We start from the raw sequence: 497,293 nt of genomic DNA, 5'->3' as shown, positions 1-497,293 counted from the left end.
GAGGGGCCGCGGCGCCCGCACCCAGCGCTGCCTTTCCCCCCGTTAGCGCAGGGCCGGTAGAGCCTCACCAAACCGCAGCCCAGATAAGAGCACAATCGGAACCTGTTCTGCTCCAGCCGGCTGTGGGGCTGGGCGGCGGGCCCGGGGGCGGGGGGGGGGGGGGGGGGCGCAGCAGCGGGGCGCTATCAGCAGCCCTGCCCACCCCTGCCCCAGGAGCCCCTTTGAAATTTACCCACCTTATCGGCGGGCTCCCCCAGGGCCGCCCGCACTGCCTTTGTGCCCAGCTGCGGAGGGTGCCTCTGAGGTGCCTCCCCCTGGCCCGGCCTCTGCCCCAGACCCCGTGCGGGGGGCCGGCAGGAAGGAGGACCTGGCCGTGGGAGTGCACAGGGCCACCTGCAGGGTGGGCGCCACCCCCCGCCCCCGCCACACACCCCTGCACCAAGCCCGCAGGACTCAGCACCCTCACCTCTGTCTCCAGACCTCTCAGCCAGCGCCTCCTACTCGGTGCCGGGGGAGCACGGCCCCCACCTACCCCCCAACCCATGCCTGCCCCCCCCAGGCACGCCCTCAGCACATGTTTATTGAGCAGTTACTAGGGCCAGGCCCTGCACAGACCAATCTCATTCCTATGGAGCTGTCGTTCGCGGGCTGGGAGAGAGGAGAAACACACACAAATAAGTAGGACGTGGAGTGTGTCAGAGGTGACAAGTGCCGCTACGGGGCATAAAGAAAGCAGAAACAAAAAAAAAAAGAAGAAGAAAGCAGAAACACGGAAGTGCTGGGCACGATTGGTGTGTGCATGAGGGGGTGATGCTTGAATCAAGATCCGAAGGATCCTTCCTTGCTCCCCATCAATGCAGTTGTTAGAACCACAGACACAGGGCAGCCCGGGTGGCTCAGCGGTTAGCGCCGCCTTCAGCCCAGGGCCTGATCCTGGAGACCTGGATCGAGTCCCACGTCGGGCTCCCTGCATGGAGCCTGCTTCTTCCTCTGCCTCTCATAAATAAAATCTTAAAAAAAAAGAACCACAGCCACAGAAGGGCAGCACCAGGAGGGCAGAGATCAACTGGTCCTACAGACTCCTTTATTTACTGAGGCTTAGAGAGGGCAGTGAGGGGCCCAAGGTCACACAGCACAACAGCAGCAGAGCCCAACAGGCTTAGAGCCCAGTGAGGACACTTCCCGCCCTTCCAGGCATCCCTTGCCTGGGCCACCAGCAGGCCCTGGGCAGGATGCTGTGGCCATTGCCGGGCACCTCGGGGGAGCGGGCTAAGCCTGGGCCGGCAGATGCTCAGGGCCATATGACACTGCCTTTTGCAGCCCGGGGCCTGCAGGGTCTTCTTGGAGGATGAGTGTCATGCCCCGGGCCCAGTGTCGCAGTCCTCCCGCCCAGTGTCGCGGTCCTCCCGCTCCCTCACCGCCCCCATGTAGTCCCCGTCTTCGCTGGACGTTGGAGTGCACCAGCTGCCCGACCTCAAGGCGTGCTCTTCTAGAAGCTGCCTTCTCCGGGGCGGGTCCAGCGCAGCCTCCCACTTTCTCTGTGGGCAGGTAGCACGTGGGCCGGGGGGGCCGGGTGGGCAGACTTGTGCCGGTCGGGCTCTGTGGGGACAGGTGACCAGATGGAAGCTGAAGGTGGCTCGAGCTGCCCGGCTGCTGGGCAGGCCATCTCCTTGGGGCCCGGCTTGTGGGCATCAGAGGCCCTCAGGCCACCGTTCCCATGGGACTGAAGAACCCGAGGCGGTTGGGAAAGAGTCTGGAGACCGAGTTCAAATTCCAGCTCTGCTGCACTCTCGTTACATGACCTTATTGGGCAAATCAGGCAAATCGCTTCCCCTCTCAGCCTGTTTCTCTCAGTAAGAGGGGAAAAAGGCCTCCTTCTTCAGAGCGATGTCATGAGGAGCAAATGAGGAGAGAGGAAGTGGGAGTGCCTGGCATGCAGGTGGGCCTGTCCACAGCGGGCTCTCTTCCCTGTGGCCCTCCACTAGACAATGGCCAGAGTTTAGGGAGCACTCGCATGTGCCAAGCACTTCAGCGGCTTCTTTTTTAGGACTCACATTAATCGGATTTACGGTAAATCTGGGTTTATGACACACACTCACCATGCATGCGTGGCCCTCCTTTAATTTTTAATAATATAATGAACATGGTGAACCCACTGCCAACCCAGGGTCAATGTTATTACCAGCAGTGATACATGTATTAACTTACTTATTTCTCACATCAGTCCAATAGTTTATCTCTGAAGTCTCCCCCATTTTACAGGTGAGGAAACCAAGGCACGATTGAGGGTTTAGGGCACCTGCCCCACTGGGCAATGCTGGAGATGCACTGGGTGCTTTCTTCCAGTTGACTTCCATTCTGGGCCCCAGGAAGACGGAGCTCTGGACAATGATGCCATCACACAACCCCCACCCTGGCCCTGCCAGGTTGGGTAGCTCTCCTGAGGGGATTATAGCCACTGGCAGCTCCCTTTCCATGCGGGCCCCATCTTTCACCTGGGGGAGCTGTGAGGAGCAGCCTGCCTGGTCTGGGGGCTCCCTGCGTCCCGGGGCCTCCCCAGGCCAACTCTTGGCCCCTCAGGGGTTCCCCCCCCAGCCCAGCTCAATGACACAAGAGCTTCGTGCTCCTAACAACCCTCTGATGCTCTTTCTTGGTGGTAGCCCAAAAAGAAAGAAAGAAATGAAATGAATGAATGAATGAGGATGCTAGAAGACGGAGAATGATATTAAAAAGAAAAATGGAGGAGGGAGAGATGGGAAGTGGGCAAGGTGGGACTCAGCATTGAAAGCTGCCCCTCTGCTACCGCCTCACCCCTCCGGTGGTGGATGGGACCTTTACATCCTACTGTCTGGGCCCTGACCCTGAGACCCTGCTCCCTCCTCTTTGGGGACTTCCCAGATGCCAGGACAGCCACAGAGTTCCCCAGAACCTCTTTTTTTATTTTTTAAAAGATTTTATTTATTTATTCATGAGAGACACACACACACATAGAGAGAGAGAGAGAGAGAGAGAGGCAGAGACACAGGCAGAGGGAGAAGCAGGCTCCATGCAGGGAGCCCGATGCGGGACTTGATCCCAGGACCCTGGGATCATGCCCTGGGCTGAAGGCAGACGCTCAACCACTGAGCCACCCAGGAATCCCTCCCATAATGTCTTAAAATGAATAGAGCTAAAGCCACTCCAGGGGCCTGGGGTGAGGGCGGGGCACCCCTGCTGGGCAGGAGCACCATCAGCCGGGAAGTGCCAGGTGCTTGGCCTGCTGCTGGGAACAGCCAGCCCCCCACATGGGCTTGGGGAGGGCTTGGCAGAGTCAGGGGTAGGCTGAGATTGAAAATTCTGGGGCCCGAATCTTTTCAGCAGTATTTAGATGCAACATGGGGTGCAGGAGCTTTCTTCCTCACACATGTGGGTCTTGACCTACATGGGGAACTGGTCACTCTTGAGAGTGTGCTGAAAGCTATAGATTCCTCACCTCTGAACACACACAGACACACACAAGCACACCAATTCCAGGGGCTCCCAGAGCCTCTGAAACCCCTCCATGAACCCCAGAATAAGAGTCTCTGTCCTGGATGGAGGGTAAATGCTACCAGAACTGCCTGATCCACCTCACAGCAAAACATCTGGCATATAGTAAGTCCTTGCTATGTGTTTATTCCCCCAAATCAAAGGACATCAGCTTATCAGATGAAGGAAAGGGGAGCCATGGGAACTCATACTGGATCCGAGTCAGAGTCGGGGAAGGGAAAGGAAGTGGGGGGCAGGGGAGGCTGTTCCTCCATTGCTTACTATCCTCCCATGGCTCCCCATGGCCCTCAGAGAAAGCGGAGCCCTGCTGGCTCTGCCCCGTTGCCTGTCTTGCTCCTGCTTGCAACCGCACGTGCAGATTCAGCTCTAGGAGCTGCCGGCAGCTCTCCTTAAACACTTGCTTCTTCCAGCGTTGACTGAGCATCTGTTGTGTGCCACACTGTTCTAGATCCTGGGGCCGCCGCAGGGAGTGAAACAGGCCTTGCCCTTGCGGGGCTGATGGGGCTGATGGGGCTGATGATGGCTCTCTCTTCCTGGCTTGCTACGGGCACTCGTCCTTTGTGTTCAGAATCCCTGTGCATCATCTCTCCCCTGAGAAGCATTCCCCGATCCTGCCTTTCGCAGGACCCTGAGATGACAGCACACGTCCCACCATACCAATTGTCCTTCTTCTGGTCTGTCTCCTGCCCTGAGCAAGGAGTACATGGAGAGAGGGCTTTGTCTTATTTGCCCAGCACATAGCTGTGCATGGAATAAAAGGATGGATGGATGGATGGATGGATGGATGGATGGATGGATGGTTGGATGGATGGATGGATGGATGGATGGATGGATGGATGGATGGAATTTGTTGGGGATGGGGCTATCAACCAGGAAGTGGGATGGGAACAGGGGCTGAGCTGAGGTAGGTCTGGGAATGTCCCTGGGTTGGACAGAGGGTGTGGGGAAGGTGCAGGGCTGGGTTCCCTTCTCTTGGTTCCCATGTGAGACCTAATTGCCCCGACAACAATGGCCATAGGCGTGTGGGAAGGAAGGTCAGGGAAGGGGTGACAGAGAACAGGATTTGTTTCCTCATCTGGGGTTTCCAGCCACTCTACCCCACCTGGCACTCCAGTCAGAGGCACCCTTCCCCTGAAGTGACTTAAGCCCTGCCGAGCAGGGAAGACTGGAGGCAGGGTGGGCAGTACAAGACACCACCATCCCCCCACCCCATGTGGGGCCTCTGGGGGTTAGGGATAGTGAGCTCTTACCTCCCTGGGTTGTGACCTCTGTGTCACCAGTGCCAGGAGGGGCTGAGACATTGTCTGCCCCACACTCAGAACTCAAGACAGCCTCACAGAGAATACGGGGGCTGCCTGGGGTGGCATAGTGGGCCAGGGCTTGACTCAGGGCCCCTGCTGTCTTCATTCTCAGCCAAGGTCTACCCAAGCTCTGCCAAACCATGGAGGGGTTTCTTTGAGAATCACCCCTTCCTAGTGGAAGGGCAAGCTGCCTTCTGAGGGTCCCTACCCAGTTGGAGAAGAGCAGAGGCGAGGCCTATCCCTGGGACACCAGTGGGGAGCAGAAACAGGGTTGAGGGTTGGGGGGAAGGGGTAGATCTCTCTCCTTCCCACCATTCCAACACTGTGACTGCCTCCCCTACTTCCTTCCCCGCTAGGGCCGCCCTCCTTTGGCTGCCATCTGGAGGATAAGAAAGGAGAGAGGGAGAGAGAACAGCGGCTGGGGAGGGGTGCTGTTCTTAGGTGTGCAAGGACCATAAAATTCCCATTTTATGGGTGTTGTGTGAGTGCAGATGCTTCTGCTCCACGCAACTATGGATCTCAGAGCTGAAGGAGCTTCTGGCTAAACTAGTCTAATGATTCGTTTTACAGGGATTTGGCAAAGGCCCAGAGTGGAAAAATAGTCCCTGAAGGTCACACAGCACCAACTGCTCAGTTTCTGGACTGTTTGCTCTGGTACCAGGCATTCTCCCCTGTGCTTTACCCGTATTAACTCCTGAATCCTTTCAGTAACCTTAGGAGGGGGGTGCACTATTATAATCCCCATTTTACAGATGGAGAAACTGAGATACAAAGAGGTCAAGATGGTGGCCTGGAGTCAACAGGTTGAATAGCAGTGCTGACCTTTGAGCCGAGGCCGCCTGTCTCAGCGCCTCAGGCAGACTCCCAAGGAGTCTCAGTCAGGGGGCCTGGGTGGCTTAGTCAGTTGAGCATCTGCCTTTGGCTCAGGTCATGATCCCGGGTCCTGAGATCGAGCCCCACATCTGGCTCCCTGCTCAGCAGGGAGTCTGCTTCCCCCTCTGCCTCTAGCTCTACCCCCTGCTCATGCTCACCCTCTCTCTCAAATAAATAAATAAAACTTAAAAAAAAGGGGGGAATCTCGGTCTGTCCTTGGTTCTCCCTGCTGTGTGACTTCAATTCAGTTTTTTATGGTCTCTGTGCATTTATTCTAATAAATATATTAATCACATTACTATGCGTTTATTGGACGCTTTCTGTGATCTGCGAATAAACGCCCTCTCTACATAACGTCCTTCCCCTTCGCACAATCCCGTGGGTAGGTAGCATGACCTCCGTTTGCAGGCGAGGAGACCAAGGCCCAGAGAAGTTAATTGATTGAAAAAAGATAATAAAAGAAAAAAGAAAAAAAGAAAAGCAAAGCAGTTAATTGACTTGCCAGTTCACACGGCCGACTGTACTGGGTCGTGAGTCGTCCTAGGAAGTCGTTCTGTCCAGCCCCTCCCTCCGCCTTTGGAGGCCTCCTGCCATGCGTGCCCTTCGCTGGCCCCAGCCGCCTGCGCCCTCCCGCCCCACTGATGACCCTTGCCCTCTCCTGCCACCCGACGCCACTCCTGCGTCATGTCAGGGAAGCCAGCATCCCGCGCCCAGTCTGGGACGTGGTTGGCAGCGGCTGCAGGAAGCGGCCTCCGGGCATCTCAGGTGTCGCCCCACCGGCCTCGCTCCCTCCCTCCTCGGCCTCCTGGGCCTCCCCTCGGGGCGCCCAGGGCGCTTGGCAAGGCCCCCAGGGCAGAAGGGGGGTCCGCGGGGCTGCGGGGCTCAGGGCAGGGGCGCAGCGGCCAGGCCCGGAGGGGGCAGCTGGGATGCAGCCGGCGGGGAGGGAACACACATGCTGAGCAAACCACAACCCCGGGCGGTGCTGTGCTCGGTGCTTCTCACTTGGGAGGCAGGGAGCGAGTCATGGGGGAGTGGCCTCCCCTCCCCGGGTGTCAGGACGACTGTGGGTGGAGGTGAGGAGGGGCCTGGCTCCTCAGATCCAGCGGAGGAGAGCCCGTAGTGCGTGCTGTGAGAGGGGCCTGGGCCCTGCTGGGCCCTCACAACCCTGTGGGGGTCCTCTGGGTCCTCTTCTGATTCCCATTTCGGAGATAAACCAGCTGAGGGGGCAGAGGGAAGGCAGCCCGCCTGTGGCTGAGCCAAAGCAGAGCTGATTGGAAGGGGGCTGGCCAGGGTGACTGGGAAGTCGGGGGTGGGGGTGGGGGGTAGCACCAAAGCAGGGGGGCCGGGAGCCAAGGGAGCTCAAGACCTAGCTCTGCCTTGGACTTGCTGTGCAACCTCCACACGTTCCTTTCTCTCTCGGGGCTTCAGCCCGGTCTTCTGAAAGCCAAGCGGCTGGATTAGACCGTCTGGCTCTCCCAGTACCTGCCCACCAGCCCTGTGGTTGTGGGGAGGGACTCCCAATCTTCCCCTCACTGGATTTATTCTCCATCGCCATCCCCGACACTGCCACTCTGGTCAGGTAGACCCTTTACGTATGTCGTTTCATTTCATCCCCCCACACCCTTGAGAGGACCCTTTCATTTCCAGTTTAGGGCTGAAGAAACTGACACCCAGAGAAGGGAAGTGGGCAGAAGGAGGAGCCTGACCTCCATGCCTCTGCCTCTCCACCTGGGTTAGGTGGTCACCCAGCCCCGTGGAGACCAGGACCACCTCCAGCCCAACAGACCCAAGGGCGGCCAGTTTCAGGATGGGGTGCCTCTCACTCCTCCTGGGGCTGCTCAGGCCTCAGCAGGGATGGGGCACGGGGGTGCTGGCAGCCCATCCACACGCAAGGGCTGGCTGTATGCATTGTGGTAACAGTTGCTCTTTCTCTGCGCTGCTCCGTCTGGGAGCTTCCCTGCGTGCCCTCTGGGAAGAAGCCCCATTCTCACTAAGTGGACAAAATACCAACAAGACCGTGCACAGACCCTCAAAATTCTCAACACTTTATATATTTTAACTGTTGAAGTCGCACATCAAGCCTAGGAGGCGGGCACTATCACCAAACCTGTTCTACAAATGAGGAAACTGAGGCAGAGGACAGGTTACATGACCTCCCAGGGAGCGCAGCTGGCACGCACAGAATGAGGATTTAAACCCTGGCAGCTTGGCTCCAGAACCACCATGCTCTACCCCCCCCCCCCCCCGATGTGCACAGGAAACAAAGGAAAACAATTGTGGACAGGCAATCTGTAATTACCAATTTACCTGTACGGGACAGACTCTCCCTGCCCGAGAGAAGGGAGTGGGGAGCAGATCAAAGTTTCCCAGAAGAAAGCCTGAGTCCTGGTGACCGGGGAATGGGAAGGGGTGGGTCAGGGTCGAGGCCTGGGTCTTCTGGTGACGGGGTTTGACCCTGGGTCTCTGTCCCCTAGGCACCAGGCCCTCTTCTTCCAGCCCCCGCCTGGCCCCACGCCCACCCTGACACTCCCATTGCACAGAGGGCAAAACCAAGATTCACCGAGGGTGGAGGGTGAGTTCCTGGGGGCCCAGGAGGAGGGGCTGAGGGTCCTGAGCCCCAGCTCCCCAGGCTTCTCCCGGCCCACCTGGGGAAGGATCCTCTCCTCCCCTTCCCTTCTCCCTGCGCCGCCAAGGTAGGTGGGCGCTGGGCTGGTGGGAGGCCAGCGTCTTTCAGCCTTCACAGCCCCCCAAGGAAGGGGGCCATTTCACAGAGGGACACACTTAGAGCTCTCTGAGTTTCAGTCTTGCCCACGGTCACACCAGCTGATTGGAAGTGGGTCAGTCTGCCTCTCTCGAGAGTGGGGAGGAAGGGTGGAAAACAGAGAGGAGAAGAGAGGGTGTCCTGGGCCCGGCTCTCACAGCTTGCCCCAGCTTCTGTCTCCCTGGCTGGCTTCCCTCCTCCCCCCCAGGAAGGACAGACCTTAGCCTCAGCCCCCAGGCAAGAGTGAGGCATGGTGGGAGGGCGGGAGGGGATTGTCCTGATGAGGGTTCCAGTGGGGTGTGGCCTCCTGGGAGGGGCCGGGGAGGGACTGTTTGTTCCCGGGTGGCCCAGGCTTGAGGATGGCTTTATGGTGCCATCTGGAAGATGTGGCATGGGTGGGCCTAGCTGGCACGGGGCCAGGGCAAGGAAGGGGGCACAGGGGCAGAGTGGGGACTGCCCCCGGCTGTTGCCTGGTCCCAAGAGGAGGGTGGAGGCCCCTGGTGAGCATGAGCTCAGCGGAGTCGGACGAAGATTCTGTGAAGTGGGAACTAGTCCCAGTTCATGAGTGGGGACACTGAGGCCAGCAGATCCGTGAACTGCCCAAGGCCACACCTGGCCGGGTATGAATGACATTGGAGCCCATGTGCTGCCCGCACACCTGGCTCTCGGCACTGCCACACAGGCACTGGGCGCCAGAGGCAAGCCTGGAACCAGAGGACCTGGCCCAGACACTCTGAAACCTGGGGCACGGGTCTCTACCTCCACAGGGCTCAGTTTCCCGTGCTGTACAACGGGGTAACACGCCTTCTGGGTTGATCAGTGGGAGAAGCTGAGATAGTATCTGCGAACACTGCCGGAAGCGTAAAAGGAAAGTGGTCCCAGGGATGGATGTGGGTGTGCTTTTTTATCGTGGGGCTGTATAGGGGGTGTATCGTGGGGGTGTATAGTGAGCAGTGCTCACTGCTGCCGCAGGTATCCGAGACCTTGACTGCAGGATCCGGTTCTGCCCCTGTTACTTCCCTCTGGGGGAGTCTGAGCATGTGTACTCCTGTCTCTGAGCCTCGGAGTTCTTCTGTGTCAGGTGGCAGCGGGCGGGGGGTGGGGTGGGGGGCAGACAACACGCTCTACAGAGGGCCCAAGGGAAGCTCCAGGAAGCCCCTGTATGAGAAAATGCATCACATGCACACATAGGGTGTAATTACTGAATAACAGTGGGGACCCAGTAAGCAGTATCAGTCCTTAGCTCCTCAGTGAGGGGTTTCTTCAGTCTTCCTAAGGGTCTCAGCGACATCACAGTGAGACACAAGGTCTCCTGCAGCAGGACTTGCAGAAAGAGACAATTTGGGGCACCAGCTCATTTTTACGCCTCTCCTAGTGCCCTGACACAGCTTTCTCCGTGGAGAAGTGTGCTTTGGGCTTAGGGGCTCTGCCCTTGGTGGTGAAAGTTACTGCTCTTATATGGCTAGTTTGAGGGTAGGGCTGGCTCCCTTCCAAGCCCAGTGAGAGGCCAGGAGGGTCTGCCTGGGGATGTGGGGATCTGAGGGGAGGGAGGCCCCGTCTCTGTTGTCAGGTGTCCACTGTACAACCACACACACGGGACCCAACCCACTAGAGGGGACCACTCAGGGGCCCCACCCAGACAAGTCTTGGACCTCCAGCATGTGCTAGGTGTCTACACCAGCAGCTCCTCTGCACAGCCTCAGGATTGCTGTAGGGCCTCCTGCCCACACCCCGCTGTGATTCTTTCTGTCCCTTCTCCAGGCTAGGGCCAGCCTCTGGGCTGAGGGTCCTAGCACCTGCCACCTGCCTTGGGCCTTTCCATCCGGAGCTGTGTTCTATCACCTGCCCCTCAAGGGTCTACAGCCTTTGGATTCTGGGCCACCTTCCTGGGGGCTGCCCACATTTATTCACACACACTTAATGTCAGCCATGTGCCTGCTGCTTCTTTTTTTTTTTTTTTTAATTTTTATTTAATTTTTATTTATTTATGATAGTCACAGAGAGAGAGAGAGAGAGAGGCAGAGACACAGGCAGAGGGAGAAGCAGGCTCCATGCCCCGGGAGCCCGACGTGGGATTCGATCCCGGGTCTCCAGGATCGCGCCCTGAGCCAAAGGCAGGCGCCAAACCGCTGCGCCACCCAGGGATCCCTGCCTGCTGCTTCTTGATCATCTGGTTCATCACTATCTACCGCCTTTCCCTGGTTTATCTTCTTGGTACTTAGAGGAGCCTGAAAAGACCTTCTTTAGGTTTTGGTCTGTGTCCCCCTCAGATCTGTGTCCCCCTCAGAATGTCAGCTCAGGGCAGCCTGGGTGGCTCAGCAGTTTAGCACCTGCCTTCAGCCCAGGGCATGGTCCTGGAGACCCAGGATCGAGTCCCATGTTGGGCTCCCTGCATGGAGCTGCTTCTCCTTCTGCCTGTGTCTCTCTACCTTTCTCTCTCTCTCATAAAAAAAAAAAAAAATAAATAAATAAATAAATAAATAAATAAATAAAAATTTTTTTAAAAAACCACACAAAACAGAATGTCAGCTCCTAGAGGCAGGGACTGGACCTACCTTGTCCACTGCTGTCTCTGGTTCTGGTCCCTGCTATGCAAGCGAATGGGGAGGCCCTGCGCTTCTCTGCTGATGGACATCGTAGGCTGGTGCTCCTTGTTCTTATAAGTAACTCCATCCTCCCTCCCCTTTTACTCAAGCAACCCTGGGGGATTTCTGTTACTGGCAACCCTAATGGGTTCAGAAAATGTGCTGTAGGCTCCTTATCCGAGAATAGAAGGGTGGGGGGGAACACCTGGCTTTATTAAGGCACAGAAATGGAAGAGTGCAGGGCATACATAGGGAAGACAGTGCTAGTTGTCTCCCTAATATCCACTCTCTTTTCTTACTAATGGAATCCTAATTTTCCTGGATAGAATATTACCAGCATTCCTTGCAGACAGAAGGAATAGTTTACCAAGTTCTGGCTAATGGGATATACATGAAGTTGTTAGGCAGGGATGCCAGGATGGTTCCTTAGAAAGGGGACTTGGTCTTTCCTCCTTTCTGCCTGGAACTAGGATGTGTTGGCTGGAGCTGTGGTGGCTACATTGTGATCATGAAGAGGCCTTGAAGATGGAAGCCAGCCCTGTAATTGCCTTTGGACTTTACATTTAATGAGAGAAAATAAATCCCTATCTTGTTGAAGCCACTGTCCCTCAGGACTATGTTACTTGCAGCAGAATGCAATTCCTAAATCATTTAAGAAGGTCTATCAATATCTCCTTCTTTGCTATCTCCTTTGTCTAGGTGGTCTTGGGTACCATTTCCCTTAAGGAGGCCTTTGAGAAGCAAAGGGGATGAAGGGAGGGGGAACAGGGCCTAGATGTGGAGCCAATCCTGGGAGGAGATGGGGGTGGACAGGAGATAGGTCCTCTGGAGATGAGCCATGCCTGGGAGTGTCCAGGGAGGCTGGAGTCTGAAGGGACCCTAAACTCAGTTCTCATCCACTGTTCCTCTCAACAATAAATTTGCAGAGATGACATCCAAGTCACATACAAATCTCCAGTACCGGGGCACCTGGGTGGCTCAGTGATTGAGCATCTGCCTTTGGCTCAAGCCGTGATCCCGGGGATCCTGGGATTGAGTCCTGCATTGGGCTCCCCACAGGGAGCCTGCTTCTCCCTCTGCCTGTGTCTCTGCCTCTCTCTCTGTGTCTCTCATGAATAAATAAATAAAATCTTTAAAAAAAAAAGCAAACAAAAAACTCCAATACCACCACCTCATTCTTCCAAATGCACAGAGCCAATATTTGAAAGTGCTCTAATAGCCAGGAACTACGCCAGGCTCTCTTTTATGGCAGCCCTGCCCACTGCATTTTAGAAGGGTCAGGGCCAGGGACTGAGGCTGTGGCCAGCCCGGGGAGTGAGAGCAGCCAGGCCAGAGGCCGTGAGCAGACCTGGGCGTGAGCACAGATGCTATTCTTCTGGCTGGGCCAGGCCCTTGAGGACAGAGTGCTCAGGTGGACACTGCAGCACATTAGCTCCCATCATGTGGGTGAAGAGACGGCCCAGAGAGGGGGGCTGGTTCCAGCAGTCACACAGCCCCAAAGGCGGGACCAGGTGAAATGCCAGAGTCTACCTTTCACAGAATCCACCCCGGCCTCTAAAATACAACAGGTATCTCTGTCATTTTCCCTTTTAAGGCTGTTCTCCCTTTCTGGAATGCTCTTTTCCCAGACATCACAATGATCACTCCCTCGGCTGCTTCACCTCTTTCTTCAAACATCATCACTTTCTCAGTGGGGACCTCCCATTCAGAGTCGCGCTTCACCTTCCCTTCACTATCCCCTTCTGAGTCTCCATGTCCCTCCTCTTCATCCCATATACTATATATTTCACGTTTCTCAGCCCCACGATTTTAGTCTGTCTCACTGCTGCCTCCTCAGCATGGAAGACGGGGCTGGGCCCAAGGTAGGGAAGTGCCCAATACTTATTTATTAACAGGGTGAATAAAAGAAGAAACATCAAGCTTCACCAGTAGTGCTTCCACAGATGGAGGGCACGATGAAGATGCTTGAACGGCCTCTACCTGTGCAGAAGTGACCTCCAATGCGTCCTCTGCCCCCACGGACACCACAAGCCCCAGGGCAGGAGCTGCAGCCCCTGGGAGCACAGCCCAGCCCAGCACAGCACACAGCTCGCCCAGTCTTTGTGAGCCAAGAAGCACCCTTTCAAGGGCCGATTGAAAACAAAGCTTAAATTGTCTCTGCTGCTTTCCTCATGGAAAAAACAAAATAGGCCCTTCCACCCCTTTTGTGACCACAGCCCTCTCTGCATGTGAGAGTGTGCACGTGTGCGTTGCGGGGTATTTAGGCAACGTGGTAGTCTGGGGTCGAACAGCTGCCAGCCTGGCCATTTCTCAGCGTGGGACTCCGTTTCCCCACCGCTTAAATGGGAATAATAGCGGTGCTTACCCTATCAGAGTAGTAGGGTTTCTTGTGCAGGCTGTTGATTGGGAGGGTGCACCGGACGTGCTCTGGACCTTGGCCTGCGTGATGGTGACGCAGGGCGTTGATAGGAACGAGTTCATCAAGCTGCACCTGTATGCTTTGTGTTCTTTATGTATGTAAGATATACGACAGTAACAGAATAGCAGTGAGGCTGAGCAGAGCAACTTCAAATACGCCTGAACGATAGCAAAAACTAGTAAAAAAAAAAACCAACTATGAAGTACGGACATGTGCAGGTGGGCATGCGGTGGTGTGAGCTTGCATGCCCCAAGGGGTGGTAACGGGTGGGCACCTGTGTCAGTATGTGCCTGCACGTGTGTGGTGTGCATGTGTTCCTGCGTGAGCGGAGCCAGCGGTGCACAGGTACGCTGGATCACACGCTTGTGAATGTGCTTGTGCACACTCAGGTGTTAGAGGCTCTGTTCCTTGGACTCCAAACACTGAGCCTGTGGGACTGGGATGCAGTGGTGCTCTTCACACCAGGTAAGGCGGAGGCTGGCTGGCACAGGGCCTATTCCCCCATACCCACCCCATGCAGGGGGTGGCAGGCAACTGAAGGCCTGGCCAAGGGCTCCCGGCCACCCTTCCCTTCCCATAGCTGTAACTTCTCAAAGATGCAAATTCCTCTTCACTCCATGCAAAAGAGTCCTGAGAGCCAAGGCTGCCTCCCCTCAGGCCCAACCACTGCCACTATGATTGGACCCCACCGGATGCCTGGCTGCCCAGCTTGAGGATCCGAGCCAGCTGGAGTCGGTTCCTGTTTCCCAGTCACCGATTCTTTCTCTCCCCTGGGGGACCTTGGCTGTCTCTGCTGGCTCAGGTGTCCTGGAGAGAGCCTGGGCTGGGAGTGGCCATGCTGGCTGTGGGACTCTGGGGAAGGCCAGTGCCCTCTCTGACTGGGCTCTACCCCTCTTCCTGGTCTCATGATTGGGATGCTCTGGAATGGTCACTGTCCCCAACCCAAGGCTGCTGGGGAGAGGCCTGGCTGTCCCAGACTCTCCTGCACTGTGTATTCACTGTGGGACCCACTCACAGGACTTGGCCTATCCAGTGGCCCACTGGTGCTCACTTTTCCTGTCTCCTAGGTCCTGTCTCCCCACAGGGACATGTGTCTTCATCAACCCTGGGTGACACACAATGGGGGGTTGCTGGGAAGGGAGCAATAGATACACAGACTGCCCTTCTGACCTGGCTTGGTAACAACTGCCCCCAATCCAAGCCTTCACCCCCATGGCTTCTGGATAAAGCATGCTCAACTATCAGGAAGCCAGGTTGTGTGGGAGGAAAGGGGTCAGAGCCAGAGATGGTCAGAGATTTCTGCACTCTCTGACACCAGCAAATCCCACGAGGATGGGGTGCAAACACCATTGCAGTGCCCACCTGTGGCCTGGCCTCCATCCCTGGCCCTGGTATTGATATGGGCCCTTGAGGGCACCTGGAAGCAAACGTGTCAGCCCCACTGCTCCACCCTCGGAAGTGGTAAACCACAGTGGCCAAACCAGTTCTCAGGCATAAGTTTCAAGCTGTCATTCTCAACCTCAGGCACACCTGTGATACCCTCTCCCTCTAGGAGCCCTACCATCGTCTGGGGTCTGAGCTGGGCTGGGCTGGGCAGTGTCCACCTCCAGAAACCAGGCCAGTCACAAGGCTGCCTCTCCTACACACTTATTTTTTTCTCCACTCAACAAAGGTGTGTTGGGAGCCTACTGCCTGCAACTGTGGACAGAGCCTCTTAGAATTAGGATCTCCTAGACTCCTTTCCAGAATGATCCTTTCCTGCAACCCAGCCCCTACCCCAGACCAAGAAACGGCCACAAGGATTTGCTTGAAATAAGAGCTGTGGTGCAGGGAGACTCCCGCTCAGGTTGTGGATTTTCTAGACTCTGTCTGCCAAATGCCCAGCGTCCCAGTCCCCTCTCCTCAGGAGCCTGGACCTCCCACCTCTGACGGGTCACAAAAATATAACAACAGCTTCATGGGACACTTACCATGTGCCAGGTATATGGTGCTGGCTAAACTTCTGTGATGGGTTTCAATTCTCATGACACCTCTGGAGCTGTCCTCATTACAGACCGAGACAGTGAGGCTGTCAGAGCATACCCTGACCGGGCCCACCATGGAAGAGCAGCAGAGCCTCAATCCAAGACTCAAGCTCACCTACCTGCAATGGAGAGCAGGGGCCACATGCCCTGGAGCAGTGCGGATCTGGGAAACATACTTTCAGGGGAGCCAGCCTAGGGCAGCATGACATCCCTCTGGACAAGGCCTGGGCCACAGGGCGCCCTCTGCTGGCCTTGGGCCCAACCCCGCACCAGCTCCAAGGTGGCTCCACTCCCAGGCCCCAAGGATACGGATCCTGTTCCCTACACGCCCCCCTAGAGGGCCTTCCTCGTGGTTCAGCTGCAATCCCTCCCTGGCACTTGCTGTCGCACTGCCCTCCACACTGCACTGCCTTCCAACCGTCTGGGGGGCCTCGGCTGCTCAGAAGCCCAAGTAGTGATAGCCCAGCCTTTCAGGGATCTTGGGGGTCCCAGCTGCTGACCTGGCCTGGGGTCCCCCACTCAGACATAGCCCCCATCTTCTCCACACTTCCCTGTCCCACAGCCTGGCAGGAGGAACTCCTAGAACTTGACTCCGGGCCCTGGACTCTCCTTGGGAGGAGGGGACCACGGGAATGAAGTTACAACCCACTGGGGCCCTTGCATCACCTGGCTCCTGGGTGAGGCCACCCCGGCCTGGACAGCCTGCAGCCGCACATGCCTCTACCCGCATCTGCAGGAACGATGAGCACAGAGAGCTGGACAGAAGGGACCGTTGAGACGGGACAAGTCAACTGCAGACTCGGAGCTCTGGGTCAAGGAGGATCATCACAAGGGAGTGGGGGCAACGAGCTGGCTTGGAGGGGGTGTGCGGACAGATGAGGTCAGAGCTGGGGGCACTCCTGTGATGGACATCTCTAGTCCTGCAGCTCGACTCCTGCCTCGTCTCCGACCCCCCCGTCTCCCTAGCACGTGGCAGACCTGCGTCTCCACCTGGCTGCTCCGCGCATCCTACAGATGCCAACGGGCACAGGTGTGCACCTGCCTCAGAGCCGACCTGCGAGCTGCTCCTCAGGCAGTCCTCTGTCTCGGGGAGCAGCGATGCCCCCATCTGGCACACCATCCCTCTCCCAGCACTCGGCATCCTATCCGAGGCACAGACTCTCGGCTCTGCTTCCCAAGTGTTCTGAGAACCTAACCACTTCTCACCATCCCACTGACAGCACCCGGTCAACACTGGGGCCCCTCGCTTCTGCCCTTGTCTACACCTACAGTGTAGTCTCTTTTAGAGGATGTGCTCACCACCCTCCGTCTCCTCCAGTGAAAGCCAAAGCCATGTCAGTCACCTCAAAGCCCCACCTGACTTCACACCCCTCACTTTTCTGACCTCATTTTGAAAGTTTCTATTGATTTGAGAGAAGAGGTGGTAGTGGAGGGCTCATGACCCTGAGATCATGACCTGGGCCAAAACCAAGAGTCACTTAACCAACTGTACCGCCCAGGCGCCCCTTACCTCATTTTCTTTTCTTTTCTTTTTTTTTTTTTTAAGATTTTATTTATTCATGAGAGACAGAGAGAGAGAGAGGCAGAGACACAGGCAGAGGGAGAAGCAGGCTCCACGCAGGGAGCCCGATGCAGGATTCGATCCCAGGATTCCAGGATCATGCCCTGGGCCGAAAGCAACTGCTGAGCCACCCAGGTGCCTTCATTTCTTACTACTCTTATTGCTCAGTCTGCAACTACCATGTTCCCACCTCAGGGCCCTTGCATTTGCTGTTCTCTCTGCCTGGAACCTTCTTCCTCCACATATCCACAAGATGCTCTTCATGCATCTTCTTAGCGAAGGCCTCTCTGGCCTTCTCTAGCAGTCCTTTCTCCCACACCAGCACTCCCTGTCCTTTGCTTTCTCTCTCCCCATAGCACCCGTCACCTCTTGACATACCGCATCTGTGTTTCTTGTCTGTTAACCCTGGCTGGAGTGTTGGCTCTATGAGACTAGGGACTTTCGTCTCTTTTGGCCACTGCCCTATCTCTAGCACCTAGACTAGTGCATTGCATATAAGCAATGCTCAGTAAGAGTGAATACATGAAGTGCACAGGGGTGAGGGCAGCAGAGCTCTCCCAAGCAGTGACTGGGAAGGCCATCCTTCTTCCTCTCCTCAAGATACAAACGGGGCCACAGGAAGGAACTCACAGAGGCGCTGATCTCCTGTCAGGGGCTCAGCATACTACCCTCTCCCCAACCTTCCCACAGACGGCTTCATCCACTCCCTTCCCAATCCTCCATCCTCAAGTTGGGCTGAAGTGCCACTTCCTCCCAGGCACCCCTGGACTAAGTGGGGGTACATGCTTTGTGGTGCCTGCACTTCTGTTTCGTGAGTGGTGACACTTAGGAGTTTCTTGTTCACAAAATGAGCACCAGACTGGCCTGCCTTGCACTGTCTCACGCTTGTGAGGATTCAATGAATTCATGTAAATAGTTTTAATAGGAGTTGGTCAACAGCAGTCAGCCAATATAGCCACATTTACAGTGGACACTCTGACATTTGCTGTTTGTGACAAAGGCAATACACTAGAAGGAACGTGTAAGCCAGAAGTCACAGCCTTGGATAATCCCTGGGAAATGCTGGGGAACCATGGCCCACATTTTGAGTATCACTGTTCTAGATTCTGAGTATTACTGTTCAACTCCCCCAAATTCTAGTGGGTCTGGCCACCACAGCCCTGGCTAGCTCTGGCTCGATCTCACAGCTTGCAGCAGGTGGGGGGCTTGCGATCCCTTCACGCCATTCTCTACTGTCCCCATGCAAACTCCAGTCCCCAGAGGGAGCAGTGTCTGCTCACCTGGGAGCTTGTTAGATATGTAGAATCTTGCCTGCTTCCCCAATATTTGCTAAATCAGAAGTTGCATTTAATACATTCAACTTGTGAAGCACTGCCCTAGATTACAGCATCTCAAAGGGCTAAGAAGGATATTAAGCACCTCACCCCCACCCCCCAGAGCTCCATCTAAGTCCTGGCTTTTAAACATGGCCATGGACGTTTTACAAAAGAGAAGGCATCTGCGATCCATCAGTCATGTTAACCTGTCAGAATCCATTCTCTGGACACCCTGACCCCCAAACTCGAACACACTCTCAGGCTCAAAGCAGCCTTGCCTGCTTGCTACTCCACTCCCATGAGTGCCCAGGGCGCCTTGCTCTCTTGGCCGCCACACAGGGCTGGACACCAGTTGGCGTCTGGGAAAGCAGCCGAGTCACAGCAAGCAGGTGAGGGAGGGGCCTTCTGGAGAACAGGGTGGGAGGCACCCAGGTTCAACCTGAGCTAGGGCAGGGAAGTGGCCTGAGGACCTGTTTGCTCTGCAGGAGGGCCGGGCCCGGACCACTGCAACGGCCTCCCCAGCACCTCCGCCCCCACCCCAGGCAAGAGCCCCCTCCCTGTCACCCAGCCCCCGTGGGAATAGCTTGAGCCAGGAGCCGCCATCAAAGCTGCTCCCCTCTCCCAGGGCCTGGTCACTTCTTGACAGGTTACAGCCCCAAAGACAAACAGATTCCGCCAAGCAAATAGGTGTCCAGTGGTAGGGGTGTCGAGTAGGGCCTGGGAGTGGGTCTGCGCTGCCAGATACCCAGGTTCAGGGTGGGGGCCCTCCCCTGAAGAGAACAAACAGCCTGGGGCGCCTGGAAGGAAGCAGGACGCTGGTGTGCTGTCACGCACCACGTGGGGGCGGGGCTGAGGGCACCCACCACTGGGGTCTCTGGGCCAGGCGCCCACACCTTGAGGCTCTGGTATCAGGCTAAGTAGAGACACTCCTCGAGTCCTGTATTTAGGCCCTTGGAGCAGAGGCCAGTTCTGTTGTGGCACCCCCATTTCTCTCATGAATCTAGGGCCACCCGTTCCTTCACTGAGCTGTCTACAGGGAAATGGCCTCACCATCATTTAGGACACACAGCTTTGCCAGCCAAGGGTGAGGGCCAATTTGAGGATCTGCAATTAAGTGAAATTAATGCCAGAATCTGGGAGACAAGGCCATGGGTCTGAGCCTGTACGATTCAAGCAACCCCCCCTCTGATCTCATCTCTTCACCACAGGGGTGATTGTGACTAAGGACAAACTTGAGTTCTGAGCTCTTAAAAGTGCTACCGACATGAAGAGATGGATCCAGTGAATCCACCATTTGCCATCATGCCAGTTAAGTCGTCAAATAGCTTTACATGCTATCTGACGACAAGGTAACCATAGGCCTGTATTAAAAAAAAAAAAAAAAAAAAAAAAAAAAAAAACCATAGGCCTGTATCACTTTTAAGTACTGGGGGAAGATTCCAAGCTTGTTTGCCAATTGCCTAGAACATGGTCCCTACCTGACTCTCAGATTGCCAGGCCAGTCCACAAAAACTTATCTAATTCATTATATGCCAGAAGCAGTGCCTAGACCACCAAAAAACTATAACCCAACCACCATGGGAACCACCTTAAGAGAAGATGCATTCCCTCTTCTATCTAAATCTAGGATGCCAGGGGCCCAGCTAGGACTGAGGACGACTCCTCAACTAAGCCTTGTCTTTTTTCCCCGTAGGGAAGATGCCCGTGATGCTCTGCATTTCCCTGTGCTATTCCTACACCTGTGCTATGTACCCAACACACAGTAAATGCCCAAACAATGTCTGCTGGCAGATCAACACTAACTTGGCTGGTGCTTATGTGCTGGGGATAGCAAGATGCTCAATAGATGCACAGTACTCTGTGGACCTAAAGGCCGTTGGAAAGAGCTTCCTCACCATTTTGGTCACTGAAGCTAGGAAGGCAGTAGATCTAATTATAACCCCAGGGCTAATCAGTTTTCCCATTTGCAAAAAGAAGACCCAGGGACTAAAAAGCACATATCACAGAGTCACTGTGGGGGTGAGCAGTACATGGCAAGTAGCAGTTGACAGCACGATAAAAATAACACACATGAAAACAGGATTTTGTGTGTGTGTGTGTTAATTTAATCATACAAATATTCATTTATACAGTAAGGAAAAACCTCCCCATCTTCAGCTCCTCCCAGGCACCAAGAGGCCCCACCACAAACACCCACCCAGCCTGCTTGCTACACACCACTGTCCAGGTTGGACGGGCAGCCACTGCTGCTCCAGCACTCAACCAAGGAAATGAAGGAAAGGCAAGGCAGGGTGGGGTGGGGAATCAGCTTGCACTTCTGAGCCCTGGCAACCCCACCGTCCTCTCCTGCTGGGGCTCCAGCTGAATTTGGGGATCCCATCTTGGCCATCCTCAAGCCACACAAGCTGTCTTGGTGAGGTTCTATGATGAGCTTAAGGTTACAGCCAATCCTTACTGGGGGAGAGAAGGCTGTTTCTTGTAGAAAAATACCCCAAATTCAACTGTCCCCATGGCAAAAAGAAAAAAAAAGGCATGCACGCGTACACACATCCACACACACCTCACTCCATGCACACAATAGGTTCTTCCCAGGCCTGAGTCTCTCTGCCTCCCTCGCTGGGCTCAGGCCCCTAAGGATGCTGCTGTCTGCCTCCTCTCACGGGTGCCAGACACTGGTGGTCCTGCCTAGAGGCAGCCTGACTTTTGGGGAAGAGTCCAAGAGGAGCAGAGCACACTGGGGCTGAGAGAGTCACTTCTATCACCACACTAGGCAGGGGAGGAGAAGGGGCTCCAGGCACTGCTCAGAACTCAGACTAGTGAGAGGGGACTGAATGGTCCTGGGGCAGCCATGGAATCCCTTACTCCTATCGCATGGCTTATGCTTGCTCTGGCCCTCTGCAAGGAGCTCACCTCTCCAAGGATGTGTACAGAAATGGTTTGCTCTTGGGAGGGGAGTCAACGTGCTTGGGACAGTCACCTTGCCTCCAAGCAAGAGGAGGAGTGGGATGCCTCTGGCAGGGTCAGACTCACTAATGGTGACCTACTAAAGCCCCAGCTGAATCAAGCCAGACAGCCTCTCCTGGGAAGTGGGGAAGGGACACCTGGTGTGGGGCTGATGAGGAAGCTAAGAAACCAGGTGATGTAAAGCCTCCCATGATCCTGCCAGCAGTAGCTGGAGACGTGCTGTCTTGAGGGCCATCAAACCAGGAGAATGGCTGGGGTGTCTGTGGGCTCCAGGGTGGCAGTGTCCCAGGAGGTTGGCACCAACAGTAGTGGCAATCTGGGCCTCAGAGGGCCCTCAGACAAAAAGCCATGGTGAGCCCCTGGCTTGGGCCGGTGATGGCCTGGGCACCCAGAGGGACTTCCCTCTGCTCAGGAGCGGGGCACTTGTGTGCACTGGAAGCGGCTGCTTGGGGTGAGCCGTAGTCTCACCCCAGACCCAGCTGCACTGCTCTCCTTGGCAGGCTGGCCCCACCTTCCCCCAGCACTTTTCCACTGGACCAAAGCTTATCCTTTTATTTTCTGGGAGGTGGGGAGGTAAAGGGGGAACTTCATACAAGCTTTTCTCCCACAGTCAAGCTTTAAAAAACAACAGTCTCAGAAGAGGATGAGGAGGAACAAACAACACACATTTTTGGAACTCAGACACTCAAGAGACAGACAGGCAGGCAGACCCTCACCCACACCCAGGCTATATGACCCCTTGCAGCCGCTCATCACCCGGTCTCTCTGCTTGTCTCTCACCCCTGGGGTGGATGGAGGTGTGAGAACAGGCAGGTGACCCTGCAACCGCACCCTAGATCCACATCCCCGACTATCAAACCAACCAAGACTCAAGGGAAGGAGGGGGTGAGAAAAAAAGAGAAGAGGGACTTTGCATATTCTTGTATCTTTGGCAGACAGCTGTTCTAGCCTGGTTCGAGCATCCCATGGAGAGGTCCACATCTCAATCTGCTTGGGATCCACAGGATGCCAGTGGGGCCACATGCCCAAGTGGGCAGCCAGCCGATCATCTTCTGCTCTGGCTGGGCTGCCCCTCGCCCACCACCTCCCAAGAGCCAAGCATTCTGCTGAGGGTGGGGGTGCTCTCATTTCATCAAAGTGTGGTCTCCCAAATCACATAGTCAGTAACTGTGGCCCTTCCCCATGGTCAATTCCCCATCTGGGGCTGTAACTTCATATGTTAACAGCTCAGCCTCCACTAACAGGCTGTGAAAATAGCACAAAAGACAATGGGAGGGAAACAAGGGAAGGGAGTTTGTTAACAACAGAGAAGCCTGGACACCTTTCCACCTGCCTGCCGCATGTTTGCTGGTGAGCTGCACCAACACTCGTGTGTGTGTGTGTGTGTATGTGGCACACACACACACAGAGGCACTGTTTCCAGCGCGAACGGGGAGCCACTGTGTATGAAGAATCCAAAAGAGCAGTAAGCGTGATGGCATTTCTCTCTGCCAAGAGAAACATGGAAAAAAGCAATCTGAATTGTTGTGTGTGCAGAAGGACACCTCTCGGCCTCAGAAACTTCCATGTTGCCCAAGATCTGTCTTCAAGACTTCCTCTGCTGGCCACACAGGGAAGTTTGGTCTTCAGAGAGGTTCTGATGGTAACAAGCCACAGGGTTGATGAATACAAATGTCAAAGGTGTAAATCAACAGAAGATTAAGCAGAAAAGAAGAGGAAAAGGGTGATAACTCATTGGCTGATGCCATTAAAAACAAATGGGGTCAGAGACTGCTGGAGTCAGGTGGCACAGGAGATGTCCACCTGTAGCACAGACCCACAGAGTCCCCAAACATGCCACACCAGCTTGTAACCTGAATCGCTTCCAGAGCAAGCAGCTATTCTAGAAAGGGTATATTATCCCTTACCTTAAAAAAAAAAAAGAAAAAAAGAAAAAAAGAGTGGGGAAAGAGGGAAAAAAATTAACGTGTGCTCAAAACTACAACCTGTTTGTAGGCAAAGTAATTTTTGTTTAAAAAGATGGCTTTTTTTCCCCCATTTGAAACTTTGTTTTCCTTCCCAAGTGACCTAATGACTTGTTAGACTGATGCCTAATAAACAAAACCCAAGGCGGCTGCATGGGTTTCTTCTTAGTAGCCTCAACACCATTCCTGCGATTCAGCATTCACACATGCATACTGAGTTTACTCAAAACTAGTCTGTTTTGCTTCTTCCTCTTCTTCCAGGATTGGGGGAGAGGGGGGTCAGAGCCAGGGGTCCATGCGGTATGGTCTGCAATCCAGAGGAACCCCCTGCCCTCCCCCCCACCCCAAAGTCAGGCCTTCTGTCTTTTGTTAATTTTTCTTCTTGCCGGTGTCCGTTTAAGACTGGCCGAAGGGGTAAGGCCCGTGGAGCCCCTGGAAGAGAGTGAACATAGTCAGTGATGATAAACAAAGCAGGTACAACTTGACAATTAAACCAAGTTAAAGAATCTATGGTCCCCAGTGAGCCAGAAGGAAGCCCCAAGGCATAGACAAAGCCTGAGGGTTGTCCTTGCTACCCAAAACCTCAAGGGGCCACATATCAGCATTTCTGCCCTTAAGTGTTCCCACTCCATCACACCAACCAAAGAGATGGGAGGCAGTGGGGGCAGTCCTCATCTTTCAACTGCTACATCAATCAGTGTCAACTTTCCTCCATCCAGGTCACAAAGCCTTCCTTTCTGCTGGACAACAACGTCTCAACCTTTCTGCTAAAGATCCCAGTGCACCATTTTCTGCACCTTAACCTTCTGGCTAATGCCCCTTATACCAACAACAGCACTGCAGCAGAAATGGCAACTGTCTAAGCACGTAGATAACAGGCATGGTACTAGCAGCTTTGCACACATTGTCTTTAAACCTTACCTGAAAGCCAGGTGAGTATTACGACGCTCATTTAACTCGGGCCCATCTGACTGCAGAGAGTAAAAGACCTGCTCCAAGTCACATGGGTAGAATAAGGCAGAGCCAAGGTTTAAAACTAAGTCTGATTTTTGCTCTCCCACACTGCCTCTCCCTTGCCACGTGATAATAAGGTTTATTCTCTATTCCCAAAGTTATTTTCAGTACTGTTTGGGTGGAAAAAGCTTCATAGTCTCACTTTTCCCTTATATTCAGAATGAGACACCAAGATGTGCCGACACCAAAAAGCAGCGGCATGAACTTGCTGGAGGATGCCCTGTGACTCCCTCCACCTTCCCACCCTCCTCCTGGAGTGCGTTCTTTGGAAAGAGTTGGTCAATGCCAAGACCTAGGAGGGCAAAAGCTAACTGGTGACCAGCCTCCCTAGGGTCCTACACCCTAAAGTGGCCTATGGGCAGCTGGACCCTTGGACCAAATGGACCAAAGGGGTACAAAGAGCAGATGCCTCAACCATAACTGTGACAAATGACTGGAGAGTGTTGATGCTTGACAACTAGGTTAAGAATCCTGAAACTAGGCACAACCGAGAGTGAGAAGGCACAAGAATGACTGACATGAAATTTCCTATTAGCTTGATGGGATATGGGCAGTCAGAATTTGATTGTCTTAAAAAAAAAATGACACAGAGGCACCAGGGTGACTCAGTGGTTGAGCATCTGCCTTTGGCTCAGGTCATGATCTCTTGGGGTCCTGGGATCAAGTTCTGCACTGGGCTCCCCACAGGGAGCCTGCTTCTCCCTCTGTCTGTGTCTCTGCCTCTCTCTGTGTCTCTCATGAATAAATAAAATCTTTTAAAAAATAAAAATAAATTAAAAAAATTAAAATATGACACATTTCTTTGAGGAGGGAAAACAGTGTCTGCTTGCTGGGTTGGCAGTGATTAGAATCCTTTTCGGTATAACTTTGTCCTGTTTGCTTCCATCTCCCCAGCATCTAGCATGATGCCTGGCCCAAGAGGTACCCAATAAACATTTGTTGAATTAATAACTAAAAGAGGACAGGTATTTCCCAGACTACTATCTGGAGTGTCAGACACCTCTGAGTTGAAGGAATATTGGCCATTCCAAATCCAAGTTTTAAAATAGCTGCTTAGGCCTGGCGACACAAGTGCCTGGGGGTCATACCATCTATCTGGTCACAGTCTCCTAGGTCCCAAGAGAGGCAGGGCTCTCTGAAGGTAGTTAGCCTGGAGATGCAAGACCCTCCCTGTTTCCACTGCTGTGGGATGTAGGCCGCTCAGAACTGGGAGGAGGGGATCTGGGTTCTACTCCCAGTTTTGCACCAGCTCACAAAGTGACCATAAGGTCCTTTCCCCTCAGAGGGTCTCGGGTTCCTCTCTGAATCTTTCCAGGATTTCAAGCTCTAGGAGTATTGACTCAATATACTGCCTGGCTCAAGAGACTGAAAAATAGGACTCTAAGAAAGGATGCCCTTTGGTCATGTTTAGGCCAGAGGTCAAAGATGACAAGAATAGGGAACATGAGATTAAAGTTTCTATAGTGTTTTCAGTGGAAGGCACTGAAACTGCTTTCGCTTTTTTCCCCTCCCCTACATAATGCCTCAAAAGACCGGGAGTATGTCTCTAGCTGCTTGGTGGTTATCACTGAACAAAAAATCCTGACCAGGTGAATTTGGAGGATGGGCAGGCCTTCATGGATTGAGCATCAACTACACACGAGATGCTGCTGGGGCACTTTAACATATTCTCTGTAATTCTTGCAAAGATTCACTGAGACAAACCAAGATCTCCAAACTCAGAGAGGTGACCAACTTCAAGGGCACATAACTGGTAAGAGCAGTGGTGTTTAAAATGGCCACATGTTTGCCAGTCCCCAAGTGAACTACATTCCAGCAGATAGGCTAAGGCTGTAACCATCTCAGCTACCATGGTACAACCTGATTAACAAGGGTGGGCTGGGGAGCCAAAGGGCTCTCAGACTCCATTCTGTAGGGCCTGGTTGGAGGTCACACACACCATTAGTAGAAAGTATAGAAAGCTTACAACAAGGTGTCCTCAGTACTTCCCAGTATTTGTTCATCTGGAATAACCCAAGGAAAGCAGTAACAGCCTTGATTCCTACAAGAGTTAGAACCAATACAATGCTTAAAGGTCTCTGTGCAGGAAAAAATGCACAGACAAAAGAAAAACCGAAAGACACCAAAAGACAAACAGCATTTGCTTTCTATGAAATATTTTCCCCTAAATTTAACTGTCTTCCAGACCAAACCTCCACACACTTCAACATGGGCCTTAATATCCAACCAATAGCCGTGTGACTTGCCTGGAATGCTTGGAGAAGGGAATTCGTGACCTTGCTAAGGAGCTGTTGCACATTCCCATTTCACAGATAAATAGAATGGGTCCTGGGCAACCGGCAGAGGGAGGAACAAAAGCACGATGAGCATTTTCAGACTTCCACTTTTGACTGCCTTGGCCCTTGGACATTCAGTGTGGTATATAACTAGCTTAGATTATGGATTTGTTGGCCTTTAGCTTGGTGGCTGAAGTTCTGTGTCTTTTGGGGAAAAAAAATGCTACCTAATCCCTTTTTACCCAGAGAATGGCATATTGGAAGTTGTTGATGTTTTATTGGTGCAGAAAGGTGGCTTGAAGAACAAACTCTAGTCCCACCCACCCTACCCTTCAAATTAACTACCATCACTTCCAGGAAGGGAGAGGGAACCAATTCTATTTCAAAACCACTTTATCATCTAGACTCCCCACACGCAGGATTATAGGTGTCATAGATGGATCACAGAACACAGGCAATGCATTACTAGTGGTGGAGGAAAAGCCTGGCAGAGATTCCAAGAACAGCTTGTTCAGGGCATCCAATGGCAGGAGGCCAAGCAGGAGGCTACGCAGGAAGTGCCTTTCCTAGCAGTGGGATGGAGGTATATTTGAAACAGGAGGCCCATCCACATTTCAGGTTCCACTGGAGTTCCAAGGCCCAGTGTAACAGGTTTTAGTGGCTCATGTCTCCAACCCCAGCCTAAAAGCAGGGTTTGGCAATAGAGATAACGTTCATTCTCTTCTGGGCCTAGCAACTCTTCAACCTCCATCCAGAGGAACAAGAAACTGGCTTCAACTGACACCTCTCCTAAAACAGCTGTGACTCTACTAATAAGAAAAACAGGGACAGAGGCATCAGGTGGTAGTTAGTACAGAGCCCTGAATTAAACCAACTCAAGTGAAAATTGTGGCCATCAGCATGATTGCAAAGCTCAGGAGTCTGGTGCAGAAGGCTGCCCTTCTCTCTCTGAGGAATCACTCCTCATCACACAGAGACCAACCACAAGGCTGGATTTATCCATGCTAAGAGAGGGTATGAATAATCAAACCCTGAAAAGAAGTCCTGTATCTGACTCCAAGTCTAAAGGCCAGTTCCCCAGGGCCTATTTGAGTTGCACAGTTTTCAAGGCTTTCAAAGGCTACATCTGTTAAGGGGACAGGAAAGTTTTCCTGGCAAAGGAGAGACAGCCTTTAGGTCCACAGGGACTGAGGTGTTGCCTGTGTGCTTCAGCCTTCCCTAAGCCCTTCACTGCACAGCTGCAGTAGCTATGAGCCCTGGGACCTAAATTCTACTTGGCTCCAGGGCAGGCAAGCTCTCTTAAAGCACAGAAGCTCCATACCCACCAGCTAAGACAGAGGTGCCTCTCTGTTCCTTGGTGTCTGGGAAAAAGACCTCGGCCTCAGGCCAGCTGAATCATCACAGTAGTTGGACCAGGTCCTGAACTGAACTTCCATGATGGAAAAACTACTGAGAGCCATAACTTAGCTAAAATTCTAAAATATTTTTAAATATTTTTAGAAGACAACATTTATGGACAAAACATAACTCAGTCCCATTTACCACAATCTCCTAAAAAAGACAATTTAAGATCCAGTACTTGTGATCTGTTCTCAAACAAACCTAAAAATAATCTGTGATTTTTCACAATAGTTTATAGTTGCCCCCTGTGGACTAGCAGAGTCACTCTCAGCCAGTGATCTGGTTATCACTAATCTTATGTGAGTGTGGACCTGCAAAAGTTCTAAAATACAGAGAAATCAAAGTAACTTTTTGAAGAGTACTAAAAATTGTCACTCAGAGAAAACATTAACTCTATGTTAAGGTACTAAAAAGACAGGACACGAGTTCTGTTTCAGCTGGACTATTTTTAAAAAGTTTCCTCATCAATTTTCAACAGTAGGAAGTATGGGGCTATGAGGAGAGTAAGTTGCCCTTGAAGAGGGTGGAACCTGCTTCTGCCAATTCTTTATGCCTTGCATACAGTTAAGTCTCAAATAGCAGCAACACAAATGAGTGAATGACGGTGAACTACTCTGCACTGATGAGCCATTTGGTTTTTAACATTCCAGGGAGAAAAAAAGGAGGCTGAAAAACCTACTGAAACAAAGGTATGTCTTACAAGGGTTTTTTGGGGTACACCTTTTCTATTTGGAAGTTAGTTGTGTAGATAAAGCACCACAACATGGACACTTTCACATACCTGTCTTTATTTTGCTTTTATTTGTGATTTAAATAAATAAAAAGGTTCACACACATTAACAAAAAGGAGCGTATGCTGCAGGGCTGTGAAATAACATGCTCTCCCGGTGTATACTGATGGCAGCATCAGATAACATCGGGAGAGCCCTCCTCCGCCTTACTGCCTGAGCCAGTCCTGGTCAGCGCTGCTTCTGCCTAGTGCTCCTTTTGTATCACTAACTACACTGAATGCAAACACAGAAGAATACAAGATTTAGTACTAAGTTCTGTCCTGATCCTGTACTGCAAACATGGTGTGGTGGGGCCCTGCTCACAAGGCTGGCTTGACTGACCACGCCCTGATCAAACCTGTTCTTCTCTTATTAATTAGAAATAAAGTCTCTATTGGAATAATGGGCAGAGTAATGAGGACTCTCTCAAGAAAATTCAAACCAGGATCCTTCCCTCAATGGCGGCTGACTGCTCCAGGAGGTTTCCTACTGGAAGAGCAGGGCCACGTGAGCAGGAGAGGTACTTCTGTAGATGCTTCCACACTGGTGTTCAAGCCACTTTCATGTGACAGTCCTCAAAATTTCAAAGATATATTTGATGCACTGGCTGAGGATGAGTATGAGAACCAGCCAAAGGAAAGAAAATAAACCTATTTTTATGCATGAGGGCTGATCATGGGGCAGGCTCAGTTCACAGCCTTCTGCTTGTGCCAAAGCTGCTCAAAGCTTGACTTAGTCGAAGTGTGATGATTTTTTTTTTAAAGCCCTGCAAAACCAATTTTTTTTTAAATTTTTTTTTATTTATTTATGATAGTCACAGAGAGAGAGAGAGAGGCAGAGACACAGGCAGAGGGAGAAGCAGGCTCCATGCACCGGGAGCCTGACGTGGGACTCGATCCCGGGTCTCCAGGATCGGGCCCTGGGCCAAAGGCAGGCGCTAAGCCGCTGCGCCACCCAGGGATCCCCAAAACCAATTTTTTATACTTATCTCTGTAACAGTTTTTCTGTTGCTCTTAACTAACTTCTACAATCCTGCTGGGGACCTGGTCATCTATCCATCCATTCTCCCTCTACCCATCCATCCAACCCTTCATCATGCAACTCTTTTTTTAAAAAAATATTTTATTATTCATTCATGAGAGACACACAGATACAGAGACATAGAGGGAGAAGCAGGCTTCCTGCGAGAGCCTGATATGGGACTTGATCCCAGGATCCCAGAATTAGGACCTGAGCCAAAGGCAGGGGTTCAACCACTGAGCCAGCCACCCAGGTGCCCCTCATCATGCAACTCTTATTCTTCCTCTCTTCATCATCCCTCTTCCCATCCTCCCTCCAGTCTTCCTCCTATCTATCTAGAGCTCCCTATGGCCAAAGGCAACTCTCAGAGCATTCACCTACCCTACTGTGTGGCAACTCAAGAAAATCACCATAAAGAATAAAACTCAAACAAGATTGTGAATTAAACATATAATTTATAGTTCTAAAACAAGGAGATGAAGAACACTGGCTGGGTTTGACTTTCCCTTTCAGTAAAGACTTCAGAAAAAGTTATTTACAATTTGGCATTCTAGCTGCCAAATCCCATGTAACAGCAGGTGTGTTAGAATCCAGTTGGGGGGCTAGCACACAGAGCTTTCTCATGGTCACCTCCTAGGGCGGAGGAACTTCCTAAACAGGAAGAAAGAACTGACAGGAGTCTCACTGGGGAGGGCATCCAAAGGGAGAGAAGCTTACTCAAGTTCCTAGCCCTCTCACCATTGGTGCTGGCTGCACTGCGGGGATTCTGCTGTAGCACTGGGGGAGGCGGCTGGTCCCATTTCCTCTTAGAATTTCCTTCCAAATTTCTGTAACCTTCTGTCAACTATACCCTTCCTTACAGGCTACTGCAGTCTCCCACCTCTTTTACAATTAATTCACAGAATCACTTGCCACCCTCCAATGTCTGGCTAACTGAGGTAGGAAAACAAATGGTCTCTCCTTGGTCTCATTCAGCCATACTTGCTGTCATCTTGCCATGATCCTGCTCAAGAGTGTTGCTGTTACTCTGCTTCTTTCCACATTAAACATTGGCTCTCCTTTGCTTGGCTTTCAAAGGTCTTCCTTCAAAATTCGCCCCACCCTCTTTAAGCACACCGTACTCTGCAGCAGGCTGGCCGGTGTCCCGTGAACACACACCACCTGTGGATGCCTCTGGGCCTTCCTACGTGTGATTCCTCTTCCTCCAATTCAGTTTGAACCTAACAAGTACCAAGGTACCAGTGCCTTCTCCGTCCTCAAAATTCATATGAACACTTACTTAAAAGTCAAGTGGAACTCAATATACTCCTTTACTAGCTGTTATTCTTTCCCATGAGCTAGTCACATGTATGTAATCAGACAGTAAATACTTTGAAGATAAGGATTAGCATGGGTTGAGCACTCATTTATGAACTAAATAGTATCAAAGCTATCTCTCTGTATAAAGCAGTTTTAATTGGTCTTTGGGCAATGAAATCACAGCAAAAAGTTCAAGATTCTCAGGCCTTGCAAGTGGATGTGTCCAAAGCTTTGGAAAAAACCTCCCTTGCAGCTGAACTCTAAGGAAGCCCCCATTTCCCCTGAAGTCCAACAGCTCCCAGCTTCTAACCTTGAATTCCCCACCTGTCCTGCTAGAACACAGTTACAGCAGACTTAGCTGAGAACACACCAGGGGGAAATTTCTCACACTTCTGAATTTCGCTTATCTGTTTGAACCTGTGATTTCACTAGTCCTACACTTTGAGAACTTCCATCAGAAATTAAAATGCTAAATTCAGAACATAGGAAAGAAAAAGCACCCTCATAACCAAAATAAAATATTCTGGCAATCCTGGGAACACTGGCTGCATTTTAGCTACAAGACTGCCCAGCATCAAACCAGTTTAAAACAATGCTCAGAGCCCCAAAGCAAATAAAATGGAGCTGAACAACTTTGAAGCTCTTGAGGGACAAAGGGGAGAGTTCCTGGAGATACTTTTTATTTTCAGTCAGACAGTAACGTTACAAACAACAAAAGACATTTTCTAAGGCTCATAGTGTTTGCTTAATTTATTTTTAAAATGCACACATGACCCATGCCAATGCAAACACCAGCAAGGCTGGGAGGACTTTCCTGGCTCCTCTGGGTTTTCAAAAGAGAGTCATGGTAATATCATTAAACCAGAGTTTCCTGACAATTCCCTTCTGGTACAGAATGTACTAATTGGGCAATGAACAGGACAGGTTCCTCAGTTTTGCACTGCTTCCTCCCTGGTCATAAATTCTTTTGGAGCTCCAAAAGATGAACGGGAAAGTCCCTACGACCTGACAGTAAGTGTAGACTACTTTCAGTGAACAACCAATGGTCGTTGCTTCTGCCAGCAAACCTCATCATAGTGTGGTCTAGAAGAACACTAGACTCAAACTGGGTTCCTGGGTTCCAGCCCATGCCCCACCCCTAATCTGCTATGTGAGGGTGAACAAGTCACTTACAACTTCCCTATTTTGTCAAATGAAGGGTGTAACTACAGAAGTCATGAGACTGTTACAAATTGAGAATAAGTACAGTAAATGTGCTTTGAATAACATGAAGTAGTTTGTTTAAATGTTAGACAGTATTAAGCCCAGTCCGGTCTTTGGACCTCTTCTCTACCTGTACCAATGATTCACAAGTAGGGAGATTTTGTCATCTTCCTGCCCAAGGGACAGTTGACAATGTTTGGAGATATTTTTGGTTGTTACACTTGGGGTTGGGAAGGTACTACTGCCATGTACTGGGACTGGGTAAAGGCCAGGAATGCTGCTAAATATCTTACAATGCATTTAGACACCCCCTCCTACTCCCCACCTCAAGACAGATCTGGCCTAAAATGTCAATAGTCTTAGTACTTCAGCTGAGAAATCCTGCTCTACACTCATCACTTAGTGGACTGCAGCCAGTCTTATAGCATTACATATAATCCGTATGTCACAATTCTCAGATTTGTATCTCCACCCAGACCTTTCTCCTAAACTTTAAATGCAACCTGGATATACAACAGCCCACTTGACATCTCCATTTGGATATTTAAAGAAATCTCCAGTGTGCCTCAAATGGACCTCCTGACTTCTCCCCATTTCTACCATAGTCTTTTCCCTTTCCATTGATGGCAATTCCATCCTTTTAGTTGCTTAGACCAAAAACCTTGGTGTCATCTTTACTCCACTGTCTTTTACAACCCCCTTCCAAAGGCAAGGGGTTTATTTATCACCCCTCTGCTCAAAACCCTTTAATGGTTTCCTCTGCTCCTAAGAGAGAAAGCCCAAAGCTTTGGAAGGGCCCACAAAGCCCCCCCACGATCTAGTTTCCATCCTCTGACTTCATATTTCTCTACTCTCCTTCACCTCCACTCTGTTCCTTAAACAAACCAGGTAAACTTCAACCTCAGGGTGTGTACTGGCTATCCCTTTGCCTAAAATATGCTTTCTCTAGATAGCTTTTACAGAAATAAAATCTGACTTTAAAGGGAATAAGCATGTTCAAAAAGAGATTTTAAATTCATTCCAGAAAAGTAAAACTTCAGAGACTATATCTTTAGGCCATAATAGAGGAATACAGACAGGTTTTGTGGCTTCAAGACGGTACAGATGTTGCCGTCACAAGAGTGATTTAATGGAAATTTCAATGTCAGCAAAGATCTAAACCCAAGTAACTATGGAGGGTCTAGGGAATCTTTTTCTTTGGGAGGCTAGAGAGAAAAACTGGTTTCTACAGTTTCCATAAGAGCTTGTGAGGGGAGAGGGTTTAGTAGTAGAGAAGTCACATAATATTTAGTTAATAACTGGCTTGATCCTCATTTGAAATGTAGCACTATAGTATAGAAAGCATTCTCTCCTAACCCACAGCTGTTAGCTAAACTGGTAAGAATATGTACTTGAACACTATTTATGATTTATGAATGCAGTACACTGTTAAGAAAGCAGGCTCAAGAGTCAAAGACAATTGCTTTTGTTCAGATCCTAGTTTTACCATTTCCTAGCTGCATGACCTTGAGCAAATCATGGAACCTGTGTACTTCAAGTCTCTGCAACTGCAAAGGAGGGAAGAGAGCAATCCCTGAACCATGGTACTGTTGTGTGCACTAAATGAAGTAATGCATATCAAACATTGAGCCTGCTGCCTCTGAGGAGCAAATGCTGGGGGTGGGGAGGAAGGGAGGCGACCAGTGTTTTTGTAATAAACTTTGTAGAACTACTTGGCTCTTTAAACTATATACATTGATAATTTTAACAAAAATTAAATTTAAAAAGTTCTCGGCACAGTGCCTGGACATAGTAAGTGCTCAATAAATGGTAGTTTTATAGCTCTAATTACGGCATTCTGATTGGCCTCTACCTGAGTGTCCTGTGCTTTTGCTACCTGTCCCCTGCCAAAAGAAAACAAAAACTGGATAAAATATCAAGTGACTCAAGTTTTCCTTCTAGTTTCTCTCTGAATCATCTCTAAACCTTTCACAAAAGGGTAGGCATCTGAGAGCGAAAACTCAAGTCCCATGGCAGTGGGAAGGTCACACTGCCCTCTACTCCCTCACAAAACCAATTATCCCAGCTATAGACACCAACCACCTGCCTTCTGGTCAAATTCAGGGCCCTCTGCTCTGGGCAAATGTTGAACCCAATTCCATTATGTCACCCCAAACTCACCCCCTATTATTATGTTAAACTGGCTACTTCAAAATAGATAAGAAGATCCATCACTCTTATATCCTCAGGCCCACATAGCAAAAGATTTGCCTTTTCCAAACCTCCCCAGGCAACCTCTACTAAGATTTCTAAACTCTCACCTAAATGGAGGGAAAATAACTCCTCTATGCCTTAGTCAACATAGATTGTAGCAGATCTAGAGGGAGCTGACTTCCGATGTAATAAAAGCAGACTGACTCCTGCTCTATCTCCAGAGCCAAAACATACTAAAGGTTGGCTGTCAGAGAGAGATAGGAAGAGAAGCAGGTGGGAATGTGGGCAGGCAGGGCAGATGGCGCTCGGCAGTGGCTGACACTGGAGGAGCACGATGAACCTCCCCACAAAGATAATAACAAGTTTCTCCTTCTGAACCAGCACTTGGCGGAAGTAATAACAGTGGCTCAGACTGTAATCCAGTTTAAAGGAGGAGTATATGACATATACCAGCTCCAAACATTTTTTAAAGTAAGAACAAATACAAAATAAGAGCCATAGGCCAAGTAACAAAATAAATGAATCTGGGATTCTTTTCAGCTCCCTCAGTGTAAATTATTACTTTTTTAAGAGAAAGGAAGTGAAGCATTTGGCCTTCCTTAAGAACAGCCCCTTGGTTTTTGACAGCCACACGCCTATTACCATCTGTCCTGCATCAGACTGTTTGGCGTGCTTTTCCTCTGTAAGAAAGCCTTCTTAGAAAACATTTAGATATTAAAAAAATTACTGGCAAATAAGGGGGAAAAGCCATCTAATTTTAACAGGACTTTTCTCCTTCCACACCTCTATAAAAAAATTTTTTTTAAAACTATTCTCACACTGTCCAAACAGAAGCTATCCTGGCCTCCAGAGATGAGTCAGAGAGCTAGAATGCATGGCAACACTAGCCTTGAGTCAACAGAGTAAGCACCTATCCTACTGTGACTGTTTGTCCTCAGAGGCTCTTGAGCTAATCACATAAAAAGGGTTCACTATAACAGCACCTAACCTTCATCAATACTTGATCTGACTGTTCACATGGGACAGGTCAGCCACAATTGAGCAATGAGACCAGCTAATTTCTAACAAAAAGCAGGGAGTCAGATTTATGAATAATTTGGAGGAGGTCAGCATATACTTACTTTTCTGACTCTCTTTGACAGCTCTCACACAGGGAGGGGCCAGGCCTTCTGAGTTGTGGGATGGAACTAGAGCTGGCATTCTCACCCAGAGCTTCCCCCCAGACATGGAGCACTGAGTCCAGAGAGCTTATGATTATTCAAGTACAGCTGGGGAAGGGCTCCTGGGGTGTCCAGTTCCTGGCACTGCCATATGTGTCATTATGATGACATACCTATGCAGCCCTCCTAGAGCAGATGCATGAAGCAATCTTTTCATTTCATCCTACCAACCTCACCAAGTTAAACTGTAACTATGGAGGCAGTAGGAAACCGTATCTATTATAGTTGTGGTCATGGGCTTCCAAGAGCATCATGTTCTTTCCCAGCCTTAATGGGAGGCAGGGAATTTCTTTAGAGTAAGTCAAATCTACTGTTTACTCTGATCCCTGACATGGGGGCATCAGGTACTCCTCCTCCCTATCCAATAAAGGTGGCACCTGGGGTGAACTGCAAACACACAACCCAAGTCTAAAGCCCAGAGGTTCCCTTCATTCTTTCCACTCATTTAATAAACAAAAGGGTGCTAATCATTATAAACACCACAAAGGTTTTGCACCCTAAGTTCTTATTTTTATTAACCAGGAAAACTACTTTAAAGACAAACAAGGGAACTCTTCAAAAAGAAGATGCCACAAGCAATTTTCAGTTTACATTAGAGCCACTGATCTTATTTCAACTCTGCTTTTTTTCACTCTTTGATGATACCGATCATCAACTCAGTAAATGCTTTAACCAAATACAGCCTCCAGCCCAACAGGAGGATCTAGGGAGAGCCCAGGTTTACCTACTAATACTACATTTTAATAATGTGGCACCTTGGATTGGAATTCCAACTCTGCCTCTCAATAGCTATGTAATATTGAGCAAGTTACTGAGTCCCTTGGAGCTTTGTTTTCTTGTCCAAAAAATGAGATCAAACATGTAAAGTACGTGGCAACACACTTGCCATATAGGAATAGTTAGAACATAACTTTGGTATACCCAATCTCATCACTGTGTCAAGCATACTCTCGAGCTGACTCAAGCATGCCTGCCTTCAAAAATAAATAAATCTGGAGGTGCCATGTTAGTATACATTATGTATATTATAATGTATAGTATACATTAACTCAGTTAAGTGTCTGCCTTCACCTTCGGCTTGGGTCATAATCCCAGGGTCCTGGGATAGCGCCTGCATCAGGCTCCCTGCTCAGCAGGGAGTCTGCTTCTCCCTCCCCCTCTGCCTGCAGCTCCCCCCTGCTTGTGCTCTGTGTCAAACAAACAAATAAAGATAAATCTGTATTCTCAAGCCAAACACAAATGTTTAGCATTATGAATAAGCTCTGCTTTAAGATATCCATTTAAGTACAGTCTCAATTCTTTTCAAAGCCATTTATGACTATTTCATCCACTGCTCCTCAAAGAAAAGCACCGCAACCTGAACCCATCTCTGTCACCCACATCTCCTGAGAACATGTCTCTTACTCATTCTGCCCTCAGCACTTAAAGTGTTCTCCACTGTCCTTCCTCTTTCCAAATCTATCCTTTGAAAAGACCAACTCAATCTCTTCTTCCTCTCTGCCCTAAATTTAATCCACAGCCATACACACAAACTGCACATTTTGACTGTTTTTGTCTCTCCATACTTAACTAAATTGTTTCCTAATTGCTGTATGCATATTTCATCTCCCCTACTGCACTGTATGCTGCTAGTTGATAGGGGTAAGTTCTTTTATTCTTCAAGTCTCCATCTGAACAATGTACACTGATCTAAAATGTGCACAGATGTGTTAATAAATACTTAGTGATGTCTGTCTATACCCTATCCTGTTCTCTTACTGCCTTAAGAGGTGGAGCTGACTCAACTTTAACCAGAAATCCTTTCAGAGCAATTGCTAGATGCACACATAAATGCATTCTGAATAAGATTCTCCTTAAATTAAGAAACAAGAAGGGTGCCTGAGTGGTGCAGTCAGTTAAGTGACTGACTTTTGATTTCAGCTCAGGTCATGATCTCAGGGTCATGAGACTGAGCCCTACACTGGCTCCCTGCTCAGTGAGAACGGAGGTCTGCTTCTCTCCTTCCTCCTCTCCTCTGCCCTTCCCTTAACCTTAAAAATCAATCAATCAACCAATCAATCAATCAATCTTTAAGGAAGGAAGGAAAAAAAGAGAGAAAGAAACAAGGAGGCTCCAGTTTTTCTTTGGGACCTAAGTGCCACATTCTCAATGCATTATAGCCAATAGTCTTCTTGAATATCATCTCCAATGAGAACCTTTTCACTGTGGTTCTTGCAAATATTACTTCTAAATGATCCTACAGAGTTCATGGAAAAAAAAAAAAAAAGGCAACATACCATGAATTCATCAACCTCATCAACCTCAAGAAATCTCAATAGTCTCTACCCTCACCATAGCCTAGTCCTTCAAAGAAAAAAAAAAAAGACAACATGGTAGGACCTCAACTAAGGCTGGTAGGTAATCCACTCTGACCCCTTGCCAATCCCACCCTAGCTCCCACCCCCTAGGTCTGGGCAATCACCACAGAATTGGCGAAAAGGCATCAGTCCCTAAAGGAGTGGCAAACAACTAACAGTTTCACAACTTAGGACGATGAATGCAGTGCTGTGGCCAAGAACAGCCGCCTCCTTAAACCACAGGAACTACTGATCCAAGTAATTCACAGTTGGGAGAGGGGCTTCTATTATACAAAGCACCAAAGCAACTCGTTTTGCCTCCTCTGACTCTCATCTTCCCATTGAATTCAACTGCAAATTCCAATTCTAACAGGACATGCTTACCCTAGGGCTTGACTCACTTAACTACCTGGAATGGTTATACTCTGGAGGGTTAAATTTAAGGAGGAAAATCTGAAGAAATAGGAGCTTAGAGGAAAAAACCTTTTATTATAGTGTTACAATATGAAGTCTTAACTCAAATACAGGCATTTTACTGTCTTGCCAATTGACTTCTCTTATATCCTGTGCAACTAACATGACTCCACAGAATCCTTTATGACAACCATTCAAACAACAAAAAAAATTAATCCTCTGTTACACCACTACTGAATGAAGTCTCTCTTACTAACTAGAATGTGTGGAGAAATAGGATTCACATCACCAGGTTTCTTTTCTTAATTTGCCTCTTGATCTGAACCATATATAAAGCATTAGTCAGAAAAATACCATTCTTACAACAGACAATTTGTCCTCAAATAAACATCAATTTTATTTTTCAAAATTTGAGGGTAAATCCCAACATGATGCAAGGGCAGACTTAACAGTTATATGATTGTATAGGGTGGGGTGCTGGGCCTAATACATAGCATTGTTAACCAGAGAAGAATGAAAAGGAATGCTCACAGGCCCGTACCATATGAAACATCTGTAACTGTGAGCGCTCAGCATCAAGACTTTACTCAACCAACCAAAACCAACAACCAAGAACCATCATCACCTTAGCAGAGGGTAGAAGACACTGTTTAATCAGCTAGCAAGGAGAAGCAGATCAATAAATCAAACACAGAGAAGAGTGTCTCAGAACTATCAAAATATTTAAATTCATGGTGAACTCAACAATTCTCTCACTTACTGTCCCACACATAAAAAGTCAAAATATCACTTGGGCCACTCTGGGGCCGTAATAGACTGAAAATACATCAACAAGAAGACATGCAAATAAGGTAAATAAAGCGAAAGCCCAACAACAATATTTAGGATATATAATTGAGTTTGTCTTTGTTCCTTGGAAAAATGAAAGCCCCACCCAAAGCCAAAGTAAAAACATAAACAAAAACAACAAAGCAGGAAGAGATTCCAAAGGCATGTGGTCTAGGTTTAGTATACATTTACACTGGAAGGACAGTTGGTGATATTTTGACTTTATTTTTTTAAATGCTAAATGTAAAAAACTTTGTTCTTTCAACACCCAAACCAGAGCAGAGAGACAGTAGTAAATTATAAATGTGGATAAAGTAATCCACAGGACATGAAGATGGGGGAGGGGGAGGGGAGAAGGGGTAGGTTTTTGTATTGTTGCTGTTGGCAGGAGAGCTAAGCAGTCTTAAAGAACATTCTAGGCTTCTAGGTTTGCCATGAAAGGGTATCACAAATCCCAAGGCCCACCACCTACCCCTTCTCCTCTTCTCCGAGGGCACCTACCTTACTGTAAGTCACTACTGATAAGTTGTTTGCGTGACTGCTGGGGGACAGATTTACAGAGTTCTGTGAGAGTCTATTCTCATCTTGCTCGGTTTGGTCAGGAGCAGGAGCCCATGTGTTTTTGCTGATCGAGTCGAACCCGGAACCCCCAGGGTCTTTTAAGTTGTTTTCATCTGATTGTCGGTTCTTTTGGGGAGAGGCAAACGGGTTGAAGTTTCCTTCTACCTTGCGATGTGGCTGTGTGTTGAACTCCGTTTCAAAAGATGACAGCTGCTGCGTTACTCCTAAAAGTCCACCCACCTCCACACTGAGAATCACCCAGATGACATCTGAAACAAAAGGGCAATTCATGTCAGTGACAGGCATTCCTTCAAGACCCAAAGCAGCCACCACCATTACTCCAAAATGCCTCTCAAAGCCACCCAAATCTTAGGAAGGAATGTCCTTTAAAAGCTGGCTGACAAAGTAGTCCAGTACATTTGCACTGCATGCATTTCTACATTTTTGATAATATCACATTCAAACTCCAGTACACATTCAGTATAGGTCTATGGTAAGACCTGTGAAAGTATCTGTTAAAAGGTTACCAGTTGATCCTGATGCACAGCCATATTTGGAAATCACTGTTCCAGAGAACAATGATCTATAGATAGAAACCTAAAAACTATTTTCCCAGAATTATAAGCTCGTGGTTTTGCTTTGGTTTGAATGTATGTAACTAGAAAACTCAGGGCAGAGGTGCCTAAGTGGCTCAGTCAGTTAAGTGTCTGCCTTCCACTTCATCCTGGGGTCCAGGGATTGGGCTCTGTGTTGAGCTCCCTGCTCAGCGAGGCGTCTGCTTCTCCTTCTCCCTCTCCCCTTCTCCCCCACCCTGTGCTCTCTCTCTCTCTCTCACTCTGTCTCACTCTCTCTCCCTTGAATAAATTCATTTTAAAACAATCTTAAAAAAAAAATAGAAAACTCGGGGCAGGCATAATTCTTGAGCCAAAAAATGCTTATAATTACTAAAATTGCAACTTATCAACTACCTCCTCTCTACTTCTTTGAGCAATTTAGAATGACAACATACTGTCCAAATAGGACAACGGAGAGTAAAGAGGGGAGCTAGTAATAATGACCACCAGGACACACATGTAAACCAGCATTAACCATGAGTATATTAAGACAAATATCACTTGGGGTGTTTTCTTTTTCTAATGATCTATGTGATCAAAAGATACCAAAAATTCAGTATGCCCAGACTTTCTAAAATAATCCAATTTAACACCAACTTTGCCTTTGTCATATAGAAGCCTTACCATCTACATTGAAACCATAAGGATGTGTCTTAAAAAGAGGACCTTTGGTCGTAATTCAGTTATTTTTCTCAACTGCCAAAGCAAAGGGTTCAAATAGAAGAGTAAAGAGTTCCCTTTGATGTTCTGCACCTCAATTCAGAGAACAGTGACATCAACTTTCCTGCTAGGAAGGCCTTTAAAAAGCAAGCTACAGAAAGGTCAAGAAGCTTTTAAGTATGAATCCAGCTGAAGCAAATGTGAAAAGTTATCCAAAGCTCCTGAATAACTGCTAAATGGTTGATACAAAAAGGCTAATAAATTCCATTAGTTACTCACACAGAAATTCAGATAATATTAAGAATAGGGAACCCCCCGCCCTACCAATACTAAAAGGAATAGTGAAAGAAACTGGGGAAAACACTCTTGGGCTGTGCTTAATCTCAATTTTCAATCTGGGTTCTGTGTCTGATGAAGGCCATAAATACCCCATTTGCATTAGGTGGTTTGGGAGCTTCATTAAACAGCTAGGAGCCAGAACCCAGCTAGGAGCCAGAACTGTAGTAAGCAGAGATGCAGTGACATCTGCTGTTGACTTCTGGAATTAGCACCTCTGCAGCCACTAGCTGCACTAGCAGGACTCCTAGGAATGGGAATCCATTCCAGACACAATTTTTCATTAAAGCAAATGTGAATCCTCATGTAAACTTGTGCCAGAAAAGTTCAATCTGTTGATTAACACAGGATATGCAGCATGCCACTTCATTTGGAAATATGGGATGGTGCTAGGTCAGAGGACTTTGATTCAGAGCTCTTAAGTCAATCTCATAAACCAACATGACGTAGGCCTTAAAGAACAATTCAGTGGCAGGCAGCTAAGGAAGATTCATTCCATGCTTTCCTAGCCTATCTTTCTAACCAAAGCCAACATTTTTTCACTTTATTTTTTGTTTTTCTCAAACAGATATGCCCTATCTTACAGTACATTAATTCGTACTACTTCTCTTTCACCCATCTATTTTCCAAAGTTCTTTTAAGCACATGATATGTTTCACATACTCAGTTACAGGTCATACACTTCCTTCATTTTGCTCAGGAAACTAAATGCTTACAAGCAGAGAAAAGATAGTCTTCTGAAGACTATTATCAGTATATAAGACTAATGACATCTTCTCCCCTGGCTTTAAGAACTAAAACTTCTTTCGTGTAACTCATTGGGCCATATCATACGTAAGCCACTGCACTCTCTTTACTGTGGCTATTCTTCCATACTGTTCACAGATTTTACATTGTAGCTATAAAGAGAGGGTCATTTAAGAAACCACTGATTTATAAACATCCAACAATGAACACTCCAGCTCTGATCCTCCCAAGTTATTATTACCATGATGGGTCATTATGAACAGCAAAGTACACCTTCTACATGGTATAATCTAAGCCATCTAAATAAGCACTACTAGCCCGCATGTTTCTTTTTTTTTTTTTAAGATTTATTTATTTATTTATTCATGATAGAGAGAGAGAGAGAGAGAATGAGAGAGAGAGAGAGAGGCCCACACAGGAGGAGGGAGAAGCAGGCTCCATGCCAGGAGCCCGACGCGGGACTCGATCCTGGGACTCCAGGATCACGCCCTGGGCCAAAGGCAGGCGCTAAACTGCTGAGCCACCCAGGGATCCCCAGCTCTCATGTTTCAAAATGTGTTCGTCCCATGCAGAATGTGCGAGAATGAGCGTGTGTTAAACAAAGAGAAAAAAGTGATCAAAATGGACCAAATAAGCTTGTTTCAGAGAGGCTGACCACCAATTCTTGCCAGAATGCCTTACTTACTGAGGTAAGAACTGCCAGCCATGTATTTTACTACTTGTGATGGAAGGAATCGTAGGGGTCATCAAATGAAAGGCTACACCTTCTAGATACAGGATTCGAGGTCTGGAGACAGAAATGATGGACCCGATATCAGTCTTCAAGTTAAACGCCAACTTGTACTGATGACTAAGAACACTCAACTCTCAGAATAGCTTTTCCAACTCATACTTATTTCTCCTCAACAGGAACTTGGGAATCCAAGAACTCAGGGAACTACAGCTATATTAAGTCAGTCCCATTTCCCAGGCTATAATATCTTTACCAACAAACATATATGATTTTTGGTACCAATAACAAGAATGAGCCAACAGGATGTCCTAGAAAAGTAGCCAATAAAGTAGAATCAAGTGCCAAGCCTATACTTTATGGGTTAGTAAAGCCAATGGAGAAACTGATTTTAGAATGTCTTGCCTTAAGGTGTTTTACAAAAAGAATCTGAGCCAGGACTTTGGAGATAAATGGTACTATAAATAGTTTCATTCAGCTTGTCCCTTTTACATATAAAACCTTTAATAAGTATATAACTTTAATAATAAGTATAAACTTCCTTTTGTAGAAATGTATGATCAATTACTAAAGAGAGTACACAAACTTTGTACTTTTTTTTTTTTTTTTGTAATTTTTATTTATTTATGATAGTCACAGAGAGAGAGAGAGAGAGAGGCAGAGACATAGGCAGAGGGAGAAGCAGGCTCCATGCACCGGGAGCCCGACGTGGGATTCGATCCCGGGTCTCCAGGATCACGCCCTGGGCCAAAGGCAGGCGCTAAACCGCTGCGCCACCCAGGGATCCCTGTACTTCTTTAGTTTAGATTTATTAGAAATGCAGAGCAAAAGGAAAGTATTTTGGGGTGCCTGAATGGCTCAGTCAGTTGGGCATCCAAATCTTGATCTCAGCTTAGGTCCTGAACTCAGAGTTATGAGTTCAAGCCCCATGTTTAGGAAAAAAAAAAAAAAGAGGAAAATACTTTACTTGAAGCCCAACTCCATAATCTTAAGGAACCATACTGATGTACAAAGACATCTCAGATTATGGTAGGAATGTTAGAAACATTGCATACGTCTAAAGGCTGGCATCACAGATCAAATCACGTGATAATAAAAAAATCAGTACAATATTCGAACTGGTAAGTTTGTTCCTTGTAGGGTTATGGGTTATAATACATGCATAGCATGGGTACATGTTAACTGGAGTTGAATAAGTAAATGAATTGTGAAATGTGGGAGAGCAAGGTTTCTCATTGTTGAAGAAGGATATTACAGATGATCAAGAAAGGAACATTCTAAAATGAACTCTGTGGTACCGGATTAAAGTCAGAGACAGAAGTATAAACTCATGTTTATCTTAATATATATACAGATGAGGAAACACAGAAACAAGGATAGATATGTCTGTTTACAGAGGTTAGGATGTATACACACATGACCTAGCTCTGTCTGCTGAGAAGGCCTAGAAGTATTAACAGCCCAGTAGTACTGAACATATCCAGTGCCCAGTGGTTTCTGAATAGCATTCGCTAATAGAAAAAGAGAAATGGCTGATTCTGGGCTAAGACATGGAAAATATAAGATGAGCCTGGAATATCTTTGTAATATCAGAAACTAAGAAAGTGTTCAAAAAAACAAAGGATAGAAGTATGTCACAGCGATACAGGTGCAACCTGAAAGAGCTCCTTCTGGCCAAAGCTGGAACAATTTAGGCAATAAAATAACATAGTACTGGATTATAACTCAAAATATAAAATAGATATTAGATACACATGAGTCCATAGTGATACAAATAAATGACTTAATGGGTAAGTAGAGATAAATTTCTTTACATAAGAACTCCAAATAATATATGTGGTTACTTCCCCTTCTACAAGATGGAGTTTAATTCTATATATCCCCCAATCCATATTGAATGTGGGACAGACTTAGTGATTTGCTTCCAAGGAACAGAACAGGGAGAAAGACGCCTGGTGGTTCAGCGGTTGAGCGTCTGCCTTGGGCTCCCTTCAAGATTGAGTCCCGCATCGGGCTCCTTTCAAGGAGCCTGCTTTTCCCTCTGCCTATGTCTCTGCCTCTCTCTCTGTGTCTCTCATGAATAAATATTAAAAAAAAAAAAAAGAATAGGGAAAGAGAAAAACAGTAACTTTACATTGGAGAAACTGGCAACAAACAATTTAATCAAGTGACCCATGTTAATATCACCAGTGATGTTATGTATATATCAGGTGCCCCCTGGTAAGGTACTTCATCTCTGTAGTATTCCCCAAATCTATAACATTAGTCTAAATAAATTTAAGATTTAAGAAAACATCAGAGAAGCTCAAATTGGGGTATGTTATGAAGGATACCTGCCATTATTCCTCCAAACAGTCATGGGTCATGAAAACAGAAAAGACTCTGAGAAACTGTCACAGGTCAAGAGACTAAAGCCAAGATAACTACATGTCATGTGGTGCCATAGACCAGATGCTGGGAACAGAAAGTCATGAATGGAACGATGAAATAAAATCTAAAGAAAGATAAAATCTAAAGAAAGTCTATGCTCACTTCAGCAATACATCCATGAAAACTAGAATGTTATAGACATTAGCATGGCCCCTGCACAAGGATGATATGCAAATTCATGAAGCGGTCCATATTTTTTAAAAAATCTAAATAAAGTCTGGAGTTCAGTTAATAGTAACTCAACATGTGCCACAGTGTTGAGGTCTTCATTCTAACAAGTTGTCCATTCAAACTAGACACAGGAGTTCACTCCTATATGCAGTGTGATGGCTCTTTTCTTCCTGGGCTACCCTATTTCAGTACAGCAGTAAGGGCCAGTCAACAGTCTTCAAACAGATGTAACAGCAACAGCTATACAAATGAGCCATCACCTTGATGTGCATGTTGGGCTGAAGCTGCCCAATGACTTCCAGAGCATGCCTCTGGCATGCACAAAATACAAAACAAAATACAAATGCAAGTCACTTGAAGAAAGCAATAATGTGCCATATCAGTATGCTCCACTTGGGTCTAAGCTTCCCCAAGGGACAAGGCTAGGGGACTTGAGAAAGCACAACTTTTACAAATTCAGTTTACGAAGACACCTCAAAATGGTTCAAACTGTGCCTCGGACTGAAATCTGATGGGCTTCTGATCCCCAGAGCAAATGCCCTGGGCGTGTCCCAGGGAGCAATGAGACCAGAGGGCCCCAACACCAGGAGACACATCCTGGCTTCTGTCAGCATGCACATGGAAGACTACGATGGAGGTCACACCTAGGTTTGGGAGTGCTAGATTCAAATCCTTCCTAAAGCTCCACCCATCTTCCAAGCATGACAGAAACTCACATTTGCCCTGAGGATTAAGAAACAACTTGGAAAAAAAAAAAAAAAGAAACAACTTGGATCCAGACAGGTGCACAGGCTCCAGTCAACTGCTCAGCTAAAGGCTGTAGGCTCACATTTCATCTCCCACAGGAAGGCTGGATATGTACTGCCTAGTCTGAGCACTGCTAGTCTATGCCTGAAACATTCCCAGACAGTAAGTAGTGCAAAGGACAGCATTATGAGCAAGTCTCAACATATTTGTGTCTGTCTCTTGGAACTACTAAGGCGGCAGTGTTTGTGTACCACTGGGAAAAGAAGGTACTTCCAATTGTCAGCACTAATCTAACTAGTCTCAACTTCCAGTCTACATTTCCACACTATTTATTCAACACAGAGCTCCCATGACAATGGCCAGGCACTTAGACACTCACTATATCTATCAACACACCACCTACCTACCTTGGCATTGAAGGGAGAAGAGGGTAGAACTGGGCTCCATCCAGTTCATGAGGTGCTCCGAATGACACCTGAAGGACTGCCTCTGCTCAAACTCTGTTCCCTACCGACCCTTACTCCCCACCTCATCTTAACACAAATGCATTAAAACCTTGTTCCTGGATTTCAGGATTATTCTCAGGAATTTCCAATTAAAATGCAAATGCCCCTCAAAGGAATATAGTAAGCTACCTTAAACTCATTATCAAATCAACCACTAGGCCCAAGTTCACATAGGGGAAAAGAAAAAGGCCTAAGAGCAATGAAAGCCTGGATGAGACGAGACAGTGATGGGTCCCTGGGGCCCCTAATAGGGATAGAGGTCCACAAAGAAAAGTTGAAATGGCAACAACAAAGTAACTATTCCTACTTCACAATTTTCCTAAATCATGCCCTATTTAAAAATTATGAGCTTCTACCTTGATTTGGGGATAGGATGGGGGACTACAGTGATCATTTAACCATTTAATTACTGGCTTCAGTTTTAGGAAACAAGAATTTCAACCTCTCAAATCTAGGAAATCAGTGCCATAGAAGTTAAAGAGTCAAAACATATCTGAGATCAAAGATGAAAATCAGGGTGCCTGGGTGCCTTAGTTGGTTGAGCATCTGCCTTTGGCTCAGGTCGTGATCCTGGAGTCTTGGGATAGAGGACTGCGTGGGGCATCCTGCTCAGCCAGAGAGCCTGCTTCTCCCTCTCCCTCTGCCCCTCCCCTTGCTCGTGCTCTCACTCTCATTTACTCTCTTAAATAAAACCTTTAAAAAATATTTTTTAAAAAGATGAAAATAAGCTCAGAATGAAAAAGAAAAAAACAACCTTATTAACTGGGCTGGAAGGACAGACACTTATTTACAAAGGCAGGTGCAAAGTTAAGAGAAAACATGATTTCTCCCAAGATCATGTAGCTGCTATAAAATGCTCTAACAACCCTCGGATTGACTACTGCTTTCTTACCAACGATACCCCCAGACTCATTTTGTTGTAGCATCAATTACTGAGGATTGTTGATTGTTAAAATGCCCCTGCCTCAAGATAGCACCCAAACCTTAATTAATCCTCCCTTCTAATCCTGCCTCAGAAATAGCAACCAATCCAAAATTGATCCCCACTTTCCGTTGAGCCCTCTCAGAATCCTTCAGCAGGAACCCAAACTGTATGAAGACTGCTTCCCTTCTCCCTCTCGTTGTGTGGCATTCCACAATTCCCCCTAGAAAGCCTGCCCTCACCGAATTACATTAATAAATTCTGGTTGTATCAGGCTAGGGGCTTGTTTCAGGTGACCTTTGAAACCTTCTGGCTTTCTCTTTCCCCTCCCAGCTTCAACTTCTAGATGCAGACTCCATCCCTTCCTACATCCCTTCTCTTACAGACTGCCCTCTCATGAAGTGGGCCAGGTTGGCCCAGCCATCAGCTGATACCACAGGAAAGAGGAATGCATTCATTCAATGATAAGAGGGTCAGAGAAAAGAGAGAAGGAACAGCCTCAAGAGTAAAGAAAACCCAGGAGTATATGGTGTTCTAGAAGCCTAGTCACAAGCGTTTCATCAATTGGGTCCAGTGCAGCTAATAATCCAAGTAAGGCTGAGAAGTGAGAACAAAGCATTGGAGGTAGCATTATGTAAGTCCACTGGTACTGAAAAGAGCAGTTTCAGTGGAGTGGTGGGGGCAGAAGCCTGATGGAAAGAATTCAGGAGTACAGAAATCAAGAGGTGGGGATAGTCATTACTGACACAAAATATTCCAAGGAGTTTTGCTATGAAGGAGAGCAGCAAAATGGGAGAGAAGCTGGAGGAAATAACAGCATTATATGATATGTAACAGCAAGAAATTTTTAGAAACTTGAATGTCCATCAGTAGTGACCGGCTGGAAAAATGATGACACATCGACCTGAGAGGGGACACTCCACAGCCATAAAAAGTAATGAAGATTTCTAGAGTGGGGCACCTGGGTGGTTCAGTTAAGTGTCTGTCTTTGGCTCAGGTCATGATCTGAAGGTCCTGGGATGAACCCCACATCAGGCCCCCTGCTCAGTGGGGAGCCTGCTTCTTTCTCCCTCTCTCTCTGCTACTCCCTTGCTTGTGCTTTCTGTCAAATAAATAATTAAATTTTTAAAAAAGGTTTCTAGGGAATCCCTGGGTGGCTCAGCGGTTTGGCGCCTGCCTTTGGCCCAGAGCGTGATCCTGGGGTCCCGGGATCAAGTCCCACGTCGGGCTCTCTGCATGGAGCCTGCTTCTCTCTCTGTGTCTCTCATGAATAAATAAATAAAATATTTAAAATAAATAAATAAATAATAAAAAAATAAAAAAGGTTTCTAGAGCGATCTCTAGAATATATTATTAAGTGGGGAGAAAAAGATGCAGATCAGTATCTATCGTTATGGGACTTTTGTGTAAGCATAGGGTCAGACTTACATATATTGGCTAGCATTTGAAAGACAAAGCAAAACAACAGTGTACAGATAAACCATAAATGAATAAATAAAAATGGGTATCTCGTTGAAGGAGGCAGTAATGGGAGACTCTTCTAATTATATCATTAGTAAATTGTGACTTAAGATTAGTAGAAATGCCCTAGATACTGAAAAAACAAACAACAAACAACAAAAAGAAAACAGAAAAAAAAAAAAAAAGAAAACAGAAACAAAAAAACCTAGGTCAAAAGGAGATGGAATAAGCACTGGAGATAAATTTTGCAGGATGGTGATTGGCATAGGATAGGAGCACAATAAACAGCCAATTATTTACACAACACTACTTGCATTAAAAAACAAACAAAAAAATGTTTATTTTGTTGCCCTGTTGGAAGTCAGTCAATGTTAAGAGTAACTATAGCTGAAGGATTGTAACAATGACAGTTAACGAAAAGCAGAAAAGACCTTATTTAAGCAAGTTAACATTTAATGCCGTAATTTAAAAATCAAATACTTTGGTAAGATTGGGCATTATCTTGTCAGTGAACACCTCCTGTGGTATGGAAGACAACACAACAAAACAGTAAACAGTTTTCAATTGATAATGTAACTTTATAAGCAGTCTGCTCTGCAGACCACCTATATCAAGACCATGTGGGGGGCAGCCCTGGTGGCTCAGCGGTTTAGCGCCGCCTTCAGTCCAGGGTCTGATCCGGGAGACCCGGGATCAAGTCCCACGTGGGGCTCCCTGTATGGAGCTTGCATCTCCCTCTGCCTGTGTCTCTGCCTCTCTCTGTCTCTCTCTCTCTCTCATGAATAAATAAATAAAATCTTAAAAAAAAAAAAAAGACCATGTGGTTTGTATGTGAAAAATACAGATTCCTGGGTCCCTAACTACAATGAACTAAAATGGGTTTCATATATGAAATCTAAGTGTTTATGATATCTCTAAGAAGGGTATATAACCCTTTAACTTTTAATCCTCACATATTAGTTTCACTGAAAGCAATCAGAGCACCAACTCCTTCCTCTAAAAACTGGCAATTAAAGGTAAAGAATTTAACCTAGCCTTATTATAAAAACATGAATTTCAAGTTGTCATTGTTGATGAAAAAAAATTTACTTTTTTTAAATTTTATTTATTCATTCATGAGAGACACACAGAGAGACATAGGCAGAGGGAGAAGCAGGCTCCCTGTAGGGAGCCTGATGCCGAAATCAATCCCAGGATCTCGGGATCGTGACCCAAGCCAAAGGCAGATGTTCAACCACTGAGTCAACCCAGGTGCCCCAGAAAATTTTTCTTTTTATCCCAGAACTACTCCAGCTAATGTATGAGGAAGACATAATCACATTGTGACCCCTGATGAAATGATTCAGGCAGTAATTATCAATGAATGAAAACCATTAGGGAAAAGGTTGGTTGACAGGGAGGACCTCTGCAACTGAAGGATCAGGCTATCACTACCTAAAACCTTTGATTACTTTTAGCATCACTCAAACCCTAACAATTTTCAATAGCCAAAACAATTTGAAAAAGAAGGAAGTTGGAAGTCTCACATTTCCTGATTTCAAAACTTATTATAGCACTACAGTAATCAAAACAGTGTGGTATTGTTAAAAAGATGGACAGACCAATAGAAGAGAAGAGAGAGTTCAGAAGCAAACCCTCACATATATGGTCAAATGGTTACTGACAAAACTAGAAAGGCCATTCAAAGGGGAAAGGACAGCCTTTTCAACAAGTGGTGCTGGGAAAACTGAACATCATATGCAAAAGAATAAAGTTGGACCCTTACTTCACACCATATACAAAAATTGACTCAAAATTGATCAAAGACCTAAACATCACAGCCTAAACTATAAAACTCTTAGAAGAAAACACTGAGATGAAGCTTCATGACACTAGACTTGGAAATCATTTCTTGGACATGACCAAAAAAAAAAAAACACAGGCAACCAAAGAAAAAATAAATTGGACTACATCAAAATTAAAACTTTTGTGCATCAAAGGACACAACAGTGAAAAGGCAACCCGCAGAATAAAGAAAGTATATGCAAACTGTATATCTCATAAGGAGTTAATACTCAGAATATATAAAGAACTCCTACTTAAAAAACAAACAAACAAACAAACAAACAAACAAAACCAAAGCCTGGGGTGCCTGGGTGGCTCAGTCAGTTAAGTATCTATCTGCCTCTGGGTCGAGTCATGATCCTAGGGTCCTGGGATGGAGCCTGACATCAGACTCCCTACTCAATAGTGAGTCTGTTTCTCCCTCTCCCTCTATTCCTCTACCCACTTGTGCTCACTTGCTCTCTCTCAAATAAATAAAATCTTTAAAAAATGAAAAATGTGATTAAAAAATGGCTTGAATTGACAAGCTGAATGACCAACAAGCACATGAAAAGATGCTCAACATCACCAACCATTAGGGAAATGCAAATCAAAACTGTAAGATACCACCTTACTACCCATTAGGACGGCTACTATCAAAAAAACAGAAAATAACAAGTGTTGGCAGGGAGGGGAGAAATGGGAATTCTTGTGCACTGTTGATGGGAGAGTAAAATGGTACAGCCACTATGGAAAACAGTATGGCGGTTCCTCAAAAAATTAAAAATACAACTGTCACATGGTCTAGCAATTCCACTTCTAGATGGATACCCAAGAGAACTAAAAGTAGGCTCTCAAAGAAATATTTCTATACCCTTGTTCATAGCAGCATCATTCATAGTACTAAAAGGCAGAAGCAATCCAAGTATCCATTGATGTATGAATGCATTCTAAAAGTGCAGTATAGGCAGCCCGGGTGGCTCAGGGGTTTAGGGCTGCCTTCAGTCCAGGGTGTGATCCTGGAGACCTGGGATCGAGTCCTGCATCAGGCTCTCTGCAAGGAGCCTGCTTCTCCCTCTGCCTGTGTCTCTGCCTCTCTCTCTCTCTCTCTCTGTCTCTCATGAATAAATAAAATCTTTAAAAATAAATAAATAAAATAAAAGTGTTGTATATACATATAATTGAATATTATTCAGCCTTAAAAAAGAAGGAAATTCTGATCCATGCTACAATTTGGATGAACCTTCAGGACATTATGCTAAGTGAAATAAGGCAGTCACCAAAAGACAAATCCTATAATACTGTATGAAACCACTTATATGAGGTACCTAGAGGCGTCAAATTTATACCGACAGAAAGTAGGATGGTGATGTCAAGGGCTGGAGAGAGAGAGAGAAATGAGAAGTTATTATTTCATGGGTACAGAGTTTCAGTTTCACAAGATAAAAATACTAGAAGTGGATAGTGATGATGGTTGAATAACAACGTGAAAGCACTTAATGCCACTGAATCATATACTTATAAATGGTTAAGATGATAAATTTTGTTATGTGTATTTCACCACAATTAAAACATACAAAAAATACCCTGAAGCCCAGTAACTTTAAGTTAGTCCTCCAAGGGGCACCTGGGTGCATGGCTCAGTTGGAGAGCCTGCTTCTACCTCTGCACCTCCCCCTGCTTGTTCTTTCTCTATCTTTATCTCTCTCTCTCTCAAATAAATAAAATCTTTTAAAAACCCCCAAAACTTTAGTTCTTCAAGGCCAAATCAGTAATACATTATGTGGCAGAATGAAAAACAAAAACAGAAGTCAGCTATTTTTAATCCTAATCTAGTGCTTATCTATAATACCATGTAGCACTCCCATCCCTGGTCAGTTTTGAATGTTCCACCAATCAGGAAAGAGATAACAGTTAACACAGACAACTATTCCTGGCAAAAAAAAGATGGAAATATTAACATTCTCATTATTTAAACTTCTATAGCCTACAAATAAAGCATAATCTGAGTGGGTAACAGCACAACTGCAGGAAATTAAGATAGATTACAAGTACACTGAAGCAACTTAAAATACTAATTTGAGTACAATTAAGTTTAAGAATAATGCAGGGAATCAAAACTACAGCTACAGCACATTAAGAGCCAAACTTATGCAAGTGGCATAAAAATACAGATTAAACGGACATTTTAACAATCATTTTGGCAGTTATGTTGAAAAGCACTTAAACATAATGCTGGATAAAAAGGACTTAATATTTAAATATTATCCATTTTATATGCAAATAGGTAGAAAGATAGCTGGTGTTTTTTTTTTGTTTTGTTTTTTGTTTTTTGTTTTTTTTGTTTTTTAAATGATAGTCACACAGAGAGAGAGAGGCAGAGACACAGGCAGAGGGAGAAGCAGGCTCCACGCACCGGGAGCCTGACGTGGGACTCGTCTCCAGGATCGCGCCCCGGGCCAAAGGCAGGCGCTAAACCGCTGCGCCACCCAGGGATCCCCAGTGTTCTTTTTCTTTCACTACTACTGCTGAATTTCTCAACCAGTTTGACTAGCACACACTTGGAACTTCTTGCTATCTGTAGTATTTTCATCAAAGGACAATTTAAAATAGAATATTTAAGCAGAAATACTTCCAACTAAGTATTTAGTTCATCAGAAAGTCAAATTTATTTTTTTAATTTATTTAATTAATTTACTTATTTTTATGATAGTCACAGAGAGAGAGAGAGAGGCAGAGACACAGGCAGAGGGAGAAGCAGGCTCCACGCAACGGGAGCCTGACGTGGGACTCGATCCCGGGTCTCCAAGATCGCACCCTGGGCCAAAGGCAGGCGCCAAACCGTTGCGCCACCCAGGGATCCCCAGAAAGTCAAATTTAAACCACTGATTTACCTAATTCAAACTTAAATATACATATATTTTTAAAAAGGCCATTCCTCTTTGTACACATGCTTCTAAGATGAAGTTTAATTTAGGACTATGATACCTTTCTATAGAGTTACTATGTATGTTCTGAATACTTAAAGGCATAACAAGACATAGGCCCCATTTGTCTTTTTTAGAAATTCAAATCTTGTATCTTTGACATAATTATGGACAAAAAGTAATAAACAGCATTACAGATGACAATTAGTTATTCCTGGTGAAAGCTTTTCTGTCCTAGAGATCTGGTAACACACTACATTAACTCTGTTCTCCCTTCCCCCTCCTCCTAAAAGAGGACAGGCTTTGTTTCTGGCTTCAGAGAAACTGCTGCCAGTCAACATCACCATCCAAGCAGGACCAACGCAAGAACTAGCAAAACAAAACCCCTTCCTCCTCAATGTTCTCTCCAGAATTACATTACAGACCTCACATTCACTGACAAGTCAGAGTCAAAGACAGTGACAAAGCAGAACTTCCTAAATGTTTCTTCATTCTCCTCCTCACATTTTTACTTTCTCCTTCATTTCTTTGGTCTGGCATATCTTGCACAAGCACCCTGTCCTCTTTCATTTCCTATTGCAGCCTCCTAATAGGCCAAATTATTTTCCTGGCTCAAATCTGGGCACAGACCTTTGGAGAAATGAATAAGTACTCATTCCTAAGCTGAAGAAGGTCTAGCAAAATCCACACATGTGGGATCTTAGGGTTCACTTATGACCATCTGGACTTGTCAATCCTCTAAAAGAAAGTCAATCTCACTACTCACACACATTTGAGGTGTACAGCATATACAGACGCCTCTCCTAGGTCCCTTAGTCTGGGCCATGATAGCTGCTACTCATCTCTCTTCCAGATGACTGATGGTGTAAATATTCCTCAGAGTACTATCACCTCCAATCCATTTTCCATTCTTTCCCACACAAAATTCTCACTCATGTCAAACTGCACAAGTCACACTTAACCAGAGTTTATGCTTACTTATTGCAGTCTGAAAATGTGGTGCCTTGTCCCTGTCACCAATCTGAATCCATTTAGTTCAAATACCACATATTAGGGCAAGCCTTTCTAGACCATTTGATCTAGAAAGTTTTTTTCTAATATTTATTATTGAAGAGAAGTATTTTTAATAGACTTTATTTTTCAAGATTTTATTTTTAGAACAGTTTTTAGGTTCACAGCAACACCGAGAAGATGCATATATCCTCTCTACCTCCATCTATGTACAACCTCCTCCACTATCAACATCCCTCACCAAGGGAATATTTGTTATAATCAATGAACCTACACAGGCACATCATTATGTTCCAAGTCCATACTTCATATTAGAGGTTACTCTTGGTGTTGTACATTCTGTGGGTTTTGATAAATGCATAATGATGTGCATCCACCACTATGGTATCATACAGAATAATCTTACTGCCCTAAAAATCCTCTGCACTCTGCCTATTCATCCCTCCCTCCCCTGGCCTTCACTGATCTTTTTACTGTCTCCAGTTTTGCCTTTTCCAGAATGTCATATAGGAATCATACAGGATGTAGCCTTTTCAAATAGGCTTCTTTCACTTAAGAGATATATGCATTAGGGGGATTCCTGGGTGGCTCAGTGGTTTAGCGCCTGGCTTCGGCCTAGGGCATGACCCTGGAGTCCCCGGATCGAATCCCACATCGGGCTCCCTGCATGGAGCCTGCTTCTCCCTCTGCCTGTGTCTCTGCCTCTCTGTGTGTCTCTCATGAATAAATAAATAAAAATCTTTAAAAAAAAAAGATACGCATTAAAAATTTCTCCATGCTTTTTCATGGAATAAGTGCTCATTTCTTTTTAGTGCTAGAAGTATTCCATTGTCTGGATGTACCAGTTTATTTACCCATTTACCTATTGATAACATCTTGGTTGCGTTCAATTTTTTGCAATTATGAATAAAACAGTTATAAACACAGCAAGAGTATTTGTTTTATAAGAAACTTTCAAACAGTCTTCCAAAGTGACTAACTATACCATCTTGCACTCACGTTCACAGTAAATGACAGTTCCTGTGGCTCCACATTCTCACCAGCACTTGGTGGTGTCAATGTTCTGGATTTGGTGCATTTAATAGGTAAAGAGTAACTATCATGTTTTAATTTAATTGGCAATTCTCCAATGATGTGATAATGACAACTTTTCAAATGCTTATTTGCTATCTATATATCTTCTCTGGTGCAATGTCTTTTTTACATTTAGATTTATGATCCATTTTGAGTTCATTTTTGCCAAGGATATATAAGATCTGTGTCTAGATTCATTCTTTTTTTTTTTTTTTTTTTTTTTTATGATAGTCACAGAGAGAGAGAGAGGGGGGCAGAGACACAGGCAGAGGGAGAAGCAGGCTCCATGCACTGGGAGCCCGTTGTGGGATTCGATCCCAGGTCTCCAGGATCGCACCCTGGGCCAAAGGCAGGCACCAAACCGCTGCGCCACCCAGGGATCCCTAGATTCACTTCTTTGCATGTAGATATCTAGTTGATTCAGCACCATTTGTTGAAAAGACTATCTTTTCTCCATTGTCTTTGCTTTTAAAGATTTATTTATTTGACAGAGAAAGAGAGAGCAAGCATGCACAAGCAGGGGGAATGGCAGGCAGAGGGAGAAGCAGGCCCCCCATGGAGTAGGGAGCCTGATGCAGGGCTCAATCCCAGGACCACGGGATCATGACCTGAGTTGAAAGCAGACACTTAACTGACTGAGCTGCCCAGGCGCCCCTGTCTTTGCTTCTTTATGAAAGATCAGCTGACTGTATCTGTATCCATTTCTGGACCTTCTATTCTGTTGTTCTATCAAACTATTAGTTTATTCTTTCACCAATACCACGTGGTCTTGATTACTGTAGCTTTATATAATAAGTCTTGAAGTCAGGGAGTATCATTTCTTCACCTTTGTCTTTCTCTAATATGAGTTGGCTACTCTGGGTAGCATCTTCACAAAAAATTTAGAATCAATCAGTTGATATCGACACAAAAACCTGCCGTAATTCTGACTGGGAATGTGTTGAATCTATTGATCAAGATGGGAAGAAATAACATCTTGACAACACTGTCTTCCTACCTGTGAACATGGAAAACCTTTCCTCTTACTTAATTCTTTGATTTCTTTCATCAGAGTTGTATTGTTTTCCCTCATATAAATCTTGTTCATATTGTGACAGATTTATACTTTGGTATTTCATTTTGGAGGGATGCTAACATAATTTCAAATTCAAGTTGTTCATTGCTAGTGTTACAGGAAAGTGATTGACTTTTACATATTAACTTTGTATAATTGCTTATTAGTTCCAGGAGTTTTAGTCATTTTTTAAATTATCTATATAGATAGTCATCTGCAAAAAAGTGCAGTTTTAGCTCTTCTTTCCCAATCTATATACCTTATTTCCTTTATTTGTGTTATCACATTAGCTAGAACTTCCACTATGATGCTGAAAAGCAGTGGTCTTTTCCTTGCCTTATTTCTGATCTTAGAGGGAAAGTTTCTAATTTCTCACCATTATTTTTTTTTAAGATTTATTTATTCATGAGAGAGAGAGAGAGAGAGGCAGAGACACAGGCAGAGGGAGAAGCAGGCTCCATGCAGGAAGCCCGACGTGGGACTCGATCCCAGGTCCCCAGGATCAGGCCCTGGGCTGAAGGCGGCGCTAAACCGCTGAGTTACCCGGGCTGCCCAAGGATAAATTTCTTTAAAAGATAAAAGCCTATTCATATTTTCTACTTCTTCCTGTGTAAGCTTTGGCAGATTACATCTTTCAAAGAACTGGTCCATTACATCTAGGCACAGAGTTGCTCATAATATGCCTTTATTATCCTTTTAATGTTCACAGGTTCTGTAGTAATGTCCCTTCTTTCATTTCTTATTTTAGTAATTTGTGTCTTGTCTTAGCCTATCTAGAGGCTTACTGATTTATTTATTTTTTTATTTATTTATGATAGTCACACGGGGGGGGGGGGGGCAGAGACACAGGCAGAGGGAGAAGCAGGCTCCATGCACTGGGAGCCCGACGTGGGATTCGATCCCGGGTCTCCAGGATTACGCCCTGGGCCAAAGGCAGGCGCCAAACCGCTGCACCACCCAGGGATCCCAAGGCTTACTGATTTAAATGATCTTTTCAAAGAACCAGTTTCTGGTTTTGCTGATTTTCTCTATTGACTTTCTATTTGTAATTTCATTGATTCTTGATCTAATTTTTATTATTTTTCTTCTGTGTACTTTGGATTTAACTTGCTCTTCTTTTTCTAGTTTCTTAAGATAAAAGCTTTTAAGATTATAGATTTTAGGCCTTTTTTCACATTAAGCTGAATATTCTTCTGCCTTGGGTATTCAACACAAATGTTCAACACCTTTCTGATTTTAGGACCTAGAATCTCCGACTTCACCATTAAGATCCCACGAGAACTCCAAAAACAAAACAAAACAAAACAAAACAAAACAAAACAAAACAAAAAACAGATCCCTGGGATATCTGAGATGACAGAAGCCTTAAGGAATCTTTATTAAGTAGTTAATACAAAACAAGTTAACAGCTGAGGAGTGACTACTGTACTACAGGTTTCACAATATAGTCAGGTCTTTTAATAATAATAACAAAATGCTAAAATAATAACAGCATCTAACAATTAATGCTTATCATGCCAGATGCTGGTTTATAAACTTTGACATGCATTAACTCTCTAATTCCCTCAAAATCCTATGAAGTAGGTACTGTTTTCCTTATTTTATAGATTAAAAAAATCTGTCACTAAGAGATAAAATAATTTCCTACCAGTCATATTCCTAATTACTATTAACCAGAAGTCAAAACCAGATGGTATGATTTCAGAGCCCACACTACGACTCTATTGCCCTATATGTTACTAATACAAAATTTATGAATTTAACTATAAGTAAGCCAAAAAAGTTATGTTTTACTCATTCTTAGCAAGCAGCCCAGATTCTATTATTCAGATGGCTGTCTAATACATCTATTATTTTATCATTATTTATACACTTTGCCCCACCTCAGCAAAAAGAATTAGCAACCCACAGAGACAGAAGGCACATTAGTTGTTGCCAGAGGCTATGACAATAGGGAGTGATTGTTTAATGGGCATGGGGTTTCCTTTTGGTGTAATAAGAATGTGTGGGAGCTAAATAGATGACAATTGTACAATATTGCAAATGTACTAAATGCCACAGAGTTGTACATTTTAACATTTTACCACTATATATATATATATATATATTTATTATTATTTATTTATTTAAATGGGACATCTTTTTTTCTTTTTTCTTTTCTTTTCTTTTTTTTTTTTTAAAGATTTATTCATGAGATACACAGAGAGAGGCAGAAACAGAAGCAGAGGGAGAAGCTGGCTCAATGCAGGGAGGCCGTATACAGGACTCGAACCCTGGGACTGCGGGATCACGCCCTGAGCCGAAGGCAGACGCTCAACCGCTAAGTTACCCAGGCATCCCTTACCACAATTTTTTAAAAGAAGAATTATCTAGGGCAGGCTGGGTGGCTCAACTGGTTAAGTGTCGAACTCTGCACCGGGCATGGAGTCTGCTTAGGATTCTCTCTCCCACTGCCCTTCCCTGACCCTGTCTCTCTCTTTCCCTCTTGAAAGCAAGCAAGCAAGCAACCAAGAAGGAAATAAGAGAAAAGAAAAGAATTATCTACAATATTTTGATTAATAATAATCCAATGGAATGATATTCAACTCCTAAAAATTGTGTTTTTGAAGAGTATTTAACAAGGGGAAAGATCCTAAAATATTAGTGAGTAGGGAAAAAAGTAGGTTACACAACTGTGTAGCATAACATCAAATTTGAAAAATAAATTTTTATTTTTATTTATTTATTTTTTTGAAAAATAAATTTTTTTTTTTACCCCCACCCTGAAAAATAAATTTTTAAAAAAATATTTGGACACATACATTAACAGTGTTTATATCCATATAGAAGAGTAAATATTTTGTTTTCTTCTTTATATTTTTTGTATATTCTAAGTTCTATATTTCTTTTATTATCAGAAAAAATACACTTATAAAAGAATTTAATTGCAAATACCTAATAAGTTTAGTGATATAACAGACTTAAAAGTCCCTCAAATAAGAGAACACAAAACATATAAAATGATTGAAATAAATTCAAATATATCAATAAACATTAAATGTGAGTAATCTAAATATACCAATTAGAAGACAGAGATGATCAGACTGGGTGAAAAGTTAGTCTAACTATATGCTGTCTCCAAGAAACTCCAAATATATAGACACAGGTAGGTTGAAAGTAAAAGGCTGGAAAAGGATATATCACGTAAACACTAATCAAAGAAAGCTAGAATGGCTCTATTAATATCAAAGTAGACTTCAGAGTGAAGAAAATTATCAGGGAAAAGGGGGACATTACGCAAAAATAAATGGGTCATTCACCTAGAAGACATAATTTTAAATGTGTATGCACCTAACAACTGACCTTCAAAATAAATGGACCAAACACTGACAGAACTGAAAGAAGAAATACGCAAATCCAAAGCTGTAGGTAGAGACTTCAACACTTCATTTTCAATAATAGATAGAACTATTAGACTAAAACAAGCAAATGATAAAGACACAGAGAAATTGAAAAACCAATACCAACCAACTGGATCTAACTGACAGTTATACAACACTCCACTCAAGATACCAGAACACTCTTTTGAAGTATGCATAAAATATTCACGAACAAACCCCCCCCCCAAAAAAAAATATTCACAAACAAGACAGACAATATCTTCTGGGACAAAAACATCTTAACAAATTCAAAGAACCAAAATCAAAATAAATTGTGTTCTCTGACCATAATGGAATGAAACTAGAAATGATTAAATAAGGTAATGGGAAAACCATCAAACATTTGGAAATTTAACAACACATTTCTATATAACCCATGGCTCAAAGAGAAATTTCTCAAGAGAAATTAGAAAATATTTTTGAGTGAATAAAAATAAAAACACAATATTTCAAAATTTGTGCTATGTAGCTAAAAGTAATGCTTAGAGGGAAATTTACAGTTGCTATAAAGTAAGTGTTTATGCCCCCATCCCCAAATTCTTATGTTGAAACCTAATCTCCAATGTGATTGTATTTGGCAGTGGGGCCTTAGGAAGATGATTAGGTTGAGGGTAGAGTCTTCAAGAATGGGTTAAGAATGCTCTTAAGAAAAAACAAACAACCACCGAGAGAGCCCTTACTCTCTGCCTTGTGAGAACATAGAAGACAGCCTTCTATGAACTAAGAAGCAAACAGCAGACACCCAATCTGCTGGAGTTTTGACCTCAGACTTCCCAACCTCTAGAACTGTGGGAAATAAATTTGTTTACAACACACTTCATCTATAATAGGTTTGTTACAGCAGCCCAAATGGGCTAAGAAAATAGTTTTAAACACCTATATTATAAAAGAAAGGTCTCGGGTCAACCTTAGCTTCCATCTTAAGATGGAAGGGCTAAACAATTAAAAGCAGAAATACAATAACTGAAAACAGAAAAATAAAGAAAAATCAATGAAACTAAAGACTGGTTCTCTGAAAATACCAATAAAATTAAGAAATCTAGCAAGAAAAAAGGAGAGAAGTGGTGCCTGGGTGGCTCAGTCGGTTAAGCATCTGCCTTTGGTTCAGTCATGATACCAGGGTCCTGGGATCCAGCCCTGCACTGGGCTCCCTGATCAATGGGAGCCTGGTTCTCCCTCTCCTCCCTGGTTTGTGCTCTCTCAATAAAATAAATAAAATCTCTTTTTTTAAAAAAAAAAGCAAAAAGAAAAAAGGACAAAAAACATAAAACATCAAGAATGAGAGAAGAGGGGGCGCCTGGGTGGTTCAATAGTTAAGCATCTGACTTGATTTCGGCTCGGGTCATGATCTCCAGGTTGTGGAACCAAGCTGCACGTGGGCCTCTGAGCCTGGTGTGGAGTATGCCTATCCTTCTCCCTCTGCTCCTCCCCCCCCCAGGTGCGTCCACACACGCATGAGCTCCCTCTCTCTCAGGAAGGAAGGGAGGGAGGGAAAGAAAGAAAGAAGAAAGAAAATCTTAAAAAAAAAAAAAAAAGAAAAAGAATGAGAGAAGAGATTATTACTACTGACAGAAGGCATTAAAACAATAACAAAGGTACTACAAACAACTCTACACACAAAAATTTGACAATTTAGTGAAAAGGACCAATTCCTTGAAATTAACCAAAGTCATCCAAGATGAAATAGACAACTTGAACAGATCTATAACTATGACAATATACTGTAGTAATTTTAATTCCAAAGAGAACCCTCCCAGATGATTTCACTGGCAAATTTCTTAAAAGAAAAACACCCCCATTTCTATACAATTTCTTAAAGGAAAAAAAAATTAGCACAACATATTAGTTTATAGAACTGCATTGTCCATGAGGCAGGCTACTGGCCACAGACAGATAGCTATTGATTACCAAAAATGTGGCTACAGCCTCAGGTTGAAATGACCCTATTTTGGCTATCCTAACATAAAATATATTACTTTGAACATTTTTAAAAGTCCTCACATAAGATTTAGGTCAGAGGTAGGATCTGTTTTCTTAATCACTTCTGATTTCTAAACATAAAACAGAAACTAAAACTAAAAAGAAAAAATGACTTTGAAGTGGCTACTAAGCCACAGCTTAACTCACTCTAGAATTCAATTGCTCTCAAAATCATCTCAAAACAAAGTACAAGCAAAACTCTTAGAAATCAAGTGGGAGGGGGGAACGCCTGAGTGGTGCAGTTGGTTGAGTGTCTGACTCGTGGCTTCAGTTTGGTCATGATCTCAGTGTGGGGATCCATGCTCAATGTGGAGCCTGCTTGGGATTCTCTCTCCCTCCCTCCCTGCTTGTGTTCTCTTTCTCTCACAAATACATAAATACACCTTAAAAAAAAAAAAGAAAAAAGAAAGAAATCAAGAGGAACTGGAAGAACACTGATCACTACAAATCAAAATCCAGAGGTTAACAGGTACACATAGCATTCCTTTCTAGAGCCCCAAGGTCCAATACTGACAACTCTCTTTGTAAAGAAAGGGAAGTACAAGCTCTTTAGAGATAAAAGGAGAAAAATAAAGAAAGCTTTAAAAAATGTAATTTTTTTTTAGAATGAACTGATTTCTAAATGACAAGTATCTTTGCTGTTTCAGGGAAAAACCCCTTAGAGTATTATGGGGCTAGAGTCAAAGCATCATTTACAGGAACAGAATGCATTTGCTTTTCAGTAAGGAGACACCCTTTGCAAAGACTCCCACCTTTAACTACAAGACTAATGGGAGGTTTCTAAAAATACAGTAATGGCTACATTCTGAGCAGTAATTGAGGAATATAAATTCCATCTGAAAAACTAAGATAACAGATAAAGCTTAAGAGACCAATACATGGATCATTTTAGACACTAATCATCAATCTGTTACAAAATAACCACACAATTTTCAGCAGGTTTATAGCACATACTGATAAAGTAGGTATTCACGATTTGAATGGAAAGCAATTATGCTTGCTTCCTTACTTTTATAAGAGATATGATCTGGCCTAATTCAGTAGAAACTGCACACAATGGCACTTACTAAAAATTCCCATCATATGATAATCCAGTAAAACCTTAAGAATTTCTCACGTGAAACAATTTCAACATATATGGACATATTTTTTTGAGAAGTGGAAATATACATATCCCGTCATGTCCTTTTTTCCTCATTTTTATTATTTCTGAAATTAAAAGTATCATATAATCAAATGTGTTCATTTAATATAATGGCTCTACCCTCCCCTCCCTGCAAGAAAGGTAATCATTAAATGAATGATGTATATTAAAATTGCTATCACATAAGATCAAAGAAATGCAGTTTTTACGTGTTTTACTATGATAGGGTTATGCTAAGTAACAACACTTTTTAAAAAAAATATTTTCTATCTGACTTTTTTTAAAAGATTTTTATTTATTTATTCATGAGAAACACAGAGAGAGAGAGAGAGAGAGAGAGAGAGAGAGAGGCAGAGACACAGGCAGAAGGAGTAGCAGACTCCATGCAGGAAGCCTGACATGGGACTCGATCCCAGGTCTCCGGGATCACAGCCTGGACCGAAGGCGGCGCTAAACTGCTGAGCCACAGGGCTGCCCTAACTAAAAACACTTTTAAACTAGATCCAGCCCCCAGCTACAGCCCTTACCAATGCATACACACAAAAGAGTTAGGGATTCTATATACGTATTTTTTTTAAAGATTTATTTATTTATGATAGACATAGAGAGAGGCAGAGACACAGACAGAGGGAGAAGCAGGCTCCATGCTGGGAGCCCTATGCGGGACTCAATCCCGAGACTCCAGGATCGCGCCCTGGGCCAAAGGCAGGCGCGAAACCGCTGAGCCACCCAGGGATTCCCTATATACGTATTTTTTTAAAAGCAAATTATGCTTAAGTATTTAATCTTTAAAATTGTCAGGGATTTTATAACTATTTTCTTTTTAATAAGAAATATATTCATATTTTAAGAAAGAATTATATTTGGTTAAAAACATTTTTAAGGGGGCTCTTGAGTGGCTCAGTGGTTGAGTGTCTGCCTTTGGCTCAGGTGTGATCTCAGGGTCCTGGGATCAGCTTGCCACAGGGAGCCTGCTTCTCCCTATGCGTATGTCTCTGTCTCTGTCTGTGTGTTTCTCATAAATAAATAAATAAGATCTTTAAAATCAAAATAAAACAACATTTTTTAAGGAACTGTCATGTCAATCCCTAAATTTTGAATCTTTGAAACCTAACATTCTAGATCAGAGAAGTTTCTGTTAACAACAAAAGGGCTTTAGCTACCATAAGAAAAATAGATGCTGCTTTCAAATTATATTTTGCCCTTCTATCAAACATATATACACACACACACATATATGTATTAAACGTATATATATACATATATATGTATATTCTTCTGATTTCTTGATTTTCTATGTTCCAAACAGGTTCATGACACATATGTGCATTTTAGAGGCTAATCTGAACACTACAGCCATTTTACATTGCCTTCGACTCATTTGGAACTACCTAGACACAACCACCAAATAATTACCACCATCTGGTAACACTACCACCAACAGTAGGCTTTCTTCTCTGAAGCTGAAATAGCAAATCACCTGATAGACTTAATATTAATCTTACAACATAAACATATTTAAGGATTCCAGATTCATTTACATTTGAGACGTCCCTTCTAATAAAAACATTTCCTACACAAGTCACAATCAGCTTAGGCTAGAAGGGCTACTCATATTTCTGATATTACAGAATTCTAGAGACCAGAATCCAAACAAAGAATGCCTTACTGAGGATCTTCTAGAAGCAAATGAGGCAACCTTTTGAGTATAACATATAAAAGAGAAAAGTTCTAATGGTAAGGTCAACTAAATAGACATTTTTCCAAAGATATCTAGATGGCTAACAGACACATGAAAAGATGCTCAGTAACACCAATCATCAGGAAAATGAAAATTAAAACCAAAATGTAATACCATCTCGCACCTGTCAGAATGGTTATTATCAAAAGATAAGAAATATCAAGGTTTTTTGTTTTTTTTAAAGTAGGCTCCATGCCCAACATTGGGCTCAAACTCACGACCTCAAGTCATTCTTTAACTGGAGAAGATGTAAGAACTTTAAAAAGTTTTAGGAAATAAACTGTGGTTTATATAGAGCACCCAATAAGTTTCCTAGCATGTGGGACTTATTATGGCTTAGGAACTTAATAAGGTAAGTTCCAGGGGCACCTGGGTGGCACAGTCGGTTAAGCATCTGACTCTTGGTTTCGACTCAGGTCGTGATCTCAGGGTGGTGAGGAGCCCTGCATCAGGCTCCCTACTCAGCAAGAAGTCTGCTGGAGATCTTCTTTTTCTCTCTTCCTCTCCCTCTCCCACACCTGCTCTCCCTAAAATAAATACATCTTTTAAAAAATGAGGAAAGTTCCATTTCTACCTCAGAAAAATGAAATGAATAACATGTAAGTATTTAATGTACATTTGCAATGTCCCTAGGAACCCATGTGAACTATTAAAAAGAAGAGCTACTTCAAGCGGGAGAAACCTTCATTAGCAGATGATGACCACACTATTACTTCATCTTAGCTTACTTCACAACCAGAATGCCTGCACAGGAGTAAATCTCTCTTACAGAACTGGGAAGAGGGTACTCTATTATTGGAAGAGAGGAAGCATATTACTGTTGGTATCAAGACTAAAATGGTGACAACCACTCATGCTGCTTACTGCTTCCCAAGAGTCAAGTGTCCTAAGTGTTCTTAAGAAGTGTGCCATCTGGGATCTCTGGGTGGCGCAGCGGTTTGGCGCCTGCCTTTGGCCCAGGGCGCGATCCTGGAGACCTGGGATCGAATCCCACGTCGGGCTCCCAGTGCATGGAGCCTGCTTCTCCCTCTGCCTGTGTCTTTGCCTCTCTCTCTCTCTCTCTCTGTGTGTGTGTGACTATCATTAAAAAAAAAAAAAAAAGTGTGCCATCTTCTAGAAGGCAGGAACTCCTTTGAAGAACACTGATATTTACCCAACTACCTAAGAGTCGCCTCACCAATATTAATCCCATCCTCATCCCTAACTTACTCTAGAAATGTAGAGAAGACTTGGGGACTAATACCCCATCTACCCTAAGCTCTGACAGGAACCAATACCCTGCAGTCAAAGTTTCTTTGTGAACCCCATGTAGTAGTGAAGACCAAATTAATGACAAAGATCATTTTATCAAAATGATAAAACTACTTTTCTTAATTTATAGCTATAATTTATAACTTTTACTGAACACCATATTATTATCTCTTGTCTTCAGTTTCCTCATCCATAAAATGTAGCCAATACTTCCTTTATAAAAAGTAATTTATATGTACACAGCCCAATACAGTGTCTGACATACAGCAGGTATTAAATAACAGGTTGCTTTTATCTAAAAAGCAAATCTGTAAAAGAAGATAAAAGAAAATATTTGGGTTTGAAAATAAAGCTGCCAGGAATCAGATATGATTAGAAATGTGTGCGGTCAAAAAGGATTGCTGGTAAAGATAAATATGTGAAGCTAAGGTATTTAGTAAGGGCCAAGGGCCATATACACACACCCCACATAATGAAGAACTGTCCATACAACACACCAACAGCACCTCTCTTGAGAGATTCTCAGAGCACAGCCAACTGAAAATGGGTAGGTGCCCCACTTTATAAATTATTCAATATAGCAAAAATTCCCTTTGAGGACAAGAAATGAACTGAAACAACAGAAGTCTTATTATAAAAAATAAAGAAAATTATTCTTTCTAGAGAAGACCATCTAAAGACTGTAGAAGAGACCACCCACCAAAAACAAAACAAATAAACTTTGCTGTTAAGACAGGAAGATGAGACCCAAGGTAGTTACCTAACTTGTACAAGTTTGTGTCCAGGCAACCTAGGCCTACTTTCCAAACACTTTCCACTATACTATACTCTATGAGCTTACAAGGTGAGAGCAGAAAAACTGGGAAGGGTAAAGAATGCTTAACAAGGCAGGTTTTTTTTTCATGTGCTCATAGCTATGGTTTTATGTATACTATATCACATTCTGCCAGCAATCTACCATGTCTGCTATCAGCATGTATTATGATCAATAGTAATCTGGATTCAGTGAAATATTGTAATATTACAGAATTATATTCTTTACTAGAGAAGATGAACTGTTTACAAACTCTAGGTCACACAGCACCAGAGGTCATCAGAGAAGGCAAGAAGGCAAACAAAGCTTAAGGAGGCTCCTAATTCAACAAGATCAGTTTCATTTTTAGGTTTTCCCTTTTTTTGAAGGGGCATTCATAAATGCTCTTATAAAGGAAAGGGTTCTACTGATTTTTTTAAAATGCTTTGAAAATCATGGAAGTAAATCAATTATTAAGATCTCTTGAAGGTATTAGATTTCACAAAGTCCTGAGAAACAATTCACAGATTATATGACCACAAAAGGCTTTAAATTCTTTATTGCCTCCAAAGCTAGTATATTTATACCTACCTCTAGAATTGATGACAGATGTTATAGGTACAAATTTTAATGTCCCACATAGTGATAATTTTTATATTACCACTAAAACACACCACACGACCAGAGTTTTGAAACACTAGAGAACAGTAAGAAGCAGTATCTTTGCATCAAAGGGATTTTTTTTAAAGTCACATCCCTCCCTTAAAAACACTGACATTCATTTAAAAAAAATCTCCACTCTGCTTTGGGCTCAGCTTTCTGAAGTTACAAAATAAATAAGACATGTATCACCTTACGTTTTAAAGGTATGTGAGGGATTCATCGAATTTAATTGGGTAGAAAGAGGAAAAATGCCAAAGAGACGTAAGGGGGTAAGTGCAGAGAAACTGCAATGGCTGGCGGGGAGAAAATGCAAATGGGATCTCAGCAGTGGAAGAAGCTAGTTGATCCTTGAACAACATAGGTTTGAACTGCCCAGATCCACTTATACATGGATTTTTTAAAAAATAAATATAGCGCAGTACTGTAAATGTATTTTCTCAATTTTCTGAAAAACAGCTTACTTTACCAGAACAGAACAGCACAGTATATAATACATATAACTACAAAACATATGTTAATTAGCTGTTAATATTATTGGTAAGGTTTCTGGTCAACAGGCTATTAGTAAAGTTTTCGGGGAGTCAAAAACTTATGGGGGCATCTGGGTGGCTCAGTTGGTTGAGCATCTGCCTTCAGCTCAAGTCATGATTCAGGGGTCCTAGGATGGAGCCCTACATCAGGCTCCTTGCTCAGCAGGGGAGTCTCTCTCTCTCTCTCTCTCTCTCGTTCTCTCTCAAAATAAATAAAATCTTAAAAAAAAAGTTATGCTGGATTTTCACATGTCAGCATCCCCAACCCCCTATGCTGTTCAAGGGTTAACTGTACAGGTACAAAGGTTCTTAGAAAAAGTAGCCTGAAAAGGGAGTCCAGAGGGAAAAAACAAGTAATTTCTGCATTCTGATACATGATTGCATATTCATTTGTCATTCAACAAATAGTTCACAGTCTAGCAGGAGAGAAGGATGAGTAAAAAGTAAACAAACACCTAAAATACAATGTGTCAAGCGTAATAACAAGCTCGTGCATAATATTAATGAAAAAAGGAGGGATGAATTTCCATGGGGTAGTGAGGAGAGTAAGCAAGGAGGGAAGGAGGAATGGTGACTTCATCCCTGAGGATGAATTTACTGGAAAGAGAAAAGATATTTCTGGCGATAGGAACAACATGAGCAAGGACATGGTGAAGTGAAAGCATGTGGTGTCTTTGGGGACTGGCTGTGGGGGAGTAAAGAGGAGACTGACAATGAAAGTGAAAATGAGGCCAGATCGTGAGCAGCTTTAAGCCCCACGCCAAGGAACTGGGCTTCAGGACAGTAGGCAGGGAGGTTTCAGGCAAAGAATGATGTCATATAAGCACTATGAGACACCCTTTCTAACATTAAGATTTTTTTTTGAGGCTACTAAAAATATGTAGTTTCCCCTGGTTGCAAAAACATAGAGACGAACATTAATTCCAGGACCCCTTGAAATCACTCCAAAGGCCCCACTGGCCTTGGGTCCAGTTAGGAGCTCCCAGAGGGTGGGAACTATTCACTATATATATTTTTTTGGATTACCAGGACATGGGATATAGTGGAACCAAGAAGAACCAGTTTGTGACAAAGGACGGTTAAGACTGAACAAAATATGACTCCAAGGTTCCTGACTGATCACCTCGGTGGGGTGTTGTTGAGAAGAATGTAAGTTTTGCCTGGAAGATAATAAGATTCAGAAATCTACAAGATGTCTACATGTTCTGTCCAAAAGCAGTTAAAACATAGGGTTGGAGCTCCAAAAAGAGTTTGCAGACACAGAGATGAATCTGAACATTGCCATGTACACTGAACTGGTGACAGTTGAACCTACATGGATGGATGAGGTCACTGAGCATGAAGAGGACCCAGCTCAGACACTAGCAATCCTGGGGCAAAGATGAAACTAGACAGAGATCATTCAGAAGAGGAGAAACAAGACAGGTATCATGTGAGCCTAGGAAGATATAGATTTCAAAAAACATTTGGAGCAGGTGCCAAATGACAGAGGGGTAAGCTAGTATGAAGACTACATGGCTGCTGAATTTGGAAACTGGGTAGTCTCTGATTTTCATTTCTCTAGAGTGGAGAAAGAATAGACTAGGTTGAAGAACAAATGAAAAAGGGAAGAAGAGGCAGTTTAGCTTACTCTGCTCAAAAAGTATACCCATAAAGAGTGGAGAGAGGTGTCGTCAGGTCCTCAGGTTGGGAGAAGTACACACATTATGCATTATCTTTTTTAGGACTTATATCTAGAGACTCTGAGAACAAGGACTGCCTTTAGCATTTCTATAGCACCTACTAGATTATATAATAAAAAGAGCAGAACTACTAAATCATTGTTTAGAATGCACAATAGATATATATCTATATATCTATATCTATCTATATATATATCTCACACACTATCTATATATATATCTCACACACTTCACTAAATTTTAACTAAACTGCTAGTGTAAAAGGGAGAGCATAGACTGAATCTGTTAGATAGTCACTGAATGAAAATCATTTACCTGCATGGGGTGACTGTTTAAAAGAGGTCATGCCTTGTTATGTAATTTGACAGGCTCTGTGAGCAACACTGGGAATGCTGTAAGATATTACCTTAATTCCTTCACCCCGGGCTGCATAAGAACATACTCACCTCCATAGTAGAGTCCTGTAGCAGTGCACATCCGCCACTGTCCCTGATACATTCCTGCTCTGCTGGGGCTGCACATCTGGACGCTGACATCTGCAATCTCCTGGGGCTCTAGCGATCTCACCATCACCATGTTCACATGTCCAAATTGGTCTCCCCCGACATATTTAAGACAAACCCCTGGAGGCCAGGCCTCTGCCCCTGAGTTCAAGCAAAAGAAAAAAATGTTAGGCAATTAGTGGTCCTATGCTGGGTGCAGTTCATTACAAAACTGTAGAAGAGCCCTTTTTCTCTTTCACACATACGTGAACCTAGCCACATATCCTTGAGCTATAAAATGTCACAAGACTGACCAGAAGGAATTATCAGAGTTAACAACCTCTGACCAACAGTCTATCCCTAAGATAAGGCACATATGACCAAAGCAAGGCAGTTCCTCAAGAAAATGTGTTTTAAGAGACCCCAGGAAAGGCCACCCATCACACCGAATCTGCAGAACCTAACTAAGAATGATGTCTGCGAAGAGCTGTGGAAATGAAGCATAGGCTACATCTTTGGAGGCCTGCTTTCTTCACTAAGAGGTTACTTACACATGCCCATTTTCACTAGAACTTTTTAAGCTAATTCTAAGTAAAAACATATTTGATTGTCACCAGTTTTTCTATCAAGGCAAGCTGATGAAACACATGAGGAATAATTTCTATATTATGTTCTTTTTAAAACTTTTCCCCTGATGTATGACTTTTCCTTCTGGAGTCCTTAACTATGAAAAGATCAAGGTGCAAATGACCCTACAAGTTCGAGAGAGAGGAGTCAAGTGAAAGTTTCATTTTCAGGTTCAAACAAGTAGTGGGGAAAACAGGAACAGTGGGGTGAACTCCCCTGGTAACAACACACTGATCTGTGGTCTCAGAGGTGAATGACACCAGCAAGAGGTACCTGCACAAAGAGTAGGAATAGCAATACAAAGACAAGGCACGGGCAGAAACGTCTTTCCTTCTTTGGTCTTTCCTCCTTTGGAAGTGACAAAGATCTTATTTGGGTACCTCCTCCTGTGTACCTGTAAACTAATCCAAAATAAGCAATCCATATATGGACTAGTTCTGAGAGCCAAAGGGCCACACAGTGACTAGAGGCTATCTTTCTGGTGAAATCTCTCCAGTATACTCTTTTTTACTACAGACAGAAACCTCTATATATCTTTTGGGGGGGATACATAAATTCACTATAAAAAATAAATCACTGTGAAAAAATGGGCATGGCAGGACTCTAGGACAAAGCATGCTTGAAATGTAACTCCTGAGAGCATTCTAGGATGCCTCAATACCTTGTTCTCAAAGTGTGAGACTGGTTTTGATATACTCGATGACTTACTATTGAAAAGGGAATCACAGAGAAAGGTAACTACAGCTCTACTGCTGAGATCTCAGTCCCATAACGAATGGCACATTCTGTGGCTCTTGGATCTGAAGGGGTAGCAGATGAAACAGTAAGCACAATGTTTTGTCAGACCCTCTTAAAAACATACCTGCTAGCAAAGTGCTCTCCTTAAGTTAACATTATAAAGGGCAACCACTGCTGGTGGAAAGCTTGTGATGATACCCTGGCAATACATGCAAATTGTTTCTCATTTCTGGAGCCCATGGTCTTGGCAAAAGCGTATTTGTCTGAGGTCAAGAATAGTAGCAGCTGGCATGGAGCACCTTGGAAATTGCCAGTCTCTTTAAAGACCAAGATCCAAGAGAAAAGTTAAGCTGCTATATTAGGGTTGAATTCACAATTATTCTTTCAAACACACACACGTACACATGCACACACCTGTAACAAGACATGTTAGTATGAAAACCCAAGAATGTCTGATTTTGAACTTCTAAGAAAATGAAAACCAAGACTGGGTGTGGGAAATACTTGGCTGTCCTGCACAGACAACCATAAGCAGCTGAGATGGACAGAGCTCTCAGCTATGCAAAAGAGGAGTGCCAATATTCTCTAGGGAGACTGCGTTAGTTGGTAAACATGAAGCGATTAACAAATTATGCAGCTACTGTCCTGATCTTTTTTAATATGCCAGATACTCTATTCGTATGGTGCCTGGGGAGCTTGTTGGAGAAAAAAAGTTGATGAGTTATCCACCATCAACCCTAAAGTATTAATTTACTATAAAGTGAAGAACCAATCATTTACCTTATAAGAATTACCAATAGTGTTTACTAAGACATTTAGTTCTTACAGCCTGGTAAGTCATGTAACTCTAAAAAGGTCAAAGATACTAGTTCTTAACACAGAAGGAAAGGAAATACTGGTAAGGGGCATGGACCACCAGCATATCTAAAATCTAGATTTGAGAAGTATAATACAACAGACCTTCATATTAAGTCTCAGTTACAAATTGGCTTAATGGAGGGTAGATACATCTAAAAGAAAAGAAAGACCAATCTGTGTTTTATGACTTAAGTATCACAAGCACACATTTGATCAAGGCTATGATTCTCCAGTTATCATAGAATATAATTTTATTCAAAAAAATTAAAAGTAAAAACAAAACAAAAAATCCTGACATATGGCAACTTGAGATGATAGAGAACACGGCAAAAAATGAAATAAAAGTCCACCAGTTCCAGAAAGCCTGGATTTACTAGGTATAAGTGATTACAGAAACAGTTGGAAGATAGTAAGGAACATCCAGAGACCAATGAGGAAGACAAACCTTGATAAAGACCTATTCTTTTTAAGCCCTAAAAGTCTGGAGACTACATTTCAAATTAAGCTGCATGTGAACAGGGACCTTCATTGATCTTGTCACTATTTTCTTCCTGTACTTGATATAAAGTGACTGGAATATAATAAAATTTGCTGAATGGATGAAGCAGAATTGCCTTTTCTATAGTCGTCCTGAAGAGAAAGGCAGAAATTAACTGTTTTAAGGAGCCAAAAGAAAAATGGAGGAAACAGTTGTTCTTTCTTAAGTTCTTTTCTCAACTCTTATGTTCACAAATAAAGTTGACTGTGAAGCCACTTTCTCATACAACAATCACACATACTTTGCCAAAGTCCAAGAAACACCAGAGTTATACTCAGCTTAACATTCACTATGACTGGAAAACAGAGCATGGTTGTAAAAACTCAGAAGCTAAAGTATTGGTAAAGAAAACTGTCTATTTTCACCTTGGAGAGGCAGTTTCAAATTTTTACTTTCAATTTTGATTATAAGACTTCCTGTTCAAGTTTCCCAAGCTTCTAATACTCATATAGTGCCAAAAGTCTGGATCCTGGGATTCTGCATCTATGTCATGAAATGTCTGACTTCTGTTTTTGCATGGTCTGTATCTAAGGATTTAAACAATATTAAAAGTTGAATTTTTTTTTTTTTTTAAAGATTTTATTTATTTATTCATGATAGTTACACAGAGAGAGACAGAGAGGCAGATACACAGGCAGAGGGAGAAGCAGGCTCCATGCAGGGAGCCCGACGCGGGATCCGATCCCAGGCCTCCAGGATCGTGCCCTGAGCCAAAGGCAGGCGCCAAACCGCTGCGCCACCCAGGGATCCCTAAAAGTTGAATTTTAAACAATGTGTAACATTTATCTTCTTTGGGGAAACTGCTGGGACAGCTATATGCAATTCCTTTACATCTCATCTGTTGTATATTTGAATGCCTGACATGCCTGAAACATGACAGCAGAGAGATACCATGAAAATTATTTATGAAACTATTTCAGTGAGCACTTCTCTCGTGGAGAAGGTTATGAATGAAAGTAAAAGAGCCAAAGGAGAAATAGCTAAGGCCTGCCCTATTTCTGTTACTATATTTCCAGGAAGAACTCAGGCCAGATTAGGATGACGCCGATGCCAGTACACGTGCATGCTTTCCCTCTTTAATATCTATTACTTAGTTATGGAAGGTCAGTTTCTCCTTAATCGAATGGAAAGCATGCAGCTTATAAATACAAAACTATTTAAAAATGGATGAACAATTTCCAAAAGGATAAAATAAATCTTTGTGTTCAAAGTAACTTAAATGGTAAAAACTCCAGCCAACTGTTGCCCAAACTCTTCAAAAAGTGTTCAGGCACAAGAATGGCCTTTCAAAGAACAAACAATGCAGACCCAGAGGCTGTTTTAAACTGGAGTTACCATGCAAAAGCAGGCGGAAAGAGCAGCGAGCCCCACCGATACAGATTTTCTCCAAGTCAAGGTGAAAGAAAGGCAGGCTCTTTGGGGTTCTGATCTGACATTTAACAATTTTATATCAACCCCTCCCAATTCCCCATTAACTCAAGGAGCTGTGTGGTAAGTGAATGGATGTATCAAGAGGATGTTTGACATACAAATCGGTTTCTGCAAAAAAGAGTAGCTCAAATATTTCAGTGGTACTCTCAGAACTTTTAATATTTAAAAACACTATAAAGAATTCACAGCAAGCCAGACCATTTTCAGTAGTTTCACTATAAATAAACAAGGTATTAATTTTTTAAAAAATAAAACTGAATTCATGAATAAGCTTCAAAAGCAGTTTTGAGCAGCAACTAGAAGGTTTTAGTAATTCAAAGAAGAAACATGATGAACAGAAGCTGAACTAAAGAGACTGTTTTAGGGGCACCTGGGCATCTGACTCTTGATTTCAGTTCAGGTCATGATCTGGGATCAAAGGATCAAGTCTCACATTGAGCTCTGTGCTCAGCACAGAGTCTACTTGGGATTCTCTCTCTCTTCCTCTGTCCCTCCCCATGTAAGCTCATTCTCACTTGCTCTAAAAAATAAATGAAATCTTTAAAAAAGAAATTGTTTTAATACTTTTAAAAGCCCACAACACTGGGACGCCTGGGTAGCTCAGCAGTTGAGCATCTTCCTTGGGCTCAGGGTGTGATCCCGGGGTCCTGGGAGCCAGTCCCACATCGGGCTCCCTGCAGGGAGCCTGCTTCTCCCTCTGCCTATGTCTCTGCCCCCTCTCTGTGTCTTTCATGAATAAATAAATAAAAATCTTAAAAAAAAAAAGGGCCTACAACATTAAGAAAAGAAAGAAAGAAATCAGACCAATAAAAGGGAAAGAAATCAGGCAAAAATAATTAAGCTTTGAAAAAAAGCTTCTTTTTTGGAAAAAAAAAAGAATTTCAAGAAAAACAGAAAACATGGCTATTTTCCCATACCACCATGTGTCCCTCAAACTAACAATGCCCTACACAGTTACAACCAAAAGGGAAAAGAAGCTAATGAAAATTTTATAAAGCCATGGATATCTCCAGTCATCTACAACATTGGGTCAATCCGGATTATACACTGAACTTTCATCCAAAGGAGAGTTACTCCTAAAAAAGTCAGAAAAACTAAGAATAAAACTTTGGTACATTAGTTAGTATATAAGGGGATCCCTGGGTGGCGCAGCGGTTTAGCGCCTGCCTTTGGCCCAGGGAGCGATCCTGGAGACCCAGGATCGAGTCCCACGTCGGGCTCCCGGTGCATGGAGGCTGCTTCTCCCTCTGCCTGTGTCTCTGCCTCTCTCTCTCTCTCTCTGTGACTATCATAAATAAATAAAAATTAAAAAAAAAAATGCTAGCTTAGCCAGTCTTTCCCCATCATAAGAAAATTACAGTACAAAAACTTAAAAGTAAACAGTCAATAAAAGGTCACTTTTACAGGTTTATTTGAGCCCTGAGAGTTTTTTTTTATCACGTCACATCAGATCACCTTGCTAGACAGAGTTCCCCCACATACACAGATTTTTAGCTAAATATGCCTTCTGCCAAGATTCCCAACTCTCAGAATTTCTCTGTTAAGTCCTCAGTAACAAGGAAGTTAAAGCGCCCTGATCTAGTCAGCCGCATGAATAACTACTGCATGAAAAAAGCAATACTAACTCCACTCAAATTTAAAGTCATTAAAAAGAATTTTACTAGCAAAAGGAATAATTAACTGTTACCAGACATATACTCAGATCCTATTTTCAAAGAACTATCACTAACTTATTTTTAATTTTTCTTAAAGTCGGCAGTACATTACAACAATGTTTCAAAAAAATTTCTCAATCTTTCCATATTTCCCATTCTGAGCAAATGTCCACACCTCTTACCCTATTTTTCAAAGTGGTATTAACATTTCAGAGAGATATCTCAATGAAATTTCATAAAGAAAAAAAAAAGAAATTTCATAAAGAATCATCCCTGTGGTTTCAAAGAAATGAGCTTTCAAAAGAGCAGATGCTCACAGCTCTTTCTAACCACCTTGTTCTATTCAAGGATGTACCTCCTCTAGCCTTCTGGAAAGAACTGGAAGATTAATTAGAGCAGAATTAAAATGACAGAGTAGAACTGTACAGGTGGAGATAATACTACCACCACACACAGGCTTAGTTGCTGGTATCAAATGAATACTGAATTGTTTAGAGGCCATCAAGACCTGGAAAAAAAAAAAGAAAGAAAGAAAAAGATCTAAATCATTTTTCCTGATCCATGGCAGGGGACCTTTCATTGATTTCTCGTCATCACACCAGTATAAAAAAGTACTACATCAGGGTGCCTGGGTGGCTCAGCCAGTTAAACGTCTGCCTTCGGCTCAGATCATGATCCTGGGGTCCTAGGATCAAGCCCTGCATTGAGCTCCCTGCTCAATGGGGAGCCTGCTTCTCCCTCTTCTCTGCCTCTGCCCCCACCCCCACCCTCCATTTGTGCTCTCTGTCAAATAAATAAAATCTTTAAAAAAAGTACTACATCATATATAAGAAAAAGTTCAGTTACAAAAGTACATAACTTAAGCTAAAACATTTCCTTATTTCTTTTACTACTAAAAAAAAAGAAAACTGGGCAATGAAGAATTAACCATTATGTATTTACCAGAATTCTGGATCCGCCATGTTTTTATAAATTGAGTATCAGGAGGTATCGACTCCCCTTCTCCTATGGTGACATCTTCAACAAATGACATAGAGGGCACACTGATGTTTGGGCTCTCAAAGTCGTAATAGGCGCCAATTGCTGCTTGTAGGTTCCTACAAACAAAAAGAAAAGGCAAAAGACTTTACTTTAGTCCTGGCCAGAGTATATGATCCTGATTGTCAAAATAAATGAAAAAAGCCTTTTTCTTAGGGTTTGGAATAGAACTTAAGGCTCCTGGTATATAAATCTTCAGAGCCACTGATTCTGGCTGAGGCACGCCTGGGACTGATAAACTTATGCATCACTTTCCTCCTAAGGTGTGCACACAAAAAATAAGAAACATTAGCGCCATCAGCAACATCTCCTCTTACCCACAAGGAGAGCAAGTATGGGTAAGGAAGTCAATTAAGAGAGGGCTCCCTCTACAACCTTTTGACTGGAATTCTAAAAACCCCTCTATTTTAAAAGACAAGCTAATTATTTAATTTTTTGAAAAGGCAACACATGCAGATAGTTTAAAGAGTTTTGTAAAATGAAAAGTAATCATCTTGTCTCTTCTTTCCTACACACACACATACACACACACGTAACTGCTCATATTACTTTCTTCAGTAACCTTCCAGAACTTCCTCATGAATATACAAGCAAATGATATATATTCTTACTTCTCCCCCTTTTATACAATTAGTGGCATATTATACACTTCCCTTTGCTTTATTCTCGTGAAGATATTCCCTGTCAGTACATAATGAATATCCTGTTTTTAATAGCTGTATCCATTGTACAGATACATCATTATTTATGTAACCAGTCCACTTGCGAGTTTGTTTTCAGTCTTTAGTTCTTCCATAAATAAGCTTAAACACATATTGTTTTTATAAACATGCAAGTGTATCTGTAGGATAAATTCCTCTAAGAGATAGTGCTGGGTCAAAGAGTATATATTTGTGTTTTTTTTTTTTTTTTTTTTTAAGATTTTACTTATTTATTTATTTATGGTAGACATAGAGAGAGAGAGGCAGAGACACAGGAGGAGGGAGAAACAGGCTCCATGCTGGGAGCCCGACGTGGGACTCGATCCAGAACTCCAGGATCGCGCCCTGGGCCAAAGGCAGGTGCTAAACCGCTGAGCCACCCAGGGATCCCCCATATTTGTGGTTTTAATAGATATATCCTAAACCTTCCTCCATAAAGTTGTACACTTACTGCTCCCATCAAGAATGTATCAGAGTGTCTATTTCCCCATTTGCTCATCAACAGTGTTCATCCAAAGTTTTGGATTTGTGTCAATCTGATAGGTAAAAAATAAGATCTCAGTGAGCCCTTAAAATGGTTTTCTCTTGTTACATAAAAGGTTAAGTATCTTTTACCTGTTTAGGAGCCATTTGAAGTTTCTGTTTTAGAACCACCATTTTGTAAATGTTAGTGTTCTTTTTAATTACTCATAAACCCCCTTATGTCAGAAGGAACTACCAACCACACAAATCGAGTCTCTAATTAAACTGAAACACATGATTGACAGCAGGTTCATTCATGCCAGAAACCAAAGGCCACTAAGGGTTAGTTTAAGCAAGCTGTGTTCATTAGAGAGACCAAAGAAATTGCTAGTAATTACATTAACTGCTCCTCTTAAGGTCTTACTTAAACTAGTGACATCATCTCCAGTCCCCACAGTAGACAGCAATACAAATTGAATTTTTCTAAACATAACCCAACCATAAGCCAATGGATCCAGTGGGTTGTTTTTAATTATGCATAAACATAGCATGAAAAAAGCTCCAACAGTAGTATACAATTGTTCAACAGACATATTATTGACAGCAAATACTTTCTGCTGGGGGCCTGCCTGTTCCTCCAGGTGTTTGCAGCTGCCAGAAAGGAAGGCTATATTTAGAGCAGCTGCCTCAGGTCAAGCCTCACGCAATGGTGGCCCGTCATATTAGTCAGTAATAACTAGAATTACACCACTAACAACTGCCTGCCTGTTGTGTGTGTACTAGATAAAATTTACATGGAGCTGAGCTGGGCCAGGGGCCAAACTGCCTGTTTGCTTGACTATTCAATAGGAAGGCTTGGACTTTAGTCTTCCCAGCAACTTCCTTCTCTAGCTGACTGTGATGCAAAATGAGTAATGTGACTGGCCAAACTTGGGGACGCCCAGCCACTACCACCCACAAACAGGCCATAGGAGTGTATCTGAAACCAGCCATACACTTAGGAATCAGGGAATGAAAAAATGAAATGTAAGCCCAGTTTGCCTTTTGTTATTCTAAAAACTCTTCATAAAAGCTATGTGTCTATCATTTTATAAAGATAATTTTCTGCTGCAGGAACTTCAGCAAACAGCCTGCTGAATTGTTTTCTGTTCACTTGGCTGTAAAATATGCTTGGGAGGAAGAAACTATTTGTGCACTCAGGACAATTGCCAATTCTCATCCCCAGCATGTATCATATTTCACCACTTGGCTCTGCCTGATATCAGAAAGGACTTCAAGACCACTCCAGTAGAAACATAAGCACATTCAGCTACCCTACTGAGACAGAGCTGGCCCCCTCCTCAAATCCTGTTTCACACAGCCCAACTCATCCCATGGCCAAGCCAACAAAACTACTTATTTGTACCTGTATTATATAGGTAATTCATCCAGAGAAAGATTAAGAAGCACTTTTAAAGCCCAAAATGAAACCAAAAGTAGTGAACTGGACTTCTGGCAGGAAGCAGGAGTGGAGGATGACAAAGCAAATTAATTTCCCAAGTACAAAGCCAAGTGTGGACTTCAGCCCAATGCTGCTCTAACCCATCCGGCAGGTACACAGCTTAAAATGTGGGTACGCAGCTTTTTGGCACTTAAATCACTTATATCACTGCCGTGCTGGGCCAAGCAATGGCAGAAATAGACCAAACAGCTCCAATTCAGTGTGAGAACAAGTAGATATGAGAGCATGTATCCCCGTTCAAATCAACATACTCAGTTATTATTAGCCAACAAGAAATTCTACATGAAACAGAGCTGGCTGAGGAAATGGGAAAAGGAAGAACACAGACTCTGTATTCAACCCAAGCTGAAAGTTTAAACTTTCAGGTTCCTCCAGCATTTTTGCTCAGAAAAAGTCTTTAATCTGATTTCAGATTAAACCAAGAGCACCCTAAAGAACAAAGGAAGGCAGTGTAACTGAGGAAAAAGGCACAGGCCAAGACGATGGTGATGGCTATGAATATGCTTAATGCCACAGAACGGTACACTGAAAAATGGTTAAAATAGTAAAATTTAAAATGGCTCTGAGGCAGCTCCTATGCCTGGCTGTGGGGTTTTGAACAAGTGGCTAGGAATCTATGTCATCTTACTCATCTACAAAACTGAGTTTTCTGTTATCAGAAGGCTGGCTTATATTACAAAGTTGGCACGATAAGGTTAGCTGCAAAGACTGTATGAGACAATGTGTGTAAAAGCCCTAGGGCTGGCATTCAACCAATATTTAACTAATAATGAGCATTTATCCACATGTTAAGCACTCAAACAGAGACTAGGGGACAGAACAGATAGGAAGACAGGCAAGGCCCCTCTACACAGCTTAGTTTAGCAGACTTCACAAACAAGGGACATTCAGAAAGGGTAACTCCCAACTGTCTCTCACACTGAGGTAATTTATCAGCCCAAGGCAGCTTTTCCTACTGTGTGAAAAACGGGCTTGGTGCACAAAACAGTCTCTACTGCACTGATAATCAGGTTAACCTGATTCAGAGTAGAAAAATTTGGTGATGTTGATATGTGTTCCCTGATGAAATGCAATTTTGTAACTCAGAAGCAATACTGTCCAACATTAATTTTATAGAGGAGGCTACAAATCCAGTAACAGGTAAATAACCTGTCTCATGCTAGACTATTAGAAGATTTATTCAAAGACATAAAACTTCACTTACCTAGAACTTTCCAATTATCTAATAACCTTCCGAACACCTGATTTTCTTAAGAACATAATAATTACCATCATGAATTTTTTTTAAGATTTTACTTATTTATTAACTTTAAAGTAAATAAAGAGAGAGAGCCCGTATGAGTGGAGGAAGGGGCAGAGGAAGAAAGAAAGAATCTCAAGCAGACTCCTCACTGAGCATGGAGCCCAATGCAGGACTTGATCTCATCACCCTGAGGTCATGACCTGAGCCGAAATCAAGAGTCAGACACTTAACGAAATAAGCCACCCAGTCACCCCCACCATCATGAATTCTATGAACAAATTAGTTGTAACCCTCCCTTAAGCTGAATTATGGCCAAGTATCTAATCCTGCAAAAATTCACAAACACAGAACATTTATTTTTGTACTATGTATACATATTTAGGTCAGATTACTGATCTTATGAGGAAAAATAATCTATTTGCTGAATGTATATGTAGAGTAGAAAAGAGTTAAGAAAATCAGGAAATCAGAATTAAAGAGGGAATGTCAGAAGACTAAGAATTAGCTTAGATTCTAAGGAAAATAAAATCAGATACCTTCTCTTTCTGTTCTCTGAACAAGAATTCAAAAAGACCCAAATTATTTATGAGGTGGAAAAAAAAAAAAACTACCCAAATTTTGGACACAAATGAAAATGGGAAATCAGAATAATGAACCGAACCAGTTAAGCATAAACTACAGCATCTTTGGGCTGTGAGCCATGATTATTCCAAACCACAAGAAGCTTCTCTCACCTCTGGACAGGCTGCTGCTAAGGCCACAAGCCCAGTGGCAGTCTCTGATGTAACTGAAAAACCAAACTAGAAAAAGGATCAGCAAAATAGAGAAGGTTCTTACTAGGGCTTTCCAACATCAACTCGACAGGAATCAAATGTGGAAGACCAGAAAGAGAAGTCAAAAAATAAGTACTTGTGACTATATGAAGAAACTGAGAATTTCATGAAACGAGAAAGATGACTGCAGGTAGGCAACAGGAGATGGGCTGAAGAAAGCTCAGTATTTTTAAACCTAAAAAATAACTCAAGGAAGATACTATTTAACATGTTAAGATTGGTGGGGTAGTGGAAGAACTTGTGAAAAGTTTCATCAAAAGGAGCAAGTTCACACCAGCATTCACCCACTTCTTAGAGCCCTAGTAAGTTCAAGATCATTTCTTCTCTCTTTTTTTTCCTGCCTATTTATTGATCCATTAATTTTATTACTTTTAGAACTGATCCTTCTAACTAGCATCAGTAGTTATACTTTTTCCAAAAAGAAAGTAAAGAACAAGCATTGGGCCATGAAAAGGCAAGGTGGATGATTTTTTTTAAGATTTTTTTTTTTTTTTTTTTTTTTTTTTAAATTCATGAGAGACAGAGAGGTAGAGGCAGACATAAGCAGAGAGAGAAGCAGGCTCCCTCTGGGGAGCCTGATATGGGACTTGATCCCAGAACCACAGGATCACGACCTGAGCCAAAGGCAGATGAGCCACCCAGGCACCCAGCACTAGATTTAAAGGGATGTAACCACCAAACACAACACATGGTCTTGAAGTCCTTGATTGAATTCAGACTCTTTAAAAACACAAAAGAAGGTTATAAAAGATACATTTGGGGACAACTAAGGAAATTTAAACATGGACTAGATAATTTTTACTAGTAAAAAATTTTTGTAAATTATCTTCATATCTTAGTATGTGGTTAAGAGAATGCCTATTTTTAAGAGAAGCATGCTGAAATCTTTAAGGATGAAGAGTTGTGATGTCTACAACTTTCAAATGATTAAAAAAAAGTTTATACAGAGAAAACAAATTATGACAAAAATGTTTACCACTGTTGAATCTAGGTAAACACTACAATTCTTCAAAATTTTCTGTAGGTTTGAAAAGTTTATGATAAAAAGGCCAATGGAAAAAAGAGAGAGAGAAGGGGAGAGAAGGTATCCTTTTGTCCTGCCACTGGAAGATACCAAGAAAATTCAGTGAACAGAATTACTGCAACTATCTTCAGAACATGAAGAGATCCAGCAGGAGCCTCAGGGTACCTAATGAGGATGTGGCTGATATACAAAAAGTAACCATCCAGAAAGCGGGAAAAACTGCTGTGTCCTTGAAGATATAAACCACTAAATTAAATCTGGCAACTCTAGAGCCATGTTACATTGGGTATTCTTGTCATCTTGAGATAATTAAACTGGCTAATTGTTTAAAAAAGCAGATTCTAAGGACACAGAAAATTCAACACTGGCATTGTAGAAGTTTAGTATCTAAGTGCCTTTGACTAATAGGTCATAATCAAACGACTTTTCCTTTTTGAAAAAATTGAGGTGCGATTAGCATAGCAAATTAACTACTTTAAAGTATATAATTCGGGGGCATTTAGTATTTTCACAATGTTGCACAACCACTGCCTCTCCAGCTCCAAAACTTTTTCATCACCTAATACCTATTGAGAACACCCTATACCCGTTAAGTAATCATTACTCATTCCTCCTTCTCCCTATTCCCCCCTATTCCTTGGCAACTATTAATCTTCTCTACAAATCTGCCTATTATGGATAACTTAAATAAAGCGAATCATACAATATGAGACCCTCTGTGTCTCGCTTCTTTCACTTACATAATGTTTTCCAGATTCATCTAGAATTGTAGCATGTTAATCAGTATTTCATTCCTTTTAATGGCTGAATAATATTCTATGATATGTACACACTACATTTTGTTTATCCATGCATCTGTTGACGGGCATTTCGGTTGTTTCTACTTTTTGATTATGAGTAATGCTGCTATGGACATTTATATACACTATCTTTGTCAGTATATGGCTTCATTTCTTTAAGTATACACCTATAAGTAAACCTGCTAGGTTATATGGTAATTCAATGCTTAAGTCTTGGATGAACCACCAAACTGTTTTCTATAGTTGCAGAACCATTTTACTTTTCCACCAACAATGTATAAGTGTTCCTATTTCTCCACAACCTTGCTAACACTTTTCTTTTTTTCCAATTATAATTATCCTACCAGGTGCAAACTGATATCTGATGGTTTTGATTTGCATTTCCTTAATGATTAATGACCTTAAACATTTTTTTCTTGTACTTTTTGGCCATTTGTATAGCCTCTTCAGAGAAATGTCTGCTCAAATCCTTTGTTCATTTTTTGACTAAGCTGCTTACTATCCTGATGCTAACTTGTAAGAGTTCTCTATATATTCTGGACAGTAGACCTTATCAAATAGATGATTTGCAAACAGGCTGGTTTTTCTTTTTCTTAATAATAATGTCCTTTAGGACACTAGTACCTGGGTGGCTTAGTCAGTTAAGCATCTGACTCTTGATTTCAGCTCAGGTCATGATCTCAGGGTTGTGAGATTAAGCCCTGCATCTGGCTTCAGGCTCAGCATGGCTCTCTCTCCTTCTGATCTGCTCCCTCCCCCGCCAGCTCATGCACACTCTCTCAAATAGATAAAATCTTTAAAAATAATAATATTGTCCTTTGATAACCAAAAGCTTTAATTTTGATGAAATCCAATTTATCTAGTTTTTCTTTTGTGACTCATGCTTTTGTCATCAAATCCAAGGTCATACAGATTTAACCCTTAACCCTCTCTGCTTCTAAACAGCTTATTTTAGCTTTTACATTTAATATTTTTATTTATTTTTGAGGGAAAGCATACATGCACACAAGCAGGGGGAGGGGCAGAGGGAGAAGCAGACTCCCCGCTGAGCAAGAAGCCCAATGCAGGATTGATCCCAGGACCCTGGGATCATGACCTGAGCTGAAGGCAGATGCTTAACCACTGAGCTACCCAGCTTTTATATTTAAACCATTGATCCGGGATCCCTGGGTGGCGTAGCGGTTTAGCGCCTGCCTTTGGCCCAGGGCACGATCCTGGAGACCCAGGATCGAATCCCACGTCGGGCTCCTGGTGCATGGAGCCTGCTTCTCCCTCTGCCTGTGTCTCTGCCTCTCTCTCTCTCACTGTGTGCTTATCATAAGTAAATAAAAATTAAAAAAAAAATAAAATCTTTAAAAAAATAAAAAATAAAAAAAAATAAACCATTGATCCATTTTAGTTACTTTTTATATAGGAGTAAGGTAGGGGTTGAACTTAATTCTTTTGCCTTTGGTTATCCAGTTGTCCCAGCACCACATGTTGAAGAAAATCAAACATTTTTAAGAGAAAAAAAAGCTGGACAAACTCTTGGGTATGGGTGGAATCCTGCTCTATTTAAGATCATAGCTCTTGGTGACACTTACAGGACAAATCCAATCAACAGTGTGAAGCTCAGATTTGGGAAATCAAGTGGGAGAACAAGTTGAGACATGCATGGCACCTCATCTTAAGTATTGTAATCCTTATGCTCAAGATCACCCTAAATGGTATTTCCTGTTCCCACCAGTTTCTAGGACTAAAGGAAGCAACAACATATATCTAAAGATCAAACTACATTATAAGCACTAAGTTTTTCCCTCTCTGCCTATCAGTATAGAATATTTACTCATTTATTTTTTGACTTATTCATGATTGTAGGTACTGAAAACATAAAGATAAATAAGACAAAGTATTTGCAAAGTCTATTAAGAAAGATTTGGGAACAATTAATCACAATTCAGTGTGATAAATGTCAGAGGAGAAATATAACTAACAACTATGAAAGTACAGAGGAGGAAATACCTAATTCAAACTAAGGCATCGAGAGAAAGCTTCATCAGCCAGGTAGTATCAAAACTGATAGACTCATTAATCACCTAGAGGAGAAGTAAAGGGGCAGTTAGATGGAGAATGTGCAAAGGCACACAGATGAAGAAAAATCACCAATAAAGTCCTGATAAGAGACTGAAGTATTGCAAAAGTGACAAACCCAAAATGTGTCACAAAGTTAAAGTGAAATGGGGCTTCCTCCATCTCAGGCTGGGAAACCTAGCAGTCCTGTTGTAGGTATAGCAAAACAGTTGGTTACACTCCAAAGGAGCTTTGGACAAAAAAAAGAAATTGCTCACAGAAGTTTGTGCTAACCTCAGTAAGGTTCTGCAAAACAATCCAATCTGCAAAACACAATCCAGCCCAATCCTGCCTACTAGAGAGCTGTGACACATAAGACAAGAATATAACAATTAAGCAAAGCCCTTTCTGCTAAAGCCAGAGATCCAAAACCTCTAATGGTCAAATAATTACTTTGTTGAATTTCAGCAACTGAATTCTTTGTGCCACTAAGAGACTGAGACTCTGGAATAAATACAATGTAGACAGCCCCGTTCAGAACACTGAGGTGTTCTGAAAGGGTTCCCCTTAACTGCTATACCCTCTCATCATAAAGTATTTTTTAAGATTTTATTTATTTATTCATGAGAGACACAGAGAGAGAGGTAGAAACATAGGTGGAGGGAGAAGCAGGCTCTCTGTAGGGAGTCTGATGTGGGACTCGATCCCAGGACTCCAGGATCACGAACTGAGCAGAAGGCAGATGCTCACCACTGAGCAACCCAAGCGTGTCCCCCACCTCCCCCCATCATAAAGTATTATCTGACAGAAATGCAGCTGGGGAGGGGGGACAATTATTCAGGGCTGACTCCACAGAAGACTTGAGAAAACTCTAAATCCAGAATTTTTCACCTATGCCCTGAGGTAGAAAGATAAGCAAAACTAAGGAGAATTAAACCTGGTCCTAGTTATTCTCTTCAGCAATCTTAGAGATGAAAAAGCCTAAATACTACTGGAGTTGGTTATCAAAGGGAATGATCCAATATGAAATAGGTGAGCAGTGGACTGCAGTTTTAAAGGAGTCTATCAGCAGGAGGCTGTAATTATTATACTCCTGGTCAAACCCTAGGTCCAAAAGGTTGCATCTTATTGGAAGGGGAAAAAAGCTAAACCAGCATGGCCCTCATAAAAGGAACAATCTTCCACTCTGTCCTTCTATCCCCTGTGCTCCTCTCAAGGGTGGTCCTGAAGAATATCAGACATGGGGAATCTTCTGGGGCAAGCCAGGCTAAAGCCTTCAATCCTCTGCCAGTGAAATGAGTTAACAGGGGACCATGAAACTTGCTGATTGTATTATACTGCTCCTGCCCTGTAGAAGACAGTATATGCTCTGTTTTCTTCTGCTTATATACCCCAGGTTGAGAATAGTGCCTGACACACAAAAGGTGCTTAATAAATGAAATAAACTAGAAACCAAAATATAGTATTTTTCCTTTCTCCTTTTTATCTGGTCTTCCTCTCAAGATTATATACTGGGACTATATGACAGAGGCCAGAGGAATGACGAGAACCAAAAAAATCTATGAGTTAGGGGTGCCTGGGTAGCTCGGCAGGTTAGGATAGGCATCTGCCTTTCAGCTCAGGTTGTGATCCTGTGGTCCTGGGACTGAGCCCCGCATCCAGCTCCCTGCTCAGCAGGGAGCCTGCTTCTCCCTCTCCCTCTGCCTGTGTTGTCTATCTCAAATAAATAAATGAAATCTTAAAAAAAAAAAAAATCTATCAGCCCACAAGCTGCAGGATCATGCAAGTGTTTATCTGGACCAATCAAGACCAAACTAGGGAAAGCAAAGCTATCATCCTGAGACCTTCAGCTGGTGGGATGGGGTACCTTTGAAGGTAAGTCACCATGTGATAGCTGGACCTGACTAGGTAGGAGTCATCTCCCATTGGGGAGGGAGATGAGAGAATCTATAGCTGTTACTTGTTTAGCCAAATGGCCTCACTTCCACATATGACTCCTTAGGGACAGAGTGAGGTCACTGCACAGTTAACAGAAGGGTGAGGGCACCCTGGAATTTGGAACCGAGAGTTTTTCCCATAGTGTCTGGGCTGCAAATGACACATCTGGGAGCTTCTGACAGTGATGGTTTTCTTCAGCAGAGATAGAAGACCACTGAAAACCTACACAGAACATACATAAAAGGAAACCTGAGGGGGTGCCTGGCTGGCTCAGTGTTGGAACATACAACCCTTGATCTCAGGGATGTGAGTTCAAGCCCCATGTTGGACATGGGGCCTAATTTTAAAAAAGAAAAAGAAAAAGAAAAAGAAAAAGAAAAAGAAAAAGAAAAAGAAAAAGAAAAAGAAAAAAAAAAGAAAAAGGAGAAAGAAACCTAAGATATTTAAAGTCCAGTTTTTCCTAAAGCCCAAACACATTCCAGTCTTTGGGTTCTGTGTAACATAGCGACATCCTTAAAATACCTCCCCCCACTCCAACACACACATCTTTAGCATTATCTAGTCTGAAGTGAGTTTGTTACCTGCAACATAATAGGCCCAGATGAATTCAAAATTACATAGTGTGTCCAGGGATAGAATCTGTATGTAGGGGCAAAGTGTCTGTTATAAGAGGCAGAAGAGGAGCTGGAAAGATAAATTAAAACTCAATTCAAATCCTGTAATCCCACATTTGGGTATATATATCCAAAAGAACTGAAAGTAGAGTCTCAAAGAGATATGTACACATCAATGCTGAGAGCATTATTCATAACAGCTGAAAGGTAGAAGCAACTTAAGTGTCCATCTGAACAGGTGAATGGGTGAATAAAAATAGTATATGCATACAATGGATTGTTATTAAGTCTTAAAAAGGAAAATCAGTCACATGCTAAAACATAGATGAACTTGGATTACAATAAGCCATAACAAAAAAACAAGTACTTTATCATTCCACTGATATGAGGTATCTAGAGTAGTCAAATTCATAGAAACAAAGTAGAAGGATGACTAACAGGGGCTGATGGGAGGGGGGAGATGGAGAATTACTGTCTAATGAGTATAGAGTTTCAGTTTTACAAGATGAAAAAGTTCTGAAGGTTGGTTGTACAACATGCTTAACACTACTGAACTATATACTTAAAAATGATTACTATGGTATGTTTTTTCACAATTTTTAAAAATTTAATTAGTATGAAACCATTATGTTTCATTAAGAAATTTGGACTTCTAGGGATACCTGGGTGGCTCAGTCAGTTAAGTGCCTGCCTTTGGCTCAGATCAGGATCCCAGGGTTCTGGGATGGAGCCCCATGTAGGGCTCTCTGCTCAACAGGGAGTCTGCTTTTCCCCCTCCCTCTGAATCTCCTCGTCACCTGTGCTTTCTCTGTCTCAAAAAAATAAATAAAATCTTAAAAGAAAATAAATTTGGAGTTCTAAAAGCAAAGGAGAAAAGCTAAAGGTTTAAAAAAAAACTTCATGGAAATATAATTTACATAGTATAAAATTCACCCATTTCAACTGTAAATAATTTTCTAGTAAAGTTTCTGAATTGTAAAACCATCACCATGTTTTAGAACACTTTCATCAACCCCAAAATGTCCTACTCTCTGTAACATGTAAAAGTTAAGGTATATGAATTAAGGCTGCTAATCAGCTGACCTGAAAATGGGGCAATTATCCTGGATTATCCAGGGGAACTCAATGTAGTCACTTCTCTAAGAGAGGACTGAGGGAACTGGAAGAGAGAACCAGGGTGATAGCCACATGAGGACACTCAAAGCATGCTGGCTTTGAAGATGGAAAAATGAGACCATAAGCTGAGGAACGCATGCGGCCTCTGGATGCGGGGAAAAGGTAATGAAATGGATTCTCCAGCAAGAACACAGCTCTGATAACACCTTAATTTTAGCCCAGTAAGACCCATTTTGGACTTCTGAACTTCATAATTGTAAAATAATAAACTGATATATTTTTAAACCACTAAGTTTGTGATAATATATTACAGTAGCAAAAAACTATGAATGGCTGGCTATTTGTCTTATTATTCTTTCTCCTTTACTATATATTTGAAAATACTCATCATTAAAGAAAAAAAACAAAAAAAACAAAAAAAAAAAACAAAAAAAAAACAAAAAAAAAAAAACAAGAAAAAAAACTATGAATATGAAAGGAGACTAAAGAAAGATCACAATAAGGTACTGAGTCATTTCTTTCATCATAACTCTGCTTTCAAGAACTCAACTAACCATTAAAGATGTATATTTAGAAATAACTCCCATTTTTCTGGCCCCCAATTTAACAGTCATGAATAGTTCCTGAAAAGGTAACAATCACTAGTTTCAGCGCTAACTGAAATTTCTGAAGATACTTAACTAGAACAGCCCAGAGGAGACATGAAAATGTATGATATCTGAAAAGTCCCAGAATGACAAACAAAAATGGTGATTCAAAGATAGACAAAGCTATCTTCATAAACAAAACATCTGTGGTTTATTGTTATTCACGAAACTTTCTTTGGGACATAATTTTAAGTAGCAGTTATGAAATGATCAGGTAAATCTATAAGTAAGTATGGTTTTCAAAAGCATGTTTACCTAACAGGAAACTTACAATACACCAGCAGTGGTCAAATGTGTCTTATCCTGTAGCCTAGTCAGAGAGCTAATACTAGAACTTATGGGGTTTTTATTTTTAAAAAAAGGACAAAGGGCCTAGAGGCTAAATTATAAATATTCTATTCTCAAATCTAGTTTTGTTTCCACATACAAAAGAAAATGCATGAACTTTGAAGAGAAATACTACACATCTTTTTATATACACTATTGATTAAAATGCTCTATACCTAAGTGTCTTGCCTTTGATATATTTTTTTAAGATTTTATTTATTCATGAGACACACACACACATACAGAGGCAGAGACACAGGCAGAGGGAGAAGCAGGGTCCATGCAGGGAGCCTGATATGGGACTCAATCCTCGGTCTCCAGGATCATGCCTTGGGCTGAAGGCGGTGCTAAAGCCTTCACCTGGGCTGCCCAACCTTTGAGATTTCTTAATGGCATGCTACCAAGGCCAGCTTCAAAGCCTTTTCAGTTTCATCTCCCCTAATGAACAATGCCAACCATACCATCTTTGGAGATAATTCAAAAGAAGACCTCGGTATACCTCATCTCCAAAAACACATACTGAAGACACATCTAAGAGAGAATCTAAAGCCCTTATGTTATCAATCTTACTTTTTCCCGTAAGAACAAAAAGGTACATAAACCTTGACTAAGTTCTGTGTAACATGATAAACAAAACCAATGCAATGTTATCATCACTACCAAAAAATGCTACATAGCGTTAATGCCAACTCTACTCTTCAACCAACCCATCTCCAAAACTCTATGGCTACATTTGGCTACTCCCTGGTACATATGAGATAGGTACCTTTAAAACGCTATTTACATACTTACAGCTAGGAGACTAAATTAAATGGAACTTGTAGAAATATGATAAAGGTAGATTTTATGATAGCTCAGAAACCTGAGAAGACCTTTTTCTTTTACACAATAATAAAATGACAGTATAAATATGTCAGAGATTGCTGCCATTTTTCAGTAACTAATCACAGAGAACAAGAAAGTAAGACAACATTTAAAGACAATTTCCTGGGCAGCCCGGGTGGCTCAGCAGTTTAGAGCTGCCTCCAGCCCAGGCTGTGATCCTGGAGACCTGGCATCAAGTCCCATGTCAGGCTCCCTGCATGGAGCCTGCTTCTCCCTCTGCCTGTGTCTCTGCCTCTCTTTCTCTCTGTGTCTCTCATGAATAAATAAAATCTTTAAAAAAATAAATAAATAAAGACAATTTCCTTTAAAAGTCCTAGGACACTGGCAAACAATCTCACATATTCTATTAATATTTCAATGTTCTGGGCAACTAGCTACAAATGACAAGTAGTCAAGTCTAGACAGCTCATCCAAATATGGCATTTCTTATACATTACGAAAGAAAAGTATTTTTAAAAATAGCTACTTACATGACACTGCATACTTGCTACCAGTTAGACTGGTATCAAAAATAGTCATAAAATGATGAAAGAAGAAAGAAAGAAAGAAAGAAAGAAAGAAAGAAAGAAAGAAAGAAAGAAAGAAAGAAAGAAAGAAAGAAAGAAAAGAAAAGAAAGAGAAAGAAAAAAGAAAAGAAAAGAAAAGAAAAGAAAAGAAAAGAAAAGAAAAGAAAAGAAAAGAAAAGAAAAGAAAACCAGGGGAAAGAAATCTACCTGATTGGTTTACAAAGAAAAAGTAATAAAAACAGAAAAAAATCTTTCTGTAGCTTTTTCTGATTCTTTCTAAAAAAAGAGTGGTCTCTCAAAGAGAGAAAAGCAAGCAAACACACCAAAATAATAACACAGTACAGGAGTTTATGTATTTCTGGCTTTACAAAAATCAAGGAGATCTGTCTCTCTGCAGCACCTTTTCTTTGGATCCTCTGTGGCTGATGGCAAAGCAAATACACTTCTTTCCACACTATTAACACACACTAAAAAATAACCAAAAATTTTGTTCATTCAGCATAAAATCCTTCACGACTCTATTTTTCTAAGTTCCACTTAAAAATCAGCAGTATCAGGATCCCTGGGTGGCGCAGCGGTTTGGCGCCTGCCTTTGGCCCAGGGCGCGATCCTGGAGACCCGGGATCGAATCCCACATCGGGTGCACCCACCTGGTGCATGGAGCCTGCTTCTCCCTCTGCCTGTGTCTCTGCCTCTCTCTCTCTCTCTCTGTGTGACTATCATAAATAAATAAAAATTTTTTAAAAATCAGCAATATCTTTACAAAAGATTTGCCAACTAATAAATCAAATAACAAAAGAATTAGAAATTTACCTTTTTGCAACCCACTCAGGCAATAAACTCAGGGCAAGGATCATCAATGGATACTAATACACCTGGGAGGGCAGCCCTGGTGGCTCAGCGGTTTAGTGCCTGCCTTCAGCCCAAGGCCTGATCCTGGAGACCCAGGATTGAGTCCCGTTTCGGGCTCCCTGCGTGGAGCCTGCTTCTCCCTCTGCCTGTGTCTCTGCCTCTCTCTCTCTCTCTCTCTCTCTCTCTCTCTCTCTGTGTGTGTCTATCATGAATAAATAAAATCTTAAAAAAAAAAAAATACACCTGGGAGAAAGATTGATGGGGAAAAGGATATTTTCTGTCAAAGACTACTTATTAATTACAAAGAAAAAAATTACAAAGGAAAAAAAAAGAGGTAGATGTGGGACTCGATCCCAGGACTCCGGAATCACATCCTGAGCCAAAGGCAGATGCTCAACCGCTGAGCCACCCAGGAGTCCCTCATGCATTATTTCTAACAACAACAACAAAAGTGTTTGACCTGAACCTAATTGTGAGGAAACAATCAGACTAATCAAGACAGGACAAATGGAATCTTAAAAATTTTTAATGTCATAAAACATCCAAACGACAAAGGTGACGGATACATTTTCTAGGTTGATGGCAACTAAAGAGACATGACAACCAAATATAACATGAGATGTTTGAGAAGATCCTGGATTTAAACAAAAACACAAAGTAAACACATTATAAATAAAGAGTATTTGGGGAATAGGAAAATCTACATATGGCATATATATTGGATTAATACTACAGTTTCCTCACTAAATTCCTAGAGAATGACAATAATATTGCAGCAATGTAATGATGTCACTGTTCTTAACAGATATTTGCTGAAGGGCCAAGGGTTGAAATACCATGCTATCTGCAGTTTATCTCAAATGATTCAAGAGATACAGAGAGAATTCTCATATATTGCTGGTGGGAATGTAAATGGTTACATTTCGAAAGAGACTGGCAGTTTCATAAAAAGTTAAATACAAAATAGCAATCCATTCCTAAGTATCTACTCAAAAGAAATTAAAACCTACATCCACACAAAGTCTTCCTAGAGAATGTTCACAGCAATTTTATTCATACAGCCAAAAATAGAAACAATCCAAATGTCCATCAACTGGTAAATGAATAAACAAAATGCTACATATCTATACAATGGAATACTGCTCAGAAATAAAAATGAAATACTGATACATAAAGGCATTATGCTAAGTAAGAAAAGCCAGATACAAAAGATCACATATTATATGATTCTACTGATATAAAAGTGAAGAAAGAAGGAACCCCTGAGTGGCTCAGTGGTTGAGCGTCCGCCTGGCTCAAGGCATGATCCTGGGAGTCCTGGAATCAAGTCCCAAATAGGGCTCCCTGCAGGGAGCCTGCTTCTCCCTTTGCCTGTGTCTCTGCTTCTCTCTCTCTCATTAATAAATAAAATGTTTAAAAAAAAAAAAAAGTGGAGAAAAACACTACTTAGAGACAGAAAAAAGATCAGTGGCTGCCTGAGGTTGGGGGGTAGTAATGAGAATTAACAGTAAATAGGCAGGGGTACCCAGCTCAGTTGGTGGAACTTGTGACTTTTGATCTTGGGCTTGTGAGTTCCAGCACCATGTTGGGTATAGAGATTACTCAAAAATAAAATTCTTGGGGATCTCTGGGTGGCGCAGCGGTTTGGCGCCTGCCTTTGGCCCAGGGCACGATCCTGGAGACCCGGGATCGAATCCCACGTCAGGCTCCCGGTGCATGGAGCCAGCTTCTCCCTCTGCCTGTGTCTCTGCCTCTCTCTCTCTGTGTGTGTGTGACTATCATAAATAAATAAAAAATAAATAAATAAAAATAAAATAAAATAAAATAAAATAAAATAAAATTCTTTAAGATTTTATTTATTTGACAGGGAGAGAGGCAACAAAAGCAAGGGGAGTGGGGAAAGGGAGAAGCAGACTCCACACCAAGCAGAGAGTCTGATGCAGGGCTCAATCCCAGTATCCCAGGATCATGACCCATGCTGAAGGCAGCTGCTTAACCAACTGAGCCACCAGGAGTCCCTAAAATTAAAATTTTAAAGAAAAAAAAAAAAACAAAAACAGAAAACAGACAAAACTCTTACTGGAGTGATGAAAGTATTATTCAACTGGATTATACTGATAGTTGCTCAATTCTTTTTTTTTTTAAAGATTTTTATTTATTTATTCATGATAGTCACAGAGAGAGAGAGAGAGGCAGAGACACAGGCAGAGGGAGAAGCAGGCTCCATGCACCGGGGGCCCGACGTGGGATTCGATCCTGGGTCTCCAGGATTGCGCCCTGGGCCAAAGGCAGGCGCCAAACTGCTGCGCCACCCAGGGATCCCTAGTTGCTCAATTCTTACTAAAAATCATTCAATTATTAAATGGGTTATTTATAGTATGTAAATTATGCTTCAGTAAAGGTATATAAAAATAAAACAAGTGTGGTAAAATGGTGATTATATAGGTATTCATTGTGCTAGTCTTTCAACTTTTCTACAATTTTGAAATTCTTCAAAATAAAAAGTTAAGGGTTAGATTAGAATGAATTCTGCAAAACACACACACTCAAAATTTAGTGTTTGTAACTGCAGATTACCTAAAGGAAGTAAAGGACATGTGTACCACAACTGTGATAAATTTAGGATTAAAGTATTTAACTGTGTAAAAAAGAACACAGTATGTTGAAATCTAGGGCCAATTTTTATCCAAGGATTTGATTAATAATTTTTCTCAACTTAGGTGTTCTTTTTTCCTAATTACACAAGTAATGCATATTTATTGTAGAAATTTTAGAAATTAAAGTGAAAAGGAAAGATTTAGAATTAAAGTATAAAAAAGAAAATAAAAGCTAACTATAATCTCATAGCCAAAGATAACTATTAATAATTTGTTCCTCAGCTTTCAGGTGTAACAGTTCCATTTCAGCAAAAGCAAGCTATCTATATATGACATCATCACAACTTGATCAATTGGCATGCTGAAATTTTATATCGCACCCAATCACATAAATCATAATAAGAATGAAAAGGCAAAATAAAAAAATTTAGATGGAAATCCAATGCTTCCTTTCAGTTTTCAATTAAAAAAATGCATGCACTGGGACGCCTGGGTGGCTTAGCGGTTTGAGCATCTGCCTTTGGCTCTGGGCATGATCCCAGAGTTCCAGGATCAAGTCCCACATCGGGCTGGCTCCCTATAGGGAGCCTCCTTCTCCCTCTGCCTATGTCTCTGTTTGTCTCTCTCTCTCATGAATAAAGAAATAAAATCTTTAAAAAATTAATGCATGTACTAGCCTCAGGTCTCCCCCCAAACCCTTCTAAAATACAGATATGATGCTGCAGATTGTAACAATGTACATTTGTAACCCCCAAAATTCACATGTTGAAACCTAACCCCCAATGTGACAGTTTTAGGAGGTGGAGCCTTTGGGGATGATTAGGTCATATGGGTGGAGCCCTCATAAATGAGATAAGAGAGCTCCCTCACCCCCTCCACCATGTGGGATTTCAATAAGAAGTCAGCCATCTATGAACCAGGATCAGGCCCTCACTAGACATCAAATATGCTGGCACCTTGATCTGGGACTTCCAAGCCTCTAGATCTTGTGAGAAATAAATTTCTGGGGTTTATAAACCACACAGTCTATGATGTTGTTACAGCAGCCCGAACAAACTAAGACAAATCAGAGAAAAAGTCATAAATTCACAAGGACAAAATGAACAAGTGAGGAAGCTATATTTGGGGCCCTGGAAGGTAGACAGACAAGTGGTAAATGACTTAGCCAACCTGAGAAAGCTGAATCCTCCTCAGCCAGCAGTGGGGAAAAGTAGAGAAGCAACAACCCGACTTAAAATGAAGATTCCCAATAGGTTCAGGAATTAACAGCACCGGTACCCTACAAGTGAAGGTGAAGATATGGATAAAAACAGGAGAGATTATGCATTTACCTAAACCCAACAGGTAGACCTGTCTAAACACTGTGTATGCAGCCTGGTGAATGCCTCACCCTGGAGGAAACGGGTGGGTTTTTTTTAAGCTCTCACTTAACAAAAACTATGTTCAGGTCCAACAGCTTCCAATTCACTTTCTGTGTCCGATTTTTAAATAGAAGTAGATAAACAAAAACAAGCAAATACTTAAGGTAAAGAAGACATCGAATGTGAAAGAAAAAGACTATAACAAGCACACAGAAATGGAAACTTGAAGAAACAACACTGAGATCTCCCAGAAAACAGCAACAAAACAAAAACCGTCAGAAGCTGAAAAGAGAAAAGATAGAGAGACAACCAGACCAGAAGGTCCAATCTAAAAATAGAAGATCTAAGAAAAGAGAACACAGAAAACGAAAAGAAGAAAATTAAAGGATTAACTCAAGAAATCTCCCAAGAACAAGAGGAGGACAGTTTCCAGATTGAAAGGGCTCCCTAAAGCTGAGCACAGGTAAGAAAATACATGTTGAAATGTATCACCATCAAACTTCAGGACACCAGGACACAGCAAAGTTACCAAAAGCTTCCAGAGAGGGAAAAGACAGGATTCATACAAAGAACAAAGAATCAGAACAGCATCACATTTCAACGTTTCTACTGAGAAACAGAAGATAAAGGAACAATGCCTTCAAAATTCTGAGAAAAATATTTCCAACCTTAAAATTGCTACCTAACCAAAACTGGGATACCAACTAAGCATCAGAGTAAAATATAGTTTCAGAATATAAAAGTCTCAAATTTTATCTCCTCTACATTCTCAGGAAATTTTTAAAAATGGGGTCCAGGAAACAAGGTTTCCAACAAAGGGTGGGGAGTAGGAGTGTGAAAGAAATCCCCGGGTTACCCAAGATGTTAAGAGCTGCGTAGCACACCCAGAGCTCAATCAGTCCAGATCAGAGTATGTCAAATTCTCTACAAGAAACTTCAAAAAGGTAAAACAAATATAACAGTTTGAACTTACCAAGGGATTCATAGTTGGCAAGGACTTTGAGGGTAACTTAGGAAAAAAATACCTAAGAGACTAAGCAAACCAAAAATCAACACATTTATTATCCTTGGGGTAGCAAAAGATTGTACAGGAAAGGAAAATGAATCTTAAGTATACTAATAAACTCAAGTGTCAATAAGCATTTAAACAATTAAAACAATACAAAACTGAAGACTGACTTAACCAAATTACAAATGATAAAAATAGGAGAATGGGAGATAGGGTGACTGACATCAAAAATTTCCATGTGCCAGGCACAGCTATCTTTTGTCTAATCATCAGATAAAAACAGATATTGTCCTTATATGTGAGGAAACCAAAGCACAGACAGGGTAATAATTTGCCAAAAGTCACACAAATAGTAAGTAGCAGAAGAACTTTGAACTTTTTTGCTCTTCACCATCACATTGGCTATCAAAGAATGAAATCTCCATCTCCCAGCGGGAAATCAACAGGTAATGGTTAAAACTGGGAAAAAAAAAAAAAATCAGTAGAGAGGTAAAAATCTCAAAATCAGTCAAAAGAACTGTTTGTTTTGGGGAGTGAAAGAAGGAAAAAGGGGTCTAGAATTCTTGTTCTTAATCCCTGTAGAACTACTTTACTCTTGAAAACTGTGCATTTATAACTTGGATAAAGTGAAAATTAAATTTTTAAGTAAACCTTAAAACTCTTTTTCAACCCTAGAAAACTGGACATAAACACTAATATGACAGAAGAAAAAGTGAAAAAATAAGACCAAAAATATAAATAAGTATTTGATACATGATAAAGATAGCATTTCAAATCTTTGGGGGGACGAGGGTGTGGATATGAATTTCTCAAAAAAGTAGGGGAAAATAACCAATTATCTGAAAAATATATTAGATATTGATCTCCCACCACACTGCCAAATATATTTCAACTACATAAAAGATTTATATGTAAATTTTGAAATCATAAAGAAAACAGAAGTGAGTAATAATTAATATTAACAATTATGAGGGGAAAAGATTTCTAAGCATGAAACCAAAAGCAGAAATCAAAAAAGGCTGCTGGTTTCAGCTTCATAAAAATTCACAAAAAAAGTACCACAGAGTAAAAAAAAAAATTATAAACCAAGTTAAAAGACAAACTAGAGGAAAAGCAAGTATTTAATAAGAGGCTAATTTCCTTAATATGCAAACAAGTCAACAAGAGAAAAAAATAACAATCCAATTAAGGTAGACAAGAAAACACTAGTAAGTCATAGAAAAGCACAAAAGGCCTCAATAAATCTGGGGGAAAATACAAATAGCCAATAAAGATATGGAAAGATGTCCTACCTCGTTCATAATTAAAGGAATACAAAATAAAATGAATACACCTTTAACCCATCAGATCAGCAACAATGTAAATATAAAGATCATTCTTGGGTTGAAAAAAGTGTGTGGCAAACAAGCACTCTTGTACACTGACAGTAAAAATGAAATGTCACAATATTTTTGAAGTGAATTTGATATTACCTATCAAAATTTAAATTGCCCATACACCCAGCCCCAGTAATTACACTTCTAGAACTGTACCCATACCAGGGTAGCTTTTTATTTTTTTTTTTATTTTATTTTTTTCAGGGTAGCTTTTTAAAGCAAATACGTATACCCTAGCTGTCCATCAACAAGGAACTATTTAAATAAAATATCATCAGCCACAATGAAAAAAATACCATGCATCCATTAAAATAAATGATGTCTTCAGCATTATTTTGACGTGAAGCTAATCTAAGAACAGTATGTATAGTATGACTCCATTTGCATGTGTATGCGTATTTTCAAGCATGGGGTAGGAGATAAGACCTCTATGCAAGTGATGGTGCATCTACAGATCATGATCTCTGTCGGAAAAACTCTTGACAAGTGAAGTAGATGATAGATCTGAAATGACCTGGCCTAAAGTCCACACTTAACATATCAAAGTTTTTTTTTTTTTTAAGATTTTATTTATTTATTCCTGAGAGACACACACACACACAGAGGCAGAGACACAGGCAGAGGGAGAAGCAGGCTCCATGCAGGGAGCCTGACGTGGGACTCAATCCCAGGTCTCCAGGATCATGCCCTGGGCTGAAGGCAGGGCTAAACCGCTGAGCCACTCAGGCTGCCCTCAAAGTTTGTTTTAAAGTGCCGTGGAGGAGAAAAATTTCCCAAGACCTAACATATAAGACTTAAAGACTACTATCACGAACACTGACTTTTAACTGTCTATACAGAAGACAGTTCTTTTTCAGAAAGAAAGAAAAAAAACTGTAGGAGGAAGGATTTAAATCTGTGTGTAGAATGGAGGAGATATAGCTATAACCTTCATTAGCATACATATGGACTCTGTGACCACTATGATCAAATACAGGCCTACAAAGGTACATAGCGTCTCTGAAGAAACAGAATAACGGCCACTTCTGGAGAGTCAGTCAAGGGAGACAAAACACAAGGATTTACATACTAACTTTTCACAAAAAACGTGTATTGGTTTTATAATTATCTAAATAAAACTTTAAGTTAAAAAACAAGAAACAAAAAACATGTGTAAGATATAACTTACAAATACCAATTTTTAAAATGACAAAAAATAAAAAATAAAATAAAATATAATAAAATGACAAAGATACCAAAAAGAGAGGACATTTACAGGTATTAAAACTATGTAGAACAACATCTGGAAAGATACACAGGAGACTGATAGTAGGTACCATCTCTGACAGAGACATAAAATCTAGAATCAAAGGAAGACTTACCTTTCATTGAAATAACTTTGGTACTGTTTGAATATTTTTTTAACAATAATGATTATTTTTTTATGTATCTAGACTATTCATCAGTAAAACAGAATAGAATGAATTTCCATAAAAGATCCATGCTATAATACAGATAAACCTTGAAAACATTATGCTCAGGAAAAGAAGCCAGCCACAAAGGCCACATACTGCACATTTAAATGGTGGTTAGCTGGTGCTGAAGGCAACAGGACTGACCACAAATTGGCATAAACCTCACTGGAGTGACAGAAATGTTCTAAAACTGGGGGTGCCTGGGTGGCTCAGTTAGTTGGTTAAGGGATTGACTAATTAATTAATTAATTAATTTTGGCTCAGGTCAGGATCTCAGGATTGTGCGATCCCTGCGCTAGGGGTGGAGCTTGCTTAAGATTCTCCTTCCTTCCCTCCCAGCTTCAGCAGTGCCCCCTACCCCCACCCCCCAGGGCTCTCTGAGGCAGGGGGGCGGGGAGGGAGTAAAATACTGTCCTTCTGGTGAGAAAAAATGAAGAAAAAAAAAGACAAAAAGATTAATGACTGTGAAATCAGAATGATGGGTATTCAGGCTTCATTACACTTTTTTTTTTTTCAAATTAAAAATGTAAGTCTATTAAAAAATAGCCAATGTACACACATAAAACTTAAGATCTCACCAAGCAAACAAAGAAATGCAAATTAGGGGCCCCTGAGTGGCTCAGTCAGTTAAGCTGTTAAGTGTCTGCCTTCCCTAAATCATGATCCCAGGGGTCCTTGAATTGAGCCCCAAATTGAGGTCCCTGCTCAGTGGGAAGCCTGTTTCTCCTGCTCCCTCTGCCTCTCCCCCTGCTTCTGCATGCTGTCAGATAAATAAAATCTTTAAACTATATACCTCTCTCACGTACAAATATCTACATATGCATACTTGTGAACACAAACTGACAACTGAGTAGTATTGTCAAGTGGCTTTATTTCTTTATTGTCTTCCTTCAACATTTCTGAATTTGTTGGTTTTCAGTATTACTACTTTTGTAGTCAGTGGGGGAAAATTCCACTTTCCAAAAAGCATACTTCGTTACAAAAAAAAAAAAAAAAGGACAGGGCAGCCCAGGTGGCTCAGCGGTTCAGCGCCGCCTTCAGCCCAGGGTGTGATCCTGGAGACCCGGGACAGGGTCCCACATCCGGCTCCCTGCAGGGACCCTGCTTCTCTCTCAGCCTGTGTCTCTCTCTCTCTGCCTCTCTCTCTCTCTCTCTCTCTGTCTCTTATGAATAAATAAAATCTTTTTTAAAAAAATGGACAAAGGCCATGTTCAGCCAATTCATAAAAAAATACAATGGATATTTAGGACATAAGAGTACTCATCAGAAATGACAAAATACAAATTAAAACAAGTCTCATTTTTTTTAATCTACCAAGCTGAAAAAAAATTTTAATTGTAATATTCTGCATTGATGAGGTATTATTACTCACACAGTAGTGGTGGAAATACAAATTAGCCTGACCTTTATGAGATAGAGAATTTGGCAATTAAATATTAAGAGCACTAAAAGCCATGTTTATCTTTAGCTCGGCAACCTAATTCTAGGAAAAAATTCTTTTTTTTTTTTTTTTTTTTAAGGAAAAAATTCTAAGGAAATAATTAAGAATGCCAAGCAAAGACTTACCTACAAGGATATTCAATACTGAGGCTATAGTGACAAAAAATTAAAAACCCTGATATCCAATGAAAAAGGATTATTAAATTATTTTATATCCATGTAACAGAATACTATGAAGCCTTTAAAAGTGTAGAATCGTATTTATTAAAAACTAAGAACAGCCATAAGAGATTTTAAGTGAAAGCAGATTACAAATAGTGTGTGTAGCAGATGAAGAGTATCCACCAAAATTCTCATCTACTCAGAACCTCAGAAAGTGGTCTTATTTGGAAAGAGTCTGCAGTTTAGAAGAGATCAGGTTAGGCTGGGCCCAAAATCCAACTGCCTAGTGTCTTTCTGGGGAGGGAGAAATCTGGAGACACATACACAAGGAAGAAGGCCACGTGATTACTGAGGCAGAGATCAGAGTGAAAACAGCTACAAACCTAGAGAACCCCAAGAAATGTCATCAGAAGCTAAAAGATAAGGGAGGATTCTTCTCTAAAACCTTAGAGGGAGCACAGCCATACTGATGCCCTGACTTCAACTTCTAGCCTCCCCAGAACTGTAAGAACATAACTTTTTGTTTTAAGCCACCCTATTTGTGATAATTTGTTATGGCAGCCCTAGCAACGTCCCTAGTGTATAAAACAGCAATCGGGTGCACACTGCTTAAATCTGAATCATACTTCTACCACTATTATCCATGTAACTTTAGGCAAATTATTTAACCTTACTGAATCTCTTTTCCTTTTCGTAAAATGAGGATAATGTTACTTACTTCCTAAAATTATTGTGAACATTAAATTATAGAGTAAACAATTACTTGGAAAGGTATCTGGAATATAGTAAATATTCCACTTTTGTAAAACATACAGGTACACACACATACTGTAGTATGAGAAAAATAGAGATGAAAAGGTTAAAATTATTTATCTCTGGCTCCTGTGAGTATGGCTTATTTCTGCTCCCTTTTTGCTGACTGGCACTTTCTAGCTTATCTGCAATGATTTATGTAACAATAAAACTTTATATCATAATAAAATAGTTATTTTTTAATTTAAAAATTTTAAAGGCAGTTGGTTTCCAGTTGTAGTTATATGCAAAACCCACCCTGCAGCCAGTGATCTCCATTTTCCCAAACCCTATTATCAAAGTATTACAAAAAATTAAAAAGTAAAATTTACTATAGAACAGAAATGCGGGGGTGCCAGGGTGGCTCACTCCATTAAGTGTCTGCCTTTGGCTCAGATCATGATCCCAAGGTGTGGGGATCAAGCCCCATATTAGGCTCCCTGCTGAGCAGGGAGTCTGCCTCTCCCTCTCCCTCTGCTAGTGCTCCATTGAAAGAAAGGAAAGGGAAAGAAAAGGGAAAGGGGAAGGGAGGGGAGGGGAGGGGAGGGGAGGAAAGAGGCCAAAGCAAAGGAAAGGAAAGCTAACCAGAAAGCACTTTAGAAAGCACACTGTGTATCATTCAATGGAGTAGTAGGCTGTTGCTCCATAATAGGCTGTGAATCACTGACCTCAAGCACAATAATTCAAGTGTGAACCTTTGGAAACACTTCACAGAGCCAAGGCTCAAACATAAGAAAACACCACTGTTCATTTTTTAAAGTGAGTCTTTTAAAATCCAGTACATAGTAATTTCAGTGGGCCTGAGTTCCATATTTGGAATAAATTGTTCCCTCCCAAGACATATATTAACTTTGGCAAATCATTAGAAAACCACTCACAAAATCAATTACGCTTACAAGTGAAAAATGTATTAGTTTCATCTGCACAAGGCAACTTAATAATAAGAGCTAAACCTCTTCTGTGAGTTTCAGTCTTGTGTTTTAGGTTCCTAAAAAGTTTAACTCATAAAATGTGTTCCCTGACAATCTCTCATAAGCAAATTCAGATGAACTCACTAGTTAACACATTTTGCTCTTAACATAGCAAAAGAACTTTTTAATAATTATATGTAATTACTGGATGAGAGGCTGTTGCTCAATACAGTGAAGAAATTCTACTGTACTTGAAGAGATCAAATCTACCTCTGCACTTTTAGAAAAGTATGTATCTATTTGATCATCCCATCCAAGTATCATGACAACTAATTCAGTTCAAGGGCTGTGGTATCCATTATACTGGATAGGAAGAACAATTATTCAAATTGCAATACCACTGCTGTTAAAATACATATATGCACACACACTTCTCTAAGTATATATGTGTATATATATGCATGCAAAATTCTAAAGGCATAGAAATTTTCTAAAAGGTACAGAAAAAAACAGACAGTAGTGGCTATATGTGGAAAGGAAAGGGGACTTCTGCTTCTCACTTTTAGCCCAGAGTTTGCAAATTAGTGGCCCAAGGACCACATCCTACCTATAGATGTGCTTTATTTGGCCCATACAGTGTTTTAAAAATATTTGAATTAGTTGCCAACATTTGAAAATCAGGAAATTTTCCATAAAACTCTGATTTACTGGCTTCTCTTGAAAAAATGGAAAAATCTAAGAACACTAGGACCCCATTCCATCCTGGTAATATTTGAATTAAGGGAAGTAACCTTCTTAAAAAAGACAAGTACTTTCTAGCGCTTGTTTCTTTCCAACACTTCAACTGTTCAGATTCGCCTCCTGACATCTATAGACATTTTAGTTTGCAACCCCTGTGAAGGCCTTTCTAAACTACTTGAACTTACTATGTGCTTATATTACTTTTTAAATTTTTTCCTCAATGAAATACAGAAAAACTTTAGAGACCCCACAAAATATTTTTCTCCATTCACATCTAAATAAATGTTACCTAATATTCAGTTCAAGGAAATATGCCTGAAAAGGTAGGTATATAAGGTGGGCCAATATTTAGAGGGCTCAAATTGCTTCCAGATACAATATTCTTGCTGTTTAATTTTAATTTCTTTCACGTCATGTTTGGAATATATACTGGCAACATTTAAATCTTATGGCAAATGAAATCCACAAAGAAAAAAAAGCCTTAAAAAGAGCCTAGATTATAGAACTTATTTCTTCAAGATTTCTATAAAAACGAAGTCTTTACTCCATTTACCTAAACAGCTTACTTCAAATATTTACTGAGCACCAAATATATACCATTCATGGCAGCAGATGTTCTGGGAGAACCAAAAACTATTAGGGTGTATTTTCCTCTCCTGCGTACATATCATATGTGATCAATGATATTAAAAAGGCAAGAGTGGAGTTTAGAGAAGACAGCACTACTACAGTGATTAGTGTCCCAATTTCAAAAAAAAAAAAAAAAAAAAGGATCTCATGAGGCATAAGAAAAGGAAAGAACATTCTAGGTAGAAGAAAAAGTTTAAAATTGGGAAAACAAAAGTAGGTGTGGAAAATGACCAACAAATCAGTTTGAATGGAACAGAGAGAAAGAAGATATCCAGAATAAAGATATACCAGAAAGGTTTTTGTTGGGGGCACCTGGCTGGCTCAGTCAGTTGTCTGTCTTTGGCTTATGTCATAATCTCAGGGTTCTCAGGCTGCCTGCTCAGTTGAGAGCCTGCTTCTCCTGCTCCTAGTGCTCCCCCCCCCCCAACTTATGCATGTGCACACTCCCTCTGCCTCAAATAAATAAATAAAATCTTAAAAAAAAAAAAAAAAGAAAAGATACGCCAGAAAGGTAGAGATAGATAAACCAGGACCAATCTTTGGAGGGCCCTGAATGTCAAGCTCTGTTCTTTTTCTAGTATTCAACAAGGGCATTGTTAAAGGTTTTTAAGAAGAAAAAAAATGCACCAAAATAAAGCTGTGATTTAAAAGATTAATCTGGGTGGGTGGAGGGACAGGGTAACTGAGTGACAGGCATTAAGGAAGGCATGTGATGTGATGAGCACTGGATATATGTTGGCAAATTGAATTTAAATTAAAAAAAAAAAAAAAGGACGCCTGGATGGCTTAGCAGTTGAGCGTCTGCCTTTGACTCCGGTCGTGATCCCGGAGTCCTGGGATCGAGTCCGACATTGGGCTTCCAGCATGGAGCCTGCTTCTCCCTCTGCCTGTCTCTGCCTCTTTTTCTCTCATGAATAAATAAATAAAAATCTTATTAAAAAAAGAAAGATAGATTTATCTGGTAGTGGTGTGTCCATTAAATGGATTAGAAGGAAGAGCGCCAGGTGTAGAAAGCCAATTTGGAGAGTGTTCCTGTTAAGGTTGTGGCAAGGGGAATGGAAAAAAGAGTTGGGAAGTGCGCTGCAGAGTGGAAACGAATGGGGTTTGGCAAATGATTTGAGGTCTCCAGGAACAAGAGGGCATTGGATAGAATTCAGTTCGAGCCTAATGTCTGGAAGACCAATGGAGCTATTAACAGAAAAGGGAAAAATCAGAATGAAAAGCGGGCTAGTAGGATGGGGAAAAGGATAGATTGACTTTTTAAAAACACATTTAGTTTTGCCAACAATATAACATCCATAACATATTCCACCATGAGAAAACCTTGCACCCTTTTCTGGCCCAATTTTTAGGTTTAGCCAAAGAGAGTATATATCCTATACAAGTAAAGGATATATTTAATACAGAGTCAATGAGAAGCCAGTCACAGAGCATATTAAGCTAAATTAAAATTAAGCTACAAGGCAGCCCAGGTGGCTCAGCAGTTTAGCGCCACCTTTGGTCTGGGGCATGATCCTGGAGTCCCGGAATCAAGCTCTCCCTGCATGGAGCCTGCTTCTCCCTCTGCTTGTGTCTCTGCCTCTCTCTCTCTCTCTCTCTGAATAAATCTTTTATAAAAACAAAACAAAATTAAGCTACAATAGGATTAAGTTGGACTCCTACCTCACTTTCTATACAAAAATTAACTCAAAATAGGTCAGTCATCTAAATATAAAACATGAAATCTTAAAACTCTAAGAAAAAACATAGAGATAAATCTTCATGACCTTGGGATTAGCAATAGATTATTATATCCAATGCAAAAAGCACAAGCAACAACAAAAAAATTAGATAAACTAGATGGCATCCAAAATAAAAACATGTGCATTGAAGGATGTTATCAAGAAAATGAAAAGACAACCTATAGAATGGGAGACAATACTTGCAAATCACATATCTGATAAGGGTCTAGTATACAGAACATATAAAGAACTCTTACAACTGAACAAAAAAGAACCCAAATTAAAAAAAAAAAAACAAAAGGACTTGAAAAAACACTTCTCCAAGGAAGTATACAAATGGCTAAAAAACATACTAAAAGGCATTCAGTATCATTAGTAATCAGAGCAATAGAAATAAAAATTGCAATGAGGTTCCACTTCATACTCATATGAATAGCTATAATTTAATAAAGTGGTTGGTAAGGTTATGGAGAAACTGGGACAGACCTTTGTTCATTGCTGGGGGATATAAAATAATTCAATTGCTATGGAAAATACTTCGATGGTTCCTCAAAAAGTTAAACATAGAATTACTGTTAAGACCCAGCAATTCAATTCCTAAGTATTTAACCAAAAGAAGTAAAAACAGGTACTCAAATATGTGTACATGCATTCTCATACAGCACTATTCACAATAGCCAGAAGCTGGAAGTGGCTTGAACATCCATCAACAGATGAATGGATAAATTGTGGTATCAGCATACATTGAAATATTATTTAGCCACAAAAAGTAATGAAATACTGATACATGCTATACAATATGGATGAACCTTTAGAAGACATTAGACACAAAAGGACTAATATTGTATGGCTCCCTTCATATGAAATATCCAGAATAGGTACACATCCATAGATAAAGACTTCAGATTGATGGTTGTCAAGGCAAAGGAAGAAAATGGTGACCCGGGTGATTGCCAGAGCTTGGGTTTCCAGGGAATGAGGAGCAACTGCTTTGACAGGTGTAGGGTTTCCTTTTGGGGTGTTGAAAATGTTTTGGCTACAAAGAAGTGGTAGCTACCACATTGTGAATGTGGTAAATGCCACTGAATTGTTCACTTTGTCATGGTTTGATTTCATGTTATGTTGATTTCATCTCAATTTTTAAAAAATCAACAATATTTCAAACAAAAAATAAAAATAAATCCATGTCTTGTCATTCCTGAGTCCATTAACCAACCACATTTTACCCAAGCCAAGCTCCTAGATGGCTCTGCTCCACTTGCTCCTTCCTGGTTTCACTCAGGAAATAGACTTTACCTACAATATACTGCTTTTCCATCAATTCAAATCCACTAATTATTTCAAAACTTCTAAGAACACAACTTGCCTATGGCAGCCATTCAATCTTTGTGAATCACTGGTTGTATTTGATTCAGTCCATTCCTACCTGTCTGAAATTTTATACAGTTAATTCGGTATTGATATATGAATGTTTCTGCATTATCCTGAAAATTTTCTCTGATCATTTCAGACATGTTCTTTTCCTACTAGAGCACAAATTATAATAGTAGCTGTCTTCTGCTTTTTGTATTACACTGTCTGCTAAGGATCTATCCGAAATACATTCATTTAAATACTATCTGGTTGATAGTTTTTGCTGTTATGTGCTACACAAATTTTGTGTGGAGGGAGTGGGAAGATAAGATATGGTAAAGAAACCACTTCCACCCACCCTAGCTATAATGGAGATTAGTTTTGACTTCATCTATGATCAGGAATACAAGTCCCACAGCAATACCGTTTGTAAAGACTTCCTGTAAGGCAACAATGTATGTTTTACTGTGCTCCTTTTAAAACTAAAATGAATCTAAATGCTCTATTTGTAAACTTGTTTATATCATACCCAGAGTCCCACTTTGTATGTGTCACTCAAAAAAGGTAAGAACAAAGTAGAAGAGAAGAACTCCAAAGCAAGAACTCCCAATCTTCTTGAAAATGTCATAGAGTGTAGGACACTGGGGTGGCTCAGTCTGTTGAGAATCCGACTCGATTTCGGCTCAGGTCATGATCTCAGATCAGGGTCATGGTCTTAGGGTTGTGAGATCTAGTGAGTGGGGCTTGTGCTCAGCAGGGAATCTGCTTGAGATTCTCTCTCTCTCTCCTTTTCCCTCTGCCCCTCTCCCACTTTAAATAAATAAATATTTTTTAAAAAGGTCATAGAATGTTATGCAATCCTTCCCTACCCTCTTCCTAAAATTGCTGCTTGGCACAAATTATTTTCAAGAAACCCAGTATTAATATCATGGTTTATCTGTTATAAAGGGACTTTTCCTAGACTCATGCATATAAACCAGAGAATGGATCAGAAACTCATTTACCATGCAGGTGACTGAGAAATGGATTAAGATCAGGCAGGAGAGGTACTGTGAAATAAGAGGTACAACTGAGGGCAGCCCCGGTGGCGCAGCGGTTTGGCGCCGCCTGCAGCCTGGGGTGTGATCCTGGAGACCCCGGGATCGAGTCCCACATCGGGCTTCCTGCATGGAGCCTACTTCTCCCTCTCCCTGTGTCTCTGCCTCTCTCTCTGTGTCTATGAATAAATAAATAAAATCTTTAAAAAAAAAAAAAAAAGAGGTACAACTGATTTTCATGTCTAGATTCTGATTTTCCTTCACTGTGTCAGTTATACCTTTATTTTATTCAGTTGGGTGCCTCTGACAATGTTGACAAAGTCCACAGGACAAGACTGATAAAAACATTTTCCTCCAAGTTACTTTTCTAGAAAACATCTGTTCCATCCATGATGGGCATATGTAATGTTCCAAAAAATACAAAATATTTCCTGAAGATACCTGCAGGTAACCTAGGATGTTGCAACACCACAACTGCAAAGCACTAGCCAAATGAACAGTCAATACAGGTTATATGCTAGTCAAAATTATTGTATTTATACCTGTAACTCCTAAGTTAATGTCCTCTAAAAACCTAGAAGTATTAAAAAATAAAATAAAATCTAGGGGATCTGGTTAGCTCAGTTAGTAGAGCATGCAACTCTCAATCTCGAGGTCTTGAGTTCAAGCTCCAAGATGCGCATGGAGCCTACTTTAATAAAAAATAAAAATAAAATCTAAAAGTGTTATTTGCCTCTTGTCACAAATGCTAAAGAACTCACTTTAAAAACACGAGACAAAAGATTTTGAAGGCCAGAAGTGAATTTAAAATCTTATGTAACGTTAAACTGTACACTTAAATAAAATGGCTTACGTTAAATTTTTATGCTGGTTTCCCCTTAAAACAAAAAATGTATTAGACTACATTAAAGGATGAGAAACCACTAAATTGAATGTGCTTAAATTATAAAAGGTTAAAAAGCTTTAGTGATTTGATTAACAGAAACTTTCTGACCTCTTAAGGAAGATGTTTATTAGATATTCTCCATCTCCAAGGAGGGTATAAGCAATGAAAAAGTCTAAACTGTAGTAAGAGAGATTTAGTTTTGACAAAATTCTAACTAGAAAAGTAATTAAACACAATAATAAGGTATCATGCAAATCTCTGCCCTCAGGGATGTAAGAATAAGCGATCTTGGAGGTATTATACTCAATTCTTCAGGAAAAACTGAAATGAACTAGAGGATCTCTTAAGCAGCTTCCAGTTTTAGAATTCCAGATTCTATACTCAAAGCCCAGTAGTATCTCTCTGCAAGACATTATACCTACAGAAAGTTTTTTTTTTTTTTTTCCTACAGAAAGTTATACTAATCTATAAGCCATTCCAGTTGGCTTCAGATATTGGGTCTTTTCACACCATTTATTCATTTTATGTACTCACTTAGGAACTGAAAATTGACTACTTTTTTTAAGAGGCAGTTCTATCAATTCTCCAGCAGCATGGCTGCCAACTCAGGTTTATCACTACAAAAAAATGCTTACATTGAAACATACTTGGTTCCAAATTAAACAAATAAATATATCTACATACTGCACAAGGAACAACTAGAAAAAAAAAATTCTAGGGTAGATAATTTACAAAGCCAAAACATTCAGTTTAGTTCAACAGCTTCTTAAAAAGTTGTTTGTTACTGAAAACAAAAAATACTTACTTTTGAAAACAGAAGCATAGTCTTTCCAACTTGAGTTTCATTTTAGAAAACTTATGGCCTACATTTTAAAATAATTTTTAACTTACCATATTATTTTCTAACAGTTATCAAACAACTAAATGATGGTTATTTATTAAAATGCACAGCAGGCACTTATGAAGTCACAGTAAAGTTAATCATCTCAAATTCAACAGGTTAATCACAACAATTTGAGAGAGATTTTGCTAACCTGTATTAGGATTATCTCAACAGTTTACAAAACTGGATATTAAACGATACTTAAAAATAATAAGTATCTAGATCATATATTTCTTTTTTTTAAAGATTTTATTTATTTATTCATGAGAAGCAGAGAGAAAGGCAGAGACATAGGCAGAGGAAGAAGCAGGCTCCCTATGGGGAGCCTGATGCGGGACTTGATCCCAGGACCCCAGTATCACCCCCTGAACCAAAGGCAGAGGCTCAACCCACTGAGCCACCTAGTTGCCCCTAGACTATGTAACACACAAATGTTTTGACCAAGTACAAATGTACAATTTCATTTATTTTAACTAGATCTTATTAATTATAATGAGTATTTGTTTAAAACAAAAATCTAAGAAGACAAATTTAGCCAGGTCAAAATAGCAATCAAAATACAATACTGCAGCTAACTACTTTCATTAGAAAGAAAAGAATACCAAGCCTCCTTTCAGTTCAGAAATAGTTTTTCATTTTATAATCAAAGACAAAAAATATGACTTCTACAGCCAAAAAATAAGGTAATGTAGCTTATAGCTGAGTTATCACTTAATTGCCTGGATTTCTAAGAAGCTACTAACTTCTAACCACTTTAAAACCTGATATGACTTTACAGCCAAAAAATAAGGTAGTGTAGCTTAAAGCTGAGTTATCACTTAATTGCCTGGATTTCTAAGAAGCTACTAACTTCTAACTACTTTAAAACCTGAATCCATCTTTTAATGGCTCATTGCTTTGTTCAGAAGTGTATCGCACCTTGTTTCCCCCCCCCCCTTTTTTTAAGATTTTATTTATTTATTAATGAGAGAGAGAGAGAGAGACAGGCATAGACATAGGCAGAGGGAGAAACAGGCTCCACGCAGGAAGCCCGATGTGGGACCCAATCACAGAACTCCGGCATCACACCCTGAGCCAAAGGCAGCCACTCAACCACTGAGCCACCCAGGCGTCCCTATCACACCTTGTTTCTTACAGATGTCATCTCATTAGAATACATGGTGTCTTTGAGCTTAATAATTTTTTATTTAAAAATCCAAGTAAAATTTTTATAAGGCAACTATAATTTTTAAGTTATTTTTTTTCTTATCCACACTGGGCCTCATCTTTCACAACACCTAAAAACAATCTTAGATGTTAAACACACACACCTCAAACATATAAAATTCATTACACTGGTTCTGTAGCCATAATAATTATACTAATAAATACTGACTCTAAAGAACTAAAAACTTATAAGGGCAGGGTTTCAGTGGTACAACTCAAAAAGCAGTGGGGAGAAATAATGATCCTCCCCTACCAAACTGGTAGCAACAATATGCCATTTCCTATGCTAAAGTAGTGTAAACAAGGAAGAAAAAGAGCTGGAGGTACAGAAGTAGGTAGGTAAGAGAACCCTCATCAAGATACAGCTTTACTTCCAAATTTCACTAGTGTAATACTTGTTCTCAATGTTTTCAATAACCTCTACCACGGACTATTTAAACACCATAGGTTGGTGTTCAGAAAACTACTAGAAGCTGTAAGTCCCTCTCTTAGATAATCCCAGACATAAAAGATAGAAGTGGGGATCACAAATGCTTCTTCAAGTATAAAGACTTTCTCCTGCATTCAATGCCTCAAAAAGTTTTCTAAAATCTAAAAAACTCCACTCTTGCTACAACAATCAAGTTTAAAGGTAAAATAACAAGACCAACCCATGATGCAACAATGAAAAAAAATTCACACACCACTCTTGGTGTGACCACAGCTACAAGTAAGATGAGCATCATTCCAGAAAGGACTAGAAGAAGAATGAGATAAAGAGGAGGCTTACAGCCTCTTTTTTTTTTTTTTTCTGGCATTGCCTGAGGCATTCAGTGGACCTGGAATAAAGGGAAAGCTGGTTGTATAAGTGATGCCAAGAGAAACAAGATTCCACATGTCAGGGGACTGAATGCCCAAACACAGAGAGCAAAGGGCACTCATCCCATGGCTTTCTGACCAAAGAAAAATGAGTTGTTTCACCTGAAATCCTTTCAAAGTAAGTCTGATGGTCTCTACTTCATCACTCACCCTAAGTGAACTCCACAACCCCTTCTCCTAGAACAAGGAGAAGCCCTGCTTATCAAAAATAGCAAGTGCTACATTCAAAGCCAAGAAACACTCCTTTAGTCTAAGTGCCATGGTCTTCTGCCTTAATTCTACAAAGAGACACCAAGCCAAAAAACTGGTTCCCAGCCTAAGCCAAGCTCTCCATTTTCCCAAACATCCCAAATAACTCAGCTTTATTTCAGATAAGCCCCTCCCCACTCTGACATCCTGGGGTCCAGGGCTCCAGTCCCCTCAGAAAGTTCCCTCGTCCAAGATGATCTCCTTTCCTTCACCTTTCCTAAGGCTTTCCCGGACCCAGCCCCAGGTCCAGCACTTTTCTGGTCTTCCGTTAGTAGATCTACTAGCATACCCCCCCACTCCTCTCTGGCACAACTCTTCAGGAAAGTCATCTCTCTTACCGTACTCACTTGTCCTCCCCCATAATATTGTTTTCCTTTTTCCCTATCATTCCTCGAATGGAGAAACCCAAACAAACACGCACACGCACGCACACACAATATGTGTTCTCAGCTCCCAACTCCCAAGTCTCTCCCGTGCCCCAGGTTCTTCCATTAACACCGAATTACCTGCCGGAGTTCCCCCTTATCCCGGTCTTCCTCGACCCTAACTCCATACTCCCAGCTTTTTTCCCACTCCCCAAATTCCTATTTCCTATTCTGCTTACTCTTAACCAACACCACAGCCCTCTTGCGCTCAGGTCTACTCCTGTGCCTCCGTACTCAAGTCTCTCCCGACGTTCCTCGGCCCCTAATTCTCCGCAGAACCTCAGGAGCCCCTCCCCAACCTCCCCTCCGCCCCTCCTGCACCCGTGGCCCCCCACTCCCCTCGAACGTCCTCTCTAGCCTTGCTCAGCCCCCCAATTTCTCCCCAGTCCCCGAGGCACCCCACACGCCGTCCACGCCCTGGGAAGGGGGTGCCCCTCAGTGCCCGCCCGGCCCGCCCTACCGCCGAGCTCGGGTGTCCCTTCCCTTCCCCGCGGGCCCCAGTGCTGGCGCGGCGGGGCCGGCTCACCAGTTGGTCATGTCCAGGAAGAAGGCGCAGCCGGCCGGGTTGAGCTGGAAGCCGAGGAGCCGCTGGAACTCGGAGATGAGCACGTCCTTGTCGGTGGTGCCCAAGCAGCTGAACTTCTGCATCAGCTCGGGGTCCAGGTCCACGTCCATGCCCTCCATGGCTGGGGCCGGACACCCGCCTCCCCGCCTCCTCGCAACCTAGCCGCCGCCGCCGCCGCCGCCGCCGCCGCCGCGCCGCCGGGCCCGGGGACAGGGAGGGGGCCCGCTGCTAGCAGGCGCCGCGACCCCGCTCCTTTGAGGTAGGCCCCGGGCCTCTCACCGCCTCATAGGGATAAACTCACTCAGCCACTCACTCACACTCTCGCTCCCCCCCCTCCCACCCCCCCCAGCGCCGCCGCCTCCGCCGCCGCCGCCTCTCGCTTCGCCGCCGCCTCCGCCTCCTCCCGCGCCGCGCCCACTGCGCAAGCGCCGCCCGCCTTGCCCCGCCCCTTCCTCTCCAGGGGCCCCGCCCCTCGGCGGCGTCACAACCCCGTGACGTCCCCCGCGTGACCTCACCGCGGTGGAGCGACGGAGCGGGGAGTGGGAAGGAGGAGAGGGACCGCCCCGCGGCTGGGGGTGACTCCTGGTCTGACCTTCTGCTCGCCCCACCCCCACCCTCAAGGGGAGGAGTTAGAGCTCGGGGTTTGGGGAGAATCTCGGGGATGTCGGTCTGCGGCAATTCCACCATTTTGCAGGTGAGGAAACCAGTCTGGGAGGAGAAGCGACCAGGGCAAGGTCAAGTACCAGGGTGTACGCAGGACAGTCTTCTCGGTCAGGGGTTTGCCCCTCGCCCTGAAACGGTTTGTTTGCGTTAAGTTTTAAGAGCTGCTTTCCCGGATAGGCAGTGCCGTGAATCCCTGGTTTCCAGCCATCCTTCGTAAGGGTTACTACAATTTATCAGTGTTGTTTCTGTTATGCAACAGTGGTATCAAGTCTCTGGAAAGTAAAGGAGGCCTTGGATACGAACGTCAATCACAGGTCCAGACCGCAGCACCCGCAATCTCCTGCTCATTCTGTCAAGACCAACCCTCTCAAAGTAAAGGTTAAGTAATGAGTATTGGGCATGCCTTCTTCTGTTTTTAAAATAGAAAGCAAAATATTGCTGTACAAATGGTACACCTGCCTGGTCAAGATCCCATTTGAAGATCAGAGATTGAGAAAGGCAGCATAGAGACGATCTTGTCTACCCCCTTCCATTCCTATTTGTCCAACACCGCTATATCCAAAGGGGAAAAAGATGAGTAAGAAATGGCCTTCTACCTTTCAGTAGCTCTCTGTTTTACGAATAAGGAAAGTGAGATCCAGAAAGCTTATATCTTGTCCAAAAATATAGAGCAGTGAAACTAGAACCCCAATTTCAGATTCCTAATGGGGTATGTTTTCCTTTTTTTTTTTTTTTTAAAGATTTTATTTATTTATTCATGATAGACATAGAGAGAGAGAGAGGCAGAGACACAGGGAGAGGGAGAAGCAGGCTCCATGCAGGGAGCCCGACGCGGGACTCGATCCCGGGACTCGATCCCGGGACTCGAGGATTGCGTTCTGAGGCCAAAGGCAGGCACCAAACCGCTGAGCCACCCAGGGATCCCCCTGGGGTATGTTTTCCATGACGATTTCAACGCCACACAGCACTAGAATAAGTCACCAGTAGTGTCTGGGTTTCTAGGAGGTTTTAGAAAGGGAAAGCATTCTACTTCCTTATGTCCCAGTACCAAATAAGAGTTAGTAGGGGGATCCCTGGGTGGCTCAGCGGTTTGGCGCCTGCCTTTGGCTCAGGGCACAATCCTGCAGTCCCGGGATCGAGTACCGCATCAGGCTCCTTGCACGGAGCCTGCTTCTCCCTCTGCCTGTGTCTCTGCCTCTCTCTTTCTCTATGTCTATCATGAATAAATAAAACCTTCAAATAAATAAAGTATTAAAAAAAAAAAAGAGTTAGTAAAATATGATGGCTTTAAAAGCTTGGGTTCTGGGTCATATATCTGTAAGATTCAAATTCTCATTCTGCCAATAAGTGGTATTCACAGTGCCTGCCCACGTAGGATTGCTGTGAGAATTAAATGAGATAAAATATGTAAGCTCAACACAGTGCCTATTCCTTAAAAAACACTTCGAGAAATGATGACTATTGTGGCCATAAACATGACTATAGAAATAGACAATGGTACAAGTAGCCTACGTTACTACTTCACTTGGATCCCCTTCTACTTCATTTTGCTTCCTTGTCCTCTATTAAAATTTGAATTATATGCCCTTTCTCTTCTCTAATGATTTTTTCCCCTCCAACATGACTATCTTATGGGAAACAACTGTATCAGCATACAGATACATTATTTACAAACTCCTACTGTACAGTAGTTATAAACATTTTATAAGAAACTGGTTTTAGGCCTCTAATACCTGTGGAAGCTTAGATCATTGCCAGGACCTAACTTTTGAATGGCCACAATGTTGAAATATTTTACTAATATTAAGGAAAATTCTGTCTCTCTCAGAGGTAAACACATATTGTCCCTATCTTATGGGTGATGGAATGGGAACACAGATTATTAAAAAATCCCAATATTAGACCTATAAAAGAACCAGACTGTCTAGCCCAACCTCCCCATTTTACAGATGAAGAAATTGAAACCAAAAGAGGGGAACTGATTCACTCAAAATTAGGCAGTAAGTAAGGGATCTCCAAACTCCCAGTTTAGCACTATATCCTGCTACAATTCCCTTTATGCTTTGAGTTCAACTTGGCCTTACATACAAAATAATCAGAAATTGATGTTAGTCTACTGACTAAAATTTAAGTTAACTTGTAATACCTATGAATTAAAGTTGTGTTAACCAAGGATCCAAAAGAAGAAAATGTTATTGGAACCTGACAACTCCCTTAGAATGCTGACCCAAGGAGAACAAACAACTCTTGGCCAGCCCCATGCAATACTAGGGTCTTAGCTCACATATAAATAGCCCATAAAATGCAAAGAGATCTTGGCAAATAAGAGACCCAAGTAGCTCAGAACTTCAGTTCATGGCAGAAGTTATCTCAAAGGAGCGCAACTATTCCTCAAATTACTTCTGAAACATTGTGGGGACATTTTTAGTTCTCATGAGATTGGAAGTGGTACCCCAGCCATTAATTCCTTGAGGACCAAGAATGCTAAACATCTGCAATTCTTATGTCATCCACACACAATAAAGAACTGACCCATTCCAATACACTATGCAAAAACACTGACCAAAATGAGGTATTACCCAATCAGGACACTCACAGAAATGTGAGTTTCCACTTAAATCTGAGGGGTTAATAACACATATGGTTCTTCTATAATGGCTCTGTAGCTGTGTTTTGTTTTATTGGGAAGAAGGCATGGAGAAGGACTGGTTGAGAGACAAAGGGACAAATTGCTGAGTGCCACCCTAAGGAAGAAAAGCTGATGGCAATATTCCCAAAGGGCTTTTAGGTTTTATGTCAGAACAGTGTCAGGAGCTATGCCTGGAAAGGCCACTGCCTGGAATATGCCCAAGACGAGCCAGTTTCTTTCTGAATTTCTTGGGCTGGTGATCTCGATTGAGAAATTTAAATGGGCACTTGAGTGGCTCAGTTGGTTGAGTGTCTGCCTTTGGTTCAGGTCATGATCTCAGGGTCCTGGGTTTGAGTCCCGCATGCGACTCCCTGCTCAGTGGGGAGTCTGCTTCTCCCTCTGCCCCTCCCCCTGCTCTCTTTCTCTTTCTCAGTCTCAACTAAATAAATAAATTTTTAAAAAAATTTTTAAATGAATCCCAAGTCCCCAGATGAAGCCAAAGTTTCTTAAAGGAATTAAGCCATTCTATCATTAGAAGTTGAAAGTCTAGGAGAAAAGTGATTCATCTTACCAGGGCAGCTGAGATTGTGTCCAGATCTCTAAGTCCTTAAGATTCAGAATTGCCAAGACCAGCTAATACTAAGATTATGCCACAGCATAACTGATTAAGAGAACAGAGTCCAAATTGGCATTAGGGTACATTATATGATAATAGCAACTTGTAGTCAAAACCTTTTAGGTATATATCCAAACTGTGATGACCTCCTTTTCTGCAAATCATTAATGACCCTCTATGTGGCCTCCAGCAGCCATATCTGCCCTACATGGCCCTGTCCTTTAGCCCCCATTGATTGGAGGAGAGGGAGATGCTTAACTTAGATCAGCCAATCAGATTCTCTCTCAGGAATTTCGAACTGAACTCAGTGAGTTTGTGGAACAGGCCTGTTTACTTGAAAGTGAGAGAAATACAGAAAAAGGTCCATCTTTGTGGAGCACCCATGAAAACGAGAAAATGCCTATCTGCAGAAAGACAGAAACAGAGAAAAACAGAGAAACAAAGATGGGAGACCTAAAGACTTGAGAGAGAAGTTCCTCAATCATCCTGAGTTCTGATTATTCAGCTTCCTTTAGATTCCATGAGAATCTCCAGGTTCCATTCAAAATATGTTATCTCTTAGATGAAATTATTTTTTTTTTAATCTTTTTTTTTTTTAATTTTTATTTATCTATGATAGCCACACAGGGAGAGAGAGAGACAGAGGCAGAGACACAGGCAGAGGGAGAAGCAGGCTCCATGCACTGGGAGCCCGACGTGGGACTCGATCCCCGGTCTCCAGGATCGCGCCCTGGGCCAAAGGCAGGCGCCAAACCGCTGCGCCACCCAGGGATCCCTCTTAGATGAAATTAAAAAAGAATCAAGTTAATAAATAAGTGAAGTGAATACAGTATTTGATTTCTAGATAGAGATGGACATCCTACTCTTAAAAATAATGAAAACTTGAGGCTAGATTGGTAGAGCATGCAACTCTTGATCTCAGGATTTGGTGTTCAAGCCCCACATTGGGTATAGAGATTTCTGAAAACTAATTAATTAAAAAAATCAATGGGGGCACCTGGTGGCTCAATCAATTAAGCATCTGACTCTTGATTTCAGCTCAGGTCATGATCTCAGGGTTGGGAGATCGAGCTCAGATCAATCCAGTTCCATGCTCAGCAGGGAATCTGCTTAGGATTCTCTCTCTGTCTCTCCTTCTGCCCGTACTCCTCCTGCACCCACCTACCATTTGCACATGCATTCTCTTTCTAAAATAAATAAATCTTTAAAAGAAATAATGAAAACTCCCGTAGGAAAAAAAAATAAGGATGCAAAAAGGCAATTCACAAAAGAAGAAATACAAATGGCCAATAAACATGTTGAAAGATGTATTATGCTACTCATAGTTAAATAAATGGATTAAAACAACAATAAGGCATCACTTTCTTCTAATCAGATTGTTAATGCTTTATAACATAATAGTTTTTGTTGGCAAGAGTATGGAGAAACATGTCCTCTCAAATACCACTGCTTCTGGGAATGTAATTGATATAATTTTTCCTAAAGATGAGTAGATGTGAATTTAGATGAATTGATATGAGGAACTTTAATAATATTTATATATAATAGTCCCCAAATCCCCAAAAAGCTTTTTTATTAGAAGTATTATAATACATATAATAATAAAAAGTTGGAAATAACCCAAATGTCCATCAATAGGGGAGCTATTGAAAAAAACGTAGCAGAGGTGGATTCATTCTTTTTTTTATTTAAATTCAATTAAATAACATATAATGTATTATTAGTTTCAAATATGGAGATCAGTGATTCATCAGTCTTATTTAATACCCAGTACTTATCACATCATGTACCCTCCATAATGTCCATCACCCAGTTATCTCATCCCTTTGCCTCCTCCCCTCCAGCAACCTTCAGTTTGTTTCCTATTATTAAGAGTGTGTCTTATGGTTTGTCTCCCTCTCTGATTTCATCTTGTTTTATTTTTTACCTTTCTTCCCCTATGATCCTCTCTTTTGTTTCTTAAATTCCACATATGAGTGAGCTGATATGATAATTGACTGATTTCACTTCACATAATACCCTCTAGTTCCATCCACATCATTGCAAATGGCATGAAGGGGTGAATCATTCTTTTCATCAATATAATTTTACATGAATCTGTGACCAAAAAAGTAAGGAACTGGAAAGAAACTTAAATGAATATTTTAATAATCTGAGAGAGAAGAAGAAATATCCAATTATGAAATCAAAGAAAAGACTGATAGTATAAAAAATTTAAAATTTCTTTGGGCAGCCCGGGTGGCTCAGTGGTTTAGGGCTGCTTTCAGCCCAGGACGTGATCCTGGAGACCCGGGATCGAGTCCCACGTCGGGCTCCCTGCATGGAGCCTGCTTCTCCCTCTGCCTGTGTCTCTGCTTCTCTCTCTCCCGCTCTGTAACTCTCATGAGTAAATAAAATAAAATCTTTTTAAAAAATAGAATAAAATCAACAAGGAAAAAACAATCTAAAGGGAAAATTGGTAAAGGACATGAATGGGCATTTGATAAGAAAAATTATAAATGGCCTACAACTGTATGAAAATATTTTGAATACCATGAATAATCAAGAAGTGCAAATTAAAAGCACAATATCATTTTTATCTGTCAGTTTGGCAAAGATTGATCATAGCCAGTATTCTATAAGATGTGAAGAAAAAGGCAATTTCATACAATATTAATAGGATTACAGATTGGTAGAAACCTTTTTGGAGGATATTTTGGCCATGGCTATTAAAATTTTAAATGTGCACCTTATCTTAGATTTCATATAGATAACTAAAAAAGATGGCCAAAGATATATGTTGAAGGCTGATCACTACAGATTTGTAATGCTGGAAAATTGGAAACAATCTAAATGACCAACTGTAAAGTTTTGATTCGATTATACTAGATTTATGCTATAGAATACTACACCACCATTTAAAAAATGAAGTAGGTCTATATGAACTAACATGACAAGATGTAGATTTTTTTTAAGCAAGCTGTGGGGGATCCCTGGGTGGCTCAGCGGTTTAGCGCCTGCCTTTGGCCCAGGGTGTGATCCTGGAGTCCCGGGATCGAGTCCCGCGTTGGGCTCCCAGCATGGAGCCTGCTTCTCCCTCTGCCTGTGTCTCTGCCTCTCTCTCTCTGCCTCTCTCTCTCTCTCTATATATATATATGTCTATCATGAACAAATAAATAAATCTTAAAAAAAAAACAAGCTGTGACACAGTATATATATATTATGATCTCTTTTGTATTAAAAAGCATAGTAAGTGTATATGTTTATGTATGTGTGTGGAATATACACATAACAAAATATTTGGGGAGATATATATCAATAGTTAAGGAAGGTGGGTTTATGGTAGAGTTGCCATATAACAACTGGATATCCAGTTAGATTTGAATTTCAGGTAAACAATTTTTTTTTTACCATAAGTATGTCACAAGCATTAACTGGGTATCCTGTATTTTTTTTATTTGCTAAATCTAGCAATCCAATTTATGGGGAATGTTCACTTTTAATGTTAAATTTCTGTATTGCTTGAGTTTTTACACTGAGCATGTATTCATTTTTAAAAGATAAAAATTTTAAATAACACTTTAAAATAATTTTATGTTGGTAATGTAGAATTTTATATGGCTCTTTGAAAACACATTTTGGGGGACACCTGGATGGCTCAGTGGTTGAGCATCTTCCTTTGGCTTAGGTTGTGATCCCAGAGTCCCAGAATCAAGTCCCACATCGGGCTCCCCATGAGGAGCCTGCTTCTCCCTCTGCCCATGTCTCTGTGTGTCTCATGAATAAATAAATAAAATCTTTTAAAAAATGATAAAAGCTGTAAGAAAACAGTACTATTACCTATGCTCCAATTTCTAACAGATGCAGGAATGAGTGAATGCAAGAGATGTATAGAAGGTTATACTTCAAGGTATTAATGATGACAGTGTCTGAGTGTGGGAAATTATGGGTATTTTTACATTTTTAATCTACATTTTTTTTGTTTTTTTTTTTTAATCTACATTTTTAAACTTTCAATAAAATGCTCATGTCATAAAACATCAAGAGACACTTCATTTTAAAGAAAAGAAAATTAGGTGACCTAAGGGTTTGTCAAACATGTGTTCATTTTAGTTCTGGACACTCTCTTCCCCATGTCAGCTGGCTTAAATTTTGTAAACTGCAAAAGCTAGGAAGCAGCTAACAGTCCAATGAACTATCCAGTTGAGCAAGCAATGTCTGCTGACTTACTATCAGCAAGGATGAATTAGGGGCCTTGTGCTATATGACCATGAACAAATGACCATGAACAAATTACTGAGTCTCTCTATAGACCTCAGTTTACTCATTTCTGTATAAAGAATGCTGCAAAAAGATCACTGAAGTGGAGTAAAATAGTAAGTCAAACAAAAGAAAAAAAGTTTTTGGAATTTAACCTATGGCTACAATTAGAATTTGCATAAACATAACTGTGAAACAAATCTTACATTCTATGCTTATTCCCCAGGACTGGAAGTTCCAACAAAGTAGGCATAACTGCTTGTTGAATATTAAGGTATTACATGGCAAGAGGGGAGATACAAGGACATACATTTCTATAAATAATTATACTTGTATATATGTTTATATATTATACATATGTGTGTGTGTATATATATACATATATATATATGTATATATATATATATTTGTTATATTGAACATGTGCTCAAGTGCCAAATGAGCAGTAGACAAAGACTGAGTAGGACTTGGGAGGAGGGAGGGGTCAACGGTGGCTTGGGATACCCATAGAGACCTTTAAGATTCCTTGACCAGGCCTTGGATGATTCTCCACAGGATTTAAGGAACAGGCTAGAGAAGTGACACATGACAACAAAGTCATTTAGGGGACTGGGTAGCTTAGTGGTTGAGCATCTGCCTTTGGCTCAGGTTGTGATCCTGGGGGTCCTGGGATCGAGTCCCGCTTCCTTCAGGGAGTCTACTTCTCCCTCCACCTATATCTCTGCCTCTCTCTGTGTCTCTCATGCATAAATAAATAAAATCTTAAAAACAAAGTCATTAGACATTTATTTATTCTTTAAAGTGTGACCAAAAACCCCACACATAACAAAACTTACCATCTTAACTATTTTTAAGTGTACAGTTAAGAAGTATTACCCATATTCACATTGTTGTGCAGCCAATCTCTAGAACTTTTTCATCCTGTAAAACTGAAACTCTGTACCCTTTATTTTTTTATTTTATTTTTTTTTAAGATTTTATTTATTTGTTCATGAGAGACAGAGAGAGAGAGAGAGAAGCAGAGACACAGGAAGCAGGCTCCATTCAGGGAACCCGACGTGGGACTCAATCCTGGGTCTCCAGGATCAGGCCCTGGGCTAAAGGCGGCGCTAAACCGCTGCGCCACCAGGGCTGCCCCAACTCTGTACCCTTTAAATAACAACCCCCCCAACTCCCTCTTCCCAGTCTCTGGAAACCACCATTCTAACTTTCTGTTTCTGTGAATTTTTAGATACTTCATATAGGTGGAATCATACAATATTTTTGTGATGCACAAAAGTTTTAAGTTTGATGTAATCCCATTTGTCTATTTTTGCTTTCATTGCCTATGTTTTTGGCGTCATTTACAAGAAAGCATTGCCAAGTTCCAATGTTGTGAAGTTTTTTTCACCATGTTTTCTTCTAAGAAGTTGTATAGTTTGGGTTGTACATTTAGGTCTTTAATCCATTTTAAGTTAATTTTCATATATGTTGTAAGATAAGAATCCAACTTCCTTCTTTTGCTCAAAATGGGAGTCATTCACATCTATAAGACCCAGGCTCCTCTTTGCCTGTGCTGATCACTGCCTATGCTGATCACAGAAATATACCTGAAAGTGGATTCAGGTAAAGGAAATAAAATCTAAGGTGTACCTGAGGGGGTACAGGTTCATTTCCCTTAAAAATGAATGGGTGAGATTGAAGAGCAGCCTATGACAGTGAGTGGTACCTCTGCTTTCAACATCCCAGAGCGTGAAGGGAAAGAACCAGATCCCCTACATTTGAGGATCCCTTTTTCCAGTTCTTCTATCCTATTTCCCTATTGAAGAGATTTAAAAAAAGTAGAAGGCACTAACCCACTGTACTATCTTGTCTTCTAGAGAGAGCATCTGATGCCCTGGGTCTCCCTGTTCTTACTGTGGTGAATGGGACAATGCGGGGGTGAGGGGTGGGGAACTTGATTGTCTTTATCTCCTATCCCACAGTCCCTCAACCTAGATATCCAGAAGTAGTCCGTTCTTTTCTTTTCTTCCTTCTCCTCCCCCTCTCCTTCTCACTCCTCCTTCCTCTTTCTTTCCTTTGTCTTTTTTCTTGCATCTTTTCTTGGCCCCTTTAATCTCCCAGATCCAAAACATTATCTAAGGAAACACCAACTCCTCACCTCTCCCTCATGTAAAAAACAAACAAAAATACCTCACAACTCTTCTTGTTTTACTATGATCACTCTTTACACACTCTCCAACTGGGTTACCATGTGTGAATCATCTTGCTATATGCATCCAAGCTAGCAGTAAGAATGAGGAAACATAGTTAATGAACCCTTACAATATGCCCAATGCCCAGCACTTTAACTACTTCAACTCATTTAATCCTCACAGCCAAATGAAACCAATATTATTATTATTCCCATTTTGCAGATAAGGAAATAGAGAGTGAGAGAGTTTAAATAATGCACCCAAGGGGACAGCCAGGATTTAAGCCCAAGGCTCAGAAAGGAACTTGTGCCTTCCTTTTTGCCCCAGATTTCTTCCAGTTCTAGGAATTTTTCCTTTTCACCATGTTCAACTTGATTGTGTTTGCATTGAGCAGTCATTCCTGCTTCTAATTGTTTCTTCGATAATTTCTAGGATACTGTTAGAAAAGACTGGGGTAACAAATACTAAATACTAATATTTTCAATTTATGTGATAACATCTCATAATTTCTCAACAGAGCCATCCATTCTCTCATCTTATTCTCAAGAAAAACAGGTTGTATAAGTTTATTTTTTAACAGCTTCATTATTCTGCAAGGACTCATACTGCCTATTGCAAATAAAACTAAGCAATATAGAAAATTACATAGAAGAAAGTAAAAAATAATGCCTTAAATCCCACTACCCAGAGATAACCATTATTAATATTTTAGAATATGTCTTTCATATAACTCTCCATTTGTATAGTTTGCCTCAATGATAGTATACTGTATCTGCCTCTCTAGCCTGCTTTGTTTTTTTTTTTAAGATTTTATTATTTATTTATTCATGAGAGACACAGAGAAAGGCAGAGACACAGGCAGAGGGAGAAGCAGGCTCCATGCAGGGAGCCCGATGTGGGACCCGATCCCAGGTCCCCAGGATCACGCCCTGGGCTGAAGGTGGTGCTAAACCGCTGAGCCACCCAGGCTGCCCCTAGCCTGCTTCTTTCATTCACGGTATGTTGAAAACAGCTTTTCACATCAATAAATACATATTTACATCATCCTTTTTAATGGCTATATGGTATTCCAATTTAGGAATGTACTTTACTTGACCAATCTATTGATGAACTCTGAGACTACTTTCAATTTTTTATTGTTGGAAGAAATTGTTAACCCCCATATAAAGAAATTGGTCAAAAAAAAAAAAAAAAAGAAATTGTTCCCTCATAGGGAACTGAAGCTCTGAGGGAACTGGGCTCTATGACCTCTTTTTAAAAATCCAGGTCTGGAAGTAAATGCTTAGGCTAAACTGCTGACTTTTGACTCTTTTTTTTTTTTTTTTAAGATTTTATCTATATATTCACAAGAGACACAGAGAGAGCAGCAGAGACACAGGCAGAGGGAGAAGCAGGCTCCATGCACGGGGAGCCCGACGCGGGATTTGATCCTGGTCTCCAGGACCGCGCCCTGGGCCAAAGGCAGGCGCCAAACCGCTGCGCCACCCAGGGATCCCACTGACTTCTGACTCTTAAAACAGTGCTTTTTTCAACTAAACTACCAAGATCAGGAAACTGGAATTCTTAACATATATATGGATTTGATAACTAGAAATGAGATTTTTAAATAACGGGCCCATTTTTTAAGAAATTAAGTATATGGCGCGACGGATCCACCCGGGGACGAGCCTGCCCAGCACCTGCGAGCGCCATGAATGGTTCCTCCAGCATCGCCACGATGAAGAAAGTGGTTCAGCAGCTCCGGCTGGAAGCGGGGCTCAACCGCGTGAAAGTTTCCCAGGCAGCTGCAGATTTGAAACAATTCTGTCTGCAGAATGCCCAACACGACCCCCTGCTAACTGGTGTATCTTCAAGTACGAATCCCTTCAGACCCCAGAAAGTCTGTTCCTTTTATTTTCTTTTATTTTTTATTTTTTTAATTTATTTATTCATGAGAGACAGAGAGAGAGAGAGAGGCAGAGACACAGGCAGAGGGAGAAGCAGGCCCCATGCAGGGAGCCCGATGTGGGATTCGATCCTGGGTCTCCAGGATCATGCCCTGGGCTGAAGGCAGCGCCAAACCGCTGAGCCACCAGGGCTGCCCCAAGTCTGTTCCTTTTTGTAGTAAAACGAATCTTTTGATGGTTTTCTAAGCCACTTTACATGAACAAGTGAATATTCAAAGGAGAACTAAATTTGAAGCCTGTACAAAAGCTTATCCCTATAACACGTGCCATACTATATAAACTCCTACTTTTGTCAGTCCTTAACATTTACCTCTCGGAATTTTCATAAATTTCTTTTTTTTAATTTTTATTTATTTATGATAGTCACAGAGAGAGAGAGAGAGAGAGAGGCAGAGACATAGGCAGAGGGAGAAGCAGGCTCCATGCACCGGGAGCCCGACGTGGGACTCGATCCCGGGTCTCTAGGATCGTGCCCTGGGCCAAAGGCAGGCGCTAAACCGCCGTGCCACCCAGGGATCCCTGAATTTTCATAAATTTCTATTTCACAAGGGTAATTATTTTATATATATTGGCAGCAGCATACAATAAAATACTTAAGTGTAAAAAAAAAAAAGGAATTAAGTATATACTTACCATAAAAACCAGCCATTCCACTCCTATGTGTTAACCCCAAATAAACAAAAGCATATGTCCATACAAATATTTTTACATAGATGTTGATAGCAGCAATATCTAGTATTCAAATAATGTAAACAACCTAAATATATTTATCAACAGGAAAATGGCTAAACAAATTCTGATATATCTCTACAATGGGATAGTACTCAGCAATAAAAAGGTATGAACTATTGGCCATACAACATGGATGAATCTTGACTATTATATTGAACAAAAGAAGCCAGACACAAAGGACTATATACTGCATATCTCACTTATATGAAGTTCAACAGGCAAGAGTAAGCTATAGCATTGGAAAGTGACCAGTGAGACCTAGGGTTGCAGGGAAGTTTGAATGGATGGTGAGGGGTTGCCTGGGAAGAGGTATAAACAGACTTTTGGGGTTGGATTCATAGAATTGTTCTATATCTTAATTCAGTAATGGTTAGATGGGTGTATCCATTTGTCAAAAGTCATCAAATGGTAGGTATGCTTTACTTTTTTTTTTTATTAGAGACAGGGAGGTGGGCAGGGGCAGAGGGAGAGAGAGAATCTCAAGCCGACTCCCCGCAGAGCATGGAGCCCGATGCAGGACTCAGTCTCACAACCCTGAGATTATGACCTGAGCCGAAATCATGAGTTGGACGTTTAGCTGACTGAGGCACCCAGGGACCCCTCAAATGATACACTTCATTTTTTTAAGACTTTATTTATTCTTGAGAGACACACACACACACACACAGAGAGGCAGAGACACAGGCAGAGGGAGAAGCAGGCTCCATGCAGGGAGCCTGATGTGGAACTCGATTCTGGAACTCCAGGATCATGCCCTGAGCCGAAGGCAGACTCTCAACTGCTGAGCCACCCAGGTATCCCAATGGTACACTTTAAATGGGTGAATTTTATTGTATGTAAACTATACCTCAATAGAGGTTTTTTCTTTAAAACTGGCCATCTGGTTTTATTTCCAAGCCTGTCTACAACAGGCGGTAGAGATAAGCATTTGGCATAAATAATAAATGGCTGTCAGTGAATGAATGACTATATTTGCTGCTTAAAAGAAGAGGATGAAAGACACTTGTTTGAACCTTTCACAGGAGCAGGGATTTACAACCTATCAGGTGAATAAATTGCTTTCGTGGACTTGACCCTGAAGAGATGAGACCCCACTTAGCCATAGGTGATTATGGGTGTTGCTGCTTTGGCCTAGCCCTTCGTAGACGGAGGATCCCCAACAATAGGCCTCAGGCAGGCATCTGAGTAGGAGCAAGGCCTCAGGGACACAGCCCTCCCCTCAGCATACACTTCTCAGGCAGACCTGTCTAGGAGGGCCACCTGCTAAAGGCCCGGGGCAAGCCACCGCCCATGCAAAAGCTGAAGGGTTCCCTGAGAAAGAAGCCTTGGTGTTAAAAAAAATTAACTTTCAAGGGGAAAAACAAAAGCCATTTTCTGAAGCTGGGCAAAGGTGAGCATTTCCTGGAAAGTTAAATGCCTCAAAAGTTAATTTGAATTTCAGAGGGCCATGGTAATGACTCAAATGTGAGAGCACCTCAAGGGCCCTGCATGAGAGGCAATAGAATTTGCTGGCCTCCTTCAGTCTATCTCCTGGGGCTGCCAGAACCTTGGAGACCAGTTTTAAGGTTATCTCAGTTTCTACAGAAAAGGGGAAATTAAGTGAATTGCAGGTGCTCAATTGATTAGGAATGTCAGAGGTACTTGCTTGGAAAGAGAGCAAAACAAAACAAAACTGAAAAGCCCTAAAGAAGAATCTCTATAAAGAAATGTGTCTCTGTAACTGATTACAACAGCCAAAGCAAAATGTTTGTTTTCTCTGCAAAAGCATGATGTATATATGTGTGTGTAAGTGAGAGAGAAAGAGAGAGAGAGAATGCTATAAATGAGCCTGAGAGAGAGAGAGAAAGTGAATTTTTTATTTCTTACCAGACCTCACATGACCAAAAGGTACTTGGGTCCATAACCAACGAATTCCCAACCTTCCTCTGTGTGTATTCTTTTTTTCTTCCTCTGTGTGTATTCTTAAGCAAGTGTTCCTCTGAGTGTAATTTCCTGCACTACTTAGACCAGAGTCACTTGGGGGAGGGAGAACTCTTAAAATGGTCCATTCCTGGGTCTCAGGCCCCTAAAACCTGAGTTAGTGTGTCTGGGGTGGAGCCCAGGAATCACCAGGTGATCCTTATGAACACTAAAACTTGAATATCATTGCTTTAAACAAACAGTGAATTGTTTATTGATGATTTGCTCAATACTACAACTCGATTTTAGGTTCACAAATTGAACTGTATTTTCACTGGTATATTTGAATTACAACTGTCTCAAGAAAAGCAACTATGAATTGGTGAAGAAGCAGACCAGAAAAAAACAAAACAAAAAACATTGATGGTTAGGAATGTAAATCCACCACAACCTTTCTGAGATTGGTTGCAATATGTATCAAAATCCTTCCAAATGCTTTGACCCAGATTTTCCACTCTTAGTCATGTATCTTAAAAAAATAACCTAAAGAGACCTGAGATATGTACAAGAATGTTTATTTTGCTATTGTTCATTATAGTGAAATACTAGCACCATCTAAATGTCTAACAACAGGAGGTTAAATAAATTATGATAGCATCATATAATAAATCCAGATTGATATTTATAGAAATGGAAACATGTTTACAATACCATATTGTTCAAGAGAAAAAGATTACCAAAAAATTTTTACACATTTCATTTTTGTACAAAATTAAAAAGAATTGGAAGATAAGAAAATGTTAACAGTAATTATCTCTGAGTGGTAGCATTACAAGGAGCATACATTTTTCTTCTTTGTAACTTTTCTAAGTTGTTTTAAAATAAGATATATTATTTTCAATCAGGAAAAAAAAAAACAAGGCTGTATTCATTTCAAATAAAAGGGTAGTAGGCCACTGAATTCCATGTCAGAAGATTGAGTTAGGTGTGCCTGGGTGCCTCAGTCTGTTGGGCATTTGACTTCTGGCTAAGGTCATGATTTCAGGGTCCCGGTATTAAGCCCTATGTCAGGCTCTGCGCTCAACAGGGAGTCTGCTTCTCCCACTCCCTCCTCCTACTCATGCTCCTGTGCTCACTCTCTCTCTCTTTCTCTCTCTCTCCCTCCTCACCCTCTCTCTCTCTCAAATAAATCTTTTTTAAAAAAATTGGGTTGAAGTCCCAGATCTGCTGTTTTGAACCTCACTCTTCTTTTCTCTGAAATGAAGATGGTAACACCTGCACTACCCACCTCAGACATTACTAGAGAGTTAAATACGGGGGCACCTGGGTGGCTCAGTGGTTGAGCGTCTGCCTTTGGCTAGGGCGTGATCCTGGAGACAGGGTCCTGGGATCGAGTCCTGCATCAGGCTCCTTGCAGTGAGCCTGCTTCTCCCTCTGCCTCTGTGTCTGCCTCTCTCTGTGTCTCTATGAATAAATAAATACATTTTTAAAAAGTGTTAAATATGGAATTGCTTTGTAAATTATAAGATGTTTTATAGAGTTAGTGTATTGTGTTGATTTTTCACATCAGAATCTTGAATTCAGGGCAGCCCAGGTCGGGTGGCTCAGCGGTTTAGTGCCGCCTTCAGCCCAGGCGTGATCCTGGAGACTGGGGATCAAGTCCCACATCGGTCTCCATGCATGGAGCCTGCTTCTCACTCTGCCTGTGTCTCTGCCTCTCTCTCTCTGTCTGTCTCTCATGAATAAATAAATAAAAATTTTTTTAAAAAAAAGAAACCTGAATTCATTCAATACCTATATATAATACATAAAGATCTGTCATTAAAGCATAATGCTAGACTTTATTTTTTTAATTTTTTAATTTTTTTTAACGCTAGGCTTTAAAAGAATTTTTTTTTACTTTAAAATAATTTTTATAGACACAATCATATAATAAAACTCCAGGTATACATCACCTAGTTTCAATATTATCAACTCAGGGCCATTCTTGTTTTAGTATATTTGCCACCCTCTCTCTCTTCTCCCACATTAACAAAGCACCAGACTTTCAACTGACATTGACTCTCTGTAACTTTCATGTACACAGGAGAATGTTTCAGTTCTTAGTTTCTCATCTGAAAAGGGTAGAGTTGTACACTTTAAAAAGGTGAATTTTCCGGTATTTGAATTGCATTTCAGTTAAAAGACAGGGGTACCTGGGTGTTCAGTCAGTTGAGCATCTGACTCTTGGCTTGGGTCATGATGTCAGGGTCGTGGATCCAGGCCTCTGTGGGGCTCTGCACTCAGTAGGAAGTCTGCTTGAGATTCTCTCTCTCTCTCTCCCTCTCTCCCTCTCTGTCTCCCTCCCTCTCTCACTCTCTAAAAATAAATACATAAATATATTTTTTAAAAAGACAGGAATTAACATATGTGCAAAACTTAGCATAAATGTCTGGCATTTAGGAATGACTTACTATGGGTAATTTCTCATCCATGGTGTTGTCATCACTTCAAGCTCTAAGGTGGCTACAAACCTTCTTAAAAAAAAAAAAAAAAACAGGGATCCCTGGGTGGCGCAGTGGTTTAGCACCTGCCTTTGGCCCAGGGCGCGATCCTGGAGACCTGGGATCGAATCCCACGTCAGGCTCCCGGTGCATGGAGCCTGCTTCTCCCTCTGCCTGTGTCTCTGCCTCTCTCTCTCTCTCTGTGACTATCATAAATAAATAAAAATAAAAAAAAAATAAAAAAAAAAAACAGGGATCCCTGGGTGGCGCAGTGGTTTGGCGCCTGCCTTTGGCCCAGGGCGCGATCCTGGAGATCTGGGATCGAATCCCACATCGGGCTCCCGGTGCATGGAGCCTGCTTCTCTCTCTGCCTCTCTCTCTCTCTGTGACTATCATAAATGAATAAAAAATTAAAAAAAAAACACTCACTAAAAAACAACTAGAGTGTAACAGTGACAATATTGTGTCAAATGTAGTCATGAGATTGTGAGTGACATTTTCCCCCTCAATATATATGGAAACCCTCTATGACTTAAATTAAAATCTTGTATGATTCAAAATATATGCCACTTAAATTGGGGAAAAAATACCCAAAATGGTAGCCAGCCATATTATCTCTCCAGATTGTTCATTCTTGGAAGGCATTCTACCAGAAATTCGACACCACCATGATGAGTTGATTTAATGCCATTCCTAAAGATTAAGCGTGCATCTCAGCATTAGGATAATCATAGAGACCTTGAAGCCTGACACACTTGAGTTCAAATTCCAGCCCTGTCACCTATCACCCATGTGATGTTGGAAAAGTGAATTACTCTTTCGACGTCTTATATTCTACCTCTGACAATGAGTAAGAGACCCAAATAGGAGAATGTATATAAAAGCACTTAACATGATGCCAAACGCATAGTGGATTGGCAGTGACATCTTACAAGATACTCACTTCATTTATAGAATACCCTTAAGAAGCATACCATAACATTGATTTCCTTTGGATGAATGAACAAAGTGACAAACTTAATTAGTATTGCTGAGAGTGTGGAGCCAGATGATGCTCATTTGCTACTGGAAAAGTTAAAATAGGGACAAGCACTCGGCACAGCCACTATTTGGCAGTGTCTAGGAAAGATGAAGAGGCGGTTTTCCCTGCATTCCAGCAAGTCCATTTCTAGGTATATGCCCTAGAAAATGTGTGGGAAGGAGACAGACGCGAGAATGTTCATTGTAACAATGATTATGAGAGCCAAAAATTGGAAGCAATTTAAACGTCCATCATCAGGGAAATGTTTAAATCAATTGTGATATAATCATGAAATGAAACACCTATAGCAATTAAAATGACTCAACTAGGGACGCCTAGGTGGCTCAGTGGTTGAGTGCCTGCCTTTGGCTTAGGGCGTGATCCCAGAGTTTCGGCATCGAGTCCCACATCAGGGTCCCTACATGGAGCCTGCTTCTCCTCCCTCTGCCTGCGTCTCTGACTCTCTCTCTCTCTGTGTTTCTCGTGAATAAATAAAATCTTTAAAAAAAATGACTGAACTAGTTACATGTGCAACATGGATAAATCTCAAAACCATGAGGTTAAAAAAAATAGTGGTGGAAAAATTTGTACAATATGATGTGATTTAAAAAAAATATGATGTGATTTTTATAAGTTTTAAAGATGGGTGAAACAATAGTATACAATCTTTATGGAATCATATATATCAGCTTTTAAAAATAATAAGCAGGAGCAGCTGGCTGGCTAAGTTGGAAGAACGTGTGACTCTTGATCTCAGGGTCATGAGTTCAAACCCCACACTGTACGTAGAGATTGTTTAGAAATGAAGGAATGAATAAATAAATAAACAAACTTAAAAATATATAATAAGTAATGAATTTAGGAGGATGCTTACCTCAAGAAAGAAAAAGGAGGGAATGTAATAGGGGAGATATATATGTGCGTGTGTGTGTAATTGTTTCTGTAATATTTTATATCTTTAAGAGTATCTAGGGGCGCCTGACTGGCTGAGCCGCTGGAGTGTAAGACTCTTTGATTTTGGAGTTGTGGATTCCAGCCCCATGTTGGGTGTAGAGATTACTTAAAAAATAAAATCTTTTAGGGGATCCCTGGGTGGCTCAGTGGTTTGGTGCCTGCCTTTGGCCCAGGGCGCGATCCTGGAGTCCCGGGATCGAGTCCCACGTCAGGTCCCGGCATAGAGCCTGCTTCTCCCTCCTCCTGTGTCTCTGTGCCTCTCTCTCTCTCTATGTCTATCATAAGTAAATAAATAAATCTTTTTAAAAATTTTTAAAAATAAAATATTTAAAAAGAAAATTTTAAAAAATCAAAGTATCTAAAGTAAAAAGATCATAATGTTAGGATTTGTGTGTAAGGGCTTGGATGTTTATTATTCTTTTTTTGTATTATTCTTCATACATAGATATGTATATGTTTATAAGCAGGAAATATACAGTGCTTACAATATCATAGGCACTGTTAGGTTCTTTACATGTCTTAACTAATGTAATTATTTCTACCTGTAAGGTAATTACTATGATTATCCCCACTTTACAGATGAGAAAACTTGCTCAACATCACATTTTTGGTAAGTAATCCTGGAAGTTGAAGGCAATCTGGTTTGAGTCTGATCTCTTAACAACCATACCCTACTGACCCTTGAAACACTTTAAAATTTTTAAATTTAAATTTTATTTATTTAATTTTATTTTTAAAGTAAACTCCACCCCCCAAAGTGGGGCTTAAACTCACAAACCTGAGATCAAGAGTCACAAACTCTACTGACTGAGCCAGCCAGGAGCCCCCCTCCAAAAAACTTTTTTTTCACATAAGAGGGAGGTCATGGGACAAACTAGGAAGTAAAACCCTCTAGCATCACACAGGTCAGTGAAAAGGCATTTCAACAACCTTTCCTAACCTACTTCTGCTCTTGGTAGGAAATACTTAAATTTTCCACCAGACCACATAACAAAGCCAGAGAGCGCTGCCTGGACCCATAGACCATACAACATCACCAAGACTGTGGTAACACAACAGTAAAAGCCAAGTCACCTCTAATTTGGGAAGAGGAGGATAAGTCAAACAATAAACTCTGAGAAGACCCTTTGGAGGTCTTACACCTGGAAGAAATTCCCTGGAAGGCAATGCAAGCAGGATAATTCTATGAGTGAAGAAAATTTTTTTGTATTTTTTTTATTGGAGTTCGATTTGCCAACATATAGCATAACACTCAGTGCTCATCCCATCAAGTGCCCTCCTCAGTGCCCGTCACTCAGTCACCCCACCCCCCGCCCACCTCCCTTCCCACCACCCCTTTTTCGTTTCCCAGAGTTAGGAGTCTCTCATGTTCTATCATCCTCTCTGATATTTCCCACTCATTCCCTCTCCTTTCCCCTTTATTCCCTTTCACTATTTTTTATATTCCCCAAATGAATGAGACCTTATAATGTTTGTCCTTCTCCATCTGACTTACTTCACTCAGCATAATACCCTCCAGTTCCATCCATGTTGAAGCAAATGGTGGGTATTTGTTATTTCTAATGGCTGAGTAATATTCCATTGTATACATGTACCACATAGTGAAGAAATTTTTTTTATTTAGAGTCTGAGATAATAATCCTGAGAGTTTTGAGTGTTGCTAAATTACTGTCTGCATTTGGGCAGGACCAGTTGAATGGGCAAATTCCCAAATGAGTCAAAATCCACACGAATACAATAAAAGTGGAATCCAAGCTTCTGCTGTATTACACCAGAGCACAATTAAGACTAGATTATAAATCAAATATAATAATCTGCTTCCAGATCTGTTGGTAGCCTCTGCCAACCCTTTGGGGTGGATCAGAGGCCATTATGGACAGCTGGCCTGTGGAAGATGGCTAACAGCCTCCTCCAAAGATCTTCCATAGCCCTGCCTCCATGTTCCGCATCCAGGCATAGTGTGGTTCAAAGGTTTGGGGAGGCTGATGACTTGGACTGCTGGTGGCAAGTCTCACAGCAAAGAGAACTTAACTGAGCAAGCAAAATGCTTTAGGGGGGAAGTTAGGGGACCATTTTTCAAATGGATAATTTATTTTTGGATGATAGAGGATATTTTTACTTCTGTCATAACTCTGAATTTTATGATTTTATTTTCCCTCTAAGAAGTCCCTGTGATCATCCATCTGTTCCCACGAAAGAGTGAACACCTCTATGGATAAATCAATCCTTAGATTTCCAGAGGAATTTCTTCTTTATAAAGAGGTTCCACATCCATTATGCTATTTGGTTCTCAAACTATCTTAGTCATAGGAAATAAGAATAACAACAATAATAGCAATCATATTGAATGTCTTATGATAATGAAAGCTAATCAAAAAGACAGCATATTATAGATTCCATGTATATGATTGTCCAAAATAGGTAAATCTGTAGAGATTACTCGTTGCCAGGGGTGATAAGGAAGGGCTCCTGGAGAGTGACTGCTAATGAGGACGGGGTTTCTTTTTGAGGTGATGGAAAAGTTCTGGAGTTAGATAGTGGTGGTGGTTGCACAACTTTGTGGATATATGAAAAAACCACTGAATCATATGCTTTAGACTGGTGAGTTTTATGGAATGTGAATTTTTAAAAATTCACTGATTTTTTTAAATTGCAGAACAAAAAAAAAACGGTACTCACCATGTGCTAAGACAAGAGAAAGGGCTTTACTTGGTTCAAGCCACCTATGTCACCTAATTATCCTGACAAACTTAGGAGATAGTATAATTTCCTTATTTTATAGATGGGGACACAGGCTCAGACAGATGATCAGTCCGTAGTGATGTGGCAACCAGTAAGCACCAAGCAAAATTTCAGTTTCTCACCTTCATTCTCCAAATCAGTCTCCTAATTGTCATTCCATTCCAGTAATTCAAAGAGATATTTCCAAGTGAAGTTCATCCAATAGTATTTCTTCTGCTCAACTCTTTTAGTAAAAGGTCTTTTTTTTTTTTTTTAAGATTTTATCTATTTGAGGAAGTGCAGGAAAGAGTACAAGTGGTGGAGAGGGAGAAGCAGGCTGCCCATCAAGGAGGGAGCCTGATGCGGGGTTCAATATGGGGTTCTATACGGGGTTCAACATGAGGCTCCATGCAGGGTTCAATCCCAGGACCCTGGGATCATGACCTGAGCTGAAGGCAACCACTTAACCAACTGAGCCACTCAGGTGTCCCTTGGTAAAAGGTCTTCATGCTTTTACCTTTTTTCATGTCTTTTTAAATTTAGGATTCTTTCTCCCCAATTTTAGAGAGTTAAACACAACAGTGATTTCCTCTCTGAAAATACTTAACTCTCTAAACTACCTGTCTTCTGATAAAAAGCAAACCTTCATTTCTTAGCTCCCAGGGAAGTCCCTTAGGGTCACACAACCACGGCTGATTTTAAGCAGAGATGTGATGTATATCCCCTACACTCATTCTGCCCCAAGACATGATTACCTTGTCACGCAGTTCCCAAAGGTTTTTGTTTACTCTGACCTAATAGATCGCTTGGATTACAAATGAGTCACTCAAAATACCAGAGATAGCAGCAGCCTCCGTGATGGGTAAATCCTCAGACATTCAGAGCTGGAGCAAACCTTATAGAATATGTGTTCTGACCTCTCAAACATGGAGCATTCCAAGGTGGGGAGATGTTGAATGACTTTCCCTTGGTGGTGGAGTTAGCAGCAGAACTGAAGTTGAATTTCTGACACTATGTATCATTGCCTTGGTAAATGTCTCAAATGATTCTCTATCCTTGAGGCAGTTCCATTTAGTGTTACTGATATTGCTTGTTAATATATTACTATGTGAACTTTTCCATACTTTTGGCATATCCATCCGATGGATTATTGCATAATCATTAAAAATTATGAGGATGAGGGATGCCTGGGTGACTCGGTTGATTGAGCATCTGCCTTCAGCTCAGGTCATGATCCCAGAACCTTGGGAGTCCTGCCAAGCAGGGAGCTGGCTTCTCCCTCTGCCCCCTTCTCCTGATCGTTCTCTCTCTCTCTCTCTCAAATAAATAAATCTAAAAAAAAGTTATGAGGATGAGTATTTATTGATATTTATATAAAATGTGTTTTAAAAGGTTAACTAAAAAGTACAGTACAATCCACTCTTTTGGGAAAAAAACAGCAAAAAACGATATGTATAAACATTTATAAGTACTAGAATATGTACTGAAATGTTAACAGAGGTTATATCTCTGGATGGTATCATTGTGGGTAATTATTTTTCTTCTTCTTTGTGATAATCTACCCGTTATAATATTTTTACAATTTACTTTTGAAAAGAATAATTTTGTATTTTTAAAAAAGAGTAGGCAAATGATTTTTAAATAGGACACAAAAAATACTGGGTATAAAATAAGTAATTGACAGAATGAATGAATTATTTTAAAATTATGAAAGACATCATTAAGAGAATGAAAAGGTGAGTCCCAGAGTGGAAAAATATATTCATACATGCATCCAATAATGGACTTGAATCCAAAATATATATTATAAAAAAGTTTTAGAAATAACTAAGTAAAAGATAGACAACTCAATAGTTAGAAAAGAGACTGAAACAAGCACTCACAAAAGGGAATATCCAAAATTTCCAATAAGCCTATCCTATATACCTTTTAAGATGCTGTTGCAAATTAAAACATACAAATGAGGGATCCCTGGGTGGCGCAGCGGTTTGGTGCCTGCCTTTGGCCCAGGGCGCGATCCTGGAGACCCGGGATCGAATCCCACGTCGGGCTCCCGGTGCATGGAGCCTGCTTCTCCCTCTGCCTGTGTCTCTGCGCCTCTCTCTCTCTCTGTGACTATCATAAATAAATAAAAATTAAAAAAAAATAAAAAAAATAAAACATACAAATGAGATACATACTCATTAGAATGGTACAATTTTTTTCTGATTTTTTAAAAAATAAGTTCTAGGCTCAACATGGGGCTCAAACTCACATCCCTGAGACCAAGAGTTGCATGCTCTACCAACTGAACCAGCCAGATTCATTCCTAGGCTTTTTTTTTTTTTTTTTAAGATTTTATTTATTTATTCATGAGAGACACAGAGAGGCAGAGATACAGGCAGAGAGAGAGGCAGAGAGAGAGAAGCAGGCTCCATGCAGGGAACGCGACGTGGGACTCAATCCCAGGGCTCCAGGATCACGCCCTGGGCTGAAGGCAGGTGCCAAACTGCTGAGCCACCCAGGCATCCCTGTTCCTAGGCTTTTTGATTTTTTCAACGTATTAACGTTGAATAACACAAGTTTTTTTTAAAAGGCCATACTGAATACTAAGAAGGTTGTGGAACAATTAGAACTCTCATACATTTGTGGTTGGAATAAATTGGTACAACCACTTTGAAAAACTGTCAGGGACGCCTGGGTGGCTCAGTGGTTGAGCATCTGCCTTCAGCTTGGGGCGTGATCCCAGAGTCCCAGGATCCAGTTCCACATCGGGCTCCCTGCATGGAGCCTGCTTCTCTCTCTGCCTGTGTCTCTGCTTTTCTCTCTGTGTCTCTCATGAATAAATAAATAAAATCTTTTTTAAAAAAGGAAAACTGTTAATAGGTAACTATTGAAATTAAACCCATGCTTACACTCTGATCCAACAATTTCTCTCCTAAGTACAGACCTGAGGGAAGAGAGCTTATATCTACTAACAGACATAAGGATGTTCATAGCAGTGCAATTCATAATCACTAAAACCCTACTGATTTTAGGCTTGGAAACATCCAATGCCAATGAACAGTTGGAAGGATAAATTGTGATCTCTCCACACAGTGGGATACTACATACAAACTTGAACTTCTGCTATGTGCGACAACATGGATGAATGGCACATACATAATGTTGAAAGAGCATATGCAGCATATTGTCTCTGATCGCATTGATAAGATTGGCAAAACTAATTTCTGCTGATAGAGGCTGGACTGTTGTTTACCTGAGAAGATGGAGAGGAAGGACAAGGCTGGGTGGAATCCACGAGAGAGCTTCTAAAGTGCTGTAAACATTCACTATAAACCAATCTAGAATTACACAGGTATAAACATGGGTAAAAATTCATCAATGAAGATGTTACCTGAAGAAGTGTCAGCTGTTCCTTTCCTCCAGGGGCACTTGCATTACAAAAGGGGACTTTACAGACACTGTAGACAAAAATACGCAGGAGGAAGAAAGGGAGTTTACAAAAACAAGTCACAATTGAAATGATTGTCAGTTTCCTTAAAATTTTTTGAGGGAATTCCAAGAAGCCCAAAAACTTTTAGATAAACTGAAACTTAAAATCTGTAGCAATCAAATCCCTCACTACACTCTCACATTATTATCATAGTCGAGTCTCACAACAACCTGTGAGGTGGTCTGGGTCACTGACCCCATTTTACAGACCAGGAGACTGATTGGGAAAGAGAAGCACTTTTCACAGGATTAAGTAACTGGAGCTACAGGTCAGAATGTGAACTTGAGTCATCTGAATCATGACCCCACACTGCTCTCCTCTTCCAGAAAAGCCTTTTCACCAACATGGGTTCATGAAATGTCCTTCCTGGAACCAGCAGAGAGGAAGAGCCAGTACATGCAGAATTGCCTCTGGAATATTCTTTCTCTTTTTTCTCTCCTTTTCTAGTTTTTAGTTCAGTGTTACTTGTGCTGTGTCACCTCTTGAACCTTTGGAAGGTGTTGGTAGCAACTGCAAACTACCACAACCTTTGATTTCAAATTTTCTCCACACTTTATTTTCACCTCTAGTCATGGGTGGGTAGTGGTGACAACAAGAGGTGGTGCGAGGAGAGCTTTAGCCTCCTTACTCATCAAGCCACTCCAAGTAAAAATGTAGTTTAAGTAGAAAAAGTGCTAGGGAAATTTGGCCTCATAACAACTTCCGGAAATTAAGACTCCTAAACCCCATAGCCCCAAGAAGTGTCATTTATGTGAAATACCAGCTAAGGGATGCCCCTAGAATTGCACAAGAGGGAAGATATGCCGAACCATCTTCCAAAGAGTCTGCCCTGTTTAAGAATCCCCATGACAGAAATTCTGGAGCCACCTTTGTTTTTGGTAAGTGGTAGGAAATCAGGACTCCCCAGGATCTGGGAGATACCAGCAGAAAGGATCAAGTCCACAGAGATCACAAGAGCAAGGGAGAAATGGAATAGGACCATAGGGTGAGACCGGTAAGGTCCAGAGTCCCAGAGGTCAGGGAGTTCAATCAGCAAACATAACATGATTAAGCAGGGCCTCACATTGACCCTGGGGGAAGGCTGTCTGAACTTTGGTCTTGTGTGGAGATGAGAAGAGTTCTGAACCCACTCATGCTGATTTCAGCCACAAGGAAGTCCAGGGCTTGCAAATAACCACTAGAAATACTCAGAGAACTTCTTGTAAGAATGACTAAAATTGTATGTTTGAGTTAAGACTTCGGTAAAAGTTGCTATTTGTTTCAAGTGGATTCATATTTTGATCTGGAGTCTGGAGTTTTTACTTTACTGTATTCTCAAATCTGGGACATCAACTAATCCAAGAGAGGATTAATTTGGCTATACCACTGAATTACATTGTTTATGAAATGTGAAAATTTCTCAACTCTGGAAGATTGGTGGAAGGTGAAACCACAGTCTGTGTTGGTGGGCCAAATTCTGGTTTGGTTATGTATAGGAGGAAATGGAGTAAGGTCTATGTAAGCTGCAGGTCTCAAATTCTGGTCCCAGGTGCCCATTTCCAAACTGAAAGGGACATTTCTATCTGGGAGAAAAGACGTGGTCATGCATGACTCTTTGGAGTCCATCCTACTCAGGCTCATGAATCCCAGTGTTCTGTTTTTCAGGTCACCAGGAGGCCCAGAGTGTCCCTAGTTGGGTCTCTCTGGAGGACTACCTACTGTGGCACTGAGTGTGGGGAAAGTTGTGAACTCTGGACAGATGTTACATCTGATGTCTCCTGAATATCACTCTTTCCTTTCCCTCTAAATTCCAGAGTAGAGAATAGGCTCCTTAGCCAGCTTTGTTGGAAGTTTGTCAACACCTGTTGTTTGTTCAGAATAATCAGAGGGGCCATCTCAGCAACCCCAGGGAGTTCAGGGGTGCCTGCACTGCTACTATGTATCTGCATTAAGATATATTTTGCAAAAACGACACCCTGTGACCCATTGCTCTTCTATTACATCCTGCCATGTGGGCCCTGCTCTAAGGCCTTGATCTTTCTTTTTGAAGAGACTAATGTCCATTACATTGTGGTCATAGAGCAAGGTACAAATGGGCAGCAGGTGGAAAGGATTGGCATGAATAACTCCACCACTAACCAGGGAATTGATATAACTAAGACTATAAGAGACATGAGAAGTTGTGGAATCCTAATAACATGCAATTAGGTTCATTATGTGTGAGGCCCTGTGCTACACATGTCATGTATATTAGTTGCTTCATTTAATACAACAACCCTATGTAGTCTTATCGTCTCTATTCAATGAATGAGAAAACCTAGAAAGAGTTTAAATAAATTGCTCGAGTTTACATAGCAATTATGGCAGAGCCAAAGCTGGGTGTTCACACAACTTTTTATTTTCCTTTGGACCACACAGAAAGACTACATTTTCCAGATCTCCATGCATTTAGATGAGATCATGTGATTGAATACTGGTGAATTAGATGTAGATGCGATATACCCCATTTCTCGGTTTAAAACATTCCACGGGCACTTCTGCTATCTCTTCCTTATTCACACAGCTGGAAGCCCAGGACCACCTTGCTTCCCTCTCCCTCCCAAGGACACAGCCCAGATACCCTAAATAACTACCTGGTGGAGAGCGTCTCAAGGGAGCTGACTGGCTTACGTTACACCGTAATGGGAACAATAAATAAACCTTAGCTTGATTGTGCTAAGCAGTTGACATTTCAGGGTTGATTTGTCATTATTGTGTAACCTACCTACCTTGAGTAGTAGCCAAGATTTGAGCGCAGGTCCGTCTGACTTCAAACCACTCTTAACCAATTCCTTAAATGAGCACAGAAGGATCAAGAAAGACTCTAATCCCTGAATCTGCCACTAACCTCACAAAGGATCTTGAGTAAGTCATTTAAGTGACTCGGTTTTTCATTTGTCCATTGGGAATAAAAATGTCTGCCCTTCTAATCCTTCAGACTTGTTGCAAAGAGAATATAAAACCATTCCTACGAAATAACTTAAAAAACGAGCACCGTACAAGAGCAACGAAGTGTTATTATCTGGCCCATTTTCCCACCTCTGATTAGGAAACTATTCCACTGACCTTAGAATTGGCATGAAACTTTAGTTTTGTAGCCCTGCCTCTGTTTTCTCTAATAGTTGTTCTTCTGGTACCTTTAAATTTTAGCATAATCAAACTTACAGAAGGGTTGCAAAAATAGTCCAAGGAGCTCCTGTATAACCCTTTACCCAGATTTCCCAATTGTTTACATCTTGCCCCATTTCTGATTTATTCAAAAGTAAATTGGAGACATTATGTGCTTTACCACTACTGAGGGAACACGACCTTGCCAACACCTTGATTTCAGCCCAGTGAAACGGATTTCAGGTTTCTGGTCTTCAGAACTATAAAAGAATAAATGTGTGTTATTTTAATGTACCAAATTTGTAGCAATTTGTGACAGCAGTTATAGGAAACTAATACAGTCCATATTCAAAAAATTTGTCCAGGGATCCCTGGGTGGCTCAGCGGTTTGGCGCCTGCCTTTGGCCCAGGGCGTGATCCTGGATCCTGGGATCGAGTCCCACATTGGGTTCCCTGCATGGAGCCTGCTTCTGCCTCTGCCTGTGTCTCTGCTTCTCTCTCTCTCTCTGTATCTCTCATGAATAAATAAATAAAATCTTTAAAAAATATATTTGTCCAGATAGAATCCATTACACTTGCTTTGGTTCTCAATCCAATCTCCAGTTCAGAACCATACTTTGCATTTATTTGGTGTGTTTAGTTTTCTTCTAAAATGAAACAATTCCTCAGCCTTACTTTGCCTTCCTTGACCTCGACACTTTATTTATTTATTTATTTATTTATTTATTTATTTATTTATTTATTTATTTATGAGAGACACAGAGAGCGAGAGAGGCAGAGACGCAGGCAGAGACACAGGCAGAGGGAGAAGCAGAGGGAGAAGCAGAGGGAGAAGCAGAGGGAGAAGCAGGCTCCATGCAGGGAACCTGATGCGGGACTTGATCCTGGCACTCCAGGATCATGCCCTGGGCCGAAGGCAGGCGCTAAACCCGCTGAGCCACTCAGGGATCCCCGACCTTGACATTTTTTAAAAGTGCAGCTTTTTATTTGTAGAATGTCACTCATTTTTTGTTTAGCTGGTGTTCCCTCAACCTTAAATTCAGATTATGCATTTTGACAGGAATATAATATGATATCAGGAAGTATATGAAGTTGCTCTGTCTCAAGATCAATAATGTTTATTTTGATCAAGTGGTTAACCTAGACACTGCTAGATCCCTCCACTCTAAACTTACTAGTTTCCCCCTCTATAGCTAAAAGTAATTTGTGAGGAGATACTTTGAGAATTTTCCTCATTACACTTTAACTCTCAAGTTTCCATGTCCATGATGATTTTCTTTTTTTTTTAAGATTTTATTTATTTATTCACAAGAGACACACAGAGAGAGGCAGAGACACAGGCAGAGAGAGAAGCAGGCTCCCTGCAGGGAGCCCAATGTGGGACTCGATCCTGGGACTCCAGGATCACGCCCTGGGCCAAAGGCAGGCGCCAAACTGCTGAGCCACCCAGGGATTCCCCCCATGATTATTTTCTATCCCCATCATTTCCTTCTGTATTAGCAGATATGATTCTACTGTAAGGAAGATCTCCTTCTTCTTCATTATCTATCTATCTATCTATCTATCTATCTATCTATCTATCTATCTATTTCAGGGGCACCTGGCTGGTGCAGCAGTAGAGCACACCACTCTTAATCTCAGGGTGGTGAGTTCAAGCCCCATGTTGGGCATAGAGCCTACTTTAAAAATAAGTAAATATTTATTTATTTCAGAATAGACTTATAGATTCTTAGTTAATGCAATGGGCTATAATCTACTGACATCATTATTTATTTTTGATGCTCAGATCATCCCAGATTTGGCTGGTGGGAGCCCCCTTAGGCTGGTTCCTGTGCTTTTTTTTTTTTAAGATTTGTTTATTTAATAGAGATAGAGAGAGACGGTGAGCGGGAGGCAGGGCAGGGAGAGAGGGAGAGAGAGAGAGAGAGAGAAAATCTCAAGCAGACTCCATGCTGGGTACAGACCCTGACATGGGGCTCAACTCCAGGACCCTTAGATCATGAGCCGAACTGAAATCAGGAGTTGGCTGCTTAATTGACTGAGCCACCTCTGCGCCCCTCCTGTGTTCTTTTGATATATCCCCAGAATTTATGGAGTACTTTCCTACTTTCCGGCACAAGAAGGTATTTCAGGTTCATCTTATTCTTTCTTGCAGAAGTCTGTTCTCCAAGAAACCCTGGTTTCCCTCCTTGGAAAATGGTATTTAGAAACCAAAATCTGGAGGGGTGCCTGAGTGGCTCAGTCAGTTGAGTGTCTGTCTTCAGCTCAGGTCATGATATCAGGGTCCTGGGATGGAGCCCTGCATCAGGCTTCTCACTCAGCAGGGCGTTTGCTTCTCCCTCTGCCCCTCACCCTGCTCATGCTTTCTCTCTCTCTCATAAATAAATAAATAAATAAATAAATAAATAAATAAATAAATAAATAAATAAAATCTTAAACCAAAAAGAAACCAAGAGCTAGCTCATTGCAGCTGGTATGTCGTTGCTTCTCTAGGCTCCCTCAGTGGACAAAACCAGAAAATTTGTATAAAACCCTAAGTTCATACTGATACCTCCAATTCTAATCCAACATCACATGGTATATTCCCTCTTTTTGTAACTCCCTTTATCCAACTGTGAGAAAACTGGCTCCCATTGCCCTCAGTATATTTTCTTATTTACTCAAGCCTAATCTACCAAGTATAGGTCAATATTTATTTATAGATTTGGCAGGGGGAATGGACAGTGAGATGCAGACATTTTAAGTACATAATTTGATGAGTTTTGACAAATGCCTACATTTATGAGGCCCACATCCCCACCAAAACATAGAATAGTTTCATCATCTTCCTTGCCTCAGCAATTTGACCCCCCCAGACACAACCAATTTTTAAATTTTATTCCACCATAAATTAGATTTTCCTGTTCTAGATCTCATATAATTGAAAATAAACTGTGTGCACTCTTTTGTATCTAGTTTCTTTGGTTCAGCATAATGATTTTATCTGTGAAGTTCATTCACATTGTTATGTATATTGTTAGTTCCCTTTAGTGGTTGACTAATTTTCTATTGTATGAATTTGTTTAACCATTGTACTAGGATGCACACTGGGTTGTTTCCAGCTTGAGGTTATTATGAAAAAAACTTCTTTGAACATTTTTGTACAAGTTTTTGAAAGGACATATGTTTCATTTCCCTTGGGTAATTGCTTAAGAATGAAATTCTTGAGTCATAGGGTAGGTGTGTATTTAATTTTATAAGAAACCCAAACATTTCCCCAAAGTAGTTGTACCATTTTTCACTACTTCCAGCAACAAATGAGTATGCTAGTTGCTCCACCCTTGCCAACATTTGGTATATTCAGTCTTTTTAATTTTAACCATTACAGTGAATTTAGGGAGGTATCTCACTGTGATTTTATTTTATTATTTTTTTAAATTTTTATTTATTTATGATAGTCACACAGAGAGAGGGAGAGAGGCAGAGACACAGGCAGAGGGAGAAGCAGGCTCCATGCACCGGGAGCCCGATGTGGGATTCGATCCTGGGTCCTCAGGATCGGGCCCTGGGCCAAAGGCAGGCGCCAAACCGCTGCGCCACTCAGGGATCCCTCACTGTGATTTTAATAGACATTTCCCTAATGCATGACATTTTTAAGCTATTTTTTAAAAGACTTATTTATTTATTCATGATAGACACACACACAGAGAGAGAGGCAGAGACACAGGAGGAGGGAGAAGCAGGCTCCATCTGGGAGCCTGACGCAGGACTCGATCCCAGGACTCCAGGATCGCGCCCTGGGCCAAAGGCAGGTGCTAAACTGCTGAGCCACCCAGGGATCCCTTTTAAGCAATTTGTTATGGGCTTATTGGCCTTTTGTACATTTTCTTTCGAGTGTTCAGGTCTTTTGCTCATTAAATATTTTGGAGTCCTTTTCTTATAGATTTTTAAAAATAAATTTCAGGGTGCCTGAGTGGCTTAGTCAGTTAAGTGTCCAACTTTTGGTTTCAGCTTAGGTCATGATCTCAGGGTCCTGAGACTGAGCCCTGAGTTGGGCTCCTCTGTTCCTCCCCCTGCTCTCTCTCTCTCTTCCTCACTCTCTCAAATAAATAAATAAAAATTTTTAAAAAATGTTTTTAAATACACTTCAGGGGCACCTAGATGGCTCAGTCAGTTGGGTGTCTACATTTGGCTTGAGTCACGATCTCAGGGTCCTGGGATTGAGCCCCAAGTCACGCTCCCTGATGAGCAGGGAGCCTGCTTCTCCTTCTCCTCCCCGTGCTGTGCTCTCTCTCTCTCAAACACTCTCTCTCTCTCAAATAGATAAATAAAATCTTTTTAAAAATCAAAATAAAAATACACTTCAGATGCAAGTCATTTGTGAAACAAATGTTTTATGAACATATAGTGTCTCAGGCTATGGGTTTCCTATTCATTTTCTGAACTATATCTTGTCATAAGCAGAAGTTTTAAATTCTGAAAAAGTCTAATTTATCAAATCTTTAAATAGGGGGATCCCTGGGTGGCTCAGTGGTTTAGCGTCTGCCTTTGGCTCGGGGCGTGACCCCTGAGTCCAGGGATCGAGTCCCACATCAGGCTGCCTGCATGGAGCCTGCTTCTCCCTCTGCCTGTGTCTCTGCCTCTCTCTGTATGTCTCTCATTAATAAATAAATAAAATCTTTAAAATAAAATCTTTAAATGGTTATTTGCTTTCTATGTCTTAAGAAATGTTGGCCTACCTCCAGGTTGTGAATCCCAAGTACTTTACATGAGTACTGGAATCAAATGAACAAATTATAAATTCAGGAAGCCAGAAACCAAACAGACTTTGTTGGTGAGCAAATGAAAGATTTTAAAGGACATCCAAGAGAAAAGGAATGAGAGCAGGACTAAAAGCTGCTTTTTCAAGTGTCATTGATGGAGCTTAGATGAGAGTCATCAACCAGGCTGAATCACTTGCAGTCTGAGAACACCTAACAAAGCAGCCATACTCCTTCCCACGATCCCAGGGATTTGGGGGGAGGGTGTTGAAGGGTGTCAGTTTAGGAGACTACATGTTAATTTGAGTCACTTCTTTTAATGAAGAGTCTGTCCACTCAAGAAGGCAGTTTGTAGATGGATTGGAGTGACAGTCCTATAGTGCAGCCAGAATACATATGATGTGCCCCAATACCACATTGCTTTTCTTTATTCCTTTTATTGTAAAAACAATCATTCTTAATTTTAAAAATTCATGAAGTTTAAACATCAAAATTTTAAAAAGGTATACAGTGAAATACATCCCTCCCACTGTTACTTCCACAATAGATAACCAGTCACTAGTTTTCTTGCATCTCTGTTAAGAGATTTTGAATGCATTTACATGATAATACACATACATGGTATTTCCCTTTTTTATGTAAATGATATCTACTGTATACACTGTTCTGTGTCTTGCTTTTTTCAAATCAATAATATGTGTTAGAATGTTTTCCAATCAGTACACAAAAATATTTCTCATTCTTTTCCTCAGCTGCATAGTGTTCCACTGTATGGATGTCCCATAATTTATTTAACCAGGCCCTTTTAAAAAAAAATGTTATTTGTTTGTTTATTTATTTATTTATTTATTTGAGAGAGAGAGAGAGAGAGACATCGAGTGATGTGAACAAATTTTTCTTTTATAAATTCAGGTAGCTAGAAACCAAACAGACTTTGTTGGTGAGCAAATGAAAGATTTTAAAGGACATCCGAGAGATAAGGAATGACAGCAGGACTAAAAGCCGCTTTTTCAAGTGTCATTGATGGAGCTTAGATGAGAGTCATCAAGCAGGAGGAGGGGCAGAGGGAGAGGGAAAGGGAGAAGCAGACTCCTCACTGGGCAGGGAACCCAATGACACAATGACACAGGGGCTGATCCCAGGACCCTGGGATCATGACCTGAGCTGAAGGCAGACACTTAACCAACTGAGCCACACAGGTGCCCCATAACCAGGCCCTTATTGATGGATATTTAACTTTTCAGATTTTTGATGTTTCTTTCAAGTACTGCTTCAGTGAAAAACCTTGTATATACATCATTTTGCATACCCACAACTATAACTGTAAAGCAAATTCCTAGAAACGAGCTTGGTGAGTCAGAGGGTATATACATATATTATTTTGGTAGTCATGACCAAATTGCCTTTAATAGGAATTATCTCAACACTGGTAATGTATGATAGCTCCTATTTATCCACATTTATGGCTAATCTAAGTGTTATCAATCCTTTGGATTTTTATCAGTCCAATACATAATAAATAAATCTCAGTGACTTTTAGTTTGAACTCATATTAAGTAAGGAGTATCTTTTCATGTGCTTAATAGACACTTTATATTTCACTTTCATTAAGATTTATTTTTTAAAAGACTTTATTTATTTAATTGAGAGAGAGAGAGCATGAACAGGGGGAGGGGCAGAGGAAGAGGGAGACATAGGCTCCCCATTGACCCAGGACCCTGGGATCATGACCTGAGCTGAAGATAGACGCTTAACTGACTGAGCCACCCAGGTGCCTCAATATTTACTTATTATTATTATTTTTTAAGTAAGCTCTATACCCAGTGTGGGGCTTGAACTCACAACCTCAAGATCAAGAGTCATATGCTCTACTAATTGAGCCAGCCAGGTGCCCCTCATTTGTACTTTTTAACTGAGTTGATGATCATTTTATTATTGTTTTACAGATGCTTTTTATCCCCAGTGTCTTCATTAAAAGCCGTATATTATTTGAAGTTCAAATTGCATACAATAAGATTCAACTTTCCAAGGACTGTCCCTTGTATGTGGGAGGCCTTGCCACACAATGGTGTTTTGAAGTACTTTTTTGAAAAACTCCAGAGCAGTAAGAGAGTTATAGGGAGCAGGTTACATTCAGGCCACAATTTCAAAAGTCTCATATGCACAGGCAGTGTGTTTAACAGAAAGAAGTTAAGCTCTGGAATCTAGTAATTTGGGTTCAAATCCTATCTTTGCCATGTATTAACTATGCAATTTTGTTCAGATTATGTCACCTCTTTGGGTCTTGGTGTCCTCATCAGTAAAAAACCTTCAAAATCAAATCCTATCAGATAACACAATGAAAGCACACTGTCCAGTGCTGACACAAACTAGGTGCTTTATAAATATGTTTCCCTTTCTGCGGGGAAAGCCAGTCACCAGAGACAACATGCCCTGGGGCAGCAGAATGGTGTGCGCATGTTTGTGTGTGTGAGCGTGCACATGTACATGTGCTTGCGCACACCATTCCCAACCATGACCTCAGATCCTATTAAAGTATTAAGCCACGAAAAAGCCACTTATGTTTCTGTTTCCAGCTTTCCAACGTGGCACTTCTAGGATCAGGCTGAAAGCTTCCTGTGTTCATAAAATGGGCTCAGGAAGAAAATACTACACCTAAGAGAGGACATTCCAAGAGTAATAACTCCTTTTCAGTAGAGTTACTCAAAACCACCCTGCCAAACCTGTTCTTCTGCCTTGTTGATTAGTGCCTAACCAGGCTTCCACCTGTTCATCCAACAGCATTAGATTAAGAGTTTCAAAAAAAGAACTTGCTCCTCAGATCCTGGGGCATTGGCTTTTCCTATTCCCAGTTGTGAACCCTCTGTTTACTGTGAGGGAGAGAAGACAATCACGGCAGAACTAATGAATAATCATTCTCTCCCCACTCAGCCAGACAAAAATGGATGAGGTCTGCTGCCATCCTGAAGGTGTCAGATGCTCATACTCACTGAGGTTCTAGTGTTGCCCAGGCTAGGTGGCAAAAGCCTTGCCTCCAGGCACTGGCTTTGGAAAGCAGCATCTAGGTCACCTCTCAATGATTTCACTTGCAGGGTAGACTGGGCTAAAGATTGGGTGAAGTCCTCAGAAGGACTTCCCTTCCTCCTACCAGCTATGGTCATGAGTCCTCAGCCATAGCTATGTTTATACCCATCTGGGACACCCGGTGTGAACTTCTAAAGCTGGTGCCCTTTGTCCTTCTGTTGTTTCCAAATAGAAAGGTCAAGTGTTAGCCTTCTGAGTCTACCTCATGGTAGCAAGGTCTCAGTTCAAAAAGAAAAGTTAGGGGATAAAGTCACAGTTGTATGATCCTCCCCACGGAGGTATCTATCAACAGATCAGCTCTCTCTGAACTGGAAGTACAACTCAGAGTGCAGAGGCACGTCCACCTGGGATTCAGCCTCTCCCCCACATTTTGGGGCCCTGAGGTCTGGGAAGGAAATAAGAATGGCGGATTCTGGGGTGTTTGGGTGGCTCAGTCAGTAGAGCATCTGCCTTCAGCTTGAGTCATGGCCCCAGAGTTCCAGGATCCTGGGATTGAGCTCCACATCAGGCTCTCTGCTCAGTGAGGAGCCCGCTTCTTCCTCTCTTTCTGCCTTTTCCCCTGACTCATGTTCTCTTTCACTCACTCTGCTCTCTCTCAAATAAGTAATCTTAAAAAAAAAAAAAAAGGTGAATTCTGAAGAGTGCCTCATAGATAGAAGAGTCAGCAGCCATTGACAGCTGCAAAGTGGATCTGAAGTCTTTTATTGGAAGGGAGACGGAAAATGACTCTGAGTTCTGCAGCTCATCTCTTGTGTGGCCCTGAAGAGGCCTGGAAGGATTCCTAGATGTGTGTGGAATTCAGGAGACCTGGTTTTTAATACTGAGTCTTACTATTGACAGTGCCAACACTATTTGTCAATTATTGCAGGGCTAACCTGTGCTAAGTGCTTTGTAATAATTATTTTATTCAGTCCTTACAACCATGACCCCATGAAGTAGGCATTATTACTGTCCCCCTTTTACAGATGAGGAAGCTAAGACTGAAAGAGGTTAAGCAACTTTCCCAAGGTCCATGCAATAGCTTGTGGTACTGGGATTTAAACCCAGGCATTTTGGGTCTAGAAATTGTGCTTATTACTTCTTTTTTTTTTTTTAAGATTTTATTTACTTATTCATGAGAGATACAGAGACACAGACAGAGGGAGAAGCAGGCTCCCTGCAGGGAGCCCAACACAGGACTCGATCCCAGAACCCCCGGGATCACCACCTCAGCCAAAGGCAGGCACTCAACCATTGAGCCACCCATGGTACTTCTTCTTGATGAAGTTGTCTTATCATTGTCCTTATTATATAATGCTCTATAGCTCTTTGTTTAAATGCTTACTGTGTACACTAAACTTAATGGTGGACATAGCATGTTTAATCATTTTCCATTGATGGTGGCCAACACTGACCTGAACAACAACTGGGTAGTCAGCAAACATTTATTGAATAAATATTAAATAACTGAATATTACTTCCTGTGCCTTAGCATTGGGAAAAGATGAGGGTGAGAGGAAGGGAAGTACAATGTTGGTCATTGAAGGCACTAGGGACTCAAGTCCTCTGGTGGTTACAATGGAAATTACCAACTTAAACTGGGTATTTCCTTTGAGCTGGGTTTTGCAAACTGGGTTACATATGAGCAACGGTGGCAGCTGTACACGCCATTTGTGGCCCGGGAGGCTTTTCTCTTCTTCCTTGAAAACAGTACCCACCACCCATCACCTCTGGATACTCCTGTCTCATTCCCTCAGGTTTTAGTGGGACCGTTATTACAATTCCCCACCCATCCCTATCCAAGGAAAATTCTTGACTCAAGCCTAGCCATTCAGGCCGCTCCCTGGCTTTTGGCACTATGGTGCTAGAAGAATGGAATTTTGGAAATATTTGACGGTATCTTGCCTGGTTGTGTAGAGGAAGCCAGGCTGAAATGTGAGAAGTTGAAGCCAATGTACAAAGAGAAGCAGACAAGCAGAGATGAGATGAGAGATGGAGAGACAAAGAGACAAAGTAACAACATTTTTTGAGACCATACCTGGAGATAAATCTACCCTGAGATGTCCCAATTTCTGGGCTTCTGTAGGGAGCTATTTGCCAAAGCTAGTTTAAGTTGGTTTTGTCACATGTAACTAAGATAATTCTTTCTTTTCTTTTAAAAGATTTTATTTATTTATTTTAGAGAGCACGCTCATACAGGACTCGGGGGGAGGAGCAAAAGGAGACGGAGAAGCAGGCTTTCTGCTGAGCAGGGAGCTTGACACAGGGCTCAATCTCGGGACTCTGAGATCATGACCTAGTGAAGGCAGATGCCTAACGAACTGAGCCATGCTGGCACCCTATTCTCTCTTTTTTTTTTTTTTTAAGATTTTATTTATTTATTCATGAGAGAGACAGAGAGCAAGAGGCAGAGACACAGGCAGAGGGAGAAGCAGGCTCCATGCAGGGAGCCCGATGTGGGACTTGATCCTGGGTCTCCAGGATTACGCCCTGGGCCGAAGGCAGGTGCCAAACTGCTGAGCCACCCAAGGCTCCCCTTCTTCTTCTTCTTTTTTTTTTTTTTTTTTTAAGATTTTATCATTTTTAAATAATCTCTACAGCCAATGTGGGGATCGAACTCACAACCCTGAGATCAAGAGTTGCACACTCCACCAACTAAGTCAGCCAGGTGCCGCAGATTCTTTAAGGCTCTTAAACATATGAAAAAAATGCTCAACTTTATTCATAAGAGAAATTAAAATTATAATACAGTGGCACTTTTGGATTGAAAAGATGAAGAAACACTCTTAAATACAATCACAATAGAGGGAAATTTTGCAATATTTTTCAAAATGATAGATGCAAAGCTCTTTAACCTAGTAATTCCAGTTTTAGAAATCCATCCTACAAATATATATATATGCCAATTAACTGTGTGCTTCAGCATCATTGTCATAGCAAAAGACAAGAAATAATTTAAGTGTTCATCAATAAAGGACTGGTTAATATATTGAGGTACATCTATACAACAAAATTCTGTGCCATATTGGGAAATAGAATCAGGAAACATACGCTTATATTTGCATATGTGTGGTTTTTCCCTGAAAGGATATGCAAGAAACTGACAAGGGGATGTGTGTCTGGGAACATACTTTTGTCTTTTCCTAATCTTGCATCATGTGTACTTATTACTTATTAAAACATAAGCAAAATACATTTTATGTTTAAAATACCTTAAGAGGGATCCCTGGGTGGCGCCGCGGTTTGGCGCATGCCTTTGGCCCAGGGCGTGACCCTGGAGACCCAGGATTGAATCCCACATCAGGCTCGCGGTGCATCGAGCCTGCTTCTCCCTCTGCCTGTGTCTCTGCCTCTCTCTCTCTCTCTCTGTGACTATCATAAATTAAAAAAAAATAAAAATAAATAAAATAAAATACCTTAAGAAAAATTGAAAAATATAAATGTTATGTATAAAGTAGATTGCAAATATTTTAAGATATCATCTAGAAAGTTCCAGGGCATTTCAAGCTCAGGTAGGCACTTGGGATTTTCACCTGAGACCTACGGCAATGAGGGTAAAAAAATGAACTCTCTCAATTGCTTGGGACACTCAGGAAAAGTGTGAAAAGCACTGCTTTCTAGATAATAAGGCCCATATGCAAGACTCAGGGGAGATACCATTTGGAACTTGGAAGTAAAGTTACTTTCTGAGTTCTAGAAAACAGACAATTCTAAGTTTTTAAAGCAGAAGGAATTTAATTCAAATGAGTGGTTTATATAGGTTTTGGCAGAGATAAAAAGTGAAACAGAGAAAAGTGAAACAGTCCAGAGACAAGCAATAGGAAGAAACTACTGCCGCCCTCACACTGGAGGAACAGAAGGAAGACATTTTGTTACCAGAGTTGGGGCTGAGGATCTGCTGCTAGAAATCCGAGCCAGGTATGTGGGAGGAGACAGCTTGAGTTTGGGGTGGGGTGGAGGTGGGGATACTCTACCTTCTTCCTCCATCTCTCCAATTTCCAGGAGTGCCCCTCTTCGGATGTTGCCCAGTAACAGCCTGGAAGCAAAACAGCACAAGAGTGCAAGACACACAGCCTTCATGGCATCACTGCCATACTGAAAAGAGCAAGGGAAAGGTGAAGAATGGATCTGAGGGTAAAGCAGGCCCAAGATCAGCACAGAAGGAAATCGGACAGGGGGTGGGGTGGTGGGTAAAAACATGGTTGACAAATCTATCTCCTTTGAAAAGAATCAACTCAGGGTGCCTACACAAAGGTGGGTTTCTAGAACTGCAACATTAAGGCCCAGATAATTTCCCCAAAATGTTCTTTAGAGCTGGTTTCTCCAAACTAGGATCTAACCCTGAGCTATATGCTATGTCTAATTGTTCTGTCTCTCAAAAACACGTAAATCCAGAATGACATCTTTTCTTGATTTGGTGAAGGAAAGAGGCCATTTGTCCTATAGAATATCCCAACTTCTGAATCCGTTTGCTGCCTTTTGGTTTACTTTAGCTTGATCCTCTTGCCTAGCCTATAAACTTGAGTAGATCCAATTGAAACATTTTTTGGTAAGAATAGGTCATACTTGATGATGCCTATTGAATGTTGACATCCTAGCAGGAGACACATAATATGATTGTTCTACCATTAATAATGCTAGGATTTACTATTGTTAGAGTGATGAAAGCCTGATAATTTCATTGGGCAGTTAACTTTTAAGACGGGGCTAGTAGTTCTTGTGGTACACTTTCCCTTGTTAAAACTAGTTTCCTCATCTGAAATGTGAATAATAGAATTGGGCTTTTTATAAGTATTTTTTAAAATATTTTATTTTTAAGTAATCTCTACACCTAACCAGGGGCTCAAACTCACAACCTGGAGATCAAGAGTGGCATGCTCTATTGATTGCACCAGCCAAGCACCCTGAAATGTGAATAGGGTTTTTGAATAGATCAAATAAATTAATGCATTCAAAGCACCTAGGACATAGTAAACATTCAAATAAAGCAGCAATTATTATTTTGATTGCAACGCCACCATCGGAGAATATGGAGAAGAATCAAAAGCTCTAACTCACCATTCTAAACAATTACTTGGACGCCTAGGTGGCTCAGCTGTTAAGAGCCTGCTTTCAGCCCAAGGCCCGATCCTGGAGACCTGGGATCGAGTCCCACGTCGGGCTCCCTGCACGGAGCCTGCTTCTCCCTCTGCCTGTGTCTCTGCCTCTCACGAATAAATAAATAAAAATCTTAAGAAAAAAAAAAATTACTTCCCTTTTCTGAGACCGGTCGGGTCATTCTGGAGTCTGGCAGGCCACGCTGGGAGCTTGGCCTTGCTGTTGCGCGGGTTAGGTCTGTGGACAAGATACGTAACTGCCATATGCGGAGGACTTAGGATGTACAGACGTTGCACCAAACACTTTACAAGCATTTTCACATTTAATTCTTAAGCTCCACAAGTGAGAATTATCACCCATACTCTTCAGATGCGACTGAGTCTCAGAAAGATCAAATAACTTGCTCAGGTGGCACGGCCAGGAAGCCGAGATAGGACTACCATCTCCTCGGGTCCACGAGACCCAAGAAGAAGACGCATCGTAAAAACTTTTGCATCGGGCTTATTGCTTTAAGAGACCTATGACTTCCCTGCTGTCACCCTCTCAGCAGGCTTTCTGGGTCTTACAAGTTGAACTCCTCTCTTCCTAGCGTCACTCCCTTCCCCCAACGCCCCTGCACAGGACTCCACCTAACCGACATTCATTCGTCTTCCCCAACTCCATGAGGGCAGGGAGTTCTGTCTGTTTTGGTCACTGCTGTCTTTTCAGCATTTACAGCAGTGCCTGGCATACAGCGGACGACGCTTAAGAAGTTGTAGACAGGGATCCCTGGGTGGCGCAGCGGTTTGGCGCCTGCCTTTGGCCCAGGGCGCGATCCTGGAGACCCGGGATCGAATCCCACGTCAGGCTCCCGGTGCATGGAGCCTGCTTCTCCCTCTGCCTGTGTCTCTGCCTCTCTCTCTCTCTCTGTGTGTGTGACTATCATAAATAAAAAAAAAAAAAAAAAAAAAAGAAGTTGTAGACAAACGAAAAACGCTTTCGGAAACGTCAGGGAGCCAGAGTGCAGCGGCGCGGATTGAACCTCGCAGGGACCCTTCATACACCCTCTTCCGCCTTCCTGTAGGCGGGGGGAGAAGGAGGAAAGCCCCGCCTAAGGCCGGCGCGCCGCAGCAGGCCCCGCGGACTGGAGGACTAGCGGGAGTTTCTGGAGTCGCGTTTGACGCGTCAGCTCCGCGGCGTCGGCGCCTGCTGTGTGCGTCATTTCCGGGCGGCGCGGGACGGAGTGGCCAACGGCCTGCAGAGCAACATGCCTAAGTGAGTCGGGGGCCCGAATCTGCGGGTGTTGGCGCTCACGGGCAATCACTGTGGCCCAGTGGGGGAGTGGAGAACGGGTTCTAGCTCTTGAGGTTTCCCGGAGAGCGGCAGGCTTGGGCGAGGGAGCCCCGGAATTCTAGACGCTGCCGTCTTTCGGAATGTGGAGGTCGACTCCGCGCAAGGCAACCCCCCCCCCCCCCCAGCTTGTGTCAGGTCGCTTTGTCGGAAGTCTTGGAATAGATCTTTTCATAGTTTACGTTCATTGAACAGCACGTCGGTGGGTGGGCTCTGTTAACTGGCTGTCGTCTTCTCTTTTTCTCTGCTTTCTATCTCTTCCCAGGTTTTATTGTGACTACTGCGACACATACCTCACCCATGACTCTGTAAGTAGCGTCTCTTTTCATTTTCAAAGCACCTGTGTGTGACAAATTAGATGTATTTATTTATTTTTTAGGTGTAAATTTGTGCTTTCCATCCTGTGGGAGTTTAAGTGCGTCTGCTTGGAGAAAATAATCTGGATTTCTTTTTCCCCATCCTTCCTGTAACTGTTTTCGTAATTTGTAGTTATGAGTCTTCCAGCGGTTGGTGTTTTCAGTTGAGACCCAAAATAAAGGTGAAAATTGAAGGTGAAAAAAGTTTATGACAAGTGAAAATTCCAGGGAGATCTAAAGTTCAAATATTTGATTGTGACAAGGCACTCACACATTTGATTGACTAAACTGGAAAGAAATGCCTAGATTTGAAACCTGAGTACTGTCCTTTGATTTGATTAAAAGCTGCCCCCCAAAATTAAGATCGAATATTTACTGTGTGTCAGGCAGTGTTCCAGATGCATAACATATATCATTTTGTTTAATGCTTATGATAAGTTAGTATTATCTTCATTTTACAGAGGAGGAAACTGAGGCAGAGTATGGATACATGACTGGGTGTGTTGCTAAACCAGGAAGTTGTACAGAGCTAAAAGGTTAGCCTAAGCAGTCTAAGTCCAGGGCTTCTGTGCCAGCAGTTCCCAAACTTCTTTGGTCCCTTCCACTCTTAAAAATTACTGGGTTATTAAAAAACAAACAAAAAAACAGTTACATGAGTTATATTGGTTTAGCTATTAATATTTGTTGTATTTGAAGTTAAAACTTAAGATACTTATTGATTCATTTGAAAGTAGTATTAACAGACGCTTTAATTGTAATACAAATAACATTTTAAAAGTGAAAAATAGCAATTTTCAAAAAAAATTAGTGTGAAGAATGGCATTGCTTTAATCTTTTTGCAAGCCTCTGTAATGTCTGACTTGATGGAAGACAGCTGGGTTTTTCTGCATTAAATTTGTTGCACTATATTTTGGTTGAATTGTATGAAGACTTCAACCGCACAAGCATAAGGAGTACTTTACTAGCCTTTTTAGATAATTGTGGATATTCTTTAATACTTTATATTACTATATCCAAACTAGTTTCAGTGTGGGCTCTTGAAACCATATCAAATTTTTCATACTGTTACATCAGAATTCACTGATCTGGGGATGCGTGGGTGCCTGAGTCAGTTAAGTGTTTGACTCTTTTGGCTCAGGTCATGATCTTAGGGTTGTGAGAGATGAAGCCCTGTGTCCAGCTCTATGCTGAGCATCAAGCGTGCTTAAGATTCTCTCTCCCTCCCCCCCCCCCCACCAAATTTCACTGATCTGTCTTGTACTTTGAATATTTTACCAGACATGATTTTGTAACATGCTTTGGTCAATTGGAAAATGAATATTGGAATATTGGTTCACTCAACTTTACAGGTCTTCCAAATGTTGACACATTTGATTATGTAATATAAATATTCACATTAATGTCACAATCTAATAAAAAAAAATACTTCCTAAGTATTAGGAAGCTGACAAGCTCATGGTAGTAAATAAGGTTTTCTAAAATTCTGAGTTTTGGGGATCCCTGGGTGGCTCAGCGGTTTAGCGCCTACCTTTGGCCCAGGGAACGATCCTGGAGTCCCGGGATCGAGTCCCGCGTCGGGCTCCCGGCATGGAGCCTGCTTCTCCTTCCTCCTGTGTCTCTGCCTCTCTCTCTCTCTCTCTCTCTGTCTATCATGAATAAATAAATAAATCTTTAAAATAAAATAAAATAAAATAAAATAAAATTCTGAGTTTTGTTTGAAAGCTCAAATTTTATTGTTGGCAGTAAATAGTACCAATTGCTTCCTTAAAGTGACAGGCTCACTTGATTTATTTCTAAGAAGTCTAAATTTCCAGTTTGTGTCTCAGCTCTGTCAGATAAAAATGTTCCATTGAAGAGGCAGCTGGTAGAGCTTACAACTTGAACCATTTACATTCCTGCTTTTCTTTGGAATGGCTCCATATTTTGGCATGTGGCTGAAGTACTTTGTATATCTCATTTTCACCCAGAATATTCAAAAGACATGAACACAAGAGTATATATAACAGTTATATATTAGTAGGTATGATAGAATTAATAACTTTGCTGCTTCAGCAAGGACAGTCTCCATGAAACTGGATATTTTCCCCCTGTGAGTGCATAGTGTTGAAAAAATACAATAATCCCTAATGAATTGGGTTGCCATTGCCTCAGGTCATTCTAAAGTGCCAGAAGTTTGGCATCATCTGGAATTGTCAATACAGTGAAAAAGAAATGTCTTTGTATTATGAAACTACTTTGACCTTGCACATCTTCCCAAAAGGTGGGTCTGAGACACCCTTAGATGCTCGTGAGCTGCACCTTGAAGACTACAGCTCTATACTTTGCTGCCTCTGCAGAAACCTAATTAAACCAGAACTTTTGATCATCTTGTCCTCTTGAAATGTAGCTTCAAGGACCCTAGCCCATGATTTCTGTGTTGTTACTTCATTTGGAATTCTAACACTTGGTCAGATGTAGTTCAGCATTCATTTGTGGAATATTGAAATAAGATGGTCCCTCTTGAAGGAATAATAGTTTTGAATATTACTTATAGTTTGTCCTGGATGGGACTCCTCCAATAAGTTGGTATTATGGTAGCTTGCCTTTAGAATCCCAGTCTTGGGACACCTGGGTGGCTCAGTGGTTGAGTGTCTGCCTTTGGCTCAGTGTGTGATCCTGGAGTTCCGGAATTGAGTCACACATTGGGCTCCCTGCATAGAGCCTGCTTCTCCCTCTGCCTGTGTCTCTGCCTCCCTCTCTGTCTCTCATGAAATAAACAAATAAAAATCTTAAAAAAAAAAAAGAACCCCAGTCTTTTTGTTTGGTCAAACCCCTCATCATCATTTTCTGATATAGCGAGTAGGCTAATTATAGCTTATCTGCTAATGCCAGCATTTAGAGAATTGAAGAATTGAAGAATATTTCTTTAAAATGCATGTCTCTTTGTGAGAAATGCCAGGTGCCTTTGTGATATTGTTGTCCTAACATGATAGTTTGTGAATGTAGTAAAATTCCATAGTGATTGAACCGGTTCTCTGTGGTGGACTTTGATATGCAGTAAACAATCAGTGCTGCAACTTCTGAGTTTTTGCTGACTTTTAGGCATGATTTTGTTATTAGGCTTAAGGCCTCATTGTTGTATTACATAATAAGTCATTGAGGAGTCAGGGAACAATATTTTGAAATGTAGACCATGAAAAGACAGTCTCTGTTCATGTGATGTTGGTCATACCTGGTTCTAGTGAAGCAATCCTATGAAGAGAGGATCTATCAGTAGGAGGTAGTTAGGCAGCCTTGAGGAGCATCTGAGTAAGATCTGGGCTCCAGGCCTTCGTTTGCTACTTACCAGCTAGTTGGGTTTTTTTGTTTGTTTGTTTTGTTTTTTTAAGATTTTATTTATTCATGAGAGACGCAGAGGGAGAGACAGACTCCTGTTGGGGAGCCTGATGTGGGACTCAATTCCAGGACCCTGGGGTCACGACCTGAGCTAAAGACAGACGTTCAACCACTGAGCCACCCGGGTACCCCTGCCAGCTATGTGTTTTATCAGACAAGTCTTTAAGCACAAATTGAAGATAGTAAGCTTGTGATTTTTTTTTTTAAGATTTTATTTATTTATTCATGAGAGACACACAGAGAGAGAGAGAGAGGCAGAGACACAGGCAGAGGGAGAAGCAGGCTCTATGCAGGGACCCTGACGTGGGACTCGATCCCAGGACTCCAGGATCATGCCCCGGGCCAAAGGCAGGCGTTTGCCACCGCTGCGCCACCCAGGGATCCCAAGCTTGTGATTTTTTAATCAATTTCATTGAATTATATTTTGATTAAATGCATACATTCTAAGCATACAGTCTGATGATTTGGCAAATAATTACAGTTCAGTGTATACATTGAAATACAGGACATTTCCATCATCCCAGAAAGTTCCTTTGTGTCTTTTTATAGTCAGTCCCCTACACCCTTGGCCCCAGTTGATCTGGGTTTTATTATGAAAGATTAGTGTTACTGGTTTTAAAACTTTATATGAATGGAATCTTAGAGTATTTAGTCTGTGTACCTCATTTTGTTTGCTAAGCATGCTTTATTTTTTTAAAGGTTATTTATTAGCAAGCAGTCGAGCACTAGTGGAGGAAGGGGCAGAGGGACAAGCAAACTCCCTGTTGAGTGAGATGCCCCATGTGGGGCTCAATCCTAGGACCCTGAGATCATGACCTGAGCCAAAGTCAAACACTTAACTGACTGAGCCACCCAGGCCCCTCTGAGCATAGTTTTGAGATTTGTCCATAATTGTGTGATTCAGTGATTGGTTCTTTCTGATTAACATTCCATTGTACCATGTACATGTGATTATTATGACAATTGAGACACTGCTTGTAAAGTAAATAGCATGGTGTTTAGCATGTAGTAAGTGTTAAATAAATGTTAACTTGTTAACAATGGTTAAATGTGTGGAGTTTATCTTAATGTCAATTCCACCTGAGTAAAACTGTTAAAGAACAAAAGGATTAGTGGGCTAGAGACACAAGTCTGTATGTGACTCACATAGTCTGTATTCTAGACCCATAGTCATTTAAAAGACGATATTCTCATAAACAGTATAATTTAAATATATATAAACTATATTATTTTGCTATAGGATAATCTTAGAGCATCAAAAGGCATATTCTAGATCAGAAGTTTGCAGACTTTTCCTTAAAGTGTCAGATTGTAATTATTTTAGGTTTGTGGACCATATCATCTTTGTTTTGATGACTTGTAGAGGAAAGAAATAGATAGTACCTTAATAAATGAATGTGGCTGTGTTCTATTATGTTGTTTTACAAAATCAGGTGGCTGGCCCATAGGCCATAGTTTGCTGATCTCTGGTTTAGATGACATAGTAGTTAAATGACCACAGTGCATTGTTGGATAATGTTTGTGAGTGATGCTTTAGCACCCAGCTAAAGCTGCTAAAGGTACCCAGGCCACCTATATAAAGGAAAGGGTTTATAAAATTTCTAGTTTGGAAAACTTGTTTCTATGACTGATAATGACCTTTTTGTTTTACAGCCATCTGTGAGAAAGACACACTGCAGTGGTAGGAAACACAAAGAGAATGTGAAAGACTACTATCAGAAATGGATGGAAGAGCAGGCTCAGAGCCTGATCGACAAAACAAGTACATTTCAGTGTCTTGTTCTGATGTTCTTGATGTGGTAAAATGGTTCCATTCTTTCTCAAATCCCCGTCTCTCTGTTGTTTTTCACAGAAGCAACTCATTCTGAGTGATAAATAGCGTTCTGATATGTTGAACAAAAGGATTAGAAGGTTGTCGGTTTCTCAGGGAATATAGGAACACATTAATATTATTGAGATTAGAGCAAAATGTATTGCTTAGATTAGGAATGGTGGCAGAGGAGAATGAGTTACCTAATATTTCTTTATTCACATGGACTAGATTTTGTAGCAAATTTGTATGAAACCTCCTTTGTAGTGATCGTTGTTTTTAGAACTATTTTCTTTTTATAGTAGGAAAAGGTGGAGGTGGGTTTATCGTTACCTTCAAAGAGTCTGAGATACTTTGAGTTTCTTATTCTTATAGTTCTGACAAAGATAACCAGTCAAGAAGGAAGTAATGGATGTGACATAATGATCTGAGTATGTTTTGACCTCTGTCGGACATTCCATACTCTTTTTCTTTTGTTTTATGTAGGCTCCGTGCCAGCATGGAGTCCAACACTTGTTTGAACTAACTACCGTAAGATTAAGACTTGAGCTGAGATCAAGAGTTAGATGTTTAACCATCTGAGCCACCCAGGAGCTCCTCTTTTTGTTTATTTAGGGAAATTTTTGTTTAGGCTAGTTGAGTTCAAGACACTGACAGAAGATGTTGCATTTCTATCTTAGATCATTCTGGTGTGTTTGACACATGGCCTTTCTTAGTTATTCAGAGCTGGCAGGCAAATGTGGGCTTTGATGGTGTTGCGATTTTAAGGAAAAAAAAAAAAAAGCTTATGGAAAATCTCAAAGTAGAAAGGTTAATGAATGAGACTCCCATGGCTGACCCCCACCCCTGATTTCCATCACCTAGTTGTAACAGTCTTGTTTTGTTTAAACATAGGTTCTTGGGATCCCTGGGTGGCTCAGCGGTTTGGTGCCTGCCTTCCACCCTGGGCATGATCCTGGAGTCCCGGGATCGAGTCCAACGTCAGGCTCCTTGCATGGGGCCTGCTTCTCTCTCTGCCTGTGTCTCTGCCTCTCTCTGTGTCTCTCATGAATACATGAATAAAATCTTTAAAAAAAATAAAAAATAAAGAAATAAATGTAGGTTCTCAAACTTAGCACTGCTGACATTTGGGGCTAGATAATTCTTTGTTGTGGGGCTGTCCTGAGCATTTTAGGGTGTTTAGCAGTAGCCCTGGCATCTGCCCACTCGTTCCCAGTAGCAGTTCCCAGTTGTGACAACTAAAAATGTCACCAAGCATTCCCCGGTGTCCCCAGGGGGTCAAAGTGCCCATAGTTGAGAATACTTTTATCTTCTCCCTTTCTCCATCCTGGATTATTAAGGAGTAAACTCAGATATTGTCCCATTTCATTAGAAAAAAATACATTATAATGTAATCTTTTTTTTTTCTATTTGAAAATATGTTAGAAATTTCTTGGTATTAAAGGTTAGAATTATATTCATTTACTTATTTTCTGTATGAAGCAAAAGAATTTAGGATGAGTAAATGTTTTTGATGGATTATGGAAGAGAGAAGGCAAGCCATCAGGGACACCATGTGCTGCTGTCCATGATTATGTTGGCTTTGAGTCCGCTGTCTACTCCTCAATCTTTACAAGTTGTTCTTCTGCTTAGGGTGTGGGAAGTGACATTTTGATTGGAAAAGCCTTTGTTGAGCTATGATCCCCTATAGAGCACAGGCTCTATTCAGAGGCATATGAATGGCTAGCTTTATGTAAATCTCTACTGTAGGTCATTTTTTGGGATCTGACCTTTAGGAGTTGGCAGTGATTTGCTTGAGTAATTTGACCTACGTTGTACTGGTCGGGTAGAAAGGGACTGGACTGCAGATTGCACTGAATTGGAAAGGGCTTATATTTAGGAATAGCTTTCTGAGTGTATATTTTACTTTTTCTTTTTTTCTTTTCTTTTCTTTTCTTTTCTTTTCTTTTCTTTTCTTTTCTTTTCTTTTCTTTTCTTTTCTTTTCTTTTTGAAGATTTTATTTATTTATTCATGAGAGACACGGAGAGAAGGCAGAGACAGAGAGAGGGAGAAGCAGGTGCCTCCAAGACTCCATCTTGGAACTCTGGGATCACGCCCCAGGCCACAGACAGACGCTCAACCGCTGAGCCACCCAGGAGTCCCTATATTTTACTTTCATTTAGAATTTTTATTTATTGGGGCACCTGAGTAGCTTAGCGGTTGGGCTCCTGCCTTTGGCTTGGGATGTGATCCTGGGGTCCTGGGATGGAGTCCCACATCGGGCTCCCCACAGCGAGCAGGCTTCTTCCTCTGCCTATGTCTCTGCCTCTCTCTCTGTGTTTCTCATGAATAAATAAAAAATTTTTATTTATTTTTTTATTTTATTTTATTTTATTTTTTTAATTTTTATTTATTTATGATAGTCACACACAGAGAGAGAGAGAGAGGCAGAGACACAGGCAGAGGGAGAAGCAGGCTCCATGCACTGGGAGCCCAACGTGGGACTCGATCCCGGGTCTCCAGGATCGCGCCCTGGGCCAAAGGCAGGCGCCAAACCGCTGCGCCACCCAGGGATCCCCTTATTTTATTTTTTTAAAGATTTATTTATACGTGAGAGACAGAGAGAGAGAGAGAGAGAGAAGGGAGGCAGAGGGAGAAGCAGGCTCCATGCAGGGAGCCTGATGTGGGACTCCAGGATTACACCCTGGGCTGAAGGCACGCGCTAAACCACTGAGCTACCCAGGGATACCCTAAATAAAATTTTTAAAAATTTATTTCTTAATTTTAGTTTCAGTATAGTTAACTGAGTATATATTTTAGTATTTATGTGTGACTTCTTTGTAAAGCTATATATAAAATATCTTCAGTTTCTTTTGTTTTCATTTGTGCCTCATATTGTCTGTATTAGATATTTTTTCAGATCAGAATCTCCTTCTGGGCAGGCTCTTGCTTTAAAATTTTTGTTTCTTTTTTATGTCTCTTAGCTCAGTATATTAATTTCAAACCTAAACCAACATATGAAGTTTTACAAAGCCTGGCCTTTGGGCAGATACACACTCTTTTTCAAATAAAACTGTGAATGGTTCACGCTGTTTGTAAACCACATCTACTGATTAAAGATGACTGCGTCTGTTTGCTAGACACTGGTAGATTGGAGGTCTTCATTCCATTCTCCTGTTGATAATTCAGCCATAGAAATGCTGACTAAATAAAAATAGGTTAAAAAACCCAAATCAATAAACCAATCAATTGTAATTTTTGCTGGTGAATTTCTATGATTGATTTAAGAACTATAGAGGCCATGAAATAATAATCTTAAATGAATACTCTGTAGGTAAAGTGAAATAATTGAGACCATTAAGGATTTTTTGATTTTTAAAAGATTTTATTTATTTATTCATGAGAGACAGAGAGAGAGAGGGAGGCAGAGACACAGGCAGAGGGAGAAGCAGGCTCCATGCAGGGAGCCCGATGTGGGACTCGATCCCAGGTCTCCAGGATCCTGCCCTGGGCTGAAGGCGGCACTAAACCGCTGAGCCACCAGGGCTGCCCAAGAGACCGTTAAAGATTTAAAAGAAAAGTGTTATTTTATCAATTGCGTTGTTGAGTTCTTATTTACCGTGTGGTGTTTTTTATCTCACTCTCTCCAAAGCCGCTGCATTTCAACAAGGAAAGATACCTCCTACTCCATTCTCTGCTCCTCCTCCTGCAGGGGCAATGATCCCACCTCCCCCCAGTCTCCGTAAGTTTACAGTTTTTATCTTAACAGCCATAACTTAAGGGGGGAGATTATCCTTTGATTTTGTTAGATTATCTTACAGTTGACTTTTGAATGCTTATTGAATGAATATATAGGTAGTAAAAAAAACAACTTCAGTGGTATCATTTCTGAAATATCATCAGAGTTGCCTTCTGATCAGGTTATTACTAGGATATTGTATTTGTGACATCCCATGTGGATCTGAGAAATTCAGTGGAAAGGTCAGACTGTCTCTGTGATTAGACGACCTAAAATATGAAAAGGTATAGATGAGTACATTAAATTATTTACTGCTGTGAACCCCACACTGGAGGATTAAAACTCTTCAGTCTTTATTTTCTAACCCACCTGGCACCAATATCTATTCCTTTGGAAAGACAAGAATTGGACAAGAATTGGACAGTTGAAAGTGGAGTGGAGAGTGGTCTCTCCTCTCTGCGAAGGTTTTTGTTTCTGAATGACAGAAGAGTGAGTAACTAGGCTATAAGTTTCATTGATCTCCTGGGAGGGCTTAGACTGTAATTGAATTCAAAAACCTAAACTTGGTCCTGTAAGTAACCATGGATATGAACATTGGAGTAGTCTGTTTATAGTAGCTGCACACTAATGTAACTAGACCACTAATGTACTTACGCCATCCTGGGAACAGGTTAGGCCTTGCTTGAGTCACAACAGCTCTCAGGTCACCTCTCTGTCCTACTCTGTATTTTGGCTAGCTGGCACCCAACTCCATTATTTTTAGTAGTGAAATAATCTATACTATTAATGTACCATAATTAGCCTCACCATTTTCATATTGTTGGACACTTTAGTTCCAAATTGTTGTAAATAATTTCGTCAAGAATATCTCTACATATGTTTTTCATAATTTAAGTATTTTCATAATTTAAGGATTTTTCTTTTAAGGGTTTTATTTATTTATTCATGAGAGACACTGAGAAAGAGAGAGGCAGAGACACAGGCAGAGGAAGAAGCAGACTCCATGCAGGGAGCCTGATGAGGGACTCAATCCTGGGATTCCAGGATCACACCCTGGGGTGAAGTTGGCACTAAACCGCTGAGCCACCCAGGGATCCCCATTTTCATATTTCTAAAGAATATTTTAAATATTTTGATATTTTGAAAAACAGATCTGAAATTAGGTACTTCTGGTTTTAGTTTGACAGGAACTCTATAGAAGGCATAATTCTTAATAATTATGCTTAGAATATTAATAATAATTCTCATAATTCTTTTTAAAAAGGAATTTAAAAAATTAAATTTTCGGGATTTTTTTTTTTAACCTGGAGAACCTGACTTCATTTTATACTTCTGTCTAGACAGTCTTATTCTTGTTTTTTAGACATAAAGTGATTAAAGTTTTGTGGCATATTGATTTTTGTGGCTTTACTGTTATAAAAGAAACCATAAGAAGTCTATTGTTCCAGAACTTGGACAGGACCATGAAGCCCAACTAGTTTCATAGAAGAGAAAAAAAATATTAATATGTAAGCCTATCTTAACCTCCACCCTCGTTCGATATTCCAGCGGGTCCTCCTCGCCCTGGTATGATGCCAGCCCCCCATATGGGGGGCCCTCCCATGATGCCAATGATGGGCCCTCCTCCTCCTGGGATGATGCCAGTGGGACCTGGTGAGTTTGAATCTCTTTCCTTTTAGGATGCTCCATTGTGTTTCAGTTCTCCATTTAAATGTAATTCTTAATTCATTGTAAATAATAGGTTTAGTATTATTGCAACAAATTATATTTGGTGAATATGTAATGATGAAAAGAAATAATTGTTTTATCAGTATAATTGAATGCTACCCAAAGACCTATGCTACTAAAACCAGGATAAAGCTGCCTTTTTTTTTCTTCTCTTCCTCCCTACTGCTTACTTGCCTCCTGACTTTTGGCCATTTACAATGGAGAAAAAAGTAAATGAGTTTGTTCCAAGGGGGGTGGGGGGGGTGGATAAAGGGCACGGTAGGTAAATACTTGTGCTGCTACTTTTTTCAGTTTTGATCTAGAGCAGAGCTACCTTGTTGCTGATTTAATCTTGCTGGTTAAATAAGCCAAATTAGTATATGAAGAGGGCCTTAGCACTGTAGTTAGTCAGGAAGGGTGTAAAGATACCTCAAACATTTTATTTTAATATAAATAAGAATGTACATTAGTTTGCAGATTTATCTGAAAGCCGGTCAGGGCCTTTGCTTTGAAAATGAGGCTACTGATTTGAGCACCATATATTTTTTTCCTTTTTTTTTTTTTCATATATTTCTTTCCTAAATCAATAATCCATATCCATAATATATTCTTTAACAACTTTTTTTCATTTTCTTTCAATGTTAAAACCCTTGTGAGGCAGTCTAGTTCTGATCTTTTATGATCCTCTTATCCATTAAATTTGTGAGCACTTTTTGGGATGATTTACTTGAGTTTTTTGAAATATCTACTTAGTTTTCATGGAAACAGTTCTTTTTTTATACTCATTTTATTGATTGCAGAATAAATTATGTAATTAGAGTAAATCCAATGCCCATAAGAAACCTACAACTCAACTGGTTGGACAAGGTGCAAAAGTATTAGAGTAGCTTTCCAGCCAGAAGCATTCAGTGTGCTTATTACTGTGGGTATCATTTAGAGAGATGTTAGGAGAGTCTACATAAGAGCTCCTGCCTTACTGCCTTGTGAACCCAAAACAAGGTGACTTGGCTTCTTTTGCATTCTTATATCAGGATCACAAATTCAGATTCTTCGAGGGGTTAGGAATGTGGTCAACTGGTCAATGCATGACACACCTAAAGAAGGCTTCTAGAAACTCAGCTTCAGCCTGTGGTTGATATTTGAGAATGCAGGCTTGGTATTGCCAGTTCTCCTGAGTATTTTGTTGTTGTTTTCAGCCAGGATAAAATAATAAGATTATTTAAATTAAAATAATTAAGTAGTTGGGGGTGGGCAGGTATAAGATAGAAGGTTGGGGGGATCCCTGGGTGGCGCAGCGGTTTAGCGCCTGCCTTTGGCCCAGGGCGCGATCCTGGAGACCCGGGATCGAATCCCACTTCGGGCTCCCGGTGCATGGAGCCTGCTTCTCCCTCTGCCTGTGTCTCTGCCTCTCTCTCTCTCTCTCTCTCGCTCTCTGATGACTATCATAAATAAATAAGTTAATTAAAAAAATTAAAAAAAAAAAAAAGATAGAAGGTTGGCCAGGAGTGAATAATTATTAAAGCTGGATGATGGGTACATGGATGTTTTTTATACTCTTTTTTTTCTATTCTTGTCTATGTTTGAACATTTCCATAATAAGTTGAAAAAAAGAATCTAGAGTTACTGCTTACTAGTGATTAGATTTAGTAGTTGCTAATGTTGGCAATTAATTACAAGTAAATGCCCTGTGGAGACCAAAGTAAACAACTTTTCAGGTGCCTTGTTTTCAATCTTTGGCCTGGATGAGTTTCCTCTAGGAAATGCAGAATATGAATTATGTTATAGTGGGTTTTTAAAGTAAGATACTTAGAAGTTTAGTAGTATTCTCTGTTCCTGTTGATCTTAAAAAATTCTGTACCTGTTTTGTCTTTGCATATACTTGTGTTTTACTTTTTATGATAAGACTGTATTTGACTTTGAATATAGTTTTCTCTTGAACCATTTATTGCAAGCCTTTAATTAAAATGGTTTAATAAGTAATTAGGGAAATTTTTATATTTAAAAGAAGACCTGAAAATTATGAGGCATAATAATAAAATGAATACCCGTGAACCCACCACTCAGCTGAGGAAGTAGAATATCTGTGAAGCTACCTATGCTCTTCCCCGTCTTGTCCTCCCTTCCCTAGCTCATATATTTGGCTGGTATATTGATGGGACACCTCAAAAAATTCCTTAACAGTTTCTAAAATGCATTAGAAAACCAGATTTTTGTGTGTGTGCTAATTGTTGTAAATCACATTATTGCTTATCTTTCTTGACTTGAGCTAAGTATGGTTACTAACAGGTTCTCAGCATGGGCCTCCTGCTCACCTTTCCTACAACTCCGAACAAACGCTTAGTGGTAAGATTGTCCTCCGTGCCTGTGTACATTCATGAAATAGCTCCTGGTTTTATGGTGAATAGAACTGATTAAAAATGCTGACTGAGTAACATGTGATTTAGTTGTGAATTTCCCTGAGTGAGAAAAGGTCAATGTAGGGAACTAGTATCCCTGGTGGTTTCTGAAAAGCAGTCTATTAATAGTTTCCCCCTTTACTATCATTATATCATGATTCCCATATGGTTCTTCTGTTGACCTTTGTTTTTCGTTTGAGAATGTCTAACTAATTTACAGATGTGATGAATTTGTTGCATTTCTTCTGTCAAGTATGTCTTTCTTTCAGCATTTTGCGGGGGGGGGGCTACTTTTTTGTCTTTAATTGAAGTCCCATCAAGCTTGCTCATAAGTCATATTTTCTGACTTTTTTTTTCCTTTTCTTTGTTTTGTCCTGCAGCTCCTGGAATGAGGCCACCTATGGGAGGCCATATGCCAATGATGCCTGGGCCCCCAATGATGAGACCTCCTGCTCGTCCCATGATGGTGCCCACTCGGCCAGGAATGACTCGACCAGACAGATAAGGAGAGACAGGAACCTCTTTATATTCATTTTATATTACTTGTTCTACTTCACCAGGAGATCATGGTGCTGTGACTCTGGGTGTTTTCTAACAGCATGACAAGGAAGACTTGCTTCCCCTTCCTATTGAGAATAGTTTTTGCAGGGGAGTAGTGAGACAAAAAAAAAGGCAATTTTCATTTGTATTGTGAAATGTGAAAATAAAATTGTCAACTGTTTTAGTTAAAAACGTGTTCCCTTTTTTCTCTCCTCTGTATTCCTTGTGTATTATAAAAGAGATAAAGTACTTCAGTTGTGTTTCTCTAGCACATTATCTCTGCAGCATGCCCTCCACATGACATTCTTTTTCCTTAGCTATAGTGGTTCTTTTGGACAACTTGCCTTTATTTAGTAAAGTTCTCTTGTGCAAGACTTGGTAAATCTAACACTTGTAGAACTTTTTGTTGATTAAAACAACAGCACAATTGGTTACTTTTTCACATGAACAACACTTGGTGTATTAAGTGGAAAATTTAAAATCTTTTATGCCGCAGTAGGAAAAAAGACTTTCCAGTCTGTATATGTCAGCTAAAGTTGGCAAGAACTGCCTTAACCTCAGCTTCTCCTTTCTCTTAGTTCCTCTTTTTCTTGGGCTTCAATAATCAGAAAACTTTCTAATAGCAATGGTAAAATTATACAGATTTCCATGGTAAAGAAGTTGTCTTCAGAATGTCCTTTGTTAAATTACTGGGCTATAAAAGTAGGATATCAGAGAAACACCTAGAAAGTAAGCCATTGATATTGTTTATATTCTGCTCAGTGTAAAAGCTAAGCTTTTTCACATTGCAAATGGGAGTGAAAATTACTGTACTTGGGGAGGGCAACTTAGCAATATCTGTAACAATTATAGTACCTTTGACTTAACATTTCCATGCCTAGGAATTTATCATACAAGTAGACTTGCGCATGTACAAGATGACGTGAGTATAAGACTGCATTGTAACACAAGATGGGAAGTAACATAGATGCCTACTGAAGGGGGACTGATTTATCAAGTATGATACAACCGCAAAATGGCATATACGCCAAGCAGGTTAAAACAGAATAAAGAAGCCTATATATACTGATGGGGAAGGAGCTCCAAGATACACATTGTACTGAAAATTGATTTGTTCAAAATGTATTGTTTGCTATCTTTAGAAGAAATACCCATATGTTCCTGTGGATGCATGAAGGCTCTCTAGAAGGACAGATAAGCAATTGGTAATACTGGTTGCCCGTGAAGAGTAAATGGATGGCTGGGTGGGGACAGGGATGAATGAAAAAGGCTTGTCACCTTTTATATCTTTTAGATTTTGAATCATTACTTATAAAACAAATTATCTTTGCCATCTGATGTTATTGTTACAGTGATGTTATGGCAAAGGTGCCCTAAACCAGCAGTTACAACCTGGCTGATGATTAGAATCATGGGGGATCTTTTTTAAAAGTAAGGATTGCAGATTTTGATTCAATACATCTGAGGTGAGGCTTAGGAAGTTGGCATTTTGGGAAAGCTCCCTAGGAAATTTTTAATATTAGTGGGTTTAGCAAACTCTTAGGATTTATTCTACAAGGAATGTAATACTGGATGTATATGTGTGTCTATAATTTTTCATAGATGTGCGGTAGAAATTGAAATGGCAATAGGTGGATGGCTTTTTTTCCTAGAAACTTGTAAAAGGGCTACTATAGGCAAATGAACAACCTCCTCTAGGTAAACAAGAGGCTAGAAATAGAGATTCTGACAGGTGATTTTATGCCCAGCCTCTATAAAGCTGAGTCAGCTTCCAAATCTGAGCCTTTGCTAGGACTACTTAATTGCTTTTTAATATCTCATTGTTACATCTTTTAAAGAAGGACTTACTAGAAATTGATAGTTTATATATCTGAGTTCTGTGGCTCAGATTTGTTATAAAATCTTTGTAGACTTAAGATATGGGAAACCTTGCCAACTGAGCTTACATTGACTCAGCAAGTTTCTGGCTTGATGCTCTGTCAGACTCAAGGTGCAGAGGGTGTCTTTAGTGTATACATAGAAAGCTTACAGGTACCTATTTTGCTTTTTAAAATAGCCTCAGGTATTTCCTAAAAGGAATAACCCAGGTCTTCCTAAAAGGAAGCTTTTTCCAAAGTATGTTTTTAAGGTTGACTATCCATTCCAGAAACATTTTTTTCTTTCAAGATTTCATTTTTTTTTTTTTAAAGATTTTATTTATTCATGAGAGACACACACACACACCAGAGGCAGAGACACAGGCAGAGGGAGAAGCAGAGGGAGAGGCAGAGGGGGAAGCAGGCTCCATGCAGGGAGCCCAACATGGGACTCAATCCTGGGACTCCAGGATCATGCCCTGGGCTGAAGGCAGGTGCTAAACCACCGAGCGACCCAGGGATCCCCCCAAAATTTCATTTTTTAAGTAATCTCCACACCCACCATGGGCTCAAACTGACAACCATGGGATCAAGAGTCCCACACTCCACTGACTAAGCCAGCTAGGTGCCCAGAATCATTTCTTTGAAGAAAGTATTTTACATAGTTTTAGAAAAACAATACGATGACTTAAAAGTTTAACAAACTTTACAATGAATGTATGTAGGGATAAATAGTTCTAATAAGGTTCTTTTTGTCTTTTAAGTCAAACTTTATAGTTAATGAATATAAGATACTTCCTTTGTAAGAGGCTATGAAGAATACAAACAATGCTGTTGGTCTATGCCTTTAAGCATCTGGTTTTAATTGTAAAATATGAATCAACTATAATGTGGGAATTTGTATAGTGCAAACAAGAATGCCACTAGATCTCAAGCAAAGTTAGTTTAGATGTGGGCTTAACACACTTGCTTCCTTTCTGTGGGCAAATCCAAAGTCATAGGAGTGCATTTAAAGTCCAAGCTAGCATCATTTCCACTGTCTTGGCTTTAGTGGTTTGTCAGAATGCCAGTCTCCTCAATTCCCAGCTGCACAAGAAACGGGATCCTTGCATAGAACCACAGGCTAATTTGGTCATCCTATATGGAAAAAGTCCAGTGGTGATTAAGTGTTTGTCCCAATTAAATAGCTTCAGTCAGATGATATCTCATATTTAGGCTCCTAGATATATTTAGTGAACAAAAGAAAAAAGCCTGGCTGCCTTAGTTTTTTATTATAGAAGTATCCTGAATAAATGCTAGCTAATTGGGGTAATTTTTTTGCCTCTCAATTGAAAGCCTAAGGGTTAGATTTTCTGGCACAGAATCAAATACAGTATCTAAAGTAGTTTGTCAGCTGCAGGAATAAGGTAAATCTGAATGTTGCTTACTGTCCTTACTCTTTAGGCATGAGGGATTTCAGACTTAAAGAAAAGTTGGCAAGAGCTGTACAAAGAACACTTATATACCCTTTGACCAGAATCACCGGTTTGTTGTCAGCTATTGGCATCTTAACTCCATTTGCTTATTTGCACGCATGTTTTCTCCCTCTCGCTATATATATGTATGTATGTATTTCGCCTGAACTATTTGAAAGTTGCTCATATCATACCTTTTACCATAAATGCTTAAGTCGGTATTTCCTAAGAATAAACACATTTTCTTACACAACTGTGGTTTAGTTCTCAAGTCCAGCAAATATAACCTTGACTCAGTAATTTAATCTGCCAGTCACATTTCATTTTTGTCCAGTGGTCTGACATTGTCCTTGTATTTTTTTTTCCCCCTTTTCTGTACAGGATTCTTTGCAGAATCACGTACTTTATTTTTTGGTCAGATGTCCTTTGTCTCCTTTAATCTAGAATAATTCTCAGCCTTTGTCTTTTATGACGCTGACAATCTTAACTACCTTCTGTTCAATATATTGTTCCTCATTCCTCATTTTGGGATTGCCTGATGTTTCTCCGTGATTATATTCTGGACATGTCCTCATTGTATCCCTAGGATATCACATCTGTAGGCAGGCTCACAGGATCCATCTGCCTTTCATTGGTGATGATAATTTTGATCAAAGCTTTAAAAATTTTGTTGTGTACTTTGATACATATCAATCATATCTCAATAGAGTCGTTTTAAAAAGTCATAACTAGGGATCCCTGGGTGGCGCAGCAGTTTGGTGCCTGCCTTTGGCCCAGGGCGCGATCCTGGAGACCCCGGGATCGAATCCCACGTCGGGCTCCCAGTGCATGGAGCCTGCTTCTCCCTCTACCTATATCTCTGCCCCCCTCTCTCTCTCTCTCTGTCTCTGTGTGACTATCATAAATAAATAAAAATTAAAAAAAAATAATAAAAAGTCATAACTACCACAAACTAAAAGACTACTCTCAAGAACCATTAGTCAGTAATAACCTATCTTTGCTATTCAGCACTCTAAAATCAGTTACCATGAAGAAGAACAAGTTAGCAGTTGCTAGAGGTTAGAGGTTAGTGGTGGCCAGGGATTAGGGTGTTGGGGTGAGGGGAGCAGGAAATTACTATAAAGGGGTAGCATGAGGGAGATTTTTGTAGTGATGGAGTAGTCTGTATCTTGACTGTGGTAGTGGTTATACAAGTCTACATATGATAAAATGATGGAATTATACACACACATCAATACAAGCATATCTGGTTTTATTAGCTTCACTTTATTGTGCTTTGCAGATACTGTGTTTTTTACAAATTGAAAGTTTGTGACAACTGTTGAGCAAGTCTGTTGGTGCCATTTCACATTGTGTCTCTGTGTCCATTTTGTTAATTCTCTCAACATTTAAAACTCATTATTGTAATATTTGAATTGCTACAAATCTCATAAAATTTTAACAGATGAGGAGTTGCTTCTTACTGATGAGCAAGATATTTTCTTGATATGAAATCTACTCCTGGCGTAGATGCTGTGGAGATTGTTGAAATGACAAAAAAGATTAGAATATTACATAAACTTAGTTGATAAAGTAGAGGCAGGGTTTGAGAAGACAGACTCCAATTTTAAAGACCTACTATGGGTAAAACACCATCAAAGAGCATTGCCTGCTACAGAGAAATCACTTGTGAAAGGAAGAGTTAATTGATGTGATAAATTTCATTGTTGTCTATTTTAAGAAATGGCTACAGCCTCTCCACCCTCCAGTAACAACCACCACCTTGATCAGTCAGCAGCCATCAGCGTTGAGGCAAGACTTTCCACCATCAAAAAGATTATAACTCTTTGAAAGACAGGGATGGTTAGCATTTCTTAGCAATAAGGTTTTTGTTTGTTTTTTTTAAGTAGGCTCCATGCCTAACATGGGGGACTCACAACCCTGAGATTGAGAGTCACCATGCTTTAATGCTGAGCACCCACACAAACCAGCAGTAAGGTATTTTTAAAAATAAGGTATGTATATAATTTTTTGGACATAATGCTATCACACACTTAATAGACTATATACAGTATAAACTTAACTTACATGTGCTAAGAAACCAAAAAACTTATTTGACTTGTCTTGTGATACTTCGTTTATTGTGGTGGTCTGGAACCAAACTCAACCTGCAATATCTATGAGATACGCTTGTATCCATTTCCTGAATTTTATGTTGTACTCTAGTTATATAAGGTGTAACTCTTGCAGGAAAGTGGGTGAAGAGTACATAGGACTAATCTGTATTATCTTTACAACTTCTTGTGAATCTGTAAGTCATAATAAAACATTAAAACATTTTTAGAAACATGGACTTATGCTTCCAGAAAGATAGAATTGATGATGTACTTTTCCCTATTCCTACTGCTAAGTACAGCTAAAACACTGGAATGAGTGTGTGTGTGTGTGTGTGTGTGTATGAAAAGCATAAGAAGACTGAAAGGTGAAAAGAAGTGAGATCTGTTAGAGAACTTGGGACCCAAGGAACAACTAAATGAGCTCTGGATTTTCTTTTTGCTTCATATATACCAGACTTGTTGCTGAAGGAGCTGGCAACCAAGAAACAGTGATGGGCCACAGACAAAAAACACCCCAAGAAGAGCCTGCTTTCTGAAGTCAAAGGACTAGAAAAGAGGTTAGCAAGACAGAAAACTTTTAGATAATAATCACTCTGCTCCAGCCAAACATCACAGGGAATATACAATATAGATACCCAGGGAATATACATACTCCCACTCATGCCATCCTCGTGGGAAGCTTATTCTTCCACCCTTCCCCAAACTCCTAGGGTGGTATCAGAAAAGGCCAAATAGGGAGCTGAGATTATCATCCCCTATTAGGCAATAACAAGCCCTCCCGAGAGTCAGAAGAGGGCTAATCAGGACTTTAAGGATTTTCAGCAATGTCCAGTGGTAATGAGGCTGCATATACCCCCATGTCAGTGGAGGCCTTGTGAGAAGCATTAATAAGGCAGTCTGCTATACCTTGCTAGGAAAGAATTAGCTGAGTCCTACTAGAGAGTCAGAACTCCCATCTTAGCAGTAATAAGGAACCCTTCCCTGGGTGTCCAAGGAGGCTAATTGTCAACCTGGACCTCTGTTTTCACCTGACCATAACAAGAGGTCCCCTCCCCCTTTTGCCAGACCAGTGTGAGAAAAAGCAAAACAGAGGGTTTAAATAAGATCCCAAGTCTTAGAACATAATATGAAAATGTTCAGGTTTCAATCTAAAATCACTCATCATACCAAGAATCAGGAAGAATCAAATTGAATTTAAAAAGGCAATCAATTGATATCAATGCCAAGATGGCATAGATGCTGGAACTATTTGACAAGGATTTTAGAGCAGCCATCATAAAAATGCTTCAATGAGCAATTATGAGTATGCTTGAAACATGAAGAAATAGAAAATCTCAGCAAAGAAATAGAAGACGTGAAGAAGAACCAAATGGAACTTTTGGAACCAAAAATTAAGTAAATTCAGTGGATGGACTCAACAGCAAACAATCAGTAACATGAAATAATCAATGAACTTGAAGATAGAATACTAAAAATATGTGAACAACAGAGAGGAAATAGACTAAAAAAAAAAAAAAAAAGCAAATCTTCATGGGCCTGTGGAACTATAAATAAAAGATTTAACATTCAGGGATCCCTGGGTGGCACAGCGGTTTGGCGCCTGCCTTTGGCCCAGGGCGCGATCCTGGAGACCCGGGATCGAATCCCACGTCGGGCTCCCAGTGCATGGAGCCTGCTTCTCCCTCTGCCTGTGTCTCTGCCTCTCTCTCTCTCTCTGTGACTATCATAAATTAAAAAAAAAAAAAAAAAAAGATTTAACATTCATGTTGTAAGAGTCCCAGGAGAAGAAATAACCAAAGAAGGTACTGGAACAAATATTTGTTGAAAATGTCCCAGATTTGCAAGAAACATAAACCTATATAAGAAGTTGAGTAAACCTCAATCAGGATAATCTTGTACTTTTCAAGATTTTATTTTTAAGTAACCTCTGCACCCAGTATGGGGCGCTAACTCACAATCCCAAGATCAAGAGTCACAGGCTTCACTGACTCAGCCAGCTGAGCAGTCTTCAATCAGGGTAACTCAAAGAAATCCACACATCAAGATATGTTGGAATCAAACTTCTGAAAACTAAAGACAAAAAAAAAAAAAAAGAAAATATCCAGAGAAAACGACACCTTATTCTTGAGGGAAAACATTTTTGAAGGACAGATTTCTCATCAAAAATTATGGACGCCCGAGGGAAGTGCAGCACTTCTTTCAAGTACTGAGTCCAATATCCAGTAAAAACGAGCTTCAGGAATGAAGGGGAAATAACAAATGTCCTCTGATGAAGGAAAACTAAGAGAATTTATTGCCAGCAGACCTACTTTAAAAGAATGGCTAAAATGTCTCAAAACAGGAAACAATAAATGAATGAATCTTACAACATCAGGAAGAAAGGACAGTAAGCAAAAGTATGGGTAAGTGTAATAGACCTTACTTTTTTTGAGTTTTCTAAATTATTTTGGATGGTTGAAGCAAAAGATTGTAATATTGATTAATGTAGCTCCAAATGTATGTAGAGAAAATATTTAAAGCAATTATACTTCTGGGAAGGAAAAGAGACCGAAAGAGAGGTCAAATTTCTGTACTTCACTTAAATTGGTAACTGGCAATACAGTAGGCTGTGATCAGATTATGATAGAAATAATGTAATAACTAGAGAACTAAAAGCTGTGCACCTAAAAGTTACCAAAGCTATACAAAAACATTATGGATTCAAAATTATTTCAAAACTTCTTACAAAGCTACAGTAATCAAAACACTGTTACTGGTGTAAGGATAGATACAGATGAATGGAACAGAAATGAGAATCCAGAAATGGATTATTGCTTTTATCAGCAACTAATTTTCACCAAGACATTCCAATGGGAAAGATTATTCTTTTCAACATATGATGCTAAAATAACTAGAAATCCACATGATAGATAAATGAAGTTGGTCCCATTCATCACATCATATACAAAAAAGTTAGCTCAACATGGATAAAATTCCTAAATGTCAGAGCTAAAACTGTACAACTTTTAGATGAAAACATAGATGTAAATCTTCCTGACCTTGGATCACAACTATTCCATAGGTGTAACACCACGAGCACAGCAACAACAACAAAAAAACTGGATATCATCAAAATTAAAAAATTTTGTGCTTCAGGGCTGGCTCAGTCAGAAGAGCATGTGACTCTTGGTCTCAGGGCCGTGAGTTAAGCCCCATGTTGGGTGTAGAGATTACTTGAATAAATACATAAACTAAAAAAATTTTTTTTGTGTGTACTTAAAAGGACACACAGGAAAATGAAAAGACAACTCACGGAATTGGAGAGCATTTTTGCAAATAATATATCTGACAAGGAACTTGTATCTAGAATATAAAACTGCAGCTGAATGATAAAAAGACAACCCAATTTAAAAGGGACCTGAATAGACATTTCTCCAAAGATATACAAATGGCCTATAAGCTAAAAGATGCTGCACACCATTAGCCATCAAGAAAATATACGCAAATTCTTAAGCAAACATTAACAAATATAATTCAGCAATATATGAAAGTAATATACACCAGGCCCAAATGAGATTTTAAGGATGCAGGCTGGTTCAGTATTTGAAAATCCATCAGTGTAGGAGTGTGTGGGTGGCTCAGTCAGTTAAATGTCTGCCTTCAACTCAGGTCATGATCTCAGGGTCCTAGGATTGAGTGCCCTGCTCAGCAGGAAGTCTGCTCTCCTTCTTCCTTGGCCCCTCCCCCTCCACTCTTGCATTCTTTCTCTCAAATAAATATCTATAAAATCTTAAAAAAGGGATACCTGGGTGGCTCGGCGGTTGAGCGTTTGCCTTCAGCCCAGGGCGTGATCCCGGAGTCCCAGGATGGAGTCCCACACTGGGCTCCCTGCATGGAGCCTGCTTCTCTCTGCCTATATCTCTGCCTCTCTCTCTTTCTCTGTGCCTCTCATGAATATATAAATAAAATTCTTAAAAAAAATAAAAAATAAAATCTTAAAAATCCATCACGGGACTCCGGGATGGCTCAGCAGTTAAGCGTCTGCCTTCGGCTCAGGTGTGATCCTGGGATTCCAGGATCCAGTCCCATACCGGGCTCCCTGCATGGAGCCTGCTTCTCCCTCTGCCTGTGTCTCTGCCTCTCTCTCTCTGTGTTTCTCATGAATAAATAAATAAAATCTTAAATCCATCAATGTAATCTACCATGTTAACAAGCTGAAGAAAAGTCACATGAACATAACATTCAATGCAGAAAAAAGCATTTGAAAAAATTAAATTCTTGATAAAAACTCAAAAATAGGAATAGTGGAGAACCTCCTGAATTTGATAAAGAGCATCCACAAAAAAATGTACAATTAACATTTATACTTTATACTTAATGGTGAAAGACTGAATGAGTGCTTTTTCCCTTAAGATTGAGAACACAGAGTATATCTACTGTCACTGTAACAGCATTCCAACTGGTCTTAAGGGTTAGCTTCCTTCCAGTTCATGCACCCCTTGCTTGCTGACTGAAGTCCCTTGGTCTGTAGTAGACCTAACATAATCTTGAGATTTGCAGACCACTGGCCTTGAGTGAAGGATGCAACTTTCCCAGAAGATAAAGTCTGACTAAATTTGAAAACAATTGCCACTGATGGGAGTAAATATGTTCAGGGTCATGTCAACAAAGGACTAACCTTTGGCTGGGCACTTGTTTCTTCTGCACATAGCCCTCCTCCCTTTACCCATGACTTCTCCTTTTAAAACCTCCAGTTTCCCCTCGGTGGAGAGCCTCGGTCTTTGAGATGTTAGTCCACCATCTTTCCAGGGGGCCAGCTTCCTGAATAAAGCAACCTTTCCTTTCCCACCATGACTTGTCTTCTGAGTATTGATTTTCAAGTGGTGAGCAGCCGAACCTGAGTTCAGAACCGGTTCTCAGTTTATCACCAGTTCTGCTACACAAAGTGCCAGGAATTGTGGCCTGCTTTAATAGATGAAGAAAAGGAAATAAAAAGCATTCATATCAGAAAGGAAGAAATGTTCTGTATACTGAGTGTATTAATGTCAATGTTCTGGTTGTGATATACTAAAAGTTCTCAACATGTTGCCCTTTGGGGAAACTGAGTAAAGGACACAAGGTTCTCTTTGTATTATTTCTTACAACTAAGAGTTAATATACAATCATCTCAAAATAAAGTGTTTTAAGTTTAAAAAATGTACGGATTGGGCCCAAATTCCTCTTATTTTTGTATGCTTTGCAGTCTTAGTATTGCAGGGAAAGATAAACACATTCAAACTATAGGTTAGAGTATACTCTAAGTAATTCTCCTGACTCTGTCTCTGCCTCTGTGTCTCTCATTAAATAAATTGTTTAAAAAAGCAATTTGGGGATAACTTGTAGGGAAAATTGAACTTTCCATAAGATACACATAGGAATGCACGAAGTTTGTAGATTGTTTAAAAAATTTAACATTTATATAGTTGACCATGCTTGAACTGCCTCTGGAATCAGGTAACATTGTATTATGTGCATATATTACCTAGTCACAAAAATGAATAGGTGGCCAGATTTCCGATAAGCATATCTCAGTATTTTACTCAGGTTTTTGTCATAAGATTCAAGTCCAGAAAGCTGCCACCTTTTCACCTTTTGACAGGTTTTACAGGTGTCCCCAGCATACGGATTACACTTGAAAGTGTATGAACGACATAGAATGGACGTAACTCTGGATCCAGAGGAAGAATCCTTGAGTCCTCACCCTGAGTTTCACTAAGTAGTTGTGGCCTTGGGCAGAGTTTTTCAACTATTTTTCCTAGGTTCAGTTCCTTATGTATTGAGTAAACATTTGCCTATTGGTTCGCCTGGCGGAGGCTAAGAGGGGCAGAGAGAAGATGGTGAGGAGCTCCCTCCCCAGCTCTTTCGCACAGAGCAGCAGACCGAGGTGGTTGTAAGGGCCGGGGAGGTTCTTGAGACCACTTGTCACTCCTCAGCCCGATTCCCGGAGTAGAGTTAGTCGGTGCTCAGCAAGCAATGATGAACGTGCGAAGGAAATGAATGAGAAATGGACGGGGCACTGCGCAATTGTCTAGAGAATTCCTGCAAAAAATTACAAACATGCAGCCTTTCCCGTACGCTTCAAAGCACCTGCCGGAACCTGACACACTTCAGAGGGGAAGACTTTCTGGTCTCGGTGGGTGGAGAGAGAGGCGGACCGCGCACGCAGCGCAGGGAGCCAGCCCGGAGCCGCCCCCACCCTCCGCCCGCCCCGCCCCGCCCCGCCCCCACCCTCCGCCCGCCCCGCCCCTCGCCGCGTGCGCGCGCCCTTGTCGCCGCGCGCGCCTCGGGCCGCTGCGAGCCGGGCGGGCTGCGCGCCATCTCCGCGTCGCTCCGGGCTGGCGGCCGCGGCGCCGCGCGGGGGTTGGGCTCGCGGCGGAGCTCCCGGCGCCGGGGCAGGGGCGGGGGGGGGGCACCATGGCGGCGGCGGCGGCGGCGCCATCTGGTCCCCGCGCCGCGGCGAGGTGACGGGCCGCCCCTTCCCGACTGAGGAGGCCACGGCTGCCGGCCTGCCCTCCACGCGGCCGCGGCTCCGGCATGGCCGGGATCATTAAGAAGCAGATCCTGAAGCACCTGTCCCGGTGAGAGCGCCAGCGCCGGCCCCCCGCCGTCCCGGGCCCCGTCCTCACCCTCGCCGCCCCGCCCCCCCCGTCCGCCCTCCTGCCGGCCCGAGCCGGGACTCGAGCTGGACCGCCCCCCGCCCCCCGCCGCCGGCCGCCGCGCCGCTCTGCCCCTCTTCGCCCCGGCCCTGCGGTGCTGGGCGCCTCTGCCCTTGCGGGGCGGGGGTGCCGGGCTTTCCCTCCACTCCCGCAGCCCCCCGACGCCTCCCGCGCTGGGTCACCCCCTCCTCGCCGCGCGCCTCCTAGACGCCCAGACGGGCCCCGGGGAGGTGAGGTCTCCCCCGGCTGCGCGCCCCCTCGTTTCCTCTCCGCGTCGCCGGCCCCTCTGCCCGCCTCTTTGCCCGCCCCACCACCCCCTCCGCTGCTTCCTCTCCTTCCTGGTACCAGCTCCGCACCAGACTCTTCATGCTCCGGCCCCTTCTAAATAACCCATTTTCTGCTCGGATTTCCAACTCCAGCACTGGTGCTCTGCCTCCGAGGAGCTCCAGCTCCTCCACTTCTTGGTTTGGCCGACCCTGTTGCATCCCCCCTGAAGTGGATACGATCCTTACACCCAGGGCCGTTCCCTGATCTCTTTTCTCTCTCCTTTGCTTCTCTTCTCATTACACAGACTAAATGGAGAAAGGTCATGAGAGTTGGGCATAAAGTTTCAACAACCTTCCCTTTAAGATGTGGAGGATTTTTGACAGCCTGTGAAAAGAATTAACCAAGTCCACTTCTCTGCAGCCATTTATTAAGCTGTGTTATGTCTCTCAGTAGTTTTGTCGGTCAAAACCGTTTTCAGGTGTGCCTGGGTGACTGCTGACTCCTGTGCGATTTTGCAGGTTGTCAGAACCGGTGTCCACAAAAATTGGAAGCAAGCCTTCCATTTCGTTTCCACTCTTTATTCCAGGCAGGTGTTGGAGATGCCTTAATACTTTTAGCCAGCCTTGTATCTCAAGGGGAGGGTGATTCTAGCCTTGTCCACGCCGCTTTCCCTGAGGTAGGAATAGGGGATTGGAGCCAGTCAACAGGGGACACAGGGGCCTTGCACTAATCTGCCTTCCTGGTGTTCTCATTGCCTCCGTGAGTGATATGTGAGACACTTTTGCTGCCACTGCATCCCTTTTTTGGCTGACACTCTGGCTTATTTACTGTTGCTTTGATTTTAGACTTTAATTAGTAATTAGATTCAGATACACCTGTTGGTTAATCACCATCCTATAAAAGTAAAAGCGAATTGGAGGCTGGAGCCAGAAGGTGCCTTCAGACCCTTTACTCTGATTGACTATCTAATAAATTCTTTCTTAGGTAGCATTCATCTGGGTGTTCCATGAATTTGGTTGTAGAAAGATTTAAAAGTAGGACTAGTGATTGTGAAATTGTATAGAAAATTTAAAGGAAAACTGTTCATTTGAATAGAGTCAGAGCATTTTAGGATTTAGAGATGATCTAAGCTAACATAGCGTTGTGTTTTAGAGTCCAGACTCTTTCTGGTTTACTTTCTTCAATTGTAAAATGAGGATAATAATAATCTAACTCACAGGGTTATTATTTTTTTAAAGATTTTTTATTTATTTATTTGAGAAAGATAGAACATGAGTAGGGGGAGGGCTAGAGAGAGAGGGAGAAGCAGACTTCCTGCTGAACAGGGAGCCCAGCTCAGGCTCGATCCCAGGACCCCAGGATCATGACCTGAGTAGAAGGCAAGCACTTACTTAACCCACTGAGCCACCCAGGTGCCCCTCAAAGTGTTATTTTGAGGGTTACATGAATAAATATATGTAAAGACTTAGCACAGTGCCTAGCACATAGAAAGTGCCCAATAAAACAGGAGCTATAGTTATTTTTGGGGCTACCACTTGTTTGACAGTTTGATATAAGCCATAGACTTCTCCAGAAAAATCCACATATGCAAATAGGTAGTTTTTTATGTAAATTCTGGGGGAGAGTTTTGAACTTCAAAATTACATGCCTGAATCCTGCAAGGCATCCTGGAACTAGGTGAAGAACCCCCGACTAGTTCCACTCCCTCATTTTATGTCTGAAGAAACTAAAGCCTAAAAAGGATAAACAACTTGCCCAAGTTGCAATGGAAGGTAAGGTAGTGAAAAAGAACCTAGCTTTTTTTTTTTTCTTTCTTTCTTTTTGTTTTAAAGATTTTATTATTTTTAAGTAATCTCTATACCCAATCCAGGGTTCGAAATCATAGACCTGAGATCGAATTGCTCTTTCCACCGACTAAGCCAGGCACCCCTAGAACGTAGGTTTCTAATTCTGGTATGTTTTCCCCTTTAGTGCACATGTATTCTCTGCATTCGCTATGAGTATAGAGTTTTTAAGGGAAAATTTTAATATGATTTCTTTGGGAGAAATTTCTGGTTTCCTCAGTGTTGTGTGGTTGACTGAGGAGGAAGAGGAAGAGAAGGTTATTTTGGGCTGCAGCATCAGGGCTCCGGGAAAAGGTGGTAGGACATGGACCTGGAAGATGGACGGTCAAACTCTTTGGGCCTTTCTATTTGTTTATCCTGGAAAAATGGCCTAATCATGTATGACATTTGTATCTCTGTATGGTCTCTATGATACCTACAGAGGCTGGCCCACCTGGGGCGGAATTATAGCTTCCTTGGCTTGCCAAATCTCATGGGGAAAGAGAAGAGAAGGTATATGGAGTTAACTATGTTAAATAAACATTTGTAGGTGTTTAATAATTACTTGATGATGATAGTGCCACTTGACCTGGAGGAGAGTGTTTTAACAGCAGGAAGGATATCCCAGTGACTCGTGTTTAATTTTGGTCATGAAGTTTCGGACATTACTAATGTTTTGTTGGAATGCATCTTCGTTAGTAGTATTCTGGTAAACAAGATTGGAGGGAGGTGGTCTTCAAGATATTTTCTTTAAGTGCCTGCACTAGGCCCAGGCCCTGATCTGGGCACCGGGGATTCAGCAGGGAAGAAATATAAACATCTTTTAAGGGCTTTAACCTATCGTTTGGATGACTACTGTGTAGTACAAGTAGCTGCAATGCACAGTATTCTTTTAAATAGACCCAGGAAGAGACCTTTGCTTAGAAACCAAAGTAATCATTTAAAAAATAGCCAAAATTGATTTTTCACTAAGTTGGATTATTCTTGTTTTAGCTTACCTTAACTAATGACCTTTCGTAAGAAGAAATGTGATTGATTGTCAAGTAAGTCAAGGGACTAAGGCTCATGGGAAGAGCGTGGACTCTGGAGCCAGAGAAGCCTGATTCACCCTCCAGCTCTGCCACTTAATGAACAGGTCAGCCTTTCTGAGCCTTAGTTTTCTTATCCATGAAAGATGAGAATAAGGAAGAATGTTACGTAGCTAGCAAAGTTTTTTGAGAATTAGGGATAAAGTATTATAATACTTTATAGCATATAAGTAGCATGTAAGTAGGGTTTAATAAAGAGTAGCTATTATAACATGACTAGAGAAGTTAGGGACACTGCCATGGTGTTATTGACAGTAACCTACCTGACTGGCTTTTTTAGAAACCTACCAGAAGTCTTGATTATTTAAATAGCAGCAGGAAATGTGACTCTAAGTGACAGAAACACAGCTGATAGACATGATAGATATTTTAAAGACATAAGTATTTGGTGAAATCCAGAAGCATACAATATTTCAGAGTCCTCTTGGAGGATAAGAGAGCCTGCTGTGAGCTCAGCCCTCTTAGTTCCTGATCAGTGCCTCCCTTCATTATTATTTTTCATCCTGAAGAGATCTTCATGGCCAGCTGCCAGTGAACAGAGGGGAGCTACAGGCTCAGAGAGGCTGACTGCTAGCCCCGGGTCTGTGTAGGGAAAGATTTGCAGGAGTAGTCTCAACTTCTAGGTCATGCCTCTTTGTACTAGACTTTATTTATTATCACCTTCATTTCCTAAATAATTATTTTGTTCATTTCCTAGTGATGGTCAAATCATATATGTCTTTGTTTCCCTTCTGCATTTTTTTGTGTTGCTTCAGAATAAAGCTTTTTTTTTCTTAGCAAATAATAATAACCAACTGCAAATAAGCACTTTACATGTCTTATGATGATGTAACTTTCAGACTAATCTTATGAGGTAGTTACTAGTCCTACTTTATAGTTGAAGAAATGAAGCACAGAGAGGTTAAGCAACTTGCCCCAAATTATAACTATTAAGTGGTGGAACTGAGATTCATATATAAACACTTCAATTCTCTTTATGACTCTGCTGCTGTTTGCTTCTCATCTACTGAATATACTCTTGCCACCAGCATCCATGTGAAGAAACGATATTGCCAGCAGCTATGAAGCCTTCTTGTGTCTTCTTCTGTCATTATCTTTACCGAGGGATGACCACTGTCCTGAGTTCTAACAACACATATTAGTTTTGTCTGTTTTTGTACTTCATATAAGTGGAATCATATCGTATGTATGCTTCTATGTCTGGCTTCTTTAGCCCAACATTATTTTTGTGAGATCAATCCCTATTGTTGAATTAAGTTGTAGATCCTGCGTTTTTATTGCTGTATGGCATTCTATTATGTGAATATACCTCAATTTATTTATATAATGTACTACTGATGGACATTTGGTTAGTTTCCCAGTTTAGGGCTCTCATGAATAGTGCTGCTAGGAACATTCTAGTATATATTCTTTGGTGAACAAGTATACACGTATCTGTTGGGAATATACATAGGAGTGGAATTTCTGGATTATAGGATATGTATATGTTACATTTTAATAGATACTATTTTTTTTTAAAGATTTTATTTTTATTTATTCATGATAGTCACACAGAGAGAGAGAGAGAGAGAGGCAGAGACACAGGCAGAGGGAGAAGCAGGCTCCATGCACCGGGAGCCTGACGTGGGACTCGATCCCGGGTCCCCAGGATCGCGCCCTGGGCCAAAGGCAGGCGCCAAACCGCTGTGCCACCCAGGGATCCCTAATAGATACTATTAAACAGTTTTCCAAAGTGGCTATACTAATTTGCTCTTCCACTGAAAGTGTTTGAGAGTTCTGCTTACTCTTCATCCTTGCCAACACTTGGTATTTTTCATCTGTTTCATTTTAGCCATTCTGGTGGATGTGTTTTGAAAATTTATTTACTTCAGCAGTAAACCAGATGGCCACTTTGTTTTTGCCTCTGTTTAGTTTTAAAATTCTGATTTATTTGTAAATTTTAGTCACAAGCAAATGTCGGAACACTGAAAACAAGATCTTTTTGGAGCAATGTTCAAATTAAGCAGGTTCAATAAAAATAATTAGGGTAATTTATAACTACAAACCCATAACATTTTTTTTTTTTTTTTTGAGATTTACTTATTCATTTCAGAGAGGAAAGAGAGAGCATTCACGGGGTGGGGAGAAGAGCAGAGGGAGAGAAAACTCAAGCAGACTCCATGCTGAGTGCAGAGCCTGATCTGGGGCTTGATTTCACAACCCATGAGATCACTACCTATGACATCACCACCTGAACCAAAACCAAAAGTTGGGCATTTAACCAACTGCGCCACACAGGCACCCCTAGCCCATAACATTTCTTACTTGGAATGGATCTGAGGCTTAGTTCCCTGTCAAAATAGCTGTCATGTACATTAAGAAAAAGGGGGTGCTATTCTTCAGGCATTTGGGTTTTTGTTAAATATTTGGTCTGCAGACTATCCTGGATATGAAATAGTTACACTCAGTTCTGTAAGCTGGGCACCCCATTTGCATAAATTTTTTTTTATCTTTACTAAAGAAACTAAAATTTGAATTTCATAGCTTTTGTATTACAATCTTTACACCTTTCTAGGGTCTATTGTAAGATGTTGTCTCACATCTTAAAAGGTAGCATTTAAAAGCAATACAGATTCAAAGCAGTGCTTGTATATGTATCTGACACACAACAGCTTAATGTGTGGTGCACAAAGAATGAAATTACCTGCTTTGAAAAATGGATTGAGAGGCACATCAATGTAGCAGAAAAAACTAGGACTTCATGAAGAACATTTTCCAGTATTTATGGGAGCCCCATACTCCAGTAGAGTCAATCAGTATCTATAGTAAAGGGGAAAACTTAGGTGTAAAGTAATACACATTAGAATTTAGGTAAAAGATAGGTTGTTTGTACCTTTTTGCCATAGAACATTGATGGTGAGAAGTCAGTATGTTTAAGTCTCTTACTTATGGATGTAGTATGTTCTCAGATTCTAAACTTGGTATTTGGAGTGTGTATTCCAGTAGAAATAGTGTATTAAATGTTGACTAGGTTTCAAGTTAGTCTGCAAAACCCATAATGGGTTAACTATAATATCAGCTCAGTAGATGGAGTTCTGGGTCTTGGTTGTTAGGGAAACATTTGAAGGAAGGGTGGAGGTGAAGGAGAGGAAGAAAAACGTTTTTTCTCTCCCATTTCTTGGAGTAAGATCTTTTAGATTATTGAGATCATTTTATCTCAGCAAGGAGTTTTTATGCTTGTGATTAAGGGGTGTGACCAGCATTTAGTCAGCAGGCTTGAGATGCTGATATCCAGTTTGCTGAATAATCTCACACAAAGAAGCATTGTCCTTTGTCATTTTTGAATTTTGAATATTTGTTTGATGTATAGGTGAGTTACCCGTTTATGTAAACCTAGAATCTAATTCTGTTGTAATAAACACACAATATTGTAAGCTTTAAACTATAGTGAATGTTCTAGACAGCAGCTACCATGAGGGAAAATTGTTTTGAACTTTACCAAATGTTTGTCATTATTTTAGAAAATATTGTTACTCTGGGCAGCACCGCTCGTGGAATTGAATCTGTTAGGGTTGAGAAACACCAATTTACACTAAATTTTGCAACACTTGAAGTTTGCTCTTGATATACTCTCTCTTCCCTTGATGTCTCTTTCCTACCTCTTAAAGCCCTCCTCATGGACCCCATCACCCCAATTCTTCCCTTAGCCCTCCTCACTTTTACACCAAAATTCCCAGTTCTTTAGGTTATATGATTTCAGCTAAGTCAGCAGGGGATATGGAGATAGTATTTTTGGAGCAGGAATGCTACTCTAATTAGACCAATTCTAATTCAGAATATGTCCCACAGGGTCAGCTTTCTTAAGTTACAGTTACTTTCATAGCTTTTAAATCCACAGATGCTCTGGAAGTTCCCAGTTTGCTTTTAGTTTTCCAAAAATGGTTTCTAATTGGAACCATTCTATTTGGGATGGAGCAGGGGGCTGGGCAGCCATTTGTGGCATGTATGAGCCCTTTGAAAGTTGGAGAATTCCAATATATAGAAAATCCAGATAAGAGTTGGCTAATTTCATTCAAGCTGAGTGTTTCCAGCCCTCTGGTTTAGTGCTTTCTCAGGCAGACCTGAAAACATGTATTTCCCTTTTCTAAGAGAAATCTGTTTTTATTTTCTATTTCTCTTTATTTACTTCTTTCTTTCTCTCTCTTTGAAGTCTGAAAGAAGGGTCTGCAGTTCAGGAATACATTTCATTTGAGAATTATGTCTTACTAGATTGATGGGAAGTTACAGGCATGGATGGCAGTGTATTATGAGATACCCTTTTCCTGAACCTCAGCAGAGTCCTCGTTGTCTCCCTTCCTTTCAGGTGGAGTTGGCTGTGGCTCCTTAGTTCTCTGAGCCCACAGGAGAGTTTCCTCAGTCTCTTTGAGGAAGATTTGCTGCAAGATAGTTGGATGGTCAGCTGCAGTTGGTGTGTCAGCCATTCTCAAAGGGAGTCTAGCCTTCCCCCAGATAGCCCCATACTCTGGGCTGCCTTTGGGGACTCTGTTTCTGAGACCATTTATTCATTGATTCTATCAGGAAACTTTACTGACCACCTTAATTTTATGGTAAGAGCACTAACAACTCGAAAACAAATGAGAAAAGATTCCCTTTCAGGGACTCCGCTGCCTAAAGTAATAGACCTGTAAACAGCCCAGTAAGGCATTAAGAAGTACCTGTGGAGCCTGGTGGGGGGGCACAGGTAGTCAGGGGCTGAAAGATGATGCCAGGCAGAGGGAGTTACATGAGTAATGGTACAGAGTTGAGAAACACTAGGGGATCTTTAAGAGACTACATATGGTTCTGTGTCACTTGTATGTAGGATTTGAGGGTGGAACATAGCTAGAGATAATATTGGAAAGATAGAGGCTGAATCATAGATGCCTGTAAACTATGTATAGGCATCTAGATATGGCTCAGCTTGTTCTCTATTCCCATTGATCTGGGTCTTAGGCAACTGAAACTTCTCCAAAACTCTGTGATTCTGTTCACTTTGTTAAAAGTGAGAGAAATGGAGGAAAAAGAGAGATGGTATAGTGTAGTTAAGGCTGCAAGTTCTTGAGTCATGCTACTTGATTTTGAATCCTGGCTTGCTATGATCTTGGATAAGTTATTTAACATTTCTATGCTTCAGTTCTCTCCTCTATAAAATGGAGATAATAGTTGTCTTTTATATCATAGGGTCATTGAGAGAAGTAAATTAATTAAAAATGTATATTAAAGTACTTATTAGGATCGTGTTTGGAATAAAGTAAGCAACCATTAAATGTTAGCTACTATTTTATTTTATTTATTTTTTTTAAATAATACATTTATTTTTTATTGGTGTTCAATTTGCCAACATACAGAATAACACCCAGTGCTCATCCCATCAAGTGCCCCCCTCAGTGCCTGTCACCCATTCTCCCCCACCCCCCGCCCTCCTCCCCTTCCACCACCCCTAGTTCGTTTTCCAGAGTTAGGAGTCTTTATGTTCTGTCTCCTGTTAGCTACTATTTTAAAAATAGTTTTTGTTCTCAGAGAAATATCATCCTCCTTTTTCATTTTCCTGTTTATTTTTTTATTATAAAAGCTTCTAGACAGAGCTTTTAGAATATACTAATCTCTCTCTCTCCTTAAAAACCTTGCACTTTCTAATTGTCTCCAACAGGAAGGGTATGCCTTCTACTTCAGCTTCACAGATAAATTTATTTCCGTGTTTACATATGACAATTCTTTTTATTTTTTATTTTTTTTTACATATGACAATTCTTTTTTTTTTAAATCATTTTTTAAATTTTTTTTAATTTTTATTTATTTATGATAGTCACAGAGAGAGAGAGAGAGAGGCAGAGACATAGGCAGAGGGAGAAGCAGGCTCCATGCACCGGGAGCCTGATGTGGGATTCGATCCCGGGTCTCCAGGATCGCGCCCTGGGCCAAAGGCAGGCGCCAAACCGCTGCGCCACCCAGGGATCCCACATATGACAATTCTTAAACCTGGTTTAACACGTCTGGTTTATCAGAGTATTATAGTTGGTTTACAGGGTGTGAAAGAATGTGGATGGATTGTTGGATATGCCCTTTAGTTCATTCCATCTGTTCGACAATTATCATTTATTTGCTCTGTATTATCAATAAACATTGATTAAGCATTCTTATCCTAGACTTTGTGCCAGACACAGATCTAAATGAAACAGTTCTAGCTTTTGAAGAACACATCGTCCTTCTTGGAGTTAGAGACCTTCATTTTTATTTTAAGCTCTTTGTTTCCTCCACAGCTACTTATATGATTTGTACCTATTTATTTAAGTGAGTGAATGTGCTACTATCTTAGGTATTTGTTCATTGAATGATCTCTGCAGGGGAAACTACTCAAAGGTTTGCCAGGGCTTTTCTTTCACCATTGGATGTGAAAGATGGCTCATTTTGAGGAGTCTTTGCACCCCCCCGGTCCCTCCCCCCTCCACTTTTTAAAAGTAGGCTCCATGCCCAGTTTCAATCCCAGTGTGGGGCTTGAACTCACCCTGAGATCAAGACCTGATCTGAAATTAAGAGTCAGATACATAACCAGCTGAGCCACCTAGATGCCCCAGAGCAGTCTCTGCCTCTTAAATAAGCTATGTTAGGGCCAGTTCTGCTCAAAAATTAAAGACAGCCTTGTGTATGCAATCTTTTTTCCTCAGTTTCCTCCTTGAGCAATTTCCAAAGCTCAGATAATTTATATGCCATACTTCCCTAAATAATTGACGCTATGCCATGAAGAAATATGTTAACATTCAGTATTGAATAACCAACAATATCTGTTAGAACGGTCCTTTTCTGAGCATTAACAACTACAGTTTCTTTTTTTTTTAAGACTTTTTTTTTTTTTTTTTTTTTTTTTATTTATGATAGTCACAGAGAGAGAGAGAGAGAGAGGCAGAGACACAGGCAGAGGGAGAAGCAGGCTCCATGCACCGGGAGCCCGACGTGGGATTCGATCCCGGGTCTCCAGGATCGCGCCCTGGGCCAAAGGCAGGCGCTAAACCGCTGCGCCACCCAGGGATCCCTTTTTTAAGACTTTATTTGAAAGAGAGCACAAAAGGGGCAGAGGGAGAGACAGAGGGAGAAGCAGACTCCCCACTGAGCAGGGAGCCTGATATGGGTCTTGATCCCAGGACCCTGAGATCATGACTTGAGCCGAAGGCAGACACTTAATTGAGTGAGCCACCCAGGTGCCCAAGTATTCAGTTCCAGAAGAAGACTGGCTTGAGACACATGGCTGGTACAGTTGTGTAGCATGTGACTCTTGATTTTGGGGTTGTGAATTCGAGTCCCATGTTGAGTATAAAGATTACTTTGAAAAAAATAAAATCTTAAAAAAAAAAAAGACTGGCTCAAACCAGAGTATTAGGACTTCAGCTAAATAGGCTAAGTTTTAGCAAGATTCCAGGCTTATGGAAGGGAATTAGAATGTTCATCAGGTTACTGTTGAGCATTAAGGAAAGCGCGCTTCACAGTCTCCAGAATGTCAACTGGCCTAGTATTGGAATGGGAAGTTAGGGTAAATGGCAGTGCTTCAAGTCATTGGCTACATAACTACTGTGGATGTGGGGAAATTTGTATAATTGGTTACAGTGTAGAGAGTGTAAATCAGTATCATACTTATAGGGAGAAATTTGGCAATATATGTTAAAATGTAAAATGTACAATTTTACTTTTATGAATTCATCCTACAGAAGGAACCAAACAAGTGAGCAAAACCTAGAAGGCTATTTAGTGAAATTAATGTAAAAGAGCAATCAGTAGGGACTTTATTAAATAAATTATGATATTCCATACAGAGGAGTTGCTTGTAAATAACTCCAATTATTTTTGTCAATTATTAAAAAGTACTTAAAAATTTGACAGTATAAAATGCCCAAGATATATTGTTTATTGAAAATAAACACAAGTTTTAAAAGAGTATGTATGGAATAATTCTATTTTATATATCTATCTAGATATATAATTACTTCCATGTATTGGAAATTCATCTTTTCCTTTATACCTTTATATATTGTTTCAATTTTTTTATGGTAAACACTTCACCAGCAGATCAAGACGGTGATTTCTCTATTACTGTCTGTCATACTGTTTTGAGATGGTACATTTGTGCACATCTAGTCATATGTATTTTTTGGTAACTCACATCATGGTTGCCTCTTGGGATATAATACCACTGAGATTTAGTGGAAAGGGTTCTCCTAGTAATATAGGTATATCTTATATTGATCTAGCTCTTTCTCAGATAAAAGTTATGAACTCTGGACAGTATGTAAAAAAATAACTAGTTGAAGACATTGGAAAGTGACCAAATCAGGCAGAAATTGATAGGAAACTTGAAAGATGGGAATTGTACTGGCATGCTTCTCATTTGTACAATTCTTTTGCCTGAGGATACTCCCCAGTTTGTCATGGTGGGTGGTGGCTAGAACTCAAGCAAAAGTCTATAGTTTTATAGTTTGGGGAGTTGGAGGATTGAGTTTAGGACTAAAAGAGGGACTGGAGAATGAGGGGAGAATTCTCAGAAAGGAGGGAACAACAGAAAAGGGAGTCCTAAAATCTGCTTTTAAATTCTGTCGAAATCCTTGGCATGCATGGGGAAAGGCTTCATGGAGCCTAGAAAAGGGGTAGTTGGAAAGGTGAATGAATTGAGTTGAGATTTAGCTGTTGCCCCTTGTGGGGGAGACAGAGTTTGGAGTATGAATCTAGCCAAGTTAATTTCCCAGTAGAATAAAATTCATTCTTCAGAGGCTGATAGACAGAATTTGGAATCCTAATAATGTTCAGTATACAATAATAAATGACTAGATGTGCAATGAAGGAAAATACGACTCATTGTTGAGAATAGCTGTCAATAGAAATTGACTCCAAGATGACTCATATTGGAATTTTCAGACAAGAACATTAAACTTGGTATTAATAAATGAACAGGTGGAGAATCTCAGCAGAGAAGTGGGAACTATAAAAAGAACCAAATGTAAAATCTAGAACTTGAAAGTATAATATCTGAAATGAAAAATTTATTAGATGTGCTTAACAGCAGATTGGAGATAGCTAAAGAAAGAGTTGGTGGACTTGAAAACAGAGTAGCAGGAATTATCCACTCTGAAGAGAAAAAAAGATTAAAAAACGAAAACAGCCACAATGACTGTGGGGCATTATTAATATATACATAATTGGAGTCCTAGTGGTAAAAGAGAAGACATCTGGCAGACTGTATTTTCCAAAGATGGCTGCAACAGTAGCTACTATCCTACATGTTCCTCTCTTGGCCAATAGAATCGAGTTGGAAATGACATCCATGCTACACAGAGCAACCTTATGTAAGTGCTCTAGTTAATAGCCCTGGCTTTTAAGACGTTTCAGCCCAGGAACCAACAATGTGAGTGAGGAAGCCACTAGGTGATCCCAGCTGCCAGTCATTCGTTGGTGTCCCAGATGAGGCCCCAGAATTCATGAATCAGAGTAAAGCTATCTCAGTTGTTCCTTGGATGAATTTCTAATGCATAAAGCCTGTGAACTTAATAAAATGCTTACTGTTACATGGAGCTAGGTTTGGAGTGATTTGTTATGCTGTAGTAGATAACTAAAACAAGACAAAAATATTTGAAGAAACAATGGCTGACAACTAAGCAATAAAAAGATTTAAAAATGAGCAAAGGATCTGAATAGACATTTCTTTAAAGAATATGCATAAATAGCCACAAATATATGAAAAGACACTCAACATTATCAGCCATCAAGGAAATGCAGATCAAAATTAAAATGGCTACAAGGATGACTGATAAAAAAGATAATATAATAGTGTTGGTGAAGATAGAGAGAAATAATAACAAATGTTGGTGAGGATGTGGAGCAACTGGAACTCTCAAACACTGCTGATAGGGCTATAACCTGGTGTGGCCACTTAGGAAAACAGCAGGGCAGGTCCTCAAAAAGTAAAATGGAGTTACCATTTTACCCAGCAATTCACTCCTACATATATACCCCAAAGAAATAAAAGCATATGTCCACACAAGGACTTGTACTTGCACGTTCATAGCATCGTTATTCATAATATCCCCAAAGTGGAAACAACCCATATGGCCATCAGCTGATGAATGGATAAACAAAATGTGGACTATCCATACAATGGAATATTTTTTACCATAAAAAAGAAAGAAGTGCTGATTCCTGTTACAACATGGATGAACCTTAAAAATGTGCTAAATGAAAGAAGCTAGTCACAAGAGACCACATATTATGTAATTCTATTTATATTAGAAAATATATAGAGACAGAAAATAGAATAATGGTTACCAGATTAGGGGAAATAGGGAAAATGGGGATGATAGCTGAAGGGTAGTTTTTTTTTTTTTTTTTTTGGAAGAGGGTAATGAGAACATTCTAAAATAGATTAAGCTTATGGTTGCACATCTCTGTGAGTATACTAAAAGCCATTGAATTGTACATTTTAAATGTGTATATAGCATGTGAATTTCAGTAGAGCTGTTACTAAGAAATAAGAGCTAAAAGTTCCAAGTTTGGTGAAAAACATTTATAGAATCCAAGAAGCTCAGTCAACCCTAAGCAGGATGGATGCAATGAAGACTACTCCAGGCACATCATAGTCATGTTGCTAAAAACTAAAAGAGAAAAACTTAGGAGCAGCCAAAGGAAAATGATTTATCACATAAAGGAGAACAGTGTTCTAAATTAATGGCTCACTTCTCATTGATAACAACGGAGGCAAGAAGACAATGGAATGATATCTTTAAAATGCTGAAAGAAGCTTTCAACCTAGAATTCCATATCCAGCTTAAATGATTTTTAAAAATGGGAAGTAAAGGCATTTTTAGACAAATGAAAACTGAGAGAATCCTAGCAGTACAAGAGATAATGAAGAAAGTTCTTCATTTTGAAGAGAATTGATACCAGAGGGAAGTTTGGATCTTTAGGAAAGTGAAGAATGCTGGAAATGTAGGTGTAAAAGACTATATGTATATTTTTTATTCTCAGTTTCTTTAAAAGTCAAGACTTAGGTCTAACACTATTTTGTGGGTCTGTAACATATGTACAGTAGTCCCCGTTATCCACAGTTTTGCTTTCCATGGTTTCAGTTTTCTGTGGTCAACTGCAGTCTAGAAGCAGATTATCCTCCTGACATATCAAAAGGACAGTAGTAGCCTGACACGTGTCATAGTACCTATGTCAGTCACCTTACTTCAACTCATCCCATAGCCATTTTATCATTTTACATCATCACAAGAAGAGTGAGTACAGTAAGATATTTTGAGAGAGAGAACACATTCACATAACTTTTATTACAGTGTATATAGTTGTTCTATTTTATTATTGTTAATCTCTTTGCCTAATTTATAAATTAAACTTTATAATAGTTCTGTATGAAAAAAACCCCAGTTATATAGGATTTAGTATATTTCAGGCATTAATTACAACATGCCTGCAATTTCAGGCATCCACTGGAGGTTTTGAGATGTAGCCCTTGTGGATAAAGGGGGACTACTGTAATATATATGACAGTTATAGTCCAAAAGTTGAAGGGAAATAAAGAACTATTTTGTTGCAAAGGTTCTTACATTTTTATGTGAAGTATTACAATATTAACTGTGAGTAGATTGTGATAAGTTAAGTTTGCATATTGTATCCCTAGAGCAGTCTCTCCGTCTCTCTCACACACATGTATAAAGATGTATAGCTAAAAAGTATGTAAAATAATTACGATGAAATGCTAAAAATAATTAGGTTAACCTAAAAAGAAGGCAGCAAAGGAGGAATAGAGGGGAAAAAATCAAATGAAACAGAATGAATGATAAACCAAAATCCAGCCAGTAAAAAGAATTACATTAAGTGTAAGTGAATTGACCACTCCAATTTAATGGCATAGGTTGTCAGACTGGATGAAAGATAAACAGGTTGAAAGTGAGAGGATGAAAAAAGGTACACCACCATGTGAACAGTAAGCACAAGAATGCTGGAGTGGCTATATTATCATCAGACAAAGTAGACTTCAAGACAAAGTTTACTACTAGAGATAAACATTTCACAGTAAAAGGATCATTTCATTAGAAACACAGTCAATGTATATGAGCTTAATAAAAGTTTCAATACATATGAAACAAGGAGCACCTAGATGGCTCAGTTGTTTAAGTGTCTGACTCTTGATTTCAGGTCAGGTCATGGTCTCAGGGTCATGAGATCAAGCCCTGCATCTGGCACTATGCTCATGGAGAGGGTCTGCTTAAAATTCTCTCTCCTCTCCCTCTGTCCCTACTCCCTGCTCACACTTGCACATGTGCTCTCTCTCTCTCTTTCTAAAATGAATAAAATCTTTAAGAAAGAACAGTTAAAAAAATAACACATGAAACAAAATTAAACAATTAAAAGCAGAAAAGGGCAAAGCCACAATTACAGTTGGGTGTTTTTAATGCTCTTCTCTCGGTAGTTGATAGAACAACTTGAAAAATATCAATAAAGATACAGAAGATCTGGGGTGCCTGGGGGGCTCAGTTGCTTAGGCATCTGCCTTTGGCTTAGGTCATAATCCCAGTGTCCTAGGATCAAGCCTTGTGGGGCTCTGCTCAGTGGTGAAGCTGCTTTTCTCTCTCCTCCTCTTCCCTCTCCCCTGCTTGTGCTCTCTGTCTTATTCTCTCTCAAATAAATAAAATCTTTAAGACAAAACAAAAAATGTTTATTAAAAAAAGATGTAGAAGATCTGAATAACATGCATTGCCTTGCCTAATTGACATTTATAGAACACTGCACATAACAACTGAAGAATAAATATATGTTCTTTTTCAAGTGTACAGGGAATGTTCACCAAAATAGACAATACATTAAACTATAAAATATGTCTCAACACATTTCAAAATATTGAGAAGTTACATAGTGTATTCCCTAACTGAAGTTTGGAATTTAATTAAAAATCAATACCAATAAGATAACTGGAAAGGGCTGCAAATTTGGAATATTTATTTTTAAAGTTTTTATTTACCTATTTGAGAGAGAGCACAAGTGAGGGGCAGCGAGAGGGGGAAGCAGGCTCTACACTGAACAGGGAGTGCAGCTTGGGGCTCAAGGACCCAGGGATCACAACCTGAGCTGAAGGCAGACACTTAACTGACTGAGCCACCCAGGCACCCCCAAATTTGGAATATTTAAAATAACATTTCTAAATAACTGATGATCAAAGAAAAACATTATAAAAGAAATTAGAAAATATTTCTAGCTAGTTGGCAATAAAAATTCAACATATTAAAACCTGTGGGATGAAGTAAAGTGAGTAGCTTTAAACACTTCTATTAGGGAAAAATTTAAAAATCAGTGGTTGAACTTTCCAACTTAAGATGATAGAAAAAGGGATCCCTGGGTGGCTCAGTTTTTGAGCATCGGCCTTTGGTTCAGGTCATGATCCCAGGGTCTCGGGATCGAGTCCCACATTAGGCTCCCTGCAGGGAGCCTGCATCTCCCTCTGCCTATATCTCTGCCTCTTTCTGTGTCATGAATAAATAAGTAAATCTTAAAAAAAAAAAAAAAAAAGAATGTTGGAAAAAGATGAGCAAAATAAACCCAAGTAAGTAGAATAAAGGAAAAAGAGTAGAAATCACTGAAATTGAAAATAGGAAAAAAAAATAGGACAAAAATAGAGAAAATTAATAAAGACAAAAGGTTTTTTTTTGAATATCAAAATTAACCTTTAGTGAAACTGATCAAGAAAAAAGTCATAAATACTACCAGGAATGAAAGAGAGGATATAGATAGATCTTACAGATGTTAAAAGGTATTGAGGTATATTATGAATATCTTTTGTCAAAAAAAATTGAACAACTTAGATGAAATGTACATAATTATTTGAAAAAAATAACTTACCAGACCATTTAAGTAAGAAATAAGATTCATTTAACACGAATTCCTTAGGGAAATAGAGAAGGGAAACACTTCCTATCTTGTTTAACATGTGTCCATCATAACCTTGGTAACAGAAGCTTGACAGAGATGTTGCAGACAACAACATGAATGTCTATATAGAAATCTTGCGGCTTCTTAAAGTTACTAGAACTGATATGTTAGCAAGGTTGCGACATACAAGATCAATTTATATCAAGTTTCAAAAAGATTGGAAATGAAGAAGTAAAACTCTTTTCACAGATAAAATTTTTTACGTAGAAAATCCAAAGGAACCTACAAAACAACCACTAGAGATAATAACTGAATTTTTAGTAAGTTTGTAGGATACGAAGTCAATGTAGGGGCACCTGGCTGGCTCAGTCAATGGAGCATATGACTCTTGATCTGAGGGTTGTAAGTTTGAGCCCCATGTTGTGTGTAGAGATTACTTAAAAATAAAATCTTAAAAAAAAGGTCAATATGAAAATATCACTTTGATTTCTGTCTTCTAGCACTAAACATTTAGAAAAAGTTTTTAAAGTTTCCTTTTAAATATTCCTTTACTACATAGATAGATATACAGATAAATTGAAGAAAAGATGTATACTGAGAACTATAAAACATTGCCTAGAGAAGTTAAAAAAGACCCAAATAAATATGCTTACTTTGATTGTATACTGTGTTCAAGAATAGGCTGACTCAGTTTTGTTAGTATGTCAGATCTCCCCACAAACTGAGCTATTCAATCCTAATCAGAATTTCATCAAGTGCTTCCCCCCCCATATAAAGTCACAGTCTGATTAAACAATTTTTTTTAAAATTTTTATTTATTCATGATAGGCACACAGTGAGAGAGAGAGAGGCAGAGACACAGGCAGAGGGAGAAGCAGGCTCCATGCACCGGGAGCCTGACGTGGGATTCGATCCCGGATCTCCAGGATCGCGCCCTGGGCCAAAGGCAGGCGCCAAACCGCTGCGCCACCCAGGGATCCCCTGATTAAACAATTTAGTGGAAATGAAAAGGACCTAGAATGGCCAAAATAATCTTGGGAAAAGAGGCAAAATGAGGTTTATACTTTACTTTCCATCACATCCAGAATGGAAAAACTGATAGCTACTTTAGTGATTGAGATGTTTTGTTTAGATGATTTGGGGGTCCTATGTTTAAATCAATAGCTTGATGTGTTATTTTTTTTGCTAAAAGGTATGCCTGTGGTGTGGCTGAGCAGTGAAAATACTTGATATGGCTTTGGGTAGAAAGTTTAGAAACCAAGGCCTGAGCTGTGATCACCTTAGGGGAAAAAGTAGTAAAGGAAGCAAAGTGTGCTTGCAGTCATTTTTGCTTTTGTGGGGGTTCAATTTCTATGGAGCCTGAAGCAGACTGCTTATTGCAACTTACTGACTGTATTACTAACAATAAAAGTACTGAATTACAGGGTACAGGGTAGTGGAAGAATTGAATGAATGCTGGGTAAGATCTCATTTCTGCCATTTACTTAGTTGCAGGTTTTCCACGGGCTAGCTGGACAAGTCATTTAACTTTCTGGCCATTTGCAAATTGTAGATTTGGACTAAATGATTATTTAAGATTCCTTCTACTCTGAAATTCTGCAAATCCAAAAATCTAAGAATTCTCACTTCCTAACATTGTGGTACATTTTCACAAAGATGTCTGAGAGTCTTTCTCTGTTGTCTCTTTGGCAGATTGCAGTCCCCTGGCAGAAATGAAACCTGATCAAAATCTGTTTCTCCAGCTTGATTTCATCTTAGTTTCAATGCTCTGTAACAGCAACAGATGGCTAGAAAAATGTTTCGTGACATACTTGAAATGGAATAAATAGCAAGCTTCCATTAGCCTTTTCAGCAACCCTGGAATCAGTGATACCATTCATAATCAGGAACACAGGTGCTAAATAAAGTGGTTTCAGATCAGATCTCCAATCTGGTTTCCTTGTTTGAACAAACCTCCACAATCCTCCACAACAGGCCCCGGATTACCTTTTCACCTGTTCTTTGTTATTACTGTAAAATCCAGTCAAAATCAGTTGAGAAATTCTTATTGCCTTTTTTGAGAAGAGAATAACATGATATCCACCTTTTGTTGAATACTAAAAGTAAATTGATATATGAAAAAGCAAATTATATATCATTATTACTGTTGGAGAGAATAGCCATTATAGTCCAGCAAACCTGCATGTAATCTCTAGAGAGATTCTTTATTCTGATAGCCAAAATTATATAATAAAAGGAAATTTATCCTCTTACTTGGTTATTCTTCTGTGCCTTACCTGGAAATATGAATGATCACTTTTCATCTGGGGCCTCATCACACTTTGGGGTAGGAAGACAGGTTCTTCTGGGTTTTGTGCTTTTCTAGTTCCTCCGTGTAAACGCTGTTGAAGAGCAGGATGTCAAGATGCTGGTGAGCAGTCCTCACTGAGATTAGTCTGTAATCCTGGCTGGTTGCTGTTCATACAGTTGCACTTATTTCCAAGATCAGTTCACCTGGTTTCTATCAGAATAGAGTGGGCACAGTGTTCTCTCCCCCACAGAACTACCCTGAAGCAGTCAGTGCTGTCATTTGCCAGATGACATGATTATGACATTCATATAACTCTGCTGGTTACCAACTGTAGGCCTTTGTTTTTAGTTGGTTGGCCTTGCCTTTACGCACTTGATTTTGACTACCTTCATTGATAATTTTGTTCCCTGTCCTCAGTTCTCTTGTGACCCAGTAGTACTAGAGAGACAAGAGATGAAAATCTGTTATTGGAGCCAGAGTGGGATATAATGGAAAGAAAGGCTTTCTGGGGAAAATTAATTTAGTTTTAACCTTGTCTAGATATCAATTTGTAGACACCTGGGTGGAAAGGATAGAAATAGGCATACTTGAGAATAGGGGATCATATGTTGTGATAGAAAGATAGCTGAGGGGTTGTCTCTTGACATCTTGAGTCCCAGGATAATAATGTAAGCCTCCTAAACCTTTTTTTTTTTTTTCCTCCTAAACCTTTTTGAAAAAGATAATAATTTAATCCTTGTCTAAAGGCAGAGAGCAGTGGAATCCAGAAATAATAATGATTATGATTTATTTATTGAGCACTTAACAAATGCCAAATATTTATATGTTAGTTAGCTCTGTTAATCCCCGCAGTCCTGTGAAGTTGGCTTTACAGTTTGCCTAAAGTCACAGCAATTAGTCAGTGAGAGAGCCAGGTTTTGAGCCCAAGTCTAACTCTAAAGCCTGTGCTCTTAAACACCAAGCCATAATAAGAATAGAAGTTGAAAACTTCTCTGCTCTTGAAGAATTGATTTGTGCATCTCTTTTCCATCTCATTTTCCCTTCCTTGAATCACCTTAGCTGGTTAACTGAAAACTAAAACCATTTTCAAACTTGAGAAAACAGAAGAATCACCCTGAGTTTGTTTAAAATGCAGGTCCCAAATAAATGAATAAATGAATAAATAAATAAAAATTGCAGATCCCTTACTCCCTTCCCCATTGTGATTCAGCGTTTCTGGAGTGTGGTCCAATAATCTGCATGTTAATACAAACATACACCAAAGTGATTCTGCTTATGTGATCACAGGACCATAGTTTGAGACACAGTGCCCTATATACTGGCAAGGTTAGGTTGAAATATAACACAATCTCATACTTTTTTTTTTCAAGGCTTGAAAAATGACACATATTTTATATGGAGCTGTAAATAGATTTTGCATAGAGCACAATGTAGAAATTAGATACATGGTGCTTATATAGTATCATTTTGAGAATGTCAGTGCTAATATGTGGCATAACTTACTATTGACTGTGCTTATGTTTCATTCAAAATATGTTCCTTTTATTTTTTTTAGAGGAATGTACTTGAAAAAGTCCCTGTTACTTTCTTTTCTTAAAAATGGTTTTTATTATAAAGAAAAGTAAATTGTCTTAGTGATTCCCAGCCTTTTATCTTCTGCATATTATTATTATTATTAAAAATATTTGTTTGAGAGAGAACAGAGAGCACAAGTGGGGGCATAAGGGGGGTGCAGAGGGAGGAGAAGCAGGTTCCCCGATGAGCAGAGAGTCCAACATGGGGCTTGATCCCAGAACCTTGGGATCATGCCCTGAACTGAAGGCAGACACTTCACCAACTGAGCCATCCAGACACCCCTCTCTCCTGCATATTAAAGGGTCCTTATTCTCATCTCTGACAGTGACTCACCCTACCATGATTCCCAATTGAAGCAGGGAGGTAGGGTCTTATCATAATTTGTGGGGAGGGGAGGAAGAGACATACAGTCTTCAAAACTAATTTTACATTTTCAAAAATTATTATTTTTAAGACTTAATACTTCTGAAGGATGCCTCACCTGAATTTGTGAGCTGATATGGCTTCCCTGAATACTTAAGAATAAAGGAAGGGTTGCTAGAAGGAAATAACAATAATAATAATAATATGTCTGACCTAACATCTTATCTGACATAGAGACAGTGTGGTTATTAATCAGCACTTCTTTAATTTTCTCTTTTTTCCAAATTGAAAAGTGTTATTGGCTATAATGACCATTTAGTGGATTTCCATGGAAATAATAGCTTCTTATCTTTACTCTTTTCAGGTTCACCAAGAATCTTTCCCCAGACAAAATCAATTTGAGCACCTTGAAAGGAGAGGGTCAGCTGACCAACCTGGAGCTGGATGAAGAGGTTCTGCAGAATGTGCTGGAGCTGCCCACCTGGTTAGCCATTACTCGGGTCTACTGCAACAGGGCCTCTATCCGGGTGAGAATGGGGGTCAGAGTGCTGTTGCTGTCCTTGGCCAGCAGGCATGCTTTCTGGAGGGGCAGCTCCCACAGCCCTGAGTCTTGCTTTCCTCTTTCAGATCCAGTGGACAAAGTTGAAGACACACCCCATTTGCTTGGTAATGACCTTTCTTGATTGCAAGTAATCAAATGGGAATGGCTGGGATGGGGTTTTAATAGATCTGAGAAAGGATGGGGAAGAGTCCTGATAGGTTAGCCCTTTTGGGAGTGGTGATTGCTGTCTTGCTTGTGAGCTTCCCTCTGAGACAGAGTGACCACTGTCTGGGCTTATTCTGAAATTACTGTGATGTATAGTAGCACCGAGACACAATACCCAGGAGTCCTGAGTTGGTTGTTTTGCCTTTGTTTTTTATAACAAATTTTGCTGTCCAGGTTCTTTTAGATTTTCTTTGGAATCCTGACAGAGAAAAAATTAGAAATTTACTTCATGTTGACTGTTGAGTGATGATCAGCTGAAAGCCCTTCAAGAAAAGAAAAATAGCATGCAATAAATGTACACTGTAATGTGGAAAAAAAAAAAAAAGAACAGATCAGTGCATATCTTTATCCAAAGATTAGGATCCCCAGGGATAGTAATACCTCTGTAACTTGGATTTATGTTTCTGCTGTGAGCTAATCCCGTGCTTGTCCTGGAGTTCTGCTGCTAATGGACATAGAAGAGGGAAGATGAGGCCTCTCCTTGCATTTCAGTTTGTTCATTCATTCAACAAACATTTATTGTTTGCCCACTGTGGTCACAGCACTCTACTAGGAATTAGAGCATAGGGATGAATAGATGCAGTGTGTGCTGTGTGGGGTTTTGTGGAGTTGCTTAGCTCTCTATGGCTTTTATTTCAGTGTCTGGATAAGGTGGAGGTGGAAATGAAGACATGTGAGGAGCCTCGGCCCCCGAATGGACAGTCTCCCATTGCTCTTGCTTCAGGACAGAGGTTAGTTGCTTAGGTCCCTATTATTTCCAACATGTTAACTGTTCATATCAACTTTCAGTGAAAAATAAAAACTTTCCTTACAGGAATTTTCCAACATACACTAAAAGTAGAGGGAATAGTGTAATCGATCACCATGCACCCAAGATCTGACTTCAATTATCAACATTTTGCCATTCTGTTTTCACCTTTTCCCTAACACTGGGTTTGTGTGCATACACATGTGTGTATTTGAAAGCAAATCCCAGGTAGTACATGATTCCATCTGTAAATACTTCTGGATACTATGTCTTAGTAGACAGGGATTGTAAAGAAAGGAAGAAAAAACACAATACTATTATCACAATCAATAAAATTACTAGGAATTTGTTAATATTTATTTCATATTCAGGTTTCCTGAATTGTCTCTCAAATATTTTTTCCAGTGCAGTATGGATCCAAATAGCTCCATATATTACATTTGGGGATATGCCTTTCAAAGCTCTTTTATTGTAAACCATCCCCCACCCTTACTCTTTAATATACCATTTATTCTTTGTAGAAATTAGGTAGTTTTTTCTTTTTTTTTTTTATATATATTTTTTAATTTTTATTTATTTATGATAGTCACATCAGAGAGAGAGAGAGAGGCAGAGACACAGGCAGAGGGAGAAGCAGGCTCCACGCACCAGAAGCCCGACGTGGGATTCGATCCCGGGTCTCCAGGATCGCGCCCTGGGCCAAAGGCAGGCGCTAAACCGCTGCACCACCCAGGGATCCCTAGGTAGTTTTTTCTAAAGAATTTCCCACATTTTGTATTTCAATTGATTGTGTCAAGGTGATATTTTAAATGTTTCTCATTTAACCTGGTAGTAGGATTTATTTTTTATTTTTATTTTTTTAAATTTTTATTTATTTATGATAGTCACACAGAGAGAGAGAGAAAGAGAGGCAGAGACATAGGCAGAGGGAGAAGCAGGCTCCATGCACCGGGAGCCCGACGTGGGATTCGATCCCGGGTCTCCAGGATCGCGCCCTGGGCCAAAGGCAGGCGCCAAACCGCTGCGCCACCCAGGGATCCCTGGTAGTAGGATTTAAAGGCTTGATTTCAATGCATGCTTTTTGTTTTCTTGGTAAGAATACTTTAGAAATTGTACCATGTATTTCCTATGGTAACATATCAGGAGGCACAAAATGTTCCTTTGGTTAAGATTAATCAGTGGATTCAGATGGTGATGGCCTGATTTGTACATTGTGATAAGTTCCTCATCTGCCTTTCACCTCATGATGTAAGGACCGTTGATGATATTTGTCTAGATCTGTTATTTCACTGTAGGGTGCAAAACAGGGATTTTATAATTTTTTTCTTTCTATTGCATTTATTAGCTATGATTTTTTATTTTTTTATTTTCTTTAAAAATTTTGTTTATGGAGACAGAGAGAGAAGGCAGAGACATAGGCAGAGGGAGAAGCAGGCTCCCTGCAGAGCCTGATGCAGGACTCAATTCCTGGACCCCAGGATCATGACCTGAGCCAAAGGCAAACTCTGAACCGCTGAGCCACCCAGGCATCCCAGCTGTGATTTTTTTTTTTTAATTTTATTTATTTATGATAGTCACATAGAGAGAGAGAGAGAGAGAGAGGCAGAGACACAGGCAGAGGGAGAAGCAGGCTCCATGCACCGGGAGCCCGACGTGGGATTCGATCCGGGGTCTCCAGGATCGCGCCCTGGACCAAAGGCAGGCGCCAAACCGCTGCGCCACCCAGGGATCCCCCAGCTGTGATTTTTTTATAAGAAACTTTCTTTCACCAACTATTTGATTACCCTGAAGTACAGTTTGTATGAGAATGTTAGGATAATTGCTGAATTTTTTACTTTTATTTATCAAATGTAAGAATTATAATTGACATCCTAATAATCTCCAAGGAGATTTTTTATGGGTGTGTGTGGGGGGTATGAAGGAGGCTTATCATTTTGAATTTATGTGGTTTTTTTGGATAGCTTTAGTAAAGTATAATCAATACAAAATAGACTACACATATAAAGTATACAATTTGATAAGTTTTGGCATATGTATATACACCATGAAATCATCAACATAATGAAGACAATGAACATATCCATTAATCCTTAAACATATTGCTATTCTCCTTTGTATTCCTTCTCTTTCCTTTCACACCCTCTCCTATCCCCAAACATGGCTTTCTGTGACTATAGTTTACAATTTCTATAATTTTATATAAATGGAACCATATAGAATGTACTGGTTTTTGTCTGACTTCTTTTACTCAGCATAATTACTTTGAGATTCACACATGTTACTGAGTGTCATTCCTTTTATTATTGATTAATATATTCCATTGTGTAGGTAGATCACTGTTTATCCACTTGTTAATGGACATTTTATTTACAGTTTTTGGCTATTGTGAGTAATGCTGCTATGAACATTCATATACAAGTTTTTGTGTGGTCATGTGCTTTTCTTTTGGGTAAATTCCTAGGAATGGAATGGTCAGGTGGTATGGTAGGTAAGATTTAACTTTTTTTTTTTTTTAAGATTTTATTTATTTATTCATGAGAGACACACAGAAAGAGGCAGGGACACAGGCAGAGGGAGAAGCAGGCTCCCTGCAAGGAGCCCAGTGTGGGATTCAGTCCTGGGACTCTGGGATCAGAACCTGAGCCAAAGGCAGATGCTCAACCACTGAGCCACCCAGGCGTCCCAAGATTTAGCTTTTTAAGAAACAATCAAACTTTTCTAGAGTGGTTTACTATTTTACATTCTTTTTGCATTTTACATTCTTTTTACATGATTTTATTTATTTATTTATTTTTTCTTTTTACATGATTTTACATTTAAATTTTCTTTCTTTTTTTTTTTTTTACATTTAAATTTTCTAACATCCTACTCTTCCATTTACTTTTAAAAAAATTTGTTGTCTTTCATACATCTATAGTCCTCATTTGTCTTGATATTCAGATGTCCTTATCTTTGGCCAATGAGAGCTTTTTGGAGACACCTCCTATGTCTTTTAGAGAAGACCCCAATAATCTTTTTTCTTTTAGACAGAACAAGATGTTTCAGGCTTCTCATATACATCCTTACTTCAGACCTGGAATCTGACATTACTCCAAAGAACCCTGATTCCTTTTAGTGAGAAATGCTATTTAGAGAGAACAATCTGGGCAAAATGTATTCATTGAGTTGTAATTGAATAAGGACTTTTAAGTGTTCAGTTCTAGAGTAAAGTTATTTTTAAGAGAGAGAAGAATAGGGGAGCCTGGGTGGTTCAGTTGAGTAAGCATCTGCTTTTAGCTCAGGTCATGATCCTGGAGTCATGGGATTGAGTCCTGTGTCAGGCTCCCTGCAGGGGTGACTCTGCATCTCCCTCTCCCACTGCCCCTCCCCCTGCTCATGCTCTCTTGCTCTCTCTGTCAAATAAATAAATAAATAGAATCTTTAAAAAAAGAGAGAGAGAAGAATAAAGATAATATGCTGATATTTCTCAATTCAAATTAAAAAAGAGAATTTTAAATTAACTTTTTAGATTTAATGTTTGTATTTTTGTTCATATGCTGAATCTTGGTTCCTAACAACAATAATGTAATAAATGATTTACTTTTTAAATTGTTTAAAAAATATCAAAACCAGTATTATAACTATCAATACAACTAGATTACTGTACAGTAGATTTCTGTGTGTGTGTGTGTGTGTGTGTGTGTGTGTGTGTTTTAAACTTATAATACTGTCTCATAGAGAAGAATGGTCAAATGCTGTGTTTTAAAGTCACTTGAAATCATTTTTTATGCGGTTGGGATACCAATTTGACTACAAAGTAGTTCTTTTTTTTTTTTTAAGACGAATTTTGCAGTTTTAGGCTCACAATAAAATTAGAGGAAGGTACACAGATTTCCCATATCCCCTTTCCCCCCACACATGCATAGCCTTTTCCATTGTTAACATCCCCCCCAGAGTGTGGTACGTTTGTTACAGTGGTTAAACCTACATTGACGTCACAGTCACCCAAAGTCTATAGATTATGTTAAGGTTTACTTTTGGTTTTGTACATTCTCTGGATTGGGACAAATGTATAATGACACGTATCCACCATTACGATATCACAGTATATTTCACTGCCCTAAAAATTCTGTGTGCTCCTTTATTTATCTCTATCCTTGCCCTCAACCCCTGAAGTCAATGGTCTTTTTTCATTCTCCATTATTTTTCCTTTTCCAAAATGTCATATAGTTGGATCCATACAGTGTGATTCCATCTTTTTAGATTGGCTTTTTTCACTTAATAATATACATTTAAGATTCCTCCATGTCTTTTGCAATTCTATAGCTCATTTCTTTTTAGAATTGAAAATACTCCATTGTCTGGATGTACCACAGTTTATCTGTTTACCTACTGAGGGACAGCTTGGTTACTTTCATATTCTGGCAGTTATGAATAAAGCTGTTGTAAATATCCATGTGCAGGTTTTTATGTGGACATAAATTTTCAACTTTTTTGGGTGAATATGAGGAGCATGATGATTGCTGGATCATATGGTTAGAGTATGTTTAGTTTTGGAAGAAACCACCCAACTGTCTTCCAAAGTGGCTACACCATTTTGCATTCCCACCAGCAGTGCAGCTCCACAACCTTGCCTGTATTGGGTGTTGTCAGTGTTCCAGATTTTGGCCATTCTAACAGGTGTGTAGTGGAATTTCATTATTTTCATTTCATTTCTTTATATATAGTGTAGAGCATATTTTCATATGCTTATTTGCCATCTGTAGATCTACTTTGGTGAGTTGTCTTTCAAGGCCTTTGGTACAATTTTTTATTTGGGTTGTTTGTTTTCTTATTGTGAATACGTGTTCTTTTATATTTTGGGTAACGGTCTTTTATCAGATGTGTCTTTTGCAGATATACTGCAAAATACTCTCACAGTCTGAGACTTGTCTTTTCATTCTCTTAACACTGTCTTTGCAGAGCACAACTTTAATTTTTTAAAATATTTTATTCATTTATTCATGAGAGACAGAGAGAGAAAAAGAGAGGAGAGAGAGAGAGAGAGAGAGAGAGAGAGAGAGGCATGGACGCAGGCAGAGGGAGAAGCAGGCTTCATGCAGGGAGCCCGACATGGGACTCGATCCCGGGACTCCAGGATCACACCCCGGGCTGAAGGCGGGCGCCAAACCGCTGAGCCACCCAGGGAAGTTTTTAATTTTAATGAAGTCCAGTTCATCAATTATTTCTTCCCTGGATTGTGCTTTTGGTGTTAAATCTAAAGAGTCATTGCTATACCTAATGTCATCTAGGTTTTCTCTTATGCTATCTTCTAGGAGTGTTTTAAAGTTTTTTTTGTTTTTGTTTTTGTTTTTGTTTTTGTTTTTGTTTTTTTTTTTATTTATGATAGTCACAGAGAGAGAGAGAGAGAGAGGCAGAGACATAGGCAGAGGGAGAAGCAGGCTCCATGCACCGGGAGCCCAACGTGGGATTCGATCCCGGGTCTCCAGGATCGCGCCCTGGGCCAAAGGCAGGCGCCAAACCGCTGCGCCACCCAGGGATCCCTTTCTAGGAGTTTTTATATCAGTTTGTTTTAAATTTTTGAATTGTCTTAAAACTTATTTTTAAAAAATATTTATTCATTCATTCATTCATTCATGATAGACACACAGAGATAGAGATAGACAGAGAGAGAGAGAGAGAGAGAGGCAGAGAGACAGGCAGAGGGAGAAGCAGGCAGAGGGAGAAACAGGCTCCAGCAGGGAGCTCGATACGGGACTCAATCCTGGGACTCCGAGATCACGCCCTGGGCCAAAGGCAGGCACTAAACCACTGAGCCACCCAGGGATCCCCATTATTTTTAACTATGTAAGATACAAAACTAAAGTTCCAAAGTTAAAACTATAATACAAGGTATATGTATGCATGTTTGTTTGTGTTGTCCCTTTTCTTACACAAAATGTAGTATATCATAAACACTTTCCACATTGCTTTTTTAAAAAAACTATGTCCTGGTGATCACTCTATAGAAGTATATACAGCAATGTTCCTTATCCCCCCTGCCCTTTTTTTTAGTAGGCTCTACGCCCAACATTATGGGACTTGAACTCATGACCCTGAAATCAAGAGTTGCCTGGTGTACTGACAGAGCCAGCCAGGCACTTCCCCTACTCCTTTTTGAATTTATAGAATATTCAGAATATTATAGGGAGGCATCATAGTTTGCATAGCCAGTTCTCTATTGATGTTTGAGTTATTTTCAGGGTGTTTGCTTTTACAAATAGTGCAGCAATAAATGGCCTTATCACTTATCATAAGTGTATATGATAGCCTAGTGATTCTGTTTTTTTTTTTTTTTTTTTTTTTTTTTAAGATTTTATTTACTTGAGAGAGAGTGAGAGAGCATAAGCAGGGGGAAGGGCAGAAGGAGAGAGAGAAGCAGGCTCTCCACTGAGCAGGGAGTCCAACACAAGGCTTGATCCCAGGACTCTGGGATCATGACCTGAGCTGAAGGCAGATACTTAACTGACTGAGCCACCCAGGTGCCCCTAGCCTAGTGATTTTTTACAAAGTTTACACATCAATAAGCAGACTACTGACTTTGAGAATCCCAGAAGCCTCCTGTGCCCTTTCTAGTCCTATCTGCTCTCAAGGGGAATTTATTGTGATTTTTAAACATCATACCTTAGTTTTCTCTATTTTTAAAGTTATATAAATGTAGTCATGTAGTATGTCATCATTTCTGTCTAGTTACTTTAGCTTCATGTGATGTTTCTGAGAGTTGTCCATGTTACATGTATTTGTAGTTCATTCATCCTCATTACTGTATATTCTTACGTTGCATGTCACAGTGTGTTCTGTTGTAGATGGACATGTGGTTTATTTCTAGTTTCTGGATATTAGGTATACTGTTGCTATATGGAACTGTCTCTATCATGACTGTGGTGGCCTCTGCATCTGTTGAAACCCTTGACTTGGGCACCATAAAGAATGAATTTTTCTGTATGTAAGTTAAACATATGTAAGAAAACATAATGCTACTATGAATATTCTTGTACATATCTCTTGGTGTACACATTTCTGTTTTATATAGAAGAGGTGCAGGGTCATAGGCTGTGCGTGTGTTCTTTAGTAGATACTGCTAGATGGTTTTCCAAAGTTTTTGTGCCACTTTTCCCACTAGCAGTGCATAAGAGTTCCAGTTGCTAGCACTTAGTATTGTCTATTTTTTTATTTTAGCCATCTGATAGATATGTAGTTGTATCACATTGTGATTTTATTTTATTTTTTTTTAAGATTTTATTTATTTATTCATGAGAGTCACAGAGAGAGAGAGAGAGAGAGAGAGAGGCAGATACATAGGCAGAGGGAGAAGCAGGCCCCATGCAGGGAGCCCGATGTGGGACTTGATCCCAGGTCTCCAGGATTTGGCCCTGGACTGAAGGTGGCGCTAAGCCGCTAAGCCACTTGGGCTGCCCCACATTGTGATTTTAATTTGCATTTTCTTGATGGTTGGTTTATTGGAATTTTGAATATCTTGTTTAATAAAATATTGATATAAGTATTTTTCCTATTTATCTTTTGGGTGGTTTGTCTTTTTCTTATTAATTTGTAGAAGTGCTTTATATATCCTGGAGTCGCTCCTTTTGTCTTCCCTTTTTTATTGAGGTATAACTGACATATAACATGATATTAGTTTCAGGTGTACAGCAAAATGATTTGATATTTGTATATATTGCAAAATGACCACCAGGATAAGTCTAGTCAACATCCATCACTATACATTACCACTGTCCCTTTTATTTTTATTATTTATTTATTTCATTGTATTTTAAAAAAATATATTATTTTTAAGTAATCTCCACACCCAACATGGGGCTCAAACCCACAATCCCCGAGATTAAGAGTTGTGTGCTCCACTGACTGAGCAAGCCAGGCACACCTGCTATCCCTTTTATTTTATTTTTTACTTTTTTAAAAAAAGATTTTATTTATTTATTAGAGAGAGAGAGAGAGAAAGCACACACAATTGATGGGGTGGGGCAGAGGGAGGGGAAGAAGCAAACTCCCCAATGAGCAGGTTGCTTGACATGGGGCTCTATCCCAGGACCCTGGGTTTATGACTTGAGCCGAGGGCAGATGTTTAACCCACTGAGCCACCCAGGTGCGCCACCTGTTGTCCCTTTTAAATTGCTCTATTATAATTATTGTAAATTGTCTCCTCTGTATTTCATGTCTTTTTAAAAGATTTATTTATTTATTTTTTTTAGAGAGAGAGAGAGAGAGAGAACAAGTGGGAGGAGTGGAGAGAGAGGGAGAGAATCTCAAGCCAACTCTGCACTGAGCATAAGAGCCTGACATGGGGCCCAGTATCACATCTCTTAGATCACCACCCAACCGAAACTAAGAATCAGAAACTTTTTTTTTTTTTTAAAGATTTTATTTATTTATTCATAGAAACAGAGAGAGAGGCAGAGACAGAGACAGAGGGAGAAGCAGGCATCATACAGAGCGCCCGATGTGGGACTCGATCCAGAGTCTCCAGGATCACGCCCTGGGCTGCAGGCAGCACTAAACCGCTGCACCACCGGGGCTGCCCAAGAATCAGAAACTTAACTGCACCACCCAGGCGCCCCTTTATTTCATGTCTTTTTAACAATTTTTTAAAATTGTGCTAAGAAACACAATATAAAATTTACCATCTTAACCATTTTTAAGCATACCGTTCAGTAGTGTTAACTGTATTCACACCCTGCAGCAAATCCCTAGAGCTTTTTTCATCTTCTGAAATTGGAACTCTGTATCCATTTGTATTGGTTTGCTATAACTCCATGACATAATACCACAGAAGGGCCACCAAAATAGTTAAAATTAAAATTTTTTCACAGTTCTAGGGCTCGAAATCCAATATCAAGGTGTCAGCAGGTCCTGAGGCCTCTCTCCTTGGCTTGTAGACCTGACTCATCAGCATTTTCTCACATGGATTTTTCTCTGTACCTGCTCATCCCTGGTGGTGTTTCCTTTTTTTCTTTTTAATTGAAGTACAGTTAATATACAATGTTTTTATTGGTTTCAGATGTACAATATAGTGATTTGACAGTTCTACGCATTATGTAATGCTCATCATGATAAGTGTAGCTACCATATATTATTACAGTATTATTGACTATATTCCCTATGTTGTACTTTTTATCCTGATTTATTACTTGAAGTATGTACCTCTTCATCACTTCACCTATTTTGCCCATTTCTCCTACCCCTTCCCTCTGGCAACCACCAGTTTGTTCTCTATATATGAGTTTGGTTTTATTTTGTTTTTTAAAATTCCAATCTAAGTGAAATGGTATTTGTCTTTCTTTGTCTGACTTGTTTTACTTAACATAATACCTTCTAGGTTCAACCATGTTATCACAAATGGCAAGATTTCATTCTTTTTTATAGCTGAGTAATATTTCATTATATATATGTGTGTGTTTATATATAAATACATATATACATATATACATTTATATATAAACACATTATACATTTTTATATATACATACATATATTTATCCATGCATTTGTCGATAGACCCCTGGGTTGCTTCCATATCTTGGCTACTGTAAATAATGCTGCCATAAACATAGGGGTGCAGATGTGTTCTTAAATTAGTGTTTTCATTTTTCTTAAGTAAATATCCAGAAGTAGAATTACTGGATCGTATGATACTTCTATTTTTAGTTTTTTGAGGAACCTCCATACTATTTTCCACAGTGGCTGCACCAAATTACTATTCCCACCAACAGTGCATAGAAGTTCCCTTTTTTCCATATCTTCACCAACACTTGTTTCTTGGTGTTTTGATACTAGCCATTCTGACAGATGCCAGACGATATCTCATTGTGGTTTTCATTTGCTTCACTGAGGATGAGTGATGTGGATCACCAATATCATTCTTAATGTGTTTTTTTTTAACAGAAATGATTAATTCTTTTTTTTTTAATTTTTATTTATTTATGATAGTCACAGAGAGAGAAAGAGAGAGAGGCAGAGACATAGGCAGAGGGAGAAGCAGGCTCCATGCACCAGAAACCCGATGTGGGATTCGATCCCGGGTCTCCAGGATCACGCCTTGGGCCAAAGGCAGGCACCAAACCGCTGCGCCACCCAGGGATCCCCTGCGCCACCCAGGGATCCCCAGAAATGATTAATTCTAATGTAGTACAGTATACCTATTTTTTCTCTTTATGGATTAGCTCTTTTTGTATCTTATTTAAGGGCTCTTTTCTTGTCCTAGGTATGAAGATATTCTCCTTTGTTTTCTTCTAAAAGTTTTTTTTTTTTTTTCTTCTAAAAGTTTTATTGTTTGACCTTTCACATTTAGATACAATCAGTCTTAAAACTGATTATTTTTCTTTTTTGGTGTAAGATAGGAGTCAATATTATTTTTTCCCTGTCGGCATCTTCAAATTGACCATGCCCTGTTATTGAAAGACCATGTTTTCCCAACTGCTCTGTCACCTTTATTATAAATTAAGTGTGTCTCAGTCTAGTTTTGATTTATAAATGAGGTAGAACATTTATATATATATATATATATATTTTAAAAGATTTTATTTATTTATTCATGAGAGACACAAAGAGAGAGAGAGAGAGAGAGGCAGAGGCAGAGGGAGAAGCAGGCTTCATGCAGGGAGCCCAATGTGGGACTCGATCCTGGGACTCCAGGATCACGCCCTGGGCTGAAGGCAGGGACCAAACAGCTGAGCCACCCAGGGATCCCAACATTTTTATATTTAATATCATTTGCACTTACTTCTCTGTGAACTGTCCATATTTTATCCCATTTTTATTGGCCTGTAGGTCTCTTTCTTCTCAGTTTCCTAAAACTCTTCATACATTTGAGATGTTAGTCCTTTGTGATATAAATTGCAAATATATGTATTTTTCCAGTTTATAATTTCCATACCTTCTTTTTCTCTTGTAATGAAAACTGATTTCATTTACATGTCAGGAATGTCTGTGTTTTCTACATTCAGAAGGATTTTAACATGGCCTTCATTCTTCTCCTCACCATTTCTGACCTCTCACTGTGGAAGTATAGCTATAATCTTTGGGATATATTTGACAGGGTCAACTAGACAGGGTCTAGTTGGGATTGTTCTTGACCTCTTGCTCACCTAGCTGTAGTTCTTTCCTCTTTCTACTACCTTTGCAGAGTATGCTTGTGTCTTTGAAGATTTTATAGAGACCTAGCATTTCCTTTCCTCTCACACAACATTCACATTTAGGTAGTTTGTGGACTGTATGAATATTTTTCAGCATGCTTGGGTGGCTCAGTCGGTTAAGTGACTAACTCTTGGTTTGGGCTAGGTCACGATCTCACGGTTGTGGGATGGAGCCCTGAGTCAGGCTCTGTGCTCAGCAGAGTCTTGCTTCATATTCTCTCTCCCTCTCCCTTTCCCTCCCACTCATTCTCTCAAATAAATAAATAAATCTTTAAAAATACATATATATTTATATTTTTTGAATATAATGGAGGAGATATATTTATATGTGTGTATATTTTAAGATTTATTTATTTATTCATGAGAGTCACACAGAGAAGCAGAGACCTAGGCAGAGGGAGAAGCAGGCTTCCTGCAGGGAGCCTGATGCGGGACTCGATCTGGGATCCCGTGAGCTGAAGGCTGATGCCCAACTCTTGAGCCACCCAGGCATTCCTAAAAATATATTTTTCAATTTATTCTTTCTAACAGAAGGGGGATTATTTCCAGGTCAACTTTTTTTCTTTCATTTCATTCTTCAAAAAATCCAATTAAAAAGAGTACAAAAAATTTTCAAAATTAAAAAAATTTAAGTAGAAATAGGAAGAGAGAAATAAAGAAGTCACCCACAATTCCTAGTACCCAAAGAGAGATAGTGTTAATAATCTTGTCTGATGTCTTCCACTATAAAGAGTGTGTACCATGTCTTACCTGATTCTGAACATTGGTCTGCCTCATTTGTTGTAGTGAGTATGGCTTTGCTGAGAAGGTGGTGGAAGGGATGTTCATCATCGTCAATTCTATCACCGTCAAGATTCACTCCAAGGCCTTCCACGCTTCTTTTGAATTGTGGCAGCTCCAGGGCTACAGTGTCAACCCCAATTGGCAGCAGAGTGACCTCCGCCTCACCCGCATCACTGACCCCCACCGAGGAGAGGTGACAGCCCTAGTATTACAAGAGGAGAGAAAGGGGAGATTCAAAATGGGACTCATTTTTAAAGGATATTATTCCTGCTTTGAGGATTTCCTCAGATATGTCCCCCATTCCTGTGAACCCAAGAATCCCAGCGTTACTGTTACATCTTTTCTTCTCTCAGGGATCTCTGATCCATTCTATTCTATTGGTAGGATCCCAACTGAGAATGGTGGGAGTTCCTGCTTTGCTCATCTTTTCCCCTTGGACTTCCTGCTTCTTGGTTAATTTCCATAGAATTAAGGGATTTTACCTTTTTTCCTTCTAGGTTTTAACATTTAAGGAAATAACTTGGCAAACACTTCGCATTGAGGCAGATGCTACAGACAATGGTGATCAGGATCCAGTTACCACTCCACTAAGGCTTATTACCAACCAAGGCAGGATCCAAATAGCCCTCAAGAGAAGAGTGAGTATGTTTTCTGACTCCATGAAAACTTCCATCTTTTATTCTCCTAGATAGCCTGGGAGTTGGTGTTCTTTCCTTTTTGAATATATTGGCTCCAGGAATAACCATCGAAAGGGGCAGACCTGTAATTCAGTGTTGTACAGAACGTTTCTGTGAACATTTGCACCCCCTTGTCACCTGAATTTTGGAAACCACAAATTTTACCCATATATAGGGACTGTGACATAGGTACCTAGCAGTTGACTACTGTTGTTTCTTGTTAATCCAGAAAACATTAGTAGTTTTGTAAGAAATTGACTCTCCATAGTGTTTGCTGCTTTCCTTTCATGTTCTGGGGATTGAAAAGCCATTTCTGGAATTAACTGGGCAATCATCACATGGAGGAGTTGGAATGAGACCAGATGTTGAACCCCATGTTTTATGTGGCTCCTTCAGACCAAAGATTGCAATGTGGTAGCCTCCAAGCTGATGTTCCTGTTGGATGACCTGCTGTGGGTGCTAACTGACTCACAGCTCAAAGCTATGATGAAGTATGCAGAGTCGCTGAGTGAGGCCATGGAGAAGTCAGCCCAGCAGAGAAAGAGCCTGGCCCCTGAACCTGTACAGGTTAGAGGCAAAATAGATACCCTTGGTGGGGCTAGGGAGATGGTAGGCCAGACCTAATTCATGTTCATACCAACATAGATGGAGTTGATACTTTATTTGGGGCATTTGTCATTTGGATAGGCTTTGTTATGCTTCTAATTTATTCATTTATTCTGTTCATTGGGTACCTCCAGTGTATTAACTATATAGTACTAGCCACTGGGAAGGAAAAGTAGAATAAGCCTCTTATTCCTGTCCTTGGAGCTCTCACTGTCTTAAAATATGGACTGTACACAAATTATTACAATAGGAGGTAGTAAGTGCTGTGTTATAGGTAGACACTATGCCATGAGAGCACAAAAAAGAGGGACCTCACTACACAGGCTTAGCATCAGTCAGCTAAGTCCTGGGGGATGAGAGCTTGGGGGCAGTTCAAACCTCAGAACAGTACTCTGACTTGAGTTACTAGACTAATTATAATTAGGCTTTTTGGAGTTTGGGTTATTTAGGTGGGACAGACCTAAGTGAGCTATCAGGTGAATAGTTAAGAAAAGGAGGGGGCATATTGCTAAATTGTGGCTTTCTTTAGCCTGAGCTAAAGCTTAAGAAAGCCTGTGCGGAGCCTCTCTGGGTTTGGACTTCTTGTTTTTCTCTGTCACATGTAGATCACCTCACCTGCTCCCAGTGCCCAGCAGTCCTGGGCCCAGGCATTCAGTGGTGGCCAGGGCAGCAGCAACAGCAGCAGCAGTCGCCTCAGCCAGTATTTTGAGAAATTTGATGTGAAAGAGTCTTCCTACCATCTGCTCATCTCCCGCCTGGATCTGCACATTTGCGATGATAGCCAGTCCCGAGAGCCAGGTACCCTGTCGGTTCTGAGCCTGGGCTGCCTGGTCTGTTAGCTCCTTCAGCTCCAGACAAAGCTTTGGGATGGAAGGCTCTTTGCAAGATGCTGTGGAGTAATTTAGTTGGCTTCCCTTAATTCCAGGCATTCCTTGGGCCTCAGTCTTTGTGGCACCTCTGTCTGTTGGTGAGAGGTAGTGCTTACAGCCTTTAGGGTGTAGTGGGACCACTGGTAATACTTAATGAGATACAGAGGCCAGCACTCTCCCAGGCTTCACTAAGTTAGAATCTTTAGGGGCAGACCTCAAGCAGTGTATACATTTTTTTCTCCCCAGTGTGTCTTGGGCAATGCTGAACACTGGTTTAACCTTGTAGGAAAGTAAATTCAAGTATAGGAAACACCAGGATTTTCAGGTTTTTGAGTCAATTTAAGTATTTTTTATTTATTTTTACTTTTTTGTTGTTGTTGTTTAAAGATTTTATTTATTTATTTGTGAGAGACACAGAGAGAGAGGCAGAGACACAGGCAGAGGGAGAAGCAGGCTCCATGCAGGGAGCCTGACATGGGACTCGATCCTGGGTCTCCAAGATCACGCCCTGGGCTGAAGGTGGCACCAAACCGCTAAGCCACTGGGACTGCCCCAATTTAAGTATTTTTTAAAAATATTTTATTTATTAATTTGAGAGACAGAGAGAGAGAGAAAGAGAGAGAATGAACAGGGAGGAGGAAGGGACAGGGAGAGGGAGAAGTAATTCCCTGTTGAGCAGGGAGCCTGACACAGGGCTCAATCCCAGGACCCCAGGACTCCAGTACCATGACCTGAGCTGAGGGCAGAGGCTCAACCGACTGAGCCACCCAGGTGACCCCAATTTAAATATTTTTTATGTGTAAATGCCCTCTTCCCAAGCAGAGAGGTTATGTTGTATTCTCTTCATGCTTTTACATTCATTAGGGCAGTTAGTATTACATACACATATATGTTTATTCAAAGTGAGAAAGGAATTGACTAATTTTTTTCTTTCACGAACCTTGGGAAAATCACCTAACCTCCTGCTTAACCTCTGAGTTTCTTCATTTGTGAACTTGAGTTAAATCATATCTGACTCCTTTACTGCATTGGTTGTCGGTCTCAACTGAAATAATATACTGAATTTGGGGGACCCTAATTATAGTCACATACTCGGTATTATTATTCCTTTGCTGCCTGTTCCTTTAATACTCTGTATTTTATTTATTTATTTATTTATTTATTTATTTATTTAAATTCAATTTGCCAACATATAGTATAATACCCGGTGCTCATCCCATCAAGTTATAGTCCCTTTATACTCCCCTTTGCACCACCTTTTGGCTTGAGATGCTCTCATATGGTAGATTTTTTTTCTTGTGCTACCTTATCCTTTCTGAAGGTTATGTCTGCCTCTTAATGACACCTATACTATTTTCTTGGGGGATCTTACCTTTCCTTTCTGGGGCTTCAGGCAGCATTGTCTCTCTTGCTTAGCTATTCCTTGGTGTTGAAGTGACTTCAGTCCCAATCTACTCCCACTCTGAGAGAGCTAAAAGAAGCAGTGACAACATAGATTGCTTTTGTGACTACAAGAAATAAATTGCTCACTGGTTTGCCACCAGTTATTTTGGAAGTTCTTTCCTAAAACGATTATTATTTTGTTTGGTTGTTTTTTCCAAGTGTAACTCCAAAGGCTTTGGGTTTTTTCTCTTGTTTTATCTTGAATCCTTTCAGAGGTCTTTATTAAGAGTATATTGTTAAGAGTTTTATCCTTTTGGGATGCATAGGTGGCTCAATGGTTGAGCATCTGCTTTTGGCTCAGGGTGTGATCCCCAAGTCCTGGGATCAAGTCCCACACTGGGCTCCCGGGAGAGAGCCTGTTTCTGTCTCTGCCTATGTATTTGGCGCTCTCTCTGTGTCTCTTAGAATAAATAAATAAAATCTTAAAAAAAAGTTTTATACTCTTTCTTGATGGAGAGGTATTGAGCACTGTCCTCTTCATATGGCCAGGACCCATAATCCAAAGGAAGATATGAATGATTAGCCTCTCCTGCAGCCCTCATATATTTATTTATTAAACTAAATTTCTCTACTTGGTGGAATTTAGGGAATTTTTGAATGAGATATTTTTAGGTATGGGGATAACTCCCAACCTACCTTACCAAAGTATGGTATATGACTCTCTCTTTTTTTTTTTTTTTGGTGTATGACTCTTAAAGGAGCAAGAAACAGAACAAGTTTTTGTGAACTTGACTCTTCTGGGATTTGGGGAAAAGGGGAAAGGAGAACTAGCTGGCACAGCAAGAGCTCTATAATTCTCTGGAATTGTTCTATCTAACATGGAGCCACATGTGATTATTGTTGGCTGATCCAAATTGAGATGGGCTGCAAATTAATATATGCATGAGATTTTGAAGATATAATAGATAATTATTATCATATTATATCTTGAAATGATAAAATATTGATTATATTCATTTAAGTAGTAGTATGTATTATTAAAGTTAATTTCACTTTTTTAAAAAACTTTTTTTTGTATGGCTACTAGATAATTTAAAATTACTTATGTGGCTTACATTCTATTTCTACTGGATAGCATTGCTCTAGAACTGTCTGTCTAGTATGGTAGCCAATAGCCACATGTGGCTGTTAAGATTAGAATTAAATAAACTAAAAAATTCAGTTCTGGGACGCCTGAGTGGCTCAGCGGTTGAGTGTCTGCCTTGTCTTGGGGCGTGATCTGGAGTCCCAGAATCAAGTCCCACATTGGGCTTCCTGCATGGAACCTGCTTTTCCCTCTGCCTATGTATCTGCCTCTCTCTCTCTGTGTGTCTCTCATGAATAAATAAATAAAATCTTTAAAAAAGAAATTCAGTTCCTCACTTGCAACGGCCACATTTCAAGTGTTCAGTACAATCTATAGACCATATAAGATTTTCATCACCACAGAACATTCTAGTGCTGCTCTAGAGGCTTGTTAAAGGCTAGATCTATCTGCTTTTTCATCAAGGGACACCATAGGCTGGGATGTTGGGTCCTTGAGCAACCTACCTCTCTCTTACCTCTCTCCCTTGGTATTGGAAGTGAAATTATTAGAAAATGGGTGGGTCCTCGGGGACAGCTTAGTGTGAGGTGGGGCAGCATTATCTCTAAAAATAAAACGGAGCAGTGTATACTCCAGCCTTCAGTTGATGAGGAAGAGTGTCATCTGCCTCTTTAATCTTTTTTCCTTAGGATGAGGCCTGTGAGCCAAAAACTTTCTTTCCCTCTTAAGGCCACACGGTCCTCATCCCACCAGTTCGTTGGAGAATTTTAATTAGTCTTTTATGGATACTACTTATTATTTATGTCCCATATATCATTATGTGCATATAATTAACCATGTTGGTAATTGATAATTAAATATAATTAGATTTTGATTTTAATTCTACACCCTACTTTAATATGCACAGTCTGTGTAGTTTATTCTTCTTTTAGGTCTAACTAACTCCAATGAGGGGAGCATTGCTGTGAAACCCTCTCCTTCCAGTAGTCTCACTCATGCATTTTTTTTAAAGATTTTTTTAAAAAATTTATTTATGAGAGACACAGAGAGAGAATAGAGAGAGAGAGAGAGGCAGAGACAGGCAGAAGGAGAAGCAGGCTCCATGTAGGGAGACCGATGTGGGACTCTATCCTGGGTCTCCAGGATCACGCCCTGGGCCGATGGCGCTAAACCATTGAGCCACCCGGGCTGCCCAGTCATGCATTTTTAACTAGGATGCTATCACCCAACGGCAGAGAAAAATTGGCTCTTTTAAACATCTTTATTGAGATTGAATTCACATAGCATACAATTCACCCATTTAGAATATACAACTCAGCATTTTTTAGTACATTCATGGGGTTGTGCAATCATCACTACAATCTAATTTTAGAACATTTTTGTCCCGGCAGCCCCGGTGGCGCAGCGGTTTGGCGCCGCCTGCAGCCTGGGGCGTGATCCTGGAGACCCTGGATCGAGTCCTGCGTCAGGCTCTCTGCATGGAGCCTGCTTCTCCCTCTACCTGTGTCTCTGCCTCTCATTCTCTCTCTGTGTCTCTATAAATAAATAAAATCTGTAAAAAAAAAAAAAAAAAAAAAAAGAACATTTTTGTCCTTCCTAAAAGAAATCATGTACCCATTAGCTGTCACTTTCCATTTTGTAGCTCTAAGCAACCACTGATCTCCCTTCTGTTTTGAATTTTGCCTATTCTGGACATTAAAAAATGAGTTCTTTGGTGAGATGTGGGGGCAAAAAATAGTCTTAGCGATAACATGGTTTCTGCCCTTCCAAAGCTTAACCCTGCATGAAAAAATTTTATTCCTTATATTTAATTTCTTTCATTGGGTTTTCTTGGTTATCACATGAGGAGCATTGACATTGAATTCATGGAAGAAGCACAAGATATGGTGAATAGATGGCTGTGAATAGAGTACTTTTTCCCTATTGATTGCTGAATTTGAAAATCATGCAGTGGGAGTGGCCTTGCACATAAATGCCTGTTGGTTGCCATTGACTGCCTTGTTGGTGGTGTTATATTTGAGCCTCAGTGCTTTTGTGATTTGAACTTAAAGAAATAAAAATAGTTTTTATTTTATTATTTATTTCTACAAGTTATTCAGCAAATCATTAAGTGTGAAAAGAAAAAATATGACCTAGTCTTAATGAATACCTAGAAGCTAGATAGGCTAAAAGATTTTTTCTCATAATAAGTGAAAGTTAAAAGTTATGTTTACTGAGGTGCACCTGGCTGGCTCAGTTGGTAGAGCATGAACCCTTGATCTCGGGGTAGTGAATAAGCCCCACATTGGGCATAGAGCTTACTTTAAAAAGTTCATTAAAATTCATTTTAAGAAATTTATTTAAATTTTCCATTTTTTTGCTGAAAAATACTTTTGAATAATTAAAAATTTGATTATATTGCTGTTGTGTATTTCTGATTTGCATATGTAATTTGATACATTATGATTTATATAAAATAAATTTCATTAAAGGTTATTCAGCAAATATACATATAAAGTTGTTAAATATTAATAGCTTTAACTTTTATTTATTTATTTATTTATATTTTTTAAAGATTTTATTTTTTTATTCATGACAGAGGCAGAGACACAGGCGGAGGGAGAAGCAGGCTCTATGCAAAGAGCCTGATGTGGGACTCGATCTCAGGACTGGGACTCTGGGATCATGCCCTGAGCTGAAGGCAGACACTCAACTGCTGAGCCACCCAGGCTTCCCAATAGCTTTAAGTCTTAAATTTAACTTTTGATTTAAAACAATTATTTAATCTTTCATAACCATGCATTGAATAAAAGGAGTAAACTTCATACTTATTCTTTTTATGTATAAAGCACAGGTAGCATATAGTACATAAGCAGATACATAGTGTATCTGTGGTATGAAAATTTCATGAAGAGGGGGCAATTGGGGAAAAAATGTCTAAACAAGCTTAGAGGTAGTGATAATAAATACAAAGATTGAGAAATAGGAATGTGAATGTAGGATGGTGATTAGTCCAGAATTTGGGGTGGTAAAATCTAGATTAGACAGAAATGTATTAGCTTACCCCTTGAGGATCCCATGGTATTTCCCTTCACCCTAATAAGAGAAGTATAGAACAGTATAGTTCAGACATATAGTTCATGCATATGTAGGAGAAAGTTTCTACTCTAACTACTCTACTAACAGTTCTTAGAGTGTAGTTGGAGAGATAGGTAGAAATAGGGAAAGTTCATTCATTTAGTAAGCATTAAATGTAAATTCAAGATAAACATAATACATTGTTTGACTTAACACTAAAAATTCCAGTTTACCTACAATATCCTATATGTGTCATTTACAGTGTCCTTGTTAGTGCAGTGTTTTAGTGTTCATGGTACTGTGTATGTACAGTATGGAATGATTATCTAATTAGCTCTGAGGCTAGAATATGAAAGTAAATAATATGGGTTCTGTTTTGGGGGAATTTGGCTTATGCTTCTCCAAGTGTTGGGCCGAGGAATAGCATTCCTAGCATTTTTAGTTTTGGGGGGAACCAATCAATTAGGGTTTTAGAATGTATTGGTAGGATACCTAGGATTCTAATTCCTGAATCCTGAGTTTTGCAGTTTCTTTTGCCTTTCTGGAAATCTGGCAGCCATTTACAGAGATAATGGAATATACTTTTTTTGGGTCTTATCCATTGACTGTTAGAGATGAAGAGAGGAGGGCCTCAACCTTGCAAATCCTTGACATCATGGCCTTTCAGTTGCAGTTGCACTTGTGTATCAACTAGGCTTTTTTTTTTTAGAGAGCGAGGAGGGGGTGGGGAAGAGCAGAGGGAGAGGGATTGAGAGAGAATCTTAAGCAGGTCCAAGCTCAGCACAGGGCTAGATGCAGGTCTATCTCACAACTCTGAGATCATGACCTGAGCCAAAATCAAGAGTTGGTCACTAAACTGACAGGCGCCCCCAGGCTTTGGAACTGATCCTCAAGAGGACCTAAGTACTTTAAGTGGTGTTTAGGCTTCTTTGTTTCTTCTGCTGCTGTTCACCTTTATTTTTCTTTTATAGGTGTCTCTGCAAACAGACTGACGGGTGGTGCAATGCAGCTTACTTTCCGCAAGATGGCATTTGACTATTACCCCTTCCACTGGGCAGGTAGGACAGCCCTGAATGGCAGCAGTTCTAGTGTGTCCCTTGTACCTATGTATTGAGGACATATTCCATGGGTTCATTCCTGTCTGCCCAGCAGGAGGGTACCAGGAATTGCAGCTCAGAGAGGTATTGGGAATAGCCCTGTTCAAGAAACTTGTAGGTCTGCTATCGATGATTCTTTATCAGTGATGGAAAGAAGTAGGAGGAGAGGCAGTGCTTGAGATGTTGCTTTTGATTCCGTGTTCTGCCCCTTACTTCCACTAGTTTTAGATCTCTCTAGTAGTCCATGGTCAAAGATGGTGACAGCATGTTTGCTGGCCTTTTTCGGAACCTTAGGGAAAAATCACATATGGAATCCAGAAGAACTTGAATGTTCTCACTAGATTTTTACTTTTCTCAGAGAACTCTGGATTGGAGTGAGGGATCAGATTCTGAAGTAGGACTATACCAATGGAAGATAAAAATCAGAATGTTGGATTATGATCTTGAACTAAAATCTTATTGCTTTATTGTTGTATAGGTGACAGCTGCAAACATTGGGTACGGCACTGTGAGGCCATGGAGACCCGAGGCCAGTGGGCCCAGAAGCTGGTGATGGAGTTTCAGAGTAAAATGGAGAAGTGGCATGAGGAGATGGGTTTCAAACCACCTTGGCATCTGGGAGTAGAGTCTCCCTTCCAGAAGAAAGCAGGTAGGTTATAAGGAACTGGAAGACTCCCATAGCTTAGCCTTTTGCTATTTACTTTTGACTCTCCAGTGAAGATAAAGCCCTGGACTAACTAATTATCCCAACCTCATCCCATGGAGAGTTGTCAGTGACTTCTTTTCTTTTTCTTTTTTTTTTTTTTAAAAAGATTTTATTTATTTATTCATGAGAGATACAGAGAGAGGCAGAGACATAGCCAGAGGGAGAAGCAGGCTCCCTGCAGGGAGCCTGATGAGGGACTCAATCCTGGTTCTCCAGGATCACGCCCTGAGCCTAAGGCAGACACTTAACTGCTGGTTGACATCACAACCTGAGCTGAAAGCAGGCACTCAACCATTGAGCCACCTAGGTGTCCCAGTGACTTTTTTTCTTTACAGAGTCCTAGCTGTCTTTAGAACTAGCCGCAATGTTGAGGAGAGGTTGTCGTCCCCTTTATTCCATAGGCTGTGGCCTTGGTCTTAAGGAGAATACAATTTTTTAGTTTCTTCCAAAAATTAGATGGTATTAATCAGTCTTTCCTAATTATAGCCTTGATGATCTTAGGATTTTTACTTTCCTTATTCTATTAATAATGAGAGTTGAATGTATCTGATTCTCTTTCCTACCTTCTTATTTTTATTTAGATTCTCTCTCCAGTCCTCGAAAGAACCCCCTTGAGAGAAGCCCCTCTCAGGGCCGACAGGCTCCCTTTTGGCCTCCAGCCTGGAATCGTTTACGCTCTAGTTGCATGGTAATACGAGTGGATGACTTGGACATCCACCAGGTGAGAAGCCCAATGCAGGGAGACATGGTTGGAAAGGGGTGGAGCAGTTCACTTGGAAGGCAACAGGTGTGAACAAGATTGTGGAATTTGGGGACTGCTTACTTGACTTCTGAATGGGTTGATAACACTGGTCTGTTTCTTTCTGAGCATGGCTGCTGAGATCAGGACCTGCAATTCCCCTAGTTTCCTCTGATACCCTACTATAACCGTTCCCCTGAGAAAAATGCACTTTTTTTTTTAAGATTTTCTTTATTCGGGCAACCCTGGTGGCTCAGTGGTTTAGTGCCGCCTGCAGCCCAGGGCGTGATCCTGGAGACCCTGGATGGAGTCTGCATCGGGCTCCCTGCATGGAGCCTGCTTCTCCCTCTGCCTGTGTCTTTGCCTCTCTCTCTCTGTGTCTCTGTGAATAAATAAATGCAATCTTAAAAAAAAAAAAGATTTTATTTATTCATGAGATAGATAAGAGAGAAAGAGAGAGAGAGAGGCAGAGACACAGTCAGAGGGAGAAGCAGGCTCCATGCAGGGAGCCCGATGTGGGACTTGATCCTGGAACTCCAGGATCACGCCCTTATCTGAACGCAGGCGCTGAACCGTTGAGCCACCCAGGGATCCCTGAGAAAAATAAACTTGCAGATGATGTGAGGCAGGTGTGAGAATGCCTGCAGTAAGTGTGCAAAGCACTCTGTTTCCTGTGAGAGACTTTGCAAGGATTGTAGTGGCTTTTATATGACCTCAGAGGAAATTGAGGAAATTCTATTATAGATGCTGTACGGGTACTAACAGCAACTTGTGTGTGGTTGTGTAGGTTTCTTCAGCTGGACAGCCAAGTAAGAAGCCATCTACACTCCTCTCCTGCAGTCGGAAGCTTCACAACCTACCCGCTAAGGTCTCTGCCATTCATATTGAGTTCACAGAGTATTACTTCCCCGATAATCAGGAGCTTCCAGGTAAAGCATCTCATCTGGTCACTTCTTACTTTGCAGCCAGCCTTGGGGCCATGGCTTGTATTCTCATTTGTTGCTAGGAATTTTAGGTGTTTGAGTTAGTTTAGCACACTTTTGTTAAAAATTCTCCCTTTATAAACATGTATCTTTGCTTTCTTCATAATAAGATGAATATCAGCTGGTAAGTAGGAATTGACTTGCTACTCTATATATGATGATTCTTTTTTTTTTTTTTTCCTGCTTTCTAGTTCCCTGTCCCAATCTCTACATTCAGTTAAATGGTCTGACATTTACTATGGATCCTGTCAGCTTGCTCTGGGGAAACCTCTTCTGCCTGGATTTATATCGCAGTTTAGAGCAGTTCAAAGCTATCTACAAGCTGGAAGATTCAAGCCAGAAAGATGAACACTTGGATATCCGACTGGATGCCTTCTGGTTGAAGGTAGGGGAGAGTGGGATTTTTGTTCCTTGTTGGCAGCCCTAGCTGCATTTCTTCCATGGCTATAATCCTGGGTTCTACTCACCCCTTTGATAGAAATAAGAAAAACTATAACAGCTCAAATGGTTGGTCTTTTACATGTGTATTAAAAACAGGTTGTGGAGCTACTCAGATATCCATTCTGAATTGGGTTTCATTTTCTTTCTGAAGGTTAGCTTCCCGCTGGAGAAGAGAGAGCAGGCTGGGTTGCATCGTCCTCAGGCCCTCGTCTTTTCTGCGTCGGGCATGACTGCCACCAATACACGTCATGCCCCACATTGTAGTTGTCCAGACCTCCAAAGTCTCTTCCGAGGTTTTGCGGCTGCTGAGTTCTTTCATTCCAATTATGTTCACTTTCCCAAGGTTCCAGGTGGCTTTAGCCTTCTGCACATGCTTTTTTTACATCATGCTTTCCAGATGGATTCCCGACTCCCTCAACCCAGTACCCTCCCTCCCCAGAGGCTTAAGGCTTCCCAGGATCTGTGGTCCATCCACTTCACCCAGATCTCATTGGACTTTGAGGGAACAGAGAACTTCAAAGGTCATACTTTGAATTTCGTGGCCCCCTTCCCCTTGTCCATTTGGGCCTGCCTACCCCTCCGCTGGCAGCAAGCTCAGGCACGGAAGCTCCTTTTGGCCACAGAAGGGAGGTTGAAACCATCAGCTAGCTTTGGCAGTCCTGTCCATTCTGAGGCCCTTGCCTCTGATGCTGTGCCCCATCAGCGGTCAAAGACTGAGCATGATTTGAAAAGCCTATCAGGCCTCACAGAAGTCATGGATGTTTTGAAAGAAGACAGCCGTAGTGTGGACAACAAAGGGCCTCTGACTGAACTTGAGGATGCAGCAGATGTCCACATGCTTGTACACTCCCCTGCACATGTTCGTGTGAGGCTTGACCATTACCAGTACTTGGCTCTACTCCGCCTGAAGGAGGTGCTACAAGGTCTTCAAGAACAGCTGACTAAGGATACAGAGGCTATGACTGGCTCCCCACTGCAGGACCAGACAGCTTGCATTGGGGTCCTCTTCCCCAGTGCTGAGGTGGCTCTGCTCATGCATCCTGCCCCTGGGGCTGTTGAAGCTGACTCTGCAGGTTCAGATACCACCAGCCTCATTGATTCAGAGCTGTCTCCTTCAGAGGATAGGGAGCTGAAATCTGATGCCTCCTCAGACCAGGGCCTAGCAAGCCCTGAGAAGGTTCTGGAGGATAGTGGCATTGAAAATTTAGATGCATGCCATGACAGGTCAGTGCCTCTTCATAGCAATGAAATACTACAGGATTCAGATTCTCTTGCACAGCAGGAGGCAGGGAAGGGCCATGAAGCAGTCGATTCCTTACAGGCGAAGAGACTGAGCAGAACCCAGACATCCACCTCACCAGCTGTGGTGAAGCCTCCATGTGGTAGGGATACCGCTGTGAATGGACAGGCAGAGCTCAAGCCCTTGAAGAACATTGAGGGAGAATTGTCAAGTGCTATTCACATGACCAAGGATGCCACAAAGGAGGCCATACATGCCACTATGGACCTTACCAAGGAAGCTGTATCCATGACTAAGGATGCCTTCAGTCTGGGCAGAGACCGAATGACCTCCACCATGCACAAGATGCTGTCACTGCCCCCAGCCAAGTGAGTGGCTCTCTGCCTCCTTCATTCATCCTGTCTCTTCCTCCTAGCTCTGGTCTTTGGGCTTAAGGCCTTCTGCTGCGTGTGCTGTTAGATTGGGAAGTGCCATGTAGTCCAGGAGAATGCATAGAATGGCCTCTTTAATGTGCGAAGCCTTTAGTTTTCAGTGCTGCCTGCAGGGCAGTGGAAGAATTTTCAGGCTACTTAGAAGATATAGGTATACCAACTGGAGAGACTTATTTTCAGGACTACATCTAATTCTGTGATAGGTGAAGAACCAGAAATTGGATTTGCACATGCCTCCATGTAGCTTAGCTGATTCTTTTTTTTTTTTTTTTTTTTTTAGCTTAGCCTATTCTTGGGCAGTTTTCAAGTCAACATTTATTGCTTCATAGGATCTTCCCTTCTCTTTCACTGATTCGCTCTTATAGATACAGCTATGCTCTGTGAGAATAATAATAATAATAATACCTGGGGATCCCTGGGTGGCGCAGCGGTTTGGCGCCTGCCTTTGGCCCAGGGCGCGATCCTGGAGACCCGGGATCGAATCCCACATCAGGCTCCCGGTGCATGGAGCCTGCTTCTCCCTCTGCCTATGTCTCTGCCTCTCTCTCTCTCTCTCTCTGTGACTATCATAAATAAATAAAAAAAAAAAAAAAAAAAAAATAATAATAATAATACCTGGCATCTGCATGATATTTTATTCTTTTTAGTGGCCTTTCACATAACATTTTGTTTGATCATCACAGCAGCCCTATGAGATAGTGATAAAAATTCGTATCCTCAGTTTATAACTGAGGGAACTGAAGTTTCAAAAAGGATGAGCCCATGGATGTTGTATCTTATAAATAGAGAAGCTGGGGCTTTGGATTTGCTCTTTCTGGTACACCTTATCAATGTCTGCCAGAGTAATAGAGAAGGAAGAATTTCATCTGTTCATTCAACAAAAAATTTTGGAGCCCCTACTTTGTGCCCAGCTCTGTGTCAGACACTGAAGAAACAGTAGGGAGTAAGCAGAAAAATACAGAAATGCATAGTTAGAAGAGTGGAAAAGGTATGGATTTTTCCATTGGTGCCTTGTGGTTTTAGGAATGATAATGAAGATTATGGGAAATCTTTGTTGGGACTCTTTGTGCTTTGGGGACCATGGTTTGAAGAACAGTGGCTTTGGAGCTTTGTCTAAGTGAATTGTGGGTCTAAGTGGGTGTCTGAGCAATGTCAGTGCTAGTACTTGCTAGGTGCAGAAAGCCTAGAAGGAAGGAGAAGGGAAAACTTTCAGGGATAAATGATATAGTAATATGAGGCAACACTTACAGAGTGTTACAGTGTGTGTAAGCACAGTCCTGAGTGCTTACAATGTTAATCCATTGAATTCTTGTAACAACCCTGTAGGGCAGGTACTAATATCAGTCCTCATTTTACGGACGAAGAAATTGAGCTCAAAGAGGTAAGAAACTTGCTTAGGGTCACATAACTCTTGAGTGGCGGGGCAAGGATTGAAAGCCTTGAGTCCCAGACACCAAATGTGCTACTTTTTCCAAATGGAGAAGCATAAGGGAGGTGGGAAAAGAGGAGAGAGAGGTGATAAAGGGAAGAGAAAGGTGTGTGACGCAAGCCCTTTTTTCACTCACAACCTTGACATGCTGACTGCCCAGCCCACGGTCTCTTCGCAGTCCTCCCTGTCCTCGGCTTCTCTGTGGCGTTTGTACTTGCAGTCGCTCTGAACGCTTACAGGTCTCAACCTGTGTGGCCGCTCATGCTTCTGGGCAGGAGGAGTCTTTCCTTCTTCCTTGGCTGCTCTCTTCTGCCTTGAGTTCTATAAACCTAACTGCTCCATTGCACCGGGCTGTCCGTATTCTCATCACTTTTATTACAATCTTTATGTTTTAAATTATAAAAACTAGTTTTGTTCGTTTTGTTGACAATGTAGGAAAAGAATAAAGAAGAAAAGAAAGTCATTCGTGACAATGCAGAGATAGCCACTATTCACATCTGGATCTGTTTTCTTCCAATTTTCATACCTATATTTGGATACCCATTGTGAATGCTTTTATGTGTATACACGTACACTTACACGAATATTATTTTTACAATAATACAATTATTTCTCTATCATCTAGAAAATTTCTAGTTTTATTCACTTAATGTTTGTGAATTATTTCCCATTCGTTAGGTATCTGAATACATAATTTTTAATTGCTCTATTATATTCTGGCAAATGGATGTATCCTAATTCATTCATTCATCTCACTATGGGAGAGGGCTTTAGTGTGTTTCCAGTTTTTCTCAGAACCAAAGCTCTATTAAATGCCCTTGTTTTTGTGAACATAACTCTTTTTTAAAAGATTTATTTCTTTGAGAAAGTAAGACTGAGACAGAGAGCACGAGAGGGGCTAGGAGCAGAGGGAGAGGGAGAAGCAGACTCCCTGCCAAACAAGGAGCCTGACACAGGGCTCAGTCTTAGGACTCCAGGATCATGACCTGTGCCAATGCAGATGCTTAACTGACTGAGCCACCCAGGCGCCCCAATGTGCACATTAGTCTTTATGCATATCTAAATCTTTAAAATAAAAACCTAGAAGTGGGTTATTATTGGGTCAAACGCTGCAAACATTTTTAAGGTTCTTGATGTATTTGCCAAACTTCAGGAAGGTTTATATCAGTGCATTTTTCCATACCTTCTCTCAAGGTTATTTTATTCATCTCTTCCTCTACTGTAAAGTCTGTATTTTCGGTTCTGACTTTTCTCCCCTCCCCTGCTCTTCGTTAAAAACCATCTACTGCATGTGGTTCCCCATGGATTTCCTAGGGATATGGCGAACCTCACATACATAAAACTAAATTCCCTATCCCTCCCAGACCAGTTCTTTCTTTTTTCAGTAATATCATTCTCCTGCCTGTTCCAGTCATTTGTCAGACTCTGACTGTAATTTCTAGAACAGGGGTTCTCAAACTGAAGCATGTTGCAGAATCACCTGGAGCGCTTGTTCAGACGGCTGAGCCCCACCTCAGAGTTCCTCATCTAGTAGGTCTGAGATGGGGCCTGAGAATATATATTTCTCTAAGCCCCTTTTTTCTCCCTGTTGATGCTGATGCTCCTACCTGTGTGACACTTTGAGAATACTACTTTATGGAGTCTTGTATCCATTTCTGCTGTCTGTTCCTACATGTGGACTATTTCAGTAAACTATTTTTTTTTAAAGATTTTCTTTATTCATGAGAGGCACAGAGAGAGAGAGAGAGAGAGAGGGGCAGAGACACAGGCAGAGGGAGAAGCAGGCTCCATGCAAGGAGCCCGATGTGGGACTCAAACCCAGGAATCCGGGATCACATCCTGAGCCAAAGGCAGGCCCTCAACCACTGAGCCACTCAGGCGTCCCTATTTCAGTAAACTATTAACTGATTTCCTCATTGGAGCTCTTTTCCTCATTAGCTTGTTTGAAAGAGCCAGGTCAACCTTCTTAAAACACAGGTCTGATTTGTTATTTCATCATTCTAAAACTTTCAGGCTTTTCCCTTACACCCTCTAGTTTTAGTTTGAACCTACTTCTGTGACATAATCAATTATGCTACACAATTATGCCAAAAATTCTATATATAGATATAGATACCACTTTTTGGCTTTGTTTTTAAAGTAGGCTGCATGCTAGGGCTTGAACTCATGATCCTGAGATCAAGACCTAAACTGGATCAAGAGTTGGATGCTTAACTGACTGAGCCACCTAGGTGCCCCCACTTTATGGTTTTTTAATTGATTATTTTTTAGAATAGTTTTAGGTTCATAGCAATATTGAACAGAAGGTACAGAGATTTCCCATATACCCTCTCTACTTTATAGTTTTAAAAGCACTTTCATATATAACCTTTTATCCACGTTTTTCTGTAATCTGGCTGCAATCCGTGTGGTGAAAGTGGCAGGAAAAAACACTTAGCAGGAAGTTAGGAGACTTGGATTTTTCTTAATTCTCGTCTTTAACTATGACCTTGAGTCAGTTTCTTCATCTATAATATGGGAAGGTAAGAACAAAAGATCTTTAAAGATTTCTTTTCAGTGTGTTGTGCCTTTCTAACTTTATCTTCCATTGCTCTCCCCAACAAAACCTAAGCTCTAGCTGTCTCCAAAGGTACTTTTTGTTGTCTAGCTCCATGTCCTTGCTCATGCTGTTTCTTCCCAATAAAATGCCACTTCCCTGTCTCTTTCACAGTCCTTCAAGGGCCCGCTCAAATGCCATCTCCTTCCATAAAGCCATTACTGATATCCTTCTTGTCATCCTTTCCCCTCTTTGATATGGCCTAGCCTTTGGCTGGTACTGCTGTCCCTCTCTTCTGGTGTGTGTGATTTACTCCCATACAGTGATAGTTGTATTTAAATTTCCTCTCTCCTGATAGACTATACATTCATTGAGGACAGGGGATACCTTATTCATTATTTTATTCACTTCCCACCCCCACCCTGTGCCTAGTATGGTGCCTTATATGCAGAAGAATCTCAGTAAATACTTGTGGAATGGGTGTGGGTGGCTTCAGGTGTCATTCATTTGTGCTGGGGCTGTAAGTAGTTGGTCTCTGTATATGGGATGACCTTGAAAGTTTGGCATTTAATGTTGATATGGCAGAGGCACTTACGCAGTTTGAAATGCCAGATTCAGAAAGGCCAGCCGTTGAAAAATTATATGACCTCCTTATAGCAGATAATAATTGATACCAAAATTTATGTATAAATAACTATTTGGGCTGAAAGTGTTGGGCGTTGCAAGGGACAAAACATATCTTCTAAACCACGTTTGTGGTTTTTGTTTTTTAAACAGGGAGCCCATGGCCAAAATAGATGAGGGGGCAGTAGCACCATTGAGTGGAGGAGCTGCCCGACTCCGATTTTTCTCCATGAAGAGGACAGTATCTCAGCAGTCATTTGATGGCGCTTCATTGGATAACAGTGGTCCTGAAGACCGGATTTCCGTGGACAGTGATGGCAGTGATAGCTTTGTGATGCTCTTGGAGTCTGGTAGGTGGAAGCAACCATGTGGCATTGAAGTCCAGAAAGCGTTCTTTCTGCTCCCTATATACTGGCAGGATACAAAAGGAGCTGAGATTTGATAAAATAGACATTTTCTTAACCAAACCAAAAACCAGAGAAATGTTAGTGGATTTGTGGCTCTGGCTTTATCTACACATCTTCTAGGTTATTGATTAACACTTGACCTTTATCACAGAATGAGACTCAGACCAAAAGAGAGAGTGCTAGTCTTATAGTCATGTAGCTATGGCAGTAGGATTAGTTTGGTGGCTGGTGTCAGTGGTGTGTGTTTGTTGTCTGGTGTTTCTTTGTTTTTTTGCTTAACTATGTATTTTATTGTTGGAAAATAGGAGCTTTTGTCTCTGGTACAATGAGTAACTACTGAGAATTGAATCACTCACTACTGGAAGTTACACTGGTTTTTTTCATCTTTTTGAACTGGAGACTTTTTAAATGGTCCCTTAAGAGTGTCTAAGTGAAAATAAAATAAAAATAAAATGAAAACACTGTTTCTTAAGATGGGTGTTGTGTACCTCTGTTTTGTTTTATTCTGGAATATGGAATAATATGGGAAGTTTCAAATATGCAAAAGAGTAGATGGAATCAAATAATGATGAACCCTCATGTACCCATTATCTAGCTTCAAATATTAAGAACTCATGGCCATTCTTATTTCATATATACTTCTGTTCATTTCTCTTCTTCTCATGTTATTTTGAAGCAAATTCCAAACATACAGTTTTATCCATAAATATTTTTATTATGTATCTCTAGAAAATAGACTTTAAAATATTTGAAAAAAATTTAAATTGTGGTAAATATATATTATTTAAACTTTACAATTTTAACCATTTTTAGCTATAATTCAGTGGCATTACATATCACTGTGCAACCATCATCACTATCCATCTCCAGAACTTTTTTCATCTCGTAAAATTGAAAATATGTACCCATTAAATAATAATTCCTCATTTCCTTCTCCTCCAGCCCCTGGCAACCACCATTCCACTTCGTATTTCAGAATTTGACCATTCCGGGTACTTCATAGAAGTGGAATCATACAGTATTTGTCCTTTTGGAACTGGCTTGTTTCACTTAACATAATGGCCTCAGGGTTCATTCACTTCATAGTATGTGTCAGAATTTTCTTCCTTTAAGGCTAGTACCCTATTATATGTTTATACCATATTTTGTTAATCCATTCATCTGTCTGTGGACTCTGTCTGTGGACTCTGTGGACTCATTTATAGAGTTTTTAAAAATGTGCCCAAATATCACTATCCCATTTTTAAAAATTAGCAATTCTTTAAATTTATCAAATTACCAGTTTTCAAATTCCCAATTGCATCATAAGTGTCATAAGTGTTTTTTTTTTTTTCCACAGTTGTCATTGTATTTAGAGATTGAATTTGAACAGAAATTTTTGACTTTCAAACTCATTTGTTGTCTTTCTTATGCAGAGTCTGGTCCAGAATTTCTTCCACCAGGAGCTCTTCCAAATGACTTAGACAATGCTGGAGTTCAAGGGAGCCCTGTTATGGAGAGTTATGGCCAGGGGTCACCAGAGGCCAACAGTTTGGTCTCACCCAGTGGAGAAGGCCTCAGCCCTCACCCGGTCAGCTGCTCTACTCTTCTTTGCAGAGGGAAGGCTGTAGCTAGAAGCTTCCAAGGGGCTCATCTAAAAGAGTATCCTTCTACAGGTCTCCATTCTGGTCCTGAAGGTGAATGAAGTGTCTTTGGGGATTGAGGTACGTGGTGAGGATCTGACTGTAGCCCTGCAGGCAGAAGAACTGACCCTCCAACAGCTGGGAACCGTTGGACTCTGGCAATTCCTGCATGGACAGTGCTCAGGTAAGGATGGTGGCCATTCCAGGAGAACTGGGATTTATCTAGGGCAGCTCTAGCTTCTTGCTCCTGTCACTGTGTCCCAAGGTTAGCTGTCCTTGTGCCAAGCCTATGGTCCTGTCCAGCAGCAGTTAGGAGGAGAAACTCTAGTGATGCCTTCTTCTTGCAGGGAACCTCCCAGAGCTCTTTGCATTCAATGGCTGTTCATCATCTTCATTACCCAGGTGCTCCTTAAGCTTATACAGGAAGCCACTGTCCACTTCTTCATTTGTGTAGCTGCTGACATCAAACTATATCTGATCCGGGAATTTCTGTCATTCATATTCAGTCCTTTTATATTTGTAAATTAGGAGATAACAGGAAAGAGCTGAGCTTAGCATTTAAAAAATATTTTTTAAAATGTTGGGTAGATACCAAGGAATACTTAAAAAATATATGTAAGGTATGAAATAATAAAAATACAGTGAACCCATGTACACTACCACCTAGTTTAATAAACAGAACCATACTATTAACTTTGAAGTCCCCAGGAGCCCCTCTCTTGAATATTTCTCTACCACTCACCTGTCATAGAGAATCCCTATTCTGAATTTTGTGTTATTTATGGCAGACCTGGGTGGCTCAGTGGGTTAAGTGTCTGTCTTTGGCTCAGGTCATGATCCCAGGGTCCTGGGATCGAGCCCCACATTGGGCTTCCTGCTCAGTGGGGAGCCTGCTTCTCCGTCTCTCTCTGCTGCTTCCCCTGCTTGTGCTTGATGATAATACTTTTGGCATTGGATTGCTATGAATATTAAATATATGTAAAGTGCTTAGAATAGTCCCTGCTAATTAATTTTTTCCTTCTGTCTCTCTCCTCAAAGGTACAAGTTTTCAGGAATCCTCAACTTTGAAGACTAACCACATCAGACCAGCTGTGGGCCTTCGCTTTGAGGTGGGGCCTGGTGCAGCTGTTCATTCCTCACTGGCCACACAGAACGGCTTCCTGCATTTCTTGCTTCAAGGCTGTGACCTTGAGCTGTTCACTTCGGTGCTCAATGGCCTGGGGCCCTTCTTGGAGGATGAGGAGATCCCAGTGGTAGTTCCCATGCAGATTGAGCTCCTGCACTCCAGGATCACCCTAAAGGTGAGAGGAGCTTTTTGGATTTTACCTCAGACTCTGTCAGGCAAAGAATTCTGGCAGTGATAGCTATTCACTTCTTCCCTTGTCATGGTACAACATGGTGACTATCAAGTGAGTAAATGCATATTAGCATTGTTAGTGAAGGTTATAATAATACATAAATGTGTGTTGCATCAAAATGTTCTGGATTTAGGTGAGGAGACCTTGTCTCTAGCCCTGACCATGTCTCTGGCTTGCAGCATGACTGTAAATAAGCCCATTAGATTATCTAGTCCTCAGTTTAACCATCTCTAGAATAGGAGGTACTCAGTTATGCTTCTCTACCTTGCAAGAGTGTATGGATACATAATTAATGGCATAAAGCTGCTTTAAGCTGAATGGTAGAAGCATAGATTGTTATCTGAAGTGCTCTCAGCTGGTTGGCGGCATCGGCTTCTTTCCTACAGGATGTGGTTTCCTTCTTTCCTACAGGATGATATCCCCCCCATCTATCCAACATCTCCAGGCCCTATCCCCATCACTCTAGCCATGGAGCATATTGTGTTGAAGCGGAGTGATGATGGTGTGTTCCACATAGGCGGTGAGTTGGGCTTGTCAACCTCCCGGCTTCTCTGCCTTTTTTCTCCTATAAGGGAATAGGTGATAACGAGGAACTGTTTGCGTGTTTGCAGCAGTTTGCCATTCAGAACCTTTACTTTTTTCCAGCTGCTCCTCAAGACAGACCATCGGCTGAAGTCCATAAAATTGAGAAGAGCCAGCCCCCAAAAGAACAGATGTTTCTGGTGCCCACAGAAGCTTTTGGACAGCAGGTAGGGACCTAACTGAACAGTACCCACAGACCCTTAATGGCTGTAATTACAGAAGCTGGTAAAACTCAGAGGGCTGAAAAGGTTGTCTATGCTGTGTACAGCTGGGTGGTTGGGGCTCCTGTCACCTAGCAGCAACTTCTAGAAGTGCTTAATAGAGGATATAAGTCAGGAACTGTAGGTAAATGGTTAGTGATCATATTATATTCCACCTGTTGCTGTCCTTACAACTGATGAACTCTGAAGATGGGATTAGGCTTTTTTTTTTTTTGAGAAAAGCCAGCATAAAGCACTTTTATTGCAATAATAAAACTTGAAACTCATACGTAGTGCGGGCAGGTGGGGGTGGGGGGGTAGGCAGCAATAATTTCTCTCACCAAATCACTACACAGGACAGCAAAGGGGTGAGAGAGGGAGGAGGAAAAGCCAGGAAACTCTGAGATCAGCCGGGGGAGCCGAACATCAAAAACCAGGAGATGCTGAAGCTGTGATGACCAGCATCATTTTCTCAAGACAACACTCAAGGGTTTGTCATGATGGCTGGGCTTTCATTGGGTGTTATGTGTCTACAAACAGCACCTTCAATTTAAACTTTCAATTAAAGTTCTTAAAATTTGGAAAGTGGAGCTCAAATAGCTATGAGATTACAAAAGTCCTGAATATCCATTAGAAAAACCACAGGATGGAAAAAAAACAAAACAAAACAAAGAGCCAGGCCATGAAGAAGGCTTCAGAGGTCCCTGCTGGCCTAGGGACAGATACCTGTAGTGTCCAATATCGCAGTGAGAACAATCTGCTTCCAAAAGGCAGAGGGTTTATTATTGGGGGGGGGGGGAGAGCAGGGGAGGGGTAGTGGAGGCAGAGGCTCTCCCCCTCCCCACTTCAGTTTCAGGTAGGGCTTTAATTCAACCCAAGGACATCTCTCAACTGGGAGAGTTACTTCGGCCCTCAACAGTGCCTCAAATCTGCTATGGCTTTGCAGCGCAGCAAGAATGTTTAATATATAATAGATAAAAATTTCATCCAAAAATAAATAAATAAATAAAATAAAGATTCTTGTAATCCCCCCCAAACATCAATTCCTATTCTAAAGTTAACCCATGACTTGTGCTGTTAATACTTGACTAATACTTAAGTGGAAACCTAGATCCAAAAGACTGAAACTGAACCTTCACCCCAAAATGAAAACAAAATCAAATGAGTAACTTGAGGTTTATGGCATATAGTTTAGGTCAACACACACACGAGGAGAAAGGGAAAGAGCAAAGCTGGGTGACAGAACACATTCAGTCGGGGTCGATGTTTATACAAAGAGTGTAGTGGAACATCAGGAAAAGCTCCATACGGACTCGCGTGTGCGCATCTGGAGGCGCCACATCCCTCCATGGCACATCCAAGAATGGGGAGCTCAGGGAGGAAGCCATTCCTGTTATTCCAGTTTCAGAAGCTCCACGTCAAAGACGAGAGTGGCATTTGGTGGGATGATGCCTGGGTGCCCAGTAGCACCATAGGCGTAGTCTGGGGAGATAGTCAGTTTGGCTCTCTGACCCACACTCATCTGGGCAACCCCTTCTTCCCAGCCTCGGATCACCTCCTGCTTGCCTAGCATAAACTTAAAGGGCTTGTTTCTGTCCCGGGAGGAATCAAATTTCTTTCCATCTTCAAGCATCCCCGTGTAGTGCACCACGCAGGTCTGACCGCGCTTCGGGAAGGTGCGTCCGTCTCTGGGGGAGATGGTCTCCACCTGCACTCCCATGGCGGCGGCGGCGGGGGGGGGGGGGGGGGGGGGAAGTGCTGGGCGGGCGGCGGGCGGCGTGGACCGACGGAGGACCTGGCGGCGCGGCCCCGGCTCTGCTTGGCTCTGCTTCGGCCCTCGGCGCCTCACCTCGCCTCAGGATTAGGCTTTTAGAAAGTTCTGGTTGGGTTCTCTTGATCACCAAATTTGTGGATTTTTCTGCTTGAATTCTGACTCCTTATTCCCTTACCAGATGTTTTTGCAAAGCGTGTTACTTTATTTATTAACTGTAAATTACTTATTATTCTCCAGGTGAAAGAATTGCATACCCTACAAAAGGAACTTACAGAAACTAAACAAGCATTGGCCAATGCCAACCAGGATAAAGAAAGACTGCTTCAGGAGATTAGGAAATATAATCCCCTCTTTGAGCTGTGATAACAGTGGCTCAGCCATGTGTGCCAAGGGGAGAGGAGGAGGTCACCAGCAATAGCACCACCTATGACAGAAGGCAGCAGCCAGCACTGAAATCTGCTAAGGATGCCAGAGGGACTGGGGAGCACTCAACTCACTCCTCATGCTGTCCTTCCTCCTAGCTGTTCTGATCTGGGCGGAACACAGGGCAAAGAACGACTACGTTGTAAGGAATGGGGGGCAGCTTTGCACGTGGCTCAAGCATCATGTCATGCCTATATAAAGCCTTTTGGCCCTTTGCACACTAGGTGGATCTGCTCAACACCATAGGGCCATTTCACCACTTGGTTTCATGGCAGAGACATTTGTTTCCTCTACAACCTGTGCGAACAAGAGAAAGTACCCACTCCTCAGTCACCCACAGAGCCACCAAAGATTCTATGTCCCAGAGCTTCCTGTAGCCGACCTGAAAAGTCTCTGGCCTGAGCTTTGGCCATGGTAGTAGAGTGGAATAGGAAATAGCCAGCAGGGCAGGGGCTAGGAGAGGCACAGGAGTAAGGGAGACTTGGAAACTGCCTTTTTTGGGAAAGGAGCCAAGCTTATACCATCTTGGCTGATACTGCAATCACATTTTTCAGGGTTAAGGTTCTTTTGTTATACTATATCATTGTGATGCTATGGTAGAAAGTAAACGATGGTACTGGCTCAGTTGTGTCATCTTACCTTTCTATAACATAATTTATTTGAAAATTTAAATCAAGAAAAAAATACGAGCTAGGCTGAAGGTATAATGTGTAAGAATCATTAGGGGAGCTTGTCCTGAGCCCACTGTTGTCTGCTGGAGTGCTCTCTGTCTTCCACAGCTGTACTTCAGAAGTGATTTCCTCTGTCTCCCTGGGCTCCCTGGCACATCTGCTCTCCCAGTTCTGGGACTTTCTACCAGCACTCTCCTTTGCACTTGACGGTTTGGGAGCTGAAAATGTGTTTTAAACTGTAATGTAAACATCTCAACTTGTTGCCTCTCATAACCCTCTATCACTGTGGCTTTTTAAAATCATGTAATTTTGGCTTAAGTAAAAAAACAAAACAAAACCCCTTCAACCTACCTAGGTTTTCTCCTTGCCCCATGAAAGAGCTATTTCCCCCCTTTCTTTCCTATCTGATTCTTCCCCAGCATTCTACCTTCATCCATACTGCTCTGTAATATACTTCAACCTATGTTTATTGGACAGAAGTTCATCAGCTAACTTACCTTGAATTGGTAAGATGGTAAAATTAGTGATTCGGTGGTGTCACATAAGTCTTAATCACATGACATATTGGAGAAAGAGAAATGTTTTCCTTTATGGGAAATCATGCCTGACTTGCATATTCTAGTTTTTTGAGGATAAAAAGAAACATACATCCAAGAATGAACAAGATACAATTTTCTCAGACTGGTAAAGAACTTTTGTCAAGGTCTTCACTAAAGCAACTTTAAAAACACCAGTTACTATGACATACAGGAATATTTTGTCATGCTTAGGAAACAACTTAGAGACTTAAGAATAAACATCTTTCTGGAGATAATGCTAACAGAGGAACAGAGGAAGTTTCCTGTGGGTTGATGCTTAGTTTAACCTTAAGGTTTTTATAAATTACCTGAAAGTAGGATATTATAATGCAGTCAGTAAAGATAAACCAGAAGGGATTAAAAAAACAAAACAAAACCACAGAAGGCCCACAAGCCAAACTGTGACAACACAGGAAAAGGATAGGTAAGGTTCAGTCTAGGGAAGTATAAAGTAATAGAAGAATCAGCAAGGCAGCAAGCTGTTAGAACTCAGCACAGTAACCTAACCATTGCTGAGGAGAAGGTGGGGTCAATGTGCTGCTCTGGCTCAAAGCCCAAATGAGTTATCAGGAAGGGCTCACAGAGACAACACAGAAAATAGGGCTTCATAGAAAACCATTTCAATGGCTTAGATTATCTGTGCACTGATAGTGACCTTATTTATAAAATACGTGGTAAAGGGAGGAAAGGTCCAGAGAATAGCAAAAATTATAAGGGGGTGGAGATACTTCCACACGAGGACACGTGTAGAATGTTGGCTCTGACTCTGGAAAGATAAAAGTTGAGGGTAGTGTGAAATCAGATATCCAGCTGAGAGGAAGGACATGCTCACCAAGTCCTGATATACTAGCTCTGGGGCTTAGCCTCATGGCCTTAGGTACAAGAAAGCACTTCTCATAGTAAATCAGAAACTTAAGTTGCTCATTGTTCAGCAAGTGATGCTGGCAGAGCTATATATGAGTGGCGGAGGTTTTAGAGGAATCCTTGTATGGTGGCCTTCCAAAGGAATCATGGAAAACTAGTGCTATTTGATACACCACAACTGAGAGGGTAACTGTGTTCCTCTACGCACTCCCCCTTAATGCTCCTTTGGAGGCATAATATTGAACAAAATGATCACTGGTCCTCTCAGGTACGGCCTTTCTAATGTTCTTAGAGGAGGCCTTGAGGAGGGAGATCAGTGGCCGGAAAATAGAATCATTCAAACTTAGACTCACCCAAATTGGTTTTTTTATTTTATTAAAAAAGATTTTATTTAGTTATTCATGAGACACACACACACACAGATTGAGAGAGAGAGAGAGAGGCACAGACACAGGCAGAGGGAGAAGCAGGCTCCATGCAGGGAGCCCATCATGGGACTCAATCCAAGGTCTCCAGGATCACACCCTGGGTGGAAGGCAGGCACTAAACTGCTGAGCCACCTGGGCTGCCCCCTGAATTGGTTTAAAATCACATTCTGATTCTCTTTCCCTTCCCTCCTCCCCCCACCTCCCCAGTGTCCCTCTGGTCCCTCTCGTATCCCTCCATGCAAAGAAAATGCCTAATGGGCATTGCTTGATATATCTTCACTTTAAGCCTGTGCTTGCTGATATGCAATACAAGCAAATCTGGCAAACATCCAGGCGAAGCCCTTCAGTGGCCAGAGTTCAGTCAGGTTCCAGGTTCTCTGGATTTCTTGTCCATATGAAGAGATGGAGCTCTAGAATTTCTGACTTTCCTATGTGGCATCCTTGGCCCTGTGTCTTGAAATCCTCCTGCAGCAAATGGTAGGGGTCATTGTCTCAATGCATTTTATTAACAAATATCTTGTATAATTTCATACTCCTGTTTGTTGGAGGAAATACGCATAATGAAGAAATGTGATCTGGTTGTTAGTCCTTAGGATAGATATAATGTAAAGGAAAAAAAAAAGAAAGGAAAACAGTAGTGCTTTGGACTGCTATGATTTCTGTCTTGGAGCTTTAAGACTCTGAACAAGAAATAACAATACCTCAAGAAAATGTCTGGAGTGATAGCACCACTATCCCTCAAAGACCTCAGCTGCTGCACATCACCATTTCAGCTGTGAAGCATTTACAACTATATATCATCTATGATTGTCAAGGTTTCCTGTTTACATGGGTGTATTGGAGATAGGTGTTAGTGCATATGGACTAGTTTAAATATCTCTTAGCTGAGCTGCAGGGTGGTTATTGATCTCAAATTTGTTTTCAACTCACTGGAATAATTAACCTCATTTCTTTGACTTAAGTCCAAAGGAATGGGTTCTATTCTTGTGATGGCTGCTTTTGCTGTTTTATGTAACCTGACCCTCATTTTGCCATGGGCCTCAAATTCTATGTACCCTTTTCGTGGTTCTGAAAGGAATGGTTTTTGTGTACAGAATATATATAAGGGATAAACACTGCCCCTCAACATACCCCATAATTTAAATGCTTGCATTTAGCTCATTTACATTAGTTCCCCCTTAGCCCAGTTCACCGGGGCAGTGGAAGGCAGGTAGTTTGAAGTATTACCATAGTGATACAGGAATTTGCCATTCTAAACCTTTACACTAAAGGTCTGTTTTTTTTATCATTTAATACTCACCTATACTTCTAAAATCAGTTTTAGTAATGTGACAACACTGTGGAAACAAATGAACATTGCTGAAGTGCTAATAGACATTTGGTTATTTGTGAACTGCAAAAGCTGTCATTACCTTGCGATTTACCATAGTCATTGCTGTTTCAAGAGAAGCTGGTGTGCTGAAACATCCTTTAGCGGACTACAGCCCTCACCTCGATCTTCCCCCACCTTCTACTAGAGTAGGAATATTCCCATTCTCTGGATAGGTATGGATGGTAGCTCTTGTTGAGTGGGGATTATTTTCCCTATCTTACAACAGACATAAGGAGAAACACTCTAGGAGAATCTTATTGTTAGGTGGCTAGACTTGAGATGTGACCTTTCTCCCTTATTATTTTTAAATTTCAGCCTCATCCAGTATCTCAAATTGCAATAGATACAGTTCTTATAATCGTTAAAAAAATAAATAAAAATTCCTGTTAGAGCTGAGAGACTATCTGCCTTTCCCCTCTCCAGTTTATTAGTTTTCAGTCAAGATTTAACCTGAGTCTTACAGCATTTCTTTGTGGAATGCCCCACTGAAATGTCTTCTTCACTGGCTACATGTATGTTTAAAGACTGGTTTTAATGTAAGATACTAAAAGTCAGATTTGCTCAACTTTGTGAGTCCAAGCTGTTTCCCCTCCATCAGGGTGCTGAACAGATTGACATCTTTTAAGATGTGCTCAGGAAAGCATCAAAAGAGAACAGCTTTAAAACTCTTCTTCCTATAACACTGAATGACAGAGGAAAGAATTCTTGGGGATTGCCAATTATATACAGTAAGTAGCCTTATTACTGCTAATCACTGTCAATAAAAGGTCACTCCATTCCCCCCTATTTGAGGAAACCAATGAGAATGTATCTAATGAACTGGAATACTGGTCAGTGTTGGGAAGTTTTAATGTTGCATTATCTAATCAAACCTTGAGCGTACTGGTTCTGTGAACCGCCTGAAAAAAGCAAATTAAACTTACTAAACGTTGGTTGTGGTATTTCTGTTTATAGGAACCTGAAATATATGGGCTTTTACATTATTTTTAAGGGTTTAAATACTCTTTAATTTTAATGATTCTAGTAGAAAATGGGAAGGGCTCAAATTTTCGAAAAAAGCCAAGACCAGTTTTATTCTGACACCAAAAAAGAATGATGAACTTCTCCCCATTCCAACCAACTAGACGTAAAATGAATACACATATGGCAAGTTGGAAAACAGTTTAATGATCACTCACCAAAATCCATAGGAGAACTTTACACATTTACAAGGGCAAACTTTTCTGCTACTTCCATTATCACTGTGTTCTTCATGGTAAAATATCTCGTGTCAAAAGCTTCTGGTAGTTTCATTTACTTAAAACCAGATGGAGGAAACAACCTAAGTCAGCAACTTCATGCTTCAGTGTGAAACTATCAAAGCTCTCTTAGAAAGGTTTTTCTCTCTGAAAGTAGCTTCCCTGTCTAGAAGATGCTTAAAGGCCCATGTACCTTCTTCCAACTAGCCAAGAAACAGTTAAATGCCTCAAAATACCCAAAGAGGTCCCAATATTTGGTCAAGCATGTATGAAACAGGCTGCATGCCTTTTAGATGTGATGAATATCAGAGTTCTGAGAAAGACATTAAAAATCATCATGGAATCCTTGGAGGACTGCGATACTAAAGCACCAGTGCAAAAGTCTCATGTAGTAGGAAGTCCAGAACCAGTACTTCCTCCTTCAGTACCAGGCCTTTCTAGGCTTTGATCTAGAAAAAGATGATTTTTTTGTGCTTTGAGTTGGGGATCTGTCCCTTCGACTTTAACCTCCGAACAGCCTCCCTCATATGTTTGGGTTGTAGTGGTGGCATTTCTCCCCACTTCTCACACACATCCAGTGCTAAAAAAGAGGACAGGAAGAAAGCTTCATTGTCACACAAAGACTTCATATCACACAATCCATTTGAATCCTGTAATTCCCATTAACCCTTCTTAAGCTTGCTAAGGAAATAAACCAAGACATTTTCCCTTCTTAAGAGAATGCTGTGAAACAGGTCATGTTAACTTTAGTATAATATATCATATCAGGCTTTGTCATAGGCAACAGTTTAAAACATATCTTCTGCTTGAAAAAATAAAACATTCCTCTGACAAGATTAGCGATACATTGTGGCCAGGTTCTTTCCTGACGGAGAGAGGGCAGTTCCCATGGGTCATAACACTGGGGACTATATCTCATCCACCACACTGGTGAGCCCCCGTGATTGCTTTTCTTGTGTCTTTAATTTGGCATCAGAAATGAACAAAGTCCATTGGAGAAAAATAAGTTTGCTTCTGTCACCCTGGGCTGAGGACAAGAATCAAAGGAGATTTCCCAGATGCTTCCTTGTCTCTGAGTATTAAAACTTTTGAGGAATAATGGTCATGCCCTCCTGAATACAAGGTGCCCCACTTGGTTAACTCCTACTAATGCAAATGGAAACTCCCACAAGTACTCTAATAGGTCCCTTAGTATAGATCTTCTTGAAAATAAGACCACCAGAGTATCAATAATACTCACCTTCTTCTACCACTTCCCCGACAAAGACCTTGGAAATACCAGACATAGCAATAACGACATTCTGAGACACAGAGGTTCCAGTGATGGACTGGATCAGCTTGAAAGAAGGACAAAGACCATGAATTAAGATAGTCAAGAACTGGTTTTGGAATACAGTACCCTTAAGAGTTTTTCTCTAAAAAAGTGCTAAAGGCTGGATGCTGAAATTAAGACTATTAAAACAAGGATTTGGGTGTACAGTGACTTATTCTGTATGTAGAGACCGTATCCTTATAATATAAAACTCCCAATTCATAATTGAGGGGCATGTTACTTTTATTTTCCTGCATGAATGATCCACCCGTTTGACTAACACCTCACTCAAAATGCCAATGGACATAGCTCATGCATTTAGTTCAGCTCTCATATTTGATGGAAATGAAGTGTGGTAGTCCATTCTTACCCTTTTAATGGCTGCCTTAGGGAAAGCTGACCGGCGATACATTTCATAACGGTTCAGCTGCTCCTCCGAAAAAGAAGAAACCAGGATTCTAGACAAAGATTCAGGTAATTAAAGTGGCTTACAAGAATGAATGCTTAAGATATATTATTACATCAATAAAAGCAAGTTTCGGACAATTAGTGAATTTTCAAGGGGTCAATAGCATTAGGCTTTGTGCATACAAGGAATGAAGATAAAATATTTTTAATCTTAAGGAACTTGAGAAAAAAGTGAAAATACAACTTCCTTTCTACTTCATTAAGCATAAAAACTTGAATAACAATGTTGGGTCACTATATAATATACTATCTAGATTGTATTTTCAGCACTTTGCTCTCTCCTTGTAACTCTATACCTTTACTACACATTGATGGTAAACATTTGATACATAAATTTATATTCAAACCAGTAGTTAGATTTGGGGGAAAATATTTGTAAAATATATGGAAAATGATTAATACTTTCAAATAAATAAAAAGATGGCTATATTAATTTAGAAAACAAGCAAATGACATGAATAGGGAATTTGCAAAAATACCAATGGCCAATACAGAAGAAAAATTAACCTTCATTATTAACTAAAGAAATTAAAATTAATAAAATAACATTTTCATGAATCAGACAAGTATTATAAAGCACAGTATTAGTAAGAATGGGAGGATAAAAAAACTCATACCTGCTGGTAGAGTGTGAAGTGAACAACCTTTCTGGAGAAGAATTTGGAAATGTGTATGAGGAATATTTGAAAATATTCATACTGTTTGAACTGGCAATTCACTTCTAGGAGTTTATTTAGGAAATAGATGGACAAGTATGTGAAGGATGTGCTCAAAGATACTCGTCATAATGTTGTCAAAAGAAAAAAAGGAACTATAGGGGTTATTTATCTGCATAATGGAATATAACGAAGCCATTGCAACTGAGGATTTATGGGCATATTTACTGACAGGAAAATATTTAGCTACACATATCAAACATTAAAAACAAATCTGAAAAAAAAAAAAAAAATCTGAAAACAACAACAACAACCAAAACCCCCAAATCTGAAGAAGTATATAATCAAATATATATCCGGGGTTACTCTGGGTGGTAGGATTATAGGTAATTATTTTTTCCATTTTTCTGTATTCTCTGAATAATTTCCAACGAGCCCATACTACTTTTATAATCAGAAAACACAATGAGGGGTGCCTGGCTGGCTCAGCCCAGGGGAGTGTGTGACTCTTGATCTAGGGCTTGTGGGTTTGAGCCCCATGTTGGGTGTAGAGATTACTTAAAAATAAAATCTTAAAACAACCCCAAAACACTACAATGAAGCTACTTCCAAGTAAAGAAAATTATGACCTAGATATATAATTACTGATATGGAAAACATTCACCATATATAATATGAAAAACAGGTTACAAATAGTAGTATCTTTGAAAAAAATTCTAGATATGTATGTATAGAAAATATCTTGGAGACTATATACCAAAATATGAACAGTGTTTATCTCTGGTAATAAAGTGATATCTTTCTTTTTACTTATATTTCCTAAAATGTAACATAGGATATTTGCTTTATTTTCTTTTGAATATAAAAAAGTAAAAAAAATTTAAAGGCCAAAGAAACTTATTAACTTTGTGTGGTCAAAGTAGAGCCTTGGAATGGGGGAAAAAATCACAAAGTGACTTACTGCATCTTTTGAATCTCATCTTCATCCACTTTTTGCTTCTTCTCTTTCTTTTCTTTGGTATCTATTTTTATTTTTTTGGCTGCAGGAGTAAGCAAAGAGGAGTCTTCCCTTTCAACTGCTGTTAAATCTGAGATGTCCTGATTCTTGAGCTGAAAAGATGAAAGAAACCCTATTACATATATATTCAAGCCTACATTCCAGACTTGGGCAAGGTAAGAGTTCATTCACATTACAACACAACAAACTTATTATTCAGTAGTTTTTTGGTCCCAAGCCCTGGCTGTGCCATCATACGTAAGACACACTCTCTCTCCTAGAGAAGTTTATAGCTCAGCTGTGTAATCCAGTTTTCCAGTTTAGCTATGAACATAGCTCTAGTATGTATTTACAAAAGAAACGATGTGCCAAAGATCATGAAAACCACTCTGCCTCCTTGAGCCCACTTTCCTGACCTCATTCTTTAGAGGGGATGTCAGAAAAGTCCTCTCCAACCAGCCAGCTCTTCTGCCTCTAAATCTATAGAACTCTTTATTGCTGATGATTCCATCTGGAAAGAACATTAAAAAGGAGGCACCTTCTCATCAAAACAGTGTTTCTTTGGATTTGGAAATTTTAATAATTTTTTTAAAAGTAATTTCTACCCTCAGCTAGGGCTTGAACTCATGACCCTGAGATCAAGAGTCCCATGTTCTACCTATTGAGCCAGCCAGGCGCCCCTGGATTTGGAACTTAAAAGTGAGCTTCTCTAACACGTAGTGCTCTTCTCTTCCTATCTTTCATTCTACTGTATCATACTAATATTTATTTCCCATTGCTAGACTGAAAACTTTTTTTAAAAAAGATTTTATTTATTTATTTATTCATGAGAGACACAGAGAAAAGCAAAGACATAGGCAGAGGGAGGAGCAGGCTCCATGCAGGGAGCCCAATGTGGGACTCAATCCCGGGTCTCCAGGATCATGCCGAGCCAAAGGCAGATGTTTAACTGCTGAGCCACCCAGGCGTCCCCTAGACTGAAAACTTTTTGAAGATAGATTTCTTATTAATCTCTCCCCACATAAGCATTTAACATAAATTTACTCGTACTAGATGTTTAATAGCAATTAAAATCCAAATTCATCCTCTCCATCTTAATGTAAGATCAAAAGACACAACAAACCTCATTAATGGGATTTAATCTGTTTTCCCTAAAGAGGAACTCACATAAACTCATACAGGAATATGAGGGGACAGGTGAAAGTGAAGGTAGTATATCTTTAAAAAACTTTTCCATTTCTTCTCTAGTTATTTAATACACATTTTCTAACCTCTCTGTGCTTTAATTTTGGTGATTTCTATTTTCCTTAAAAATGAGCCATTTTTCTTAGACATTAAAATTTATTTGGCCTAAACTTGAACATCAAATATTTCTGGTTTGTTCTGTTCTTCTCGTTTCTTGAGTTGGGTGCTTATCTCCTGTTTGTTAACAAAAATATAGAAAGCTATGAATTTTTCTGTAAATAAGGTATTGGCCAAAGCCCATAGGATTTGATGTCACGTTCTCTTTGGTCAATGCAGTAGTTAAATGTTGGAAGGAGGTAAAAATGTGACTAACCCAGTAAGTCCCTCACAGTCTCCATTGAACGATTCTGCAGCGTGTAATGACAAAGTTATGCTTGAGCAACATCTAGGAGAAACCATATTTCGGTCAAAGGGGTTCTAGAATCCTGGCTTCTAGCTCTTGCATAAAGTCTTAGTGTGACATCAGGTCCCAATTCTTCACCAGGAAAACCAAGAGGCTATGCCAAAGTCCCTGAGGGGCGCCTGGGTGGCTTCCTGAGTGGGGAAGGAGGCACTCTTGATCTCACCGTCGTGTTCAAGTCCCACCTTGGGGGGGGAGAGTTTACGTAAAAAAAAAAAAAAAAAAAAAAAATCCCTTATAAGTAGCCTCGACAGGTAAGGGCAAGGATTAAAAGTATTAAACCCAATGGCTAGGTCTCTGGAACCGAAGCAGCATTAAAGTTTTGTCTCTTCCCTCTCCCCGCCCACCTTTGCATATCTAGAGAGTTATGGTGAGTTAAGAGTTTTATCTTAGCTTGGAGGGACCAACCAGGAAGGCGGCCGGGAGAGCACTAAAAATCTCGGAATACTCCTCTAGCCTCATCAACACTTCCCTCCCTACCTCGCCGTCTTCGGCCGTGGCTTCCTTCAAGTCCCCATCTCCGTCCACGTCAGTTTCCTCCGGGATTCCGTCAGTATCTGCAGGCCCGGGGACCCCGGGAGCAGGGGCCGTTTCATCTGACTCCCTTGCCTCTCCACCTTTTTCCGTGGGCGACTCGCAGGCATTATCCATAGCGGTAAGAAAAAGAGCGGAGAGATCGCCCTCCTGTCAGATCCTGGAGCTCACGCACGACCTACTGGAGCACAGCAGCCCCGAAGCTTACTTCCTGTCGTCGCTCTGTGATGACATCACTCCTACCGCTCCTCGGAGGGGACAGTTTGAAGCACGTTTAGAGTACTTCAGGACTCCCTTTTAACTCTGATTCGGTGACGGTTGGAGAGGGAAGACTGAGGTTACAGAATTCAGTTTGTGGATTTTCCACACTGGGAAAGAAGAGTTGTGTTGCTTACTGAAGGACTTTTTTCTCTTTTTTTCCCCTCCGTTCTGCCTTTCCAAAAACGAAGTTAACTGCTTAATCCGCTTTTCTCAGAGTCAAGTTTGGGGACGGGAGAAAACTCCATTCCATTGTACGCGGGTGTGGTGGGATGCGGCTACCTGGTAAATTTATAGGCGGGGACACAGCTTCGTACATTTCAATTGGTTAGCGATCGTGGGCCTGTGTGAATCGCCAGCATTTCTCTTCGGTTCCTTATGCACCTTAAAAAAAAAAAAAAAAGTCATATAGCTCGAACAGAATTGATCCAACCCATTTATTCACGCCACAACTGTTGAGCGCCTACTTCGAGCTAGGGACAGTTCTAGTAGCAACAACACATAGTTTCTACCCGCATAAGTGATTTTTCAATTCACCGGTCCTAAAGATCGAGGTCGGTTTTACAAACCTGACTTCTTAGGTCAGTTTGGTTAATCTCATCAAAAGGAGAGGAAACGGATTCTACTGGGAAGGGAGGTCTCGTCTTTGCATATTTCACTTTAACGAGCCATGTCAGAGATTGGGACCATCAAGAAGTGGAGGGATTTTTATTTAAAAATTTTCCTCTCTCCCGTGATTGAGGTAAGAGTGGGGCATTTTATTCACCTCTGTATCACTAGGCCCCCACAGACACCACAGATTTAATTTATGCGTGCTCAAAGAATGGACTTGGAAATGTAGGTGGGCGTTACCGTATTTCTCTTTGTTTGCACGCTGCCTGGGTGAATTACCGTATTTCCTGTCCTGTGGGCTCCCAGAACCTTTGGGGAAGGAGCGCACTTCGGGAGGCGCCTACAGGTGGACTCCGTCTGTCCCCTTCCACCCGTACAGCGGGAATCTCCAAGTCGCTTTCCTCTTGCCGCTGGAGGCCTGTGTCCGCACTCCCGGGTCCACTTCCCGCGGCCCAAAGCCACCTGCGCCCGCCGGCCGAGCCCCGCCCAGCTAGGTGGGCAAGGGGGCGGGGCGTGGGGGCGCGGTGACGCGTGACGCCAGATCCCGGAAGTGACGCGCTCCTGGGGCGAAAAGGCGGGGGGAGGGGGGTGGTGTCCCCGGCCGGTTTGGGGGGTGCGTTGCCCGGAGACGGAAAGTTTGGGAGCAGGAGCAGGCTCGGCCGCAGCCCTGGGAAGGGGGTCCAGGGGGCGGTGGCCCTGGGGATGGGGAAGGAGCAGGAGCTGCTGGAGGCGGCCCGCACCGGGCACCTCCCGGCCGTGGAGAAGCTGCTGTCGGGGAAGCGGCTTTCCTCGGGCTTCGGGGGTGGCGGCGGCGGCGGCAGCGGCTCCTCCGGGAGCGGCGGCGGCGGCGGCGGCGGCGGCGGCCTCGGGTCCTCTAGCCATCCGCTCTCCAGTCTGCTCAGGTGAGTGACGCGCCGGGGCGGGACCGCCGCCCGGGGATCCCCTCTCCCCCGCCTGTCCCCTGGGTGTCGAGAGAGGTCCGCGCTCCGGAGAGCCGTCGGGGTGGGCTTGCGGCACGCCGGGCCGAGGGCGGGCGGCCCACGGGGCGAGGGGCGCCCGTGCAGGTTCGCGCGGCGCCGGGCTGCCGTCTGGCGTCCCGACTCGGCTGTGGAGAATGGTGGGAGTGCCCAGGCGCAGCCTCCGCGCCGCATGGCACGGCCGGGCTTCACCTCGCCCGCCTCGGGTGCCAGCTGCCGCTTCTCACACGGCACTTCAGAGCAAAGGAATATTCATTTTAAATCTCCCTCACCTCGTGCAGAAACTCCCACGCCTTGCAGAATCTCGCCGCTCCCCTGGAGGAAATTCTCATGATTTCCTTCTTTTGGGAACTTGGAATCTTCCACCACGCCCCACGGGACCTGGCTTTTGTTGTTTACGTTAAAATTGTGTCTGGATTTACCACGTCCCGAGTGTGCTTTTAGCCCCTCTTGTGCTCGGAGCTTAGATTCTAGTGCGTTGTAATGAAGCTCATTGGGTTAGTCTGCTGAGTGGCGTACGCAGGATTCGTCAAGGGGTTTATTCGTCAAGAGACAAAGCTTTAGAAAGAGTGATTTCGGAAACTGAGGGGTGCTTTAAACTTTTCCGAGGTTTGTTGTTAAACACTTGATCTGGAGCTATCTGGATTCAGAGAAGAAGGTCACTTTTGCCTGGATTGGAGGAGGAGTTGGAGGTGCTTTGTCAGTGTGAGTAAAATGTGTTGGTCAGCAGCACTTTCATTGCCTGTTTTCTTTTCCTTCCTTGTTCTTTTGAGGTTTTCAAGAAGTGGAAGTTCATTTAGAAATGGCTTCGTTGGCTTTTGTTCCCTATTAGTTTACGTAACTTCAGTTCGAGTGAGCTTGGACCAAAGCAACCTAAGGAGGTAATAAATGTTAGGTATTAAGCACTAAGTACAAACCCAGGTCTACACAGGAAGGTTTTTAAGTAGCCGTGTAAGGGGCATCTGGGTGGCTCAAATGGTTGGATGTCTGCCTCTGGCTCAGGTCAAGATCCAGGGATCCGGTCCCACCTTGTGCTCCCTGCTCTGCCCACTCATGCTCATGCTCTCTCGCTCTCTTGCGCTTTCTCTGAAATAAATAGTCTTTAAAAAAATAAGTGAATAAAAAGCAGTGTAAGAGAAGAACTCTCCCCAGGAGTTCTTTCGTGGAAGCTAAAACCAGTGCTATTTGCCACAGTTTCTCTAGCCCCTAGAACAATGTTGCCACACAGTTGGTACTCAGGATTCATTGAACAAATAGAAATATCAGTTAAAGGATGACAACTTTCTAAATAGACTCATGGTGGTACTGGCAGTAATTGTTAGTAGTTCTGAGAAATGAGACATGACTTTGGGAGGGAGGTGGAGATCAGAGCTTCCAGGAGAAGTACTTCAGCTGGCTTTGAGGGATGTGAGGATTTAGATTAGGTGAAGTTACAGTGAGAGCATTCCAGGCTGGCAAGCCATGATCAGCGGCACAGAAGCAGGAAAGGAAACTTATCTGGTGCTAGTGGGGCACTAGAAGAACTTCCTGCTGGAGCCTTGAGTGGTTGGGCTTGATAAAGGGTAATAGTAATGAATGGTTACACTTCCATCTTTTAGAGTGACTTAGTTTTTCTTATGTTTATAGTCCCAGTCCCTAGATCAGTGCCTGACAACTCATGGGTGTTCAATAGATGTACTTTGAACACATGCATTAGGTTTGGAATCTTTCTTGGATTACTTTGATATTTCTGCACTTCTGATGTCCGAGAGATGAGAGAAAGACTATACAAGTTTGGAGGTGCCTATCTCTAATTAGATGAATAATGTAACTTTTGGAAGTTTGCCAGAGATAACCTTAACCCTTAATATATCCTGCTGAAGTGAGAAACTTCCACATATCTCCCACCTTCAAGGATGGGTCAGATTACTCTTACTGGTGACATTCAGAGACTTGAAATTTTGCTGAAGATTTAGCTGCCCTGTGGTTAATCAAGATTGGGAAATCTTTGTTGACTACAGTGTTTTTACTTTTGGCCTCATGCTAATATATCCGGTCTCTGTCATAAAGTGTAGATGGTGGCTCCATTTCCATGCATAAGAGAGTTGACTCCTGACTTGCTCTTGTATCTCTTGTAGAGATGGCCTCAGAGCTGCCTTAGCCTCTCATCCCTGTGATTCCTATGGGCAGGGAGGATCTGCAGGCGCTAGTTACACTAGGTGTGTCATTAATTAGAGATGATTCTGGTTCAACCTAGTGAAAGATTTCTGAGCAAATGACACTCTGTATTTAAATAGTCCCCAGGTCAGCATGTCCTTCCTTTTTAGGTTTGGAAATAGTAGAGGGTAGGTTCCCTGTGCCCACACTCCCCACCTCTAAGGACCTCACAAAAGCTGTGGAATCATAGCTTCAGATCTGGCCTTTGCATTAGCTGTCATGTCTTACCCTCACTAGTGCAGCTAACTGCAACCTGTGTTTGTCCAGCTGTTTGAGTGACCAAGTAAGGCTGGCAAGAATGGGAGCTTACAGCTGTAGTGGATATAAATGTTCTAAACCACATGTGTGTTTTTCTGTTCATCCACCCCAGTTCCACAAAGGTTTTGTATTTATTCTTAAGCTACAAAATGCTCCCTCTCTCACCCCATTTCTTTACTCTTACACTTCTTGGACTTAGGTCTTAACCCTCCCTAATGGCCCTAATACAGATCTCTCAGGCTTCTACTTCTTTGGAACCTATCATCTCTAGTGTACAGTAGCTTATTGGCTCATACTTTACCTGCCTACCTTTCATAGTTTATTGCTGTGGCCTATCAGTATAATGTTTGCATATAGTAACCCTCACCAACGGAGAACGTACCTGAGAATCAGATAGTCCGCAAAAACTTCTACTAGGAAAAAAAAAGCTGTTACAAACTTCATATCTTTCTGCCCTTCACTTATTTATTGCACGTTTATTCAGAGGCAGATAGTATAATGCTCAAGACCACTTGTTTTGCAGTCAGACTGCATGAATTCACAGAGTACTGCCACTGCTGCCTAGCTGCTTGAGTTTATACAAATTGCTCAGCCACTTGAAGCCTCAATTTCTTTTATCTGTAAAATGGGGACATTATTGTGTGCCTTATAGGTATCATCTTGGATACTGTGTGTAAGACATTTCCACAGTTCTGGCACATTGTAAGTGCTCACTGTTAACCATCTTCAGTTCAGCACATACAGTTTTGCTGTACTGCCCCTGCTGTGTGCAAAGTACTCTTCCAGACATATTATAAATTGTGTTCTTTCACATTTGGATATGTGTTTTCTGGACTATGGCAGATTAGAAACAGTAAATAAAGAAGAGGGCCTGCTTAGGTAGGCACATCAGTGCTGTTCATTTATCTAGTGTTTATCCATCATCTACTTTGTGCTAGGCTGATTGCTAGATGCACTGCAAAGTTTAGCTCAGACCTGGCGCATAGTAGGAACTTTATGAAAATTACCCCCTCTCTTGATACGTGGTCTGTTTCCTTACAGCATTTATAGCAGTATGTCTGTGTGACAGATCGACAAAATAAGAGACAGAAAAAGCAATTAAAATCTATCATAATTTTTCCCACCTCAGTAATTTGAGACTATTAACATAGATGAGCATATCTTATACACTTGCCCAAGCCCCAGGCATCATTGTATTGTAATTTAGTGCTGTAACTGCTGTTTATTATGGCTCTTAGCCATCAAATACAGATTAAATTATGTTCAGTGTAGCATGTTAATGAAACTAGGAGAGACAGATTTTAGTTTTTTTATCCAATATGATTCAAATAAAAATTTTATTACTTAAAAGGACAAGCAATAGATTATTTAGAAAGCATAGTTATCTATAATGTCTAGTCCTAGAAAGGCTCTGGATGGCATGGATTTTGCTTTATATAATATTACCTCATTTTCTGATTGTTGAACAGATGCATGCCTTTAGTTGGTACCCTGAGACAGACACTTTGTTAAACTTCTTTTTAACTCATGGTATTTTTCAGCCCTGGGTACAAATTTTTGTGTAATGCAGAGTTTGATATGTTGATGGTCATACTGAGACTACTGATTTCCAGGAAAGGAAAGCAAATTTTAAATGAGAAGGCAGTAAGATTTGACTTAGAAGTGAATTCTATCAACTAAAGGGCCAAAAGACCTGACAAAAGGAAATGTTACAGGAAAACATCATGTATTACCTTAAAACTGTATTGAATTATGAACTAAATACTGATATATATGAACAATGTAAAGTGAAATGCATTCCCAAGGGTTCAGAAGCTTAGAGAAACAAAACCAAAGGCTAGGATTGAGGAGTAGATTGTGTCATGGTTTAGGAGAATTCTATACTTAATTTCTCAAGCATGAGAAGAGCGAACAAGAAAAGAAGCCAAGGAGTCTTAGTGGAGAAATTGGAAAATTTATAGACAGTAGCAATAAATGTGGCTATAAATTTTAGTTTTTGCTCTACCATTTGGTGTGTATGGGGGGAGACTACCCAGAAATAGTCACGAGTTTGCCAAAAATATGAAATATTTTTTGAAATAAGGAATGAAGAATGAAAACTTTTGAAAAATGGACCCCACTTTGGGAACCATAAAAAGTTCTTCCAATATCAGAATGTATGACAACTTATTCGTTGTTTTTAAGAAAGATTCCTAATGTTTATGTCAGGAATTCAGACTTAAAAAAAAGAAAGAATGGTTAACATAACCCTTCCATTACAGTGGTCCTTCATTCACCCCCTCGAGTGGATGTGTTGCTTGGAAATGATAATGACATGACAGGTTTTCTCATGCTGGCCCTGCTACTTTTGCCCTTCTCTGGTGCCAGATTTCTTTTGAATATGCCTAAGTTGAGCAAAAATGATTTTAACATCCTAAGGAGTAGGACAGTGCTGACCAAGAATTGTAGAATGTCAAGTCCTGAAGGAGAATCTCATGGGCTTGTGTGATCTAAGTTCTAATTCTTCCAAGAGAATGCAACAAAACAAACAAAACACAATTATCCATTAGGATAACCATTTTCTAGATCTTACACTAAGCCTTCCTAATTCATTAAAAATGATTTTTTAAGAACTTCCTAATATATATCTGTTAAGTATGATTTATTGGGATTGGAGTCCTTTTCCTTATTTTGGAATTGCTGTGCATTTTTGCTTTCTTTAAAGCAAAGTATGACTTTGTGTGATTATTTTATATGCAAAAATAGTGCCTAATCTTAAACTGAGTAAGGCATGTAATTGTAGAAAAAGCTAATTTAACAGAAATTTGAAAAGTCAGACATCTCTTTTTCTGAATTCTCCAATTGAAGTTCAGTTTTTACTGTCTTAGTTACAAATTAGAGACTGGGTACAGTGAAACAATCTTGTGGTCTAAAGAATTTGATTTGTATCCAGTAAACTTCAGCATGTTCACTTGTCCTGGGAGATTATGGTCCCAGTGAAAGTTGCATGGGTGGCCAGAAAAATCCCTTCAGAAGATTCTTTTTTTCTTCTTGGTTTGTTCACCCCAAACAGCTGTGAATTTTGGTTTGCAAAAAGGAAGTCGAGGCTATTTCTACCCTAGTTTTCAGCAGGGAAAGTAAATCACTGGGTTTTATAGCTCAGAGACACCAAGGAAACCCCAAAAGTAGATAGTGGAGAGTTTGTTCTTGGAAATGTCAGGCTCTCCTGTGGGTAGGAACTTGGTCTCTTCTGGACAGCTCTCAGAAAATGTTCCCCACACTGATTTCCAAAAGATTACTGGGAGATTTTTTTTGTGGTACAGAAAATTATATTGTTAAATTCATAGAACATCTTCAAATAACTTTGGTGTGGTTAGAGTTAATGGTGGTAATACTAGAAATTATATGTTATGGCTTCATATTTATCCTTTCTTAGTAATTTGTAGATCAAGTTTGTTTAGTTTACAAATCAAAAAAGAGTTTTTCAAACAAGTCCATTTTCTCTGCTTCATTTGTGATGTTATTACCACTATTAAAAATGGTGGAGATGGTCCAGGAAGCTGAACTGCCCCCTGGGTTGCTTAACTGGCAGAGGTTTAGCATGGCTGTTGAAGGTCAGGCTCTGACCCAACTCTGTCTTGTGAGTTAGGCAAGTTATATAACCTCTCTGAACATCTGTGTCTTCATATGTATAATGGACATGGGATAGCAGCTACTTCCTGAAGCGGCATCACATGAGCTGAAATATGAAAGGCACATAATGCCTGGTACATGCCAGGGACTTGGTACCTAGGCTGCTAAAATCATCTGTTGGGAACCCGATGCTTGACAGCTTGATAAACTGGAATGATAATCCTGTTGTTAAAGGACATATTTTATATTGATGCCCTTTCAAAATGTATAATAATTGATAGCAGAAACTCCCAACCTTTTCAAATGTAGTCCCATTTTTAGAAGCCTAAAAATGGTAATAGTGGCAAATTACAAGCTGATACAGGTCCACAATCTTTGGCTGGAAACATTGAGATTTAGTATCCAGAATTTTGGGGTTGTTGGAGAGGAATAGCGAGCCCCTAGTGGAATCTGGGTCAACACTCTGAAACATTGTATTACTGAAGTGAAATCTGTCAATATTCACACTAAAGGGGATAAATATGAAGCAGTTTATCAGTTTAGGACGGGTTTAGTACCTAAACTTTTAAAAATTTATTTTCAGAGATTTTTGGATATCTGGATTGTAAATAAAGGATTATGGATCTCCATATTTACTATAGAAAAATTACTAGACACATAAAAGCACAAAGAAGAAAATAAAATCATCTGTAATTCCACCACCTAAAGGAATTAACTGTTGTAGTTTTGGTGTATATTCTTTGGTCTTTCTTCCCTGCAATTTTTTTTGGCAGAAATGACGTTGTTCTGTACCCACTTTGTCTAAAAATTTCATTTAGTATATTATAAACACTTTCCTACCATTTTCTCTTCAACCTCATTTTAAATGAATGTGATATTCCATAGTGGTTATGAACTAATTTGTTTAATCCCTCCTCTGCTGTTAGATAGGAGTTTGTTTTTAGTTTTCTGCTATTGGAACGGCACTGGGATGTACCATCTTGTATCTAACATTTTGTGCATACTCATACTTGTAACATTTTATACACAGGATAGTAGATGTAATTTGAGTATTCAGCTATTGCAAAAAATCATACATGGATTTGCATTTTGAGGACTTTATAGTCATTCTAAGGACCCTTAAATCTCCTGGGTCCTTCTGATTGGAAAGCAATGTACTGAACTATGGCTGCTAAACACTACTTATATTTAGAAAGTTATCTTTGTGCAGGCATTAGATTTTTAATGGTCAAGTTGGGACCTCTTGGGTCCTCCTTCAGAGGCTAATATTTAGAAGAGCGCCATTAATAACAAATGCATGGAACAGTATGCTCCAAGCAAAATGAGACAAAAGCCATTTTCTTTTGTTGTTCTAGCTTTTATCAGGGGAAATTTCAAACATAAAGAAGTCAAGAGAATAAAATAATGAATCCCTGTGTACCACATATACTCATCAAACAATTACCGGCTTATGACCAATTTTGTTACTTTATATCATCTCTCCAACTAAATTATTTTGAGGAGAATCCTATATATCATATTAAGTACATCCTTAAAAGATAGGGACTCTTTAAAAAATATTCACAATACTGTTGTCACATCTAAAAACTGGCAATTCCTTAAAATCATCAAATGTTTAGTTACAGTTAAAATTTTCCATGTTGTCTAAAACATTTTATATTTTACAGTTGGTTTGTTCAAATCTGTATCCAAACAAGGTCTACACATTGTTTTTTTTTTTTTTTTAAGATTTTATTTACTTATTTATGAGAGACAGAGGCAGAGACACAGGCAGAGGGAGAAGCAGGCTCCATGCAGGGAGCCCAACGTGGGACTCAGCCCCGGGTCCCCAGGATCACGGCATGGCCAAGGCCCAAAGTGGCGTGAGCCACCCAGGCTGCCCCCTACACATTGTATTCACATTGTATTCACTTGGTATAGCTCTTAGTCTCCTTAAATCTGTGGGTTTCATCTTTGTTATTTTTTCTCCAGTTTATTTTTTTATTTTTTTAAGATTTTATTTATTTACTTATGTGTGTGTGTGTGTGTGAGAGAGAGAGAGAGAGAGAGAGGCACAGAGACACAGACAGAGGGAGGAGAAGCAGGCTCCATGCAGGGAGCCTGACGTGGCACTCAATCCTGGGTCTCCGGGATCATGCCCTGGGCTGAAGGTGGCGCTAAACCACTGAGCCACTCGGGCTGCCCTCTAGTTTATTGGTTGAAGAAAAAAGGGTATTTGCCCCATTTCCCACAATCTCAGTTTTGCTGATTGCATCTCTGAGGTGTCATTTAACGTGTTTATCTGTACCTTATATTTTCTATAAGCTGGAAATCAGATCTAGAGACTTGATCTGATTCAGGTTCAAAGTTTTTGGTAGGATTTCTTCCTGGGGGCGTCATGTACTCCTTCATTCATTCAGTCTTTCTTTATCATGATGTCAGCAGCCATTGGGGACTACTACTTAGATCCATGATTTAATTAAAGTTGGCAAAATGGTGATATTTCGTTTCTATTTTGCCTTCTTCACTTATTAAAAGGTATTTTTTAAATTTATTTTTATTTTTTAGAGAGGGAGAGAGAGAGAACTTGAGCAGGAGCAGGGCAGGAGCAGAGGGAGAGGAAGAGAGAGAATCTTAAGCAGGCTCCATGCCCAGTGCGGAGCCAGATGACCCTGAGATCAAGACCTGAGCCCAAATGAGGAGTCAGATGCTTAGCAAACTGAGCCACCTAGGCACCTCTGGAATACTTTTTAGAGAGAAACTTTGTAAAGAAGCCTCCTGCTATCAGGAGGTACAGTTTATTCAGGAAAGATGAGTTAAATGCTTATTTCTTTTCTGTTATTTGCCAGTTTTCAGATCAAGTTGGTTACTTAGTAGTCTTCAGAGGTGTCTAATGAGTTTTTTGTAAATGTTATTATGAAATGTATTTAAACATATCTATGCTTCAATAATAACCTTCTTAAAAACTTTTTGGGGTGGAGCGTGGGAGGGGGCAGAGGGAAAGGGAAAGAGAAACTTAAGCAGGCTCCACGCGCAGTGTTGAGCCAGATGTGGGGCTTAATCTCACAACCTGAGATCATGACCTCAGTCAAAATTAAGAGTTGGATGCTTAACTGACTGAGCCACCTAGGTGCCCCCAATAATAACCTTTTAAAAATGTTACACTTAGACTGTCAGTTTTACTTTACTATGAAAAGCAGTTGAATTGGTTTATAAGGAAGAAGTGTTGTGTGTTTGTGTATTTTACTTGAGTGATATTTCTACTCAGTCTCCCAGTTTGTGCTGGTTCATATGGCCATTTGCAAATCAAGTGTTCTTATCTTTGAGAGTAGATTAGTTCAGCTAGGTTCCAATCTTTTTTCTCTTTTAAATTTTGTGCGGGTCATAGATAGCCCTATAGATGACAAAGCCGTAAAAAAGATGCTCTGGGGACTTGAATAATCAAATTTCTTAGCTTCTACTTTTGGAAGAGCAACTTTATTTTTTATTTTTTAAAGATTTTATTTATTTATTCATGAGAAACACACACACACAGAGAGAGAGAGAGAGAGAGAGAGGCAGAGACATAGGCAGGAGAAGTAGGCTCCATGCGGGGAGCCTGACATGGGACTCGATCCCAGGTCTCCAGGATCAGGCCCTGGGCTGAAGGCGGCGCTAAACCGCTGAGCCACCTGGGCTTGCCCCTGGAAGACCAACTTTAAATGGTGTTTTCCCACCAGCTTTATGGATTGGCTCTAGATAAGAAGCTAGATGTGTCAAACTGAGTTACTTAGATTATTCAGCCTCATTTGTTACTCTGATTTCATGGTGTTATACTTTTTATATGAATATTGAAGAGCCCACTGAGTTATCTTTTATTAAGTGTACCAAGCATATTTTTCCATGTACTTATTGTTGATTTCTGTTACTGCATTGGGAATTCCCATTCACAGCTCTGATTTTGAGTTCCTGTTCTGACGTCTGTGTATTTTCTTTGCTTAGTTTGGAGCTCAAATATATACAAAAGCATTTCTTTTGTTATATTTTATTCATTGGTTTTACATATTTGGAGTAAGGTTGGGCGGTTTGGGTCTGGGTCCTTCTGCATTGGCCCAGATTCCCCCATTGGCTAGTCATTCAAATGCTACATTTTAGAGTCAATTTAAAAGTGATAAAAGCAGCATATGGAACCACTTATTTTTTTATTTTTGACAGTTGTTGGGACAGTCTGTGTTCTACTTTATTTTATTTTTTTTTAATTTTTATTTATTTATGATAGTCACACACAGAGAGAGAGAGAGAGAGGCAGAGACATAGGCAGAGGGAGAAGCAGGCTCCATGCACCGGGAGCCCGACGTGGGATTCGATCCCGGGTCTCCAGGATCGCGCCCTGGGCCAAAGGCAGGCGCCAAACCGCTGCGCCACCCAGGGATCCCTGTGTTCTACTTTAGAGAGATTTTGACCTCTATTAGACAATGACAGCATCCAGTGCCATTATACTGACTGATTTCCTGGCACTTTCACATTGGGCTCTCAGATTCCTTAAAGAGCATTTTCATTAGTTAAGATGAAAAATGAAAAGTAAGAGAAATATACTGAACTTCTTTACTCAGAAAGGCAAATGTATCTTAAAACACTTCGGTTTCATTGTGCCAAGTAGTTATCAATACCTTGGAATTGGATGGTGCATGATTCTTGCAAGACTGAGGCTGTGACTCTGTCTCCCTGTGATGGGGTCCGTCCTTTGTCATGATTACACTGCATGCTTATCCTTGCCTGTAGTGACTAGAGGTGACATGATGTATGGGGTGAGTCAAACTTTTTACTGTGCCTGGAAAAGTAGCTCCAAATGGATATCCCACTAATAAGACCGGTAGTCAGCATTCATTGAATATGCATTGATCCTAGATTAGCAGCATTGATTTTTACATTTGGAAGGCGTTACCAGGTGCTTGTCTTTACTAGGATTGAGAAAGTAAAATTTTTTTGTCCATCCTGTCATGCATTTTATGACTTTCAGCTTTGAATGCATACAATTAGATCTACTAATTACAGTAGTTCTCAGTCATAGCAGAAGTTTAAAATCTCAGGGATTTTGATTTTTTCTTTTTTTAAGAAATTCTTATAGGTGAAAGGTAGACAAAGTAGTACTGTTACTTGAGGTATCAGCTATTATAAGAAAACACAAGCTAGTTTATTATTGAACCTCAGAAAAAGATCCTTCTTAAAGGGGATTTCTGCCTGTGTCACAGCTCTTGTCTGAGTGAACCAACTTATTGACTTTGTTTTCCTTTCACTCGAGTAAGCATTCATTGTGATTTCCCTTTGTTTCCTCTAAACACAATTTGTGTCTCGAATTATTTTTCCTTCTGGATTATAGTCAGGATCCACTTAAAAGAAGTTCAACCACCAGGAAAGCTTACCAAACAGATCGGTTCAGGGCTGTTTACATGAATCATTGCAAGATTCTGAGGCTTTCTTGTGTTTGTGGATCTGTAGCTCTTTGCGGGGCCTGGAGAAGAGCCCTAGTCCTGGCTTAGTTTGTAACAGAGCATTGTTCCCTGCTCTTCCTCTGATGCTGTTTGATAAAGCCTGTGCATCGGTTGACTCTTCCCTGGGTTGGGTCCAGCTAGCTGATTTCTTGCTTCTTGAGGTCGTCCCACTGTCGTGATAAAACGTGCAAAAGCCAGCCCATATTACAGTATTTGGGGTAGTGAACTTACGAGTGAATTCATAATAGCTCAGAGTTGTTGCTATAGATTGTATTGTAGGTGAGTATGTACATGTGTACCGGGGAGAGGGATAGTTTCACTTCTTGAGCAATTAATACTTTGTGCCAGGAACTTTACATCTATATTTTCTCAGTTTACCTTTAAAACGTGCCTAGTAGATAGTTATTGTTATTCCCATTTTGCAGATGAAGAAGCAAAGGTTCAGGGACAGGTTAAAGTGACCAGCACAGGGCTATACAGAGGTTACAGAGCCAAGAGTTTCTCTGGCTCCAAACCGTTGCTTGTGTAGCACTATACAGGACCACTTGGAGAATTCCATCTCTTTGGTAAGATTCAAACATCACATACTTTATGCTTAAGTAATATCTTACCGAAAAAGATGAATTAGGGATTTATTTAAATTTAATAGTTACTTTTATGACACTTTGTGCCATGCACTGTTCTTAGAACAGTGAACTGGTTCTTTTTTTTTTTTTAATTTTTATTTATTTATGATAGTCGCACAGAGAGAGAGAGAGAGAGAGAGAGAGGCAGAGACACAGGCAGAGGGAGAAGCAGGCTCCATGCACTGGGAGCCCGACGTGGGATTTGATCCCGGGTCTCCAGGATTGCGCCCTGGGCCAAAGGCAGGCGCCAAACCGCTGCGCCACCCAGGGATCCCTGGTTCTATTAAAATTCTAATATTTACAAATATTGACTCCTTTTGTTCTCATGACAACTCTTTGGGAAAGGCACTAGTATCTTTGCCATTTTATTGATGAGAAAACTGATGAGAAAACAAAGTAGTCACATAGCTTGCCCCCGGTAGTAAGTTAGGAAGTGGTAGAGCTTGGTTTTGAACACAGGCAGACTGGCTCTGGAGTCCTTGCCCTTATTTTTTATGCAACTGGGGATTCTTCTGTTTATCCAAGAATGTAACACAAGATCCCTTTGGAACACTTTGACTACATAAAGTGAAAGGCTTATTTAAAAAAAAAAAAATTGGCAATTTCCCTGGAATATAGGAAAATTAGATGAGGGGAATGTCTTTAAACTTATGCCAAATAATATATTAGTTTAGAGGATATAGGGGAATGCCCCGCAGCTCATGAAGAGGAAAAAGCCTCCCATATTGTTTCTTTCAAACTTTTCTTCTAGAAAATTCCCATCTTCCTCTAAAGCAGGTTAATATGTTCATGAATTTCATCTGGGAGAAAATTCAGCCTCCTCCAACTCCTTCCCCAAGTTCAAAGTGATAAAGATTTGTTTTGGACACGTGACTGCCAGATGTACCACCAAGGCCAAAGTGTGTGCAAGGGAAGTAAATCTAAACAATTGGCAAGAAACCAGGGGCCTGTATATTTGAAGTTATTTCAAACTCTTGCTACCCACTCTGCTTTTTTGCAGCTCTCTCCTCCTGCCTCTTATGACCAAATTTTGTATCTCAAATAATAATTAGTTTACCCATAAAATGATTTTCAGAGAATATTACCTGACCAGTTCAAATGAGCATTGATACTAGTTTGAAGCCTGGGATTTGGGGATAGGAGATGTTACTTTCCATAATCCTTGGTGCTTTAATCTTCACAATCCTGTGGTAGAGGTATTAGTGACCACTCTACTGATGAGATTCAGAGAGGTTAAGTGACTTGCCCAGGACTGAGGCTTTCTATTTGGGCCTTTAGAGTCTGATCATGGCTACCAGAAAGAAAATCGTCTGAGCTCCCAGGTTGTAGAAGTAGAAGGAAAATGTAGTATTCTATATCCTAGTTAAACAGCTCTGAAAACACCTATGGGTCCTATACGCTTAGCAGTAATAGAAGAGCTCTATTACTTTTTACCTACAAATACCAATACCTCAGATACTGAAATTGGCAGAGATTCCAGATTTGCTACTTTTTAATCTATTTCTATCTCCATAATTGTGTATTTAAGACCTAGCTGGAGAATAGTTCTCTTGCTAGTCACTCATCAGCAGTCCTTTGGCTATCATTAGCAGACCCAGAGCAGATTTTCAAAAAGGTTTTTAAGTAAATGATTCAGGACTTACTGCTTCATTTTAAAGTTGAACTGTTTGATTCATTTTTTTAATTTTTATTTTTTTTTAATTTATTTTTTAAGATTTAATTTATTTGAGAGAGAGAGTACAGGTGGGGAGAAGGGGCAGAGGGAGAGGAAGAGAATCTTAAACAGGCTCCAGGCCCAGTGTGGAGCTCAATGTAGGGCTGGATCTAATGACCCTGAGATCATGACCTGAGCAGAAATCAAGAGTTGGACGCCTAACTGAGCCACCCAGGCATCCTTGTTTGTTTTTTATTTTTTATTTTTTATTTATTTTTTTCTTATTTGTTTTTTAAAAGAAAGAGTGTATAAGAAATTAGGATCCAGTAAGTTTACTTGCTATGTTTTGTCAATCAGATTGATAGAGCTGTCTTTTTTTAATGTCTTTTCTGTACCCATTATGATCTGTTAGATGCATTGTCTTCAGTTACCATCACTTCTTTTTACCTCTCTTTAATATTTACTCTTTACTTTTACTATATCATTAAGTTACAGAGAGAACTGGTGAAAATGGCAGCCGAGGCATACGTTAGCTTCTGCTCATTCAATTGGCAGGTGTTTATGAAGAGGTAATTCTTGTGAGTGAGTTTTCATAATCATTTAAAAATACCTATCGGGGCACCTGGTGGCTCAGTCAGTTGAGCATATGCCTTTGGCTCAGGTCATGATCCCAGAGTCCTGGGTTCTAGCCTCATGTTGGGAATCCCCGCTCAACAGGGAGTCTACTTCTCCCTCTCCCTCTGCTCCATCCCACTCATTCTCTCTCTCTCTCTCAAATAAATAAAATCTTTAAAAAAAAGTACTTATGTTTCCTGAGAGGAATGCATATGTAATTGTAAATTTTGTATAAGCTGCTGGTACTAGCAAAATGGTCTAAATCCAAGATTTATTTTGTGTGTGTGTGGGGGGGGGTGGATAGAGAGGAGGTCCCATTGTAATCTATAAAATTGATTGCTCATAACTTGTGTGTTTTTTATCTTGATATTTATGCTTTCTAACTGCCTTATTGTTGGTTTTGGTCATCATTCAGAAAAACCAATTTACCAATAAGCCACTTCTTTAAAAGCCAAATCACCAGATAGAAGTACATTTTTTGGTGGATCAAATCAGCTGTGAGTTCAGACCACAGTCTGGGTCTCTAAAAAATTGTGAATGTTATCTAAAAACATAATGACCACCATTTTACCAAATTGGTGGTAAATGGTCCGAATTATTTATATTTATATTTATATTTATATTTATATTTATATTTGTATTTATTTGTTTTGTTTTGTTTTGTTTTTTTGAATGCTTTCCTATTGCTAAGGTGTTATCTGATTTTCTTTTGGTGATGAAATAATGAGGTTACTGGGGTCATCATGATAATGAATCTGACTGGCATCACATTTCCTCATTACCAGGTACTGGGACTCGTGAGATATTGACACATAGAGGCTTAACTGACTGCTTTTTTATTATTGTTTTGATTGTGATTCACATTTGTTTTTGTTTTTGCTTTTTTAAGATTTACTTGTTTATTTGAGAGAGAGTGAGAGCATGCATATGAATTGTGGGGAAGGGCAGAGGGAAAGGGAGAGAATCTCAAGCAGACTTTCAACTGAGGTTGGAGCCTGACTCAAGGCTCAGTCTCATGATCCTGAAATAATGACCTGAGCCAAAACCAAGAGCCGGCCAATCAACCAACTAAGCCACTTAGATGCCCCTTGATTCACAGTTGTTTTAACCTCTTTGTTTCTCATTCCACACTTAGTATTTATACTTAGAATTGATCTTTGGGTTCGTGTGGCCATCTGGGTTTGAGTAGAGCAAAATCTAAGTCTTGTCTCTCCTTCCTTCATGGATTTTAATTTTAGCTTTTGATCTGTTGTTGTAGATACCTGGACAAAACCTGCAAATTAAGCTTTAAGTTCTTCATGTCCCTAGAGTTTTATTTTTATTTTATTTTTTTAAAGATTTTATTAATTTATTCATGAGAGACACACACAGAAAGAGAGAGAGAGAGAGAGGCAGAGACAGGCAGAGGAAGAAGCAGGCTCCATGCAGAGAGACCGACGTGGGACTTGATCCTGGGTTTCCAAGATCAGGCCCTGGGCAGAAGGCAGCGCTAAACTGCTGAGCCACCCTGGCTGCCCTCATGTCCCTAGAGTTTTAGCTTGGTCTAGGCCCTCTCTAGATCCCTGGGATCTGAAAAGTACATAGGTCTCCTAGTCTTATCCTCTAGTCTCTCCATGGGCTACACAGAAAAATCAATCTGCATGAAACATTGTCTCCAGGAACCTTCCTCCTCCCAAGTGCACACTGCCTCTGGGAGAGTGCTTGGAGAGTAGTCCCTCAGGGCCTCCCACCTAGTACCACCTCAGCCACACTCTAGCTGAATGATCTTGGGAATGTTTTTGTACTTTGTTTTCTCATCCATGAAACAAGGCGATGTTTGGGTCCTACTAGGGGTCCTAAGGAAGGTGCGTTAGCAAGTCTTAAAGGAGTTGCAGAGTCAGATTGTGGCTTGATGTCCTCTCACTGTGTGTGGGAACGGGGCCAGGCCTTTCATATACCTCGTCCAGAAGGGTAGGTCAGGAGAGGAGGAAGTCTGTCTGTCCCCTCCCTTGTCTATGGGAGTGTGTAAGTAGGCCATTGCTCCTGTCCTTGAAGCTTTCATAAACAAACACTGGTTAGTGACTGATCACTGTATGTTATGCAGACTCACATAGGAGATTTTTAGGAATACAAAATTTGTCAGTTCCCTTAAGAAATTGGCTTGATTCAAACAATGATACAATGGCCCTATCAACTTCTCAGAGAACTGGTTGATTCCAGGACTGGGGCAGGGAAAAGAAAAAAGACAGGGACACATCAAAAGGACACAGAAATCAACCTAAAAGAGCTCTCAATAGCTAAAGCTGGAATAATTTGAACAACAAAATAAATAACAGTAGTATTAGATTATAAACCAAAGAATAAAATAAATACCCACAAGTTTTGAATAAATAAATGAGGGTGAAGAGATAGCTCTTCCTTTCATAAGAATTCCAAATAATAAATGTATAAGGAATGAGGGGAATGAATAGAAAATCGCTTTAGTGCACCACAGTAATAATTGCTGCAGGCAAGATCTCCAATGGAGGCTCAAATTAGTGGGTAAAAGTTTAAGGGGAAACAATATTTGCATGGCCTCAAAGCATCTTCCCTAAAGTATCTATTGATTGCTGTTACGCTTTCAACCTATGCTCACATATTCTTTGAAACTCTTCTCTCCAGGAGGTGGAGTTTGATTCCCCTCCTCTTGAGTGTAGGCTGGACTTAGAGACTGGCTTCCAAATCACAGAGCATGGAAAGGGAAAAAAGTAATTTTACAGTGGAAGAACCTGACAGGCACCACCTTAACCAAGTGATCAAGGTTACCATTAGCGATGGTAAGTCATGTTGCTATCACTTACCCCTACTAGGATGTGGTAAGGGGGTAACTTGACCTCTTAGGTTCTCCGAAATCTGTCCCCACGGTGTAATCTTGAGAAAACAGATAAACTCAAGTTGAAGGACATCCTACAAGATACCTGACTAGTATTCTTTAAAAGTGACAGGGTCATGAAAGACAAGGAAAGACTATGGAACTGTAAGAAATTATGAGAACTAAGTGTATAGATCAATCTTGGAACAGGAAAGGGGCATGTGTGTAAAAACTGGGGAAATCTGAATAAAGTCTGCAGTTTAGTTAATAGTATATTGTACTATTACAATATACCATATACAATATAGTGTTAATGTCTTAAGTTTTGGTCAGTGTGCCATGGATATAGAAGATGTTGACATAAGGGGAAAGTGGGTGAAAGGTATACAGGAACTCCATAGTATCTTTGCCATTCTTCTGTAAGCCTAAAATTATTTCAAAATAAAAACTAAATAGACGAAGTATCAGATAGTGGCTCTGGAATCCTATTGTCTGGGTTCAAGTCTTGCCTTTGCCACTTACCAATTGAGAGATACTAAATGACTTTCTTAATTTCTTTGCCTTTTCCCTCATCTGTAATAATAATTCCTCCTCCTTAGGTACTCAGTATGTAGCCATGGATATAAACAATGTTTGCTAAAGGATTTTGGAAGAGGAGAAGATGGTGAGGGGGATATCTGGCTAGAGTGGCCTGGAGATCCCTCCTCCTATAGACTCCTGGGAGGTGGGACTTGAGCCCTGCCCTTGAAGAAAGCCCAAGCTGTAGCTGATGGGAGATTGCTGTGGAGGAGGAAAAGGAACAGATAGGGGCAAAGGTAGAGAAACTGTATTGGGAAAGATCTGTTTGAGCAGTGAGTAAACCATCCCAGGAGAGTGAAGACTGCCTGTGGAACCAATGAGGGGGAGGCTGGCAGTGGCAGGGTGGGTGAGTGCCAGCTTGGATGCTGGCTTTATCAGGTGTAGGCTTTAGCTCTAGGCCTGAGAGAGGTGGGGAGGGGGGGAGTACGAAAGGAAATGGGCAAGAAAGAGGAGAAAGGGAAGGGGGAAGGAAGGAGGGAGGGAGAGAGAGAGAGATTGAAAAATTGTTTCAGTCCCAACAGGATTGTGGTTGTACTTTGAGTATCTGTTGATTGAGGAAATATATTATGACAGAATGACTGTGAAGGTAGTAATAATCTGCAGTAAGTGTGTTTTATTAAGTGTGGTAGCTTCTCTGTACCTCTAGGATATTGTAATATGTGTGGGTGAGACCTTTATTCTGCCTCCTGACAATGTCCACTGACCTTTTATAGTAACACTTTGGCCCCAAGGCTAAGAATCACTGCTCTAGGTGACCAGGAGTCTTCAGTGTGCAAGCATACTTTGACTTCAGAGCCCTGTCTTTGGGGCTGTCTTCCATCACACAGAGAGTGTGTTTCTTTAAAAAAAAAAAAAAATCTTGAGGTTTAACTTATGTACAGAGTACATGGACATTAAGTGTACAGAACAGTGTAGTGTTATCAGTGTATATATCTGTGTAGTTATCAAGTAGATCAAGATATAGAACATATCCAAGACTTCAGAAGGCTCTCTTGGTCACTGCCCAGCCAAAAATGCCCTTCCTTGAGGAAACCACTATTCTGACTTCTCTTGCCATCAGTTTTTGCCTGGGAATGTGTTTCTTTTTCTCCCCCTATACGTAAGTCCATGTGGTACAGAGAAACTGGAACAGGGATGGGTGTGTATGTGCCAAATACTACACTAGACAGATTTCCAGGCTTAAATAAATTCTCCCATAAAACCACAGACCTAGGCTTTGTGTTACTTATCTAAATTCAATCCCATATCTCACTGACTGAAGAGTCTGTGCTTTTTCCATGACAACATGCTCTGTGCCTTCAATTGACATTTGCCATAATAATTATCATCATCATTAGTGTAAAGTCACTTTAATAGTTTTAAATTTTTTAATTTAAAAATTTTTATTTATTCATTTAACAGAGTGCAAGAGAGCACAAGCAGGGGGAGCTGCAGAGGGAGAGGGAGAGACAAGCTCCCCACTGAGCAGGGAGCCCAACATGGGGCTCGATCCCAGGACCCTGGAACCATGACATGAGCTGAAGGCAGATGCCCAAACTGAGCCACCCAGGCGCCCCTTTTTCTTTTTCCTTTCAGTAGTTTACATGGTAGTCATAAAGCAGCAGTTAACACCCAATCCCCTTTCAGTGCTTTTTTTTCTAACTCTCTTGGATGTAGGGGGAGTTGTGCTGATTTGGAACCAAAGAACAATGGCAGTTTCTTCATTTACTGGATGCCAGACCATGTGCTAGTCAGTGGAGTTAGAAAAAGAATCTCAATTCCAACTTCTAATCTTGTAAGGGGGGACGGAGATAATAGTGTGATAAGTCCTGTGAAGCAGAGGGATGCTGTGAGATCACATAGAATTAAAAGGGCAGGGTTGCGGGTGGAGGCAGCTCCAGGTGTGAGGGAAACGTGCCTCCTAGAAGAAGTGAAGTTCGAGTGGAGTTTCAGAGCTCATAGGAGTTGTATAGGCAAAGAAGAGGGAAAGCGGGGGCTCCTTTTAGCTGGAGTGAGAGTGTATGGTGTATTCAGGGAATGAGTATATGGAGAGTATGGTGCATTCAGGAAACTACAGGTAATTGCCTGGTGGGAGTGATAGTGGTGGGGTGCTATGGAGTAGGGAAAGACAATCTGAGATAGCAGGCAAAGGCAAGGCCCTCATGCCCCTCTTAAGGAGCTGGGTTTTGTCCTGAAAGTAATGATGGATTTGCAATTTTGGAAGATCACTTCAGGTTTTTGGGAAATGGATCCATGGGGTTGAAATTGAGTAGGACGGCAATTCGATTAAGGCTAGTAACTATGGGTAGGGAGAGGAGGCCAAATTGGAGAGATATTTAGGAGGTCACCTGAACAGGCCTTGGTAGTTGTTGATTTGCAATTGAGAGGTTGATGACTACTACATAGAATTTAAATACGATGTTACCATGTAAAGAGAATGGATTTTTTTAGGACTGGATTTCTGTAAGTCACAACTGAAATGACCTACTTTTCCTCCTCCTCAGCACAAGGACCTTGTTTGCTTTAAAACAGCCCCATTACTTATTTGGGGGTCATAGCAGTTTGTAGATGGAGGCCTACAGTTGTATGATACCTTTTTAAAAATCAGACAGATAAATTAGTCTTCTGGTTTGTTTTATTCATCCTTTGTTCCTTGTAATGAAAGCTAAATATCCCAAGTGGGTATTTCCAGAGAAGACCCACAAATCCCTAAATGGAAGGAGCCCAGTGATATGGAAAGAAGAAAAGGCAGACCTTATTCCTTTCAGGATTTTCAGTTATTTATTTACTGAGACATGTGCAGAAAGCCAAACCAGCACCTCTTGTGAAATGGTGTATAGACTTGATTCTAAGGGTTTTATGCAGTTTAGAGCCAACCCTGTCTTTGCTTTTGCCTGCTAAAACAAGCTCCTCTGTGTGCACAGGATAGCAGTAAGGGGGATCCTTAAACCCACCGGGCTATTATCTAGATGCCCAGGACTTCCTCACTCACAATCCTGGTCCTTAGCTATGGGAATGTATCCTCCTGAAGCTCAGGGACCACGTGCATAGGACTGAAAACTTCTAGAAAAGGCAACACAAGCTGCCTGGGCCTTGTGATTGGCAGCATCTGGAGTTCCAACCCTGAATGGTCCCAAACCACACCCTTTATGTTGAGGGGAAGCTTTTCTCTCCTCAGCCAAAATCCAGCCATCTGCCTGCCCCAACTCCAAATTTTCTATTATAAATTCTTGGCATCTTAGAGCAAGAGATGTTGTGTGGGGGCAGAGAATCCTTAGATGAACAGAAGAGAAATGGCAGTTTGGCTCCAGAGACTTCTATAATAAAACTGCAAGATACATTTCTTGCCTCTGGAATCACTATGTAGTGTTCTGAGCCACCATGAAGCTCCGCTATTCCAGTTTACAAGTTGTGCCCAGGGACTGTTAATGCTTTTACAACAACACAAGTTCTTGTTTACCCAGAAATGCTCATTGCAGTTTGAAGTTGTAGAGTGAACAAGCATGCTAGGTGTGGAACAATTTATGAGTGACTTCAGTGGAGTGTTTTGATGAAATCTAATAATCACATGCTAATCTAACACCTTTGATCATATGCATGATCATTATTGTGCTGCATGGTAATTATAAGCAGTTCACATAAGTGGCTGTAGTTAGTATTAAGTTTTATGTGGCCAAATCCAATTTTCACAGGTTCTTGTTTATTAATTTGTTGGTTCTCCAGCATCTATAATTAGCATCAATGTCAGCATTTTGCATTGATACCTCATGTAGTCTGATTCTCATCACTGGCATGCTTTGGTTCCCCTGTGTTTAAAACAGAGAAGTCTAGATTCTCTTCTATAGAACCCCCTGGAGGGAGAGAGTTGTCCTCAGTCCCATTCTCTCTCCCCAACCAACCTCAACCTCAGAGCAACTCCTACAACATCTCCCTGATCTCAGGTATTTTGAAAGTCAGGGGTCTTTAGAGAATTGAAGGTCCAGTTCCTGAGAATGAGTGGCCTGCCCAGGGGTAGGAGAGCACACTCTGTTGGGGTGAGAGACTCCTTCACATCTGAGAGGAGTTGACAACATATTAAAGAGTAAGGATTGAAATAACTGAAAACTTCTCACTTAGATAGTAAGGATTTAATAGACATTTATTTATAGAACTATCTTATTCTACCACACAGTTGATTTTAGGTTTTAAGAGTGCGCTTACAAGAGTAGTGTGAGGGGCACCTGGGTGGCTCAGTCAGTTAAGCAGCTGACTTGATTTTGGCTCTGGTCGTTATCTCAGGGTGGTGAGATTGAGCCCCGAGTCTGGCTCCATGTTCAGTGGAGCCTGCTTGAAATCTTCACTCTGCCTTTGCTCCACCGTCCCTACCCCCCCTCCCCCCCCCCCCAGTTATGCGCTCTTGCTCTCTCTCTCAAATAAATCTTTTTTTTTTTTTAAGATTTTATTTATTTATTCATGGGAGACACAGAGAGAAAGAGAGGCAGAGACACAGGCAGAGGAATGGGAGAAGCAGGCTTCATGCAGGGAGCCCGATGCGGGACTCGATCCCAGATCTCCAAGATCACACCCTGGGCTGAAGGCAGCGCTAAACCACTGAGCCACCAGGGCTGCCCTTTCTTTTCTTTTTTTTTTTTTTTTTTAAGAATACTTTGATATCTTGGTTAGAGGTTCATTGAAAAGAAATGATACATTTTAGATGGAATGAGATACAGAATTGGTTTTGAGTGATGTTTTTAATCTACCCTTGTGTATCTATGTGGCATGTAGTGATGGGTGGTTCAGTTTTTGGTGGTGAGATGCAGAGCCTTTTATTGTGGTCCTGCTGCCTGAGTGTGTATTGTCTATTTTTATTGTGGTTAACCTGACCCGCCATTTGGTTCCCTAAGGTTAGAATTTCCTTTCCTGTACTTGATGAATGCTATCAGCTTCTGTAGAAGTGAACTTTGTTCTTTCTTCAAACATTTATTGACTTTCTGTGCTGTGATAGGTTCTGTGCTAGGAGCTAGGTACAGAAAGATGATCAAATATCTCGACTTTAAATAATACCTTTTGCATTTACCTCTGTAATCTCTTTTGGCCTCAACTACCCCTGTAAAATGCAGAAAGGCTCTTCATGTACCCACAATAAAGATAAGTAATCACAGAGCAATGAACCAAGTTGTTTAAGATTGCATATCATAATAGTGGCTGAGCTGAAGCCTCGGTCTCTTGACCCCCCAAGTATTCACTAGGTAGGAAAGATTAAATAAACAGTCTTTGAATCTAAAACCAATCAGTCAGGAAGGATGGCATCTTCTCCGAGAAGTTTATGCAGACATTTTTTAAAAATTCATACAAATGATTGAGACATACTTTTGAAAATTTGAGAATTAAAAACATTCAGAATTTAGGGGTGCCTGGATGGCACAGTTGTTTGGGTGTCCAGTTCTTGGTTTTGGCTTGGGTCATGATCTCATGGTTGTGAAATTGAGCCCTGCATCAGGATCCGGGCTCAGTGTGAAGTCTACTTGGGATTCTCTCTCCTTCTATCCCTCTTGCTTGTGCGAGTATGCTCACTCACTCTCTCATAAATAAATAAATCTTAAAAAAAATTCAGAATTTAGACAGTAAATTTTAAAAACTCAAAAAAAAAAAAAAACCTCATAGTTTGCTCAACAAAAATATTCATCACCTAGTAAATCACCCTGGGCCTAGAATGATATAGTCATCACCTTTTGATTTATATGTATTTTCAGGAAGATACTGTTCAGTTTATTTTTAAATTGGTTTGGGAGGGGATCCCTGGGTGGCTCAGCAGTTTCGTGCCTGCCTTCGGCCCAGGGCATGATCCTGGAGTCCCAGGATCGAGTCCTGTATCGGGCTCCCTGAATGGAGCCTGCTTCTTCCTCTGCCTATATCTCTACCTCTCTCTCTGTGTGTCTCTCATGAATAAATAAATAAAATCTTTTTAAAAAAATTGGTTTGGGAGATCGTAGGTTTCTTCTAAGATTGAGGAGGAAATGTTTTTGAAAATTCGGTTAGCCAATATTGAGTTGGCTAGGATGAGAAAAACAGAGCTAAGTAAGGTAATGTGCCAGCCCATTTTCTTGCGCAGCTAGAAATCCTCCAGGGTCTAATAGCCATTTGAGGTTTATTCTGTGAAAAAGGCCTTTGGGTTCTTTGTGTTATTGACTCTTTTCAGTTTCTGAAGAACTTAGGAAGGAAAATTTCCTCACAAGTGAAGTGAGAAGAGAAGAGCATTAAACATTGCATTGTAGACTCCAAGAAAACAGTGTTTATTGAACACAGGCCTGTCTGAAGGCTCTGAGTATGGCAACAGGATGTGTCACAGAGTTATTTTTTCCTGGTGCTCTTAGTGAGGGCTTCTGGCAGCAGCAGTAAGAGGGCTGAGGTGGCTCGGTATAGTCAGAGAGTATGGACTTGAGACCTTGCTGAACTGAGGTGCTTAGTTGTATGATCTTGACAGATTGCTTGACAGATTGTATCTCGTTTTTTCAGCCATAAAATCGGGATGATCTTGGGGCACCTGGGTGGCTGAGTGTTTGAGCGTCTGCTTTCAGCTCAGGTCATAATCCTGGGGTCCAGGACGAGTCCCACATCAGGCTCCCCGGGGGGAAGCCTGCTTCTCCCTCTGTCACTGCCTCTCTCTGTCTCTCATAAACAAACAAACAAACAAACAAACAAATAAATCCTTTAGAAAATAAATACAACTTTTTTAGAAAGGAAAGTTTAGAGTATCCTGTATCTAGAAGGTCCTCAGTGGGAAGTATTAACTAGCTCTTTATGTATGTTTATTTCTGGGATCATTTGAAGTCTGTCTCACCCATCAGAATATACATTCCATGAAGGCCAAGCCCATATCTGTCTGGTTTGCTAACAAGTATCCCTGTCCCTATGGCAGTGCCTAGAGCTTAGTAGATACTTCTATACTTGGTAAGTGAAGGAGTCCCCACAGTACTGTAGCATCTGAGAAAAAATGTAGACCTGCTGTCAATAAGCATAGATCTATATTTGTTAGCATCTGGGCACTTCAGGTCTAGGCAGGTTTTGGGGTTTTTTGTTTTTTGTTTTTTGTTTTTTTGTTTTGTTTTGTTTTGTTTTTGTAGGTCTTTCTTTTTTTCTTTTTTGGTTGATGAGGTACAGTTTGGGTTTTTGTATTCCCAAGATTTCCTATTTCCTTCTGGGGGATTTTCTTCTTCTAAGTCAGCTTGTTTGATGAAAATGCAGTAATGGGGATGCCTGGGTGCTCAGTGGTTGAGCATCTGCCTTCAGCTTGGGTCGTGATCCCGGGGTCCTGGGATCGAGTCCCACATTGGCCTCCCCAGAGGGAGCCTGCTTCTCCCTCTGCCTATGTCTCTGCCTTTCTCTGTGTCTCTTATGAATAAATAAATAAAATGTCTAAAACAACAATAACAACAACAACAACATAACTCTCTTTTAAAAAATGCAATAATGAAGTGAAAGAAAATACTGGCTATGGTTTTGTTTTGAGGTGACTGGCATATTCTTGAAGCCCTGATCTCTGAGCCCCTCAGTGGTTTGGGGTCCACTCTTGGCTTAAGGCAGAGCCTGATTCTCTCCACTCTCGTCTTCTCAGAGAATGTATTTAGTTCCAGGACTGAGCTGTTTTCCTTCTTGTAGTCTGTTAAAAGCTTCTGAGGGATTTGAGGGTAAGGGAGCATCGTGTCTGCATCTTACTTTTTGACACATTAAGGAAATCTGGACACAGAGATTTATGAAAGGGTGAGCCCAGAGTCAATCACAGGACACTTTTCAACAAATATTGCTGAATTGGAGTTAAAATGTTAATTAATATGAAAATGAAAAATTACTTTGAATTGAGACTGCTGCTTCCTCTGTGTTCTCAATGGAGCCTACCGTGGAAGAATAATTAGACAAAATGCTCTCTATAAAGCATCTATTTTAAGAAGAATGATTCAAAGAGGAACTCAGGTCCAAGAAATGTTCATCAGCAAACAAAAACTGAATTGCCAGGTTTGCCAGATGTCTCGTTTTAAAGAAAGTTTTCCTCATTTGGTCTCTTGTAAGAGTCTTCCCTTTGGCTCTGAAATATGTTCTGCCCCCATGTAACTTAAAAAGTTTCACAATGTTCAGAATCCCATCTCTGAAGGTCTTATAATTCCGTGTGGTTCAGCTGGGAATTGCATTGCATAAAAATAAGGGCAAAAAAATACTACACTACTGGACTACAGAGTTCTGGGAAATTTTCCTAAGTTATTTAGTATATACAGTCTTGGTCTTTGGCTCAACATTTATTGAGCACCAGCTGTGAACAGACACTTCTCATTCTTTAAGGCAGCAAGCAGCAACATCACTGCTGCCTGCAGTGTGGTTGTCCCTCATTAAAGGTATACTCGACAGCCCTCCTACCTTACCTGGGGTAACAGAATAGAATGGCTATGGTTCAAGGGGGCTTTCCTTTTTATAGTTAGAAGACAAAGTACTTTCTAAAGGGCATCTCTTTTGGGGGTACAACATAAAACACTTCTGCGAATTCCTTAATTTGATCCACTGCTGAACCTCTCCCTGCAGGCTGTCTCAGTGTCCCGTGTACATTGGCAGATGAAGAGCAAGGGGGAGAAGACAGAGAAGTTTAAGGAGCTAGCTGAGCAGCCTCTCCTGCTTTGCCCAAGCATGGCAGGCAGGGCTGCCTAGGGAGAAACGGGAGTAGGTCCTTGGCTGAGTGGAGAGGCTCTTCCTGTGTGGTTTATGGAAAGGCAGCTTTCACTTGAGGTACATTTAGACATCAGTAATGTTTTCTTTTGCACCTTTTCATTTGTGTGACCTCTTTACTTTGCATCCATCCAAGTTCCCCTGCCCCTCTAAATGTTCCAAATTACCTATCACAACCCCTCTAACATAGCTAGGTTGGACTTGGTGTTAGAAAATCAGAATTCACATTAAAGTGCAAATGAAGTGGCAATCTGCCCTGTCCCACTATGTTTGTCTGTTAAACTAACCAAAAAATCTGATGGTGTGCTGCAGGAAAAAACCTTTGAGATAGAGGTTCTTTGCTTTCTTCCAGCTGGGTAGAATAAAGGGGCATTTTGTCCCTACGGAATCCACAGCTGACTGCTCTGTATGCCCTCCTTGCTCACTGACCTCTTCTCTGGACCTAAGGCTGGGCCCAGCTGGGCCCCACCTCACCACCCTGTGGCTTCCCTGTAGGTGTTTCGCTCTGGTGAGGGTCACAACAGTTTATGAGGGTGGAGCTGTGGGTGGGAGGGAGCCGATAAGCAACTTCCAGAAATCCCAGACTCTACAGTCCTTAGAGAGAGGAAGAGGCTGTCTCTGGTCTCCAGCTGAGCTCCCTGTACCTGGTATCACATACAACTGGCTCTCCTTGAGAAGGCTTTTCTGCTCCCCTCAAATTTTCTGTCTCAGGCTCACTCCAGAAATGTTTCCCTGTTTCTCATTCTGCCCTCTCTGTTTTGTGCCTAGAACCAGCCCCTGACTTGTTCCTTCCAGAGACCAAGTTTAGCCAGCATTGAACTCAAAGCCTTGAGAGTTTGTGGTTGTAGAACAACCTTCTGGTTGAGAATCAAAGGATGTGGAATTCCGTGCAGTTGGGGAGTGGGATTGGCGATTCTGTTTCAAGGCAGGCATAACTTGGGAGAGGCAGTGTGCACGGTGCTCAGGAATATAGATTTTGGGACTGCTCAGCCTGGGTCCAAATGCCAGCTCTCTGCATAGCAGTAAGTTATTTAAACTCTCTGTGCCTCGGTTTTCTTACTTCCAAATTGGGAATATTAATAGTACCTACCTACCTCATAGTGTCCTTGTGAGGATCTTTAATATTTAATATATGGAGATGTTTTGAACAGCACCTGGCACATGGTAGATGCTTATTCAATGAAACCTTTATGACTGTTACACAAGGTGAGGCTGTGGGGCTGCTGAAGTGGCTGCCAACAGGTTCATCCCCGACCTGCCTCTGTGCTTTCTATGTAGAACATTATGATGAGGACAAGAAAGTGGCAAAAGGTATCTCTGGATGACTTTCACAAAAGCTATCACATGTGTTAGCATGTTGTCTCAAGATCTCCTTAAAGCTGGCTACTAAATCTGTTTCCTGAATTTTACAGTCCAACGAAAATTATTCTGTTGCCTTCTGATCTATTGAAAGAAAAAATTGATGCAAGCATAAGAAGTTTTTTTTTTAACAGAACACCATGTAATTTTGCATATTAAATGTGACTTTGACACGTTACGGTTTCATTTTGAAGTTTATATACACCTTAAAAAACTTGATCCTGAATGAATATCAGGTATGATTGGTAAACTGTAATGTTTGTAGTTCTTTATGCAAGAAGTTAGAAGTTAGTCCCTTGGAAAGGTTCCCTCAGGAGACTATTGTTTCTAGAAAACATTAAATATTGGCTTGGAGCACCTTTTCAGGATCGTGGCTTGCCCTTGAGCCCAGTCTCTTTAATGTGTGAGGCTTGTGCTTTATGGCTCATTTCTCTTTCTTCATTTCTCACCACTGGTGGCTCTGTACTGGATGCTTCAGCATGATTTAATTTAACAAATATTAAATGCCCATTTGCAATTCCCTTGGACCTGGGCCCTGTACTGACTCACATCTAGAGCTGTACATAACACCTCTTCCTCTAAAACCTTCATGGTCTGATTTTTGCAGCTTCTGGTCTCATCTTAGGGAAAGCAGTAGTTATGGTGGTTAAGTGCCTAGACTCTGCAGTCAGACAGCATGGATTCAAATCCTAGCTCTGCCACTTGCAAATGGTATAACCTTGGAGAAAGTTCTTAACCTCTTTGTTTCATCTTTAATGGCAGTAATAGTAGTGAGTGTCTCACACTGTTCAGATAATTACAAGAGGTGATCCATAGTACATTTAGCATGTTCCAGGTACATAGATTAGCTTCTCAGCAAGTGGTAGCTATTATTATTGCTGTTGTTGTCATAAATATTTCCTGCGGGAAGTCTTCCAATTCTACATGTGAAGGGGAGGGAGCCTTTCCTTTGTGCTCCCAGAACCTGTTCTGTAACTTCTGGTGTTGCATTTGTCATGCAGTGTTGTAATTTCCTTGCTGTCTTGTTTCTGTCCACTGCAAGCCCCTTCAGATACTCAAGGTCTCTGTCTTGGCTACAGTTGTATCCTCATTACCTGGTATACATTATTTTTTTCTTCTCCCTGCTCTAAAATGTTAGGGTAGGTGCTTTCTTCTTCTTCTTCTTCTTCTTCTTTTGTATTTTAAAAAAGGAGTCCTTACCTAAATTGCTGTTGATTTTTTTTTTTTAATTTACTTAATCCCTACACCCAACTTGGGGCTTCAACTCATGACCCCGAGATCAAGTGTTGCACACACTTCCAACCAAACCAGCCAGGCTCCCCAGCTGCTGTAGATTTTTTTTTTTTTTTAAGATTTTGTTTATTTAGTGAAAGGGAATAAAGGGGAAAGGAGAAAAAATGAGTGGGAAATATCAGAAAGGGAGATAGAATACGAGAGACTCCTAACTCTGGGAAATGAACAAGGGGTGGTGGAAAGGGAGGTGGGTAGGGGGTGGGGTGACTGGGTGACAGGCACTGAGGGGGGCACTTGATGGGATGAGCACTGGGTGTTATGGTATATGTTGGCAAATTGAACTCCAATAAAAAAAAAGATTATAAAAAAAGATAAAAAAAAAAGATTTTATTTATTTATTCATGAGAGACAGAGAGAGAGAGAGAGAGAGGCAGAGATAAAGGCAGAGGGAGAAACAGGCTCCATGCAGGAAGCCTGATGCGGGACTCGACCCCCGGTGTCCTGGATCACGCCCTGGGCCAAAGGCAGGCACCAAACTGCTGAGCCACCTGGGCTGACCTGCTGTTGATTTTTTTTTTTTTTAAGATTTTATTTATTTATTCATGATAGACATAGAGAGAGAGAGAGAGAGAGAGAGGCAGAGATACAGGCAGAGGGAAAAGCAGACTCCATGCCAGGAGCCCGACGCGAGACTCAATCCCGGGACCCCAGGATCATGCCCTGGGCCAAAGGCAGGCGCCAAACCGCTGAGCCACCCAGAGATCCTCCCCACTGTTGATTTTTGATGAATGGGTCTGCTTGCCTGTTTTGTCATGAGCCAAGAGGTACAAATGTTTCCCTATACCCTCATTAGGGCAGTTTTTAAAGATGCATCAAATTTGGGGGATGAAAAATCACATTTATTAAGCCTATTGTGCTAGGCTCTTTAGATACATTCTTATGAATTTTTCTTCAGCTTCTCTGAGTTAGGTGTGAATAGACCCATTTAAGAATTGTGTAAGGTGGGCAGCCCCAGTGGCTTAGCGGTTAAGCGCCACTTTCGGCCCAGGGCGTGATCCTGGAGGCCTGGGATCAAGTCCCACATCAGGCTCCCTGCATGGAGCCTGCTTCTCCCTCTGCCTGTGTCTTGGCCTCTCTCTCTCTGTTTCTAATAAATAAATAAAATCTTAAAAAAAAAAAAAAAGAATTGTGTAAGGTGCTCAAGCATCATTCAGCTTTAGTAAATGTCAGAGTTGGGCTCTAAACCTAGTCTGATTGTTCCTTAGCCCACAGTTAAACCATTGCAGAGCCTTATTGTCTCTACTCTTAAGGAGCAGTACAAGTAGACTTCAAAACTAATCAAAGGGCTTGATTCTGTTGGGAAGATACTGAGTTGGATATGATCTCATATATTGAGCAACTGCAGTACTTTAATAGCATAAAACGTTGAGACTGTCCTGCAAGCAGATAAAGATTTTGGACATAAACAAGCTTGGGAACATTAGGGAGAAGAGAGCAGAGAATCATCTATTTTTATAGTTTCATTTCTTAGTTTTCCAAGAGTTAAAAATAGAGCTAATCATGCCCTCTAGGCCCCTGGATCTTTGGTTGGTACAAAAAACTTAGTGTATCCAAAGGATAGTCTTATAGACTTTCTATCAAAATAGGCCATTGTCAAAGAATAGGTTCTACCTCTCTTCTGAATATGTTTTTTTTTTTGGACAACAAAACACAGATGGGCTTGGAAACTAAGGTTTACTGGGGACAGAGATGATTTAAGTGGTAAGATAAGCTAATCAGAATAATACAGTGTTTGTTTTTTATTCCAGGAAACATTAGAGTACCAGCCTTTTGTAATATTGTTAAATTTTAATTTTCTATTTGCAATATTAAAAAACAACAGAGTGGGAATGGCATGCTCTTAGGTGATTAATTAGTGCCCCAGGGCTGAGCTGTTTCTAGTGTAATAGGCCTGCCAACTTGCATGGCCACCTAAAGGAATCCCCTTCTCCTCTGGTTTGTTCAGTCCCTCACCCAAACTGACTACACAAGGACCACTCAGAGGAGCTTCCTAATATAGCTGCTGATGAAAGCCTTGGCTTCAAAAATATCGAAGGCTCCTTCTAGCTATGAAATTGTATAAGAACTCTGAAGATACAGAAGAAAGGAAAATCTTTGTTGTTCATTTTAAGTCCTTCAGAAATGTTCACATCTTTTCAACGTTAACATCTTCAACAAATTTTATTTAAAATTTTTTTCTAATGGTAGGTACCTGTGCAATGACTTCTCTTCTCAAAAAGCCCAAGTGTAACTTAAAGCTTTCTGATCAGAAGATGGTGAAGGTAACGACTTATTTATCAAGACAACTGATGTTTGTTGTTCACAACAGCGTGAGCCACTTTGGGGAGTTCTTTTGGGACGCGGATCCATCTAGTCAAACTTGCAGACTCAGTGTTGTTAGCATCTGTTGGCTAGTGAAAGAATCAGGCACTTTTGTAAACAAATGTTATGAGCATTAGAGGTTTGTGGGGAGACTCAGAAGAACGTATCTAAGATCTTTTGAATAAATCGATACCCTCCTCTAGGTTGTTGCATACAGATCATTTAAAACCTTGTTCTTTGCTCTGTTTCCTGTGTGGATTATTCCCCTCTGTCCTTGTAATTGACATTCTTTTTTTGACTAAGCCTCTGAATGTAAGGGTAAGGCAACAGCAGCTAAAATTTCAAGCACACTTAACTGTATTTGAAGCACTGTGCCAACACTTTACATTGAATCTTCCCAAAACCTCATGAATGGGTACTGTTATCCGCATTTTATGGATGAAGACACTGAGTCATAGAGAAGCTAAGTAACATGTCTAAGGCCAGAGAGCTAGCTAATGGATGAGCCAGGATTCGATGTGGCTCTGGCCCACATTCCTAACCACAACACTGTTCCTGTCAGGGCTGGAGGCATCATGAGAAATGTAGACTTTCCAATTGAAGCTGTTATTTTCATACATTGTTTTGGCCACAGACATCACCTTCCCATTGTGATCAGCACACCTGGTTTTGTTTTCCAGCAGATTTGCAGAGGTGAAATCTGTCCTCATAGGACTGAAATTTCCTTTACACACATATAAGACTGCTCAGGCCCACTCACAGTTAGCCTTTGTAGCTCTGGGGCCCACCCCAATGGAAGACAGAGAAAGAGGGTCCAGAGTACGGAGGCCCAAGTGTTCCTCCAGGGAGCAGCCAGAAAAGCCACCACAGGAGGAACCAGCAAGAACTAAAGGAGAAGTCTCAGAAGGCCATGACAGAGAAACCAAGGAAAAGTTTGATCAACTGTATCAAGTGCTTTAGAGATCATGCAAAATGAAAACAGAAATCAGATGAGTTGCCGATCTTTGAGGGTGCAGTTCCATTAAAGTGGGAAATGCTGATGGTGGCCTTGTGAGGCTGTGCACGAGTGTGTAGGGAGTCCACTCTGAGGCTGTTGTATATGGAACACTGACTTCCAGAGTTTGGCAAGGACAGTAAGAATTGAAATAGGATGGCTTTTGGAGCCATGGAACCCAGTGAAGCCCTATTCTTCTGTGTGGTTCTCTGTTCTAACTATATCCAAAGGCAGTGGAAAAACCTGGGGGAAGGGAGCAATTGAAGATGCTGCTACAGTAATGTTAATCGCACATATTGAACGCTTACTGGGTGCCGGGTACTGGATAAGCATATTTCCTGTTGTGTCTTTTTTAATGTCACATTAATTCTTATTTAATAAGGTTAAGCCACTTGTCCACACTCAGAATGCTGCTATGTTGTGTAGTTTGAAACTGAGGTCTGCTGGGCTACATCATGGGTATGATGGAGTGAGCAGATTATAGGGGAGATAGAGTCTGAGAAGGGAGATGCTTTTCTTCTTTTGAGACCCTGGGAGAGGATTCCTGAATTCTGGTAGAGAGAGGAAGACGGATTAACTAACTCTCTGACTCTTAGTTACGTGTGCTGTGCTCAGTGGCAGGCTCCATATGCTCCTCATAGCTTCGTACACAAAAAGCCTGCAAGTTGTCTGAAGGATGTCTGCTTTTTTTTTTTTTTTTTTTTTTATGGTCCAAGCCCTTTTGCGGAGGCAGGATCTTCAGACATCTAGAGGAGGTTTAAAAAAAAGTGAATACACTAGGAATGTTGGCTTGGCTCCACAGCCTCCCAGGATCTATTTGTACTTGGCATTGAATGGAGGGTTTTTTTGGTGTGTGTATTTTCTTTTCTCGTGTATTTATGGATGTTAATATGAACCATTCAGCCAGGTCTATGAAGTCTGATAGAGGTTGGTCAGAGTTTGGTTTTAGATAAGTTTTCCTCTAGTTTTTCTTTCAACAAAATCCTTATGCATTTATTGGCCCCAGAGACCTGTGTCCTCAGTACTCACTACAGTCCTCATAAAGTCGTTGAAGATTTGTACAAATTTTTTACTTCAGAAAGCTTCTACAGTGGTGAACATAGTTGCTTTAAAAAAAGCTTCTACAAGTGCAGTTTCCCTGTTTTTCCAACCTTTAACCCTTCCTAAAGGAGACATTCTTTGGGGGCAAGTTGTTAAGTTTCGTGTTTCTCTGCAGCACTGCTATTTCTGAATGTGGTTTGGCAACCACTGACAAAGGGACTTTTGGGTTTCCAAATGGGTGGCTCCTGCTATTTCAAGAAAATCTGTGTGAAACAATCAAGGACGTGGAGGAGGAGGCAAAATGATAGAGACAAAGGCATAAGAATCTGCTAGTATATTTATCAATATTATCCGATCTTAGAAGAGTCTTAATTGCCTCTAGTGTCATTCTTATTTTTCCTAATTATGTCAATCTTTTTTGCCTCTTTGTTGTTGAAGACTAATTTTTAAAAATTGGCGCTCAGCAGTTACTATTTTGTTTATTTCTCTTAGTCTTTTAAGTGTTCTCATATTTCTTCCTTGCATTTATTTACAAGGAGACATTGAATTCTTAGTACCTTACCAGTCTGTATGAATTATAGTTACACATTACTCTTTTCTTTTTCTCAGAAGCCTTGACTGTCTTAGCAGACTCTTGATTTCTTTCCTGTCCCCCATAAATGATTATTTCTTAATAAAATCCATTTGTTTGGGGCCTTCGGTAAACCCTCTTTTAATATATTTTTCTCCTCCTAGTTTCTGTAGAATGGCTTTACTGAAGTCCTATATGATAGATGACATGAGAGGTGCAGGAAAAAGGAGTCTCATTGGTCCCTGGTCATGACCAGATACTGAGCATGTAATTAGGCCTTGGAGCAAAGGCCTTCACACATTGTGTATGATAGCCCTATGGACCCAGGGCTAAAAGAGTAAGAAACTTAGCACCTTTCTAGAGAAATAGCTGAGAAACCATGGAGGCCTCAGTGATAAAACATGAAGGAAGAGCCTTTTCCCCAAGAATTAGAGAATTTTATTTTTTTTATTATTATTATTTTTTAAATTTTTATTTATTTATGATAGTCACACAGAGAGAGAGAGAGAGAGAGGCAGAGACATAGGCAGAGGAAGAAGCAGGCTCCATGCACCAGGAGGCCGATGTGGGATTCGATCCCGGGTCTCCAGGATCGTGCCCTGGGCCAAAGGCAGGCGCTAAACCACTGCGCCACCCAGGGATCCCGAGAATTTTATTGAGGGTGATTTTGTTCATAGAATTCTGGTGAACTGTGTCTGGAAATGAGAAAACTGAGGAAAAAGTAATTTTAGCTTGAAGCTGGGTTCAGGGGTGGGGAGTGCTCTTTGGGATTCAGACCAAATGGAGCTGTCTTTAGTTCTTTAGAGCAGTGATTATCAACCAGGAATGATCCTCCCCATTCTCTGACATTGATGATGTTTGTTGTCAACGATGCAGGGGTGGGGAGTGGTGCTACTGGTATCTAGTGGGATGCTATGAATATATACAATATACAAAACAGTTACCCCAGGGATGCTATGAATATATACAATACACAAAACAGTTACCCCAAACCAAGAATTATCTGGCCAAAATATCAGTAGTGAGAAAGTTGAGAAACCCTGCTTTAGAGAGAGTCTTGAGAGCTTTTCACCAGGAGGGATTAGAATTAGGAAGACTAGAGGAGGCTGTAAAAACACTCGGATCTTATTATATGCACTAACGTGTCCAGGCTAACATGAAGCAAAACTATGACTAAGGTTGTATTTGTGTATTTCTCGCTCTGGTGTAGTTTTGTCTTCTGATGATTACAAGTTATAGAAAAGAAATTTTGATGTTCCTAGCCACTGGTGTGCTATCCTGCAGAGGACATAGGTGAGGGATGCTCATCAGTAACAGTGGCAGAACATTCTGGAGTCTTGGACTCTCCACAGCAGTCTCTGGGTGACGGCCGCTTGGGAAACTTACTTGTGGTAGTTGAGAAACAACTTTGATGGCTCATGGCCTCCCTTGACCATCCATAACCTTCTGTTGGATTGGTTTGAGGAAGAAAGACAGCCCCTCAAATGTTTCTAGGATTTTCTGAAAGTACAGTGTTCTCAGCCTCTTAGAGCCATTCCTCTTGGGGCTAATGATGTTAGATGTGTGATTTCTGTCTTTGACTTATACTAGTGCAGGGATGGGAGAATGTTGATGATGCCAAAGATCCTTTCTTTAAGGAGACATCATCATTTAATTCGTAGTTTCCAAAATGGAACCTTTTGAATTGTTTTGTGACTCCCTTCTAATTTGTGTCATAGCACTTATTCGAATTCTTAAAACAAGTATTTCTTACCATTGAATCCCAGATCCCAAAACTGTGGACTTTGAGGTGCAGAGTGTGTAGACAAGGAGACAAAATGTGTTCTATCTCCGTACTTGAGGTGGATTTTTATATTGGAACACTCACATTAGTCAGATGTTAGTTTAAAGAGTTTATGGCTCACTCATGGACGGCCTTGTTACCCTGGTTCCAGCCTCCCAGGAGGAGAAAATCTCCTCTTTCAGCTGCTGCTAGACACTAGAACCAGTCCCTGATTGTGGGTTTGACCTTGTTTCTTGTCATCAATTAACCAGGTATTAGTAGTGTGCAGCTTGGGGTTGGGCTGTAGGGCATATAGACATGAATCCTGCTAGCGAGTAACTTAAAATCATGGTGCAGTATAAAGCAGTGTGTAATTATTATATAGTGATTAGGAGTACAGGCTCTGGCACCAGGCTTGAATCCTGACTCCAGGGCTTTCTGCTGTGTATTTTGAGGCAGATAGGCTAAGTTTGCCTCAGTTTGTCCATTTGTAAAATGAGAATAATTCCATTAGGTTGTTGTAAGGATTAAATTAACATAAAATATTTGGAATGGTGCCTAGCACATACTAAGTATTCAATGACTTTTTTTTTTTTACATGAAGAGGTACAAAATATAGGAACTAGAGGAATTCAGAGGAGGAGGAGGTAAGTTGAGGCAGATGTGGTCAGAAGAGGTTTCATTGGTGGGCCTTGACATGAGCTGTAGGTTTGAGTCGGGCAAAGAGAACATTGTGCATGAGGGTAAGAAGGGACTTGATGTGTTTTAGAAGCTATAAGGAAACATTAAGGTAATGGGAATTTAGTTTGGGTTATGTGATTTTATGTGTGGGAGGTGGGAGAGATTGATAAAATCTAACACTATTCTAAGGGTTCGTTACTATAGAAGGGCACCAGGGGCAATTTGGGTCACAAGGCATTTCTGAGCTGTGGAATGACATAAGGACCCAGAAATTCAAACAGATGAGTCTGGTAAACTGAGAGAGTGGGTTGAAGTAAGGAGAATGACAAGGGTCAGAAGGCCAGCTAGGAAGCTGTTCTGTAAATTATCTCATCTGGGTCAAGACTAAGTGATAGCCATGGGAATAAAGAGGAAAGGATAGGTGTAGGTAGTCTTTTGAAGTAGTGCTAACATATAGGACTTGATGCTTGTTGGAGACACAGGGGGAGACAAGTATGAGGTGAGCTGAATCTTCCATCCTGTACGAATGGCTGTGTAAAAATCTGGTCAGAGAGAGAATGAAAAGGAGGAGCAGGTTAGGGGAAGGTTTCATGAGAAACAAGAAAGTAGTTACCCCTCACAACCAAGAGCAACTCTAAGAGCAGCTCCATTCCCCAAACTGAGAGGACTTCCTTTGGGCTGCAATTTGCATGCAGGAGCAGTAGGCAACATTAGCATTTCCCCTGCTTGTTCAGGGCGTTCAGCTTAACTTGGTCTGCTGTAAGCATGGCCCAGACTTGGCACTTACCGTAGCACTTAGTGGCTACTGTTCAACTTGACTGCCAGTTCCCCCAGATACTCTTGAGCACAGGCTTCTCAGAGAATTGGGTGGTATTTGGGCCACAGCCCTGTTTTCCCTGAGGGAGCCTCTGAACCTTGATAGAGGTTGGAGATACTATCTCCCCTTCCCTGTTTTCACAAACCACAGACTTCTGCTGTTTCAAATATCTATAAAAAAAACTCGGTTACCATGATAAGGCACCAATGGTGATATGATTGCTTTTGAGATTGCAAAGGAAGAAACATAGTGGAAGAAGGGGAGCAGACTTGCAGAGCCCCAGGCACCACAGGATTGTCTGAAAGGTCTCAGATTTTCATGCTTGGAATCACTCTGTCAGGAGCACTCTGTCACAGAGATGACACTGCAGTCTTCTGATAAGGAAGGGCCCTGGCCTCCCCCAGGCCAGGGCTATAGCCCAAAAGCCCAAATAAAGGCATTATCCCAGCAGGGGGGATTGGGCTAAGGACCTTCTCCATATTTGCTTTGTTTCAGTGATTCTTTTTTGAACAGATTTTTGGTTTGTCTTTGTTTTCTGTTTTTTTCCTTCCCTGCTTTGTGTCAGACACTGTTCTAATATTTTCCAGGTACTGGCTCATTGAATCTTCACAACAATCCCATTTGAGGAGGATACAGTTGCTACCCTATTTTATAGATGAGGAAACTGAGGCACAGCATGGCCGAGCACCTTGCCCACAGTTGCACATCTAGTACTGTGGCTGGGGTTCAAATCCTGGCAGGCTAGCTCTTGGGTCTCTGTTCTTCGTTACCTTGTCTCCTGGGCTCTCATCGGTTAGCTGGGGCCATCGTTTTTAAGGTGGCATTTTCTCTTTCCTCTTTTAGAGGAATTTGTTTTAGGAATGTCACATATAATGTAAGAGGGAATGGGTGCTTTTTTGAGTCCTATAGACCTGCTGTGAAGACTAGCTGTGCTCCCTTATTCACTATGTAACCTTGGGCAGGTCTCTTAACCTCTTTTAGCCTCAGCTTCTAAGTCTATGTAACAAAGATAAGACTGGTCATGAAGATGTAAGACAGTTTTTGTAAAGTGCCTAGAATTTAGCAGTTGCGGGGTCTTGAGCCCACAGGATTCAAACCCTAGCCACGGTACTAGGTGTGTAACTCTGGACAAGGGGCTTCACCATGCTGTGCCTCAGTTTCCTCATCTGTAAAATAGGGTAACAACTGTACTCTCCTCATAAGAGATCTTTGTATAGAGAGGGAGAGAGAGATATCAATGACAGATAACTAAAAAAGAAAAATCTCTTTCATGGATTTCAGAAGTCCTACAACAGCAACACAGAGAGTAAACCAGAATTATATGGGAAAAAGGTAAAAGTGAGGCCTAATAGAGACTTTTTAGGTCTCTGGGTCTCATAACTAAAAGTAATGGTTATATACCTGAAACAAATGTAGCATTGTATGGTATCTATACTTCAATTAAAAAAACTTTTTGGGGTGCGTGGTGGCTCAGTCAGTTAAGTGTCTAACTTTTGATTTCAGCTTGGGTCACGATCTCAGGATAGATCGTAGATCGATTGCCACATTGGGCTCTGCACTCAGCATGAAGCCTGCTTAAGATTCTCTCATTCTAACTCTTCCCACCCCTCATCACATGCGTACACTCTTTCTCAAAGAACAAGACAAACAAAACAAAACACCTCTTTAAAATAATGAAAGTAATGGTTAACCAATACAATCTTTATAGTAAAGAGAGAGAGAAAATATTTCAAAAGCATAAAAAAAATGAAGAAAAAATTTTAAGCAAACTGGCAGATGGCTAAATACTCCAATGACAATGGTAAAGAACAAAACTACCTCTACTAGGATAGATATCTGGATGATTACTCATTTTTCATTACTTTTAGGGGGAGGACTTAGCAAGGGAGGAGGGGTGGTAGGTTAATCTCTCCAAGGCTGTGTTTGGAAGGCCAACAACTGAAGTAGGTAAAGCTTAGGAAAGGAATGGAGAGAGAAGTTTCTGTGAGAAGGAAAGTAAGTGGATGGTCCTGGAGGCAATACAAGCGCAAGCTGCAGAGCCCAGCAAAACAGGATTCATACTCCAGCCTTACCACATATTCTCTGTGTGACTCGGGCAAGCTGTTGAATTCTTTTAAATCCCAGATTCCTATAAAATAGGGATGTCAATGTTTACTGCACAGAATTCCATTAGGGTTGATGAAGATGACTGTGGCAGGCCCTAATTGTCTTTCCCCCTTCTTTTGGCCTTCTTCCCTGTTCTTCTGCTCGTCTCTAATGAAGCCAGTTTCTCTGCCTTTGCACAATTTCCTGTCATGGAAATTAACAGCAATTTTGCAAACTTAGGAATGTTATGTCTTCTAAGAAGTATCATTTGCTTCATACCCTGATAGCTACCACAGATGTAGCCAAGTCCCCTTCCTAGTTGGTAAGCTACCCATGAGAAGTGACCCTTCTTCCTTAGTACTTTGGTATAGGGGACGGTTTTATGCTTATCTCAAATAAAGGCTTGGACCTTCATGCTTTCTTAGCTTTGAGATTTTTCAGAAACATGTTTTATCTTTGTAAAAAGAATCTGTATCCCCTCCCTTTCTGCTTTTTTTGCTCCTTACAAATGACATTATTTCATGGAGCTACCAAGTCTTAAGAAGTATTTAAATCTTATAAAAACCTGGATGACTTAAAATGGTTGAAGGAGGGAACTGCTGTACCTTTTCTTCCAACCAGTCTAGGTTGAGGATGAAGCCAATTTGCTGAGTTCTTTTTCCTTCATTTAGGAAAGTCTCTTATAGTCTACATGCAAGCCTGGGAAAATCCACACTCAGATGAATGTATGACAAATAATACCCCTTTATGTTCTGGACACTTCCAAAGAGCTAACGGGTAGAGAAATGGTTGTGTAAGAAGCAAAAAATAGAAGATTAATAATCAAAGTTTTTTTTTTCTGTAAGATCTCTTTTTCACAATAATATATTTTTATGAGTGAATCTGTTGTGTTTGTAAAATAGAGACTGTAGGAGAACCACCTGTATTTATTTCTGCAATTCCATGGTAATAGCCACTATGCAGAATAGGTAGTGTTGAATGATGACTCAACATTTTACTATTCTCACACTTTCAGATAATGTACACTTATCTTTATCTTTTCCTTCGTTTTATGTATTACTTTCTAACTGAAGAATCTGTATGCATACCCTTTAGATCAGAGGCTTGGAACATTGACTGTATTTGAGTCTGTATTCAAAGTTTAATAAACATATATTGCAGAAGAGTGTGTTACCCTAAAACAATCAATAGCTTCTGGAGAAGAGATGAGGTGAACTGTTATAGGCTGAGGCTTCCAGCAGCCAGTTGGATGACTGTGGGTAGTTCTGACACAGTTTAAGATAACAGAGAGAAACTGAGGATCTGGAATGGAATTAGGCCTTCAGTTCTAGCCTCAACTCTGCCTTAGAGTCATTTCTCCCCTTTTGACCATGCTTTTTTCATATATAATATAAGGGAGTTGGTTTGGATGCTTCCTAGGGTCCCTTCTAGCTCCAAAGCTTCTGATTCTTAGCAGCTTTCTGCTTGTATTAGAGACAAGACAGATACAGGTTCATAGGCCATAATGTGTGTGTTATTCTTGTCCTTTAACTTGGTCATATCGACCAAATGGTGTGTGGTGGTGGTGCTTTTTCTTAAAGCTTATTGAGGTATATTTCACATGCTATAAAATTCACCTACTTAGAGTATACAGTTTAGTAGTTTATAGTATAGCCACAGCCTTGAACAGATATCACCATAGTCTTATTTATTTTTATTTTTCTTAAAGATTTTATTTATTTAGATGGAGAGAGAGAGCATGAGCAGACAGAGGGAGAAGCAGCCCCCTCACTGAGCAGAGAGCCCAATGCAGGGCTTAATTCCAGGACCTGAGATCATAACCTGAGCCTAAGGCAGATGCTTAACCGACTAAGCCACTCAGGTGCCTCATCACATAGTCTTAATTTTAGAACATTTTTTATCATTCCCAAAAAGAAACTCCCATACACATTGGAATTCACTCCCCATTTCCTCCAATCTCCCCAGGTAACTACTATCTTTCTTTTTCTATGGATTTGCCAATTCTGGACATTTCATACAAATGGAAGATAAAAACAGATAAAAGAAGAAACCTGGGGGTACCTGGGTGGCTCTGTTGGTTAAGCGTCTGCCTTCGGCTCAGGTCATGATCCCAGGGCCCTAGGATGGAGTCCTATGTCATTGGGCTCCCTGTTCAGCAGGGAGTCTGCTGTTCCCTCTCCCTCTGTTCCACCCCTCCCCGCCCCCATGCACTCTCTCTCTCAAATAAATAAAATCTATAAATGAATGAATGAAGAAACTCAAGCAACCTGGTGTGTGAAATAAGCGGAAAAAGTGATCCATGACAGTCTGGATTGTGCCTGGAGTCTTAGCGTAATGTTTTCCGGGTTCGTCTACATTATAGCAAGTATCGGTACTTCATTTTATTAAATTGCCAAGTAATACTTCATTGTATGGGGATGCCAGATTTACTTATCCATTCAGCTGATGAAAATTTAGATTGTGTCCATGTTTTGGTCATTATGAATAATGCTACTTTGAACATTAATGTACAAATTTTGTGTGGGCATAGGCTTTCATTTCTCTTGGAGTGAGTTGCTGAGTTCTATGGTAACTCTCTTTACCTTTTTCAGGACCTGATAAATTGTTTTCCAAAATGACGGCACCGTTTTTGCAGTCCCATCAGTGTTTGAGGGTGCCCGTTTTTTCTTATCCTTGCTAGCATTTGTTATTGTACATTTTATTTTAGCTATCCTAGTGGGCATAAAGTGATTTTTTATTTGCTTTTCCCTCATAGCTAATGATATTGAGCAACTTTTCATGTGCTTATTAGCCATTTGTATATCTTTTTTGGAGAGCTGTCTTTTAAAATCCTTTGGCCACATCTGATTAGTTATTTTTATTTTTATTGTTGAGTGAGAAGAGTGAGTCCTTTTTTAAAGTTTTTTTTGGCAGTGTGGAATTTAAATTTGTGTCACTGATCATTCCAGCACTACTTTGGTAGACTAAATATCACTGGTTAAATGGATTTTTTGAAGTCAATATTAGAAGTGGAAGCTTGAAAAGATTTTAAATGCAGGGTGGCCGAAGGGTCATGCATGGAGTGATGGGAAGAAGGTTGTTTTGTGGGTTTTTTTTGTTTTTTTGTTTTGTTTTGTGTTTATACATGGAAAAACTTTAAGTTTTCTGGAAGCAACTGCCCTTCCTTCAAACATTTGACTTCCTTTGATAGCATACCATGCCTGATTTCTTCCCACCTCCTTGTGGCTTTGACTGACATCTTCCAAAAGCGTTTTCAGGGCTAATGGCTTTGAAAAATACTAATGAATTAGATGGAAATTAATGCAATCAAACATTGTTTTCATTTGAGGATATTGTGGGTTTAAAAAAAAAAGGCAGTCAATAGCTGATATTTTATGGCTTGTTATTCCAGAAAGTGTGGCTCTAGACTGGTATACTGTGATATCTGGAGGAATGAGCTGGAGAAAGGGAGAAGAATGGAAGAACCAACCAAATAACTGTGTATGTTGGTAGATTGAAAGCTTTGTTTTTTCTTTTGCTCTCCTTAAAATTGAAGCATTTTTAAGAAAGTTGATGAGAAAGGAAACTCTCATCTTAGTTCCCAGGATACTTACAACACTAGGTGAAATGGGCTTCTATTCACCGAAGTCTTTGGAGCTTGCCTAGAGCTTGGTTAGCTTTAAATTATTTTGGCCTTATTCAAGGACCCTGTCTAGTTATTGTCCATGTTTTCATTTGCATGTGGGTATAGCTCAGGGGTCTTCCCTGTGCTCCTTCCCTTGGGACTTAACACAAGAAGAAAAAAAATCTTGCAATTTTGCCGCTTAGTGAGTGTTGGAAACTGGGCTTCATGACAAGTTGGCTCTGAACCAAGCTTCCTTGCTCTTACACATGTGAAACCTGTTTCTTTTGGCTAAGGTATTTAAAGAAAAAAAAGTATCTACATCTCAGCTAAAACAATCTTGCCCTACTCTCCTCCCTTTCCGTTACCCCGCTTCTCTTAAACTTGTTCCCTCTTTCTTCCTTCCCAATTTATTAAGACTGCTGTGGCTCACTTTTTCCAGTTAATTCAAAGAGCAGGCTGCTCAGGTTTCTTCTGTCGCATGTTTTTATCTCCCTTAGAGCAGTGGCCATGTTAGGCCATTTACATTCACTCTAATATAAGAAAATCTTTTTGAGTTTTGTCCTTTCAATATGCTTGGGAGATCTGACCCTGTTTTCATGCATGGGGATGGACTGATTTACATTTTTTAATGCCCATCTTCTGAATCCGAAGTAAGACTACCTAGTGTTTGCATTAAAAACTGCCAAGATTAAATGTGGAGCTGGGACTTTCTGACATTGTTGGACTTTATTGTTTGTACTTGAATTGGTGAAAGGAAAATGCTTACAGTAATAAGTTGGTATCCTCATTCCTGGGGTTTTTGACATCTGCTGTGTTAAAACTAAATCATGGAGGCATAAAACTCTTTAATATATGTTGTTAAAAGCCCCACTGGATAAAATACACATTAATATTTTATTTTATTTTATTTTATTTTATTTTATTTTTTATTTTATTTTTTATTTTATTTTTTTATTTTATTTATTTTATTTATTTTATTTTATTTTATTTTATTTTATTTTATTTATTTATTTTTTTTTTTATTTATAGAGACAGAGAGAGAGAGAGAGAGGGAGGCAGAGACACAGGCAGAGGGAGAAGCAGGCTCCGTGTAGGGAGGCTGACGTGGGACTGGATCCTGGGCATCCAGGATCACACCCCAGGCTGCAGGCGGCGCTAAACCGCTGCTCCACAGGGGCTGCCCACATTAACATTTTAATATTAAAAGTGTGATCGAGGGCAACCCCGGTGGCTCAGCGGTTCAGCGCTGCCTTCAGCCCGGGGCGTGATCCTGGAGACCCGGATCGAGTCTCATGTCAGGCTCCCTGCATGGAGCCTGCTTCTGCGTCTGCCTGTCTCTGCCTCTCTCTCTCTCTCTCTCTCTCATACATAAATAAAATCTAAAAAAAAAAAAAAGTGTCATCGATACCTCCTGTAGATCTCTGGCCACCACCAACTGTGTAAGAAGAACCATGAAAGAAAAAAGGTGCAAGTTACTTATTTAAAATAAATAACTTGGGTCACCTGGGTGGCTCAGTGGTTAAGCATCTGCCTTCAGCTCAGGTCTTGATCCCGGGGTCCTAGGATCGAGTCTTGCATGAGGCTACCTGTGAGGAGCCTGCTTCTCCCTCTGTCTATGTCTCTACCTCTCTCTGTGTGTCTCTCATGAATAAATAAATAAATCTTTAAAAATAAAATAACTCCCCCGTGAAGTGGTGATGGAGTTATCCTGTCCCCAGCAACTGGGAAGGGAGCTTTAGGAACTTGTTTTCAAGTGCTCAGCACGCCCTACTCTGTAGTGTGCATCCAAGAAGTATGCATCATAGGGAGAGAGGTAGATGAGGAAAGCATTGAAAGGGAAGAGGCAGTGTATATTTGGAGAAAGGCGATATTTTGCTGAATCAATGGGGATATGAAGCAGTGAAAAAGAAAGTAAGAATGGGAAGTATAAGTTGTGGCTGGACCACACAAGTAACCAATCTTTCACTGAGTCATTTTGGCCTCATTTTGAAGTCTGAGGGGTGCCACTGAAGGTTTTAGAGTAGCTTAGGAATGATTAGACTCTGGCTTTAGGAAAATTAACCTGGCAAAAATCTTTATAGTGTTCATCGTGGGGAAACTAAATTAGGACAAGGTGCTAGGGGGCAACCTGGGTTTAGCACCACCTTCGGGGCAGGGCGTAATCCTGGAGACCCAGGATTGGGTCCCATGTCAGGCTCCCTACATGGAGCCTGCTTCTCCCTCTGCCTGTGTCTCTCATGAATAAATAAATAAAAGTCTTAAAAAAAAAAAAAAGGACAAAGTCCCAGGGCCTAAAATAAGTCAGTTGTTTTGTAGCCTGTACTCTTCTAGAATTTGCTCTTTTATATATAATATATATATATATATATATATATATATAACTTTTATAATATAATCATATAATATATATTATATATATTATATATTTGGTCATATATATATATATCATGGACATGTTCCTTTGTCATTGAACTTTCTTTCTTTTTTTCTTTTCCTTTCCTTCCTTTCTAAAAGATTTTATTTATTTGAAAGAGAGAGTGAGCCAGTGAGAGAGAACACAAACAGGGGGAGCTAGATATACCACTTTTATTACCAATAAAAGTGTTTGACAGTTGTGGCCTTGAGCTGCAGCCAAATGAGCGCACTCATTTTAACATCTGAAGTGGACAACAGGCTTACAGACTAATCACTAGCAGAAGTGTCACAGGAGCCATTCCCTGAAGGGCAGGCTCTTTACTTCTTGGGATGGGACAGATCAGAAAACATGCTTCCTGCAGACTGAGAATACAAGTCTCTTTCACAGCTTCACTGAACTGAGTTCACAAGTGTTCTCAACAAACTCACTTAATTTGATCCTGTATGTTTCATCAGATTTGTGGAATTTGCTTGCAGATCTTGTTGCTTGAGAGGACATCTAGGTTGCAGTATGCATTTGTTAAATATTGTTATCACAAATTAGTCCAGTTTGCCTTAGCAATATTATGATAGGCACAATGGTGAAGTAAGGATTTAGTTGCCTTTTGCTATTTGCTTTCAAGCAATCAGAAGTAAAAAGAATAAGGCAGCCCGGATGGCTCAGTGGTTTAGTGCCGCCTTTGGTCCAGGGCGTGATCCTGGAGACCTGGGATTGAGTCCCATGTCGGGCTTCCTGCACGGAGCCTGCTTCTCCCTCTGCCTGTGTCTCTGCCTCTCTTTCTCTCTCTCTCTCTCTCTGTGTGTGTGTCTCTCATGAATAAATAAATAAAATCTTTAAAAAAATAAAAAGAATATGCTAAGGACAATAAATGCTTTGCATTTATTTGAATAGTGTTTGTTAATGGCTTCCTCATTCTGCTTCAAAGAAATATCTGCAAAGTATATGACAGTACAAAAGTCAACCACAGCAAGCTTGAACAGTCAGGAGTATTTTCTGTTTCTCTGCCCTTTTCATGTCTTGCTCATCTAAGAAACGTGACTGCTGCTCCCAGCACTTGTGGGCGGTGGCTGAAGCTGCTTGACTAGACTTTAAAGGAAGTGCTGTGGTACAAGCATAATGAGTTTTAGTCAACTTGATCCTGTTTAGATGGCCACTAATGCTCTCATTTCCAGATTTGACTTCGCAGGGACTATTCACTTATCTTTTGAGCCAAGAATAGTCCTAAGATAAGAGGTTATGTGGATTAAGAACAGAGTGCATTTTGCACCATCTAATGAGCACTTTGTGTCTCTAAAGTTGAGATTCCACAAAGGGAGCTCTGGAAAACAACTGCCCATAAATTTAGAAGATACTGAAAAGATTAATTATACATTCCTTATCTCACTGAGCACCCTGAGCTGACCGATATAGTTCACTGACCTGAAGATGGATCCAAGAAGTCTGGAATGTGCTGTTTCACATTGTTTCTCTTGAGAAATGTATTTGATCAATGTGCAGAGCCTTCGGGGCAATACACTTGGTATGACCTTTATCCTTGAGGTACCTATGGGAGTCTGTATGTGACATACACGATGAGGATGAGGATTTGGAGGAAAAATGGAAATGAGAGATGATTTACATTGTATCAGTCTATATAACTGAGAAATACTCTTTTCTGATTATTCTTAGTAGACAGTCTTTTCTATACATTTGATATAAAATTGAGCCAAGATTAGGAATGCTACTAATCCTAACTTTTCTAAAACAATATAATTTTAAAATTATTAAGATAATGCATCTTCATGATGGGAAAAGTCAGTATAAAAATCTATAATGTCTCTTTATTCCTTCAGTTTTTTCAGTTCTATGAATATATATATTTTAAATTTTTTTCCTATGCTTTACAAATATATTCCATTTTTGTTTTGATAATGATACATAATTTGCAGTATAAAAATCTATAGTGTCTCTTTATTCCTTCAGTTTTTTCAGTTCTATGAATATATATATTTTAAATTTTTTTCCTATGCTTTACAAATATATTCCATTTTTGTTTTGATAATGATACATAATTTGCAGGTTGGGTTTCTTTACTTAACACATTGACATTAGTTAATTGAAGGATTTTTTTAAATCACCAATGAGTATTGAGTCAACAAATATTTTGTATCTAATGAAAGGAACATATGATTTTTCTTCTTTAATATGTTAATAGATACATCAGATTTGATGTTCAACACTCCTGACATTCTTTTTTTTTAATTTAATTTAATTTTTTTTTTTTAATTTTTATTTATGATAGTCACACACAGAGAGAGAGAGAGGCAGAGACATAGGCAGAGGGAGAAGCAGGCCCCATGCACTGGGAGCCCGACGTGGGATTCGATCCCGGGTCTCCAGGATCGCGCCCTGGGCCAAAGGCAGGCGCCAAACCGCTGCGCCACCCAGGGATCCCCACTCCTGACATTCTTAGTATCACTTTAGTCAGTCCTTAAAATGAACAGCTGCTCTTTTTTAAAGACATTTCAGAGATGTCACCAAGCAGCAGTGTGTGACCTGGGCTAGGATACCTGAGAGGGGCGTGGTCTGACTTAGGCTGGAAATAGGGCTGAGCACACAGTGTAGGAGTCAGGAAATTGAATTGAGATCCGACACTTTGGGAGCTGTTCTCAGTGTAGTTGTTGGTGGTTAGAAGTTATACCTTTATTAAGAAAAAAAAGAAGGAGAGAGAGAAAAGAAGTGATACCTTATTAGGGGTTAATAATATCATCAGTCTACAAAGTATTGGATCTAAGGAACATTGTCCTAGTTGTAACCTTGAGGAGTTTGCATACAGAGAGGTTTTAGCACTATGACTGCTTTCAATTTTTGGAGTTTATTATGTCTAATTTTCTTTCAGAGTCCTTTGGGGAGATGTCTTAGTGGCCAGGTGGAATTTCTCATGCCATTCTGCAATTAAAATATTTGGGTGTCTTTCAAGTACTAGGTCACAACCATGGTCATTTCATTTCTTCGAGGAATCTGATTCCAAGGGTAAATTTCTCTGCTTTACCAGCTCTTTCTAGAATAACTGGTGACTTAGCAGTACATGACAGAGTAATTGGAGATGTGCTGTGAACAGTCATCATAAGTGCCAGAGCTCAAGTACTCTTGGGTTTATATGGTCTAGATTTAAGATTAGTAGCTTGAAAGAGATGTGATCTGTTGGCTTCTCAGAGCTAAGACAGTTTAAACATTTAGGTTTCATGCTCCCAATCTAAAGAGTGACTGAATGGGTGATCTCTACAGTTTCTTTTATCTCCATAATATTTCAATTTTGTGTAATCGCACCCACTTCTCTTAGACTCATCCCTCAGTTGAGAACTGAAGATTGCAGGCAGGGGTGGGAAGTTAGCATCTTGGCTTGTGTTTAAATTGTGTCACCCTTGTTGGCTTATGCCCCGTTTCATTCTGATGCTGATTTTTGTCTTCCCAGGTTTTGGACTATACATTGCTATTTCTGGCATTAGTGTTCATTTTTTAGGGACTGTGGGATTTTTTCAGTAGACTTAATTTTTAAATTTATAGAAAAAATTGCTCAAAGGACAGATTCCTATATACCCCTTCCACTCCCTCACCCCCACAGTTTATTATTAACATGCTATATGCATGGTATTAGCATTCTGACTGTGTGATACGCTTGTTATAATTGATGAACCAATATTGATATGCCATTATTAACTACTCTACTAGGGTTCACTCTGTGTTGCACAGTTTTGACAAATGCATAATGTATATACCCATCATTACAATAATCATACAAGATAATTTCACTGACCTAAAAATAACCTGTGTTTCATCTATTTACTTATCCTCCACACCCCCCTGAGTCCCAGGCAACCTCTGATCTTTTACTGTCTTTAATTGTTTTGCCTCTACTGGAATGTCATATACAGTTAACCATTGAATAACATGGGGGTTAGGGGTACTAACAGTCAAAAATCTGCATATAACCTTTGCCTCCCCCCAAACCTATACTAATCTCTCACAGTAGGCCAAAAGCCTTTCTAACAACATAAACACTTGATTAACACATATTTTGTATATTGTTTGTACTGTATACTGTATTACTACAATAAAGTAAGCCAGAGTTAAGAAAATCATAAGAGAAAATATATTTGTATTATTGTACTGTATTTATTTTTTAAAAATCCATGTATAAGTGGACCTGCTCATTTCAAATCTGTATGTTCAAGGGTCAACTGTAGTTATTAGACTATATGTTGCCTTTCCAGACTGGCTTCTTTCACTTAGTAATGCACATTTAAGTTTCCTCTATGTCTTTTAGGCTTGATAGCTCATTTCCTTTTAGCAGAATAATATTCCATTTCCTGGGTGTAGCAAAGTTTATCCATTCACCTACTGAAGGACATCTTGGTTGCTTCCAAGTTTTGGCAATTATGAATAAAGCTGGTATAAACATTCATTTGCAAGTTTTTATGGACATACATTTTCAGCTCATTTGAGTACTTCAAGTGCAATTACTAGATCATATGGTAAGTCTATAGTTTTGTAAGAAATTGCCAAACTTAACTTTCAAAGTGATTGTTCGCATTCCCGATCACTTCGCATTCCCACAGGCAATGAATGAGAATCTTGTTGCTTCACATCTTCACCAATATTTTGTGTTATGTTTCTGATTTTATTTAATTGTAGTTTAATTTGCAGTTCCCTAATTCCCTAATTCAACATGTGATGTTGAGTATCTTTTCATATGCTTTGTTACCACCCATATGTCTTCTTTGGCAAGGTGTCTGTTCAGATCTTTTGCCTGTTTTTAAGTTGCATTGTTTGTTTTCTTATTGCTGAATTTTAAGAGTTATTTGTATGTATTGGATACATGTCCTTTATCAGATATGTGTTTTTCTCCCAGTCTGTGTCTTGTCTTTTCATTCTCCTAACAGTCTTTTTCAATGAGCAGACTTTTTTTATTTCAATGAAGTCCAGCTTATTAATATTTCCCTTCATGGCTCATGTTTCTGATGCTGTATCCATAGAGTCCAAGCTCATCTAGATTTTCTCCTATTATCTTCTAGAATTTTATAGTTTTGCATTTTACATTTAGGTCTATGATCCATTTTATGTTCATTTTGTAAGAGATATAAGGTCTATGTCTAAATTCATTTTTTGCATATGGATGTCTAGTTGTTACAACACCATTTGTTTTAAAGGCTATCCTTTCTCCATTGAATTACTTTCGTTCCTTTGTCAAAGATTCATATATTTCTGTGACTATTTTTGGGCTCTGTGTTCTATTGATCTTTTGTCTGTTTGGTGGTAGTGTTGTTTTTGTTTGTTTTTGTTTCTGCCAATACCAAACAGTCTTGATAATTGCAGTTTCAGTAAGTCTTGAAGTCAGATACTGTCAGTCCTCCAACTTGTTCTTCTCCTTCAAAGTTGTGTTAGCTATTCTGTCTTTTGCCTTTCCATTAAAACTTTAGAATCAGTTTATTGATATCCACAAAATAACTTGCTGAGATTTTGATTGGGATTGTTGAATCTATAGATCAGTTTGGTAAGAATTGATATCTTACTAATATTGAATCTTCCTATTCATGAACATGGAATGCCTCTCTATTTAGATCTTTGATTTCTTTCATCAGAGTTTTATCATTTTCCTCATATAGATCTTGTTCATATTTTGTTAGATTCATACTAAAGTATTTCATTTTGCAGTGCTAATTATTGTAAGTGGTGTTATGTTTTTAATGTCAACTTCAGTGGTTCATTACTAGTATCTAGGAAAGCAATTGACTTTTGTATAGTTTGTGTCCTGCACCCTTACTATAATTACTGAGTTTTAGGAGGATTATTTTTTGATTCTTCAGGATTTTGCATGTTATGTTTTATTTCTTTCCCAATCTGAATACTTAAAAATTTTTTAAAAAAATAATCTCTATCCCAATATGGGGCTCAAACTCATGACCCTAAGATCAAGAGTTGCACACTTCTCTGACTGAGCCAGCCAAGCACCCCTCAATTGGAATACTTTTTATTTCCTTTTTTTAAGTAGGCTTCACCCTAACTCACGACCCTGAGATCAAGACCTGAGCTGAGATCAAGAGTCGAATGTTCAACCATCTGAGCCACCCCTTTGTTTTTCCTTTTCTTACTGCATTAGCTAGGACACTGAGTAGGAGTGATGAAGGGGGGACATCCTTGTTTTGTTCTTGATCTTAGGGGAAAGCATCTAGTTTCTCATCATTAAGTATGATATTAGCTACAGGTATATTTATTCTTAATCAAATGTGGAGGCTCTTCTTTATTCCTAATTTTCTGAGAATTTTTATCATGAGGGGGTGTTGGGTTTTTGTCAGATGCTTTTTCTGCATATCTTGATATGAACATATGATTTCTCTTCTTTACCTTGTTGATATGATAGGTTACATTAATTGATTCTCAAATGTTGAACCACTCTTGTATACCTGGAATAAATTCCACTCAGTCATGGCATATAATTCTATTCATGTATTGTTATGTTTGATTTACTAGTCTTTTTTTGAAGATATTTGCATCTATGTCATGAGAGAAAGTGGTCTGTAATTTTCTTTTCTTGTAATATCTTTGTCTGGTTTTGGTATTAAGGTAGTGCTGGCCTCTTCAAATGAGTTAGGAGGTCTTCCCTTTGCTTTGCTTTTCTGGAAGAGATTGCAGAGAATTGGTATCATTTCTTTAAATGTTTGGTAAAATTAATTAGTGAAACCATCTGGGCATGGTGCCTTGTGTTTTGTAAGGTTATTAATTTTTATGTCAGTTTTTAAACTAGATATAAGACCATTCAGATGATCTATTTCTTGTGTGAATTTTGGTAAGAATTCATCTATTTCCTTTTTTTCTTTTTAAAGATTGTATTTATTTATTTGAGAGAGAGAGAGCACATAAGCTGGGTGAGGGGCAGAAGGAGATAGAGAAGTAGACTTTTTGCTGAGCAGGGAGCCCAACGCGATGCGGGGCTCAATCCCAGGACCCTGAGATCGATCATGACCTGAGCTGAAGGCAGATACTTAATTGACTGAGCCACCCAGGTACCCCCTCTCCTTTTAAAGATTGATTGATTGATTTGAGAGAGCATTCACAAGCAAGGGGGAAAGGGCACAGGGAAAGGGAGAGGATCTCAAGCAGACTACCCGCTGAGCATGGACCCCTCCCCCCTACATGGGGCTCTATCCCAGGATCCTGAGATCATGACTGGAGCCAAAATCAAGAGTCAGACACTTAACTAACTGAGACACTCAGGTGCCCCCCAAATTTGTCTGTTTCATGTAAATTATGAAATTTGTGGATATAGAGTTGTTTATAATCTTTTATTATCCTATTAAAGTCCATGGGATCAGTAATAATGACTCCTCTTTCATTTTTGATGTTAGTAATTGTGTCTTCTCTTTTTTTTCCTTGATTAGCCTGGCTAGACATTTATTAATTATATCAATCTTTTCAAAGAACCAGTTGGAAGGACGGGATTTTTGGTTCATGTTATAGGTAAGAGGCATAATCTTGACTTTGAGTCAGTCTCTAAATTTTTGCCAGTAATCGCTGTATTTGTGTGTGCACAAAGGCATAAGTATGAAGATCTAATACAGAGATATCATTAGAACTTTTTAAGGACTTTCATTAATAAGACTAAGGCTTTCATTATTAACAGAATGGTGGGTCAGGGAGAACAACTTTGCTTGCTGGCTCCCTATGCTAGCTATGTATCACTGGGCAAGTGACTTCACCTGTCTTTAGTTTTATGTACTAATCGCTTCTCTGAGCATGTTAAAACTTGTAGCGCGCAAGTTCTTATTTTACTGTTTAGAATGAAAAATAGAGCTAACATAAAGTGTCTAATATATACCTAGTAGACTCTGTTTGCAGCTATTGTATTTCTAAAACACATCTTAGACTCATTAAAGATTCTCTGGGTTAAAAAAAAAAAGATTCTCTGGGTTTCTTCATACTCTAGGTCTTTGGGAAGTGATAAGGGCTTTCCTCTTATTCATTGATATGTGAAGCTGTATTTCTTCCCATAGAGAGTTTTTGGTTTTTGTAAATGGCTGCCTCTTGACTTGTACATTTAAAATTTGAGAAAGAAAAAGTTGTTTGTGGGAAAGCCATCCAGTTTGGGAAACTATTTTCCAGCCTTTATGGTCAAGTCTCTTATTTCTGATTTGGTAGATACTGGACACAGCATGGCCTTGCTTTTTCTGTCAGGTGTTTTGCCATGGTTCCTAGTCATCCAGTGTGAGTGCTGATTTTTGGCCAGACTCCAAGGACAGGGTAATGGGTGCTTTTGGGGAAAGGTAGGAAAGGAATTGGGCAAATAGCACAGATTTGGGAGGCTGATTAAATGCAGATCGCAGCAGAGTTCCTGAGACAGGCTCTGGGATTAAACTAGATTGAAACATAGTACAAATAGAGACAAAAAAGTGAGTGGACTTAGTTAAAGCCAAAAGTTCTGTTGTTGTTTTGTTTTGTTTTGTTTTTAATTTTCCAAAGTAATGTGCCTTGTTTAGCTGTTTGCACTAATGGAAATTGCAACTAGGTGGCTACAGCACTTACTAAGTTAGGGAGAAATGACTTTAAAAATTAGTTTTTTGGGGTTTTTTTTTTTTAAGATTTTATTCATTTATTAGTGAGAGACAGAGATAGAGAGAGAGAGAGGCAGAGACACGGGCAGAGGGAGAAGCAGGCTTCACGCAGGGAGCCCGATGCGGACTCAATTCCGGGATCCAGGATCACGCCCTGGGCCAAAGGCAGACGCTCAACCACTGAGCCACCCAGGTGTCCCTAAAAATTAGTTTATTTTTTATTTTTATTTTTTAAAAGATTTTATTTATTTATTTATGAGAATACACAGAGAGGAGAGAGAGAGAGGCAGAGACACAGGCAGAAGGAGAAGCAGGCTCCACGCAGGGAGCCCGACGTGGGACTCAATCCCTGGTCTCTAGGATCACGCCCTGGGCTGAAGGCAGCGCTAAACCGCTGAGCCACCCGGGCTGCCCTCTAAAAATAAGTTTAATCAGAAAAGCTTAACACAGCAAAATTCATCTGTATAACCTGTTAAGTATGTATTTTCAGAAATAATTGCCTTGTTTTCTTTAAGAACAGAGTGTGATTTTTAGATATGAAACCATCTGCTTGGGGGAAGTTACTTTGGCTATGTAGAATGAAAGCAGGGAGGGGGTTACTAGTAAAGTGATTCTGAGAAGGAGATAGTTACTTATATCCTGAGTCTCTTGGTTCAGAGTAGATGGTGGCACTTGAATAAGAAGTCTTGGTCATGGACCAGATGCCGGGGGTGGGGTGGGGGGGCACAGTTAGCCACAGCCGAGAGATTACTTGCTGCCCCTTAGCCCCCTCAGAGTGCTCTGGCTTCATCTGCAAACCTCATGGACTTCACCTCACCTCCTTTCCTTTCACCTGGCCTTACAGTACCAGACCATTCCTCACACTGGGATTTACCCATTCGCAGAATGACTCTGAGCCTTAACAATGAGAGTGTTTAATTGTGTGCTGGACTGAATGTTCAAACCTCTTGGTCACTTCATGAAGAGAAGAAGTAAGGGAAGGAAGGCAGGGAAGGTGATGGAAGGAGAGAGCTCAGGACAAATGTCATATGAGGAAGGAAGGAAGGTTTCTCCTCGCAGGTGGAATAGTAAAAAGAACATTTCACAGGAAGATAGGCGGCTTCCATTTTCAGTCTAGTTCAGCTATTTACTGGCTGTTTTCTTTTCTTTTCTTTTCTTTTCTTTTTTTTTTTTTTACTGGCTGTTTTCTTTTCCGCAGTTTTCCCGTCTCTAAATTAAAAGTTTTGGGCAAGATGGTTTTAGGCACTGGAGATTGAGAGAGGAATAAAAACAAGGCCCCTGCCCTTGAGGAGTTCATACTCTGATGAAGGAGACAGGTTTGTTGTAAGCAAATAAAACAGAGTATTGGAAGGTTTTGAATAGAGGACTATAAAGAAAAGCTGTGGGTGAAGTTAATTCAGTCTGAAAAGTGGGATGACATTTCACTGGGGCTTTGAAGGATGTTTGAGATTTCACAGAGTTTAAAATAGGATGAGTCAGAATAGCAAGCATAAAGACAGGTGACACGTAGCTGGTGTCCAGGATGTGTACAAGAGTGTGGAAGGTGGTAGAGTCAGGTGACTGGGTAACTGGGAAGGGCTTGGGAAGATCCTTATTGCATGGCAGACTACGAAGCTTTCCCCATAGGCAAGAGAGAGCCATCAAAAGCTCTTTGGGAGGAATATCTGATTGTGTACGTATTTTAGAAAGTTAATAGTGACAACATTGTAGAAAAAAAATTTTTTTTTAAGATTTTATTTATTTATTTGACAAAGAGAGAGAGTGTGCACAAGCAAGGAGAATGGGAGGGGAAGAAGCAGACTCTCCGCTGAACAGGGAGCCCAATGACCTGAGCCGAAGGCAGACGTTTAACCGACTGAGCCACCCAGGCACCCCAAAAGTGTTTTTTATTTTTTGTTGAGAGAGAGAGACTTAAGGCAATCAAGATCATTTTGGAGATTATTTCAGGAGTAAGATAGCAATTTTGGAAGTGGAGAGGAAGGGACAAATTTGTGAACAGTTTTAGGATGTGGAATATCTGGGATTCGGTAACCCCCTGTTGACTCACTCACCTCCCCTAACCTCACTGTCACTTAAACTAGAGGTAAAGAGCCATTATGTACAATTCCTACAACATCCCCTAAAGTCCACTAGCCTTTGAAATCACTGACTCATTTGTTCCCTTCCCCTGGGGACTGGTACTGCCCTCTTTTGGGCAAGCTTGTTCTTAGCCTCTGTAATTGAAGAGCTCCATTCAGAAGCAAATGGGAATAATTGATTTTCATCCGCCAGAGGCTGGAAAAATCAAACACCACAAGAGGTTTTTTTAAAAAGGAGGCCAAGTCCAGAAATCAATTTTCTCCATACTCCTTCTTAAAAGAACTCTTAAGAATCTCATAAACAGAATTTGTGTCCCTGAAATAGATCTGGCTTCACTTAAAAAAAGAAAAAAAAGAAAAAAGAAAAGGTAGGCGTGTATTTGGGGAGGGGTTAAAAATTGTCTCACTATTGATAAAACAGTAAGGAAGAGTTTGTTGAAGACCACTGCAAGTGAAAAAAGATGAGGCTCCCTTCTGAATATAACAAGGACAAGTAGGGATTTATAGCCAAGGAGCAGGGAGGGTAAAGGGTCAGGGGATGAAACATTCCTAAGAGGAAGCAGCAGGGTAGGGGGATTCTTGCTAAACTGACCTAACTGGATTCTTGCCAAAGGCAGGCCAAGGACTTAAACCGCAAAGGTGGGGGATGAGAAACTGTATCAGATAGGGTGGGGAAAGCTCTTGTTGAACTTAACAGGATTCTTGCTAAAACTTACCTCAGCAGTCCAAAGACAGGATGAGGACCAAAGTCAAGGCCTAGTTGAAAAGAATACTCAGAGGAACCTGACTAAAGTTTGGTCAAGGAGAGAAGTGAGTCTTTATCAGTTTGTGTATGTGTGTGTGTACGTCTGTGTATATATTTGTGTGTTCTATTACATAAGTAATGCATGACTCACTCCCCAGAACTCATCAGTCTAAACTGTTTGGTACATAGCCTTCCATATATAAGCAAAGGATTAGAAAAATACACCATTCCAACAGAAATGAGATCATACTCTATATACTGTTATGCAGGTGCATTTCCCACATCATATATCTTGCATGTTTTCTCGTGTCAGCACGTATATACTGACTGTTCTCATTCTTTAGAATGCCTTGCCTCACTTTAGATCCTGAGTCAAGCCCTTATATTTTTTTCAGGTTTTTTCATGCACATTCTCTCATTTATTCCATAAAAATAACCAGTTTACAGGGTTTTTCACCCACATTCTCCCATTTATTCCATAAAAATAACCCTCTCAGGTTAGGGAGAGGGCAAGTGACATCTCTACTGTACATAGGGGTTAGGTTATTTACTAGAGATTTTGCAGCTTAATCTGTTTGAAGTCTAGGCTTTACACATATGGGTCAGTTGCATGTGTGAATAAAATTGAGATCTTTGACATTAAGATTTCATGTTAGCCACATCCATAATACTATTTTTGTCTGTGGTGCTTGGGCCCTTAGGAACATGGTGTATGTAGGACCTGGAATCTCATAATAAATTTCATTTGAGGTGTTCATCCCTTTTGCAGGTATTAACTTCCATATATTGAAATTTTTGTCATTTTAATTTCCTTAAAACAACGGTAGTCATCTTAAATACCTTTAGATTAAATGAATTCAGTCAATTTGTATCTTTATACTGTTGATACTTTCAATAGTTACCTTAAGTAATGAAGTTTGTCACTAATTGGATTTCTGAAAATGTTATTAAGAGTCTTTCAGTTAACTGCCTCTACTCCTTGCCCTCTGGGACTTATTTTCTACCTAGAACGTAGTGCCTTTCTCTCTCAGCCCTTTTTATTAGTTTCCTATGACCCTGGTGAGAAAGAAAAGGAGCAAGACAGAATGAATGAGGAGTAGGGAATGTGAAGCAGGGCAGAAATAAGAGAGTATGAGCTATGGGGGAGTCATCTTATTCATGAATGAGAAAAATAGTGGGGAGAGCATATTTCAAGAAGTTGCATATAGCACAGTGGTTAAGATTTTGGAGTTAAACCCAGTGTCACCCATTCTAGCTCTATACCCCCGGTTAAGTTATTTACCTCTCAACTTGTCAGTTTCCTAGGACTCCCTTTTAGAGTTCTGGTGAAAAGTAAATAGTTATTTAATCCGCTTAATTAAAGTCTACTTGGGTCAAGGTAAACATTTAATGTTTGCTGTTGTTTCTAGGCCTTTTAGAGTCAAAATTAAAGAAATGGGTCTCAAAGTCTGGATGGAGTAAAGTGACCATATAATTTATTGTCCAGGTCAGGATGCTGTTAATAATTATTCTGGGACAACAGATATAAGTCAAGATTTATGATTTCTCTAAGGCAAGGCATCTTTGTCCTCAAATGTGACTGATTAAGGTACCCTACCTTCCCACCTCAGCCCAGTGAAGCCCCTGGACTTTGACAAGCCAGGGAGCAAATCATTCTAATAAGCACTTATTCAGACACACACACAGACACACACACAGACACACACACACACACATTTTCACTAAACAAGAGAAGAAATAGTGCTTTTTCTTTCTAGGTAACATGTTATCTTAGGGTGGAATGAATCTGCATGCATATGTAGTAAAATTTGTGCAGTATTTTTTTTTTTAAGATTTCATTTATTTATTCATGAGAGACACACACAAACACAGAGACAGAGGGAGAAACAGGCTCCATGCAGGGAGGGACCCCAATGTGGGACTCGACCCCGGGTCTCCAGGATCACACCCTGGGCCGAAAGCGGCGCTAAACCACTGAGTTACCCGGGCTGCCCTGTGCAGTATTTTTTTACCTAAGAAATCACTTGGCAGGGGCGCCTAGGTGGCTCAGTCGGTTAGGTGTCTGCCTTTGGCTCAGGTCGTGATCTCAGGGTCATGGGGCCAAGCCCCCACATCAGGCTCCCTGCTCAGAGTCTGCTTTTCCTCTCCCTCCCTGCTCAGTCTCTCTCTCTCTCTCTCTCTCTCTAATAAATAAAATATTTAAGAAAGGAAAGAAGGAACTTGACAGAAGATATTTGAGTTCTTATAGTCTCTATAATCTAAAAATTACCATACTTTTCTTTGAGTAGCTAGTCCCCCCTCATGCCATTAGATGTAGATTTCTCTTAATCTTTGAGCTTGCAGCGTGTGGCAGGTGCACTGCTTTCTTGGCAGTGAGTATATAGTGGTAAGCATAGTTGTTTGTATTCTAGTGAGAAAGACAGTCAAATAGTGACAAATACAGAACTCCACAAACTGAAATTGGAGTAATAAGGGCAAAGTAAAAGAAGCTCTATAAGTAGCTCATGAAGAGCCAGTCTTGCCTGGCCTGGGAAGAAAAGAAAGGAGTTCCCTGAGGAGGAGAGCTTTGCTCAAGCTGGATAGGAATTAAAGAGGTCAGTTGGAATGGGGAGTTGAAGAGGAGGGACAAAGGAGCCTGGCCTTCTAGGACAGGAGACCCTGAGTGGAAGAATGCAGAAAACCATGAAGTGTCTGCTTTTACAAGATCACCTTGGCTGCAGTGTGATCACACATTCTCCCTGCTGTCTGCAAATCCTGCTCATCCCTTTTCTTGCTAATGGAATGCCATTCATCCCAGCCTTCTTCCCTTAGCGTTTGCACAGTTCTTTATTTATTTTTTTTTTAGAAGATTTATTTATTTATTTTTTTTATGATAGACACAGAGAGAGGCAGAGACACAGGAGGAGGGAGAAGCAGGCTCCATGCCGGGAGCCCAACGTGGGACTCGATCCAATCCGGGGACTCCAGGATCACGCCCTGGGCCAAAGGCAGGCGCCAAACCCCTGAGCCACCCAGGGATCCCCCGCACAGTTCTTTTATAACACAAATCACATTGCATTATACTTTTTGTTTCTGTGTCTCTGAAGTTCTTTAGAGCAGGGACTTGGTCTTATTTACTGCAAGGTACCTAGAAAAGCACAATGGCATTTCTCTTTCTTCCTTCTGGGCTCCAGATACTATGTAGTTGCTGCTTGGGAAGGTGGCACGAGACAGGCACAGTCCCTGCTGTCATAGAGCATACAGTGTGACAGCTGTTTGTCTTGCTCAGGGACTGAACGCATTGACTGATTCGCCAGTTCGAATCAGAATTTTGAACTCTAGAGGTCATTTTCATGCAGTTTAGTACTAACTTTTCTTGCAGCTATGGAACAGAAACAGTGTTAAGAAGCCATGTCAAGGTAAATTGAATCAAATAAAAGATAAGGGCCCCAAAGTAATAGTGTAAACCATGGGGGAGCTATGGCTTGGAAAAATTTCATTTATACATCAATCCTTCTGAATACATTATAGTAACAGCAGAGAACTCCTTTAGTGGCGTTCGCTTCATGGCAGCATACCTCCTAGGTGTCATGTCCAAGTCCACAGTGAGACAGCAGTTTCATTGTGCACCCCCTCATGCTGCCAGCTCAGATTCTGGCCCCCTGCTGTAGACATTGGAGGCAGTGCTAGGCTTACCTCAGAAAGTAGCCATTCTTGCAGTGAATGTCCAAGGACTGTCTCCCTGCCATAATGCAACTTGCTGACATGTGTGTGTATGTGGTCTAGAAGCAGAAGGGCCCCGAATAGAATGCCATAGAGAGCAACACTGGGCGTAACCAGTGTGTCTCTTCTGAACACCGTTGTTCTTGGCAGAAGGCAAAGGAGCACTCTTTGCTGGCTTTGTGGACCAAGGAGGCCATCCTTCCAAGGTAGAGGGTGTCAGTCATGTCAGCTGGGAAGTTAAAAGGAAGCATTGCCTTTCTGCTGGTGTTTCTCCCTCATGAGGGAATAAAGCCTTCAAGGTCACTGCCTCTCATTGTGCTCAAAACATAAAACACATGGCCACAAAAAGCCACAGTTACCAGAATTATACATTTCATAGTTTATTAGGGCTTATCCAATCTGTCATGTAGTGTCAGAATTGTTTCTGACGTTTTTACCAGAAGGCCATTTACACACACCTGAGTTCCTTTCCGGTAACCATTTCCAGCTCATAGCCCTCTGTAGCTGTATCATCCATATTTTGGATTATTATGCTTATTGCTGTTGTTTCTGGATTTTTAACTTTTAGGCATCCTCTGTCAGTCTTTGTTGTGAAGAGGTTTTAGCCTTTTTGCACTGTGTTAATCCACTGCCTCTTCACCCATCAGATAGTTCACAATTTTTAGTTATAGCAGTAACTAATGTTTATGTTGATATTATAATGGCTGTTAATATTATTCACCTGCTGGCCCAATTAGCATACTACAATCTGATTTTTTTTTCCTATACAGTCCACTAACTACCTATCTTGTCAGTCTTCTAGTTTCCTATGCCCAGCTCATTCTTAATTCCCAAACTACAACCATATTTTTTAAATCCTTAAATGCTATTTTCCACATCCCGGGCAGACATATCTGTAGATCTTATCAGTTTCTTTTTCTCCTACAGGCAGGCCTCTGGAGCCCTGCGTCCTTTAGCCACGCTTGAGGCTTGCTGCATGGCTGATCCCCTTTGCCTTTTTTTTTTGCCCCATTTCCTGGATGTCTGTTTTCCCCTTTCTTGGTTTGCTCATTTATTTGGTAAAGCATATCCTCGAGTTGCTTCCTGATAAAAGGTGTGTGGGAGGTAAAATTTGAGACCCGGCATGTCTAAAAATAACTTTATTCTCTTCTCATACTTGTCTGATAATTTGTCTGCTATAGAATTCTAGGTTGGAAATCATTTCACCTCTTGAATTTTGAAATCATCACTCTTTTGTCTTATGGCTTCCAGAGATACTATTGAAAATTCTGATGCCACTCGATCCTTTGTGTGCCAACTGTTTTTTATTCCTGGAAAATGTATTCTCTTTATTCCATGACTTCTGAAATGTATTCAGAAATTTCACAGTGTTCCTTGGGGATGGGTCTTTTTAAAAATTATTCATTGTACTGAGCATAGGATGGACTCTCAACTGGAAGTTCGTATCCTTCAGTTCTAGGAGAATCTCTCAAGTTTTGTCTTTGATAATATTCTCCTTTCTGCTTTTCTCTTCTCTCTGGAACTCTTGGTCTTATAATCTGCTTATCTTTTCTCTTGTATTTCCCATCTTTTTCTTTGGTTACACTTTTTGTGAGACTTACTCAGATGTATCTTCTAGCTCTTTATTTCTGCTGTCCTTTTTTAGTTGCCAAAAACTTTGCACTGATTATTGCAGTTTTTTTCTGGTCCTGTTTTTGTGTGATAATAGTTTGTTGTTGCTGCTATTGTTTTGGGTTGAGATTTTATTTGGTTTTCTGATTTCTATTCCTTTGAGTCCCTTTATTCTGTTTTGTGCTGTTTAATTTCATGTTAAACACCCTCCTCAAATGTCTTTGGTTGTCATTTTCATTTAAGAGCAAGTCACTAAAGAACCAATTGCATGGTCTGTATAGAGGTGGGAAGAACTTGACAAGGATAGGTTTTATATCATATAGAGTGATTGGGCAGGAACCCACCTGCTTTGATGGGGAATCCCCCAAAGTCAGGATCTGTTGAATTTTTCCATGGAGTCCTTTGGCTTCTGCAGGAAAGACTCTTCCAAGTTTCTGTTTGGGGATGGGAGTGGGGCTGCCAGCATTCTGGGAGCAGAGCTGAGATCACATCCTTCAGGATATAGACTTCCTTTTAGGGTTTCTGTTTTCAGTACCGTGCTTCTCTGCCTTCTGCTGTTCCTGATGTCCCCACCTCTGGAGCTCATCTAGTTCAATTTCTTCACAGAACAGATCTACCTTCTCCTGCCTGGATACAGGGAGTAACCATCTACTGGCTGCCCTAGATGTAACCAGAGATGTAATGCTCTAACACCTCCATATAAACAGAATTTGTATCAAGTTCTTGTTTTTAACTGCTCCTTACCCCTGGCTTCATGTACCACCTGGTATCTCTAATCCCTGAGCCTTCCCAGGCTATGTATGTGTGAAGGCAAAAAAGGCATCCCCTTTTATGGCCACGGGGATTCACTTTCTCAGTTCTGCTAACTTCTATACTTTTCATTTTCCAAAAAATGTTGACATTTTATGTTCACTGTTCTCTTTCTCCTGTCCCTTGTTGGTTTTTACTTGCATTTTAATGGGGTTCAGGAGTGAGCAGAAATAAAATACATGTTCAGTTTTTCACCCTTAACTTGATTTTAGGGGAGGTTGCACTGTTTCTGGAGTTATGTGTCTAATTGCTTCATGTTGGTGAGCTGTGTCTTTTTCCAAAGATCACAAGCTTCTTTGACATTGGGGATGATTTCAGGGGCTCCTTGTTACCTCTTCGTTTAAACCTTAATAGTTAAGTATGTAGAAGGCATTTTAGTGAGGATGTGTCAAATTTGAGTAAGATGAAGTCTTTTTAAAATTAGACTGGCTTTGGATAATGTTTCATTATGTTGAAAAACTGCCAGCCCCACTTCAAGTTCAGAGAGAAATATGCCTTTGCTAGGATAACTGAAAGAGGAAAACAGCAAAGGCCTTTGGCAGAAAAACTGCTATTTAGACCTTAATGACTTCATGAAACTGTATGGAAAACTGCTCAGAACCTCTTACCCCTCATGTTTATTGCCATTGCTCTCTCTTCATAGAGCTGTGCTAGAGAAGGCCCTTTCCTGGCTTAGCACTCTGAGAGCCTTTGACCTCCTGAGAATTAGCACAGGAGGTGGACAGAGCTCCAAGTTGTTTCAACAGTCAAGTTCAAGATCCTGGAGAAACTGGGAAAAACATGCACTGACAGTCAAACATGGGATTTTGTTTCAGGGCTGCATGAATTAGCTGTATGATGATTAGCAGGTCATTCGAACTTCAGTTTTCTTACCTATAAAGATGGAAATAACACTCTGTACTTTGGTACTCCATAATATGGTTGTAGGGGTCAAATGTGGGGAACACACATGCAGGTAAACACTTGAACATGATCATTTTAAATTAATTACGTAACCAACACAGGGCATTCGGGACCCTCATCGACCCACCTGCTGACTAGACATCTATGTGTGGGAGTCCAAATCCATTTCAACCCTGAATAATCTGGTTCAAACTTTCTCTCCCTCCCCTCTTTTCTTCTCCCCTACCTGACAACATCACCATCACAAAACAAAGTGACCCTGGTTTTCCTCCCGAATTTACTCTCATTTGGCTCTTAATTTTTCCCTTCTCACCCACCCTCATGCTCCTACCCTGATTTAGCCACCAGATTTTCTTTTCATTGATTCTATCCTTTTTCCTCTGTCCTCCTTATGACTGCCTTCATTCAGGTCCTCACTTCATGCCTGAATTGCTAACTTCCAGCCAGGCTCCCTGGATCTAGTCACACACTTCTTCCTCTCCATCATCTACACAACTGCTTAGCATAATGATTTTTTTTTTTTTCAAATTCTGAAATATATAAGACCATCACAACAGCATGGTAAATAGCAAGTTAGCTGTTGAGGTTCCCATCTCCTAGCTGTTAACAGAAGGATTTCTCTAAAACATACATCTGATTCTCCTCAAAACTTCAGTAGTTTCCGTGACCTTTCATAGCTGGCTCTGCCTGCCTCTCCATGCTTGCATTCACCATCCTTTCACTTCTGTGCTCCGGCCACTTCCAGTTACTTGTGTTGCCCCAGCAAACTGGGGCAACTTGGGAGACCGTGAATTGAGGTGTTTCCTCTTTGTTTCTTCTGTCTGGCAGATTCCTTCTCAACATTAAGGCTCTCTCCAAGGATCTTCTCTTCTGTAAAGCCTCTCATATTTCCATTTCCCTATAAGCTGCCCTTTGCGTATGTATGTAAGCTACTTCCTTCCCAGAATGTCACACACTGTTCAGTATTGTCATTTGTTTACTTGTGTGACTTCCCCAGTCTACTCAAGGATGGAGACTCTGTAGCACCCTGGCGTATGGAAGATAGTGCATAAACATTTATTGAATTAAACTGGATTGAACACTGCTGGCGCATCGAGATGCCATTATTTGTGTAAAGTAAGCAGTCAAGTAGCTGGGCAGCCACACGAAGCAAGCTTACTGCCAGCAGAGACCACTATGGGGTATCATTGGGTCTTGAGACCTGATTCCATGGAGTAGTCACAGATGAAAATGTGCTGGGTACTTTGGTGCTAACTATGGTTCTTCTCTCTCTGTACTTTATGGACAGACATCTCAAATGCAGTATTCTTATGGTCCCATCAAGAGACTGTTGCCATTTTTAATGATTAGGTGTAGCAAGTCTGTTACTGCAAAGAGACCTTGTCTATTTAGGTAGCAGGTTGGTAAAAACCCAGTGTTAGAAGTTGCATAGTGGTGGCCCCAAGTCAATTCCCTGCATAGTTCTGTGCTCTTGGAAACATGAGGGATTTCCCTAAAGAGCTTAAAATATATGGTGCAGGGCAGCCCGGGTGGCTCAGCGGTTTAGCACCACCTTCAGCCCAGGGCCTGATTCTGAAGACCCAGGATCGAGTCCCACATCAGGCTCCCTGCATGGAGCCTGCTTCTTCCTCTGCCTGTGTCTCTGCCTCTGTGTGTGTGTGTGTGTGTGTCTCATGAATAAATAAAATCTTTAAAAATATATATATATGGTGCAGATGAGCAGCATAAAGAATTCACAATAGTTCAAGGTCAAAAATGATAAATGCCGTGGTGAAGCTGCCATAGATGATCTGGAAAATCTGAGGTGAGTGAGATTAATATCAGCCAGTGCAGTCAGGAAAGGTGTCATGGGCGAGGGCACATTTGAATGGGCCACTTTCTGTACTGGATAGAGTGTCTCCATGTATTTTCTGTTCTTACTTGATTTCACAGAGACTTCCGGTTTTTGCCTGAGTTTTGCTAGGTCTGAAGAGCGATATGTAGCTTTAAATATGGATGTCATCGGGGATCCCTGGGTGGCTCAGCAGTTTGGTGCCTGCCTTTGGCCCAGGGCGTGATCCTGAAGACCCAGGATCGAGTCCCGCATTGGGTTCCCGGCATGGAGCCTGCTTCTCCCTCCTCCTGTGTTCTCTGCCCCTCTCTCTCTCTCTCTCTCTCTCTCTATCATAAATAAATAAATCTTTAAAAAAAATAAATATGGGTGTCATCAATGGACCTCTTAATTCAAATTGAAGGAACTCTGATTCCCTTTTAGAGATTTTGTGTTTGATCCCCATGGTTTGGACTTATTTTGAAAGTGCTCCCCCTCTCCTTTAGTGTGGACTTTGTGTCTTTCCCCAAGCCTGATGTATAGTAGGTGCTTATGGTTACTTCGCTGACCTTAACTCACCTGGGTGGCCTCTGTGAGCCTGATCCCTGCGCTCAGAGCCCCCTGCACTCAGAGCCCCCTGCTCCTCCTTGCTCTCCAGTTACACATCAAGCCTGCTCCTTCTCAGGCTGTTTGCATATGATGTTCTCTCTACCTGTCCTCCCCAACACACACACTGCACCTTTCTTCCCTTCATTCACATCTCTTCTCCGAGGTTCACCTTCTTAATGGGGTCTTTCCTGAGCCTGTCAGCCTTATTTAAACTGTCAGCCTGTCACATTTTATTCTCTTACTTTGCTTTGTTTCTTTATGGTACTTATCATTACCCACCACCATATTTCTATTTATTTGTTTATTTGCTCACTCTACCTCCCTCTAGATTCAAGATCCATGAAGGCAGAGACTTTGTCTTTTCCCATTTGCATTTCCAGGCCATGGAACAGGGCCCGGCACATAGAGGCCCACTTCACTTATCTATTGAATACATGCAAAGTAGCCTCATGAGCAGGCCCTCCGTCAGCACCTGTCCCACTGTAGAGAGTGGACTGTGTCTATATGGCTGGCCTGTTCTTCTTCATCACTACTTCCAGAGCCAGCATGCCACCTGCCATGGATCAATGTGTAGTCAGTTTGTAAATGGATGGAGAGAGGCCTTTCAGGTGGGACTCAAAGGCCACAGGTTCTCATCAGCCATATTCTTCCTTGCCCTCTCCAGTGTCTTTAGATGCCATCCCAAATGTAGGCACTTCTGAGTCCCAGAAGGCAAGACTTGCTGTCTGTGTGGTTGGGTTGCTGTGACACAGCTTAGGCTTCTCAACCCTAATACTATTAAACTGGTTCAAACCAGTTCTCGTTTTCATGAGCCAGTTAAGTCCTGGGGAGCCTATCACAGAAGAATTAACAGATGCAGAACAAGATTTGAAGGATTAAGGGACTTGTCCTACAACTGACAAGTGGCAGAGGTAGCTAACTACAGAGCCTCAACTCTTAGCCTGGGTACTATAGTTGCTTCATTCAGGGTCACTGGCACTCTTCTAAGACCCATCAAGGGTAGTGTGAGGGTTTGTTTTACAAATCAAGGGCAGCAATTGCATTTCTGTACGATCTATACAGGTTAGACTTGGTTTCAGAATCTCCTGGACTGTCCCTCTGTCACGCCACCCATTTTCTTGGTGCATTGTATTTTGCTTTTGTTTATTGGTGAACAACCCTTTGGTATTTACTATCAGAAAAACCTAATAGGACAGCTGTGATAGAGAGGAAGACCCAGACTGTAAATAGCTCTTTCTTGGGCTGCCATAAAGGAAGAAACTTGGGTGGAGGGGGATGTTACTACCATCCTGTGTGAAGCGAAAATTCTAAGCAGAGAGATTCAGTTCTCTGTTTTCATTTAGATGTTATTTAATATATTCCCCATTCGCCCAAATTTCTAGATGGATATTCAGAGGAGATGCTAGTTAGGGAAAAAAGCAGGGGAGGCGGGGAAGATCTTATTAGTTGGAGATGTTGCAGCTTTATGCAGGGAAGTCTTTTTCTTTCTTCCTTGTCCTTTGGAATTGTTTTTAGGGATATACAAGGGTAACCACCTCTAGACCAGAGACATGGAGGTAGGTGTTAGAGAGTGAAAGAAAGCTTGCTCAGTCCTGCCTTTCTGTTAAAAGCATGGGCAGTTTAAGTCTTATATTCAGGTTATTTTGGGACCTGGACTGAGATCATTGTGGAGCTAACAGGTTCCTGAACGAGTCCTCAGAGCCCACAGACCTGTGCTCCTGACCACCTGACCCAGTACTGGTATTTTCTTTTTCCCAACTCCTGTTGGTTTATTCCAGTCATCTTGCTGTTGGATTGTTATTCCAGCCTTGTACTACGACATCTTTATGTCCTCTTGTCATCCCAGTTAGGTCATAAAGTCCTTGTGTGGCCAAATGCCAGACTCCAAATGTGAAGTTTGGGATCTGCCACCGATTTGGGGCCAATTATTTGTTTTTTGATTCTAAGTGTGTCATCTATTTCTTAATAGAATGACGATGTTTTGTCTGGTGGGTCACTTTGAAAATGAGTATGAGTATGAAAATCATACATCCTAGATTTCCAGACCCATTTCACTTTCTATCATTCTCATTGTCAGGTACAGGCATACAATTTTTGGTTTAGAAAATGAGGTTATCATATACATGTGACAAAGAGATATAATTGCTTTTAATTCTTTGCTTGGAAAGTGCTGTACGAATCCAAGCTCAATGGAGGAGAGGGATGCCAGGATGTACCTCAGGCTCCTGACGCTGTTACCAGCATCCTTAATTGACAATCAACAAATAACCTGGATACTAAAGCATACGTATCTTCTCTTTTCACTTAAAATTTATCTTAAGATTTTAAACCTAATGTAGACATGCTCATTAAAGTGACCCAGGTCACACATATATAACCACTTATTATTAACAGTTCTCTTTTCCCTGTGCATAGTTTCTTTCCCCTCTTTTAAAAAATTATTAGTATAAAAACACATGAATGCATTTCTCATTGTGTTTTAAACAGTGTGTTGAAATACAGAGCAGAACATGAGAATCTCTCTTCACCATCTGTAGTGTCCCCCAATACACATTTCCTTACCCTTGGTAACCACTGTCAACTCTTGGCAACCACTTTTCCCATCACTCTCCACCCTATATGTGTATGTACATTCATACTTCTAAAGCAAGGACTCATATTTTGTGTACTACACAATGACTACTTTTTTTTTTTTTTTTTGCTTACCCATAACACAGTATGTTTTGGGAAATTTTTCTGTGTCAGGACACATAGTCCCAACTTGTTTTTTCCCCTTTGTTGTGGTTCTTATTGTTAATGGTTATGTAATAATTCATCATATGGGCATACCTGGTATATAACTGCCCACCTGTTGACAGACATGAAGTTTGTAGTTTTTGCTTTCACAGTGAAGCAGTCCTTTATAAGCAAATATCTTTGTGCATGTGTACAAGTATTTCTGTTGAATAGTTGCCAGGAAGTGGAAATGCTGGCTCAAACTGAATACCTATTTTTGGTTTGGCGGATGCTGCCAAATTGTCTTCCCAGAGGAATTCACCAATTCAAACTCATACCAGTGGTATATAAGAGTGCTTGTTTTCCTGATCTTTATAAATACTGTTATTCTCATTTTATTGTCAGTCTGATTGGTGAAAAGCAGTGTGTGATTAGTTTTTTAATTTTAAGTAATCTCTACACGCAGTGTGGGGCTCAAACTCATAACCCTGAGATCAAGAGTCACATGCTCTACTGACTGAGCCAGCCAGATGCCGTAGAGTGTGATTATTTTAATTTCATTTTTCTAGGCTGTGCCTCTGTAGATCAGACCTTGTCTAATTTCTGCTTTTTAGGAATTCCTCAACATTGTCAGTTACTTGATGAGTCTTTCTCTTTTTCTTGCCTGAATCTACCTGTTTGTCTGTCTTATCATCTATCCATCTGTGGTGTAGGGTGGGACTTGTTTCTATACTTCATAGAACTTTAGATAGGAATGGAGTAAACTTGTGTACTGAATCCAGTATCCTGGTCAGTTTCCCGGATAGTTTCTTTCTATATGGTATTAATAGTTTTGTTTCTTTTTTCTCCTTAACATCATATTATAATCTCTTTTCTTTCTTATTACATAGCAATATAAATTGTGATATCAGTGTGATGTTCTACTATATTCCTTAGTTATTTATCATAATCATTTCTCTATTGATGGACTTTTGGGCTATTTCCAAAATTTATTGTTATAACTAATGCTGTGTCCTACATCTAAGCATAAAGGCTTTGGGCCCAAATGGTTTTACTGGTAATTCTTTATGATTTAGGTGCTCTATGCTAATAATGATTCCTGAATATAGAAATGGGTAGATGGCTGCCCAGCTGATCTGTGACCCAGACCTAATACTAATATCCAATAGCCATACCACAAGAAACAAAAACTTTATTTTTTAAAATATTTTATTAATTTATTCATGAAAGACACACACACACACACACACACACACACACACAGAGGCAGAGACACAGGCAGAGGGAGTATCAGGCTCCATGCAGGGAGCCCGATGCGGGACTCTATCCTGGGATTCCAGGATCACACCCTGGGCCAAAGGCAGGCACCCAACCGCTGAGCCACCCAGGGCCTCCCAAACAAAAACTTTCGATCAGCCTCATTTATGAATGCAGTTGTGAGAATCCTAATTAAAATACTCTTAAGTAGACACTCTTAAGTACAGTTCACCAAGATAGACATAATAGATAATGGCCAAATTAGAGGAATGAAAGAATGGCTCAGTATTAAACCTATTGATAACAACATGTTAGTTGGTTAAATGTAGAAAAACTGGGATTATTGTTACAGATGCAGAAAATGCATTTAAATTAACTATTTTTTTAAAAGTGTTTTTTTTTTTTTTATTTTTAAGTAATCTCTATACCCTATGTGGGGCTTAAACTCACAACCCTGAGATCCAGAGTCACATGCTCTGCTGACTGAGTCAGCCAGGCACCCCTAAATGACTATTTTTAATAACATTTTTAAAAGGAAAAAAAAGATACTTCTGGGGTGCCTGGGTGGCTCAATTGGTTAAGCATCTGCCTTTGATTCAAATCATGATCCCAGGGTCTTGGGATCAAGCCACACATTGGGCTCCCTGCTCCCTGCTTCTCCCTCTTCCTCTGCCTGCTTCTCCCCTATACTTGTGCTCGCTCGCTCTCTCTCTTTCTCTCTCTCTGTGTCAAATGAATAAATAAAATCTTTTTTTAAAAAAATAAGATACTTACTTTACATGTTACAGAGTATCTCAAACCAACTGCCAACAGTAGAGACATTCATTAAAAGCAAGAACAAAACAAGACTGTCCTCTGCTATTTAATATTATTTTGGAAATTCTGGCCAAGGGGCCTCTGGGTGTCAATTGAGCATCTGACTCTTGATTTTGGTTGGGTCCTGATCTCACCATCATGAGATCAAGCCTGCATCGGGCTCACACTGAGCAGGGAGCCTGCTTGAGGTTCTCTCCTTCCCCCCTCTTAAAAAAAAAAAAAAAAGCTGCTCTGGCAGTGCAGTAAGGTGCGAAACAGAGGTAAAAATTAAGGCTTTGAGGATTAAGTTAGATGACACTTCAGCTTTCATAGTACAGTATTTTTTTTAAGATTTTATTTATTCATGAGAGAAACACACACACACACACACACACAGAGACAGAGACAGAGGCAGAGAGAGAAGCAGGCTCCATGCAGGAAGCTCAATGTAGGACTCGGTCTTGGGACCCTGAGATCACACCCTGAGCCAAAGGCAGATGCTCAACCACTAAGCCACCCAGGCATCCCCATAGTTTTTCTGATTCAAATAAAGCATTCAAATTATAGATCTTTTTACTCTTCTTTTTAACAATAAGACATTTACAAAGGAAAGACCCATTGTCTCTTGCATCTTAACACACGTCCTGATGCTTTTATTAATGTGGATTCTTTCATCTTGGTTCTTGCTGGTTAAGTCATCCAGATTATCTGTAGGTCTGTGTTGAAGTCTCTCTTAAGTCTTCGGTCACCAGTGCAGAGCTTGGTATTAAATACCTGTGACTGAATGGTTGATTCTGTGCTATTTTTGATGATCTTTCAATGAACTGTTTTTACAATCCTGGGAGTATTCAGAGGCACAAGTCCCAGACTGAGTGAATAATGTGGTTAAAAATGAGAAGGGTACATGGGGTGCCTGGCTGGCTCAGTTGGTAGAGGGCATGTGACTCCTCTCAGGGTTGTGAGTTTGAGCCCTACGTTGTGGGTAGAGTTTACTTAGAGGAAAATGCACAAAAGAAGATGTAACACTTCAATGGCTTGTCATGGAGCAGAATTCAAACATATGAAGAGAAATGGATTTAATTTTTTAAAAATTAAAAAAAAAAAAAAGATGAGAAGGGTACCGAAGAGCAAGCTCTTAAATGATGACACTATTATCTTGACACCTGACACCCTGTTCAGCAAACAATTGTGTATCCTTGGTGTTGTGCATTTCTGTAGTAAATAGCTACTGTCCTTTATCAGAAGTCATGTGGATGTAACTGGTTTGGTTAAACACCACATAGAATTATTTTCTAAGCGATTAGCTGGCTCTAAATTTGGTTTGTGACTTCAGTCTTTTTTCCCCCCACCTCTATAGCATCTGGAGAGGGCCAAATGTGAACTGTGTTGACAGCACTGGCTATACACCTCTACACCATGCTGCTTTGAATGGCCATAAGTAAGTATTAATGTGCTATATTCTTGTCCTACTCTCTAGAACCCAGGCCTTTTGGTGGTCTTTTTGGGTTTCTATAAAGAATTACCAAGCAGTAGTGTTGAGGAACAGGGGAAAAACAAAACTAAATTCAGTCCAACCAGAGTTTCTGAGTCTCTTTTAGTGTATAATTTAAGCATCCTACTCCACCCCTTAAAAAACTTCAAAAGCTAAGTTTTACCTTTTCTTCTGTTTGTCCTTTTCTACTTGGAAATGGTGCAGGGCTACATGATGATCTGAATATAAAGGTCATATTTGGGCAGCCAGATCATAAAGGTGCTGGATAATCTCTTAGGTAACCAGCACCTTTGTAACCTGAAAATAGATTAAGTGGTCATAAGAAACGTCCCTCCTATTAAAGTAGTTATTTATTTACTCTGTCTTTTTGCTTGCCATTCTTCCCTCGTACAGTTAGCCTTGTAAACAAAGGACCATTTTTAAGGAGAAAAATACCTAAATCATACGGCCTATTTAATTCTCTTAGGTGTTGGTTAGTAGTTGTTGGGTGGGATTTCTACAGAAAGTTTTCTGGAGAAGCTGTGCTTTGGGAGGAAGTCTAAAAGAAGATGACACAGGTATAAATGGTTTGGCAGCCTTTTCCAGAGGGCACTGTCCTCCAAATGAGAGAGAATGTGATGGCTCAGCCCAAGGGCAGGCACTGTAGTGGAGGACATTGAGTAGAATTGCCAGGACTTGGAAGAATGGAAACCAGAGTGCAGTAGTGTAGAGGGTGATAAGGAGAGTTTGAGGCATCATGCTCTAGGAGATACAAAGAAGTTTCATTTTTATAAGGAGGGATTATTGGAACCCTTTTAGATTCTGTTGAGCCAGGAGCAGGGTGCTTGCCACCTTGTGATATTCTGTATCACTTGTACAGTATTTGGCCCAGCCTAATGGACTCTGATGTGCCAAAAAGAGGTGATGATTGTTTCCTCCTACATGAAACTTTTCTGAAATATATCAGATGTGCTCATTATGTCTTCTCTCTGGCCATCTTCGACAAAGCTAACAAGGACTCTGTAGTGAACCCTCCCAACCCACTCAATAACTAGTGGGGTCACCCAAATTAAAGCGAATCTTGAACTTAAGTGACTAGGGCTTGTTAGCCAAGTTTATCTCCAGATGCTGTTTTTGTTTACAGTGGGGGTTTTCTTTGACCCCATGCACATGGAAATAATTATACATTTGTATCTGCTTCATTAGCGGTGTCACCACTAAGAAAGCCAACCCCTTCTTTCTGGATGTATCAAATGATACCATATGTGTCTGGCTTATGTTTGCAGCGACTTTAATTCTGCTCTGCCTGTCTGCTCTTAGCTCCCACATAACCAAATGCTCTGAATGATGTGGTGAATAATGATACTTGTTTTGCATGACTACCTTTATGTAAATTTTATCCCCATATGCTGTTTAAACATCACAAGCAAGGAAACATTGCAAGGTTTAGACAAGGGGACCAGACATATTCAAAATAATGGAATATAGATGGATTGTCTAGAAAACCTAGAGAAATGAGGAGGTGATAGGCAGTATCGGTTTGGCTCAAGATGTTTCAGCTGCATATCAGCAGCTGTACATGTAGCTCATGGAATAAAAGGAGGAGACTGGGTGATGAGCTCAGGTAGAAGGGGGCCAAGTGAGCTAGTATCTGAAAGGGCTTCATGCTGCTCACATGTGAAGCGCTGTTCTGCAAACTCATCATTGATTTTTGCCTTCTAGGGATGTGGTTGAGGTTCTTTTGAGGAACGATGCGCTGACCAACGTGGCTGATTCTAAAGGCTGTTACCCTCTGCACTTGGCAGCCTGGAAAGGAGATGCCCAGATAGTGCGGTTGCTCATCCATCAAGGGCCCTCACACACCAGAGTCAACGAACAGGTTGGAAGGAAGAGAAGTGTTCTTCCATTCGGTGATAGCCCGACCGTGGTGGGCCTAGCACTGTTTCAGTTCCATAGCACAGATCTCAGGGAACCAGCTCTTCCAGGCCCTACAAATGGTTCCCCTCATCCCAGCACTATGCTTGTGAGTGCACCAGGGAGATCTTAAACCCCAAGGATGCATTTTACATGCATTTACATTGTGCAGGTTTGGAGTCATGCTATAATGAAGATCTAAATACCTCACATGCAAAATGGGAAATAATGCAAATCCCGGAAAATTGCCTAGAGGCCATTGCAAACCTGCAGGCTTAATTAATTATACATTGTGTTTAGACCATTCACATGGCAGTGCAACGTTAGCCAGTAAATAGCAATCCTCCCAGTATGTATCAGTGCTCTGTGGACCATGCTGTTGTCTTACCTACATCACAGCTGGCAGAAGTGGACAGACTTGTACCGGGACTGAAAAAGGAACTCACAAAAACATCTGAGTAACCTCAGAGGTCAGAGGTAATTCAGCAGAGTGAAAATCATTTACACTTCAGAGTGTCATGTCAACTTCAGAGTGACCATGCTTTGACAAAGCAGAGATAATTCTTAGAAAATAAAAAAGACAGCATTTGAGCAAAAATACCTTAAAATGGCCATGGATTAGGTACTCTGAGACCATACTTCCTCTTTTTTACATTGATTCCTTTGGAAAAAGTTCTACTTCCATTATGCAAGTTCTAGACAGTCCTCTGATAAAATATCGTTTCCTGTAGTTTGGATCTGAGATCATGTGTCCCTTTGAGAGGAGGTGGGCTTTCTGTGTGTGACAAGCCATTCTGTGTTCCTCTGTGCTCTGAACTAAAGCAGGTACTTTTTTTAGTTGCTTGAATGAGAGAGATGCTGCTCTTTCTCAGTGAGCTCGGGACTATTCTCCTAATGACTTTGCTGAGAGGAGATTGTTACATTACCTGTAGGATTAGATCAAGGTTATTCCTCAAAAAATAGGAAATCACTCTTGCGAGCCCACCTATCAGCAAGGCTATGCACATTCTCATTGAGCTGTTAAGAGCATGACTGACTCAGAAGGGGAGCTTTACTCTGAGTTGTTTAAGAAAATTAAAGCAATGTGCCCAAATCTCTCAATTTGGAGATTGTGTGTTTGTAGCTGTTAATCAGCTTCCCTCTCCCCTCTCAGGCTGTTTTTTCTGGATAGGTAAGCCACAGAAATTTAAGATCATTGATGAGGATGTTTTTAAGAATGAAAATTGTCTCTAGAATTGCAGCTTTAGAATCTAAATGCAGTTTTACTCCTCCTGGCTAAAGTGATTATAATTTCTCCTATCTGGAGGAAATGTACAAGGAGGTTTGCTTTTAATCTAATATTCCTCAATGTTAAACAAACTATTAATGGGTGTTAAACACCCATTAAGTCCTTCTCGTTTAAGAAATTTTCGGCAACCATTTCTAATCCTGTCTTTGCTCACTTTTGCCTTGGAACACAGCTGCTTGGATTTTTGAACCACTTGAGTGTGCTAGCTTGTCCTGCTCACAGCTGCCTCCCCCCTGGAGTATCCTGTTGATAGGTGGGACACCAGCCCAGTGTTCTGAGTATCTGACAGGCAGGTGGGTGGGGCAGGGGCTGGGCAAGACGTTTGCAATAGCTGGAAGAACCTAATGGCTCGAGATAGTAGTACCACATTGATCTATTTAAAAACCATTAATGTGGTTCCAGTTGGATGCTTGGATAAGAGGGGGTGATGAGTGCTGTGCCCTCAAACCTGCCTTCCCCATTAACTTCTTTTCCAGGCACCCAGAAGGCAGATCCGAGTTGTTCTCATGTTGGGCCCCCTCGGAGCTGGGCATTGCTTTGATATATTTCATCCATTTTATCATCACATTTTCTTTTCCTCTCCTTTTTATAGAATACTCTTGAGATCAAAGAATTCAAAAAGTACGGCCCCTTTGACCCTTATATCAATGCCAAGGTGTGTACTTTGCTGCCAGGATTTCTCTGCATCATTTCTCCAAGCTGCGCTCCCTCTTTGGTCCTCTCTGGCTTCTACTCTTGTCCACTCAGGCTCCTCATCATCACCCTGGCTATTGTCTGCTTCGGCCCATCTGCTTTTGGCTTGTCTGGGAATGGGAAAGTGCAGCTTCAGTGGGTTTGGGCTTTATTTTTAAAACCCATGCTAATTCTGGAAAGGTTGGGTGCTTTTCCTAGAATGTCTGAAGAGCTTAGAAATGGCCGAAATGGGGAAAGAGAAGGAACCATAATATACACATAATTTACCATTGTGATTGCTAAATTCATTTAAATTCAAAAAAGAAAAATTCAATTAAGAAATGTCAAACACATTAGCTTTTTAATAAGCATAGAAAAATGGTTAAATTGTACTTGCTGGATTAGCTTTTTTTTTTTTTTTCCTCTGCTTTATTTCTTTTAACGTAGAATCTAATTTTCAATAGCTGGTAGTGGAGATGTTGGGGAAGGGATATGGTGACTCTTGTTTTACTCTTAAAAGCTGTCCCTTGTGACTCCCTCCATATTTCCTAGAGTTCGTGCCTTTCTTCCTAGGACTTGAAAGCCTCAGTTGCTTCTCCCCAGCCATTAGCTTCTCTCACTGCTTGCTCATTCTTGGCCCTTGGAAGGGCTCTGAAATAGAAAAGGAAGTCACAGGGTCAAGCAGGGCACTGGCCTCAAGTCTCCCTCCTTGTGAGGCTGGGGAGAGTAGTGGCCTGGTAGGCCTGGTGATGAACGGCTCAGCCCCTCTGGCCTTGGCCACATCAAGAGGCAGAGCTTGTGCGTTGGTAATGGTTAGCCTCTCTCCTCAGTGCTCTCACCTGCTGGTTTTGATCTGAACCATTCAGGTTGAGGTTTGCTTTTTGGCATCAGTCTGGAGTTTGGTTGAGTCAGTGCATTATTCACATTAGCTCCTTTCCCTTGCTCTGAATATAGTAACCTCAGGGAAGAGAAACATAAGGTACTTCTGCATGTTGCCAGATACAAGGCAGATATTCCTTAAGAAATACTGATTTAGCAAATGGAGCTCCCCGTGGGCTGGATCTCCACAGCTTCTGTGGGCCATTTATTCAGCTGTCTGGCCTTGATGGGAATGGCAGATAAGCAGTTTGGGAATAGTGGAATCCATTAGCTTTTGTTTGGCCCTTTCTCTATAAATTCTGTTTTCTAATATTCAAAATAGGAAGATACTTTGTTTTCTTCTTTTTTGGGACATAGTGTAGTAGAGGAGAAAACTCTTAAATGTCACAGCCTTTCAAGTCAGGCCTAAGTTTGAATTCTGTGCTACTGCTTACTGGTTTTGTTGACTTCTATAAGTTACATTTCTGTAAGCCTCAGTTTCCTCTTCTGTAAAGTGCAGTGTACTATCTGTCTACCTTGCTGGATTAATTTGAAGTTAAAAATAAGAGAATGTACATTAAGTACAACTATCTAGTAACTAGTAATATTTGAAATCTGACTTTTAAAGGGTATATACCTTGTGGTATTTCTGAAACGGCACTTTGGATTTGTTCTTTGTTACTGGTGGGTTGAAGCTTAATGAAACATTGCTCAATTAGTCTATTTAGGGTTTTGTTTTGTGGGGAGGCACCTTGAAGTGATTGTTTTCCCACTCGGTGGTTAGTTCAGTTAGCTTCTAAAGCTCTGATTAAAGGGTAGGCCTTTGGTTCTTAAAAGCACATTTTCTTACCCCTTGATTTCCCACACAAAAAAGAAAATTGGTCTAAATGGAATAAGAGCATACTTCTCTTTCTGAAAATACTGCCCTTTGCCTCCCTCCCACCCCGCAAAGACCAAATGATACAAACTGCACAAAGAGATAAAGTTGTTTGGATTTTACTACAAATGCAAATTCTCCTTGAGCTAGTTTGACTCTAACTTCACTAGGTTTTATCCTAATTTGCAGGTTTTTATTGACCTAGATTGTGTCTGGGAATTGTTTTGTGTGCTAAGTCCATTCAGGCACCTGTAGAAATTAGGAGTTCTGGGAGCAGAGGTGGTTTTCATGAGCTTTCATCTTCTTTGACATATGGAGCCTTTTCTTTTTCAGCAACTCAGCATAAATCAGTCCAAAATGTAGGTCATTCATAGCTAAGGTGCAACTACTAAAATTGTTTATTTGCCCCCTTTAAAAATAATTTTAACTTACTCTGAATATCATAACATGAGCAATAGTCAACTTGGTTTTAGATCTATTTTCCTGCACACTTAAAAATAATTAAGTTTCAGAGCTGGAAGAGACCTGGAAGTTGTCTTGACCAATTGCCTCCACATTCTGGTGAGCTTATCTGGTTGCACCTGAAGCTTTTATAAAACTTTTTATCTTGAAAAAATTTTCAATTTACATAAAGTTGCAAGCATGATTCAGTAGACTGCATTGTACTCTTCACCTAGGTTCACCAGTTGTTAACATTCTATCACATTTGCATGCATGTTTTCTCTCTCAAACATATATGTATATTGTTGCTATAGTTGATGATGAACTGTTTGATACTTAGTCATGACATCATGACTGTTTAACCTTGGAACTTCAGCATGTGTCTCCTAAAAACAAGGGCATTCACTTGTGTAATCACAGTACAGTTATCAAAATCAGAAAATTCAACATTGATAGAATACTAGAATCTAATACAGAATCTGTGTTCAGATTTCACCAGTTTCTCCAATAATATCTTTTAGAGCAATTTTTTTCCTGGCCCAGGATACAACCTAGGATCATATATAATCTGGAACAATTCTTTCACCCTTCTTAGTGTTTCATGACTAAGAAATACAAACATTATGTCTCTGGCTGTGACCGAACCACCAACCTTTCAGTAACAGCTAAACACGCTAACCATTTGCCACAGAGACCCCCAACATTGACAGTTTAGATTCAGGAATGCCACAGGAGTGATGTTATATCCTTCCTTCACGTCACAAGGCACATGATGTCAGTTTGTCTTGCTTTTTACCATGATAGATGATTGCTTGGTCAAGTTGGTACCTGCTAGGTTGGTAAGCATTTTAATAACAATCTTCCTGGGCTTTACCCTCTGAGGTGCTACCTTGGCAGGCCTGGGGTGGGACTTAGTTACTTTTAAGCACTCATGTAATTCCAGGATGAAGCCAGTTTGAGAGCTACTGATCTAGGCCAACTTTCCATCCGGAATAGGAATCCTCTTCTCTCACCTGAAAGATGAGCCATCTACCCTTTGTTTCATCTGGTTGGTTGTTTCTCTTGGTAACGACCAGGCTTACCACTTGGCAGCATCTTTTTGGATTCTACTGATTTTGGTTTCTTATACTTGGCTGATACCTGTCTTCTTAAACATTCCATCTTGTTGGTTAGGGTTCTGCCTTCCAGAGCACTGCAGAGTAAGTCTAACTCTTCTTCCATGTGGACTCTGTTCTCACGTTTCTCCTTTGTCTGCTAAATTTCAGGAGGCCCAGTTTGTCCTTTTGTTCCAATTTTAGTATATTTCTGAAACCTATACCTCTGCTGCTACAGAGATCTCTGTTGTTTCTAACTTAAGTATTTATCAACAGTGGACAAGAGTACAGTTGGGCTAAAATCTAAGCACTGGGAAGTGATGGTTTAGAATAGTTTCAAAAAAAAAAAATAGAATAGTTTCAAGACGAGAAAAGCCACCAAATGTTTCTGTATAGTTTTCTATTGCTTGTAGTTTATGCATATGTTAGATAAATAGACGTAGACAATGCAGAAATATAACGGATTTACACGTTAAATGGGGTCTCCATATGTAAAGTGTATTGGTATCTTTTTTCTTAGAGGTACTAACTGTAGCAAGGAGAAATGAAAGTGAGTATCCTCAAGATGGGCAGGAATGGAGAGTTTGTGCAAAGACCTTGGGGAAAATTGGGGTATTTGATCTTAGTCTCCTTCCTCAGTCCAAATACATAGTAATATGATTCTGGGAACTCTTGAGGTATATGGTGAGCACCTGTGGTGTGACTTGGTAGGTGTGAAAGAGGAAGATTCCAGGTCATGACAAATCTGTACTTCCTTGGAATCCTCCCTTCCTTTGGGTCCCTGAATCAACACTTAGTGGCTTCCTGCCCTGATAGTTGTCCCGTTCAAAGGGGAGCAGGTAGGAAGAGCTCATTATAATGGCCTGTGTTCAATAATCGAGAGATGGGGTCACCACAGACTTCAACTCAAGAGTATTATAGTTACCAGACCAGGTTTGACAAAGACTGAAGCATGAAAAAGATGCTTTCTACACTGTGAATTTGAGTACAACATTCTGCAGAGATGTGGTTAGGCCATTTTTAACAGAAGCAGGAAATTTGTCTGGTAGTGATCAAGACTTTGCTTTCAGTAAGGCAGCTTTGTGGTAGTTGCTTTAGTTCTCAAAAAAAAAAAAAAACAGAAAATTTTTCTTTTCTTTTCTTTTTTTTTTTTCTCCTGCTGGATAGTTTAGAGTTTTACAGTTCTTCAGGCCCTAACGGTATACTACTATTTTTTTTTTAACAAAATCGAGGACAGATTATTCGAGTTGTTGGGAGACAACTTGGATATAAAAGAGACAGCAGTGTCTGCCTCAGAGTAAACAAGTTTTTCTGAATTGGAGTCTTAATAAGAATAAGCTGACTTTCTTGGCCCTGCTGTCATGCTAATCTTGAGATGTAAAATCCTGAGAATCCTCTTAAAACTTCTCTGGGTTGCTGCTCTGCCCTGGAACCACTGTAAAGAAAGCTCCTGTGTATTTTGTTGATGTAGCTGCCTTTCATGGTGAGAACATGAAGTGACAGCTCTAAGTTGGCTCAGGGAGCACCTGGTGTTCAATTGGAAATGGGCATTCCAAATGGGGGTCTTAAGTGGTTGGTTTGGCACTGGGAACCCCAAAGATCTGCTTTCTGCCCAGAGTTTCCCCTTCCCTTCAGACTTTTAGGTTGACATGTAACCCACCCCTTGGGCCCAGTTGTATCCTAGGAGGCCATTGCTAACCAGCTGTGTCCTGTGGCCAGTGAAGGCTGCCTGCACTTCAGCTGCTGTTCTCTTTGAGCTGTGTTTGAGCTCAGTGCTGCTTCCTCTATTTATCTGTGTGCATTTATCTTTGCATGTGGCTCCTGCTACCACCTTTTCTGTCCTTATTTCATTTAAAATTTCTTCTTTCTATCATTCTGACCTTGGGGGCTTCACTCCCAGTGGCTCTGGATCTTTCTGGTACACTTGGTGTAGCTGGAAAAAGTGATGCAGTCAAATGCCAGATTGAAAGCAGATGGAATTGCATGTGTGTTTGGGTAACTCCTGGACTTACTTTTAATGTAATTAATAGAATTAAAGCAGTTGTGGAAACATTGCATTTTTACCTTTTGATCACTGAAAGGTGCACAATATTGACTTGATGGACACATCACCCTCTAAGCTTTGTTTCCCTAAAGTGGCAGAAGACTCCTGGTTAAACTTAGGAATCTCAAAATCTTGTGGGAGAATTATTTTCATTAGTGCATCTAAAAAAGGGGAGAAGTCATGGAAATTACTTTATTCCTGCTCTAATTATACATTGGCAGTAGTAGTAAAAGAAGGAGCACAATTGGAATGACTAACATTTTGCTCCTGATGGTTGAAGCACAAACTTCTCCTATTTCATCCCAGGTTCTACCTGTTTTGAAACAAAATTGGCATTAAAGGACCATGGGGTTGTGAATTTGAATTGATGGTCCTGTTACAACTTTGAATATTTTGCACCTCTCACAAAACATTCCCGTGTGTGTGATTGTGATTGAATCTTTCCTACATAAGAAACACTTCCCTGTGTTGTCATTTGTGCATGCATTGTTTGGTGCAGGCTCTGGGAGTAGGCACAGGGTGACAGCAGGCCCCTCTCTCCCCCAAGTTCCTCTGTGACAGAGCTCCAGTACCTCCCTCCCCCTGGAAATGGCTGTGGCTGATATCTGAATGAGCGTGATGAGCGTGATGCTCCACTCTGTTACTTTGATTGTTGGCTGGTTGATTTGCATGCAAGAAGCTATGCAAATGACAAACTCTTTCAAGAAAGCTTTCATATAAGGCAGTGGATGGTCAACAAATCTAGAATCAGTACTGCAGGGCTAACTGAATATAAACTGTAAAACCAGTTGAAGTTTAAAATGAGTCAATGGCAGTGATACTATTGGCATTCATGTGTTCCAGGGCTTCGGCCCAAGGCCTGCCACCTTCCCTCAGTTCACCTCCTTGCAAGGAGATACTTCCTTCATGGCACACAGGAGGAGACTATAAATCTGATAGTCTCTGATGACAGCTCCCCTCTGGCAGTACTGGGGCACAGTGTGGCTGATGGGAGTGGCCAGGCTTATTTGCTGGGGAGTATATCTGGAATCTGACCGACTTCTAGTAGCCTCCAAATATCGCTGCTATTTTTCTCATTTAAATTTCAGTGGTTTTCCACGTGTGCATCCCAAGTCATATGCCAGTCTGCCAGTTACCTTTCTGACAGGATCTGCTTGTTAAACTCTTTAGAACAACGACAACGAGACGGCCCTGCATTGTGCGGCACAGTACGGCCACACAGAGGTGGTGAAGGTCCTTTTAGAGGAGCTGACGGACCCCACCATGCGCAACAACAAGTTTGAGACCCCTCTGGACCTGGCCGCGCTGTACGGGAGACTAGAGGTGGTGAAGATGCTCCTCAATGCACACCCCAACCTCTTGAGCTGCAACACTAAAAAGCACACCCCTCTGCACCTGGCAGCAAGGAATGGCCACAAAGCTGTGGTCCAGGTCCTCCTTGACGCCGGCATGGATAGCAACTACCAGGTAGTGGGGCACATCTACCTCCTGGGCTCAGGGGGCCTGGTCTCTCTAGGGAAGGCACAAGTACCATGCTGCTGGGCTGTGTTCTCATTTAGCACGTTTCTCACCACGTGTCAAATGCTTCCATTTGTTGACTCATTTTAATGTGAAAACTTCAGGGAAACTCCTCAAGTGAGTCCATTACTGTTTTATTGTTATTTTTTATGTTTTTCTTTTCAGGGGTAACATATAGTCATTATGCCCTGAAAAGATGTGCTTGCGGACTCCCTCTCAAAATTAGAACAGTTTCATTATCTTCCTATACAGGTGTTCCCACCGCACGCATTGGCCACCTGCAAAGTCCCCTCAACTTGATCTTGCCAGCAGGAGACTTGGCATTTCCCTGCTGTCTTTAGGATTTGCATTGACCAAACCACATGGGACGTCAAGGTGGTTTTTTGTTTTTCCCCTGGTACTTTTCTTCTCATTACTCCTTTCAGCCAGGAAGGGGGAGCTTTGAGGAGCTCTCACCAATAGGTGGCTCCAAGAGCTGCTACACAGTTATTCCTGTGTGGCCTGATGGTGGCATTTCAAACACACTTCATGTCTGGGCCACAATTGTGGTTCCGGAATACAGACAAGAAAAGTAGGAAAGATAATGACAGAGGACTTTGTGTGGTTTATTTTATTTTCCTGCCCCTTCTTGTCTATATCCCGTTTGTCGTGTGGAGCCACACCAAACCTGGGTCACTGTTCTGATGACATGCTGCTCTGCGCTCTCGTTTGCTTTCCAGACGGAGAAGGGCAGTGCTTTGCATGAGGCTGCTCTGTTTGGCAAGACTGATGTGGTGCAAATCCTGCTGGCTGCAGGTGAGAGGTCGGCAGCGCTCTCGTCTACACAGCATGCCCGGGGTGGGCTTGTTTCTCCCTAGCCTCCCTGGAGGGGGATTTTTGCTGGCTGCCCTCCAACCCAATGTATGTATGTCTCCATTGGTTGATTGCAAGTGTACAAATTGTTCTACAAGAGCTGGATTAAATGTCTTTGGATGAAAAATGTTGGTTGTGCTACTGGGAGCGTTAGGAGTCCTGGAATTGGACCCCCTTTAAGGCTGTCTTGCAACTGCTCACTCCCCCTGTTCAACCTGGTGTGCCTTTCTAGGAATCGATGTCAACATCAAAGATAACCGTGGCCTGACTGCCCTAGACACTGTCCGGGAACTGCCTTCTCAAAAGAGCCAGCAGATAGCAGCACTTATTGAAGGTACCCGTTCATCTGCCTGTCGGGTTGGCCTGGGGACACACTAGCCAAACCAAGGAATTTGTATTTGCTGAAGCTTTTTTTGTCTTTCCACGTAGATCACATGACTGGAAAAAGAAGTGCAAAAGAGGTTGATAAAACCCTCAGGTCCCAGGGACCTCTCATCTCCAATATGGACTCCATATCCCAGAAGTCTCAGGGTAAGGCGGCCTTTCTCTGCCAACCAATGGGCTCTCACCTTGAAGAGTTGAACTGGCTTTGGTAGAATGCAAAAAGCTTCATTTAAATAATAACTTCAGGGGGTTGGGAGTACTTAATAAGTTCATAATCAAATGTATTGGTTTCCAGCTAGTATATGAACTTTTTTTTATTGGATATACCTTAGGCCTTTGAGCTTGGACCTCTTCTTTCCTACTTTATCTTATTCTCTAATTTATAGTTGGCTCTGTGAGGTCTGTTTTGGGATGTGTCATAGACAGGGTGATCTCAAGATGAATTCAAATCTCAAGGAAACCTTTTTCTATACACACGCTATCATGCTTTAAGCACAGTTGGCCCTCAATAAATAATAAACGAGTGTCATCTGGTTGGTAGACAGTATATGGCAGATTTTGATACTATATCATTTGGCTAACAAATGCAGTCTGGGCACTAGGTTGGGCAGTCCAGCCTCTCCATCATTAGCCACTGAAATCCACCATTTCAGATTTATCGAGCAGCCTTTTGGGTCCCAGGTATGATGAACAAGAAAGACAAAATATTGACTGACACCTTCCTTCAGGTATTTACAAAGCACGGTAAAGACAGCCAGAGGAACAGAACAAAACCAGACACTGGAAGGGGAAAGGGATTTTTCAGAGGAGTGCAGGATGAGGTTAGAGGGTGCTCGGCCTGTCTTCACTGTGGAGTCCTCGTCTACCCCCTCCTCCACCACCCCCATACATTTTCTTGACCTCATAATCTACTAGTAATGGGATTAGTAGTTCACTAAGATGTTAGCTTTCAAGGATTTTACAGTTACGGTTTTGACTATTTGCCAGAGACCCGGAGATGGCTGATCCACAACAGTCCGTAACTTTTCAGAGTCGCAGACTCAGATCCCAGGTAGTCTGAGGTTCCTAGGTCTCTGGTGAGTGAGTTTAACCTTGCACAGCCTCCAAGATGTCAGAAAGGCATCACAGAATTTAAAGGATTACTTAAGTTTGCAGTTATACTTTGCTACGTTCTATGGTTTAAGGTTATGCTGTGATGGCATTGAGGTCCTTGGGAATTCATAAAGGTCTTGGGGAGGTATCCCTCATAGACGTCAAGGATTTGCTATAGTGAATTAGAGAAAAATCTCTTTAAGTCTCAGGGTATAAAGAGCAACTGAAACTCTCTGTATTGATTCCTGTCCCTGGAGCAAAGCAGTCATTTTCTTTTCCTGCTCTCAGCTACTGTTCATCAAATTCAGGCTGATGAGGGGCTTTGGGTGGTTGCAGTGGTTGGAAATCCGAAACTGCTCTCCAGCCATTGACTCTCACTCTCTGACCTTTTCAGGTGATGTGGAGAAAGCAGTGACTGAACTGATCATTGATTTTGACACAAATGCTGAAGAGGAGGGTCCCTACGAGGCGCTATATAATGCCGTCTCCTGCCATTCGTTGGACAGCATGGCCAGTGGGCGATCGTCTGACCGAGACTCTGTGAACAAGGAGACTGAGGCAGCAGGAGTGAAGGCTGCTGGAGTGAGGCCTGTATGTGGCCTGGGCCCCTCACCAAGCTGGGGACTGTGTTGTCAGCCTGTGCTTCACTGGGGCATGGCAGAGGGACTGTGCTCCGAGGGTGGCTCGCTTTCCAGAGGCCTGCACCCTGCTTCCGTGTCCCTCTGGGCACTGTCACATCTCACTCTTGCTTAGTGTGGCTAAATCGTATAGAGTGCCTTGAGGTCGAATTTTGGTTTTTCTGATTTCAGCATAATATGTGTGCATTGTCCTGTTAGTTTTGGGCCTTAGAGCAGATCGAAGCATTTTATTCCCCTTTGGCATCTGCTACTTCTGTCTTTGGGGTCTCTGCTGTGTATTGTTAGTTTTCTCTCTGGAGAGCAGTTCCACGGTGAAAGAGCTCAGTGAAGTAAGTTCTTGACTACCTGGAGTGCATTTGCACCTTCCATTTGCCCTCGGAGCATTATCCATTTGGATCTGGACAGATTCTGCCTTCAGCAGGGCGGTAGCAAGGCTTAATCAGACATCATATGTGTTAGCATGCAGCATTCCCGTTTTTTCCCAATTACAATCTCTCCAGCCATTTCTTTCCCAAGGTCTACCTTCCCATCTCACTGCTTCTTTCTCTAGTACTTGCTTCTGCTTCCAGTCTTGTCCATCCTTCTCAAGATGTTTTACTCTCTTTTTCTCCCTCAGGGTTTTACTCTGAGCCTAAGCCTGAATCCATAGTCCCATCAACCTTCCTTTCTGCATTGCCGGGCACAAGAATTTCAGGCTTAGAGCACCACATTTTTGCCGAACTTGCCGTTGCTCTAACAGAATCCCAGTGATCCCAACTTGCAGCATATTTTCAGGTGTATATTAATTCTTCCTGTTGGAGAGGCTGGCCTTTCTGTTTGGTCTGAATCTTCCCCATGACTATTTGGATGACCCTTTGGCTACCAGGTGATCCTTTTCAGATGTGCCTGGGGATGGCTTGATGTTTCTTCATGTTCTTTTTTGGTTAGGCTCTGTGCCTTGTCCTAGAATAGTCCCATCATTTCTGTATGGATTTTGGCAAAGCCCACCAGTCTTGCAGTAGACCGCCATAGTGGGTATTATCAAGGGCTGATAAAACCCCCCGTGAGCGGTGGAAGCACACGTACATGCCAAGCACCACCAGCACGGTGCTTCCGTGGTCAGAGCTGGTTTGTTTCACTTTCACCTGTGGAGAAGAGCATCGCTTTATGGTCCTTACAGGTGATGTCCATTAGAGGGAGCTGGAGGCTTTACAAGAAGAACGCAGGGTTCCTGAAGTAAGCTCTGAATGACCCAGTTCCTGTGGGTTTAGCCGCTCGCTGATTTATAGTCTCTTTGTTCCGTCCCACTCCAGGAATCTATCCTCTGGTGGTCTTGCTAAGTAAAAACTGACGCATTTGGGGTGGTGGTGGGGGGGCGTTTGCGTGCTTTGCTATTTTTACTATGTTGTGGCTGTGCTACCTTCCTGGCCTTTGGTAATTAACTGTGGCCAAGGGACTGACTGTTCTGTGTCTTACAAATGCAATGGACGGTGAGCATAAATCAGCCTGGTGCTTACAGGACCTGGGTCAGGGTTTTCACATTAGAAAAGCAGAGGCTTTTGCTTCTCTCTCTCTTTCCAGAGTCCCTGGTGATCACTTCTTGCACAAGAAGAGCTCGTATTGTTTTTTCTAGGCTCCTTTAGTCTTGAGAAGGCTTCTGGGATGGACCCTTTTTGCTGTTGTTGTGTTTCATTTCATTTTTCCTCAGCTATCTTTACCCCAGGGTTGGATAACTGGTGTAGATTACAGGCCTGCTGCTTTTCCCATCCCCTTCCTTGTGGAGGTGACACCTGGAAGGAACCAAGCTTGTTTCTGCACTCCTGCAGTTAGACAGCTAGGAAAAGTGGAGCCAAGTGGACAATCTGATCTAATAGTTTTGTTTGGCTTGAAAAGACGAATCTGTTTTGAAGTTGTTGCCGTGGGGCATCCATCTGGTTCCAGTAACTATTGGAAGGGCTGATTTATCAAGAATACTGAGTGCCGAGGCATATTTTAACAGAGAGAGATCATGGATGCCAAATGCTAACCAAATGCTAACTGACCCTGGTGGCTCCTGGGACATGGGAGACATCCTGCAGACTTCTCTGAGGCTCTTGCATAATTCAGCAGGTGCCTCCACCCTGGCTTTTATAAATATTCCTGTTCTAGCAACACAGTACACTAACCTACAAGCCAGGGAATGAGGCTACAAGCCAACTTCTGGTTCAGGTTTGTGGTAGGAATGTTGATTATGAAGCATGGTTTGGACTTTGGACTGTTGATAGTGCTGACGATATTGCAGGTACAACGGCAAACCTCTCCAGCTTTCTGCCACCAGATGTTGTGTGTATTCCTAAAGTCATCTACCTCACTTGACCTCATGAATCTCTGCTTAAGGGTGCTTCTTGCTCTAGGGCATGGATTGGCAACATATGGCCCACAGACAGCTGCCCATTTTTGTGAATAAAGTTTTATTGGAATGCAGCCACACTCATCTACATATCTTCTCTGTCTACATTGTACTACAGTGGCAGGGTTGACCACAAAGCCTAAAATATTTCCTCTCTTGGAGAGGCCCTTTGAGAAAGAGCTTACCAGTCCTTGCTATAGGGCAGATAACTGACAAATACTCCATTTTTAAATAAGCTGAGATGAAAGGTTTTCATATATGAATGATACATAATAGTAATCATTGAAGGAGGTGACCAAGGATTAGAGACCTGTTCTGAGCTTTGATGAATAAATGGGGGTAGCATTTGAGTTTGAACAGAAATTGATATTTTTATCTTTGATTACTTTCCTCATTACTTCCTTAATAACTTGGGTTTGTTAGAACTTAGACAAATTGGTTCTTTTGATTTACTTCCTCTTTTTAACATTGTCAGAAAGTTGAGCCATTGGCCTTCCTAGGCTAGAGTTTTATTATGGATATGATGAAGGACATTTTCTGATGATGCAGCTCCATGGTTTCAGTGCTAATATTTCTCACCATGGTGTAGAATATGAAAGAAGTGTTTACAATCTCTGCCACAAACATCAAAAAGCGAGGCGCGTGCTGATTGAATTTTACGTGTGTATGTGTGTGGAGGAGGTGGTATATGTGCAGATACTAAGCCATCTGTTTAGATACAGATCCTTGAGTTTAGTCTCTCAGGGGAGTTCTTTACAGTATTCTTTTTCATTTCCAAGGGCTAAGATAAGAACAGAAAGTTAGATATTTGAAAAAAGAGGTAGTGAAATACTTTTTCTCTTCTACAGAGGGAACGTCCACCGCCTCCTGCAAAGCCACCACCCGATGAAGAGGAGGAAGAGCGCATAGATAAGAAGTATTTTCCCTTGACAGCTTCTGAGGTAGAGGGTTGAGGGTTTATTGCCATCACTGAAATATGATTTTTTGGAAAATACGTTGATGTGTGCTTAAAGACGACTGTGCTTTTTCATTTTCTTATCGCCTCTTTGGATCAGTAAATTTGTATTGTGTATGTCAGTAATCTGGAACAAGACCTTTCCAACTCACTCAGAAGTATTAAGCAAAGAATTTTAATGGAGCTGTCTAGCAGACGGGCATTATTGATCTACATTGCATATTAATTATAACCATGCCTAATTTCTTCTGGCTCCAGTAGCTAAAGAGTTTGATTTTTTGCTTTTTTTTTTTTCCTGTGTCATCTTTTGACACAAAATGTAGACTATGCCCCTAATCACTGTTGTAGAGACTATGTCACATTAGCAAGCTTTGGTGCTTCTGCCCCAAGTGTCATATTTCTGTTTTCATATTTTTCTTCTTCATTTCACGTGAAGAATCTACCAAGACAAATATGGAAAATGTCACAAAGACTCAATTAGAAGAGAAGTGGGAGTTGTGGGGGTGGGAGAAATCAAAGAAGTTTATTTGAGAAGTCTAGTCCATCTTTTTTAAAAAATAAATATTATCATAGAGTCAATAGTTCAATATTACCTCTTGGTTATATGAAGAAAATATCTTCTATGATCTTTCATTTTCAGAATGCTCCTTTAATACTTCCCACTGTGCAGAAAATGTTCAGTATTTATTTAAAATATTACATAATTTGGTTACTTTACAGCTCATTCAGTGGCCTATTGTTCTTTAATTTAAAAATCAGCTGTGGGGAATGTCTGGGTGGCTCAGCGGTTTAGCGCTGCCTTTGGCCCAGAGCATAATCCTGGAGTCCCGGGATTGAGTTCCATGTCGGGCTCCTTGCATGGAACCTGCTTTTCCCTCTGCCTGTGTCTCTGCCTCTCTGTCTCTCATGAATAAATAAAATAAAATCTTTAAAAGGAGAAACCTGGAGCAGATTCATTGGAGCTATGTCTCTATAAATGCCTTATGCCACTTCTTTTTTATTTTTTTTCAATTTTTTATATTGGAGTTCAATTTGCCAACATTTAGCATAACACCCAGTGCTCATCCCAAGTGCCCCGCTCAGTGCCCATCACCCAGTCACTCCAACCCCCCGCCCACCTCCCTTTCCACTACCCCTTGTTCATTTCCCAGTTAGGTGTCTCTCATGTTTTGTCACCCTCACTGATATTTTCACTCATTTTCTCTCCTTTTCCTTTATTACCTTTCACTAATTTTTATATTCCCCAAATGAATGAGACCATATAATGTTTGTCCTTTTCTGATCGACTTATTTCACTCAGCATAATACCCTCCAGGTCCACCCACGTCGGAGCAAATGGTGGGTATTTGTCATTTCTAATGGCTGAGTAATATTCCATTGTATACATAGACCACATCTTCTTTATCCATTCATCTTTTGATGGACACCGAGGCGCCTTCCACAGTTTGGCTATTGTGGACATTGCTGCTATAAACGTCGGTGTGCAGGTGTCCCGGCGTTTCACTGGATCTGTATCTTTGGGGTAAATCCCCAGCAGTGCAATTGCTGGGTCATAGGGCAGATCTATTTTTAACTCTTTGAGGAACCTCCACACAGTTTTCCAGAGTGGCTGCACCAGTTCACATTTCCACCAACAGTGCAAGAGGGTTCCCCTTTCTCCACATCCTCTCCAACATTTGTTGTTTCCTGTCTTGTTAATTTTCCCCATTCTCATTGGTGTGAGGTGGTATCTCATTGTGGTTTTGATTTATATTTCCCTGATGGCCAATGATGCGGAGCATTTTCTCATGTGCTTGTTGGCCATGTCTATGTCTTCCTCTGTGAAATTGCTGTTCATGTCTTTTGTCCATTTCATGATTGGATTGTTTGTTTCTTTGCTGTTGGGTTTAATAAGTTCTTTATAGATCTTGGATACTAGCCCTTTATCTGATATGTCATTTGCAAATACCTTCTCCCATTCTGTAGGTTGTCTTTTAGTTTTGTTGACTGTTTCTTTTGCTGTGCAGAAGCTTTTTATCTTGATGAAGTCCCAATAATTCATTTTTGCTTTTGTTTCTCTTGCCTTCATGGATGTATCTTGCAAGAGGTTGCTGTGGCCAAGTTCAAAAAGGGTGTTGCCTGTGTTCTCCTCTAGGATTTTGATGGAATCTTGTCTCACATTTAGATCTTTCATCCATTTTGAGTTTATCTTTGTGTCTGGATGTATGAAAATGGTCTCGTTTCATTCTTCTGCGTGTGGATGTCCAATTTTCCCAGCACCATTTATTGAAGAGACTGTCTTTTTTCCAGTGGATAGTCTTTCTTGCTTTGTCGAATATTAGTTGACCGTAAAGTTGAGGGTCCACTTCTGGATTCTCTGTTCTGTTCCATTGATCTACGTGTCTGTTTTTGTGCCAGTACCACACTGTCTTGATGACCACAGCTTTGTAATACAACCTTAAATCTGGCATTGTGATGCCCCCAGCTATGGTTTTCTTTTTTAATATTCCCCTGGCTATTCAAGGTCTTTTCTGATTCCACACAAATCTTAAGATGATGTTCCAACTCTCTAAAGAAAGTCCATGGTATTTTGATAGGGATTGCATTAAATGTGTAAATTGCCCTGGGTAGCATGGACATTTTCACAATATTAATTCTTCCAATCCATGAGTGTGGAATAGTTTTTCACCTCTTTGTGTCTTTCTCAATTTCTTTCAGAAGCGTTCTGTAGTTTTTACGGTATAGATCCTTTACCTCTTTGGTTAGGTTTATTCCTAGGTATCTTATGCTTTTGGGTGCAATTGTAAATAGGATTGACTCCTTAATTTCTCCTTCTTCAGTCTCATTGTTAGTGTATAGAAATGCCACTGATTTCTGGGCATTGATTTTGTATCCTGCCACACTGCCGAATTGCTGTATGAGTTCTAGCAATCTTGGGGTGGAGTCTTTTGGGTTTTCTATGTACAGTATCATCTCATCTGTGAAGGGAGAGTTTGTCTTCTTCTTTGCCAATTTGAACGTCTTTTATTTCTTTTTGTTGCCTGATTGCAGAGCTTATGCCACCTCTTTAACAATGACTTGGATTAGAATTCCTAATGTCCAAGGATAAGGGCAAGGCTCTTAAAGAAATATTAGATAATGAGGACTTTCTGTTCTCCCAAGGCTTTTCAGAGCATAAAATTTGTCAAAAAAGTGTCAAGAGAGGGGTACCTGGGTGGCTCAGTCAGTTGAGCATCTGTCTTCAGCTCAGGTCATGATCTCGGGTCCTGGGATCTGGCCTCATGTGAGGCTTCCTGCTCAGTGGGGAGTCTGCTTCTCTCTACCCGTCCTCTCAAATTAAAAAAATAAAATCTTAAAAAAAATAAAAACAGTGTCAAGAGATGGATGGAGAAATCTCCATATTACTCTTCTGGATAAGGGACTCTGAGATACTTATAGGACTTATTTCTGAATAGCCTGGGAGTCTGAATCAGTTGGACCACTGCAGTCAGAAGTTAGAAGACCATGAGAACCCCGGCTTTGCTTACTTAGTGATTATAAGTGCATAAATAAAGAGATGATGTGGTCTACATCATTATCCTTTTAATGATCAAGATAGATTATTTTTGCTATAGTTTGAATGAATAGGTCTTCTCCAAAAGTGAAGGGTTTTTTTTTTTTTGTTTTGATTTGTTTTTTGTTGTTGTTGTTGTTGTTGTTTTGACTCTAGTCTTTGTCTCGATTTCTTATACTCTAATAGCTTTACTACCGTAACACTCATATCCTAGGAAGCACTGGCTCATCACAGTTTAGACTTTTATATTTGGCACGCAATCAGCTTCAGTGTTTGTGTCCTATTCCCAAGACTTGCCATTGTCAGATGACCTGTAGAAGTCTTTTAAGGGGGGACAACTGGACAGCTCAGTGGTTGAGCGTCTGCCTTTGGCTCAGGTCATGATCCTGGGGTTCTGGATTGAGTCCTGCATCAAGCTCCCCACAGGGACCCTGCTTCTCCCTCTGCCTATGTTTCTGCCTCTTTTTCTGTGTCTCTAATAAATAAATAAATAAAATCTTAAGAAAGAGAAGCCATTAAAGGAAGCTGAGTATGGCTGGCCCTAGGAGAGCTTATTAGATTAATGACCAGGTCACGAAACTGGCTTAAAGAAATTAAACACACATGTGTGTGCACACATGCTATTGAGATGTTTTTGCCCTGCCAAATGGGCTGCCAGCTGCATCATACTGACCATGGTCTTTTCAGTGTTCAGATGTGTTAAACATTCATGGGAAGGTGCAGCTACTATGGTATCTCTTCCCAGAAAACTGCCCACACCCCGACCAGTCACTCAGTTGGTTACAGTTAGGTGGTGACTGGTAGTAGCTTCTCTCTGGTGCAAAAATATTGCTTTACTTATAGCAGAAAATATGGCTTTTTGGCTTTGATTTATTGCCAGCCCTAGAAGAAAGGGGCAGAAAAGATTAGGGAATAATCTAGTAAAGAGCAGAATCCTTTCTATTGAAAATCCGTTATTGCTATATTCAGTGTGACACAGGGCTTCTTGAGTGGGAGTTAGGAAGGCTCAAAGCAAAGCAGTCTATTGCTTTATTATGAGATTTTAATCCCCATAACTGGTGGGAGCCAGGACTAAAGCAGAAAAGATCACCCTAGAAGTTGTCTGGGTGTGAGCAGGGGACTCTCACTAGAGAGTCTGAAGAAGGGAAAGAGTTACAAATTGGATGGAAAGTCCTATTTCCCAGGAAAAAATGAGGCCATCTTGGTCCAGAATCAGGGGAAGTGAATTTTATGGCCCTGGTTCTTTCTGCTAGTTGCTCTCTATGTAACCTTGGGCAAGTCCCTAGACCCACCTGGGAACCTGGTTTGGGCATCTGCAAAATGACAGAGCCAGGTGCTCTTGAGCTGTGATTTTAATGGTTTGGGTCTCTCCCAGCATTTGTTGCTTCTATGCTTCAGTTGTTGTGCAAGGAGCCAGGCACAGAATGAATGAAGGTCGAGTGGACCTGATTTTCCAGATGGAAGTCATCAGCTGTCCTGCTTAAGAAAAAAGGATATTATAGGCTGGGTATCCAGACTGTCAACTACCTCTCAGACAAGCATGCCTGGGGCTATATGAGGGCCCTTGCTGTGTGCAGAACACTTACTGGAATCAGATTTCCAGGGCTCTGGCTAAGTGATAGCTATGGGTGTGTAAACCTGCAGAACACAAATTCCTGTCTGTAAAGCCTGTGGTATTAAGTTGACACTGTATGAACTGCTTAATGGTCCCTCTTTGTTCCTTTAATTGTGTTCCTATGAAGAGGTGAAAGGAGTAACTAATACAGGCAAATGGCTCGTTGTAATGAAATAGCTTTTAGCTTCCAGGTGGCTTTCAGTAAGTGGAGGTCCCTGCTGTGCTTAGCAGAATTTCAGAAAGGAACTATCATTCTGCCTTTGGAGTGGCAGTCTTGTTACCAAACAGGAGCCACAGCCTCTCATTTAGTCTGAGGCCACTAGAATCCTTGTTGTCTCATTAGGCTGTAATACTGTGAGCTACATCTCCCAGAAGCAAAACCCTGACGAGTCACAAACCCGATTCATTTCCAGTGAGCTGTGAGGCATATCTGAAGGAAGAGGTTTCTGCATGTACCAGAGAATCACATTTGTTAGGCTACCATTATTTGTTAGGTGGACTTGCGAGTTCCTCTGAACCCCTTTGTTCATAATCTATCCCTTCTCCTAGCCAAACTGCACAAGAAGAGGTTTTGTGGAATCAATTTAAACTTGTATTGCCATAAGTGTAGTAGGAAGCCAGCTTTTGAGAGAAACTTCCCTGTAACCCCCAGGGACCTATGAAGAAAGGCTCACAAAAATAGAGAAGGATACACAGGGTACTTTGTTTCTGGTAAATGTCAGTCATTCAGGGTCAGTCAGAAGTCATTTGATTCCTTCTTGAGAAGGTGGAAAGGATTCCAGCCTTGGAGTAGTATGTGTGCATATTAGGAAAGAATCATGGAGAGAGAAGGCCTTTGTGATGCACCCTAGCTAAAAACTGCTTGGAAGCTACTATCCACTGAAAAGAGACCGTGTAGACCACTGTGATGATGGGAGAGGAAGCAAGGGAAGGGTGGATCTTAGATTTTCTTAATGGCTTTTTGAAGGATAAAATGAGGTAAGAAAAGGAGAGTGTTTTAATCAAAGGCCATTGAGATTTGAGGTACAGGTGCATATCCAGAGAAGCAGATGTGGTTCCCTGTGACCCTGGAGCTGTTTACCTTCTCTCCCCATCTCCCTTCTTCTCTGGTGAAAAAGGAGCCAATAATCTCGAATTTGTTCTGCACAACCTGTCCTGGTATTAGCTACCCCATAAGAAGTTCTATGGTGTTTTCTCTCTTAGGTCTTGGCCATGAGGCCCTGGATTCAGGGAAGTGCAGCCAGGGAGGAGGACGAGCATCCTTATGAGCTGTTGTTAACAGCAGAAACAAAGAAGCTGGGATCCATGGATGGGGACGGAAAACCAAAAGGTACACCCCCTCCCCCACCCAGCTCCCAACAGAAGCAACCTCAACAGGATTTTTTAAATGTGTGATCCTGGGTGGGAAGGAGAGGGTGACAGTCCTTGAGATGGGGAAGTTGGGTGTCACAGCGTTGGAGGTGGCAGGTATATTATGACCTTTCATTTTAATACCCCGTGTCAGAGTTGGCTTGCCCCCCTTTAGCACGCAAAGGAAGGAGGTGGTGTTAGGTCAGACAGACCAGGTGGTCCCTGTGGAAGGAGAGATGGACCACAGTGTTACAAAGATTGATTTGGGGTCTCAAGTCAGAAACCCTCAAGTGAATGCTGTGGAAAAACCAGCCCAACAAGTCGGTCCCTTTGGGTTTAGGCTGACAGCACAGGCTCTGCTTTGAGTCCTGACCTCAGAGTGAGATGCTCCTGGGGAGGGGCCTGTGATTGGCTGCCATCCGGTAACTAGAATGCTCTGTCGCCTTGGCCTACTTTTATTGCCTCTGCAAAAATCTGTTTCCTCTGTGAGGGAGTGAGTGCTGCAGGACCGAGAGCCAGGCCACCGACCTAAACGCAGTCACAACAGAGGTGAGCATGCTGCCCTACCGGAGGATGGGCGACAGCCTCTGTTCTCAGAAAGAACAAGGGGCAGTGCCATTCCCACTGCACTTTGAAGGAACTACTGTGGCCTCTTCAGCTCTTTATAGCTTCCAGGTACTAGGTCCTCCATGGGGTATTATTTGGCGCCTCCCCTCAATCCTGACAGTCACTGTTTGGTAAGAATGGGGGTGCAATGGTTTCTTTGGAACCACCTTTTACTGGGCCTGTCGGAGGGTAGGGGGTGACAAAGAGAACATGTGCATAGTATGTGTATGACATTGTAGATATTCTTTTTAACGATCGGGTTTAAAAGGTTTCTCTTCCAGCACACAGAAACTTTGTGGTCATTTTTATAGTAGTTGTTTTGGTTTGGTTTTTTTAGGTTTCCATTTGGAGCTTTCTCTAAAAAGTTATAATTTAAATACAGTAACATTTACCCTTTTTGTGTACAGTTCCGTGAGTTGTGACAAGTACAGTTATATAACTACCACCCCAGTCAAAATATAGAATGGTTTTATCATACCAAAAATTCTCTTGTGTCCTTCTATAATTGGTCCTACACCCTTCCCTTACCTCTGGCAACCACTGTTTTTATGTCAATCCCAATAATTTTGCCTTTTCCAGAATGTCCTATAAATGGGAATAGTGCAGTATGTACTCTTTGAGTCAGGTACCTTGCACTTAGCATAATTCACTGAAAATTCATCCATGTTGTTGTGTATATCAGTAATTTGTTATTTTTCATTGCCAAGTAGTACTCTGCTGTGTGGATGTAGCACAGTTTATCCATCCTCTAGTTGAGGGGCATTTGGGTCATTTACAGTTCTTAGCAATTACAAATAAAACTATAAACATTTGCAGGGTTTTATGTGAACATTGTTTCACACCTCTTGGAAAAACACTAAAGTTGGGATTGCTGGGTCCTAGGTAACCATAGGTCCTAGGTAACTATATGTCACACTTTATAAGAGACTGCCAGGTCATGATCCTGAGGTCCTGGGATCGAGTCCCGCATCGGGCTCCTTGCAGGGAGCCTACTTCTCCCTCTGCCTCTCTCTCTGCCTCTCTCTGTGTCTCTCATGAATAAATAAAAATCTTGGAAAGGAAAGGAAAGGAAAGGAAAGGAAAGGAAAGGAAAGGAAAGGAAGGAAGGAAGGAAGGAAGGAAGGAAGGAAGAAAGGAAGGAGAAAGAAAGAGAGAGAAAGGAAAGAAAGAAGAAAGAAAGAAAGAAAGAAAGAGAGAGAGAGAGAAAGAAAGAAAGAAAGAAAGAAAGAAAGAAAGAAAGAAAGAAAGAAAGAAAGAAAAAAAAAAGAGAGGGAGGGAGGGAGGGAGGGAGGGAGGGAGGAAGGAAGGAAGGAAGGAAGGAAGGAAGGAAGGAAGGAAGGAAGGAGAAAGAAAAGAAAGAAAGTAACTGCCACACCATTTTCCAGAGTGGTTATACCATTTTGCTTTTCCATCAGAGTTACAGTTGCTAGTGTCCTCCCTAGCACTTGATATTGTCAGTTTTTTAAAAATTGTAGTCATTCTAGTGAGTGTGTAGTACTATTTCATTGTGGATTTAATTTGTATTCCCCTAATGACTTATGATGTGAACATCTATTAATGTGATCATTTGACATCCATATAGCTAGTGAAGTGTCTGTTGAACTCTTTTACTCATTTTTAAAAATTGAGTTGTTTGTGTTCTGATTATTGAGTTGCAAGAGTTCTTTATATATTTTGGACATTATCAGATATGTAACTTTCTCCTAGTCTGTGATTTGTCTCTATTCCCTTAACAGTGTCTTTTGAAGAGCAGAGGTTCTTAATTTTGATGACATTCCATGTACCTTTTCTATTGTTTTATTCTTTCTTTTGGATAAGATCATAAATATTTTTTCCTATATTTCCTTCTAGAAATTTTGTAGGTTCAAGTATATATTTAGGTGTGTGACCCATTTTGAGGTAATTTTTTAATGTGATATGTGGTATAGGTAGAGATTCATTTTTTGCATATGGATAGCCAATTGTTTGAATGATCTGTCAAAGACCATCCTTTTCTTGCCTTGGTCACTTTGCTATTCTTTTTCAGAATTGTTTTAGATATTCTATTTCCTTTATCTTTCCATACAAAAATTTAGAATGAGCTGGTTGATTTCTATAAAAAGTCCTGCTGGATTTTTATTGGGATTGTGTTGGATCTGTATAGCAATTTGGAGAGCTATCTTAACTGTAGTGAGTCTTCTAATCATATTGGTAGGCTTTTAATTGAAACATTTAGAGAGGGCAGCCCCAGTGGTGCAGCGGTTTAGCACCGCCTGCAGCCTGGGGTGTGATCCTGGGAACCCTGGATCAAGTCCTACATCGGGCTGCCTGTATGGAGCCTGCTTCTCCCTCTGGCTGTGCCTCTGCCCCCCCCCCGCCCCGCCCCTCTCTCTGTCTCTATGAATAAATAAATAAAATCTTTAAAAAAAAAAAAAAGAAACATTTAGAGAGAGTGTAGTAGAGCACCAATGCATTCTCTAGTTGTTTAAGAATAAATCATACTGAAATTAACCCTTAAATAACAAGTACCTAGTTAATGTAATGCTCTATTTGAAAGCTGTTCTTAGGGAAGAATTTTTAGCATCAAGGAGGAAGTAGATTATGATTCTTTCTCTCTTTCAAAGGCTTATTCTGGACCCACTATAAGATAGCTGGCTCAGCATTTGGAAGGATGAAAAAGAGAAAGTCAGACAAACTTCATACATAAGGCTGGTCTCCTTGGCTGCCAACTCCAGGAACTTTCTTTTTTTTTTTTTTTAAGATTTTATTTATTCATGAGAGACAGAGAGAGAGAAGACAGACAGAGAGAGAGAGAGAGAGAGGCAGAGAGACACAGGCAGAGGGAGAAGCAGGCCCCATGCAGGGAGCCCAACATGGGACTCGATACCAGGTCTCCAGGATCACACCCTGGGCTGAAGGCGGCTCTAAACCACTGAGCCACCTGGGATGCCCCTCCAGGAACTTTCAATCCTCAAGTCAAGAGATCTCCAGGTTAAGGAGGGAACTGCCACAGAGGACTTAAGGCCTCACATCTCCTCCTCCTTTGCTTTGGTTCCTTCCAGCGTGGCAATACTGGGCTAACTGTTAAAAGTAGTGGTGCAGGAAGCAGATTTAATTGGACCACAGCATGTGGGGTGTGCCTGCCCCCAGGCAAGCTGTTGGATCACTCAAAGAGCTTTTAGACAAAGGAGTTGAGACATTAAATATGAAAATAGGCTCTGCCAGTTTCTCAGTAGCCTGGAAGAAATGCCTGCTAGAGTTGATAACTGAGCCAGTCAGCAGATGATATTATAGATTAGTACACAGTCAATCTTATCTGCTCTTCCACTAATGTCATTATCTTAAGCAGCTTTTATGAATTAATTCATCAATTCTCAAAAGGCCGTGTTAATAAGATTACTAGAGCTTTCAGCCCTCCTTACTATAATTCAAGAACTTAAGGTTAGGAGTAGGATGGGAGATTGTTTAAAGTAAGTTTAAAAAGTATATTTGTATTAGCTCACAGGAAAAAGAAAATTCAAACAATATAGAAGTGAATACAAGTAAAATGGTCAAGTCTTGTCACCACTTGGCTACTCACAGTTGGTAGAGGTGACCATAGTTTGAAAGTGTAGTGTCTGCTTCAGGCCTTTTGCTATCTTTATTTTTCAAAAAGTGACTATGTGAGATCATTTTGTTTGTTTTTAACCTAAAATAGGACCATATTTAATGAACTGTTTTGCATTCTTGTTTTGTTTTTTTAATTTACCTTGTCTATAGATCATGGGTACAATTTTTAGTTCTTAAAGATCTACCTTATTCTTTTCAAATGGTCGTTAACTATCCCATGACTAATTTTTCCATTCTCTAGTAGATGGATGTTTACATTTCCTCCAGTATTTCTCTGTTTTAAATGAAACTGCTATGGGCTTTCTATACACATATTCTTACATGCTTCCAAATGTATTTCCTTTTTTAAAAAAGTTTTTTAGGGATCCCTGGGTGGCACAGCGGTTTGGCACCTGCCTTTGGCCCAGGGCGCGATCCTGGAGACCCGGGATCGAATCCCACATCGGGCTCCCGGTACATGGAGCCTGCTTCTCCCTCTGCCTGTGTCTCTGCCTCTCTCTCTCTCTCTGTGACTATCATAAATAAATAAAAAATTTAAAAAAAAAATTTTTTAAAAGATTTTATTTTCTTTGTTAGAGCAAGTGAGCATGAGTAGGGGGAGGAGCAGAAGGAGAAGCAGACTCCCCGCTGAGCAAGGAGCCAATCCCAAGACCCCGGAATCATGACCTGAGCCAAAGACAGGCACTTACTTAATCATCTGAGCCACCCAGGCGCCTCAAGAGTATTTCTTAAAAGACATTGATAGGAAGTAGAATTAGCTAGTCAGAGTTTAGGTACATGTCTAGGTCTAACTGGTGAAGCTGAATTGCCCTCTCTAGATGGTAAAGGAGAATACACTCTCCCATTCCTTCACCAACATGGCATATTAGCACTCTTTAATGGTTTTTTTACCATGATAAGCCAAAGAAATGTCTTTTGTAATTGGTCTCTGCCTGATCCCCAGTGAAATTGAGCATCTTGGTCATTAGTGTTAGGTAGTCTGTGAGTTATCTATCTTTTTTTCCTATTTTTATACTTAGAAAAGTAATTAATGGTGGTGGAAACAGTTCATGTTCTGATAATATTTGGCCAAAGTGATACTCAGAAGAAAGTTTATATCCTTAAATTTATTTGTTATAAATCAAGAAAGACCAGAGTACTTGGGTGGCTCAGTTGGTTAAGCATCTGACTCTCGATTTCAGCTCAACTCTTGATTTCAGGGTCGTGAGTTTAAGCCCTGTAATGGACTCTGTGCCCAACAACCAACCAATAAACAAACAAACAAACTAAAACTTAACCAAAAGAAAGTAGCAGAGAGGAATTAATAAAGATAAAAGCATACTTTATGGTGTGCATGTTACACCTCATTTAGTTAAAGAAAAAATAAAGAAGAAAATAAAAGCAGAAATAATAAAGTAAAAAAAAAAAACAAACCAGTAGATTTGACCATTATAATGAAAACTTGTTTGCTTAAAAATTTTTTTTGATTATTTAATCAAGAAAAGAGGGGAAAAAACACAACATGGAGGAATAACATAATGAACACATACAAACAATTTAGAGATTTTAAAAATTAATAGTAAGACTTTATAGAAATAAATTTTTGTGCTTAGTTTGAGTTGCTGCCATCCTCCAGGATGAATTGTCTAGGAGACTTACTCGTCCATCACAATGACTAATTGCAGTAGAGTTTCTGGTGGCATTTAGTGCTCAGTGACTAAGCATCTTGCACTATCTATGCTAATTCCACAATTGCTGGATTGCTGTTTATGTCAGTAGATATAACAAAAATTGACAGAAGGAGAAAGCAGCCCATGAAGTAGAAAACTCATTCCTCCAGAAAGGTACTAGGCCCAGATGGTTTTATGATAGTTTTTTCCAATGAGGTATTCCTCTGTTATTTAAATGATTTCCAACATAGAAGTCTTCTGAAATATATTATTCAGGGCTAGCATAATTAGCAATGAAAGCAGTGTTTCTCCAGTTTCATGTGGCATAGTCATTAATTTCCCTTTGGCATTTAACTCTTTGCCCACTGGACATTCTGGACATACTGTTCAGAGAAACAGTAGACAACTTTCCAGGTTTGATAGCAAATGGGAAAGTAGCCAAGAGCTCTAAAAATCGTTGTTCTCTGTGATGCTCTTTTGCAGCATCCACTAATAGTGCTTAGGTCCCGGTGAAGTGGTTACTTAGCTGAGGACAGTGATACATGTGGACTCTTTGGCACACAGCTACATTCTGAGGTTTTTAAGAAGCAAGTAAGTCAATATTCCTGAGAGCCATGCATTTAGACCTAAGTGAAGTTTGTGCATGAGCATGATGAAGACGTCTATCGTTTTGGAGGGGAGGAAAATGTTCTCTTCGCTTCTTCCTCTACTCCCACATCCAGAGTGCTGCCAATCCCGAGCCTATAGGGAAATCTATAGTGTAAGCCTTGGCTTTTCCTTTTGCCAGCTTGGGATTCTTAGGTGTACATCCATGTGCAGCCCCATTTTTACATTTGGTTTAGTAAGACTTCAGGAAGAAGGCCAGATAAGTGTTCAATCTACCATCCTCACCTGGAAGCCCAGGCCAGATTCTCATGATCTATTCCAAGGAATAAGTTTGGATGCTTTTCCCAAAAGCAAAAAAAAAACATTAAATGACACAGTTTAATAATTAAGCCTTATCTTCAGCAGCTTCCTCTTCTCTCACCTTTGTGCATTAGAGGAACTCCTGCCAAAAGCCCTACAGTATAACTGTCTTGCTCTTATCAATTTATATTTCTGAGTTGAAATAGTTGCTTTTCTTTCCATTGTGGAACAAGTCCAAACCTTGTGAACTGTACATTCATATTTTCTCCCATGAAATGTATTGACAGCCATTTATATACATATGTATACATGAGACATATGTAAAATACATAAAAGGGCAGAATATGTTAAAATTCTATAAAGTGGTACAAAGTAATTTTGGAGTTCAAAATAGGAATAAATTATGTTAGTGCAGGAGATCAGGGATGGCTTTGTGAAGGAAATAGCATTTGAGCTTAACCCCAAAATAGAGAATTCTTCTTGCTAGGCAGAAGTAAGGAGGAAGAAGAGGCCATTCCAGCCAGAGGGAGTGGCATAAACAACGGTAAGGTGTTGGGAGATGATAGAGCTCATGTTTAGAAAATGGTAAGTAATCCAGTTCAGCTGGAACAAAGAACTGGTTGTAGAGTATTGGATCTCAAATGTCAGTCATTATTCCAAAGACAGTGCAGTGTTGTTGAAGCTTTTTGAGTGAGATGGCAAGATAGAAGCCATGCTTTTATCATTGTGGAATCTTAGATTGCAGTTGGGGGAGACTAGAGGCAGGAATACTTTGAAGTCAAGAGACTTCAAGGAATCTCTTGAAGGAAATTAGGGTCCAACAATCAAATATGGGAGAATCAGGAAGAGAGGGTATTAAGGATGATTCTGAGGTTTTGAGCCTGGGAAAATAATGTGCAGCTAACAAATGGGGGATTGAGGAGGGATATGCTTGAAGGAAGATGTCAAGTTCAGTTTTGAGTTTGAGGGTTTCAGGTCCTAGGAGAACATCCAGCTAAAGACACTCCGTAAACACTTAGAAATGTGAGTCTAGTTTTCAGGAGAGATAGAAAGGTTAGAAATGCAGATTCACTGATCATCCAAATTGAGGTGATGGTTAATGTAAAAGATAATCAGTTGCTGAGAGAAAAACTAGAAAGAGTGAAGAAGTCAAGAATACAACCTATATTTAGAATCACAAGGGTAAAGAAACACAGGAAGATAACCAGGATAATGCAGTGCCTTCGAGCTGAGGCTGAAAAAGATGGAACCCCAAAATAACTGTTGTTTAAACAAGATAGAAGTCCATAAACAAGGAATCCAGGGCTAGCATGGCAATTCATGGTGGTCAAGGAACCAGTCTTTTTCTGCCATCTCATGGTTCAAGGTGACTATTCAGGTTCATACTGTCAGCACAGGAAGGAAGGAAGGGGAGAAAGGAGGGTGCTTTAAAGTTCTCAAAAATTGCACACACCACTTTCACTTATAACTCATAGGCCAGAATTTGGTTATGTGACTATACCCACCTACAAAGAAGCTGGGAAATGTAGTCTTCAATATAAGTGGCTGTGAGCCAATCTAAAAAAATCCCATGACCCAGAAAGAAGGAGAGAGAGGGTACCAGGGATAACTGGTAAACTGTGTCAAATGATACAGAAAGAACTAGGCGAATGAAGACTAGCAAAAGGGTTCAGCAGTTAGAAGGCCATTGGTAAATTCAGGATGGGGAGATACTTCTCGGAGGTACGTGGGAAAAGATCAATCTGTCCCCAGGTTTTAACGTGTTATTGACAGTAGTTAAGGAGGTTTCTCTGGTCAGAGTCTTCTCAGGAAATTGGTGTGATTCTATCCAAGAGTGGAGGTGCCGTGGGAAAGATGACAATCTGAACAAAGTGGGGGAGATGAGGAATTCATCCTACAGTGACAGCACAGTTTTCCAGAGATAGATACAAGAGTGGGTAGGCCTGCTAGTCCACTTGGATCCTTGCTCTATGGCCTGAGGAAGCCGTTTAACCTGTGTGAGCCTGACTTTCTACATGTAAGGTAGGGATACAGATTCTTACCTCATGGTTGCTGTGAATATTAAGAAAAGGCTTAGCCTGGTGTCCAGCATAGAATAACTAGTACCTAACACCATGTAGCTGTTGAACGCTGGCTGAGCTAAAGAAATTGGTAGAGGACTCAGTCAGTTGTTTCTTGAGTATTCAGTGGGGCTCAACATTCCAGCAACTGGAGAAGAGAAGGCAAATGGTCACGATACCCAGTGTTGGAACTGGCAGAAGATCAAGGGGACAGAGATGTCAAGTGTGCTGTTAAATTAGGCACGGTTAAGTATCATGGCTGGTTGGAAACCGATCCAAGCAGAGCTGGTATACTGGGGCGGGGGTGGGGGAGGTTCAGGGGCCAGAGGTCCCCCAGCAGGAGTGAACAGACTGCCCAAGAGGAGCTGAAGGAAATGGGGGAGCTGTAAGGTAATCAGGACCGAGTCAAGGCAGGACAGTCCTGAGTCCCCAAACTGGGCTGTACCTATGGGTGTTGCAGTGGGTAGAGATGGGTCCTGACCTGAACATTCCCCACTGTGCTGCTACACGTCACCCTGCACTAAACTTGCAAGACTATTGGACAGTCCCCATCAGTGGAGTCTTATTCTGTCTAGTTCACAGGGCCCACAGAGAAGAAACCAGCCTCCTTTGCAGAGTTGGGAGAAAGGAAACCAGCCTCTGTGTGCAGTGTTAGTGTGAAGAGCAGTTCGGAAATGGTTGTAAATGAAGAATGATGATAATGATTGTAGCTACCACTTAATGAGTGCTTCTCAGGGACACCCATGTGCTGAGCCCGTCTACACTGATTAGGTCATTGTGTATCTCATGACAAATCTTCCGGGTGGGGGCTATTTTTATCACTGTGCAATAGATGAGGAAGAAGTTCAACGTTAGAGCTGGGTCTTCAGCCCTAGTCTGGCTGAATCCAAAGCCTGTTTAGCCATGAGGTTAAACCATTTTCATCCAGGGCCCTGCTGCTATACACATTCTTAAAGTCCTAGAACTGGAAGATTAGTTCATCTAATAAAAATCAAATCTTACTAACTCTCACAGCCCTAGAGAAATGCATCCCAGCCTTTCTTTCTCTCTTTCCCTTTTTTTTCTCTCTCTCTCCCTCTCTTTTTCCTTCCTTCCTTCCTTCCTTCCTTCCTTCCTTCCTTCCTTCCTTCCTTCCTTCCTTCTTCTTCTTCCCTTCTTTCCTTCTTTCCTTCCCTCTCTCCCTCCCTCCCTTCCCAGAGAGGGAGAAAAAAAATCACAGAGCTTGGACTATAATTTGGACCTCCTGAATCCCAGTCCAGACCTCTTTCTGTTTCTCTGGTTGCCGTGGACCAGAAAATGGACTTTAGGTCTACTTGTCTTATCAGATCACAGTGGCTGGCAAGTGTCTGCATAACCTAGTTAGCACCTTCCTTCTGAGGAAAACACAGTGACCTTCCATAAGTAGCCCTGTACTTGGGCATTTTCCTGGACACACACACTTTCTGGTTCCCACTGCCGTGACTGGGCATTTAGAGGGTTCCAATCCTAATGGAATAAAGAAAGTGGAGCAGTCTGGGTAACTGGGGTAACCTTCTTCAGGTTGGAGGGTTGATTTGACTTAGCAAGTTCTCATACAAGCCACATTTTTTTAACCTTAATCTAAACAGACAGGGGGGTGACTGAAAATGTGTAAATGTTAAAATGTTATTATTCAGAAGCCCTTGAGATCCCCATGGATCATCATCATAATTAGAATGCAACACAGAAGACCCCTTGCTTCAGCAGTTCACAGGGTAAAAGGAAAATGAATGTTCAGAATGAATAAAGATTGAAAGTTGAAGGGGCTGGTAATTAGCATGCTGGTGTGTGCCATTCAGTAGAGCAGCTGGCCTTGATATGTGGGGAGAGTAAGGAAACAGCTGTCCTTGTGTCCCGGCCCATTGTTTCTCTCCTAGAAGGGCAGGCTGTGGGACTGCTGAGGGCAGCTCAGGAGGAGGATCAGAAGCTGCATAGTTCTGAGGTGGGAGTGCAGTGATTCCCAGTAAGAGGGAGAGCCTCAGGCCTGATGGTCCTCTTCTGCAAGTCTGGGAGTCCCAGGAGTGCCCACACACGAGGTTCACATCCCTGATTTTTCTAATGTGTTTCTGCCAAACTGGAAGCCTGTCAAGGTCTTACTTGTCCTTCAGCACCCAGCTGATACTCTTCTGAGAATCCTTCTGGTTGAAAGTAATCACTCTCCCTCCTGCTCACTGTGTTTTTGGTTTATACTTTTCTAAAAGCATCTATTAATTTTGGCCTTGAATTCTAGTCATTTCTTCTGATAGCTGGTAAGCCCATTGGGGAAACTCAGAGTCTTCATCTTTTTAGCTCCTAGGTGCTCCCTGAAGGCAAACATTTTGCACATGCCCAGCCACAGTTCTGGGGCCCATTTCCCACTTCAGCCTTCTCACTGTATTATCTTCTATCTCCTCCTTCTGCTGTCCAGAGCTGTAAGGATAATGAAGGCAATGGATACTCTCACACATCATGTATACTGTCTTTGGTGATCTTTTCGACAGACCTATGAGCAACAGACTAGTTGTTGGTCTGATCTGTGAGCAAAGTATATTGTAATGGATCTGGTGTGGAGAATAATAATAATTGTTAACATCTCTTGAGAGCTGGCATGTGCCAGGTGTGGTTCTTGACATGTATAATTTAATTCTCACAACAATTCTATGAAGTCAGTGCTGTGGTGATCCCAAAATTATAGATGAGAATTCTGGGCACAGAGAAGTTAAGTAATTTGCTCAAGATCTGGTTCATGATCAGTACATTATATTGTTGCCACCTTGTTCCTAAGAGACCTAATATTATCCTGACTTTGCAGAAGGAAAGGATCACTGAGTAGTTCTTTTCCTACCTACAATTTGCCAGGATATCTAGCTTAGTCTTGGATATGGTTTTCTATGGGGAAGAGATCACTAGCTTATTAAGATCCTGAAGATCTTTGATCCTGACAAGCTTTTCAACCACCAAGGTATCTTTCCTAGAGAATTGCCTGGGTAAGTCATATAATCCTAAGAATCCTTTCCCAAGCTTTCTTATACTCCATAAAGTATTGGTAGGTTATGTTTCCCCTAATGGGATTATGGCCCTCAGGAATTCTTCCTCTTCACTTATTTCCTCCTTCCATAAGTTTCCATTCCTTCTTTCTGCCCACTTCCTTCCCCCGGCATCTGTCTGGTATTAAGCTCTTGGCATCGGTCTCTCTTTCTTCATTGATGGCTAGCATGAATGGGTGGCTGTTAGACAAGGCCTTCATTGTCAGCTCCCACAGCAGCAGTCAGAACATTCTCCATGGCCTGGCTTCTGAGGTCCACCCAGGCAGCATGAGCCAGGCTGACTCCCAGTTCTGGACTCCAGTGTTTCTCTTTTGTTGTTGGACTCCTCTCCCTCCCCAAAATATTGTGAAATAAGGAGCTAGATGCTGGCACAAAGGATTAGAAGCCTGTGTTCCTGCTACCAGAGTCCTCTTTTTGTATTCAAATGTAGTCAGAGGAACGTTGCACCTTGGGCCAAACTCTAGGACATTGGCCATTTTGGGTAGGGTCTGAGAGGTACCAATTTTGACTCTCCCCATCAGCCTCTCCTAGGAAGCACTGTTGGTCTGAACCACCAGTAGATGGTCATGTGTCATCCTCTCTGGCCCCACCTTGCAACGCTACAGGGCAGTTTTGGTCAGGCTGCCAGTTGTCATACGCGGAATTCATAGCTGTGAAGTCATGGCTTCCTGGGGCTGAGTTAAGCTGGACGGAACTCTTATGTATGTGTGTACAACGTTTTTTCTTCCTAGAGAAATGATTTGAGTTGTTCAGGGCTTGTTCAGTGCGCTGGACCTGACCTTTGGGGGATACAGTTTGTGAGTTAGGGGTGTGAAAATCCCGAAGCAGTCAAGTGTAGAGGAAGGAGATTCCAAAGTTCATACTCCTGGACTCCTGTGGATAAGTAATCAGTGCCATAAAGTGGAGCTAATTGGCTGCCTCCTTGAAGCCCCAGCAGGCTTACCAAAAGCTAAACAGACTGTGGAGACTGAACCATTTTCTTGAGAAAGTGAGGTGAGTGGAACCATGTCCATGCTCAGGCCTCAGGGTGATGGGCTCAATATGAGAACTGGTTGTTGGCGGTCTTAAAGGCGGTCTTGGAAAAGCCAGCATTGTGGGACTTTGGCATTGGGCATGGGCAGTAAACACTGTGTCTTAACGCATCATGTTTATAAAGAACCCCCCTCCTCACCTCACGACCCTGTTCAGTTGTGGAACTGAGCTTCAAGGAGTCTTGGGCTGCAGGCAGGCTATTGAGGGAGAGTGGGTGCTATGTAAGAAGTTCCTGAGAAGCCCCCAGGCAGGGATCTGCAGCACTCCCCAAAGGGGAGAAATTTGCCATCACAGTGTGGTTAAGACTTGGATACTCATCACCATTGGAGCATAAAAGGGATTTTTAACAACTATGCAGTCCATCCTACTTATTTTAGATACCGAAGCTCAGCAGGATGAGGTCACACAGCTAGAGAGGAGCATAACCAGGACCAGAGTCAGGTGTTCAGAAAAGCCTAGGTTAAAGTCTTCTCCCCCACCACCTTGGACAAACCACTAAAGGCCTGAGGGCCTTAGATTTCTCATCTGTAAAAATAATTGAACTTGATCCTTTGGGTTCTAAGATTCTCTGAACCCACGAACAGTACTTAGGAACTTTGGGCAGACTAGGGAATTTAGTATCTATACTGTAGATTCCAATTATAGAGAAAATAACACTGAATATCAGCTTAGGAACATGAGCTAGTGCTGGGCACAGGGTTGTTCATCTATCCTGCTTATGTGGGTGAAAATCTCTCATGGGTCTGAGTTCATTCAGGGCAAGCCCCTTAGGTGTCCTAGTGTGATACTGATGTTGGACTCTGATTTGGTCAATTATTTATGCCACTCCAGGGCAGGGTATTTGATATCTTGGGTGAGTATACAGTCGTAGTTGGCCTCATGAGCTGGTAGTGTCAGATTTCTGGGATGTTGAGGAGGCCTTGAGAGAACTGCAAATGTTTCTGGGCATTGACAAATTAGACCATCCTGTTTTCAGTGGATCAGCTGAGGCTAAACTTAAGCAAATAGGAGCAGCTGGGAGGCTTTGGAAGGAGTGAGATGTGCACATTCTCAAAAAAAAAAAAAAAAAAAAAAAAGTCTGTGCTCCCTGAGGAAGGAAGGATGAGGCGTGGAGCCCTGAGCAGCCCCCCTGTGAGGAAGGAAGCAGTTATTTCTCTGCTGTTTTGTTTTGCACGTTCAGTCAAAGAATTCCAGAAGTTGCAGGTTGTGGATCCTGACCTCCATTTTTTCACCCTCTGTTGCTGCTTGCCAGAGGAAGGGAGGGCGGGTGGCTCTAAATAACACTTTGGCCTTTATGGAAATGTATCAGATGTTCCAGGAGTGAGTCTTGCCTGCTCCCTGGCGCGCTCTCTCTCTCTCTCTCTCTCTCTCTCTTTCTCTTTCTCACTTTTACTCCAGATTTGCTGTCTCCTTACCCGTGTCCTTTCTGTAGGATATAGTTAGTACTTCTCGCCTTATATAGCAAGGTCTGGTCGTTAATGTTAACAGAAACTTAACAACAGGGAAGGCTGCCAGCTAGCATTAATCAGGCCAGTGTTTGGAATTTCATAAATGCTCTGACTTTGGGTACAAATTGAACATTAAGAACAATATGAAACTGTTTTCTTCCTTCCTCTCTCTTCTTCTTTCCCTCTGCCCTCTCTCCAGCCCATCCAGCTTTTCTCTCTTTCCCCGTTTTTGAATTCCTCAGCTCTGCCGTACACTCGCTGCACTGGAACTTTGTTGATTTTTGCCACATTTAATTTTTTATTTTTCTGTCTCTCCGTCCACTCCAAGACCACAGGCGGAGCAGCAGCAGCCGGAGCCAGGACTCTGCGGAGGGGCAGGACGGGCAGGTCCCAGAGCAGTTCTCAGGTCTCCTCCACGGCTCCTCCCCGGTGTGTGAGGTGGGGCAGGACCCTTTCCAGCTGCTCTCTGCCACTGGCCAGAGCCATCCAGAAGGGTCCCCCGCACAGGGCGCCTGTCACGAGGCCAGCATGCAGCTGGAGGAGACGGGTGTACACGCTCCTGGAGCCTCCCCACCCAGTGTCCTGGACCAGGGTAAGAGAGTGGGTTACCCGGCCGGCCTGCCCACCACCACCAGCCAATCGCACCCCGAAACTTTGACTCACACAGCATCGCAACACCCTGGTGGTGCCGAGGAAGAAAAAGACCGGAGTGGGACTAGGAGCCGAGCCCCTCCCACCAGCAAACCCAAAGCTGAACTCAAACTCAGCCGCAGCTTGTCCAAGTCTGACTCTGATCTCCTGACCTGCTCACCCACGGAGGACACTACAATGGGGAGCCGGAGCGAGTCCTTGTCTAACTGCAGCATCGGGAAGAAGAGGCTGGAGAAATCGCCCTCCTTTGCCTCTGAGTGGGATGAGGTAAGGCCACGTGACATTAAAGGGAGCTGGGCTGGCCACAGCCCACCACAGCTACCCTGTGTGCTGACTCCCGGGCCCAGGACATGTGGGCCAGGGTTGCCCTGGTTCCTTCATACTGTGACTAGAGCATTTCTGACAACTGTGATGAGGCAAGCCCAAGTTGCTGGGGCAGGGGATCTTACTGTCCAGATGGCAAAGGATAGGCCCATTCATGGTTAAAACTAGAGGGTGGCGGCTCCAAGCAGAGCAAGTCTGAGGGTGAGGCAGTTCCTAGAAATGACACGCTGTTTGGAAATATTTGGATCCCATTAGCCACCATCCAGGGAGTCATACATACCCTGAAGCTGCTTAAGAAGAGCTAGAAAACCTAGTAGGAGTCTTCAGAAGGAAGAAGGAAGGTCCAGGGTCAGCTAGGAGGGGGTAAGAAGGGTGAGCTTTGGGATGCCTGGGTGGCTCAGCGGTTGGGCGCCTGCCTTTGGCTCAGGTCGTGATCCTGGGATCCAGGATCAAGTCCTGAATCAGGCTCCCTGCGAGGAGCCTTCTCCCTCTGTGTCTCTGCCTCTCTCTCTCTCTCTCTCTCTCTCTCTCTCTCTCTCCCCCCCCCCCGCCCCCCGTCTGTGTCTCTCATGAATAAATAAATAAATCTTTAAAAAAAAAAAAAGGGTGAGCTTTGGGAGAAGCTGCTGAAAAGGGATCAGATGGGCTTTTCTATTCTCCACTCCTCCATGATTTTTCATACTGCATTCCCCTGGAAGACCAAACGTCTCTCCCAACAGAAACATTCTGCCCGTCCCACATTCCCGGGTTGATGAGGCAGAGGGCTAGGTGGTTCCAAAAACAAGGAGAGATTAGAGAGGAGAAAACATTTGGAGTCTGAGGCCCGGGTTCCTTTCACAACCATTGTTAGAGAATAGTTAGAAATATGTACCTGAATATTTTTTCAGTGACCTGTGACATGTCTTACTAGGCACAAGAATGTGTTTGTCAAAGATTGGTAAATACCCAGAGAATGTTCAAGTGCTACCTTTGCAGGCTTCTTGCTGAAAGGGAGCTGCCTCTGAAGGGGACTGGGTCTGTCTCCCAGGAACATTCTTAGGAGATGAATTTAGCTTGCAAATTGGAGGGGAACAGTGCAGCTGCCGTGTCCATTTGAGCAGTCTGTAGACAAAACGCCCTACCCAAATCTATTCAGGTTGCAGCTGCAAAGTTATATAAACCAAAGCGAATCCCATTCCCAGCGTGGGAACAGAGTGGGGGCAATTCCTACGGCACTCTTATCTCCAGATAAGATGTGGTTTAGGACTCAGGGACCGAGGGATCCTGTGCAATAGAAAGTTTTTACAGGTTCAGAAACCGAGATTGAGTGAGCCTGGACTAGACAGACGCTAGACCACTTAAGGAGAATCAGTTTGAGTTAACAGAGCTCCTGGCCCGTGGGAGATTACACACAAGAGTCTGTGTGCTCTACCTTTGCTTTTTCTTTCTTTTTTTTTTTTTTACTTTTTTTTAAAAAGATTTATTTATTTATTCATCAGAGACAGAGAGGCAGAGACATATGCAGAGGGAGAAGCAGGCTCCCTGCAGGGAACCCAGTGTGGGACTCGATCCTGAATCCTGGGATCATGCTCCGCATCCAGAATCCTGGGATCATGCTCCGCACGGAAGGCAGACGCCCAACCTCAGAGCCACCCAGGCATCCCTACCTTTGCTTTTTCAAAACAGAGGTTTTACTTGTTTACAGACAAGGATATAGGCTAAGGCAGCTTAAGAGTAAGAGAAGTCCAGTGTACTCTGAAATGGGAGGAGGGGCCAACGGAGAAAAACATCAGTGGGGGTGGGAGGGTGGAGATAAGTTTGAAGACAGAGGGTGGGAGGAGGCTTCAGGAAAGATCCCAGAGACATGGAATTTGATGTGGATTTAAAAAACCAAGTGCTTCAGGTTTCCCTGAAGCAGGTTGCAACTAGTTGAAATGAAGAAAGAGTTCTGGTGGAGAGAATAGTGTAAGCAAAGGCATCAAGCTGGGAAAGCTTGGGTCATTGGGTTTCCATAGAGAGTAGAGGTCGCATAGGGGAGCATAAGGAACAGGGGCATCACCTGGCTGGCTCAGTCAGTGGAACAGTGACTCTTGATCCCAGGGTTTTAAATTCGAGCCCCATGATATAGAGATCACTTAAGAATTAAAATCTAAAAGAAAAAGAAATAAGGGTAGAGGGTGAGATTGGGACCACCTAGTGGGAGTAGTCTGAGGCTCAGAGTGTGTATTTGGTTTGAGATCAAGGCAGTATCTCAGAATCTTTCAAATGGGCTGGAAGACAGCTTTACCAATCGAATGAATTACCTCTTCTTTTTGGCTCTATCTCCTGAGCATGTACCTTCCACCCAAGAGGTCAATAATGCTGGGTGATTTGCCACAGGATTTCCATGCTCTGTTAACATGCAGCTTTGCCAGGCAGGCTTATAGCCTCACTATTTCCTCCTGGAGAAGAAACATGAAATCACTGAAGCACAGCCCAGCTTAATTGAAGTTGGCTGTTCAGGCTAACATGCTAGTTGTCCCTTGGCACCTTAGCGACAGGAGGTTCATATGTTTACATTTCTGTTCTTGGTAGAGCTTGCAGGTGGCTATAGTGAACCCTGGGACTGTTTGAAGTCTGGATGTCCTGGACCAGTTTGTAATGTGACTGAACCACCAGAAGCACTGTTACGCTTTAAATTTGAAAACCTAAGGCAACTGAGATCTTACTGGAAAAAATTCGGAAGATTGAGATTTGCTCATGAGATTTGCTTGTGTAGAGTATATTAGCAGGGCCCTCCATGTGTAATCCTTCATTGCTGTTTTTGAGTCACATTATACTTGGTTTTGGTGGATACCTCTGTCTAAAGAGAAACTTCAGAAGTGTTCTCCGCAGGGGTTGGCCCTAGACCGGAGAAGCCCTTGGCAGACTTTCCTAAAACAGGTCATTAGTTAATGGCTGCTCCCTGCCCTACCCCTGACCAATGCCTGAAGGCTGCTCTGCCTTATCTTGTACTTGAGATCTTTTCTTTATCTTCCCTAGATCCCTGGGAGGTTGGGGAAAGCTGCCCTGAAGGAGCTTGGGTCCCCGCTCAGCTCCTCACTGTGGAGCCCAGGCAGCTGTGATCCCTGCACAGATGGAGTTGCAGGCCAGTCTGCCAGGTTACTCCTAGAAGGCAGTGCAGGGAGATACACAGGACTCAGGCTCCAGAGTCAGCAGATCGAGCTTTGAGCCCCGGCTCCACCATTAGCTCCACCTTGTCGCATGAGTGGCCTCAGGAAACTGTCACGTTGTTACCAGTTCCTGTGAGACAGGCAGTCAGCTCTGTGTTTCAGAGGGATTTTGACCAGTTAGACATGTGTTTAAGTGCCTAACACAGTTTCTACTGTGCATAAAGTATTGAGTAAATGGTAGCTCTTCCTCTGATTGTTATGCCTGGAGCTTGGGAGAATGGCACCTGAGGCTCAGAGTGTCTCCAGAAATAAAGGCAGAATGTTGGGAGGCTTGTCTGGTGCTGGCAGAGTGCTGGGGAAGCAGTGGAGTTCAAGCCCCTCACGTGGTGACCTATTGCGTGACTCAGGCCCGCCCTGGAGATAGAAGGGCCTGCCCAGCCTGGGAAAGTAGGGCAGCAGCCCCCCATTGTTCTTTGAGAAATTAATGAGCCTTCCTGCCAACTCCCAGGAGAAGAGAGAAGTAGGAGAGAAATCTGTGGCCTACTCTGTGGTTTATTTTTCAGATGTAGTCTTCTGTATAAGGGCTGGCAGTGGCTGCTTGATCGGTTGCTTGTTGGAGCTGATGTTATGTAGCTGGAGAACCTGCACAGCTGGTAGGTTAGGAGTCACTTTTTCCAAATACAGACTGCTCCTTGCAGGTGCTTCAGCCAGCCCTTGTTGATAACCCAGAATGAGAGGACTTTGAAAAGTTAGCCTGGTTAAGATGAACCTCTGAGATGGTATCCATTATGACACTAGCATTCTCCCTATTTTCCATTAGATTCTTAGTAACAAAAAATAATAGAGTTTGCTTTGAAAAGAGTTCAGCCTAGGAGGAAATCTAAATCCAAGCTTCAGTAGATACTTTTCTCTGTTCACCAGTCAAAAGTCAAAGCACTCCTTGTTATCTTAATGATGGGCAATAGAATAGGGGCATGATAGAAGGCAAATTGGAAAGCTATCCACCAAATATAACTTTAAAAATACATAGATTAGGAACGGGAGAATCACCTACATCTCTCTACAGGTTGTTAACCTCTGTTAACATTTTATGTATATCCAAATTTGAGCTCTTAGTGTATTTACCAAACTGTAGTTTGTGTTTCTTACCTAATTACTACATTTTGTGGGTATCTAACCGTGGCAGCATCCATAAGATCTGGATTCAAATCTGAATTCTGAAAGGCACAGTATCCTGTTATGTGGCTGTGTCAGAAGGCTAGTTTGTTGTTGTTGAAGCTATCCTCCAGTTGGGTGTCAAGGCACCTTGCAGGGCATCTTCTGTCTGCCCCTGGGATGTTTCTTACCTTTCTCTGCCTGCCCATGCACCCCAGAAGGTTCATCTGTGTGGCCTGCATCACAAAGCCAAGGAATCTTGGGTTGACCGTGTCCCCCTACTTAAGACCTGCTCTCCTATGGGGACCTTTCCTGAAAGCTGCTATCTCTGGGTTCTGGTAACCAGTCCCTCCCCTTGATACTTCCAGCCTGGGGCTTTTGGCTATGACTCCCTCTCCTCGCTTGTCACTCTCCTCCCTTGTTGCTCTCTCTTTTTCTCTCTTTCCTCTATCCAAATCTGTGTAAATTATCCCTTTATTAAGCTCCTTTGGTTGCCCAGTTTGTGTCATCTTTTTCCTGAGGGGACACTGAGTGGTACAGCCATTTGTAGCACTATTTCTGTCAAGGGTAAGCAAGCATAGATGGCTGTGTGCTGGAGCTGTAAACATGGCTCCTGCATGTAAATTGTGAATGAATCTTCATTTGCAGATGAGCCAGAGGTGTGGATATTCAGCGTACTTAGGATGCAGGAGAAGTTCATCATCTAACTTGAAATGTTTCCACCTCTGACTGTAGGGAAGAAGCCTGTTCTCCTTTCCAGAGTTGTTGGTGTGCCCAGAACCACCATCCCCTGATGGATTTCCATCCTATCTCTGCTGCGCTGCTGTGTGGTATGCCCCCGAGTGCACACAGCAGCAGCAGCAATTAGTGTCTGAAATACATAGCTCCTAAATAGAACAAAAATTACCTTCTGGTTGGATTGTGGCTTGGATGTATATAGTCTTGGGGGTCAGGTAGGTCTCTCATATATCAGCCTTTGAACGGGATTGAAGTTTATGGGAGACAAAACCTCAGAAGGCTGCATGTTTACTTAGCATAAACATTTGAGTAATTGAAAACTTGGCTGAACGCTTAAGTGATAAATTTGTGTTTTGTTGTTTTTTTTTTTTTAATTTGTGTTTTGTAATCAGCTTTCACAAGTGGGAAATGGGTGAAGAGCAAGGTCATGTGTTTTGTGTGCATTTTGTACGAGCTGAGAAAAATTTCTGGCCAGGGATTTGAGGAATGCTCTGGTTTCACCTGAAATAGTAGCCGAGGGAACCCTTGGCCCTCAGATCCCTCATTGAGCAGTGAAGTGGCAGTAGCAGGGAGGGCACCCTTCCCTTCGGGTCCCAGCCGCCCCACCCTTCCGGGCACACCAGTTGGAAGCATGATGTCATCAAGGGAAGAACTGATTGGTTGAACTCCACAGAGGCTTCGGTTGCTTTTAACCCTTGAGGGTTGAGTATGCTAAAAGAAGAATGGCCTAGATGTGAAATAAAGAGATCGGAGCTGGAGTTTCTGCTGACAATGACTAAAATTTCCATCCCATAGCCTGCAGTTTGTATTGTTCTTTATTATGTAAACAAGGATGCTGTGTGGTCTTTCTGGCTGAGCATTGCCTGCCCACTCTAGCTAGACAAGAATGTGACTCCTACCTCTAGAGACAAATCGGAGCCTGGAATGTCTGTTTAGTTGTTTCCTGGTATACACAGGAGTCATAACTTTTGTCCTAGAACCTCAAAATTTCCCTTGGTTTTAAGTGGCTTGGTAAAATTGAGGGGGTTTTCCCCCCCATATTTTATTTTTATTGTATATTTATTTATTTGTGAGAGATACAAAGAGGCAGAGACATAGGCAGAGGAAGAAGCAGGCTCCCTGTGGGGAGCCCGATGTGGGACTCGATCCCAGGACCCCAGGATCACATCCTGAACCAAAGGCAGACCCTCAATCACTGAGCCACCCAGGCGTCCCTTCCCCCGTATTTTAAAAAGAAACTCACTTAGTTTTAGGCACTCCTGAATAAACAGTTTTGCCTTTCTAGCTGCTAAATCCAGGTGATTTTGGTTGGCTCTGATTTAAAAAGGACATCTTCATGGCCTTGATGCTAACAGAACACCATACATAGTGTTATAAATAAGCCAGCATTAGTCCTGGCTGTACAGTTAGTGAGGGGAGGACTGGTGTGCTTGACCCCCGCCACAACCCACAGGACCACCCTTGATCACATCATGCCTCTGAGTGGACACCATGCCGTGCTGGAAGGGCGGGCCTGGCACCCAGTCTAGACGGGTACCCTCCCAGCTGCTGCCACTTCATTTAGCCTGGGGTTCTGGAGGGCCTGGCTTTTATCCTCCCTGTTCTCATTTCCCAGCATTCCTGTCCTCTCCAGCTTTCTTCCTGACTGCTTTACTACCTTTTTACCCCATCTGCTTCTTTCTTTTCATTTCCTTTTTTCCCCTTTACTCTTTCCTCTCTGTTCCTCTATGCTCTTTCCTGTCTTTTTTACTTTCTTCCTCCATACTTTCCTCATTGACTTTTCTTTTCATTCTTATCCTTCCTGCTGGCATCAAAGAGAGGCTTTTCTGATAGCCATTCCTCAGCCTTCACCACCTGAAGGGCTTTTCTTTTCTCTTTTTAACCCTTTCACCAGCATCCATTCATTTCTATATTCTACAGAGCATTTTAGTGCTCAGAGTTTTAGTGTTCAGTGTCCAGTGTGTATTTCACATCTAGGCCACTCTTTTAGCATATTCAACCCTCAAGGGTTAAAAGCAACTCTGTGGAGTTAAACCAATCAGCTCTTCCTTGCCCACAGGAGACTCATCCACACTGTCTGTCCCCCTGTCCTTTCAGAAACAACCTGGTTCCATTTAGCCTCCTCAGCACAGCACCATCAAGGACTGGGTAGGGGGACGCCTGGGTGGCTCAGCGGTTGAGCGTCTGCCTTCGGCTCAGGGTGTGATCCCAGAGTCTGGGGATCGAGTCCCACATCAGGCTCCCTGCATAGAGCACAGAGCCTGCTTCTCCCTCTGTCTGTGTCTCTTCTCCCTCTCTCTCTGTGTCTCTCATGAATAAATAAATAAAATATTTAAAAAAAAAAAAAAAGGACTGGGTAGGGATTTTGTGGTATTTGTGAAATTGCCAGAATATGAGAACTTTCCTTCTTTGCTCCTTTTTGTTTCCTTACATTTTGTTTTTTTTGAACACCAGACCAAAAGTATGGGTGACAGTGAATGTTAGTGAATCTGAGAAGAATTTGATCTTTAATGCCAGTGCATACAGATGCCAAGAATCACAGGAACATTTTCTGAAACATTCTTTTTATATACTTTGCTTCTGGTTTTATATCTCTCTTCCTTCTTTTTTTCTAGTAATGACATCCAGTTGGATACAGACTGATTTTATGTAATTTAAGGAATAGTAGTTGGTCTTACATGCTAAGCAATTGTGTTTGAAAATCATGTAGAGGTATTTTCACAAGATTGACAATATAAAATTGGAGTATACTTTTATTAGAATTTTTCATTCATTCAATTAATTTGTTGAATACCTGCTAAATTCCAGGTATTCTATTATTCAAGCACTGGAGATGAGCAGTGAACAAAACATACAAAAATCCCCTGCCTCAAGTAACTGACACACTAGAAAGCTAGAGGGGAAAGAGAGAAGACAGGAAGTAAAATCCTAGTATGCTAGTTGGTGATAAGAGTGCTAATGAGAAAAATAAAGCTAAGAGGAGGGATAGTGTGGTATGGGGGTAGGGTTGCGGGGGAGGGGGCTCCTAAAAGGAGGGACAGGGCGGGCTGTGCTGAGCCACCAAGCTGCTTTCTCTGTTAGTGATTAATTTTCCTGTCAGACAAATTTGAAATTCTATTCTACACTTATGTTGTCTTACAAGTGTAACTTATTACTTGACTTTTACTTTTAACTTTCTTTCTTTTTAACCACTACTACCACCTGCTTCTTTTCTCTTGTTTACCCCCCTCCCTCACTGATTTTTTTTTCTGGTAATTTGTGTTGGGGGATGTTTTATACATACATGTGTATGTACATATGTGCATATTTATGTATGTACATGCATACATATATTTATTAAGCTACTAAAGTAAAATGAAATATGAATTTACAAGAATTTCTCAAACTTGGGGGCACCTGGCTGGCTCAGTCAGAAGAGCATATGACTCTTGATCTGAGATCATGAGTTTGAGCCCTACATGTGGTGTAGAGATTGCTTAAACAAATAAAATTTAGGGACGCCTGGGGGCTCAGTAGTTTAGTGCCTGCCTTCAGCCCAGCCATGATCCTGGGGTCCTGGGATCGAGTCCTGCATCGGGCTCCCCATTGGGAGCCTGCTTCTCCCCGTGCCTGTCTCTGCCTCTCTCTGTGTGTCTCTCATGAATAAATAAATTAACGTAAGACTGGAAGAATGCAATTAATCTGGACCTCACCTGTAACGCAGAGCTCTTTCCTGGACCGTGGTGTTATCCCACCACCCTCGAGATGTGCTCTCTGCTTTCAGTTCTGTGTTTTCGTGGATGGCTCTCTGCCTTTACTTCCTTTACTTTTTTGTCCTGCTTTCTTCCCATGGATGTTCCCTTTTGATGCTTCCAGGTGAGTAGCCAGTGGGTAAGAAGAATGCCTGTGGCCTGGACAGGGCCAAGATGCTAAGCAGTCTTTCTCAGGCATCCTGTTCTGTCTTGCTCACATGCTCTAATGACCGAGTCCGTGGCGCCACAGGGCCCACCTGTCCATAACTCAAGGCAGCATGTTTATTTGTCTGGACAGGTGGAAAACTGCCCAAGCTCACCAGGGGCCTACAAATGACAATTTGTCTGGCAGTCTGTTCTTGCCTGTCCTGATTTAGATGGCCAGGAAGCCATCGTAAACTCAGATGAAATGGTGTGGTTTGTGTAAATGTTCTGGTGCTTTTCCACCTTGGAGCTAATTATTTTCAGCAGAGCCACCCCAAAAACCCACGGGAGGAGTGCCTTGTGTCTGTTATGCAGTCATTGTGCAGTCCTGGAAGAGCTTCCCTCACTGACTCCTGGAAGGTGAATGACCCTGGAGAAGTTTATCTCCAGGGCCTCACTGTTCCCTCTTTGCTGACCCAGAGGATAGGAGGGAAAACCATGCAACTTGGGGTGTAGTGGCAGAGGAGAGTACTTCAAGGGTAGGAATTGCCAAAACCCAAGGCGTTGACCTGTGCTGTGGGAGGGAATAGTTATCTTAAACAGCCTTCATATCTAACTGCGTATAGATGTTCAGGCAAAGCCAACCCTGGTAATGGAATTTTTGTACACTGGGGATTTTTTTTAAGCCATAATACTCAGTATTATATGGCTGAAATTTAAAAGGTACCAAAGAACATATAATTGTTTTAATGCTTCCCTCTCTCTCAGTCCTCCAGACACCCAGGTCCTTTCCTGAGTTTTAAGTATCCTTCTAGAAATATTTGTGCATTTATAAGCATATTAGACATATCAAATATTTTTCTTTTTAGGATAAGTGGTGCCATATTCTACTTGCTTTTCTCATTGAATAGTATATTTTTGGGATCCCTGGGTGACGCAGCGGTTTGGCGCCTGCCTTTGGCCCAGGGCGTGATCCTGGAGACCCAGGATCGAATCCCACATCAGGCTCCCGGTGCATGGAGCCTGCTTCTCCCTCTGCCTATGTCTCTGCCTCTCTCTCTCTGTGACTATCATAAATAAATAAAAAACTAAAAAAAATAGTATATTTTTGAAAATCATTCTAATTAAGTACATAAAGTATTTCCTTTTCTTTTTTATATTTCATAGGATTCTACAGTATAGATATACTTAATCATTTATTTTAAAAGTTTTCTCTAGATGGATATTTTAGATGTTACTCAGTTTTTACTAATTATAAGTAGAACTACAATGCTTATCCTCATATAAAGTCATTTTTAAGATAAATTTCTCGACACCTCACCGACCTGGAGGTGGTCAGCTTTTTAATCTCTTTTTGGTTAACAGATTGGTAATGTTATCTTGGTATAGTTTTGGGGTTTTTTTAAGATTTTATTTGTTTATTCATGAGAGACGCAGAGACATAGGAAGAGGGAGAAGCAGGCTTCCTGTGGGGAGCCCGGTGCAGGACTTGATCCCAGGACCCAGGATCACGCCCTGAGCCCAAGGCTCAACCACTGAGCCACCCAGGAGCCCCATCTTCGTATAGTTTTAAAGTGGGTGTCTTTTTTATTATGAGTGAGGCCAGCATCTTTTCACATGTTTAAAAAACACTTTTTCTTTTCTGGGCTCTGCTTGTTCCTTTGCTTTCTGTTTCCTCCCTCCTCCTCCTTTTCTTTTTCTTTTCTCATTATTCCCTTTCTTTTCTTTCTTAATTGCTGTTGTTGATTTGATCTCTTTCTTTGAATTTATAGAAGCTCTTTATGTTTGAAGAAATTAGCCCTTTATCTAGAATATGAGTTGTCTTTTGGCTTTGTTTATGGCATTCAATGGATTTTTTAAAATTATTATTGAGTTATTATTGACATATAACACTGGATTTTTTTAACACAGAAATTTAAAATTTTGTACAGTTGAATCAATCTTTTCTTTAATGACTTCTGGATTTTGTGTCCTAGTTAAAAGGATCTTTCCTACTCACATTTTTAAAAAAATAATTTTCTTATTTTCTTCTAGTACTTTCATGGTTTTATGTTTCAGGTTTAAGTTTTTGTTTTTTTCTGGAATTTATTTTTATACAAGAGAGGATAAGCATCCTGTTGACTTTTTTCTAGCTTTATTTCTAACTTTACTTATTGTTTTAAAGATTTTATTTATTCATGAGAAACGAAAGAGAGAGAGAGAGAGAGAGAAAGAGACACAGGCAGAGGGAGAAGCAGGCTCCATGCAGGGAGCCTGACGAGGGACTCAGTCCCGGGGCTCCAGGATCACACCGTGGGCTGAAGGTAGTGCTAAACTGCTGAGCCACCCAGGCTGCCCCAAGTTGATGATTTGATACACGTATACACTATGAAAGGATTCTCCTCATTGAGTTAATTAACATGTCCATCATCTCACATATTTTCCTCCTCCTCCTCCTCCTCCTGTTTTGTGAGAACATTTAAATTCTACTCTATCAGCAAATTTCAATTATATAATACATTGTTATCAACTATAGTCATTGTGTATGACTGTACACACAGTTTTTACTAATGTAAAATGTATAGATCTTCAGACCTTATAACTGAAAACTTGTACCCTTTTAACAGCCTCTCCCTGTTTCCCCCCCACCCTACAGCCCCTTCTTCTATAAGTTGGAGTTTTGTTGTTTTAATTTTTTTATGATTCCACGTATAAGTGATACCATACAGTTCTTATCCTTCTCTGATTTATTTCACCTTGCAGAGTATCCTCCAGTTTTTTTTTTTAATACCCTCCAGGTTTATTCATGTTGCAGCAAATGACAGGATTTCCTTCTTTTTTTTTTTTTTTAATTTTTATTTATTTATGATAGTCACACAGAGAGAGAGAGGCAGAGACACAGGCAGAGGGAGAAGCAGGCTCCGTGCACTGGGAGCCCGATGTGGGATTCGATCCCGGGTCTCCAGGATCGCGCCCTGGGCCAAAGGCAGGCGCCAAACCGCTGCGCCACCCAGGGATCCCGATTTCCTTCTTTTTTTAAGGCTGAATAATACTCCACTGTATATATACATACTATATGCATAATTATGTATAAATTGTATAAGTTATGCATACATAAATGTACATTACTATATTTCCTTATTCTATCCATCAATGAACACTTGGGTTGTTTCCATACTTTGGCTATCGTGAATAATGCTGTTGTAAACATGGGGGTGCATATATCTCTTCAAAATACTGATTATTTCCTTTGGATATATACCCAAAAGTGAAATTGCTGTATCATATGGTAGTTCTATTTTTAATTTCTTAAGGAACTTCCATACTGTTCTCCATAGTGGCTGTACCAGTTTGCATTCCCACCAACAGGTTGCAGGGCTCCCTTTTCTCCACTTCCTTGGCAACGTTGGTTATTTCTTGTCTTTTGATTATAACCATTCTAACATATGTGAGGTGATCACTCACTGAGGTTTTGATTTGCATTTCCTTGATGTTGAGTGAAGTGGAGCATCTTTTCATGCACCTGTTAGCCATTGGTATATTTTCTTTGGAAAAATACTTCGTTACATCTTTTGCCCATCTTACTTTAAGTTAAGTTATTAACTTATTTATTTTAGAAAGAGCAAGTAAGAAGGGGGAAGGGGCAGAGGAAGAGGGAGAAGGAGGATCTCAAGTAGACTCCACACTGAATGTGGAGCCCAGTGTGGGGCTCAACCCCATGTCCCTGAGATCACAACCCAAGCTGAAATCAAGAGTTAGACACTCAACTGACTGAGCCATCCAGGCGCTCCTCTTTAGCCCATGCTCGTTTTAAATTGAATTGGTGTTTTTTAGTTTGTTCGGTTTAGGTTAGGTTTTTTGGTGGGGGAGGGGGTTTGTTTTTTTGCTATTGAGTTTAAGCGCTCCTTGTATATTTTGAGTATCAAATATGTAGTTTGCAAATATTTTCTCCCATTCCATAGGTTGCCTTTTCGTTTTCTTGATAGTTTCCTTCACTGTGCAGAAGCTTTTTAGTTTGATGTACTCCCATTTCTTTATTATTGCTTTTGGTGTCAAATCCAAAAAATTGCCAAGACCAAACTTCCTGCTCATTTTTAGCAACTATTCGATCTAGCCCACCATTTGATTCCATTTTCCAAGTAAGGAAACTAAATTTCTAAGAGTTGAAAGAACTTGTTTAAGGTGTTAGAGTTGATAAATGAGGGAGGCCAGTTGGAGCTATCGCTTCTAAGTCTTAATAAGAGTGAATTTAAAGTAGAGGTGAGTTGAAGTATTGTTTTCACATTAATTTACAGTTACTTTTCAATTCCTCTTTTTTCAACCCAACTTATTACAGCGCTATCCTACTGCCCCCCTCCGCTCCCTGCTCACCCCGAACTCCAGACAAAAATGTTGTCAGTATATAAAGGAAAGTGACTTGGGAGAGGGAACTCCTGAGAGAAAACATGAGTTTTCCATTTCACTGTTTAAAGCTCGAATCATTTCTTCCCCTTCCTGCTGTCCAAGATGGAGGACTCTTACTTAGGTTTGGGATCTTTTCTGCTTTTGTTTTTATTTTGTGTAGGACTTGCAGAGTGGTGTGGTGATTTCAAACAAACTCTCAAATTAAGAGATTGAAGGAAACCTGAGTTACTCTGTCACCCACCTGCCTTAAACACAGTCACCTGTGTGTTGTCTAAAAGCAAACTTCTCCATAGAAACTCCAAGTGACTACCTCTGTGGTCCACCATTACTTGTGTGAAATCTCAGAAAATCCTTTCTCATTTCTGACTAAGATCTGTGCTTTCCACCCCATCAGTCTTAGTTCTACCTTGAGGGTCATGCACGCTGTTGTGCTTAATGGCTGTTTTGATATTTGAAGCTGCAGTTATGTCCTGCTGCTCTCAAACCTTTTTGTTTCCTTGCCAGGCACCCCAGTTCCTTCTCCTTTTCCTCAGATGACTTGACTTGACTTGTTCTCAAACTGCATCTGTCCTGGCTGTTGATGCATCCAGGTCATCAGGTCCTCTTGAAGTTGTATGACGTCATTGCAGATTTAATTATACAGTATGATGAGATTTTACTTGTCACATGGCCCCTGATAAAGCCTCATCAAGGAGTGTGATTGCCTCCTGCCCTCCTGAAAAATTAAAGGGGATAAATGTGTCTGTGAGCCCAAATCAAGGACTGTACGCAGGTACTCTCCAGAGCCCCTACACCCTCCTCAGGATGCCTTACACAGAGCTGCTCTGTGAAGTGACTGAGCTGCATGTGGCCTTGGGAAGCTTCTGCCTGTGAGACACAGCTGAGCCTCTCCCCTGTTGTGCAGACTCAATGTAGGTCCTCCTGGCACTCCATTATGGAACAATGCTTGTGACTGTTCTCCACCTGCCGGCAGAATATCTTGCTCTCGGTCCCCGAACCTTTCTCAGGCATTGTTGAACTCCCCATACCCTTAATTTGCAGGGAAAGCTGCTTTGGTACCAATTTTTCACTTGAAGTCAATAGGAGAGATGGGAACTAGGAAAGCCTGTGTTGTATAAATGACCCCCTAGCAGGCCCTGTAAAGAGTGTCTAAAACCCTCACTTTCCCTGGACTCGAAACTCTTCCTCTTCTTCCCTCTTGTATCAGTGACCAGGTTTCTCCCCGCCATCTCTCCCATTCCCACCCACCGTCCTGGTACCCCCTCAACAGCTGCCTCCTTGGGATTCTCCTGCTCACCTTTGGGCTTCTGCTCTAGTCCTTCTTACTTGTGGCTGCTTTTCACAATCCTGAATAGTTTGTATTACCTAGAAACCACCTTTGGTCCCTGATTTCTGCAGTACAGAGTCCACATTCTTCGCCTAGAGTTCATCGTACTCCAGGGATCCCTGGGTGGCGCAGCGGTTTGGCGCCTGCCTTTGGCCCAGGGCATGATCCTGGAGACCCGGGATCGAATCCCACATCGGGCTCCCGGTGCATGGAGCCTGCTTCTCCCTCTGCCTGTGTCTCTGCCTCTCTCTCTCGCTCTCTCTGTGACTATCATAAATAAATAAAAATTAAAAAAAAAAAAAAAAATAGAGTTCATCGTACTCCAGAGAAAATGACCCCAGGGTCCAGCTTCTATACCTGGCTTTCTCTCTCATCTTCACTCTATTTTTTCCTGGCTCCAGGCAATTCCTTTACCCACAATTTTCCTCTACATTTTGGTTTACACCTTTTTTTTCCTGCTGGAATGGCTGTCAACGTTTTATTGAAATTCTACCCTTCCTTAAAGGCCCGCTCATTCATTTATTCAACACATTATCAAGAGCCTGTTGCACAGCAGAGATTGGTTTAGGAGCTGGGTGTACAGAAGTGAAATAGCAAACAAACACTCAGCTTTTGAGGGACTTACAGTCCAAGGGGAAGATAGATGTTAAACCAGCACAAACAAAAATATTTCACAAATGAAGACAAATGCTCTTAAAGAAGAACACAGTGCTGTGAGGGATGAGAGGTGGGGTAGGCTGCGTTTAGATCGAAGGAGTTAGCCTGATGATGAACAGTGGTAGGGACCAGAGAGCCCAGTTGATGGAGAGAAGGAGGTCCAGTCTCTACTACAAACCCACCCGTGGGCACCTCAAGATCGCAGAGGCATCCCCTTTGGCTGTTGACTCCTCAAGGCACCGATTTGCACTTATGGGCATTGCTGATCTTATTTTTTTGTGCATGGCCTATCTCCCTAATGGGATCAGAGACATTTCAAGGATAGTAATCACAGTTCATTTTTACAAGCTCTTAGGTTCCCCTTCCCAGAATGGGCACTTAGAAATGTGAGCCAGTGGTTAAGGACCTCAGATGTTGGAGGTCCTGAGTCCATAAAATGTCATGTTCACTCCAAAGAGCTCAAGGTTTGGATTGCTAAAGACCTTGCCGTGTTTGGGCATAGATCTCTTTTTTTTTCTTCTCAAGGGAAATATAATAATTAAGTCCTTCTCCATCTCCCCCTTAAATTTTGAATTTTTTTTTTCATTCTCTAGTAATAAATCATAGGCCTTTTGTACTACCACTGAGGGATTCTAGAAAATATGTGATATAATTTGCTTCACAGATGAGAGCATAGAAATTTATGGGTTTCAGAAAAGGTTTATTGCTAATGTTTTGTGGATTTCTCAGTTTGATAGATTAGCTCCCCCCCCTTAATTTAAGTTGAAAATGTTTTACTAAAACATTTTGATTTTTGAAAGGGAGGGTTGAATTTGACATTTAAATGCCAGTATAAGTTTTAAGCTAACTCCATTTACTGCCTGCCCTCTCATACATAAACTAGTTAACATTTATAAAGAATGTTGAGAACAGAAGCCCCCTTGGAAATGTCACAGTGGATGTTACAACCCTTTCTACTTTCAAATCGCATATATTTAAGTCAAGAACAAAAATAGGTTTGGACTGTTCTTGGCCCTTCATCTTTTAAATTAGATTGAGAACAGAAAAGAACCAAACCAGATATGGGATATTTCAGTTAAAATACCAGCTTCTGCCCAGGTAGCTCCATCTGTCCCTGTAAGTCTCCAGAAGGGCTCGCTGCGGTGGAGTGAATGCATAACTAAACAAATCCTTAGCTGGGTCCGTGTGTTTAAAGCCATTTACAGACTTTATAGGCACTTAGTCGATAGAGCAGAAGAGTTAAGTTAGCATTTCTGACATATATGAATGCTGGTGGAATTGATTTGGCTAAAGAGAAAATTTCCCGACGCCCATTTTTTAAAAATCAGAAATATTGCTGCTAATTTAGAAATAAGGTCTTTGATGAGTCTCCCCCATTGGGGTATTAACCCAGAGATCTGGCCATGCTCCAGTTCAGATAATGCTGTTTCTCTGTGCTAAATTCCTCCTGAAGGTTCAATTAGATTTGGCCTTTATTCATCCTGGGCAACGACTGGAAAACTGCCAATTTCTAAGGCCGGAGCTTAGTGATGGATGCATTTGTCTCACTGCTGACAAAGATTTCAATGTATAATGTCCCAGGCCCTTGAGGGTGGAAACAGAGACTGATCTCAGTGAGGAACAAGTCTATTGGCCCTCACGCTGAGATGCGTTAACGTCTCTCTGTGCTCTGGAAAGGGTTCGCTTGCTAGGGTGGGCCCAAGCAGGCTGGATTTTGCTGCCTATTCAGACCCTGTAACTGGGAAAGAGGTCCACTAATTCGGTGTTTTATTCAAAGCCATCAGTGGTGTTAACATCCCCAGTTCCTTTGGTCTGTCAGTACACAAAGCAACATCTACTGGGTCTTGACACAGCTTGCGGAAAATGCCACCTGCATTTGGGGAGCATTGCGTGCCTCTACCAAGTTTGGGGCTGCGCACTTTACTGAATTTAGTTTAGACAGTGCTTCCTACTTGGATTAATGAAAATATATTTCCAAGTCTTTGTAGGCTTGACATTTCTTGGGTCATTGCATCATTTGCTAAATTTTATTCACTATGGTAATTGTGTCTATATTTCTTCAGTGTTGAGCTGGGAAAGGATGCAGCATCATAAATCAGGGGAGCTTAGTGAGAGGCAATCAAATCTACAAAGGTGAGGGCTCCACATTCAAAGAAAGGAAGCCTGAGCTGAGAGTGTGATTGACACCTGTAAAATCACAGGACTACAGAGGCCAGTCACAGCCCTGTTCCCAAATCCTAGCATAATGAGGTAAAACACAGATGTGGAAACTTGAAGGTGGTGTGTTAGAACAGCTCAACGAAACCACTCACGTTCCCTGGGTGGTAGTAATCCTGTGGGACTCATTACCCTCATGAATACGTTTGCTTAGGAACTGTCTTGCCATGAGTAACAGATGAAAAGGCATAGTCTGGGCTGGCCTCCCTGGAGCCCTGTTCCTAGCCACACTGCCTGTGGCCATCCAGGCGGCTGAGAGGGTACACTTTATCAGCAGTTTGCTATAAGATGCCAACTACATGTCAGGCATTGTGCTAGGTGTTGGGTACAGGAGGTATAGATAAGGACACAGCTCTTTCTCTTAGGGCACTTTCTTGAAGGATATCAGGGGTGGCTTCTGAATTTTGTATAAGGAAGGTTTGGAGGCAGCAGTCTGATTGGAAGCAGAGGCTTGTCTTAATGATATACTTCACTGTTTTCACTTAAGTTTTATGTGTTAGATCAACAAAAATCGTTTCTAGATATGCTTTTATTTATGTCGTATGTAAGACTAAGAAAATGTTAGTTGTTTATACATTAAAGAATCTTTTCTTTGGGTTGGCTTGTCAAGGGACTGTTGAAATCACAGGTGGATAAATGTGCCCCAGCTCCAAGGTGCCCCTCCTTGAGGCAGCCATTGCCAGGCCCCATTTCTACATGTTTAATCTTAATGCCACATTGACATATGAGTCTTAAGGTAGTTGTTTGTTTTGCTGAGTTCCTTTCTACCTCAAGCCTGGCTACCTACCGGCCTAGAGGTTGCCATCCTGGGTCTGTCAGAGATCAGACAACTTCACCTCTCTTCCCAGTCTCACAGTTGATCTGTTGGTGATTTTGAGCAAATTATGGCCAACTCTGAGTAACAGTTTCTCCTTCTATAAAATAAAATAAAATGAGAATTTTCCGGCAGGCTCTCCCCATGGAATCTGAAAGGTCAGTGCTTTGCCTAGGACACATCAGGAGATTTGTTCAAAAGCCCAGCCTCTCAGAAATATAGTGGTGTCATCAGTGGCTGCCCTTCACAGGTGGCTGCCCCACCTCTCTCCACTCGCATCCTGCTTTGCATTCAGAGCAGGAAAGCTGTTCACACTAGGCTCATTTAAAACCACAGTTGAGGAGGTTATCATAGGATCCTTAATTTAGTGAGAGGCTCCAGTTTTCCCCTCAGCAGTTGGAGTGATTAAATGTCACACTATATCAGGGGAGTACCATTTAAGAACATGGATTTCATGCTGGGTGCTTCTACGTTCCCTGGTTGGTTTGGGGCATAGGACTGACCTACCTTGGCAGCACCTTGAATTGGGGCATTCGTTGAATTGAATTGGACTGACCAGCCAGAAGGATCTCAGGACCAGGACTGCTGTGAGGGCTTCACCTGCCCTGTCACAGTCAGCCCCCTTGAGCAGCTAAGATGTTATCCATATTTCTCATCATGCTGCCCAGACAGCCGGGCAGAACATTTTTGCTTTGAGCTCCAGTGCTTGCTTTCATTCATTGTAAAATGTTTGAGCCAGATAGTTCCCCAAATAGTAGTTCCTCTCCTTACAGATTAGTAAACTGAGGCCCACAAAGGATGCGACCTATCCAGAGTCTTGCAAGACCTTTGACGGTGCCCAGACCTCTGTTGCCTAGCAACATCTTTGGGACAGAGTAGGGACTGTTACTTGTTGAATAAATGAACACACCCAGATCTCCTGGGATTTTGAGTAACAGTTCATTTTTCCTTTTTTGGTTTAAACTGTCAGCCTACCAAATCTGTTGGTTCAATGACTGATCTAGAATGATAGAAGATTACACCTATTTTCATGAAACAGATGATCACCCTTCCTGTTGCAAATGCCAAATGGAAAGTTTAACTCCTCATTGTTCTTTCCCTCATTTATGGCACTTTCAAGTAGTGGTCCTCAGGGTGTGAGTACAGACCGCACATAGGGACGCAGTAGAAATGAGAATCTTGGACTACTGAATTGACCCCTCTGGGGGTGAAGCCCAGCAACCAAAAACAGCCTCTCTAGGCAATTCCCTTGGTGCCGAAGTTTGACAACCACTGCTTCAAGAGCTGTCTTGGCAGAGTTTCCTCTAATGTAGGGTTGTATAACATTAGTAATCAAATAAAATTTAGTGCAAGTTTTATCTGACACATTTAATATATCCGTGGTAGTTAGTGTGCTAGCAGTAATTAGGCAAATGAAAAGCAGTTCTTTTAAATGGCTATTAGGAGTATTACCCAGGCAAATCAAGTTTTTATAGTTTTTTTCCCCCCCTCTGTTAGCTTTCTCCAGTATCTGATAGCGGCCATGCTGTTGGCAATTTCCCTCATTACACAGATCTACATCCTTCAGACACCCACAGAAATAACACTCATTCATATTTGAAGCTAGCTCTAATTTCTCAATTGTTGCAGTTCCCTGTGACCATCTATCTTAGGTTGAGTTCCCCTCAAAAGCAGGATTTAGATGCAAATAGTTTATTTGGGAGGTGATCTCCAGAAGCACTGGTAGGGGTTGGGGTCGTGAGAAAGAAAAGAAAGCAAGAAAAGGTTTGTGATCTCGGGGTTACCTCTCTGAACCCTGCAGCTCAGCCCCACTGGGAAACTCTGACAGATGGCTTCAGTTATCCCAGTGGAGGGTCGAGGGGGCAGGGTGTTCACTACCTCCAGTCAGTCTGGGTGAGAGCTGCCCCCATAGTTGGAAGAGAGGCAAGACATTACTGCCCTGGCACTTCCAGTCTACTCAGGATTTGGGCCTGGAGGGCTCTGATGGCCAGAGAAAACCCACAGAGGGTTGCAGGTGCTTGTGGTTGCACACTCTCTGATGAAGCGGGCTCAGAAATGATGAGTGCTGAGAGAATATAGGCCAGTACTGATGGTACCTGTGACACCACCCATCAGTGGTCCCAGGTTTTTTTGCATGCACCCCTCCCCACCCCCAGGAGGTCTTTGTGGAGCACCACCATTATCCCTCTTGGCACTTCTTGGGACAGACCTGCTCCTGGGGTCCCGGTCCTGGAGGGGACCTAAAAGCAGCTACCAAGGATGGTGTCAGGAGGAAGGGAGACTGTGCTGTGAGAATACTCTGGATCTTAGAGTCTGAGCCAGGGAGAGGGCAAGATAGAGTAAATGAAAAAAATCTGGCACTGTGCAAAGACGAAAAGGCAAAGCAGAGGATTCTAGGTAAGAGGAGTAGAAGGCAGAAGAGAAACTTAAATTTCTTGTCAGCAAAGCCTAACATGCCCTTTCCCCCAACCCTGAACAGCACTCTCGACTTGCCCACTCTTGGGTTCTAGTCTCTCCTGGCTACAAAGAATGATCAGAAGCCAGCCAGGCTGAGAAGAAAGGGAGCTGTGTGCCAGGCCTCCCTTTGGGTGGATCTGTTGGCACATTGTGGTTGCTTGCCAGACTGCAGAGGATAGAGGAACCAGAATTTTGCACTCTTACTGAGGTAGTCCTAACCTAGTTTTGACCGGTCAATGATAAAAGGAAAAAACTAAGGACAATGAGGAATGTCATGGTAGCACTGATAGGGTTTGGTTACCAGCTGTCTTTATTCAGATTATGTCTATTTTTTTTTTGTGCTTCATTGTCCTTTCTTCTATAAAACGAAGGAGATAATTTTCATGTTAACTTAATTTTTTTCCCATATTCAAGTTTTTTATTTTGAAATAATTATAGATTCACAGGGAGTTGTGGAAATAATAACAGAGAGATCCTTCACCCAGTGCCCTTCACCCAGCCTCTGCAATGGTAGTATATTACATAACCCTCATACAATATCAGAACCAGAAAAATTACATTGGTATAATCCACACACCTTACCCACATTCCACCAGTTTAACATGTTCATGTGTGCACACACACATGCATGTATGGTTCTTAATGGTTTTATTAGGTAGTAGGTTCATGTAATAACCACCACCACAATCAAGATAAGAACTGCTCTGTCATAAAGCTCTCCCTTGTACTTCCATCATGTTCATTTCTAAAGTCCTTGTTTACCATGAGAAATAAAATGGCAACCATATAACTTTCCCTTGATCCCAGTTAGGAGGGAAAATGGCCTACAAACTTGCTAAGTTTAGGGACCACTGCCCTGTGTCCCTTGTTGGAGTGAGACAGCGCAACACTCTGCCCAGAAGCCATTTTCCTTCCAGAGGCAAGTGTCCAGGGATGCAGAGACTTAAGGATAAGAACACTCATCTCTACCTGAGGCCTTTGCCTTCAGGGTTCAGCCTCTAGGGGCTTCAGTATCTTCCCCAAAGGTTGCTCCATGTTCTGACACTTCCCCAACTTGCAAAATCAGTGGGTATCTCAGCAGAGAGGCAGGAAGCAAGGTTGTAGGCCCTGTCTTGCCCATCTCCTTGCCTTGGTCAGGTTACTTAGCCTCTCCAAGCCCTTGTTTCCTTACTTGCCAAACTGAGAGCCATGTCTTCCTGTCCTTTTGTCACCACTGGCATGGTGATGAGTCCAGACGGCTAAATTCATTGATCCTTGTACCAGCTGTACTCACTTATTCCCACTTCTGGGAGCAAAGCATTTTTGAAAAAGGGGTAGAAGTTTTGTACTTCACAGTTTTGACTAGAACCATCCTGTTTATTTTCAACTGTGTAGGAGCATATTTGAGATTCTGATGCATGTGCACACACACAGAAACACACACTCACACATAGACAGCCTGAGCTCAAAGACGTTTGAGAAAAACAAATCTCTTGTTGATCATGGCTACAGTGGATACTACACTTCCTTCAGTCTAAACTTACACTTTCTCTACACCAGTTCATGTGTTGCCCAATCCTTTAATTGGATAAGAGGTAGAATCTTAGATGACAAAGTATCCTGTACATCAGTTGATGGTAGCACCAGGAAGCCCCTCCTGGAACCCCTGCCTGATCTTTTGCCAGGGACTCTTGGGGGCCTCAACAAGCTTCTCCTTGTCCCATTCATTCTCTCCTCTAGGCCTAAGGGATTGGCACGCCTGTTCAGGCTAGACGGCCTGCCCTCTGTCTCTTCCCTCTCTCGTCTTATTCCAGCACTCTATGAGGAAATGACAAAGTTTTCCAGGGTCTCCCCAGTTTTGCTATAACTGAAATAGCCACACAGTCCTCTTTTTACTGCTGGTAACAAAAATGGAAAACTCAGAGGCCAGAAGAAATAGCCAATAAGTGGCCAACAATGGAGATGTTATAAAGTTATTGGAAATATTTAAGGCAATAATTATCCTGGGTATTAACTCAAACATTAATAAACCAGTTCTTTCCTTGGCTCCTCTGACTGACTTCTTCCTCATGAGGTTGTTGTCTTGAGGCTATGCATAGCTCCCTACCTCCTGGGCCTGCATGCAAAGCCCCTAGAGAACAGTTCTTGGCAGTGATAAATGCTTGCAAAAGAGTTGAGCCTGGTTGGTTGTGGTTGCTCGGGAATCTCGGTGCAGGCTGAGGCTAGAGATGGTCTTTGGTGGGTGGCCTGGGGATCTCCCAGACCAAAGGTTTTGCAATGTGGAGAGTACAGCATGTCCATCTTTTCTGCATTTCTTCTCCCTGTATGCCACTTTTATTGATGATCTTCCTGAGAATATTCGTGCACTCTGTAATTGCAAAGCTCCCTTGGTAACAGGCCCAAGGGTGCAAGTCCACAGGGCTTCTTCTGGTGCAGGCAGTCTTCAGTGAGACTGTTTTGAAAAGGCTGTGTTTTTTCTGGTTATATGATGTGGTTGTATATTTGAACATGTAAGTTTAGCCCACACAGTTTCATGCTGCTGCCCATATAGGGAATAGCTTCTCTCAGGAGTCCCAGAAGACTGTGACCTTGCCCTGCCAGCCCACTGAGAAGCAAGGGCTTATGGCTCTCCCTTTACCAGTGTTCTTTCTTCAGCTGCTGGATCCTTTCCAAGGCCTCCCACTCCCCCTGCAGTCAAAGAGAGCATCTGACCTTGAGCCAGCGTCTCAGAATTTATTGGGCTAATTCAAGGATATCAAGTGAGATGGCAACTGACATGCTTTAGGAATACTGACATGGATGGCAAACTCCAAAGAAAAGCCAAGGGGGTGATAGCATTTAATCCAAGAGGCCCATGGCCCAGAGGAGCATGGAAGGGAGGCAGTGGCTTAGGAAAGGCATGCTGTTTAGTGACCGTGTTCTATTTCCTACAGTGGGTGGTGGGCTTATGGATGAGTTATTTCTTCCTGATGTCTGAAATCATAATATTATAAAATAGACCCTTTGGAATTTAAGAAATACTTCATTTTTTCAAGAGGAAAGAACACAGTTACTTGTGGAGGCCAGCCTAGGACTGATAATAGAGGTTGTTGACTGAGGAGTTTAGCAGTGAGACAGTGAGGGTGCAGATGGAGGCATGTTAGGTGGAAAGACTCCACATATCTGGGAAAGCTACCACTTTCCTCCTCTCATTTTCTCTTTGGGGAAAAAAAAATCTCAGATCCAAAAGAGATGGATTGTTCTAAACCCATCCCTCCCTAAGAATCGGTTAGATGTAACCACTTTAAAGGCTCTTCATCTGTTTTTCCACTGGGTATTGACTACACCCGTTCAGTGCTGGGTACTGGCTAGGAACCCCCATGGGAAATACAGAAGGAGCTGAAGGGGCATGGCGTGCACATGTTGAAGGACCAGGGATCATCCTCAGACTATATGTGAGATGTTTGCATTAGTATAGTATAGCTGGGCTGCCTCTGCCCAGAGATCCTAAAACAATGACCTTAGATGCAATTAGTCCAGAAAGGGTGCTGGCAGGGAACCGTGCTTTTCAAACACCAGCTGTGTGCCAGCCACTTACCCATGTTACCACATTTAATCCCATACCTTAGTGTGAAGCAGGTGTCATCATCCAAATTTATAGACGAGGTTCAGGTAGGTTCTGCATTTTGCCAGAGGGACAATCCAAGGAGAGAGCCTTGCTCTGACCCCCAAAACTTGTTTATGTTAGACTGCACACAATGTGGATAAGCATGGATGACTTGAGCTAGTCCTGGACAGAATCATAGGGTGAGGATTTGGGGACCACAGAGAAATTGAGAGAGAAGAGGCCTGCCCAGCTCGGGCTTGGGATCTCTCAAGCAGCAGGGATGTAGGTTGGTAGGTAGGGTGGGGTAAGAGGTAGACACCACCATTAGGCCTCCGACCAGGGTCAGATATCCCAGGTGCACCATTGTCCCTGGTCTCAAATTCTGCCTTCCTACCCAGAAAGTAATCATCCTCCATGTCCTTATTCTCATGGATAAGAGAGTTATTGGAAATATTTAAGGCAATAATTATCCTGGGTATTACTCAAACATTAATAAACCAGTTCTTTCCTTGGCTCCTCTGACTGACTTCTTCCTCATGAGGTTGTTCCACATATCTTACCCCCATGAGTATACTTGGGGGATATAAGGATGCCATTCCCATAGTTTTTTGGACTCCCTGATGGGTAGGGCAGGGCACAGACTAGTTCCTAGCTCAGGTTTTTACTTTAGGGTGACCTTAGATGCCCTTGAGCTTCAGAAAACATGTAAAAGACTTGGAAGACTCAGGGTAGGTAAAGGGTACCATGTGGAGGGGAAGGATCTTAGTTAGCCTGGTGACTCTCTGTCTCAGAGCTCCAGTTTGAGATCTGGGCTGCCAGGAATTCCTGCTACCAAGTGCTGTGTGCAAGTGAATGGTGGCTGGAAATTTGACTTGCCTAAGATAGCCTCTGAGTGGATAGAATGTAAGAGGCCATGACTTGCTATTGCCTTTGATCTGTAACTCACACGGCCCTAGCTGGTTGGCCCTGGCCCCTGGCAGTGATTAGTGAAGGCATAAGGCATTGTGCAAACAGGAACTGCAGTGAGGAAGAAGGAAGGGCTGAGAGTACTCTGGGATTCACCTAGGTTTGTTTACCAGCCCTCAGTGGAGAGGCTTTTCAGAAAGAAGAAGTCAGAGAGGGGTTCTGGGTCTCTGGTGTTTAGACTTATTTGATAATGAAAGCAGTTTGTGAATTACGGTGTGTCCGGGCTCCCAGTATCCATGATGCGCTAGTGTTTATCGGGCACTGCTGCTGGCTCCCCACAGAGGCTTTCTATGTGGAGACTTGGGACGGGAGTAATTACAAAACTCTGTTAAAGGAGGAAATCACTTTTAAAGAGAATACAAACATTTTAATTTAACCCAAAACGGATAGGTGGGAGTCCCCATTTTTTGATGTGGAGCTGGAGACTTTTCTTCCCCTATTGACCTGCTAATTTGGAGTTCTCTGTCCACTCTGTTCCATGAATCACAGTCCTAAAACATCACTGGTTAATACCTCCAGCTCAAATTTCTTAAAAGTAAAGCAAGAATTTAGCCATTTATGAAACAATTGGAGTATAGAATCCTTTTAGGATGTTTTGTAGTTTATTTCTCCAACGATGCCTAATCCAAGAGCGTATTTTTAAAAATGATTCTATTGTTGGGTCTCTTCAAAGCTTCCACTTGATTGTCACAGAAACTGCTATTTCTCTGCTCATTCCATCATTTATGTAACGTTTAATTAAATTTTCTGTTCTCATCAACAAATATACAACCGTCCTAAACAGTTTAGGAAAAGATCCCAACTGATCCTTGGTAAGTGGTACACCCAGTGGGTAGAAGCAGAAGACCTGCAGGTGCGCTCAGGAGAATCCTGCGGGCTGGGAATGTGGGCATGAGTTTACTGAGGGGAATAGCCAGTGTGCATTTCAGTCAGCAAGGTAGAGGTCATTAACGGACCTGGGAGGTAGATGTCATTAGTTCTGTTGCAGATGGCCCTGCTGATTCCACAATCTGCCTGTCTTTACTGCCTGCTGACCCTGCCCTGCGGGAGCCAGCTTCCTCAGAGACACAGGGCATGCCGGCAGCACCATGGCCTCTAGGCCTCACCTCTACCTCTGCCAGGCTGAATTGAGACCCTGCTTCCTCTCCCTCCCTCTCCTCTTTCCAGTGTTGTCTTGGGTCCTCCGTGTTCTTGCCAAAGAGCTCCCTTATAGAAAAGCGGCACCTCCCTCACATGAAACGTTTTGTCCTGAATGGAGAAGCAGCCTCCAGCTGAGTGTCCAGGAAGTGAGCTATTGTTCACACAGCACGTTCTAAACATTTTCTGCCAGAAGGAAGCCCTTTCCCTCTGGTTTGTCCCTTCTTTTTTTTTTTTTTTTTTTTTTTAACAAAACAGAGGAACCTGGGTTTTGATTAACTTGTTTTTAAGGTAGACTTCTGCTTATTTTGGAACCAGATGAATGTGAATCATGAGTGCAGACCCCTTCTAATCTCTATAAACTGAAATGAGCAACAGAGTAGGACTGTCTGGGCTGTTTGCCTGGCATCTGTGCTTTTTATAAGATGCACAGACATTTCTCAATGTAAGCAATCCTTACATCTGGCCAAGTGGGTTCCAGAGTGGAATCTAAATGACTCTTAGGCTCAACCCTATTTTTTCCAAGGACTTAACTTTACAATGCTCCTTGGTAGTTTCTGCTATGGCCCCAGGACAAGGACACCAAAGCTTCCCAGTAACAGGGGCAGACAGACATTGCCTTGGGAGAAGGAGCAATCTCATTTTCTGTGCTTACAGTAGCAAGAAGCTTGTCTTCACCTACAGGATGGGAAAGAATGAATCACACAAGGACCCCATTTCTTTTAGACAGTGCAGAGCTTGCTCAAGTATCATAATAAATGAACTCCTCATCACAGCTTCCCCTGGGAACCAGACTTCTTGTACAATGTCCCGCAACTGTGAAGCGGCCCTGTGCTGATATCTTCATGTTGTTGTCTTTGAAGAAACCGAAGCTTGAAGAGGGGTCAAGTAGTTTGCTCGTGGCGGTGATCCCATATATGAGGAATTTTTCCACACTTAATGGAAGAGGAAATTGAAGTTAAATGACTTAAGGTTCTGCAACTGATTTTAAGAGGATCTTCAGAATTTTTTTTATTCCAAAGTCTTGGTTCTTTTCTCCACTGTGCAAACCCCATTTAGTGTTTCCCAGTCCCGTGTATTTGAAATTGTGCCCTGAGCTTTAATAGAGCAGAAGCTAAGCCTTAAGTAAGCTGGACAGCATGAGCTGGAAAAATAATGAGTTGGGCACTGGTTCTGTATTTCTAGAACTCTGACCATGGGTGTTATTTAACTTCTCTAAATATTTGGTTTCCTCTTCTGTAAAGTGGGCAGAATGAGAGCTCTACCCTGGGCTGACTGTCAGGACGAAGCAAACCACTGGCAGGGTACTTAGTCAATGCTCAGAGCAGAGTGCCCCCACTGACAGAACCTGGCCCTGGGACCTAACAACCCTAGAAGGCCCGAGTGGTAATGTTGATCAAAAGTATTTTCCAGGGACGCCTGGATGGTTCAGTGGTTAGGCATCTACCTTTGCGGCTCAGGGAGTGATCCTGGGTCCAGGGATCAAGTCCCACATTGGGCTCCCTGCAAGGAGCCTGCTTCTCCCTCTATGTCTCTGCCTCTTTCTGTGTGTATCTCATGAATAAATAAATAAAATCTTAAAAAAAAAAAAAAAAAAAAAAAAAAACACTTTCCAAAGGATACCTTACTGTGAGCACCCAAATTCGATTTTCAGGAAAGACGACCTCCCGAAGTAGGAAAGGGATCATCTAGTAAGTAAGCTCTCTACACAATCCACCCCCGTTTCCCTTGTCCTGTCAGTGTTCTGAGGGCGGATTTGATCTCATTTTATTGATTCAGGCCATAGAGGATACAAGTGCATTCTCTTAGCTGAGTATTCTAATGTACTACTTATCATGCCGATGTAAGTCAACGATGGAGGGATCAGGGTCTTTTTGAGTCAGATTAATATGAACCAGTTTCCCAGGGTTTGCTCTCATCCTTGGGAACACTGATAATTGAGCTTTCAGACTGTCAAGACTGAGGTTAGCCTGGGTTCCAGAATAGAGAAAGCCACACCACAACAGAGAAGCTATGCTGAGAGCCCTTCACCCTGAAAGCCTGGTGACACGGAATAATGGTAAAGTCAGCTTTCCCACATTCCTTTCTGTTTGTTTCCTTTGCCTGCTGGGCAATGTCTCTGCTTATTAGCATGTTGAGTGGAGTTCATTACAAATGATGAAACTCACATCAGTGTTGATCTTAAAATTTATTGTTTTCTAAAAGATGTGATCCTGAAAGAAATATTTTTCCCAGTCTTTTATTCTGAAAATTTTTGAACTTGCATAAACTTGAAAGAGACTCAACTAGTGAATACCTGTATATCCACCACCCCGAGCCTAGATTCTACAATTGCAATTTACTATACTTGTTTTATCTCACATCAACCCATCCCCCAGTCCACTTAGAAATTGCCTATTTTTTGATGCACTTTAGAGTAACTTACAGACGTCATACATTTCACCCCTAAACAGTTTAACCATGTGTACCACTAACTAGAGTTTGAGAGATACTTGTTCATAGGGTTTGGGGGGAGAGGCAACTCTACCATTCCCTGAGTTTTGATAGATACCTATCTTTGTGTGGCCCAAATTCCTACCAAGATGCAGAATATTGCCATAAACCCAGAAAGTCCCTCATGCCCCTTCCCAGGTACTCCTTACCACTCCCTTACACCCAACAACTACTCTTCTGAAATTTTTCCATCTCCATAGATTAGTTCTCCCTGTTCTAGAACTTTATAAATGGAATCAATGCATGTGTGTGCTTTTGTGTAAGGCTTGTTAAAAACAAAACCACAGGCAGGCCCAAAATGGCATCCACTGGGCCAGGTCACCAGACTGGGGCTTTTTTTTTTTTTTTTTTTTTTTAATTATTTATTCATGAGAGACAGAGACAGAGAGAGACGCAGAGACACACAGGCAGAGGGAGAAGCAGGCTCCATGCAGGGAGCCTGACATGGGACTCGATCCCAGGTCTCCAGGATCACACCCTGGGCTGAGGGCAGGCGCTAAACCGCTGTGCCACCCAGGCTGCCCATAGACTGGGGCTTCATTAACCTAACCTAATTGCACTTTGAACCTCCTCTAGAAATGTACTCTTAATGGATCAGTCTGGAATTTTTCTGGTCAGCACCAATAAGCTAACCTATGACATTCCCCAAAGAAAGACAAGGTAATCTACCTGTCAAGACCCTTTGGTCCCCCAAAGAAGGTGACCTTACCTGAAATAATCCTTTTTTCTGTTTTTTGACTTCCTCGTCCTGTCTTTAAAATCCTTTCCCTTCCTGTAGCTCTTTGGAGCTCTCATCTACTTGCTAGATGGGATGCTGCTCGATTCATGAATCATTTAGTAAGGCCAATTAGACCTTTAAATTTACTCAGTTGAATTTTGTTTTTTAACAGGCTTATCTGAAGGATTTTAACTAGTGCTTTAAAATGAATTTTGAGAATTCTGTCAACTTAATTTATCTAACTTCTTCCTATTTTGTAGCATCAGAGACAGAAAAATCTGCAGATTTGCCGAAAATCTAAGGCAGCTGATGGGTATTAAATATATATGAATTAAATGTATTAAATATAATGTATTAAATATATATGAATTTTTTATAAAATATAAAAATATAATATAATATCTAGGGCAGCTGATGGGTATTAAATATATATGAATTAAATGTATTAAATATAGTGTATTAAATATATATGAATTTTTTTTTTTTTAACATCTTAAGTGTATGTCATTTGGTGCTTCCAAGTTTTACATCTGACTCCCCTCATATTATGAGCCAGATGTTCCCCTGCAGAATCTGAGGAGCCGGTGGTTGTAGGATCCTTTCCCGGGCCACACTAGGGAGGAGAAATCCATTCTGAATGGAAATTTAGAGTGTTTTCCTTGGGCTGGTTTAATCGATAGCCAGGCTGACAGTACAGCCTGCATGCAATCATGAAATTCGATTATGGAAGAATGGGAGCAAGGGAAGGTTAGTTACTTGGTGATAGTGAAAGAAAAACCAAGGAAGGTCCTCAAAGCTGGTTGCCTGGTATGTGAGAGAACTGCAGCGTCTCTGAGGTGTGTGTACTTCCTCCTCATTCCTCCCCACTCCCTGAATATAAGCCTCCTCTTGAATAGAAAGAAGATTAGAATAGAACTCAGAGACATAATCCTCATTAATCTTTCAGATTCTCATCCCACTTATTAAAGCCAGTATTTGGCACATAACCCAGAGTTATGTGGTAAGCAATAATAAAGTTAATTGGAATCTAGGTCTCCCAACTTTATTCTTCTTTCAGCAGCTTCTTGGGGCCTTTTGAGTTAAAGAATGCCTGGGTAGCAGGCTGCTCTAGAATGAGAAGGTCGTTGGCAAGGCTTGTTGGCCCATAAGGTCTTCCTCCCTGTCAAAGATGCCAGGTCTGGAGTGTGCTGGAAGAAGTGGAGTGGGAGCTACTTTGGAGGGCAAGGCCCAGTCAGTATCCCAAGAGATGTGTGAAAGGTAGGAATGAGGAAGGAAGAGAGGGTTTGGGGACTGAAGTGCAGTGGGGAAGCAGGAGTGTCTCTGGCTTTCCCATCTCTACCAGCCTAGCCTGGGGCAAGTGCACACCAGCTTTAATGTGAGATGGTCAGCAACACAAGTATAAAACACTTCTGAAACAGAACCACTCTGTGGTCTCCCAGCCTGGTCAAAAGTGAGGGATTGAGAAGGAAGGTAACAATGTAAAGGGGATTCAAGTGGAAGTGTGGGTAGGGGTACAACCATAAATACAGCAGCAATCTGTGTGCCCCCCTGAGATGAGACAATTAAAGCCTCCACTAACAATGTGCTCTGCGGAAAAGAAGTCTCATTGCTAGCGGAGCTGCCACCACGACCTCTGCCTCCTCCCTGCCTCAAAAGGCAGCCCTGTCTGTTGGCAGACTTTTATTCATTCCCTGCCCTCTTCTCTCCTCCCCCATCCTCTCCTGCCTCCCTCTCCTAAAAGCAGTTGGCAAGGTTAGAAAATCAGGACAAATAATTTACTTCAATCCATCTCTGTCTTTCCCGAGGCCGTGTGTAATTTGCTCAGGGGTGGGGCGAGAGGGAAAAGAGTAACCTCAGACCCTGGTCAGTGACCCTTTTTCAAATGTGGAATCAAAGCCCACTCTAGGCTGCAAGTCTGTCTGCTGCTGAGAGGCAATAAGACAGAGATGGTGATGAATTCTTATGTGGTTTCTGGGCCCAGGAGTGCAGCTGTCAGCAATCTTTAGGGCTCCTTGCCCAGCTGGACGAGTGAGCCAGCCGACTTGCACGTCAGCAGTCACCTGATGGCATGGACACAGCAGCCAGAGAGATGGAGATGGTTAAGGCTCAGTTCCTTAGCCCTGTGCTCCTGGGAATGGGGAGCGCTGTCCAAGCAAAGCCATCTGGCCGGAGGAGAAGGCCTGCCCCCTAGGTACCCCAGCTCAGGGAACTCGAGCTCACCGGGGGAGCAGGCTCAGCCACTGATGGCACTTAGCAGAAGTGAGAGCTGTGGCATCCATGAGGAGTTTGGGAGTCTGCCCGCAGAGTAAAGCTCCAATTCCCTCACCTGAAAAATGGGATAATACGTTTGCTTGGCAGTGAGTTGAGGCTCTGCAGGACTTTTGAGGGAAAGGGCCAGCTGGTAGTTGGAGGGTGTGAGATTGCTGTGCCAGCAACCTGGGGAAGTTGGAGAAAGAGAAACATGAAGGCAGGGAAGTTGGAGAATCGAGGCTGGGGTCCAGAAGTGTCGGCTGCCTCTCCCTTCCTACTCTAATAGTGAGGTGACTAGCCTGACGTGGGCATTTAACAGTGTAGCTGTTCTTTGTCACCGGCCACCTCCAGTGGGCCAGCTCTCTCTGTGCATGGCCCCATGTGGAATCTAAAAGAGACAATATACGGGTCCTTACCATTAGTGATTCTATAGTCTATGTGTCTCTGGGACACATCATAGAACAGTTAATCAGGGAAGTAACAGTGCAAACAAGAGTGTATTCCTGAGCCAATAATATATTAAACATTGGGGCACAGAAGGAGAGGTAGAAGGAGTCTCCAGCTCTGGTGGTACAGGCCCAAGGGGACTAGTACATATTTTCCAACTGGTAGGAGAGTCATAGGGAGCTGAGAACTACCCAGGCAGCAGAAAGAGGGTTGGGAGGGAATGTCTGACATCAGGAGCCAAATGTGGCTGGTGAATCTCAGAAACCCCTCCCTTTGTGTTCCCATTTGCCCCAAAGGAAGATAGGAGAAAGGTGATTCCTTTCCCTTTCTCCTCTACATTAGCCCCAAACTTATGGGCATGTTGACCAGACTAATTGCTCTGTCCTGATATTTGACTATGGCACAAATGGGAGCCCCATTGCTTCTAACTTGTACCACCTTCCGGAAGGGAGGTTTCACATAGGCCTTGGCACCAAGTTGCACCAAGGCTTGTGGTCCTCCTGTGGACTTCCTGTGCCTGGAGAAGTATTTCTGTCCCCAACAGCTGTCTTCTCCCTCCCCTCACTCCAATAAAAAGAGTAGTATAATCTGACTTGTTCCTGGAAGCCAGGGCATAGTGATAGGGTATGGAGGCCTCTTTATCTGTATATAGAATATCACCTCCCATTGCCAGCTTTTGAGCACCCAGGATCCTGTGTTCTAAACAAGCACATGTCAGCAGACCTGAACAGCAGTATCTCTAGTGTTTGTTCTTATTTTTCAGCCACATGGGGAATATGATTATACATCCCTAGTGGGGGTGGGAGGGAAGAGTCTGATCCTGAATGCATTCTGAAATGGAATATTTCCAAGCATTTTTAAAATACATGTATCCATCATGGTGATAAATTTCAGGCATTACCTTACCAAACACAAACAAGTTCCCTATAGAGCTTATGTGAAGTGCAATATTAAAGTGTGGCCATTGTCTATCTCTCCGCCAACATACCAGTAAAGAGAACATTGAACTGTGCCTTTCCATGACATTCCACCTGCCTCTTTCTTCCTTGAGATGCAGAACATTTCTGGGAAAACAGCCTAATCAGATTGGTTTTAAACTCAAGCCTAAATGGTGAAACTACACAAAGCATATAGATCAGAATGGAATCTCTTTTCTGTGACAGCTCCTCTTTGTCTAGACTGAAGTGACCATATTCTGTCTCTACTGGTTCTAGGCCATGGAGGGTATGGCAGAGACAGAAAATGAGGTGCAGCTTCTTCCTGTGTCCCCAGCCCAGATTGAGGGGCTGGATAGGATCACAGCCCCAGACAGCTCAGTGCTTCTAGTGTCCGGGTGGGCATCTGCCAGTCTCTGCCCAAATAGGACCCCTTCACTACCAATATTCCTCCTAGGCCTGTGTCTCCACCAAGGCAGGAAGGGGTGCTTGGTTATAAACTGTCAATAAGTTGCTGAGTACTCCTAGTTCCTCTATAAACTAGAATCTTCTCAGTTTGACTTAGCTACTACAGTTCACAGGACAACAAAGCATAGTGTACAGTTTCAATGAAACAGTTGTGAGTGTCCTTGCATACCCCCACCAGAGGGTAGGCTGTGGAAACATGGGCTGTCCCTAGCCCTTTGTAGTTGGTGTGAGAGTGACTCCTGGGGCAGGCAGGCAGGAAGGAACAGAGCAAAGAAGCAGCAGGGTGTTCTGTTCATTGTGATTTCAAAAGGCCCTTTGGCAAAATCTCATGAATTGGGCCAGGAGGCATTGATTGGTTAGGTCTGCAGGTGCTTTGGATGTCAGGTGATTATGAGGACAATGAAATATGTACTGTAGGTGACTTGACTTTATATGAAAAGCTACTTGGGATCATCCTCTATTTCAACTCTTTCTCCCTTGACACTCTGCATGGCCTTGGGAAAACAGCTTTTTCACTACTGGCTCTAAGTAAGTGGAAACTCCCCCCATCCTACTTGTTTCATTCATTCAGTAGGTTGCCTATTTAAGAAGAGCCAAGCCAAGGGAGTAAAAGGGCAAGTAAAACATGCTTTCTTCTAACCCTCATGGTTCTTGCAGTGGTGATCCTCCCACCTACACCCTCTTTAGCCTGAAAGAGGGATCCATAGCCTGGTGGAGCCATTCCAGGGAAAAGGACCCATCATCCCCTCTCCACTACCATGTAGGAAAAAGTTTTCTCACCTGGACCACCATACTTTTTTTTTTTTTTTTTAAGATTTATTTATTTATTTGAGAGAGAGCACAAGCAGGCGGGGAGGGGCAAAGGAAAGAGGGAGGGGAAGCAGGCTCCCTGTGGAGCCAGGTTTGGAGCTCAATCTCTCCAGACCCTGAGATCATGACCTGAACCGAAATCTAGAGATCTAGAGACGGATACCCAACTGACTGAGCCACCCAAGTGCCCTCCGAGGACCCTAATTTTCTCCTATAAATATAGAAAAGGGCAAGGAAGGCACATCAGCAGATATCTACAGAGTACCTGCTCTTTGCCCAGTGTGGAGGGTTCTGTGATCTGAGTAACCCAGGCTTTTCAGTGCAGCCTCTGTGTGGGGGAGCATCTTGGTCTGTAAAACTAAAAGCTGTCTACCAATATCCCTAAGCCTTCCCTGTGAAAGAGGAGGTGCTCTAGGGGAATAACCAGACCAGTGGGTTGAAGTTGGATAAAAAAAAGTTTGAATCTGTAAAAAGACAGATGTTACAAATTTGGCACTTTCTGCAAATAGGACAAACTGATGAGAGATAACAAGTGTCCCATCTCTAGAAGGCCCTTAGCAAAATTAGACATGGAGTTGGAGTTGAGATTATATGACTTGTGGGGTCCCTGCTGCAAATTCCAGATTTTGTGCCTGGAAGAACTGTCAAGAGAGAAATTAGGATTTATCCTACAGATACCCTTACATGTGTTTGTTCTACAAATGTGTATAGAATAGTCATGGCACTGTTGAGAATCGAAAAGATTGGAAACTACACATGTGCCCACCAAGGGACTGGTTAAATAAATAGCCACACACTGGAAGACATACCTTATCCATTAAAAAAAAAAAAAAAAAAAAAAGATGTTCTTATGAACCGTGGAAAGAATTCCAATGTATTATTAGAGAACAAGATGCAGAACAGCATATATAGACATCCTCTTAGTATGGGAGTAGAATATCTTTATATGTTTACTTACATGTGACTGCAACAGTCATCTGGAAGCATACTTAAGAAACTAGTTATACCAGTTTCTGCAGAGAGGAGAGCTAGACAGCTGGGAGATAAAGATAGGGAGGTTTTTCTCTGAATAACCTTTGTACCTTTTGAACTTTGAACATATAGATGTAGGACTTGTCAAAACATACAAGTAAAAACATTTTAAAAATAACAAGGTCTTACTAGATTAGAGTTCTGAGAAAAACAGAAGGGAAGTGGAAAACAAATGAGCCTTTTACTGGGTATCTACTAAGCCAGGTCTTTGGCCAGATGCTACTTTTAATCCATACAACAACCACTTACCGGAGGCAAGACCCATGCCTGTTTTTGTAGATTTAACTGAGGCTGGGAAAGGGTGAACATGCTAGCCTGTCCACATGGGTGGACATTGCACCATGCTGTCCGTTGAAGGAAGCAGCTCTTGAAATGGGGGCAGGGGAGGCCAAAGAAAGTGATACAGTAGGAAGGGAAGGAGGAGGGCATTATCTTCCAGGGACAGGGCAGACCTGCTGTGGTACCGCCCATTTCTCTGCCAGCCTCTGCACTGTGGGGCCAGTAAGCAGAGGCACACCTCCCTGTGCTCCACAGGTCAGATGTGTTGTGTTTCTCTTGGCTCTTGCTGAGCTCAGGGATGGAGTTCACCATGCCTGTCAACAGGCCATCAGGTGACTGCTGGGTAGGCAGTCATTTCTGTGGCTGGAGGAAAATAGCCTCAGCTCCCAGCTGCAAAGGGAACAACGGTGCTTGTTCTGTGCTCTTCTGCTAGGTGTCAAATGTGCCATCTTTATCTGCCAGCTGGAGGCTGGCTGGAAAGTTGTTGGGTTTTTTGTTTGTTTGTTTGTTTGTTTGTTGTGATTGTCAGACCCAGGCTCCTTACTTACACTTGAGGGAAAAAGCATCCAAGTTCTGGTACAAAAGGTTCTCGTTTCTTTTTTTCTTTTTTTTTTTTTTTTTTTGGAAAAAAAGCTACAAATGAGCTCATTATCACAGCAAACCCAAAAGAGGGGGAGGAGAGGAAAAGAAGGTGGCCTCCTTGTTACTGCTGTGTCCTGCCCCTGGCCAGATTTCCTGGAGTGGGGGGTCTTGGATCTGGCTCAGGGTGACCAAAGCCAGATGGCTGGAACAGGTGGTCCACACAGGGGGCAATGCCGGAGACATTGTGTACTTCGAGACCAGCTCTCTCTGCTGAGATCCAGAGGAAGGATACGTGTCTGTACCTTCAGGGATCAAAAAATCATGCCTACCTCCTTTTGACTTCTAAGAGGTTCCTGTGTTCAGGTTCTCTGCTGGTCCCAGCTCTCAAAATTGTCAGACCTCAGAGCCAGCAGTCAGGCAATATCAGTTATATGTTGAATCCTTAGGATTTTGGCAGGCACTGCTCTAGGCACTGGGGGTGTTGCACGAGACCAAGTTGGCGAAGTCTCTACTCATGGAATTTAAGTTCTGGTGTGACCAGTGAAATGTGCCAGGTCTGGCCTGCTGTTGGCCCCAGTGCCCTGTCTCTGCTGGGCTGGGGGAACTGCTGCAAGGAATGATACATAAATGCCTTGGAAGGAAGATTCTCTGGCATTTCCAGCAGCTGAGCACAGGTTGTTTCCCACTTCCTCTCTTTGGAGCGTGTCTTTCACCCCCCTGTTAGGCTGTGGTCACAGAACAGCCTTGGTCTGTGCGGCAGAGTTCTGATCCCTTGCAGGTTGGTGCTGGACCTTGGAATTCCCTGGAAGAGACCTGGAGGGCTTCCCCACCCTCCCACCCCCGCCCCAGGCGCTGATGGTGAGCTGGCAATGTTTAACCTGAACCTGACAGCCTCTCTTTGTTCCTCTTCTGTTTCAGATTGAGAAAATCATGAGCTCTATTGGAGAAGGAATTGACTTTTCTCAGGAACAGCAGAAGATCTCAGGTATTGTACCAAGCAGCCGTTCTTGCCATGACTCTTTTCTGGCTTGGGTTTTTTCCTCTGACTCAGAAGACAGACATTTGGTGTGTGAGAGAGAGGTCAGCCTCAGCCCCGAATCATGCTCTTGCAGTTCAGAATCTCATGTGTCTATATGGCCTATTGAGCTGTTACTTTAGGGCTATGACACTTTTTACATACTGGAGGGGAAATTGCATTTTTGGCGGGCCTTTTAGGAAAGTTTCTCTCTCTCTCTCTCTCTTTAAAGGTTGTCACTTATCCATAATTATTTCTGTAAATATAGGCTTTTTTCAATTGGCCCATATTGGAGTGTACCTCAGTGTTGGTCTCTCCAGCTTCCCAGACAGGTCTGGCACTAGCCCTTCGTGAGAAAGTGGCTCTCCTTTGCCTGCTCCATGGCAGTGGCAGTGTTGGGTTGGATCAGTGGGCTCAGACTGTTAGCCTGTATCACCCAGAGGGAGTGGCTTTGCCGCTCCTCCTTGTCTTTTTCTTCATTTTTACATTTATTTAGTCATTCATCATTTTTACTCCAGATCACTGCTACTCTGGACATTGTTTTCTTTTCAAAGCCCTATGGGGTGAGGCCTGCCTCATTTTCCTTTGTTTGAAGCAGGCAGCTAGAGAGGCCATATCTGAGCTGTTTTCTTTGATAATGGAATTGTGGTTGTGTTATTTTCTCGAGTGAGGTGACCTTTCTAAAGGTGCCTCTTAGCTAGAGCAAATCTCACACCTTATCCTTAAGCATCTGTAGACCATCCTGCTGCCAGAACCCCTGCTGAGAACAGCTTCATGGGGCCTGGCCTCTCCCTATCTTTGAGGAAATGCCTCTCTAACTGAAGGGATGGTATTCCCTGCTCACTCAGGAGGCTGCATCCAGGATTGACCTGTGACCCCTCTCATTCCTCTGGCCGTGTCAGGAAGTCTGAGGGGTGGGGACAAGTATATCAGTGCTTGTGGAAAGAGCATGGGTTACATACAGGTCTTGGGCGAGTCACTTAGTCTCCCTAAGCCCCCAATTCTCTATCTTCAACATTTGAATAAGAGTACCTGCCTCATGGATTTGTTGGGAATGAGTACTCTATACAAATACTTGAGCAGAAGAGGTAAACAGTAGATCTGCTTGGTTTTTGTCCATGAAATAATTACTTAATTGTACTGAAAAACCTAAAGGAGAGGGGCATCTGCTCCCCTGGCTTGTCTCCCTCTACCACTTTTCCACCTGGGATTCCTGGAGCCTCTTCCCTCCAGCAGCCTTCTTTCCCTGGTTCCTAGCAAAGAGGGCCCAGCTGGGTTTGGTCTGTCTCTGTTGGTCTTGGATCATGCTGGGGTCTGCAGAGGTGGCTCTGCTGGCTAAGAGTTTATGGCTCTGTTTCCCCATGCTCAGGCAAACAACCTCACACTCTGTTGTAGCATGCGGGCTTTATCAAGAGTCAAGTGTTTGTTGGGAATAGATGTTCAGTACTGAGACAAACACCGTTGCCTGTTTTCCAAGCTGTGCTTTGGGGGCAGCCAAGAATGGAGTAGATAGCATTCAGTTCAGTTGAAGCTGCTTTCTGCTTCCCTGTACCCCTGCATGTCCAGGACTGCATGTGCTTGCGAGTTTGGGTCAGAGTAGGCCATTACCTCTCAACTTTGATAAATCAGGAGATGGGGCAGCACCTCTGAAAAACACATTTCTGGAAGAGCCCCTCTCGGAGATGGTGACACTGAGCTCTTTCCTTGCCCCATGGGTCCCACCCAGCAGTTCTTACCCCTGCAAACCCATATGAGTGGTGAGAGCTGGTCTGGCTACCTGCCTACATCATTGGATCCCAACCAGTGGTCCTGTTTTAGCACTGTGGAGTTGAGCTATCCTCCATCTAGCCCCTTAGGAGAGTCCAGGGCAGGCACAAAAGAACAGCTACCTGAACAGAGGGTGCGTCCACCCAAGCTGCAGAGTCCTGGCCCACTGTGTGTGTACTGCTACCAGGCCAGGAAGCATGGAGAGAGTAGAACTGTCTGCCCATGAACTCTGTCTTCTACCAGATGAGTCAGGAAGAGGCTTTCCCCAGGACCTCAGGGAGCATTAGCCTTCATCTCAGACCAGAGCAGAATTCTTATTTATTTTGAATGGTCAGTAGCAGGGTCCAGATTGTCCTTAGATTTCTGGATCTAGAAGAGGCCTGGGCTCTGGGGTTGCCAGCCTAGGAAGAAGAGGAGCAGGCCTTCCAGCAGGAAGCCATTAACAAGCATAGGATTGCTCAGTGTGACTGGTTTTGCAGAGGACATGTCCTGAAGGATGAGACCCTAAGAGGAACTGGAGTCTTATTCTCGTCTTGGGCCTTGGGAACCTCAGCTGCCAGCAATGGACCTAGTTACCCAAATCCCCAACAGACAGGTTTCACAACTCATTCTGCTGTCAGGAGTCCCAGGAAGGGATGCCTTCCTCCTGGCCCAGGCCCCCTGGCTGCTTTCAACAAAGGCTTGTGTGTGGAGCAGCAGAAGAGATCACTTGCTTTCTTTTGCTAAAGCCAGCCTTTTAGCTGTTGAGTAGCCGTTCAATGCAGGCTCCTTCCGGAGCCTGACCTCCCTGCACACAGAGCCCCCTTCTTCGCCAGGGCCATCTACAGCCTGTTGAGCTGTAGGTACCCCCCAGCATGTTTAGAGGTGACCTATGGTCCCAGGGTCTTTGTTTCTACATGTTCCCTTCGCTGTCTTCACAGCTGTACTTGGGCTTTGGTCCTTTACCTTGGCACCTCCCCTCCCATGTCCTCCTCTAGGTTGTGAGGAGCCTGCTCTGGGCCTGGTGCTTCTCCCTTGGGCTCCGAGAGGCCCCAAGAGAAGTCTCTTGCCAAGTTGTTGAGTACGCTCGCTCACCTGAGGAATATTAGGTGTAACATCTTTATTTCATTGCCGTTTTTGTGATGCCCCATGGCTTTTCCTCTTGGCAGGGAGGCACACTCTTTCTTACATGGTGAGTGGGGTAGGGGGGTCACTTCACCTGTGGGCTGTGCCCTCAGGGCCGTGTCATTCCTCTGTCCCCTTCTCTGGCTGTCCTAGAAGCTAATGGCCCAAACTGTAGGAATGTGCCTTCTGCCCCCGATAAGCTGTTTCCAGCCCCTTGAGCTGCAGGTAGAGTCTCCTCCATCTCCGCCTTTCATATGCATGTGTGTCAGCCGACATGAGATGCTGAGGAACCTGTCATTTTGCTCTGGTGCTTGTGCTGCCGTGTCCTTCTCTCTTGGTGGCGGCAGCAGCAGCTTCTGCTCCGATGTCCGATCCCTGATGTATTTTCCTGAGCGTGGAAGGGAGGAGGGTGATGGGGAGGGGAGAGGGGGAGGGCCAGACATTATGAGAGCGAGCGAGGGCTGTGGGGCCGGCAGCAGGCAGCGTGGAGCCCAGGAGCCTCCAGACAAAGCACTCTGCTGCCGTTCTGTGAGGGCACACATCCACCGGCAGCAGGACCACAGCTGCCTGGCTGGGGGATTACAAGCAGGAATGAATCAGCAGCCGGGGACACTTGACTTCATAGACACACAAGAGCCTGCCGCCTAGGTTCCCTGGAGCAGACAGCCCCACTCAAGGGCAGGGCACCCAGCGTCTCGGAGGGCTGCTGCAGCGTGCATCGGGAGGCCGCCGGGTCCCAGACCACCAGCTGTTCTGCAGAGGACAGAGGAAGGGGAGCCTAGGACAGTGGGTTGCCAGGGGCTCCCAGATAACCAGGCCAGTTGGCCTTGGCCCGCCTCGAAGGGCAGAAAGTGCCAGGAACAACAGAATGACTTTCACCGTGTCAAGAGTTCTCTGGAGGTGATGTTTTCATAGTTGGTTCTTCTTTTTCCTTCCTTGCTCTTTTTCCCTTCTTTCATCCGTTCTTACCCAGGAGAACTGGAGAAGCAGGTGGGGTTTAGGTGCTCAGCCTAGGTCTGTAGGGAGGGCTGAACTCGGTTCCTCCCCACCCCACCACACGCCCCTGTCCGCCGTGAGCAGAGCAGATACATGTCGTCCCTTCCCCACTTGCCCTCAGAGGAGAACGTCAAGATCAGGAGACCCAGGGAGGACAGTTGCTGTCTTTATCACTCAGCCGAACAGAGGACGGCGCCGAACGTGAATAGACTTAAGCTGCCACAGCTCAGCTGACAGAGGACTGCTTCCTTTTCCCCTTTCTTTCATCCGGGCTGGGTTTTGTCATCTTTAGCCAAGGACTGGATTGCCTGCCGGCTTTCCACCTGAGCAGGCAGGCGAGTCACAGGAGCAGCCACTATCAGGAGAGGAAAATGAATGCCCAGCCCCGGCAAAAGAGCCCGGCCCGGGAAGGCAACCCTTCAGACAGCGTCCTGGCGTGGGAGACGCCCCGCTCGCCAGCAGCCAGAGTCTAGCTGGGGACTGGGCTCCTGGCCTCCGCTGGCCACGCAGCCCAAAGGAGTGCCATGTCACCGTCACAGCCGAGCCACACCTGAGCCCAACCCCCGGGCCCCTGGCCCATGCGCCACTCCTGGCCCCTCTGCCTTGAGCCTCTGAGCACAAAGGGCCGGTGGCCATGGTGTGCTTATTCCGGGACTGCTGGGGCAAAACAAGTAAAAGTCTCTTTTCTCCCCACTGCCGGGTTCTGTGCTGCTTGCGTTGCATGTGCCGGGTCCCTGTGAACGCCGCCGCCACCGCTTGGCCCTCGGAGCCCTCGCTGTGTGCCTGTGCCCCTCAGCTGCATGAAGATGTGTGTGCTCTCCTGACCAGTGTGTGCTGCCAGGTTGCAGGACTTGCCCCTCGCCCACAGCCCCACGGGGGCTCCAGAAGTTGCATGGATGAGAGGAGCCCCTGAGCCCCTCTAGTGCCCGTGGGAACAGACTTCCTGAAATACCTCAGTGTGAACGCTGACACGGAGTCCCCCCGATCTGTGGGCAGAGACCGTGCATGTGCCACTGCGGCCCTGGAGCAGCTCGGACAGAGGGGGTGGGTGTGTGTGCAGCCCAGGCTGTCCTGCCCTTGGCCTGCACCCGGAAGAGGAGCTGCGGGTCCTCTGCTCTCTGGTCTCTTATACATAGTCTGGCTGCTTTATGGTAATGACTATGATGTGGCAGTGCCACCTGTCTTCCTCTGAGTGCCGCTGCTACCGCCTTAATGGTTTTTCCCTTTTCAAGCGTCTGCCGATTCCTCTCTCGTCAGGTTCGCGGACGCTGGAGCAGAGCGTCGGGGAGTGGCTGGAGGCGGTGGGGCTGCAGCAGTATGAGAGCAAGTTGCTTCTGAATGGCTTTGACGATGTCCGCTTCCTGGTAAGTGCCCAGAGGCCTCCTCAGGGGCGGGGTGCAGCCCCGAGGAACCCTGCCTCTGATCTCCCTGTGGGCATGTGAGAAACAGTACGTAGAGTTCTCTAAAGTGACTTTCGACATCTGGGAAGTCAGCCTGAGTGTCTTGTGCCTTCTTTCTAAACTCTGTTCCCTTCAGCTCTGCTCCCTGAAACAGTTCTGTAGTGAGAGCTCTTTGCCAGTCTGTGTCTGAAGGGGTAGGGTCCCTGCCTGCAGACTTTTTCCCTGCACTGGTCCCCTTCTCGGCTTTCAGACCCAGTGTTGTGCGGTGAGGCCTCAAGGCTGTCTTGTTCTGGGTCAGACCCTAGGAGTTTGGGAGGGCAAGACAGCCAAGTTTCCTGTGATGACTCCCTGTCCCATCTTTGTTGGATACCAGAAGTTTCCTTTATCTGGAAGTTTCCTTCCAGAGTGCTGTTGTCAAGCAGGTAGTCATTGAAGCAAGGAGCCTTGTCCAACAGAAAGGCTTCTTCCCTGCCTACCCCACGCCAAGCATCAGGGCTGGGAAATGTGGCCGTGAAACCTCAGGGAATCATAACCTCAGGGATGGCCCAGAGGAGAGGCTGAATTAGTGGTTTGAAGGATTGGTTGCTTTTCCGAGGTATAATTTTGTACTATCTTTTTATACAGCACAAGGTGCCAAAGAAAAAGAAAAATCTAGGTGCCTTTCCTCAGGTTGCCTGTGAAGTACAGGCTGGCTGTGATCCTGGGCGTAGAATCCAGTGCTCCTTTTTTTGGTCCAGAAAGTAGCTCAGGCAGGGTACCCACGAGCATCCCTCTCCTGGAGGCCCTCCAGGAAATGGTAAAGTAAAGGAGTCAGGGCCAGTCAGCCCAGAGCTCCTGTCTCCAGTGTGGGTTCCTGTGGGCTTCCCACTGATGGGCTTGCATTTGGTGCTTCCCAAATAGCAGCTTGCCCCGAGTGCTAGTCTGGGGCTGCCGGGAGCAACGCTGACAAGGACAGACTCACTTCACCTGGGCCATCTCCATCTCCAGGGCAGACAGTAAAGTTTGCAGCAAACAACCCTTCCAAAGCCAGCTGACAGCCAGTTATTTTTCAGCCTTTAAAATTCTTAGGTTCTTAAATAGCAATTTTTTAAAGTTAAACTGGATATGTTTATGGTTCTTATAACCTAACCCCTGACTCACCATGTTCCTGGGGGAAGGCTGACAAATCCAGCATAGAGGTGGTGGCTCAGCCAGTGAGCTGGGCAGTTGGTTCCTGGTGCTGAGCACTGAGGAACCTTCCCTCTCCGAGCACGCCCTCTTCACCAGACCAGCTGTCAGACAGGCAAGGGAGGGGAGCTGTGGACTTCACAGTGTCCCTTCCTTTTGCTTCAGGATTTTAGAGGCTGAGCTCTTAACTTCTCACCCCTTCTGCTAATTTTGGAAAGGGTAAGGTTCCCAACCCTTGAACATCAAGACTCCCTTTAAAACCGCTTCCCTGCCCCTCCCCATGCTCAGACCCAGAAAGTAGCTAGGCGGGCATCTTGGTTAAGTCTGGCCCTGAACCAAATGTCCATGCAGGATATAGGGCCTCTGTTAGAACGGCTCTTTCTTTTGGGGAAGGATACTCATTGAGGGAGGCAGGTACCTCAGTCTTTCCAGGACCCTTCTAGGCCCCTCCCATTGCCCTGGGTAGAGTCTGTTAGTCCTCACTGCTCTCTCATTTCGGGTGGGGTGCTGGCAGGTGGAATCTGTGTAGGAAGAAATGCTGATTACACCTCAGTTGAACATGTTACTTCTGATACCTAGAGTGGCCTAAGTAGCCATGCAAAGCATCCTGGGTAATTGCATGTAAATTGCCAGATGTACTGGAAGACTAATTGTTTTAGCAACCAGAAAAAGGGTAAAAAATACACAAGAAGGGGACATATTTATTTAGAAACGTTCTCTTGGTACATATGGTATAATTTCCGTCGCATTAGCTATGGTATGTGCCCATGTAGTTAGGCTTTCGGTAGATTGTAAATGTTTTTCTCGGTTCTGAAATGCCCGGGAGACTCTTCTACAAGATACACAAGTAACTGCCAGGGAGCCAGGCTCTAGATGTTGGTCATCTGGACACGAAGAGTGTTTCACAGACAAGGTGTTGCTGTATCACTTCCCTGTGACAAGGGTCCCAATCAGGGTGGGAGGGACTTTACCATCACATGTTCTAATCATCTGTGCCTTTAACCCTTCCAGATAATCTTGGCTTTGGTGCTTTCTAGTGACACAGAATTCACCATCTTACAAAGTAGTAGCCTCTCATTCTTTGCATTGCTCAGGCTGAGCCAAGATCTCTTTCCTTGTGGTTTCTGTCTCCTGGCCCCAGGTTTACCTTTTGGGCCAAATAGAACACACTGAAGCCCTTTAGAAAATTGAAGACTTTCTGTCCTGTCCCCCTGGGTCTGGTCTTGTCTAGGTCCAGCATCCTCTTACTCCAGGCTGTTCCTCCTGTGATGTGAGGACTGAGCTGGGCAAACATTGTACCTTGAACTTTATTCACATCCTCTTGCCTGTTGGCAGAAAGCACCTTTGATTTGCAGGTGTCAGGGCCAGGGCAGCAGGAGCTGCCAAGTGTTCCCGAGGCTGATCCAGCTGATGCCTAAGAGACAGGGCCAGGAATCTAGCTCCCACCTCTGCTGGCCAGCCCCCAACCCTGACTCACACATCACAGCCAGTCCATTTTTCACAAGTCCTGCCCATAGGAAGGGGGCTTTCTTAGGAGAAGAGTGAAAGTGTATTGTATCAACATGGCAGGAAGGTAATTGGTGGTGGACGAGTTTGTGGCTCAATGCATGCTGATGCAGGAGGTCTCCACATCTGGGGACTGAAACTGACCTCCTTCAGAGGGTGATAGTTGCATCAGGGATGGTGCTCCACGTGCTGGAATGTCATGTGGGTGTTAAAAACATGTGTTTGAAGAACGTCTGACGTTCACCAAGGGGAAACGTTCACCTCGGAATGTTGAGTGAAGAAATCAAGACACAGAAATCCATATGCGACACAATCTTAATTTCCAAAAAAGAAAACCTCTGCACGAGAGGTGCAAGGGTGTAAGCCAAAACATTTTCGGTCGTTATCTAAAGAGGATTGTAGTTGACTTCCTCTCTTTTTTAGAATGTAATAGTTGTTCTGCATTTCCTACAATGAATGGATCAGAAGTCAGAAAAGCAAATAATGCATGTGTCTGAAGGAACTTGATGGTCTAGCTGGGAAAACAAGACACATAAAGCAATTAAAAACAATAGACCAGCTAGGTGTCAAGTGCTGTGGTGAGGCATATAGATGCTGCAGGAGCACAGGGGAGGAGAACCCACCTTCCCAAGCATGGACCGTGTGCTGGGTGCTGAGCTGGCTCACAACCCTGGGCATACTGTTGGTCGAGTCTTCAGATGGAGCTGTAAGGTCCAGAGGATGAAGGCACTGCCAGTAAGTAGCAGGGTCAAGATGCTAGCCCAGATCTGTCCAGCTTTGAACTTCTGGGTTGTGCTTGCTCTGTGAGAGTTTACAGAGGCTGTGGGACTTGGAGGGACCACACAGAGGAGGGGCGAGTGTGGGGCTGAGCGACCTGCTGTGAGTAAGGAGACCAGTGGAGTGAGTATTGTGAGGGAGGGGGCCTTGGCTAGGCAGGAGAGGTGGGCTGGGCTCGACCGTGAGGGACTTTGACAGCCACATTACAGGAGGCCCTCTGGTTACGCCCTCATCAGATGGAGAGCCCCCGGAGTCCGGGTGCACCTTAGATGGCAGGGCACAGTGGAGAGCGGGCACTGGTGGATGCAGCGCTGGGTGGACAAATGGAATGTGGAAATGAGTCTGAGCCAGCTCAGGATGGGTTAGAAACAGACTGAGCCACAAGCCTGTCACCTCGAACAGCATCGTCAGGGAGGCCTCTAGCTCCTCCTGTCAATTTATTTCTCCACAGGTTTCTACCACGTGAAGATAGGCTCCTACTGTTTTCCTGTCTGTTTCTGAGACCATGGCCAGCTTGTTCCTGTGCATTGGGGAGAGATGACTGACAAATAGGAGTAGTCCCCGAAAGAGCTAAAAGGCACAGGCTCAGGGAGGAGGTCATTCTTTATTGTTTCCAGCCTGGTCCTCAGACCCTGGAGCTTCTCTTTCTGTTCTGTCCCTAGATTATCTCCTCACTCTTTAGCCCCGGAAGCCAGCATTCTGTGCATAGTGAGGCCATGCCCTTGGGTTCCTACCCTGGCTTCCTGTGCTCCTTCCCTTTGCCTTCTTCCTCTCAGGCTCCAAAGGGCCTCTTTTGGCCTGGGCAGAAGTGCTATGGCACTGCTGCCTGGACACCTCCCTGCCTCGACTTCCTCTCCAGCTGCCCAGCCCTGTCTTCTCCCCACATAGCACTCTAACTGCTGGCTGCTGTGTCAGAATTTTCTGTGCCCCAGTGTGAAGCAGGACCCAAGAGGGAAATTTTCCTCAACTAGGGACATTGGAGGGTCCATAGAGCTGGGCTTTGAAAGGGATACTGTCAGTGTGGCTCCTGCCTCCTGGACTAATTTCTGTGACCACTTAACTCTGGGGTGGCGGAGGCGGTGGTGGTCAAGGGTTGACACACCACCAAATGCTTCCTCATCTCTGCTGGGCCCTTTAACCTTGAGACAAAGCAGGCTTACTCTGGGGCCCTTTCCAGACCAAGCCTCTTGCTCTCCCTCTTCCTTTCTCTCTGCCAGACCATGTGGAGTTCTTCGGGGTTGAGGTATCAGCTGGCATCCCCAGTAACTCCACTCTGGCTTTGTCCTGTCCCCTTTACAGTAGAAGAAATTGAGAACTGTTTTCATGGCTGTGAAATTAACTAAGTACACTTTAAGATGGATTCGGACTGTTCCGTGGCTTCTGATTGCTAACACCTCAATGTGAACAGCAACAGGGGGTTCTGTGTTGGTGTCTCAGACTGTCCGAGTGTTTATGTATTCCAGTCTGTACCATGTGCATGTGCAGAAAGTGAAGCCAGCGAGGCAGGGCCCAGGGACCCATATGTCTCTATCGGAGGCACAGACCTCCTCACACACCAAGTGTCAGGTAAAATCCAGGTGTTCACTGGCATCCCTGAAGCCCGTCAGCAGACTCTTGGGGTCCATAGACTCCCACTGAGGACTCTTGGATTAAGTCATTTGCCCAAGGTTACTCCTCAAACAGATGGCTGAGCGTAACTAGAAGTTCTCCGGGGCCCAGAGCCGTCTCCCACTGACCACTCTAGTCTCCACACCTCCTTTCCCAGGAACATGCTATGCCTGGGCCTTGTGCTCCAGTGTATCCCCTCAAAGAAGGGGCCTGGTGTGTGAGCCAGTGAGCTAGGCTGGTGCTACTGCCATCCCTTGCAGGTGCCAATCTGAGTCAGGCAGACCATTCCATCTATCTACTGTGTGTTGGGGGCCACTCCCAAGAAGGCTGGGAAAAGGAGCCCATGGGAATCAGATCCCAGTAAGCTCTTGGCCTTGGCTAGGGGCCCCACAGAAGCCCTTTGGCTCTGCAGCTCCCACCAGCACAGGTCAGTGATGGTAGGTGCCCCTGCTTTGCATTCTCAGCGAAGGTCAGCAGCTGGCTGAGGCCACAGTTAAATTGAACTGGGGGGAGAAAGCCTCAAAGGAAAAGTTGAGGTTCTACTTACTTGTAAGAGAACCAGACTAGGAGTCAGGAAATTTGAGTTTTCCTCTAGGCACCCCCATAAGATTTTGGACAGGTTGTTCAGCTGCCCTGTTAATCCCATCCCATGGCATCTCATTTGACTGCTTATTTTAGGGGGGCATTAGCTCTTGCAGGGGACATACTGTTCCCTGTGGTGATGCAGAATAGCCACTGAGACCAGCCATGACCATACTAGCATAAGGCAGTAAGGTGGCATGTTCTTTGCAATGGAGGGCAGATAGCAGTTGTTCTCTGCAGGATGCAGATTGGCTTTGTCCTCAGATGCATGGTGTAAAGCTTGCTTTGAGGCCGTCTTGGAACTTGAGCCCTTTGACTCCAGATTGCCTTGGGCCTAGCTAACTTCCACTGTTGATTTGGGGGGCAGGGTGAATACAGCACCTTAACCTCTACTAAGGCTTCAAAAAGGCAGATGTTCGGAGGTAATGGGTAGCAGATGGATGGCAGGATGCTGTGCCTGGTATGAAGAGAATGGGGATGCCAAGACCTGACCAGGAAAGCAAGGGTCATGAAGGGGTGTTGTTTCCACGAAATTGGGAGGTGAGGCCCAACAGAGGTGCTGTTGTTGGCACCCATCCTCAGGAGCCCTTTGAAGATTGACGGGTGGAGAGGGCCTCTGGCTTCGGAAACAGAACTGGTAATGTTTGTGCTTCTTCCTCCTCTTCTATGAAACTGCACTTGTCACCATCAAGCTCTCTCTCCAGGTGAGGACAGGTCTGTGCTGCAGCGGGGTAGGGGATCACTAGGAGAGCAGGGAGTGTGGGGTTGAGATAAGCTGCTCTTGCTGCTCAGGGCACTGAGCTGGGGGAAGGTGTCAGTTCGGGAAGTTCTGTGACACAGCCCCCGGGAGGCACAGATTGGCTGGGCCAGACTGCAGTGAACAGAGAAACACAAGACGACTCCTTGAGCACCTGGCTCCTGCCAGCAGGTCCATGCTCAGGGCTATGGGAAAGAAGCAGCTCTGTGAACTGAATATGGCAGGGACGGGGCTATGTGACCTCAGGTAAGTTAGTCCTTTGCTGGACCTCAGCTTTCTTGTGACTAAACAGGATAGCTTCCCTCTGCCCTGAGCAGGACCAGCTAACTCCCTGGCATAGCCCCTGAGCCCAGGCCCACATCCCCGCTTCCACTGCCCGGAACTTGTCACTGCCCTCAACTTGTCACTGCCCTCAAGAATGGTGGCTTCTGTCACAGCTACCTGTGCTTGTGCTGTGCCCTCAGCTGGGGAGGCTCATGACCCACTTCTCTGCCCTCTTCCCACCTCCATGTCAAACTCCCCCCTGGACCCGGCCACCACCCTGCCCCCGAGGCCTGCACATCCCTGAGGCTCCCCTTCCCCACCCCAGCACATCCCCACCTCTCCCAGTCCTCATCCTTGTCCCTCACAGAGGTCTCCAAAAGGTCACAATTGTAAAGTCAGCAGCACTTATTTTGACTATTCAGACTCTTCTTTTTATATCTGTGGTGTCCCCTCCAACCATAAGTTCCCTTGGTCACTCAACATTTTTATTGCATACGGACAACATGCCAGGCATTGCTCTAGATGTAGGTGACAAAGCTATGAGTGAAACAGGCAGAGGTCTCTGGCCTCTAACAGCCTTGGAACCCTCTCAGCAAGCCTCTCAGCCTCTTTTCCCTTTGGCTGAGAAGGGTCCACCCCAATGTGCCACATTCCCAAATGTTCGTTCTTAGGCCTTTCTGCTGTTTTTTGAAGACATGCCCAACAGTTAAAGAAATTTCCAGCAAAATATCAACAAGTGAGATACCTCTCAAGACACAAAAGAATGTTTCCTTCTGCTAAAATTATATGGTCAGGAAGACTCTGAAGATAACCAGAGCCCTGGAGGGCCAGGGAAACCTAGGGAGAAAGGGCTGTGGGTCCTGCAACAGCCCTTCCCTCCACCTCTGCCAGGACTCTCCTCTGGACTCCCAGAGGCATTTCCTGCTGTCCATGCTCCTTCCCTGGCCCCTGGCTGCAGGTATCTCTGTTCCCCTCTCCACATATCCACTGAGCTATATGCCCAGGCTCTGGGCCTTGGAATCCCCACTCGGCACCAACAAGCCCCGTTTGAGATAACTTTCTGTGCCCACACTGGTGAAGCCCAATGACGGATACTGGCAGGAAGGAGAAACCATTCAAATGGAAAGTAAAATTAATTACAGCTGCGACAGCAGGCACAATTTCTCATTTATACATTCTCAAGGAAGGACACCCAGATGCTGTGTGGTGGTGTGAGTCAGTCCACTGAGCAGGTTCAAGCTGTCCTGCATGAGCTCTGACGGGTCAGCCTCTCCCTGAGTCAGCCTGCTCTAGGCCCCTAGATGCTGAAGGCCCTGGGCCCGGTGCTTGGGCTGCATATACCAAGGCCTGGGCCATGTCCTGACCCTGCTTCTCCCTCACTGTGAGGCCATGGCCAGCCCTCCCCTCACCCACCTCCAGAGGTCCACGCAGTGCTAAGAGTTGGGATTCTGTATCGGTAAAGAAGTAATCACTGCCCCTGCCCCAGAGGTGGAGAGCAGGTGGGTGAGAGGGAGGTTCTGCGGTAGGGACATTAGTGCTAGAGCCCAAGTGTGCCCCGGCCCTAGGATGGATTCCCTGCTCTGGTTCTCTGGCTGCTGCTCCCTGCACCTTCCACACTCTGCTTTGTCTACAACAGACCCCACCTAAGCAAGAAGAAAGAGCCTGGAACACGACTTTAGGGTTTGTCAGATAGAGGTTTAACTGTCCCTTTGTCACTGAAAAGCTCTGTGACCTTGGATAAGCCACTTCTCTTTGAGCCTCAGTTTCTTTGTATAATTGGGCAGTTCCTATTTCAAAGGTTTGTTGACAGAGCTTTTTTTCAAGTAATGAATGCACAGTCCTTGCACAGTGTCAGGATGTAGTCAGGACCCGTGGTCACAGGCACTTTGTGTGTCACCTCCCCCACAAAGACCAGCAGACGGTGCCCGGGGAACTCTTGTGACCCTGAGGACTAATGCTTGCTGTGCTTTTCCTTAGATGTCTAGAGAGCAGGTGTGGCCAAGATGGCAGGATCCTGGCACCACCACTGGCCGTGAAGCCTGGTTCCTGGCCTGTAAAGGGAGGAACAGGGTAAACACCTGCCAGGTTGTGAGCACGGAGTGACAGGACAGTGAATGGCTGAAGCAGAGTCTGGAATGAGGAGGCCCTGACACTCTGTCCCACCTCTGTCCTCCTTCCTTGGAACTGAACCCAGCCAGGCAGAGTGTCAACTAGTTATGGGTTTCAGATTTCTCTTAGACTAAGAAGCCTTTTTTTTTTTTTTAATCTAAGAAATAACCTCTATTCACTGAAATGCTTAGGTCAATGAGCTGTTCTACTTTCTTAGCTCCCTAATTAGGAACTCAGCACAGTGCCTGGTTCATAGTAGCCCTTGGTTATAAACATTCGTGGTAGAAGGTGAAATAGAAATTCTAGTCTCTACCCCATAGCCCTCCTCAGGAAGATGCTTCTGAAAGGCAGGGGCCCCTTTCTCCCTTTAGTAAAGAGGTGTGGAAACTTCTAGAATGTTTCTGGCCTTTGAAGATTTGGAGCACCTTAGAGTCCCCCCATAAACTAATCCAGGAGGATGTCAATGTGGCATGTGCAGGAAATCAGGAGACCCTGCCTGCCCCCAGGATGAGCTTGGCAACTGCCCACTTTGATTTTCTGTCACATCCTTTGTTTTTATTTTGTTTCCCTCTGTCTGTGTCTCCTCAAAGCCACATGCAGCCCCCGGGCCTCCTGACTGGGTAATGAAGGCCCTGTCTCCAGCTGGATTTGGGCTTCCTGGTTGTCTTCAATTCAGCATTAATGTTGCCTGAAAAGCTTGTGAGGGGTTGGGAGTAAATGTTGGAGCTTCAGCAGGACTTCAGAAACTTCCTGAACTGCACTGTTCTGTGCAGGAACTGAACTCACCAGTGTCCTCATCATCAGGCAGAGAGTCTGTGCGGGTAGCTGCCTCTCTCTGCCTTTCCCATCAGCACACGCTAAACCTGGGCCCAGAGGGACTACAGGAACTCTGGGTGCTGACTCCTGGGCTTGGGGTGACTAAGGAGCTGCCCTCACCTGGGGTGGTGCCCTTTCACAGGGGCCTTTCCGTAGGCCCAGGCCTCCCTGATGTCCCTGCAAAGGAGTGTGTTCTATCTGCAGGCTGAGCAGAGGGAGCTTCCAGCCTGGCTTCAAAGCTCCCTCCACCTGGGCTCCCTTGAGCTTAACGCTTGGAAGGTATCCTCTGTGGGGCAAAGGTTTTGTCACCATGCACAGGCTCCGGGGAGGCTACCGCAGTGGCATTCAGTGTAGCTCAGGTACAAAGGTGAGGCCACCAGGTGATGGTCTCTGTGAGCTGCCATGAGTCACTCAACCTCTTTTATCTGTAAAGTGGGCATAGAAATACTCACATCAGTAGAATAGGTAGTCCAGAAAGAATCTCAGAAACACAGGAATTGAGGAAACATCAGAGGTCATCTCAGATTGGTAGGGAAAAGATAGCTCCTTCAAGAAATGGACAACTTGGGATGCCTGGGTGGCTCAGCAGTTTAGCACCACCTTCAACCCAGGAAGTGATCCTGGAGACCAGGGATCAAGTCCCACGTCGGGCTCCCTGCATGGAGCCTGCTTCTCCCTCTGCCTATGTCTCTGCCTCTCTCTCTCTCTCTGTGTATCTCTCATGAATAAGTAAATAAAAATCTTTTTAAAAATCCAGATAAAGATTTAGTTTTAAAAAAATGAAATTAAAACTACAGCAAGAAAATATGCAAGAATTGTTTTTATAAATCTTGGAGAGGGGAAGAGAAGAGCTCTTTCTAAGTCTGATAGCACTGAGGGAAGCTCTACAAGGTACAGGTACAGACCAATAACATTTCTGCACAAATAAAGCCAACATGAAAGTCAAATGATGAACTGGAAAAAAACAAATGTCTTATAAATGTCTCTTATTCATAGATAAAAGGCATTAATTTTCTTTATAAAGAATTTCTCCAAATCCAATACAGAAAAGATCAGCACCTCCAGAGATAAACACACAAAGGCTATCAGGGGGTCATTCCTGGAAAAGGAGCTACGGATGCTCCCACACGTGTGGTCCTAGAGCATCTGGACAGGAGCCCCTGGCCGAATCCTGGCTCCATGCTTACATATGTGACCCCCACAAGGTCTTCATGTTCTCTGGGCCTCAACTTCCTGAGCATAAAGTGGAGGTAACCACAGTCCACTTTATTAAGTGGGTTAGCAAGCATCAAGAATGTGGAGTGGGATAGTAATTGTTATGTAAATGCTTGATTGATAAAACCTGGAGAGATGCCATGGTGCCCCTATGAGTAGGACGCTCTTACGATAAGAAATAAGCAGTGATGAGCCATTTTTCCGCCATGCTGCTGACAGTGCAAGGAATCTAGCACCCATATCACTGATGTGAGTATAGATACGTGTTAGACTTCTAAATACGCTGTGACCAAGCAGTCTCTTGGATAACCATCCTTGAGATGACGCACATATGGAAGTATTCCTACAATACTACTTGTAAAAGCTAAAATTGGAAATAGTCCTCCTTCAGTGGGGAACTGGTTAAATACTTTATAATATCAATATGCTTCTAATCTCAATGATTATGCAGCTTGGAAAAAAGGGGCAAGTTTACCTGTACTGATAGGGAGCAATCTCCTGTGTCCAGGCTTACCTTGTTTTATTGCACTTTGCTTTACTGTACTTTGAAGATACCACATTTTTTTGTTTGTTTGTTTGCAAATTGAAGGTTTGTGGTAACTCTGTGTCAATCAAGTCTGTGGGCACCATTTTTCCAACAGCATTTGTTCATTTAGTGTCTGTCATATTTTGGTGATTCTTGCAATATTCTAAATTTTTTTATTATTTTTTACGATGATCTGTGATTATAACTCACTGAAAGTTTAGATGGTGGTTAGCATTTTTTAGAAGCATTTTACAATTAAGGTATGTTTATAATTTTTAAAGACATAATTGCTATTGCATACTCAATGGACTGCAGTATTGTATGAGATAGAAACCAAAAATTTCATTTGACTCATTTTATTGCAATATTCACCCAACTCATAATATCTCCAAGGCATGCCTGTGTATTAAGTAGTAAGAATAAGGTGTCAAACAATATGTACAAGAATTCCATTCGTGGGAAAGGGAAGCTGGCTCCGAAGGGACATTCGAGAAAGCAATCAGTTGCTTCTGGGGGCATGCTGGGGCTGAAAGCGGAATGGAACCTGTGAGTTTTCGTGGATCATAATCTGATAAAACCTACAAGGCAACACTACTGTGAGGGGTGTAACATCCTCCTAGAGGCCGGAGACAGGGAGCAGCCAGGTCTTAGCTCCACCACGAGATGCGTGGCCTCAGTACGTTCCTGACCTTTGTGCCTCTTTTTCCTCATCCGCAAAATAAGGATGCAGACAACCCCCAAGGTCATGAGTGTGAAATGGGGTAATCCGAGTCAAAGCACTGGGGCCCTGTGAGCACCAGCCCTCCTCCTCCCCATCACGTTCAGTGGCCCAGCCCTAGCATTCCCCAGTTCCCTGGCCAGCCACACGCCTTTTTCTAAGGGCTCCGCTTTGAGGCTCCCTGCCTCCCTGGGATAAGTCTGGTTCCTAGGCTGCCCATCTGACTTGGCTGCTACAGCCTTCCCTTCAAGTTAGGAAAGCATGTCTGTGAGGAAGCTCTCAGATGCTTGTGAACCTGAGGCACATGCACTCAGGGTGAGCCAGGGCACACTGTGCCCCCCAAGGCCCCATCAGCACTGGCACGCAGCACTGCAGAGCTCACCTGGGGGCTGCTCAGGCAGGAGTGGGCTGTCTGGGCAGACTTGTCTGCTGCTTGCCGCACCCCCTACCTGCACAAGACTTCTCGTTGCCTGGTCTGGCCTCTGTGGGTTGCTGGGGTCTGCATTCCTCTTAGTGCCTTTGGGGAAGGAGGAGAATTTGGTTAAGGGGCCACAGGAAGCTGCCACTAGGCTTGCATCCGTTCGGCAGGGTGCTTACGTTAATCTCTTCTGCTTGCAGGGGTCTAACGTGATGGAGGAGCAAGACCTGCGGGATATTGGCATCACTGACCCCCAGCACCGGCGAAAGCTTCTCCAGGCAGCAAAGTCCCTGCCCAAGGTGACTGGCAGCTCTGTAGCCTCAGCCTGGGTTGGAGCCGGGTCCCCTCCCTGATGCCCCCTGGACCCAGAAGAGGGAAAGTGCTCAGCTCCAGGGCATACAGATTACTGCAAGGTGTCTGCCCTGCATCCTGGGGGACCCAGCAGGCAGCATAGAGGCCTGTTTGCCTTGTTGCCCAGTCTTAAGGCCCCAGAAAGGCAGCAGAGACTAGGGACAGTTGACTCAGTCCAGGGTCCGGAGGGAGGCTCCAGGCTTCTGCCCAGCACAGGAGCTGGTACCCACAGGCTTGACCTGTCACCTGGAGCCTCTTTGGGTTCTTTCCTGACTTTGAAGACCAGGCCAGCCTGCATCTGACCCCCAACGTCACACTTTCCTCAGGAAGGCAGAGGGATGCTCAGGGCAGCAGACGAGGCAGTTTTTCCCTGGAGAGCCAGGGGCCAGTAGGCCCACAGGTCTCTCCCTTGACCTCACTGGTGCTAATAAGTCCAGTGTACCCTTGTTCGTTCCACTCACCCCAAGCTTGGGAAGTACAAACAAGTCCCACCAGTGAGCCCAGTACCCACTTCACAGGTGCCACCAAGTCTGTGACCTTGCCAGAGCTCAGTGAGAGCCCTTCTGCAAACCCTTCCTCCCCGCTAGCCATACCCTCTAGGGCTGTCTGCCCCAGGCTGGTGTGCTCTCAGAGCCCTGCCTCTCAGATAGGGGAGCCGAAACCAGAGCAGCAGAAGAAGGGGCTGTGTGAAGGGAGGGGCCCCTGGGCTTTTGTCCCATGAGGGCTGTGATGTCAGTCCTTCCACCCCTTCTCGGCACATAGGTGAAAGCTCTGGGCTATGATGGCAACAGCCCCCCATCAGTGCCCTCCTGGCTGGACTCCCTGGGGCTGCAGGACTATGTGCACTCCTTCCTGTCGAGTGGCTACAGCTCTATTGATACTGTGAAGAACCTCTGGGAACTGGAGCTTGTCAACGTGAGTGTAGCCTGTGCTTGGGCCTGCACCCCCAAGGGTGCAGACTGGGGGTGGGAGAGGAGCTGTGGGTGCAGGCACAGCCTGACCCTTCCTCCCACCCCCGTCCAGGTCCTGAAGGTGCACCTCCTTGGCCATCGCAAGCGCATCATCGCCTCGCTCGCAGACAGGCCCTATGAGGAACCACCCCAGAAGCCCCCACGGTTTTCCCAGCTGAGGGTGAGTCGGAGAGGGATGGAAAGAGATGTGTTCTTCGTATTGCTAGGAATTAAAAATAATTCTTGAGGAATTCTTTGGAGACAGTGTGACCTCCATAGAAGAGGTGCGAACAATCTGATACCTCTTGTCACTGGGGCCAGTCTGTCCCCGGTGCACATCTTGAGAGGAGCATGGGGCAGGAGTTGTTAAGACTTGATTATTTATCAATTACGTGCCTCCTATCTCCATCGGAGAAGTCTGGCGGGGCCTATGATAAAGTGTCAAGTTGAAATATAAGTAGAAAATAAAATGTTAGAAAAAGTAGGAAAACAAATATCCAAATCCCAGCTGTTAGGCATGAGTGGCAGTTCAGGTGAGGGGCAGGAGGACCCCCTTCCAGATAGTCTGACATGAACCCGAGACCAAGCTGGAAATCTATGACAGGACTTGTATCCTCCCCAGGTCCTCTGAAGTAAAATCCCTGCAGTGGGGTGGACTAGAGAAGCAGCGACTTTAAAAACCTCACAGATGCTTTGTTGCTCAAGCCAGATAATCCCTGACTGCAGGTTAGAGTCAGGGCCCCACGGAGGTCTGGGACTATATCTGTTCTTGAGCCAGAGTGCCCGACAGGTGCTGCACCTCCACCCATTCCCGGCAGCCTCACCCAGTGGGTGTCATCTTATCCCCCTTGTACACAGGAGCCCGGTCTGAGGAGCAAATGCAGGGCTGGTATTCAGTTATAAAAGCTGAGGAGACAGGACCTCAGGGTGCTGACAGCGCTGTGTGTTTTCTCAAGGAAATGCTTTGCATTTGGTCGTGTGCCCCAGGAAGCCGCAGTGAATTATGACAGATGATTCTATCTTTGATGAATATAAAAGCAGCTTCCCCTACGGCTCCAGGCCGAGGAGTGTGCTGGTAAAGTGAGGGTGCCATGGTGACTGTGTGCCCGCAGGACTGGGACGCCAGGGCCTCCTGGCAGGTCAGAGCTGGTTGCTTTGACTGTACCTGGGCTGGGCCCAGGGGCCAGGCTCCCCACAGGTCTGTGGGCCAGCGTGCCATCTATTTGGTGCCCACTGGTGTCGGTCCTTAGCTTCACCCCAATTCTCACTGATACACCTGCCCCTCTTGGGCCCTAAGTAGCCCCAGCACTGGCTGACATCTACAATTTAGAGACTGGCTGAACGGGTTCCAAGTTTTACCTGGATTTCTCCCCACCACAGTGCCAAGATTTGCTCTCCCAGACATCGTCCCCACTGAGCCAAAATGACTCCTGCACTGGCCGTTCTGCTGACCTGCTGCTGCCTCCTGGGGACACAGGCAAGAGGAGGCATGACAGTCTTCATGACCCTGCAGCACCTTCCCGAGCAGAGCGCTTCAGAGTCCAGGTGGGGCAGGCGGGGAGCTGTGAACGGGGGTCCCCAGACCAGGCCAGAGCCCCCAGAACCCTTCACTGTCCTTGTGTCCCCTGAGGCAGACCCTGAGTGGGAGAAGGGGGGATAGGAGGCCACTATGATCCAGGTGCCAGGATCAGCAGCAGGAGGAAGCCACCGCCTCCTCTCCTCAGCCCCACCCAGCCTGTGTCTGGCATCCAGCCCCAAGACTCCCAGGGCTATAACAACATGACTGTCATCAGCTGTCACTGCATGTGGCCACAGAAGTTCAGATCCACTGTCTGTTCTTTGACTACAGCCTCTACCTTTCAGCCCCTCAGGCCACCAGTCCCATTTCTGCCCCACTCTCAGCTGCTTCTTGGTCCCCAGTTGCTTGCTCTCCTATTCCCCAGAGCAGCTTTCTCCCCTCCACAGCTCCACACCCTGTACCCCACCTGCCCAGCAAAATCACAGCCCAGGTTAGACTCCGTTCTTCCTGCTGCGTTTCTGCAGGAAGGGTCAGGTGCAACAGGGAGGCACATCTAGCTGTGCCATCTCCCCTCACAGAAGCCCCTCAACCCCTATTGTGCCCTGCAGCCCTTGCCCTAGGCCGGCCCCGGCCCACAGTCCTGGTTCACCCGCACGGGGCCTTGCATTCGGGCTCCTGGTTGTATTTCCCTGCCCTTCCTCCTGCCCTACACATGGATCCCGGGCTTTGTCTCTTGTCCCCCATCTTGCCAGCTGGACACAGGATTGGCACCTGTCCCTCACACCCACCCCATTCACTGCTTTTTCCTCTTGACTCATACTCCTCCTCTCCAGTACCTGGGGATGTCCTTCACCTTTGTATAGTCACAGCTGTGAATTTGACAAGATTTGAAAAAGCATGTTTTCCAGGAGTTTCAGTTGTTCCATATCAGACTTCTGTACAGTACCAGGAACAGAAATCATAAATATTTCCTCTTTTCCCGCCTCCCCATTCTTTGTATCCTAGTTAGGGCACCCGTCAGCTGGCACCTGCATTTCGGTGGCTTCCTGCCCCTTCCTCTGCACCAGGTTCCACCTCAGGAGACAATATAAAATGCCTCCCTAGCACTGGACACTTGCCCATCCCAGAATCAGATCCAGAGGCCCTGACTTGGAGGTGGGGCTTCCAGGGATCTGGAATCCTTCCTGCTTTGTACTTATTTTCCCCTCTTTGGTTTTAGTCATTTCCTATCTCTACCTCAGAGCCTTCCCCACAGAGCCTGCCTTCAGGTGGCTTAGGTCCCTGCCTCTCCACCTTTCCCCTCCGCCACAGTGCATCTGCTTGGCTTGTCTCCCGCCCTCCCCCACTACCCTTGAACCCCCGTGGCTGGCTCCTGTGCCCTCAAGTGTGCTGGAGCCCGCAGAGCACCCAGGAGTTCCTCTGGAGGGGGTAGGCAGATCTGTGACCCCACCCGTTGTACAGGAAGAGCAGCGCGAAGCCAAACTGACCCTTCGGCCCCCCAGCCTGGCTGCGCCTTACGCCCCAGTGCAGAGTTGGCAACACCAGCCAGAGAAACTCATCTTCGAGTCCTGCGGTTACGAAGCCAATGTGAGTTGCCCGTGCCCTCCCGGCCTGGCCAGACTCCCTGCTGCCTGCCCCTGGGGCCAGGTCCAGGGCTCCAGTGCTGTTCTCTGCTCCCCAGACACCCCAGCACCTGGGGGACGGGGGCCTCCCAGCCAGGCTAGGGGAAGGAGGTTGGGAGAGGGAACCGTCTGACTGTGGTCCCAGCCTGGCTACTGCCCTGCTCCCTCAGTATCTGGGCTCCATGCTGATCAAAGATCTCCGAGGGACAGAATCCACACAGGATGCCTGTGCCAAGATGCGGGTAGGTTGTCTGTGTGTGTGGTGGATGGGGGCTGGCAGGGCTGGGACGCTTCGCTAGGGGCACCTGCTGCAGCCTCTTGGCCCTTACACATTATGTGAGGTTTGGGGGGAGGCTGGGGCCTAGGGGCCCCGAGGGGCGTGGCCTTGAGAAGGGACATTCACAGGCCCACTCCTCGTTTCCTGTAGAAATCCACCGAGCACATGAAGAAGATCCCCACTATCATCCTGTCCATCACATACAAAGGTGTCAAGTTCATCGATGCCTCCAACAAGGTGCGCTTCTCACAGCACTGTCGGTGGGAGGGGATCCCTCTCCCTACCCTCAGTGCCCAGCCCCCGGCAGCTGGGCATCCTGCCTAGTGTGTTCCCAGCCCTTTGTCTTCCTCTGTATTCCTACTGCCTTGCCCAGGTGCCTGCCTCTCAGCTGCCACACGTCCTGATCCTGGGGCCCTGCCCAAGTGACAGGTGCCCCTGGTCTTCCTCAGCGTGGGTTCCTCTTACCTGTTCACACCTAGCGATGTGATTCTCTTAAGGAGCAAAGGACTCCCTCCATGCTCCACACCTGGTACCCCACCCACCTGATGCCCTCCCCACCTTGCCCCAACCCTGGAGAGCTGGTGGTCACATGTGAACGTTTTACCCCTCGGTTGCTGTGGTCCAGGGTGGAGACCCCTAAACCTAAATTGGGCAAGGTTAGACACCACCCCCACCACCACCAGACAGACTGATAAGAGAAGTCGTGGCATTGGGCTAACAGCCTGGGCTAGAACAAAGAAAAGGTGGTGGTGCAGAAGGCTCGAGGTGTGCCTCGGGCCGAGGATTCCAGACCCCACTTTCCCTGGCAGAATGTTATTGCGGAGCACGAGATCCGGAACATTTCCTGTGCGGCCCAGGACCCAGAGGACCTCTGTACCTTTGCCTACATCACCAAGGACCTGCAGACCAGCCACCACTATTGCCATGTTTTCAGCACAGTGGACGTGGTGGGTGGCGACCCGCAGCCAGGGGGTGCCTCAGGGCCGTGCTGTCTCAGCACGCGGGTGGCACTGGGCCAGCATCTGGTTCAGGGTGAGGTCCCAGCGGCCATCTGGGCTAGGCCCCTGTAGACAGTGATGGAACTGAAGCACAGAGGTGGAGGGTGGCTCACCTGGGGTTCTAGGGACAGGTTTTCCCCGCTTCCAGCCAGGGGTCTCCTCCCTGCAGCTGCATGTCCACTCGCCACCCCATCCCCCAACCCTGCAGGGGCCGGTTCCCTGAAGTGCCCTGTACCTTCCTCTGGGGGGCAGCAGTGCCCTCCTGACAGCCGGCTTCCTTTTCACAGTGGTGCTGAGAGGGGGGCCTCCCCCCAGGCCCCTCTCCAGAGCTCTGCCATCCTTCGGGAGAATAGCTAGTTCCCAAATCTCTGGCTTCTGGAACACAGCTGGCCAGGCATTCTCAGCCCCAGGAAGTCCATGCTTACTCCAGCCTGGCATCAGACACCTGGCTCTGCCACTTGCTAGCTGTGTGGTCTTAGAATTGGGCTCTGCGTCTGAAAAGGGGCTATAATGTGAGCAATTTCATGGGGTTTGTTCTGAAGGTAAAGGGGGTCCTCTACCCATACTTGTAGTTCCTGCCACTTTTACCCAGAGCTCACATTTCCCAGTCATTTCTGCTGTAACACAGTACACACGCTCCTGAAGATCAAAGGCTACAGCTCACCTAGTAAAAAGCAGGGTTTGTGGGGAGACAGGGCTGGGGGCACAACACTCAGAAACTTCGTCAGTGGCACATTAGAACAGGAACCTAATAAAAACACCGGCCCTGCTCTGTTCACATCTGCTGGTTGAGAAGTCCATAGCTGCTCCGGTCAGCAACCCCCCGCGCCCCTGACCACCACCACCAGCCTGTGCTCAGGGCCGTGAGGCTGGGCTGGGGGTCTGGGCAAAGGGGTCCGTCTGGTGGCTCCTCGACCTTGGTGCTGAAGCTGGGCTCTGTCTCCTCCCAGAACCTGACCTACGAGATCATCCTGACGCTGGGGCAGGCGTTTGAGGTGGCCTACCAGCTGGCCCTGCAGGCCCAAAAGTCCCGGCCGCTAGGGGCCTCCGCTGCCGAGACGATTGAAACAAAATCTTCCAAGCCGGTGCCTAAGCCTCGGGTTGGCACAAGGAAGTCAGCAGTACGTGGGCCCAGACCCCTACCCCCCACCCCAGCGGGCTCTGGGGGCTTGGGGTGGAGCGGGCACCAGGAGGGGCTTCTCACGCAGCAGCCAGCACCTCCCCCATGAGCCCCCACTGTCCCCCACGGGCTTCCATCCCCTCCCTCGCCGGGCACCCCTGGTAACACCACCCCGTGTCTGTGTCTGCTTTGCTCTGCACCCCAGGTGCCGCTGCCCCCCGATAGTCGCTGTTGTCACTGTCACACCTGCACCACCCATCGTCCTTCCTACCTACCGCTGCCGTCTGTTAGTCCCGGAGTCAAGGTCTTTACACCTCCTGCTGTCTGTGTGTCAGTCTCCCCGAAGTGACTGTGAGCTTCCTGAGATGCTAGTGCCTCTCTTCCCTGAGCTGCCCTCCTGCTGTCCCTGCATCTGCTTCAGCTGTCTGTCTGTGTGTCCTCACTGCACAGGCCCACCCGGGGTGCGCCCTCAGCCTGGCCCAGGAAACCGGAGGCTTGGTGTTTTCCTGCCTCCATGAATAGGTCTGGGGCTCAGAGCATGAGGCTCTTTACCTGAGCAGCTCTGAGAAGTTGCCCCTGAGAGGCCTAGAGGTAGCCCTCCTGTGAAGCTCCGGGAGGGTGCCACTCCTGCCACCCCAGCCCTAGGGAGCTTGCTCTTCAAGGAGAACGGAGGCTGCCCCTCATGTGCCCTGTGCTGGCATGACATCAGCATGGCCCCGGCAGGAGGAAGGGACAGCTGGGCCCTGGTGCCCCCACCCTGGCCCGGCCCGGCCCAGCCCGGCGCTCCCTCTCTGACCCCTTGCCCTCTTTCTTGGCAGCTGGAACCGCCCGACCTGGACCCGGACACCCAGTCCCATGCCAGCGTCTCCTGGGTTGTGGACCCTAAGCCAGACTCTAAGCGGAGCCTCAGCACCAAGTATGAGACCACTATCTTCTAACTGCTCGCTCCCTGTCTCCACTAGTCTCACTGTGCCTTGCCATCCGACCTCTACTCTTCTCAGCTCTCCTTCCGGCTGCTGACACCAAGGCCGCAGTCCTGGGGGGACCTGCTCTCCTCCCGGGCGGCAGCTCTAGACACTCTCCACTCACAGCTTGTACCCAACACCACCGGACACTGTGAAGTCCCCCCTGGGCAAGGACAGCTTGGCGGGGAGGGGGGTGAGTTGCCCCAGAAGTGGGCGCCCCGAGGGCTGAGGGTGCCCTGGTGTGCCCAGGAGGCCTCAGCGGGAAGGTGCTGTGAGTCCTGAGGGGTGGGCAGTCTTCAAGCAGCATCCAGACAGCGCCAGTGACCACTCCCTCTGAGCAGGCGGGCCTGTGTGCTCCCCTCTCCCGTCTTCTGTGCCGAGCCGTGGCTGGCTGCCGCTGCCCAGAGAAAACTGTCTTTTTGCACCTTTCCTGACACAACCAACCACTGTGACCACTGGTGCCAGAACCCCTTGCACTCTGCTCACGCTGGCCTGCGGCCCTGTCCCTCTGTCCTCTGCTGTATGGTGCTGGCCTCCCCGCAGGAGAGCCCGAGCTCAGCGGTGTGGCCTGACTGGGGTCCGACTGCGTTCTGTGAGGGGCCCAAGGGCCTCGGGCACATGCCTGACTCCACAGCCTGGAGCTCTGCGCATCTGGACCCCGCGGGCTGGCTTCCCTCAGCAGGGCTCCTGTCCCGCTGGGCCTTCCGCTCCGAGGAATGGGACGGCAGGTGTGCGGTCGGCCCCTCAGGTCTTCGCCAGCGAGTCACGAGGAGGCTGGCTCCGGGGCCCAGCTCGCCAAGGGGCAGGCCCTTCCGTAGGCCCCGGCCAGAGGGAGGCCTGTCCCAGCACACACGGTCTGCCTTCTTCCCTCCCAGAACGGAGCCGCTCGAGGACAGGGAGCCCATTGCCCTCTGGGGGCTGACACCTGTCCACGGTGTGGGGTCAGAGCTAGGCAGCCACCACCCACTCCTTCCCCGGTTGGCCACCCTCGGCCCCCTGCGTCCCCTGAGAGGGGAGGCCGTACGGGCTGCCCAGCTGGGATGGTGGAGCTGAGGCTTTTGAAGAAGCCACAGTCGCCCCTAAGGGCAGATCAGCTCAGAGGCAGGAACCGGGAGCAGCGGTTCCGGGAGGAAGCGTAGACCAGTAGAGAAGCCGGGCAGCTCCAGCAGCGAGTTCAGAGCAGAAGCCCCAGGTGATGAAGCAGAGAGGGTGTCCTGTCTGCCCGCCTGTCCTGGGGCCTCCCGCGCAGAGGCCGCAGTGGGCGCTGGGCGCTCGGGGGAGGCTGTGCGGGACGGTCAGGCTGCTTCCACGTTTCCCTTCAGTTTCCTCCACCCTGTGCAGGCCCCCACGGTTAACCCTTTCCTCCCCCCATTGTGTTTGCTTCTGCCAAGCTGAGCCACTGAGGAGCCAACCGTGCTGCGGAGACACAGACGTGGGGAGCACAGGCTCCCGCCGCTGCCACCGCCGCCACCACTACTGTGTCACCTGCAGCTTTGAAGACCCAGGCCCAGCCTCTACCTGTCGCAGCCCCTTGGGGCTGCTTGGCCTGGACCTGCCACCACCAGGTCTTACAGAGCAAGCCGCACTCCAGGCCTCGAGCAGACGAGACTGAACTCCAGAGAGTCAAGAAGTGACTTGTCCAGAAGACATTTTTTTAATAGAAAACAACTTTTCTATAAAATGAATTTTTAAGACTTGGCTCAAACCTCCAGGTTAAACTGCCAACCTTTAGACAGGCGGCCATCGGATCAGAGGGCAGGGGACCCAAGCATGGCTATAAGGCCAGTCTGAGAAGCCTTCTGTCCTAGGACAGGATGTTGGCGTGTTCCAGGAAGGCGCCGGCCTCTGGGTGCACTGAAAGCAGGCACGAGTGGGCAAAATCGAGCGGGTTTGTTCGAGTCTACCTTTCAAACCCAACCACGTCTGTCGCTGTTCCTTACGAGCTGCGCAACTTCCCGTGCCCGTCCGGAGCTGGATACCGCCTCTGCGGTAAGAACACAGCCGCAGAGACACGTGGCAAAGCAAAGGCTCCCGGCCCATTTCAGGGGTTCCAAATGTGCAGGCCCCGAGGCCAGAGCTGAGGGAGCAGTTCCTGGTGCCACAAAGTCTGAGCCGGCACCAGAGCCCTGGGCCACCCCTGGGTGCCTGCCCTGCTGGCGGCCAGGCACTTGCCCATGCTGCCCAGCAGCCTCGGGTCGCCCGAGTTCAGTCAGAAAGTAGAAAAGCAGCTTTGTTTCGGGCATTAACAGGTAGGTCGCTAAGACTGCTACCTGCCAATCTGTGATTTGTCTGATCAGGTCTGTGTGATTAGGACTCACTTTGATTCTCTGAATTATTGGTTTGACTGTTGTATTTCAGCTGCTGGATTCATCCCTGGCTCCAAGTGTAGAGAAGGCTAAATAAGGTGACAGTTGATTCGAGTCTCCCCCAGTGTGGCCTTCGGGGTGGGCTGGGGTCCTGGTGCACCACTGCCACCACCCTTCTGCTGCCTTGCTTGGTTTTTTAACTGGGAATCTTGCTCTGTACTCCTGAAGTTGGTAGAGGCAACCGGGGTCATTCCCGTGAGGCCAAGGGGCAGAGGCGGCTCAGCTGCTTGTCTGGTACCTTCCAGAGTAGGGAACAGAGGGGAGCCCTTCCTCCTGTGGGTAATTGAGCAGTCCTCTTGCTTTACTGGCATGGGGCACGCTGCTCCCTGGGCCCACATCCTCAGCTTCGTGGGACTTCTTTCCCAGCAAAGGCTGTGAATTGACCTTCCCTGTGGGTTCTGTGCAGGGAGAGTGCTCTTAGGCGCACTCACAACCCCTGCGATTGGCCAGACATGGAAAGCCTCGCCAACTTGAGGCTGGACCCCAGGGGTGGCACCCCCCTCTCTGGGCAAGGGTAGGGGACCCTCCACTCTCCGGTACTAAACAAGGACCTCAATGCCTGCGCATCACTTCGCTTCCTGCTTCTCTCAAGGCCCGTGAGCCTGCCATCAGCTGCCACCATGCGGTGCTGGCACAGTTCCCTCCCCCCTGCAAGAGGCCTGGCCCCGGCTACATGCACCTCTCTGGAGGCGGCAGGTCCAAACAGCAAACTGTAGACACTACGATGAGCTGCTCGAGCTGTCTTTTTGTTTTTAAATCATATGTAGGTGTTTCCTCCCCTTGAAGCTGCTATATATTTATTCAGGGTGTTTTTGTATTGGAAAGCCTTGGCTAGTGGCTCTGGCTCTGGGTTTGCTTTTGAGATTGGTTTATTTCTGAATAGTCAAGCAGGGTAGGAACTGGATCTTTCTTTCCTCTTTACTTCTCCTCCGGGGCAGGTACTCCCTATTCCCTAGACAGCAGTGGTGTGACTCCAAGGACAGGCTTCGGGTAGAAAAGCCTCGGCTTCTGCACCTGTCGGAGTTCCGAGCGGGCTCCGAGCTGTGCAAGGCCCCTTCTAGGCGGACTTCAGGGGACCCAGTGTCTTCACCAGCCACAGGTTCTCCGCTTGCCCCTCTCCTGCTTTCGTAGGACCCCTCCCGCTGCTCCACATTCACAGTGCCCCACATCCCCCTGGTCTCTAGCACCACGTTCTAGCAGGAGTTCCCCGAGAAGCCTCGGGCTGCATAGGCAGCAAACACGGCTGCAATCGGTCCCACACGAGAGAGTTAGCCTGATCCGGGCCCACTCCTGAGATGCCTGGGCCTGCGGGAGGCTGGTCAGGTGCGGTTCACAACAGTGTTGTTGCTTGCTAATGGGGTGGCAATGGGACTGAATTGTAATAAAACTGTTATTTAATCTTTGTCTCTGTATTTTGATACTTGAATGAATTCCCCTTTTATTTTACTGTACATATAATTGTTAGTCTGATTTTGTCCGATTTACGAACATCTTGTGGTACCAAACATACCCACTCTGTGCAACGACATAGACTGACCTCACTACACAGGAGAGAGTGTAAATATTCCTGGGCTTCCGGCTTTGGTTTTGTTATTTTCATAACTGTACAACTTAGAACGATTAATAAATGAGAAGCAACACGAAATCAGCCTTCCTTTTTGGGAGTTCTTGAATTAGCTTCTTGGCAGTTTTCTGGCAGAAGCACAGGCACAGGCTGTACGCTGGCTCCAGCTCACTGATGAGCATCCGCACTGTCTGGGGTAAGTGTGGGGACCTGCTCTGTCCAGCACCCTTCCAGGGGGGAAGCTGCCAAGGCTCGTCCGTTCCCGTTCACTCTTTTAGCTGTAAGGCCCCTGTGGGTCCCCTTCTCCTCCTTAGAACATCTCATGTGAATCCCAAGCAGGGGCCATATGCTGGTTATGGCTGTGGCTCCTCTGCGTCCTGGTCTGGGCTCCTGGACCCACAAATATGTATCAAATGTCTGCTTCCAAGGCCAGGGTGGAGGATTGACAGCTGTGGAAGAAGAGTGTCCCCCTCAAGGAACTTCATCCAATTGTGGAGATTCAGTTTGACACACGTACAACTAGCTACTGGCCCAAAGCCACACCGTGAGGCCACGATGTATGGTCCTGTGAGCACCCACAAGGGCAGGAGTGCTCCCGGAGCTGGGGGCGGGGTGGGAGGGGGCAGGGGAGGAGGGGCAGGCACCTGAGCTGGTATTTAAAGGCAAGGGTTTAGAAAGGCACAGATGATATGACTAACCCCCCCACGGTGCCCCAAACCCCAAAGATGGGAGCTTTGCAGGCACCCATCTTGTTCTGACAACTTTCTGGGTGTGATCTCTATAGAGTAAGCAACAGAGGCTCGGAAAGTCCCGCACCTTCCCAGGGCCAGCTGGCTTCACGCGTCCTCAGAGCCCCTCGCCCCATGCTGGCTTCCACCCAAGCTGCCCAGCACTGAACACTTAGGAGGACGGACTGACTAGAGTGAGAGACTCGGGGGAAGGGCAGAGGGAGAGGGAGAGACTCTCGAGTAGACCCTGCACTGAGCACAGTGCCAGACATGGGGCTTGGGGTTTGATCTCAGGACCCTGAGACCATGACCAGAGCCAAAACCAAGAGTTGGATGCTTAACAGACTGAGCCACCCAGGCACTGAGCGCTTATAAGTTTCTGTGAAATACTGTCAAGGGCTTTAAAAGCAAAAATCACTGATTTAATCTAATATCCCGTTGTATATTTATGAAGAAAACAAGGCCCAGAGCAGGGAAATCTCCTTCCCAGCCAGCCAGCTAATGGAGAGGCGACCAGTCCTAGCCGCTGAGGCCAGGTCGCACTGCCATCAGGCAGACGGAAGCCTGGCCGTGGACGGCCCCACCTGGCTTTCCAGCCCAGGCAGTTCACCGCCCCCGCACCCCCACACACACCCGTGCTCTCGGGCCTTGGCGCTCTTCCCTACGCAAAAGAAACCCTACAGCTAGGAGAGAAAGGTCTGGTCATAATCGGGGTCCCTGTTGCTCTGGGGGACAGGGCTGCAGGATGTGTTCCATCCCCTTGGCACCATTCAGAAGCCTCACAGCTGTGACTCGGGCCGCCCAGGCCGAGCACTGCGGGGCTCATCGTGCCTCGGGAGCCTGCCGGGTGCGTAGACGGACTGATTCCTGCCGTCGGGCCACAGGTAGAGCTGGCAGGAGGAGTGGGTTGAGGCAGCTCCAAGAAAGGAACGGATGCGGCCCCCGAGCTGCCCGCCCTGCTCGCCGCGCCTCCGTCTAGAAAGGGCTCTACACACACGTCTCTGGCAGGCCCCCCACGCCCCCTCTGTCATCTCAGCGAGGAGTGAGGTAGAGCCTCCCAGGCCTCCCCTCTCCGCCATCACACCCCCAGGTCCTCAGTGGTTCCCCTCAGACACCCTGTGGCCCAGGAAGCCGGGCGGCAGGGTGGCCCTTCGAGCAGTGGCCAGGCCACCGAGGAAGCAGAACTGCATGGACCGGAGCACGTCCCAGGGCAGCTCCAAACGCCCTCAGCCCTGGCCACCCCTGGCCTCCTACACTGACAGGCTGCCGGGTCCCACCGGCTCCTGGCACGCGGCCACTTTCAGAATGGACGTGGTCCAAGCTGTGTGGCTCCCACAGCACCAGCTGCCATCACCTAACACCCAAGGAGTACAGGGGTGCAAACTGGCCATTGCTCAGGGCCGTGTCTACACCTCTGCCATTCCGTCCTTCCGGACTCTGCTATTAGGAACATTATTTTAAGCAAGTCTTTTTTTTTTATAATTTTTTTTAATAATTTTTTTTAAATTTATTTATGATAGTCACACAGAGAGAGAGGGGGGCAGAGACACAGGCAGAGGGAGAAGCAGGCTCCATGCATCGGGAGCCCGACGTGGGACTCGATCCCTGGTCTCTAGGATCATGCCCTGGGCCAAAGGCAGGCGCTAAACCACTGCGCCACCCAGGGATCCCAGCAACTCTTTATCAGGTAAAAGAATTTCCCTAACACCACAAAATAGTTGTTATCCAGTACATGGGCCTGGGACGACTGCATGGCCATGAGGCTGGTGGGGACAGTACAGGGAGATTCCTAGGCCTACTTACAACAAAATAAATTCCAGGTGGCTCATATACTTAAAATGTAGAAAAAAAAAAAAATCCCAACAAAGCTAGAAGAAAATGGAGACTTTTTTCATAATCTTAGTACAACAAAGCTCTTTCCAAGCATGCTACAGAACTCTGAATCCATTTTTTAAAAGATTCATATATTCAACTATATAAAAATCAAACATTTCTGCAAAGCCCAGTGCACATTTAAAAAAATTGAAAATAATATTTTATCACATGTAACAAAGGACAAACTTGACAATAGCTATTAAAAAGTAACTGGGTTAATGGGATCCCTGGGTGGCGCAGCGGTTTGGCGCCTGCATTTGGCCCAGGGCGTGATCCCGGAGTCCCGGGATCGAATCCCACGTCAGGCTCCCGGTGCATGGAGCCTGCTTCTCCCTCTGCCTGTGTCTCTGCGCCTCTCTCTCTCTCTATCATAAATAAATAAAAATTTAAAAAAAATAAAATAAAAAGTAAACTGGAACGTTTAGTTCCAGGAAGATCAAGTAGACATACTTTTCCCTATTCTTCTTGCGAAGGACAAATAAAAGCCCCAGCCAAGACAATGGCACAGACAAAGCCCAAACAACAGTCTTCTCTCTCTAGCCAAAGGACCAGAAGAGAGGCAGCCTGGCAGGACAGAAAGATGTGAAGACACTGGGTACCTAGGTGCCTCAGTGGTTGAGCAACTGCCTCTGGCTCAGGGCGTGGTCATGGGATCGAGTCCTGTGTTGGGCTCCCCACAGAAGCTCCCTGCTTCTCCCTCTGTGTCTCTCATAAATAAATATAAAATAAATAAAATCTTTTTAAAAAATGTGAAGACACTAACTGCTGTACTCCACCCAAACAAGACAGAAAAACAGCTGTGCCCACCAGAGGCCAGCAGAGACCTCACTTTCTACCCTCACCAGGTTACCATAGGGGCCCACTTGCCCACCAGGATGGTACCAGAGGAGGCCTGGTGGAAACCCACTGTTGCCCAGCAGTACCAGGGCTATTCCTGAAAAATACAATAACCAAAACTGAAATCCCAGTGGACGGACAGGAAAGAGAATCCACCCACTAGAAGAACAATGGAGACGACCCAATCTGGACAGAAAGAGAACATAGACTGGGAGGAATGAATATAGAGTCTCAGGGACCCAGAACTCTTAACATAAGATCGAACATTTGTGTCATCAGAGTCCCAAAAGGTGGGGTGGGGGCGGGAGGGTTAAAAAAGCACCCAAAAAATAATGGCTGAAAACTTCTCAAATTTGGTGGGAGAAGTCAACCTGCAGATTCAAGAAGCTGAGTACACCCTAAGCCAGACAAACCGGAAAAAAATCCATCACACATCATATCCAAGATACATCAACCTTAACTTTCTGAAAATGAAAAACAACACATTTCTGAGTGCACGTTACGTTGCCTACAAGGGACAAGTAATGTGAATAACGGTGGATTTCTCAGCAGAGCTGTGGAGCCAGAAGGAAGTAGTGTATTTCTCGGGTGCTGAAAAAAACGAGCCAGGTCCTACAGCCTCCAGAGATATCCTTCAGGAATGAAGAAGAATCAAGACATCCTCAGATGAAGGACAAGAAAGGACTTAGCTGCCAGCAGACCTACCCTAAAAGAATGATGAAAAAGCTTTCCAAACAGAAAAAGGAAATGATGTAGGAAGGAGCTTTGGAACATCTTTGGAAGCTTTGGAGCTTTGGAAAGATGACCAAACGTTAAACAAAGATACGAGTAAACCCAAAAGATTTTCCCTCTCCTCTTCAGCTTTCTAAAGTGTTTGATAGTTGAAGCAAAAATCGAAATACAGTCTATTGTGTTTCTAAATATACGTAGAAGAAATATTTTAAATGATTATCTTTTAAATGGGGAAGGTAAAGGGACCAGTAGACTGTGGAGACTGTGGTGAGCTATGCATACATGTAATACCTAGGGAAGACACCAAAAAAGTTACACAAAGAGATAAACTCAAAAACGCTATGAGTAAATCAAAAAGTGTCACTTTTTTTCAAGTAACTCAAAGGAAGTCAGAAAAAAATACAAATATGAGAACAGAATAGCCAGAAAACAAAAAATGGCACATGTAAGCACTAACATCATAATTACACCTAATTAAATGGTCTAAAAACACCAATTAAAAGAGATTGGCAGAGTAAATTAAAAAATATGAACTATATGCTCTCAAGAAACACACCGCAAATAATAATATAAACAGGCCGAGAGCAAAAGGATAGAAAAAGAGACATAACACAAACCTCAATCAAAGGAGAGCAGGCGTGGTGGTGTTAGTATCTCATAGAGTTCAGAGCGGGAGAAAATTACAAGAGAGAGGGAGCTTTACCTAACAATACAGGGGCAGAGCGCCAAACACCAGGACTGCCAAGTACACAGAGCAAAACCCTGACTGAACTGAAAAGGGAAGTGGACAGATCCATAAACACTGCAGGCGGAAATGTGTCCTTCCAAAATTCCTAGGGTGAAGCCCTAACCCGGGGGGGGGGGGGCGGGGGGGCTGTACTTGAAGATAGAGCTTTTAGGAGGTAATTAAGGTTAAAGGAGCTCCTAGGGGTGAGGTCCCAGTCCAGTTGGACTGCTGGCCTTGCAGGCGGGGGGAGGGCAGGGAAGGGAGAGGGAGATCTCCAGGCACAGGCACAGTGGGAAGACCCAGGAGGACATAGTGGGAAGCGTCCCATCCACAAGCCAGGAAGTGAGTCCTTGTCAGAAACTGACCCTGCCAGTCTGGGACTTCCCAGCTTTCCAAACGTGAAAAACAAAGTTTTGTTTTTTAAGCCACCCAGTCTATGGTTAATTTGTATGGCAGCCTGAGAAGACGAATACAATAAATAGAGCTGGAGACTTCAACTCAACTAGAGACTATCAACAACTGATAGAACAACTAGAGAGAAGATCGTCAAGGATATATTAGAACCCAACACCATCGACCAACAGGATCTCACTGATATTTATAAAACAGTTTGGCCACAAAAGCACATTGCACATTGTTTTCAAGTGCCCATGGAACACATACCGAGATAAACTGATCCTGGGCCACAGAACAAACCTCAACAAATTTAAAAGAATTAGAAATCATACACAATGTGCTCTTGAACAACAACAGAATCAAAGTAAAAATCAGTAACATGAAGATAACAGGAAGTTCTCTAAACATTTGTAATAAATACGCTTCTACAAAACACATGAGTCAAAAAGAAAGCCTCAAGGGAAATCAGAATATACATTACACTGAATGAAAATGTACACAAATGTACACAAATCAAAATTTGTGGAACAAGGTAAAGTAGTACCAAGAGGGAAATTCACAGCACTAAATAAATGCATACATTGGGAAAGAAGAAAAGTCTTAAATCAATAGGCTAAGCCTCTATCCTCAAGAGCCTTGAAAAAAAGAGAATAAAGCCAAAGCAAGGAAAAGGAAAGAAAAGGAAAGATAAAAACAAATCAACGGAAACGCTTGGGGGGCTTAGTGGTTGAATGTCTCCTTCGACTCAGGTTGTGATCCTGGTGTCCCGGGATTGAGTCCCACACTGGGTTCCCTGCCTGGAGCCTGCTTCTCCCTCTGCCTGTCTCTGCTTCTCTCTGTGTGTCTCTCATGAATAAGTAAATAAAATCTTTAAAAAACCCAAATCAATGAAAATGAAACACAAAAATTGGGAAAGTATCAACGAAGCAGAGGTTTTTAAATGAAATGACCAATAAAACTGACAAACCTGTAGCCAAACTGACCAAAAAAAAAAAAAAGAGAGAGATTACCAATATTAAGAATGAAACAAGGACTCACTACAGACCCTATAAACACCAAAAGGATGTGAGTACTTTGCACAACCCTACACATAAATTTGGGAATTTAGACAAAATAGACCAATTCCTCAAAAATTATATACTACCATAACTCACTCAATGTGAAATAGATAATTCAAATAGCATTATAAATATTGGATCTATAATTTTTAAAAATTTCCAAAACCAGATAAATTCTCTGGAGACTCCTACCAAATGTTTAAAGAATAATTAACACCCAACACTACACAATCTGTTCCAGAAGACAGAAGAGGAGGAACACTTCCTAATTCATTCAATGAGCTAGTATTACCCTGATACTAAACCAAAGTACAAAAAAAAAAAAAAAAAAAAAAAAAAAAAGGCCCTATGGATTAATACACCCCATGAGTATAGGCACAAAAAAATCAGTAACAAAATAGTAGCAAACAGGGGATCCCTGGGTGGCTCAGCGGTTGAGCGTCTGCCTTCAGCCCAGGGTGTGATCCTGGAGACCTGGGATCGAGTCCCACATCGGGCTCCCTGCATGGAGCCTGCTTCTGCCTCTGCCCGTGTCTCTGCCACCCCCTCCCCCGTGTCTCTCATGAATAAACAAATAAATAAATATTTTTTAAAAACCCAAAATAATAGCAAACAGAATTCAGATATATAGGGGCACTGGGTGGCTCAGTCCATTAAGCATCTGCCTTTGGCTCAGGTTATGATACCAGGGTCCTGGGATGGAGCCCCATGCCTCTGCTCATCAGGGAGCCTGCTTCTCCCTCTCCCTCTGCCTGCTGATCCCCCTGTTTGTGCGTGCATGTGCACTATCAAATAAATAAAATCTTTTTTTAAGATTTTATTTATTTCTTCATGATAGACATAGAGAGAGAGAAGCAGAAACACAGAGAGAGGGAGAAGCAAGCTCCCCATAGGGAGCCTGATGCGGGACTCAATCCCCAGACCCCAAGATCACAACCTGAGCCAAAGGCAGATGCTCAACCACTGAGCCACCCAGGTGTCCCAATAAAATATTTTTCTAAAAAAGAATTCAAATATATAACAAGAATTATACACTATAACTAAAGGAAGTTAATTCTGAGGATACAAGGCTGGTCAATACTTGAAGATCAGTCGATATAATCTGACATATTAACAATCTAAAGAAAAAAATTCCCATTAACTATTGATGCAGAGAAAAACACTGACAAAATTCAGTACCTATTCATGATGAAAAAAAAAAAACTCTCAAGAAAATGGAAATAGAGGGTGAATAATAGCTCCCTAAAGATGTCCACATCCTAGTCAACAGAACCTATGATTATGTTACCTTAAATGGCAAAAGATAATTTGCAAATCTGATTCAATCTTGTAATGGGGAGATTACCCTGGATTATGTGGATGGGCCTTAAATCCAGTCATAAGTATCCTTGTAAGAGAGAGGCAGAGGGAGTTTAGATACACACAGAAGATCATGTAACTCCATGTGACCATGGCAGCAGACATTAGAGTAATGCAGCCACAAGCCAAGGAATGCCAGCAGCCACTAGAAGCTAGAAGAAGCAAGAAGAGATTCTCCCCTAAAGTCTCCAGTGGTAGCACAGCTTTCCCCACAGTTTGATTTTTGACCTTCAGAACTGTGAAAGACTATATTTCTGGTTTTGTTAAGCCACTCAGTTTGTGTGAATTGGTTGCAGCTACCATAGGAAACTAATTCCTCCCTGGAGCCTCATGCAGCTTAATTTTAGCCTGTAAGATTCACTGTGGACTTCTCACACCCAGAACTGTAGATAATAAATTTGCCTTGTCTCGAGACATTAAATTTGTGGTACTTAACACAGACAGGGATTTCTTCAACTTAAGAACATTTACAAAAACCTACAACCAATATTATATTTCTTTGTGAAAAACTGAATGTTTTCCCCTTAAAACTAGGAACAAGAAAGGGATTCCACTATTATCAGTCTTAAAATTCTGGGAGTTCTGTCAGTGCAATAAGGCAAGAAAAGGAAATAATAGGCATCAATATCAAAAAAGAAATAAATCTGTCCCTATCTGCAGATCACATGATTATCTATGTAGAAAATTCCAAAGAATCTACAAGAAAATTATTAGAATGAGTTAAGATCACAGAATATAAAATAAACATGCAGAAGTCCATTCTATTTGTAGAAATGAACATGTGGACACCACAATTAAAAATAAAACACCATTTGTAATCACACACACAAAAAAGAAATTCTTAGATGTAAATCTAACATGTTCCAGACTTAAATAATAAAAACTACACAGTCCTAGGGTTCCTGGCTGGCTCAGTCAGAAGAGCATGTGACTCTTGATCTCAGGATTTTAAGTTCTGGGTGTTGAGATTACTAAAAAAAAATAAAACTTAAAAAAAAATCTACACAGTCCTGATGAAAGACTTTAAGATCTAAATAACTTGAGAGATATACCATACTCATGGACTGGAACTTTCAACTTAGTAAAAATGTCAATTCTCCCCAAATTGATACACAGGTTTAATATAATATCTATCAAAATTCCAGCAAGGTTGTATTTTTTTGGTAGATATAGACAAGATTAGTCCATAGAAAGGCAAAGAAACTAGAATTGCTTAAAAAAACAAAACAAAAAAAAAACAAAACACTGAAAAAGAATAAAATGGGAAGAATCATTCTACTCAATTTCAAGACTTATTATATAGTTACAGTAATCAATACTGTGTTGCATGGAAGAGAGACAGGCACATACATCAGTGGAATGGAATAGAAAACCCAGAAAGAGACCCAGACAAATACACCAACCTTTTTTTTTTTTAATTTATTTACTTGTTTATTCAGAGAGAGAGAGAGAGGCAGAGACACAGGCAGACTCCATGCCCAACGTGGGACTCGATCCCGGGCCTCCAGGATCACACCCCGGGCTGCAGGCAGTGCTAAACCGCTGCACCACAGGGTCTGCCCACACCAACCTTATTAAATGCAAAAACAAGAGAGAAAAGGTAGCCTTTTCAATAAATGATACTGGAGCAATTGGACATCCATAGACAAGTGGGGGAAAACAAAGTAACTCAACCAAGTCTCATGCCTTACAGAAAATTAACTCTAAATGGATCATAAACTTAAATGTAAAACACAAAATGATACTTTTAGCAAAAAAACATAAAAGGAAATCTGAGCAGCACCAGTGGCGCAGTGGTTTAGCGCCACCTGCAGCCTGGGGTGTGATCCTGGAGACCCCAGATCGAGTCCTACAGTCCTACATCAGGCTTCCTGGATCCTGCTTCTCCCTCTGCCTGTGTGTGTGTGTGTGTGTGTGTGTGTGTGTGTCTATGAATAAATAAAAATAATAATAATAAGGAAATATTTAAGATCTAGGGCCAAGCACAGAGTTCCTAAGCTTGATGGCAAAAGCACAATCAATAAAAAGGAAACTTGATAAATTGGACTTCATCAAAATTAAAACTTTTGTGCATCAAAGGACACTATAAAGAAAGTAAAGAAAGTATCCACAGAACAGGAGAATATATTTTCAAATCATTTACCTCACAGGGTCTACTATCCAGAATATATAAAGAACTCCTACAACCCAACAACAACAACAAAAAACCAATTCAAAAATGGGCAGGGATGCCTGGGTGGCTCAGGGGTTTGAGAGTCTGCCTTCTGCCTAGGGCATGATCCCTGGAGTCCCAGGATCTAGTCCCACATCAGGCTCCCCACAGGAGGCCTGCTTCTCCCTCTGCCTGTATCTCTTCCTCTCTCTCCTGAATAAATAAAATCTTAAAAAAAAAGGGGGGGGGGAGAACTAAAATAAACATCTTCCCCCAGAAGAGATACAAACACCCAAGAAAACATTAAAAGATGCCCAAGATCATTAACTATCAGGGAAATGGAAATCAAACCACAGTGAGATTTCACTTCACACCCACCAAAATTTCTGTAATTTAAAGAAAAAAATCAGTGTTAGTGGAAAAGTGAAGGCACTGGAACCCCTCACACACTGCTGGTGGGAATGTAAAAATGATGCAGCCACTGTGTAAAACAGGTTAGTAGTTTCTCAGTAAACCAAGAAATACCATACAACCCACCAATTCCATTTCTGGGTATAAGCACTGAAAATAAGTATTCAAACAAAAACTTATACCGTACACAAATATTCACAGGAGCACTATTCACAAAAAGCCAAAAGGTGAGGGTTGCCTGGGTGGTTCAGTTGGTTGTCAGACTCTTGGTTTCAGCTCAGGTCATGATCTCAGGGGCATGGGATCAAGCCCCGTGTCCGGCTCTGCAGTCAACAGGGAGTCTGCTTGAGATTCTCGCTCTCCCTCTGCCCCTTTCCTGCTGGTGTGCACCTGTGCACCTGCATGTGCTCTCTCTCTCTCAAATAAACCTTTAAGAAAAAAAATTCATTGAAACAAAAAGCAGAGTAGTGGGTGCCAGAGGCTCGGAAGAGGGAAGAATAAAAAGTGAGAGGTTAATGGGTGTTTGATTTCCTTTTGAGGTAATGAAAATGTTCTATGGTAAATTTTATGTGTATTTTCCCCACAATGTTAAAAATATATATCCGTCAAGCCAGGGGCAAGATGAAATGGAGCTAGCTTTCGTTATTTAGGAAAATAGCTTTCCTTATTCAGGATCCCTGTGTCCTCTGTGTGGAAGCACAAGAAAGTCAACTCAAAATTTGTAAGAAATGGGTCATTCCAGATCTTAACGATGAAGCATAAAGCAAGGTTCCACTGTCCGCTCAGTGTCTGCAGCCACCGCCCAGCAGTCCTTCTCATAGATGTCCCTGCAGAGCACTTCTGGCTCTATGAAGAGGCTTCCAAACTGTGGATTTTTTTTAAAAAGATTTTATTCATGAGAAACAGAGAGAGAGATGCAAAGACACAGGCAGAGGGAAAAGCAGGCTCCCTGTAGGGAGCCCGATGTGGGACTCGATCCTGGGACCCCAGGATCATGCCTGAGCCAAAGGCAGACACTCAACCACTGAGCCACCCAGACATACCTAAGATCTGGGCTTTTAAGAAATTCAAACCCATCATTGCAGATTGGAGAACCCATCTGGGCAAGTTTTGCTGTTGATGAAACACGCCCCTTTCCTAGGCTTCCCCATCCTGAGGGGGGTCTCTCCAGGCCCTCCAGCCTGTCACAGCCACTCTGGTGACCCGGCTGCATCCCCCTTCTGGGTTATCCTTTTAGAAAGGAAGTCAGTTAAGAACAAACCCGGGGCTGATGGAACTCAGATGCCTCTTCTGCGTCCTTCCTGGATTCTGTGTCACACATGGCTCCCTCCATTCTCAAAATGGTAAGAACATTGTTCCCTTCACATTACCTTGACAGCCCATAAGGGAATGTTCATTTCCCCTTGACTGATATTTAAAGGGGGCCAAGCCTAAGGGCAACATGTTCCTCACCTTGCCACCCTAGATGGGACTGGTCGGTTTGCAGTCAGCTGGAGGAGGGTAGGCTGCATCTCTCCAGTGCCAGCAGGCAAGGGCTGGCCCTCCCCAGAACCAACCGACAGAGTCCCAGCCTGGAAGAGGGAAGGAGGACAGAGGCTGAAGCACCTTTAAGTGCCCACTTGGCCTGTCAGAGCGGGGTGTCTAAGCTTAGAGACGAGGGAACAGGAAACTGGCACAGTCGTAGGATAGGACCAACTGCAGACATGATGGAAGTCAATCACAGAGCAAACCGTTCAAGCCCACCCCTTGACTGCTGGAGAGGAGTCCCAGGAACCCCAAGACCCGCCCTCTATGAATCGCAGGCTCACAGCCAACACCCATTCCTGTGCCCTTAGTCTGCGCCCCTGCTCTTGCTCCCCACAGATCCACCCACAGAAGCAGCAGCTGAGCCTCTTACTATTTCTTGATTTCTTGCTGCATCATTGGAAACCTTCAGGGGAATCTGGTCCTAGAAATGAAGTTTCCAAAAACTTTGTTCACATGCCCAATCCTGAGCTGAACTGGACAAAATGAATTTCTGGCTTTCAGAGAAGCCCTTATACTCACACTTTGGATACCTCTACAGGCTTCTCAGAGCCCTGAGATAAATGTTTTACCCTTAAGAACACTAGGGCCTGGGTGTCTCAGCTTCTAGCTCCACATGCCAGAGGGAGTGCCCAGCCCGTGGAGGAAGACTGGGGGTCTTCTGGCTTCTCGGCTAGTCGGGGGCTCAGGGCACAGGGCCCAGACACAGCCACAGCACAGGAGGAGTGGAGGTTTGCCTGGGGTTCAGAAGTTTATTAGTAAGGGAGTTTGGGCCAGCGGGTATTTACACGCTGCTTGCTACAGCCCTGGTGTGCCAGCTGCAGGAGGGAGGAGGGCTTCCTGCTCTGACGGTCACTGGTCAGCCACCCCAGAGAACGATGAGCTTCTCTCCTGGGATCCAGGGGCCAGGGCTTTGAGCTGGTGCATTCAGATGGACTCCACCTCTGTGTCCAGGGCCTGGGCTGGAGGGACGAGGGTTTTTAGGATCTCTGTGTAGTAGGGGCCAAACACTTTCTGATTGTGATGCGTTAGGCTGACAAACTTTTGGCCTAGTTCCGCCAGTTCTGCTTCGATGACAGTGAGGCCTCCAGGGAGGTCTAAGAGAGATCTCTGCACACCGAGGACCAAACAGCATTTGAGAAACAGGTGGATCCGCTGATCTATGAGCAGGATAAGACAGTGAGCAAACAACTTTCAGGAAGCAACACAGCCTCTACACTCCACTCACTCAAGTTCTAAGTTAACCAAGATATTCACTAGCCTACCCACTCACCTGGAGATAAGGAAATTTGTGTTGCTCCAGAAGGGGGATGCTATCTAGCTCCCAAGGACAAAGCAAAGGTCACAGACTAGTGGGCTAGTAAATTCCTGACTAGTCAAAAGATGACTTAAGCTTCCACCAGTAGATCTTGAGTGAGTATCTAACATGAAGGATCTTAGACTGATGCTTTGGATGGCTGAGGTTAAGAGCAAGGTCAGGTTCATGCCGTCCATTCCAACAGGGATGAGTCCTTGCTGCAGGAACATGTCCTCTAGCTGATTCAGCATCAGTTTCTTGTTGCTGGTAGGTGAGGGCTATGTCATGTCTTGGACTAATCAGAAAATGACCCAGAAGGCCAGGGATGACTTAACCAGGTTGGTTGAACAGGATGTCATACCCAGAAGTCATGAATCCTGGGTGCAAACATTCCTTAGAACCAGAATCAGTCTTTAAACTGAAAGAAACAGGGCAGCCCCGGTGGCTCAGCGGTTTAGCACTGCCTTCAGTCCAGGGCATGATCCTGGAGACCCTGGATCGAGTCCCACATCGGGCTCCCTGCATAAAGCCTGCTTCTCCCTCTACCTGTGTCTCTGCCTCTCTCTCTCTCTTTCTCTCTCTCTCTGTGTCTCACTAATAAATAAATAAAATCTTTAAAAAAATAAACTGAAAGAAATATATTTTCAACCCAGCATTTTGAAAAAACTAAAGCCTAAACAAGTGACTTGTCTAGTAATCATGCTTTCTATCATTAAATGGTTCAGTAACTGACTTCCAGGGATGGGATCTACCTCTCCCCAAAACACTCTCACCACTTCCATGGTCACGCTCACCAATGACACTGCGGACACAATTTTCCTTCTTGGCAATGTTCTGGAGCTGTCCTATCAGAGATGCTGTGTTGTCACTGCTCAGAGCAGCAAGGCCCATGTTCTTGAGGCTTTGATGGATTTCCTGAGACACCTGTTCACTCACAGTCTGCAGAGCCTCCTCAGGCCTAGACCATGAAGGAGAGTAAGCTGGGACCCAGCAGATGGCAATGCCACAGACCCAGAGCCACAGAGCCGGGGAAGCTCCATGCCAAAAGCTGGGCCCATTTGAGGGAGACTCTCAGTCATCTCCCTGCCCTCACCCCAGTCCCTGTAAGTAGGTAGGTTCACCCTCCTCACTGCTATGCTCCAGATCCTGACTACTCTCTATATATGATACCATGTTCTACTTCTTAGAAAACAAGGTAAATTATAAAATCAACTCTGGGTAAGAGTTTGGTGTCCACTCAATTCTTCAGCCCTGTGGAATTTATTTATATATGTGTATATATACATTTTTAAGACTTTCTTGGACATTTTCCATGGTCATTGGTCCTACTGTCACCAAAAATCCATGCAGCTCACCTGGACTTAAACTCCTCCATCAGGTCTTTGGTTATATGTTTCAGCTTATCCACAAACTGAGGTGAGCCAAACAAAACACTGCCTGAGAAACTACTGGCCACTAGCAGAACTGAGGCCAGGATGGTCAACTGGTGCAACTGAGACTCCAGCTCCTGCAGCCGGGTCCTGTCCATCAGCAGTGTCTGGGGAAGCCAGGAAGGAGAGGCCGTCAGGAGGGGAGAGTCATGAGGGAGTGCCGAGTACACTGTCAGGGGATGCCCTCCACAGGCCTACCTCAGGGAACTCTTCATTTTCCGGGTCCCAGAGAAGGAGGTTCAGGAAACCCTGCGATAGCACCATTGTAGGGCTAAGGGGCTCTGGGCTGCTGACTGCCTCGTTCGGGGAGGAGGAGGCCATACTGGTGGAGTCCAAAGTGTCGGGGCAAGTCGGGAGTGGCATGGTGAGGTCTGCTGCTGCTTGGGTCAGCCACTTGGTGGTGTGATCTAGGAGACCTAGGGTAGGAAGAGGGTGGGCAGGCATCTTCAGCATCTGTGTTCCTAAAGCTTCAAGACTAACGTTCTTTTCAAGATCTGCTCCTGGTCAATAAATAAATGCTTTGGTTGGGGGGAAGGGGGAGTGGTTTGTCTTAGACAACTCTTCCGTCTCCCCTACCCCAACCCCACCTGAGGAAGAAATTTTCTGTTCCCAAGAGACAGAGTATTCTCTAACATCACAGAAGCCAGATCCAAACAAGATCACATCTTCTCACTTCTGCCCTCAAGTTATTTACATACTTGGCTGTTTATTGAGGAGTTCCTGGAACGTAGCCCGTTCGTGCTGGATGGAATGTTCCTGCAGGTGAGGCTGAAGGCTCTGGATAGTGTAGTTCACCATGTCCATTTTCATCAGCCCCAGAACCTGGAAGATCCCTCTGACATAAAAGAAAATAAAATATACCATGAAAGGAAATCCAGCGAGAGGGAAGTGTCATTAAATCACTGTATTCCAGGGTTAGAAGGGGCTTGAAAATTAGTCCCATCTCCTAAATTTACAAAAGATGGCTCTGTGGACCCGAGGCCCCAGAGTAAGTGATGGCAGAGCAAGGAACAGAGAGGTCTCTGGAACTTGAAGCCTCCAGGCTAGCTCTCTTTCCACAGGATGATTCTATCGTCTTTTTAAAAGGTAGAGTCAGAGAAAGGAAACACACCCGCGTGCTAATTAATCTGTCTGGAAAGAGGGATTATAGGTGATGCTGTATCTGAAGCAATTTCTAGGCCAATCGCTTGTCCCCCCACCCTTCTTCTAATTTTCTGGGTCTTGGTTTCTACAGTTATTAAGTAGGGATAGCCTCCCATCCCTGTCCCCTCATGCTGTATAAACTGCAATGAGAAAATGTGGGGACAGGGTATTTGAATACCTTGGAAGGATCACATACTCTAACGTTTTATGATATGATGTTCTACAGGAGGCCCGACCAACCTAAGGCCATCTTTGGGACAAAAAAAGAAGCTAACAGGTCAGTGAAGAGCAAAGAGAACAATGCTCAGGTCTTCAGGAGGGAAGAGCCAGCCAAGACAGGGGTTGTAATTGAGTGTCTGGCCCTGCTTTTCCTGGCCCAGGGGCTGAGTCAGGTTTCCAAGGACAGCAGCCAAGTTTCACACCTCAGCAACCGAACAGGGTCCGTAATGTTCTCTAGATTCTGTACTGCTTCGTCTCGAACTGGTGCGCACAGCAAAGTCATCATGTTGAGAATGTACTTAGAGAGATGAGGGACATTCAGGGCTCCATGTTCTGCTTTCTGATTGAGGAGCTCTGTATCCAGTGCTTCTTCAATCTCACTTCTTAGGCGGCTCTGGCGTGGTAACAGCAGTGAGAGCAAGATCTGCCCAAGAAAGAAAGTCAGAGGGAGTTGCACTCTGTGTGGAGCCCCAAACCTTCTCTAACGCACAACCCCTTTAGCCAAGGGCATCAGCCTGTCTCTTAGGAACCGAGAAGTAGGGTCACTAAATTTTCCCGAGAAAATTATTTATCTTTGTTGAGAGGCCAATGATAGTTCAGGGCTTTAGGTCAGTACAACCACAGTGCATCATTTTCTAGGCAGAATGAGATGAAGAGATAAGTAAAATCAAGGAATGTGGAAAAAAGAAATGCAAAGTACAACAAATATAAAATACACATATCACATGGTGATGAGGTGCTCTTAATTTTAAAAGGTGGATTTGCTTTATTATTTATTTGTTTGAGAGAGCAAGTGCTTAGGGGAAGGGGGGCAGAGAGAGAGAGTGAGTGAGAATCTCAAGCAGACTTTGCAGAGTGTGGGGCTTGACATGGGGCTTGATCTTATGACCTGAGATCATAACTTGAGCTGAAAGCAAGAGTCACACGCCTACCTGACTGAGCCACCCACATGCCCCAAAGCAGGCATTTTTAAAGATTATTTTACTTCAAATGGCAAGGATGAAATAGGCCAAGGACCAGTTAAGAGGCATTGGAAATAGCCTTTTAACTCCAAAACATAAGCTCCCTGTGAAGAGAGACTCTCTTATTCATTTCTGTGCCTCAGTAACACCATGCCGGGGGATGCAGTGGTGTGGTCCAGTTACCAGTTGTTTTTAATTGAATGGACTACTGTGTGGTCAGAGCAGGATTCCCAGCTGTTTCACTTCATCTTAAATACAAGTTTCTCTGCACTATTTAAAATGGTGCAGCTCACCGGTTAGCAGTCGAAGGCCCTCTGTGCCAACTCTACCCTCCTTCAGGGCCTACGCAATGGTAACAGAGCCAAGCCCTTCATCTGTTTTTCCCTTGCTGGCTGGCATGACGTTAAGTTTTGTTAATAGAGGGTGCTAAAGAGAAACTGCCCAAGGGAGAGGTCCCCCTGCCCGGGCTCTGGTGAGCTCCTCTGTGGCACCACCTATGCTGCTGCAGCTTTGCTTCACTCAGAAGCAAAGTGTGGGTTCCTTCTCCTGATCGGACCCTGACTGATACAAAATCGTATCATACCACGGGTGAGGCCTGACTCAAAGGCCATATATCCACTGGCTCTGATGAGCATGAGTAGCACGAGTAGCAAGTACCTTAGATGCCTTAGGGAAACGTGCAAATTACAGGATGGCAGATAATCCCCACAAAATGTCAGCAGCCTCTCACCTCAGTGAAGGTGCCAGAGCTTCAGTGGTCTGCACCTTGTCAAGCTATCCCCCTCCAAGCTGAGTCAACTTGCTGTACCTCAGACCACCTACCATGAAAGAAGAGGCATAATACTTGTAGGCCTTTCTGGGTTTTTGAGGCAACATAGGCCACCTTTGAGTTTACTCCTGCAGAACTCATTTAGAGTCACTCAAAAGGTTTCCAGTTTCAAGTGGGAACCAGAGCAAAAGTAGGCTCTGCCATTTGGGCTTTATAATCCAGCAGGTTCAATGATACTTACAGTGTCTGCGGCAAGTAAGGTTGCTGTAATACAGCCTCTGGCAGGTTCCAAAGAGAGCATCACAACAAGACCTTTAGGAATTTAGAGCAAATCTATGCCTTTTTCTGCCAATCATGGTTTGCCTTTTGAGAAATAGTTTCTGGCTTGCTCCTGGGCTTCTATAGAAGTAAACACCTCACATACGACATGGGTGGCCACGTGGCCTGAGCTTTCCATGAGGAACTATGTGTTGTCCAGCCTACCTAACCATAAGATTAGGCCTGGCCCACAGCAATCTATTACCAGATGAAATGGCCCAAAGGTGACCAAGCATATACTGGAATAGGACAGATCTACAGAACAGAAGAACAGAATAGGAAGCCCAGAAATAAAACCTGGAGATATGGTCAAATGTTTTTAAACAATGCCAAGACCATTCAATGGAAAAAGGACAGTATCTTCAACAAATGGTGAATAAACTGGGTAGTTATCCATGCAAAAGAATGAAGTCGGGTGGGTCAGCTGCGAGTTGGCTTCAACTCAGGTTGTGATCTCTGGGTCATGAGATCAAGCCTAGCATTGGGCTCTGTGCTAAGCATGGAGTCTGCTTAAGACTTTTCCCCTCTTCCTCCTTCTGCCCCTTCCCTACTCTCTAAAATAAGTAAATTAATATTTTTTTAAAAGTTGAAGTTGGGGGATCCCTGGGTGGTTCAGCGGTTTAGACCTGCCTGGAGGTGCCAGGGCGAGATCCTGGAGACCCGGGATCGAGTCCCACATTGGGCTCCCTGCGTGGAGCCTGCTTCTCCCTTTCTGTGTCTCTGCCCCTCTCTGTGTCTTTCATGAATGAATTAATAAATAAAATCTTAAAAAAAAGTTGAAGTTGGACCCTTATCTAACATCTTATTTTAAAAAATAGCTCAAAATGGGGGATCCCTGGGTGGTGCAGCGGTTTGGCCCCTGCCTTTGGCCCAGGGCGCAATCCTGGAGACCCGGGATGGAATCCCACGTCAGGCTCCCGGTGCAAAAGTCTGCTTCTCCTCTGCCTGTGTCTCTGCCTCTCTCTCTCTCTCTCTCTCTCTGTGACTATCATAAATAAATAAAAATTAAAAAAAAAAAAAAAGCTCAAAATGGATCAAAGATCTAAACAGAGGAGCTAAAATTCTAAAACTCTTCAAAGAAAATAAAGGGATAAATCTTCATAATCCTGGATCTGGTAAGACAGGACACCAAAGGCAGAAGGAACAGGCTGGATCAACTGGGCTTCATCAGAAATAAAACTTTTGTGCCCAAGAAACTATCAAGAGAGTGAAAAGACTACCCACAGAATGGGAGAATATATTTGCAAATCACTTACCTAACAAGGGGCTACTTTCCTTGAATAGAATATATAAAGAACTCTTACAACTCAACAAAAGACAAACAACCTCATTTAAAAATGGACAAGGCGGGGGGGGGGGGGGGGGGGGGATTCCTGGGTGGCTCAGTGGTTTAGCACTGCCTTTGGCTCAGGGCATAATCCTGGAGACCTGGATCGAGTCCCACATTGGGCTCCCTGTGTGGAGCCTGCTTCTCCCTCTCTGTGTCTCTGCCTCTCTCTGTGTCTCTCATGAATAAATAAATAAAATCTTAAAAAAAAAAAAAAAAAAAAAAAAAGGTTGACAAAGGGCTTGAGTCAACCTTTCTCCAAAGATGGCAGACCTTGGGCAATAAGCACAGGGAAAGATGCTCAACACCATTAACCACCCATCAGGGAAGTGCAGACCTAAACCACAGTGAGATTCCACTTCATAGCCACTAAGATGGCTATAATGATAAGAGAAAAAAAGCATTGGGGAAAACGTGGGAAAAACTGGAACCCTTATACCTTGCTGGCAGGAATGTAAAGCGGCGCAGCCACTGTAGTTTCTCAAATTCAGCAATGGCACCCCTTGGTATATACCCAAAAGAGCAGAAAACAGGCGTTCAAACAAAAACTTGCACACAAATATTCATAGCAGTATTACTCACAATAGCAAAAATGTGAAAACGACACAAACATCCATCAACAGATAAATGGGTAAACAAAACACAGAATATCTCCATACAATGGAATTTTATGGGGTCATAAAGAGGAATGAAATTCTGACCCATGCTGACAACAGGGATGAACCTTGAAAACATTATACTAAAGTGAAATCTGCCATATACAAAAGGACAAATATCATACAATTCCCCTTATAGGAGGTACCTAGGGTAGTCAAGCACACAGACACAAAAGTATAATGGAGGATACCAGACTCCGGAGGAAGAAGAGAATGAAGAGTTACTGTTAATGGGTACAGTTTCTGCTTGGGAAGAGAAGAACGTTCTGGAAATGGATAGTATGATGGTCACAAAACATTGTGAATGTACTTAATGCCACTGAATTTTAACACTGAGAAATAATTAAAATGGTGGGGTGTCTGGCTAGCTCAATTGGTAGAGCCTAAAGCTCTTGATCTCAGGGTCATGAGTTCAATCCCCACGTTGGTCACGGAGCCTACTTTAAAAAGAAAATAATAATTAAAACGGTAAAAATTTTATGTATGTTTACAATTTAAAAAATCCTAAAAAACACAAATGACTAAGCCATTCCCCAGGAAGGATGAGCCAGCCACCTAGTGGCAGATGACTTCTTTGGACCTTCTACCACTATGGAGGCAGCAGTCACCCTCACTGTAACAGATATATATTTTGGATATGGATTTGTCTTCTCTCTCTGCAATGCTTCTATCAGCACCAACATCTGTGTACTTACAGACTGCCTGATCCACCGTCTCGGCATGCCCCATACCATTGCCCCTGATCACAGAGCACTTTATAACACAGGAAATACAGCAATGGGTTCATACCCCTTAAATCAACAGGCCTTAACTGAAAAGTGGAATGGCTTATTGAAGACTCTATTACAGCATGAGTTGAGGGACAATATCTTGAAAAGAAGAGGTTCTATCTTATAAGATGCAATATATTCTTTGAATCAAAGGCCATTCCATGGTACAGTTTCCCAAAGCCAGAAAACAGGGTCCTAGGAATCTAGGGGTGGAAAGAGGACTGGTTCCTTTTACTATTATACTTAATAACCTCTCTGCAGAATTTTTGTTGCCCATCTTGCCAACTTTAGGCTTTGCTGATTTGGGAGGAATGCTTGCACTGGTCCCAGTGAATTAGAAGATGAGACTGCATATGTTCATTCTGTGCTCTTTATACCACTGAACCAATATGGTGAAAAAGGGATTATTCTACAGGTGAGAGTAAATGATCCTGAGTATGGGGACACCTGGGTGGCTTGGCGGTTGGGTTTCTGCCTTTGGCTCAGGGCTCCCGGGATCAAGTCTCACATTGGGCTCCCTGCATGGAGCTCTGCTTCTCCCTCTGCCTGTGTCTCTGCTTCTCTCTCTGTGTCTCTCATGAATAAGTCAATAAAATCTTTTTAAAAAAACATGATCCTGAGTATGAAGGAGAAACCAGGTTGATGCTACACAATGAAGGCAAGATGATTCTCTTAGGTTTCTTTCAGTGCTTTCACATCCAGTAACAAAAGTTAATGGAAAACCACAGCAAACAAACAACAGCAAAATGCTTAAGGACTCAGACTCTTTGGCAGTGAAGGTTTGGGTCACTTCACCATATAAAGACATCCAACCCAGCTAAGGCTTGGGCTGAGGGCAAGGGAAATATGGAATAAAAAGTAGAAGGAAGCCATGGATATCCACCATAGACTTGTGACCAATTACAGAAATGATGACTACAAGTTTTCTCTTTGCCTGTCACAGGCACAGGTTTATCTGTACACGTTAACCACTTTCTTCTCTCCTCCTCTTCCCACTATTATTTTACAGATTGGTTGTTGTAAGCTAACTGTACAATTTAGACTTTAAGTAACAGAATATTTGGTGGCACTCTGAATTTGATAACAAAAGACACAGCAACTGTTGGGACCGTGAGTCTCCTCATTTTCTGGAAAGAATGAAAATGAGGAAATGTCTGGAAAGACAACTGCATCTTAGCAGGCAGAAATAGAGATCTTTTCATAAACTGAAATGCGTGTGGACAGGTGCATACAGAAGCTGAGCAGCCAGCAGAGGGGAATGTGACAGTTATCAACTGTCTCTCAATTCCAAATTCATCATTCATGTCTCTGCTCTGAGAAAATGAAGCCCTTGCAATATCTTTTCTTTACCAGGTGGCACAATGGTTAAGTTTAATCTGTAGAGGGCACTAGTAGTTTTCTGGGCTGTATAACAAATTACTATAAACGGAGAGGTTAAAAAATAAATAAAATAATAAAATAATAAAATTAAATTAAATTAAATTAAATTAAATTAAATTAAATTAAATTAAATTAAAATAAAATAAAATAATAAACAGGTTTACCACAGCACATACATTTATCTCACAATTTCTGTGGGGCAGGAGCCCAGGCACGGTTTAACTTGGCCCTCTGTCCCGCATCCCGCAAGGTGTTGTCAAGGTGTTGGCTGAGGTACATTCTCACTGGGAAGCTTGACTGGGTAGGACTCTGCTACCAAGCTCATTCAAATGGCACAGTTCGTTACAGCAGACTTGCTGGATGGATGCTGCTGTCAGATCCTACAGGCCGTGCATTTCCCTGCCCCATGACCCTCTCCAGAGGCAGTTCACTATACACCCATCCACTTCTTCAAGGCCAGCAAGAGAGTTTCTCCAGTCGGCTAAGACGGAGTCTCACCTAGCGAAATGTATTTCTAGGAGCAGCATCTCAGCACCCTTGCATACTGGTTAGAGGCAAATTATAGATCTCATCCACACTCAAGGAGAGCGGACTATATACAAAGGTGTGGATCACTGGGGGGTCACCCTAGGGTGTGCCCACCACATACTACAAAGACATTGGAAGAGGCAAGAGCTTCTCTTCACGGTTCTGCAATACTCACTTCACGTTCTGCAAAATGGGTGTGTGGCTTTGCCTGTGGCTGGCTCCTGCAGCCTGAGCACCTTCACCAGTGTGTTCAGCTCCTGCAGGGCAAGTGGCTACTTGTCCAGTGCCAGGCTCCGCCTGCACAGGCAGCTGTCCCAGCACCAGATCCTGCAGCGCAGGATGGGCAGAAGCGACACACCCACACCCTCCCAAACACTGCTGTGAGTGTTCTATCGCAGCCCTAGGGGTAGGGTGTATCTTCCTCCTCTCTGATATTTTAGCACACTTTAGAGTTTTCTTTGCTTTTTATTAGCTCAAAGCTCTTGTTTCTTTGATTCCATGTTATAATCATTTTTATGTTGAAACTACTGTGTGATTTCTGTCTACTGATGAGACTCTGACTGAGTCCTGGACTGTGTTCAGGTCGGATCTGTTAGCCACTGCCACCCAATGACCTTGGGGATGTGTAGGAAATTTACATCTACAGATGGAAGATCGGTCACTCACCTCTTTAATTTCTTTCAGAAGTTCAAGAGCACAGCTGAAGTCTGGGGGAGTAGCTGACAATTGCTCTTTGAGATGGTTCCAAAAGGCATTGTGCATGGTCTCCTTGACCTTATCTTCCAAACTGTAAAGAGGGTTAAATGAGCAAATTACTTTCTCTAAAAACTGTTATAAGGTCATTCTCTCCCAAGACCCAAATAAACATATTTGATATGACAAAGACAATCACACTGACAGGAAAAGGCCAGGAACTATGTTTGGGCCGCAGCAAAGTTGAACAAGCTGGGGTCAGACCTGGATGCCAAGCACATTAGTGAAAGCTCTCAAGAGGGCTTCTCATGATTCCAAGCAGCCCTCCCTCTGCAGCAGGAAGAACCCTCAAGAGAGGTCAGGCCAGCTTTAGTACCGACTTTGCAACTAGGCTAGATAATACATGACTTAGTTTCCATTTATGCATACATACAGCAAGAAACTAAAGGATCTTTTATTCTCTTATAGTCCTAAAATCTGGAAAAGGATTCTCCTTCCTTGCTAATACTGAAATATCCACAGGTACTTCCAAATCAGCAGGTCTAAAACTCAATTCAGTATCTTCCCCTTCCAAACCTGTCCCTCCTGTATTCCCAATCGCAGTGGCACTACCAGGTAGCCAGTGATGGAGGCCAGAAAGATGTTATCTCTTCTCCTTTAAAAAAAAAAATAGTGATGCCTGGGTGGCTCAGGCAGTTGAGCATCTGCCTTAAGCTCAGGGAGTGATCCCGGGTCCTGAGATCGAGTCCTGCATCGGGTTCCCTGCAGGGAGCTTGCTTCTCCCTCTGTGTCTCTGCTCTCTCTCTGTGTCTCTCATGAACAAATAAAATCTTTAAATAAAATAAAAAATAGAAGCAAAAGGCAATTCAATTTAGACAGGATAGGCTCTTCAGCATGTGGTGCTAGAACAAGTGGATCTCCATAAACAAACAAAAAAAATGTATCTTATAGCTTCCACAGATAGATCCCAGACCTACATGTAAAATGTAGATGACAACACAGGAGAAAAGTAGGTGACCTTGGGTTTGGCAGTGACGTTTTAAATACAACAACAAGGGACGCCTGGGTGGCTCAGCGATTGAGCGCCGCCTTCAGCCCAGGGCCTGATCCTGGAGACCTGGGATGGAGTCCCACATCGGGCTCCCTGCATGGAGCCTGCTTCTCCCTCTGCCTGTGTCTCTGCCTCTCTCTCTCTGTCTTTCATGAATAAATAAATAAGATCTTTAAAAAAAAAAAAAAAAAGACCCAATATCCAAAATACTGAGTCTTAAGACTCAGCAAGAAGAAAACAACTCAATTTTTAAAATGGGGAAAGCTCTGAACAGACACTTCACCAAAGTCATCATACAGATGGCAAATAAGCATATGAAAGATGTTCAACATCTTGTCATCAGGGAACTGCAAGTTAAAATAACAATGACATACCCATATAAGCCTATGAGACTGCCCCGATCAAAATACTGACACCACCAAAATGCTGGTGAGGATATGGAGCAATTCTAGGAACTCTAACTCATTGCTGGGGGAAATGCAAAATGGTACAGCCACTCTGGAAGACAGTTTGGCAGTTTCGTTTCTTTTCTTTTTTTAAAAGATTTATTCATTCATTCATTCATTCATTCATTCATGAGAGACACAGACAGGCAGAGACACAGGCAGAGGAAGAAGCAGACTCCATGCAGGGAGCCCAATGCAGGACTCAATCCTAGATCCCGGGATCACGACCTGAGCCTAAGACAGGTGCCCAACCGCTGCGCCACCCAGGCATCCCAGTTTGGCAGTTTCTTAGAAAATTAAACATACTCTTGTCATATGGTCTAGAAATTGTCCTTTGTATTTGAGCAAATGAGGTGAAAACTTATATCCACCCAAAAACTTGCACAGGGAGGTTTAGACCAGTTTTATTCATAATTTCCAAAACTTGGAAGCCACCAAGATGTCATCCTGTAGGTGAGTGGTAAATAAACTGTGGTATATCTGGATAATGGGATATTATTCAGCATTAAAAAGAAATGAACCATCAAGCCCCAAAAAGACACAGAAGAATCTTAAATGCATACTGCTAAATGAAAGAAGCCAACCTGAAAAGGCTACATACTGTAAGATTCTAATTATAGGACATTCTGGGAATCAATGGAAACAGTAAAAAGATCAGTGGTTGCTGAGGAATCATGGGGCAGGAAGAAAAAGGTGTACAGGAGATTTTTAGGACAGTGAAATCACTGCTTTGGATACAAAAATGATGAATACATAACATTATACATTTGTAAAAAAAAACCACAAAATATACAAAAAACGAACTCTAATGTACACTATGGACTTGAGTTAATAATAACATATTAATACTAGGATCACCAACTATGATAAATGACTTACTGCAAGACGTAAACAATGAGGGAATCTGTGTGCTGCAGAGGGAGGGGTGTGTGGGAACTCTGTACTTTCTGATTTTTCTGTAAAACAAAACTACTTTTAAAAATGTATCTGGTGGGTGGGGGATTGGGGTAATTGGGTGACAAGCACTTGAGGAAATGAGCATTGGGTATTATATGCTCAACTGATGAATCACTAAACTCTACCTCTGAAACTAATAATACACTATATGTTAACTAAATTGAAAATATGTTAATAGAAAATTTAAAAACTAAACATTTAATGTGTATTAATTTAAAAAAAGAAATGACAAGAATTTTCCTCTCAAAGTTTATTAAAATGTTTCTTGTCTACAGGTGAGAGTTGTAAGAAGAAAAAGAAGCATTTGAAAAGTACAAGTCTGTACCTAGTCATTGCCAAGTAGCTACTGGTTTTCTTGAATTAAACATCCCCCTTAAAAAAAAATACAGCAGTAACACATGCTCCTTGTGAAAGAAACAAAAAACAAGCAATATGAGGATGAATAAAACAAAAAGTCAAAGTTCCTCTCCCAATACACCACTTTCACTCATCAGAGGTAACCAACTATAATCTGCCCAATGATCTAAAGTGTACTAGACTTGTTCTCAACTCTTCTCTTCATCCTGTCTATCCAATCCATCTCCAAGTTTCATAAATCGTGCTTCTTAAGTGCCTCCGGAATCCATCCCTTCCTTCCATGATCTCTTACCTGGACTACTGCCATAGTCCATTCACTGGTCCCCCTGCTTTCAGTCTTGTCCCTTTTCAATCGGTTCTCCACCAATTCATTCTAAAACCAAGGACTTCTAAAGTGTGATTCTCATCAGGATGCCACGCTCATTTAAAGTCCTCACCATAGCAAAAACCACTTACAGGACCCTTCTGGATACTGCTCTGCCTCCCACTCTGGTTTATCTCCTCCTATCTCACATTTCATGCTCAGCCACACCAAGGTACCTGTAAAAAACATACCATATTCTTGCCTCTGACATAGCTTCCTCTACCAGGAGCATTCTTTCTCATGTTGACCATCTGGACAGCATCTATTCCTCCTCTAAAATCAACTCAAGTCTTCATAAGCAACTCAGGTCTTCCTCTCTAGGCAGATCTCTGACCATCCTTAAGCAATTGAGCACTCTCATGAGACTCTATAGACACAACTATGAGTGAACTGATCATTTTTTTTCTGTTATTCAACTGTCCCCCTACAAAAGCTTCCTGACAGCGGTGACAGTCCCTTATCTATCTATAGCTATATCTCTATCTATCCCCAGCACCCAGCATTTTGCCCGCCACATAAGTGCTCAATATATGCCTGATGAGTGAATGCTCAAATGTGGGATTTCCCTTTGTAGTGTGCAATTGTCACTAGCACTGTCCTTTGCACAAAGGAGAGCCAATTGCCAAAAATGAGTCAAACTCTATTTCAACCTCTTTCCTGATCTAAATTCTGTATTACCTTATGTGAAAACACAGCTCTGACTAGTACTATTTACTCTGTTCATTCCTCCCTCTCTCATCACCTCTACCTGCCCCCCCAACTCCCTCATTAGCACCCCTTTAGCAGACCTTCACTCCCGGTTTTAGTTTTGCTCTTCTCTCCTGCCGTCAACAACATACCTAAGCAGTGACAGAGACGTTAGGGGATGTGGGTTTAGGTGAAAACCTGGTCCCACAGAAGCTGTGCTTGGTATGGACAACCTGCTGGCAGCAGGCAAGGGCATGGAGAGGAGGGGAATGAAGTGTGGTAGAGAACAGCACTTAGTAACTGCTGCCAGATAACAAAGGCATTCAAGGAAGCTGAATGATCACGAGCTGCCCTCATGTAGCTACTGGTGGGAAATTAGAACTGTTTTTAAAACCTGACACTGAATTTACCCATTCAACCACCAATAAACCAGCACAGCCATTGAATTCATACTTCCTAAATGGTTCTTATTTGTGACACCTTCCATATAACTAAGAACCAAAGCAAAGCTTGATGGAGGTGGGAGAGCATTATTTATCAACAGAGTTCTGATCCTGATTCATAAATTAAACTGACTTATGAAGTCGGAAAGAAAAGAAATGAAAACACTACTATTCGAACATTCACATTTTATCTGTGCCTGCTTCATCTATGGTCACTTAAAAGAGTAACTGGAGGGAACTATGAGGCAGGCAGCCAACAGGATAATCCCAAAGATCTAGGATTCCTGGTATTCACGCTGGTGTATAGTCTCATCTCTGGGAGTTGTGGGCTGGGTTTAGCATCTACCTTCTGGCAAACAGAATGTAGCCAAGGTGATGGGATGTCACTTCTGAGATGAGGCAACAAAAATACTGTGGGTTCTGTCTTGGGCACCATCTCCTCACATCCTTATTCTCTCACTCACTCTGAGTGTGGCAAGGAGCTGAGGAGGCTCTGGCCAACACTCAACACGTTGACTGCAGCCTCGTGGGGAACCAAGAGCCAGAGGCACACCGTTAAGCCATGCCCATATCTCTGACCCACAGAAACCGTGAAATAATGAACACCATTTCAGCCACTAAGTTTTGGGATAACTTGATGGCCACAATAGCTAGCTACTCAGGCTACTTCCTCCACATCTATCAGAGAAGATCTGAAATCCATCAGACTGATGTTTTATTATTAATGGGGGCTGCAAAGTGAACATTCCAATAATAATCACTTTGGCTTATTCACTCATTAAATAACATTTGCTTCTTGACCCTCTAATACTAAAAACTATTATTTTTTAAGTTGTTGAGATCTTTTAAGTTTTATAGTCAAACATCATATCCCCCCCCCCCTCCCCGGTTTTCTTGACTATTATTAAATAAAAATGCTTCGAGTCTGGTCAAAAGCCATTATTGCTAAATAGTTATGCCGGGATGAATAAAATGGGAAAATCAGAAGAGCCGGTACCTGCTTGGAGGCGAAACCTTTTCTTCCATGTGCAAACCACGATTCTTTCCAACCTTGTTGCTCAGCTTAGAAACATCATCAACCGTGTCTATCAGACCTGGGACAGAAAGAACTTTGGGTGAACACCTGAAACTAATGTTAACATCAATTTTACCTCCATTAAAAAAAAGAAAAAGAACTTACAGTGGACACAAGTCATTCTGAATTTCTATTTTATTCAGAGATTCCCTCTGAGTAGGCCCCAAATTTAGATTCATCAAACTGATCTTATACAAACTCATTCAACTGTTCTAGTCATTTATATTTTCTGAACTTTGGGCCTAGAGTACTCCAGCACATAGTAGCCAGCAGTCCTTGGCCTGGATGCATAGTAGTGCTGTGTGGTGGTAAGGGAAGACAGAGCATCTCTTTTACAAATAACAAAAACTAATTACAAGCTTTTCTCTTGAAAAGTAAAATAATAATTAAGGCATCAAAGAAACAATAATTTGTGAGTTGCAAAAATAAGCATTTCTCTAGGGTTATTCTGATTCTACTTTCCTCGTCCTGCCTCTGATGAAAGCTAAATTCTCCATACAGATGGGACTGAACAGCACCAGTGTCACTTGGTCTCAGAAAACAGTTCCAGGTGTTGGAATTTCACAGGCTACTAACATTTCCAAAAAGATTCTGAGCAACCGACAACTTGCCAACTTTGGACAGTGAGACAAGCACATAAGCAAATAAAAAAATCCACTCTACCATCATTTCATAAAAGAAGAACTTAACTGCCCAAAAAAACAAAACCCCCCACACACACACACACAAACAGAAAGGGACTGTTGTCAGAATAAAGAGTAGTCCTTTACATTGAATCAATTTAGCTTTAGGAAAAACTCATTACAGCATCTTTATTTCCTTTCACTAAATATTGCTAAGAATTTTGTCACAAACCAGCACTAGCATTTGGGAACCACTGCCTTAAGTTCTTAGTAAAGACCCAGCTGAGGGCATTCTCATGTAATAGGCAGAACATAGTTATAAGGACCACGTGGTATGTGGAACAAAGCTGCACAGAGTAAATTGTATTTTCTCATTCTCTTTCAGTAGCGCTTCATAATTTGTCCACAGAAGAGTATCTGGTTCCGAGATGTGGAAGGGATATAGATGAAGTAAGATGCACCATGGAGTTGATCATTGTTGAAGCTGGGTAATGAGTAAACATGGTTCCTCACGCTAGTCTACTTTTGTAAATGTTTAAATTGTCCATAAGTAAGAAGATTTAAAAAAGGAAAAAGAGTTATTGTTGAAAAGAGGTTACATGAGAATGCCTTTATTCTTAGGAGGTACATGATCACATTTTTGAAGCCATGACTCCAACTTTCAGTAAGAAAGGAAAATTATACATATATGTAGAGAGAGAGTGCAATGTCACAGAATGTTAACAATGTGGGCATTCACTGATTAGTTTACTTTTCAACAAAGTTGAATATTTTGAAATTAAAATAAAAATTTATGGGTAAAAAGTGATTGAAAATTTACCAAAAAGCCACTGAGCCCTTGCTTAGGTAAATATAAAGATGAACTGAGCCTCAAGTGGACAGTTGAAGTTCCCTTTGTTTTTGAAGCCTCTTGGAAGCCTTTGGTTTCAGCTAAAATGGCAAAACACAGTCAAATATGTAAAGAGACAATCCATTACTTCATTAATCAGAAATAAAAGAAAATCTTCCACGGGAAACTGAGATATAGCAGCTTATTGAAGGACTGAAGGAAAAATTATCCACAGAAACAGTTTCCAACTATAAGTCAAAGTCCAGAGCCTCCTTTGACAAGATGGTTTGGCCGCTCACAAGAACGGTACTATTCAACTCTATAAAAATTCAGGGAAGGGGAGGGACCAAAGAGAAATGAGAGGTAAAATACAACTAAAGTAGATTTCTAAAATCCATATCCCAAGGACAAAGAAATTTTCAACACGATATATAGTAACTGAACCAAGTCAACCTCACCTACAAAATTTCAAATTCCTTTTTATTTAAAGGGGGAATTTCGTTACTCATTTTAGGGCTGTTTTGCCTATGGATTCATTTAAACAGCCGCTTAAGAACTTAAGTCGTTTACACCATATTTACCAAAAAATTGGCTTTCACCCCTACAATAGGTTCATTCACATCTAAATAAATCCTCAGGCACCCGATGTGCCACTTTGGGGCCATTTTGTTAGCCAGCAGCGACCCCATGCGGCTACAGGAGAAACCGGTGTCCTTCAACCTCGTAGCCCCGGGACCTTGAACTACTTTCTGCCGTTTCAATCTTCAAGAGGTCAACTCTGCCTGTGGAGAGAGGCCTTCGGACTGAGGCCTGTTTACGTCCGCGAGAGACACTGCTGTAAGAGGGATGCCGGAGTCCCGGGGAGGGCAGACCTACGGAAGCATGGAAGAGACCTGGGACCCGAAGGAACGCTGAAATACTAGAGCCCGGGGCAGTCGTTTGCGAGTCCATGAAGCGCCCAGCGATTCCCATCAGGGATCACCGGGGGTCTCTAAAAACCCTCAAGTTCCACCTGCAAACTCAAACGACAAGGATGGCTGCGAACGCACTGGGCCCCAGACCCCGTCCGACTCAAGTAAGGCCGCCTGCGTCACTGCTCCCCGCGGGCCGACCGGGAGGCCGGAGCCGTGGGCAGACGCCGGGCGGGGGCAGCGGAGGCGGGCGGGGCCGAGGGCGAACCCCGGGCCCGAGGCCCCTCCCCTCCGCCCGGCCGCACCCCTGGCGCCCTGGAGCGGCGGCGGGCGGGCGCGCGGGACCTACAGGCGGGGGCGTCCTCCACGCCGCTCGGGCCGTCCCGGGTCGGGGCGGAGGTCTCGGGCCTGCAGGACCTGCACTCGGCGTCGCCCGGGTCCGTCAGGGGCATTCTGTCCTCGACGTCCGGCATGTTGCGGATGGAATCTGGACTGGGGAGAAAGGACGCGCCGTGGGCGTCGGGGAAGGGGGCTCTCCACCTGCCGCCGCGGGTGCGGAGCCCCGCCCGGCGCGCCCGGCCTGGCCACGCGGCGGGAGCAGGCGGGCGGCTCCGGGGCCGCTCGGGGGCCAGCGGGACAGGGGAGCCGGGCGGCGGGGTGCGGGGGCCCGAGGGGCGGCGCGGGGGGCGGCCCTCCTGGCCCGGGACGCCCGGCTCGAGCCCGCTGCGGCTCCGGCGGCAGGGGGAGCCCTCGGCGCTCCGGCCCCGCGCCGCTCACCTCCTCCCGGGCCACCGGCCGCCTGCTCTGGGTAGGCGTGGCGGCTGCGCGGCCTGGAGGCCCGGACCGTACCACCCGCGGCGCGGCGGCGGGGGGCGGGCGGCCGCGAGGGGCCGCGAGGGGCCGCGCGGCGACGCGGAGGCCCCGGGCCGACCCCGCGCGCACCCCCGCCGCCGCGCCGGGCCGCCGGGTGGCACAGTCGGGGCTTGGAGAACAAAGCGCCGCCCGTCTCCCGGGCAACCGGCGGGGTCACGTGGCCGCCCCGCGCTCCGCCGCGCGCCCGGGGGCTGGGACCCGGGCGGCCGGGCTCAGGCTGGGTGTCGCGAAGCCCCTGAGGCCCGGGGTGCCGTGGGCTCCGCGGCCGGGCCCTGCCTGGTATCTCGGGGCCGCCGCGAGAAAGATCACCTGCAACCACTCAGGGAGGGGAGAGGCCGCGGCTCAGCTAACCCGAGAAACGAGCGCACCCGGGAGGGTCGTTTCTTTCCAGCAAGGCCCCGCTACCTGGCGCTCGGCAGGCGCGGAAACCCAGCCCCGGCCGGTCCCGGTTGGTGGCGGCGGGGCGGCAGCGTGGGCTCGTCCACTGGACTCCTGGGCTGGGCTCACCTGGACCTGCAGGCTGGCCCCCCGGACTCCGGGCTCCGTCCCGGGCCTGTCTCGGTCCCGAGTCGGCTGTTGCCCCTGGAGTGACTTAGGACCCCTGTCCCCTCCAACGATCACTGTACTTCGGGGGGTGGGGGACGAAAAGAAGTGTCCGCTGTACTCTCCTATCCCTTTTTATTAACGGACTTGATTTCTTACAACAAAAGCTTGCTTTAAAAAAATAAAATAGGGCAGCCCCGGTGCCTTAGCGGTTTAGCCCCGCCTTCAGCCTGGGCCATGATCCTGGAGACCAAATCGAGTCCCACGTCGGGCTCCCTGCATGGAGCCTGCTTCTCCCTCTGCCTGTGTCTCTGCCTCTCTGTGTGTATGTGTCTCTAATAAAAAAATAAAATCTTTTAAAAAAATGAATAAAATAGAGCGACTGAGTGGCTCAGTGATTAAACATTCTGCCTTCAGCCCAGGGCGTGATCCCAGAGTCCCAGGATCGAGTCCCGCGTCGGGCTCCTTGCATGAAGCCTGCTTCTCCCTCTGCCTGTGTCTCTGCCTCTCTGTGTGTCTCTCATGAATAAATAAGCTAAAACATAAGATGAAAGCATTGCCTGTATCAAGTTCTTATTATAACCTTTGCCTTGTTAGTGTGCAATGTGGATTTTTCTTGCACAACATACGCGTTTTGAGGGAGAGGATCATGAAGAGGCCCAAGAACACTTTTTTTCCTTCCTGCCTGCCTGCCTGCCTTCCTCTCAATGCCTAACATGAGGTCTGAACTCAACCCCAGAGATCAAGAGTTGCGTGCTCTACTAACTGAACCAGCCGCGGGTCCCTGAACACACATTTCTGCATAAGAAAGTCCGCTCTAGGATCCCTGGGTGGCTCAGCAGTTTAGGCCTGCCTTCAGCTCAGGTTGTGATCCTGGAGTCCTGGGATCGAGTCCTGCTTCTGGCTCCTTGCACGGAGCCTGCTTCTCCCTCTGCCTGGGTCTCTGCCTCTCTCTGTGTCTTATGAATAAATAAATAAAATATTTTTTTTTAAAAAGTCCACTCTGAGGTCAAAGAAGATATGAGGGGAACGGCCTAGTAAATTACCGTTCAGCTGAAGGGTTCTTAATCCTGTACATGTTAAACCTGCCCCTTACCCCCTCCTCAACCTTTCCTGGTATTTCCCGCAGAGATGTTAACTGTGAAGCAAGCAGGCAGGTCTTCACCGCAAACTCAGAAGGGAGGGGAATTGTCTGAGTTCACCAAAGAATTCAATGAAAATATGATTTTTCATTATTACATAGGAGTTATTTTGGCTGGGTCTCCTCAAAACAAAACAAAACAAAACAAAAAACAGATCTCTGTTTGGGCGTTTTATTCTGGGAGAAAGTTTCCAGAATAACACCAGTTCATTTGCCCACAAAAATGGCATTGCCATAAAGCTTTTCTTGCTGATGTCTGAAATTACCTCCAGCAGTTCATTGATATACATTACACAGCCTCCTTAAGTGCCCTCTTAATACCCGAATGCTCTGGAAGGGGCAGTGGGAAGAAAAGCAGTGTGGGAGCATGTGGGGGTGGGTGGGGGTAGGGACTGAAGCCAGAAAGGGAGTAAAGGATGGGGGTAGGAGAGAAAGCCAGAGCTAGAGTTTTCCCAGGGTCAACCTGGGGACAGCAGTTCATGGTCTTTATCACTAATAGTTATCAGAACCAACTAGGCAAAGTTAAAAGTTGAGGGGAATAGAAAGATGATGTGAGAGATATGCCCTCCTTCTCTTTGGGGTCTTAGTTAATAATAACTGATTTTTGTTTAATGATTTACAAAACACTCTTACATTGCAAATCCATATGCTCTGCACACAATCCTACCCAGTTGGGTGGGCAAGGTGGGTGTTACTTTGCACCTTGTAATAGATGAGCAAACTGGCAACCAGAGAGATTTCAGGAAGTAACCAAAAGTCACATGGCAAGCAAGGTCTTGACTCTCAATTACATGCTTTTTTTCTTAATTCACCCTACCTCCCTGACTCTAGCTGAGAAGCTGTATAAACAAGAAAATATAACTAACGTGAAATGGTATGTTCAGGACCAGAGCTGGGGGTACAGACGTGAAATAATCGCAGAGGTCAGAGAAAGGGTGAGAGATCTTCTAGATGTTTGGAGCAGTTCGAACCCAGCCTGTAGCCAGGATACTAAGCAAGATTATGTAACCAATTTGGGTTTTGGAAATGGGTTCTTTGTTCAGCCTGGTTCCCTCTCAACCTCAGGACTCTCTTTGAACTCTCCTAATGGATGAAATTGGATTTTCCACCCATGACCACTATTTATCAGGAATGCCCTTCCTGAGTGACTTTGCACCTTTACTTCACACTCTGATAGTGTGCACATCTCAAAAGACCTATAAGACAATTTTCTCTCACATTGCAGTGTGCCAAAGCTGTCCAACTCCAGGTTCTTCTTTTATATTAAAATATCATATGACTTTTATCTTCCATTCACAATATATCCATATTCATCTCGATATTTTCGCTCCTCAAATCTTTGAGTAGAATTCTTGTTCCAGAAGGAAGGGTTTCCTTCTCGCTGGCACACCTCCATATACCCGTATGGGTTCATACATCCCAGGTTGAGAAGCCATCTAAAGAAATCTCAGGCCTGTAGCTAGAATGTCCCTGCTTCTCAGCCACTTCCTCACATATGTGAGCTTTATTTTTTTTTAAGATTTTATTTATTTATTCATGAGAGGCAGAGAGAGAGAGAGGCAGAAACATAGGCTGAGGGAGAAGCAGGCTCCATGCAGGGAGCCCGACGTGGGACTCGATCCTGGGACTCCAGGAGCACACCCTGGCTGAAGGCAGACGCTCAACCACCCAGGTGTACCTCATATGTGAGCTTTAACCCATGCTCAACAGTATGCTGTGTTTTCATTTACTAAATACTATCCTGGGTGTGCTACCACACTAAAGCAATTATACAGAGAGTTGGTCCTACCCTCAAAGACACTCTGAAAGAAGGGTGGATCGAGACAAAAATGTAAGAAAAATAGTACTGGATGACTGTAAGAGGCACAGAACCTCAGAATTTCAGAGGAATCCTGAATATGGATCCGCTAGCTTCCTAAAACAGAACAAAATAACGGAAATAAAAAAAAAAAAAAACACCTAGTTTTACAAAGTATCTTAGGCTTGGTGAGGTTAAATGACTTGACTAAGGTCATCCCCAGTTTATGGAAAAGTTCAGGACTAGAACCCATATCACAGGCTGTGTGCTTTCTGACATATAGGGCTCAGCAAGAGTAAAAACTAATACTGTAAATAAATATTCACATTTCCTAACGAAAAATGTAAATGACAGGCCACGGAACGGAAAAAGTAAGAGACGGAATTACATAGAGGCCAAGCCTGCAAGTTCAGTAGACTACACTGGAAGATAAACAGTCAACTAAAGCAGGGACTCGTAAATACAGGGTGGGACATTTAAATGAAACCATTTGGAGTCATGTAAACCGGGACTGACTTCATTATAGCCTCCCTTATGGTACAGAACCGCACGTCAAAACTATTGACTTTAGTCTTTTGATAAATGTATTTTCTTCATAGAACCCAAGAGGAATGTGAGAAAGGTTTCGGTAATCTGAGGGCAGTCTGGACATAGCCCTTTGAAGCTCAAAGTGAAGTGTGATGGATGGGGAAGCCATTACAAATGTTTTAAGGAAAGAGGACAAAGAAAATTCTGGAGCCGCATTAAACATCCTACTTCGTTAGCCACATCATTTCACCATACCAGCAAGACCCAAGAGGCCCTTGCTCCTTCCTGCCTCAGGGTCTTTGCACACGCTATCCCTTCCCTCTGGGATCCTTCCCCTTCCTCTACCCCCTCATACCTCACTGACTCCTTCTCATTCTTCAGCTCCAGCTTACCAGGCCTGACTTCCTCAGAGAAACTTCTATGAACCTCATGAGCTTCTCTCAACACCCCCTACGTTGCATTCATAGCCTTCACTGCAGTTTGTAATTATGTGTTTGTTGGCATGATTGCCTTTGTTCAGTGCTGAACTCCGCCACGAGACTGTAAGCTGTCTGAGAGTAGGGACCCTGTGCACTCCATTTACCGCTTTGCCTGGAACAGGGGAGATGGCCAATCCCGACCGGTAGCACCAACAGACAGGCGCAAACAGGGGCACGGCAGGGTGGCGGGGCCACCTAGCATGAGCCCCTGCTCCCCCACACGCTGGAGAAGTCAGGCAAACTGTGTCTCTCTGGACCCAGTTTCAGTTACCAGCATGTCTTTCTTTTTATGTCACAGACACATTTCCTCTCTTTCCATCTCTCTGCCCTTGAATCTTTGAAACCCTCAGACAACTTCTGAGAGAAAAGGAAGGGTGTTTAGGGTCCTGTGACAGGGAGGTTCCCCCAACTTGGACCGGAAGGTGGCAGTAGAGGGCAGTGGCACCCTGGGAGTAACTTCCAGAAGGAGGCTCCTGGTTTGAGAGAGGGACTCTCTCTCTCTCTCTCTCTAGAGCAAGCCAGGGTCAGCAGCAGCCCAAAGCCACAAAAACTGACTTTAAAAGTCCTCCTAAGAGCTACGTCTTTCGACTCCCCAAAACAATCCTGCCTTGTGCCCCAGGACACGGCGCAGAGTTACACACTTAAAGCAGTTTCCACAGAACCGCATTCAGTTGGTTTTAAACTCTGGGGAAAGCTGGCAGCCTCTTTGTGGGTTTTTTAAAAAAACTAGTTAGAGGGACAATTAAACCTTTATGGGTCCCAGAATGTACCTATGCAGACGTAAATAAGGATCATTCTTCATCACCACAGAGAATCCACTTTCTGGCAATAGATATGTTTTCCTACCTTCACAGGACAGAGTTGAGCTCCCACCTGAGAGCCTTTATGATGAGGGCAGGTGATGGGGGGTCAGCCCGGGCAGAGGTAGAACTTTGTTCTCAAAATGGACACATCACAGACCTTGGGCTTAGCTGGTCTTAAATAAATCACAAACTCCCAAAGCCTTCCCAGAAAGCTGCCCAGATTTGAGGCCAAGAAAACTCGTCTTGCTACCCACCCCCCCCTTGTGTTACTTTGGGCCAAAATGGTCCATTTGTCAAAGAGTCCTGACTCCTTTATTCCCACCCTTACAACACAATACAATGCATTCACGTATTTACAGTGCAGTGTCCTTGAATGGTCGGATGGCTTTTTTTTTTTTAATCCAATAATATCATTAAATGCACCAGGGAGCTAACTTTTTAAAGGAACCTTTGAGTAAACTCTTTTGTTAAGTGAATCAGTCTTTTGTAAGGCAAATCATCAGCCACCAATTTGTTTTCCAAATCAGAGATTTCACATAGGAGATTTTCTTAAACCAGGCCCACTTGAGATGGAGGCCTGTACGTTTTCTTTGATTTTTCTGTCTTTGGTAAAGACGAGCTCTTCCTAAATAGACAGTCTTGGGTAGGGATGAAGGAATCTCAAACACTTGAGAAGTAAATCAGTTTCAATCATTCCTGTCTGTCATCCATAATTCTCTAGAACCACCAGCCTAAAGCAAAGTATAATGATCTCCTGACAAAGAATCTGGCTGCTTAGATTCGAAGGCCAGTCTATTTGAAGTCAGTTTCAAAAGAAATGCAAAGAATGGGGTTTTGAAAAAAAAAAAAAAAAACTTGTAGATTTTTCTACTGAGGCCAAATACACAGCATGATATTTATTGTTTTAACAATTCGTAAGTGTACCATTCAGTTGCATTAAATAAACTAAATTCACAATGTTGTGTAACCAACACTATTGATATCCAAATTTTTCATCATCCCCCACAAAAAACTCTACCCATTAAACAACAACTCTTCCGCCCCTCCTCCCAACCGTCCTTCTCAGCACCCCATAACCTCTATTCTACTTTTTGGGTCTATGAATAGGGGGATAGTTTTAGACTCTGGCTCTGCTTTGGGCCTCTTTTTCTTCCTGTGCTGTGGTGTGGCGGGAGAAGAGAGAAAGTATGGCCACCCTCTTTTCACCCCATAAACTCTTCCCATTGCTGCCTCGCTGCTCCCCTTTCCTCCACCTCCCGGGCTAGGAGCTGTGGGGCGGCGGGCTGGGCAGGCGGGCGGCAGGAGTTCACTTGGATGGTGGAACTTGCAGAGGGGCTGCAGCCCCCAGTGGGAACAAAAGGAGGTCACTGGGTCTAAGTCTCCCTTACTAGCTCAGGAATGGCAAGAATTTTCTGACTTCAATAGTCTGAGGAAGTAGGAACAGGATGAGTAGATGGCTGCTTTGGCCTCCGCAGGCAGCATGTGGCCTCCACTGAGCACCCATCAACTCCTGCCTTACACACATCTGAGATCTGTCAGGGCTAAGAGAGATGGGACTGCAAGGGCAGGCATAAGGGCTCCCTTGGGTATCCTCAAACTCCATGCTTGGGATTTCTTGCATTGAAAAACACTGGCTAAACCACTCATAACCCCCCCCTCCCCCAGAATTTACATTTCTTGGATCCTTTGGTGGCCAATAGAGGCACACTCTGAATGATTCCCATCCTACAGTTTGAGGTTTACTTTGTGGGCCATGCTTAGAAATTCTCCAAGTTAGCACTTACCCACCCCCTCTCTTCCCCCCACATCCCCCAACTCTGCCTCCCCCCTTCCCCAAATGCACAACCCAGGATAAGAGGAGACTTGGCTTAGGAAATCTGATTTGCAATTGGTTCAAGTTCTCCTTGGGGACCCCAGCCTTGCCTCCCTAACTCCAGGAACCGTGAGTCTGCCTGCCAGGGCCTCTAGGGCAACTGGAGCAAAGTGGTTCTTGGCACAGAGAAACAGCTATGGGGTGGAGAGAGGGGAATCACCTCAAAAGCAGGAGGCCTGAATTCCTTCTACTGCCCACTTGCTGGTGACCTGGGGCAAGTCAATTTTACAGCTCTGTCCTCATTTCCCTCAAGCTGTGTGGGAGGGCCCTCCAACTATGAGAATTTGTGATAAGAGAGAGAAACAAGGCTTCCTGATATCTGGAATTCTCAAAATAGGAATCCAAATCCATTGTTTCTCATTGGCGCTGACATTCATGGAAGTATGGCTGCAGGGAGGTAGAGGAGGAAATTTCGGTAAAGAGAACAGTGGATGGGTATATTGTAGGACAGGTTGAGAATAAAGTTTTGGTTGGATCTTTATGAGAAAATGTTCAACAGGTAGGCAGGACTAAGCAGCTGGAATTAGGGAGAGAGATTGAAACAAATGGATAACAAGAACAGAGTCCAGAGAGATGGTTAATAGATGAAATAGTCTTAATAATACCAGAAACAAATCAAATGCTTAGCATGTGCCAGGACCTTGGGGAGCCCTTCACATGCATGTGCTATTACCATTCTCACAACACCCGTATGAGGTTGTTAAAAGATTTATTTTTACACCTGCTTTACAGATGAGGAAAGCTTTAGTATCCTGCTCAAGGTCACACAAGGAATAAGTGGTAGCAAGACAGGGACTTGAACTTGGTGAGTCTAACCTCAGAGCCTTTGATCAGTTGTTTGTTTGTTAAGGTTTTATTTATTTATTTGAGAAAGAACGAGCAGGGGGAGGGGAGGGGCAAAGGGAGGAGGAGACTCCTAGCTGAGTGAGGAACTTAAGACAGGACTCATCCCAGGACCCTGAGATCTTGACCTGAGTGGAAGGCAGATGCTCAACCCACTGAGCCACCAGGCGCCCCTGGACCAGTCTTTCACACCTCCTAAAAGGGGAGGGGGAGGAACCCAAGAGAATAGCAATGCAGGTGAAAGACAGAACTTTGACAAATACCTGTAAGTAGTACTCTCTATTCTTGATTGACTGTGACCTAAAATCAGATTCTGAGAAGATGAAGATGTGGGTCAGAAACAAACTGAGAAGCATCAAGGTGTATCTAGTGATGCTGTCAACTGGTCTGGCTCTGCACTGGCTCCACAGCGATACTGAGCGCTTCCTGTGAGCCAGGCACTGTCCTCAGAGGCATCACCTCTGTCATCGCATTTTGTCCGCTCACAAATCCCATGAAGAAGGTGCCCGTTTCATAGGAGAGGAAACGGGGGTCCCAAGGGCTTAAGGGATGTTACCCAGCTAAAAAGGCTCAGGACCAGGCACTCAGAGGTCCTTCCTGACTGCCTCTCAACAGTCACAGAGTGAAACCACTAGACATTTCTGAAACGTTTGTCTAAGTTTACTCCCTTGAATTAGTTTGTAATTGAAAACTGTATTTGAAGTCAATGATTCTGGAAGTTGCTAAAGGGTTATCAGCTGCCTGGAACTCATGTTTGAGTTTACAATGTGCATATTTGAGTTAATTTGGCCCAACTAGAAGAAAGCAGGGACTCTCCCTTTTGATCTGGGAGACAAACCCAGCCAGGTCCTGCCACCCCCATTTCTTAAGCAGCACCCTGATTTGTCTAAGAGTAATCCCTCTAAGTCCACTTCATCACGCTTCTGTCTGGAAGGGAGGGTCTTTCCTCCAGACTTTGTCTGGCTGGGGTGATAGCCAGGGAACTGGCCCTGGCGGCAGTGTCACTACCAAGCCTCTCCCTCAGAGGGTCACAGGGAACCCGTGAAGCCCTGCCTCCTGTCTAAGATTGCTCAGCATCAAGCCAATACATTTATTGTTTAAGCCAGTTAGACTTGGGATGTTGACAGCTCCCAGCTTCCACTGGAATGTAAGCAGTGTGAGCATAAATCACATCTCCCTTCTTACCTGCTGTATCCCCAGCTTTTACTACATCATCTAGCACAAAGGTAGAACTCATTATATACTTGAATGAGTGTGTGACAGGAGCAATGAAAGAATCTCAGATGATAAAATAGCTGGAAAACATTTTTTAAAAGTTCTTTTAGTTTATTCATGAAAGACACAGAAAGAGAGAGGCAGAGACAGAGGCAGAGGGAGAAGCAGGCTCCATGCAGGGAGCCCGATGTGGGACTCAATCTGGGATCACAAGATCACACCCTGGGCCAAAGGCGGATGCCCAACGGCTGAGCCACCCAGGCGTCCCTGGAAAACACTTTTAAAATCTTGAATCCAAGTCTTCTCTCTTTTCTTTCTTTTTAGATTTTTTTATTTTTAAGTAATCCCTACACCCAGTGTGGGGCTCAATCTCATAACCTTGAGATCAAGAATCACAAGCTCCAGCTCCACCAACTGAGCCAGCCACACACCCCTCTCTTCTTTCTACTCTGTGATGAGAAAAGAAGCAAGAGTTGCTGTGTTAGGTTAATAGTTATTTTCCCTCTTAATTAGGGCAGACACACTCTGGTGCCTGCAGCAGGAGCCTTCATTCTCCATTAGGCAAGCATCCTGGAGGGGCTTTGATGCGGTGCTGAGTCCAAGCTAGAGAACAAGACATCAGGAAGGACTCATCCCCAGGGTTAATAAAACCAACATCTGTTGAAGATGGAAATGGGGACTTGGCAAGAAAGATACCAAATTTTACATTATAAATTTAAGTACAAAATATCTCTGAGTGTTGGTTAATATTTATTGTTGACTATTTTTCATGAATAAACAATGGGAAATACATGGTTATAACTCTATGGGCCTTTAGAATGGGGAGCTCCATCTGTGTCTTTGGACATAGGCTGAGACTACCCGCAGATCCCTTTGCTGGAGACACACCTCTGCAAAACTCCAAAATTACAAAATGAAAGACATGAAGCATTGGTAGACTTCATGACTCTCTCACATTGCATGTCCTTTTCACATAATATTTTGTTTAAAATCAACTTTATTGAGAGATACCTGGGTAGCCCAGTTAATTAAACATCCAGCTCTTGATTTTGGCTCAGGTCATGATCTCAGGGTCGTGAAACTCATCCCTGTGTTGGTCTCTGCACTCAGCAGGGAGGGAGTCTACTTGAGATTCTCTTCCTCTCCCTCTCCCCATTCCCCCACTCACATGGGCTCTTTCTCTCAAAGAAACAAATCTTTAAAAAATAAAATCAGCTTTATTGAGGTATAATTTTCATGAATAAAATGTACCAACTTTAACTATACAGTTTAATGAGTTTTGACAAATATATATACCAGGTAACCATCACCACCACCACCACCACCACTACCACAGTCAGAATACTTCTATTATATCCAAAATTTCCTTGAGCCCATTTCCAGTTAATACCCATCTCTTTATCCCAGGCCCCAGGCAACCACTGATCTACTTTCTGTCACTATAGATTAGGTTTACCTGTTCTAAAACTTTATATAAATGTAGTTTATATAATTGTATTAGTCAAGTACCTTTTTTTTTTTTTTGAGAGAGTGTATGCATGCGAGCAGAGAGGGTTAGGGGCATATTGAGAGAGAGAGAGAGAGAGAGAGAGAGAGAGAATCTTAAGCAGGCTCCAGGCTGAGAATGGAGCCTGAAGCAGGGCTCAATCCCACCACCCCAAGATCATGACCCCAGGCCAAATCAAGAGTTCAAGGCTTAACCAACTGAGCCACCCAGGTACCATGATACTTTTTTAAAAGATTGATTGATTGGTTGATTGACTGATTGATTGATTAATTTGAGAGAGAGAGAGAGAATGTGTGTGGGCGAGAGCAAGGAGACAGCCAGAAGGAGAGAGAGTCTCAAGCAGACTCCCTGTTGAGCGCTGAGCCCTGGGGCTCCATCTCACGACCTTGAGATTTATGGGATTTATGAGAGGACTAAATGAGATAATATAGGTGATGCCTCTGAGTACAGTGCCTGGCTCGCCGCAGTAAGTGCTCAGTATTACCGTGGAACCCATGAGGAGGTAATCCAAGAATCATGACCCAAGTAGAAATCAAGAGTCGGACGCCCAACCGACTGAGCCACCTCCTTTTTTTTATGTTTCTTTATTTAAAAGAATTGTTTGGGGGTGCACTGTGAGGAAGATATACTTTCAAGGGAGAACACAGGTTCTAGAAGGAATGACTGGGGCAGAAACACATGGGAGTGAGGAGGGGGGAGGTCCCTGGGGGCTGCCATAAAATACCATAAACTGGGAGGCTGACACAACAGAACTTTATTTTCTCACTGTTCTAGAGGTTGGAAGACCAAGATCAAGGTGTTGACAGGTGTGGTTTCTCCTGAGGCCTTTCTCTTTGCCTTGCAGATGTCTGCCTTCTCGCTATGTCCTTATATGCCCTTTTCTCTGTATGGGCACATCACTGGTGTCTCTTCCTCTTTTTTTAAGGACACTGGTCCTATTGGATTAGGGTCCCACAATCCTTATGACCTTATTCAACCTTAATTACTTCCCTAAAGTCCCTGTCTCCAAATACAGTCACATTGGTTAGAGCTTCAACATATGAATTTGGAGACACAATTCAGTCCATAACACTAGTCTTGTGTCTAATGTCTGTGACTCAGCATAATGTCTGTGTGATTCATCCATTTTGTGGCACTCATTGGTAGTTTTTTCCTTTTTATTGCAGAGTAGTAGTCCACTGTATGAATATACCACAGTTTGTTTATCTATTTATCTATGATGGATATTTAGGTTATTTCTAGTTTTTTTTTTTTTTGTTTTTTTTTTTACTATTATGAATAAAGCTCCTATAAATATCCCAGCGTGTCTTTTTGTGGATATATGTTTTTATTTCTCCCTTGGGTAAATACCTGAGAGTGGAATTGGTGGATTACATGGTAAATAAGTTTAATTTTATAAGAAACTGTCAAACATTTCTCAGGGTGGTTGTCTCATTTTATACCTCCACCAGCAGTGTACAGAAGTTTCCATTGTTCCACATCCTTACCAATACTTGATATTGTTCATCCCTCTCTTTTCTAAAAGCTGTTCTAGGGTGTAGTGGTTTCTCATTGTGGTTTTATTTGCATTTCCATGATGACTAATAATGTTGAGTAACTTTTTTTTTTAAATTTTTATTTATTTACAATAGTCACAGAGAGAGAGAGAGAGAGAGAGAGAGAGAGGCAGAGGCACAGGCAGAGGGAGAAGCAGGCTCCATGCACTGGGAGCCTGATGTGGGATTCGATCCCAGGTCTCCAGGATCGTGCCCTGGGCCAAAGGCAGGTGCCAAACCGCTGTGCCACCCAGGGATCCCCTGTTGAGTAACTTTTAATGTGCTTATTTATCACCTACATGTCTCCTTCGGTGAAATGTCCATTCAAAGCTTTTGCTTGGTTTTAAAATTGCGTTGTTTTCTTATTACTAAGTTATAAGAGCTCTTTACATGCTCCAACTACAACTTCTTTATCGGTTAAATGCTTTGTAAATGTTTTTCTCTCAGTGTTTTGGCTTTTTATTCTCCTAATAGCATCTTTCATAGAGGAGAAGTTTTTCATTTGAAGTCTGGCTTATCAAATTTTCTTTAAGAATCATGCTTGGCTTAAATAAAGACCGTTTTACTACTTCCTTCCCAATATAAATGCCTTTTTTTTTCTTGCCTCATTGCACTGGTTAAAACCAGTTCAAACTATGTTGAATAGAAGTGATATGAGCAGTATCCTTTATCTTGCTCCTCATCTTATTTTTTTTAAGATTTTATTTATTTATTCATGATAGTCACACAGAGAGAGAGGGAGAGAGAGAGGCAGAGACACAGGCAGAGGGAGAAGCAGACTCCATGCATGGAACCCAACATGGGATTCGATCCCGGGTCTCCAAGATCACGCCCTGGGCCAAAGGCAGGCGCCAAACCGCTGCGCCACCCAGGGATCTCTTTGCTCCTAATCTTAGAGGGAAAGCGTTCAGTCTTACCATTAAGTATGATGTTAGCCATAGGTTTTTCATGGATGGTCCTGATCAGGTTGAGGAAGTTCTTTTCTATTACTAGTTTGCTGAGTTTTTAATTAGGTTTGTTTTTCTATTTCTTTTTTCTTTTCTCTCTCTCTCTCTCTCTGTTTTTTTTTGTTTTGTTTTGTTTTGTTTTTTGTTTTTGTTTTTGTTTTTTGAGAGAGAGGAGAGAGGACAAGCTGGGGCTGGAGGAACAGAGGAAGAGGGAGAGAGAGAATCTTAAGCAGGTTCCGTGCCCAGCATGGAGCTCAACACAGGGCTCAGTCTCATGGCCCTAAGATCATGACCTGAGCTGAAATCAAGAATTGGATGCTTAAAAAAAAAAAAAAAAAAAAGAATTGGATGCTTAACCAATTGAGCCACCAGGTGCCCCTGGATGTTGTATTTTCGTCAAGTTTTTTTTTTTCTTCATCTGTTAAGATGCTTGTATGCTTTTTTTTCTTATTTTGTTAATATTGTGAAGTGTATTGATTTTCTAATGTTAAATCAACCCCACTGAAATAAACCCCACTTGATCATGATATATTTTATCTTTTTACATATTGTTAGATTTGATTTGATAAAATTTTGTTTGGAATTTTTCTATGTTCATGAGGGCTGTTGGTCTATAGTTTTCTTATAAATGTGTTTGTCTGATTTCAGTATCAGAGTTAATACTCGCCTCAAAATGAGGTGGGAAGTTTCTCTCCCCTTCAGTCTTTTGGATTTGTATGGAATTGGTATTTTTTTCCTTCTTTAATATTTGTTGAATTTACCAGTGAAGTTGTCTAAGCCTGGAGTTTTCTTTAGGGAAAAGTTTTAAATTAGAAACTCAATTTAGAGAGATACCTGAGTGGCTCAGTCAGTTGGGTACATGCCTTCAGCTTGGGTCATGATCTTGAGGTCCTGGGATCAAGCCCTATGTTGGGCTCTCTGCTCAGTGGGGAGTCTGCTTCTCCCTCTCCCTCTGTGCTTTCTCGTTCTCAAATAAATAAATAAAATTTTTAAAAATATATTTTATTTATTTATTTGTGAGGGACACACAGAGAGAGGCAGAGACATAGGCAGAGGGAGAAGCAGGCTCCATGCAGGGTGTCCAATGCAGGACTCGATCCTGGTACACCGGGATCACAACCTGAGCCAAAGGCAGACACTCAACCACTGAGCCACCTAGGCGTCCCTAATTAAATAAAATCTTAAAAAAAAAAAAGAAATTCAATTTAGATATTATTCAGATTATTGATTCTTATGAAATGAGTTTCAGTAGTTTATCTTTCAAGGAATTTGTCCATTGTCTTATGTGTTGGTATTTATTGTTCATTGTTGACAATGACAAAGTTGTCCAAAATATTCTCTTATCCTTTTTTTAACCTATAAAGTCTGTAGGGATGTCATCTCCCTCATTACTGATATTGGTCATTTGTGTCTCCTCTCCATTTTCCTTATCCATGTGGCTGAAGGTTTATCAATTATTACCGATCTTCTCACCTAACTATCTTTTGGTTCCATTGATCTTCATTGCTTTGCTGTAGTCAATTTCATTAATTAATTAATTAATTTCTGCTCTGATTTTTACTATTTCATTACTTCTGCACATATCAGGTTTCATTTGCTTTTCTTTTTTTAGTTCTTTAAGGTAGAAGCTGAGATTATTGACTTGAGAACTTTCAAGTACCAATTTTGGTAGGATGAGTTTTATTTTATTTTCATTCCATTCAATATACATTCTGGTTTCCCTTTTGTATTTTAATTCAACCATGGGAATTTAGAAGGGTATTGTCTAGTTTCAAAATATTTGGAGATTTTCCAGGAATCTTTTTGTCACTGACTTCTAACTTAATTCCATTATGATGAGAGGACATATTTTTTATGACTTGAGTCTTTTAAAATTATTGTGATTTGTTTTATGGCCCAGAATATGGCCTATTTTGGTAAATGTTCCATACGCATTTCAAAAGAATGTACATACTGCTCTTGTTGGATGGAATGTTCTATAAATATCAATTAGGTCAAGTTGATTGATGTTTTTTTTTTTCTGCTATACCCTTGATTATGTTCTACCTGTCAATATCATTTATTAAGAGGGACTGTTAAAATCTCTCACTATAGTTGTGATTTGCTTATTTGTCTTTGCCATTCTGTCAGTTTTTGTTTCATGTATTTTGAAACTCTGTTACTAGGTGCATAAACTTTTAGAATTAAGTAATCTTGATGAACTGACCCCTTTATCATATGAAATTATATATATATATATTTGATATTCTTTATACCTGGCAACATTCTTTGTTCTGAAATCTACTTTTTCTCTTTCATTTTTTAAAAGATTTTATTTGTTTATTTGAGAGACATAGCACGAGAGAGAGAGAGCGAGAGAGAGAGAGAGCAAACATGAGTTAGGGGCAGAGGGGAGGGAGAAGCAGGTTCTCCGCTGACCAGGGAACCTGATGTGGGGCTCCATCCCAGGACCTTGGGATCACAACCTGAGCTGAAGGCAGACGCTTAACCAACTGAGCCACCCAGGAGCCCATGAAACCTACTTTTTCTGATGTTAATCAGCCTTCTTCCCTTCCTTTCTTCCTTCTTTCCTTTCTTTTTCTTTTTATTTTGTTGCACAACTATGTTAAATTTAATAGATCATGAAAAAAAAAATTTAATAGATCATGGACATATTTCCAAGTCATAGATCTCTTTTTTGAGATAAAATTGACATATAGCATTATAGTAGTTTCATGATATAACATATTGATTCAATTCAAAATGGTCACCACATTAAGTCTAGTTAACATCCATCATCATACAGTTATAAATTTTTTTCTTATGTTGAGAAATTTTTAAAAGGATTTATTTATTTATTTTAGGGGGGTTAGTGAGGGGAGAGGAAGAGGCAGAGAGGGAATCCCAAGCAGACTCCCTGGTGAGCACAGAGCCTGATGACCCAGAGATCATGGCCTGAACAAAAATCAAGAGTTGGATGCCTAAACAGTGCCTAACCTGAGTCACCCAGGTGCCCCTCATGCTGAGAACTTTTAAGATCTACTCTCTTATGGGCAGCCCGGGTGGCTCAGCCGTTTAGCACCGACTTCGGCCGGGCCTGATCCTGGGGTGCCGGGATCGAGTCCCACGTCGGGCTCCCTGCATGGAGCCTTCTTCTCCCTCTGCCTGTGTCTCTGCCTCTCTCTCTCTCTGTCTCTCATGAATAAATACGTAAAATCTTAAAAAAATATATCTACTCTCTTAGCAACTTCCAAGTATACAGTACAGTAGTATTAACTATAGTCACCATGCTGTACATTACATTGCCAGGTCCATCTTTCTTTTTATTAATGTTAGCATGGTATATCTTTTCCTACCCTTCTATTTTTTTTTTTTAGGATTTTATTTATTTATTCAGGAGAGAGAGAGAGAGAGAGAGAGAGAGAGAGAGACAGGCAGAGGGAGAAGCAGGCTCCATGCAGGGAGCCTGATGTGGGACTCGATCCTGGGTCTCCAGGATCACACCCTGGGCTGAAGGCAGTGCTAAATCGCTGAGCCACCTGGGCTGCCCTACTTTTTTTTTTTTTTTAAGATTTTATTTATTTATTCATGAGAGACAGAGAGAGAGAGATACCCTTCTACTTTTTGACATATCTGTGTCTTTATATTTAAAGTGTATTTCCTTTACCCAAGATCACATAGTTTATGCCACACAGTGATGGAGCGAGGATTATGAGCTCAATCAGGCCATCCCTGTAGTCCATGCTCTTGACCTCAATGATATATGATCTCCTAAAGATTGTCTTGAACCTACTTTTCTTTATCTCCAACACCCTATCCGCACTCAAGACCATCTCTCTCCTGATATACCTACATCAGAGCAGAATGAAAACTTTTCCTCTACCCTTTTAGCTTCAGTAGCTAGGGACTATGAATTAAATTGACAAAAGACGGACTAACAAAAAAGACAGATTTTTATTCAAGTACTAGGCAGTTAGAATTTGAGAGCTTATTACCAACTTAATAAGGGAAGCAGAGAAGGTGAAGGTTCTTACAAGGAAAACAAATGACATTTAGGAAAGATGAATGGACCTACAGGAGAACTGATGAGAGGTATTATTGATGGTTTGGTGACAATGTCTGGGTTTATCAGGTGATAAAAGCCAATCTTTCCCTGGTTGCTCCTGAGAAGGGGATTTAGGACAACTGAGTTATTTTGGGAGGCCTTGCTTTTAGTTAAGGGAGTTCAGGAAAAAGCCTATTTTCAGCTCAAAATAATTTTCATGCCACAGTGGCATATTTGGATCCCTCCACCTGTAACAGCCCCTGGCTTATCTCCCTGCTCCCTCTTACTCTCTCCAGTCCCTTCTCCTTGCCTGCTATAGTGATCATTTCAAAATGTAGATATGACTGTCTTGATCCCATGGCAACCCACAGTCTTCCCTTGCTTAGGATGTTCCCCATACCTCCAAGGTTGAAAAACAAAATCCCTGACAAGATGTGCATGATCCTGCTGCTCTGCCCTGCCCCTGTCTGCCCCCTGCCCTCTCTCTCACTGACCTGTACCCAGGCCTGCCTGAGGGCTCCTCCACCAGAGGCATTTACCTGGCCACTTTTGCTGAGGCATCTCCTCCTTCTCCCCTTGGTCATACTGCTAACCTCGTTTTCCCAGGAAGGCCCACTGTCTTTGGACAAGGTAATTCCCCCCACTGTAAACTTTCTGAGCCCCATGACCTTACCCTTTCAGCATTGGGTGTGGTGGCCACAGGCAGGACTCCATCAGGGCAGGGACTGACCAGGTGGATGTCAGTGCACATGTGTCTGTGTCTCTAGGGACTCAAGCATGACTGGCACACAGTGGGCACTCAGAACATCTGTTATGAGTGAGTATGGAAATGAGTCATCTGAGGAAAGAAGGGCCAGCTAGGGATGAGGTGAGGCATAGGGCAGGACTTCCAAACTCACTGTGTAGAGAGATACTCTCAGCATCTGGAAAAGACAATGGATCCCTGCCTGGAACCTTCCTTTGAACTATTTTAAATAATATATTGCATTACAAAAGGAGTACTAATACTGAAATGCAAATACCAAAATATAAAAATACAGACACATTTGTGATTAAATAAAATAAAGTGTGTTTCTTATAAGCACCATATAATTTGGCCTTGTTTTTTTTATCCAATCTGGCCTCTGCCTTTTAATTAAAACATTTAGACTTGTTTTCACCTCAGAGAAATACATGGATTTTTTTCTTGTTTGATTTGGTTTGGTTTTGTGGTAAAATACACAAAAGAGAATTTAACATCTTAACCATTTTAAATATACAGTTCAGTAGCGTTAACAGTGTCACATTGTTTCGCAAACAATTTCTAGGACTTTTTCATCTTGCAAAACTGAAACTCTACCCATAAGCAATTAAGTCCTTCTTTGCCCCTCCCCCAACCCCTGGCAAGCATCATTCTACTTTCTATTTCTTTCTTCTTTCTTTCTTTCTTTCTTTCTTTCTTTCTTTCTTTCTTTTTCTTTCTTTCTTTCTTCTTTCTTTCTTTCTTTCTCTTTCTTTCTTCCTTTCTTCCTTTCTTCCTTTCTTTCTTTCTTTCTTTCTTTCTTCTTTCTTTCTTCTTTCTTTCTTTCTTTCTTTCTTTCTTTCTTTCTTTCTTTCTTTCTTTCTTCTTTCTTTCAAGATTTTATTCATTGATTCATGAGAGACATGGAGAGAGAGGTAGAGACACAGGCAGAGGGAGAAGCAGGCTCTCTGTGGGAAGCTGATGTGGGACTCCATCCCAGGATCACGCCCTGAGCCAAAGGCAGATGCTTAACCACTGAGCCACCCAGATGCCCCTGTACTTTCTATTTCTAAGACTTTGGCTACTCTAGTAACCTCATATAAGTGAAATTATACAGTATAGACCATTTATTTTTTATTTGTATTTATTTTTTTATTTTAAAGACTTTATTTATTTATTAATGAGAGACACGGAGAGAGGCAGAAACACAGGCAGAGGGAGAAGCAGGCTCCCTGCCGGGGATCCCGACATGGGACTCAATCCCGGGATTCCAGGATCACCCCCTGAGCCGAAGGTAGACACCCAATCGCTGAGCCACCCAGGCGCCCCGCAGACCATTTATTTTTAAGCGACTATTAATATGATTCAACTGAAGTCTATAGTCCTGCTATTTTACATTTGTTTCATTTCTTTTTTTGTTCCTTTTTTTCTCTTTTTCTACCTTCTTTTTGACTGAGTATTTTCTATGATTCCATTTTATTTCCTCTGTTGGGCCTAGTACTATAATTCTGTTTTATTATCTCTGTGGCCACTTTAGGGTTCAGGGTCTATCTTAATACAGTCAGCCTTGGATATTATACCACTTCACATATAAGAATTCCACTATAATATATCTGCACTTCTCCCCTCCTGGGCTGTATGCTTTTGTTGTCATATTTTTTAAAGATTTATTTATTTATTAATGAGAGAGAGAGAGAGGCAGAGACATAGGCAGAGGGAGAAGCAGGCTCCATGTAGGGAACCCCACGTGGGACTCGATCCCAGGACCTGGATGACGCCCTGAGCCAAAGGCAGATGCTCAACTGCTGAGCCATCCAGGTGCCCCTATTGTCATACTTTTTCCTAATATGTGTGTACTAAACCACAATCTTTTTGTTTAAGCAATTACCTTTAAAAGATATATACACAATTAAAATATGTGTGTGTGTGTGCATGTGTATGTGTATTTCCCTTAGCATATATCTTTTCCAGTGCTCCTCACTCCTTAGGGGAGACTCATGGTTCTTACTGATATCATCTTCCTTCTGCCTGAAGGACTTCTTTCACGTTTCTTAGAGTCTAGTTCTATTGGTGATGAATTCTGCCCAAAGATATCTGTATGGTACCTTCATTTTTAAAGATATTTTTGCTGGGTATAGGATTTAGACTGAGGGGTTTCCTTTTTCCTTTTGGTATTTAAACTATTTTGCTCCCCTGGCTTCTCATTTGCACCATTTCTAGTGAGAAATCTGCAGCTATCTTTATATTTGTCTCTCTGTATGTAACATGTCTTTTCTCTCTAGCCACTTCTAAGATGTTCTTTTAACCACAAGTATTGAGCACTTGGATCATATGTGCATTGGTGTAGTTCTCTTCGGATTTCTTGTACCCGGGCCTCACTGAGCTTCTTGGATCTGTGTACCAGTTTTTATCAAATTTATTTATTTATTATTTATTAAAGATTTTATTTATTTATTAGAGACACATAGAGGAGAGAGAGAGAGAGGGAGGCTGAGAGGGAGAGGCAAAGACACAGGCAGAGGGAAGCAGGCTCCATGCAGGGAGCCTGACGTAGGACTCGATCCTGGGGCCTCCAGGATCACCCCCTAGGCTGAAGGTGGCACTAAACCACTAAGCCACCGGGGCTGCCCAGTTTTCATCAAATTTAGAAGAAATATGGCCATTATTTCTTCAAATAATTTTTCTGTATTCCCACCTTTTTTTTTAAACAAGGGCTTCCAATTATGTATATATTGGGCTGTTCAAAATTGCCCAATAGTGCACTGATGCTTTCTTTGTGTTTTTAACTTTTTTTCCCTGTAAAATTTTGAATAGTTTCTATTGTTATGTCTTCCTGTTCACTGAAATGTTCTTCTGCAAATTCTGATCTGCTATGAATCTTGGGCAACTCACTTATAGTTTCTATCTCTACAACTTTGATTTGCATCTTTTAAAAATCATACATGGTTTTGAACGAATGGAAAACAGTTATTATAGCTGGTTTCACATCCTGGACTTCCAATTATAACATCCATGTCAATTCAGGTCAATTTGTTTTTGAAGATTTATTGATTTGATTGAGAGAGAGAGTATGTGCATGCACGAGTTGGGGGTGTAGCTGAGGAAGAAAATCTCTAAGCCAACTCCAACTGAGCATGGAACCTAATGGAGAGCTTGATCTCACCACCCATGAGATCATGACCTGAGCCAAAACCAAGAGTGGACTGCTTAACCCAACTGAGCCATCCAGGTGACCCAGTTCAGGTCAATTTTGATTTCTTTTTCTCCTCATTATGAGTCATATGTGTCTCTGCCTCTCTCTCTGCATCTCTCATGAATAAATAAATTAAATCTTTTTAAAAAGTGCAAGAAAAAAATTTTTAAAAGGTGCAAGAATATTTATAGAAATATCAAAATATTCAGCACCCACCAAGGTAAAATTTACAGTGTCTGGAATGTAAACAAAGATTATCAGGCATGCAAAATGTGACTCAGTAACTCCCCTGTGGGGAGCCTGATGTGGGACTCGATCCCAGGACCCCAGGATCACGACCTGATGCTTAAACACTGAGCCACTCAGGCTCAGTTCCATATTCTTGCACTTTGTTATGGGAGCCAGTTGGATTGCTTGGAAACAGTTTGTTCCTTTTAGTCTTACTTTTCAGAGCTGTTAGATGGGACGAGAGCAGTGTTTAGTGCAGGGCTTATCATTTCATTTCCTACTATTGAAGCTATACCTATGGAGTATTCTACCCAATGTTCCACGAATGGCTGGGGGGAACAGACGCTGCTCCCAGCTCTGTGTGAACACCTAGCTTTCGGATGCTTCTTTCCCCGGCCTGGGGTAGTTTCCTCCCACTTATGGGTCTATCATGCTGAACGCCTGAGGGAGACCCTCTGCAGATGTCCAGATCTCTCTGCAGCTTTCTCCTCTTCAGTGCTCTGTCCTACAAATTCTGGCCACCTTAATCTCCTCAGACTTTTAGCTCTGTCCCAGACAGAGAATTCTCAATGCAAAGAATGTGCTGAGCTCCATCTAGATTCTCTCCCCATGCTGCAGCCTAGAAACCCTAAGACAGTAAGCTTGGGCAATCATAGGGCTTTGCTTTACTTTCCTCTCAGTAACTGTCCTATATTGCCTGATATGGTTTGAAAACCATTGTTTCATACATTTTGTCTAGTTGGTTGGTTGGCTGTTTCAGGAAGGAGAGTAAATGCAGTCCCTGTGCTCCATTTTGTTCGGGAAGCAAAAATCCTTCTTTCTTATCCTTTGTCGCAACTAGAACAGTGCTGGGCACGTGGCTGGTTCAGTCATCTATGGCTTCCTGAATTAATTCATTTTTAAAAATTTTTTAAATTTATTTTGAATTAATTCATTTTTGTAAGCAGTGGTATCCAAGGAAAAGTTTGTTTAGAAATTCAGTTGTTGAGATGCCTGGGCAGCTCAGTGGTTGAGCATCTGCCTTTGGCTCAGGGCCTGATCCTGAAATCCTGGGATTGAGTCCCACATCGGGCTCCCTGCAGGGAGCCTGCTTCTCCTTCTGCCTATGTCTCTGTCTCTCTCACCTGTCTCTCATGAATAAATAAATACAATCTTAAAAAAAAAAAAAAAAGAAATTCAGTTGTTGGTGACTGGGTTAATTTTTTACATGTTCAGTAACAAACTCTTGTAATTCTTACTCAGATGAAGACCAAATTCATTTACGAAATTGCATGAAGGCAGATCAAAAAATTTTTGGAAATATACTATATAGCAATGTCCTTGAAATTCTTGCTTCATGTAGACCTGCTTTTATTTCTTTTAGACTATTTCCTAACTTTTAGAAAGTGACAAATCTGAGCTCAACACCTTTATGGCAGGATCCATGTTTACTGTCACTACGAGAGTCTCCCTGGGTGCCTGGCACACAGTAAATACTCAATACGTATTCAAAGAATGACTGAAAGAATAGAACACTTTTTGGGTAGAATACTTTTTACTTCACCAAACAATATTATTTCAGTAGCATCTCTATCAGGTATACCTATCCTCCTCTTTTATAAATTGCAGCTCTACTTATGGTAGATCTATGCCTCTTCTGCTCTCTTCACAATAAGCTCTGTTGCCCTTACTTTGTAACATTGTTTTGTCAAATGAAGTTAACACAAATCAATATTTCTTTCTCTATAAGAGAGGCCAACATTTTGATTTGGAAATCTTAACTGAAGAGGTTTGGCTTGTAGTCTTGAAATCGTCAGAATTGCATAATCCTTTGACTTCTAGCTTAATTCTTGTGGATTCTTGGGGCTCTAGCCACTTGCCTGGAGCTCTCCCCCCATCTGTCATGCCTTTCTGTGGTCCGGCCAAATCTTGCAAATCTTTCAAACCCAGCTTAAGCCTTCCTTCCTCTGTGAGGCTTCCTCCTGCCATAGCAATCTTGCCTTCAGTCTGCTCCTTGGAACTTAATTCTTTCCCAATTCACTTGGTACCTCATCAACCATACTCCTTGTCATATCTTTTGTGTTTACGTGGGAATGTCTGTCTCAACCAGCCCATCACCACCTTTGGAACAGAGCCCCACATGTGCTTAGCCCAGGAATAATACTAGCAACAACCAACACATATTGAGTACTTACTGTGTGCCAGTGGTTGTTCTAAGAGCTCTTTATGCATGACTTCGATTAATTCTCACCTCACTCCAAGGGGATGGCGCTATCACCAACCTGCTTTTCAGATAAGGAAGCTGAGGCCCCAACACTTAATCATTTCCCCAGGGTGGCCAGCAGAGTGAGGATTAAAATCAAGCATTCTAGTTTCAGAGCCTGGGCCCTCAGCCCTGCTCTGTGCCATAGCACTGGGGATGGGGATGGTGGGGGGATGTTACTAGGAACTCAATACATCTCTGTTGAATGAATGTAAACGTGCAGGTCTGGCCTACGCAGGAGGGAAACTTCTGGAGAAGCTCTGTTCTGTTACTCTCACTGCCTTACTGTTTCCCATCATCACTCCTGTACTGTTGCTGTTGTTTTAGGAGCAAGATCCTGTGTGGTCCAGGACGAAAAAGAGAGGATGCAAGTGAAGTGCCTACACCCGTCTCCTGCCTTCCTCCCTTGCAGGTTGGGCAAAAAAGCAAGTTGGGACAATTCTTCTTCCTGCCACCCCGCAGCTCTCAGAGCCAGCCAGCAAACTTGAATGAGGAGGAGCAGAAAGGGAGGTGGGGGTGGGTGGGTAGTGCCATCCTCGGGCTCACTGGTTTCTGGGACCTGTGCCTCCCAAGGCTCAAGTCAATCGGATGTGCCTTTAGTTTGCCGGAATTTGGCCGGATTTACAGAGATAAGATCACTCTGACCCTTAATTCCCCAATGTAATTTATGGGCTTGCCTCTTGTGTGCTGCAACACGTCTGGCTGTACAAAATCTCGTAATTATTTATGTAAACACAGCATCTGCCTTTGTGGATTATAATTGGACTTGAACAGCAAGAAGTAGGGACTTACACCATTGGGACGGTGCTGAAACCCTTCTTTTGAAAACTCTCACCTGAGTCTTTGAAATCTTCCCTGTGGTTCATGGATAGCTTTAACCAGACCAAAAACAAAATTTTTTTTCCTTCCTCTTTCAGCAGGCCTGGACAAATTTATCCCCAGACACCACCAGGTTCTGTAGGTCCTCTTGGCAAATGGGGTAAAGATACCCCAGCCATCCTGGCTGGACCCACACAGAGAGGACATGAGCCCTGGGGTAGAGGCTTCCACAGATCTCCTCACTGTCTGTCGGGACATGAATTTTATACCCCCACTAAGAATAAACAGGATTAGGAATTTAATGCTGTTTGGAAAAGAGGAGAGGTGGCTGGTTGAAAGAGAAAGGTCTTTGCTTTTTATTCATGCTGTGAGTTCCTCGGGAACCTTCACTGTACATACACATACACATACACACACACAAGAGCCAGGAGGATTAGAGGAAAGAAAATGAGCTGATTGAACCAGATGGTTCAGGAAGCACTCCCAGGAGGCCACTGGGGTGGATGAATCTGCATCTTTAAATAACATTAATTTCTGAAAGGCCCAAATTGTTTCCTAAATTACTGCACTGAACTCTTAGCTTTCATCTATTTTTATGGTGCCTCTCCTGGTTGAAGGTGGGAGCGAGCTTTGGGGAAATTCCTCATCCTTGGTGCAGCTGGTAAGTGATCGGTTTCCTAAAGGAAAAAGAAAATCTTTCAGAAATCAAGGTCCTTTGGAAAACGGATTTCAGCAGAGACAACCCTCCCCTCTCCCCAGGAGTGATGTGAACAAATCATCCAGTCCTACTGCCAACTGGGACACTCATTTCCTCAGGAGCCAGGGGGCAAACCAATTAACCTCAGTATCCCCATCTGTAAAATGGGGTTAATAATGCTTACCTGCTGCAGGAGTGCTGTGAGGTTTTAATTGGGTAATGGCTGTGGAGCCCTTTGATGTAGTAAATTTTATTAACTTCCAAGGGATTCCCTGAGGCCAGAAAAAGCAGTTAAAGCCCAAGAAAGAAGAAAGGCATTGAAATGCAGAGCTCGGCTAAGCTTTCACCTCCAGCTCTAATTTCAAGAAGTGCAGACAGGAGTTGGGCTGCTCCAGTGGGAGTGGAAAGCTATGACCAGGACTGGGGCTGTCTGAATGGCATTTGGGAAGGGAGAGCCTGCAAACCAACCATCTCTCTGAAGGAGCTGGGCTTTCAGATCTAGGAGGCTAAAGGTAAACAAATAGCCTTGCTTGATCGAACCAAATGGAGATCATTCTTTGTCTCCACGAAGGTGCTTTTCTGAGAGCAAGTCTCCAGTAAGGGAGTTATTTTGGTGTTAATCCAAGGTCCTTGGAACTGAATTTAGAAACCCCCAGCTTCTGGCTTCCTGCTTCCCAACAATTAAAGAGAGAACTCAAGGTCTGGCCTCTAGCCAGGGTTCCTGAGCAGAGAAAGCATGCGGAAGAGCATCGGCCAGGGGTCAGAGAACTGGGGCCTCTGCGAGTCCCATCTATTCACTGAGAGCTGCTCTGTGCCTCAATTTCCCGCTTTGTAAAAATTATTTTAATCAGACATCTTTACCTTAAGGGCCCAAATAATTAAGATCTGGAAGTGAAGTGCACTAACATTATTATAAAGCATGCTTAGAGTGTTAGCTGTTATAATTCAGGACAAATCCTTCTTTCTTTCAGTAACTCCTAAAAACCCCAGTTATTGGATGATTATTCTCCAAGCCAACTCATTCCACTCAAGGAATGCCTTCTTCCTCTCTGACTCTTTGATTGCCCTCAACATATTCAGTGCCCGCTCATCAGTCAACCCAATGGAGCATCGGTTATGAGGACACAGCTCAGTAAGGTGACCCACTCGTCCCAGTCTGCCTGAGACTGTCTCAGGTTTAGCACTAAAACTTTTGTGTGCCAGGAACCCCCACCTCAATCCTGGGTCAGCCTACTGGGTGCCAGGACTGGTGAGAGACTGTTGTTACTAGTTCCTGACAAGCAGAACCCAGCATCAGGGCACAAGAGGCCCCGTAGTGTGGCAGAGGAGCACTGAGCAGGGAGTCCTGTGACCCAGCTCCTGCTCCTGGCTCTACTACCATCTGCTGATCTCAAATCAGCCCTGTGGCCCCAGCTTTCCCAGCTGTAAAAAGAGGTGGGGGTGATGTGACCCCTTTTCACCTTTTTTGTCCTCCAGGGAAAAAAGACCACAAGAACTTTTCCAGAAACTTGCCCAGCCTCCAGGGGGATGGTGGGTGGTTTTCAACAAAAGGGGCCAGTAGTGGGAACATGCTGGGGACCCAAGTTTCTGCTTGTGGGGCTCAGCCCCTAGTGGCCCACTGAGTCTTTTTGTGCCCTTTCTCTGTGAGCAGCGAACATATGGCTGGGGAATGGGGCTGTTCGGAACAGCAGAGCGATGCACATAGCTCTTTAGGCCACTATCCTTCCTAAAATGAGCACATTCTACCCCTGAGACTCAAAACTTTTCTTTTCCAAGGCTGTGTTAGATTCAAGTATGGCACTATGGAGCGTTCAGTCCAAAAATTAAAACAATTTAAAAGACCTGCACTGTGCCCCTCACCACAATTTACTAAGCTAACCATTTTTTAAAAAAGGATTTTATTTATTTATTCATGAGAGACACACAGAGAGAGGCGAGACACAGGCAGAGGGAGAAGTAGGCTCCCCGCTGAAGCCTGATGTGGGACTCGGTCCCAGGACCCCAGGATCACGCCCTGAGCCAAAGGCAGACTCTCAGTCACTAAGCCACCCAGGCACCCTACACCATTTTTAAAAACATATTTTATTTATTTATTTGACAGAGAGAGAAAGAGCGCGGGCACAAGCAGGGGGAGCAGCAGGCAGAGAGAGAGGGAGAAGCAGGCTCCCGTAGAACAGGGAGCCCGATGCAGGGCTCGATCCCAGGACCCAGGGACCACGATCCAAGCCGAAGGCAGACGCTCAACTGACTGAGCCATCCAAGGCACCGCCCACCCCCCCCTTTTCTGGTGTGGTTTTCTGTAATTGTGTTTTACTGTACAATATAAAGGTAAAGAAATTTTTCTCTGCTGCTAAAAGAATTAAAACCACATTAATTATACATATGTTTTGTCTCTGCTGCACAGATTCCCCAGCCGAGGCATGGCATTTCCCTTTTGTTTGAGCCAGGTGGGGGCAGGAGGGGGGCTAGATAATCAGGACTAGATTGTTTTGGTGGGGCAATGTACTTTTGGGGGGTTGATTCTCTTACAGCTGCCCTTGTTGGGAGCTTAAGTTAACAAAAGCAGCCTTCTCATGACAGATCAGAACCTGGTCTTCATAGCATTAAAAAAAAAAATCACATTGAGAAGCAATGGGAAAGAATGATTGAATCAAAGCCGCCCTCCGCTGCTTCCCCCATTCCGCCCCCATTTGAAAACAGCCCTGTTTCAATTTCATCGCTGAGCTCAGCCTGCCTGCTCCAGACGTCCAGACCTCACACTCTATAAATCGTCTCTGCCCTTGCCCCAGAGTTGCTGACTATATGTATTTGGGGCCCGGCATTAATTCCCTCATCCTTGGCTGGTGACATTAAGATTTGTAACCGATAGAATGTGTTTTTAATGTGTTTCCTGCAGGTTACTATTAAAGAAATCTAATTCTTCTGAACTTGCAAAAGGTTCTGCTTCCATTTATATAAAAAGGGGTGGGGGGCGGTGAGGGGTATTACAGGAAGAATTTCCCTGCAGCCTCCAGATGGACTGGGCAGCCAGAGGGGCCTCGGCTCAGAATCTCAGCTGAGCTCTTGCCACTTCCTCTTCCTCCTCCCCGCCAGTCTGTTCTCCTCCCTGCGCCTTACTTTTCCTAGGTATGAAATGAGGATAAATATTTGTCTACAAAGATGAGGGTGTTGTAAGGATTAATTGGTTGGTGCTTCGGGAAGTGTTTGAAGATGAAAGAGGCTCTCTGCAGATGCTAAGTAAACTCAGAACGTGTCTGGTTCTAATGAGCCAGATGAAGCCAGTGGGGATGGCTGAAGATTAACTGTGCCTAGTCCAGAGCCTGCCTGCATGGGCTGCGTAAAAACTGGGTGGCGCTCCCCGCTGGCTCCCTGGCTCCTGGCATGTTGGTCTCTATAAATATACATGAAGGAACTGAATTGGGATCTAACCCAGACTCTCACGTCACAGAGAGCAGGGCGTCAGACTTCCCGAAGCATGCTGACTGCCTATCATTCTAGCACATGGCTTGGACAAGCTCCTGGGCCTTTCCAAATCTCAGCTCCTCGATTCCAATGGGGATAGTCAGAGTCCCGATCTCCTAGGGTTGCGATGAAGATTTATCATAAAAATGGCCAAGAGCATTGAGCGCTCGCTAAATGTCAGACAGGCTCTAAGCACTTTACACCTGCGAATGCACTGAGCTCTCACACCGGTCCAAGGAAGAACTATTGCTGTCAACCCCATTCTACAAGTGACAGAACTGAGGCAGAGAGGGGTTACTTGATAACTTATGCAAGGCTCAGTTCTTTTCTTTGTATCTCTCCACCTCCTCCTCCAGCCCCACAACCAGGCTAGACCACTGCTCTTGAAGTGCAATACTGTGTGTTACACTGAGAGCAATGCGCACATCCCAAGTGCACAATGAATAGGTTGAGGGCTTCTCAGACTTTGCCTGATTTTCCCAGCCGGCAGAGAGATACCCCAGTTGGGGGTGGGTGGTGCATGATACAGGATAGGCCCTGGGAATGAAGGAGCTGGGAGGGAAGGGACCAAAGTAGGTAACTAACGGGAGGATGCCAGGTGTGTATGCTCCCAGCCAACCTGCAGGTTTTAGTAAAGGCCTGTTCAGAGTGATCACATCTGGGACCCGTGATACTTGGTCAAAAGTAGCTATGCCGGATCCTGGTACCTCAAAGGCCATGGGAGCTATGAGGTTTAAGTGGTGAAGTATGCATAGGAACTCCTGGGATCGTACCACAGCTGAAGAGAAGAGGATGTTGGAGGGTGTGGGCTGTAGGCTGCTGTTTCAGGCAGTCAACAAACCAAGGGACCAGAAAGAAGCAAAATAAGACTCTGGCCCAAGAAGTCCTTTGACTTCTGCCAGAGAGTAAACCGTAATCTGTGGAAGCATGATTTCACACCCCAGCATGTGACATCACAGTCCGGGCGCTGACACAGGAAAGGAACCAGCTAAAATATAAGTTGGGGAAGCCTCTGGCTAGAACAGAAATATCTTCAGCAACTGCTGCTGGTGATGGAAAGGTGGAAATGGAATTTTGTTTAAATACTATGTTATTTTGAAAAGTCTAATGTCAAAGTCCCTTTTTAAAAAAGAGTTGACTCTACATTGAAATTAGTTGGTGTTTCCACACCCACATGTTGACTAAAGGCCTTGGAAAACAAACATCCTGGTAGATCCTGATTCAAATCACTTGGGAGCAAATGCTTTAAGGTACGATCCCAGAGCTGTGAGCAGAGGGGCCTCGCCAAGAAAAACCCTGCGTCTGTGTTTATGAAAAGGTAAACAGATCCCAAACGGAGGCCCAAATCCTAGCTGGCTTTGAGCACAGGCCCTCCAGGGAAGAACCCATGGATTTGAAGCAAGTCTGAGCATGGCTTCTCTGGGACCCCGGTTTGCCCCACTTCTCTGTGTTTCTGAGAATGGCAACTTGGAGTCTTCTGCATGAGCACCCGCTAACTGCCAGGCCAGTCACTGCATCTGCAGCACAGCAGTGTGAAACATGTGCATTAATGCCTCAATGTCCCTTTTCTCCACGTAGATATAGGGCAAGCAGTGCGACCTATGTCCCAACTTGCCCCAAACAGTCTCAGTGTATGCTGTAGTCCCAGCATAATTAATGATAGCTTCCCCCCCCTTTCTCCAAAATGCCCCCCATTTGGATGATAAGTTATATATGGACATCTAGGTTAAGGGAACTGCCCAAATCCACCCAGCTGGTGAGTGGCAGAACTGGGATTCGAACCTGGGTTTTCTTTGGTTCAAAAAGCAGACGCTGGGGGAGTTCCTCCTCATTCACAATAACAAAGCTTGTCAGAGGTGTTAACTGCAAAGCTCCAGACAGGACAAGCCCTTTGGGAGCTGCATGCCTGCTTGCGCCGCCTCACACCCAACCTAGAGCCTCTGGAAGCTGCCTTGTGTGTCTCTGTGCAGGAAGCAGCACATCAGTGGTGTCAGGCTCAGCAGACAAAACACACCCTCACCAACAACCCAATTTGGTGTTTTTTGTCTGCTGAGTGTTTCTCCCAGCTCCCGCATGATAAAAATGCAAGAACTGGCTACCCCATTTGGACCACCAGCCCAGTTTCTGAACCTGAGCCTGCAATCCGGCACCACGTTAGCCCACCCCCCTAAGAGGACCTCCTTCCCTAGGAAGACTGCGCTGGGGCCCACCCTCAGTCTTCTCTCCATTTCTTCCGTTTCTCCAACACTTGCCCCCGAGACATTTAAGGGCTTGCCTGTCGTTCCAAGCTCCTGTGAACCAGCTGTCTGTTTCAGGACCACAGAAATGATTCAATCCAAACTCCTTTTTACCAGTAAAGGAACTGAAGTCCCAGGACTCCTGGGCGGCTCAGTGACTGAACATCTGCCTTTGGCTCAGATCGTGATCCTGGGGTCCCAGGATCGAGTCCCACATCGGGCTCCCTGCATGGAGCCTGCTTCTCCCTCTTCCTGTGTCTCTGCCTCTCTCTGTGTCTCTCATAAATAAATAAATAATAAAATCTTTTAAAAGAAAGAGAGAGACAGAGAGACAGAGAGACAGAGAGAAACTGAGTTCCCAAGAAGTCACGTGACTGGCCCAAGGGCATAGAGCTGAAAGCTGAAGCCAGAAGACCAGGTCTCACAACCCTGAGGCCGGTGTTCTTCCAAGCTGGGTTGGTCCTCAAGTTGGCCTGTGGCTGTCCAGTGTGCGACACTCCTAGTCCCCCCAGGAGAAGTTGTTCATGTGATGAACTTGTTGGGCGCTGGAGACCAAGATGTGTCTGCCCTGCCCATTTCCCTCAGACCTTGAATCTGCCAAAATCTCAGGGTTAGCAGCAGGGTCCTTCACTCGATCCCTGACTGAATCTACTTGCCTGCCGCCCTGCCAGGCGGTTACACACAGACACACTCAAGGTCAAAGAAACCACCCCTCCCAAAGGGGCCTGTGGTCTTCAGACACGGGCTACTAGAAATGTCTTCCTTGTCCTGGGTGGATGATGATGATTCCTTTCACTCTTCAGCCTTGGTTCCCCTCAAAAGACTGGACGTAGGGCAAATGTGACCCTGCTACTCCTCCACATCCAGAAAACCATTGCTCTGTCAATTATTCTTCACATGATGTTGCTTCGGCGCAGAACAGGTGCAGAGACCCAAACCTGAAGCTGGCCCCCAACTTTTCTCTGCTGTGTGGCCTCAGACAAGTTGCTTCACCTCTCTGAACTTCACTTGGCTCGTGGGA

General features: G+C 42.7%; 7 protein-coding genes, 2 long non-coding RNA genes, 1 other non-coding gene and 1 pseudogene across 39 annotated transcripts; 5 read left to right on the top strand and 6 right to left on the bottom strand.

Moving 5' to 3' along the window:
- Window positions 1-20,450: 20,450 nt before the first annotated feature.
- ILRUN (inflammation and lipid regulator with UBA-like and NBR1-like domains) lies at window positions 20,451-115,072 on the bottom strand. Of its 2 annotated transcripts, XM_077904355.1 has the most exons (5): window positions 114,710-115,062; window positions 77,499-77,653; window positions 70,674-70,871; window positions 39,772-40,100; window positions 20,451-23,728 (listed from the first exon to the last, which is right to left on the bottom strand). In XM_077904355.1, the coding sequence occupies exons 1-5, from the start codon at window positions 114,865-114,867 to the stop codon at window positions 23,693-23,695; spliced, it is 876 nt and encodes a 291-aa protein (XP_077760481.1). In that variant the 5' UTR covers window positions 114,868-115,062; the 3' UTR covers window positions 20,451-23,692. The 2 variants fall into 2 exon arrangements, with proteins under 2 accessions (XP_077760481.1, XP_077760482.1); XM_077904356.1 differs by lacking the exon at window positions 70,674-70,871 and having other exon boundaries at window positions 114,710-115,072.
- Window positions 45,439-45,546, top strand: LOC144317916 (U6 spliceosomal RNA). The gene has a single exon (XR_013383801.1). It is a non-coding gene; the product is annotated as a U6 spliceosomal RNA (small nuclear RNA).
- Window positions 115,073-115,232: 160 nt separating the features above from the next.
- Window positions 115,233-135,390, top strand: LOC144317652 (guanine nucleotide-binding protein G(I)/G(S)/G(O) subunit gamma-5 pseudogene; annotated as a pseudogene). 7 transcript variants are annotated; one of them, XR_013383657.1, is made up of 4 exons: window positions 115,236-115,442; window positions 115,671-115,783; window positions 125,877-126,066; window positions 126,398-131,147. The product of XR_013383657.1 is annotated as a guanine nucleotide-binding protein G(I)/G(S)/G(O) subunit gamma-5 pseudogene, transcript variant X2 (transcript). The 7 variants fall into 7 exon arrangements; XR_013383656.1 differs by having other exon boundaries at window positions 115,671-115,789; XR_013383662.1 differs by lacking the exons at window positions 125,877-126,066; window positions 126,398-131,147 and adding exons at window positions 134,684-134,714; window positions 135,064-135,390 and having other exon boundaries at window positions 115,242-115,442; window positions 115,671-115,789.
- Window positions 120,256-157,456, bottom strand: LOC144317654 (uncharacterized). 2 transcript variants are annotated; one of them, XR_013383664.1, is made up of 4 exons: window positions 155,203-157,456; window positions 143,048-143,686; window positions 140,202-140,268; window positions 120,256-121,035 (listed from the first exon to the last, which is right to left on the bottom strand). It is a non-coding gene; the product is annotated as an uncharacterized LOC144317654 (long non-coding RNA). The 2 variants fall into 2 exon arrangements; XR_013383663.1 differs by having other exon boundaries at window positions 140,202-143,686.
- Window positions 157,457-157,460: 4 nt separating this feature from the next.
- Window positions 157,461-171,750, top strand: SNRPC (small nuclear ribonucleoprotein polypeptide C). Its single transcript, XM_077904353.1, has 6 exons — window positions 157,461-157,579; window positions 157,920-157,962; window positions 163,039-163,184; window positions 166,828-166,917; window positions 168,463-168,567; window positions 171,398-171,750. The coding sequence occupies exons 1-6, from the start codon at window positions 157,572-157,574 to the stop codon at window positions 171,618-171,620; spliced, it is 615 nt and encodes a 204-aa protein (XP_077760479.1). The 5' UTR covers window positions 157,461-157,571; the 3' UTR covers window positions 171,621-171,750.
- An 11,652-nt stretch (window positions 171,751-183,402) lies between these two features.
- On the top strand, window positions 183,403-247,543 carry BLTP3A (bridge-like lipid transfer protein family member 3A). 5 transcript variants are annotated; one of them, XM_077904334.1, is made up of 22 exons: window positions 183,434-183,559; window positions 186,721-186,862; window positions 205,331-205,493; window positions 205,594-205,632; window positions 206,372-206,463; window positions 218,435-218,624; window positions 218,929-219,069; window positions 219,505-219,675; window positions 220,320-220,512; window positions 227,079-227,165; window positions 227,683-227,853; window positions 228,492-228,631; window positions 229,437-229,578; window positions 229,824-230,017; window positions 230,225-231,681; window positions 236,487-236,683; window positions 238,156-238,310; window positions 238,396-238,546; window positions 239,401-239,663; window positions 240,132-240,240; window positions 240,366-240,469; window positions 242,514-247,543. In XM_077904334.1, the coding sequence occupies exons 2-22, from the start codon at window positions 186,855-186,857 to the stop codon at window positions 242,637-242,639; spliced, it is 4,293 nt and encodes a 1,430-aa protein (XP_077760460.1). In that variant the 5' UTR covers window positions 183,434-183,559; window positions 186,721-186,854; the 3' UTR covers window positions 242,640-247,543. The 5 variants fall into 5 exon arrangements, with proteins under 5 accessions (XP_077760459.1, XP_077760461.1, XP_077760460.1 ...); XM_077904333.1 differs by lacking the exon at window positions 186,721-186,862 and having other exon boundaries at window positions 183,403-183,559; XM_077904337.1 differs by lacking the exons at window positions 183,434-183,559; window positions 186,721-186,862 and adding an exon at window positions 183,750-183,867 and having other exon boundaries at window positions 205,331-205,450.
- Window positions 241,665-242,270, bottom strand: LOC144317651 (peptidyl-prolyl cis-trans isomerase FKBP1A-like). Its single transcript, XM_077904351.1, has one exon. It carries the CDS (start codon window positions 242,220-242,222, stop codon window positions 241,896-241,898), a length of 327 nt encoding a protein of 108 aa, XP_077760477.1. The 5' UTR covers window positions 242,223-242,270; the 3' UTR covers window positions 241,665-241,895.
- Window positions 247,544-247,758: 215 nt separating the features above from the next.
- On the bottom strand, window positions 247,759-254,845 carry TAF11 (TATA-box binding protein associated factor 11). Of its 2 annotated transcripts, none has more exons than XM_077904349.1 (6): window positions 254,612-254,845; window positions 253,409-254,104; window positions 251,248-251,396; window positions 249,533-249,620; window positions 249,091-249,187; window positions 247,759-248,430 (listed from the first exon to the last, which is right to left on the bottom strand). In XM_077904349.1, the coding sequence occupies exons 2-6, from the start codon at window positions 253,577-253,579 to the stop codon at window positions 248,300-248,302; spliced, it is 636 nt and encodes a 211-aa protein (XP_077760475.1). In that variant the 5' UTR covers window positions 253,580-254,104; window positions 254,612-254,845; the 3' UTR covers window positions 247,759-248,299. The 2 variants fall into 2 exon arrangements, with proteins under 2 accessions (XP_077760475.1, XP_077760476.1); XM_077904350.1 differs by lacking the exon at window positions 254,612-254,845 and adding an exon at window positions 254,487-254,579.
- An 82-nt stretch (window positions 254,846-254,927) lies between these two features.
- ANKS1A (ankyrin repeat and sterile alpha motif domain containing 1A) lies at window positions 254,928-433,611 on the top strand. 10 transcript variants are annotated; one of them, XM_077904339.1, is made up of 26 exons: window positions 254,930-255,234; window positions 327,704-327,784; window positions 329,540-329,696; window positions 331,612-331,674; window positions 338,176-338,472; window positions 339,243-339,318; window positions 339,608-339,709; window positions 339,805-339,906; window positions 341,246-341,442; window positions 344,706-344,798; window positions 351,163-351,289; window positions 365,971-366,560; window positions 403,972-404,038; window positions 409,193-409,299; window positions 421,999-422,097; window positions 422,912-423,064; window positions 423,173-423,280; window positions 424,480-424,644; window positions 426,080-426,205; window positions 426,411-426,482; window positions 426,668-426,754; window positions 427,327-427,464; window positions 428,466-428,636; window positions 428,841-428,939; window positions 429,454-429,551; window positions 430,992-433,611. In XM_077904339.1, exons 1-26 carry the CDS (start codon window positions 255,035-255,037, stop codon window positions 430,993-430,995), a joined length of 3,579 nt encoding a protein of 1,192 aa, XP_077760465.1. In that variant the 5' UTR covers window positions 254,930-255,034; the 3' UTR covers window positions 430,996-433,611. The 10 variants fall into 10 exon arrangements, with proteins under 10 accessions (XP_077760464.1, XP_077760465.1, XP_077760467.1 ...); XM_077904347.1 differs by lacking the exon at window positions 254,930-255,234 and adding an exon at window positions 255,953-256,014; XM_077904340.1 differs by lacking the exon at window positions 254,930-255,234 and adding an exon at window positions 256,024-256,190.
- Window positions 433,612-446,061: 12,450 nt separating this feature from the next.
- On the bottom strand, window positions 446,062-465,483 carry TCP11 (t-complex 11). 7 transcript variants are annotated; one of them, XM_077904326.1, is made up of 10 exons: window positions 465,342-465,399; window positions 464,914-465,056; window positions 462,124-462,220; window positions 456,795-456,915; window positions 449,622-449,842; window positions 448,755-448,891; window positions 448,255-448,472; window positions 447,982-448,163; window positions 447,421-447,584; window positions 446,062-446,489 (listed from the first exon to the last, which is right to left on the bottom strand). In XM_077904326.1, the coding sequence occupies exons 2-10, from the start codon at window positions 465,035-465,037 to the stop codon at window positions 446,257-446,259; spliced, it is 1,497 nt and encodes a 498-aa protein (XP_077760452.1). In that variant the 5' UTR covers window positions 465,038-465,056; window positions 465,342-465,399; the 3' UTR covers window positions 446,062-446,256. The 7 variants fall into 7 exon arrangements, 6 of the variants coding, with proteins under 6 accessions (XP_077760452.1, XP_077760456.1, XP_077760455.1 ...); XR_013383651.1 differs by lacking the exon at window positions 465,342-465,399 and adding an exon at window positions 446,603-446,921 and having other exon boundaries at window positions 446,352-446,489; window positions 464,914-465,108; XM_077904330.1 differs by lacking the exon at window positions 464,914-465,056 and having other exon boundaries at window positions 465,342-465,483.
- A 24,725-nt stretch (window positions 465,484-490,208) lies between these two features.
- LOC144317647 (uncharacterized) lies at window positions 490,209-491,420 on the bottom strand. Its single transcript, XR_013383655.1, has 2 exons — window positions 490,758-491,420; window positions 490,209-490,553 (listed from the first exon to the last, which is right to left on the bottom strand). It is a non-coding gene; the product is annotated as an uncharacterized LOC144317647 (long non-coding RNA).
- Window positions 491,421-497,293: the final 5,873 nt, after the last annotated feature.

The sequence above is a fragment of the Canis aureus genome, chromosome 7 (assembly GCF_053574225.1).
Source record: "Canis aureus isolate CA01 chromosome 7, VMU_Caureus_v.1.0, whole genome shotgun sequence".
NCBI lineage: Eukaryota > Metazoa > Chordata > Mammalia > Carnivora > Canidae > Canis > Canis aureus.
The sequence above is the reverse complement of the archived record's forward strand: the minus strand, read 5'-3'. Positions and strand labels throughout refer to the sequence as shown.

Coding starts and splice junctions, on each gene's coding strand:
- ILRUN (XM_077904355.1), bottom strand. CDS start 114,867: ATGGAGGGCATGGACGTGGACCTGGACCCCGAGCTGATGCAGAAGTTC. Junction 40,101..70,673: donor TACAGGACTCTACTATGGAG/GTGAGTATGTTC, acceptor CTTTTGTTTCAG/ATGTCATCTGGGTGATTCTC. Junction 23,729..39,771: donor CAGTAGTGACTTACAGTAAG/GTAGGTGCCCTC, acceptor ACTCTCTTCCAG/GGGCTCCACGGGCCTTACCC.
- SNRPC (XM_077904353.1), top strand. Junction 157,963..163,038: donor CATACCTCACCCATGACTCT/GTAAGTAGCGTC, acceptor TTTGTTTTACAG/CCATCTGTGAGAAAGACACA. Junction 168,568..171,397: donor GATGATGCCAGTGGGACCTG/GTGAGTTTGAAT, acceptor TTTGTCCTGCAG/CTCCTGGAATGAGGCCACCT.
- BLTP3A (XM_077904333.1), top strand. CDS start 183,516: ATGGCCGGGATCATTAAGAAGCAGATCCTGAAGCACCTGTCCCG. Junction 206,464..218,434: donor GCTCTTGCTTCAGGACAGAG/GTTAGTTGCTTA, acceptor CATTTGTTGTAG/TGAGTATGGCTTTGCTGAGA. Junction 238,547..239,400: donor CCTGCATGGACAGTGCTCAG/GTAAGGATGGTG, acceptor CTCTCCTCAAAG/GTACAAGTTTTCAGGAATCC.
- LOC144317651 (XM_077904351.1), bottom strand. CDS start 242,222: ATGGGAGTGCAGGTGGAGACCATCTCCCCCAGAGACGGACGCACCTTC.
- TAF11 (XM_077904349.1), bottom strand. CDS start 253,579: ATGGATAATGCCTGCGAGTCGCCCACGGAAAAAGGTGGAGAGGCAAGG. Junction 249,188..249,532: donor CTAAGGCAGCCATTAAAAGG/GTAAGAATGGAC, acceptor CCTTCTTTCAAG/CTGATCCAGTCCATCACTGG. Junction 248,431..249,090: donor CGGGGAAGTGGTAGAAGAAG/GTGAGTATTATT, acceptor CCTCTTTTTTAG/CACTGGATGTGTGTGAGAAG.
- ANKS1A (XM_077904338.1), top strand. CDS start 255,035: ATGGGGAAGGAGCAGGAGCTGCTGGAGGCGGCCCGCACCGGGCACCTC. Junction 338,473..339,242: donor GCATGGATAGCAACTACCAG/GTAGTGGGGCAC, acceptor TTTGCTTTCCAG/ACGGAGAAGGGCAGTGCTTT. Junction 428,940..429,453: donor CTGTTAGTCCCGGAGTCAAG/GTCTTTACACCT, acceptor CTTTCTTGGCAG/CTGGAACCGCCCGACCTGGA.
- TCP11 (XM_077904326.1), bottom strand. CDS start 465,037: ATGCCGGACGTCGAGGACAGAATGCCCCTGACGGACCCGGGCGACGCC. Junction 447,585..447,981: donor ATGGAGGAGTTTAAGTCCAG/GTGAGCTGCATG, acceptor TTCATGGTCTAG/GCCTGAGGAGGCTCTGCAGA. Junction 446,490..447,420: donor TTGTGTCCGCAGTGTCATTG/GTGAGCGTGACC, acceptor TCCTGCTCATAG/ATCAGCGGATCCACCTGTTT.